Raw genomic sequence first — 576716 nt, 5'->3', positions numbered from 1 at the left:
GCTTTATAAGTAGTTGTCTGATCAAATTTCTGTCATAAATGAATGATAAGAGTCAATGGGCATTTATTTAATGAGCGGTTTATCCTCTGCCACATATCCCATCCTCTCAAAGTGGACTGATATATTTAAATGGGTACACAGGCATCAGAATTATTCAATATAGTGTGTTACAGAGTAGGAAGAGAATGTTCTGAAGTCAGACAGACCTGGGTTTGAGTCCACATTCTGCTGCTCATTCGCTGTACAATTCACGTAAATTACTTTCTTAGAGATTTAGTTTCTCTGTAAACTTTTGTAAAATGGAGATGATTGTATCACTTTATTGGATTTAATTTAAGAAAATTAAATGATGTAGTGTGTAAAGCGCCTGGCATATAGTGAGAATCAATAAATCTCTATTGACTTGCTGCTTTTTATATTTCAGATTCCCCCTTGAATAACTACAGAGATCATTTCACAAACAGGCAGTAGTTGGCAGCCATCTTTGGTGTTCCTTGGCTTGTAGGTGCATCACTCTGATCTTTGCCTCCATCTTCACATGACCTTCTCCCCCATACGTCTGTGTCCTAATTTCCTTTCTCTTATCAGGATGGCAGTCATTGAATGAGGGCCCACTCTAATCCGGCATGACCTCATCTTAGCTTGATTACATCTGCGAGGCCCTATTTCCAAATAAGGTCACATTCATAGGTTCTGGGCAGACGTGAATTTTGTGGGGACACTGTTCAGCTTAGTGCGCCAGCTTAATGATTTTAATTGTCTTTAATTGTGTCCCATGAACACATTGTATCTTTCCACTTACTTTTATGTAATTTCTCTTGGTTGTAGTTTTTCACTATACACGTCTTTACATCTTTACTCATGTTCATCCCATAGTATTACAGATATTTTTGATGCTTCTGTAAGTGATATTTTGAAAAGCTAGTTTCTAATTTTTTTCTATTACATAGAAATATAATTTATTTTTGTATGTTAACCTTATTTCTTGAAATAAGTGCTAAATTCACTTATTTTACTAGTTTTTTTGTGTGGATTTTCGTACTTTCAACATATAGGATCACGTCATCTATGAATAAAGACAGTTTTACTTTTTCCTTTCCAATTTACATTCATTTTGTTTTTCTTGCCTTTAGACAGTAAATAGAACCTTCAGTATAATAGACATGCCCAGAGTGCTCATCCGTGTATTTTTCCTGATCTTAGGAAAACTGTCTATTTTATCATCATTAAGGATATCAGCTATAAATTTTTTGTTTTGTTTTGTTTTTTTGAGGAAGATTAGCTCTGAGCTAACATCTCCCGCCAATCCTCTTCTTTCTTTTTTCTAAGGAAGACTGGCCCTGAGCTAACATCCATGCCCATCTTCCTCTACTTTATATGTGGGATGCCTGCCATAGCATGGCTTGACAAGTGGTGCGTGGGTCTGCACCCAGGATCCCAACAGGCGAATCCCAGGAAGCCAAAGCAGAACGTGCAAACTTAACTACTGCACCACCAGGCTGGCCTCTATGTTTTTGATAGATGCCCTTCACTAGGATTGAGGAAGTCCACTTCTATTGCAAGTTGGCTGAGAGTTGTTTTTATTTATTATTTATTTATTTCTATCAGGAATGGGTGTTGAATTTTAGCAAATGCTTTTTCTACAGCTATTAAGACAATCATATATTTTTTCTTTTTTGTTTGTTAAAATGATGAATTATAAAGTCAAATACCATATGATCTCACTCATAAGCAGAAGATAAAACTAACGACAAACAAACACAGAGCAATGGAGATTGGATTGGTGGTTACCATAGGGGAAGTGGGGAGGGCAAAAGGGGTGATTAGGCTCACATGTGAGGGGATGGACTATAATTAGTTGTTGGGTGGTGAACATGATGTAATCTACACAGAATTCGAAATATATTACAATGTACATCTGAAAGGTATATAGTTATAATCCAATGTTACTGCAATTAAAAAAATAAAAAATTAAAATAAACTGATGAATTATATTGATTCGTATTTGAATGTCAATCGAACTTTCATCCCTGGAATAAACTCCATTTGGTCATGATATATTATCCTTTCTATATGTTGTTCTGTTAGTTAAATTTTTGTTTAGAATATTTGCATCAATATATATGAAGGATTTGGGTCATTAATTTTCTTTTCTTGTAGTAATTTTATTATGCTTTCGTATCAGAGTGACAGTGGCCTCATGGAATGAGTTGGAATGTATTACCTCTTCTTTAACTTTATGCAAAAGTATTTATAGAATTGATATTATTTTTTCCTTAAATCTTTGGTAGAAATAACCAGTGAAATCTTCTGGGCTTGGAGTTTACTTTCTTGAAAGGTTTTTAACTACAGTTCACTTTCTTTAGTAGGTATAGAGCTATTCAGGTTATCTGTTCCTTTTCGTGTGACATTTAGTAGTTTGTGTATTTCAAGGATTAATCTATTTAATTTATTGGCATAAGGTTTTTCACAATATTTCTTTATTATCCTTTAATATCTATAGGATCTATGATGTGGCCACTTTTTAAATTCCTGGTGTTGTTGACTTGTCTTGCTCTTTTTTCCTGGTATATTTGACTAGAGGTTTACCAATTTAATGGATCTTCTCAAAGGACCAGCTTTTGGTTCAATTGCATTTTCTATTGTTTCTCTTTTCTCTATTTCATTGATTTCACTCTGATATTTATTATTGCTTTCCATCTCATTACTTTGAATTTAGTTAGTTGTTGTTTTTCTAGATGTTTAAGGTGGAATTTGAAGTCATGGATTTGAGTCCATTCTTATTTTCTAACATAGAGGTTTAGTGCCATAAATTTCCCAATAATTAAGGTACCACAAATTTTGAGATGTTGATATGTTGTGTTTTCATTTTCATTCAGCTCAAAAAATTTTCTAATATCCTCTCTAATTTCTTTTTTGATTCATAGGATATTTAGATGCCTTTTTTTAGTTTCCAAATAGTTGGAGATTTTCTAGAGCTCTTCATTGATCTGTATTGATCTGTATTGATTTCTAGTTTAATTACATTGTTATTAAAGAATATACTTTGTATGACTTCAATCCTATTACATTTCTTGAGACTTATTTTGTGGCCCATAATATGGTCTATATAGGTAAATATTCAATGTGCACTTGAATTTGTATTCTGCTGTTGTTTGGTGAAGTGTTCTATAAATGTCAATTAGTTAGATTAAGTTGGCTGACAGTTTTATCAAATCTTCTAAATCCTAATTTATTTTGTGTCTATAAATTATTGGGAGAGGGGTATTGAAATCTTCAAGTATAATTGTAGATTTTTCTAATTTTCCTCAAAATTCTATCAATTTTTACTTCATATATTTTGAAGCTCTGTTATTAGGTGCATTAATGTTTGGGAATGTTATGCCTATTGATTAATACTCACTTATGATTGTGAAATCTTCTTTATCCCTATTAATAATCTTTGCTCTGAAATATACTTTGATATTAATACCAATACTCCAACTTCCTTTTGATTGATATTAATATGGTATATATTTGTCCATATTTTTACTTTAAATTTATTTGCTTCTTTATACTTAATGCATATTTCTTGTAGCAGCATATAGTTATGCCTTTTAAAAAAATATATCTGACAATCTCTGCCTTTTCTTTGATGTATCTAGATCATTTACATATATTGTAATTATTGATACGGTTAGATTTAAAGTGATTATCTTGCTATTTACGTTCCATTTGCCTCATATGTTTTTTGTTCCATTCTTTCCTCTTTATCTTCCTTCTTTTGGATTAACTTAATATTTGTTATGATTCTGTTTTATCTATATTGTTGGCTTACTAGTTATAACTCTTTATTATAATAGTTGCTTTGGTTTTTATATTATACATCTTTAGCTTATCATATTCTACCTTCAGGTAAAATTATACAACTTCAGGAATATTATATGAACTTGTCAACAGTAAACATCTTTTCCTCCCCTTCCACCTTTTGTGTTATTTTTGTCATGTATCTTACTTTTACAAATATTGTAAACCATGTACTATCTTATTATTATTTTTTGTTTAAATAATTATCTTTGAAAGGAGATTTTAAATAATAAGAACAATATATTTTCCCATTTTGTTACAATTTTTGGTGCTCTTTATTCCTTTGTGTAGATTTTTACTTACATTTGATATCATTTTCTTTCTGCCTAAAGGACTTCTTTAACATTTATTGCAGTAATGATCTGCTGGTAATGAATTATTTCAGTTTTTGTATATTTGCCCAAGTGTTTATTTCATCTCCATTTTTGGAAGATATTTTCACTAGTTATAGAATTCTAGATTGACAGAGGTTGTTCCACTGTGTTTTTGCTTGCATTATTTCCACACAAGAAACTGGCTGTCATCCTTATGTTTGTTCCTTTGTATGTGACATGTCTTTTTGTTCCCTTCTGGCTACTTTTAACATTTTTTTCTTTATCTCTGATTTTAAGCACTTTGATTATGATGTACCTTGGAATATTTTCTTTAGTTTCTTGTGCTTGAGGTTTTCAACCTCTTGTATAGTTTATGGTTTTCATCTAATTTTTAAAAATTGTAGCCATTATTTCTTCAAATATTTTTTCTGCCACCTCATCACCCCAAAAACAAGGGATTCCAATTGTACCTCTATTTTACTGCTTGATATTTTCCTATATTTCATGGATGCACTGTTCAATAAAAAACTTCTCTTTCTTCATTTTGTATAGTTTTATTACTATGTTTCTAAGTTCATTAATCTTAACTTCTGCAATATCTAACCTGCCCTTAATCTTATCCAGTTTGTTTTCATCTCTGAAGGTTTGATTTGGTTATCTATCTATCTATCTATCTATCTATCATCTATCTAGCTATCTATCATCTCTTCCTCTTCTCTACTTAAACTTCTGAATGTATACTATATAGCTATAATAACTGTTTTAATGTCCTTGTCTTTTAATTCCAACATATGCATAAATTTTTAGTCATTCTTTGATTGATTAATTTTTTTTCTTTATTATAGGTTTTATTTTCCTTCTCATTTTTTTGTTTGCTGGTAATTTTTTAATGGATTCCAAATGTTGTAAATTTTGTCTTGTTTGGTGTTGTATATTTTTTTATTTCTATGAATATTCTTGTCTTTTGTTCTGGAATGAATTTAAGTTATTTAGAAAAGTTTGGTTTCTTCAGGTCTTGCATTTAAGATTTGTTAGGTAGAACTGTAGCAGTGCTCAGTCAAAGGAGAATTATTTCCCACTACTGAGGCAAGACCCTTCTGTGAAGTCTACCCAATGCTCAGTGAATCATGAGGGTTTCCATTCTGGCTAGTGGGACAGGCACAATTCCTGGCCTTGTGTGAGTGTTGGGCACTGTCATCTCTAACCCTTTTGGGTGACTCTTTCCTCAGCTTCAGGTAGTTTCCTCACATGCATTTGCTAAACACTCAGCTAAACACTGAGGAGTCTCTTCGCAAACATTAGGAATTCAGAAAGAATTCTTCCCTCTGGTGCATTGTCCTAAGAACTATAGCCAGACTTTTACCTCTGTCTCCTCACATTAGAGGGTCCACTGTGCTCTGCTTAGATTCCCAATACCTGCAATACCTGCACCATGATTTGAAACTTTCTTAAGGAAATAATCTGGAGCAACTCTAGGGATCACCTTCCTTATTCTCTGTCTTTCAGTGATCACTATCCTTCATTGCCTGATATCCAATGTCATGAAAAAAAACTAAAAGAAAATTTGTCATTTTTTTGTTGTTTTAGGCTAGAGCACATGTCTGGCCAGAACAGAAATTCTCAGTTGTCTTGAAATCTTACTTAAATATTGTATGCATTTTTTCACCTTCTCTATATTTATATTTAATTTCCTCAACAAGACTGTAAACTCATCTAGGACAGGGGATTTATCTTAAACTTGGGCATATTCCCTGTAACACTGTGCACTTTGCTGTAAATTTAGAAAGTTCCTTGGTACAAGCGATAATGACAGCATAGGAATTATTTACAGCATTGTTTCTGTCCGTGTCTATCACATGACATTTAATAATGTCATCTTGAGTTCACTCTATTGTTATCTCTGTTCCTCTGAAGGAAAAGCAGGGCTTTGAGTGAAAGTAGGAGTTCCAGGGCCTGGGACTCTGGGGTTTAAACTAAGTCAACAGCCAGACAGAAAAGTTAAAGCCCAAATATTGGGAGGAAAGTCATGAGAAGAAAATACAGAGGAGTGCAGTGACTGGGATTCCAGTGAGGAACCAAGAGGAAGCTGGGAACAAGGATAAAGGGGAGAAAAGCTGTCTTGCAAATTTCCTGACGTGTGCATGGGCTGTAGGTGGTCCCTCCATTTGTATATCTTTTTAAAAAGTTGTCTGGCATGGATATGGTGAAAAGGTGAGTGAATCTGGCATAGAGAGACAGAAGCATGATGGAAAATCATTTAAAGAACATGAACTACAACGAGTTCCTCTCCTAATTCTGTTAGTGTGGCTCTCATCACTACTTTAGCTGTATAAATGCTGCCATCCTGCTTATTCACACCAGTTTCCTGGCTTTGTTGCTTTATAACTATGATGTATGTGAACATAATAAACACTCACACAAAACATCCATCTCAAAATTGGTTGAATTTCTTCATAAAGTAGCCAGAAATTCTGATATGATCACAATAAAAAGATCATGCTGTTTGTTATACAAGGGCTTTTTAATACCTTAGCAAGGGTTTTACATGAGTAGTAAGTTTAAATTTCAAATAGACTATTGTAAAGTAATATCTTAAAACATTTCAGATTTATTTGCTCTTCATCCAGATACTACAGCTTCTGGGGAGAGTAGTGTCTGATAGGCCTTACTCAATATAACCATAAATTTCTATGGTTTCTACCCACCGTTCATATTCCATAAAAGCCAGATAAAATTCCTGAAGATCATTTAAAATAATAGTAGAGCTATTTCCTGGCACTATGATGACAGCTATGCAATATATTATCACATTTAATGCTTGCAATAAAGCTATGAAGTAGGTATTATTATTACTATTTTCTAGAGGAAACTCCAGTTTACAGAGTCTAATAAAGTAAAAGTTCATAAAGCACAATAGGTTTTTCTTTTATTTTTGCTACTGTATAGTTCAGATTAATTTTCCCTTTACTGGACCCCAATACAAACCAAATTTTGGGAAGGAGAGAACTTCCTCCGGAGGTTGTGGGCATTGCCTCACAATGACTGATGGGGGCAGCAGAGGGCTTTCCAAGTGAGCCTGGCCGAGGCCAGAGGAGCAAAGCTTTCCTTGGGTATGTTGGGAGTGGGATTAGAGAGAAGGATGAGTAGTGGTGGGAAGGAGTACCAGGAATCATGAAAGGCAAGAGAAAGAGGAACCAAGTTATGGATGTAGCTAGGCTGGGCAGGAGAGAGTCAGGGAAATTGCCAAGTGGAGCTGAGGATAGAAACCAGTTGAATGAAAAAAACCCCATCTGCAGACGCGGGGCTTTCTGTCTAGTGTTATCCAGCTTTAAGCTATGAAGAGCTATAATTATGTTTTTTAAAAATCTTAGGTGGTACCAGTCACAATATTATAAACTTTATATTTTTTATTTATTGTATTTATTATATTTATTATGTTTATATTTATTATCCTTATAAAAATCTCATAAATTCTCATAAAAATCTTATAGTGGGAATTATTCAAATATTACAAAAAAAATGAAACTTAGCAAGTTCAGAAAATTTGGCATTAGATCTTAGGGCTAATCTAATCTCAAATCCTTGGCCTTCTCCTTTAAATTCCCAGCACCTTGACAGTTTTCGTCTGGTAAAAGATTATTCCTGTACCTCGGAAATTTGAAGAGAATCAATGCAGTGATAATTTTAAAAGCCCAAATTCCCTTTCTAAATCTTTTTTTGTCCAAGCAATATTCTTTAGAATGCATTTACTGGAATGAAAATCTTTCCTTGGAGATTTGTGATTCTTTGGGATACCATTCAAATAATTTAAGCGGTAAATGCTGGCCACTTGTTCTGTGATATTAGGCGAGAGCTGAGACTCAGATTGAAATGTTCAGACCTCAGCTCTCAAGCTCTTTTCTATTTTGCAATGCTGTTTCTTTACACTAAGTGCTCCTTCCGTTCAGCTGACAACCTAGCTCCCTGCTTAGGTTGTAACTCCTTAAGGGCAGGAATTTTGCATTTCTAGGGAAAACACCATAGTAGGTCTTCAACAGATATGTGTTTGGTTTATAAGAACAAGTTAACACACAATTTAAAGGAACGTGAACCTTTAGTTCAAGGTAAGTCATTTATCCCTCAAACTGAATCTCAAAGGTAGAAGAAAGGGAGGTTTCACAGAAGGGTGAAGTGCTGCATGAAATGTGCAGAGATCCAGGAGAAGGCAAGGTTGCTGAGTGATTACCTCGTGGAGGTACTTATAGAGGCCAATTACACATGTATTAGCCTAAGGTGATGTATAAATGAGTTATATTTTTTCCCCCTTGCTTTCTGCCTCCCTGAGCACAGTTCCAGAATTTGGTTCTAAAAATATGAGGCTTTACATATTAATTCACTCATTTAATGGGTATTTTCTGACCTCCTAATGTGTCAAGCACTGTATTAGACTCTGAGTATGCAAAAATCAGTAAAACTGAGTCTTTCCTTATGGAACGCATAGTAGGGAAGAAAGATGAAATGTTGAATAGAAAAGCATAATTGTGATAATCTGCTCTTGAGATTGAGGTAAACTCAAACTGAGATAAACTCAAGCTGCCCTTAGGACACGTTGCAGAGAGACCTGATCAACACTGGGAGGATCACGAAAGACTCCCTGGAAGGAATGATAAGTGAGCTAAGCCTCAAAAGAGTTAACCAGGCAAATAATAGGAAAGAAATGTATGTGTTAGATACTGTGTGCTCAAAAACAAAGACTTGTATCACCAGGGACCATTCTGGGAAATATGGGTGACTCAGTATAGCTGAAATCTACATAGAGGGTCAGGGCAATAACCAGAACTGGTGAGGTAATCATGGGCCCATCTTGAAGACATTGTAAGCCACTAGAAGGATTTTGAACTATAGCCTAAAGGCATTTAGAGGCTATTGAAGGTTTTTAACCAAGGGAGTGACATAATTATATCTAGAAAGATTACCCTAATCATCTTTGCAGAATAAAACTTGCGGGCTAGTGCTGAGAGCAGGGGAAACTCTAGAAGGCTGTTGAAGTAACACAAGTAAGAAACTGTAGTGAAGACTCGGTAACCAAAAAATAGAGGGTAAAAGAAGGAAAGGAGAAGCTGCAGATGACTCACAGTCTTTTGATTTGGGCGACTGGCAAATGCTGGGATAATTCAGTAAGAAATAGGGAGAAGCAGATTTTGGTGGGACACAGGGAGAGCTTGGATGTGTGGACGTAACAAGAAGGGAAAGGAGAAGGAATGGATAAGAAGATTGGAGGGAGGCAGTGGTGTCAGTGAAGCCAGAGACAGAAAGAGAAAGAGAAAGAGAGAGAAAGGAAAAGGGCGGGGGGAGGGGGGTAGGCAAAGTAAGGACTAAAATGTGTTAATTGGATTTAACAATACATTGGTCACTAGTAACCATGGGAAGAACAGTTTCAGAGGTGAGCTGGAAGCTAAGAAAAGATGGTTGTATATTTATATATGGAGGGAAAAGAGCCTAAGGATGCAGTGGAAGTCATATTAAATTTTTCCTCCCTCTAGGCACGTGGTGGGCTTTCCCTTTATCACACCATTTGAAGTTAGAGCTATGTGACTTCATATTGCTAATGAAATGTAAGCAGATGTGACATTGTTACTTTGGGGTGGAAACTAGAGCTGGTGTGCAATTTTCTACCTTTCCTTTTCCTGTTGCAGTGATTTGGAAGGCATGTGTCAAGATAAATCTCCCTGTGTGCTTGAAAGACTGCCCTGAACAGAACCTCCCAAGTGACCCATATCTAGTGTGTAACATGAGCCAAGGTCAGGAACTTAGTCAATATTGATTTCTCCATCTCTTGAACTTTGCATTGCACCTCAGTTCTGTGTCCACCAATTTCCTTGTTTCTCTTCAGAGTTATTTACTCTTGCAAAGTAGAAAGTGCCCTGTATGACCACCACGTTCAAGCACGCAGCACAGACTGGCTAGACGCTCTGTGTCCCAGTTCTAAGTTCCCATAAGAAAGAATGATTGGCCAAGTTTGGTCCTGGTGATCACTTCTAGTTCTAGTTAGCTTTGCCATGATGTAGAACGAGGTCCTTTCCAAAGTTGTAGGGTGAGCAAGCTCTCCAAGAAGAGGTATGGCGGAACAGACTGCCTCTTTGACATCTCTACTGTGGTTGTGAGACTTCAGTGACTTTACCTTTTGCGGAATTAAAGGCACTGGCTGACTCCGAATAGGGCACATGCAGTAAGGGTCAGGCAGGAAGTTCCCAGACTTTCAGTACCAATTTTCAATGCCCAAAATTTTGGGAGAGATAAAGGTGGGAGTAGGAAGAAGATATAAACTGCACTTGCAAAACATCAGACCAGAAGGTCAGTGGCTCCAACAGGAAACAAAGGTGCAACTCATTAGTAGGAGGCTCTGGACCAGCAGAAAGAAGGTAGCTGACAATGGGCATGCTTGCAGATAAGAGGAGACATACCATATGAGATCATTATTCTCATCTGAGGGCGCTATCATGGACTTACTGGGAAAGAGCTGTTCAGCAGACGGCAAACCTCAAGATGAAAAGGTCTTTAACTCAAGCAGCTACGAATGATGCAGGGGATTGCTTATCGTAAAGCACTATTAACTTTAAACCAATTTGATTTCTTGGTTTCATAATATCAAATTTCTTGCTTGGTTAAAAAACCAAGTGAAACAAATCCTTTCATAAAACTTCCTTTCGGTATGTTGTGGCTGACAAGCTTGCAAGTAGGCAGCTTGTGAAAGCTGAGAGATTTACCAGGATTCCAAATAGGATCTTGGACCAACAGAAATATGATGAACTTGAAAAGTAACTGGAATTCTTAGTTCTCTATGTATCTCTGATACTACAGTTTTGTTGCCATTTGCACAACTGGATGACTTCTCATTTATTTGCCTTTCAAAGGGGACACCGTGAAGGGAAAGAAAAGTGAAGCTCCCACCAGTAACCTGATGTCATGAAATCCTAGCTGTTTGTTCACAAGCCAATCAGGAACAGAATTACTTTGCAGGCCTCTGGCATTCTTGTAGCCATAATCTGCACTGCAGTCTTAGGATAAAAGCCAAGTGGGTAATAGATAGGTTCCCTCCTCAGAGCTTTATCTTCACACGATGGGACCCCAGCTCCATCTCTGGTCTCTATGCCTTCGATTCTGCCTGAAATCTGAATTCATGACTTCTACTTACTCCCACTCTTAGGAGAGTATACCCTCCATGGTTTGTTGATTAACTGTAGGGGAAATAATGCCTTTCTAAGTCTATGGTTAAGATTGCCTTCTGTTGGACAGGACTCACTTCTGACCTAGACTTGAGGTATTTGCCCAACAATATCTTACTATTATTGTCCAGGCATGATACTTGAGACTATAGTCTGGTTTAGATTTTTTATAAGATCCAACAATACACTGTATTTGGAGGTTGGCAGGAGCTGCAGATGATCCCAGAAGGATTTTAAGCTTCTGGCAGTAGATAATGCCAGATAAACCCAAGCTTCTACTTAGCTTTGCTAAGATTGAGAGTTAGCACCTGCTGGGTGTTTCTTGGAAAGTAACTCATCTAGAGCAGGTCAACTACGTGGACCCAAGCTGCCATATTCTGAGAAGTCCTGGGCACTCTCCCGTGAACGCTTCTAGCACTATCTTTTGTCATTTCAGCTATTGTTGTTCTAAACCATAATATATATATCTTGTTTTCTAATTGTATAAAAGTGAAGCTTCTCCTTCGATCAAAGATGCAACCTCTTCAAGGGAAAGGAGCATGGTTTTCATTGCTAGGACCTTCTGCAATGCCTAGGAGAGTGTCTGGAAGGATGCAGATAACAGGATGCGTATGAGAGATTTTCTGTCTGAGACAGACTGTTACTTGGTTTCAAAGGGCTGTTGTTTTCATCTATATTTGCTCTGACTACTTAATTAGCTCTAACTCATTGTCTTGTTTTGGTCTCTAGACAGTGTGGTGTTTATGGCTTTGACTATTTGTGTGGCCTTCATAGACTCATAATATCTAAATGACTGAGATAATTTCATTTCAAAACTTCAGTTTACAGATAAGGAAATTGATAATCAGAGTGGGCTGAAGTTAAAACCCAGGTTTTCTTACTCTCATGCCTCTCTGCTTTTCCCATGCTCTTGAGCCCATAGCCTCATGCTGACTTTATTTCTTTGTGCTCCATGGTTACACCTCCAGCTAAGCTTTGTGACTCCATCTTGACCCAGGATGGAATCCCTGACTCTCCCTTGACTTACTCTTTTCCTTTGCACCTGGCCTTTGCCTTAGTTCACCTGTTCCAGTGTTTCAGCTGTTTTCTTCTTCTGCTATGCCCTGAGTTGAGTCTGACACTGGGGACCTGCATATACCTGTAAGCTGTTATCTTCTGAACACACATACCCCAAGGCCTTAAAACAAAAAGGATCAGAAGGGCTGCTGAGCAGGGTTAGAAGTGCCCTGCACCTACCTGGGGTGGAGCAGGTGGAATGGTAACCAGTGAGGCTGCAAGTCAGCAGAGTGACCCAGGCCCTCAGGCCTCCTGAGGAGAGTTATAACTTAAACAAGCGTTAGAAGCCCTGACTCCAGCTGTCTGTTCTTAAAGTACTCCAGGGATGCTTTTAGTATTTGAGAAGAAGGGAGAGATTTCTGGGAGGGAATAAGTTTGACACTCACAGATGGAAGCAATTCCCTAAACCAAACCGTGGAAAAAATTCTAGTGATTTATCAGCTTAATAACAGTGTCTTTCTATCAGCAGAATTCTGAACGGCTGGATAAGAATTTCATTGCTAGTTTAGTGAATATGTACAATGCCTAGTTTTGGTAAAATAATAATAAAAAAGAGCTATACATTATCATTATTATTGTTGTTATTGTTATCATTATTATTATTCATTGAAAAGTATTACAAGAATAGTTATTTATCATGAGAGCCATATAAAGCCAACATTTTAGTGAAAAGAGACCCAAGTAATTAGAATATTCAAACATTATCTTACCGTTATCCCTGGGCAGCCTTTAGTATCCATTTCCAAAAGGCAAAACAGCAACCTCCCTAAAAAGCATTCATCTCTGTCAGATTAGTCTATCAGATTAGCTAGCAGAGAGCTAGTTTGCCATGCTTCCTGCTGCTTCGGGCTGCCTGGAGGCAAAATTGAGACTGGGAGAAGACTAGATGGACTTGATTAAAGACACAGTTTATACAAGTCACTTTCCTTGTGATGGAGGGAAGGGAGTCTTCTCCAAAAGAAAACAGTGAGGAGTGGTTTGGGGGCCTGGGTTAATTTGATCAGTTTTCAATGAAAAGAGATGCTCAAATTGGTCAAAGGGGTTGTAAATAACCAGGAAATATAGGTAAAATAGTTTAAAATTTGTCCTTATTGGCATTATCTGGAACACCAGATCTTGAAGCCTGATTCTATCAAAATGACAAAATGTAACAGACAGAATTATACACGGGACTTACTCAAATGTGTTCATTTGTCCCTTTGCCAGTTGTCATTTCTTGTTTACTGTGGAGGTGCGGGCAGGGAGAGAAGCATCAACTTGCAGTTGCAGAAAGCATACTGGAATTTCCAAAAGCCTTGACTGTTAAATTCTCTCCATTTCTCTCTCAATAACTCCTTATCATCTTAATTTCATGGGTCAGATATTAGGATGAGCCTGAATTGCAGGTTCTGCTGAGAAGAAAATGGCTAAATGGATAATATTTTTTACTGCTTAATATTTATTGAATCCATCTATTTCTAATTACAATATTGTGTTTCATCTCCTACAAGATTGCTTTTCCCCATGGAGTGAGATGACCTGTAACATATGCTGTCATTATTATCAGGGGCTCCTTGTTGTTATGACTGTTGACTTAAAATCTTAGCAAACTACAGTACACAGAAATCTGAAATAAAATGAGCATCCATTGACAATGTACCTTTCTACTCCATTAAAAAAGGTCTCTATGAAATCCAGTGTAATTCTTTTCCACATATTCCTTCATTTGCTGCTACACGGACTGACACACACAAAAATACAATGTACAACATTTTTAATGGCAGGAATGTAAAATCTTACAGCATGCACTGTTGTGTGTGTGTGCATAATATATTGAAACCTACTACTCCACGTATTATTTTAAGTAGATTTTTACTGGTAAATCGGGAAAGGAGAGTGAGATGGATAGTGTAGGTATACACAGTAGCACTCAATATAGGCTTGCTGAGTTGAATCAAATGCTCTATTTGCCTGAGACAGAGTGACAGGGTGAGGGTCTGAGTTGAAAGGGCTGGGATTTTCTGAGAATTCACAGAAGGACTGGCTGGTTCCTTCTCACTGCTCACATTCCCAGTCTTTAACGACTAGGGCATTTCTGGCCTTCTTAATTCTCTGAACAGAACTTTACCGCTGTTCTTTGTCTGCTGACAACTTGAGAGAGCCACCTGCAAAGGGAGGGTGAACAACTCATGGGGACAGAGAGAAATTTTCCAAGAGGAAAAGGTGGGGAAAGAGAAGAGGAAAAGTGACTAACAAAGATATGTAATTTTCCTTAATTTAACTTGCAGGCACAGAGGAGAATTCAGTTATAAAGGTCTTTTTGTTTTTGACTGAATAAAATTTTGACCTTTCTAAACCAATAAAGACATATATCAAATTCTTATTGCCCTCCTTTGTAGGAAACCACCTGAATCCTGGTGGAAGAGATAAAATGATTGAAATTTCTCATTTTGGAGAAATACGTTAAATGAATGTATGTGATGCTATGTAGCCCACTCAATGAAAAAAAAAAGGTAAAAAAATAATTTTGTGCTTATGTCTTTTGCCTGACCTTTTTTTTAGGAGGATTAGCCCTGAGCCAACAACTGCCACCAATCCTCCTGTTTTTGCTGAGGAAAACTGGCCCTGAGCTAACATCCATGCCCATCTTCCTCTACTTTATATGTGGGACACCTGCCACAGCTTGGTTTGACAAGTGGTGCCAGGTCCGCACCTGGGATCTGAACCAGTGAGCCCCGGGCTACCAAAGTGGAGCGTGTGAACTTAACCACTGCGCAAACTAGGCCAGTCCCCTGCCTGACATTTTTAACTTCTGTTTTTCCTATTTCTCTGCGACTGATTTCTTTGATGCCATGAGTATTTTGAGTGTCCTAAATGGAAAGTCAAGCTAACCCAGGGTTACTCTTAGGGATAGCCTCAACAATATCCAACACACCAAACATTGCCCTAACCATTCGTGTCTTGTGATTCTATGCTAAAAGATACTGCTGAGCCAGTAGTATCATATTTGTCCATGAATTTATATTTTGTAAATCTATCACCTAAAGGTGATGGATCCCAAATCTAGATTTCTAACCCCAAGATTTTCCTAAGTTCGGGAAATTCTGATTGAATATTTCTAACTGTGGTAGGTAGAATTTTAGGATGGTCCCAGGACCTTTACCTGGATGTTACATGGCAAAAGCTTAGTAATCAGTTGGCCTTAAAATAGGGAGTTTATCTGGGTGGGAATAATCAAATCTCACGAACCCTTTAAAAGCAGAGTTTTCTCAGGCTGGTAGCAGAAGGAAAGCGGAGAGATTTGAAGCATAGGAAAGATTTGATCCTCTGTTGCTGGATTCAAGCTGGAGAGAGCTAAGGAGCAGAGATCTGAGAGCTGGCAACCTGAATGAACTTGGAAGTAGACTCTTCCTCAGAGCCTCCAAAACTGACTCCTGACCTACAGAACTGATGCCCTTTCCCCAGGTCAGGGCCTGGCTGTGGGCATAGGGGAGGGCTGGGTACAGGCACCTGGTCCCACCATGCCTTGAGTGGGGCAAGGCAGTAGGCATCCACGCCCTGGACTGAGGGCATCACACCACATACAGGTGATTCAGCAGAGTTGTCTTGTCCACTCCTGATCCAGGTACTGAGAACATTCTTGCATGGAGGTTGCAATCCCTTGAGGGTGCCCTAACCACCACTGGTTATGGCAGTGGGCCATAGGAAGAAGATAGTGACTGTATTTACAAATTTTTTGCTAAACAGGCTCTTCTATTCAACTGCTTTTACAACTGAAATATAAATCAATCTTACTTCCTACAGTATCAGTCACCAGGAAGAAGAATGTTAGTCAGCAGTAATATATCCAAACTTCACTGTTGTTTGCCCATAATTTGTTTTTGCCACTTTGTCTTCATGACCTTTGAGTTTAGGTACTCAACCATTCTGGTATGGGGTATTGTTCTGTGTTGTGTTTGAGTGGGTTTCAACTCAGTAAATCCTGGATTGTCTCTAACCTCAGTGCCTATCCTCATGTTCAGTTATGTAGTCATGGAAGCAAAGAAAGAGGTTGTGCAGGAGTGGTGGAGGGAAATTGAGTTTGGGTTGAAAAGCAAGAAATCATGTGCAGCACCAAAGAGTAGACAGTATCTGAAAATGTGAAGTTGGTAGTACGGAGAGCTGGAAAAACAGCTTACCTCCCAGGTCAGGCACTCAAGTGTAGCTTCCACTTCCATCAATAACGTGCTGTGTTGGCTTTTTCAGAGCCAGCTTCTCAGAGCGTCAGTTTCTCCATCTGTAAAATGTTTGTTCTAAGGATGTCAATGGGTGTGGGAATCTGGATAAAGTCATTCTCTCTTGAGTTCCTTTCATATGCCCTCACACTTCTGAAGGAAACACTCTATACGGATATGGAAGTTGCGTTCTTAAAGAGACAAGCAAGAATGGAAGGCCCAATTTTTTGATATCCAGAGAACAGCCATTTTAAGGATGCCCTCTTTGGGGTGACTTAATTGTTCTACAATTATGTAATGATTGTGCCCTCACACTTGATAGCAGATTAAGTAGTTTGAATTGGAGGGCTGGGACACTTGTATGTTCGCACTCAGCAGTAGTGCAAACTTGGGTAAACAGTTACGTGGAGTATTGGATCTTCTTAAAAAATAATCTTTGTGCAGAGATGGTTTTGGCTGTACGATCTGACTCTATCAACTGTCTTTAGATGACCATAGTTTGGTAATTATCTATACACCTAGATTGTTGTTTATTAATACTATACAGTCTGGGATTATAATGTAGCAGTCTTGAGAACATCTTTGCCCTGTATGAATATTTCCTATCTTATTGAGAAAAAAATAACAAACTGGAAAGTTTATGCATCTGACCAATTAGTGAGCTTGAAGTAGAATTTTTATGTATAATACTACAAAGTCATCTGGGTTAAAAAATTTCAGAAGTGGGCCATTTTAGCAGGGCAGTGGCGCCTTGAACCATCATGCAATTGCCATTGCAATGAATACATCTACGTCTCTGAGGGCAGGACGTATGTCCCCAAATTTATAGAAATGCTTTATATATTGTTCTCTTCTCATTTAGTAAGACATTTTTGCCTTGATCCCTTCAGACCTGGATTTTGAACTCTGGCCCACAAAAAGAGTATGATGATGTCTTCAGAAAACCACCATGCTAGGCTGTTTTACATTGTAAACTGCTTTAGACTTTGTTTGGTAGTAGGTTGTTTCTTTGAATTCTTTGTTTTCCTATTTGGAACTAACATACTGCAATACCCATTAATATGACTGAATCCTCCATTGTTTTAACTTGAATCACGGAAGTATTTAAAAAATAATAGAGTAGCTTTCATCCATTTGGTCCCGTGTGAAGATTAAACACTTACTTTCTCAAGGCTTCGCAGGCAGTGTAAGTGAGGACACTGCAGAGGAGATGATGAACAGAGCTGAGAAGCTGCAAACATCTATGGCCCCCCTGAAGGTGAGATTCAGTGGGATCCTGCTGCCACAGTTTCTAAAAGTGAATACAGGAGTGGGCATTGCTGAGATGTATCTCGACCCAAAGAACTCGAAGATTTAGGGGAAGAGGAAGGCAGGGAATTGGAACAGATGACAAGGCAGCTGGAGACAGACCCTGAAATACACAATTGTACCAATTTAGTTACTGAATGTGGGGGTACTTATATACAGCACATTTTTAAAGGAGTAATAGACTTTTTATTGCTACTAAGCTTGAAATAAACAAGTGGTTTGATCATTTTGTCTAGATTAATTAGTAATGAATCAATTAGCAACCGTTAAATTCAGCCAATCACCTAGTTACTAACTGGTTTATAAATCTACCACTCCAGGAAAAGAAATCATGTCTATACAGGGCCTCGGAAACTCAATGTCCCAGAGAAAAGGGGCTTTCAAATACATATTTGTCTTATAGCTGCATATGCTCATGTTCCCAAATGTCTGGAATCTTTTGCATCTTGTTCACTATTGGAAAAATGGATTGAATAACTAAGGCTAGTTTTTACAGAAAGGAGTATTCCTGGAAGAGAGAGCTACAGATATCTAGTTATAAGGAAATGCCATGTTTCTACAGTGCTCAAGCTTGCAATAGTGTAAGCAGGTTTAGAGCTCTTATTTACCCTCTTTCTTTTTGAAGAGCAAGGCACCAAGCCTCATTCTTTACTTCTGTACATTTGAGGAATGGTCCATCTAACAGCCCCTGTCTTCTACCTGCTGCAGTGCCACGAACGGCCTGGAGACCACTACCAGAGATGTAAGTATGGGCTGGAAATTTGGTTGGAAATTTCATTTGCAGCTTGAGAATGAGACACGAGGCCTAAAGCATGGGCCTAGCAGCTTACATATCCTTCCTGCAACCTCTAAGTCTGTGGTTGATTGAGTAGCCTGAACAAAAGAGGCTATCTTCTCCCCCTGTTAAACTTTGCAAATGCTGAAACATTTGGTAGAAACACAAAAGCGTAGGTGCTTTTGGTTATACCGGCAGATGTATTTTGACAGTGGAATATTAAAACCTTCCAATTAAATTCAAATCAGCTTTAAAAAAATGCCTACAGTATTCGGATTGGTTAGACTGTGCTGCAGGAACAAATAAACTGTGATAGCTCAGTGGCTCAACATGTAGAATTTATTCCTTGCTCAAGCAAAATCTGCCACAGGCTCGACTGTTCTCCTCCAGGCCTCCCTTCCAGGTGGTGGCTCAGGGCTCCCGATTGCTTCCATCCTGCTTCAGCTCTGCCGTTCAACACAGGGCTCCTGGGTGACTGCAGACAGGGAAGAGGATTTAGAGGATAGCTCATGGACTTTTCACTGCTTCAGCGCTAGAATGACAGCTGTCATGTCCCCGCATAATTTGCTGGCTGGAATTAGTCACCTGGCTCTATCCATCTGCAAGATCCCTGTGAAGCCAGATGTGTTTCAGGTCTTAGAGAACAAAACCAGGTGTTAGTGAGCACTGTTAATGTCAACCCCACCTACAATGTGCCATCCACTTTCTGGGTGATGAGGATAACAAAGATGAATGTGATAGAGTTTTCCATTTAAGAAACTCATAATCTGTTGGCTTAAAAATATGCTTATGAAATTTAAGTAAAGGAGAGCATCTGTATTAACAAAACAAGACATAAAATTGACTATAGTTTTGAATTGAAACTGGTATGTTTTCAATTACATAAAACATAATAGAGGTCAGTCGTTCAAAAACATAAATGTCACACTATAAATAAATAGTGGCCTTTAAAATCCAAAGTTAATGTCAAATTAGACATTTATTGAGACTTTGGCCTCGTTATACATTGGCTACCTATAAAACGTAGGCTTCATGCAGTTTAGTGGGATTGGAAAAATGAACTAAAACCAAACAAAATAAGCAAAAAACCTTATCAGTTAGTATTGAACTGCTTCTGAGTCTAAGGAGGAGACAACACAACATACTGAATGGTGCAGGATTTGAAAGAATAAAACCGAGACCTATTCTTAGCCGAGGCCACGCGGATCAGGATCCTCAAGAAGAAATGAAGGCTCCTTAAAAGACTTTCACCTGTTGGGAAGATGCCGTCTCATCTCATTTTGCCAGTTGAGTAGGTTATAAAAAGAACAACTTTTGCCAGCTTTTTTCACCCTTTGAGTTATGTGTTATTCAGAATTCCAAGTCCCTCAGGGAAAGTTTTCTTCCTTGCCCTTTTTAGAGCTTTTTTCTTTCTCCTGAAACATGCTCATTGAAGAAAATCTAGAAAGTATGGAAAAGATTTGAAAAAAGGAAATGATCACTCATAATGCCCTTGTTCAGGGACAACTTCTGTCAGCATTTTTTTTTCTTTTTGAGGAAGATTAGCCCTGAGCTAACATCCACTGCCAATCCTCCTCTTTTTGCTGAGGAAGATTGGTCCTGAGCTGACATCCGTGCCCATCTTCCTCTACTTTATACATGGGACGCCTACCATGGCATGGCTTCAGGAGCTGTGCGTAGGTCCACGCCTGGGATCTGAACCTGTGAACCCAAGGTCGCTGAAGCAGAATGCATGAACTTGACAGCTGTGTTGCCAGGCCAGCCCCTATCAGCATTTTGATATACTTTTAAACTTTTTACAGATATTTTATTTTATATAATTGAAACCATACCTTATAGGCAATTTTATGTCTTGCTTTTTTAATATAGATACTGCTTCATAGTTAAATTTCATAAGCATATTTTAAAAATGTGATAGTTTATTTTATGAAAATTACAAACCTTATTTAACAATTCTCCTAATATTAGTTGTATAGATTGCTTCTAAATTTAAACTACTGTAACTAGTCCTGCCATGAACACCAGTAGTTAGGAGGTAAGGCCTTGGAGGAATAGAATAGTCTTGCTTGGACTAGACTTAAAATTATTTTTGTTGATGAAAGTGTTTCATGAAGCAACCTCCAAAAGACAAAACCTAATGTCATGTCTGTTTGAAGGGACAGTGAGGAAATGAGATGATAAAATCGCCTCCCGCATGGTACATGGCTTCTTAAAGGAGTAGGTTTTGAGCTAATTTGGAAAAACATGTCAAGGATGGGAGGACATTCCAGCTTAGGAAAGAGGTGGACAGCAAGCGTATCAGTTAGCTTTGGCCACAAAGTGGCTACATAACAAACAACCAAAAAAGTACAGCCACGTCCAAAGCAAGCATTTGTTTAACTCCTTCACCTATGGATCGGCCAGGCTCATCTGATCTACGCAGGGCTTTACCAGGCTGCTCTGCTTCAGGTTCCAGGAGCGGAGAGGCTCTCCCTGCAGATCTGTGGGTGGGCTGAGCCAGCTCCACTCAAAGTGTGGCAGAGCATCCTTGGACCAACCAGCAAGATAATCAAGATGTGACCTTATGTCCATGGCAGAGCAAGCCCGACTCTCAAGCACTTGTCATGCCCTTAGAGTGTCTGGCCTGCTAACATTCCATTGGCCAAAGTAAGCCACATGGCTAAGCCTGAAGGCAAGAGAGGGAAAAGTACTTTCAGGTCGGGAGGTGCTGGAGAGGAGTGACTATCTCTGAAGGAGAATGTACTGTACCACAGCAAGGGGAGAGAATAGTCACACAGAGAGGACACCCTCATGCCCAGCTTTTATTAAGGAATCCCTGTCTACTAGAAACAGCCAAAGAAGACCTCTTGAGATATCCTTCTTTTTTTCCTTTCCATGCATTTACCAAACTATGAACAGGATGCCTCTGTGTGCAGCCTAGATATTTGTGAGCAAACTGACTGAGCTTTGGGGGCCAGACTTGATCACAAAATTCCCTAAACTAACAACATCTTCACAGACACAATGTCCTCTTTCATTCTCCGGTCTTTACGGAAGTACCCTCCATAGAAGACCCTGCTTCAGTTGGTAATCGAGAGTCAGGCAACACTAATTCTCCATTTGCCCTCCAGAGCAGGGATTCTCAATCCTGGCTGCACATCAGAGTCGACTAGAAAGCTTTTTAAAACTACATGGTTCCTGAGTCTACCAAAACAATTAACTCATAATCTATGGGGGCTGAGGCCCCAGCACAGCTATATTTTAGGTGCCCAGTGATAGAACTGCGTACGTAGCGTTGAGAACTACTGCTCAGGGACAACCGTTTCCCCCTCTTTCAATCAATTTTCTGTGTCCCCAGGCCTAACATTTTATCCACAGTCACTTCTAATTCTACCCTCACTTGTCATAGAATACTAAAAAGCTGCACAACCAGCTGACTTTTTATCAAAATTTCTCAGAGGGTCAGCTTAGAAAACTTATAAATTCTTCCACATGAGGAAATTGACTAGCTGTGTTGTCCCTTGTCCAGTATAGACTCAATCCTGGCTGCACATTAGAATTACTTGGGGAGTTTTAAAAAAAATCGAAAACAGAATAAAACCTCTCTGCCCTACACCAACCCCCAGAGATTCCGATTCAATTCTTGTGGGGTGGGGCCCCAGCCAGTGGTATTGTTTTTAAAGCTCCTCAGGTAATTATAATATGTAGCCAGTTTTGAGAACCACTGAACCCTGACGGAGTGAGAAAATCAACAGCCATGAGAACATATAACCCTAGGGCACAAAAGATGAATGGCTGCATCTTGCCTGGTCCTGAGGATTCTTTGAACAATAAGAAGCATTTCTTTGGATATAGCAGAATGGGAAATTGGACGCAAGTATTGAGAGTGATAATGAATAGTTTGCCTGGCTGTGCCAAAGGATGCACATGTGGGAGCGATGGGAAATGAGATTCAGGAGGAAAAGAGGTTGACACAGGGGGTCAGGTAGTAGAGTCTCAAATATAAGGCCAAGGGCTAGAAACATGATTTACTAGACAGTTGGGAGCTCTCATAGGTCCCTGAGCGGTACAATTCTCAGATATCAAGTGATTCTTAAATTGTTTTCTTCTTTCAAACCACCTTATTTAATCATACTTTGTGCATCTGTGTGTGTGCCATTCCGCTGTTCCTTTCGTGTGTATAGTACATCTGTATATTGAACAAACACATCTCTTGGGGTATAATCATTAAGCAACCATGTACTCATTCCCCTGTCCTTTCAAAAATATTGTTAAAGCTAGTTCTTCCCTTTCCTTTGGATGAGAATCTAAGTGGTCCAGGATAACTCCAATAAGTTCTACATAATTGGCACTGTCAAAAGTTGACTTGGCCCTCTGGACCTGGCAGGTGTTTAAAACTGATTCTTCCTCTCACAGGATACTCAAGCATTCTTTGGAGGAAAGCCTCTCCTTCTACTCCCAAATTACTAGGGTCTTCCCTGTAATTCCCTTGATAATAGCAAATATTTCTTTATTTGGGCTGGTAACTTAGTCCTTCCACAGCCGGTAGAAATGAAGTATTGCCTACAGTTTCTCTCTGCTCAAGTCTGTTTTCCAGTTGGATAGGATTTAATGGCATTCCAGCTCTCTCTGTCCTGCCTGGCAGACAGCTGGTCATTGGGAAGTGCTTATGCATCTTTTCTGCCAACAAAGTCCAGGAGTGCAGGCTGAACCCAACTCAGTCACCCTTCCTTTGACTTGTCATTAGTGACTAGTCAGCTTGCCTCTAGACTATTACATTTACAGGAGGAAATCATGTCCCAAAGCCTTGTAACAGTGGGAGACAAACACTCCGAGTGTTCTGTTGAAGCCCCTCTCACCAGTGTAAAGTGAGGAACTGTCATTTACTTACTCTGACTCAGGGTTGGGGGTAGGATTCATCCTATATTAAAGAGTCTATCTAAAAATGCCTCTCCAGAGCTGCAGAAGAAAAGCGTAAATCACAGTTATTAACTAAATACGTCACTGGTGCTATTTAACCTGAACTGTGCTACATGGAGTTCCCCAGGTGAGAAGTGGCAAGATTGCAAACCACACCTGCCTTTGTGACAATCAGTTTGGGACGCATATTTATTTATATTTTTTTATTTTTTATTTTTTTTATTGAGTTATTGATAGGTTACAATCTTGTGAAATTTCAATTGTACATTAATGTTTGTCAGTCATGTTGTAGGTGCACCACTTCACCCTTTGTGCCCACACCTTTCCTCTGGTATCCACTAAACTGTTCTTGGTCCATAGTTTTAAATTCCTCATATGAGTGGAGTCATACACAGATTATCTTTCTCTCGCTGGCTTATTTCACTTACTTCTCTCAAGGTCCATCCATGTTATTGCAAATGGAATGATTTTGTTCTGTTTTGCAGCTGAGTAGTATTCCATTGTATATATGTACCACATCTTCTTTATCCATTCGTCTGTTGATGGGCACTTAGGTTGCTTCCACGTCTTGGCTATTGTAAACAGTGCTGCAATAAACATTGGGGTGCACAGGACTTTTGGGATTGCTGACTTCAGGCTCTTTGGATAAATACCCAGTAGTGGGATGGCTGGATCATATGGTAGTTCTATTTTTAGTTTTTTGAGGACTCTCCATACTGTTTTCCATAGTGGCTGCACCAGTTTGCATTGGGACGCATATTTAAAACTACTGATTGTTTTCTCTGTCCTTGGCATATTAATGCATCTTCATACTTATGGCTCATTACTCCCTTTGGTGGTCTTATGGGCCTCTTATTTCACTTCTGTTCCAGCTGCTCTGGTAAATAACTGCTTGTCTGCCCCCCAGAGGATCCCAAAGCAAATTTCAGGTATGCCACATAGCCTATATTCAAAATCATCTTGCTCAAAACATACGGTCCAAGTTTCATAAAAATCTGTCAAGCTGTTTTTGCTTGATGTGGTAACAGAGATATGTAAAAACACGTACAAACATATTTTTATTTATAGAGCTATGCATACAGTTAAAAATAAATAAATATTAGGCAGTAAATTCAACTGGCTAAGGAAAGGTATTTTGATTGTGTTGTTGGAATAGATGGGAATTCGACTGGCATTGTTTCTCAGGCCTGCTGGAGGCTTGGGGATAGTAAATTTTCTCAAATTTAAGTCTCTGTGCTCCTTGCTATTTGTCTTGCCAAGGATATCATAGGTCTTGATGGATTTGTTATGTGCGGTCGTGCTTGGCTGACGGTTCCACCTCTTTGATCGTCCCACTAGGAATTCCATTACAGGGCTGTCCTTTGGAAATCCGCCGTTCTTGGGCCTGCTGCGTTGCCACGTGCCCTGCAGCTTTGTCTGGTAAACGGTTCTCTCTGTTTGCTTGCTCTGCTAGGTGCTTACTATACAGATGCGAGTTTTGGCCTTCCCAAATTGCTAAATATAAATGCATCTTTTTATACATCTTGACTATTCTAGAGGCAGTGCTGGACTTACCTAATGTTTTCAGAAGGGAAATGAGTTCTTCGGCTTCTTTAGAAGTTGTCAATTCATCTTCATTTTTGCTCCAGTAGTCATCGTTTATCTGAAAATTTTCTTGCCGTTTACTATAGTGAACTCTTTCTGCATTTTGCTGGAGAACTTAGCTCTTCTTGACACAAATGGCTGGGAGTTTTATGTATTTATTTTTTGTTATTATTACTATTTTTTTAATATTTAGTGAATCAACTACAGCTTTGGGAGCTCACCCAGAGGTTCGAGTTTGTTCTGCACAAGCAGCAGGTTACAGATGAAGCGTGATTTCTAATGGCAGGTGCAGTTGAGATTGGGGGAAAAAAAGGAGGAGAGTTAATGTCAACATCTACCTTTTGCAAACATCTTTTATCGCTCTCCCATCATTTCAACTCTCTCCGGGGTGCAAGTGCTCACTCACAAGAGGAGGTTATCCTCAGGGAACGGGAGGGCACCCTCTCCTTATTGAAGTCCTGAGATCTGAAAACTTTCCAACAACAAATGGCTTGAGGTTTGTGTACTTCATGCAAGGAGATGTTGCTTAACTTTGATCATACTTCTAAAATTTCTAAAATTGAGTGTTCTTAAAGGAAAAGGGATGTAAGCCTTAGTGTTGTGGGTTTAGTATGTCATAAGCAAGACATTTCTTTAACATTTTTATCTTCAGAAGTCAGTTTTTGAGTAAAGTTAATAATCGTTCTAGGTAGAAATTTAACGTAGTCTAGTTCCTTTAATCAGCCCGTTTTACTCTTTCCCAGGCGATTAGAATCCCATGGCTTTCCTTTCAGTGGACTTGTGTGATGATATGTTTTTGCCTGTCTCCTCCACTCCTGTAGGCTTCATGCTGAATGGAGCGCCTCTTATGGCCTTATATTTCCCCCATGCTGGCTTTCCTTAGAGGAGGGTTAACTTTGCTGCATATATAACCTCTGTCTCTGGCCAGGGTGGAACTCTGTGATATATAATAATGCGCTCACAGTCATCATTTATTTATTTTTTAATACAACCTCCCTCCTCTTTTCTCTTCCCTCTCTCTCAGCACACTTTGAGTCTGGCTCACAGGCTGTCCATTTGCTACAAATCCCTTTCAACAATATTATCTTCTTTCCCACCTACTTCCTCTAGAAATACGGTGTTCATTTCTTAAAGATGTATATTATTCTTTCAGGTATGGTATTTAAATCACTGTAAATGTATCCCTAGGTGCTTTCTGAGTGAATTAACTATGTACTAATGCTCATAAATAGAGCTATGCATATGCCTGTATATGCAAATGGTGGATAAGAGTTGGAATATTATTGTCAACACAATACTGATAATTGAGGATTCCATAGCTGATGCGTCAATTCTCTTCTCCCTTTGCCAATAACCCCCATGGTTCTTCCCCAAGCCCATTTTTTTTTGCATTCATTGTTCTAGTTTCTGGAATCTCTTAGAAGAAGCAAAGATGACATCAATAGGGCATCCAATAGATGCCAAAAGGACCATCTTTCCTTCCTTGCTCTTCTGCTTCCTTCCTTTTCTCTTATTCTTCTTATTTTTAGACTAGGCATACCCTTTAATATTCCTCCATTAATAATCAACAGTAACCTATTAATACTCATCAAGTAGGTATGCAGGAGAAAATTCAATTGGCATCATTCTACACTTGGAAACTGAGAACAGGGATGAGTTAAATCCTGGTTGAGGAACCAGGATCTGAATTTATTTTCATTCTCATGGCTGTTCCTTTCTCTCTCCCTTGCAATAGCACTTCAAAGAAGACCATAGCACAGATTTCCAGATGTAAATAGAATATTTAAATTAGAGCTGTGACCTGCCTTTAATAATGAACGAATAATGAAATACTGACCAGAAATTCACCTTATGACTGAACATGTGAGAAATTTCCACTATGCTGCTTGGATTTGAAGGGACGAATTAATTTAGATTTGACTCATGTTCATTTAGTTGGAATTAGGTCCCAGCTGCAGATTATCCTAAAGCAATAGATATATAAGTAACTGTACCTCTCAGAATGCTGGTTAACTCTCATAACTTCCAATTCAGAAGTTTCTAGTCTTAGATTTCATAGGATTTTATTGGAGTTAATGTAATAGTTGAAGCTTCCCATTGTTAATCTGTAGTTTTATTACATTCACACATTCAAACAACACATACCAAGGGCCTAATATGTGTCAGATACTGTTCTAGGTGCTACAAGAATTACTCATTGAGTGAAAGTGGTTGCAATTTAGCAATTCAGCCATCATTGCAAGGTGGAGCTAGAAGAAGTGAAGGTAAAATAGGGGTAGCATGAAGGCATAGAGAAAATATTTCTCCACTTAAAATTACAATCATTCCTTTCCACTGGTTGTTTAAATGAATCATAGAACGTTTGAACTGCATGGGACCTATTCCAATCCCATCACGTAGAATTGAGAAAACTGAATCTGGGCAGATCAAGTGATATGCTCATGATCACACAGCAAATTTTTAGCAGCTGGGTCCAATCCAAGATTGCTGAGTGTTAGGCTGGTGTTTGTTCCAAAAGATTGTTAGAAATACATGCATCTTATCAAGACCGAGAAAATCTCTTAGGCTTTGTGAACTCATTGATGATCTTGAATCCAAAGATATGACTTCTGCCATCTTGGGAAAAGAAAAAAAGAATCTTACGGTTTTTTCAGGGTCCTAGCTTTCAGTTTGGTTGGTAGATTCATTGGTGCTGATTAACCTGGTAAATATAACCAAATAAACAAATGATTACTTTTTTATACAGAAACTGAAGAAGGAGATGGCACTTTGAAAGATTGTTCCATGTAAGATGAAACTGATTTCTCCCTGCATGGCCCTTAGATTGCTCTTGTCACTACTAAACAGAGGGTGGCATGAATATCATAGAGATGTAGAGCCAGATAGAACATTAGGGAACATAATTTTACTTTTCAATTTTATAGTTGGGATAGCAGAGGCAAAATAAAGAAAGCGACTTGCTCAATGATGTGCAAATAGCTATAGGCAGAGCAAGGCATCTTGATTCCTAATTCTATATTCTCCTGCCTCCCTATCCCGTGTTCTGACATAATTTGGTAGAATACCAGAGCCCTCTTTCATAGGTAATATTTAAAGGATCTATCCTTCCTTTGAAAACAAACTCTCTTCTAGCACTAGAAGCTGATTCTGGGTCTGTTTGTAGCCACTTCTGGGTTTCTGGCACCTTTTCTTCCAGCGTACTGAGGAATAACAGATTATTGTTTTACAGAGTGACCAAATTTCAACAAAGGTTGTTCTGGGTCGACCTGGGCTTTATTCCTTTAAGTCCTTAGAAAGGTGATGACTGGGGTTGGAATTTTCTATAACAGAAAAGCTATTTTAAGCGAAGTTCCTACACCCCTGGCAGTTGCTTTTCTTTCCAGATTTGGTTCATTCTCTTCAGCATCTTATTTTGGAATGATATGAGGGATGTATGCATACATATCTGGAAAGTTATGCAGATATTTAAACAAAAGAAGCATGGAAATTCTCTCTTGATTGCAACCCCCTCAAATAATCACACCTTGGAAAGATAAATTATGGCTGAGAATGCCCATGGCTTTCATTGTCTACAATGGACATCCATGAGGAATCTGAGACATAAGGTTAAGAGATCATTGCCAGCAAGTAGCAGGACTCTGTTAATGGTCATTCAAAAGGCTTCAAAAGTTCATTCAAAAGTTCAATCCAGGGACAAAGAAGGTCTTTGCTAAGCCATTTCTGTAGCTGATGAAAGTTCAGAGATAGGCCACTGCTGGTATGCTGGGGATGACCGTAATAGAATTGCTGTGGTATCCACACTGTCACTCAGTTGCTTTCACATCTTTCCTTCCCAGGCTGAAATGGCCCATCTCCTTATTATCGATAAGCCAATATACAACTGCATAGAAAAAAGCTTCATGGCTCCTGTTCTACATGAGGTAACAAATCTCTGCTCCCAATCAGGGAAAAGCAGTTCAACCTCATTGAATTGTCTTCTTTTTTCAAATTGTTTTTACATATTCACAAACATGCTAAATATTCATATAATTTTATGTCATGACCTGCTGTGTCATATTACATGTACTTGTGTACTGACCTTTATCCCTTTTCTTAACACTCTCTTGTACCTCCTGTACAGAGATACAACTCCTACCCTTTGACTGCCCCATTGGTCTCACTCACAGAGAATTTATCCCCTCACCCTCTCTGACATGTTGATTCTCAGCATGAGGAAAACCTCAGAGTCGCTAATGAGTTACTTAGAAAATCTTCCCTTTTCTTTACGTCCTAGCTGATAAAAACAGAATTGCTCAGAGGAGCAGCAAGATTTCCATGGTTCTTCTACCAGCACTGCCTTGTAGTTGTGTAGATTTCATTGGATCCTTGTGAAACTCTATGAGTTAACTGAGACAGATTTTCAGGCGACGAAATTGAGTCTTAAAAGATAAAGTGACAGTAAAAGTCACTGAGTCACTTGGTGGTGAAAACCAGACTGGAGAATAGATCTAATTTTTGGTACAGAAAGTTTTCCTAAAGCATCCTAGATCTTTTTATCTGTAGATTCAAAATTTGTTTCTGCATAAGGAGCCACAGAATCCTGAGGCTATGAGCCAAGTCAATATATGATACATGCCTCATGACAGGTGACTGTTTCCACCCATACAGCTGATGATTGTCATTGATAGAGTACATGATTGATTAAGACCCAGGAAGTCTCTAGGCCATGTAGGTATTTTCCATTCACGGCCTGAGGTTGTGGAGAGAAAACAAATGAAGGCAATGAACATTTACTGAGCGTCTATTAGATATGAATGCTGTACGTGTGCTCTACTTGTGTGCACAGCAATCCTGTGAGAGAGTTAGGTATTTTCTTCATTTGTGAAATGAGGGACATGAGGTTCTAAGAAAGAATCAAGATCATTCAGCTAGAAAGTAGCACATTCAGGTGAATGTGTTGTAAGTGAACCATAGTCTTCTTCCTTGAATAAAACTCAACTTCTCCATCAGAGCAAATACATTTGCTCTCTCATTAAAAAGAGCTGAATGTCCTTCTAACTGCAGCAATTGAGGTAGTCACTTAATTAAGCATGGTATGGCATGGAGAGACAGACCAAGATTGGAATTTTAATTCAGTGAATTGTACTATATTATTATCATCATCAAACCCAATAAACTTCAATGTTTCTGGTCTTCTTTATCCTTTTCCTAAGAAAAGAATACATTTCACTTCATTTAAACTGGTATTCTCTTTCAGTCACAGAATCTTTAATCATGTATTCGTGTGGTGTCACACTCATATATTTGCATATTCTAGTACCCAAGGGAGTCCTGGGAATTTCAAGTTTGATATAAAAAGAAATTTGGAATAGGGACTGTCTAATTTCTATGCCTCTAGACATTCTCTGGAGAGTTCTAAATGGAAAACAAGAAATAAAAAACTTTTTTAAAGCTTCCAAACACATCTAAGAAGTGAAATCCTGTTGACAAATACTTTGGCTGAATGCCAGCAACTAAAACTTCTGCTAAAAAATTTCAGTGAAGTTTTATTGAAAAAAAAGTAATTCCATTAAAACAACAGCAAAAACTGAATCAGTTCCAGGTTGATGCTAAAGACTGTCCTTAAGAGAGATGTTTCTGATCATTTACTTTTTTTTTTAATGGAAATGTGTGCATAATGAAATTTCCTCACATCCAACCTCTCCTCTTGGCAGTTAAGTATCTACAGGGATATACTTGTCATCATAACAACTGGCTGAGTTTTTCTTTTATCCAAAGAGGTAACATTACAATTACTGATGAGATCTGGAAGGATCTACTAGATGAGTGGTTAGCCAAACAAGGTCCTAAGGGTAAAGGCTTTTCTAGATGTACTGGTGAAGCACTGTCACTGAACGTTGGTTCATTCAGCCCTCCGATTAACATTTATTGAGTTCCTTGGTGCAGTGATTTAAAGGTGGAATTAATCCAAAGTAGTTTTGCAATTATAAAGCTCTACCTGATTGAAAAGCTGATAATCACTTTCCTGATTTTTTTCTTGTCACCTAAGTCTGTGCTTAAGAGAGTATTCTGTTTGGGGTCAGATTAAAGGATAGCTGAAGGATGGTTAGTGGCATCATACTGACATTTCTTAATTCTTTCCAGTAATCAATGGAATTCACAGACTCCAAAATTTAAATGAGTGCTGCAAGTATCTTGATAAGATTAATGGCAGTTGGTTTGTTTTGAAATATTTCTATGTCAAGAGATTATCACTTGTTTTTAGATGTTTTTAAACACACAAAATATAGGGCCCTAAACAGAAGTATAAAACACTCATGACAACCAGCCAGGCTCCAACATTTGCCGTAAAATGCTCTCGTCATCCCTATGTGACCTAAGAACCTATTGATGGAAGAAATTGAAGGAACAGCTTTGGGGTTAAATTCTGGCTGTAACACAGAGGCGGAAGCATCTTCAAAACAGGGTCAGTAGACACAGGAAACCTGTGCTTATGTATATGTTGGGCTCAGGCAAGAAGAATTATACTCATGGCCTGCTTGTAGATTTAAAAATTTATTTTGCAGGTGCCACAGGAAAGGCTTTCTCAAGAAACAATACTAGTTGGATGGAACACTCACCTGGCATGGAGTCATCCCCATTTTCTGCATGGCGGTGGAGTGTGGGAACTGCATCTATTCAACGTGTCTCTTACACGCTTCCTCAGCATGCTCTAGGATCTCTAACTGAATTTGTTAACAAGAGAGAGTAAAAACTGGAAGAAGACTATGCTTTTAAATGCTAAAGACATTTTCCGCAATTTTCTCACCAGAACTTTTGAACCTTCCCTAGAATGTTCTGGAGCTGCATTCTTAGACCTCCCCATTGCCTCCACTTTCACCCCAAGAGCTGTTAGTTAATAAAAACGGACCTCTAGAGCAGAGCTTCTCAGACTTTATATGCATAAAAATACGTATACAAATGCCTTGGGGATCTTGAAAAAATGTAATTTCTGATTCAACAGGTCTAGGGTAGGACCTGAAGTTCTATATTTTGAATAAGCACTGGGTAATGCAGATGCTGCTGGCCCATGGACCACCCTTTGAATAGCATAACTCTAGATCTGCTTTCAAGGAAATAAAATGGAATTAACATTTGTAAGTCACAACTTGAGTTAAAAAGCTCCAGGTAATTTAAAGATATTGTTTTACCCAATTTTCTTAAGAACCTACAAAATGTGTATTATGTCCAGTTTACAGAGAAAACCAAAACTTACTTAGATATTTTAATTTACTCCATATCACCTAGTTAAAAATCACAAAACTAGAATTGGATCCCAGTTTCTGTGACCCCAAAAGTCTTCACCCTTCTGACAGACCAAACTGCCTCTTAGCACTGATGTCACTCTGAGTGCGCTGACCTGCCGGGGTTTTCTAGTTCGTCAGAGCATCCCAGGGATGACTAAGCCAGCGTTTGAACCCCCTTTGCACCCAAACGTCAATACTATGATAGCACAGTGATTTTTACAAAGCCATAAATACAGAGGAACAAAGAGAATAGAATGGGAAATCTTTGGAATACAGGAAAGCAGACAGGCAGGTGGTAACTGCGCTGACAACCAGACAGCCGGGTCTAGGATGCTGTGGGAGGAGCCGGAAGTCAGCTGACGGCACCATGGGTGATTCCTGAGTCTCTGAAAAGGCCGTCTTGAGAGTTTACACCCTTCGCCAGAAGGACGAAGTGCTAGAATTTTTAGAGTGGCTCAGGGCCTCAACAAGCAGGGAAGAGGTTAAGCTGTAAATTTTGGATTTTGAATGCACTGGAATTTTCCTTCTCTTTTTTCAGCTGTGGGATCAAGGAAGAAACAGGGTCCTAAAGGTCCTGTGGTGTAGACATCCAACAACAGGATGATCTTGGGTATATCATTACCTCTGTGGGTCTTGACACACTAAAATATAAAAGGAAAAGGCTACACTAAGTCATATCTATGATCCTGTTAGCTCAAACATTTTGTGATCCTGGAGGTGTAATCTCTGTTTTATGGATCTGCATTTATGTCAAGAGAAATGTCATTGTAAGTTTTTCATCATCATAGCAAAACTGTTAAAGTAGCAGATGGAGCAATACATTTGTATGTCACAATGCAGTTGGTCACCCCTCATTTATACAAATCTTGTTGAAGAAATGACACTCAAAAGCCTCTCCATATTTAAGTATAAAAAAATCTATAAAATTATATCCAATTGGTTAGCAGCCTGTGTCTGAGGTTTAATAGAGTTATATTTCTTTTCTGGCTTCAGAGAAGACTTTTCCAAATGAATATAAGGGATGGGACACTTGATTTGGCTGCCCTTTCTAAATTGTGGTCTAAATTTATTAGTGCAGTTCATGACTTAGCCCCTTTATTTATGTCATTAAGCATGGTTTTTATTTTCTCAGAAGCCAATATATATTTTGTCATCATGGAAATGAATATCAAGTAGGTAGAAATGAGACTATAGATTTATCCCACGTGAAACAAATCTGATATATGAAAAACTCCCTTTAAAAAAGAGATATATCAAGGTGAAATTATTTACTTTGCCCAAATAATTATTTATGTGTGTATTTATTCCCAAGGATTATATTAAAGAACATTTAACCCAATATTTATTCATTCATTTGATAAAATTAGTTCAATTTATGCACAATTTTTAGAATTTCATTTCTTGTTTAATTAGGTCAACTTGTGTGGTTTAAGCAACTTTTGATTTTTTAAATGAAAACTCAAGTAAAATTTCTGTTTGACAGTAGTAATTGCATTGGATGTGGAGATAATGAAAAATGAGCAGACAAATGAAGCTAAAAGGAAGTTAGAAAGGTTAGTATAAAGCAAAAAAACCCACCAAAACTGATATGTTTCCACCTAAAACTTGAACTGAACTGAACAGACTAAGAAAAAATACTGGACTAAGAAAAATAAACACAAAATCCAAATAACGGTCTGATTTTGGAACTTAAAAATTCAAAAAGCAATCTCCCTTACTCCTGTGCCTCTCTCTTTCTTATTCACACACACACACACACACACACACACACACACAAACAATTGGGAGCACTAGATTTATCTATATTTTGTTTCCCATATCGGAGAAACTGAGATTTGGAAATTTAGTCCTTTAAATATTTTGCTATACTAGAGATTCAAATAAGACTGTTTAGTTGATGACACTGAGCTCCCAGTATGACAACCTTTATCATGATCTACATTTCCATGCAAATTAATTAAAAATGTTGAGCATTCTTTGTGTTGTGGCCAGGAAGGCTCTAAAGATGTAAAAAGCTAATGTTTACTTGGCACCTACTATGAGTTAAACACTGTGTTAGTCAATTTGTGTTTGAGTCTGTTTTTATCTATCTTTCACTGAATTGGAAGTGAAGGACTGAAGAGAACCTCTAGCAAGTACAGCGGCTGAGCCTCATACCCAACAATCGGGTGTAATTCATCATCTCCCATACCAGACTAACGCCATAAGATATAGTCCTAGTCTACAGTCTATAGTCTTATCAGGTGGTGTTTTCTGAAGACAGTAGACAAAGGAATATAGTACTTGTGGAGCATGGTAATTGACATCAGGGAAATACGAAACGTTGTTGAAAGAAATCAGTATGGAATCCGAGTATATTTACTTAATGAAGTAACAGGAAAGTCTTCATGGGAAAGACAATATTGGAGATTGGCTCCTAAGAAATGAGAGAATTTTGACATGTGGTGTTGGGGGTACAAACATTGCAGAAGAAAGGAAGAACTCAGCTAAAGCTACCTATGCAATAAAGTAAAGAGGTAATCCTGGAAAAGGAAATTAGTTAGTTTTATGAGGGGGTCTGTAAGTGAAAAGTCAAGGAGTTCTTAAATGTCAAGAGACTGTAAGTGCAGATCTCAGGAGGTAACCATAATAGACTAAGTACATGCGGGTCTTGGCAAGCATTGGATGTGGCAGCGTTACAGAGGGGGAAGACCAAATGATTCAGATTAAGATCTCAAACCTATTATTATTATTGCCAATTGGAAAAAGAAACCAGAACTAGTAACAATCTTCCTGCATGAACATACTCATGTTGCTTTTCTTCTTAAATCCTGTTCTCCTCTAGGACACATATCCCAAGCAGAAAATTAGCAAACATGGCAACTTCCAGCTCTCTATGCCATATGTGGACACACCAAATAGGGTCATTTCCTGGACTGGAAAACTGGGTTCCAGGCTGTGGCACGCAGGACTAGGAGATCGAGGATAGAGGCAGTGCCTCGTCTGCTCTCCAAGTTAGTCAAGAGATGAACTTTTCCCAAGAGGGCTACCCTCTCTTCATTGTGGTATTTTATGCATTTATTCAATTAATCCAATATTACTTTTTCTTTCAATTTCTGTGTATTTTTTTAAACACTAAGTTGTTAAGACTTAAATACTTCTTAAGTTATTTAGACCTAACTGCTTAATAAAAAGAATTGTAAGGAGTTTTTTTGGCCTCTGAGTGATGTGAGAAAAATTACTGAGACATTAAAGGTGCGGTAAACCGAAACATTATGGGAAATACAAATATACAACTCTCTAAATAGTACTGGGTGGTGTATAAGTGCCATTAGATAAGGAAAGATTTCTTTAAATTCCACTCCCAAGAGTGTTTCTCTTCATCCTGCATCAGCTACCCACTTCTACCATCCTATTTTAGACCTTGTCATCAGGAATACCATTCCAGTGCCCCATTTTCAACTATTCTTTGATCCCACTGGGACTTCTATTACTCAGTAGCTTTTATATTCTTCTTTACTATCCTCATGTACTCACTTCCCTTCTCACCCAGCTTGGACTCCATGCTCCATTACTGTAACTGTTCCCTTAAATACATTGTCAACTCCTTCCCCTTCTCTTTTTCCTTCATTCTTACTTGACAATATCTCTACACTCATTAAACCCAACTCTCCAGATACTTCACCTCTGCACCCACAGATCAGAGTGTGGCTGGAGAAAAAGACACAATCATGCTGCCTAGTCAATGCTAAATTCTCAAATAAGTCATCCACGCTTAATGGCAACCCTGGGAAATTCACCTTATTTTCTGAGAGACTCCTTCACACCTCCCTTTCCTCCAAACTCTAATTCTCCTTCCCCAATCCTTTATTCCTTTCTTTACTGAAAAAATAGAGCCAACCCAACAGTTTAATTTTACCTGCCCAAATCTCTTACTGTACCTGCATCCTGCATCTCTGTACTCTTTTTTTCTCGTTTCATGATTGAACTAGCTCCCCTCTAAGCTACAGTTTTTGTATATGTATTTCAGATATCAATCTCTCTTGCCTATGCAAGGGCTTCTCTTTTGCTTCTCAATATTTCCTTTCTCTTGTAGATCACTCTCATAAATACAAAATCATACTATGAAATATTTCACCTTATAATATAGGAAAGCACCCACTTTGATTGAGCAATCACCCCTTTTGCAGCAAAACAAAAAGTTGTCTCTACTCATTGTCTCCTCCTCATCCATCATTCTCTCTTTGATCCACTCCATTTAGGTTTTTGTTTACACTGTTCTGCCAAAATAACTTATAAAGGATACTGCCATTTTGCCAGGCTCAATGGTCTATTTTCAGTTTTTGTCGTATTGTATTTCTCAGTAGCACTTGGCATTGAAGATCATCCCTTCTATTTAGAAATCACTGACTTCTGGAGTCCTACTCTCCTAGTTTTTCTCCTGTGTCTTTAATCATTGTCTGTCTCATCCACTACCAAAGGATCTCCATTTGAAGGGTTTTGTCTTGTTCACATGTATCCCCAGCACCTATAACAGAACCACAGGGTATCATGGGCCCCAGAATAAAGATAACAGGTTCCGATGAAGAATTTAGGGTAGACAATGAAGGCATTACCTTTAAACTGGACCTTAAAGATTAGGTAGTATTTCATCACATATTTTATTTTGAAGGGTTGGGGGAATTAAGTCAGAGGAAGAAGCATTAGTAAAGGTGCAAATTTAGAAATCATGGGGCAAACTCTGGGAATAATGAGATGCTTTCCAGTCACATTGCAGCATGGGGGTTAGGATTTCAACATATGAATTTAGGGAGACACAAACATGCAGTCCAGACCAGATATCTACACTAAATCCAGAGGCAAGTGTGCATTCAGGGCTTAGGGCTAGTTACCTGGCACGTGGGTGACATAAGATACGTAAATGGATTCTTACTGGAATACAGTGTATTGATTAAATGATGCTTTGCAGACCTTATTTGCAAAATGCAATTATTCCTGCCAATCACAGATGCTAGGTTTTGTCAGTAGACGGGGCTGGAGGGACATATCTTCCAGACGCAGCATTTTTTTTTTTCTCTTGCTACTAGGGAACAGTGGCCAACCAGAGACTTCCTAGGTAGTTTCTCCAGGATCGCAGTGGGTGATTCCCAAGTGAATTCTGTGAGCACCCTAGTGGGTAGCTTCCTAGCAAGTCCTGTGGGTGCCCCAGTGGGTGGCTTCCATGCAAATCTCGTTAGCACTCCAGTGAGTGGTTGGTTTTTTGCTTGCCAGCCTGGGTGTGCAGGAGCTCAGTCAACTTGGCCATCTGGTGGGCCATAGCCATGCCCTCTGATGAGGTCTGAATCTCAGCCCTGGCAGAACCCTCTTGTGAATTCATTTCTTCCTTGAGTGTTATCCTTCCACCCTATTGGTAGAGGCTGTTTCTCATGTCTGTTTTTCCTGTATTCTTTAGTGTTCTTTTACCTTTTACTAGTAAAATGTTCATTCCCTTTGTACTAGTTAGTATTTCTTTATATTAAAGTTTCTTGATTAAATTATTGGTATGGTTTCTGTATCTGATTGGGTTCTTATTGATAAATTATTGTTCTACATATAATGGATATCTCCTAGTTGTAGCAATGGATTAAATTCAGTGTGCCTTGTAAATGCTTGTATATTTCCCTTTCCAGCTACTAGCAGTTGGTCATCATGCAGCAGAATCTACATCCAAACTTAGTCAAAGAACCCAATTTACTCGACTATGTGTTGAAATAACGACAAACAAAATGCCATAAAATCTCTCTAGCCAAGGAATTTGAGAAGCGTATGAAAATGATATTTTCTTTTCTCTTTTGCAACAGACTACTAATATATCAAATATTTGAATGAGAACAAAATAGAATAAGATGAACTTGAGATTTAATTGTGACCTGTTGAAATTGCGTTACGCAAGATAGATGTCATAAAGTGGAAAAACCAAAACAAACAAATAAAATATGTTTTGTTGAACCTGTGTGTCTACACTAGTGGAGAGAAATAAAAATAGTTGGTCAGTGCTGGTTAGTTCTTGGGGAAATTTTATTGTTTTTTCCAGGGACATCTATGGTCTAGACCAGGGAGTGACCAATTATGGCTGCAGGTTGACCTCTTGCCCTTGTAAATAAAACTGTATTGGAGTATAGCCATAGCCATTCATTTGAGTATTGTCCATGGCAGCTTTTATGCTACCATGCAAAATAGAGTAGTTGTGACAGAGACTGAATGGCTGCACAAAGCCTCAAATATTTACTGTCTGTCTCTTTAGGAAAGTCATCCTGCTGACTGCAGGATGTGGGATCTCTCCGCCATTGAGGAAGTGAAAGCAGCTAAACCAGTGAGTGTGACTATGTTCCAATAAAACTTTACTTATAAAAACAGGCTACAGGCCAGATTTGGCCTATGGGCTTATTTTACTGACTCTGATCTAGAACATAGTAGGTATGCAAAAAATATTAGCTGAATAAATGAAAAAAATTTATTTTTTAAAAATTCTAATATTCCCACTATATTCTGTTCTCTTTTTCAGTGTGTGTGGTATCTAGATGATACCCATGTGACAACTGGAGACTGTGCATGACGGATGACTTAGGTAACTTCTGGAGGGCACCTACATTGTGACCATAAACCACTGTGCCCATGTGGAAATCATTGCAGTCCTGGGGCAAAAGATAAACTTCATGCTTGATACAAAACAACCAAAAGGTAAGGTTTCTTTCTGTTGTGCTTCAGTCTTCAGTCTTCTTCTGTTTTTCATTCCCACTGGCAGCTCAAAGCTGTCCTTCATCCATCACATGCCTCTTGAATGTGTGCTCTGGGTTCACTGTCGTGACGAGAAACAACTTCATGAACTTCGAGGTGGGACTCAGGATTGAGTTTGAGCTGTTTGCATAGCTTCTGGGGAAAATGTCACCCCGGCGTGGGGGAAACAATCCAAGAAGCATTTTAAGTATTTGTTTTAAAACAGAAATATTGACAGTAGTACATATTTTTTTCAAAGGTGTTTGTTAGTTCTACAGATCCAGGAAGGCAAATTTCACTAGCCAACTTGAGATTACCTAATTTGATGATGCTACCTCTGTTATGTCACTCAACTCTACCTTGGCACCTCTATCCGACGGCCACTAGCATAATTCAGGCCCTCATACCTCTCCTCTGAATTGCTGCCTCTGACTCTTCATGTCTCTAATTTGCTTTACCCTTCTCAGCCAGATTAATCTTCCTGAAACACAAATCCGATCATGTTGCTATCTTTCTCAGAAACCCCAAATGATTCCCCCTTGCCAGGAGAATAAAGTCTAATCTTAGTCAGTTGACAGCCTTCGGCTCCATTTATCTCTACCACTGCCAACCCTTCCTGCTTATACTCGACCACCTCCTTTCATGGAGGGTTGCCAGATATATATGGGATACCCAGTTAATTTGAATTTCAGATAAACTATGAATAATTTTTTAGTGTAAATATCTCCCAAATGCTACATGAGAAATACTCATCTTATAAAAATTATTCACTGTTTATCTGAAATTTAAATTTAACTGGGTGTCCTGTATTTTTATTTGTTAAATTTGGCAACCCCACTTTCATGCCTGCTACATCTACCAGATCCGAATAGTCTTTGTTCCCTATATACAACTCATGCTTTTCAGCTTTTCTAGTTCTGCCAGAATTACCTCCTAACTACCTATGTTATAAATAAAAGTGTGGAGTATAGCACATAAATGCTCCCTCTCTTTAGTCACCATAATGTAGAAGAAGGATGTGGATGAGATACACTTCGATTACCATCATGGCTTCCCAACTTGGCCATCTCTGTGAAGCCTTGGACAAACTGCTTAGCTTATATAGGCTTCAGTTTCCTTATCTACCAGCTTCACATGATTATTTTACAGTTAAGTATGAAATTTTATAAAAGCTTTCTAAAAATATATATTTCCTAGAGGGGATTCAGTAAATAACTCCTTATCAACTTTCTCCTTCTATCAGTGCTTCTTAAACTTGAGAAACCTCAAAAGCCCCGTTATATCTGTCAATTCCAATATAAGAAACACCTCGTTAAGCAGTTCAAAGTAAAAGTGATTACTTTAGACGATCATTTCACACCTCACCCGTAAACATCAACGAGACCTAAGCAATGAAAGTCTGTGGCAAAGCATGGTTATTAGGTATTTATCTAGATAATCCAGAATAGAATTATATTTTTAGGTTCTCAACAAAATACAAAGACAATATTTAAAAGCTGTCATAAAGAACTTTATGGTGTCACAGTAATACACCAACAGATCCTCATTAGAGAAACACTGCATTTGGCATATCTGTATACAGTGCACTTTGCTCTCTACTAGACAGATTGTCTTTGGACAGGCTACGTGTTTGGGTCTTTGTTGCTTCTCCATGGAGACTTCTGCAGACCAGAAGCCTATATTTGTTGACTGAAGGGCTAACTGATTGACTGAATAAATACTGACCTCTCAAATTCAGAAATATAGCCTTTAAACAGTGACTTATGTGTATGTTTAACCAATTTACCAGTTGCATACAAGGCATTCTGTTTTTTTTTAAAAGCGGACTGTGTCTTTTTCTGAACTTTCTAACTAACTCTTTAGGGGATAGTTCACCCTGAACTAACATCTGTTGCCAGTCTTCCTCCTTTTCCTTCCTTTTTGTCCCATGAAGCCCTAGGACCTAATTGTATATAGTTGTAAGTTCTTCTGGTTCTTCTCCATGAGCTGCCACCATAGCATGGCTACTGACAGACAAGTGTTGTGGTTCTGTGCCCTTGAACCGACCCCGGGCTGCCAAAGTGGGGTGCAGAACTTTAACAACTAGGCCATCAGGGCTGGCTCCAAGGCCCCCACCCCCACCCCCATTTTTCTTTGTGAGGAAGATTTGCCCAGAGCTAACATCTGTGCCAATCTTCCTCTAGTTTCATATGTGGGGTGCCTCCACAGCATGGCTGATAAGCAGAGTAGGTCTACATCCAGGATCTGAACCCATGAACCTGGGCCACTGAAGCAGAGTGTGTTGAACTTTAACTACTTGGCCATGGGGCTGGTCCCTGGGGCCACTTTTTATAGTATGTCTGCACCACCTCTGCTGGGTAGGGAATGGGTTACATGACTTTGCCACGACTTTATATGACTTACATGATTTTGCCATGGTTTATTGGACATCTGACATGACTGGCACATGATGAGTCAACCAGATTTTCTCTCACAGGATGTGGGAATTATTGTCAGTCTCTGGTGGGTGCTTGCTGTCTGGCTTGCATGGGGCATCTTAATTCTGTTAGGAGAAGCAGAGAAAACTACTCTGCAGAGGGTGACATGATGGGATAACCACTGAGACGAGGCTTGGAGAAATTGCAAAGTAACCTTGTGACCTGGTTTTCTACTTCATGATTCAATCCCTTATGGGAATAAAGTGGTCATGACTCTGATTTTTGTTTAGGGGAGTTTGAGGCTATTTCTTTTGTTACTCACATCCAAATAATCCCTAAGTAAAGCTCCTGGGTCAAAATGGTCAATGGACGACACCTACCAGGAGGGCTGCATGGAGTAGTGAGTGTCACCTGTGGGAAGTGTGAATTTTAGATGTGGCTGTGTGCATACTGCCGCAACAGAGCAGAGGAAGCTAAAGGAAAGCAAGAGGGAGTGGTAGACAGCTGAGAGAAAGAATCGCTGATTGGCTAAGTGGACACCAAAAAAGTTGGGAAAATTGCTTAATGAAACTTTTACTAAGAAGTCCTAGCAGATGATCTATACTCTCTCCTTCATTTTCCCATGAAATGTTCAGAAAATTTACAATATTTACTAAACTGTGGATACATATGTCTTCTTTATAATGAACGTGTAGGCTGAATAAGTTGGATGGTTGATACCTGGTTTGACTAAATGCAGAAATGGGGTCCAGACTTGAATCTCAAATATGCTGGGCTATTGCTTCGGTTTTTATTTGAAGAAACGGCTTCACTGATGAACATTTTCATAAAACAGGCATAATAGAAATAGCCTTAGACAAAGAATTGAAAGATATGGGATCGCATTCAAGATGCCTCACCTCTTTGCTGTGTCTTATTTCTGATACAGTAATCCTGGAAAGTGTTAGAAGATTTTTATGAAATTCAAATGTTATCAAGAGAATGAAGGCAGTTTATAAACTGTAAAGGGCTACAAAGGTTAAAGGTGGTGTTTAGGTTTACAATTTAGATTACGGGTTCCTTTTGTTTCTTTCTGTTTTTCTAATATCTAGTATGGCAGCGGTGACATAGGAGGTGCTCATAAATTGATTGGTGAAGAAATGAACCTAGGCTTCAGGGTCACATATGTATTTTATATACTTATAAATAAATCAATGTTAAAGTATGCATTGCCAAAGAGGATGCAAACTGTCTTTGTCTAGTGTGGAACAAAGGACAGGAAATAACAACAGAACTGATTTAGGTTAGAGACACATCTAAAAATTCAAATGATACCCAGCAGAGAGAATCGTAGCAAAAGAAGTTGAATGTCCCTTCCTTAGAGAGTATAAAGAGATGGGATTCTGTTCTCGTTGGAGCAAGTTAAGTCTAATCTTGATGAACTTGAAGATCTCTCAGCATCTTTTCTATCCCTTTAATCTTAGGATTAAAATGAATCTGAAAACTTCTTTACTGCTGGGACAGCAATTGATGTTTTCTGTGTGGGCTTAGATAACACCGAGTCAGTGGGAGTGTCGCACAAATGCTCTGCAGCATATACGTAGCTTGGTTGGTTTCTCAGTTAGCTATTTTGAGCATATTTGTTGAAAACATTCCTGAAGTACAATTCTAAAAGGCTTAAAACAATCTGTGGGCCTTTTCAACTCCAATTAATCACACTGAGTGTATATAGCATGTTTCTCTGGGTGTTTGACGTGACTAATAAAGGGAAAGTGTGATTCAGTGCTCTTGTGACTAATTTCCTGTCAGACAACGTGAACGACTTGCTGCATGTATTTCAGTGGCTTTCCATAAATCTGTAAACAATACATTCCAGTTTCTGACTGTGACAGTTTTTGAAATGATGGTAATGTATAGACCAGAAGATATAGCATCTACATCGGTTGCCTTCATAGTTTCTGGACAGACGACTCTTGCTCTTAGAACTGCCTTTAGGGTGGGGCAAGACAGACTTCTATCCTGGTCTGCACTTTAGAGGGTCTGTGTGTCACACAAGCGCACACAGAATGCATTTGTTTAAGAGCATATGGCTATTTCTGTCCCTCGGGATCTAGGACTCAGCACTGGCACAGTACAATCTGAAACCATGAACGTCCATTCTCATGACTAACATTGTTCAGGCCTCAGAGAAGCACTTCTCCACATTTTGTCCTATATTTTCAAAACAGAAGATAGCCATAAACAAATGCCATACAAGTTTGTGAGTTGTGCTGCTGCCAATGCCACAGAAGGACTGTGCTTTGGAAATGAGGGAATTCGAGTGGCAAAAGCACATAGATAAAAGAAAAGGCTAATGATTTGCATCAATCTAAATTTGGTAAGGAAAACAGAGCCACTCTAGGTATTACAGGAAAAAAATGTAAATTGAAGGAATTAAGGTTTACATGATTTTGAGAAGGGCTGAGATAGTGAACGTTTGGAAGTATGCAGCTGGAAGGTCAGGGAAATGGTCATTAATGACCTCAGCCTGGACCACTTAAGCATGTGATTCTTAAAAGGTTACCAGGAAACTGCTGCAATCTCACTGTCTCTGGGAAAGTTCCCACCAACCGTCAGACTACTACAAAGTGTGCATACATCTGGAATGCCTGGGAAGTCACCAGATCTCCCCCATCGACCCATGAATCTGCTCACCAGGAACTCCCAGGAATAATGATCTGTTCTCCCTTCTGCCTGCAGAACATCGCAAGAGCTTCTCTCATTGGTAAACTCTAACCCAGAACCACACAAAGTTGGGGATCCTGAAAATGTAGTTCCCGCTCCTCTGCATTGAAAGGAGAGAATAGGGGTGATGCTGAGTTGACAAGACACAAACACAATTCACCCCTTTATCAGCTCAGCATCATGTACAACACTTCTCCTTAGATTAAATTTCTGAATAAATACAAATACAACATCTTGCTTCCAACTAATATGGTGTAACTAATCTTAATTCAAGTGCAGACACTTCAGTTCTCTCAACAGGAAAGGCACAAATGCTGATGTGCCACTTTGTCCATTTCTGGTAGTCCATGACTTGAATATTGAGATATAGAGTCGACAACTATAAGCATAGTTTGTATTTCATAATAGGGACTGGAGGGATATACCTATCAAAGAATAAAGAAAGAAAAGGCAACTTTTCACGGGGCCATAGTTGGTATTTATGGCTTCCGACTTTCACTCTCCATGATCGTTTTATACCCTTAGCAAGTATATCATAGTTTTCTGCTTAGTAGGAACTCAGAACTGGTGTCTATGTTGCTGATAAATTACTCCCTCAGTAGCAGATGTAGCCATATTAACCACGGTGAATGAAAATTCTTATTTTTTAGCTTATATGTAATCTCCACAACTCCAACCATGGTTGCTATTCACAGAGTGGAACCTCTTGTCCATCTACTTGTTGCGGTCTCCTCTGCCATGATCAATATGAACTATGTTCGTAGTTACCTAAGACACAAATATCCCCCAAATTTCAGCCCGTTCTGAAAGATCCATTCATATACCTCTTCTCCTGAACAGCTTTTCCCATTTTTGAATCTTTCCTTTTTCAGATTCCTGGCCATTCAGCTAATTGTCAGTGACTATACACAAGTAAGAGTAGATTTATACTTTCATCTTCCAGGAAATCTAACCTTTTAGGCAAACCACATAATTGCTCCAAATTCTACCTGCAAGGAGGATATCCCTCCAACAACTCCTTCGGGACCACAGCTGCCAGCCATTTCTGGGTGGTTTTAGGCAAACTTCTGGAACCATTTGTAAACCATACCCAACTGTTTTCCCTTTTCAGTGAACTGGTCATGAGGGAGTCTCCGTGAGGCCATAATGTGAGGTGAGGGAGAAGAGGCCATTTAACCTCCGAAGGGCTACTTTACTAGCTATTTCACTTCTAGTTAGGGTGTTGCATGACAAGTAATCTCAGTAGGGAGATAACCCATGATGTGATTGGAGAGTTTCAGTACAAATCCTCATTCTGCATCTACGGTTTCTGAAATTTATCTATTAAATATTTCTCCTTTGAGGTTAAATGAAATTTTAAGGAGATGGCACCATGAGAATTTAACGACTTGCTCATGCTGCTTGTGTGCCTTCAGCACCTTCTGGAGCCCAATCTTTCACATACCACTTCTACTTGATGATCTTTATGGCCTGCTTCAGCTTAAACTCAGCTTCTGATGAGCACTTCAGGTTGCATAGTAACTATGTGTCTCATGGTCAGTTATTCAAAGCCCAGGGTACAACAGAAGCTATGTTTCAAAGGAGAATAGTTTTCTGCAGAAGAGGGCATGATTTATTCTAGAATCCAAGGATCTGCATGATAATTCATCAATCGGATCCTGACAAAGGCTCCATTTACCATCCCTATCACAGATACCTCATGTACCACTGGAGCTGCTGTACCATATGGCACAAGTGACAGAGAGGCTTGCACAGTAGTGTGAACCCATGGCAGAGCCTGCTTTTTGGACGTCACCGAAAACCAGAAATCTCACAAATTACTTGGTAAATGTGTCCAAGCAACTTTCACGCCCATAGCTGGCATATGTTGCCTTCAAAACTCAGAGGCCCAATAGCAACATGCTTCTTTCTTGATGGGGTAGGGGCCAGATACACCAGCTTTTCCTTCATGTCATAGTGACATAGTGACATGCACTGAAACTCTAAACCTTACTGAAGTTATAGAACCCTGAACTGTTGAGGGGTTTATTTCCTATGCTTTGTCACATGTGTCTTACCAAGATATCTAGGGTAGGGGTTGGAAACATTTTTCTATAAAGGGCCAGATAGTGAACATTTTAGGCTTTGTAGATTATATAACACTCCATCATATGTTCTTCTTCTTCCTTTTTTTTTATAGTCCTTTAAAATCATTCCCAGCTCTTGGGCCATGCAAAAACAGGCTCCTGGTAGTTTGTTGAATCCTGCTTTTGGGTAATATTTCTCAAACTATCTGTGACATGTTGCTATTTTTTTGTTTTTACATGTCCAATCCATTTCAGACTGCTACTTCTGTAAAATACAGTAAAAATGAATCTAAAAAATAAAATTATAAAGACAGAAAATACATTTAAATTTTTTAATATCAGATTCAACAGACACAAAATTGTACTGTCAAATTGCTATAAAATTTCTCAATTCTTAGTCTAAATTTCTGTACTTAACTTATTGCAAATTAGCCACAAACAATTTTCAAATTTCCATTGGTATGCAGACTGCACTATGAATAATACTGATCTAGAATATTTGTTACTTCTTGTTCACCAAGTCAATCAGCATTCAATGTAGTGAACTGTTGTCATGATCTGTGGAACGGCCAGATGATCAAGTTCCTTATACCCTAGATTAAAACAGCAGGCTGGAAAGTTAATATATTCCTGAAAGAAGCTAGAAGAAGTGTAATGCTGTCACTTCTTTTGTTGAAGAAATAGACAGAGAGAGGAAACAATTCACCAGATCAGTAGCTGCACATCAGGTACTAGGGGTTGTGTTGATTTGCTGGAAAGCATCTGCCATTGGAGTTACCACTTAATTAATTTATGATAATCCACTGTAATTCTCCAAGATTCGTCTGGCTTCTGCATAGTCCAAATAGGTGAGTTGATTGGGTTTAAGATAAGAATAACCTTCTCCCACATCTGTCAAGTCCTTGATAGTGGCATTAATCTCTGCAGTCCCTCTAGGAATGCAGTATTCTTTTGGTTTTACCACTCCTTGTCATGGATTACCAGTGTCTTATTTTCCAGTGCCAGAGGGGTTTTGTAAGATAGAGTTATCTTACTGTTGGATTGGGACATCTCTGCTTGTCTCTGGGAAATCTGGAAGTCTGGTATTGACACTTAGACAAGATAAAGATGAGATAGTCTAGCTAGTGATTTTTAATGTGCTGTTAAAAGTTTGAAATTCCCTTGGTGGAAACCAGGGCCAGCTCTTCACATTTTTAGGGCATGTGCAGATTGATGACTTATACTTAGTTTAACCAGTTTCATAGCCTGGCTTTGGCTATGTGATGAGTGGGGCATAGAAGACATTTCGGGAAACTTTTGCCTGAGCTCTCTGAAACTAAGAACTCTTGCACATATCCAGAGTGTTATGGTGGTTCATAATCCGGAACTGAGGTTCAACCTGTGCAATTGAGAGAGGGACTGGGGAGCTGCGCCTGGAAGTCTCTTGGCTTCTAATGCTTCCTGTGCTTGCTGTCTTCTGCTTACCAGATGCTTTGCCTTTGTATGACTTTGGGTGAGTGTACTTTGAAGAATCTTGTGAGTCCTTACAATTCTCCAGCTTCATGTAATCATTGTAGTGTCATTACTGTTCTTAGGTTTAATCAATCACAGAACCAGTTCCAGATTCCTATTCTTAAGATCCTATCATCCTAGAACATTTTCCATACCAACACTACATCAGTCTGGGTTCATTCAGGAAAGCAGAGCCCTTCTAAGTAATACAGGAATCAAGGGGTTTAACGTAAGAGTCAGGGCTCCATAAATGTAGAAAGATCTTGGGAATGAGAATAGGGGAGGCTGCAGCACAAAGGTCACATTTTTTTTTTTTATTAAGATTATGATAGATTACAATCTTGTGAGATTTCAGTTGTACATTATTGTTAGTCATGTGGTGGGTACACCACTTCACCCTTTGTGCCCTCCCCCCACCCCCCCATTTTCCCTGGTAACCACTGATCAGTTCTCCTTGTCTATATGTTAACTTCTACCTAAGAGTGGAGTCATATAGAGTTCGTCTTTCTCTGGCTTATTTTGCTTAACATAATACCCTCAAGGTCCATCCATGTTGATACAAATAGAAAAATTTTGTCCTTTTTTATGGCTGAGTAGTATTCCATTGTGTATATATACCATATCTTCTTTATCCAATCATCAGTTTCTGGGCATTTAGGTTGGTTCCACATCTTGGCTATTGTAAATAATGCTGCGATGAACATAGGGATGCATGGGACTCTTAGGATTGCTGATTTCAGGTTCAGTAGTGGGATGGCTGGGTCATAAGGTATTTCTATTTTTAACTTTTTGAGAAATCTCCATACTGTTTTCCATAGTGGCTGCACTAGTTTGCATTCCCACCAACAGTGTATGAGGGTTCCTTTTTCTCCATAACCTCTCCAACATTTGTCACTCTTGGTTTTGGATATTTTTGCCAATCTAACGGGTGTAAGGTGATATCTTAGTGTAGTTTTGATTTGCATTTCCCTGATGATTAGTGATGATGAACATCTTTTCATGTGTCTATTGGCCATACTTATATCTTCTTTGGAGAAATGTCTGTTCATGTCCTCTGCCCATTTTTTGATCGGGTTGTGTGTTTTTTTGTTGTTAAGCTGTGTGAGTTCTTTGTATATTATGGAGATTAACCCTTTGTCTGATAAGTAGTTTGTAAATATTTTTTCCCAATTAGTGGGCTGTTTTTTTGTTTCCATCCTGTTTTCCCTTGCCTTGAAGAAGCTCTTTAGTCTGATGAAGTCCCATTTGTTTATTCTTTCTATTGTTTCCCTCATCTGAGGAGTTATAGTGTCCAAAAAGATTCTTTTGAAACTGATGTCAAAGAGTGTGCTGCCTATATTCTCTTCTAGAAGACTTATTGTTTCAGGCCTAATCTTTAGGTCTTTGATCCATTTTGAGTTTATTTTGGTGAGTGGTGAAAAAGAATGGTCAATTTTCAATCTTTTGCATGTGGCTGTCCAGTTTTCCCAGCACCACTTGTTAAAGAGACTTTCTTTTCTCCAATGTAGGCCCTCTGCTCCTTTGTCAAAGATTAGCTATCCATAGATGTGTGGTTTTATCTCTGGCCTTTCAATTCTGTTCCATTGATCTGTGCATCTGTTTTTGTACCAGTACCATGCTGTTTTAACCACTGTAGCTTTGTAGTATGTTCTGAAATCAGGGGTTGTGATGCCTCCGGCTTTGTTTTTCTTACTCAGGATTGCTTTAGCAATTCGGGGCCTTTTGTTGCCCCATGTGAATTTTAGGATTCTTTGTTCAATTTCTGTAAAGAATGTCCTTGGGATTCTGATTGGGATAGCGTTGAATCTGTAGATTGCTTTAGGTAGTATGGACATTTTAACTATGTTTATTCTTCCAATCCATGTGCATGGAATGTCTTTCCATCTCTTTATGTCATCGTCAATTTCTTTCAAGAAAGTCTTGTAGTTTTCATTGTATAAATCTTTCACTTCCTTGGTTAAATTTATCCCAAGGTATTTTATTCCAAAGGTCACATTTACTGGCACCACTGAAGTGGATGTTATGAAAAATTACTGACATTTTCCTTATTTGTTGAGAAAATTCCCATCTGTGGGGGAAAAATAGCTATTTGTATAATGTTGCCTTAAAATGTTGATTACTAACTCTTAAATATTCAGACATGTGATATGTGGGCCTGCATGTATAGTGTTACCTGGGCCTCATAAGTGTTAGGGGCCTGCTTTTTTTCATCATTCTCTTTTGTGGGCTTTTCTTGACAAAGCTTTTGCTTTGCCTAATCTTCCGGTTTATTTACTATGTATCTCTTACCCATCATCCTTGACCCACTCACATTTTCCTGTCGCTGTAACGGCAATCAGCCTGCAAGCTTGTAGGTCATCTCCAGAGCTTTATTTTAGCACCAACAGTGAGTCTTGAAACCGATAGTGTGAAGTCTGTATTAACTCAATATACTATCATGTAGTATCTTTATTATAGTATATTTGCATTTAATAAAATAATTCCTTGGTAAAACTGGAGAAGATTTTAGAGTTTATTTAGCCCTATGATTAAAATAGGAATAAATACTATATAATAATAAATGTTGCGTGGGTTTCTGGGAGCGGGAGTTGGACATTATCAAGGGAAAGTTTTGGGGTGATTTGGGCCTGTTCCCTTTCACCCTCATTATTCAATCAAAGATGTTTTGCTTTTATCTTATTTTTTTATACTTCTTGGTAAGATTTGGTTTTAAAGTAACTTTCTTACATTAAAAAAAATGTTTAAAGTCCACTGATCTAACCCAAGTTCTTATTTTATATTTGAGGAAATTGAGCTCCATAGAAACAGAGGAACTTGCTTGAGGCCACATGATGAAATAATGGCAAATGAGGGAATAAAAACCAGGTCCTAGTCCTTGACTACACTCTGCCCAGTTTTCTCACAAGTGCTCAGATCGCAGAGATCATGGGACTCTAACAGCTCTTTACAGAGAAACAGAAAATGCTATGATGTTTTACTTATAAATAAAATTTCACGTTAATCAAATAACTTATTCTAGGATATATGAATAGAAGCTAATACCAGATACAGTCGCTCTCTCTTTTTCTCTTTCTGTCTCTGTCTCACACCCACATACACAAACATACACACATATAAGAAAAAATAACTTGAAATTAAAAACGTTTGACTTTTTCCACATGATTTATTCCCTCAAGTTGGGAAAACAATTTATTGGCAGGGTACCTAAATGTAACTGGAGAAACACTGCTGTTCCATGGATGCAGGTGCAGAATTTGAGAACCTGGTGCCGCTTTATTCACTTCATACTACTTTCCACCCTAAAGCTCTGAATAAAAAAGTTACAGCTAATGCTTTATATATTTAAAATCAGCATGTATTTTAAACACTTAAAATAGTTACTTTATGTCCTCTGAGAAACCTTGAGAAAATGGAGTTTTGATATCTGGTCAGAGATTTAAAATGCATTCTGAAAATGTGTTCTTTATCTGCTGGTCTCTGACTTTGGCCTTCAGTTGAAAAGTGTAAAGATTCAGAGGACAAGATTCAAGGGACTGGAAAACTTATGATTTTTTTTAAAAAGGCTGATCTAATACAAGTCTAATTTATCTTTCTGATGAATCAGCACTTTCTACTAATCTTTTAAAGAGAAGATTAATGCATCATGAATCGTTCAATTATGTATTATGAGGTTGAGTGTCATAAACATTAATATAAAATTACCAGAAAGTATCAAGATAAAAATGAACCCTTAGGTGGGTTGAATCAGGAGTTCTTAGACCAAATTGGACTCAAGAATTCTTCTCAGAATTTAACCTCCGAAGGGCTACTTTACTAGCTATTTCACTTCTAGTTAGGGTGTTACATGACAAGTAATCTCAGTAGGGAGATAGCCCATGATGTGATTGGAGAGTTTCAGTACAAATCCTCATTCTGCATCTACAGTTTCTGAAATTTATCTATTAAATATTTCTCCTTTGAGGTTAAATGAAATTTTAAATATGGCAAAGCTGTTACAATGGTGCTTTGACATCATGGGGTATGGTGACTGGGTAGTCAGTCAGCAAAGACCGAAGAAACTAATTCTGTGTGCCAGCTATCCAGGTGGTGATCCTAGGGATGGAGATGTGAGGGCATATGATTTTAGAAACCCTGGGGCTTTCAGAATACGTGATGCAGTGGGTAAGGATGCAGGAAGGAATACTCATGATTATAGAAATGTCTAGGAACAGCCAGACTAGGAATGTTAACTGACCAAAATCAAGTAGATGGCTAAGGAAGATTTCAAAGTGGCCAGCCACTAAGAAAGGAACTTTTCCAGGCAGGACAAAACACTGCATCAAGAAACACTGCAGAAAGTGATTTTTAGAAGAATCCAAGGGAGGCTTTAAATTGGGGCTTGACATACGCTAGAGAATAGTTAACTATAAGTGCTTGGATCTGGTGTTGAGACCAAAAGAATTTTATTTTCTTCGGTACCAAGCGTGCCGAGGGAACTAATTCTGGCCTCAATGTTGTTGACCTGCTAGAAAATGAAATGCAAAGAATCTCAGGAGTTAAATTAATTCCTGAATACCAGAGAAGATGAACATTTGGCCTAGAAACTCAGTGTCTCTCACTTAACTGTAAAAATTCTATCCTGAGTAGATCATTATGCCTTTTTTTACTGTGGCTGTTCCACTCCTTTCCACTGCTATATTTCTTCCCAAGTCTTTATTCTGGGTAGCCTTTCATACAGCTGCTCTACCAAGTATAAAGAAATCATAAAAAGTTGTCATATTAAGCAAGTAAAAATACAGGAACATGGTTAAATTTGAGTTTCAGATAAACTATCAATAATTTTTTTAAGTATAGGTATTTTCCATGTAATATCATGTGGAAGATACTTACACTAAAAAAGTCTTCACTGTTTATCTGAAATTCACATTTAATTAGGGGTCCCATGTGTTACTGGCAACTTAGTTCCTCAACTTCTTTCTCCAACTAATATTTTCTCCATATCATTATCCATGAGCTCCTTTTTTTCTCATTTCTAGGAAAATGTATACCTTCTTTCTAGAACTGATCCATTCATTGGTACTCTTGATTCCACGAACTTTTATTTTTTTCTGAAAGCTTCCTCTATCAGTCATATCCTTCATTTTGCACTGCAATTTCTTTCTCCTTACTTGTGATCTCCCCTTCTCTCCCTCCTACCCTCTCCATTTCTCCTTTCCCTTTATGAATGAAGTATCTCTATCCAAACATAATTTTTCCTTAAAGTTTTTCTCCTCAAGCTGCTTCTCTTAACTGCTAAGCTGCTCAAAAGAATGATTCATACCTACTGCTTTTTTTTTTTTGCCACAGTACTATGTTTGGTATTATAATTTTGTATTAATGTGTCTGCTTCTCTAAGTGGTAGTAATCCCAACTGTGGAGAAAAGATTGTTCAGGGAGGCCAGTGTATCATCTAGAAGTTTATTTCTTCAAATGGCAATTTAAGGAGAGGTCAAATGATAGCCAAAGAAGAAGTAAATTTGGAAAGCAAAAACAAGCACTGAAACATTAAAAACGGGTTTTAATAAAAATTTCTACCATTTACTGAAATCTTCTTTGGTCCAGATACTCTAAGTAATTTATATTTATAGCTCATTTAATCCTCACAACGACCATATGTAATTTTATCACTGGTTCTCAGATGAAATAACTAAGGTTTAGTGGGGTTAAGAAAAACAGTTGCTCGAGATTGCACAGCTACAAAGTGGTGGTGCAGGCAATTGAATATAAGGATTTTGACTCCAAAGCCCATGGGATGGGGCCATGAGTAACCATCACTTAAGCAAACTAAACAAACAAATGCTTACTCAGTCGCTTATGCCGGTTTCAGTTAGCTCTTGAACTGAGTGTTCCGTCATTAGTGTGATTAATATTTGCTCTACTTATTAATTGGGTGAAACAGAAGTGCTTAATTTTTAATGACATGATTGCTTGATTGCTTGGGGAAAGGCTCCTTGGATCAATGAAGACTAAAATTTCCATGTTATTCATTTTCCAGAGGACGTTTTTAATTGCCTGACTGTAAAATAACAGCTTGGCCTACTGCAAACATTTCTGAGCCTTCTTTAAGTAACTAAGCTTCTGATATACCCAGAAATTTAGTGTATCATGTTTATCTCTAAGTGTGCCCTCAGGCGTTAAGTAATGGGCATATATAATTGGAAAATGTGGACCAGAGCCTTCTTCTTGGTGGCCATAGAGTGGATTTTCTACATTTTTAGTGTTTTCATCTTCAAATTTCATTTAATTGATTTCACAGTCTCTTCCACCTCCAATGCAACAAATACTTATTAAGCACTTACTATATGCATAGCCTATTTAGGTTTACAGTTGATAAAATAATAGCAAAATCCCTGGCTGTTTGGAAGTAGTTGGGGAAATGAAACATACATATATACAGGATGATGAAAGCTAGTGCTGAAAGCCTGAACTAGGATGGCAGGAGTGAAACTCTTGCATAGAAGGTCCCCATGTGTGGGACATCATTACAAATTGGTGACTAACAGAATATGGTTGTCAAGAGAGAGCTATATAGTATTAACACACAAAGCATGATTCAGAAAGAAAAATGAGAAGGAAAAAATTGAAACAACATCAGCAATATGAAGAAAAGAGTTCAAGCAAGCCATTATTGACCAAATTCCAGCTTATATGTATTTCCTTCAATATTTTTGATTTTAAAGGCTTTTTTCAAAAAGCAAATTTAAAATTGAATTTGTCCTCTCTAATCCTCTCCTATTCCAGTTTTTTTTTTTCTTTTCCTGTTCTGATTCTTCCCAATCATTTTCACATCAATTTGACTATACGGGAGAAAACTGTTCAAAATTGACATAATTACTGAGTTAGGTAGCATATCCTTATTATATTTTAAAATTCAACAAGAAGTTAATATTTTACTTAAATACATACACAATTTTGGGGAAAAAATAAGGAAATTTTACTGGCATACAAACACCAGGTTTATAAAAGGAAGGGACCCATGAAAAGAGACAACACGTGGTATTTAGGGCTCAGATTATTTACATGGCAGTCGCAATTCCAACTGCATAAAGTGTGGTCCAGATGTGACAGAAACCAATAGGTTTTGATAAACAAAGAATACAGATCTTCTTGTTTTTAACTGGTTTCACAATCTCTTTCTCTTCCAGTTCAGCAAATACTTATTAAATACTTTCTATGTGCATAGCCTAATTGATCCATGGCAGATAAAATAATAGCAAATAATCCCAGCTTTTTTGAGAGACCCTGTCATCCAATTATAGAGGCATCTGTTCTTTTGGATGCCTTTGTCATTCTTAGCTGGTATTAGGAAGCTCCTTCTACTCATGGCCCATCTTGGAAAGCAATCTCTTTAATTGAGAAATGCAAAGCTTTTCTAGGCCGAGAAATGTAGGGCAAAATTTAATTTAATTTTATTTTCCCTTTAAGTTCCTTGTTTTGGTCAATCATTCCTTTGAGGTACAGACTAGACTAAATAAGTTTGCATTATGATTTCCTCATTCAGTATCATTAATTTGATTTCATAATGGGTTAGAAACATGTGATTTGCCCAGGTGTAGCTCCAGTGCATAAGCATAGATATTGGACACATGCAAATCTTACACTTGTAACCGAGCAAAAGGGGGATCATTCTGCTTGCCGCAATCTGTTTCCAATCAATTGCAAACAAGCCAGTGGTTGAGAAAGGAAAATTTATATGATTAGCTAGCACAATCAGAAGATGGTGAACTAGTGTCCTAAAGAACCATCTTAAAATCATACAGAATCTTGAGGCTTTATATAGGGAAAATGGGCAGGGAAGGAGGAAGGTTAGGGATGCTGAGTATCCGGTGTCACGAACTTCATGGCGCCACATTATCTCTTTCTTCTGTCATTCATGATGGGTTCCAAGGCAGAATTTTTTTTCTGGAGGTCCTCATGTTCCTGGGGAACTCAGAGAACAAAGTTGTTTTAACCCAGCTGGGAGATAGACGTAAGCAAGAGTCGTAGAACTAGCAGATCATGTATTTTGTAAAAGCAAGAGGTGCTTAACCATCTAGGCTATGAGCAGGCTAGAATGTATTCAGAGAGACTAGTGAGTCAGGGCCATAGTTACAATATTGGTTCCTTTCCCTAAGATGGCTTCCCTCATGTTAACTTCAGATCTAGCTGTTACACAATTAGCTTCATTATTCTCCAACCAGCCAATCTTTTCAACAGCAAACTAACAGCAGGGATCCTAGGTAATGCTTGATTGTCCTGTGGTTATCAGAACAGTGATTTGTTTGCTGTAAGGCTACTGTAGGACAGTGGTCAGATCAGTGGGGATATCAGTACAAGATTTCCCGCATTGTACAGCATGGGTTCCTCCTTGTAAGACCCCTGTCTTTTTTTTTTTTTGGTAGCAGCTTTATTGAGATATTGTTCACACACCATACAATTCATCCACTTGAAGTGTGCAATTCAATAGTTTTTAGCATATTCACCAAGTTGGACAACCATCACCACAATCAATTTTGGAACATTTTCATTACCCCCAAAAGAAACCCTGCACCTCTTAGCTGTTACCTCCTGATTCCTCCATCCACCCCAGCCTTAGGCAACCACTGATCTACTTTCTGAGTCAATAGATTTTCCTATTCTGGCTATTTCATATAGATGGAATCCTATGACATGTAATCTTTTGTAACTGGCTTCTTTCACTTAGCATAATGTTTTCAACGTTCATACATGTTGTAGTATATATCAGTATTTCATTGCTTTTTGTGGTCAAATAATAGTCCATTGTATGGATATATCACATTTTGTTTATCCGTTTATCAATTGATAGACATTTATATTGTTTCCACCTTTTGGCTATTATGAATAATGCTGCTATTTAGTACAAGTTTTTACATGGATGTATGTTTTCATTTCTCTTGGGTATATACCTAGGAGTGAAAATGCTGGGTCAAATGGTACCTCTATGGTTATTTAGGCAGTTATTAGGAACTGCTTAAATGTTTTCCAAAGGGGCTGCACCACTTTAAATTCCCATAGCTGTGTATGAAGGTTCTGATTTTTCCACAGCCTTACCAACATTTAATATTCTTTGATTAAAGCCATCCTACTGGGGGTGAAGTGGTATCTCACAGTGGGGTTTTTCTTTTTGTTTTTTCCCTTATGACTAATGATATTGAGCATCTTTTCATGTGATTATTGGGCATTTGTATTTTTTTTTTTGGAGAAACGTCTATTCAGATCCTTTGCCTATTTTAAAATTGAGTTATTAGCCTTTTTATTATTGAGTTGTAAGAGTTCTTTATATAATCTAAAGCGAGTCCTTTATCAGATATGTGATTCTAAAATATGCTCTCCTGTTCTCTTTTCACTTTCTTGATAGTGTCCTTTGAAGCACAAAAGTTTTAATGTTGACAAAGTCCATTTAATCTTTTTTTTCTTTTGTTACTGTGCTTTTGGTGTCATATCTAAGAAACCACTGCCGAATTCAAGGTCATGAAGATGTACCCCTAGGTTTTCTTTGAAAAGTCTTATATTTTAGCTCTTAACGTTTAGGTCATTGATCCCGTTTGAATTAATTTTTTCATATTCTGTGAGGTAGGAGTTCAACTTCATCCATTTGCGTGTGGATATCCCATTGTCCTAGCACCATTTTGGTACTCTGCAATTTTGATGGCTACTTCTCAGAATTTCATTAATTCTCTGGTTATCAATTCAGTTGAATTAATTGACCAGATTCGTCAGTGTGGAATATATTTGCCAGATGTTCTATAATTCAGCCAATTATTCTAATTTCCTATCAGGCAAAGTTTAAGGATGGAAGGAAATCATTCATGAATTTTCTTCAGTTATCAGGTTTGAAGGCTCTATCCTGAAAATTTTGCTCATCCTTCATTGTTGAGGGCAGATCTCTTCTGGGATGAGGAGCACCACTGAACAGCATTGAGCGGATCCCTTTATATTCATAAGCAGCATGATCTAAGTGAGGTGATTTGAACCTCCTTTTCAGGCAGTTTATATCATGCTTTAGTCCCACTAACCCAGAATAAAGATTGATTTATTTTCCATGGCTTGTATTGTAGAAATAAAGCATAAGGTTTGCGAGGGTAGGGAGGGATGTATGTGTGCCATGTTATTAGGAGACATATATGTTGTGTTTCTGTGGGGGTCCAGTGGGGAAAATATTTCCATGGCTAAAAACAGCCTAATTTTTTCCCCAGTAGGATGCAGGTTGTATATTTCATAGATACTATGATTACAAAATCTGTGATCCATAGGTGTTCCCTGAGTAGCTTGACTTTCTAAGCACAGTACCCTTGGCTTGGTATGACTGAGGGACCTACTTTTGTTAGGGAATGATCTCAAGTGACTTCTTTTTTTACTTTTTTTCCTTTTAAGATTGGCACCTGAGCTAACAACTATTGCCAACCTTCTTCTTCTTTTTTTTTTCTGCTTTTTCTCCCCAAATCCCCCCAGTACATAGTTGTATATTTTAGTTGTGTGTCCTTCTAGTTGTGGCATGTGGGATGCTGCCTCAACATGGCTTGATGAGCCGTGCCATGTCTGCGCTCAGGATCTGAACTGGTGAAACCCTGGGCCGCCAAAGCAGAGCGCATGAACTTAACCACTTGGCCACGAGGCCAGCCTCTCAAGTGACTTCTTATAGAATGCTTCCCACATAGAATTTCAGCATAACCTGCTCAGTCATGTGGTCTTGAGACATAGGGGTTCTCTTACCATGAAATGGAAAGTAATCACACACCTACAATCATTATTTCCTTAGAGATTAATAAAGGAATGAGCCACCTGTCATAAAACGATGTATGAATACCAAAGTGTGATTGGGGCTAAACTTACAGCTCTAAGCCAGATAATCATTAAGAATTCATCTGAGCAGTTGATCATATTAAACCAGCCCATGGTAAAGAATAAAGTAATGAGTGACAAAAAAAAAAAGGGAAAGCAGATTAGTGCATGACTGTCCATATTGCCATCATGGCGTGTGACAAAAAGTACTTGGAAAGAAGCTATCCATATTTGAAGACTGTCTCCTTGAGATCTGGAGATTGTAGTATAGCTGTCTACTCTTGTGGATCATCTGCTTCTGGAGGCTTTTTAGTTAGCCTTCAGTGAGATCCCTAGTATGAGTAGAAATTAATTGGGATGAAATTTTATCTTATTTGTATTAGGCTCAATTCCTTGAAGTTTAACAGCATGAGTGATTAAAAATACTAAATCATACCTCGCAGCTAGGTTCTAATGTGGCTATACGCTGACGTGTTTTCTGGTAGGCCCAATCATAGGCTATAAATTATAGAAAGCATTTATTGGGTTTTCTTTTGGAAAGCAAGCTTATATTCATGGTGCCCACAACTGAGGATATTGTGTTAACCTATAATTATACTAATCAAAACCCTGATATGTCCCTCCCTCAACCCACGAAAATGGGAGCTATGTAAGGACATAGTATATGACAGAGAAGAAATTTTTGGTTTCATTCCTGTGACAGGTTTTGATTTCAGTGGGTATTGGGAACGTTTGTGGAATGGGTTTATGGGTCTCTATCTGAATTTTGATTGTTTTCGTTTAGAATATAAAGCATATTCTTATAGAGCTATTAGTATAGGCCAGAGGGAACTTGTCTATCCTTGGGTTATTAGGAGAAAGGGAATGTAAAGATACAGAAATTATAACCTAGCTTTATAGTGCATTTATAGCCTAGCTTTATCTAGTTCTTTAGATTTTTTTAAGCAAATTCTTTCTGGAATGAACTGAATTTTGCAATTCTCTTTATTAAAAAAAAAATCTCTACCAAATAATTTAACCAGAGTACAGTTGTGTGGAAGAGAAGCATGCTTTTTACTTCTTTCATTACTATTCTAAGGAAGATAGATAAGGGTTCAGAGGCAGAATCAGGTAAATTCAGAGGGGTGGTAGAAATTTCCAATGTGAATTATGGTCTCCTTTACTCTGGAGGACCACTTGAGATAAAGTAGAGGGGTTTTGTGTAGAAAGAATAGAACTTGCATCCAAGAGAAAAGTCAAGGTTTACCTTAAATAATTATGCCAGCCTCATTTGGGGTGGCTAAAATAATCACTGGACAAAACCATTTGTGAATGTGTACCCTGGGAGAACCTATGACTGGGTCCCAAGTGGAGCATGTAGTTAGCCTTTTTAATGTTTTTTGAACTTTCATAGAGTTTTCTCTTTTCCAATGTTCAAATTAGTTCTGGTTTCTTTCATAAGTTTCTTTTTAAGATTTAAAATTTAGAAAGCAAGAAGGACCTTTTGTAACAAGGGAATTTCTTGCTTCCAATGCCCTTGGTCATCTTAACTCAATTGTTTGATTTGTAATGCTGTCAGATTTTTCATTTTCTTTTGTTCTTCTTCCTTAAGAGTCTTGGTAGTACACAGCTATTTGTGGTAATTCCTCCAGATGAACTACTTGCCAATCTCAGATTCTCTTAATTATTTTATTATTTTTGTTTTTAATCCATATGGGTGCCAGAACATCCTTTAAAGATATTAGCAAGACTTTTTCTAAAGTACTCAGTTGATTCAAGAATCTTTTATCTAGTTTTGGATAGTTGTCCGGATAACCCTAATAGGAAAGATTTCAGGAGTAGTCTACAATAATTTTCTTTTAAATTAATTATTTTTGTTATCGTCCTCTGGTATAATGGTTCGTTAGGTTTCCAGTCTACTTTGACTAGTCATTTTTTTCTCTCTCTATGTGGTAACCAAAAATCAATTAAATTGATGCAAGTCTGGCAATTTAGGGTATAGAAATACAACAGTATTCTAAATTTCTCTTTACATTTTTGCCTGTTTTCTGTAAATTTGTGAAATTATTCAACTATATTGTGAAGCTTAGTGTGGGATTAAGGTTTAAACACTTGAAGAGGTGAGCAAGTTCTTACTGGGCTGAAGAGAAATCTTTTTTGCTAAGGGTGCACTCAGCTACTAGAAAGGATATGGGTTTTTGTAAGAGGGGAGAAGGAACAACGAGTAAATGTCCCTTGGAACTCCCATGGTTAAGGAAGCTGTAAAATAATTTCAGGTCCTCTTCGTAAGAGCCCTTACCTTCAGTAAGTGTCAGAGGGAGAAGAAGGAATGAGTGTTTAGGTTTTTCCTGTAGTTTTTTGTTCAGTTAAACAAGGAATCTTGCAAAAAGGGGAAAAAAAAGCTACCTGAGACTCATGTTGATATAGAAAGGATGCAGTATACCAATCAAAGAAATCATCAGCTTATTAGACATTTGAGATTTTGTCTTCACTGAGTTTGAAGTTACTCCATGAGTGAAGGATTATGTTAAAGGTACAGTTACTAACTGTGGGTTACTAAAAATTTGGGTTGTCTCAGATCGCTTAGTCAAATACAGAATTGTGAGTATAATGAGAATATAAGTGACAGCATTCAGGACACCCTACCCCAAAATATGGCACCTTGGCATACGGAATATTTTCAGCTGAAGAATTGGAGAAACGGCATGTGTAAGAAGGACTTTTTGACCTTCCCCTGAAGCAGACCATACAAACCTCGTATGAGAGATGCCCTCTCTACACTGAAGGAAAGGAGCATCCTTATCTCTGAAGAGGAAAGGACACAGAAAGGAATCTGAGCAAATAGGCCTTGCTAAGTTTCACACAGTTTATTATAATTAGCTCATACTCTTTGTCCTGTCATATCTTTCCTTGACTTTCCACTCTTCGTCAAACATAGCATAAAAACACTCAGGTTTAACCATTTCTCCAGGTCTTCATTTCCTTATGAAGGATCCCATTTCACATAAAACTTAAATTAAATAAATTTGTATGTGCTTCTTTGGTTAATCTGTCTTTTGTTTTAGGGGTCCCAGCCAAGGACTTAGAATGGTAGAGGAAAAAGATATTTTCTCTCTCCTAATAAGCAAGTTGGGGTTTTAAGGTAAGATAGGGGAAGATGGCATAATTAATTACTCCACAAACACACAAAAAGATAGACACAGTCAACACAAGATAGCTTGAAGATGTCGTCATCAGCCGAAGCATAGTATGGTCAGTAGTATAGCATAGGATTTAGGACAACTTTCTCAACCATATAGTTGATACTGGCCGACAGTCTTTTTACTGTAGCCCCTGTAACCTGGTTTTTAAGAAGCCTGAGTCACCAGAAGTTTCCTGGAATCCTGATAGACATATAACCGGAACAAAGAGAGGTACCACTTCTCAACACTTGCTTCCAGAGGAGAGAAGCACGCAGCCATGAAATAAAATAATCTAGAAAATCAGAAAGCCGTTAACCAGAAATAATCTAGTCACACACTCAGGGATGCAGAATTCTCTAGCAGTGAGGTAAGACTTACCCAAGGAAACCATGGAGAGCGGTCTAGGCATAAAGGATGGTTTACACTCCTCTAGTAACGCAGGTCAATTGGCTCCAATGAATTAGAAATCTCCAAAGTCTAGAAGTCTCAGAAGGACTTCTAGAAAACTGCTTAAAAATTTTGGAAAAAAATTTAGGGGAGGAGATAATTTTTATTCATATGTAAGAGATCTAAACTTTAAAAAGGGGTTCATGACATAGAAGAAACAGTATTAATGGCACACCCTACTACATAGCAGTCCCAATTCTGATTGGATAACTTGGGTCAGTCTGGATAGAAGCCATGAGTTCCTATCTTCAACAACAATTACCACTATCTTCCTGGTTTTCTCAGGCATCCGTGTCTTGGGGAATGTTTCTTCCATCTAGGGAGACTTCCGTTTATGGATTCCTTTGTAACTCATGGCTGGCACTCAGAAGTTTCTGCTATCCATGGCCTTCATCTTCTTTTGTTATTTTGGAAATGTAAATCTTTTCCTGACTTAGGAAAGCGTTTGACTCTATTTATGAAGTTTACTACACTGAGGGCAAAATGTCTTTTTTCCCTTTTCGCTATTCCTTTTATATTTTTCCATTATTTCCCCTCCCTTGAGTCTGAGAAGAGACATGTAGAGTGGAGCATATTTGCACAGGTTACAATTTTGTCCTAAGTAAGGTGTTTTTATAGGGAGCCTGACCTGGACAACCAAGTATTACAGATTAAATATTTGTTCCAATTCTCACATTTATAATGTACTAGAATGTGGAATTTAAAATAAACATTGGACTAGGATTTAGAAGATCTAGGGTCTGGTCTTAGGTCTTCATTTATGAGCTGTGTGAACTTGAACAAAACTCTTCTTCTAAGTCACACGTTGCTCACCTTTAATTAGGATAATATGCTGTTTTTTTCCTAATTCCTACTGATGCTTGTGAGATTCAAACACCCTGAAAACTAAATATTATAGAATGTGTTATCATTCAACTAAAAATAAAAAAATACAATGCCAAGACAATGCATTTGTAGTGTTAAAGCATATAATGAGATAATTTACAAAATAAAGAAACTGAAATATCCAATATATATATATATATATATACACAGATATCCAATTTCATTAGTAATAAAAATGCAAATTAAATCAGTAGAGAGATAATTTTTGCCATAAAATAGCAAATCTCTTTAAAATTATTATTTTCAGGGTGTCAGGAAACTTCAGACCCTCGCACAATGCTGGTAGGAGTGTAAATTTATAAACATTTCTGAAGGGCAATTTGTAAAGTAATGAAACTCTTAAAAATGTGTGTGCACTTTGAGAGAGTAATTCAATTTCTGGGAATTTTTCCTATGAAGAAATCAGAAACATGCAAGGTGAATCTATAAGTATATTAACTTTAATATTAGAAATAGTTGCAAAAAAATTGGAGACAATTTATGTGATCAATAGTAAACTAAAATATTTGCATTATGCGTTCAGTGGATATCACCAGCTCCCATTCTTTTTATAGTCATCCACAAGCTCTCTTATTACTACCTCTTTCATTGTGATTTTAGCTGCTGGCTCACAGTTATTCTACTGAATATATTTCTTTTATATTTCTTTTTATATGTAGATGATCACTCCAACCCTGACCTCTCAATTCCTTGAGTTCTCTTCCAGTGATCTTTTCTGCCACAGTAATTCAGCAACACACTATTATGGTCAACTCCTACAAGCAGTGGTTTTCAAATTAGAGTACTTGTACCTCAGAACACAAAAGACTTCCCAAGGAATTCTTGGGTAATTTAAGAAAGTCATTTTCCCAATTCTCAACATTTGTAAGTCCGCTTTCCTGAAATAGATTAGGTTGAGCATCATGTCAGTTTACCCTTTTCTGTCTCCACTTCCACAATTGCCTTTCTCCTATTTTTACCATCTGTATGAATTTCTTATTGCTGCAGTGGACTAAAACAACAGGGATTTATTATCTTAATAGTTCTGGAGATCAAAATTCTGATCATGGGTCTCACAAGGCTAAAATCAAGGCATTGGCAGAGCTGCGTTCTTTCTGGAGGCTCTATGGAAGAATCTGTTTCCTTGTATTTTTCAGCTTCTACAGGGTGGCCACTGTCCTTAGCTTGTGGCTCCTGCCTCTAACTTCAGTGCCAGCAGTGTAACATCTTCAGTTGCTGTCTCTGACTTTGAAACTCTTGACTCCCTTTTAAAAGGACCCTTGTCATGACATTAAACTCATCTAGATAATCCAGGATAATCTCCATATCTCAACATCCTTAATTTAATGACACCTTCAAAGTACTTTTTGTCATGTAAACTAACGTATTTGCAGGTTCCAGAAATTAGGACATGGACATTTGGGGTGGGCATTATTTTGCCTACTAACTATCCAATTTTGGTTGGTTGCTCTTATTTTGGTGCGTTGCTCCTGGGCATAAAACTTTCCAGAATGCTAAATGGAGCATTCTAAATATTGGTGATTGACTCTCATGAGTGGATAACAATACTTTGGCTCTGTTTCTTACCAGTTCTCTGCCTTCAAAAAGAGGCTAATAAAGCATTCAAACTTATTTCTTTTAAATTGTAGATTTCCATGTGATTTCAGGTATGTAATTCTGGAGGAGTTCAGATAATTGAACAAAATTAATATAACCATCCTTCTAGTCCTATCTACTTATTCATATAAATAATATTTTTTAGTGCTTAAACTATGAAAAACAAACAAATAAAAATGTAGGAATAGGTTTGATGCTAAACCTTCTCCCATTCTAGTAATAAGCAATACTGGCCCATGGAAACAATTCTTTTTATTTTAAAGGCTTATCCATCTTATTAAGAGATGTGTTTTAAATAAAATTTTATATTTTATGCTTAATAAATGTCAAAATTTATGGCATATTTATAATGCTTTGATCAATTGGCTATGGCTAGTAATTGCAAAGTAAATAAATCCAGAAAAAATTTAAACATAAATTTACAAAAATTAATTTAGATACATGTTATTATGGCAGAAATGTAAATAGGATAATAAATAAAAGGCTTTCAAATATGAAAACATATATCAAACTGAAAAGAATTTAAAACACAAAAACATAAAATTCCGTGGGAGAAGTGGAATGGAAATACGAATTCAAGATGAAGAAGAATGGTGCCATTTTCCTGTTAAAGAGGAACTTATTCACATATTTTTAAAATGAATGATGGTATATATCAAATTGCTATAGCAAGTGTCTTTCATATATTACGTTATTAAAGTAAGGTAACAGTTTTACTTTAAAATTTTAATATTTACATGTTGAAAAGGCCATTCTGTATATCTACTTGAACTTCCAATGAGGAATTAGTTGTCAACCTAAAACGTTTCACTACCTGTAATTACACCTTTTCTTAAACTTTGTACAATTACTTTTAACTTTGAAGTTTACTTCCTCAAGGCTTTGGACTCCTGTATTTTCACATCAGGGCCTATAATGCATCATTCATACAACTTTTTCATTGCCCTTAGCCAGCTTGTATCTTACTTTCTTCATTATACGTTTCTTGTATAGTCCCTTAGTATTTGCCTCATTTTCAATTCATCATGCTTCTTGAAAAAGCTTCAACTTTTTTTTTTTTTGGCACCTGGGCTAACAACTGTTGCCAATCTTTTTTTTTTTTTCTGCTTTATCTCCCCAACCACCCTCCGACCCCCGTACATAGTTGTATATCTTAGTTGCAGGTCCTTCTAGTTGTGGGAGAAAAAGCTTCAACTTTGAAGCCATGGATAAGAATTATATTTCCAACTATACTGAGGCTGCATTTCTAAGTTGAGTATAGCTGGAAAAAAAAAAAGAAAGGAAGAACTGACTGGTCTCACTTTATAGTCAACACTTATATTAAATGTATGTGGACTAAATGTTTCAAATAGAAGCAGGAGTCATCAGACTGGATAAGAAAAGTCAAGCCTTAATTATATGCTATCTGAAAGAAAATCACTCTCAATATAAAAACACAGGTTACAAGGAAAACGATGGTAAAAGATATTTCATATAAACACTAATCATAATAAAATTGGAGTGGCTCTATTATTATCATAGAAGTATAAAGAATTTTATCAAGAATAAAGGAGGATATTTGTTAATGACAAAAGTTTCATTAATCAACAATACATAACAATCAGATGTTTATGTACCCCATAACTGAACATAAAAATTTATGAAGGAAAAACCAATAGAACTGAAATGAGAATGAGGCAATTTCAGAATTACAGTTAGAGATTTCCAAACTCCTTTCTCAGTAGTTGATATTGCAAGTAAACGGAAAATCAGTAAAGACATGACAGACTTGAACAACACCATCAACTGACTTGAACTAATTGGTGTTTATTAAACACTCCACCCAAAAGCACAGAATATAATTTTTTTTCTGTTTTTTATTTTTATGTATTTTTTCCAAAGATTGGCACCTGGGCTAACAACTATTGCCAATCTTTTTTTTTTTTCTGCTTTATCCCCCCAAACCCCCCTGTACACAGTTATATATCTTAGTTGCACGTCGTTCTAGTTGTGGGATGTGGGATGCTGCCTCAACGTGGCCTGACGAGCGGTGCCATGTCCGTGCCCAGGATCCGAACCCTGGGCCGCAGCAGCGGAGCGTGCGAACTTAACCACTCGGCCACGGAGCCGGCCCCTGTTTTTTAAAATGTACATGAAATGTTCATTAAGATAGACCATATTTTGGACCATAAAACTAGTCTCAATAAACTTGAAAGTATTAGAGTAATACAGAACATGTTCTCCAACCATGATAAAACTAAAGTAAATATCATTAAGAGAAGAATATCCGGAAAATACTAACGTATTTAAAAAGTAAGCCACACAGTTTTAAATAGTCAATGATTTAAAGAAGAATTGAAAATGGGATATTTGAAGTTAATGAAAAAGAAAACACAACATATCAAAATTTTTGGAATGCACCTAAAGCAGCGCTTAAATGGCAATCTATGGTTTTAGATGTTTATATTAGAAAATAAGAAAGATCCAAAATCAATTATCTAAGTTTTCAATTTAAGAGGCAAGAAAAAGAAGAACAAATTAAATCAAAAATAAGTAAAAGAAAGAATGTAATGAATATAAGTGCAAAAATCAATCAAAAGTCATGAGAGAAATCAATGAAACCTATATTCAATTTCTTGAAAATATCAATAAAATTCGTAAACGTCTAGTTAGATTGAGCAAGATAAAAGGAGAAGACATAAAATACAGCATCAGGGATAAAAGCGACAGCTATAGATTTTACATACATTAAAAGAATATTATTAAACATTTTATGCAACATAATTAAAAACTTAGATGAAATAGGAAAATACCTTGAAAGGAATGGATTAACAAAATTGGCTCAAGAAAAATCAAAAGAGACAAACTTTCAGTGATAAGGTGAATAAGTTCTGGGGATCCAGGGTACAGCATGATGACTACAGTTAACAATCCTGTATTGTATACTTGAAAGTTGCTGTGAGAGTAGAGTCTTAATGTTCTCACCATAACAACAACATCAAAATGGTAATTATGTGAGGTGGAGGATGTGGTGGCAAATATTTTGCAATAAATACATGTATTAAATCATCACATTGTACACCTTAAACTTACAGAATGTTATATGTCAATTATATCTCAATCAAACTGAAAAAAATATATAAATTAAAAACATTTTAAGAGAAAAAAAAGAAAGTGAATACCAATATGTTTTAGAAAACACCTCCAAGGCCAAATGGCTTCACGGGTAAATGGTATCAAATGCTTAAGGCAGAAATTATATTCATTTTATCAAACTCTTTCAGAAATCCAATGGAGAGAGCAAGCTTCCTAACTCCTCTTATAAGATCAATATTACACTAATGCAAAACCAGAAGATAAAGACATTACAGACAAAGAAAACTACATAAGCATATCCCTCATGGACATTAATAGTAGCAGTCCTTAAAGAAATAATAACAAAATAAATCCAGCAATATATAAAAAAGAATAATATTCCATGACCAAGTGGTATTTATACAAGGAATGCAAGATAGAGATATTAAAAAAAATCAATGAAGATTCCAGTTTCAGCCAAGATTGAATAAGTCAATTACAGTCCATCTCTCCTACTGACAATTAAAAAACTCTGGAGGAAACACACACACACGCAAGCATCTATCTGAAGACTGAGAGGTAAACAGTAGTAGGCAGATTGAGAAGGGAGTGAAAATTAATGAATGATCTTTAAAGAGGTAGGGCTGAAATGCATGATAGTGCAGGTGGCTAAAACTGAGTGATTTCTGTCTTTCTGGACAATAAGTACATACCATAAACCACTCTATGATCATGAATTTGACAACTTCAATTAAAGGATCAGCCAACCATGGCCTATGGGTCAATTCAGCCACTGTCTGTTTTTGTAAATAAGTTTCTTTTGGAAAACAGCCACATTTGTTGGTTTCTTTGTCTATGGCTGTTTTCATGCTACAACATCAGAGTTGAGTAGTTGTGACAGAGACTGAATGGCCAACAAGCTTAGAATACTTTCTGTATGGCTCTTTACAGGAAAACTTAGTTCACTTTTGACCTTTTTTTCAGGGTCAGCTTTCAGATGAAATATTTGGAGTGATCCTTAACTCTTCTCTTTCTCTCATATTCCATACCCAATCTATCAGCAAATGTATTGGCTCTACCTTCAAAATATGTCCAGAGCCCAATTATTTCCCATAGCCACTCTCCTGGTCTGGGCCACAATTAGCTCTCGCCTGGATTATTGCTATAGATTTCTCCATGTTTTACGTTTTTTTGTTTGTTTTCTCCACTGTCCATCTACACTCTACTAACCACAGAGAAGAAAAATGGATTTGTTTAAAATACAAATATAATCACATTACATCTGCACAAAATCCTTGTATGTCTTAGTATTTCACTAGAGTGAAAACTAAACTTCTATCCCCAGCATAGTCTGCTCACCTGGTTACCACCTCTGCCTCCAACAACTGACCTCTCTCATTTCCTACTCCAGCTCATTTCCTGATACCTCTCCCCAGCACATGCCACTTCAATTCCCTTGACCTCCCGGCAGTTTCTTGAATGTGCTAGGCACTCTCCTGCTCAGGGCTGTGGCACTGTGCTTCAAATTTCTGCTCAAACATCACATGATCCGTGATGTCTTCCTTGAGGACCCTAAAGAGTGTCATCCCTCAAGTTGCCACTCGTCTCCTTATCCTCCTTACCTTGCCATATACTCTTGTTTTTATTTTCTTAATTGAGATACAATTGACACATAATATCATATTAGTTTCAGGTGGATGACACAATGATTCAATATTTAATGTATTGTGAAATGATCACCACAATAAGTCTAGTTAACATCCATTACCATACATAGTTATAAAATTTTGTGTGTATGTGATGAGAACTTTTAAGATCTACTTGGGGGCCAGCCCAGTGGTGTAGTGGTTAAGTTCACACACTCCGCTGCAGTGGCCCTGGGTTCATTGGTTCGGATCCTGGGCGTGGACCTAGACACCATTCATCAAGCCATGCTGTGGTGGCATCCCACATAGAGGAACTAGAATGACCTACAACTAGGATGTACAACTATGTACTGGTGCTTTTGGGGGAAAAAATGATCTACTTGCTTAGTAGCTTTCATATATGCAAAACAGTATTATTAACTATAGTCACCATGCTGCACATTACATCCCCGTGACCTATTTATTTTATAACTGGAAGTTTGTATCTTTTGACCACCTTTACCCATTTTGCCCCAAATGGGTGAAGGTTATGTATTCTTTTCAGTACTTATCACCATCTGACAATGAATATTTATTGATGAATATATGAAAATATACAAAATCTTACTCAAGAAAGACATTTAATGTCAGAGAAAAATTCTAAAATACATTGATTAAGAAAAATGCACATTATAAGACCATTCCCATGTAGTCTCAATTTTGTAAATAAGTATTATGTATACATGTCTGTATGTACAAAAGGATTTATATGTGTTCACCAAGATCTTATTTCTGTGGGGAAAAATGTGAGTGGTTTTAATTTCCTTCAACTTTCTACAGTTAATGTTTGTTATATTATAGACAAAAAATATTACTAAAATACAAATGAATTAACTGAAAAAGATGGTTAATTGAGAGAAGCCTTCATTTTAGTCCCTCTCTGATACGTTTGAAACATGGGGACATTACAGGGTCCTGAGTTCAGGGCCTTCAAATAGCAGACATATGTCCAGAGAAGCAATTCTAAAACATACACTGCTGAGTGCGTACTTGTTCCAAGGGGCTAGAGTGCAGGCTGAGGTGCCATTTTACATGTAGTTGTCTCCTCTTTGTTGACATGTCATTAGCTCCCTAATAATTCAAACTTCTTTCAGAGATATGCATTTTTGATAATTTACAGTCCTTTGAAATCTAGAAACTCACCTACTCCGTGTTAACTTGCCTTTTGACAAGATTACTGACTTAATTGTTTAAATATATGGCTAGACTCATTGGATATCTAAACTTTGAATATATTATTCATGCCTCAAATCTGCTGCTTCTTGTTTTCACCAGGACTCCAAAAAAAAAGAAGACCCCTAAAGCCGTAACACTAGTTGAATTGTTTTCACCTCTAAATATATCTATGTAAGAAATTTGCCAACCACAGTTAAACTAGGTGTTATCTGCTAATTACACTGTCGACTTTAGATTGACAGATACTACGAAAAGGTGGGAAAGTCTAACAACCCATGGATCAGAAACTTGTTTTAGTTTTCTTCAGCTTCTGAAGAATCAGTGAACATTGTATTTGGAGATATTCAGAATTGGAGCATCATGTATGTTCTGAATAGAGTGATAATTTTTTTAAACCAAGGGAGTTTACTTCGAAGAAATATACCTTTGAGAAGAAATAAATGGATTCACATAATTTTAAACCTTCCTAACCATTAAAATGTTCATTAGACGTCACTGTTTAGAGTTAGACTTGTTTCATTCCTAGTTGAATTGTTCAGACCCCTCACTCATTTGGTTCCATAAGATCTATGATGAAAAGCACGTTATCCACAAGTGTTTGGATCAGTACAAATGGGTAAATATTTATTTACTATAGTACCAGCCACAGCATTTGACACATCTCTGATGTTCCAGAAATTAGAATTTCCATAATTTATTGGGAAGGCTTCTTCTTACTCTAATTTTTCCAGACATACACCTTTCTTTGAAAGTTTGCTGGGCATTTCCTCTAAAAAACTGACATCTTCTGTGTAATCCCTCCACCCTTATTCTAGCCTCATGGAATATTACATACTTAACTCTTGTTGAGTTGTCTACAATTCTGTTATCTTTTCCACAAAACTCCCATGTCCTTCTTCCACAACTCTCTCTTCCTCTGATTTTTCTGTCTGTGGTCTGTGGTTGAGGGGAAGCTCCTGACTAAAAGTATAAAATTAGTCAATTGTTAGAAGTAATGAAAATAAATAGATTGGATTCCTTGGCTAATGTTGACTAAAAACCTAACGAAGCTTTCAAAAGCCCACAGGAAATTAGAGATAAGCTCTTGGCCAACAGACCTTGGAAAGGAGAAGTAACATCCATTGGCAGTTGGAACAGATGGCATCTTAAGCATGACAGATTTCCCACCACTCCAAGTAGAATCAATATCCAGTAGCATGAAGTAAATTAGCTGGCGCTGGGTGAGAAGTCTGCCTGTGAGTTTGATTTAGCTGTGGATCGATTTGCATAGTTTTGCCATAATACTTTGTTTCAGTTCATTACTTTTAACCAGATCCAATAGCAACCATCTCAAGGATTCTGTGATGACTGTCTCACTGAAATAAACTTGAAACTGGAAAGATTTAAAAGAAAGAGCAAAAGAATTGAATGAGCCAAACTACATCTCCATGTTGGTTTCCTTCCTCTATGGATATTCAGATAAGACACTTTCATGGGCAGCACTCTTCTGAGGAAAATTTGCAAAGTAGATGGAGGAGGATGGGAAAGTATATGGAGAAGATCCCAATATTTATCATGAGTTTACTTTATGCCTGGTGTTTTCCAACTGGAATTCTTTTAATTCTTATGACAGATCACCTAGGTAGTAAGTGGCAAAGTCTGACCTCAAATCCGTCTTTGGCTGAGTCCAAAAGCCATGCTTTTTCAAACTTTCAGTTACATTATGTTGACTGTTGGTCTTCCATTAGCATTTAGCTCTTTCTTCAACTCAATATCCTACATGAGTCCATTCTTAAAGGCTTTTCTCCTTAGGAAAGTCTTTATGTGCTTGGCCTAGAACGCACTGCCTTGTTTAGTGCATTCTATTTGACCCTGATATTGACCCCGATATTTTAAGGGTCAATTGCATTTTAGTTAGGAAACTGAATAACTTAATCCAAAGAAATTAATTCCTAATGATGAATTATCAGGCATTCCTTCATTTACATACTAACGCAACAACTAACTATTCAGCAAGCATATACTATGTGCCAAGGACACTGTGCTGGGAACTGGAGAAAAAATAGTGAGCCAGAAATGACACAGTTCTTGTTTTCATGGAGTATACGACTTGAGCGGGGAGACAGATGTTAATCAAATAATCACATGTAAAAATCCAATTGTTAAGAGTGATATGAAAGAGAACTAAAAGATATCTATAATATTAAAGGCTTTAGGCACAGGTTGGGTTCATGGAGTATAGGATGTTTATTAAGGAGTATTCTTGAGGCCAACACCTGTTGAAGGGAAGGAAATGGAGCAGGATAGGACAGGGGGAGAAGTTGGATTGTGCTGCAGGCTCATTGAAGGCTTCAGCTGACATACTGAGAACCCAGAAGTTGGGATGACCCTTCAGAGTCGTCTAAAGTTGGGATGAGGGGTCAGGTGTTTGTATCCCATATCAGTCAGTCATTGGCTTTGTGCTGCTTGGGAAGGGGGAAGTGTTTTGAGGACAGAGTAGAATGTGTGAAAATGGATATCACTTTTTCCTTAAAAAAGTGGCTTAGATTGGAAAGAGGGAAATGAAAGAGTGGTAGCTAGAGGGCAACGAGGGGTGCAGTGGGCATTTTATTTTCAATAGAAGAAGCTTAGGCATGGTCCTGGTGAGGAGGAGAGATTTTATGTGGTATTGTTCTGGGAGACGCTTCCAGGCAGGAGGTTTTTATTGTTTTTATCATAAAAACAGTTTATATGTAAGCTCTGCCTTGTTCCTTGGTTTGGGTTTAAATAAGTATGGTACATAGAGACCTAAAATTTTAAACTGCTTACTTAAAGATTACACTTCTAAGCTTTTTCAAGATATTTACTAGGAGACCCATCTCAGCAAAGTGGAGCGATGAAGGTCAAACATAGAAGCTTAAGTCATATGCTGAGCATGAGATAAAGAGGGAAATGAGTTTTGCACAGGATATTGGGAACAGTCATTTATTTTAGGATCTGGAATGGTTCTTCACAATAATACAAAAGGATGTGACTGTTGATTTATTTAGAACTAGAATTTGAGCCTTTGTTCTAAGTATTGGAAATGTACTTGGTATAATTAAAACTAGCAGAAATGGCTGTTCCCAAGAAGAGAAAGATTCAAGACATGACAGCTGCTGGTGATGGAGGTAGGGAACTACATCGGATGTGAAGCTCCATGGTTCAGCTTATCGATAATCTGCTTACACCTGGAATCGAAAGGTGGGAAAATATGCATTTAAACTTTTAAGGATACTAATATTCTAGATATGTTGCTGTACCATTTCATCACAAGGAATTTTGCTATTTCCGCTTTCAATCTGGGTGGTTAATCTGTTGTTCTCAGCAAAACACATTCATGGGGAAGACCTATGATGTGTTCATTCATTCATTCATTCAACAAATATTTTTTCAATATCTATTTGGGGTTGGCACGGTGCTAGTAGCAGAGTACAAAGTGGTAGGAAAAAAGAATTCAGAGCAGTCTTGCAGGGGAAGACAGACAGTGGTACATAAAAGTAATAATTAAATGGTTCCATATGGTTATAAATGCTTTAAAGGGAATGAGGTTCCATGTCAGGGAATAATAGATCAGGAGAGGGCTGGTAGGGAAGGGAAGCCACTTTAGACAGAGTTATCAGAAAAGATCTTTCCAAGGAGTTGACACTGTGGCTAAGACCTCAGGATAAGAATGAGCCAGCTAGAAGAAGGTAGAAAGAGCATTCCAAGCAGAGGGAACAGCATGCATGAAAATCCTGAGGCTGGAAAGGGCTTGTTCAGTGTAAGGGACTGAAAGATGTCCAGGAAGACTGGAAAGGTTGCAGAGACAAGGAGTCATATCACAAGGATCTATTGGCAACCTTGTGGAAGAAAAGTATGAGTTTTATTTTCAGCACAATGGGAAGCCATCAAAGAGTATGAGAAGAGGAACCTCATGACCTGATCCATACTTTAAAATTATCTCCTGGCTGACTTATGGGAAAGAATTATGGTGAGGGAAAGGTGGAAGCAATAGTTTATATAACAAATAATAGTAGGGTGGGAAGAGAAATTAATGGATTAAGTTATATTTTGGATAAAAATGACGCAATATTAATGAATTGAGGATGGGGTGTTATGGAGCACTTTGTATGGGTGGAGCACCTTGTTGGACTATGGTAACATTTACTGGAAGGAAAAGACTTGGGAAAAGGAGATTGGAAGAGGGTTGGGCTACTAATGATTCAATTGTGGGCATGCTACGTTTGAGATACCTATGAGCCATCAAAGTGGTTATTGCGGGTATGTAATGGGATATGTGCATGATTAAACACGAGAGCAATGATCTGTGTATGAGAAATAAATTTTGGAGTATGATGGACATAAATGATATATAGTTATAGTAAAGGATGAGATCATTTAGGGAAGAAAATAACCAGAGAAAAGAAAAGCAAACTCTGTATGGAGTCCTGAGGAACTCCAAAATTTAGATTTCAAGTACATGATAAAGAGATATTGGTGCTGGAGTGAGAATTCTGCTGGTATGTTGGCATAATATCTGGGTACATTTTCACAATGACACTTTGGAATACAAAATATAAGAATGGTTTCTGTTTATAAAGTACTTCCTATGGCAGCTGCTCATCCAAGGTCTCTGCCTACATTCGCATATGTAATGCTTACGTGGCAGGTACTACTGTTATCACTCCATTTTATAGTTGAGGAGCATGAGGCCCAGAGAGGATAACTCACGTGCCCAAGGTCACATATGGAGGCAAGCTTCAAACCCAGGCAATCAGGCTGCTGGGTCTGCATATAGCTATGATGCTCATTTTGCCCCCTAAAATGCCCTTTTCACGTAGTACAATGTCCTATCCTAAGTGGCAAAGGTTGTGGGTTCAGGCTAAATTCAAGGGTACTCATGACTTACCCATCGCAGCACTGTTTGTATTAAAGAACGAGATACGGCGCATCATACGGGGACAGAGTCAGAATGCACAAGCACGATCCAAGGATGAAGTCTCACAGCAGTGTCTGTTCTGATAATTTTCTGACTAGTACCCGGAATTCTAGTCCTAGTGGTAGAGAGAGAGACAGATGCACGCAAAAATGGGCCAGTTCCTTTGTGCTATCTCTGAGACAGCAGGAACACAGGCAGCATAGTTTGAGAACTCATGCAACCAAGCGTAACACAGAGGAAGGCATCTCCTCATTTCCGCTGGGTGTGCAGTATTGTTTCCAGGCTGGAGTGCTCAGGCACAGTGGCTGAGGCGGAGGCGAAAGCTTTCAGCTCTTGGATGCTTTGTATGTTTAGTGGTAGCAGATCAAGGAGACAGTCGCGTGTGTTTTGTAGGAACTTCATGGGCAAGAGCCAATATATCAACTTTATATCGTTTGGGGGGAAACTTCGCTGTGGATTTTCGGATTGGGCGGACAATTTGGGAAACGGAGCAAGAGAGAGGGAAAATAGTATAAACCATGTGTGTCAGTTGTTATTTTTCCTCAGTTCGCAATTTGCCCTTCTATATTCATCTTGTTCTGGACTGGGACTCTGAAACCACATTGGCAGCTTTGGGCTGGCTCCATGTTAGGCTCTGTCAATAAGAGATGCTAGAGGGAGACTGCAAAGATGATGGAGAGAGTAGAGAGAGTAGAGTACTTGCTCTGTCCTGTTTATTTCCTGCAAGCTCCCTGTCTGCTTGCTGTTCTTGAAGGTGTTGCTCTAGCCTCGCTTTTCACCTCAGCAACAGCTGTGTCTTCCTGTAGCAGCAGCTGAATCCAGTTAGAAATTTCCCAGCACTTGAAGAATAGGCTTCTTTGCCCCATTGAGCCAGAGGCCCCTGGTTAGAGGTCAGGATCCTAGTCCCACAGGCCGTCTTTCAAGCTCAGATACACCCGCTGACCAGCACTCGTGCTTCAGACGTCGGAGTTTCAGCTTCACAGTATTCCTTGTAAGTTTAATACTACTCTTTGTTCCCTGGCTATTGGAATGATAGCTGCCTCTTGCAGATACTACCCATTTAAACTATAGAAATCTCTGCTTATCCTTTCAATTACCTAGTTAACAGCTATTTATCTAGTTACCACATCTCTATGTTAAACTCCCCTTCTTGAGATAACTAGTGTGGTTTCCAGCTCTTGTCTGGGCTCTGATGGATACACCATGTGTTTACAAGACCATGTTAAACCCCTGGGAAGGGAGGACACTGCCAGAAATGCTTTCGTATGGAACTTCAGGAATACTGTTATTGTAAACCAGTTTGATATGTATGACACACCTGTCTTGATTTGTGCACCATGGAATCAAGCTACCTGTTCTAAGCAAAACCATTGGAGGAATTATTTTTCCATCAGAAAATACGGACAATTAAACTCATTTAATAAAGGTGTTTAAAGTACACATAGGATTCTGTCTGTGCTGCTTTGTACTTCTTAGGTGACAAGTAGCATTTGCTCATAGAACAGTAGACTAAAAACCAGGTGACCTCTGTTCTAATCTTGGTTTGTTGTTAGCTAGTCATGTGACCATTAACAGGTTATATCATCTTTTTCTATCTCATATTCCTGTTCACTGATGTAAAAGGTTTTTTTTTTTTAAAGATTGGCACCTGGGCTAACAACTGTTGCCAATCTTTAATCTTTTCTTTTTTTCTGCTTTATCTCCCCAAACCCCCCCGTACACGGTTGTATATCTTAGTTGCATGTCCTTCTAGTTGTGGGATGTGGGACGCCGCCTCAATGTGGCCTGACGAGCGGTGCCATGTCCGTGCCCAGGATCTGAACCCTGGGCCGCTGCAGTGGAACGCTCAAACTTAACCACTCAGCCACGGAGCCGGCCCCAATGTAAAAGGTTTGAGGAGAAAACTTTGCTGGTCTCATATGGGTCTAAAACTGTATTTTTCTCATTCATTGCTGAAAACATTTTAAAAGTATCTTTGAGAAGATAGTTTCTGATGAAAATCTGTCAGACTGTATTAGTTTTCTACTGCTATCAACAAACTGCCATAAAAACAATACCCATTTATGATTTCAGTTTCTGTGGGTCAGGAGTCCAGGCATGGTTAGCTGTGTCCTCTGGTTAGGTCAGGGTCTCACCAGGCTGCAGTCAAGGTGTTAGCTGGTGTTGGGGTCTCTTCTAACACTGTGTCCTCTTCCAAGCTCATTGGTTGTTGGCAGAATGTAATTCTTTATAGCTCTAGGACTGAGGTCCCCATTTTCTTGCTGGCTGTCAGCTGGAGGTTGTTCTTAGATGCTAGAGGTTGCTTGCCATTCCCTGCCACCTGGCTCTCTTCATAACATGGCATTTTGCTTCTTTAAGGCTGGCAGGAGAATCTCTCTCACTTCCAATCTCTTTCTTCAGGAAGAATCCCGTCCCTTTTATGGGCTCAGCTGGTTAGGTCAGGCCTACCCAGGATAATCTCTCTTTTGATTAACTCAATCTCAATTTACTTAGGACCTTGATTACATCTGCAAAATTCCTTCACTTTTGTCACATAATGTAGCCTAATCACAGGAGTGGAATCAGCCTTATTTACAGACTCACCCATATTCAAAGGGAGGAGATTATACAGGGATCGGGACAAGGAGTTAGAACCTCTGGGATTACCTTAAGGTTTCACCTGCCATAGAGACCAGAGTCACCTACCAAGCTGGGATGTCTTCAGCCTCCTGAGCATACTTGGGATCACCTGGGCATGGCTAATCTGAATGTCTTTCACTTGAATATGTAGATTGGACGCCACTCCAATGCAAGCAACCTCCTTTTCACCTTCCTCCAATGTCGACCCCAGCTGCTCTGGCACTGAACCACAAGACCACACACTGAGCAGTTGCTTTGGCAACCAACACGCATTCTGTCCCATTTGAGCACTAGTTAAAATGGTTTTTACAATGGCATTGCTAAGCAGAGTTGGAACTAAAATGTTGCAGCATGTCAAAATCCCAGACGTGACAGAAGCTCAAAGCAAGTGATTACCCGAAGACTCAGCATAAGCTTTTTTACTCTAAGTTCACAATATAGACTCAGTGTAATTTATTGTTCAAAGGGATGCATGCTTTCCATCATCATTATTGGTTTACCAACCAGTACCTCGTCTATAGCAGGTATGCATCGGATACTTGTTCAACTAAATCAGTTGCCTTTTCAGAATGGCTATTTATTATGTATCTGACCCAGCGCACAGAAAATTAGAATTTCCATGACCTTGAGTTTCCCCAAACCTGCTTTTAAACAGTCTATTAAAAGTATAAAAACATCAAATTCCTTTTTGTCCAGCTAATTATATTTCTGACTAAAGTGACCCCTGCACTTTGGAAATCATGCTCATTTGTCAAGCGGCAGGTACTATAATTATTCACTGTATTGTTCACGAGAGCGAACAACTTACTTTTAGTCATCCAGATGCAAAAAAATAGAAAATAAAAATAGATCACCCAGTAGCTGTGCAGTGAATCGCTGAAGGTGTTTCATTCTCAGGGCGCATATGAGTAATCCGGGTACAGAAAAGATACAAGGAAAGCCTTGCTGTTCTTTGAGGCAACAGCGATGGCCCACTGCTCTTGTCAGTCCAGTTCCCAGGACACACATTTGCTACACTGTGTTGCCACACAGCATATTAGTTCCTTCAGGTGTTAATAAGCGTTCCTGACATAAAGGCTTCCCCTACCCTGAACGTTGGGAAATGTAGTACACCTTCAAAGAATCACAGCAGTTGGAAAACTCTAAGCAGTCATGAAGACAGATGTTTGGCTCAGAATTTCCCAAACTGATTTGACCACAGACATTACCTTTTCCCTCCAGTAACTCTGTGGATCACCTAATACTATCCCAAGAAAGTAACGTTCCTGGAATACACGTGGAGGAACGCTATCTAGATTGACAAGGCATTGAGAACAAGGGTTGTGTTCATTTCCTCCAGGCAGAGTTTTTCTAATTGGAGTGGGTAAACTAGGGAATAGACAGTGACTGAGCACTTGTTGTGTGTAAGATACTGCACAGCATCTCTCTTTAACCTTTAGTTATCCCCAGAAAACAGGTAATCTGACTCCTCTTTTACAGAGGCAGACACTGGAGTTCGAAGAGGTGAAATAATATCCACAGGCACCCAAGTGACCTGTCAAACCCAAGGCTTGGCTCTTTGCACTACTAAGGTGCCCTCTGCTCCATAGAACCCTGAAAAACAAAACTGCTGACAAGTTTGTACTTTTCAACTAAAAAGTACAATTTTCATGCAGGTGTTCTGGAGAGGTCCTTGGAGAAAAATTAAGAGTTTGTTCACGTCTCCAAGTGAGGCTTTGAATATTGTATGCTGGGTGGAGATGCCTCAATACTTGTCTTAGTTAGGGATGCTGAGGCTGGGAATGAAGAGTGCAAGTTGAGCCAGATGTCAGATCCGAGTACTCTTCGCCTTCTGGGATGAGATGACCACTCCTGGCTCCTGAAAAGAGACGGGTTCCGGGTTTTGTCAATGCTCTTACTCCACCACTTAGATCCTGGCTAGATATGGGCCTTCTGGTGAGATTTTGATTGAAATTGTGCCCGCTTGAGTTTGCTCTTTAAAGACAAAGTAAGTACTCAATCAATCTTTGCCACATGCATCAGCAATAACTGATAAATTCTTGAAAGATTTTATGTCCTTGAAATGTACTATAAGCAGAAGAATTCACAGAAATAAGTTTTTAGGGGAAAAAAAAAACCCCTTACAGTTGGCTTACTGAGGACTACCATGTATAATGGTATTCTATATTTTGGGACTGTCTTCCCAGAGCTATATTTTTAGACTCTTTTTGGAAAAATAGCTCTTGTGCTGTAACCTGCTGGAGCGATTTTGAATAATAGTATTAATAAAAGGTGGTTTGTTGGGATTCAGGGCTGTATTCATTTTGGTTAGTAGGGAGAATGATATTAATGTGTCTTAAAATTGCACAATAAGAAAAACAGGGTGTTTTCATTCTCCCGTGAGTATGATGTATTGAGTCGTTCCGCATCTCAAATGTTGCTCAAGTTCAACCAGCATGCAAGGCATTGAATCAAGATGGACTTTAAAATAGCATACTGTGGTCTTAACCAAATACTCTTAGCATGTAAAGTGAGAAGAGTACTCCAGCTGAATAATTTGTAACCCAAAATGCCCCACATACAAGCTTATTGCATACTTTCTTCTAGCAAATGCCTCAGTCACCTTGGTGTGAATGACTTTGTGCTTTAACTCCACACTGATCCATCCTGCTCCAGCCAGCTCTGTAAACAGCCAAGCACAGAAGGAAAACCCCACAGAAAACACGTCACTGCAGTCTGGTCATTCTTCCTGTCAAGCAGGAATGTATACTATTTTAGGATACTTGTATTTGTGCATATACTGTACTCATATATGTGAAGGTTCTACTAGTTTCTATTAAGATTTGTGGCTTCTGAAATCAATAGGTCACCTAGGTGACAGGATGTATGCTTTTCTCCCATGTTACGATGAAATATAATATGGCTCAATGAGGTGGGTTCTCATTCAAAGCCGATCATTAAAATTTCCTGGGGCCGGCCCGGTGGCACAGCTGTTGAGTGTGCACGCTCCACTTCAGCGGCCTGGGTTTTTCTGGTTTGGATCCTGGTTGCGGACATGGCACCGCTTGGCAAGCCATGCTGTGGCAGGTGTCTTACATATAAAGTAGAGGGAAATGGGCACGGATGTTAGGTCAGGGCCAGTCTTCCTTGGCTAAAAGAGGAGGATTGGCAGCAGTTAACTCAGGGCTAATCTTCCAAAAAAAAAAAAAAAATTTCCTGGGAACTTTAAAAAACACCCCCCAAGCCTGGGTGTTAACAGAACAATTAAATCAGAATGTTTGGAAGTGGGGTGAGGGTATAGTTATTTACTTCACTATTAATTTTTAAACTTTTTATTATGGAACATCCTTAACTTGTATAAAGAGTGGAAAAATACTATAATGAACCCACAGAATAATGTAAGCCTCACTCAGCTTCTATCAACTCCCAGCTAAACTTGTTTCATCTCCTCCCCAATCCACCCCACTTTCATTGCCTCTTTCTCCTGGATTATTTGGACACGAGTCCTAGATATAATTTCATTTGTACATAATTTAGTATGAATATATGTTTGACTGAAAGAAGAGGATTCATTAAAAAGTCACTTATACTGCTACTATCAAATACTAAAAACTTGTTAATTCCTTTATATAACCAAATATGCTGCCAGTGTTTACGCTTCTCATATTTTTTATAATTTTTTGGCTCAAATCAGGATTCAAATAAAGGAAATTCACTGAGATTGGTTAATGTGTCTCTTACATCGCTTCAGTCCGTATATTACCTTCATTTGTTTCTTTCTTGCAGTTTTGAAAAGAGACTGGGTCATTTGTATTATAGAGTTTTCCAAATGGTTATGAGTGACAGAATTTCTGTGACATCGTTTAATACGTTCCCGAATATCCTGTATTTCCTGTAAATTGATAGCTGGAGCTATAAGCTTGATAGAATTTAGATTGAATTACTTCAGAGAGACTATTTCATAGATGTTGGTGGGCACATCCATCATTAGGCAAAACATCTCTGGTTGTTTCTCTTTTTGTGATATTAACAGCTTCTGGTGATCAATGCTTAGACTTATTTTTTTTAATAAGATTTAAAAAATGGTTGTATATGAATTCAATTATTCCTTCTTTACATACTACCTAGAATATTTCTATGATGAGAAGATTTCCCTAGTCAACTATTTGGTTACCCTGAGGTACAGCTTACAGTAAAGAAAGAAAAAATGTTTGATTCTTTCCCTCTATTTACCAGTGTTCACTAACGCAGTCGTCCCCTAATTTATTCCAGTGAGATGTCTTTTTTAATAGCATTATTATGAATGCAGAGTTTAAAAATATTTGATATGTTTTAATACTTTGTAATTGTTTTCCTTATTTATACTTAAATGGTCTCGACAATGGCCAGAGAAGCCTCTCCATTTTGGAATCTGAGACCCTTGGACACAATTCTAGCAGTCTCTGACAGCATTCTTGCTTTCTGTATGAAAGCTCATCTTGAACATTCCTGAAAACAGCTATTTCTCCAAGGAGTCCTAATTCCTTTTATGGAGAAACGTATTTAGAGATACAAATCTGATTGCTAGGCATGCTTGTTGTTACTGAATTACCATCTGCTAGGCTTTCCAATAGATAGTTGGAAAATACATATATATTTTAAAATTCAGGAATACAGGATTTTTCTTTAATTCCATCACTTTTACCTCTGAATCTCTGTTGTTCCATGCCAAAAATCTAAGTTCCTAATTACGTTAATATGATTACTCATTTATTTACCTCATATGGCATATTGCATTTTCCAGAAATGGTCACAAAAATGTTTCTAATCCCATGTGTGCTTCTAGAACCTTGCTGCTTCCATCAGGAGGTGGAGTCTATTTTCTGTCCATTGAAATTGGGTGGGCCTTTGTGAGACAGAAATGACTCTGCGTGACTTCGGGAAGGCAGGTCATATAAGGTGACGCAGCTGACGCAGCTTCTGCTGGGCTTTCTCGTGGGTGCTCACCTTTGGAACCAGCCACCATGTTGTAAGGAAGTCCAGGTTCCAAAGAGGGGTCACCTGTAGATGTTCTGGCCAACAGCCACAGGAATTGTCTCAGCTCATAGACAGCATCAGCCACTAGACTCGTGAGTGAGGGAGCCTTCAGATGATTCCATTTCCCCAGGTGATATGGATTGGAGCAGAGATAAGTTATTCCCATCAAGAGCTGCCCAAATATTCGATTCAAGAGCAAAACAAAGGTCATTTTCTTGGTTTTAAATTACCCATGTCTTATTGCTTTTAATTATAGCCCTTTCTCTTATCCTTTTAATTAAATAGCCTTATTGAGGTATGATTGACATAGTAAAAAACTATACAATTTAAAGTGTGCAATTCAATGTTTTGACATGTGCATACACTGTGAACCCATCAGCACAATAGAGAGAAGTCACCCCAAGACTTTCCTCTTGCTCCTGTGCGATCTGTGTAATCCCTACCTGCTGACTCTCCCTAACCCCAACCCCTCTGTCTCCAGGCAACCGCTGACTGGCTTCCTGGTACTATACGTTAGTTGAATTTTCAGGAATTTTATATTAATTGAGTCATATATTCTGTATTCTTTTTTTTTCTGGCTTCTTTCCGTTAGTGTTATTATTTTGAGATTCATCCATGTTGCAGTGTCTACCAATAGTTCATTCCTTTTTCTTTCTCCCTCTCTAGCTATTTCCTATTCGTTCCCTACTACCAGAAGTCCTGCAATTTACCGGTAATTATTTCCCTTTCTCCTCCTTCTCCTTCAGCATCTATTTGAAATATTTTCTTATTCCCAGATAGTACCAAAAGGCATCAGTGAGCTCATTCTCCTCCTCAGATATGTCCCTATTTTTGGATCCCCATTTGTTATAGGCAGAGACTGTAACCATTAGACTTTATACTTTTTCCACTATAAGCATCATTTTATCTTAGTTCTACAGGTGGATATATATTTAATATTCACCAGCAGATCTTGTGTCAATGTTTCTCTAGTCATTTTGGTTGTCTGAAGCTTCTTTAGTAGAGAAACAGTGTTCTCTGTTTCCTTGAGCATCGTTGTAGCTGTTTTTTGCTTGTTGGTTTTGGCAGGTTAATAACAGCTGTGCCCTTTTTGCTTAAAGATATCTTTGGCTGGATAATACGCAGTGGTTCACATTTTCTTTTCCATAAGTATCCTACATGTGTTGCTTCACTTTCTTCTGACATAAAGTCAAAATGTCTGTTGACAACCTGATTTTTTTTTTTCTTAGGAGTGACTTTGGCGAGATGGCAGGGGCCTCATAACCTACAGGATTCTTTTTTTCTTTAAAGCCCAATTCTTTTACTAGCCTTGGCTGTCCTGTGATGATTTTCCCACATATGTGGTATATCCTTTTGATGTGAAGTTTCAAGTCTCTTTATTTTGTTTTATTTTAAACTTGAGGGCAGTTTTCTTGATAGATGGCCTTTGGTATCTGCTCTCTGTCTTTGCTTTGGTTTTCCCGAGGGGCTCCTATGACAGGATGCCCAATCACCTTTGCTTACCTTCTATAGCTATCTCTTTCTCCAAAATATTTTAAATCTTTTCCTGTGTTTCTTTTTGATTTTAAAACTTTCCTCTTTTCAGCTTTCGATTTCTCTGAAGGCATTGTCTATTGTGTTCATTTGCTTTTGAGAGATTTCAAGCTTAGTTTCCATCTCTAAAATGATTTTTGCCTCTATTCAGGCTCTTTCCTGAGCTGTGTCTCCTACCTGTTCATAGCTTCCATTTTTCAGTAACCTCATTTCTATGTGTTTCTAATTCTCTTTTACGCTGTTCTTCATAGCTTCAATCTATTTCTTATGTATTTTCATTTTTCTTTTCCTGAAATACCATGGTAGAGTTTTATGGGCATATATTTCTGGGGAGCTTTTATTGTATTCTGCTCCTTATTTACTCTTTTAATGATAAATTTGTATGGAATTTGACCACATTCCTTCTCTTTTGCTTGTGTTAAAGAGAAGAAAATTTCCCCATATTTTAGACAAGAAGGGTGATCCAGGATAGCTTTTCTAGATTTGGGCTTTAGCACTACCTTTTCTGTTGTTTAATGAAATGATTAAAAAAAACAGTGTAATGGTTTCTGAAATCTGACTCCTCTGACCCTTCCCCCTCTTTCATCTGGCTTTTGTTTTTCCTCAGCTCTGTCCTACCTGTCCTGCTCAATAGGTGTTTTCCACGGGGTGGGGTTTTGTCTTGTTTGGGAGCTTCCCTTTACTCATTTTGAAAATTCATGGAGCTCAGATGGCCCACGACACTTATAATCTTACAAGTGTCCCCGCCACCCCTTCCCCATTAATATGTTCCAATAAAAGCCCCCTTGTTCCTGCAGCTGTCTCTATATTGGTGTCACACTTTTCAGTAAGTATTTTGGCCCTTTGGGTTCTCTGGTTCTCAGAGCCATTAGCAGCTGCTTTGCCTTCTTGCTTGTTCTCCCGCACAGATGTTGGTAACATGTGTGTGTATTTGCTGATGCTGGCTTTCCCCACTTCTTGCTCGCATTTCCGGGTTCATGGATACTCATAGTTTTGTTGTGGCTGCTCCGGTGAGTGTTTGGATTTGTTCTATCAGGTTTGATTAGAGGGGACAGGGGTCCTCGGATATTTAAAAATCAAGTATCTTACTTCCATTCTCCCAAAATCCTTGATATTTCATTTTTTACAATTTCCCCGGTGAGTATAAAGAACAGCCAGAGTCGAGAAGTCAGAAGCTCTGAATCCTTGCTCTACCTCCATTACTTCCAGACATTGTCACTTAAATTGCTTGAACGTCAATTTTCTTATCCGTAAAATGATCACATTCGTACCCGTACTATCCTTGTCATAGGGTTGATGTGTCATACAAGATTCATGTATGTGAAAATTCTTTGAAAATGTAAAATTCTATACAATCTGTATACTAGTAGTTTGTTCTTAAATGAACACCAGCAGCAGCAGTAACCATGTCTTTGATCCACATACAATGTGCTGTACAGACTTTGCAGACGTGAAGGTAGTACTTTGTAGTGAGGGGACCTGAAATTGGCCACCCCAAGATATGTCTCTCTAGCATCAGTATTATTTGAGGCTGATTGCTTTTGATAAACTGAGACAGGGAAGGAGGTTCTGAGGAATGGAACTTGCCCTTTGTTAGGACACTTACATTTGTAAGGTAAATCTCTATCTGTAAAAGGTGCCTCCCTCTCTGCACCAGGAAGAAGAAAGGAGATGACCTTCTCTCTAGAAACTCTTAATCAATACCAAAGGCAAGGACTTAAATCTGCATTTTATTGTGCTTGTCTGGTAACCTCCTGTAACTGACTTCCCACCCCCTCCCAACGTTGGCATTTCTTTAAGGATTAAGCATCTTTCCTTAGGCTAGGAACTGATTGCTGCACTCACCTGTGACCGCCCAGCTCCAGACAATCGACTTGCCTCCTGCTACACCCACCACTGAGACAGCAGACCACTACCTGTTGTGTCCATCAAGCACTGTGCTGACATGGCAATCTTGTGACTATTGTGGGAGGGACTTTTCAGTCACATGTGAAACACCCTGTTTGGGGGTATATAACCGCTATGTGCACCCCACATCTTCGGTGCCCTTTCTTCCTTCGGGAAGAAAGGTCCCGGGCCATGGTTCCTCATAAAGCTTTGTTTAATTTTCTCTTGCTATTCTGTCTCATGTGAATTTAATTCGTTCTCCGGCCAGGCGAACCCACATTTGGGAAGAGGAAATGTCTTCCTCCCCTACAGTAGCCAATAAGAAGATCTGAGCTCTTGCGTTGTTTTGAGACACTGTTCCTTCTTGGTCTAGAATGGCAGGTTGGTGGTCTACCCTGTGTTTTGGGAGCTGGGAGGAAGAACTGGAGATCCAGCCTACTGGGTTCTGCTTCAACAATCATGATGAGGATTTTAGGCTGGTTACTTTTAAAACTACAGATGAGAAGCAGGCTCCGAGGAGTGGAATTTGTTTGTCCCTTTGTTGGGAAACATTTACATTTCTAAGGGAAACCTCTATCTGTGAAGATGCCTCCCTCTCTGTGCCAGGAAGAAGGGGGATGGCCTTATCTCTAGAAACTCTTAATCAATGCCAGAGGCAAGGACTTAAGTTGTTTACTGTCTGGCAACCTCATGTAACTGACCCCCCCCCCCCCCCAGTCCTCATTTGTCTTTAGCTGAGGATAATATTCAAGCGGTGACTTCTGCCATTTACTCAATCCAGTTTGATTGTTATCTAAAAGTTGTGGGACCGCCAAATGGCCGGACCCTATGGGCATTGATACCATTTTAACTTTTTTACATATCCCTTTGTCTTGTAAAGAGATAACTCACATACCTATGCCTTAAATTAGCCTTACTCTCCACCCAACTTTGCAGCAGAAGCGGCAGCAGCAGCGGCTCCTCCTGCCCATGGGCCCTGTCCCCACGCAGCACTCTGACTGCCATGGGTCCTGTCCCCATGCTGGCAGCAGCAGCTCCCCATGCCAGCAGCAGAAGCGGCAGCAGCAACATGCCGGCAGCAGCTCTGCCTGCCCATGGGTCCTGTCCCCATGCCAACGGCGGCAGCAGCTCCCCATGCCAGCAACATCTCTGACTGCCCATGGGTCCTGTCCCCATGCTATTCTCTTCTCTAAATAAAAGAGCAGTACTGCCAGATCTTAAGAGTCTAAGAAATCTTTCTTTCGACTCCTCGGCTCACCGACCCCACATCAAATCACTGCTGTTCTCTTTCTGTTTTACGTTTGTTCTCCTACAGACGATTGTGTATGTAGAGTTCCTCAATAACCACGACAACAAGAACGATAACAATACTATCCTGGATGTGGCAATCCCTGATTTATTTTCTTTCCCCTTCAGTTGTTTGGAATTCTATGCATTTCCTATCAAACACAATACCTGCTAGCTCATCTCCAAGCTACCCTTCAAAATATACTGAACCCCAATGGACCCACACCATATGCTAATAATGCCAACTTGAGCACTCTATGTTGTCTGTCCTGGTGGCAAAGAGGAATATGGTGCTGAAGAGAGAAGGGAGATTTTTTCTCTTACCAATTCCTGGTACCCTGACACTTTTATGCAAATTTTGGAAATAGTTAAGTTTTAATTTTCCATCAATCTGCGTCTTTCTGCACTCCAATCCAGCACCTTCATGCCCCTCTCCTTCTGGCCTCTAATGACTTCAGGCTATGCCTTTGTACCATTACAGCTGAGGGGCAGAACAAAAGTTTGGTCCTTAAAGTGATTTACTGACCTCCCCTGGCCACAAACTACAGCTTCCTCTCCACAAAGCAGCTGATCTTTGTTAGCCATTAAAAAATTAATGTAATTAAACCAATTCACCCTAGTGAGTGACCGACGGCCCATAGCCATTCCACAGCTATTAATGCTTTTAAAAGAGGCTGCTTGAATTGCTAATCAGGAATTTTAAACACTGTTGCTAAAAAAATGGGGGGAAAAAATAAAACATCAGGCCATATCAAGGATAGATTTTGCACAGATGAGCCAATAAATGGGTCCCTGAGTTAGGACCACTGCAAACCATGCAAGCTGTGCTCTCTATATTTCCAGAAAGTGCTGCCATAAAGAAGGTGCCTCCTGGAGCTGAGTCATTCAGTGGCCCTTAGTAGAGTAAATCCATTATACATGTTCTTGCTTTTTTCCATGTTGCACCTCACAGGTTTCTTCAAAGCATTACATTTCACAATGTCTCCTCAAGGAGTAGAGCAGGTCACTCGTAAATATAGGTTGTTTTACAAGGCAGATGTTTTGAATTGGGAGCTGCCTCTACTCATGCTTGGACTCTCAAGTAGGTCTGTGGCAGAGACTGCCAGTTGCCCACGCCAACATCCATTCTCTCCTTCCTCCCTAATTAATAGGACTCTGATATGTTGAGAGTGGCAGCATGTCCAGCCAGAAGCTTACATTTCCTAGCATTCCTTGTTGATAGATTGTAGGCATATGTTTAAGATCTGGCCACTGAGATGTGAACGAAAGAGTTGCATGAGTTTTCCAGAAACACACTTTAAAAGGATGCTCTTTGTCTTTGCTCCCTTTCCTCTGCCTGCTGGCTGGAACTTGGACCTGATCACTGGAGATATAGGAAACATCCAGATGAAGCAGAAAGATAAGAGCCGGAGTCTTTGATGGCAGTGTGAAGCCAAAATACTTACTTTGGTCTTCCCATATGTGGACAGCTTTTACTTGAGAGAGAAATAAATTTCTGTCTTGTTTAGTCTTCTATTTTCCAAGTCTCCATTACTTACAGCCAAGCTATTACTGTTACAAGCCCCTAGCTCACGGTTTAACTACAGTCAGAGCACTGTTCCCATGCCATTTATAGTTAAGCAAAATGACTTAAATTGTCTTAAAATGTATAATGTTTCTGTTTAAGAATATTTATTCTACCAAGAAATTAAGTTTTAAAAGTCATCAGACTTTAGAAATTCTTTCTAGTAAATTACGAGAACTCCCTGAAAAATGCTTAATGCGTTGCTTCTCAATCTTCAATATGCATATGAATCGTCTGAGAATCCTGATAAAAATCTAGATTCTGAGTCAGAAGGTAGGGAGTGGAGCCTGAGATTCCACATTTCTGACAAGCTCCAAGTGATGCTGATGTCATTGATCAGCACTTTAGATGACGGGCATCAAATCACCTAGGGTGTCTTCAAATGTGCAACTTTATGGCTTCCCTCCTCCCTTTCTCTGCCCCCTTTCTCCTCATCAGGGTTTCTGGAGGTGGAGATCAGAAAGCTGGATGAGGAACAGACATCACGTGAAATTTTTACACGTACAGAAGTTTGAGAATCATAGGTGTGGCACATGCGCTTTTATTTGCAAATTTCAAACAGCGTGGTAGCTACTAATGCAGGCTGGGAGGGGAATTTGTTTCTTTCTTTAAGAAGCAATAGTAAATCTCCTTCTTTTCGATTTGGAAAGGATGATCTCTGTTTTTAACCCAGAGTGTACAGAAATAGCCAGGTTTTAAAGCTTTCACCATCTTGTCCACAGAGAACTAGAAAGGCCAGCCTCTGGAAACAAATGCCAGAGCAGAGATGATTTTTGTTTCTGAAATACTTGTTCAAGTGTCTGATTGGTTGTGCCAGAGGCTGAAAAACATTCTTTAGGTCAAATTATTCACTGTCACCCCTAAGAGCTATTTGGATTAAAACAGAATCAGAGATCTATGTTATTTTCGATATCAGGGTAGGTAAGATTTTTTTCAGAAGTACATTGTTTATAGAAATTATGGCCTTTGGGCCATCTCTATGACCACTTATCAAGCTTTTGAATAGGGGATTGAATTCTGTACATCAAGGTGAAGTGAAAATTTGAGCAATCATCCATATTGATTCAGGAAAAAATAAAATCTCTCTGGAAACATTCAGAAATTCTAAGAGAAGTGTTTCTCTTTTGGTTTCAGTAATTTGTAAATCTTAACATGCTTTTTGTATGTAAACCCAGTAATGTATGATTATGAATTTCTACAATTAAGTATTTTTCCTGTGTAATTTTTTATTTTAATTTTTTCCCTGAAGAAATATCCTTTCTAAAAATATTCTTTGATCTTAGCTTAAAAATAGATTTCTGATTGAGTTCTTTTTTATGTAATTGAGCTCTTCTTTGTGTATGATACATTCAACTTCTTTTTTTACCTCTCCTTTTTCATCATTGTTTCATTGAGTCTTGTTGTTTTCCCATGGTTTTCGCCCTCTATTTGTTTGGAATATATAGGCTCCCTACTATTCTTCAAGTGACTACCCTACTATTTTAGCATGCTTATTTATTAAAGTCTAAAGTTAACCAATATTTTTACCTTCCTCCAGAATAATACAAAGGATCTTATAATTTTTTGACTATGCTCTTCCTTCTTAGTACTTACATGCAACTGTTATTCAATAGCTTCAGGGTTAATGAACATGTGTTGGTGCTGGGAGGGTAGCATTCCCGGAGAGAGCATGGGAGCTCCACGCACCTTCCTCCATACCTTGCCCCTCTTCCATTTAGCTATTCCTGAATCTTACCCTTTTACAATAAACCAATAATCCAGTATTAAATTGTTTTCCTGAGTTCTGTTCTAGAAAATGATCAAATCCAAGGATGGGATGGTGGGGACCCCCAATTTATAACCCGTCAGCCAGAAGCACAGGTGATAATCTGGAGTTGTGATTGGTGGCTGTAGTTGGGGGAGCAGTCTTGTGGGATTGAGCCCTTAACTTGTGGGATCTGATGCTATCTCCAGGTAGATAGTGTTGGAATTCAGTCAAATTGTAGGGCACTCAGCTGGTGTCTGGAGAATCAGAGAATTGCTTGGTGTGGGAAAACCCCACATACATTTGGTGACTAGAAGAGAAGTGTGTGTGTTATGTGTACAGAAGAAACACAGGTGGAGATTTCCCTTTACAATATTCCATTAAAACCTTAATCAGAATTGTGATTTTAAAGGATGGGGTTTATTTTAATTGAATAACTATGTATTAAAGTTATTCATTGTTTATAATGTGAACATAAGCATATTTTAGATTTTAAAACTGAAAAGTATGTGGAAAAATGGAGGCTTCTGTGCATATGATCAATAATAGTAATTATCGTGTATGATTCAGTAGATATTTAACTACTGTGCCCAGGTGAATCTCAGTTGTTAAATTCTAAATTCCAACTTCCATGGAAAGACAGGGCATGAGATTAGATTGGATTTGAGATGCATATGTTCCACCTCTTTAACAGTTAGTACATGTTTAATAAATTTTGGTTGAATGTATGAATGAATTGACAGTGTTCATAAGTCATACTCAAAGAAAGGAATATGATATGTTGGGGGCATTGTGTGTGGTGTGTGTGTGTTTGCACGTGTAGTAAGTAGGGTAGGAGAGTCATTACTTCTCCTCTAGATTCAAGGGACTGATAGCCAAATAGGAACAAATCTGTCTATTTTATTATTTGGCCATGTAATCAGTTGGTCAAAAACTCCAACCATCTGAGCTATCAGACAAAGGAGGCTTGATATTAAGTCACCTACCGGGGCTCTGACTTGTCTCACACTGTCCAAATCACTGGCAGAACCTAGAGTGAGAGTCTCAATAATGTATTTCCTTCGTGGATATGGAACATGGTAGAGACAATTAACAGCAACCATAGAAGCTTGCATTCAGTGAGCACTTACTGTATGATAGGCAGGTATTCTTTAAAGGTTTTACTGATATCACCTCATCCCACAATAATCTTATAAGATATATGCACTTAATACCCCAATTTCACAACTAGCGCGGAAAGATTAAGCAACTTGCTCCAGGACACACAACTGATACATTGTAGAACCTAGATTCAAATCTTGACATTTTGATTCCAAAGTACAGCCAAGGTAGAGATCCACTGCCCTAGGGAAATTTGTGCTTTTGAATGTCAAATCCTCACAAGTTTCAACTACTCCTCCATCTCCATTGATTACATAAGTGGTTGGAGAGAAAGGCAGGAGTTTCATAACAGCACTTTAGATTTTTGGAAACTTTTGCACATTCTCTAAAGAAACATAAGAAAAGAGAAGAAGGAATCTGAAGAACAAAACTGAATACGTGCTCATTCTCTATAGAGGATGCTCTAAACTCCTATAACTTATTTTGTGTTGAAATCTTGATTGTCCTCTCCTGACCAAACCTGATCAAAACTAAGTCCTTGACCTTAGTGTCAGTTTGTAAGACTAAGAGCTTGATGGAGGTGAGAGGCTTGTGTATGAGTGTGTGCATGGTAGTGATGGAGGGGCCACTGTAGCCCGAAGTTGGGAAGCTGAGATGATAGTTCTGGGTGTCCGTCATCTTGTGAAGGCATGGCTTTAAGCAAGGAACTTGAAGGAGGACCTTTGACAGGGATGTGGGTTGCAGCAGCCTCATTGTTTGGGTCTATACTTTGAGAAAAGTAAATGCCCAGATATGAATTCTCGAGTAATAGCCATGATGATTCTGCCTACTGCCTATTCACCAGGATCTAGGCGGGGTCAAAGATCAAACCTCTCATATAGACTTTAGAGATCAAACCAGATGATCTAAGCCAGATTATATGAACATTTAGATGTTGTTCTTAATATTTTTTTTAACCCCTAAGCATTTAATAAAATCAACTTTGTTCTAAGTTTGACCCAACTGTGCTAAGGAATCTTAAGGGGGAAGATTTCATGCTTGAGTCAGAATATTAAAGGATGAGCAGCACTTTCTAAGAATTGTGTTGTGCTGGTAAAAGTCCTTCATAAAATATTTCCCAAAGAAACCGTGAATGCTTGAGTTGAGACTATATCATCCAGGCCTTCCTCTGCACCTAAGGGTCCCCGTGTTAAGACTAGGATTTACAGGGTTGTTTTATTGATTAAATTTATTCCAGAAGAAATGCAGCTCTGCCAACACTTTAATTTTAGCTTGTAAGACCCATTTTGGACTCCTTGCCTCCAGAAACGTAGATAATAACTTTGTGTTGTTTTAAGCTACCAAGTAGATGGTAATTTGTTATGGCAGCCAGAGGAAACTCAAACAGTAATCATGCCACTCTTCCTGGTAGAGTAAGTCCACTCCTTTCTGACTCTTGTTCATCACAGGCATCTCTGCTGTTATTATTGACAAGAGATAAGATCACAGGAAATGTGACTGTGAGAAGGAAGTAAGAATGAATGGTTGAGCACGATGTAGTCCAACCAAACATTTTCCAAATTAAATTGTGAGGAATGATCTGCTAAGAGATATTTGTCAAATTTGTAATAGTCAATTATATGAAAAGTAGTCTACAGATGTATATAACATTTTGCATAATGTATTATGTGCAATTATATATTTAATTTAAAACATTTAAAAGAATAAAATTTGGTGTGAATATGACTCTAAAACTTCCAGCTTGTACATGGGGGAAGGAAATATTTTAAGGCTTGAATTATCCAATTAAACACATAATTTCCAGATCTCATTTTGTAATGCCTGGGTGCAGCCTTAATTTAAAATTCTATATTTACTCAACTTTTTGTAGATGTAGATTTTCTCTATTTTTCCATATGCAGGGAAATGGCATTTACTTCTAATTGGTACTTTGGAGAAGAACAGCATTTTGGTTCTTTCATTTTGTGAATTCACATTCCAGTCCCAGAAATAACATTCAGGGATTTGGAATTCAGAGTATCAGCCACAGAGCAATATTTGCTGGGTGAAATTAAAAGTAGCTTTTCTGTGGCAGGGATAGAACACACCTGGAGTATGCAGGTAAGACAAAGAAGGTGCATGTGGGCAGGTATTGGTAAAGGAAAAGCAGTTGGGAAAATAGACAAGTAGCTGATAAGTAACCCCAAAGTATAACAATTCTGGGGACAGTCTCATGGGTGAGAACACAGTCAAGGTAGAGATAAGCAAGCTTAATGATATTTAAGGTTTTAGTTGCTCTTTTGTATATATCTTTTAAAGTGACTTATCAAGGTGGCTATATTGTTTTCAAACTCTTACATCTCACAACTTCTTTTTTTATTGGCTCTGAGCTAACATCTGTTGTCAATCTTCCTCTTTCTTTTTTCCTCCCCAAAGCCCAAGTACATAGTTGTGTATCCTAGTTTAAGTCCTTCTAATTCTTCTATGTGGGACATCACCATAGCATGGCTTGATGAGCAGTGTGCAGGTCCATACCTGGGATCCGAACAGGCGAAACCTGGGCTGCTGAAGTAGAGAGCGAACTTAACCACTACACAACCAGGCCATCCCCTACATCTCACAATTTTAACTAGAAACTAGAGAAGGCTCAAAACGTGTTAGTTGATAATGAGTTTAAATATATAACTTGTCATTGAATGATTATGGGACTCGGAACACTTTTAATTATCCACTGCTGATGATTCTCTAACTTTTAGTGGTTTTCAAATTTTAGTGTTTATAAAAGCATTATCCAGGGCACGTGATTAACTGGCTCTGATTGAGTGTGTTTGGGACGAGGCCCCAGAATCTCAATTTTAATATAGCTCATGTGATTTTATGGTAGCTGATCCACAAACCACACGTGAACCAGCGCTAGGCTCCCTACTTCTGCCCTGTGCCCATGCACCTGAAGGCAGCCATCTGAAGTTAGGGTATAGAGCTTACTGACTTGATACACAGAGTGGGGTCCCCACACCAGCAGCATGGACATCACCAGGGAGCTTTTTGGAAATGTAGATGCTCAGCCCCATCCCAGACCCACTGGGTCAGAATCTGCATTTTAATAAGATCCTGGGGTTTGGGGTGGGGGAGTTGATGGGATGATTCACAAGCACATTAAATTTTAAGAAGCACTGTCCTCCTGGAAATTAATCAGCCTTCATAACAGTGGTCCTTAATCAGTGCAGCACCTCCAAATCCTCTAAGGAGCTCTGAAAAATTACCCTGGTTCCGCTTCAGACCCACTGATCCTTCAGTGATACAGGGGCAGGGAATAGCTTTTTTAAAAAGATACAAAGTTGACTCTGATACACACCACTGGTTAAAAACAATTGCTCTATAGGGCTTGCCTGGCAATTCAGAACCTTTGGGATGACAAAAATCACACCAGATCACTCAAATCTCTATTTTGCTTTGTGGTGTGACAGCCTAAAATTCAGAGCAGACACTTTTTATTACCTCGTATAGCCTTTGTTCTTTTTAGCTTCCTTGTCCTAGTTGTCACACTGGGAGAGCTCAAAGAAGTCAGCGAGTTTTCATCTCTGTCCTGTGTCCTCAGGGGATGGCTGATTTATTCCCAAGTTCTCCTGCCTTTTAATTTTTTTTTTTAAGTTGAAGGCTGTACTAGTGTAGGTCAGCAGATTCATAATTCACTCTGAGACTGTGGAAAGGACTCTGAGGTCCTCATTTTCCTCAGGAATTGAGCAGTAGTACGTTAAAACTCCAGAGCTGTCAGCCCTCACTGTAACTGTGGTCCCCATAAATATGAAGAAATAATGAAACTTTATTAGAAGACAATCGAGGTGTGAATCTTTATTTCATTTAGTGGGACTTGCATTAAAGGAACTTTAAAGGCATTCTGATGTAATTTTTAACTCAGTTATTTATGAGGTAGACAGTTTACTGAGGGTATTTTAGTTTATAACTGAAAGGGGCTATAAATTATGGCCCTAGTTCAGATTGTCCTTATGGACATATCAATAGATTTTCTGTAAGTGGATCTGAACCAGCCAAGAAGAATGAAACCTTTGCTTGGTGGTCTGTTGCTATATTGTTTCTTGCTACTTTTCCTGAATCCAGGAGGAGATAAAGGACGCTGGGGCTGACTGCTTGAGCAAGTTCTTCTGGTGGCAGAGTTCTTTAGGAATTTCTCTAGGTTGCTTTGTGTTTAGTCCAGAGCCCAACCCAGCAGCAGAAAACCCTTTTTTTTCTGGCATGTCAATCAACATAAGAATATAGTATCAGTCACAAGAACTGTGGGGCAAAGTTTTCATCCATTACTTGAATTCAGCACCTTGGAGAAGGCCCATCTCCCTTCTGTGGGCACAAGGGTGTCACCGTGTCTCCTTGTTGCCTAAACCCTTCACTTCGTCTGCGTTTTGAAATGGGACCACGCTTAAGTGAAATTGCTGCTTTCCATGATAAAGCATTTTTGGACCGAGGAAACTATTCCTATACCTTTTAAGTAATCCGTGTTTTCCCTGTCCTGTTCTGCCCTGTCACTCCTCTCCAAAGTCCTGCCTTCGCTCATAGTTGAGTGGACATTGATTTCAAGCTGAGGTGTATTAGAGGATTCCACTTCTGGTAGATGATTCCTCCCTAAAGGAAAAGGCCTAATCTGATAAGTGAGAGAATAATATCCATTGTGCCAGCTTGCCACTGAGGGAAGCCTATATGCCTTGAAAATAAGAAATATCTTTCTCAGCAGCAGTACTTTTCTTTAGGGACTTGATAACAAAGATAAAAATTGTGGTCGGCAAATTAGTAAACATTTAACACACTTTTTTTTTTTTGAGGAAGATTAGCCCTGAGCTAACTGCTGCCAATCCTCTTTTTGCTGAGGAAGACTGGCCCGGAGCTAACATCCGTGCCCATCTTCTGATACTTTATATGGGGGATGCCTACACAGCATGGCTTGCCAAGCGGTGTCATGTCTGCACCTGGGATCCGAACCAGCGAACCCTGAGCCCCCAAAGTGGAACGTGTGCACTTAACTGCTGCGCCACCAGGCCAGCCCTCTAACACTCTTTTAATATTATATAATAAGTGAAAGAACATGTAAGTAGTGTGGGAACAGGGTCTGCATTAAGTTGATTGTGTGTTAGCATTTGGCACAAAAGGGAACCTTCATACATGGCTAGTTATGGGGCTGAAAAGAGTTGAAGGAAGGAACAGCCATCAGGATGAGGATCCTGACTTCACAATCAATGCGAGAGATGGAAACTCGTCCTCTGTGAAACTTCACAATGTGCTTTTCACAGGGGGAAACCACATATACATTTTAGCCAAATTAGAGGAGCACTAGTGATTTTGTCCTCATGAAGAAGCACTTTGATTTCCTGAAGCAGTGATTCAGCAAACTATACTCGGCAATCTCCTAGTTTCAGTCACTTGAACCGTAATTGTGTCATATTATATTAATTTTTGTCAAGGGGTGGACTGACCTGGTGTAACACTTTGTGGCAACTCATTGCTGACTTACTCCTTACGTGGCCACTTTGTGAACAAAATTAAAAAGAGGAATGCACGGAGAGTTTTGTCATTTTCTAATTTAATGTTAGATAATCTTTTGGGCTTTTGGAGTGTGTAGCAGACATAGAGAAATAGATCCCAGATCTCCCTTCACTGTTCAGCAATGCCAGGCCCGCTACTCAGCCTAGAGGAGGTGTGCCTTCTGTTTTACCTCATAGATTCTCTATGACCATCTTGGAAAATTCCTTCCAATTGCTCCTCACACCATGGCAACCAACAAGGGGCCCATTTTAATAATCCTTTCTCATAACAAGATCCTTTAAGCATAAACAAGAACTATCCTAAAAATATTATTCCTATTTCTGTCTTTGATTCTTAACCCCTATTATTTTTAAGAGTATTATCCCCTTGGTGAATGGCACCACATTCACCCTGTGGCTCAAGCTAGAAACCTCAGCATCATGCTCAATTCCTTCCTCATCACCGCCACCTCCAATCAAAGGCTCAATTTTATTGAATCATACCTCTTTCCTCTAACCCCAGTGCCACGCGTAATGCTCTGTTACTGCAACAGCCTCCCAGCTAGAGCTTCACTGCCTCTGATATCTGCTTCATTCCTACTCTCTACGCCAAACATAGAACTATATTTAAAAAATGCAACTTTAGTTGAATATTGTCCCTGCTTAAAGCCTTTCCATTCTTGCCATTACCTCTCCAGTGTCTTTAACAAGGTACACAGAGATCTGAATAATTTGGCTTATGCTTTCTTCTTTAACCTCTTCTCTTACCACACACTCGCTCTTCTCTCATTTCCAGGTCTTTGCTGAAACTATTTCTCATGCTTGGTCTGAAGGGCTCTTCTTGCTCAACTGCTCCTTTCTCCCACCCCAGTTTGGCTACCTCCTTCTCATACTTTAGGTTTCAGCTTAGATGTCACTTCTTCCAGACAGGCTTTCTAGTGTTTATTAGCTGCCCATGGATTATATATTGCTTGGACTGCTTAGCATCTTTATTCCCTGGTGGGACATTCAACTAAAGTGCCCTAAATTGATCCAGTCCCACTGCAAGGGTGGCTTTGTGACTACATAAATATCTAAGACCATAGATACTGTTTCTTTTGAGTCAGATATTGTTCTCTGGGTCAGAGACCAAAATAGCACCAAGACTAACATAATGTATGGAAATTCAGGTTCTCTCAAGTGCATCCACAAGGTAGGGAAAATGGCCTAGTCTATGCAGGAATCTGATTTCAGATTGTCACTATAATGAGCAATCTTAACACAAGTGATTTACTAAGTATCAGTTGTTAGGAAAAAGAACAAAGCAATAGCATTTATGTCTCTTTCGTTAGACTTTACTCTCTTTGAATTTAAGGATTTTGTCTATCTTATTTATCATTATATCTTTTGTGCCTTAGCATGAAACAATTATTTAAAACATATTTTTCAAAGTGAATCATATATTAGAGTATAAAGAAACACTAAGAAATGATTTTGTCTAGCCTCCTGACAAAGGTGTTCTACCCTTACATTTGGCAAATGCCTCACCTGAGGTCCAGAAATTTAGAGACTCACTCGAGGTCACATAGAATAAACTAGAAACAAAGTCTTCTCTTCTCTATTACTATTCTTTTTCTATCACTTCTTGTTGCTGCCCAGCTGCATTTGTACATTCTTAATAGGCTAATTTGCCTGCATACAGATGGAGAAAACTTGCTGTCATATCCTAATTACAGAGCACTCTTTTTATTAAAGAATTAAAGTTTATTAAATCTTAGGCTGAAAATAAAGGTTGAAGTTAGATTAGAGTGGGCCAAAAATGCCGGTTTAGGGAACTTGAGCTTTATCCTCTACGATGGTTTTCAAACTGCACTCATTGGAGCGCCTGTCAAGGACCCCAACTGGTAAAGGCTTTGCCTGGACTTCTCATTTATATTTCAGTCAGAGAAGCTCCTTGTTCATTCATTTTCCTTGGCTTTATGGAAAGCCTTCTTTTGAAGAAAGAAACATGAATAAAATACATTTGAAAACAATTGCTCCGGGGAGTACTGTAGCAATTTCATTCACTACCCAAACATCATGTTTTGTTGAACTCTTAAGGTAAAATTTACTTCTTTTTCGTCTTTGACTAGCTTCTCTTAGCAGCTTTCAGGGTGAGGATTAATCTTGGGTCTGTATGTTTGCATAGCTAAATGCTGTCAGTTATAAAAGAAAATAATACATTAGGACCTAAAAGAATTTGGTCAGCGACATTAAGAAAAATAAGGTAGGCTCTTTCATTTCAATTTTGAGAAAGTACGCAATTGTGGGGAATTTGGAAAATGACTATTACCTGAGTGTTTTTATATTCTCTGAACTAGTTTACTGATAAATGCGGATGTTGAGTTGGATGAGAATGGCTGGATAACTGCCGAAGCTTGACCAGTAATTGTGGATCATAGTTAACGGGAATTTGCCTGGGGGTAGTTGTTGACAGTCCTAATGATTTTTGGAAGCATTGCAAAGACTTGAAGAATCTTTTAAATCTCTCAATCTCTCTATTCTGTTACTTGTAAAATGTGGGGATTTACATAGATGACGACAATACGCATTTTATAGATGTATACGGCACTTTACAGTTTACTAAATGCTTTCACATATTTCCTCTTTTGTGAGAAATGTAATGTTCCTTGCGGCTCCAAAATTCTACTACTTTATATTTTGATTTTTTTGAATATTCTTTGAGATTTTTTTTTTACTTGAAACTGACATTGAATTGTTTTAGTTTAGCAGTGATAGGACCTTCCACCTCCTTGCTTTCCTGGAGGCTTCTCGGATCATGATGATGGACACTGTTAATGAATAATCTGCTGATGAATAAATGATGCAGAAGTATCCATAAAAAGTATTTCAAAAGAAGTGTCTAATTCTAATATCTTGTGAACAACCAAAATCCTAAATAGCTGAAGATTATACAACTGTAGCACAAAGTTCCATGTATCTTTTTCATTTTCTTTAAAGAATTCCGCAAGATTGGGAAAATGACCTGGTACATGTGGGATTCGGCATTCAGATTGTCGTTATCATGGGCCATCCAAAGACAGCTGAATTATCAAGACTCAATCACTAAAAAACAGAACAAAATAATGGCCATTGTCAGAAGACAATCTAACTGCTTCCACTAACTCATACATTTTCTCTAACATTGGTTCGAGATTATTACTACTTAAAATGAAACCCAAAAGGAGCTGGGACAGTTTAATATAAGTGAGTTTTAAAGAGAATAACTACGGGAGAATTTGTTTTTCATTTCATTTTGTTTTTTGGCAGATTGGGGATAGGGTAGGCAGGAGGCTATTTTGGAGTGTTTTCAATCATTTCTTGCAGGTTTTTATCTAGGAAAGGAGACTGTCAAAGAAGAAACAGTGGTGCTTAACACTAACACAGCTCCCTCCTCTAGACATCAGACCTGTTCCTGTTCAGATTTTCAAGACAGCCTAGAGGAAGAAAATGAATGGAACGACATTTATGGAACATCTACTATGTAACCCATCCTCTCTGTGCAGAGCGTAAAAGGACCCTGACCTAGAGTCATATTCTTTTCTATGTGGAGTTTAGATAATCCTAAATTTACATGAGGTAAGGGTCTGAGACTTCTTTTTTGAAAATCAGATTTGTCAAAACTAGTCTTGTGGACTGGTATGGCTCTTCACAGACCATTTTGAAGAAAAATACTCCTGAGAGGAATGTGTCACGAGAGAAATAGGCATTTCAGTCAGGCTTGACTCTTGCATCAAAGACCAGAGGCTGTGGACACTGGATGGCTCATAATCTGTGAAGAAGCAGACACTGGAACCTAATCCAACCTATCAAATTGGCAGCTGTGTGAGGACACGGGACTTGCATAATATAGAAATTTAACTCTCAAATTCAACATGTTCATGACAGAAACTAGAAAGTCAGAATTACGATTTAATTTGTATGGACCTTTCTAGATTCACTATCACCGAATTTCAAAGGAAATGTGCCCAAAAGTGAGATAGAAGACTTCATCTTTTGTTTTCCCTTTCAGATTTGGTTCACACATGGCTCCCATAGTATGAGCACCTCACCACATGGAGAAAGAACTGATATTTAAAGATTTGTACATTGACTCTATGTGATTTTCAACTTGCTCTCTGATATTAAGTTCTAACTCACATACAATGTGGGATTCTGGTGTAATAATTGGAGTCCAGGCTAAATTTGAAGTAGACACCCCCTGACTAAGCAGAACACTGACAAGATGTGAGATCTCTGTCAACTTGCAGACCTACTGTGACCTGGGCAAATTGGCAGGGACCTGTAATGGAAGCTGAGCCATCAGGAAAGACAGCAGAAGATCCCTGGATTGGGTGAATTGGTCACTCTGGGAAGTGTGGGGTAGTCTTATTTCAGCCAGAATTGATACTGAGGCTCTGGTCTCAGGAATAGCATGAGCCAGACACTGGCATGAGCATGGTCTAGGGGATATGTTTCTGTGGGGACCTGAGGTTGGCCACCCCAAGATATGTCTCTTTGGCATCAGGATTATTTGAGACTGATTGCTTTTGATAAACTGGGACAGGGAAGGAGGGTCTGAGGAATGGAACTTGCCCTTCCTTAGGACACATTTACATTTGTAAGGTAAATCTCTATCTGTAAAAGGTGCTCCCTCTCTGTACCAGGAAGAAGAAAGGAGATGACCTTCTTTCTAGAAACTCTTAATCAATACCAAAGGCAAGGACTTAAATCTGCATTTTATTGTGCTTGTCTGGTAACCTCCTGTAACTGACTTCCCTCCCCCTCCCAAGGTGGCATTTCTTTAAGGATTAAGCATCTTTCCTTAGGCTAGGAACTGATTGCTGTGCTCACCTGTGACCGCCCAGCTCCAGACAATCGACTTGCCTCCTGCTACGCCCACTGAGAGAGCAGACCACTACCTGCTGTGTCCATCAAGCACTGTGCTGACATGGCAATCTTTTGACTATTGTGGGAGGGACATTTCAATCACATGTGAAACACCCCGTTTGGGGGTATATAACCGCTATGTGCACCCCACATCTTTGGTGCCCTTTCTTCCTTCGGGAAGAAAGGCCCTGGGCCATGGTTCCTCATAAAGCTTTGTTTAATTTTCTCTTGCTATTCTGTCTCATGTGAATTTAATTCGTTCTCCGGCCAGACAAACCCACATTTGGGAAGAGGAGATGTCTTCCTCCCCTACATTTCTGATTCATCTCTACAGGACATTCATCCTATTTGCCCCAATGAGCTTTGGTGGTGAAATCAGGAGCTCTCGCCACACTAGGATGGTGAAACTTCTGGAATCCAAGTCATATTGCTTTGTGGTCTCGGTCCAGCATCCATTCCTTTCATTTTCTCTTTTAATTACAACCCAAGGGGCCAGCTCTTTATCTTGATAACTGTAATGTGCAAGTAAAAAATAGATTTTTTAAAACAACTATTCATGTTTACCAAAGAATACTCTAAAGACAGCAGTTAAATATACTTTTCTATCAATATGAGCAGTTTAGGACAGAAGCTTGTTTTCCTGTCTCAGAATTCTGGTAAAAGAAACATGGAATACCCAGTCAAAATGAAAGTTTTTGTCTCATTGATTATTTTTTCCTGTGCAATGAAAAAAGTTCATAGATGAAATATAGTAGTCATATCAGTAAATATTTATAAAGTTCCTACTGAGTCACATTTTGTAAAGGATTCCAAATATCCTTTATCCTGTAATTCTTAAACTTTTTACAATTTTACTGAATGAAGAAAATGGCCCAATTTTGATCATTTCCTATTTTATAACTTCTGGCAATGGTCATTTTGCTGGCATGTGTTCCTAGAAGTCAATAATGCTGTGGATAATATTTTCTCATATACAATATTAGAGTTGGAAATTATATTTCTTATCCAGGTCTTAGTAACCTATAAATCATACCCAGGGCCCAAAACATATCATAAAAGCAAGGATAACTAGCCTTCCCTGTAAATATTTAATAGTTGACGTTTATTCTTAAAAAAAGAAATAGATTATTATATTGTACACTAGAGCCGGCAATGTACTTTTATTTTGTAGGTATATAATTGTCAAATAATAGCAATTTCCTATGGTTTAAACTGTGATATACAATATACATGAAACTCACAAAAGCAGAATTTAGATCGGTTATAAATTTGGCCACAACCAATATATTAGCACAAACATGTTTTTAAACTTTTATTTAATGATAGCATTGCTTCCCTGATTTAGAAAATCTCTTTTTAGGATAATTTGGATGACAGTCTTAGGAAGTTTATGCCAATTTCTTTTTTTTCCTTTAATTTTTTTTCCTATAGTGAGCAGAACATCCAAAATCATTCTGTTGACCTCAGCTTTATGCACAAAACACCAAGGACACAATTACTATTGTGGAGGAAGTTTCGATGATTCTTTTATCGACAATAATACATTTGAAAGTAAGGGTTAGAAAGATAAGAATTAAAGTATGCAAAGATATGGCAATATAAATATTTATTAAAGCATTATTTATTAGAATAAAAAAGTGGAAAAATATAAATGCCAAAATGGAAGGATTAACTAAATGCATTAGAGAACAAGGGAAATTTTATAGATATTAAAAATGAAATTGTAGAAGAAAATTTATTAACATTGGAAAAATTATCATATATCATATGATATGATATCATATATCATATGTTGTTAAATAAAAGCATAGGTTGTAAAATAATACAGTATAAAAATACATATACACAGGTTATATAATAGAAAGGCTATTCAACAATAGAATTACTGATAGTGGTTTTTCTGATTGTCTGTGTTGTTTTAGTTTTCTTCTTTTGCCAGTCTGAATTTCGAGGTGTAAAAAATTGTTAAAGAATATGTTTTAGCCTTGTGATAAGAAAAAGCAAAAAATTTTAGGACCTTTCCCCCACCTTCATCCAGAGACTCTTGTGAATTATTTCAAATTATCTTATTGTGAACTCTTTATACATATATTTTGACATTCTTGAGAACATATTTTTTATGTGCTGAATTGCTGACAGTTGAATTGTTGGAGTAAAGAGTATTAAAAATGTAATTTTTATAGATATAAACAGAAAAATTGTATCCAATATAATGCAGGAGAAATGATATGAATAGGAAATTTATAGGAGCACAAATACAAATGTTCAATAAATATATAAAAACTCAAGGCAAATTAACGTAACATGATTTTCTACTTAACAGATTTGTTAAAATTAATGAATTTGATCTATCAAGTTTTGGTAAGGGCGTGGGGAAACAAGTGCTCTCATGAAGGTAGTATAAATTGATACAGTGTGTTATTTTTTAAATTAAGGAAATGAATAGTGCTGATCTTTCTCTATGCTATCTCAGTTTTTTCAAAACCACAGTGGCTTTTAGTTTTGAACCTACTAAGGCATCCTTCCCCTTATCTCCAGAATAGACAAGACTCTTGAGTTGCTTTTATTTTTCACAGCCATTTTCCTTTCTCAAGGCTCTTTTAATCCAACTGTCTCTGAAAGGAAGGTCTGTCTTCTACTTGTTCTCTAAAGAACACTAGAATATGGTATATGCTTTTATATGTCAGTTTTGCTGTGTAATGACCTTGAAATCTCAGAGGCTTATATCACAAACCTCTTGGGTCTGTGGGTCAGCTGGAGAGGCTCTATTTCAGGCTGCACTTCAGGTTCCGTGCTACTGCATGTGCTTTTCATTCTTACTAGACCTGGAAACCCAGGATGCATTCTTCTCGTGGCTAATGGTGGGAATGCAGAGGCAAGGGGGCAAGCCAAACCATGCATGTACATTTAAACCTCTGCTCCCATCATGTCCATAACGTTCCACTAGCCACAGCAGAAAACACGGCCAAGCCCGAAGTCATTGGGATGGGAAATATACTCTGTCCATTCTAGTAGGAGGTGCCACAAAGTCATACAGCAAGGTCATGGCCTCTGTATTTCGATCCACACACGTCCATTTGAGCAGCTTGAGTGATAGGAAAGCATATGCCATGCTGTAGAAGGATGATTTACTTTAAGAAGAATTTCCTAATGGGTCTCCAAATACACATTTTAGGACTATACTGGTTACATTACTGAGACAGATAAAATGATTTTTCATGTGAAATTTTTGTTTGTTAATGGTCAAAATAAGGAGCATACCAAACCATGTGTGCTTCTGTGTATTTTACCAGTCACTGTCTCATATATTCTTTTATATTTGTTTCTCACAATCACTCTGAGCATTATTATTTCGTGTACTTTAAGTAGTTAAATGACTTGGGTGAAATTCAGTTTAGCAATGCATAGAATGCCAAGAAATAACTCCAGCATGTGAATTTTTAAATTGTCTTTCCTAAGGTTATAGACTTAGTATGTGGCAAAACCAATCTTGGAACTCCTGTGTCCTATCTCCTTCTAACTCTGCCAAGGCACATCTTCTGTAATCAGTAGCCAATAAATGGTCTAGTCTTTCCAAAACCCTCTTCTATAACCACATTAAAAAGAAATTAGCCTAAAGGTGTAATGAGGTTAAGTACTGACCTTATGACTGAAGAGGCTTGTTCAGATGGCCAGGCCCACCTGGCTCAGGGAGTTCAGGCACCAGGCACATTTTCTGTGAGAATAGCAATGAATAAATATTTATCCCAGATTTGGCCTGAGCCATTACCTGACTGCTTCATTGCCTTTGTCATTATCTTGCAGTATTTCTGTCTCTACTTATTTAATTTAGGAGAAGTAAAAATTGAGAAGCCTCAATTGTAACCTCACACAGGGGCAAAAATGGTTGTGCCATATAAATTGCTTTATTACTTTCAGCCTACTCTAGCTAAGACTATAGATTAGGCAAAGTTCATTCATCGATCATTGGAACAAGGGAATGGAGTTGTGAAGTGACACAGATCATGAAATATCAGTGAGGTGATTGTTCCTATTTAAATTACCTTAGAAGGGCGTTCATCTGAATAAGCCTAACCCAAGCCTTATAGCTAGAAATAAAGTTTCCATTTGCTAATCATTTTGGGATTTCATTTTTAAAAATGAAGTTTAGACTATGATGTAAAAAAAAGAAAAACGATCTTTTCTATGTCAGTCTCTTAAAGCATTGTTTCAGTTCTTTCCACAAGAAACTTACCTTTTCCTCCCTCCTTTTAACAAAGAATGTTAAAAATATGACAGAAACAACTCTCTTTTGTTTTTCTTGATAACTACTGCACCTTAGAAGCAAAAGAAAATAACACATAAAAGTTACTCTTAACTCCTTTCATTGTTAAACAAAAATGGGGACAAAAATGATTCTGATGTTATTAATGAAAGAAAACTGTTAAGGAAAGAGACCCTAAAAATGAAGATGAAGGAACTTTTTTTTTAAAGATTTTATTTTTTCCTTTTTCTCCCCAAAGCCCCCCATATATAGTTGTATATTCTTCGTTGTGGGTCCTTCTAGTTGTGGCATGCGGGACGCCGCATCAGTGTGGTTTGATGAGCAGTGCCATGTCCACACCCAGGATTTGAACCCACGAAACACTGGGCCGCCTGCCGCGGAGCGGGCAAACTTAACCACTCGGCCAGGGGCCAGCCCCTGAAGGGACTTTTTTGGTTACCTAAAACTCTTCCAAAGTAAAAGAATAAATAGTTTCATTTAGGGTAGGAAAATTATAATCTTCCATATACAGCTATTTTGAGTCTTTAGGATCTGGAAAAAATTAGTAAATTTGTTACACCAATGTCCTCATATTGCCCAAAGGATATCCAAAACGACAGTGACACCAAATGTGCCTAGCTCTAAATAATCTCTTATTTAAGCAGGGGCAACATGAATCTTCAGGAAATCATGAATTTCTATCTTTGAGCTTGAATAACAACAATGGAAAAGGCAGCCTTAAAAAAAATCTTATCCCTAATAGCAAAGGAAATGAGTGATTAAGAGATCACACCCATTATCTGAGACCCTCAGAAATGCATTTTGCTTTTAAATGCTCACTTTTCCTTCACAAATGGTTTTAAAAGCCCTCCATAAGATGAATGAAGTCATCCTTAGAAATGACTGTATGCTCAGGAAAATTAGAAGCATGCAGCAGTCATAATAGATCAGGGAAGCTACACGAAACGAACAAAAGCATCTTAGCAGGAAGTAGGCACTTGAAAACAGCCATTTAGAGTTTCCAGGCATAGGTCGAGGCTTTTAAGAGGTACTTCCATACTAGGTGTGCTGTTAATCCGTCATTAGGCCATGGAAATGCATTGCACAAGGAAGCAATTTCCCCAGTTAAGCAAACACAATTTTTTTCCTCACCATGTCAGTTAAATAGACAGTTTTTCCTATGGAAATATTTGGGAGCAACTAACTGGTCTTTTATTAAGGACTTTTGATAGAACTGCTTTCTCACATCTAGGACCAGCTGCAGGTATGTCAACTCAGCACAAGAGTTTCTAGGAGAATAAGGGAGAAAGGTCTTGGGAAATAGCATGAAGAAATGCAAGAAATGAGAAAGAAAGAAAAAATGAGTAGGGGTGCTGGAGCTGGAGAATGGCTTGGAAGAGCATCTTTCAAGAGAATAGGCAGCCATAAGAAGAGAGAGAAAAGGCTAGGTGAAGTTGTGAGCCGGTTGACTGAGGAGAAGTCACTCAGTAGAGAGTGCACGTCCCTGTGTTGCAGGACGACCCTGGAAGCCTGAGAGTGGCGGGATGGTTCACTGGCCAGACCATAAACCCTTGATGCCTTCTAAGATCAACCTAGAAATCTGAGAAAAAGTAGGAATGAGTACAGAGGATTCCTTTCCCAGCCACAATATTCAGCTTTCACTTGGTCTTCCCAAAACACTCTCTTCCAAACATTCTAACTATCCCTCAGGGACCTCCACTCCCAAATCCAACATCACTGTGTTCATTTGGCCCTCTGGAATTTCTTGGAAGTTACAAGAAATGCTGAAAGCATGGCAAATACCTGAGATAGGAGTACCTAGAAAATGATTGGCACTTTCCTTCCTGCTCCCTCTACTCAGTGACACTCTGTCTCCTTTCTTCTTGGCTCTTGACAGCATTACCTCGTCCTACTTTGCTCAGCCTCTTAATAGCCTCTCTTCTATTTTTCCTTGTCAAAACCCAAGTATTTTTTGAAAGTCAGTTCAAATTCTACCACTTTCCTGTCCTTTCAATCAGAATTAATAGCTTCCTTCTCTGTGTTCCTATAACAATTGGTACCTTTAGTTGGGAATGTAATACTTTATGACTTGAATTAGATTTCTTTGCAAGATGTTGTCTATCCTACTGGACCACAAACTTCTTGAGAGCAAGGGCAATATCCTGTTCATTGCCATAGACTTCACAATATCTAGCACAATGCCACACGTAGTATGTGTTCCACATGTTTCCATAGCCTGATAAATAACTTAATATACGATTCCTTCCCAAAGAGTATTTGCATTTTAATAGCGATATTTTTCAAAAGATGCAATGCCTTTGTGACCTAAAGCTCCAGTGAAACTTCTAGAAGATGGGAGATACGTTCTAGTAGGACTCTTGTCTGGTGCTCTTCAAATCCTACCACATAGGCCCCTTTTTGCAATAGCCCTGGCTCTAGTGATTTAGGACATATTTTGAACACCAACATTATCTTGCAGAGAATTCTTTTGAATCATTTAGTATAACTAATCAGAACCATATGGCTTCGTCAGTGATCAGGCTCCCTGAATGACTGATCAGCCACATAGTAGTTCCGAGTTAAACCACAGTATGAATTCCTTGGGGTATTTTGTTTCAGTGCTAATGTGTGGTTCAATTTGCTTGCATTCAAAACAAATTAACAACCACCACAACAAAAAACATCTCTCAGTGATAGTAATGGTAATCAAATAACCAGTTTGTAAACCTGGCCCTACCCCAACTAGCTATGAGGCTTGGGCATGGGTTTCATCTCATTTATTTAATTAATATTCATTGGGTTCCCACTAAATGCCAGCCACTGGGTTGGGGTAAGATGTAGCAGTAAATGAGAGGGCACAAAGCTCCTTCTCTTGGGAACTATCCTGGTAGAATAGTGAATATAGACAAGGGATATAAGAAAATTATACAAATTGTGTACATATTTTAATCTTAGAAAAATGGTGATCTTAGTCACCTGAGGACAAATTTTAATATCAGTGTCCTATTCATCACTGTTCATTCCACCCTATCTTTCTCAACCCATTAGGTAAATTTATGCATTTCATGTTCTATGAGGAAAATTCTGACATTTATTGGGCATTTCTATGTTTTAGACCTCATAATGGGTTGAAGAATGGCCCCCCAAAAGATCTGTCCATGTTCTAGAACTTGTGAATGTGACCTTATTTTGAAATAAGATCATTGCAGATGTAATGAAGTTAAGGATCTCAAGATGAGATCATCCTGGATTATTCAGGTGGGCCCCAAATCTGATCACAAATGTCCTCATAAGAGATAGAAGGGGAGAAGATACGCAGAGTCAAAGACCATGTGAAGATGCAGGCAGAAACTGGAGTGATGCAGCCACAAGCCAAGGAGTACCTGAAGCCATCAGAAACCAGAAGGCCTGGAGCCTTGGGAGTGGGCATAGCCCTTCTGACACCTTGATTTTGGACTTCTGGTTTCCAGAACTGAGAGAATAAATTTCTGTTGTTAAAGCTACCCACTTGTGACTGCCCTAGGCATCCAATACAGGCCTTTCCATAGATATTTTGAATACTCTATTATATTTAATCCTATGTTGACACTTTCTGGATGAAATTAGTTCTGAAATAGAGAAAAGGACAAAAGCCCAGAGAGGTGAAGGGATTGCCCACTTTCTAATGCATAGTAAATGCTGGAGACTTGATTTAAACTCATTTCTGTTTGGTTACAAAGCCCATACCCTTTCTACTGCCATAGACATGTTCAAATTAGGGCAGAAATGAATAAGAAACTCAAGTGAACTGTCTTGCTCATAATGCAAAGCATTCTCCATCAGTCCTGCTTCATGGAGCCTACCACTAGGCTGGACAGCAAGCATTCAGGAAAAGGAAGGGCTCAGAGTTCATTCCCTGCACCATGTTTTTCTATTTTACTTACTCAATTTCATCTTGAAGTTTCTTTTTGTTTTTGAAATAAAAATTATGCTTTCTTTATTAATTTTCATCATTTTTCAGGCACAATTCCCATTCTTTGTTCCCACCAAGCTCAAAGTGATACAAATGTGCTATTGCATATGGGTAATGTAGTTTGCTGTAATATACACTTCAGTCCTGCTGCTAATGTGTGATAATTACATATTTTTCTTGAATGTTAAAGTACACCCTCTTCTTGTTGCCTGTATGCTAATATGTAATATAATTGTTTCAAAGGTTTTTTTTTTTTTCAATTGAGCTGGGTGCTTGTATTTTTTAAAACACTGAAAGCATAGCATCAAGTAATATTTCCTCTCGGCAATATAAAATTCTTCTAGGTTCTCAAAATTATAAATAAAAGGTGTTATACTTTAAATTAACACTTACATGTTGAATTAGTGTCTACTAGAAACTAATTTATCCCATTTCTGAGAAGACTTTTATCAGAACACTTAATGAGAAAGGAATGCACTGTATTTAAAATGGCTGATTATCATTGATCTCTGATCTTGTCTACAAAAGACTTCATCCCAGTAAGGAATTATTTGTACTATCTGAAATGATGTGGTCTTACCTTAATTTATCCAAGATTTAAAGCTGTTCTATTAACCTGACACTTATTGACAACGTCTTTGCTGGCCATATCCTAGTGCTTGGATTCCTCTCCTCAACGCTTTGATTCACAAAGCTGCTTACCATGCACTGGGGCTGTTTATTGAAGAAGTAACTTTTGATTAAGTTCAAGGGAAGGAAAGGGAATTTCTAACCTACTTATATTGCTTACAGAGGCATAATTAAGTTGTGGGATAAGAGGTTTCAGTGACGGCTTCAAAAATCAATGATTAAGAAGAGTAACTAAGCTTGGAGAAGACACGGTTACAGTGTGAAAGGCATTTTAAAGATGGAAAGAAAAATTACTTAGCAAACTATGGCATGACTTGTGACTTCTTTTTCCAGGAATAGGGATGAATTTCCTAATGAGTTCTTTATTTGTCCTGGTTCTACTTATGGTCAACAATTCAAATGAGTTAAAAGGTTGTAGATTTTGAGAGACAAGGTGGGGTCTTGAGATCATTTAAACCAAGTACCACTAAACTTCATAGACATCAACCTGGAGTTAACCATAGTGAAGAGGGGGTCTGTACCTCACTGGGAAGTGATCAAACTTATCCGGGTGGACATAAAGAGGTTTCGTTTTAAATTGCAGCCATCTATGTTTTTCCTTCCTCTTTGGAGAGATCTGAGTGGGACACTTTCCTCTAATATATGTTGTTTTGATTTTCGTGCTATGTCTACATTAGAATTGAAGGGAGTTTGTGGATTAGACCTTGAATGGCAGATAACAGACAGGCCTCAGGTAAAGCTCTCAGAACTCTACCTTTACTCCATGGCTATCCATGCCTACCTGTGGAGACTTTTGGATTACTTAGCATTTGTACAATTTTCTTGTGATCTTATTCATTATATGCAAAGTATAGACCAAAAGATATTGGAGACTCAGAATAGTTTCATCTCCTTTTCTCCTAAACTGTTTTATGGACACCTGCCCAAGACACACTGTTTGGTCTCTTCTCTGGCTCAATTCATCTGTAAAGGTCTGGTGTTGGTGGCCATGACAGTGGTGGGGGAAGTCACCACATGTTAGTAGTTCTTTTAGACTCCTTGGAAACTGCTTCATACAGAGGAATGAAAGGAGAAAAGGATGCAATTGTAAGAAGGAAGTTACTTTTCCAGTAATCATTCTCTTGGTTCCTAATCACTTGGCAATCCGTGAAGCATATCTTAGGTCTTGGATTCTGACTCCCATTGGATTTACATGAATCTCCTAGAAAATGGAATACTATTTTCATGGCGTATACAAAGGTATGGAAGCGGGAGCAGTTTGCCCTTAGGGCAGAATATTTTATCTTTGACGTTATTTAGAATTGTGGACACGTGTTGATCATAAAAAGCAAACCAGTTTTAGCTGGTTTTATTTTTGAATTTTTGTTCTCTAAAGACAATGCACTCGCCGTTGGTATGCTACTGGTAAGGAGTTATATAAACATAGAGAAGAGATATACCATATCGTCTTTCAATGTGCAATGACTACATGTGCATGCATATTTTGGGGATTGCTCAAATAAACATTCAGACTCACAAAACCACCATAGACCGTATTTGGCACTATTCTACTAAAAAGGATATAGGAAAGGAAACATATCTTGCTAACAGAGCAGAATTAGACATTTCTCTTCTATAAGAGTCCTTGCAGCATTTCATGTAGCCAACTGGGAGTTATCTTCTCCCCAGTAATAGCTCAGGTACAAAATGAGATTCACATTGGATAAGTACCAGAGCATCCCTTATTTAGAAGTCTCATGTTCCGCAAGAGCCAAAATATTGTGTATTATCTCCATAGACATTACTTCCAGGGGCAATTAAAGAGCCATGTCTGGACAGAAGAGTCACCATACTCATACTCGGAGAAGCCCAAATCATGTGTCCCCACGAGATATCCCCATCAAGAATGATCATTTCTTTGTAGTTCCTCCTGGTTCAGATGACATCTACCAATCAGGGATCATTTCTACCATAGTCAATATTGCCTGGTAACAGAGTTGACATTCTACCTTTATCTGGTTCCCAGGGAAACAAAGCTAGAAAGTTAACCAAAGGTCAAATTCTCATGAAGCAGTGGAAGGGGTTTTGTTAAACCTCTGCCCGCATTGGATCATAGAAAGTCAAATTTTGCTACTCGTAAGTCAATGACCATGCCTTGTTAAAACAGTAATTTATTTTCTCAATTGGATCATTGCCTTTTGTTAGACCCAGCTTAAAGATGTTAGGCAAAAGAGATATATTTTATATATTCATGTATTATATATGTTTTCTTATCCTCCAACTTTATTTTTGGCTATACCTGATTGATTTTATTCTCAGTGCCTCCTAAATAATATTTTATATGTACCAAAATAATATTTTTCTTTTAGTGAGTAAAATATATGCTTCTCGGAATTTATCAGAATGATTCATTGAGGGTTCGTTTTTTTCCTCCCTGTAACTATCATAAGAGTTGCACCATGCTTATCAAAATATCAGTTTAGTCCTTAGTACAGTGCCCTAAAATCAATATGCAAATGCCCAATGCTGTAGGCGTATGGGCCTGGCCTTGGAGTGTTTATGTTTACAAATGCATTTTCTAAAATGACAATGTTTTTGATAAATATTGTTGAGGCAAACATTTTATTTCAGCCTGTTAAGAAAGCAAAGAGATTGTAAAATATTTTCATTGATTTTTCTTTCTACTAGAAGAAGTAGAAATTCTTGAGTTCCTTTCACTTATAAGTGAGTATAACTTTGGGATTCATGGACCTGAGAACAGCATGTAAGCACAGTGCAATGATCCTCCCAGGACAGCCGGCACTTATCAAACACCTGTTACTGGAGCTCTGTGCCCAATGTGACACAATAATTCTAAAGATTTAAGAAATTTAAACTTTTGGCATACTAAGAACATTAAAGTATTATGGCAGAAAAAAGATATAAGGATAGAAATTATTTAGTCTGAAACAGAGAAGAAATAATAAGGTAACCAACCTAACATGTAGAAATCCAAGGATTTCTAACTTTTCTAATTTACTAAAATTTGTAATGAAGTGTACTGTGTTCTCCATCTAGAGAATAATTATCTTATGTGTTCTTTATTGTATCAAAACCAGACGTAGGGTGCATTTCTTGGAAGTGAGGTAAGTTGCTGTAAAATTTGTCCATTGTGCTCACCGAATACTGTTCTCTTTTAGGGTGAATTGTGTGCCTGTCGTGCTATTGACAAATGACATTTAAAGGAAAAAGATAAACTCAAATTAGAATGGAATTTTTTTTCCAACTGGTTTATCTTTGCAACCAATGATTGGAGGATGATGCATAAATTATAGCATATAATTTATTGTGAAGATGTGATAAAACTGGTATAAGATGTACGGCATCAAGAAGCATTTTGGGAAGATCTGTTCTTCAAATTGACCTCTTCCATCTTTGGGAATGAGTAAGTAAGGGCTTAGTGAGAGGATCTTTCTGGTCTCTATAGGTTCATTTCCCTTCCATAGGTAAAATTTAATGGGCAAATATGTAAAGATATATACTTACTAGATACTATCCAAAGAGCTATGATATGTGTCATGAAATAAAACATATCATTGAGATATGTAATAGACATCTTCCCATCAGAAATTTGATGTTATAAATTGTGTTTGTAGGTATTGATAATGCTGTCTCCATTACTCATGTAGAAAAGGCTCCATTTGTACAGGGTATGAGAGTTTGCTAAAATCCTTTCATTTACCTGATTTTTTCTGACTAATGTCTTCTTCTATGGTTGTTGGATTTTTTAACATTTTCCTGTCTTTGTTTAATCATTTTATTTAATAATTCAGCTTGCATTTGTTACCTACCTATTATGTGTGTGGCATTGTTTTTAACACTTGGTAGTTTGGGAGATGGGAGGAGGATGAATATTTGCCATTTTCCCACTCCTGGGAACTTTTTATCTACAATCATTTGTATGCATACATATGCATGTGTGTATTTTGCCATTTGGAATAAAAAGAGACAGAAAGGATGAATAAGGAAAGTTAAATGAGATAAAATTCAAACAAGTGTAAATTGCTTTGGTTAAAAAATGGAGAAAATATTCCAAGAAGTGGACAATATTACTGAATAAATTCTCTGATGATACAATTGTGGCCAGATGAAGAAACATTAACTACATTATACAAAAATTAAGTGGACTGATTATTTCATGATTTAAAATACCCAGAGAGAGAGATTCATAGAGGATTCTGGCCAGAAAGAAGGAATTTACTAAACTGACACATGGCTTTGTCTTTATCTTTGAGATTTTCAACATTTCTAAGAATTAATCAGAAAAAGTTTTAAAGTTATCTGCAGATGACTCAAAGATATGAGAAAAAATGATGATAAATACAACACTTAGATTTCAACTTGTCTCAATAGGACCCTTATCATTATTCATATGTCAGCTTAAATGCCATTTCTTCAGATAGGACATCACTGACTCCCAATACAGATGACACCTTGTCCATCACTCTCTATTATACTACCATATTATTCTGTTTTATTTCCTTTGTAGGTACGTTATCTCATATTATTACTTGTTTACTTGTGTATAATTTAGCATCCTAAATTAGCATATAAATTTACTAAGAAGACTAATTTTGGCAGTGCTGTTCACCACTGTGTTCCCAGTGCCTGAGAGGTTTTCAATAAATATTTCATGAAAGAATAAATATGAATGAGTAATGAGTCTTTAAGAAAACATTGAACTTAAACAGAGATAATTTCAGGTCAAGTCCTAAATAAGTTGCATATATATAATGTAGAGGAAGCTTATGTTGATGTTCTTTCAACTGACAAGTCTTAATTTAGAGCCTGCTTTATGAAGAACAAAAACCAAAGAACAATATTATGATTTTAATTGATCTGAAGCTTAAAAGGAACCAGTGGCTACTAAAATGTGAATGTAATCTTGAGCAGCACAAATTAAATTATTATGTTATGGATGAGGGAGATAATAGCCTTATTATGTTTTATACTAATCAGAAATTTTCTTAAGAATTGCATTTAAATGAGGTCATTTTTGCCATGCTATATTCAGAATATCACTGTCAAGATGGATAAGCAATCTAGAAATTATTTAATTTTGGAGATTTCTGAGGGGATTAACCTGAAGAATTAGGAGACAGAGTTCAAGGCCATCATTGCTGCTGAACAAGGGGATCCTGGAAAGGAGAGAGCCAGAAAGGAGAAACTCCAAGTTTTGTGTATGAGCTCTGTCCAAATCTCTGACTGATCCCTGAAATATGCATGCAAAGAGAAGACTCCAAATAGATCAGTTAAGAACACAAGTTCTGAACTAAGATTCGAGAGGCTAACTAAGAGACAGAGTTTACGATTTGAGTTTAGCCAAGTAAACTACCTACAAAAGCAAAAAACAAACAAAAAAGCAATACTCCCCAGAGGAATATAACAGAATCTGGAGTGTCCAAAACATCTAAACCTGAAACCAGCAGATCAACTCTGACATGAACAGGATGTTCCAATAAGCAAACAAATATTTTAGAGCAGCTGCGATAACTATGCTCAAGGACATAAAGGAAAACATGGTCACAATAAATTAAAAATTAGGAAATCTAAGCAGAGAAATAGAAGCTATTAAAAAAAGAAATTCTAGAACTAAAAATACTATACACTCAATAATGAAACAGTAGTATACTTTCAGAACCTCTAGTTGTTTATTACTCACTCCGTTGTTTGGAGTTTTGGTGGTATTTTGATTGTATTTGGTTCAGTATTCAAGAAATTCCCAAACCTTGTCTTAGGATATTCAAAGTTTCTTAATTGACTCAATATGCTGCACAACTGATGATGAAAAAACAAATTATTGCATGGGCAATCACTCTTAATCACAATTTCTTATGTCTCTCAGTGACTGTGTCAGAGTGTATAATTTAGACTCAAAGAAAAGTAAAACCCTTCCTGTCCTCCGTAAGTCTCAGTTTTAATAATGGCTATTCTTAAAGTCTGAAGTGATAATAATTTATTTTATGTCAGTTATGTTTATGAGGAGAAGAAAAATAGATAGCCATATCCCAAGAGGGTACCCTGACTCACTTGGACAACATTAATTTATGGAGTAGAAGAGATTGATGTTTTGAAGTAGAATGAGTCTGCCTACCAGTAGAGGTGGTCAGAGCACAATTCTGAATCTGAACAATTAGTGCAGTAACTTCTCCTCCATTGTTGAATGGGAGAGGAAATGGATACAGAGGCAAAAGAGTTTTCTTTTCCCCCACTGCTAACACCCACAACTACTTGCAAACTGGACTCTACTGCCACTTATCTATTGTAACTGTTCTCTGTAAAGACATCAGTGTCCTTTTAATCTCTGAAGCCACTGTCTTGTCTAAATTCTCTACTGGCTTTCATGGCACATTAATCTTGTGGATCTCCTTTTTCCTTAGGGGTTGTTTCAATGTATCCCTTAGTAGTCTTGTCCTACCTGTCCCCAAATGTAAGCTATAGCCTTAGACTGATATTTAATTTTCTGTGTTTCTGGCTCTATAGTTATTACCTAGGAAGGCTTATTCATTGCTTTCTCTCATACTCTTTCAAGTTTCCAACTAAATTTGCTAAATGGATGGTTCTAAAAATAGGAATCTCCCAGCTTCTTCTCTTTCTTGAGCCTCAATTTTGAAAATCTAGCTATCTCTTTGATATCTCCTTTTGATTTATTTATTTTAAATAAAATGAGTTTCTGATCTTAATAGATGGCACACCATCATAAATCCTGTAGCCATCTTTACTCTGCTCGCCTTTAATTTTTCTGGATTATCTGTCATCAGCAAGTTGGGCATATTCCACTATTATGTCTATTGTGCTTTTGTTTCCTTCTGGCTTAACTGCCACCACCATAACTCCAAACTTCATAAATTCGTATATGAATTATTCCAGTGGGTCACGCTCAGACTTTTGGCTACATATTGTTACTGAATTATGATTGCAATGTCCTATTTTCATCAGAGTGACTTTTTCAAAGTACAAATCTGGCCACATCATTTTTCCATGTAAAATTAAATTTATTTGATTGTCTACCAGATAAAGTTCAAACTTCTCACCATGGCATATAAGGCCTCTCATGATCTATTGTCATTATTTCAGATACTGCCTCTCTCCACTACAGAAGTGATGTCCCAGCTCTCTGGAAAGAATTTCCATTACCTAAATGTGTCATACTCTTTCATACTTCTGTGCTTTTGTCTATCTGTCCTCTTTGTTAGAAATTGAGCACATTTTCTCCACTTTGCATTTTGGAATACTCCTATATATGCAGTGAAATCCCACTCAAGAGTAACCATCTGAGGAGTCTGCCATGACACTTCCTAACCCCCAACGCAGATAAACATGTGAAAAAATACTCCTCACTTATGCAAAGTACTGTTTTCCAGAATAGCTCTCTCTTCTTCACTGGAACAGTCTTCTCTTACTTCTCCAGATTTGCTTTCGATTTTTCTGTCCCTTCTTGATCTCTTTTGGTGTCCATCTCTGAGTGAGTCTCTCACTTTATTGTCTTTAAATAGTATCCTATTTACCTTTGTAAAACTTCACTTAATTTTGATTACACATTATTTCTATGTATTTGTTGTCTGTCACTCCTGCTCTATCTAGGTTGTAAGCACTATGATGTCATATACAATGATTGCTCTTTTTACCTCTTCTCTAGTACAATGACAAATATGTACTAGGCACTCAGCTGTTAGTTATTAAGAAAATAAATAAATGAATGCACAAAATGTTTTAACTTTTATATCTATTTTACCAGATTATGAGTTTCTTGAGGAATAATGGTGTTTTATTTTTATTTATGTATCTGGTTTCTATTATCATGCTGATACCTAGCATGCACTAAACTTGTTGAATAAAATAAAAATTTCAAGAAGAGTATGCATCTTAAGAGGGTAATCTGACTGGGAAATGGTGGAAGAGAAGATTAGGCAAAGAATTCACAACCACTTAAAGGCAGTTTTGTGTTACTCTTTGTTTCTAAGATGAGAGAGTGTAATAGGACATCAGGCATCTTGATTAAGGTAAATTCACATTTGTCATAAGTGTGACAAATCTCTGTTTTAACATAAAATATTTTACATATTTTTCTCATAAAAAGGCAGAATTGATTACACTCAAAACTACATGGCAATGTGTACCTCATACCTATAATTAACAAATATAGATGGAAATGTAAGCTGTGAATTGGAGGGAAGCTGAGGGTGGTAGGGTGGTGGTGGTGTACTTAAGTACTATTTGGTAAAATAGTTTCATTTCTGGGAATGTGGCTAAATGTGTTTTGTGATTTTTTCTTTTGTAGATTAACTTTTTTAAAAGCATTATTAAAATGTGTTAAAGCCATCACACAATTCAATAAAATATACATGTAAAATATCAAACAAAATCAGAAACCAGGTTATCAGTAAACAAAGGAATATAAAGGAGAATTAAATCATTCAAAAGAAGAAGATTCCTTTTTTTTCCATGGCCTTAAACGGTTTTGTAGGTCTTCATACCATGGATGAATTGAATGAAAATGTCAGTTTGTCCTATTCAGTATGAATTTTAAGACTCTTATAGAGAGCTGGATAGAAATTTTTAGCCCTGTGGCTCAGGAGAACATGCTATCCATGAAGCTTGACTGGGCATCTGCCTTAAGTCTCACCTGCCATGAGTCCTCGGTGCTCAGGCTCCAGCCTGGGACAACAGTGTTTCTTCTGTAGGTCGGCTGAAGACCATGATCTCATTTACTGAGGCCTCCTGTCCTAAATATTCATCTGTGACCACAGGATTTGTCATTACCAGATACAACGACCAAATCCATCACCCACTGTTATGGACTGAATGTTAGTCCCCCCCGCCCCCCCAAATTCATATGCTGAAGTCCTAACACACAATGTGATGATATTAGGAGGTGAGGACTTTGGGAGATAATTAAGTCATGAGGATGCAGCCCTTGTGAATGGGATTAGTGCCCTTACAAGAAGAGCTTGCTTGCTTCCTCTCTGTTCTCTGCCGTGTGAAGATACAACCAGAAGACAGCTATCTACAAACAAGGAAGCAGGCTCTCACCAGATACCAGATCTATAGGCACATTGGTCTTGGACTTCCCAGTCTCCAGAACTGTGAGAAATAAATGTTTATTGCTTAAGCCACTCGGTCTATGGTAATTTGTCATTATAGCTAGTCCAAACTGTTGACTAAGACACCCAGTTCCCCATTATTGTCTCTTCTATTCTGAATTCTACTCTGAATTCTCTATATATCTTTTGCCATGTTGTTAGTCTTAAGGGGTTTGGGTTTTCTCTCTGCCTCACAATTCAAATTTGATGAGCTTCTAACATGTCACACCTTTGACTTAAGCAAAAAACCTTCTGGAACACTAGGGCATCTTGGTTTATCATCTTGTGATGCAAGTTTGGATCACCCCAAGCAAGAGGGCAGACCTGACACAGTGCCTCATCTAAGGGGTTAGCTATGAGCCTCCCCTTAGAGGTCATCTATAGGCAGGTGGGTAGAGAGAGCTCCTGCAGAGGGCATGTCTACTCTGAGAATCAGTGAGAAACTTTGAAAACTGAAGCTTTGTTTCTTGGGAATTCAAGCTCCTCAGTCTACTCCTGGTCTTAAAGAGTCAGGATTGGCAAAGGTAGATCTGTTTCTCCTGATGGGGAAGGGGATACTCTTAAATCAGTGACCCACCTTTATACTAGGGAAGAGGGACGTTCTCCAACTGATTGTACTCTTTTGTTAGTGTTTATATTCTTTTTCGCTGAGTACTCAAGGTAAAATGCTTTCCAAGGCCATGTAAGCAATGTAATAAGCGAAGAAGGGAGGCCCAGGGTGGAGCATCAGCAAACGAGGTAGGACATGCACCATCGAAATGGGACAGCCACTGCTTAGCCACAGCCAATTTTTGCTTGTTTTGTTATTGCTTTTGTTTCTTGCTGCTTAGGCTTATTTTTCAAGAAAAGCTATATATCTGGGCTTTTATGAGAAATTTTCTGATTTTTAAATATTCTGAACTACACCATGTTAAAAAAAACATTGTGGGGTCAAATAAAGCTCTTGGGAAGGACAGATCTGGTTACCAGGGTTACCGTGTGTGCTCCATGGGCCTGATACAGATGAATGGGCAGGATGTGGAGTTGACTGATCTTCAGGTTGGAGGATAATACTGCTTTTCACCCACAGAGCTTCTCAATCTTGGTCCCTTGCGTTCCAAAGCCAGGATGCTATTTTAGCCTGAGAAAACTAGCTGTGCCCTGTGGGGGATTATTATCCTTGGAACCTGGTAGCTTAATGATAAGAAGACTGCAGCAAATCAGGATGGCAGTCTCCTTTCATAGTGCTTAAATCATGGCTCTTAACTTATGAGAATTATTTGTGAATCATGTTGGGATCTGAGTAGTGTGGCCTGGCAGAGAGGTTGTGGATGTTAGAAAACTAAAATATTGATTATCTGGCCCTTTACAGAAAAAGTTTGTTGGCTCTGGTCTATTCAACCAAACTGAGAAAACATTGATGGACTGGTGGCTGACTTGGTGAGTAGTGACTGGCTTGGCAACAGCTGGTTATGGCTTGGTGACTGGTAACTGGTTTGGTTATAGATGACTGTGACTTGGTGATTTGGTGACCTGGTGACTATAGCTTGGATACCCAAAGACTCACCTCAGAAACATCAGGAATACTGGGCCTGATGGAGCAAGATTAATTCATTACTCATGCCTACTGTTAAAATACTGCCCAACTTGATGAGGCTTAGGGTACAAACTGTAAAGGGCTCAACCGGGTGTGCCTACAGTTGCATAGTTGTGGGAAATGCAGGGACTAGCTTCGATCACTTACATAGTGAAATGTTATTAAAGGAAATGGAATTTAATGTTTTATAAAGTGGTTTCTTTGTGGAAAAAACTCAATGGTTCTCCATTTTTTTTCTTCCCTTGCTAAATTGTAGTTAATACACCACACCACATTGAAATTTTAACTACATCTCTTATTTTCTTTGAATCTTATCATTCCTCTTTTATGATCTTTCTCTTTTTGAGAGCATGCATACTCTTACATCATGACTGTGTTTTCATAAACATTAATCTCCCATAAAGGCTCATTAAAGGTTAGGATTGGGTTTCTAATGACATTAATGAAGCATACTACAGTAAGAAACGTGAATTCTCCATAAATTTAGTAGTTTTTCATTATAGTAATCATAAATCCCATATGTTCTCTTCTGCATAAGGGCAGAGTGAGGGAGTAGAACAGATTGTTATAATATATGTAGAAGGAAAAGAACTGAAGGTCTGTGGGAATGATGGTGTTACAGATGCCAGACTTTTACATGTGAAGTTCCGAGAAGTTCTTTTGTTCAAGAATATTGGGTATAATGCCTAAAGAATTTGGAAGGATGGTCAGTGGTCATGGTCCTTGGAAGACAGTGAATGCATCTGGTCTTTGAAACTCCTTACCCATTAATATCAAACCACATTTTCAATTTTGAAAAATGTGGCTGACTGGAGAGTGCTTTCAGCCACAGGGAGTCTAGGTCCATCTGACCCTGAATTTGTGCTTTCTTTCAAGGTACATATTTCCAGTCAGATGGTGTAAAATATAACTGTTCCAACATGAAGTTATTTGAGGTCTTTTGTTTATATCTAACTCATCAGATCCACTTTTACCCCACTTTTGAATCTTTTTGATCTTTTGTAGAACTTCCATACAGTTATGCTTTCTGAGCTTCGGTAAACTGTGTCACCTCTCTGAGCCTTGAATTCTGTAAAATGAAGAGGTGAGCTCTAAAGTGCTATCCAGTCTGTCAGGCTATGATGGAAAGACTCTCAGACTGCACCCATGACAAACTATTAGTAAAGGAATTAACTGTTTTCCTAAAAACAGTGTTAGGTTACGTGCAATCTTAAGCCATCCATACCCCATCGTCTATACAACCTGGGGCTGATTGCCTGCATTAATGAGAGAGCTAACTGTCAGCTGATCTAACACACTTATATGAACCATATCATCTTGGGCTTATTTATCCTCTTAATTAATTGACTAAGCTCATTACATCTGTTGAACACTAAACAATAGCCATTTAAAGTTCTCACTCTTCTCTTTAAGGATCTAACTTCCCCAGTAATCAGAGTGATTTAGTGCTGAGAAGAATGGAGGCCTTCTGTGATCGTGGTTTCATCTAAAGATCTAATTTAGCTGAGAGAAGAGAGAAGGCTAAGAGACTCTTTGTGCATGTTGTGTCCCTGTTCACTTTCAGTGAGTGGGGTCTAGCTATTGTTCAGAGAGAACTTAAAAGAAAAGTAAAATTTGTTGTTTAAAAATTGATGACAGAGAAATGAGGAGAATTTAAATAAACTCTTCGGTGTATATGCTTTTCTCTAAAGAATGGAGATTCTTCGTTCTAAGCTGTCTGTTCCTAGAGAACACAAAGTATACTAGTAATATGCAAGTCAGAGGCGATATGATACTACCTCATCTCTTCCATTAAAATATGGAAGTCTAATTAAGCATTAAAGAGTTAACTTTTAATAAAAAGAATGTTAAATTGATTTGAAGTAATATGAGCAATAATTAATATTCGGTTAATTACATAACTGAATAAGAGACTCTAAATTTTCTTCTAAATACAGCCAGTTTTGTCTGGGGTAACAGAAAAAAACTATTATTTCAATTCAATGTGTGGTTTTTATGAGATGAACCCCTGAAATTCTAGTGTCTCCACTCATTGGATCATCTTAATGAACAACACTGAAAATGAATGATTGAGCTTTATCACCATAAATTTCTCCAAAGTCTGAGCTCATCTGTTATCTATTATAGATGGGAAGAAGTTGAGTGCTGTTCTTTCTACATCTCTCTTATTCACGAGATCTGAAATTTGGAATGTGACTAGCAAGTAACTCTGATTCCATCTTTCCTTTGTTGTATTCCAGCTTGGAAAGAACTGAGACATATTATACCAATCTTGAAATTGGGATATTTACTATTTTCTTCTCAACTGTTTTCCAAGAGCTGCTAGTAGAACAAATGCAAGGCCAAATATTTTCCTGAAAAGGAGGCCAAGTATTAGAGGCAATAGCACCTATATCCTGTGTAATAGCAGATGATTCTCACCTTGGTTGTATATAACTTACAAAAATTTCTTATTTCCTGCTTAGCTACTTTTTTTTTTTTTGGAGGAAGATTAGCCCTGAGCTAACTACTGCCAGTCCTCCTCTTTTTACTGGGGAAGCCTGGCCCTGAGCTAACATTGTGCCCATCTTCCTCTACTTTATACGTGGGATGCCTACCACAGCATGGTGTGCCAAGCGATGCTATGTCCGCACCCAGGATCCAAACCGGTGAGCCCCGGAGCCGCCGAGAAGCGGAACATGTGCACTTAACTGCTGCGCCACCAGGCCGGCCCCCTACTTATCTACTTTTTAAAGCAAATAAGTAATGATCTAATATGAATGGAAATAGCTGTGGTGTGTGTGTGTGTTTGTGTGTGTGGGTGAGTGGGATGTGGCCTGGGGTGCATATTGGTCAGTGTTTGAGAACCAACTATATCAGAAACATTTCTATGTCATTCTTTATAGAGTCCTGCTGGATAGGTTTTGTAGTCCTAAATTTACAGAGGAGACCATGAGGCCAGTAGGTCCATATGCAGTACATTCAGAATTGGAACCTGGTTTTGTGTGATCTCCAAAACTCTGCTTCTTAAGGTTCTGTTCTGTCGATGCATATTTGCTTTTCAAACAGAAGCATGACTTCCATATAGCATATTTGAAAGCTTTCAAATATAAGCTAAAGCTGCCAGGCTTGCACAAAAACTGTGTCTGATGTCATCTTGCATTTTTCTTGTTTGTGCAAAATATATAGTTTTCTCTATTGTCTTCTGTTCTCTTAGTATCTACCTACTTCTGGTAAAAGTAAATAATATTTTGAATGATCAATCTATTTACATGAGTTGCTCTAAAAATGCAATGCCACAATAACTGTTCTTAATATCCATTAAATCCGATTATTTGGTAAAAGTTATAAATGTTTGTGTGTGTGTGTTAGCAAGGTTTTCAGATCACAGAGTAGCTGCCATGCAATTTTCAGAATGTTTTATTGTATTAACAAAGAAAAAAAATTAAGGAGGTAATATTTCAAAAGCAAAATTGTTAAAATTGTGTGTGTTGCATCACAATATACTTGAGAGTAATCAGAACTTGGTTCAAAATAAAGTGATAATGCAACATTCTTACATAATGAAGCTTTTCATGGAAACAGGCATAGAATCAGGACACACACAGACAAATTCAAATATCATAAAAGAACCAAGAAAAGATGCTTACAAAAATTTCAACATAGGAAGATCAGCTATAGTAATGAAACTGCTATTAGCAGAATTTGCAACAGCCGTTAAATTCTACTACTAGACTAATGATATCAGAATCCACGGTGGGTCCAACCAGGAGCTGGAGTCTTGCAGGCTGCAGGCCCCTGGAATTACCTGTGTGGTAACTCAGTACATAGTTCCAGATTTTTGAACTTCTCAGAAACATTGGAGTTTGAATGCAACTTCTTCCTTGTCTGTTCACGCCAAGCCAAGAGCTTTAGACAGAGGCTCCAGAAGTGTCCTTAAGTTTTTGCTTCCTTTATCTGCTCTGTATTTGCCACTTCTTCTGGATCCACTGATGGTTTGAACCCCTGCCACATCACAGCTAGCCTTGAGGGTTGTATTGAGATTCCTAATGAAACTTTCCCATCTGTGAAATCTCTAGCTTTATAAGGACCGGATTCCTACTCTGAGCTCAAGTGCCTTAAACATGCCATCACAGTGACCTCTCTTCCTCCACTCTCTGGGGTCTCTCATATTCTTCTCTGCCCATGAGAGGGGCTTCTCTTTCTGGTCCCCAAAGATTCTGCCCCGGCCTTCGGACACTTCTGAACTGACAATACAGATGCTTTTCTAGACTTTGCTAGAGGTTTCAGTTGTCTTTTCTGAACCCCATTTATGACTTGTTTACTTTGCAAATTCTATGTAAGCTCTCAAATAATGTAAAGACTATTTATATTGGTATTTTCTCCTCACTTTTCCCACTTCTTTAAAATAACCATTTGAACAGGTGTTACATTTGGTCCTTTAAAGGCTATGAATTTCAGGGTATTTTCACCTTTGCCCTCTATGCTTACAGTACTTGCTTCTAGATTCATCACTGCTTAGAATTGAGCAGCACATTTCACTTGTGCTCTAATAGGCAAACCACTGGAATCCATCATAAGTAATCCAGTATATGGAGGCATATTATCTTAGTCTGATACAACAAAGTATGTCAGTTAATTTGGAGAAATCACAGTATAGTGTCCTTACTGGTCTCTGGAGGAATTCATGAGGACAGGAATACTTAGGCTTCAGGATTTCTCCATGATCTGTTTTCTTGCTCTCTATGTCTTACTTGATACGTTGATTTCTGTGGTTTAAAATGCTGTAATTGTTTGTCATGCAGGCCTTGCCTGCTGTTCAGGACTGTGTGTTTGACTACCATTTTCCAGTAATGGGGAAAATATGATTCTCTTGGGAGATTATCAGATCCTTTTTTTTAAACTCAAGCTTATAATGTAGAAAGCACAGATTTATACTCATTTGGCTCAATCATTTTAACCAATCTGCATTGACATTTTGTCATATTTTTGATCTGACTTAGAGGCAGCGACTCAGTTTTTAGCATCCCATGTGGCACATCTGAGCTTCTAACCTAGGGAGAGTTTCATGGTGTTCTCTTCTTTGAGATCAGCAATGAGAGCTTTGGAAGCAAGAGAAAGAGAAATTCACTTTAAAGAAATTGCAAGATAGACAACATCTGTCTGTTACCTCTCTCTTCCTATTTCAGTACTCCTTTACTCCTTGTGCTACAGCCCTGAGGTCCTTCTCCACCTTCTTTCAGAGGCACCTGGCTTGGCATCTGTGCCACTGGCATGTGGGGCAATCTAGGGTAGATGCTTGGATTCTGCTGTATCCAGAACAAAAGGACTCACCTCTATTGTTTCCTGTCCTTTGTTAATCTAGCTATGTGCTTATTGATTTAACAAATTCAGAAAACCAGAGTCTCTAAAAGTGTACCCAGAGTGTTCCTTGGGATGCTGTTAAGTATTATGTGATAAATTGGGGCCATAACCAAACTCACTTGGGAATTGTTTGGTTAAATAAAGTTTCTTTAGTGTAGCACTTCTAGAGACTTTAGTAAGCAATACATCAAATGTTTACTATTCCTCAAACATGTCACTGTAGAACCTTATTTTATGGAAGTAACTTTTAGAATCATAAATAAATTTGGAGAAGTGATATAGCAAGATATAAAATATTGATAATGGTTGAATGTATTATAAATATCCAATGACAGTTACATTTTCATCTCAAGGTAGACATAGATATACCTTTTCTTTCACCAATTACTGCAAAAAAATCTTAGTAATTTTTTCCCCCAAAAAGTTTTAACCTCTCTATGAATTGGCACACCTTAGGGACCGTATTTCTATGGATGGACAACTGGTCTTGGAGTCAGAAGTTCAAGTTTCTCATCCCACTTCTGATCCTAACTAGGATCTTAGGTAAGACACTTCACCTTACTGGGCCTTAGTTTCTCAGTTGTAAAATGAAAAGTCTGGACCAGATACACTTTCTGGTTCCAGTATCAGCATGCTCTGATGTTATTGAAGAAATCCATTCTTGTTGGATATTTTTTAGGACTTTGAATTATTTTCTTTTTTATAAGTTAGGAAATATAAGACTACAAAAGAATACATAGAATCTCTCTCTATAGGAAAATAGAACATGAATACATATATTTATGTATCTCTATACACAAACACACATACATATAGAATATAAAGAATGATCAAATAAACACCCCAGTGCCCACTATCCAGCAAAGTAGAATATCATAAATATCTTTGAAGTCCCCGCTGTGCTCCTCCCCGGTTGCACGTTCTTTCATCCTCCCTTGGGAATATTGTGTTGAATTTCGTGTTTATCATTCTGTTGAGCTTTATTGCAGTTTTACTATATATTATATATTTCTAAGCAATGTATTTTTTTAGTTTTGTACATTTTTGACCTTTATAGAAATGGTATGAAATTACAGGCATTTTTCTGTGGGCTGCTTCTTTTTGATTAAAATGGTTTCTAAGGCTCATATATACTGATGAAGGTAGCTATAGTTCATTTATTTTCACGTAAAATACATAGTATTCCAGTATATGAATATGTCACAGTTTGGTTTTCATCTTCTATACTCCTGGGTTGGACATTTAGTCTCTAATGAATTTCTAACTGTGATTTTCTAAAATAAGAAATCAGAGTTTATAAATGTTCTTCAAAATATTCCTTATGACCATCTAAAGATTTCCTGAGGTATTTTCATCATTATTCAGTTCTGAGAGTATTAAAATATCCAACATTGCTTCTTCTTTTAACTATGAGTTTTTTTAATAAATGTAACTTAAATTTTGAAGTGGATGCTTTCTTTAAGTTATCTTTTTGTTATTGATTTTTAACTTCATTGGATTGTGGTCAAAGAACATAATTTGCACAATATTAATCTTTTCTCAATTATTCAGGATTTTTTTATGGTCTGATACAGTATAAATCCAAGGAAAATAAGAAAGACATTTAAAAAGAGCAAAGATTAATAAAATGGAAAAAATAACCATGAAAAGGATAAAAATATCACGTTAGTCCTTTGAAAAAGCTGGTGAAATAGACAAGTCTCTGGTAAGGACAATTAAGAAAAAAGAGAGTTAGCACAGAAAAAGAACACTAATAAATTGGTGTCATAACTGCAGACAGAGCAAAGATTTAAAGGATAATATGAAATGCCATGAATAACTTTATGCTAAAAAGTTAGAAATTGGCAAATCTTAAGAAAAAAATCTAATATGGGAAAAGTGGCTCAGAAAGAATTAGAATACATGGATAGTTCTATAACAAGTAAAGAAATTACCTAGCTGTTTAAAATATTCTCACAAAGAAAACTTCAAACCTGTTTTTTTTAACGGGAAAGTTCGTCCAATATTTAGAGGAGCAGATAATTCAGATATTATACAAGCTCATTTAGAGAATAGAGGTATTATAGGCCAATTGCGGCGCTGTCTGAAGTTTGGTTGGTGGAAAATGAGGAACTTGGCCCACCACACCACTAGTGAAACAGAAGCAATTACATGGAAGTTTCCTGAAGCCGGACAGCTCTGCCTTGACAATTGCTCCCTTGATCCCTTTCTCCTGGTGGAGTTCTCAGACCCCAGAAAGGCACATGATTGGTGGTCAAGAGCCCAGAACTCCTGGGTATCTGGCCTTTTGTGTTATTCTAACCCAAGGAGCCACTTCATCTGCACCTTAACTGTCATTACAGTGTTACACAGACAAAACTGTTTTGTTCATTCTTGTAGCTTGCACCTAGTATCCAGGTTTCAAGTACAACTCTTTATGGCTTATTTATGGGTCCTCTACACCCAGTGGCTTAGCGATTTTCCAAAGACTGGTCTCCTTCCCCACCCTTGCCTCTTGGACATTTTTATTAGTTCCTTTCAAGATCAGCAATCATTTAGATCGATATTTATTGCAGTTCATTTAGCATCTAGATATCCAACTGAAGGCCGTTCAGAATAACTTGTCTGCCATACTACAGGAAGCAGAAGTGCTTCTTCACAGTGAATTCTGAAATTGAAACTCTTTATTAATTCTGAGGACTGAGACATTGAAACTCCACAGAGCCACCTCTGAGGCAAAATGAAGTCCTTGGGGGCTACTCTATTTCTCACTGGTCACTTTTTCTCTGATCTCTGACAACACAAAAGATTACAGAAAGCTCACTTTATTGCATAACTCTTGATATTCTATTTGATTTGTATTAGCTTTTAATTCCAATAAAGGCAAAAAACCATATTTTTAATCTTTTGTATGCACTTTAGTATTTGAAAAGTGCTGGGCCAGCATGAGAACTCAATACTTAAATGTTAATTGATTAGTTTAATCATTGATCGAGGCACTGTTTTCCCTGATGCAAAATAACCAGTAGATTCTGTCAGTTCAGAACTTAAACTATTAAAACTGGTTATTTGACGTAACAGGTTTTTTTCAGGGACCTACGTTCCTCATTAGTTAATTAAAAAAGTGAAATCACTCCCAGGACCTGTATATTACATAGATATAATTTGAAAGACTCCATCTAACTCTTTGAAGATAGCACACTGAAGCTATTTTCATTGATCATTGCTTTTGAGGGCCCTGCCAAAGAGCATTTGAAGAGCATCATGTTCCCTTTTATAAAACTCTTGGGGTAAAATCCTGGGGAAGAAAGAGGCTTTATGCAAACTTCTGCCGGACAAATTTGGAGTTTCTGAAATACAGACTCATCGCAGTGACTGATTTTTTTTTCCACCTCAGCAGCACACAAGGTGATACCATATTAGGCAAGGACATAAACCAAAATGCAGTAAGCTGATGCATCCTCCAGTAGTCTGTCAGTCAAGGATACATCAAACCTCAGACTGGAATGAAAGTCCACCATGCAGGAGGGCTGTTCAATTTTCTTTATGGATGGGAGACTGGATCTGTTACTGGTGCATAACTTCCAGCAGCACCGCTGTCCTGCCATGTTTCACATCAGATGGCAGACTGTTTACAAGTGCAAGGATCTAGGAAGCAGTTGATCATCAGGTGTTGACAATAGTATCATTAAAAATCAGTTCTGCCAGGCTGGACATCTGTAGGGAGTGAATAACAAAATATCTCTGTTCCTGGACGGGGAGGGCAGTGTACCCTAGTGACTGATAGCAGTATTACTTGTGTGCAGACATCCCAGGTTGTCGACTTTTGTTCCTAGTTCTCCAGAGGACGTCTTTCATTATTTCATGCACACGCACTATGTGTCAGGAACATTGACATGTGCTAGGGATACCAAGGTTAGTAGGAGAGTGTTTAGTTGAATTAGTATTTGTTATGGAATTAAAATACTTGAAATACGATGTCCTGAGCACTAAAATAGTATATACAATGTGCCAGGGGATAGCAAAAGAAGAATCAGTGAAATTAGTCGAGGTAGCCATTCCACTCTGGAACTCTTCGGATGAGAATCTGGTCCCAGAAGGATCCTGTGCCTGACCATGACACAAGGCTCCTGCTACCTATACATTCTAATATTTTCCTTATCTAATTCCTTCTTATCTTTTGTTATAATTATTTATTTAGTGGTCTGTCTTCCTGGAGATTTTAGAGAGGTACCATCCAATAGAAATATAACATAAGGCACAATATGAGCCACTTATGTAATTTTAAATTAAAGGCAAAAAGAAACAGGTAAAATTAATCTTAACAATATATTTTATTTAACTCGACATATCGAAAATATTATAATGTTAACATGTAATCAATTTTAAAAAGGAGAGATTTTACATTTATTTTTTGTGGCAAGACTTCAAAATGTGGTGTATACTTTCCTTATAGCACAGCTCCACTTGGACAAGTCACATTTAAAGTATTTGAGTCACCTGTGGCTAGTGGCTACCATGTTGGACAACTCAGCTTTGAAGAAATTCCATGTGCACAGAGAAAGACTACATGTGTCTTGTATACTCCTTTGTCCTAAGTGCCTAGCATGGTGCTTGGGGCTCAATAACTCTTTGATGGATAAATTAGTAATAATAGTAAAAGGCTCTTGACAACATTTGTAGCTAAAGAGAGAGTTGGGCATCCAAGAATGATTGCCTTAAGCAATAGATTCAGGCCTATATTTTTTAAGTTGAAGCAGCACGCTTCATTAGCAGTACAACTAAGTTTTGGAAAGTGTCTTAGAGAAATGCAACAACCCACTGAATCTCATTAGTGAACAGACTTAAAAGGGAAGCTTTGAATATAAAATACTGTAGCATGTTTCTACAAAAGACTAGTGTGTACTAATGAGAAAGAGATGGTGGCATCTGGAAGTGTTGTAATTGCATTTAGAGAGTGTCCCTCAAGATCAAATTACAACTATCTCTTACATATCCTGCAACTGATGACAGTGTGTGATTTATTTGGACCCTTTGATTTTTCTGCTCTCTTCTTTTGCTATTTTATCATTTATCTGTGTAATTACTTATTATGAACCTAGGAGATGAAATGGATTACAGACCAGGGAAGTGAAAACTAGGTCAGTGAAATTTAATTACTGAGAAATCTTTATTGAAAAGCATTTAAAACAAAACAAACTAAGGCTATAATAATTACCAACCATAATTGGAAGACACAATTTAGAAGAGAACTCTTTTTGAGCACAGAAAAATACCAATTATATTCCAAATAACTTTAGGACAAAGCAATGAAAGTAGTACAAATAAAACCACCTACATTATCTACATTATCATCATAACACATCTGTACTGTACTGAGTAAGCCAGTTTAATTTTTGAAACTAGTCTGACAGTACTCTTAAAGTTTGTTGGACAATATATAATTAGAAAAGAATTGAATTCATTCCTGAAAACAAATACTAAGAAATGTTATAGGTCACTAACCCTCTACTAAGAATGTGAGGACCATCCATTCAGCTCAAAGGTTTTGAAATACCACAATTTAAGATCCAATTCCTTTTTTCAAGAACAAATCACTGGTTTCTAGCCAGTTTTCCTGGTGGAAGACATTGGGGGCTGAGATGTTGTGAAAAAAAGAAAGAGGATGTGTTCCAACATTTCACTAGAAGAAACTGATTTCCAAATGAAAGTCTATCAATGCGTTTAAACGGGTAACAATTATTAAATACTTTGTGTCTGCAGTCATGCTAAATATTCTAACAGATCCAGGGGCAGTATGAAGAAGGGCTACTACTTTTTAAGAGCCAGCAGTAACAATTAGAGAAGTTATTGCTTTGCAGCCTGGGGAGTCCCCTGAGTGAAATTTGAAACTGGCCTCCATACTTGGAGGGCAAGGAGAAACCAAAGAAAAAGACAGACCACTCCAGATTGCTAGGCGGCAGGTTTAATAACTAAGGAACATACATACAAGGCTTGTCTTGAGCGGCCTCATGACAAGTAGATCTCCACACCTCCTGCCAGAATCTTAAAAGTTTATATAGAAGCCTTAAGGGGGTTTGGTCACATATACCGTTCAGATGGTCTCAACAACACATTACTCTCTCAGGGCTGTGTCCTTGAAAACAGCTCCCTTTGTAGGAGTGGTGGGTAGAATGTACATTCCAAGGACAGGGGAAGAAGTGAGGAGCCTTCAGTTGCCCCAGTCCAGCTTGTGGGTCAACTGGCAGTCATGTCATCTCAATGGCCTTCTCCAACAGAAGTATTAGAAACTAAACTATAAGGCACTACTTCATGAAAAAAGAATTCTGAGTAAGGGGCGACCAGAGAGATTAGAAAAATGAGAAAAGGCTTCATGGAAGGAATGGAGTTTGGATTTCAGCTGAAAGCAGGAGAGGTGGAGAAGACAGAGAACAAAGGCACAGAGGCATGACTAGAGTGGCATGTACGAGGAGATTGGAGGGTGGTAAGAGTGTGTGCTGAGAAATACAGGGGGATGATAGTGAGAGGTAAAGTGGAGAGTCTTGAAAGTCAGGCAAGGAGATTCTTGTAGTGGGCAAAAGCAGGCTGCCAAGTAATAAACCCTAGGAATATAAGATTCCTAATTTTTCAAAATTACTAACGTTTCTCTCTTCTAGAGACGGAAGATAAGAGTCAACTATTCCTTTCCCAGAGCTAGGAGTTTATAAAAATTGAGAAACATTTCTAAGATATAAATGATGAGATGCCACAAAACATGGAGGGCATAGGGGCTAAAAGAGAAGAAAGAGTAAAAAGTGGCTAAAAATTCACCTTTCAATATGATTGAAGGAAAATATGATTTTGGAAAGGATAATGTGCTTAAGTTGAAAAGAGGTATGCTTGTTTTGAGACCTTGTATTAGTCAAGATTGGTTAAGGCTGTACTACATAATAAATGACTCACAAATCTAAGTGTTTTAATGCAGCAAAAAATATATTCTTGCAAGAATTGTTCAATTCTGTTCACAGTGCCTTTTCACAGCAGCCGGCCCCCACATGGTGACTCAACCATCCAGACTGCTTTGATTTAGTAACTTTGTGTTCTCAGGACAAGATCTCCTCTTGATCACAGCGGCAGGAGAAGAGAGAGACTGGAAAATTGTACGGGGCTGTTTTCACCAACTTGGCCCAGAATTGACATGCATCGTTTTTGCTCACATGTGCATTAGCCAGAACTATTGTATTTTCCCAATTAATTACATGGGGCTTGACAAGGGTAGACTCTGATATATCCAGAAAAGAAAAGAGAACAAGATATTGGTGAGTAATTAATCAAAAGGTCAACAATAGAATATTGAGAGTGAAAATATCCACAATATAGTTAGTGGTGTAGGATTTAGGTTCAATTTAGAGCTAAAAATAAGCATCCAAGTATCATCATTACAGATGTTAGTGTTGTTTTATTAGAGAAGTTAATGTTTAGGAGCAGTTGGCATTAGAAGTATGAAATCGCTAATTCTGCACAGCTTTGGGATGGAGATATAGGATTTGGACTCTGGCCTAGTCTGAAATGAAAGCCCTGCTCTTAATCATTGTATATTATATTATACTCTTTTTTAACATGTATCACAAGTGAGTTAGCAATTTGGAGTGAACAGAACAGTTATAAAATTATCGACAAATTATTTAACTGAATTTAACTGAGAATAAGTTTAAATATAAATTTATCTAATTTGTGAAGGGTTATGGATCAACTAAACCACACCCTGATTACATAAGGTGTGGCACTTTTGTTACCTATATCCCAGGTCATAAGGTAAAGGATTCCATTTTCAGAGATCCTTTCCTGGTGGCCTTTGTGAAGTTTCATGATAGGACATAGAACACATAGTAAGGAGGCAGGTTTCAGACTGAGTCCTGGTCCTGGCGGGTACCATCTGGGACCACCGTGACCCAGCAGCTGGTGTGAGAAGCAGCATCACTGAACTTGGTGGGGGAGTCTGTGTTTGGACCAATGCCCTAGCACCATGCTAACAGATGGTCTTTTAGCTATCTTCTCCAATATTTTTATTTCTAAATGAGAGTTAGAATCAATATTTTTACTCTGGGTGGGTATATGAGGTTGTATTATCAATATGAAGATCAGTAACATTGTTGTTCATTGAGTGCCTATCACTGTTTTATCATTCAAGTCCTTCAATTTATTATATTGACTCAGACTATCTCCAGAAACAAGAGACAATCTTATCAGATTTATCTTTGTCAGTTCTAACACATGTAAAAGAGTCCTATTGGCCAATCTACTTAATCTATTCTAATGATAAGGAGGGTCTCATGTGTGGAAAATGGTAGTGGCCAGGGGCAAGAATTGCACTGAAAGGTTGGGGAGGAATCTGTGGAAACTAACTCCTCTGCTGTGTTATATGTTAGAATATCAGTTAATATTAAGACAAACCAAACAAACTAAAACCAAAGAAATATTATCACACTCAAAAACTATTCTATGTGGTATTATAAAAGAAGACATCATCCCTGCTCTAGAGGGCCTAATAACGCAGTGATAATCAGACTTTAGTAGGTGCCTGGAAGGCCTGTGAAAGCACACATCCTGGGTCCCACCTCACAGTTTCTGATTCAATAGATCTGGGGTGGGGTCCAAGAATTTTCATTTCTGTTAAATTCCCAGGTAATGCCAATGCTCTTGGTCTGGGGACCACAGTTTGAGAACCAGTGTTGTTCTCAGACCAACTGAATAAGAAACTCTGGGGATAGCACCCAATAATCTGTGTTTTATTAAGCCATTCAGATAACTGATGCGTGATAAAGTTTGAGAATCACTGATCTAATAACATTGAGCAAACTCTGCATCTGGACTAATTTACTTTTATTCAGCAGATGGGCAAAGTTTAAAGGAAGAAATCCCAATTTCATTGGCCTGCTATTTAATAAAGATCTAGCATGTGAGTGAGAATTTATATCCATTAGGAACTGGGAATACAAAGATGAATAGGACACCATCCTTTACTCCAGGAGCTGACACAAATAAATGCTGAGATACCATTGCTGACCCAAAATAGCCAATAACCATTTTATAGATGAGAGAAATAAGGTCAGTTTTTCTTGAGCCAGAGTGAGGATTATAATCCCAGAAGGCTTTAGAAAGCATTCCAGAGAAGCAGGGTTTTCAGTACAGTCCAACATCTTTTTAGAACAAAGAACATACATTAAATACATCCCGGATACATTTTCATCAAAGTTTCAAAGAGGTATTCAGTTGCAAATTAGGAAGTCAACATGACTCTGACGTTGGGAAAGGGACTAATCCCGGTGTTACTAACAGGGCGTGAGAGGGGAAGTGTGCATTCTTATCTTTGGAGAGTGCGTTCTTTACTTTCATGGTTAAAGCAGATGTACAATGTATGTTTGACAGGCCACAAGTCATGCTTTTTAGTTCAAGCTGAATCAGTTTTGACCCCATGAACCCGAATAGTTACCCCACATACCTCAATATGTGAAAATCTCTTTGTCACCATTATGTAGTCTAAGGTCAGGGCACGAGGAGGACATCTTTCATGTCTTGGTTTGAGGAAGGAGTGGGCAATGAGAAAGGCTCAGAAAGAAGCCTTCGGGCACAGAGTTTAAGTATATTGGCCTTTGTGAAGCTTGAGCAAGGTCTTGAAACTTATTTATGCAGGCGAGGAAAACATATTTTAGGCAGAAGAAACTACATTGCAATGAAACATCTCTAGAATGTTAACGATTGGTGTGAAATGTTTAAGGAATGTTAACTAGTTGGGCATGAAATATTTAGAGGATATTAGTTAGTTAGGTATGAAACATTTCAGAAATACTGACTAGTTTGGTTTTACAGCTGGAAAGGGTACTCATTGAGGAGCAGCTGCAGCAGAGTTGATAGGCTATCGGCCCACATTTCAACTGTTGACTAAAATGTTGAGATACTTCCATCTGCCTGGTAAATCACCACTGCCCCAAATCCCTTGTGTGATGCTCCACTGACAAATTGGCTGCCTTGCACCTTTCCCTTGAATCTCCCCCAAATCTAACAACTAAATTGCCCAACACTGATGGAGGCCTCCAAGTCCCTGCTCCAGGGCTCCTGCTGTTTGTTTCTGGTTGGTTGGTGCCTAGGCCTTGCTGGTTTTTAATATCGCCCCTGAGTTAAAGCAATGGAGTTAAAATGAAGGGCAGTCCAGATTGTGAGGGCCTTGTATATCACGGCAAGGCATTTGAACTTTATACTATAGATATTTGCAAAGAGGATAAAGGGTCTATAATGCTTTCAGATAATTGTCTATCATGACAGAGGGCAAAACACATTCAGGAAGAATCCAGAATATTCTATTTTTTTTCCCATGAGATCCTTATCTTTCCTGGCAGAATAAACACCCTGCCATCTGGTATTCAGTTGGCTGGAAACCTCTAAAACCATGAAATTCCTCACATCTACATATAGTTAAAACTGATGTTTAAAATAAATAAGAGATACTTAAGAGATACCTGATGACTCACTTTTGTAGGCTTTCTAGAGCCCATGCTTGAACCTTATGTGTAGTTAAGGTTCAATACCTATTTGTTGAATCATCTTGATACATAGAAAGGATATAAGGAATTCTGCATCATCAAAGAACAAATTATAGTGAGGAGGATTTTAATGTCAGATACTTATTGGGGGAAGGGAATTTGACTTTTTGAAAAATAGAAATCCTTGCGTGCTATGCATTTAAAAACATTCTCAACTTTAACATTAGATATTTTGGATCACAGAATTTCTTATTCCACCAGATTTTATTATCATTTCCAGAGAGAGACAGAGAGACCATAGATATTTATAGTGGCGATTGCATCTCATTGATTATGTCCGCCTCATCCCATTACATCTCATCATGTAATGTCAGGAACTCAACCTGTATTAGTGGCTGGTCTGATAAAATAAAGAAGTTGCATAAGCAATGGGCATACGAATCAATGATAGCCTCCCTTCCAATACACGTGGAAATATTTCACTTAAAGCATAATATAAGGAAGATGAGGTTTTACTCCATAATTTAAAGAAATATTCCAGTTTGATGATAGGGAAAGATATAGATGAACAAAAAAGGAATGTTTCTATTTCCAGTAATTATTTCTTAAAATATCAGAGAACTATATTTATTACGTAATTTCAATAAATTTCTGCCTGAGGGTAATCTCTAGATAATTTCTCCTAATGGAAATTTTATGAAATGCAGCAGTATTTTATAAATATCCTTGTGCCTACTTGCTGTTTTTCTCTGATTATCTTCAGTTATTATTTGAAAGACTTATCTCCTTACAGTCCAAGCTACAGCAAATTTGGCCACAAAGAATCAGCTTGAGAGTCGTAATTCAGACAATTACTCTATTCCCTGGAGTTGGGTGAGTTAGGGCAACGTGTGCTCAGGTATTTCATCAGAGGCCAAATTGGTCAAGTCAGCTGGTGAAGAGAATTACACAGCACTTCCTCAAGAGGACGGTGAAGAGTTTCAGAAGACTTTTGGAGACTACTGTCAAAGTCAAAACAAAGAAGCAAGATTCCCTTCCCAATAAACCAAGGGATGAGGGTGGCAGGAAATAGTTTAAGGACCTATCAGAGGAAATACTCTGCATCAGGTAGTTAACCCTAAGGATTGGGGGAAAAAATCCTTGAATTATACAATCAATCAGCACAGCTATTAGGAGAGACATTGAGGACCTTAGGGAGCATCCTGTTGCCCAAGGTATTCCTGACCGTCCTTCCTGGGTGGAAGGCACTTGTATATCTAATAAAGGATTCTTCTTCTCAAAGAGCAATAGTGGTGGATTGATGCTGGCTATGGTTTACAGATGGAGTTTTCTTCACCTATGGTCTGGTCCTCAGCTTTGTAGTTTGAGGAATATATTTTACTCATTCTTCGGGGTACCGTTTGTGGGGACACTGAGCCAAACGTAAGAGACTAGTTTTTCAACCACGAAGATCAGTTGTTTATGCCCAGAAATAGAATTCTCTCTAGAGTAACTTTTACCCACTCAAACACGGATTGGAAGGTCTGATCTCCGTTAAGCAGGCTGAGATATCTGATTTAACTGATCAGTAGGTTCTCTTCCAGTTAGAGAATCCAGTTGGCTGTGAGTTAAGTCTAGGGAGAACAGCAATTGTATGAGAAACAAACTAATTTTAAGGGATAGTATGATCAGTTATTATAGCATCAAGGGCTCTTCTTTTTAGGGCTGTAACCTGGTAAACAAACCAGAAAATAGATATAAAGTGCCCTTTCCCTTCATTAATGCTGCAGTAGCATAGGCGACAATTTTTACTACTCAACTTTGTTTTTCAGTCACCCAAGTCTTCTTTCATTACATTGCGTCACATTACAGTTTCCAATACTTTCATTCAATCTTTATATTTTGGACTTTTCTGTTGCTTTTTCCTGACCTTATCCTCAGGTTCCAGGTTCACGGCATTTTGATGTACTGATGTATTTGATGATCCACTGATATATTTAATGGGTATATCAAATGTCACCATCACTGTGGCTCAAAAAATGTGGCAATAAAAAAAGTTACAAGAAAACGTTTGGAAAGTTTGTGTGGGAAGGCTTTTTATATAGCGGAAAACCTAGATAGGCAAACAGACCTCAGGTTGAATCCCAAGTCTGGCACGAACTAGTCATGTGACCTTGGGCAAATTACTCAACCACTATAAACTTCAATATACTCTTTCTTAAAAAGTAAATATTGCAAACTATTTTAGGATTTTATAAGGATAAAAATCATTATGTGCTTAGAACATGCCTGATATGTAGTAAAAAGTCAATGAAAGATAGTTCTAATATTAATATCTTGATGACATTGATGATGATGGTGATGATTTTAGTTGGCTCTCTGGGTTGACAAGGTCAAGACTTTGTCCACAGGGAGGTAGACCAAAGATTTGATATGAGCCAAGATACCTATATTTGTCACTAACAGGGAAAAGCAAAGATACGGTCAAGTTCAGCTAAAAAAAAACATATTGAAACCAGAAGGGTAAGATTCAGGGAAAACACAAATTTAATACTCAAATATCTATTTTCTTTAGGTATACGACAAGAGATCAACATAAACTCCCAAAGTGGATGAGGAATAAGATATGGATATCTGGTAGCTAGATTAGATGATCACATTGAAGAACTCTGGCCTCACGGTATAAAATTACATTTATTGTTTGTCCATTGCATGTCGGTTGGTACGCTTGGCCCTTCCTCATACTTCTGTATCTTTAACCTCATAATACCTGTGAAATGCCTATTTGTATCCCTGTTTTACAGATGGGAAAACTGACGGTGGTTTTAACCAAGGAAAACAACAGGAAATACATATAAAACGGTTTCTTGTCAGGTACCAGGGAGAATCCCACACAGGGTGAAAGATTGATCTGCAAGAACCTAAGCCAGGAAATCAACCTGTGCAGAGGGATCGAGATCAGTGGGACATTCTCTGGGAAGCTTTTCCTCATTCCTAGACCACTTTGAGTCTTCTGCTGTTTGCTGCCATCACGCTCGGGGTTTTCTGCTCCTACGTTCACCACACTTCACTAGAATTATTTGAAGTAATAAAATTATACGTAGTGCACATTTTCTCATGCACTAGATTTGACGTTCTGTACCTAGTATATATAACAGGCTGTCACACATAGATGCCAGCAGATGAATGGATAGATAGTGACAAATGTGGCAGTTGCTCTTTTCTCCTCCTCAACTCTCTTCCTGGAAACAGGCCTTTAATAGATAGAAAAAAATGAATGATTTCATTAGCAGAATGAAGACACATTTCATCCTCGAAGAGGCAGCTGGTTATTAGCAAGGAATGGCCGTTTTGTCCTGTAAATGTTTCATTCCAAGAAAACTGAGAGATTTAACAATTACCGCAATCAGATCTGAGAATAAGTAAATCACTGTGGTTTAGATTGTAGTAGTTGCTATGGCAGGGAAAAAATCTCAGCGGCTTAAAATGTGGAAAGGTATTTTTTCTCATTTAAAGATGGAATGGTGATGAAGGAGGAGTGCTCTGCTCCACACTGTCACCGAGGAATCTAGGCTGACAAGTGCTCTGTGAAATGAAGGCGGCCCATGTGCCCAGGAGGAAAGGCAAAAGGGCTTGTCGACAGCAAGCTAGCTTTGCCATATTAGCCTAAATAGAAAGGCACTCAAGTGGCTAATGCAATTTTTTGTGGTTCTCTGAAGACTTTACTCCACAATCTGACTTTTATTTTCTTCAAATAACTTTGTCCTGGTGGACTATTTTTTGCATTAATACAGATGCAAATGCAGGAACTTTATTTTCTGATGCATAAATTGAGGCTCGTGATTAATTCATTAGCTATTCAATGAAGACATGAATATTGTTTAATATATTATATAATGTACATTCATATATGACATACATATGTATGATGCATGTATGTGTATATAAACACTAGTGGGTACAAAGTAAAGATGTGGGCTGCAGACAGTAGGTTTTGTAGGAGGGCGAAGAAAGAATTTCTGGACAACTCATAACCACATTTTATTGTGAGTTTACCAGCCTGATCTTTGCAGAGGACACAGAGGGAAGGGACTGATAGAGTGAGTTTACATATCTTCATTGCCCCTCATAAAATTTTTAAGGAAAATTTCATAACTTTTATAAAAATATGTATATTTTAATTTGAAACAATTACAAATTTACAGAATGGTTTTAAACACACTATGTATATATATAGTATATACATATATATTTTTCCTGAACCATTTGAGCATGAGCAGATGACTTGTTGCTCAATCACTTCTGAATATTTTAGTGTGCATTTAGTCTATGGGTGATTTGTTACACAGCCATTATAACTGCAACGTCATCTAATCCTCAAACCCCATTCAAGTTTCACCAATTTTTGCCATAATGTTCTTTATAGTAGGATGATCCAGTTAAAAATCACGTGTTGCATTTGATTGTCATGTCTCTTTATTCTCCTTGGATCTGGAACAGTCTTTCCTTGACTTGCATGGCCTTGATACTTTTGAAGATAGGCCACTTTTTTTGGTCAAACGCTCCTCTATTTACGTTTTTCATTATGACCAGATTCAGGTCATCCATCTTTGGCAAGAACGTCACAGGAGTGATAATGTTTTTTTCTCATTATATCCTATCAAATGGTGCACAATTTTGATTTGCTCAAAATTAGTGATGTTAACTTTGATCACTTGATTCTGGAGGTGTCTCTCAGGCTTTTCCACTTACCCTTTCTCTTCTGTAGGTAATAAGTATATTGTGAGAAAGGATTTTGAACAGTGTCAATATTCTGTTCCTCATCAAACTTTCAATCTAGTCATCTATAATTTATTTGTATCTGTATATATAACATTAAATTTTTAAAACATTTTATCTGAGTTATTATCCATTGTTGTCATTATTTATTTTGATGTTAAATTTGCCCCCAGTTTGACTAGGCAGAGCCCCTTTTATCTGGTTTCTCTGTCTTTTTGACATGTTTCTAGCTTTCTTGAGTACTTTCTTACTTCCTGGCACAGCAAAGTGTTCTTAGGCTTGTATTTACCCTGCCCTAAACTTGAAATCAGCTATTTTTTCCAGGAGCCCTAGTTCCTTTTGGTGGAGAATGGTATTTAGAAGACAAGATTTGGGTGTTAGAAGTGCTTATTGTTATTGAGGTGTCAATGTTCCCAGGGACCTGCAGTAGACAGCTCTAAGGAGTATATGAATGTATGTACACATATGCACACTTCGACATCTATATTTCTTTATCTATCTCTCTATATTAAAAGCCATGAGTTTATACAGATAACTTGAATTCCAATCTAACAACACAGGGTTTATTCTGGTTTTCCCTTTTCTACATTTGTAACTCCTTTCTCTGATAGTGAGGAAACTGGATCCATTGCTTTCCATATATTTACTTATTTTATTTATCCCCCTACATGTTAACCAATCTATCTCTGCCCATTGCCTCCTCACGGGTTTCCCTCCTCACCTACCTTGTGCACACTAGACCACCACCCTAGGGCATATTCTTCTCCACCCTGGACATCCTCCTCATCCCTCTTGGGCTCTGACTCTTCATGCCAAGTTGCACCTCAGCATACGTTACTCCTGACTCTGCTACTTCTCTAATACCTGATGCCAGGCTATCACCAGGCTATCCCCAGGCATGGATGTCCTTTTCATCATGGGTTGTGATTCCCCAGCCATGCTGCTCTTCTCCCTCCCTGGGCTCTGACAACCTGCACCAGGCTGGCTCCCCAAATTCTCATGAATCTGACTCTCTCTACTGGGCTGCCCCCATCTCTGGAGGTTGCCTTCCTCATCCTACTTGAACTCTGACACCACATGCTGGCTCACCCCTCTGCTGGAATGCTACTTTTACTGCTCTAGGCTGTCCCTATGTGTTGCTTCTCTCCTCACCTTAGTTGGGCTGATCCCCTGCTTGGGTACCAGCTTTACCTTATTTGAGCTCTGAATTTTCCAGAAAGAGAAGGGGAGAAAAAGGACAAGAACAGTTGCAGTACTTTTTTGAATAAAGATCCTTGGGGGATGTTGAGTTATTTCAATTATTTAAATAGTTATTAATTCATTCATCAACTCTACGTAAGTATCTGTTCTTTGTCAGGCATTCGTCTAAGTGCTGGAGTTATATGGGTGTACAAAACAGACAATGTCCCTGATCCCATGGATTTATATTCTCATGGAGTTGGAAAGATACCCAACTGGATTGGCTGCTCCCCAATACCCAAGATACTAATTTGGTATTGGCCTCCCTGTATCAGGACACTGGGACATTAGTCTGGTAAAGTGGCAAAGCAATCAGTGCATCCTGGACTGGTTGCCATGAAGGAAATTAAGTTGAGAATTTTTGTACAGTATCTTAAGCAGGCTCAAAGGGAAAGGCAACCTATAAGAGAAAATTCCAAAAGAGAAAAGTTGTAAGAATAAAATATCCTGGAGACTTAGAAGGTCAAATATATTCTGGAGAGCTCAGAGCGACTTGACTTCTAGTTACCTGTATTTGGAGAAATCTTTGAGGTATGCCTGGAGGTTAGAGAAGTAGTAGACATTTATGTAGTACAAGATCTAGACCTCATTGTCTTACCTAAGAAGATGCTCTACACAGGCTAAAATATGATTTTTCCCGATAGTAATATTAGGATCAGGCAGTATCCAGTCATGTTCCCCATTCTTGACACGACTCATATGGTCATATAGAAGTTGGAGGCACTGGGAGTTGATCTTGAGCCATCCCAGTCAGCAGGCTGGTGGTCAGTGGAAAGTGATCTTCTTTGGACTGAGGATGCCCTTTCTGGGCTCTCCTGACCAGGCTTGGCATATGACTCTGAAGCTCCAACCTACAACAGGGGAGATTTTCACAGTCTGAAAGATAATTTATAGGCATAATTACCTCTATTACCAAGGAGAGTTTCATGACTAATGTAGATAAATCCCTTCCCAGTTGCTTTGTGAATTTCTCACTTTTTAATTAGTAATGTTAGAAAAATTAAATAGAACTGCACCTTGTTTGCAAGGTGGTTGTTAAGCAAGTTAGAAGAGTAGAGGAAAAATTTGCAGTGAGTTCTGCCAAATAAGTTTTCTGCTCAACTGTTAAGAAATAATAAAACCAGCCATATTTGCTTTCTGCTGTTCATGTCCAGGTCTACACCTAACTTCTCTTTAAGATCCTATAAAATCAAACAATGCCATTCTGAGTTTAAAGGTTTGTGCAGCTTGGGATATGGATCAATAAAATGGCCATATAGATTTATCTGTCGCCCAGAAGATATGTTTGCTGTGGTCTCAGTGGCTTATGCTAAGGAAACTGTAAATTTGTTTTTATGAAATGATTAAAGAATGGCTGTGAGGAAACACCTGGTTCCCTTTGTCCTTCAAATTCCTCAGAAACCTCCAGATTTAATCAGACAAATAAATGCTTTCGGGACAAGTCAGTAGATACTAATACTGATTCCTCTGGATACTGCAAACTTTTGTTTTTTGTCTCCAAAATGTGTTAATGTGGAAATAATAACCCTAAGGACCTTAGAAGTCATTGTCAACTACAAAATATAAGTACAACTAACAAAGGCACGCTTGAACTCATAGTGGATTTGCTATACAACAAATGGACGTATGTTCATTTTCAGTGATTTTGTATTTTTTACATCTATACTCATTTAATTCTCACAAGTTATGATAAAGAGTAGAGTTAAAATATTCACACTTTAAATACTTATACTTCATTTTACCAGTAACTAAAAACTTTACAAATACATTATGGATTCCCAGTTCTTATATGAGTGATGAAGCTCCAGCCAGATTAAGCTTGCTATTGATACCAACTATAAACTCTGGGTAAAATTGGAAAATAAAAATAAAAACTACCTGAAGACACTGGAAAGTGGAATAAAAGCAAGCAGATTTTGTAGAGGCGTAGTATGGAAGGAGGGAGAAAACACCTTGCGTATTCTACTTTGATAGATTTTAGCCTGAGCATAAGCTGTAGTCAGTGATTTGAAGCGCTGTTAGAAGGGGTAGAAATTAGATAGAAAATTCCACAATTTTTCTGTCCTGAAGAACCAGATGGCACAGGTTAGGGCAACCACAGCTGCTGGAAAATGGAAAAGGAATCCCAGAAAAGAGAGAGTAAGAAACAGGAAGATTTGGACAACGTTTCTACTTAGAATTTAGAGCTTCCTCTGAATTGAAGGAGACTGACTCTAAGATGATCAAAACGTCAGAACTAGATAGAAGAATATTTTAAAGCAAGTTTTATGACTATGCTCAATCATGTAAAGAAAAATATGCTCATAATACATGAAAAGTTACATCTCAGAAGATAAACAGAAACTTTAAAAAACAACCAAAATATGATTTTTATGAAGAGCTCTTAATCCTGTGCAGATCACAGAGTAGATTAAAAAAAAATTTGTTAAATGAAAAAATAGCACTTTTCATTGTTTTTCTTTACCTGTTTGTCTTGATCCTGCTCTTTTCATTCTTTTCACATATTTATTTGTTTAAAATTTAGTTTTATTCCTTTAAAGAGGTTTTAGCCCTGAGATATTGATTTCTTCATTCAAATATTTATAGAGAAGTTGGTATGTATAGAGAAGTTGTATGCTGTACTGGGAACCGTTTGTTAAAAATATATAATGGTTATGCTGGTGATGGTGATGATGATTATAGCTGAGAGTATAATATATACAGGCAAGGTAGGACTATTATCCCCACTTTATAGACAGGAAACTAAATCTCAGAGTTAATGTTACATATTTTCACTATTTGCTAACATGATGTGTTAAGAACTATTTGTAAAAAGAGTAGTCTAGTGTTTTCCATTTGATTCCATTTTAGTTTCTGTTTCTCTTTTGAGATGTTGTATCCTTTCATTTATTATGAGCATTTTTTCTTTATATTATTGAGCATCATTACAACAGTTGCTCCAGTAGCAAATGGCAATGAAAACATACGACTGCCCCTCTGATGGTAGAGCCTGAATTTGCTATTACTCTGCTGCCTTTGGAAAGCGTGGATTTATTTGTTGGTGCAAGAAAAACTGCTTCTCACTTTCCCCTTTTGATAATTTCTCATCTATTCCTTTAATTTCCACAGATTGGCCTTCCCTCATGATTTTAGATTACCATTCCCAAACATCTTGTCTTGGCTCAGTCACAGTACGTTAATTGACATCTCTCCGTTCCGTCACTCATCTTTGGGCAGATGGTAATTTTTTTTCAATTTAGAGCATCACATAATGAAAAGAATAACCATAACAACAAATGAAGAAAAGAGGAAGAAAAAGTTGAAGAAACAGAATCAGAAGAAGAAGAAGAAGAAAAGCAGGAGGAGGAAGATGAGGAGGAGACAGAGGAGGAAGAGGAGGAGGATGAGGAAGAAAAAGAGAAAGAAGGAGAGAGGGAAGAAGAGGCAGAAAGATAATTGCTTCATGAATGCAGGGACACTGTCTGCCTCCCTACTACTTCACACAATGCCGAGGACATAATCAATCGCTCTAATTGCTATTTGCTAAATGAATAAATAAGTATATGATTGAATGAAAATATACCACAAGGTCTTAAATTATCCTAATCTTGAACTCCCAATATCACATATCTATTTCTTTTTTCACTCTTTTTTCTTTGTTTTTTATTTTGGCTGCTCTTCATTTTCCTTATAGTGTGAATTTCACTGCGTCTTTTCTGAAGCTCTTTCTGACCATCTGTCTTTCAGTATGGAGAGCTGGAATTGAAAGATTGGCCATTATTTATTTTTCTCCTCAACCTTCATAGAGTAAAACAACAACATTAAATTGTAAGACAGTTCTATATTGATCATAATTAGTCATCCTGCCAGTGAAAGATGCATGGTCTACCTTTTAAGTTGCTACTTTTCTTTCCCAGGGCTGTGATAATAGCTCCCTTCAAGAGGAGTATACGTGTAGATGCTTTATATCAGACTAACAGATTTCATAGAGTAAATGTAGGTGGGATTCAGGCTTCAGAAAATGATTCAACAGTGTTACTTTGTTAGTAATTATTAAAATATGACTGTTTCCATTGCAAGTAAGAGAAATCAACTCAAACCAGCTCGCTTAAAAAGGATATTAACAGCCTTATCAGAAAAATTCTGGTTTAGGCATCAAACTAGGTGATAGAGTGGTTCAAATAATGTCACCAGACACAACCTTGTGCTTAGTATTTTTCACTCCCTCTCAATTTATTCTATTCTTGGGCAGATGTTCTCTTTCTGGTGGAAGATAACTGCCAAAAGCTCCAGACTTACATGTAACCTCTCTGCATCCTTCTTTGGGTGCTTCTCAACTTTCTAATTACACATCCTTTGGCCACATGCTATTACAAAAGCATTCTGTATGTCCAGGGGCAAGGAATACACTATTGGCCTGACTTACCTCTTGTGTCCGCCTAGTGTGGAGACTGCTGGTGCCCTGAAAAGATCCCCTCAGATGTACGTTATGGGTCCTTTGAGCCCATTTCATGTCTATGTCTTTGCTGCTATTGCTGTGCAGCTGCAATCTTTGGAGGATTGCCCTGGGCTGCCCTGGCCCACAGAGAGAGACAGATCATGGGGGAGCTAGATGCCTGGGAGTCTATATTAGTCCCAGGATACCCCATAGCCACTGAGTAGACTGGTAGGGATATAAAAGTCCAGGTCCCTTGCCATGAGGCAAAACAAACCCTAATTTGCAATTTCTGCTGCAGAGCTCTCTCTGGCATCAGACTAATACTGGAACTTCACCTGAAATCATACACTTGTTTGACTCCCTCCCCTTCCCTGTCTTGCTTCTCCCACTTTCTTACTGATTTATCTGGGAAGCACTTCCTTAATGAGTCGCTTGCACTCGAATTCCTGGGAGAAGTTGACCTAGGAAAATATGCTTGAATGCAGGAATCCAAACTAACATGAGATCAGAGTTGGAAAAGGAGGATATTCAAGGAGAACAACATGTAATTACCAGATAGGGAATTGAGGCTGGTGGATTAAAACAAAAGGATTCCAGTACGGGTAACTTCAAAACTAATATAAGTTCCTTCTTTGATTGCTTCTTTTCATTCTCCTTTTTTCAAGAGCAACTGTTTCCTCTACAAAGTCTGTAGTAACACTTTGCACTGGTTCACCCTCTATCTTTATGTTATTATTATAGTTCTGTCCTCCCTGTCTGTTTTGATATTTTGACTTTGGTTGGCTGATTCAGATTCCAGCTTATTTGGAGGCACTCGAGATATTTAGAATCTCTTCTGTCGAGATCTGTGTGCTCCAGTTTGTATAAACTATGTCTCGGTTTGCCTTGCCTCCATCTTCTTTGTCCATCTTACCCTGAGACAGCACCTGAACTTCATGTGTTTTCTGTAGGTCATATGCTTTAAGGGGATAGATGAACAATCTTGATTCATTCTTTTTATCAACTTAATGTCACTCCCAACCTTCTCTTTATTGGCACAATGGGATATCATATTTCTCATATTTAAATAGTTTGTCTTTCTTTCAGTGTCTATCTGATTTTAAAGATAATCGCATGGGTTGGTTTATAAAAATGTGTTTTAAAAATTTCGTAATATGTACCTGTTTTCCCTCAATGTGTAGATTCTCTTAAGTTCATTAAGTGGTCAACTATATGACCAGCCATTTCTGTGTATGCTTTATGTTCTATGCAATTCTAAGCAGAATTTGGGGCAAGATTATAGCAAACAATAAACAAATTTGTAACCCATGTTTAGAAATGTCAGAGGTCAAATTCCACATCTAAATTTAAAAATACTATTCACACTAACATTTCTTACCACTGGTACTTCTTACTTCTACCTGAGTTATTTCAGCTTTTTACAAACTCCACTGATAACAGTAATCAAAATTCATTTAGAAGGGCTTCAACAACGCAATTTTAAGAGCTACTTTCTCCTTGAAACCAGCCTGACCCTAGTTTGTGCCACTTTCTTCTTTCCTCAAAGGTTTCATTTATCCTAATGTATAGCTGTGTATGGCTCCTCTTCGCACTTAGCACATTCACAGGTTGTTTAGTATATGCTCAACTAATGTTGGTTGAATCAATGCTTCATGGGTTACATTTCAGGAACAATCTGCTAACCTTTGGTGCTTCAAGGTCTGATTTTAAAATAATTGTGCTTGTGAGTCGTGGGCCCTCATATTTGGGAAGGTCTTTAAAATTTTCAAGGCAACTTCATATGTAATTACCCTTATTTAATCCTCACCACACACCATAGGACAGGTATAATTTCCACTGTATAAATGCATAAGTGAGATTCTTAACCGAAGAAAGGTCAAACAACTGGCCCAAGGCCACACAGCTAATAAGGAATAAAGTTTGGGTCAAACCCAGGCCTTCTGACTGCAAACCACAATTCTCTTTATTCCTGGATTGGCAATCTGGCATTAGCTTGCATCCTTATCCTTTCTCTATAACTTTCTTTGCTCCTGAGACAGATCTAAAAAGTGTGTATTATTTAATTCCATCTTTTTAATTAGGAGAATAGCATATTCCCTAATCTTTTTCTCTTAAAACCACTACTGACTTCCTCTTTTTTCCCTCATTTTTGTAACCCAGTCTGTATAGTTTCTTTGTCTTTGTTCTTTGAAAAATGTCTCACTATTTTCTGATGTCTTTTTTTAGCTTAAAGTACATAAAAGTAGTATTTTTTTTTAAGGAAGATTAGCCTTGAACTAACATCTGCTGCCAATCCTCCTCTTTTTGCTGAGGAAGACTGGCCCTGAGCTAACATCCGTGCCCATCTTCCTCTCTTTGTATGTGGGACGCCTACCACAGCATGGCTTGCCAAGCGGTGCCATGTCCGCACCCGGGATCTGAACCGGGGAACCCTGGGCCACCAAAGCAGAATGTGCAAACTTAACTTCTATATACTACTTTATATGTTTGATAACTTTATTACATATTTTTTGTAGAAAGTTGGGAAATGGTAGTATCTTTTTTATTGCTGAATTGCCAATACTAGCATCTGATAATCTGGCACAAATAAACATTTACTAACACATGAATGCACACATGCAAAAAAGAATGTGTGTAGGTTATCACAGGTATTAAACAGTATTACACATTCCTTGCTAATTTAACTTTGAATCTCCAGTGCTTAGACGATGTCTAGTCTGGTGCCTGACCCAATACAGGGGCTCACTGATGTTGACGGAATGAGTGGATGTCATTACTGTCAACAATCTTTGAAAAATCATGGGAAGTAACACTCTTTGAAGAGGGGCCAGAACACTAAAGCAAGGAAAAGTGTCTTCTGAAAACTACAAAACAATGAATTTGCTAAAGATATATCTAGCAACTTGCTAGGATGGATCCATCCCTCAGGGAATGAAACACTGAGCGCGACCTAGAAAGACAGAAAAGGGGACCTCAGGCAAGTAGCAAGATAATAGTGTAGGATTCATTAGAATGGGCCCAGATTAATGGACAAATTTCTATAGATCCTTTAATATATACATATCATTTACACATATATTTTTCTTTCTTTCTTTTTTTTTTTTTACAAAATAAATTCTCCCAATGAAATCTTGGTGGGAGACCAATATGTAGACCTGCTCTGGGGAGGGAGATGGAGATTTGGAACTTTATATTCTTTTTGTATCCTTTCTTGCTCCTTCCTTTCACGGTGGCCTCAAAGGGACCTCCAAAGAGCCCCAAATATAGTCATTCTCAAATTGAAGTATGCAAGGATATCAGTTGAGATATGTTAAAAATGAAGAATCTTGTGTCTCGCCAGAGATTCTCACCAAAAGTAAAACAAAAAAAGAACACTAGTATCTTCAGAGAACAGATTGGTGGTTACCAGAGAGGAAAGGGGTGAGGAGGACGAGACGGGTAAAGGGGCACATGTGTACAGAGACTGAGGACAACTAGACCTTTGGTGATGAATGCAATGTAGTTTATACAGAAGCTGAAATAAAATGATGCACACCTGAAATATATACAGTGTTATAAATCAATGTTACCTCAAAAAACAGAGACAAGTATCTCAAGGGATGCTGATGTAAACAGTGTTAGGGCTCCATACAATTTGAAACCGGGAATATAAAGATAAACTGCCTTTTGTGTTCACAGCCTGCCAGGAAGGTTAAGAATGTGGAGTAGATGGAACTATGAAAGGCGCTAAGTACAAACCAGTTATAAGTTGATATGGAGGGAGGTTTTTAGCGGTGTCATTAGGGGTCATGACAGGTTAAATCCTTTTATGAGTTGCTCTTTCAGACTTGGCATTCATGGGGCCTGTGCATGATCCTGGAGCAACTTAGAATTTGAGGCTAAATAAAACAAAACAAAAACCACCTTTATTTGTCGTCTTCTCTAGGGATCTGAACCTTTTGCTTATCCCCAGACCATTCAGCCAACTCAGTAGGCAGCTAATTCTTCTCAAACCATGAGCTTTTACCTTGTCCCCTTCACTTCACAGGGGTCATTGACAGTTTAGCTCTTGAACTCTTCCCTTCTCATTATCCACCTGTGTTTAATAGTTTTCCGCATGCTCCTGTTCAATTATTTACCGGCATTTTATTCTTGCCATAATAATTCCCCTCAGTAGGCACTACTGAATCTTTTCCCTTCCTCTCTATTGTTTGCATGTACATTTACATGTAGAATTTTCTCACCAGTGGTATTTTGTCACCTTTCTTCTAGTTCCCTGTCTCGACCATCACTGTCAATCATGCACCCCAAACATATTACCATGGTAATATGGTTGGCTCAAATCCAACTGGGGTTCTGATTTTACCTACTGTGCCTGAGCCTGTTAGATACATGCCTCAGATGCAATGTTTGCTCTTCTCTTATTGCGGGGAAGCTGACACCTACAGGCTGTGTATCCTAGGCTCTCTATCAATGAATTCCAACTCTCTCTACCCAAAATAAGTTTTGATGGAAATTCAGAACATGGAGAGAGGAAGTACTCCTCTTCTTATCTGCTTCCAGCAGCATCCCTGACCAGGCTGGGACCTTCCATGACTTAGCTCCCTCCTGATAGGTCTGTCATATTCCAGTTTCTGTCAGATGTCCCTGGCCCTGGGGTTCAGGTAACACTGATTCTTTCTCCCTCTGTCTCTCCAGCTCCAGGGTATAGTGGTTTCTTGCTGTTGGTAATCTTGGGATTACCTTGACTTCTCAGCTGCTCCATCACCTGTGTAACCAATTCCCTAAATTAAATTCATTCTAATATAAATAGTTGAAATGGTTTCTGTTTTTCCGATTAAAACCTCACTGTTATACCTCAGTACTTCTTCTCATTCTCCTTCCTTTTCTCTTTCCCCTTCCCCTCCTTCTCTCTCCCTCCTCTTTTTCCTCTTCCCCATCCTCCTCCTTACTTTTGCCGCTAAGGTACTTCTCAACATAAGTGATAAGAGTCCAAATCTATTTCAGATTTCCCAGTGCACTCAAATGTGAACCCTCCTCCTATCCCATGTCAATCTCTTGAGATTAAGTTTCCCTGTTAGTCAGAGGAGATTTATTGTCAATTGACTGAAAGGAACTTTTGGTGGTTATGATTATGGTCTGCAATTGGTTGAAAATAAGACGTAAAAGACCGATTCAAATTATTGAATCAGAATCATATGATGATTATGTAGATAGAATAAGAAAGATGGGGAAGTCCATATGCTACTTTATTCAAGAGAATCTTTTGTCTTTTAGGAGCAGAAGATAAAGGGCTATTAAGCATTAGGTGAGAAGAGTTACTGAGACTAGAGACCAGAGATATGGTTTCCAAGGAAATAAGAATTCCTTTGTCTGGAGAAAATCATGCACCTTTCTGGGAGCAGGCTTTCCTGGAGGAATTCTCAAAAGAGTGTGTGTGTCCTGCAACAGAGACTCCTGATCTCTAGGCTGTGATTTACCGCAGATCTACCAGCCATACCTATTGGTAGATAGAGCACCTTGGAAAACCCCAATCCTTACTAATTAACAGAAATATCTTTATTCTGGTAACAATACAAGGTATTTAAGGATCATATGCCCTGATTCGTCACTCCCAAAGAACTCGCCACCATACCACTACACTACCCTTACACACAGACACACACAAACACACATACACACACATGGGAAGACACACACTAGCAGTGTGTATTGATCCATACAATCAGGAAAATGATTGCTTCCTCTGTGTCAGGAAACAGTGGCAAACGATCTCCACATCTAGGTTTCTAAGTTTTCTCGATAATTTGAGTTATTGAGGAAAAGAGGAAAGGACTAGGTTGTTACCAAATAGATAGATCAAAGAGGCTTTGTGTAAATAGTTCATCTTTAAAAGAGAGCTTATTATTAGGCATTTTCTGGATTTGAATTCTGGTTCCTGTGTGACCTTAAATTAGTCATTAAATCTCTTTGAGATTAGATTTCCTTATTTATGCAAAGAAAACAGCAGTACTCAATTTATAGAATTCTTTTGAGGATTAAATAATGTAAACTCATTAAAAAGCATATGTTGTCTGGCAAATTGTAAACCCTCAAAATATTTGTGGATGCTATAGTTTCATATTATACACACAACTCCCAGGATATGGCCTGGTGTTCAATAATGTTAAATTCAATATTGTATATCTTCAGCATGTACCTGTTCTATAAAGTTTCTTTAAGTTTCAGAATGATAAGCTAAAAAACTAGAAATGCTGAATTTTTAAAGAAAGTTTGAAATATATCAAGCATACTTGGTTAATTAAGGACAAGTAAGTAAAATATTTGAGAAGATTTTCAATAACTGTGGAATTTTATTATTGAAATTTGCCGTCACCATTTAATTCTTTTCAGTAGACTGTACAACCAGGAGAAGTATCAATTTTCATATTCAGTGTGAATCTGTCTTATCTACCATTAACCATTTAGTTTTTTGGTTCTGTCTTAGGATTTCGTCTACTCACTTACTTCTACTGACCGTATTCTCTTCCCTCATTATGACAATGGATTATGCCCTCACTTTTGTTAGAATCATTCAGTTCCTTCTTGGATGCCAAAGTTAAATTCTACTCATTTTGAACCCAAAGGTTGACATGTTAAAGGTTCAGCAAGGAATTCTAGGAAAATGATGACTTGTCCATGTATTTTTACCCCTCTTCTGCCACTGCTAGTCACCTGTCTCTTCTGGGTCAAATTGCTGCTGGAAAAACACATTCCAGGATGCATGTAATTCTCTATGGTCAGAAGTTGTAAAAGAAAAGTGAGAACTAGTTGTGTATATACAATTTAAAAGTTTTTAGTATGGCAAAGATACCATAAATGAAGTGAATAAACCAACCATAAATTTGGGAAAAATATTGTGAAGCAGAGGAAAAGCTAATATCTTTTCTGTACAAAAGTTTCAAAAATCTATGAGAGATATGTAAATGATAGAAAAGGAGCAACAAATACAAAGAAAATATTTATAGCAGTGAAAATCTGAATGGCCAAAAATACTTGAAAAGATGCACAAACGCATTAGTAGTCAGGAAAAGATAAAGTAGTAGATTTCACCTTTTACTCTTTATACTGGAAAATATTGAAATAAACATAAAATCTTTTGCCACCTGAGCAAAAGAGTGGGAAAGATGATATGCTTGTAAAATGCTAAAAGAAATATGAAAGCAATCCCTTAACATCAATGAAAAAAGTATATATATATATATATCTCCTTATGACCCAGTAATCCCTCTCCTGAGAGTGAATTCAATATAAAGAAAACTTTAATTCTGTAAGGATTATCTACAAGGTTGTTTACATTAGTATTATTCATAGTGGGGAAAAAAACCATCAATAGTGAAAGGTGTAAATAAATTATTATTCTGCTTCCAAACCACTAAAAACAATGAGTGAGAACTATACTATGTACTTTGAAAAATTTCTGTGTAATTACACGGAAAAAGCAATAGCTAAAATACTGTGTCATATCCCATTTTTGTAACGTATTGCTAATTTTAGCCCTACATATGGATATGTATATGTGAATATGTACATGACCACATGACTACATTTTTTTCTCGCAGAGAAAACTACGAAAGGATGCATTTTAAGTTGTTAACCTTGGGTTACCTCATAAAGAGGAGGTGGGAAGGAACTTACACAGGTGGTGTGGGGAACAGAAGGAGAAGCTCAAAAGTAAAGTACAAATTAAAAATGAATTAGGGGCCGGCCCTGCCTGGGGCGAGTGGTTAAGTTCGCGGCGCTCCGCTTTGGGGCCCAGGGTTTGCCGGTTCGGATCCTGGGTGCGGACATAGCATGCTCATCAGGCCATGCTGAGGCGGTGTCCCGCGTGTCACAGCTGGAGGAGCCCACAACTAAAAAAAATATATATATATACAGCTGTGTACTGGGGGGCTTTGGGGAGAAAAAGGAAAAATAAATAAAATCTTTAAAAACAATGAATTAAAGGGAATCATGATGTGATCGTATTTAGTGATGTATGCAAAATCAGAATGATACAACTATGTACGGAAAAAGAAGTTTTAAAACAGAGTTTGAGCTAAATCCTTGGCTGATCCTGAGTGGATGGCTCTCTCCTAGAGAATAACATTTTTTTCCCCCAAAATTTTCTAGGACCAAGAGGTTATGTGTCAGGGAATCTTAATGTAAAGATGAAAATGAACACCAGGAGATTTACAGTTTGGGTACATTTTCCACTGAATTATTTAAAAGGAGGAGAATCATATGCTATTTCATCTTGAGAAATATGTAGAATAAGCGTGTGAGAGGCCTGATAGACAGAGCTTAGGACCCGGGAGGCTACAAGAATGAATGCATCATTAGCAGAAATACAGAAAGAGACAGAGCTTCAGAAAGAAGGTCACAAATTAGTTAGAACAGACTGCATTTGAGACTCTGGTTTCCACACCTACTATTGGACTTCAAAGAAAACATAGCTGAAGGAACGGTTGGAAGGTTAGGTGTAGGGAAAAGGACCTTCTGTGGGGGAGAGAGAGATGTTAATGCAATCATTGAGACAATTTTGAGGAAGAAGGTCAGAATCTCGGGAAAAGATTCACCTTTAGAGAGATGAAAGAGAAAGAGAGTCTACGGGGGATGATGAAGATCAGTGCACAGAAATAGAATAAGCTGAAGATAAATGCCAGCGGAAGCAAGGAGTATTCATCTTCAGAGACAGAATGCGTAGTCATGACAGTGCAATGGAATGGAGAGAATGCTCCACGTGAAGAGAAGACTGCTAGATTTGGCAATTCAGAGAGGCATCACTAACCTTGAGAGGGTATGAGTGAAGAGATGGAGCAGCAAACATGTAGGGGCTAACGGGACACTGTGGGGGGTCACTCTTCCTTAGAGGCAAAGAGGAGTTCAAGATGACGTGGGATTTGGAGTTGGAGAAAACTTAAATCTACTTCAAAGTATGTTTGTGAATCCTTTGAAATATCATTATTATTATTCTAAGAAGATATTAGAAGAATTTATCTGTGTCACCAAAACGTTTGTGAAATAGCCGCTCAGAACTCTAGTGGAAATTGATCTGAGGTGAACAAGTACAGTCTATTGGGCTCCCCTTTGGGAACTACTCAAATCCTCTCCACTGCACCTTTTACTCCAGCTACAGCTGTAGTGACCTATTCCATGCTGGCTTCACCCAGCTTCATGCAGGAGCACCCTGACAACACCTCATCTCAGATTTGCCCAGTACATGCATGTGCTGCCTGACCTATACTGTCTCTTTCACAAGTGTGTGGGACATCCACAGGAACCCACTTGGTGTCACACGTGTGAAATCGTGAAGTGTGTGCATGTATGTATGTATGCATGTATGTTTGCATTTGTGTGTGTTGGGGGGAGTGTCCTTTGACCAAAGAATAAAGGTCAGTGGATAAATGCTTCCCTTTCTTTTTCCCAAGGAGACACGTGTCTTAAGATATATTTCATGTGACTTCTCATTTGATCTTTTCAATTAGAGCACTTTTTCCCATTGTATCAGTTGCCAACTCCATGATGCATTCCTGTATTCCTCCCCCTTATTCCCTGTTTCCATTCTCCTATCCCTCATTCCTGACACCTCCATCAAACTCCCCAGTAAATATTGCACTTAATCCTTCATTTTTTCCCTTGTTTTCTGGAGAAACTCAAGCTAGGACAGCTTCTCTTTAAAAAACAGAAAATATAGGAGCTGTGTGGTCCATTAAAGGAACAGGGAATGGAATGAATACTTTTTTTCACTAGAAAGTGTGCTTCTGTATCCCTTAATTTCCTGCTTTTTAAAATGAGTTTACATCTTCAGTTATTTTAAAAATGTCTCTAATATGTTGATTTCCTTAGGTGAACAGCAATAGAAGGACCAAACATTCTGTGATGGATCTTCAGCTAATTGCAGAATAGCCAATGGAGGGCAAAAAAATTCAGCTACTTTTGAATAAAATGCTATTATAATTAAAAATCTGTTAGGAAGAAGGGTCTTAATTTTCCTTTATGTGCCTTGAAAATTTGCCAGGAATTTAAAAGTCTTCCATCATTACACATGGCTTCTGGACTTTAACAGTCCCTTAGCTCCTCAGTTAATTTTATGTCCTAAACCAAAATTACTTCTTTAGTCTTTCTTTGCTTTTTTATGTTACCTAATTTACTAAGATTTTTGGAGATAGTTATTCTGATTATGCTTTTGTTATTTAATTATGGGATCTACTGTAAAAATAATGCTATTCTGAAGGCAGCTTCTGAATAGAAAACTCTTTTTGAGACTGAGCTGGGAACTTTCCAGTTTTATGCCCTTCTCTTTTGATCTCAAGGTTGTCCAAAGAATTATGTAGAGTTAATGGATATCAGAAGCAAGACCAGGACTTGAGCTTCCTCTCTCCATTGGATTCCATTAAGAGAGCTTATCCAGTTGCCACCTCTATTTGTTTAGAGGTTATCAGCTAGGGATAACAGATTCTCCAAGGACAGCAACCTAAACTCTATGGCTTCTTTATATTTCTGGCATTTCATTCTAGGTTAAATCTATTTGAAATTTCTTCAAACAGAGGAAGAAACTGTTAAAAGAAAACAGCAAATTTGCACTGGGGTACACATTTGAATGTCAAACACTTTATTCTTGCAATTGAATTATACCTCTCATTTTGAGCCTGTGAGGTTGAACAGAAATCTGGCAGAAATAAAGTCTATCAATATAGGTCTGGTCCCAGTTGCTCACTGTTGGCACCATTAAAATGAACATCGGGAAAATTATACTGCTATGACAAAGTATGTAAGCCTATGGATGTTGATGTCGAATTGTCTGAGGCCAAATCCTGCCTCTTCCACTTTTTACTTGTGTGACAAAGGTTACTGAATTTCTCTAAATTCCTATGTTCTCATCTGTGAGCATAGGTGATAACTGCATCCACCTCCTCAAATTGCTAGGCTTATAGGAAGCACTCAATGATAACTTTTATCATTATTCATCATAGCTCTAAAGTAAACTGTAGTCAATTACAAAAGATGCCCACAATATCTGTGGACTTCTCTGTGATGAAAATGAATTGTCTTTTAGATATTTAGAAAGTAAGGAAGTGGAGAATTGCTAAAGAAACTTGGGATTGAGTTTAAAATCAATGCCTTTAGGAGAAGCAACTCTGTGTATTGGTTAAGATGATGGTTTCTTAAGCTTCAAAGCCTGGGTTCAAATCTCAGCTCTGCCACTTATTAGCTCTTATTAGCACTTGAATAAGCTACTTCACCTCTCTGTGCTGTTTTATCTTTCTGAAATGGGGGATAATTGTAGTGCCAACCTCATATAATTGTTATGAAAGTTTAATTATTTGTTCTTAAATCAATGCCCGGCAGGGCTGGCTTCATGGTCATAAAATAGGCCACCATGCTCAGAACAATCTCAAGCTTGATATAATGTTCTGCTGTTGCTGATTTAAAATTCTTCATAATTTCTGTTATTCTTAATAATTTTAAGCATGCATATGAGCAGAGTAAATATTCATAATATGCATGTCTGCTCTCTTCCTTGCTACTGCATAATCACATAACATTAATGATGTCTCATGAGCACAGAATTCCAGTGAACCCAATGTGTGGGAGTTCAGCGACACTCAAAGCAAGTACAAGGTAAGAGTGTTACATCTATGACTGGCTAAGTGAAAGTGCTGGCAGCCTTAAGAGACTAAAATTTCTGTCCAAACAAGGACTTTCATCAAAGGTGGAAAGAAGGCAATGGCATTCTAAGAAACATCATGACCAAAAACCCTATCATATTCTTTCTTACTCATGTTATTTACCTGTATTAGTGAACCATTTATGCTGAAAATAATTACATAGGAGGGAAGGGGAAAAAATCATAGCTATTTTTCCTGTCACAGTATCCTTATTCAGTAAGCTAAAGGTAGACAGTGTTGGTAGAATGTCCATGTACCTAGACGTGAAATAAAAACAGCTGAATTATTTTTGTGCAGTGTTTCTTTTGTTCTAGCAAGAAAGAAATACATATGCACATATGACCTATGAGAAATACAAATTGTGTGGTTTTGATGACTGCATATAAGTGCTGTTACATTTTCATTTAAAACTGGCATTGCACAATATAAAGATGGACAATAAAATTCATTCTAAAATTTTTTTTTAATTAATTTTTCTTGGAGAGTGACATCAGCACCATGGTGGAATGAGCTCTTCTCGTCAACTCTCCTCTCTATGATACAATGAAAAGGACATTCATATTCCAACAGAGGACATCCACACAACACAAAAGATGTCTGAGACGTTCAGGCAACCATATGTCAGAAGGTGGAGGTGGTGGAGTCCCCCCAGCCCAAGGAGGTGGAACAGGGTAAGAGAAAGCTTTGTTCCTTCCCCAAAGGGCAGTGACCTGGGGATTGCATGTGGCCTTTGAGAGGTAAGGGAGGAGGGCACCTCTTCACAGGAGCATCATAGATCCCTGAGGTCCCTTACAGCCTGGGGGAAAGCCCCCAACAGAGGTGACTAGCTAATGGGAGGGTGACTTCATCAAGCCAACACCCCAGGAGAGCAGATAGCAAGGGCGGAGCAAGAAGCCGCTGGGGCAGTAAGTGGAAACAGTGGTCAAAGAATACCACGATGTGGAAGAACAAAGCCATGCTGTCTAGCAGTATGAAAAAACATATTAAATCTTCAGACCAGAAGGAAAATGAAAAGTGCACAGAAATCAATCCTGAAGACACAGAAATCTATAAGCTAAATGACAAAGAATTCAAAATAGCTCTCATTAAAAAACTCAATGAGTTAAAAGATAATGCAGAGAGACAATTCAATTAGTTCAGGAGGAACTTCGTAAAAGAGATTGAAAGTATAAAGAAGAACCAATCAGAAATATTGGAGATGAAAAACACAATGGATCAGAAAATACAAAATATGGATTCCCTGAACAGTAGAGCTGATATCTTGGAGGAACAATTAGGTAACGTTGAGGAGAGAAATATAGAAATGCTCCAGACGGTGGAGGAGAGAGAACTAAGACTAAGAAGAAATGAGGAAAGTCTCCAATAAATATCTGACTCAATTAAGAAATGCAACATAAGAATTATAGGTATTCAAGAAGGAGAAGAGAAGGAGAATGAAGAAGAAGGCTTGCTCAAAGAAATAATAGCAGAGAATTTCCCCAACCTGGGTAAAGAGATGGAAATCCACGTGAACAAGGCTATTAGGTCTCCTAACTATGTTACTGTAAAAAAACCTACTGCAAGGTGTATAGTAGTGAAGCTGGCAAAACTCAATGATGAAAAAGGACTAAGTGAAGCAAGGCAGAAAAAAATAACTTACAAAGGAACCTCTATCAGGTTTTCAGTAGATTTCTAAGCAGAAACCTTACAGGCTAGGAGAGAGAGGAATGATACATTCAAATCTTTGAAAGGCAAAAAATTTCAGCCAAGAATACTCTATCCTGTGAAAATATCCTTCAGATATGATGGAGAAATAAGACTTTTCCCAGATAAATGAAAGCTAAGGGAGTTCATAGTCACAAGAACCCCCTATAAGAAATTCTCAAGAAGGCCCTCACACTTGAAAAAAAAAAGAAAGGAAGAAAGGGGTTATAAAGCCCAGAGTAAGGAGATAAATTTGTAGACAAAATCAGAAAATTATAGCTATCCATCAGAAAAGGTTAACAAATACTCAAGTAAAACATTAAAGATAAAGGGAGGGAAAACACCAAAACAAAGATGATCTTGTCATTTTTAACCACAGACTCACAACACAAGATGGAATAAGATGTGACAAAAAGAATATAGTAAGGGAAGAGGAAAGGGACTGAATTGATTCAGTCTTAGGAAATAAGAGATCATCAGAAAATGGACTATCTTATCTATGAGATTTTGTATCCAAACCTCATGGCAATCACTAAATAAAAAAGCAGAACAGAGACACAAATAATAAATAAGTAGAAAACCAAGAAATCCAGCACAAAAAAAGTACACAACTGAATTGGTAGTCCGAATTTGTAGACAAGAAACAAAGGAACTACAGGAGAACCAGAAAGTGAGTAAGAAAATGGCAGCATTAAGCCCTTACATATCAATAATCACTCAAAAAGTAAATGGTTTGAATTCTCCAATAAAAAGACATAGAGTTGCAAGATGGATTAAAGAACAAGATCCAGCAGTATGCTGCCTCCAGGAAACACACCTCAGCTCTGATGACAAACACAAACTCAGAATGAAGGGATGGAAGATGATACTCCAAGCTAATGGCAAACAAAAGAAATCAGGTGTTGTGATACTTATAGCAGACAAAGTAAACTTCAAGACAAGACAGGTAATGAGAGACAAAGAGAAGCAGTATATAATAATCAAAGGGACACTCCATCAAGAAGACATAACACTTATAAATATCTATGCACCCAACACAGAAGCACCAAAATACAAAAAGGAACTATTAACAAACCCAAAAGGAGACATTAACAATAACACAATAATAGTAGGGGACCTCAACACTCCACTCACATCAATGAATAGATCATCCAGACAGAAAGTCAACATGGAAACAGTGGAACTAAATGAAAAACTAGACCAGATGGACTTCATAGAAATATATAGAACATTCCATCCAAAAACAACAGAATACACATTCTTCTCAAGTGCACATGGAACATTCTCCAGGATAGACCATATGTTGTGAAACAAGGCAAGCCTCAATAAATTTAAGAAGATTGAAATAATAATAAGTATCATTTCTGACCACAATGATATGAAGCTAGAAATTAATTACAAGAAAAAAGCTGGGAAAGGGACTAAGATGTGGAGACTAAACAACACACTACTGAAGAACAAATGGATCATTGAATAAATGAAAGGAGAAATAAAAAATATCTAGAGACAAATGAAAATGAAAACATACCATACCAAATCATATGGGATGCAGCAAAAGCAGTACTAAGAGGGAAACTCATCGCAATACAGGCTCACCTCAACAAACAAGAAAAAGCCCAAATAAGCAATCTCAAACTACGCCTAACAGAATTAGAAAAAGAATAAACAAAACCCAAATTCAGCAGAAGGAGGGAAAAAAATAAAAATCAGAGCCAAAGTAAATGCAATTGAAGCAAAAAAAAAAAAAAAAAAAAGGCTTTAGAAAGGATCAAAGTAACAAAGAGCTGGTTCTTTGGGAGGATAAACAAAATTGACAAACCCCTAGCCAGACTTACAAAGAAAAAAAGAGAAAAAGCTGAGATAAATAAAATTAGAAATGAAAGTGGAGAAATTGCAACAGATATCACAGAAATACAAAGATAAGAGAATACTATGAAAAGCTATATGCCAACAAATTGGACAATCTAGAAGAAATGGATAAATTCTTAGACTCTTCCAAACTCTCAAAGCTGAGACAAGAAGAATTGGAGAATCTGAATAGATGAAACACAAGCAAGAGATTAAAACAGTAATCAAAAATATCCCCCAAAATAAAAGTCCAGGATCAGATGGCTTCCCTGGAGAATTCTACCAAACTTGCAAAGAGGATTTCATACCTATCCTTCTCAAGCTGTTCCAAAAATTAGGGAAGATGGAATGATTCCTAACACATTCTACAAGGCCAACATCACTCTCATACCAAAGCTTGACAAGGACAACACAAAAAAGGAAAACCACAGGCCAATATTGCTGATGAACATAGATGCAAAAATCCTCAACAAAATATTGGCAACCTGAATACAGCATACATCAAAAAGATAATACATCATGATCAAATGGGATTTATACCAGGGACACAGAGATGGTTCAACATCTGCAAGTCAATCAATGTGATACACCATATTAACAAAATGAAGAATAAAAACCATGTGATCATCTGAACAGACGCAGAGAAAGCATTAGACAAGATCCAACATCTGTTTATGATAAAAACATAACAAAATGGGGATATAGAAGGAAATTACCTCAACATAATAAAGGCCATATATGACAAAACCACAGCCTGAACACTATACTCATTGGGGAAAAACTGAACGCCCTCTCCTCTAAGAACAGGAATAAGACACAGGTGCCCGTTATCACCACTCTTATTCAACATTGTACTGGAGGTTTTGGCCAGAGCAATTAGGCAAGAGAAAGGAATAGAAAGGAATAAAAGGAATCCAAATAAGAAATGAAGAAGTGAAACTCTCTCTTTTTGCAGATGATATGTTCCTACATATAGCTAAAGAATCCATTGGAAAACTATTAGAAATAATTGACAACTACAATAAAGTTGCAGGGTGAAAAATCAACTTACAAAAATCAGTTGCATTTCTATACTCCAATAACAAACTACAGAAAGAGAACTCAAAAACACAATCACATTTACAATCACAACAAAAAGAATAAAATATCTAATAATAAATTTAACCAAAGAAGTGAATGACCTATACAATGAAAACTATAAGACATTATTGAGAGAAAAAGATGATGACACCAAGAAATGGAAAGATATTCCATTCACATGGATTGGAAGAATAAACATAGCTAAAATGTCCATATTACCCAAAGCAATCTAAAGGTTCAACACAGTCCCAATCAGAATCCCAGTGACATTCTTCACTGAAATGGAACAAAGAATCTTAAAATTCACATGAGGCAGGGCTAGCTCTGTGGCCGAGTGGTTAAGTTCGTGTGCTCCACTTCAGTGGCCCAGGGTTTTTCCAGTTCAGATCCTAGGCATGGACCTAGCACTGCTCATCAAGCCATGTTGAGGCAGCATCTCACATAGCACAACCAGAAGGACCTACAACTGGAATATACAACTATGTACTTGGGGGCTTTGGGGAGAGGAAGAAAAAAAAAAACTCCCCCCACCAAAAAACCCCCCCAAAATTCATATGGGGCAACTAAAGACCCAAGATAGCTAAAGCAATCCTGATAAAAAAAGAACAAAGCTGGAATCATCACAATCCCTGTCTTGAAAATGTACTACAAAGCTATAGTAAACAAGACAGCATGATACTGGTACAAAACCAGGCACACAGATCAATGGAAAAGAACTGAAAGCCCAGAAATAAAACCACACATCTAAGGACAGCTAATCTTCAACAAGGATGCTAAGAACATACAATGGAGAAAAGATAATCTGTACAATAAATGGTGTTGGGAAAACTGGACAGCCACATGCAAAAGAGTGAAAGTAGACCATTCTCTTATGCCATACACAAAAATAAACTCAAAATGGATCACAGTCATGAAGGTAAGACCTGAAACCATAAAACTTCTGGAAGAAAATATAGGCAGTACACTCTTTGACGGTGGTCTTGGAAGGATCTTTTGGAATGCTCTGTCTTCTTGGACAATTGAAACAAAAGAAAAAATAAACAAGTTGGACTTCATCAGACTAAAGAGCTTCTGCAAGGCAAAGGAAACCAGGATCAAAACAAAAAGACAACCCACCAATTGGGAGAAAATATTTGCAAATCGTATATGTAACAAGGAGTTAATCTCCATAATATATAAAGAACTCACACAACTGGACAACAAATAAACCAAACAGCCTGATCAAAAAATGGGCAGAGGATATGAACAGACATTTTCCAAAGAAGATAAACAGATGGCCTATAGGCACATGAAAAGATGTTCAACATCACCAATCATCAGGGAAATGCAAATCAAAACGACACTAAGATGTCACCTTACACCTGTTAACATGGCGATAATCACAAAGACAGTAACAAATGACAGAGAGGTTGTGGAGAAAAGGAAACTGTCATCCATTGCTGGTGGGTTGCAAACTGGTGCATCCACTATGAAAAACAGTATGGAGATTTCTTAAAAAAACTAAAAATAGAAATACAATATGACCCAGCCATCCCACTATGGGGTCTCTATCCAAAGAACTTGAAATCAACAACCCAAAGGGACTCATGCACCCCTATGTTCATTGCAGGACTATTCACAATAGCCAAGACATGGAAGCAATCCAAGTGCCCACCAACGGATGATTGGATAAAGAAGATGTGGTGTATGTATACAATGGAACACTACTCAGCCATAAAAACAGACAAAATTGTCCCATTTGCAACAACATGTACGGACCTGGAGGATATTATGTTAAGCAAAATACGCCAGACTGAGAAAGACAAACACCATATGATTTCACTCATATGTGGAAGATAAACAAACACATGGACAAAGAGAATAGTGCAGTTGTTACCAGGGGATGGGGGGGTGGGAGGTGGGCACAGAGGTGAAGGCAGCACTTATGTGGTGACAAACAAGTAATAATGTACAACTGAAATTTCATAATGACGTAAACTATTGTGAATTCCATAAAAAAATAATTTTTCTTTATTTGGAGTGACATTAAATATCAAATGAATAACACTATGACAAATGAAGAGAGAGATTGTGAAAGAAAAGAAAAATATTTATATTTCAATACCTTTTACAGTATTTTTTTTTTTTTGATTTTTGAACAAAGCACTCTGCATTTTCATTTTGCACAGGGCCCTACAAATTATATAGCTGGGGCCACTGCCTGGCACATCGTAAGTGCTATATAGTTATATCTATATGTATATATATATTTCACAAAGGAATCAATGATGGTTCCAGAATTTTGTATTGAAATATTGTATTCTTAAAAGGAAAATCTAGACTTTCTATCCCTGGAAGAAAATTACTCAAACAGGGAAAGATGATTTACTCAGCATCTGAACCTGTCCCTGTGAGTTTTTCATTTTTCGTGGGGCTGATAAACCCATTGCTCCTAGATTGGAAAGTTTTCCTCTGTACCACAGAGGGTCCCAAATAGCCAGATGGGCAAGGCCCACAGAACACACTTCGTTTCTTACAGCATCTCTTAGGCACTTTTCAGTGTCCCTCAAAAGAAGACTTTACAGATTCCTAAACCTTTTCAAACACATTATTGCATCTGAACCCCACAACATTTTGAATTAGGCTGTGAAGAAGTTAGAAAATAATATGTATGCCTGGCTAGTTACCAATAGCCCCTGGAGGGGCATCACCTGCTCGGCTCATCACAACCCAGGGTCTGACCCCTCAGTCTTACAGATTCAGGAAACAGAGAGTGTCGGTTTCCCCGAGCTTTATTGGACTTAGGCATGCTGATTCACATCAACTAAATCCACAGGAGAATAAAGTATAAAATACGGAATGCCGATGCTGTAATTTATAGAGAGAAATGTAACTTTCCAGCACACCAGAACATTCTCTCTCTGTAGAAAATCATCCTGGGAAGGTAGATTATCAGAAGGTAGCTTGTGAGCACAGAATCAGAAGAGGGAGAGTTGGCTGGCTAACTCATATGTTTAACGACGTCAGGCTCCCATGGTCTGACAGATCTATCTCCACAATAAGGAGAATTGGGCATGTTTGCATCATTTTGTCTTCCTAGGACTCTTTGTTCCCCAGTCAGTGCTGGAGGCAGACTGATAATTCATACCTTCCTTTCTCTCATGCTCCTTGCCAACTGATTCATTTTCTGAAGGACTCATTCTTTCTTGAGATATGTGATTTTTATCAACATAGTAACAGCCAGATTTTTTTCCTTCCTGCTTCTGGCATAGGGAATATTTTTTCTTCCTTAAGGCGGTTTTCGCATAAAAGGCATTTCACATAACTTGCACCAGTTTTAAGGTTTGACTCTTAGCTTTTAGGACTGTATTGTTTTCACCCTTGCCTTCAGGCAGTGCTGTCTTCATTTTATAAAACAGAAAACAGGCTCAGGGAATTGGATAACTTGGTCTGAGGAAGGAATCCAGACGCTTACTTCTTTTGGGGTTTGTTGTTGTTTGTTTGGGTGCAAGGATAACACCCTTCTTCCTACTATATTATACTATATCACATCTGCCTTCTTGAAATTTCAACACTTTGATTTTAAGGCAGCATCATATTAATTTCCTACCAAATGCCTTGACTTGACCTACAATATACTACAGAAGCTGCCTCGTAGCTCTTGTTCTGACTTTATTTTCTCTCTCTCTCCCACTCACTCCTCTTCAGCCGTCCTCACATGTTCCAGCCTCAGAGCGGCTGTTATGTATGTTTTTCCCTCTGCCTGCGTGCTCTTCCCTCAGACAGGCCCTTTGTTCTGCTCCTTCACTTCATTCAGAACTCCACTCAAATTCAACGCTCTATCTAAAATTACACCACTACCACCCTTATCACAGTACTGCACTTTACTTTTTCTCATGGCGCCTAACACTAAGTTGTTATATCTTATTTAAACTGTACATATCTATTTTTTGGTTTTTGTCTGACTCTCCTATTGGAATATAAGCTCAAAGGAGATTTCTTTGTTTTACTTACTGCCATATCCTCAGTGTTTGAACAATCTCTACCACATTGGGCTGTTGTGGAATAAAAAAGAGCATGTGGGACAGTTAGCATCAATTCTGGTCAACCAGATCTTGAGTTTGATTTATTTCTGTGGACAAGGGATAAAAGGCTCTCAGTACACGTTTACCATATGTTCTATGGCATGCTCTCCTCTGCAGTTTTAACATCTAGAAACATCTGAGAAACTAAGCTGCATGAGGGCAGTGACTGTTTATATCTAGTCCCTCTTGATATGTATACTACAGTATCTTGATGTATCTAGTATATATCATCTTGATAAATCTAGCGTATCTTGATATATATATATGTCCAGATATATATATTTCATTCATTATATACTGATATATATGTATATATAAAATTAATGAACAGATACAAACAAAAAGTGTTACAAAATATACAAAGATGAGATTTTGATCAATATGACTAAAGATTCTAAGTGAGGAGATGAGATAGAATTTAAGCTCGTTTTGTGGTTATACCTATGAGTCAGTATTAGAGTTATCAATGAGATTCATATATCATTTGTCAATTTAGAAGCCCATTTTCTCTATGGGGGAAAGTTGGAGTGATTAATATGTACAAAGTTTAGAATGAGTTTCAAATTAGTATAAAGGTTTATTATGGAATGTTGATGTCAGTACCCTCACCAAATCACCATGTTTTAAAAACTAGAGTTTCAAAAAAAATCAGTGGTCAAAAAGGCTCAGAAAGTTGGAATAGTTTCCCTAATGTGATGATGAGACCTTACTTGTCTTGAAAAGATTTTAGTAGTTGAGCTCTGAACCATTATGTTACCTGAGGATAATTAAAAATCATCTATCTTTATGACAGGAAATCCTCCGTTGGGAATACCTCATAGTAATATGCTCCTGTCCAATAGGCATTGATGTTTCTTATATTTCCATTAGTCATATGTACAACGAAGTGTTTAAACGTTTCTTTATTGAATGGCGAAGTCACTCAGCTAGTAGATAGCTGAAGAGGAACTTACAGTCAGATATTATAAGTCTAAATATGATTCTTATTTTGCTTTAGCAAAGCAACCAAGGCAGAGAAAGAATGGCCTACTTTTTCTTTGGGAGATTGTTTTCCCTCCTTACCTGGGCATTGAGTTATCAAAGGGCAAGTCCGAAACCCCTTGCCTTGTGGATGACTGACTCTAATGGCCATTCCAGCATAGCTGCAAGGACAGACCTGCCAGCTCTAAACATTTCTTTCTTTATCAATTTACCTGGCAAAGCATGAAATGCAGTGAATGCTTGACTAGTTTGGGGGTAATTTTTCCCTTTTCGATTTTGCACTTTCAAACGACATATGGCAATATTTGGTTTTACAACCATATTACAGCCAGCATGAAATGTTTATTACTTGCGCCTGATAAATTAGAATTTTCCAAAACTAGCTGGATCAGAAGGCATGATGTGGTTCATTATTTACACAGCTCAGCCCATGCCATTGTGTTAGAGAGAAGGCTGTAGGAATAGAGGGATTGGATATCACAAAATTCTGTTCACTTTCTTTCCAAGCCAATGGTATTTGTTAGAATGTTATAAAGCACATGAGATTTTATTGGGCTTTTTAAACATTATAATTCCCCAAAGTTCCAATCTGAGGTAGGTTATCTTTTGCAAGGTAATTGCGTGTGGTTCACCTGAGTTGTGGATGTGATGCTGAAAACAAGGAGCAGTCAATAAATTAGGGGAATTCTGGATGAACTTTGAAAGCCAGTGAAGGGGATCACCAAAGAGGGCCAGCACTGGATTAGATGGTGACTTCAGAGCCTGAGGAGCAAGCAAAGAAACGAAAAGCCAGGTGTTCTCCATGGTCCATCCTGGCTATTTTGGATGGCAACCCCCTAGTATATCCACAATTTTGCCTTTTGGGTATTTTCTCTTGGTTTTGATATTTACAAATTAATTCAGGAAGATGAAAGTTTCCATGAAACCATATTGTCCTAGACCCGTTTCTAGTTTTCATCCACTTATTCAGCAAACATTTTTTATGCATGTATTCATATAAAGTGTTATAGATGTGGGTTGTGGGAGATGAAAAAGTCATTATTCTTCAATGAACTTCCTGTCTAGTAATTCTGAATAGTAACTCTCTGTGATGGTTAATTTTATGTGTCAATTTGGCTATACCACGGTACCCAGATATTTGGTCAAACGCTGGTCTGGATATTCCTGTGAAGGTATTTTTAAGATGAGATTAACATTTTAAATCAGTAGACTTTGATTAAAGCAGATTACCCTCCATAATGTGGGTGGGCCTCATCCAATCAGTTGAAGGCCTTAATAGGAAATAGTTGACCGTTCTGGAAGAAGGGATTCTGCCAGCAAGCTGCCTTTGGACTCAAACTGCAACTCTTCCTTGGGTCTCCAGCCTGTTGGCCTATCTTGTAGATTTTGGACTTGCTAGTCTCCACAATCAAGTGGGCCAATTCCTTAAAAGAAATCTCTCTCTCTATCTCTATATCTCTATCTACCTACCTAACTTCCTGTTGGTTCTGCTTCTCGGGAGAGCCCAGACTAATACACTCTCTATAGAACAAGTGGGAAACATCACTAATGAAGTGATAGCTTGTTTTAATTGATAGCTTTTATTACAACCTTAATCTTTATTCTATGTAATGTTCTTCTACAAATTTGCCGTGATTTATGGTTTTCAAAGAACTGTCACATGAATTTTCCCATTTGAGGTTTAAAAATTTTTGATGGAAAATTAGGACAGAGTACAATTAACTGCATTTATAGATTTGAAAGGTATTGTCCAGAGAGTATATTACTTATTCAAAATCTGCTGTGAAGTCATCACACTGGCTTTAGTTCTCAGATCTCCTTATTCATAAGGTAGTAATCTTTTCCTGACATGTGGATGCAGCTTTAGGTGTTTGAGAATGTTGTCATGGCAGAAGCAATATATATATAGAGAGATAGATAGATATTAAATAGTGTTATATCAGAATGATGCATAATGAACAAAGTCTACTGACCTTGTCGTAAGAAAAAAACATTAAAAAGAAAATCTATAAGTTACATAGGGGAATGTCAGCTCAAGCTCAGAGAGATGGCTACTTCTAATGCTCCAATGGGACAGCCCTGGGTACTTTCTTGTATTGGTTTAGCCAGGAGGAAAGGTTCTTTTTCCCCCTGTGCTTGAACCTTACGCTGACTGCTGCAAACAGAGAGAATCAAACATAGTAATGGTTTAAGATCTTGGAAATCAGGCATACTAAGCTATGTTTTATTAGAAATATGTAGAATATCATGTTCTTTTATTATTCACACAAGTCAGCCATGTGTTGATCCTTAACATCAACAATTAGCACTTTGGGTACACTTCTTTTGAGGCAGCCTTCTTTGAAAAAGTCACAGATTTATCTTGGCTTGGTGAAAATCTGACATGGGACAATGAAACAAGGTAGACAGAAATAATTTAAGCACCATGAATTGTCCTATCAGAAGTTAATTTCCCCTAATGGAGCTTCCACTTCCTATTGCCTTCTCTTGTGGTGCTTTCTTTTATGCCTTCCGCTACAATCCTGAACTTGGCTCTGACTGTAGGTGGAGCACTAGTTCCTTTAACTAAGGAATATTGAAGTGAAGCTTGCTTTTGGAAGTCTGCCCCTTACCTGCTCAGCAACAGCAACGATTAGCATGTGGAAACAAAAATGTGTGTAGAACATTAGGCTCACAACTGAAGGTTAAAAAAAATCATTGTCAATTATACCTCAATAAAGCTGAAAAAAAAACCCAACTTCTTTTTGATTGAAGAATCAAGGGATTATAAAGTAGCTAACATTTGGCGTTGACACTGATGGAGGAAGTGAGTAGATCCATGCTGTGCTGGTGGTTAGCATCTGTCAGCAACTGTGCCTGATTCATCTCTCACACATCCTGGCTGAGAGAGGGTGCCAGGCACAGAGAAGGTGCTCAGCAAGTCATAGCTCCGCGTGTGAGCAGATGTTTAATGTCAATGGAGTGCTTTTGCTGGGGTATACTCTTCATTTCACACATAGGATACACTGGGCAGCAGGCACGTTCAGAGTTAGCCTTAGTAGGTCAAAATGGCTCCTGGTGATGTCCTGCTTGAAGTCCAGGGACAGTGGGATCATCTGAAATACCTTCCTCTAGAAGTGCCTGTCAACCGCCTAACTGAAAAGAATTCCCGAGTTACAGACCGTTCAGATTCCATGGTTGTTTGCTAGCAGCCTCCTATACCAACTAGAAGTAGTATTTTCTAAGTGCATTAGTGCAATTAGAACTCTTTTTATAGCCAAGGGAAAGTGGGCCATTTCTCTCCCTTTGTGATGCTGATCAGACTCCCACTCAGCTGTTGCAGCTCTATTGTGAGTGTACCTCCAAATGGATTAGATTTGAATACAACCCGTCACAGGCAGTTGGGCAGGGTTATTAGGTGACAAATGAGTTCTTCTTTTCTGAAGAAGGACATTTGCGGCAGTGGGAGGCACATCCCACAGGGAGTCAGGATACCTGGATTTTACTTGTAGAAGCTGTTTGGGGTTTGCATGATGGTTTGTTTCTCTGGCCTTAATTTCCTTTTCTATCATTGAAAAGGTTGGTTTAAGTACTCTTCAGAGTTACCTCCAACTAAATGACCTCACAGTTTGTTAAAGGGTTTTCCAGGTGAGTGTTAACTCCAGGTGTTAGAAAGTGGGGTCTTGAAATTGAGTTTGGGGATTAAGTTTTAGAGCCAACAAAGGCACTGTCTCCACTACACGCCATGTGTATATTTTGTTATTTTGCAAACTCATTTGTGAAATTGGAAAAATAATAGCTCCTCATAATGTTATTGTGAAGATAAATTATATGTTGCATTTGAAATGATTAGCAAATAACCAGGTTCAGGGTAACACTAAATAAATATTTCTTATTAAGAGAGAAAGAGAGAGAGAGAGATTGTTACCAAACATTCACAATCAACTGACACTTTAACTTTCACAGTGAGAAGTGAAATGCAGTGAAAAAGAATGGATTCTAAGCCTTATCCTGCAGGTGAGCATCACTGACTTCCATACAAAGTATGAATGAAGAAAAATCAATTTTCTATTTCTAAGCACATATGTAGAATATTTTACGGTGAGTTTTCTTTGGAGAAAAAACATGCTCTTTGCTTAGGGCAGGCTTACATATGTAAATACTTCTTTACACTTAAAGAGATCATAAGTGCACATAATTATTCTAGTGGAAGAATTATCTACATGTGTGCGTAAATGTATGTGTGTCTGTCAGTGTGTTTACCAGTTATCATTATTTTTAACATTATTTTTAATCTTTCAAAGGATGCACATTACTAGGTTTGAGAAACACAAAAGAAACAAAAAGCTCTCTCTCCTGGTATTATTTGCTCATTTCTCTGCAATCCCCTCAAATTTCCTCCCCCCAAATTTAGCTATGTTTATTAGTTTCTTGTGGTTTTTTCCCCAGGGTTTCTTTATTCAAACTTAATTCTTCCCTTTTGCTTTCATAAAAGGTAGCGTATCCCATGCCTTTCAATACCTTGCTTTTTTGACTTAACTGTATATCCTGTAAATCTTTCCATATAGTGGGACAGCTTGTGTTTTCCAAAAATGGCAGCAACAACGTTTCCATCTAACCTGTTCTTCTTCCAATGTGATATTGACACTCATCCCATCAAGAGATGAGTCGACGAATCTAAATGGGCTTGTAATCATGGAGGAAGTGACTTTGTGACAAGGCTAGGACAAAAAAGCAATACAGCTTCCTCCTAGCATTCTTTTTAGGATGCTGCTCTTGAAACTTAGCCCCCATGCTGTAAGGAAGCCTAAGAAATTACACAGAGAGGCCATATGCAGGTGTTGCAGCTTCAGCCCCTGCTGAGGTTCTAGAAGGCAATATTCAGCACCACACTTAGGGGAGCGGACTTTTCCAGTATTTCAGCCTCCAGCAGCGGAGTCAGCCCCTAGTCTTCAAGTCTTCTCAGTTGAGGCTCCCATACCTGGTGGAAGAGAGATAAGCGGTCCCTACTGTGCACTTTCTGAATTGACCCTGATAACCCATGAGCCTAATAAAAGTGTTGTTTTGTATCAGTAAGTTTGGGATGGTTTCTTATGTGGCGGTAGTGACTAGAACAGAGAGTTTCCGCATCCTTTTGTGGTAGCTTTATAGTATTCTATTGTAGAGTTATACCACGTTTAACTACAATCCCGTAGATGATGACTTGGATGGATACAATTTTTGGTGTTTGAAAAAAAAATCCTCTAATAAATAACCTTGTAAATGTATCATGTTCAATAGATGCAGGCATATTTACATAAGTTTCCTGAAGTGGGGTGTCTGGGGCAAGGGTAAATGAATTTGCAAGTTTGATTGACATTTCCCAAATGGCCTTTAAAGGGGTTGTGTGAATTTATACTCACACCTGCGGTATCTAAAAGGGCTTGTCTCAATACGGTCTTGCTAAAGTACATTGTGAAACTTTCAGTTTTTTGCTGTTCTAATAAGTAAAAAATGGTATCTCATAATTATAATTTGCATTTCTTTTATCATGTGTAAATTTGAGAAAATTTTTGTATGAATATCCTTTTATATAAACTATATTTTTAGATCTTATTTCAATTTCTATGTGCTTGTATATATTATGCAAATTAGCCCTGTATCTACAAAACGACTTGCAGATATTTTTCTTATTTGTCATTTTCTTTGGATTTTCCTTGCAATATTTTGCATGATGTTGAAGATTTTAATTTTTATGTAGTTAAAGTTACAAGTCTTTTCTTTTATGGCTTCTGCATTTTGAGTCTGAATTAAAATAACCTTCTATCTCCAATGTAATGAAGTATTTCTCCATCAGAACATATCATTATGTATGTATTTTATATATAACATATATGTATATATAAATATATTGACAGTTTCATATATAAATATTAATAATATAGAAATGTTTCATAAATAAATGAGATATATGTCAGTTTTATATATAAACATCTATGTCAGTTACAGATGTATATTAGTTTTATAGTAATATATAAATTAGTAAATCAGTTTTACCTGTTTATATAATTATAAAATATCCATTGAATACTATTGAATACTATACATTAAAGACTAAGGAATTTTTACAAAATTAAAAATAGATATTGAGAAATGTGACATCAGCAAGAAGGTGAAATAGTTTTCAGCCATCATTTCCTCTCCTATTCTGCCCAGAAACCCTTATTTCAATGACCACACACGGAGAAGAGTATCTTTGTGGGAGCCCAGGAGTCCAGCAGAGAGGTCCCAGCACACCCTTGGAGGAAAAAATTTGAGAATAGACACATTGCAGAGGGTAAGAAGAATAGTTTCACTTTCCCTTAATCCCCCCTCCCCAAGGCAGTAGAGCATAGTGCCAAGAGAGATCCCCTCGGCCCACAGTCTCTCCCACAGGGTAAAATGAGAGTGTAGTGAGTGCCCAACTTCGTCAGCCATGCAGGACGTTGCCGAAGAGGTTGATTTCTTTCTCATCCCACCCAGAACACTGAGGGGATGGGTATGGCTGAAGATTCTGCAGGCTGCTAGGAGCAGAGAAAAAGGGTGAGGGCTCACAGCAACTGGGGCACAGAACTCAACAAAGGGCTGTGCTTTCTGCTAATTATCTGGCAAACTCCACCAAGGGCCTGCTCATAAGCCTCCTAGGATGCATCACCTACAGAGCAGCCTTCAGTTAACCCACATGTACTTCCAGCACTCTGCATGTCTCTCTCCCGCACAGCCAGAGCTCTGTGTGTGCCTTGCTAAGAATGCTCAGGAGCCTCTGCAGATCCTGCATGATCTCACACTGACAGCCAGCTCAACTCTGCTGTATTGAGGCAAGATGTTTAACTTTGAACACTTCAGGTCACTGCTCTAGAGAAAATTAACAGGAAGCTCTCAGCATCCCACCTGGCTTTTTAGAGTTGAAAGAAAGCATATAATCCTAAAACTTATCCCCCAAGAAGGACAAGCTTGTCTCCTCCTGGCATCAGATCCGCAGCTAGGAGACCCAGCTGGAATCTTGGACAGGAACTCCTAGGGAGGAGAGAAAGATGTGAACGGGGCTACCAGAGAGAAAGAGGTAGAGAAAGGAACTAGAAATAGAGTTGTGCAGGATAGGATCTCCTACTAATCTGTCTCTTCAAATAAGGCAAAAAAACAAAACAAAAAAAACCAACAAAGCAAATAAAACAGCTCAACTTGGAAAGCCAGTTCTAAGAGGTAAATTTATAGTGATAAACACCCACATTAAGAAAAAAGAAAGATCTCAAATAAACAACCTACTTTACACCTCAAGGAATCAGAGAAAGAAGAACAAACTAAGCCCAAAGTGAGCAGGAAAAAGGAAATAATAAAGATTAGAGAAGAAATAAATCAGAGATTAGGAAAATGATAAAAAAGATAATGAAACTAAGAGGTTTTTTTTGGTAAATATAAACAAAATTGACAAGCCTTTAGCCAGACTAGTCAAGAAGAAGAGAGAGAAGATTTAAATAAATAAAATAGAAGAAAAATGAGACATTACAACTTATGCCACAGAAATACAAAGGATCATGAGAGACTACTATGAGTAATTGTACACCAACAAATTAGATAACCTAGAAAATGTATAAATTCCTAGAAACAAACAACCTACCAACACTGAATTAGGAAGAAGTAGAAAGTCTGACAACACCAACAAAGAATAAGGAGATTGAATCAGTAGTCAAAAACTTCCCAAGAAAGGAAAGCCCAGAACCAGATGGCTTCACTGGTGAATTCTACCAAACATTTTAAAAAACTCTTTTAAACAAACTCTTTTAAAAAACTTGAAGAGGCAAGAACATTTCCAAACATGTTTTTTCTTTTTTTTTTGCGAGGCCAGCATTACCCTGATACCAAAGCCAGACAAAGCTATTACAAGAAAAGAAAATTATAGGCTAATGTCCCTGATGAAGGTAGGTACAAAAATCTTCAACAAAATAATAGCATACTGAATTGAACAGCACATTAAAAGGATCACACACCATGATCAAGTGGGATTTATCACTGGGATGCAAGGATGGTTCAACATAAGCAAATCAATCAATGTGATATTCTGCATTAACAGATTGAAGGATAAACATCATATCATCTCAGTAGATGCAAGAAAAGCATTTGGCAAAATTCAACATCCTTCCCCCATAAACATTCTCAACAAATTTAGGTATAGAAGAACGTAGCTCAACATAATAAAAGCCATGTATGACTAGAACCCAGCTGACATCATTCTCAATAGTGAAAAGCTGAAAGCATTTCCTCTAAGATCAGGGATAAGACCAGAGTGCCCACTCTCACAACTTGCATTCAACACAGTACTGGATGTCCTAGCTACAGCAATTAGATAAGGAAAAGAAATATGAGGCATCCAAATCTGAAAAGAAGTAAAATTGTCTCTGTTTGTGGATGACATGATCTTAGATATAAAAACCCCTAAAGATGCCACCAAGTAACGTTGGAACTAATGAGCAAATTCAGTAAAGTTTCAGGATACAAAAATCAGTTGAATTTCTATATACTAACAATGAATTATCCAAAAAAGAAATTAGAAGAACAATCCTATATACAATATCATCAAAAAGAATAAAATACTTAGGAAAACATTTAATCAAGGAGTGATCTGGACTCTGAAAACTATAAAACATTGGTGAAAGAAATTGAAGAAAACATAAATAAATGGAAATGTATGCTGTTTTCTTGGATTAAAAGAATTAATATTGTTAAAATTTCCATACTAACCAAAGTGATCTACAGATTCAATGTAATCCCTATCAAAATTCTAGTGGAATTTTTCACAGAAAGAGAAAAAAATTCCTAAAATTCAGGGAACTTCAAGAGACCCTGAACAGCCAAAGCAATTTGAGTAAGAACATAGCTTGAGGTATCACACTTCCTGACTTTAAAATATATTACAAAGCTACTGTAATCAGAACAGTATTGTACTGGCATAAAAACAGACACATAGACAAATGGAACAGAATAGAGAGCCCAGAAATAAATCTACACATTTACAGTCAACTGATCTTCAATGAAGGTGCCAAGAACACACAATGGGGATAGACCAGTCTCTTCAAAAGATGGTGTTGGGAAAACTGGACAGCCACATTCAAAAGAATGAAACTAGGCTGATATCTTACACCATACACAAGAGCATCTCAAAATGGATTAAAGACTCAAATACAAGACCTGAAACGGTAAAACTACTAGAAGAAATCATAGGGAAAAGCATCTTGACACTGGTCTGGTCAATGTTTTTTTAGGTATGAGCCCCAAAGTAAAAACAACAAAAGGAAATATAGACAAGTGTGATTGAATCAAACTAAACAGCTTCTACATAGCAAAGGAAATGATCAACAGAGTGAAGAGACCACCTATAGAATGGGAGAAAATATTTGCAAACCATATATTTGATAAGAAGTTAATATACAAATATATAAGTAACTCAACTCAATAGCAAAAAACCAAAGAACCTGATAAAAAAATAGGCAAAGGATCTAAATAGACATTTCTCCATAGAAGGCATACAAATAGCCAATAGGTATATGAAAAGGTGCTCTACATTAATAGTTATCAGAGAAATGTAAATAAAAACCACGATGAGATATCACCTCACACATGTTAGAATTGTTATTATAAAAAACACAAATGACAGTAAGTATTGGTGAAGATGTGGAAGAATGGGAACACTTGTACACTGTTGGTGAGAATGTAAATTGATACAGCCATTATGAAATATGGTATGGGAGCTCCTCAAAAAATTAAAAACAGAACTACCACATGATCCAGCAATCTCAGTATGGATATATATCCCAGGGAAATGAAATTGATATCTTGAAGAGAAATCTGTACTCCCATGTTCATTGCAGCCTTATTCACAATAGGCAAAATATGGAAACAACCTAAGCTTCCATCAACGGATGAATGGATAAAGAAAATGTGGCGCATAGATACAAAGGGATATTGTTCAGCCATAAGGAAAGTAGAAAATTCTGTGACAGCATGGATGAACCTGGAGGATATGATGATGGATAAGATAAGTCAGACACAGAAAGATAAATACTACATTATCTCACTTCTATGTGGAATCATAAAAACAGAGAGTAGAATGGTGATTGCCAGGGGTTGGAGCATGGGAAAGATGGAGAGATGTTGACAAAAGAGTACAGAGTTTCAGTTATGTAGGATGAATAAGTTCTGGAGATCTAATGTGTATCATGATGACTATAGTTAAGAATACTGTATTGTATATTTGAAGTTTGCTAAGAGAGTAGATCTTAAGTGTTCTCACCACACACACACGAAAGTAACTATATGTGAAGTGATGGATATGTTAATTAGCTTGATTGTGTTAATCATCTCACAATGTATACATATATCAAAACATCACGATGTGCACCTTTAATTTATATTTTATTTGTCAATTATACCTCAATAAACCTAGAAAAAATAAAAGTAAAATAAAAAAAAACAATGAGGAATTTGACTCAATATCTTTTCATGCTATTTTCAGATAATTGCATCACATATTTTGTCCAATTAACTCTTAATAATATGATGAGTTTTAGATTTGAACTGTCCTTTTTGCTTTTGCAATTTTGTCAGGTTTTGATTTCATTGTTTTGCAAAAGAATTTGAACATTTTCTTCTAACTCCATTGGAGTCATCTCCTTCTTAATGGTTTGCCTACAGTGTTGTGTAATTTGTGTCTCAGAGCTCACCGTGAAGCTCTGAGAGACTAAGGCGTGCTGGTACTGAAAGACCTTGAGAAACACCTGCCATCAAATCCCAGAATCAGGACTTCTGATTCAGTACTATAATCATGGAACTTTTAGCAGTCTGAAGAAGTCACTTAAAATTTTCATTTATCTTTTTCTTCTTTGATGTTGGAAATTATTTGCGATAGTCGAAAATTTGAGATTCACAAAGATTTTAGGACGCATCCCTCATGAATGTGAATATGTAGCTGACGAAAACGTATATTCACAGTAAACACGCAGTGTTCTCCACTTCCAGCTCCCTCCTTCCCAGTCGCCCTCTTAACCTCCAGCCACGTTAACGCTGCTTAAGTTTTGCTTCTGGATTTTCATGAACTTCCTCCCTGTCCTTACTTTTGTGGACTACAATAAAATATATGTTATTTACTTAACCCTACCGCGTCATATGCTAAGAGCATGTTTGCAGATTTCTTTATTTTTCAACTGAATATTTCTTTTCAATTGTTTTCAATGAGGCCCTTTGTCTGGTAAAAGTTTTGAGGCCTTACATGTCTTTCAATGTCTTTATTCAGCCCTCACAATTAAATAATAGTATTGGTGGATATACAATTCTAGGTTCAATGTTCTTTTCCTGCAACATCTTATACATATTATTCCATTGTATTCTTGTCTATAGTGTTCAGCTGTTGTTGAAGATAATATGAATTTAATATTTTGTTCTTTGTGGATGCTGCTTCTTTTCACTGGAAACTTTTAGAAATTTTCCTTTTTCTTCAATATTCTTCCAATTCTCTTTCTTTATATTTTTTACCTTTAATTCTAAGCTGTCACTAAGTTTTTATAAATTATGTCTCCATTTTCTCTTATTTTATCATTCCTAGACATCTATTATATATACCTTAAAAGTTTCTTTTGAAATTTTTAATCTCTTTTGTCATTTCAGATGACCTTTGAGCGAGTTCCTTGATTTAATCTTCCAGGAAACAATTGTGTTATTCTAGAATCATACTGAGCTCTCCTTTCCAGCTCCCCAGTCAGCCTTTAGTTTTACTTGAAAATGTGGGGAAGGACACTATTAGAATAAAATGCACCTAATTATGGAGCTTAAAGCAAATCTTGATGAAATTTTAAGATGAACCATGAGCCTTCAAAGACATTCCGTATGGTGGCAGGCCCTTTAAGGCTATATGCCTAGACCTTATTAAGGTGTCCTGTCACTCTCCCTTGCCTTGAGGGAATACTTGAGGGGAAAAGTTAGGAATCTGAGACGAGATAAAGTCTCAAATCTTTTGCCTGGCACCTTCAGGTTGTTTTTGGTTCTGCCTAGCTCTCTCTTCATCTGCTTCTCTTCCCTCACAGGACCTTATACTTCAGCCATACTAATTGATTATTAGGTTATTAAAATAAAGTCCAGCTTGCAGTTTCACTGACATAGTTTTCCGGATTATTTTTTCTTATTTCGTAATGAAGCTGACGGTGGACTGCTTCTTGTCACACCTGGAACCACTGCCGAACTGATTTTCAACTCTGTATGTCAATGAAAATTGTGTGTGTGTGTTCTCTTCTGTTATGGGTTGAATTATATGCCTCCCCCAGCCCCAAATGCCTATGTTAAAGTCTTAACTCTCAGTACCTCAGACCTCAGAATGTGACTCTTTTTGGAAATGGGCTGTTGGAGATGTAATTAATTAAGATGAGCTCATTAGGATGGGCTTTAATCCTATATAACCAGTGCCTTCACAAAAAGGGGAAATTCGGACCCAGAGACACACTTTGAGGGAACACCACATGAACAGACTTAGGGAGAAGATGGTCATCTGTAGGCCAAGGAGAGAGTTCTGGAACAGATCTTTCTCTCATAGTCCTCAGAAGGAATAAACCCTGCTGACGCATTGATTCCAGGCTTCTAGCCTCCAGAACTGTGAGACAACAAATTTCAGTTGCTTCAGCCACCCAGTTTGCAGTGCTTTCTTACCGTAGCCCTGGCCCACTAATGCACCTTCCATCCCTCAGATTAGCAATTAGCTTCTTTTGAGAGCCATTTTGACAGAGACATAGAGGTTTTTGGTTTGTTTAACAGTTTTTACTTTATTTTAAAATGATGTATATCTTATATATAGTTACTTGGTATGTAACAATAAGTAGAGAACCACAAAAAAACATTTAGATGCAAGTGCTGGGGGTACGTTTAGTCTTACTTACCAGTTCAGTAACTATTTCCGAGAGAGGAGCTTCAATAAATAACTAAAATTTAGGTCTCTTAAAAAATGACAAGAAATTATAGATTAGTAAATGTCCTGGACTTGCTGAGTCACTTGTATATAGTTGAAGCTGTTAGTTTTAAATCCACATGCTAACAGTACACTTTTAATAGTTCTGTGATGGACCAGAGAATCGACCTGAGACAGAGTGAGAACTAGCAGAGAAAAACTGTGGAGTGAGTGTGGCCCATAGTTGATCCATCCATTCATCTATCCATCCATCCATTCATTCATTGATTTAGTAAACACTCCTTGTATCAGGTGCCTGTGATGATTCAGAGATATAAAGATAAGGATGATATAACACAGTGGGAGAAGAGCTGTGGGAACAGGGAGAAGGAGTAGCTCTATGAAGAGGTGGTGGGGTGGAGGAAATGGAAAGATCTGAGTGAGGCCTTGAGAACTGAGTGGCCAGAGAGAGAGAGGAGGAGAGGACTTTGTATATTCCAAGGGATACAGACTTGGGAATCAGATATGTTGAAGTCTGGTGCCAGGTCAAGGGACTTAAATATAAGAATATAAAGTATAAGAAATATAAAAAAATAGCAGGAGATGATGCTAAAGATGTAGAATGGGACAAGATTGGCTGAGGTCTTGAATGCCATGCTAAAGACTTTGATTTTGCCTTTCAGTCAACTATAAGCCATAAAACAACTGTGATAGTGGCTCAAGTAGCCCATGGTGAATGCAGGAGGCTCACTGTAGGAGAAGCCCTTATGTTTTCTACTTGACCTTTCTCAAGATCCTCACATGGAAAATCTCATACTCCTTTCATACATAAAACTATGGTATCTTGAAAGCATGGGAAGTAGAGGTCATCCCTTCATTCCACGCATATTAGTTGAGATCCTTTGAGGATGAGCAGGATAGTGCCCAGGCTTTAGGGTTGAGTAAGGGTGATGGACTGAGAGTGACTTACATACTTTATCTTTGAAAAGTTACAGTTGAGGGAGCTCAAAGCATGATATTAGATGAGAAACATAGAGAGACTGTGCTCAGTGCTCAAGAGAAGGACTGGATAACAAAAATTAAAAGGGAAGGAGAAGTTCTCTGAAGGAAAGGGTCAGGTGATGCTTTACTTGGCTTCAAGGAGAGATGAGTGAGCTCTTCAGAAGGAATTTCCTTCCTGATGAGAAAGGACCCAGTGAAATATAGATAGATAGGTGATACATAGATAGATAGATAGATAGATAGATTTTTTTTTTGTTTTTTTGAGAACAAACTGTGTTTGGCACTGTCCTGGATTTTTTGCCCAGGATATCTTATATAATCTTGACAACCCTCTTTGAGGTAGGTGTCTTTATCTACATTTTACAGTTGGGGAGACCAAGGCAACAGATCTTTCCTTAACTTAGAATAAATGGATGGACTTGGGTCAGTCTGGATTCACACTATTAATCATTAGAACATACTCTCCCTGTCCATCTACAAAAAATACATCAATTCAGAAAACCAGTTACAACGTTCCCTGTCACAATGTCATTAGACTCTGTAGCCCAAACCCCAATAGCCAAGGCAAGACTTATTTCTTGTACCTTGAAACTGTGGGGTAAATGTGTGTAATTCAAATCTTTCAGCTATAAGCCATTCTCTAGATTAATATCCTATTTTCACCAGTATCAGCAAAATAAAAGATTTTTGCTCTAGAAAAACAATGTAAACCCTGTGTGCTTAGGGCCATGACTTTAAACTTCCTTTTCTGAGTCCTCTATTTTTGCAGGCCACATTGATCTAAAGATCTTATGGCTCCACTCAGGCCACAGCATGTCAAGATGCTGCAGAACCGAAGGTTGCATTTTGAAGACTGCAGAATACTTTCTTGTTAGGTCTGGGGACAGCTACTTTATCTGCTGGGCCCAGGGCAAAATGAAAAATGAGAGACCCTTGCTCAAGAAGCAGGAAAAAGTCTCATTACAGGTACTAAAATAAAAGGCTTTTCCTTTCTTTGGTGGTCTCTCTTGACTTGTCATAGTGTTTTTTTATGTACTAATTAATGTCATCCTAAGTATGGAAAATCAAAATTTAAATAATCAGCATGAATTTTAACATTGATCTTCATATTATACCATGTCAATGTAAATGAAAATAGAAAAACATTCAGGTCATATGTGGTATAACCTAAATTACACAGTTCATATTTCTCAGGACATATGCATACTTTTCATGAGAGGAAATATATGCACAAAAATAACTCAACTGTTTTGATTTCACTTCTTGACACATGCGCCTCTACCAACATTGTCTACCTAATCTTATAGACTAGTAAGGAAGGGCTGAAAGGGAAAGGAACTACACGTAAGTAACATGAGTAAGAAAGGATATGACAAGTTTCCTTGGTTATTGTATCTCTTAGAACACCATTGTCTTCTTTCTGAGTTTAAAGCAGATTCTTGTTCTGAAGGGAAGCATAGCCTCCTGGAGCTATCAGTGCCCCTGCTTACTTAGTTGTAGATATAACATGCTTATCTTATACTTGCTTTGAGTCTAGCTGAACTCCGATGCATCCTAAATTCACTGGAATTCTGTATACATAGGGCATCTCCAAGGCTACATGCAAGTAAGATGTCAAGGAACAGGGCAGATATGGTTTTTGCATATTGCGCTTATCTCCTTTGCTGGGAACCATGCTCCCTTGTCTCGTTGAACTTCACTTACAAAACACAAGTTCAAAGATAAATTATTAAGAATTTTGAGATAGTGACAGCAGAGCATTAACCGAACTACAGGGCCCTTTTGAGTCTGGGCATCTGTGAGACTGCACAGGTTGCACACCCATGAAACCAGCCCTGCCTGGGCCAACTTTAAGGATTCCCACTTTGAGCATCGCCCAATGATAATGGTATTGCATCATGAGGAGAAAGGAGAAACACTGCTGTGACAAAGGGCTCAGGGATGAAAAGCCTAGGGCCACCAGTGAACAATTCCATCAGCTCCTTCACTGAGGTGAATACTGCCCCTACATTTTAAATCTGGTGAGAAGGGAGGCAACATAAGGTACTGGTAATTGTTCTGAAGTGGCATTCAGGAGCTCTGCGCTCTGGTTCCAGCTTTGCCATCACTGAGCATGACACAACCTCTCTAAGTGTCAATGTTCTCATCTGTAAAATGGGGATAATATTAACTACCTCATAGGGCTGCTGTGAGAAGTAAACAAAGGACAATATATGCACATAATAGGTGATAGTAAATGTAGTTTTTTATTCCTACTTTGGAGATTTGTTGATTCTATGCTATAACAACACTAAATCAGTAGAAAGTCCTGTTCTGAAGAAAATCTGGGAGGAAGGTTGAAGGCTTCTGCCACTTGACTCCAGAGCCTTGGTTCCAAGGATAGTAGCAGGCTGACTGTTCAGGGAGATTATGTCTCTTGATGTTCATTAGATTTTATAATCTTAGTGATTTGTTAAAAGTATTAAAATCGTAGTTTTGGTCATAACCAATTATTTAATTATCGAATTGCCTATATGGGAGAAAACGAACAGTTGTGTGCATAAATTTGGACTCCTGTTATAACCTATGGCTAACGTTGCCTAGAGTATGTGTATACATGTTCGTCTATTATTTCACCTTCTGCAAATGAATTTTATTCAGTTTTCTCCACTATTTTGCATGCAGATATGTCCACTTCTCATTTCTTGGAAGACTAAGGAGACTAGCAAATGTTGGCCAGGCTGCTGCTTAGATCTCCCATCCCCCTCCACCAAACTGGTACAGTGTTGATTTGTGCTTAGTTTTCTTTTTCTCTGTAAATCTGCAGTTGTTGCAATGATGCATGACTATATGGGTCTATAAGATCATATTCTTGGCTGGGGAAATGATTGCACAGTCCATTTTACACTTGACGTCTCACAGAAGTAAGTACAACTCTCCAAAGGATGGGAGGAAGCAGGGGAAGGAGGAAGGAATCAGAGACCTGAAGGGACTTGGCTTTTAAGGAGGCACTGGACAGGCTGGCTGCTTGAGAGCTCTGCTGGGGCCTGAGAGCCAGAAGGCAGCTCTGTACACAGAGAACTCCAAAGGCCTGGCCTGGCCTGGGGATGTGTTAGTAAGAGAGAGGATTCATCCTGAGCCTGCTTTTCCTCCCCCAAGTATTCTCCCTCTGAAACACCTAGCTGGTCTCAAACCATGCTCCGTGTCTGCACTGACAATGATATTTCTTAAACACTAGGCATTTCTACTCCTAGGTCCAGGAAAGTGTAACTAAATATTTTGAAAGAGTGGAGTAATTCATAAAGCTACTTAATGCTTTTCTCCTCTTTAACTACAAACTCCCTCTGGGGCCTAGTTCTTTCTTGACATTGAATGAAAATGTGGGAAGTTCTCATAGTTTCTCTAGTTTCCCCAAATAGTAGATTAAAAGAAAAGCTCTGGGTCACAGCTGGTCATAAGAACAGTAATTAAAGTGTAACCTCCAGGGTAATAAAAATTCCTTACTTAATTCTGGGTTGACACACCTCCCTTCCTTCAGTTGGGGGCCTGCTGTGGGGTGGGAGGTGTGAGGGTGATTTTTTTTTCTCTTTCTCCCAACATCATGTGTTTTACTTCTCTTCAAAATGAAGGCAGGGATGTAGCATAGTGGTTAAAACTAAGGCTTTGTGGTTCAAATCCTGGTTCTGCAGCTAAATAGCTGTGTGACACTGAGCAACTTACTTAAGCTCTTTGAGCCTCAATTTCTTTATCTGTAAAGTGGAATGATAATACCTAATTCAGAGGCTTGTTGCGAGGGTGAAATGATGAGAAGATCTAGCACATACGCATGCAACCAACATGTGATATTACATCTGACCTACAATTTCTCAGCAGTGATATGGTCCTGGGTTTACCCCGAGCTATGAGAAGAAGAAATGGTTCAGTATTAGACTCACCTTTACGTGCTCTGAAACAGTTATGAAACCAGTTTTCAAAAACTCTCCAGCCAGCCATTTAAGAAGAGTTCCTTATCTGATGGACAATGTTTGCAATTTCCAAACTGTCCTTATATATAATTCTTCATGTCGTCTTCTAGATACTCCTATAAGACAGACAGAAAACGGTATTACATTCCTCTCTTTACAAATGAGGTGTTTGAGTTGTAGCAGAGACAAAGGTCGTAATGACAGCGCTGGACTCAGAACCTAGGTCATCTGACTTTCCAGTGCTTCTCTGGCTGCTTTGGCTGTCCTACTCTGTCATAACATCATTTGTCAAATGAGCTCTGCATTAACCTGAAAGGGATGTGATTCCCTGTGGCGGCAGTTCAGTGGGAGGCTTTAGAAGAGAGAAGAGTTTCTTTCACGGGTTTTCATCTGCACAGGTGGCCCTCCCAAGGGAGTGGGCAGGAATGCCGCTGGTGCTGTACAGGCCTGCTCTGTCCCATTAGGGCGCTGCTCTCGCCTTTCCATTAGACGGCACCGGTTTCTCTAAAATCACCCCGTTGACATGCTATTAACAGAGCAGAACATGTTGACATCCAGCTGTTGCTTTCATTACCAATTTGTTTTAGTCGGTCTCACACTGTTTTCCCCTCACTTTTTTTGTACAGTGTTGGTTTAACTCTGTCTGCAGCCAGCGTGGCTTGAGCAGTAAACCTTTTATGAGGGAAACTTGCTGATGTGTGGAAAGTCACAGGCAGCTGGCTGGGCCCGGCTGGCAAGTCTGTAATATTCCAGCCCTGAACTTAATCACTCAATGATTTTTGTTTGCTTTTCAATGTCTCCTTTTAAAAACTATAATTCCTAAAAATTTAGAGTAGGATTAATTCTCTGGGCAAACCTCTAACAAAATTTATTCTTAATCCACAAATAACATTGTTAAACTGAGAATTAGGATGAAGTTTGGAATGAAGGATGTTTGACAATTATTGCTATTGGAAAAAAATGTCAGTGATCACGAGTAGGACATTTTGCTCTAGTCAGTGACCCAGTGCAGACAATGCCTTTGGAGGACAGAAGTCCAGTTGGTGGGCTACGATCCAGAAGTTTGGGCATGAGTCAAGAGTGCAAGATGATTGCAAGGTAATGGAGAGGGGGACGGCAGTGGGCATTTGCAGAAGGCCATCTTCGCTTGTACCTGCTGGTGGTAACTCCTTTTTGCTGTAGTAAGGAGTTGTGACAATGGTTTGCTTTATCTACAAAGAACTGCAAGATAGAACTTATTCAAATCCCGTAGTTTAGCTTTGATTCTTAGTTGTGCTCAATCTGTGCTTTCATACAGGAAAAAAGAAAGTACACGCACACATACACAAAAGATTTAGGAACCAATCATTTACTTGTATGTTTAACCAATATTTATTGAGCAACTGCCATCTTCTAAGTACTAAGGTAACTGTTCTAGGATCATGTAGAAATGAGGCCATTACCCTTGAGGAATTTGTAGTCCATTAAAAGAGATAAACTATCATGAATAATTTTAATATAGGATAGCATGTAGTGTCACAAAGATTAAAAAAAAATAAAGTATCACAGGAATTGAGACTTTTTCAGGAGGACTTATTTAAAACACCAGCAATGATTCTTGCAGTAAAAGAAAACTAGGTTTTATTCTTTAGGTGCAAATTACCTCAGCTGTCTGTTGTACTCACATTCACTAAGTAAATACCCTATTCCAAACTGTGCCAAAAGCAAGAGTTCTTTGGAAAAATTTTTTGACTTGAAAATTATGTGATTAGTGTATTTTGGTAAGTATGATAGAAAAAGATTGGATCCTCACAGAAGATACAAAATTTACTTATTTATTCTGACTTGAAAGGTCAAAAGTGGACAAGGGCATGCGTAGTTAGTTGATTAGAATCTTGAATCTTGAGTTGTAAAGGGACTGCCTCTCTGAAAAAGAAGTTAAGACTATTGAGTTGTTCATTTGATCAACACTGAGTGCCTCAAATGTGCCAAGCTCTGTGCCAGACATGGCAGCCACTCATACCTGAAGCAGAGTGGGTTCAGTGTGCATGTTCAGTGTGCCTATGAGCATATGCTTCAAGGGCTGGGAGAGGGGAGCAGTGGTTAGGTAGTGCAGAGCTGGGACAAAGAAAAGAGGTAAGACTGGAATCAGAGACAAACATCACAGAGTTCATAATTTGCTCTTGGCCTATGCTGGTAGCAATTGCCCACTTCACTCCTGAAAAATGATCTATGCACCATCTCTGGCACACTGACACAGGTAGGTGGCCAGGGTTCTTCAAGGGTTATAACATTGGTCATACTATATATTGCAAGTATATGAATCAGTATAACTTATATCTGAGAGTTGAGATTTATCCATATTTTTTAATGGTGACCTTTTATAAGAAAATATACATATAGACAATGATAGCTTCTAGGAATCTGACAAAGGTATAGTTGAAAAACTTCATAGGAATCCTTAACTACTGGAATAAACACGTAATAAACTTTAGGTTTTGGCATGCCTGTTCATTTTATTTACTACTTTAGCTCTTCTGACACTCTTTGGCTTTACTGTCTTAATTATCTCTGTCTACCTGGTATATTAATGCATTTTTAACCAATAGGGGTCTGAGGATGTGGTACTAGGTAGCAAATAAAGGATCTTTTGTGTAACTCAATGATACTGGAATTCTAAAAGAAATCAAAGTGAATTGTGTCACAAGTTCAAATTTTCAAATTAAAAATTTTAAAATAATGAAACGAAAAACATAAAATTTCTTTCATCTTTGTTCATAAATGTCTTAACAATGTGTAACGTAATGAGTAAGAGCTTATGATTTCTGCACCTGCTGTCAATGAATTCCATTGCACCACGTAATTTGGAGTGGAATAAGGAACAGATTACACTGGGGAAAGTTCTGAGCCAAGGGTTGTAAGGGAGAGAAGATGCAGGCCCCCCAGTCTTCCTGCTGTCCTCATGAACACGGAGCCAGCAGACTGCTGGATGCACAGTGTGGGTCAGTGTGGCCAGAGTCCCCAAGACCACCCTCAGATTCAATGATCTGCTGTAAGCACTCACAGAACTCACAAAAGCAGTTGTACTTGCAGTTAAGGTTTACTATAGTGAAAGCATCCAGATTAACATTAGCAAAGGGAAAAGGTCAGAGGGCAGAGTCTAGGAGACACCAGGCATGGGCTTCCCAGGGAAGTGGACAGATGGTGTTTAATTCTCCCAGCAATGTTTGACAATACTTATGGAATAGTGTCAACCAGAGAAGCACACCCAATCCTTGATGTTCTGTTTTCACTGAGGGTTGATCAGGTAGGCGTGGAGCACCCATGTGACTAACCTTAGTCACTCGGTTTCTAGCCCCTCCAGAGGTTGAACTGATACCATGTGGCTCAAGGCCCCAGCAATAAATCATACTGTTAGTGTAGACTATCTGGGATGACCCAAGGCCCTAAGTAAGCAAAGGCACTCTTATCAGGCAGGATATTCTGAGGGCTTAGAGGGTACCTTCCAGAAGTTGGTCAAAGGCCAGTCTTTCCTTAGAACTGGGCATGGTTTGAACATCCCAGACCCAGGGTCAACTCTTTACTGCAGTCAGCATTCCAGGGAAGGAACCTCACACACTGCAACTTCTTATATGACACTTACAAGAACAACTTTGTCAGTGAGAAGACTATCAGATTATTAGGCACTGGACAGTTTGGGTTAGGTGCCAACTGTTTATAGAAGTTGGAAAGGCCAGCTGCACTGCACAGAGGGGTCTTTGAGGCCTTGGGAAACTGAGTTTCAGTGCAGCCTGCTCCCTCTGGGAGGGAAGAGCCCTTGGTCTCAGCTGTCTGTAGTCTAGACAACCAAGAGTGAACGCTGGTAGTCATCGTCCATCAACGAATTCCCTACAGAGAATTTTATATGCCAAAGATTTGGAACAGTAAACAAAACTTGACTAATTTGGGGAAATTAAAATGTTCTGCCTGAAGTCAAATTTAGACCATCTAAAAGGAATGGGAAATTTACTATCTGCAGAAAAAAACCTGTAGTTGGCTTAACTGCTTATGTTTCTCTTTAGAAGACAATGAAGAAAACATTTCCTTCTCTCCTTGGTGCTTGCCTGCCTTCTTCACCAATATACCAGAGTTACGGCACGCACTGCTCTGTCCTTCACAAGGCAATTAAATATGACGGCATCGGCAGTCCTTGCACAAACTGTGGAACGCTTGCTCTGTTGTGTTGCAGAGTAAACATCACCATGTAAGTGTTCTTTCTTTTGTGATTTGTTCTCCTACACACCCCTCAATCACCCTGTAGAAAATAAGCACTTTTTTAGCTCAAGGCTGATGGACAAAAGGACGGAAAGGAGAAAGATGCGACTTGAATTCACACGTATTGTGATTCTCAAACTCTGAAAACTTTTATTGTATTGTAAAGGTCTAGATGAAAGCATGAAGTAATGTTTAGCTGAAACTATCAAAATTATAAGATCTCCTAAATTAGCTTGAAAACTCATCAGGTCTGTAAAGACTCTGTTGTCTTTATAGTGCAGTGGATTGAGACTAGGTGATTATTCATAACTTTGCCCAAAGGCCCTTGAGTAACAATGATAGGTAAAACCCAAGCAAAGTGACACATTTGGAAGTTGCTGAGGTGAATATCAGCTGTGAGCAAAACCTTCCAAAGCCATGATTGAATACCAGCAGTAGTCCCTCAGGACGCTGACTTTTTTTTCAGGCAGGATAAAGTTTTATAAATGTGACCTCGGTACTAAATAAAAGTCATCCTAATTAAAGAGAATTTGCTAACGATAATAAAATCCTGGGCATGATATTCCCAAAAGAGCTGAGCCACATTCAGTGAATACTGCCAAATATTTTTGAGGTTGAATTGCTCTGGGGCTCATTATCAATGGGTTTTCATCTATTCTTTTTGAATCAATGATTTCCTTTGTTGGATTTAGACTGTCTTTGTATTCTCTTGACACTCGTAACAAAAGATGCCTGATTTAGAAATGCTGTTTGCTAGAAAAATCCAACATCAGGTGAGTCATTCTGTCCATTAACCACCTCTGTTCTTCACTTGTGTGTGAACTGTGCTCGCTCCAATGGGGTTTACCTCATTCTGTGTTGGGCTCGATTTCCACTTGAAAAGTAAACTTTTGTTTCTGTTCTCAGCAGTTCCTCAATCTTTCTCATTTTGTTCTCACTTCCTTCTCTGGTTCTCCCCGCAACCATCCCCATCTGACCTCTCATTTAGGACTTTTAAATCATCAAAGTGAAAAGCAGGAATAATGAGTTTCAGAATAAAAACCTTATCTCTATCACCACCAAATTCCTTGCCAAGAATTTTCCAAACCACTTAGGCATAACAATTGCTCATTTTTATTACTCAGTTGTGCTATTCTGCTTTTTCAATAACTGCGCATCAGATATATACATGTGCCATATATTTTTATGTCTTTTACTTTACTTTTATTATATCAATTACTGAAAGGTCATTCAAATTTTCAGGTGAACCAATCTATCTGAAAGGCCTATACTGCTAGAAGTTTGTTCAAAATAAGAGTTTTTTTTTCTTTTTCTTTTTATATGTAAGGCAAGGGATTAACTATAGTAACCAGTTGGGGTTTTCTGTAGTTCTAGAAGTGGCGAATATATGTACATGGTAAACTCTGAGTAGTAAGAGAGTCACATATTTGTAAAGTTAAAATAGTTAAGTTGGCAGATATCTCTGGTGCTATTTATAGTCTTTATTACTGAATGTGTCTGATATTAATTGTGTTAAATGTTAGATGTTAAATCCAGAGGACTGCTCTAAATTATGGAATGGACATATTTTTACCAAATATCAAATATAAGAAGGCAGAGTTTTACCTTCTTAACAAGCATAGATAAAAACTTTTAAAAAACTCTGAATTTTCTGGGAAGCTCAGTTCAATAGCATGTGGGAGACATCACGGTTAGATAAGTGTGGCTAAGCTCTGGAGGGAGGCACTGTGTTCGAATCTCTACTCTCTCTCTGTGAGCTTTTTGGTTAATAATTCATCTTCTTTAGGCCCATTTTCTCTTACCAGTAAAATGGAGATCTAATTGTATTTATTTCAGAGAATTCTTATGAAAATTTTCATGGAAAGTGTTTAACACATTGCCTAGCATATACTAAGTACTTGGAAAGTATAGTTATTTCTTCTTGTAGGCAGAATCAAAACTATTTTGTAGCATGACTTTCCACAATTGAATTAATTCAGGACTTTAGGGAAACATTTTGTAAGTCAGTGATCACTCATCAAAGTAGACACGTGAGGGTAGTTCTTTAAAGTGTTTCTGCTTATCAAACGTAATCTAGCTAGACATTTGTTAGAGATAGTCAGTTCAGCTGGTAGCATCCACCCAAAGCACTTTTATCTTATTGGTTGGCACTTTCGTGTTAATATGATGCAAACTTGAAAACCTCAATCAGTCACTGGCTTAAAAAGTTTCAAAGCTCTTGTCAAGAAATGATGCTGAAATATTGACTTATTTTTATGGGTACAAGCATCGCTCTTGTCTCTTTTGACAGTTGATTTAAAGTCTTTGTCTAGTATGTCCAATATCTGGGCTTCGATTGGTTCTGTTCATTTATTTTTTCCCTTTAATGGGTCATACTTTCCTGTTTTGTTGTATGCTTTGTGATTTTGTTGCCGCTGTTGAAAACCAGACAATTGAATATTATGATATGGTAACTTTGTAAATAAGATTCTTCTCCTTCCTCAGGGTTTGCTTTTCTCGATTGTTGAAGGTTGCAATCATCTGTTTGTTTAGTTACTTTTCCAAACTATTTTTGCAGTAATTGTATTCCTCGTCATGTGTGCTCACTGAGGTCTCTGTTCCTTTAGCTATATTCAGCTAGTGTTGTGATAGAGATTTTCCTGAACACCAGGATCTAAAACAAACAAACAAATGAACACCTATCCTAGTCTTTGCAGGCTGGCTCTGTGCTGTGGTACTTCTTCAACACTCAACCAGGCCATTTATAACTTTGTCTTAGCCTTTACTCCATGCTTATGCTAAGCCTAGAGATCAGCCAAAGGTGAAAGCTTAAGGTCTTCTTCCAAGGCATTTTAGGAACATGAATTCTGCCCTGAGCATAAGCATGGCTTCCTAAATTCCTGAGTATACATGTGTGGTTTTCAAAGTGCCAATTTCCCAAAGATTGTCCCCAGCTTTTCCTGTCAGGCTTTATGCTGTATATTGTATGTCTAAGCCATAGCCTTTTACCCCAGGTGGCTATGGATTTTCCATTCATTTTATAATGTTTTCAAGGAATGTCTGCCATTTTTTTGCTTTCACTGATTCCAAGTTAGGTGAAACAGAGGTGAGTGTCTTGCATCAGTCCTTCAGGTCGCTCCCATATAGGTTAGAACAGACACAGTAATTTCAGTTAAAGTCTGCTCTGCTCTCTCTGGAACCAGGTACCGGGATCCCACACTGGGAATGCAGGCTGCCATCTTCAAGACTGCGGTTAAGATGGGGAGGAATGGAACAAGGGCAAGTAAATATATCGCAAAGCTTTCTTACTGTTTTCAAGTTACTTACTTCTTGACTCAGTATTTTCTTGGTTACTATGAACTTTTTACCGTTTTCCAAATTTCTGACAAAGTTAGTTCTGACAGTTTCTGCTTGATTTTTGTTTCTGTGGAGCAACAGGAATTTGGAGCTTTCTACTCTGCCATTCTGCTGATATCACTCTTTCCTCTGTCTCTTTTGAAGTGAATCAACTTAACATCTGGACAGAGTTATAAGTATGTTTTACATATTTTTTCACCAAAAAATTGTATCTTGATCTTTCTCAGGTATGATTGCTAAAGCTAACATTACTCGTTTTAGCACATAACATAGATGACTTGTCCTAATGTATTTATAATATATTTAAGATTATGACCTTAGTAGATCTATCAGCTATTAAAACTTAGCTCAATAAAATAGCATTGGAAAAAGGCATTAGATATGCTGATCATTTGTATAGTAAAAGCATATTGAGGGCCTAATACACTCCAGGCATAATAATGATAGATCCTGAGTATTTAAAATTGCATACAACACTGTCTCTGATCCTGAGCTACTTGGACATGAGAACAAGTAAGGAAAATACAGTGTGATAAATGCTACAAAGAAGGTATGTATAACATGCCAAGGGAACTGAGAGAACCCAGAGATAGTTCTGAGGAGAGAATCACAAGATTTCAAAGAAGATATTTATTCAGAGACTTAGAAGATGAATTGGAGTTTAGCAGGCATTCATGAAGGGATGTGGTATTCCAGATGGGATCAACAGCATGGACAATGACTTACACATTTAAAGCACGGTCTGTTACAGGAATAGAGAAAAGTTTAGCTAGACTAGAAGAATGAGCTGTGGGAGAAGCTGCAGGAAGGAAAGCTAGAAAGTTAGGTTGTAGTATTGAGAGGCGATGCATTCCATGCAAACGGGTTTAGACTTGATCCTGTAGAGAAAGGAATGACATAATCAGATTCTCCAAATTCAGACTCCCATATTCTTTCTCTATAAATCCAAAACACTCATTTTGGGGGCAATGAGGACCAAGTATCTTTTCTGTGAAAGATATTTTATGTAAAGCCAGGGACCCTGGAATGAATAAGATATGCTTTCTGGCTTTCAATTAGTTCATAACCCATTAGGCATTACTACTTCTCACCTTTTTCTGTGTCACCTACATTCACAATTCTCCTCAAATGATCAGTCCTACTCCTGTGGATTCCATTCTTAAGAAAAGGCTTTACCATCTACTTTAGTGGGGGAAAATAATAAATGCCATGAGCTGCCTCAGATTTCCTCCTTCTCACTTCAGATTTTCCAGTACTGTGTTTTTATCACGCCTCCCTTTCCTTACATGGTCTCTACTCAAATTCTTAGTCAGCAAAAGCTGCTCTCCTTCCAAATATAATTTCTCCTCTTGTATCCTCAATCATATCATCTAAATCATTTAAGATCTTCACTGATGATCTTCTCTCTTGCTTGCATTTCAATTCACTACAGCCTCTCTTCTTTCCTTATCTGCTAAAATCCTAAGATGTTTTAATTTTCTCATCACCTAACTCATTTATTGGATTCCTGGAATCAAAAGCCCATCAAGTCCAACTATTCTACTAAAATTGCACTCTTAAAGACACTAGTGATATCCTAGTTACCCAACTAGGAACGTTAGCTCCACCTCAGTATTCACCTTCTCATCAGCAATTGACATGTCTCATCTTCTTTGGTTTCCAGTAGCCCTCTGCTGGGATCGCCCTGAGTCTTCTGTGTTCAGCTGCAGTAGCCTTTCCTAGTCTTCAAAGACATCACATTTGTTCCCGCCTCATCAAAATGGCCTTTGCCTTTGCCATTCCCTTTGCCTAGAACGCTCTGTTTCAGATGTTCATCTGCACATTTTCTTCTTACCATACAAGTCTCTGCTCAATGTCATTTTCTTAGTGGGGTCTACCTTTAACACTGTGAGTGGCACTCCTTCTCTTCTGTAGCTTTAACTTATTGTGTTATCTTCATGCTGCGCTGTTTACTTGTCTTCATAGCACTTACCACTTTCTTAGTTTCGTTGTTTTATCCTCCTCATTAGTATACAAGATCCTTGAGAACAGGGATATTTTCTATCTTTCTATCTTGATAACTGTTCTACTCAAAACCTAGAGAAACACAGTAATTACTGATACATAGTAATTCTCAATAAATAGTGATGGATACATCAATAAACCACAAAGCTCTTTCTCTCTTATTTGGCCTCTTTTCTTCCTTTATTCCTTCCTTCTCAATTTTTCAGAGTTTAAAAAAAATATAAGATGTATATTTATTAAAAATATTTCATTTAAAATATTTCATTCGAAACAAATACTGGAAGTGAGGTAAATGAGCCAGCCAAACTATCTAAATGTATGCCCTGACCTCGGTTCCTCCCGAATTTGTCTTTAAATTCTCTTCCTCAAGTGATGTTATCATGTTTTGGACTAATGCTCAAATCTAAATCTCTGTTCTTGATCTCCCTCTGTTTATAATTTTTTAAACCTCACGTAGTTAGATAGCTACTCCTGAGTGGCCCATTGAGCACTAATTATTCTGCAAAGTTATATTGTGCCAGACGCTAGTGCTACAAAGATGAACAAGACACAGTTCTTAGAACAGTGGTGTTCGTAGTCTGATAGTTTATAGTCTAATAAGGAAAAATAGATACGTAAAAATTAAATTGACTAGAAAAAGTGCTACACTTCTGGGTTGTACAGCTTGAACTAAGAGCAGGAAACAAAGAGACCATCCACTGATAGTATGTCACGTTCAACTTCATTAACAGGAACAAGTCCTTCCCAATCAAGTCTAGAAATATTAAGATGGAAAGACTTTCTCCTTCACTAGTTAATATAGTTCCACTAGGAACATCCAATCAAATTAGAGAGTCAGGATAATGCAGTGGTTAAATTATAGTCTCTTGGATCAAGCTACCTAATTTCAAATTCTGGTCTATGCCATTTATTGGACAAGTGTTTGGTTTTGCCTCAATTTCCTCCTCTGTAAGATGAGGGTAATAATAATAATAATACTTACCTCAATGAGTTATTATGAGAATTCAAAGAATTAATATAATGTAAAGAGCCAAACATTGAACACTCAATAAATATTATCTGTTCACAATTTATTCTGCACTACCAAACATATATCTGCGGATTCCACAAACAAGAAAGCAGTAGCACGTAGAGTGTTATAAACTTATGTTTCCATGTTTTCACGTTTTTCAGTTTTTTCTTTTTCCCCATGAGATTTAGCCTATTAGCTCAACACTATTTCTCAACACTATTTCATTTTCTATGCTTCAGAGTTCCTGACACCCTTGAGAGACTTTCTATCCAAGATCATTTCATGGATAAGGGTCTGCCATATTTTTCTACATAGCCATAGGCAAAGGACTATGATATTTTTGTGCCATGGTGGACCAGGGCATGCTACCTCACCTCCTTCTTGCACTCATCCTTTGAGTAGATGCTTTCTCTTCTTTTGGATTTTTATTTTCAACACCTGCTGCTTATGTAAATTTGTCCATGTGACACACCTGCTTGTCTTTAATTCTTTTTTTTTGTTTGCACCCACTTAAAGTTTTCTCTATTTTTAAGAGGCTGCCCAAAACACATTTTGTTTCGAAACTGAAATTTCAAGAGTACTTAGTCAATAAAGCATTGAGTAAACTTTAAGTTCAAGAACAACAACACACACAAAAATCACAGACAATAATCAGAGGTTCTACTTAGCTCATACAGCACAGATTCCTCTGTACATTTTTATCAGTTTTCAAGACATTGTTTTAGGAGGTAAATTCTGAAGGAGACTGCTTTAAAGTCATCCTCTTTAACAGTTACATCTCACTGTCTTCCAGGTCTAAGAGTTATTTGATGAATCTGGTAATAACACCACTACATATTTTTATAGCACTTAACAGACATTCAAGTGCCTTCACAGACATTATCTCATTTGATCCTCACAACCAACAGTGAGATAAGCCTTATTAACACCTTCACCAGCTGCTCCCATTTTCTTTGAATATCTTTTCAGTGGAGAAACCAGTTTTCCTTTGGTGGGCAGGTACACTGACCCAAATACCCCTCCAGATCTCCTTTTCCTTTTCTGCAGCCACCCAGTTGACTTTCCCTGACTCTCCCAGCCGGCTCTGCTCAATGAGCATTCTTCTCAAAGGTCCTGCAGTTCTCAACACTGTCTACATATTAGAATTACTTGAAGAGTTTTTTTTAAAAAAACACTTTGTGTCTGGGTCACCTTTAGACCAGTTACATCAGAATCACAGGGCAAGATGGGAAGTGTCCAGGCAGCGGGATTATATTTTAAAGCTTTTTGGGTGATTTTAACAGCCAGCAATGCATTATCACCCTCAGTGGCTTTTCTTTTAAGATAAGTAATTTCATATTTCTGTTTGTTCAAATAGCAATAAATTTTATTTATATATTGTTTTATTATTAAAGTATTCTCATATGTATTATTTCTCAATGAGACTCTATTTTAGGCATATGATTAGTATCCCATTTTATAGGAATGGAGGCCCAGAGAGGTCAGCTTTCTGGCTGCAGATTATTAAATTTGTAAGTAGTGTGGCTGTGTGCGTCTGTGTGTGTGAGTGTGAGTGTGTGTGTGTGTGTGTGTGTGTGGTGGAGGAAGGGAGGAAGAGAGTGCAATCCAGGTTTTCTGACCTCTAACTTGACGAACTTTCCTTCCCCTTGTGTGGTCCTTGGGTCCACAGGAGCTGCATCCTCACCTGGAAGTTTGTTTAAAATGCAGAATCCCCAGCCCCATCCCAGATTTACTGAATCAGAAGCTGCGTTTTAACAAGTCCTCCAGGTGATTCAGATTCTCATTAAGTTTTGGAAAGTGCTGCTTTACACCATGCTACCTCTTGGAATTTTCAGTCTTATATTTGGTGCTGTCTTCATAAAAAATATGTTGTATATGTTGATGTCACAAGGGGTAATTTTTCAGAGTTCTTGCCTATAGTTTACCGTCGAGTTTATTTTCCAGTCTTTTAACTATGACTAGAGATATCTTTTCCTTAGTCCTCCTACTGCCCTGGAAATGAATCTTTGATCATTTTCTTCTGCTCTGAACTTCTCAGATACGAGAGCTATGGAGGACCCTGGGAGGGTTGATGTTGCTTTTGCACTGTCATAATTTTCTTCCTTTTTCTGAGGCAGAGGGTATAACTAGGAAAACGCCAATCAGACCCCTATTAAAATTTAGATTCTCAGTGGATCTTGCTGAATTCTTGTTCCTTATTATCATGGCTCACAGTCCATAAGAGGACTTTAGGGATCTCATGCAGTAATGTCTTTCCTGATAGGTATTCTCTCTACACACTTAAATGGAAAAGGTTCCTAGTGATATGCATTTCACTTTACTGAGCTCTACATTTCTCTCTGCTTCCCTAATGAGTTCTGAACCTGGAGAAGCCTCAGAGAAGACAGAAAGAACTATTGTGGATGCCACAATTCCAAGACTGAGGCGGCCGAGGCTCTCTCATGGCTACTGCAGCTGAAATCAACAAACAGGTTGTTTTCTGAATCGAAGGCTATGCTGAAGTGTTTCAGCAGTGTGGGGAGTAGTCCTGACAGCTTGTCTCCTGATCCACTGTGCAGTTTCTGCAACACAACAACCGCTCTGGGCTTAAATTGCTTCACCACCTCTCTGTATCTGTTTCCACCCCAGTATTTCCCCAGACTCAGAGAAGTTAATGATTTTGTGCTTCTTTTGGGGGAGAAAATACACAAAGCCCTAGCAATGATCCTAAGGTTAATTTGCAGCTTTCCTTTGAGAAGGGAATATGTGCATCCCAACTGTATGCTTGGTATGTAAAAGTAAACATGGTTAGGAATCAGCCAAATTCATGCAAGAAACATAAAATGCATATCACATGTTTAAAAATGCAAACAAAACAGAACAAAACACAAACTGACCCTTGTTTAACTCCCAGGAGCTCTTTCTTGATAGCTCTCCTGGTACATTTATATTTTGCCTTGTGTTACAGTACATTTTTATCCTCTGTAATTGCCTCTAAGCTGCTTGAAGCGTCTTACATCTTTTCATTTCCTAAGGTGCCTAGCACAGTGCTTTCCCCATAGCACAGACCCTCATTGGAGTCCATGCACATGTCAAATTAAATACTGGGGGAAAGAAGAAATATGAGTCAGGGCATTGGAGTTCTACTCCCATTTCAGGCACTGAGGAGGAAGACAAAGTAGGGAGAGCAATAAACATTCCTGGGTTTTGTTTCTCATCTGTGAAATGTGGATGTAAGAAGGGAAGATCTTTCAAATCCTTTCCACTCGCACCATTTTAGCAATCTGAGTTGGAGATGTGGGAGACAGCCAAGTAGAAAAGCCCAGCTGGAATCTCAGGTGAGATATCACCATTAGAAGCATGTTTTGGGGAGTCCTTGGCATATAGGAATTAATTAAACCATAGACGGGATGAGATCTCACTGAAAGTGTGTAGAGTAAGAAATGGTTTAAGGTGGGACTTCTGTCAAATAACTTGTGGAGGACGAATGGAGGAAGGGAAGCCTGTGGTGACTACTGACAGGCAGTATTGATGGGTAGAGGGAAGGTCAAGATAAAGTGTGGTCATAGAAGCCTCCCCTCCCCTCCCATGGGAAGGCAACTTGCAAGTTGTGTGGTTGCAGTTCTGCTGGGTAGGTGTGTCTAAAGGATAGGAGAACTCAATCCTACCTCCTTAGCATCAGTTGACTCTCACTCCCCTTTCCTCTCCATCCCCTCTGGGGTTGAGGAGAACACTAAATGTGGTCTGCGTACCCTACTCCTTGTTCACTTGTATTCATTTTTATATGTTAAAATTTCACAAATGATATCACTTTTAAAAATACGGATGCAGTGTTAAAATCTTTCCTTTGCAAATGTATAGCATAAAGCCCACACCCCATTGCATGGCAAAGAGGACCTTTACCATCTGGTGTCTTTCATTCAGCCTTTTTCAGGTCCATATTCTCCCAGTCCCACTCCAAATGCCTTGCTTCATCAATGTCACATGATTGTTGGTTCACAAATATACACGTTCTTCTACTCTACTGTGCCCTTGATTATTTTCTCTCTCTACCTAGAGAGATTTGCTCATTTTTCTTTCTTGGCAAATATCTATTCAGTGTGTAAAACATATCTCAAGCATTTCCTTTTTGGATTACCATCTTTCTAGGTCCTTTTGTAGCTCTCACATTTGCTCCAGTAGCACTTTGCACATGCTCCCATTACCCTTTTTTATCTCATCTCATCATTTGTTGTCTACACACTCTAGGCAGAGTGCTTGATGCTTTATTTTCACTGGGTCCCAAGGCAAATTTGGACTGAAATTTTTACATAAGGATTCAGATTCATAGATCTTGTTCTTTTTCTTTTTTTTGAGGAAGATTAGCCCTGAGATAACATGTGCTGCCAATCCTCCTCTTTTTGCTGAAGAAGACTGGCCCTGAGCTAACATCTGTGCCCATCTTCCTCTACTTTATAGGTAGGATGCCTGCCACAGCATGGCTTGACAAGCAGTGCATAGGTCCACACCTGGGACCCAAACCGGCAAACCCTGGGCCACCAAAGTGGAACATGCAAACTTAAACACTATGCCATGGGACCGGCCTCCGTCTTGTTCTTTTTTTGATCAATGGGTTCCACACACATTTGTAGGCTCCTCCTATATTCCTGGTACTGTGAAATGTGCTGTGTTACAAAGTCATAGGGGTAGGGCGAGTCTGGGTAACTGACAGCCAAGGTGACCTGCTAAAAGTTACCTTTGTTCCTTATCCATAGCCATTGTTCAAGGGAATGTGTAAGAGGCATATCTCTGACATGCATGCTGGTATTATTTCTTCTTAAATTCTGATATTGAACATGTTAAAAATACTCTAGGTGACAGATCTCTGTTATAACATTTTGCAACCCCATGAAAGAATGACCTTCATTAATCCCTTATAAGCAGCTCAAAAAGGTGAATAAAACCATGGCATATTTGAGTTGCTTTCAATCCCATAATTAGCTAGTACATTGTGTGACACATAGGAAGACTGAATAGAACTTTCTGTGTGTGTGTAAAGAAGGTTGGACCTGAGCTAAGATCTGTTGCCAATCTTCCTCTTTTTGTTGAAAAAAGATTGTTGCTGAGCTAACATCTGTGTCAATCTTCCTCCTTTTGCTTGAGGAAGATTGTGGCTGAGGTAACATCAGTGCCAATCTTCCTCTATTTTACGTGGGATGCCACCACAGCGTGGCTTGATGAGTGGTGCTAGGTCTCCACCTGGGATCTGAACCTGCCAACTGTGGGCCACTGAAGCAGAGTGTGCGAACTTAACCATTATGCTGCTGGGCAGGTCCCTGAACAAAACTTTTTAAATGAATGAGTAACCTTATTTTTTCCACAAAACTATATTTTCAACAAAAAATGAATTATTTCTTAAAAGAGCTTAGCAAAATATCTTAAGGCAGGTATAAAAAAACAAAAATACCTCAGACTAAAATGATATACTTTGAACAAATGTTATCTCATCAATTAGAATTTAAGTTAACTTTCTTTTTGCTTAACATTGACTTATCCCAAATATTGTTTGAATAAGCTGTCTAGAATGACCTCCTAAGCCGGTTGGTGATCATACCTCTGGCTTCTTTTAATAGCTGCCTTCATTTCTTGTCATGGCTACTACCAGTGGTCAGTTTGGTTTAATTTGTTTCTTTGGTTGTCATTTAACCCAAATCAAAACTACAGGCAACATTTCCTCCTTTTTTTCTGTTTCTGCTGACTTAATTTTTTGTCAAAATACCTAGGTTTCTCTGAAGCTTAGATATCATTTTTGGTGAACCTAAATGAGCCATCCTATAACTTTATCTAGTATGAATTTGAGGCCTCTCATAATTTCTTCTAATTCCAGGAGATGTTTTTCCATTCCCTTTTCAATACTTTATTATCTCACAGAGAGTTTAAAATCCTATGTTTTTTTTCAATCAATAGAAAGAGAAAGAGTAAAAAAAACATGGCACTAACCACATTGTTTTAGAATTATACATTTACACATGCCTATCCCCAGAGTCTAAATGTTCTCTTTTTCATATTTTTATCTGTGGTATCTGTCATGGTATTTGGCACATGGTTGATGTGCTAAAATTTGCTACTCTAAGTCTGCTGGTATATTACCCTGTGGTTTTCCTTTGCTATCCAGAAAGGAAATTCTCAGCTGTTTGCTTTCCCAGCTTTTCTTTCTTTGGCTTCCTACTCTTCCTGATCGATATCATGGACTCATTAAATTCATTGGTTGCCTCAGGAAGCATGTTACATAGGATCAGATAGATTTGCTTTCTGAGACAATTTTTCTACTGAAAGAATTTCAGGAGGGAAACATTCCAGCTTGCATTGGATTATAATTTCTAGATGCGTCTAAGAAGACCTTAATGCTTATCAACTTCATAAGTAGAAATGCAATTGTCAAGCACTTAGATTCTGTACAGCCCTGAAAATCTTCTCCTCTTAGTGAAAGATGAAACATCTTCATATGGTTTTCTCCCTAAGACTTGTTTGAAGGATGGGTATATGAAGGTAGCATCCACAGTCTCTCTTACCTCCTTTACCTAACCAGATGTGATGACTATGTAGTTCTTAGGTAACATTTTTACCTATGGCTTTTAACACAAGCACTGTCCACCAGGTAAATTGTTTTCCAATCAAATTCTCACTTCTAGCCAGTTTCTGTGCAATTGTTTATATTTGAATTTTGTCCCATTCTCACATAACTGGATGCTTGGGTCCCTGGTATCTTTGCTTCCAGGGTTACATTAGAGAACAACAACAACAAGACGTTAACTTGGCTCTTCTCTTTCTCAGGAATCTTACTCTATTGGTTATTCCCTAAGAGAATACTCTCCTGATTTTCCTCACATCTCTATGGCTACCCTGTCTCTTTGTTTACATTACTAATATGGCTTCTTCACCTCAAACATTACATTTAGGAATTGTTCAAGGCTTGGTTCTACACTCTAGTTTCTCCATATTTTCTCCTAAGCAGACTAAAACACGCCAATAGCTTTACTAACCACCATAGGCACACACGTATGTCTCTAGCCAAGACCTCTCCTCTGTACTCTGGGCATATATAAGCAACTGTCTACTTGCCGTTTTGGGGGGGATGTCTGAAAGAAACTTCAAACTTAACACGGCCAAACTAAACTCATGATTGTGCTCCCCAAAGTGTTCCTATTTCTTTGCTTCTTATTTCAGTGAAGAGCCCAATTATCCATCGACTAGTACAGACCAGAAAACTAGAACTAGTCCTTTTCGATGATTTCTTTCTTTTCCCATATCAAATCTATCAACAAATGTCCTCTAGGAGATTTTTTCTAACTAGTACCCGAATCCTCCCATCTTCTCTATAAGTATGAAACACCCTAGTTCAAGCTACCAGTCTCTCTAAAATGTTATAAAATGCCACTGTATTCATCTACCTACATCTTCCCTTACATCCTTTTAATCCTGTCTTCACATGGCATAGGACATAAATCTACTAACATGATATAGAACAGCTTTTCTCAAAGTGTCATTTGGGGATCTATTCAAGGGTTTCACAAGGTCAAAATTATTTTTTTTAATAATACTACTACTTTTTCACTCTCATTCTCTCTCAATGGGACTGGAATTTTCCATGGCAACCTCACCTGTGATATGGCAACAGAGCAAATGCAGAAGTGTTTGAGATGTGAGAATGTGAGAATCCAGTTGTCCTTTATTAGGGCAAATATTAGAGGGACTTGCAAAAACAAAACAATGTTACTTTTCTCACTGATTCTTTTTCTTTTGAGACATAGTTTTTTTAAAACAAAAATCATGTTATTCATGTTAACATGGAGTAAATTTATTTTGTTACTTTAAATTAACAAATACTTTAAAAATTTCTTTGGTTTAATTTATAAAATAGTAAGTTTTGATAGATGTAATGCTCATATAAGCCAAAGTTCTTTGGAGTTCTCAGTAAGTTTTAAGAGTATAAAGTGTTCTTGAGACTAACGTATTTGAGAACCATTGGCCTAGAAGGCCATCCACGGCCTGGCCAATACCTAAATTTCCAAATTCCTCTTTCTCCACACCACACTACTCTTTTTCTACTCTATCAACCATGACTTCTTTCAGTCCCTAGTTCTTGAGTTAATCCCTTCCAATACAGGTCACTCTGCCAGAAGCTCTTTTTCCCACCCTCTTTATTCCAGTATACTTGAAGTTATTCTTCAGATTTCATTATCTCAGTTGTCATTTTCTTAGGCAAAACTTGCCTCATTTTTACTGGGTCAAGTTTACTATTTTGGTATCTCAAGCATTTGTACCTCCCAATCACTGTTATGGTTATAATAGTACATTTGTTTCTGAGATTATTTAGTTAACGTTTGAAGGCCCACTAGCTGAAAATGCCATGAGATTGGGAACCGAGTCTGTTTTTGTTCAACACTGAGGTTCCAGTGCCTAGCATGGTACCTGGCATCTAGTAGGAATTTAAAGAATGAATCAAATGGGTGAGCTGGAATTATGCCACAGGCACAAAAATAGTCCTAAAACATGTAGTGTTACAAAGGGGAAAAGTGAAATACAAAAATAAAACCAAGAGATTCTCAAGGTGGGTAAGAATTTCACAAGGATTTGGGCAGAAAGAGAGGAATCTAATGATCCATCTAGAAGGGAAAATGAGACGAGAAAGGCCCAGGGATAGAAAAGCACCAATTGGAAAATTATATTTATCAAGAAGGAAGAGCAGATTGAAGGGTGTAGTAGGAGATAAGATTAGAAAGATAATTAAGAGCCAAATGCTCAGGCCCTTGGATATTAACCTCAGGAATGTGAGCTTCAAATCATGAACAATGGGGAATCTAATAGGTGCCTGTGGAAAGGACTGAAAGGAAAAATAGTCCACTTTGGGCACATTCATCTACTACCAGTGTGCGAGACAAATTAGAATAGAGCTGGTGAAACTAGTTGGGGAGCTACCTGGACTTTTGCATAAAATTCCTCAAGGATTTGTGGCTACATGAATTCCATTTTCAGAGATCAGGGATAACTTACATGGTGCTGAGATAAAGAATTAAAAATTCAGTAGAATGGGCTTTCCTTCTCACAGTCTTCCAAGTTATTTCCCAAAGCTAAAGAGTATTTTCACGATCCTGAGCGAGCACAGTTTTGTATGTTGGTGTCCAACGAGATGGTTCTGGAAATTTCTGTTTTGGTGGGTATGACATATGTTTACTCCCCTTCATGACCTGGTCTGGGAAGCTGTAATTGTACACCTGGTCACATGATGTTTCATCCCTTTATGGTGCATTCACCAACTGCGTTGTAAATATCTTCACTCCAGACTGAATTTTTATATACTTGGAATCATGTTGGAACCAAAACTCCAATAACTAGAGCTGAAATGAAAGGTGAGACATTTTTTCATTTTCTCTTAAACAAGTTTATAGTAAGCTTGCCTCCAGGAATCACAATATCTATGAGCTCTATAAATGGTTGTTCTACAGATAAAGCATGTGAGTTGAGTCTGTTTTAAAAATCGAACAAATGAGAACATGAAGCTTTATGCCCTGGAACTTTGCTAAGAATTTTCCGTGTGGGCTTTTGCAAACCCTTAAGTGGCTACACAAGTGGGGACTCTGAGTAGAAAAACTTTTAGCATTATGAGGAATACTTCCCCCTCTACCTTAGGAATGGAAGAACCCATAATCTGTCATCTTTTAAGGTGCTGGAATGCATTTGATACATCCAATCTGTGGGGACTACCATTTGCTTATTACTTACTCTGGGCTAGCACTATTTTGGGTCCTTTAAGTAAATTCTGCAATCTAATTCCTATAAAGCCCTGGATAGCAGTAGTCTTACTTTTATCTCCATTAAAAAAATGATGACTCCAAGAGTGAGAAAATTTAAAGTAACTTCTTCAAGTTCACATAGCTAGTAAGTGTTGGAGCTGGGCTTCTCTGACCCAGGGAGGGGGAAGTTCGTCCTTCTATCTTTTTTGAGTACTTATGGCTGAACTCATAATAAAATTGACACAAGACCAGATTATCAGGAGAAAAACCAATTTACTGTGTACATAGTGGAGATCATATGAATGATGCTCAGAGAGGGAACAAAGTAGGCAGTTTATGTATCTTTTTACACAAAAACCCAAGAAATTTGTGAGGAATAGACAGGACAGAGAAACTTAGGTGTGGGATATATAATTAGTGAGGAATTTAAGCAGAGTTTAGGCTTTAGGTAGTAAGTTAGTAAAAGTAACAAGTTTTGTTTACACAAGATTTGTTTATACAGGCTTCTTGGCCCTGACTTCCCTAACTCTGGTGATAAGGATGTCTTGCTCCTGGTGTGGGGAGAGTACATTTCAAATGAGAGATTTATTTCCTGCTTTCACCGAGACTAGAGAGAGGAGGGGCAAATGCTTCTCAAGTAAGTTTAATTCAAAATAATCAATATGTTATTGCGGCATATTTTGGGGTGGCCTGACCTGGGCCTCAACACAATTATTCACTCAAAAGAGACTTTGGAGAGTTACTAGTGAATAAGAGCTCTGTTCTCATGGAGCTTGTATTCTAGAAGTAGAGAAAGATTCAGACAATCAGCAAGCAAGTAAATAACTAAGCAACATGCTTTCATGTTGATATGAAATCTATGATCAAAATAAAGCAGGGTAAGGGGATAGAGAGGGAAGAGAGAATTTTTGATCCTATTTGTGATAGAGTGATGACATCAGTCTTCTCTGGGGCAAATAACATTTGCACTGAGCTTTGAATAAGGTGGTGAATCAAACCTTATGAATGTTTTAGGGAAAAGTATTCTAGGTACGGACCCTAAGGATAAAAAGTGGTGGCATATTCCCCGCATAGCAAGATTCACAGCATCTTCCCCTCACAGGGTGGCCAAAGCAGTATGAGCCCAGAGAGAGCAGTAGGAGATGACTCTGGAGAGTTAGTTAGGATTAGATCATGAAGGCCTTTGTTAGCTATAATAAAAAGTTTGGATTTAATTTTTTAGACTGGTGGGAAGCCATTGGATGGTTTTGAACAGGGAGTTAGTGTGATTTATGTGAGCTAAGGTGAGACTGGAGGATAAATGAGGAAAAGGGTAGAAATAAGGAGACCAAGTCGAAGGCCATTGACAGAGAAAGGTTTTGGTGACAGACTGGGTTAACAGAAGGTGAGGTGCTCAGAATAAAAAAAATATCAGGAAGTATTTGTTGAATTGAACTGAATTTAAATTCTCATGCTATTTCCTACAAAATTTTCAATTATTTTTTTGATTTTCATTCCTACTTCTCTAAAGGGAAAACTATTTCTCTCTACTCACACTTGTGACATCAAATATTTGAGATTTTCCCTGTACTAGTTGAGTGTCCTATAATTCAATTCAATTCTGACGCTATCTACCTGAAGTTAGTGTCAGATCCCACAATTTAAGGGCTCAGTCCCACAAGATTGCCCCCACTTCAGATGCCAATCACAAGTCCAGGCTTCCCATATTTCTGACCGACTGGCTATAAATCAGTCTTCCCATGACCTCCTCCTTGAATTTAATAATTCGCTAGAATGGCTCACAGAACTCAGGAAAACGATTCACTTAGAATTACTGGTTTACTATAAAGGAGACAACACAGGAACAGCCAAATGGAAGAGCTGTGTAGGGCAAGAAATGCAGGAAGGGCAGTGCAGCTTCCATGCGCTCTTCCGGCATGTCACCCTCCCAGCACTTCCATGTGTTCATCAACCTGGAAGCTCTCTGAACACCTTTGTTTATGGTTTTTATGGAGGTTCCATTACATAGCCACGATTGATTAAATCATTGGCTGTTGGTGATTAGTTCAATCCCCAGCCCCTCTCCCCTGCTCAGAGGTTGGGATGTGGGGCTGAAAGTTTCAACCTTGTAATCATGACTTGGTCTTTCTGGTGACCAGCCCCCATCCTGAAGCTATCTAGGGGGCCCCAGCCATGAGCCATCTCATTAGCATACAAAAGACACTCAGCACTATGGAGATTCCAAGAGTCTTAGAAGGTTTTGTGTGAGGAACTAGAGTCAAATATCAAATATTAGAACAAAAGATGCTCCTAGTGACCCTATCACACAGAAAATTGCCAGGTTTTTGGGAACTCTGTCTCAGAAACCAGGGCAGAGTTCAAATATGTATTTCTTATTATGTCACATGCTAGTACCATAATCTAGGCAGGCTCTCATCTCTTGGTTCTTAGATTATTATATTACCTTATCACTACTGTATTGTCATAGATTATTATAACAGATTTCCCTGATTTCTTTCATTGATATACTCAATCCATCCACTATGCCTGGTTAAAATTATTTATTACAATAATTTACTAATTAAAAATTATTTATTATAATTCTGATGAGAGTTTTCAGATCAAGATTTGTTTCTTCATTCTCCTAATACTCATATTCCTTCCTGTCTTTTATGTCTTTTTTCAAATGCTAGCCTACTTTTCTCAAAGAGGGAGCCATTTCTTACTTATAATTGATGTGACTTTTCAGGTCCAATTGGAATCACCTTCCCTTCCCTTCTAAACTCTCTCACCAAGCTCTCCCTTCTTTGACCTTCTACAGACATTGTTGCTCATCATTTCATCCTAGAAGCGAATTATATGTTATTTTATATTCATTTTTTATTTAATGCATTTAATCACACATTTGTTAATTGAGTTAGTTAACTCACTTATTCATTTGACAAATATCTATCAAGAACCTATTATGTCCTAGGCATTCCTTAAGACACAGGATAGAGTGTGGGCAAACCTATTTTTAAAAATCAACTTTGGGGCCGGCCCCATGGCCGAGTGGTTAAGTTCGTGCACTCCTCTGTGGCAGCCCAGGGTTTCGCCGGTCCGATCCTGAGTGCAGACATGACATTGCTTGTCAGGCCACGTTGAGGCAGCATCCCACATGCCACAACTAGAAGGACCTGCAACTAAGATATATAATTATGTGCTGGGGGCATTTGGGAGATAAAGCAGGAAAAAAAAAAAAACAGATTGGCAACAGTTGTTAACTCAGGTGCCAATCTTTAAAAAAAGAAAATCAACTTTAATGATTGATTAAATGATCAACACTCAATAAAATTCACAGATTTTAAGGAAAAAGTTCAATGAATTTTGACAAACATTTACACTTGTGTAAACTACACCACACTCAAGATATGAAACATTTCCTTCATCTCCAAAGTACAAAGCCTCCTTGTGCACCTTAGTGGTTTATCCCCCACCCCCATCCTGTCCTGTCCCATCACGGTAGCTTAGCACACTGTTTTAGAACTTGAAATAAATGAAGTCATGCGATATAATCTCTTTGATTCTGGCTTCTTTTTTTAATCATCGTCTGTGAGATTAATCTATCTTATTGCATTTTTAGCAGATTATACATTTTTTTTTTTTAAAGATTTTATTTTTTTTCCTTTTTCTCCCCAAAGCCCCCCAGTACATAGTTGCATATTCTTCGCTGTGGGTCCCTCTAGTTGTGGCATGTGGGACACTGCCTCAGCGTGGTTTGATGAGCAGTGCCATGTCCGTGCCCAGGATTCGAACCAACGAAACACTGGGCCGCGTGCAGCGGAGTGCGCGAACTTAACCACTCGGCCACGGGGCCAGCCCCCAGATTATACATTTTTTGTTGATAAGTAGTGTTCCATTGTATTGATGCAAGGTCAGTGAGCCGAGGAGTCGAAAGAAAGATTTCTTAGACTCTTAAGATCTGGCAGTAGTGCTCTTTTATTTAGAGAATAGTATAGAATAGCATGGGGACAGGACCCATGGGCAGTCAGAGCTTCTGCTGCGTGGGGACAGGACCCACGGGCAGTCAGAAATGCTGCTGGCATGGGGAGCTGCTGCTGCTGCTGCTGGCATGGGGACAGGACCCATGGGCAGGCAGAGCTGCTGCCGGCATGTTGCTGCTGCCACTTCTGCTGCAAAGTTGGGTGGAGAGTAAGGCTAAATTTAAGGCATAGGTATGTGAGTTATCTCTTTACAAGACAAAGAATATGTAAAAAAGTTAAAATGGTATCAGTGCCCATAGGGTCCAGCCATTGGGCGGTCCCACAGCTTTTAGATAAGAATCAAATTGGATTAAGTAAAGGCCAGAAGCCACCACCCTAAATCAGTTACATGAGGTTGCCAGACAGTAACCAACTTAAGTTCTTGCCTCTGGCATGGATTAAGAGTTTCTAGAGATAAGGCCATCCTCCTTCTTCCTGGCACAGAGAGGGAGGCATCTTCACAGATACAGGTTTCCCTTAGAAATGTAAATGTTTGCCAACAAAGGGACAAGCAAATTCCACTGCTTGGAGCCTGCTTCTCATCTGTAGTTTTAAAATTAACCAGCCTAAAATCCTCATCAGTATGAATATCCACACATTTTTTCATCATCTCTTGATTGATATTTGGGTTGTTTTTAGTTTCTGCCTATTGTGAGTAAAGCTGCTACGAACATTTGTGTACAAATATTTCTCTGGAAGGATGTTTGTGTTTCTCTTGACTAAAGCTATGAATGGAGTTGCTGAATCACAGGGAAGGTATATATTTAAATGTATAAGAAACTTCAAAACTGTTTCCCTAACCAATTGTAGCACTTTTCCTTTCTCATCAGCAATATGTGATGGTTTCAGTTGTTCAAAAATCTTTGCTAATACTTGGCATTGTCAATCTTCTTAATTTTAAAATTTTATTATAGAGGTTGTGAAGTTATAACATGATTTTAATTTTCATTTCTCTGGTGATTAATAATGTTGAGCGTGTCTTTTAGCCATTTCTTTTTCTTCTTTTATAAAGTGCTTGTTCAAGTTTTTTACCTATTTACTTTGTTGAATTTTCTTATTATTGAACCAAGAGTTTTTTTATGTGTGTATGTACATATATATACAAATATATATTTCACAGTCTGTGTCATTTTTAAAAATATTAAATGGTCTGTTCTAAAGGGCAGACATTTTTAATTTCAAGGAAGTGTAGTTTTTCAGTACACGTTTTTACAGTTTGAGCTTTTTGTGTGCTTTCTAATAAATCTCTGACTGGCCCAAATTATGAAGACTTTGCTTTGTGTTTCTTCTAAATATTTTCAAATTCTAGCTTTTTTTGTTTCAGTACGTGATCTTTTTTGAATTAATTTAATTTTCCTGTATGTTATGAGGTACTGTTAGACTTAATTTTCACATGGAAATTTAGTTGCTTTTTCAAGTGACAAACATACCCGTTGAATTACCCTGGCACCTTTGTCGAAATACTATATGATCTCATGTATATGAGGAATCTTAAAAAAAAAAGTTGAACTCATAGAAGCAGAGAGTAGAACAGTGCTTACTAGGGCCTAGGGAGGTGGGGGAAATAGAGAGATGTTGGTCAAATATTACAAAGTTGAAGTTATATAAGATGAATAAGTCTAGTGATCAAATGTTCAGACGTGATGACTATACTTAATAATACTGTATTGAACACTGGAAATAAGCTAATAGAGTAGAAAAAAATTAATGACTTCTGGTTTCAGCTTTGACATGTAAAGAGCTTGGAAGCTATCACTCCTGTCCACACAATAAAAAAAACAGAGAAAAGACAAGTAATGACTTTTCTTATGTCTCTCAGAGAATTGAGGTCACAGGGTGACCCAGCAGTGTGAAATCTGGAAAGACAAGGGAAGTGAATACAGAGAGTCACAGCTGAGATCAGCTCAAGCAAAGCAGAAACCCCCAGAGCCCAAAACAGGCAGGAACACCTACACGGTGGTAACTTGGAGGAATTGCTGAGTCACAGTGTAGACTACTTGAGAATTAAAACTTCTGGGGGGGCCCGAATTTTAGGAAACTGCCTGCACTTTTGTGGGTATTATCTCCAATAGCCCCAATTTTCTCATAGGAAAGATCAGAGAAAAAATTCCTCTTATTACAGGCAGGGAAAGGAGAAAATTAACTAGTTCTAAATATACCCAGATAATCATTTTGCAACATATATGTATATCAAATCATCGTGTTGTGTACCTTAAACTTATACAATGTTATATGTCAATTATAAGTCAATAAAGCTGGGAAAAAAATCTAAATACACCTGGAGAGTTCTCCATAACAAGTCCCTGCTCTCCAAGGAAGCTCCTTTATCTGAATCTTACCTGACTTGGAGGAAGGGCAATTAGGCAGCTGCAGCCTCCCCTAGCCTCCCTGTCTCAGATAAGGAGAAAAAGGGGAGAAAAGGCTAATAAATGCTTCTGAAGGTCTCAGCCCAGAGACTCAGGCCCACTAAAAAGCTGAGATCCCATCATAATGTTATAGAATGTTTCCCTTCCCCAACACTTTGCCACCACATCATCAGGGCTCCAGTGTAATAAGAGTGGACTACAACTGAGAGAACTGTAAGACACAGATTCTATTTAAGAAGGAGTTCTTAGGGAATCTAAAAAGAACAAGGAGGGAAGAAACAAAGAAACAAAGAAACAACGAAGCTAGAGGAAGCTGAGACATCTGGCACCTGTACCTGTAGCAAACATTGAACACAGCTCCACTTCTAGCCAGATTTAACATAAAATCTCACACTAGAAGCCTAATTAACTCAGTTCCTATTAATTTATCTATCAACAAAAACGTTACAAGGTAGGAAAACCCAATATGAAGAGAAAACAAGCATAAGAATCAGACTCAAATATGACACATTTTAAAATTATCAGAGAATTTAAAATAGCTATGATTAATATGTTAAGGGCTCTGATGAAAGTAGTAGACAATATGCAAGAACAGATGCATAATATAACCTAAGAGATGAAAACTCCAAGAAAAATTCAAAAGGAAATACTAGAAATCAAAATACTGCAACAGAAATGAAGGATGCCTTTGATAGGTTCATCAGTACAACTGAACATAGCTGAGGAGCAAATCAGTGAACTTGAAGATATGTCAATAGAAACATATCAAACTGAAACGCAAAGAGGAAAAAGAATGAAAAAAAACAAAAAAAAGAACAGTACATCCAAGCTTTGTGAGACAAATAGAAAAGGTGTAACAAACTATTAATGGGAATACCAGAAGGAGAAGAAAGAGGGGAAGGAATAGAAGAAATATTTGAAGCAATAATGGCTGAGAATTATCTCAAATTAATAACTTTAATTGTAACAGTTGTACCACACTAATGCAAAGTGTTAATAATATGAGAACCTGTGTGTTTCAGGTAGAGGGTACATGGGAATTCTCCGTACTGTCCTATATTAGTTTTTTAAAAATTATTAAAATTGTGTTTTAAGTTTTGTTGTTTTTTAGTTTTTGCCTTAGGAATTAAATTCTTTCCTTGTGATAATAAATAAATATTAAATTTATCGTAATAAATTTTCCATTTATTATCATTTTTCTTCAGCTAGAACATCTTTTAGTGTTTTTTTGTAGTGCATGTCTGCTATTGACAATTTCTTTCATTTGTTTTATTCATCTGAGAATGTTTACTTCAGACTTATTTAAAAAAATATTTAGTTGAATATAGAATTCTGCTTGATATTTTTCTTTGTTTATTCAACTCTTTAGAGGTATAACCTCAATATCCTCTGGCATGCATTTTAAAAATATTTATATACTGTTTACAATTGGATCTGCTAAATTTAACATCTGGATTATCTTGGGTCAGCTTTGTTTGTTTACTTTTTTCTCGAATATAGTTCTCATTTTCCTGTTTCTTTGCATATCTAGTAACTTTTTATGCTTGCTGGACATTTTGAATGGCACATTAAAGGGACCCTGTGCTCTATCATATTCCTCTGAGGAACGTTGATTCTTTTTCTAACATGAAGTCTTTACTGGATGATCACCCTGAACTTGTGTAATCTTTTCTGTTAGAGTGGGTCACTGGAAAACTCAAAATGTTTGAAAAGTCCCTCTAAACATGCTGGAACTTAAACTCTCAACATTGTGTTTTCTGGGATGTTGCCAATGATCATTTTTAGGTATTGTTAAGGTGGATCTAGAGTAGATTTTACTCTACAGTGTAGTTCTAATTTCTAAGGCATGTTTTGGTCTTCACCTGGACACCCATGGTGTGAATCAGATGTGTCCACTCTGGCTGGTACAAAACTCCAAAGTATCCTATAACCACTGGGCCTCTATTCTCTCCATTCTACTTTCATCCCTGTAACAGTCACTTACTGATAAATCTCATGTAGTATCAACCTGTGTATGCCTATCTCAGACTTTGGCCAAGGACTCCTGGGGACTTGCACACAGACTTCTGGAATCCACTCTGACCCCAAGTCAGTCCTCTCTGGTATCCTTCCCTTAAGATCTCTGTAGCCTTTGCACCCCAAACCCTATCTGTCTCCTCAACACGGCAGAACCACTGTGTCCTGCTTGGGCTCCACTTCTCTGTGCCATGTTTGGGAAATTGTCTTCATAGACAGGGCTAGGGAAAACATGCGGCTCCCTTCTCTTCACAGTTGTGTCCAATTTTGTAGTCGTTTATGGTAGGAGGACTACTCCAGCATCAGGTACCATTATATCTAGAAGTTGAAGTTTAATATTATATTATTATCTTTTAATTGAATTTGTTATGCCTTTGACTTTATTGGAAGCCTCTCGCAGGCAAGCATTAGTTCTCATTTTATTTGAAACTCTCAGAACCTGGGAATTTGGTGAGCATATATTTGTCCCTTGTTAATTCATTACTTACTCCACAAATTTTTATTGAATACCTGTCATGTGCTAGGCACTGTACCAGGTACTTGCAAGGATAATTAACATAGGACTTCTCCCTATATTAGCTCATAACCTAATTGGACATGTGCTGTATTTTATAGAATAGACAAAAAAGTGAATTCTTAAAAACAGTATACTTTGTATCTGCAAAGTACAATGGAGGAAATTAGAGAAAGGCATTTCTCTTGGAGAGTCAGAGAGCACTGTATTCTTGGTGATTAAAAATTGGAATTTAATTGAATTATCTAACATCTGAATAGAAATCCTTCTCTAGAAAATAAAATGGCATCAAAATAAGCTTATGTAAAATAAGGAAAAGAATAATCTTGTGACAATGCCGTTCATTGCAGGGTGGTACCATCAATAATTACCCATGTTTTTGGTAGAGGAAAGGAATTATTTCCTGTTTCTGAAGAGAACGGAGCATCAGTGAGTATCATCCTTTGAAATTCTTAGCCTCTGTTCAGCTCATGCAGGGCCTTGTTCTCACAGCTTTGTTTCCTGTCATTTTGAAAACATTGCTTAGTTATTCATTCTTCTGTGCTTCTCAGTTTCTTCCAAAGTGTTAGCAAAGTATCAATATTTTATTTTCTCTGAAGTGCTTGTTTTTGTGATCAGATTTGTAATTCTTCTGCAGTTGGCTTTGCACATACTTGGCATTGTTGTAGTCATTGCTACCACTGATGGATGCTGTAGGAACCAAGGGTATATGGTGAAAGGGAAGATAAAGGAGAATATGGGATAAAAGCCCTTGCCCAATGTGCTTCATTACTCAGGTTTCATGAGGATGTTAGAACTCGATTCATATACAGTCAACCAGTCATCAGTATTTACTAAGTGCCTGTTGTTTTGAAGGAATAAAAAGAATATCAGATACTAACTCTAGCCTTGAATGAGGGCTCACAAAAATTCCAGTATCAAATATTAGTTGGGAAAGCAAGACACCTACATGAAATGGCCCTGGAACTTTTTCCCAAATATTCTGAATACTTTCAGTGAGCAAAGTAGTATGAAAGTGATGAGAAGCTAATAAAGAGAAATAAGACAGAACCTGTCCCCTGAAGATGCTTCTGGTCTGGCAGAGTGGACAGATATGCAAAGAGGTGGTTATGATATAAAGCACAATGAAGCAGATGTTAAAGCCTCATATAAAATTTATCAAGCACCTGCTACATTTAAGCCTGTACACAACCTATGATGTAAGCACCTTATTATCTGCATTTTACAGGTGGGAAAACAGGCATAGAGGTGCATAAAGTGACTTGCTCAAGGTAAGAAAATATAGTAATATAATACAGTAACATAATACAGTAAGTGATAGAGCTAGGGTAAGATTTCAGGCTGTTTAGTTCCCACATTCTTCAGATAAAGTCGTAATAGAATACAGAGGAGAAATCAATTTATTCTTAGAGATAATATGATGCTGAGGGACTTAAAACATTATAGGTCAGATTATCACTAGGGATTAATTGTCAGTGATAAAGTGTAATTGGTCTCCTACTGCATGAGGAATACATAAATTCAGAAAATACAACCATCTTCCACTCTCAGAGCTAACACAAATTCCCAGGGCAAGGTAGGGTTGGTTCTCTGCAGATAATTCCTGATTTTTATTTCCAGCACTTCCCCACTGCCCCCTAAAAGATTAAGAATTACTGCAAGCTATCATTCAAGACTGTTCAAGTCCCTCAGGATTTATTTCTCTAAAATCTTAAAATTATTTACTCAATTCCTTACATCCTTTAATCCAAATATGATTTTACCTCAGGAGCACACACATCTCTCCAGTGAGTGGAAATTTATTTTTCTTTATAAATTATTAAATTAACTTTATTGCTTAGAACTAACTATCCCATGAATCTTGTTATCATGAATTAATGATAATTGTGTATGTTTGTATAATGCTTTACAATGTTCTTCTACATAAATTATCTTATTTAATTTCCATAGCAGTGTAGTGTGTTAGGGGGAGTTGATATATTTTTAAAAAATAATTCTACTATTTATCGCTTATTACACACCAGGCATTGTGCTCGAACTCTATATATCTTTAAAAATTTTTTTATTGAATTAAAATTGATTTATAACATAAATTTGAGATGTGTATCATTATATTTCGTCTTCTGTATAGACTACGGCATGTTCACTATCAGAATGCTGGTTGCCGTCCATCACCGTACAAATGCAGCCCTTTACCCTTTTCAGCTTCCCTCTACCCTCTTTCCCTCTAGTAACCACCAATCTGCTCTCTGTATCTTTGTGTTTGTTTGTTATCCACATATGAGTGAAATCATATGCTGTTTGTCTTTCTCAGTCTGACTTATTTCACTTAGCGTAATACCCTTAAGATCCATCCCACATTGTCGCAAATGGCAAGATTTCATCTTTTTCATGGCTGAATAGTATGTCATTGTATAAATATATTACATTTTATTTATTCATTACATATTCTGTATTATTGATGGCACTTAGGTTTTTTCCAAGTCTTGGCTATAGTGAATAATGCTGCAATGAACATAGGGGTGCATATAACTTTTCAAATTATTGTTTTCTTGTTCTTTGGATAAATACCCAGAAGTCAAATAGCTGGATCATATGGTAGTTCAATTTTTAATTATTTTGGAATCTCCCCAAAATAGTATACTGTTTTCTATAGTGGCTGCACCAATTTACAATCCCACCAGCAGTGTATGAGTATTCTCTTTTCTCCATATCCTCTCAAACACTTGTTTTTTCTTGTCTTTTTATTAATAGCCATTCTGACAGGCATGAGATGATTATGGTTTTGACTTTTATTTCCCTAATAATTAGTGATGTTGAACATTTTTTCATGTGCCTGTGGGCCATCTGTATATCTTCTTTGAAAAAATGTCTGTTCACATCCTCTGCCCATTGCTTGTGGGTTTTTTTGTTGTTGAGTTCTATAAGATCTTTACATATTTTGTATTTTTAACCTCTTACTGGATATATGATTTGCAAATATATTCTCCCAACCGTTAGGTTGTCTTTTCGTTTTGTTGATGGTTTCCTTTGCTGTGCAGAAGCTTTTAGTTTGGTGTAGTCCCATTTGTTTATTTTTCTTTTGTTTGTCTTGCCTAGGGGGACATGGTAGTCAAAAAGATTCTGCTAACACTAATGTCGAAGAGCATACTGCCTATCTTTTTTTCCGGGAGTATTGGAAATTTGATATTAATATACCAATTTTAACCATGATAAATCAAGACAGGAAAATCTGAGTTGCTTTCTTGAGTCCATATGGCTGTGGATTGTTGAGCTGAACTTAGAACTAATCCAGCCTACTTTTTTTTTCCTCTTGTTCTTTTTCATTAATTACAGCCTGATCATACCTGAGTGATCAGAAGAATTTGAGTTCTTTTTCTCTTTTTTATTGTGGTAACTTTGATTTATAACATTATATAACTTTCAGGTGTATATCATCACATTTCAATACCTATGTAGATTACATCAGGTTCACCACTCAAAGACTAATTACAATCCATCACCACACACATGTGCCTAATCACCCCTTTCACCCTCCTCCCTCCTCCTTTCCCCTCTGCTAACCACCAATCCAATCTCTGTCTCTATGTGATTGTTTGTTGTCTTTATCTTCTACTTATGAGTGAGATCATACGGTAATAGACCTTCTCCCTCTGACATATTTCGCTTAGCCTAATACCCTCAAGCTCCATGCATGTTGTCACAAATGGCCAGATTTCATAATTTCTTACGGCTGAGTAGTATTCCATTGTGTGCATATACCATATCTTCTTTATCCATTCGTCCCTTGTTGGGCACCTAGGTTGCTTCCAAGTCTTGGCTATTGTGAATAATGCTGCAGTGAACATAGGGGTGAATGTATCTTTATACATTCGTGTTTTTGTGTTCTTTGGATAAAAACCCAGCAGTGGAATAGCTGGATCATATGGTAGTTCTATTCTTAATTTTCTGAGGATACTCCATACTGCTTCCCATAGTGGCTGCACCAGTTTGCGCTTCTACTAGCAGTGTATGAGAATTCCCTTCTCTCCACTTTCTCTCCAACACTTATTGTTTCCTGTCTTCTTGATCATAACCATTCTGACAGGAGTAAGGTGATATCTCATTGTAGTTTTGATTTGCATTTCCCTGATAGTTAATGAAGGTGAACATTCTTTCATGTGCCTATCGGCCATCTGTATATCTTTGGAGAAAAGTCTGTTCAGATCTTTTGCCCATTTTGTATTGAGGTTTTTTGTTGTTGTTGAGATGTATGAATTCTTTGTATATTTTGGATATTAAACCCTTATCAGGTATACGATTTGCAAATATCTTCTCCCAATTGTTAGGCTGACTTTTCCTTTTGTTGATGGTTTCCTTTGCTGTGCAGAAGCTTCTTAGTTTGATGTTTGTTTATTTTTTCTATTCTTTCTATTGCCCAGTCAGACATGGTACTTGAAAATATGCTGCTAAGATCAATATTGAAAAGCTCACTGCCTATGTTTTCTTCTAGAAGTTTCATGGTTTCAAGTTGTACATTCAAGTCTTTAATCCATTTTGAGTTAATTTTTGTGTATGGTGTAAGATAGCGGTCTACTTTCATTCTTTTGCATGTGGCTGTCCAGTTTTCCCAACACCATTTATTGAAGAGACTTTCCATTCTCCATTGTATGTTCTTGGCTCCCTTGTCAAAAAGTAGCTGTCCACAGATGTGTGGGTTTATTTCTGGGCTCCTGATTCTGTTCTGTTGATCTGTGTGTCTGTTTTTGTGCCAGTACCATACTGTTTTGGTTACTATAGCTTTGTAGTATATTTTGAAATCAGGGAGTGTGATGCCTTCAGCTTAGTTCTTTTTTCTCAGGGCTCCTTAGGCTATTCAGGGTCTTTAGTTTTTCCATATAAATTTTAGGATTGTTTGTTCTATTTCTGTGAAAAATGTTGGAACTTTGATAGGGATTGCTTTGAATCTATAGATTGCTGTAGGAAGTATGGACATTTTAACTATGTTAATTCTTCCAATCCAAGAGCACAGAATATCTTTCCATTTCTTTGTGTTTTCTTCTTCAATTTCTTTTTCTTTTTTTTATATGATACTAGCTGCAGATTTTTTTTTTTTTAAGATTGGCACCTGAGCTAACAACTATCGCCAATCTTCTTTTTCTTTTTCTGATTTTCTCCCCAAATCTCCCCAGTACGTAGTTGCATATATTTTAGTTGTGGGTCCTTCTAGTTGAGGCACGTGGGATGTCACCTCAATGTGGTCTGATGACTGGTGCCATGTCCATGCCCAGGATCCGAACCAGTGAAACCCTGGGCTGCCATAGCGGAGAGTGTGAACTTAACCACTTGGCCATGGGGCCAGCCCCTCTTCCTCAATTTCTTTCAACAATGTTTTATAGTTTGCAGTGTACAAATCTTTCACTTATTTAGTTAAGTTTATTCCTAGGTATTTTATTCTTTTTGTTTCAGTTGTAAATGGGATTGTATTCTTAATTTCTCTTTCTGCTAATTCATTGTTATTATATAGAATTGCAAATGATTTTTGTATGTTGATTTTATATCCTGCAAATTTGCCATACTCATTTACTATTTCTAAAAGTTTTTTGGTGAATTCTTTAGGGTTTTCTATATATAAAATCATGTCATCTGCAAATAGTGACAGTTTCACTTCTTTCTTTCCAATGTAAATCCCTTTTATTTCTTTTTCTTGCCTGATTTCTCTGGCTAGGACTTCCAATACTATGTTAATTGAGTGGTGAAAGTGTACATCTTTGTCTGGTTCCTGTTCTTCAAGGGATAGCTTTCAGTTTTTCTCTGTTGAGAATGATATTAGCTGTGGGTTTCTTATAGACAGCCTTTATTATGTTGATGTACTTTCCTTCTGTACCATTTTATTCAGAGTTTTTATCATAAATGGATGCTGTATCTTGTCAAGTGCTCTTTCTTCACCTGTTGAGATGATAATGTGATTTTGTTCTTCCTTTTGTTAATGTAGTGTATGATGTGGATTGATCTGTGGATGTTGAACCATCTCTGCATCCCTGGAATAAATCCCACTTGATCATGGTTTATGATATTTTTAATGTAGTGTTGTATTTGATTTGCTGGTATTTTGTTGAGGACTTTTGTATCCATGTTCATCAGTGATATTGGCCTGCGATTTTCATTTTTGTGTTGTCCTTATATGGTTTTGGTATCAAGGTAATGTTGGCTTCACAGAATGCGTTAGGAAGCATCCCATACTCTTCAGTTTTTTGAAAGAGTTTGAGAAGGACAGGTATTAAGTCTTCTTTGAATGTTTGGTAGAATTCACCAGGGAAGCCATCTGGTCCTGGACTTTTATTTTTTGGAAAGTTTTTGATTGCTTTTTCAATTTCCTTACTGGTGATTGGTCTATTCAAATTTTCTACTTCTTCTTGGTCCAGTTTTGGAAGGTTGTATGTTTCTAAGAATTTATCCATTTCTTCTAGATTATCCAATTTGTTGGCATACAGCTTTTCATAGTATTCTCTTATTATCTTTTGTATTTCTGAGTGTCCTTTGTAATCTCTCCTCTTTCATTTCTGATTTTATTTATTTGAGCCTTCTCTCTTTTTTCCTTGCTGAGTCTAGCTAAAGGTTTGTCAATTTAATTTATCTTTTCAAAGAAACAGCTCTTTGTTTCCTTGATTTCTTATATTGTTTTTTAAGTTTCCTTTTCATGTATTTCTGCTCTAAGTTTTGTTATTTCCTTCCTTCTACCGATTTTAGGCTTTGTTTGTTCTTCTTTTTCCAGTTCCTTTAGGTGCAGGGTTAGATTGTTTATTTGAGATTTTTCTTGTTTGTTAAGGTAGGCCTGTATTGCTATAAACTTTCCTCTTAGAACCACTTTTGCTGTATCCCATAAATTTTGGCATGTCATATTTTCATTTGTCTCCAGGTATTTTTTGATTTCTCCTTCGATTTCTTCATTGACCCAATTGTTGTTCAGTAGCATGTTGTTTAATTTCCACAAGTTTGTGGCTTTTCTGATTTTCTTCTTGTAGTTGATTTCTAGTTTTCATACCTTTGTGGTCATAAAAGATGCTCGATATTATTTCAATATTCTTAAGTTTATTGAAACTTGTGGCCTGATATGTGATGCATCCTGGAGAATGTTCTATGTGCATTGGAAAAGAATGTGTATTCTGCAGCTTTTGAATGGAATCTTCTGTATATGTCTACCAAGTCCATCTGGTCTAATGTGTTGTTTAAGGCCAATGTTTCCTTACTGATCTTCTGTTTGGATGATTTATCTATTGGTGTAATTGGAGTGTTAAAGTCCCCTACTATCATTGTGTTACTGTCTATTTCTCCTTTAATATCTGTTAATAATTGCTTTATACATTTAGTTGCTCCTATGTTGGATGCATAAATATTTGTAAGTGTTATATCCTCTTGTTAGATTGTTCCCTTTATTACTATGTAGTGTCCTTCTTTGTCTGTTGTTACAGTTTTTGTTTTAAAGTCTATTTTGTCTGATATAAATATTACTACCCCAGCCTCTTTTCATTGCCATTTTCATGGAGTGTCTTTTTCCATCTCTTCACTTTCAGTTTGTGAGTGTTTTTAGATCTGAAGTGTGTCTCTTGTATGTAGCATATATATGGTCTTGTTTTTTTATCCAGTCAGCCACCTTATGCCTTTTGATTGGGGAATTTAGTCCATTGACATTTAAAGTAGCTATTGATAGGTATGCACTTATTTCTATTTTGTTACTTTTTTTCTGGGTGTTTTAGTAGTTCTTCTCTCTTCCTTTCTTCTTCTTTTGTTCTCTTCCCTTGTGGTTTGATGGCTTTCTTTAGTATTATGTTTGGGTTCTTTCTCTTAATTTTTTGCGTATTTATTATAGGTTTCTGGTTTGTGATCACCATCAGGTTCATATATAATAACCTACATATAGAGCAATCTATATTAAGTTGATGGTCTCTTTAGTTTGACCTCTTTCTAAAAGCTCTACTTTTTTACTCTCCTCTTCCCACATTTTAAGTTTTTGAACTCATATCTAACCTCTTCGTGTGTGTGTGTGTGTGTATCCATTACCCTCTTATCATGGAAATAGGTAATGTTATTACTTTTGTCTTTTGACCCTTATATTATCTTCATGGGTAGTTGGTCTGCTATCTTTATTGTATTTTTGGCTTTACCAGTGACTTTATTGCCTTTTTTTTAAAATAATTTTCTTATTCCTATTTGTTGTCTTCTCTTTCCCACTTAAATAAGCCCCTTTAGCTTTTCTTGTAAAACTGGTTTCTTGGTGATAAACTTCTTTAATTTTTACTTCTCTGGGAAACTCTTTGTTTCTTCTTCCATTATGAATGATAACCTTGTCAGGTAGAGTATTCTTGGCTGTATGTTTTTTCCTTTCAGCACTTTAAATATATTCTGTCACTCCCTTCTAGCCTATAAGTTTTCTGCTGAGAAGTCATCTGATATCCTCATGGGGTTTCCTTTGTATGTAACTTGTTGCCTTTCTTTTGTGGCTTTCATGATTCCTCTTTATCTTTAATTCTTGACATTTTAATTATGAGGTGTTTTGGTGTGGACCTCTTTGGGTTTATCTTCTTTGGTGCTCTCTGTGCTTCCTGTACCTGGATATGTTTCCATCCTTAGGTTAGGAAAGTTTTCAGCTATTATTTCTTCAGATTGATTGTCTGCCTTTTTGTCTCTCTTCTCCTTCTTGGACACTTATAATACGAATATTAGTGTACTTGGTGTTGTCTCAGAGGTCCCTTAGACTGTTCTCATTCTTTTTAATTCTTTTTTCTTTTATCTGTTCAGCTTGGATGATTTCCTTTAGTCTTTCATCCAGCTCGCTGATCCATTCTGTATCGTCTACTCTGCTATTGAGTCCCTCAAGTGAATTTTTCATTTCCAGTATTGTATTCTTCATTTTGGACTGGTTCCTTTTTATATTTTTAAAATTCTTTGTTGACTTTCTCACTGAATTCATCCATTCTTCTCCCAAGATCAGTGAGAATCCTTATGACTTTTTGCTTGAACTATTTGTCAGGTAGATTGTTTATTTAAGTTTCATTTAGTTCATTTCCTAGGGTTTTGTCCTGTCCTCTTGCTTGGAACATATTCCTTTGCCTCCTCATTTTGCCTCTTTCTCTGTGCTTATATCTATGTATTATGTGGCTCAGCTATGTCTCCTGATCTTGGAGAGGTGGCTTTATATAAGAGATGCCTTATGTGGCCCAGCAGTGTGTTTCCCTCTTGTCACAGTTCCAAATATTCCAGTAGTGATCCCCGTGTGGGCTACATGTGTCCTTCTGTTGCAGAAGTGTTGCTCTTCCTGAAGGTACCCAGGGAGGCTAGGATGTCCCACTGGCCAGATGGTTGTAATGCTCAGCTGCATGTGGCTGCTGTGGACCCTTCAGTCACTTGTTCTGGGATAGGGAGCCCCTGTACAGTTGGCTGCAAGGTATAATAGCACATTCCTTTTGAAGTTTTTCGGTTAAGTGAGTAGGCCCCCTGCATGGCTGGTTGCTAGCCTCAGGGGCTTAAAATCACTGTAGGCCTCCAGCCTGCAAGGCTCTTGTCAGCTCTTTCAGGATTACAGCTGAGTGGGGCTGGCCTCAGGTGATGGAGCACCCAATTGTTTCAGGCTTTGGAAGGTGGAGCCAATCTCTTATGTGGCTATTTGAGAAGCATAAGTCTTCTGCAGCTGACAAGCCTTACCACCCACAGGTCCATATCCACCATCAAGACAGTCTTGCCCTGTATGCATTCCCCAACACTCTAAATCAGACCCATTCACCTCACTGCAGAGGCCCCACACACTCCACAAATGCCCGACATACTCCACTCACTTCTCATGCATGTCCTGCCCCACAGAGGCAGACCCAATCACCCAACTGCAGAGGATCTAGGCAACCAGCCTATGCAGGCCTACAAGTTGCCCAAGGGCTTGCTGTTGAGTGGGGCCAGTCCCTAGGGCAGGCTGCCTGCCCTGGCTGACCTGGATTAAATCCATACTCTAGTGGGTGGGGCAGACTCTGGGCTAACTGGCCAGGGGAAGAAGTCCAATGGCATCTGTCAGTGTCTGTGTCAGCATGCCTGTACTCGATCATGATAATGGCTGCTGCCAATGTCTCAGTCCCTGGAGAGGTCTCACCTCTCACCAAGATGCACCCAGAGACTATCACGTGAATCTCTTTTCATGAAAGACTCTGCATCTTTCTTTCTGGTGATTTTAGGTTGCTTTCTGAAATGGGTAAAGTTTTGTCTCAGCCCTTTAAGAGCCAGCTTTTTTTCTATTATGTCCCACAGCTTTTCTAGGGGTATTCCTCATCGTTGTTAGTAGCCAGCAAAGCTAGATTTATGACACTCATCTTGGTTGTGCCAAATCCAAAAGCTGCTTATAGCAGTAATGTTCTCCTGCTCAGGTCCCTCACTCCTCCAGGGAAGGCTGCATACCTTAGGATTACTCCTGGCTGGCCATGAAGTGCTGTGGCTTGCAAAGGTGGCCTTTTTCTCTCCAGAAAGGAATTTCTGCCTCTTCCACCTCAGTTAGGACTGTCCCTTGCTTTGGAATTCTTTTTATCTAACTTTCAGTTCTCTCTCAGGGGTAATTGTTCCCAGAGTACTTGTAAATTTGTTGTATGCATGGGAGGAGGTGAGTTCAGAGTCCGCCTATGATGCCCTTCTGACACCTCTCTCAGAATTTGAGTTCTTGAAAGTGTAAAAGAGGCAATCACAGCTGAAATTATGGTGGACTCACTAGGATGCAGGAACCCCTTGAGATTTGGCCAAAACGTGTCATCCAGGCAGCCTCAGCCATTTATTTGAATTGTTCCAAATAGCTTAGAACTTCAGTGTGATAGCACATTAGAGATGGGAGAGATCAGTGTGTGTGAACTTAGAGGCAAGGAAATTTGGTGGACTTTGAAATAGGAGTAGAACTTGAATAGGTGGAGATAATAATTATATCTTACTAGAGAGAGGGCCAACATGAACAAAGACACTAAGAGAAAGATCAGTAGGACAATATTTGCGAGAAGGGACTACTGTATTACGAACCATATAATGGGGATCAGTCAGAAATCAGTTTGGATAAATAAAATGGAGAAGGAGATATTAGACTGGAAGCAGGAGGTGGAAAATAGGAAACTACATCATGTTTTGAAATAGGGATTTGCATGATTAATGGGCTGTTTTTGGAGGATCAATCCATTTGTGTTTGGCAAGAGGAATAATGGTGAGGAAGGAGATCAGCTGGGAAGTACATAGTTGGTGGTGATGAAGGCTCCAGTTATGCGACTGGTGTGGGAATAGAGAGAAAGGAGACTTTTTAAGTAAGAAAGTGTATTGATATAGTGACAGACTGGATTCAAAGGATGAGGCAAAGGGAAAATTTAGATGACTGCTAGGTTTCTAGTGTGGGAGGTAAAAAGAATGTTGCAGCCATGAGCAGCAAGAAATGGTAAAGAAAGGGAGTACATTTCAGAAAAAGATTTTTCCTTAGCTAATTGAGTGTGACATGATGTTTTCCCTGAGGAAGATAAGGATAAATCATGAGCCACTTAGAAAGTCAGGTAGGAAGAGTTTGACCTGGGAGATGTTGACAAGCAGTAGCATTTGATGCCATCAGATTTGGAGTAAACACAGGAGCACGAATGAGCAAGATGAAAGCAAACTATCATCATTGGAGGCTTGTGGAATTGCCTCATTTAGATGTTAGAAGATGCATGGAAGCACAGAAAAGAGACCAAGAATGAGTGATCAGAGATGCAGAAGGAGAAGCAGGAGAGAGGCATGCCAATGACCTCAGAGAAGGAGAAAGGGTAAACAAGATGGGTAGATCAATAGTTTTAAAAAAAATAGAGTCAACAGTAAGAATTCAAAAGAAATATACCTTGGATACGATAATTATGTAACCAATGGGGTTTTTGGGAAATAATTTAGACTGAATAGGCTAATCACAGTATATCTATCATTATCAGCAGATAAGTGTGTTATACGTAAGGTTCTGCATTAACATTTTTTGCTGTTTTAAACATAGTGTTGGAAAGTCAATGATCGGCAAAGCAGTTTGCAGAATTCATCCTGAAAGCTGCTGACATAAATATGACCTTCATAAATTTTACCTTTTTGGATGAAATAGGAGTTTGGAAACATTAAAAATATTTATAGGAAGAGTGAAATTTAAGAATTAAGTAAAGTAAAAATTTTGCCAAATATGTAAATTACCCCAAAGTGAAAGTGCATAAAAGGTGAGACAGCACTTGCAGTCATCCTAAATAAACTGTGTACTTTCAAGCACCTAGTACTGAGAAAATTTTAGAAATTGTATTCGGCCACAATTTTGCCAGCCCATCATGCATGTTCTATTTTCTTAATTCTCACTTTATTGCTCGAGAAATTTGCATGAAAGAAGGATACTTTTAAAAGTTTCATCTGTTTCTCCTGTTTATTCCTTTACCTAAAGTTGTAATCATATTTCCATAGAAATAAATCATGCTTTCACAAACAAAGGATTATAGTTTTAGGAGGATAATTATATGCCAGAAAATGAGCTTCTTAAAATGAGGGTCTTGTTTGTAATATCAAGTATTGTGACAAACACAATGAGTAATGATGAAAATATGCCCCCAAATGTGACATGTCATGTGAGTGATTGTCTAAATTCTGCTGAAGGGATTTATGGCATCTTTAAAACTTTTCTACGTGGTGGTATGAATTTAAAAACAATAGGGTAGTTCAGCCCAGCGCTGTCATAGAGAGTTCATGTGAGGAGATATTTCTTTTCTGGTTTAAATTGCTTCTGTAATTTTATGTGACTATCACCATTATTGCTACAGAGACTTCATTTGGATTACAACGACCTGAGATGCCAAATGTCAGCAAGTGAAATGTGCCTGCATGGTACTAATGCCTGTGAGGATCAGAGCTAAGGAATGTTCCAGTTACTTCAACCCACAGTTGAGAGTCAAGAATTCCATAAAGTTAGGGAGAAAAAATTGTTCAGAATTTCCCAGGGAACTTAGTTTTTCTACCCCAGGATCTTATATTCCCCTGGGAATAGAAATTTCCTACATGTGTCAATCTGCTCAGCTGTGAGAGGTGACCTCTCAGGCAGCATAGATGGAATGCTGATTTGCTTACTGCTACAGCTCCAGGGCTTAGCATAGTGCCGGGCACATTAAAGGTTGTGTGTGTGTGTGTTGGATGAATGAATGCAAAGGAGGATCAGTCAGAGTGTTATTAGGACCACTCCTGAGAGCAGACTACTTTTTCCTTTGTGTCTGTAGGAAAGTCCTTCCTTCCACCACACTTTCTCGAGCTAGGAAAGAAGCACATAAGCTAGTGCTTCTCTTGTGGTTTGGCAGCATGGGCATTTTCCAAAGTGGCTGTGTGTGTCTTCTGCACTACTAGCTCTGATTAGATAGTTACCTGGAAGGGTTGCTAAGCTGGTGTTGCTGAGCTCTTCCTCCACGGAACACTGACAAGCTTTTATTTAAACCTTCCTGGTATAGAAATGTCTTCCCATAATACTCTTCATACCCATTATGCCTACTCATCCAAGATGGAGGCCAGATGTCATACTTCGATATGAATGTGCCTTATGACTTTTGGCTCCTAAGTTAGTTAACGGGGAGGAAAAACATGTAGAAGAATGACAATCATCTTTTTTGCTTTATTTATTGAAAATTACATGAAAAAATCCTTGTCCTCTGAAGAGGCAAACGCTATTCATCCAGAAAACAGGGAAAAATGATATTTTTGCCATATGTCATTTAATAAATAAATGACATTAATTTTCTGTATATTGCAGTTTGTCAGTTTTTTGAAATTGGTACTTGGTTTGGGATTTCTTTACTCACTTTAAATAAACATTTGCTTTAATATCTAATTTTGTATTTATAATTTGGATAATTTTTCTTAAAAAGGCCATCCAATTATATAAGCTTCAGGCAGCACAAATACATCTGTTTCCTGTTCCACTTGGCCTCCTGCTTGCATTTCTCTAATACAAAGAGCCTACATATCACCGTTTTATTTGATGGGAAAGGAAAATGGATGAAAGGTCCTGGCATTCCCCTTCTGTCCACCTGAGAGAGGCAGAAAATCCTTTATGCAATATCTCTGGGGCAATGAGCTCCTAGTCATGTCTAGTGAGAGGACAGAAGAAGCAAAAAAATATTTCCAGCAAACATTCCTAGGTTCTCTGTTTTCACAGACATGGTTCCAAAAGTGCTGAATTTGGCGTCAAAAGATTTGAATTTTTGTTCCTGAACTGCCCCTTCCGAGGTGTGAGACCTTGAGGCAATCACTTCACTTTGCTGAGCCTCAGTGGTCTCTCTCTCCCTCTCAAATGTGGTTTTTATCTTCCCTATTTTACAGAGGTCTTCTTAGGATCAAATGAGATTATATATGTCAAAATACGTTGACGTGAGTAAGGGTGTACTGCTTTCAGTTGTTGCTGATGTACGTTACTTCTCATTAGGGGTGAAACCCATTCTGTGCTGGAATAGGAAAGCACCTCATCTACCCCTCTTCAGTGTTCACAGTATTTACGGTCACTGGGATGACGGTTGAGGGAGATGAGTCATTCGGTGACATGTAACCAAAGAGAAGGGTCATCAGTAGCACTCCAGATTGACTTCTCTTAAGTACTGTTTGTGAATGTATCTTAGCTAATCCATCAGTTGGCTAGCGTCTAGCAACAACCTTCCCATTATTTTTGACACTTTTTAAAATTATAATAATCCATGTATTTGATGGTGACTCTATTATTTGGAAATGTTGGTATACAAAACAGCTCTTATCAAATGATGTAAATTGAGTAATTGCTTTTATCCTTGCTTTTGTTTTTAGAACCAGTTGTGCAATTCCTGAAGAAATATCATCATAGGTGGCCATATGGTAGAGTAGGAAGATCTAGTAGGATTACTAGAAACGAGGACATTCTACTTAGCTGCAGCTTTCAAAAAGGCAGTATACACTTAAGGCGAGTCATATACCTCCTCTGAATTTCAGGTTCTTTATTGGTAAAATGATACCACCCCAAGTTAACCAAAAGTATTATGGAGATCAAATAATAAGGTATAGCTGTTGAAGTATTTTGCCAAGCATGTAATACCTACCCAATTAAATGGTGATATTATTTGCTCAGAACTCCTAATGAGGATGCAGTTAAATAAATTAACTATGAGGTTGAAAAATAGAGAAATCAGCAGATGCAAAATCTACTAATTTGATAATTCCTAGGGCCACAAGCTTGTCATATATACAAATGCACACACATAATAAAAGTAAATAAAAAACACTCCTTTCATCTAAAATTGCCTTTTCCTTTTCTGGATAGTCTCCTTATAACAATCTGGCACCTACCAGTTCCCCCTACGAGGATTGTTTGAAGAATTTAGTCAATCTCTCATAAAATGTATGTCTGCTTCTTTTATAACTGTGACTGAAAAAGGAGGTGCTGAATATACTTTGCTCCTTTGCTGATTCTCAGGCAGAGCTGCTGGCAAGGATTCTGACCACAACATCCCACCGAGCACTGGGGATAACTTTCCTTCCAGACAAATACCAACTAACCTCAGTCTACAATCAGCTGTCCACATTGGAAGAAACCAGTCAGAAAACTGCTGTTCCATAATCACAGAATCAAGAGAACCGCGTAAGTAAAGTGACAGCCTATTAACTCTGGTTTGGAAAGCATGAAGAGGACTTTTGATGGAGCTTAATTTCATTTTGGCTCTTCAGAAAAGGATAAATCATTTAAAATAAAAATAGATGCTGTATGATAGGACACTCATTTCTTTCAATATTTATTATTTGGGCGAAAAGTGGTTTTTTAGTGATGAAAAATAATGATTAAGTGTTCACATGAATGCTTTGAAATGGCACACAGTTCATCTCTGATGCCTCACTAAGCTCTAGATTTGAAAATTACTTGGTGTAATTTAAGTAAACCTCCAGTATATAAAGTTTTAATTGAAAAGATATGATATTTCATTAAGTGCTGTCGCACATCACTATTGTTGCCAAATGTGGCCTGGCGGTACCTCCAAGGCACTTTTTTCTACTGACTGGATTTTGTCTCCAACCTGAGCCAGATATAACCTTCCAGAAACAGATCAGCTATTACGTGTTGCAAAAGAGAGATTATATCTATGTAGATATTCTATGGTGTACATTTATATTTTTATAGCATTTATGCACTTTACATTCATATGAATATTTTTATCAGCATTTTCATTACAAAACTTCGGTGATGTTAGCATAATTATCAACTTTTAAGAGTCTTGCACCTGGAAAGGTGTTTATAGTTCCATGAGTTAATCTATACAGAATGCTGTGACAATAAGATACAAAAAGGGGAGATAAAAAAAAATCAAACAAGTGAAAGTGTTTTGGAAGTAAATATATCCTGGGAGTCAGTCTAGAATGTGTAAGCAAGAAAGTCAAAAAGAGTTCCTTTTTGTTTTTGCAAATCTCTTTCCCATTTGTGAGACAATGAGCTTTATTTTTATTTTTTCTTGGGTTGGCAAATTCACCTTGAAAATGATGTAGGGCGTAACAGGGAGAAAGGCATATGTGCACTATCACTACATTTTAATTTGGACCCCACCTAATTATATCCAACTTGACTTCCATTTCCTGAAAAGCATGTTAGGGGCAAGGAGCCAACAGGACCACTCTGCCTCAATTACTCCAGGACTTGCTGAAGTGGTTAATGAGTAGATAGGAAACTTGCTGGCTCAGTGAATAATTTAATTCACCTGGAGAAAACTGCTAACATTAATCCACCACTTTTCTCCATTTGCACCGAACCTGGGCATTTACTTTGAGATACTGGTTTCATCTAACACTTCATCTTCAACTGTTCCTTCTTCCCCAAAGCCTCAGGATGGCGCCTGATGCCACCAACGCCAGCAGTGCAGTGGCCATCAGTGCAGCACAAATGATGTGCTTCCAGATTTTTCCATGTAAGCGGCTATCACATTGGGCTCCTCAGGTAATTACTCTTGTCCATATCCTCAAGGATTCACAATTAGTCAGTATCTTAAAGAACAGAAACCCAAATTAAGACAAACATCTAAGGTCTTCTGCTTGTTTTTCATGATTTAATACCCTTGGGGGAAATATTTAAAACATGGAATCATACAATTGTTCGAAAAAGATCCTGAAGAATGTCTTACCAAGCTTTCTCATTTTATGGTCCTGGCTGAAACTTGGCACTTAAGTTTTGTTGTATTTATTTATTGTTATTCACAAGCTGAAAGCACTTCCTGCTTTATAAGAGGTTGACACTTGAACTTACTTTTGGAGCAGGCTGATCCTTTGTTTTGAAGGGAAAAAACCCCACCTGAATGCTGCATATATCCTTTAGGGTCCATCTTATAATGCAGAGGCACCCCTCAATTTTCCTTAAGAAAAGCTGTTTTACAATGCAGCTCTTATAGCCTGAGAGTCTAAATGAAAATTCGTGAAGTAAATCCTATGAGGCGGCTGAGGCAGAGCTGTGGATCTAAGATGTTTTGGGAGTGTGTGGCGTGACTTCCTTTTGTCGATACAAACAGTTTGTGTATGTAAATTTTGCCTTGCAAATCTTGTGTAGATGCATATGTTTGTGCAAGTGATATCATGAGAGAGAGAGAAAGAGAGAGAAAACTTTGTCTGAGCAGCTCTCCACCTGAAATGGGAAGGCATGAGATGGGGGATCAGCAGGAAGGGCTTTTGGGCTCAATCTTCATCTTTGGGAAAGCAAGACTGTGAGAAAGGACCAGCCTCGGCTTGGCTTATCTCAACCCAATTAGCCAACTAATATTCAACTCATCTTGCCACACAAGGACAAATGACCCAATGTACTGATTATATTCTGATGTAATTGTTGTTTAGGTACCAAAGGCTAAGTCCACCTCCTGGTGGACATTAATGATCAAAGTAATAGCCAATACCTGCTGAGCACTTACTACATGGCAAGCAATGTTCTAAATGCTTTACATGCGTCAACTCTCACCCTCATAACAACCCTCTGAGTTAGGAACAATTAATATCTCCATTGTACAGATAAGGAAACTGAGGCTTACAGAGGTAACGTTCTCACGGCTCCAGATAGAGAAGGTTACAACTTGGGAGGTGGCTGTACTTCTAGGTTGGTGAAGCCAGGTTGTATGTTTGTGTCTTTTCTGGGTCAACAAGGAAGGTAATCATCTGTGACAATACTTAAGAAGGCTTCTGTCACAATGGGCTTCCCACCAGGTATAGGGAACTGAAAAATTCATGAAAGCAGACCACTGGGGAAAGGGCCAGCCGTGGCCCGTGCCACACAGAATTCACTGACATCTGATTAGAATTCTGCCAGTCAGGTAAGATTTTTTTTGGCATCCTTACCTTGCCTCAATCCCCTTTGCCTGAAATTCAGGTTTCGTGAGTTGCTGTATTGTTCTCTTCTAAATCCATTACAATGTGTCAATTAATATGATCCCAAACATCAAACTATCATTACTGCTGTTACAGTAATATAGGAATAGTTTTGAAATAAACGTGACCTACATTATCCATTTTTACTTGATATCCTTCTACCTTCTTGAAGGCAACCACTGTTCTTACTTTTGATATATCTGTGTATATCATCAGTATCCAGTTTTTTAAAAAAGTATCGAATTCAAGTGGTGAGAGTAGACATCCTTGTCTTGTTCCTTGTCTCAAAGAGAAAGTATGACTACTCATTAAATACTTGCTGTAGGTTTGTGGTAAATACCCTTTAGAAGATTAAGAAATCTCCCTTCCATTCCTAGTTTGCCAAGATTTTCTTTTTAAATCGTGGATCAATATTAAATTTCATTAAACTTTTTTCTACATTTATTGAGATGATCATATGATTTTTCTTTTTTACTCTGTTAAAAGGGCAGAGCATAATGATTTTCTAATGTTAAATCAACATTGCATTTCTGAAATAAATGCTACTTTGTCATGATATATTGCAATTATCATTGAAATAGTTTTGCTAATATTTGTTTAGGATTTTTTGCATCTATGTTCATGTATGAGCTTAGCTTATGTTTTCCTTTTTTTGTTCTGTTCTTTTTGTGGTTTGGTATCAATGTTATGATGGTCACATAAAAAATTGAAGAGTGTACCCACTTTTTCTCTTCTCTGGAAGAGTGTATAAAACATTGGTATTATTTCTTCCTTACATATTTGGCCCAGTTCTCTGGTGAAAGTTTATCAGCCTAGAGTTTTCTTTCTGGAATGATAATACAGTTCAACCTCCTCATTTACAGAAGGGAAAAATAAAGCCAGGGAAAAGAGTGACAGATTTAGTGTCTAACATCCCCGGGTGCCTCCCCTACGTCACAAACCTGAAGTTATTGAGAATGTCTTTAATAGGTAAAGAAATATAAAAGTTTTTCTATCTTTTTTCTTTTTCAGTTTTATGAATTGTGTTTTCTAGGAATCGTTATATTTCATCTAAAATTGTATTTATCAACAGGTTTCTTTAATGTCTGATCTATAATGTTTCCTTTTCATTCTTGATATCGGTTATTTGGCTTGCTCTTTTTTATCTTGAGCAAGCCTTACTGGAGGTTCATCAAATTTATTGATTTTTTTTCAAAATCAATTTTTGGCTTTGTTGCTATTCTCTACAGCAGTATCCCAATAATGTGGCCAGAATGTAGAGAGGCTGGCTGCATGGTGTGATCACGGAGGTGGTGTGGTAGGCATGTGGCACAGAGGCAGAGAGTGACTAGACTGCAATGAACCAACAGCAGTAAGGATGTTAGGAGTAGCCCAGAGAGGTTGGGCATTAAAGTTCCCTCCTTTGAATATCACATGGGTCTTTGAGATTCTAATGCAATACTATGATAGAGAAAGAACTTCAATAATGACTGAGGTGGAATTTTCCTTCTATCCCAGAAGGGCGCAAGCTTGAAGTTAGACTTCTGTTAGTGTAATTAAACTTTCCATGGACTTAGCTTCATACCCTCTCATTTTTGGTTTCCTACAGTGGCAAATCACTTCAAACAGAAGGGCCAGAGTCTCACAAGTCCTGCCGCCATCTGGCCTAAGCAACTTGCTGCTGTCGTTTCTCTATCACTCACTCCTGCACAGCCTAGAAAGGGTTATTTTGTAAATAAGTTGTGTGTGTGTGTAAGATAAGGACTTGCTTACAATTTTTAATTAGCCCAACTTCAGGCTTACATATCTCAAAGGAACACTATGGGTATTTGGCAATTAATGTTTGTAAATCACCCTGAGGTCCTTGAGGAAAGGAGATGCTATATAAATGAATAATGTGGTAATGAAAATAATAATACATGCACTTACGTTCCCAAGCCAGTTGCCTGAATTAGGTCTTGAAGTCTAAAGAAAGCTGTACAAAATGTCGCTGTCTAAATAAGAAAGTATTTTCATACCTCACCTTAAGTCATAATGGAAAATATCTGTGAAATACAGACAATAAACATAACCCATGACTATGATTTATGATACATTTATGAATGGTTATCATTTAGATAAGTAACTATTTCACTATTTGAACATAGTTATTAGATCAAGAAATAAAGACTGTAATCATTTCTTTGGGATGATACTATGTGGAAGCTAATTGGCAGTTGTTTCGACATAATTGCTAAATGTTGCTCAATAATAAACTATGATTCTATTACTAATGCAAATCTTGTCAATGGTATAATGGATATTTCTGCAAAGATGTTTGGAAATCTTTAAAAAGAAGAAAACAGGCCTAAGTCACCCTTAAGGCATAAAAGAAATTACTTTCTCCCCACCTGACCCTCTTTCATTTCCTTTCAATATTAAAGGTCAGTGATCATATGCCTCTGACAACATCTCTTCCCTTCTGGCCGTGTGCAAGGGGTAGGAGGAAGAATACACCTGTTTACTTTATGTATGCCACTAAATCCCACCATTTTGTATTCTAGTCACTTGATTTCTGAAAGTTCTAAAAATGGCATCAAACTTTAGAGAACGAGTAAAAATAAGTTATTTTCATAATTATACAAAGTAAGTTAGAGCTTTGGGTCTTTACTAAATAAGACGTTTAGAATTGAGAAAATAGAAGAAAGAGCCATTCTGTTAGCTATGAACCACTATTATTCTTTAATTTCACAATTCTGTTCATTTGCTACTTAGCCAATTTTATTATGAGAAACTGGTTTGTTTATTTTTGTTATTGTTTTTTGTTTGTTGTGTCTCTCCCAACAAAAATAGAAGCTCTTTAGAGCAATATCTTGTCTGTCTTCCTTACATGTATTCCCAACACACTAAGTTTATCTACCACATAATAAATATAGGATCTCCCACCTCTGGAGAGCTTGTTGTTAAATACTTGATAGTATACCACTTGTTGGAGTAGAAAAGAAAACGAGGGTTATTTGCTAACAGATAAGTCACGGAAAATCGTAGTATAGAATAATATAACTAATTTTCTTCTATGCTGATATCAGAAAAGGAAGAGGAAGTATGTCTTAAACATTGGCGAATTTCAAAACAAATAAAGAGCAATGAAATATCTTTATGATCTTTAAAGCATCCTCACATAGATAATGTGCTGCACTTCAGGTACTGCCAGAAAGTGTCTCAGTTTCGGTGGAATAAAGGAGTGGAAAGAAGAGTTTGAACAAGTGAGAATGAATGTTGTTGGAAAAAGAAAGCTTAGATCTACTTCCACTTATTAATGATAGTTCGTAGACTAAAAGATTGTGTTGAGGTTGAGGATTAGAAGAGCACATAATTGGAGAATTCTCTAAGTGGTTGAAAGTGTGCCTAGATTTGGGTAGAACTGAAGGTCCAAAGACAAGGTGTTGGAAATATCTATATCATCTATAGTTAAGGTTTAGAAGTGGATGTGACCACAAATTAAGAAAGAAAGTACAGTCAGTTTAGAAAGTTGGGGGAAATTCTATCATTTAAAGGATGAAAGAATATTATAAAATTTCAAAAAAGTTAACCAGTGGAAAACAATAATTGAAATAGATGGGAATTTTGCATAGTTCAGAGCCACAGAAACCAAGAGAGTGGTGAAGAGGGGAACGTTAACTGTCAAGCCTTGCAGGAAGGTCAAAGGGAGATGATGGAGCAACAGCTGATTTGGAAATTTAGTCTTAAGAGAGTAATTTCCATTGAATGATGGTAACGGAAGCTAAATTAAAAAGGATTTCTACCAGATGGGAGCTTTGGGACAGTGGATAAGATTAATTTTTTAAAAATCTGGATATGAAAAAGAGACAAATAAGAGAGTTTCATGAAGAAGTAAAAGAAGAGTGTATTTTTATGTATCTCTTATTGTTTAATTGTTTTAGAATGAAAAAGACAATTATATTTATGCGTATTGAGAATCCAATGGAGAAGGAAAGTAGTAAAAACTAAGACATGATTTATTCAATGAAATACAGAAACAGGGGGAAAGGATAAAATTATACAGAGAGATTTGGGTGTTGGGGGGAGCAAATTGATATCATCAATGTTATGGTCTTCATCCCAGTCAACAGGAAATGAGGCCATATGGTGACATAAAACAGGAGGACTGTCACAAAGTGAATCTACTACAAATTTTGGAACCTGATAAACTCATGTTCATTTCTAGGTTCTGCCACTTACTTTGTAACTTTTAAAAAGGTACTTACTATCACTGAATCTACTCCCTTGAAAAATTGGGATAACAACCTCAATCTTGCAGAGTTATTTTAAATTTAGAGATACCAGTAGCTAACATTTATTGAGCACTTTCTACCTACCACGCCCTGTTTTAAAAACTTTACATAAGTAAACTCATTTAATTGTTAAATCAATGTTTTGAGGTAGGTGTTATCGTTATTCCAGTTTTACAGGCAAGGAAATGGAGGTAACCAGAGATGAAGTAACTCTCACAAGGTCATACAGCTTATAAAAGGCAAAACTAGGATTCGAACTCAGGCAGGTAGTCTACACTATCTCTCTAACATATATAAAAAAGCTTAGCATGATTCTTGAGATACAGAAGACTCAATAACTAAGACTTGTAATTATTGCTAATTTTATTATATTAAGGACTTGTAAAATATGTTTTTAATTTTATATTAATTTAAACCTGATAGAAAGTCATCCAGAGAGGAATTAAACATTTTCTGAATATCATAAGTCAATTCTGACGTCATACCTGAGGTTAGGTGTATATGGCTTTAAGTAGGCATAGGTTAGGGCCCAGATGCCTCTCATAATGCCCTAGATGACTAACTTTATTTTCTTGTTAAATATATTGCGTCTCTATAGTGATTCCATCCCGATAAAATTAACCAACTCATGTCACCTTAGAGAATAAAGGTTTTTCTCAGTTAATTAAGATGTTCTTCCCTAAATTCTTTTCCCTTGAGGATTTATAGAGTACCAAGATATTGTTTGAGGAATATTAATTGACTGGTCTTTACTAATCATCAGATGTTAAAAATATTAAAGTCATAGACTCTGGAAAATAAAATAACATTGAGTTATCTCTTAAAATCTTCATTAATTTATTGAACAAATATTTATTGGGTACGTATCATGCATCTGGTATTGAAACAGTCAAAACCCACACTTTTATGGAGCTTATATTCTTGTGATGACAGATATCAAGAGTACCCCAAAACAAAAACCTAAAACAAATATATAATACACTGTCAGACATAACAACAAGACAAGATGGTAACAGGTCTCAGAAGAAGACTCACTGAGGTCATGTTTAAGCAGAGATCTAAATGAAGAGGGGGAGTAAGCAACAGACATACTGGTGGGTAGACCTTTCCATGTCAGAAAGAGTGCAAGGATATATTTGAGGACCACGATGCAAGGCAGTGCCTCCAAAGCAGTGCAAGGGAAGATAATGCTAGGTGGGCCGGGTCATGAAGATCGTCTCTGGCCTTTGGATTTATTCTGTAATTGGGGTGGTGGGGAGTCAAGGATCAGCGGAAGATTTTGTGTAGAAGAGTGCCGTGATGAGAGTTGAATTGTAAAAGAATCCCTTTGGCTGCTGTTAGGAGCCACAGGAAGTACTGAAGAAGGGAGGGAAGTGTTGAACATGCTGGTGGTTTGTGCTGAGGAGGTACTGATGTACATGGAGAGAGGATGCAGTATATATATCCGCTATCAGCAAAGTGTTAATACATAGAGTATTTGGATGAAATGTTTGTATGTCTCCTGAAGGATATATCTGGAAAACATAAATTAAATTAAAGTGAGAAAGCTTAGAGGCAACTTTAATAAAATCTTTAAAGTGAGCTATAGGAGTTCTTAAAATGTATCAATTTAGTGGCTTCAGATTATTTATTTTGTTTCATAAAGTACAATAGGTCACCTCTTCAGGTATGAAAAGCAATTTTTTAATTTAAAATATATTTCAATGATACATTTCCAATATAGCATTTGCTTTAAATTATTATCTACTCTCAGTTAATAAGAGAGCTTTCGCTACTTTACAAAGATCTTTCTAAAAAAAAAAGAAGAGTTCTGAAGATATTGAGTTTCTGATTCTATGAACCCTGGAAATATTGGTCTAGTTCCAGAACAAATTCATGTCATTAAGTGTATGGTGAACTCTTTCTTTTTAGCTAAAAAATTATCCCCAGAAGATGTTTTCATAGAGCTACTCTTTTTAGAGTAATAAAATCACCAGGTGTCTTTCTTTTTGCAAACTGGTGTTTCTCCACCACATCATTGCTTCAGATACCCCTGGCGTTGCATTCCAGTTTGAAACGAACATTGGAGGAGTCCACAGTAGTTGGTATTCCACGTCTGGCGCGAGAATCATCATCCAGGCTGTAATTAAATTTCAGTGAATTGCTGCAGTGATAGATTATTTAAGCAAACATGGAAACAGCATTTAAGTCTTTCCCTTCAAATGATGAAATTACATACATAACTATTAAAATTCATAATCCTAGGATTAACCTCTGACTCTGAGATTAGCTTGCTCTTTGTATCTCAACTCAGTGTCTTACTTTACTTTCAAATCCAGGAGAGTTTAAAAAATGGTTTTTAAAAGGCTTCCCCTGAGTTCATTATTAAATCCTATTCTAATCCTGAAAAAGGATTAATTAACTGATGGATAATTCAGTTCTTAGGATTCAAAAATAAGTTATTGGAAGCTTTTTTTTTTAAATATAAAGATTAGTAGATGGAGATCTATGAATCTCATGGATACCTGACTTTGAGTACAGAGGTGGACTTTTTGTTTGCTTAATTTTAAATTGAGAAGACAGTGAACAGCATTGACAACATGTCCTGCCTTCATGGGGCAATCTTCACCGAGTGGTATGAAGATACTCCAAATAAGCTTATTTGGCTTTGAAATTTTTTGAAGGTATTTCTGTTGTTGTTGCTGATTTATATTAGTTGAAAAATATTTAAACATTATAGACTATATTAAGTAGAAAATAAAAGTCTCCTCTTCTACCTAATCCTTTTCCCTGACTACCACCTCCCTAGTCTCCGATTTAATCATTGCTAGCAGTTTACTATGTCTTTTTTCATGATATGATATATGATTGGGCATACAATATAAATGTGATATATCTAATATGTACACTGGACCAGGTTGTTTTTGACTTAACGATGTATCAGAACATTTTCCATGTCAGGGCGTGATTTATGTCATTTGTTTGAAGTGCTACATAAAATATTGGGATGTGTTTGTGCGTATGTGTGTGTTGTATGTGTGTATGTATTTGTAACCTGAAAAACTAAGACCTAAGGAAGTTAAGACACTGCCCAACATCTTAGTATTCAGTCTAGCTGGGTCCTGATTCCAAAGCCCCTATTTTACAAATTATGCTACAAATCCTCCCACGTTTTAATTGTTAGTAGTTAATTTCTCAATTAAAAAAAGAAAAGTTCCTTTGAATATAGACACGTTGTTTTGCATATTTTCACTTCTCTCTTTTGGATAAGTTTCTAGAAGTAGAGCTGTTGAGGTGAAAAGTAGTTTCAGTTCTGGTACTTATTGAGAGAGAAAGACACTCTTACCAATGCAATATTTGGGAGTGTGTATTTCCCCAAACACTTGCAGAGTCTAAGAATTACTGATCTTGTTAATTTTGTCAAGCTGATAGATGCTTAATTAAAAGAATTTAAGCCTCTTTTTAGAAGTTCAATACTTTACCTGTGTTTCTTTCTTTTATGAGAAAAGCCGTGGATTTGAGGTTGACTTCATTCTTATTAAATTGTAAAAATTGTAAGTAAAAGACATAACTCTTTGTCATATATGTTGCAAATATATTTTAAAAATTGTTTCTCCTTAAAATCTTTTGTAACTTTCTCCATGTACAATATGTAAGTTCATTGGAACACACCCGTGACTTTTTTATTAGCCTTCTGATCATGGCATTCTGCTTAGAAAGACGTTAGCCCCAAATTATTGAAATATTCTCCTCGTTCTTACTCATCTTGTCATGATTTTATTTTTGATGTTAAATGTTAACACATAATTAATCAGTAACTAATTTTTTATGTTTATGATGGGCATTCCACCACCCCAAATGGAGGGTTAATTGTCCCAAAATTCAATGGAGAAACTATCCACTATTTGTAAGTGTAACTTTCATTATTTTCTAATTCTCATCTGTATGCCTTTGTCTTACTTATGTATAATCAGTATTATTTTTGTATTATATATTCTATTTCAAAATCCTTTCTTAAACTGCACTAAACTTCAAAAAATTAATCAGCAATTACATGGACTTAGCCTTAAGTCTATATAATTTTATTGCTAAGCCTTAAGTATAAACCCGTAGTTCGCATTGTTTCTATAAAATATTTGTCCTTCTCCCTTTGATTCATTATTATGACTTACTTCTTGTTTGGTTAAATTTAATTCTTAAGCAATTCTCTTCATAATGCTGCTATACCTTCTGCATCTTTAAATGACTGATGTAGTTTTTCTTTTCCCTCAGAGATGAAGAATAGTTTGAATTTGCCAGAATTTCCTAAATCATGCCTCACTGAGTACCACTGTTCAATATGATGTTAGACATTTCAAAGGGGAGGAAACTATTACTATCAAATAAATTTGGGGAAGTGGGTTAAAAAATTGACTAGTTTGTTGACGTCTTTTTTATTTGATTTTATTGCAGAGTTTCTCAGAGCTCTTAATAAAATGTACCTTATATTTCTCTAAGAAATGAATATAATCTATATTTATAAAATTTGATTATCCATAGACACTCTTTTATAAGAAACACATGGAAAAGATCTCATGGAAAAATAATTGGAATAGTTTGGAAAATACTGAGGTATGGAATTCTAGACACTTTCTTCATGGAGGCTCATGGAGGATTTCCTATCAAAATGTAAGGAAAACTTGCTTACTTCTACCAGACTGTCAATGAATTGGGCTCTGATCTGTATATTGGACTTATCCTCCTGTCTCTGTAGCATAGCTATTCATTCATTTATTCATCCATATTTAATTAGTGTCCACTGTGTTCTAGGAACACTTCTAGACCTCAGAATACAGTAGTGAACAAATCAGACAAAAAATCTTGTGGAGGTTGCTGAGGGAGGAGGGAAGACAGAAAATAAATCAGTCACATCCAGTTTACCATATAATGGAATGATGGAAAAAATATAAAAAAGAGAAGGGGCATAGTGGGGTGTGTGTGTGTGTGTTTGTGTGGCTGGGGGATGAGTTTTGGTAGGGTTCAGTTTTCAATAAGCTGTCAGAAATATTTTGCTGAGAAGGTCATATTTTAACAAGGACCTGAAGGAGGCAAGAGAGCAAGCTATGCAGATATCTTATGAAGACTGGCATGAAGAACTCCAGGCAGAAAGAACATTAAGTTAATTTTTCCCTTTACAGGTTTATAAAAGAAGGCTGGCAGTTCAAACAGCCTATCTTTTAAGGAGAAGATATTTAATTTTTTTAATTGGGAGGACACTGTTAACAACAAGAAGCATGTACACATCAGCTGTTGGAATTTTCCAGCTACACTGTAAGTGACTTTGCCCTCAGTGAATGTTCACTTGTCTATCCGAAATGCAAAAATTTTCCTAAGTGCAATGTCTGCCCTTAGAGAAACAACCAGGAGACAATCTGAATCTGTCCTGGAGCTCTGCTGAGGAAGTGACCCACAGCCATCTCCAAGCTCTGACAGGAGCCCCTAATTTCTTCATACGACTCATTTTTGTATTTTCTAAGAAAGAGATTCTACTACTCAGAGTGTTAACTTTACCTACATTACTCAATATGGTTAGTGGGGCAAATGCTTCAATGATTATTTCAAACTCTGGCCAATGGAGAGAGGTTGCTATTGGCAGCACACAAGGCTGTGGGGGAAATTTAGGATTGTTTGCTCCCTCCGAAAGCATGGTTAGCAGCATAAAGACCATAGAAGTCAGAGACTGAGAATGCATGTTATCATTCATGAATACGAAATTTAGGGGAACAAAAATTTCTGTTCTTCCTCATCTTCACATATTTTCATTTGGCTTATAACTTGACTTATTAGCTTTGTCTTAGAGCTTGAGTTAGTGCTTAAAGAGGATAACAGAAGCACCCTTTGCATTTCAATATTAAAATGCCATGTGTGTGTTTGTGTGTGTGTGTATGTTTAATGTAAAAGAGAGAGAGACATTTGAATAGACTTCTAGACTAAAGAGCTAAATTCCTCGTTCATCATTTTGAAGAAGTACTAGTGAATTTGAGAATTTAATCTTGAAGATAATTCTAATGTTAAACTAGATATCTTTGCTTTATATGTGATTTTTCTTTCTCCCACTTTCAAGAAATTATTTTCCTTATCAGATTTGTTGAGGAACATACTTTACGCAATAAATTTATTCATGTGAAATATACAATTTGATGATTCTTGTCAACTGTAGACACCCATGAAACCATCATCACAGCACAGAAGAGAATATCTCCATTGCCCCCAAAAGATCCCTCATTCCACCCCTCATCCCAAGTAACCACTGATCTGCTTTGTGTCATCATATATTAATTTGCGTCCTAAGTAAATTGAATCATTGAGTATGTATTTCGTTTTTCTCTTGCTTCTGTCACTCGGCATAAGGTATTCTCAAGTCATCCATGGTATCAGTAGTTCATTCCTTTTCACTGACAAATAATGTTTCACTCTCTGTGTATACAACATTTTGTCTATCTATTTACCTGTTGATGGACCTTTGTGTTATTTCCAGGTTTGATGATTTCAAATAATGCTGCCGTGAGCATTCACAAATTGTTTCTCCTAAGACTAAATAAATTCGGTTCACTTATAGGATTTAAACTTCAGAAATTGAACTACCTGCTTACATTGCAGAACTATAATAGTTCTGTTGCCACTACAAGTTTGGAAATTTCTCAGCTCTATGTGTCAGGAAAAACTTCGCATGTAGAGTTCATGATAAAGCTTTGTAATGGAACTTTTTCACTGAGTAAAATTTGAAATTTAAAATTATGTAAAAAGAGAGTAGAACTTAAATATTCTCACCAAAAAGTTAAAATAAAACAGTCTAAGAAAAGGCAATTGGCAATGAGGCTGAATCACTATCAATCACAGAAATTAAAAAAGAAAATATAATATGGATGGTACCCATAATATACAAAGTGTATGAACTCTCCAGGAAAACACTAAATGCAAACTCTAGAATTGCTGGAAAGCAGCCACGTAAGTCAGCTGTCATGCTGGTAAGGATTATAACACTTTTTATCAAGAAAAATGGAATGAAGATCACATGGGGAGATTCCAATGTTAGACTTGATGCTTTTAACCTATTAAAATAAATCCCAAGAAACATTATATAATTAAATAAATTCCAGTTAGGTCACTTTTCATCAGATGTCTTTAATCATCCACATTAAAAAGAAAGTATATAAAATTAAAAGAAGTCAGTTCAAGGTGCCTCCAAGTAAAGCAAGTTTTGAAATAGAACTTTATTGTGATGTGAAATTCAACACAAATTACAGTATAGTAATAATTCTTGTTACATAGCATGATTGACTTTTTCACTTATGTTAGTTCTGTGTTTGTCATGATGCAATAAGGGAAAGATGCCAAAAGAACTCATAAATTTTCTTCAATGGAAAATATGTATAGAAATTAATTGGAATTGCTAAAACAAAACAAGAAACAACACAGGATGCTTCCAGATGCTCCAGAGTTCATCAGAGGGACACGTGGCTGCTGCTGATACCTCCCATAGAAAGAGGCTTACGGCAGGCATGAGAAACTCCCTTACCCTTTTGAAGGGGAGTTTTTTATCCTCTTGGCTCCCTCTTCTACCCTAGTCATCTGGAGACTGTAGCCACCAGAATGTAAGCTCCATGAAAGTAGGAATTTGGTCTGTTTTGTTCACTCCTGTATCCTCAGCATGCAGAACAGTGCTGAGTAAAGGATGAGTAGTGGATGCTTAGCAGATATTTGTTAATGAATACTTTGGTTTGTTTCAGAACACAGCTAAATTCCATGATGCTCTAAGCTCCACCGTCATTTAAGAAACTGCTGAGAGTGAATCTACAATGCCTTACACTCACCCCACTCACCAAACAAGTAACAAGCAACTTCAACACATTCCTGAGTGTTTGCAAAGAGATGGGGTGACCCTCCTGCTCATCTCCCGGGACTATGCCTCTAAACATAGGCGTTCAGTTCTATTTTAAGTGCTCCACTGTACCTGTGTTACCATTCATTCAAGGTTGACTATATTCCTCAGCCTTGTGCAAAGAGTTTTATATTCATTGTTATTCTCATTGTACAGATGAGGAAACTTGGACTACTTCTTTTCTTACATATTTCTCCTCAACAAGAGGCAGTAATTCTCAGTTACTTGACTTCCTCTTTGGAAAAGGCATTCCATGGCAGAGGGCTTTGGTCAATTATCCAGTAGATGAATGAATAGATGGATGGTTGGACAAATTTGCAGGAACAGGGTTTTCAGATCAAGAAATGATTGCTTTCTGAGTGTGAAATAGTGTACTACTATTTGTCAGTAGAAGGATTTTGTAAGTTGTATCCACAATCAGGTAAAATTTCTGTGAAATATTCAGTTTATTGGGAATTATTTTAAATATACCAAAGAGTTGTGTGGTGTTAAGGACACAGAAGAATGCAGGCTTCCAAGACTCAAAGTCTTCATATTAAAAAAAAACAACATGGGGCTGGCCCTGTGGTGCAGCGGTTAAGTTCGCACGTTCTGCTTTGGCGGCCTGGGGTTCATGGGTTCAGATCCCAGCTGTGGACATGGCACTGATTGGCAAGCCATGCTGTGGTAAGCGTCCCATATATAAAGTGGAGGAAGACGGGCATGGACGTTAGCTCAGGGCCAATCTTCCTCAGCAAAAAGAGGAGGATTGGCAGCAGATGTTAGCTCAGGGCTAATCTTCCTAAAAAACAAACAAACAAACAACACACACACAAAAACAACAAACTTATACATAACCTAGGATTCCATTAAATTTAAAGGTCTTTAGGGTTAGGCAGGAAGACATTTAGATCTCCATAACCCCCAACCTGCAAAATTCAATCAAATGAGCAACTTGGGTGAGAGCTGAAATAAAAAGTAGGCTGTGTGAGCTACAAGATTAAATTGTTTTCAAGTATTGAAAAATGTTTGAAGTATTGAATAAGGCTCAGCCCAGCTGTCCAGGCTTTGAGAGAAATCTCCCTGGAGGTTGACAGCTCTATGTCTCATGGTTAAGACAGTATATAACCTCAATTAACTGAGATAATTTTCTTCTAATATCTCAGTGGGTATACATATTTTAACTCCAGGATATTCAGAATTAAGTACAAAATGATTAAGAAAATAAAAATATTAGCATTAATTTTTTTTTGGTGAGGAGAATTGTCCATGAGCCAACATCTACGCCAGTCTTCCTCTCTTTTATATGTGGAACGCTGCCACAGCATGGTATATAGGTCCGCACTCAGGATCCAAACACTTGAACCCAGGTTGCCAAAGCAGAGCACATGAACTTAACCACTGTGCCACCAGGCTGGCCTCAGCATTAATTTTTTAATTTTAGGAAAATATATAATAGATGTTTGTCATTTCATGTACTTACAAATTTTAAGAGAATTTTATGCATTACTGTGCTAATCTTATAAGTCCAGTTTAAAGTATAAAATGGAGTAATTGAATGAAAAGTCATAGATTTATGATTTTAAGATGAAATCTTACTAAGTTTATGCACTGTTTGGAATATCCAAGATAAATTTATATTCATAGTACTTATGAAGTTTATTTAATTTATGTGGATCATTTAATACTATAATCTGGAAGGTTTTGTTTGCTAAATCAGACAATTAAAGTAATTTAAAATAGAAATTCACTTAATTAAATTTATAAATGCAGTTGAAATATTTGATGGTATACAATAAAATTTGTAAAAGGAGCAAAATGTTATTCAAGACCCCTTGAAAGTAATTACTTAAATTTGCTAGGTTTATAAATAGAAAAATAAGACTTGTATGCTAAACTTAAAGATTTAGTAGAAATACATTTAAATAAATAAATTCTACTACTTATTTAATAGAAATAAGTGTTTGAATTTGTAACTATAATAAACTGAATATTAATTCTGAATACAAAGCAAACCACTGAATAGTCTTTTTTTTTTTTTTTGAGGAAGATTAGCCCTGAGCTAACTTCTGCCAATCCTCCTCTTTTCCCTGAGGAAGACTGGCCCTGAGCTAACATCCATGCCTATCTTCCTCTACTTTATATGTGGGACGCCTACCACAGCATGGCTTGACAAGCGATGCCACGGTCCACACCTGGGGTCCGAACCAGTGAACCCCAGGCCGCTGAAGTGGAACGTGCGAACTTAACTGCTGTGCTGCTGGGCCAGCCCCATTTTATTTTTCTTTGTGAGGAAGATTAGCCCTGAGCTAATATCTGTCGCCAATCTTCCTCTTTTTCCTGAGGAAGACTGGCCCTGAACTAACATCTGTGCCCATCTTCCTCTCCTTTACATGTGGGACACCCGCCACGGCACGGCTTGACAAGCAGTCTGCACCCAGCCGCCAAAGTGGAACTTGTGAACTTGACCACTGAGCCACCAGGCTGGCCCCCACTGAATAGCCTTTTGAGGGCACAAAATAACCCTCACAGCAACATTAATTTTATGTGATACTACTTTACTAACTTTTATTGGACTTATGTTTAGCATAGTTCTCATATACTAGGTGCTCATTTAGTGCTGATTGAGTGAAAATTTCATGGGTAACTTACGCACCAAGGGCAATTAAACTTTCGGGTACTAAACCTGTGGGTGCTAGGTCAAGGAGGGCAAAATACAAAGCTAATAAGGGGAAGTTTGTGAATAAGAAAAATTCTCTTGTGATACAGGGCTTAACACCCTGGAAAGGCCCCTGTGGGTCACTTCTAATTAGCTGCTGTGAGAACTCATAGGGGCTTAGAAAAGAGATTCTAGAACTGCCCTGACAGACCATGGAGGATGGAATCAAAAGGCTGAGAGAAGCACGCATGATGTGATGGTCTACTGCATACGACTGTGACAGGGACCTTAGGAGGGCCCCACGCGATGCTCCATTTCCTAAAGCAATACATAGTGTTCTGGTAGGGGGCACTGACATCAATGAGAAGCACAGTAGTGCCTATTATCTGTAGGCCAGGGCTGATGGTAGTAAATGTTAGGACCCTATAATAGCAGAGGCCAGTTGACAGCTTTTAAGTGTCTATTTAGTAATAGCCATTCAGATGGTGTGTGGTGATATCTCATTGTAGTTTAGATTTGCATTTCCCTAATAATTAGTGATGTTGGACAAGGGGGACATAATTATCTTTATGGGCAGAAAGGTTGGAAGACCATCCACAAGGATCTGTGGAGGTAGATAATAGAGAATGGTGTTTCTAGGGAAAATATAGATGAGCAACCAAAGGGGATATTGCTTAATATAGATAACTAAAAGAATTCAAGGGTAGGACAGCAGAGGGACAGAAGGCTGAGGTCAGCTAACTCTTCACTAGTTTTACAAACCGATCCTGATTTCAGATCCAGAAACCATCAACTGAAGGAAAGGCCAACCCACGTGAGTAAGGACCATGCAACAAGAGGCAAATGTGTACAGTAATGATTCACCCAGTCCTTCCCTAGAAGGCCTAGAGCTATTTACTTTGGTAACTGTACACTGAGAAAAGAAGAATAACTAGACCTTCCAAGGGCTGTTGGATACAGGTCTAAATTGACTCTGATACTCAAGGACCCAAAGCAGCATCATCAAGGCTCCCCTGATAGAGTAGGCATAGACAAGTCAGGTAATAGACTTAACGCCCAGGTCTGTCTCACTGTAATCGATGGATGGCCCAGGTCCGTCAGTGTAGGTCAACTGGCTGTATGGAGATATTAAATGGTCACTTCCTTTGTTGCCCAACGTACAGCTGAAATATACTTAGCACTGGTAAAACTTTCACACTAGTTCCTTGACGTGTAGAGTAAGAACTGTTAGAGTCCAGAGTCCCTCATGGACCAAGTCAAAGCTAGACTTTACCTGAGATCACATCCTTGCTCCTGCTTGCCTCACTTTGAAGGATGTTCCTGAATTGTACTTCCTCACTAAGTCATGCACACTTGGATCCCTGACTCAGGTTCTGCCTCTAGGAGATTCAATTTTCTACCCTGTATGAGTTATCATGTTGGCTTGTGTCTTAGACTGTTTGTAGATATGGTAAATCATTATAATTTAAGCATTTCGGAAGTTGGAAATGTGAGTTACATATTCATAAACCATATCTCTTGTGGGAAAATTGCATTTTTATTTTAGAAGTCGATATCACATTTTCTTGGACATACTAAAAATATTCCAAGTAGATACTGTTGAAATGAAATGAAATCACTGTCTAGTAGCTATGTCTAGAAGTCTAAAATTTATTTTGATATTGAAAATAATCTATATTTCTGCAATTCCTGCTTGTTTTCTCTGAAAAATATGTAGAAGGCACCAGCTTTTTCATGAGACATTACAAAGATGGACCTTTTGGTACCATTTCAGGTCCTGAACCAAGGTTTCTTGATTGTAATAGGTTCTTCCTAAAGGTTCAGAGCCATGGTTAAGCCTTGGTATTTTTCTATGACATATTTTGCTGGCCAAGTTTTATAATTTATAGATCCATATTTATTTAAATTTAAAGAATTTATAAACGCGGACATATTTTAAGCTATCACTTTCATACCTTTTCACTCCATAGTAAAAGAGCTAAAAACATGATTAAGGCTACTAAAAATTCACAGAAGAGGATGGAAATGGAGAAAATTGACTTCTAATCACTAACCATTTCACTGGTGGGCAATTGCAGGACTCAGGCCCAGCTTGTTGAATTTTAAACAACTAATGATTCTTCCTCTCTCCCTCTGGCTCTTCCATCTAGGATTATTTGATAACATAAAAGTAAAAATTTCAACTACTCCCATTAACAACTAGAGATGTGTGTGTGTGTGTGTGTGTGTGTGTGAGAGAGAGAGAGAGGATTTTGTAGGAGGAAAGGAAATAATTAAATGGAAAAACTCGAGTAAGCAAGCAAGTAGACCATGATAGCCACAGTTAATGCCTCTGGAAGAGGAAACAAATATTTCCCTTCTGTGAAAGCCATAAAGAACTAGAAAATGCTGCTCTCTGTAGCAGCGAGTAGGAAAAATAAAAAATGGCAGCTTTGGGGGACAAAGCAAAATGATGTTTTGTCTGGGTACTTGAGGTAATTAGGGAGCAGATCAGTGATTCCTGAGCAGTTAATGATGAGGGCACTCACTAGGAGCAGATTTCTGAGCAGTAAAAGACTCAAGCCTCCATCTTACATAGCAGTAGGAATTTTCAAGCCATACTTCTATCCTGGTTTTCTCTACATCCTCTTTGAATTTTGGGAAATCGGAAATACACATACACACGATTAACTTTCTAGTGAAAACAGAACTTAACAGAGATTGCCAGATGTCTCCCAAGATCGATTCTCTACTTCTTCCTCATAGAAATAGAGTCAAGTATTTTTAGCTGTCACTTGACCAACCAGACTAAGTTCTGGACAATAAGTTGTTAGCAGCAGTGGAGTGTGGAACTTCTAACTCATGTTCTATAAGGGAGGTGCATACTTTTCTCACAGCCTGCCTCCATCCTGCTGCTTGGAACATGAACACAGTGACCCCACAGCCTGAACCGTGGGACGAGAATGACGTCCCAGGAAAGGCAAAGCAAGAGGGGCCTTAAATGATCCCATGTAGCACAACCTTTATACCAGCCTGTTATGTGAAAGTGTAAAATACTTCTATCCTGTTTAAATCAGTGTTTGGGGTCTGTGTTACATGCAGCTGAAGTGATATCCTAACTATAATACATAAGCTTAAGTTTGATGCATTATCCGCAACTTCCTAAGTTTCTGTGTTTTCTGTGATAATTAAATCTCTCCCTCCCCCCATTTTCTTAAATCAAAAGTGAAAGCAAGGTAAGTGGGTAAGACCTGTTCTGTACAAAAGATTCTTCTGAGGAATCCTGAAGGGGAAATATAACTATAAATTACTAACTGAGGACCTTGCTGGAAAGATGAAGCTGGCAACAGTAAAAATAATTGAATTATGGAATAGGACCATGATTACTTTGGCTCCTAATATTATGCTTGATATTATAGGGTTTGGGTTCATTAAGGGCTCAGAAAAATGATAGCATTGGGTGCTATCACTATGTTGATTAGCATTAAGTTGATCCCAGGCAAATTAAGAGCTGCAGAATCTTTAGAAAGATCTTGCTCAGATCCATTTTTGTGTCTCCCTTTTCGGCATACCTATTGAGGACACATCTCAACAAAGATGGACACAGAAAATAATTGTCTACCTCTTGCATTTGCAGAATTAGAACTATATGACTTTTTAAAAAATTAACTAGTATGTTATAGAGTCAGCTTCTTATAGAGAACCTGTGATATTAAATAATTCTAGAAGCTAAGCAGAAAGGGATTGGATCCTGGAGTCCCCATTTTAGAGTTTCCTTTCTATAAAGCATTTGTATTTGAGTGTCTGAGAAATTTTGATTGGAGTTTACAGTTTTTCTCAAGTAGCATTTTGATCACAAGGAGGTGTTTATTAAACCCCTCATCCCTAATCTGCTTCGCTGCTAGTGCCACTACTGTTACTACTAGCATGTGACATGGGGGTCGCCAGGTCAAGAGAGATAAGGACAAGGGGGAGGCAAGGAAAGAGGACAAAATAGGGAAACAGTAGGAGAGAATGAAGGGAGAATAAGTGAGAAAAGAGAAAGCGCGGTTGCAACAGTATTGTGAGAGGAAAAAAAATGAAGTTACAACCTCAGCCTCAGTAGAAATAGGTTCTCTTACATAAAAGCCTTTGCAGATAAGTGAACTACAATAAGGGACCAGAGTTGAGTGCTTCATGTCTTTAAATGACTAAAAGGTTAGCTGTGTTATAAAAGTACAAACTAACATCAACACAGAATGAGGTCTGACTCTGAGCTAAATACGTCTTTCTTTGGGGCATAACCTGTGCTAGAAATTTAAACAAATTTTCTTTGGTCATTTCTGGTATATTTTCGTAAAATTCCTTGATAAACATGATTAAGAGAAAAAAATAGATGATATCCATAATGTTACTCTATTTGATGTTGATAATGTTTTCATGATAAAGGGTTGTCTTTGTCAGGTTTTACATTGTTTATCCAGATAGCCTTGATCTCTTTAGCATAAAATGAAAGACCTTGATTCATTGAAAAAAAAGAAAAAACCTAAGGAGTGTATTTAGAGATAATGCTAACTGCATTTGGTTGTCATGGAAACTGAAATGTTAAAATGATGAAGTGATTGCCAAAAAAAAAAAAAACCCAAACAAAACACTTGCATTTAGTTGTTATGGTAACTACTCGTTTGGACAAATATTTTTCCTTTTCCTCTAAATTAAGCCATCTAAAATACTAGCTTCACAACGTTGCTGCTATGATGCATTTCATATAAAATATATCTCATAATAAGGACCGACATGTTAGCTTGGAAATACCTTACACTTATGTGAAGTAACACAACATATATGTGTATGCCTCTGTGTGTGTGTTAGTTTATGCGCAAAGAAAGACATCTCTAAATTGTAAGTCGCTAGAGTGCCGTTCCAGGGCAGTGGTTTTGGAAGCTTCCTCAACTGGTAGAAGATGGGCGGTGATTCAGGGAGGCTCCTAGGAGGGAAGGAGTAGGTTGCTCTGCTAACTGATGATAAAGAGGGAGGAAAGGAATAAAATTAATACTTTTAAGTATTTGAAGTGTTGGGAGCTTGGCTTTATGTTTGCTTTCTCATTTATACCCAATAATAACCCTTTGAGGTTAGTATCGTTCTCATTTTACAAGAGAGAAAACTGAGTCTCAGAGATGCTAAATAACTTGCCCAAGGTCTCAGGTGAATAAGTGTGGAGCCAGAATTTGAGTCCATGTATTTCTGTCTTGAAGCCCATTCTACTCCTTTGAAAAATGGCTAGAGTAAGAAATCTTCATGATGAGCCTGGAGCATCTTGTAGTGCCAGGAACTAAGAAAATGTAAAAAAAAAAGAAAAACCAACAACACTCCCATACACATGTTGATGAAGGTATGCCAAAAGGACACAAGGAACACAGGAACCAACTGAAAGAGCTCCCAAAGGCTAAAGCTTGAACAAAGTAAGGTAGTATTGGATTATATCTTGAAGCATAAAATAAATGTCCCTGAGTCCATACTTATATAAGTGATTGAATAAATAAATACATGGGGATAGTAGACAAATTTTCCATGCAGAGGAATTCCAAATAATTTATATAGAGTCTCCTCCTTCAAGGAAGTGGAGCATAACTCCCCACTCCTTACATGTGGGCTGTGCATAGCAACTTCCTTCCAAAGGATGCTATGGATGGGGGAAAGGATAACTTTATAGTGGAGAAACCTGATAAACACTGCCTCAGCCAGGTAAACAAGGTGAACATCAACTGTGATAAGTGGTGTCGATAGTATGTACAGTTGATCTAATGTGATTAGAATGACACTTCGCCTCTGTGATCTTCCTCCCCAAAGCCCGAACCCACAGTCTCATTATGAGAAAAACACCAAACACCAATTGAGTCACTCTACAAAACAACTGAGTGAAAAAAACATTAGATGAAAACCAAGGAAAGTTGAATAAAGCATGGACTTTAGTTAATAATAATGTATTGATAGGTTCATTGTGACAAGTGTACCAACGTCTAATGTAAGATGCTTATAACAGGAAAACAGGGTATAGGGAATGTGGAAGTCTCTATACTATATTTGCAATTTTTCTGTAAGTCTAAAACTATAAATATTAAACATTCTACATTCATTATACCACAGTGTAATCCTTCCCGTTCATAACCACTTTGCCTCTTGACATTCATTTCATCAGAATTTTACCTGGAAAATCACCGTTGTGCAGTTAGGAATGCAATTTATGGCTGCTCTCCAACCCAACTCTCTATCTCCTAGGGAGTTTTGTACATCCCAAATTAAAAAAAAAAAAAAAGAAAGGTAATAAAATGAGGAACAATGAGTAAACTTTAAAATGTTTCTTCCACTCTTTTCACTTTTTGACTACATTTTCTATCTGCTAGTGTATGAATTTCCTTTGCCTTTGTACTGATATGTACTAATGTTGCTCTGGGTACATTAAAGATAAACTGCTACTAATTTTTCTGAAAATTATTGCAAATGTTAATATTTATCATAGCATCGTTAATCTACTACATAAATCATTTGCCTCTGCTAGTAATAACTCCTTTTAAAAATCTAATTGTGTATAGGCTTAGAATAACCACATTTAGTGAGCCGAAATGCACAATTTTTAACATTCCTATTTTAATCAAGAAAGTTGAATGTGAAAAAAATCTTGTTGGTAAAAGGGGCTGTCAGGTTTGTGCAAATCTTGATTATTTTCCGTGTATTTTTATTTCTTGGAAACCGGTGTCATTGCCAAGAATCCAGGGAACAACAATGAAAAGAATTGTTCTCCATATAGACCTCTAGTGGCTTCAGCAGGGTGCCAGGTGTCAAACAGTCAAGTTTCATTGGTATTTGTTGCAGGATCCTCAGGCTGAAGGCTCACGGAATTGTCCAGGATATCAGGCAAACGTTCACTTGTATTTATTTTATACTTTTGTTATATTTTATATGTTTTAAGGCCTCTCAAGGGTGCTTATGTTTTCTCTGTCTTGAATAGAATCTCTCTTATGACTGTGTTCACGTGACAGAAGGTAGTTGTCAAGACCAGAGTGAGGAGAAGATAGATGTAACTTTTAGACTTAGTTTTATCACTTTTATTAGCTGGTTTTCAGTTTCTTTTTCTAACTAATACTTAGCCCGACCTTTGGCAAGTTTGTTGGTAGATCAAGTAAAGTAACTGATGTGACAAAAAGTGCTTTTAACTATAAACACATATAAATTAGAGAATTATTTCTCTTACTATTGATGGAGGAAAACTATACAGAAAGGAGCAAGCCAGTTGTTTGGAATATGGCATGCCACATTAAGAATGAAGACAAGCTATGTATAACTATCTATAAGACCAGTAGTGTCACCTTCCACATATGGTAATGAGATTCTCTCTCCTATGGTATGTAAATGTGTTTTCTATAGGGCATATTAATGGGTCATTCTTGACTTGAACTTTTAAAAGTGCTTTTTCTACATATGTTTAGTGCTATTCCAGCTATGCAAACAGAGTCTGGCCACATGTGAAGACTGGGGACAGGCAAAATCCCAGTCGGTTCCTATTATTTGGGGAGAACAACAAGAAAAAGTCAAAACAGAACCACAGGAACAGACCATTATACACAGAGAATTGTGTTATGTTGGGGATATTCACATTTTATTTTAAAGAGTTGGCCTGTTGTAAATTCAGCTCTTCCTCTGCTCTTCTAGGAAATGCTTTGTTTCTCTTCTTTTCCTTGACACAATTCTTAAATAAGAAATCTGCTGTTTCTATTTCTCCTTTCATTCAAATTCCACTCCAAGAAACCCCTAGCCACACCGTCTATGGACAGAAGAGTTAGAAACAGAAGCAATAAAGTGTGAAAAGGTTTCTAGACATTTCTGAGGTTCTGAGGCTAAAGAATGTGCTAAAGATTTAGAGGTAGGGGGAGGGTTAATCCATTCTTAAGAGACATTGAGTTGACAGGGAGAAGAACAGAGGGAGCAAGTCCTACACTTGGAGAAATGTCCACCAGTCTCAAGTGGGAAGAAGAGCTAGTGAAATAGAGATGGGGCCTGAGGGAGAGGGAGAGAGCGAAGATAGAGCAAGGATAGAGCCATCCCATGGAAGATCACACATCAGCTACAACAGCTTTATTGTACTGAATTTCTTTTTAAAATTGCTTTTGAATAAAAGCTTTTGCAGATTAAAAAATGCTTGAAAATCAATGGACTAGAAAATCTTCTACCTCTCAATTCTGATTCAAGCATCATTTCCTGTGAGAAATAAAATATAAAAATAAAAACATGCATCGGCTATACCACTATATTACAAAATCTAATTTAAATATCTCTTCTTTCCTTTGAATCATACTGTCTGTTTATAGCCTTATTTCAAAATGCAGTGTATTTGAAATTCCTTATTGATGAATTGAGAACTGTAATCAAATGCATACTGGGACAACATATTATTTTCAGAATGGAAAAAATAATTCTCATTACAATAATGTTGGAGTATAGCTGAGAATTTTATCAGCAACTACTCCCTCTACCCGCAACTGTTGACGAACTTTGGTAGTTCTTATATCTCACTACATCCCATTAGTATTAATAAGCATAACAACACACGCTATTGTCACACTTCTGTTTTTTATTTTTCCACTTGATGGAATAGGTTTTGGCTAGTGGAACACAGCCTAATGTTAGCCCAGTAATGTTTCCCAATTTAGTATATCTTTAGCTTGTCTTTTTAAACCTTGCACATTTTATCATAGATACCAGCATAAATAAGGAACTATAATCTTCTTGGCATTATCTACTTTCCTCTCGGGAAGTCCTGTGGAATTTTTTTTTTTTTTTTTTTTGAGCCAGTGAGGTGAATAGGAATAGGAAAAAAAATCTTACCAAGCTATGAATTGGCATGAGAAAGGTAATAACTATTAGGATGCAAATATTTTTGGACTCATGGGATTCCGTTTCTTATTGAAATAAGAGATAGGAGCACTTATAATTGTTATGCTGTGTAATTTTCTTTATCTGAAGACCTCTGCTTCAATTTTGCTTGTATTATTTTCAATTTACTTCATGCACTCATTGCCTAGAATGGGCTAATTCACATCGAAAATAGTCATTTCTTAAAAAATAATAGCTCAGTAATAACAATATATAAGCCAAATTGTGTTTTCAAATTGAGGGCATATTTGGCATCAGGAAGGAAACCTTCACAGAGGCTGACTGAAACCCATCTCTAGATTGTCTGTACTTGAAAGTGGTACTCCACTCTCTCTTTGAAAAAATGATGCCATTCAATATTCTAGCATCTTAGTTGTCATAGGTGCTATAGTTCATGCACCGATCTTTTCATGCAAGTGCAGATAGAAAAGCCAAAGTGACTCTGGCCAGGTTCCAAGAACATTTCAGTGCTCTTCAAAGCCACTTGGAAATGGACTTCGGTAATGCAAATGTCAAATTGTCTGTGACTAGAGCTAAGCAAGATAAATATGCCCTTTAAACAGCAACTAATCAAATTGGCTCTCTTTTCCTTTCTGCTTCATGAAAGGTATATTCTCTAAGGCTGCATAGCTCCTAGTTACCTTTGTGTTTGTTTTGTGGGCTACTCTAAATATTTACATTTGCTGTGCAACGACACTAAACGGGTGTCTAAATTTGTGATGTGGCCGTCTAACCAATTCATCTCCCTAATAAGGAAGCCCCTAAAAAAGTAAGGGCCTTCCATGTTCTTTTCTTTTTGGTATTTCCAGAACCTAGAACGGTAACTGATACAACAAGACATCAAAGGCTAGTTAAACAAATGAATGGAGGTTTGATTGATAGGTGGACTGTGCTCTATCCATCTGTAGGTTTACATGAGAGCAACTCTCCACATGAATTATTCCCTCTTGTGAAGTTAAATCTTTTTCTAAAATCCGTCTTTTTCCTTTTCTGTCCTGCTGTTCCATTGAGCCTTTCGGTCTGCAAAATCAGGGCTCCAGTGTCTGGTCCTCCAAAGAAAGCTCCACTACCCTGTTGGTATTTCTACCAAATTCTTTTAGCCCTCCAGCTATAACACAACCTAGCACTGTCACAGACTGTTATATTACTTTTAAAACTGATCTTCTGTGTATTTTCCACAAGAAAACATATATTAAGGTTCATATAGAGTCACAGAGTTTTTATTATCTGTGTATCTGCTCCTTTCTTTCCACTTCTCAGTGAGGCAGTAGGTCAGAACAACCTGCTTTTTATGACTGGAAGGGGACATGAAAAACAAGGATTAACTTGCCTTTCCTGTCTGTCTCCAAGACACAGAGAGTAGATTACTGCTTAGAAAAAGGGTTACTTCTTGAACCCTATGTACCATGTGGATGAGAGGAGGAGGCGTGATCTCAGTAACTTGAGACGTAACTAATTATAAAGAGCAGAAAACCAAACAAATGTGCCTTTAGTGTGTAAAAATCAATATTGATTCTGAAATACATAGGACTTGGGAGGAGCATTGAAGACATGAGGAAACAGGCACACTATAAGAGAGCTTGCCTGTTTCTCAGTTTTAAATATTATTACAGAGTAATTATGGCAAGAAGAAATCAAAAGGGTGAATAGAAATAATTAGCAAATTTTTGTGATCTACGAATTTTAAAATAATATGATGTTGGTTTTATTTTACACTGAGCCCCTTAATTGTGTTATTTATAGATAAACTTTGCCCTGAAATTTTGCTGTCATTATGATGAGACAGGAAGAAAAGAGTGCTGACACTCCATACCTCTGCTGTACTCATCAGTAGGGCATAATTCTAATAGCCATTGAACACATACAATACAGCCACAGCCGCCTCATGAAAGATTGAGAAAATAATAGATTTTATTTTACATAAAAAGTTATTCTAATGGAAACCCTGACACCCAACTTGATAATAAAATTAACACTAAAATTAAGCCTATAGATGTGAAAGAGTGGACAGGATCGTATTCATGCTAGGTTAATGAAACACAAAGAAGTTACTCTTTTGATAGCAAAATGAGATTCCGAGTGAATATCGAAGAGCTTGGTCAGGTGTGGCAAAGAAGTATAACTCATCCTTTACTTATATAAAACTGTGATGTCCTCTCCCTTGGAATATTTCAGGAATGCATGCAGATTTTGTTACCTCACTCTAGAATCAAAACAACTCAGTGGCAGGTAGTCAAAGAATGTGAAACAAAATGATTAAGAGAGGAAGTGAGAATTTGTACAAAATAGGTGCTATCAAAGTCAAAACTTAATGATTAGAACTTCCCATTTTAGAGAAATAAAAGTTAAGATGGATAAGTATATGAGGGATAAAGTGGCTTTTAAAATAAAAATATACATATGATAAAGCTAATCAAATCTTTGGTGAGATCTGATATTAAGGATCTCTCTCTTGAAGTTCACAAGAAGTTCACTTATACCCAAGATTAACTAATTTATGATCTGGGACACAATGAATTTTAAAATAAACGTTTTAAATGGGTTTAAATAAGTTTTTGGAAAATGTAATACATAATGGAATTTATTACAAGATGTACGCTATTTGTGAAATAACCCTAAACATTTGCTATTGATTCAAGGAGTATATTAGTCTCCTGTAGATATAACACATACTTTGGTGCTTCTTTCAGAGAAAAAGTCACTGAGCAGGATGGACCAAGGATCTCTCCTGGTGGGGTGTTCATCTTTTTATTTGAACTTATAATTCAGGAAACGTCTACAGTGATGATGTGAAGTGTGCTGAGATATGGAAAATATAAAGAGCATTATTCCCTCTGGCTGCACCAGTGTTCATCTCTCTCCCTGTCCACAGCTGTCTCCACACCGACCATTGGATACAATGGGAGGATAGGTTTGTATTAGATACTTTAACTTAAGGTTTCATTATAACTCAGTATTCTTATTGGTTGCACTGGCTCATCAGAGCGAACAAATGATGGGATCTTGCAAACATATGGAGGACTGATTTCCTAAAGAAATGTTTCCTGTCTTCTTGAGAATAGCCTAGTTTCTTGGCTATTGAGACTAAGCTCTGGTCAAATGTCCTTACTTGATACTCAGTACTATCCAGATTATGAGCTCTTTGATGATAGGGATGCTATTATATTTATTTCTTGATTCCAGTGTCCAACACAGCTTAGCATAGAGCTTGATATTTGCTGAGAATCCATAAAATCAAATGGTAGGCTTTAATTTCAACTTGGGCAGGAAACCTGTAAGGAGCAGTTACCATTGTATGATGTCTATCCAGCATTGGGTTAGTCACGTTGCTAGGTACCTTCAATTCTTCTTGTGGGTTTTTGATTCATATTTCCCTGGACGCAGACCCCTGAAACTCAGTTATCCCTAGGCCTTCAGTGTTTGAGTCATGTCTCTGTTGATCTATAACTATTCATCTGGGTTCTGAGCCTTGACCTCACTGACTGAATATTTGGATTCAAAGTTTTATCTCCATTCATTCCCTAAAGATGTCTTTGACTTACATAGTGCAATTAAAATTAAAATGGATTTACTAATTTGTTCCTCAAAGGACATTATTCCTGTGTTCACTTAATAAGAGAATTCTTGCTATTTGCTCTTACATCATCCAGTGCCTATGTTCATCAAAGAACTTTAAAGCAATGCCTTAAAAATATCTTGCCTCCACAAGCACATTTTCACTTCTTTTTTCGAGACAGAGAGGTTTTGAGGCCTAGAGAGTTAAGAATTTGTACAATTTCACAAAGTGAGTTAGAATTATAGCTGAGGATTTTTCTTTCTCTATATGTGATAAGCTTTCGCTGTTCCTTTAGAATGTTCGTCTGTGTCTCAGGTCTTGCTACTATGTCTATTTCTCAGATGCCAAACCCACTTAACTGCCTCAACTTCCTTCTAGAGTTGTTACCATGTTTCTAGATCTCTCGGCGTTATTTTGGGAATGAAGCTTAGTGTTAAGCTTCAGGAGGGGTCCCTAAATTTCATCAGGAGCAAAAGCTTCTGGGTGTCTATATCTCACAGTTCAGTAGCACGACATCAGAACCTGCTTTAGTGGCTCCAGAACCCAGGACCCACTTCAGTTTTTAGAATGTAGATGTACCCTCTGCCCCCAAAGCATGGTGAGTTTAGCTTATTGCACTCCCTCTCTACCCATGTGAAACCATGAACTCTTTATTTCCGTCTATAGTTTGAACTTTCTTTCTTCTTGAGCCTTGGAAAAAATCCTGGTGATATTGACTCAGTGCCTACCTAGAATCTGCAGCAAGCTGCCCTTTCATGAGTTTTTCTGATATCTGCTGGAAGTACCCCCTCAGTGACAAAGCTTTCATTGTTCAACCCCCGACCTACTTCTAGCCTTGAGAATCACCTTCTGTTTTTGATAGGTTAAATGTAAACTGACAGCCACAGGCACAGAGCATGAGGTACCCATAATCCAGTTCGAACTCAATTCTTCCACCTCCAATTTCCTTTGCTTCCTTATTCTCCGGGCATCTGCATAGTTGGTGATCAATTTCTTTTTCCTGTATATTTTCTCCATATTTCTCTGTTCCCTTCTCTTCTCCTTTCTTACTCTTCCCCTTCTTTCTCTTCCTCCTCCTTCTTTCTCTCTACCTCCCTCCACCCCTCCATCTCCCTTTTCTTCTTTGTTGCCTGAATCCTTCTCCTCAGTCTATAAACATTCTCAAGTTTCTCTAATTTTCAAACCTCAAAAACCTCCCAAAAAACAAAAGTCCAGGACCAGATGTCTTCTCTGGAGAATTCTACCAAACATTCAAAGATTTAATACCTATCCTTCTCAAACTTTTCCAAAAATTTGAAGAACGTGGAATACTTCCTAACTCATTCTATGAGGCCAACATCACCCTGATACCAAAGCCAGACAAGGACAACACAAAGAAGGAAAACTACAGGCCAATATCACTGATAAACATAGATACAAAAATCCTCAACAAAATATTGGCAAACTGAATACAGCAATACGTTAAAAGGATCATACATAATGATCAAGTGGGTTTTATACCAGGGATGCAGTGATGGTTTAACATCTGTAAATCAATCAATGTGATACACCACATTAACAAAATGAGGAATAAAAACCACACGATCATCTCAATAGATGCAGAGAAAGCATTTTCCAAGATCAACATCCATTTATGATAAAAACTCTCAATAAAATGCATATAGAAGGAAAGCAGCTCAACGTAATAAAGGCCATATATGACGAACCCACAGCCAACATCATACTTAACATTGAAAAACTAAAAATCATCCCTCTGAGAACAGGAACAAGACAAGGGGGCCCACTCTTGCCTTTCCTATTCAACATATACTGGAGGTTTTGGGCAAAGCAATAAGGCAAGGAAAAGAAATAAAATGTATCCAAGTTGGAAAAGAAGAAGTAAAACTCTTGCTGTTTGTAGAAGACATGATTCTAGATATAGAAAACTCTAAAGAAACCACCAGAAAACTATTAGAAATAATTAACCTTTACAGCAAACTTTTAGGTACAAAGTCAACTTACAAAAACCAGTTGCATTTCTATACATTAATGAACTAGCAGAAAGAGAAGTCAAGAATACAATCCTCTCTACAGTTGCAAAAAAAGGAGTAAAATGTCTAAGAATAAATTTAACCAAGCAGGTGAAAGACGTACATGCTGAAAACTGTAAGAAGTTATTGAAAGAAATAGAAGAAGATGTAAATAAATGGAAAGATATTCTGTGCTCATGGATTGGGAGAACAAACATTTAAAATGTCCATACTACCTAAAGCAATCTACAGATTCAATGCAATCCCAAACAGAATCCCAAAGACATTCTTCATAGGAATAGAACAAAGAATCCTAAAATTCATATAGAACAACATAAGACTCTGAATAGCTAAAGCAATCCTGAGAAAAAAGAACAAAGCTGGAGGCACCACAACCCTGACTTCAAAATACACTACAAAGCTATAGTAAGCAAAACAACATGGTCGTGGCACAACAAGAGACACAAGATCCATGGGACAGAACTGAATGCCCAGAAAGAAAACCACACATTTATGGACAGCTAGTCTTCTACAAAGGGGCCAAGAACATACAATGGAGAAAGGAAAGTCTCTTCAATAAATAGTGGTGGGAAAACTGGACAGGCACATGCAAAACAATGAAAGTAGACCATTATCTTATGCCATTCACAAAAATTAACTCAAAATGGATTAAAGACTTGAATGAAGACCTGAAACCATAAAACTCCTAGGAGAAAATATAGGCAGTGAACTCTTTGACATTGGTCTTAACAGCATCTTTTTGAATACCATGTCTACTCAGGCAAGGGAAAAAAAACAAAGATAAACAAATGTGACTATGTCAGACTAAAAACCTTCTTCAAGGTAAAGGAAACCATCAGCAAAACAAAAAGGCAACATACCAACTGGGAGAAAATATTTGCAAATCATGTATCCAACAAGGAGTTAATTTCCAAAGTATATAAAGAACTCGTACAACTCAACAACAAAAAGACAAATAACTGGATCAAAAAATGGGCAAAGGATCTGAACAGACATTTTTCCAAAGAAGATATACAGATGGCCAATACGCACATGAAAAGTTGTTCAACATCACTAATTGCTAGGGAAATACAAATCAAAACTACAATGAGATATCACCTCAAGCCCATCAGAATGGCTATAATTAACAAAACAAAAAATAGCAAGTGTTGGAGAGAATGTGGAGAAAAGGGAACTCTCATGCACTGCTGGTGGGAATGCACGATAGTGCAGCCACTGTGGAAATCAGTATGGAAATTTCTCAAAAAATTAAAAATAGAAGCATAATATAATCCAGTTGTCCTACTGCTGGATATTTATCCAAAGAACTTGAAATCAACAATTCAAAGAGATTTATGCACCCCTATGTTCATTGCAGCATTATTAATGATACCCAAAGACATAAAAGCACCCCAAGTGCCCTTTAGCTGATGAATGGATAAAGAAGACGTGGTGTATATATATACAATGGAATACTGCTCAGCCATAAAAAAGACAAAATCATTCTATTTGCAACAACATGGATGGACCTTGAGGGTATGATGTTAAACAAAATAAGCCAGACAGAGAGAGACAAACACCGTATGATTTCACTCATATGTGTAAAATAACCACATGGATGCAGAGAACAGATTAGTGGTTACCAGAGGGGAAGGGGGTTGGGGGTGGGCAAAAGGGTAAAAGGGCACACACACATGGTGATGGATAAAAATTAGACTATTGGTGATGAGCATGATGCAGTCCATACAGAAACTGGTAAATAATAATGCTCACCTGAAATTACACAATGTTATAAACCTCAATATGTTATGACCTCAATAAAATAATTGAAAAAAATAAGATGCTGTTTTTCTCAATTTAATTTTGTTTAAAGTACTGATTTTCAGATGCACTATACAGGCATACCTCAGATATATTGCAAATTCAGTTTAGACCTCTGTGATGAAGCAAATGTGCAATAAAATGAGTCACATGAATTTTTTGAAATATGAAAGTTACATTTACACTATACTATAGTCTATTAAGTGTGAAATAGCATTATGTCTAAGAAAACAATGTACTTACCCTAATTAAAAAATACTTTATTGCTAAAAATGCTGGTCATAATTTAAGCCTTCAGTGAGTTGTGATCTTTTTGCTGGTGGAGGGTCTAGCCTTGATGTTGATGACTGCTGACTGACCACAGTGGTGGTTACTGAAGGTTGGATTGGGTGTGGTAATTTCTCAAAACAAGACAAGAATGAAGTTTGCTGCATTAGTTGACTCTTTCACGAACAATTTCTCTGTAGCATTCAATGGTGTTTGGTAGCATTTTACCCACAGTGGAATGTTTTTCAAAATTGGATCCAGTCCTGTCAAACCCTTCCACTGCTTTATGAACTAAGTTTATGTAATATTCTAAATTCTTTGTTCTCATTTCAACAATCTTCACAGCATCTTCACCAGGAGTAGTTTCCACCTAAAGAAACCACTTTCTTTGCTCATCCATAAGAAGGAGCTCCTCATCTGTTAAGTTTGTAGCAATTCAGTCACATCTTCAGACCCTAGTTCTAATTCTAGTTTTGCTATTTCCACATCTGCAGTTACTTCCACCACTGAAGTCTTAAACCCCTCAAAGTCATCTATGAGGGTTTGAATCAACTTCTTCCAAACTCTTGTTAATGATGATATTTTGACCTCTTCCTGTGAATCATGAATATTCTTAATAGCATCTAGAATGGTGAATCCTTTCCAGGTTTTCAACTGTCTTTGCCCAGATCCATCAGAGGAATCACCATCTATGACAGCTATAGCCTTATGAAATGTATTTCTCAAAAAATAACACTTGAAAGTCGAAACTACTCTAGATCCATGGGCTGCAGAATGGATGTTGTATTAGCAGGCAGGAAAACATTAATCTTGTTGTACATACACATCAGAGCTCTTGGGTAGCAGGTGCATTGTCAATGAGCAGCAATATTTTGAGAGGAATCTTTTTTCTGAGCAGTAGGTCTCAACAGTGGGCTTAAAATATTCAGTAAAGCATGATGTGAACAGATGTATAGTCACCTAGGTGGTGTTGTTTCATTTGTAGAACACAGGCAGAGTAGATTTAGCATAAGTTTTAAGGGGCCCAGGATTTTCACAATTGTAAATAAGTCTTGGTTTCAACTTAGTCACTAGGGGCATTAGGTCTAATGAGAGATTCCACCTGTTCTTTGAAGCTTTGAAGCAAGGCATTGACTTCTCCTCTGTAGCTATGAAAGTCCTAGGTGGCATCTTCTTCCAAGATAAGGCTGTTTTGTCTACATTGCAAACCTGTAGGCACTTTCATTAATTATCTTAGTTAGATCTTCTGGATAACTTGCTGCAACTTCTACTTAGCACTTGCTGCTTCATCTTGCACTTTTATGTTATAGAGATAGCTCTTTTCCTTAAACTTCGTGAACCAACCTCTGCTAGCTTCAAACTTTTCTTCTGCAGCTTCCTCACCTCTCTCAGCCGTCATAGAATTGAACAGAAAGAGTTAGGACCTTGCTCTGGATTAGGCTTTGGTTTAAGGGAATGTTGTGGCCGCTTGGATTTTCTATTGAGACCACTAAAACTTTCTCCACATCAGCAATAAGGCTGTTGTGCTCTCTTATTGTTTCTGTGTTCACTGAAGTAGGCCTTTTAATTTCCTTCAGGAACTTTTTCTTTGCATTCGTAGCTTAACTGGTGCAAGAGGCCTAGCTTTCAGCCTGTCTTGGCTTTCAACATGCCTACCTCACAAAGCTTAATCCTTTCTCACTTTTGATTTAAAGTGAGAGGCTTGCGACTCTTCCTTTCACGTGATCACTTAGAGGGCGTTGTAGGGTTATTAACTGACCTCATATCAATATTGTGTCTCAGGGAATAGGGCGGCCTGAGGAGAGTGAGAGAGAGAGACAGGGAATTGGCTGGTCTATGGAAGAGTTAGAACACACACAACATTTATTAATTCAATTTGCCATCTTCTATGGGTGTGGTTTGTGGTGACTCAAAACAATTACACTAGAAACATCAAAGATCACTGATGACAGAACAACATAAAAATATATAATAACAATAAAAAAGTTAGAAATATTGCAAGAATTACCAACATGTGACACATAGATACGAAGTGAACAAACACTGTTGCAAAAGTGGCACCAATAGACTTGCCTGATGCAGGGTTGCCAAAAACATTCCATTTGTGCAAAACACAATATCTGCAAAGTGCAATAAAGCAAAGCACAATAAAATGAGGCATGGCTGTATTCACTTGTGGTCCTCTGAGGAACCTCAGCCTACTTTGGGGAACTTGTAGTCCTCCTCTCCTGCACATCTAGATGATGTTCTTGATTTTTAAAAATCCCATTCTATTCTCAAGAACCAACTCAAGTAACTCTGTCTTTAGAAAGCACACTTGAGAACTTTAAGCCAATTAATTCCTCCTCTCTCTGAAATCTATAAATGTTTATTGATTCAGGCTGCTTGTTGTGGATGCAGAAAGCATGAGCCTTGTGCCAGAGATTCCTGGATTTGAAGACTATCTCTGACGCTTATTTGCTATGGGCACATTGTTCTATACTTCAAATCCCTCATGTGCAGAATAATATATAACTCAAAGTCTTGGTTCTAAAACAAAAAGTCTATTCTTAAAATTACTTTACTATCTCTCTTATGAACTTTTTGAGTACGGGAACTATTTCTTATATTCCAACTCTTTGGCTAGATTCAGTGAGTTCTCAGTGGTTGACTTGTTGACTAATTGATTTCCATCCATATATGAAATCTACACATTCAAAATCTAAGCCACCTGAAGTGTTTCAATCAGAGTAATGATAGCTATAACTAAATTCAGTTTCTGTTTATAAGTTCTGTCCTTGCAATCCTTTTCATTAATTATGTAATACCCTCTCTCCTATATTATTCCTCTAATTGTATATTCCTATTACTGTTTTTAACTTTCACAATATTCTTCTCATCCTAATTCATTGGGTATTACCATACGAAGTACAAAATATTTTTGATATTTGAATCCTATCAAATTTTTTTCTATCACAGAAAGAACGAGAGACATAGATAGCAGAAATCTAATCATAGCATTGCCATATATAGCTTTTCCTAAATAAAATCATATTTCACAACTTTTAGTTGAACTTTGTTTAGGAAAATTGCTAAGAGGAAAGAAATAATAATAGAAAGTGTAACTGACTTGAAGTTACCTTCTTTTGGTCGTAGTGGAAACTCCGGCTTTCTGAGTCGACATTTATGAAGATACTATTCTTCATCACTGTGGCAATTTTATATAAAATGGGTAGCACTGGACTAGTGTTCGTTGCTGGACAGCTGTGGTCAGAGTGAGATTGAGTGAGGACTGTCTGCTGTTGGTATGAATGAGTGTGTATGTGGGGGTGTGTGTGTGTGTTCGTATGTTTTCTGTGACACTGAGTCATTGTCCAGAAAATAAGAATCTCCTTCAGGAAATAGTAAAATCTTTCATCAGTGAAAGATAGAAAAAAGATGACAGGAAACAGGAAATCATGAGAGACCAACTCAAATCCTTCTGGTTACAAAAATACTACTAACAAAACAAACATCCCAGATTCCCTGTTCTAGTTTCTGGGACTCCTCCCAGAAGAGGCAATTATTATTTGTGTTGATTTTAGTTTGCAAGCTCTCTCTCTAATGTGCCAACGGATAGCCCTAAACTAGTAAATAATTACATATTATACAAAATACCATGTTTGTCATTTTAGTGTAAGCTTCACAGCCCCAGAGCAAATTAATCTTCTTAGTGTATGCTCTGTTACCTACAGTAAATACATCAAAAAATATAGTAGAAAGGGAAAATAAAAACTTTTTGATAATCTGAGAAAAACTGTCAACAAGCAAGTCTGATAACTATTAAGTGCTGAGCATGTCTGTGTTCCTACATCTAGAAAACACACAGTAGGATGTTGGCTTGTTTACTTTTATCTACGTTTTTCCTTTCATAAAGAACTTTATTAACAAATGAAGTAATTTTAATAAAGTAGTAAAAGTAACACAGAAACTGTATTATTCGTTCTTTCAGTATTTATCTGCGATAATCATTGACCTAAACGGCTCCTTTTTTCCAGCAAAAAATCTAAAACTTTAAGTTCTATGTTCCCATTTTCTTTGTCTTTCCTTTGATTATAGAGTGAAGCTTCTCCTTTTATTCAAAGCTAGTTTCTGCCCCTGCCCTGCCTTTTACTCTGGTCTCCATCTTCTCTCATGTCAGAGCTGTGTTCCCATAGTCACCCTCTCTCTTCTGCATCACAAATTGCCCCCCTTCCCCTCACCCTCATGTTTCTTCCCAGTCTTCTCCATCTTGGCACATGGCACCAACATCTACCTACCCACCCATCCCAAACCCAGAGTAATGCTTTATTCATCTCTTTCCATCATCTCCCAGCATCCAAACCACTCTGAAAATTTAGCTTCCAAAGAACGTCTCAAAATTGCCCATTTCCCCCATCTTTCCTATCACAGCTCTAAGCTAAGCCACCAATATCTCTCACTCAGGCTTTCTTGTTTCCCTAATGTTTAGGCTTTACATCACAGAGAAATCCTTGAAAAATAAATCAAATCACATTAAACCCTTGATTCAAACCTTAAATCCTTCCAATACAATCCAAGCTTCCCCCAGGGCTTTACCAAGGCCTCTTAGTCCTGCATGGTCTGGACTAGACTGTTTTTCCTCAGCTCACATCACACCTTCCTTTGGTTGCTTCCCCCTTCAGCCATGCTGGTCTTCTTCCTTCCCTGAAACATGCCAATAATGCTGCAGGTGACACTTTGAATCTTGACACTGTGTACCTACTACCTCCAAAGCTGTTCCCCAGCTTTTCAGAAAACTACCGTTTTTCATCCTCCAGCTCAAATGTCACCTTCTTAAACAGACTTTATTGGACACTATTTTCAAAATTAGTCTTCCCATGCCATCCCCTGTTACTGTCAATTATGCCCTCCTGCCTTATTTCTTTTGTGGCACTTATCAAAAACTCTAATGATCTGGTTTTGATATTCGATCACTCATTTATTGGCTTTCTGCTCTCACTTGAAGGTAAGCCCCAGGAGAACAGGAACTTTGTCTTTCTTGTAAGTTCCTGTAAGTGAAGACACACTAATAAGTGTGTCTTCAGTGCCCAGAACTGTAGCTCGCACGCTCAAGGCTCCTGTTGTGAATGGCGCCCCCTAGAGCTTTTCAACATGGTGTCTTTGAGTGTATGTCTTGTCTTTTGTTGAATCTGGTATAATTTTTTGCATCTGCTTTTGGGTTTGTACCCCAGCTGAATCTTTTCTTTCCTTTAGTCTTATCAAGATAATCACCTTGGCATTGTATAGACAGACAAAGCCACAAGAGGTCTACAGAATTCCCACGGATACCATTTTAAAATCTGAAAAGTCTCCATCCTAAGAGAGAATGGATTAAAAAAAGTGACAAATTTCTATGAAGTAGTTAGATCGATAAAATTAGAAACAGGGAAACAAAGATTTCAATCGAGTGATGTAGCAGCCTAGGCGGAAGCTTGCAAAGGTATGTGAAAAAATGGCAGAATGAGGTAAGGATGTGGCTCAAGTGTAGGAAAATGGGTTACATTACCAGCCTCATTCTTTAATTTAAGGACTCCAAGATAACGTGCCTAAAAATGGAAGTCAGCCTGACAGTTGGGATCGTGAGAAAAAAAAATCACCCTGTAAATTTATCCATCCAGAACTCATATTCCTGGCCTATATTTCTGGTCCTTATATGACCTTAACTCTCTGAGAAGATGTATAGAGTGATGTCATTATTTCCTTAACATCCTTGACCGGAGGAAGATTTGGGATTAAACATGCAAGTTTTTGATAGAATCATACCTATAGCATTAATATTTTTGTGCTAAGAAAGAATTTGTCCAAATTGAGTATTTTAGCTAGTTGTATTATTAAAGAGAATTTGACTTTTTCAAGTAAAAAATTAACTTTGTGATTCTAATTTAAAATATTTCATTGAGTTGTAATTGCTTTGGACTTGTAATTTACTAAGATTAGGTATTGTATTGGGAAACAAAATAATTTAAGTGTCACCATATTTATTGTTTTAATTCTGCTGGTTTTATAAAAAGCATGAGGGGAAATTTTATTTTATAAGTTAGCCAAAGTGCTTAAACAGGAAATGAAATATATGAAATTTATGAATGCAATTTAAAACATTGATGGTGTTAAGTTTATAAGTGAGACCGCTGTTAAAATTTGCTGGAAATATAAATAGAATAAAAAGATTTGTATGTTGTATCTAAAGCTCAAGGACAAAAGTAGGGTTTTGAATATTAGAAGGAAACCACTAAATCATAATTTTGTACCCTAAAAATTACCCTCAAGACATCAAGTCTAGTTTAATGGGAGGCAGAAAGAGATTTGCACTAACGAGAGGGTTTCTTGGATTAGAAAGCCTAGCTGGAGCCAAAATAAGTCACAATGATAGGTTGTGAGCTGTCACAATGGGAAGAAGCTGTAATAAGAAATTCCGAGTTTCAGTCTTAGCCCTCAAACGGTTCCCTACAGTAGTGTCGTCTGCCCTCAAGGGGCCATAGACAAATAGAAAGTTTCTAAGGTTTTCTATAACATTTCTCATGACCAACATACTGTCATAAGCACTCTGTACCTCTTTCATCCTCACAGAAAACCCGCAAGGTTGGTACTGTTATTCCCATTTTTAAATGACTAGAAAGATTACGTGGTTTACATAGTCATATAGCTAAAAAAGTGGCAAAAGCAGGATTTGAACCCGAGTTTACAACTCTAAAGCTCTTGCTCTTTTCCCCTTACCCTGTTTGCTAAAGAGTTAATGCCTTAGTAGGCAGAGTAGCTACAACTGTGATCGGCTTTACTGCACGGCGACTCCTTGATCTTGAGGTGTCAACTGCCAGACCCTTAGGTAGGTAGGTTGGTGAACTTTTCTATGGTGAAAGATTGTTAATAATAAAAATGACTTTTATCTACCCTTAAATTGTATCAAGTGGGCAGATGCTTAAGTGATTTATTTGCAATTTGTTTGCTGGATTCGCATTGTGTTTGTTTTTATTTTTATTTTTGTAAACAAGGGACACAATGGCTATACTCTGACAATGACAGGTAAAACTGTGATGGCAATTAATTTAGAGCTTCAGAAACTTCTGTAAATCCTGTGATATTGTGGGAGAGAATTTCAGTAATTTGTACTAACGTTTCACAGGTGAATAGGAGAAGGTTTGTGTGTGTGTGTGTGTATCTGCACACATGGTGTTTTCTAATCTTCTGTGAAACCCATATTAGCAAAAAAATGTGAAGTTGGCATTAAGTCCATGTAGATTGGAACACTGGCCTTTGTCAGAGCAGAGCAAAAGGTAATTAGCATTTTCAAAGTTTTACACGTAGGTTCTGACCTGTTAAGAAAGTGAGCTGGACGCCTGATGCTTTTCTGGAGCTTCAGGAGACTAACTTCTCAGACCACACTTATTCAAGTTAAATCATGAATAAAATGAATAATAGGGACTTTTTATTAATACAATGACAAAACTCAGAGCCCAGGTTATTTGTGTTGGATTCACCAAGGCCCTCAACCAGTTCTAAGTTGGGAAGGCACTGGTTTGGGTCAGCTCACCTGGCAGTTTTCCGGCTGCAGCATCTCAGGGTAATGAAATTAGTAGTGTTCATGTCAACCTAGAAGATGGTCATGTTGAGCAGTCATGTAAGTCTGCCCAGCGAATGGCCGGCCCCTACACACACTATTTCTTTAGAAAACCAAGAGTCATTTCTTTTCTTTCCTCTGGCTTCTGGCTTACATAAAATGCAACTCTAGCACTAGTGATAAAGTGAGAGCATCACATAAAGCTGGGATACATGAAAAATGACCGAAGAAAGACACACATATGCATATACACTTTGGACATTATAATACATACTCAAAAATATAAACTAATTTATACTATTTTAGTACAAATATATATGTAAATAGAAATTTCAGTATTTTCTTGCCATACTTGCGTATACCTCATCTTGCACATGACTGCTCAAGAGGATGATTGTTCTTAGTGGATAAAAGTCAACACAGCAAGGATGCTGGCTAACTTAGGAAGTTTAGGCCAGTGGCTTCAGCAAGCATCACTGTTTACAGCAGTTCTAGTAAACAAATACTCCTGGGTTTCAATATATGATAAACTTGAGAAGACTAGAAAAATATAGTTTTCTTTTCTTCTTTATAAAGTTAATGTACCATTGTCTTTTTATTTCAGATACTGAGTGGTAGTCTCATCATCATTTGACATTTCAAGGCAAACCCCATTAAAAATCCTGACAGACTTTTTAGTAGAAATTAGCGAGCTGATTTTAAATTTTATGTGGAAATACAAAGAACCTAGAATAGTCAAACAATTATGGAATAGAAAAACAAAGTTGGAAGAACACTTACTAAAAAGCTATAGCATTTCAATGTGATATTGGAGTAAAATTTTAAAAAATAGATTAATGTAATGGAACAGAAGGTACAGAAATAGATCCACATTTATATGGTCAATTGATTTGGGGCAAAGATGCCAAGGCATTAAATGTGGAAAAGATAGGCAATTTAGCAAATAAATATCCATATAAGGAAAAAAATGAAACTGAACTCTTGTCTCACACCTTAAACAAAAATCAATTTGAAATTGATCATAGGCCAACATATAAAAGCTGAAATGATAAACTTCCAGAAGAAAAGAGAAAATCTTCACAAATTTGAAGTAAGCAAAGATTTCTTAGAAAACAACAAAAAAAAGCAAAATGTTCTAATAATATGTACTAATGGTCAGTATGCACAAGAAAAAATACTAAATATCATTAGTCATCAGGGACATGCAAGTTAAAACCATAGTAAGAAACTACTTCATACATACAAAAATGGCTAGAGTTAAAAAATACAAAAACTGAAAATACCAAGAGTTGACAAAAATCTGGAGCCACTGGAACTTTAATATATTACTTTTGGAAATGTAAAATGATACAACCACTTTGGCAAGTATTTTAGCAGTTTTTGTGTTTTATATACACTACCTTATGATCTACCAATTTCATTCCTAAGTATTTTACCAAGAGAAATGAAAAATACACCCACAAAAGGATACCTAAGCTCTTATAGCATCTTTTTTCATGATAATCACCAACTGAGGAGGGGAGGGAATGTCCCTCAACAGGTAAGTGGATAAGCATGTTGTACTATTTTCATACACTGAAAGCATATTCAGCAAATAAAATGAATGGACTGCTGATATTCATGGATAAATCTTACAGACAACACGTTGAGTGAAAGAAATCAGATACAAAACTGTTCATACTCTGTGATTCCATTTGTTCCAAGATCTAGAGCAGTCGAACCTAATGTATGATGATAGAAATTAGATCAGTGTTTGCTTGCACAAGACGTGAGTTTGAGCACTGCCAGAGGTGACAGATATTCTCCATCTTGATGGGGGAAGAGGTCATTCAAATAAACATTTGTTAAAACTTATTAAACAGTACACTTAAAACTCATTCCATTGGATTGGGTGTACATTTTAGCTCAAAAGTGTTAAAAACATTCTAGAGAAAGGACATTTGTATTTTACCCCAATTTATAGGTTATGAAAATAATTTAGTGGGTCTCAACCAGATTTTTAAAAATGAAACAGATTAGAGAAGACGAAACTAGACTAGAAAACTCCAGCATGCACCACACATAGTGTCTAATTATCATTTCATGTAATTCTTGTTTAGTTTGTGTGTGTGTGTGTGTGTATTTTTTCTCACTAAATCACAGTAAAAATGTTTGAAATACCCTGCCTTAGGGCACTATAGTAAACTCAATCCTTTTCAGTTTGTATCATCGATCTGGATGAAACTGCATAATCTTTACCATATTTACTGTAGGTGACAAGCTGTCAGGAATAGAATGCATATTGGTGGTCAATAATTTAATTTTTTAAAATATCAATACCCAGTTTGAGTGAAAATGTAAGAAATTGCACATAGAGACGCTGCTGATGGAAATGTGAGTTGATACAACCATTTTGGAGAGCAGTTTGGAAGTATGATTAAACCTGTTTCGGAAGTTTCGGTTGACATACATCCACATTCACTGTTTCATTTCCTCCGCTATGTCCAATCTATTGGTGATCCCATGAAAGGAATTCTTCATTTCTGGTATAGCATTTTTGATTTACTTTTGATTCTTAGAGTTTCAATCTCTGCTTAAATCACTTATCTATTCTTGTATGTTCTCTACTTTTTCTGTTAGAGCCCTTAGCATATTAATCGTGATTATTTTAAATTTCCAGTCTGATAATTCTAAAACCTCTGCCATATCTGAATCTGGTTTTGTTGCTTCTTTGTCTTTTCAGATAGTGTTTTTTTATTGACTTTTAGCATAGCTTCTAATTTTTTGTTAAAAACCAGGCTTGATATATTGAGCAATAATAACTGAGGTGACAACTGAGGTAAACAGGCCTTTGGGGGTAGGGAGGTGATGTTAATCTGGCTACGAGTTTGGCTATCTTTCACGTTTGCTGTAACTGTGGATATCTGAGGCTTTGATTTCTCTTAGTTTTCTTGGTTTTTTTCCTCCCTTGTTGTCTTTGGGTCCCCCAGAAACTCCTTCTTAAATAGAGCCTGGACCTTTCAGTTCTTTTAGCTGCAATCCTCTGTTATTATTCAGAAGCCCTGTTGCTGTCATAGTAAGGTGTTGGGGGAGGGGATGCATTCTATAATGTTATGACTAGGTCTTAGTCTTTTAATAAGCCTGTATCCCATACTTCCTGTGGGCTGCTCCCAGGCAATGACTAAGCAGGGCAGAGATAAGAAGATGCATTCCTGGGAAATGGAGGACTTCTCTGAATCAAAGACTTCCATTGGCTTTGTCAAACTTCTTTGGAATTGCACTGCCTTCTAAGACTCTTCCACCCAAACTTCCTTCCTTCCCTCTCTCCTTCACAAGAGCCGGACCAGCATGTGGTCTGATAGCTGTCCTGGCCTTCTTAGGGTCCCCTCTCATTTCCTTTCACAGTCGTTTCTTCGAATAAATCCCTTGCTAGTTTAATCTTGTTTTGGCATCCGCTTCTCAGAGGACCTGGATGAACACATCTATTTATATTAAAATAAAAAGATGAATTAAAGATTTACTAGTGGGTTTTTAAGACCAAACACAGAAATTCGAAGGAAATTGATATCCTTGGTTGAGTGTTTCACAATTTAATTGCAGACCCTCGGAGTTAAAGATTATTTTCCTCTGCTAAAGCTACTTTAGTGGAAAAAAATTTAAAACATTGTGCTTGTCTAACCAGTAGGTTTCATCAAATGTTCATGAAGTAATTTGGTACTTCTTATAACTCACTCACTTTTAAAAATAGCTTTTACAAAATATATAATATCTAAATTACCTCTCTCCGATTATTCTTGTTCTCTCTTTGTATCTTGTGAAAACATACTGAGGGACTCAAAAAGGCTTAAATGGAGATAACATTAGATAATAGTCTCTGAGTTTCTGGCAACAGCTTTTGTTATCTGTAAACAAGCAATCATGTAGGATGTTCTCTACTGGGCATCATTTTGACCAATTTAAAAGATTAGATTAATTTAATTGAAGATATGAATTTCTGTTGCTAATGAGATCAGTTTAAATACAAGGATATCACTGTTTAAATTCTTTAACATGGAATAATATTTTTCCTACAATCTAATAAATAAAAGAGTTCCAAACTTAAGTAACTTACCAACTATCACCAATTTAATCCTAAGGAGTAGGATCTCCTTCCAGAATGTAGAGGTATCGTTTCTCCATCTTGATCTTCTTTCTGCTTCTGTCATTGGCTGTGGTCCTGGATGCATCTCTCTTCTTTTTGTGATAGATAAGTTAGGATAATTCTCAGCAAAGTCCAAAAATGAGAAAATAATTTCTGCATTTAGCAGACATTTCTTTGTTTTGCCAACTCTTTATAAACAAAACATTAGGTTAAAAATTTTATGACAAATTTAGGAGATTACTGGTAGTTTTGTTTTCTTCTAATCTTTACTAGGTATTGACCAGGTGGTAAACGATTAAATGTTTAAGTAGATTCCTCCTAGGTGCTTAATAGAAATTGGATATGATGGCCTTTAGATATATGGAATGTGATAGATAGATAGATCATTCAGGTGTTAAAAAGCAAAAATATGCATTGAAACTAATGCTGCACATTTTGAACAGTTGTGATTTTCAGGTAATCCACAGATATTACTATTATATCTACTCATGAAAATGTCAGCATCACATTAATTAATTGTGTGAATATTTTGTTGGAATACATTGTAGATATGATCATTTATTTCAACCAGAAAATTATAAATTTCAGTTATTATTACTAGATATAGTTATCTGGAAACGTCAAATGTGGTTAACTAAAGGGAAGTACTAAAGAAATCGAAAAAAAAGAAATTATTTTAAAACTAGAATTAGTGCTGTCAAAGCAGCTTGAAAGTCTGTGAAAAATCATACCAAATTACCGAAGCTTTAGGGAATGGCTACAATCCTGGGAACACGATGGATAGGGCATGAAGAATGATTCATAGCCCTAGATAGGAGCTATTTTATATGGGGATTTCTGTTATTTACATTTTTAACTTCCAGATAAATACAGCACCGTTTTACCTGTTTTAACACTATCACTGTATTTTTATCCATAATTATTTGCAAATAATATATCCTAAAGGATTGTTGTATTTTTGAGACATGTGAAAACCGCTTTTAGGTTTTTAAACATTTGCCAAAGACTTCATGTCCAGTTTGTAATGAAAATCATCGGGTAAACATACTTAGTTTAGTAGATATTTACTGTGACCTCTGCTTTCTGGAGTGTATTTTTTTTCCCACTAGATTGTATTGTTGGAAAGAACTGAAGAAGCTGGTTCCTGCCTCTTGGTCACCGATTAGAGGGAGCGAGGATTAGTTTAAAGTGAGTGTGGAGCTGCCCTACAAGGAAGAAAAAGGCTTTCTTTCACTTTGAACGGTAAAAAAAAGCACAATTACTTTATAGGATCTGGAATACAAACACTATGTAAATCCTCATTTTAGCTCACCTTACATATTAGGTCTTTAGTGACGATCATGGTTGTATCTAGTCTCCGAGGTGCAGGACAATGCAGACAGTCAATATGAGCGCTGTATTTGCTCTGTTCTTTAATTAGCAGAACACCTGTGGAAACGTGTGGTCTAAGTGAAATGTTACATGAAAATCATTTTGGTGAGGAGCAGCAAAGTCATTTTGCATGTTAATAAGGGGAAGTGGTATTAAGATTTGAAAGATTTAACCATGTTGCATTTTATTTCAGTGATTACATTCTTAACCATTTTTAGCTAAACCTGCCAGCTTAATATCTGTAATTATGGCACGTATTAAAACCAGCCAAGCTGTTAAGTACATGCTCAGATGTGTAGCTACTGCGCTGATATATCACTCAATCATTTTCCATTACACCATGCAACATTAGTCACCATTATTGCAGTGTGCAGCCTTGATAAACACAATGCTAAAGGAGAAAATGTCGGGAATATTGCCTGAGTTTTTTTTTTATCTCTACATCCACATTATGTTTCTCATATGGTTCTCCTTGCTCCAATTCATCTGGTTTCATTTGTTAAATTTGCACAAATTCTTAACATCAAAGTATCCCCAAATGTGTACGTTGTAATTAGCTTGTAATTCTGAGCAGAGGTTCTAGTGACATTTAAGAACAAACTGAGAGGCCTATGGGACGCTCCCAACTCTGGGGAGTTTAGACAGAGAAGAGCAGAACTAATTGATGCAAGTCTGGGAGCTGATTATTTTATGCACAGCTACGTACAAAACAGAAACTTCCTTAGTTGGTGTCCCCTTCTATTTCTCAGTTCAGTCCTTACATCACAGCTGTTAAATATCTGGTGTTTTCATTTGCATCACTTAAACTTATTAATGGCAATTTGCTTTGTTCGAAATATCTATCTTCACCTTTAGAAGAGCATTGCTTTGGTGCTTTTGGATTTTAACCTAAACATCCCTCTCCAAAATATCCCACAAGTTTTAACCATTGGAAACTTGGAGTGTGGCTAATGGAACTCTTTATATTAAAGTTCAGCTGATATATCTGCTAAATTAACAGGAGCCAACTTAATGCCTGAAGGTTAAAAAAATGTATAAAATCATTCATCTGTCATGCAAAAGGAATTTGCAACACAAACTAAACAACATTAAAAGGCAGTCAACGTTTTGGATGATTGCCGGGAAGCTAGAGCGAAAGTTTCAGATGAAGACAGCACTGAAGTTCCAGCCTGCATCCTCACTGAAGGGAGCCATGGCTCCCGGCGCCAGGCCACCTGTGCTCTGCACCTTGCGTTATTTCGCAACAGAGATCAAGCTGCTGCTGCCCCTTTGCGCACAGCCTCATGTCCCACCCGCCGGGTGGGGAGAATCATGTTCAAGCGTGGGTCCTCCATATGAACCTATTGACCCCTTCAGAGGGCAGCCTTTTATTTACATCTCTGTCCTATGGCCTTTGGAATCTTTGCTGCTCCAGCTCTGTCACTACTTTCCTGGGCATCATTGAGTGCAGGTGTCCCTGCTCTTTATCCAGACGCGACATCACTTCACCCTGTGCTACCCCTGCTCTGGGGGTGTTTCAAGAGCTTCCGTTCTTGGCCTTGCTCTTTCAGACCATGGTAGAGCAGAGGTTAGCCCCTTCTGATAGTTTCTGTTCTGGTCTCCTCTTGCACCTTTGGCCGAGCTGACACCAGGCGCCACTTCATAGCCAGTCAGCAGTGTTGGCAAAGGCTCTTTTGTTTCAAAACCAAAAGTAAAATTAAGTTTTCAATAGCCCCACCACGGTCACCTCTGATGGTTCACAGAAAATCAGACTGTCTGGGCATAGCAAGGAAGTGGTCTCAAAAGAACCACTTTCCCTTGAAAGTGGGTCACCCATGGGACTATCTGACCATGCTTACAGTGTGGGAAACAGAAGGAGGAGTTTCATCCTATGATCTTGTTTTACAGAAACGGAACTGAAGACGAAGAGACTTGCCCCAAGCATTTAGCCTGGGTCCTGAAGGAGAGGTGGGATATAAAAACTTCTCTTTAAATTCATCACGAGTCCAAGAATCTCTGGGTTTAGATCCACCCTGTGTTTCTAGTGCTGTTGTTTTCCTGAACTCCAAATGTTCTTCCCTTTCCCACTGCTAATCTGGAGCCTACTCAACATTGGTCCTGCTTCCTTCGGGAGGATTTTATAAATTAGGTTAGCTCACTTTACTTTTTCTTTTTTTTAGGATACCTATAGCTTTTAGTGTCAGGGCCATAAATTTTAATTGTAAAAGAGTCATTGTTAAAATACCGATTCTGACCTGGTACATCTGAGATGGAGCCCAAGCTTCTGCAGTCCTGCCCAACTCCCAAGTGACGGCAATGCTGCTGGTACCAGGACCATTCTGTAAGATGTACAGAACTAGTTCACTGATTCCTAAGTACCCCTCATGAAGGACAGCTGTGTGATCATCACCTGGAGCCTCTTTTAAAATGCCAATTCTAGGTTATTTTACTTATTCACCTCAGTTAAAACAGAATTTCCAGAGTAGAGACCCAGGCACTTAGGTTCTTTCCAAAAACCTCATTTATTCTAAGGCGCAGCCACTGACTAATTCTAGCCCAACATCTTTATTTGCTGACAAGAAACTGAGTTCCACAGATGTTAAGAGAGAAGAAGAAAGATAGCAGATAGCATGTGTAACCTTAGGAGTTGACGGATATGGAATCTACTTATTTTTCCTTTTTTAAATGTATTGGTATGAATTTACACTCAATTCTTAACCTTTCTAGACATTTTCCTAGTTTGTAAAAGGGAGATAGTATTACCTACCTCACAAGATTCGTATCACAGTTGCAGGAGGTGATATATGTAAGATGTCTGGGCCATTATAGGTATGGAATTTATCATGACTGGGATGTCATTTCCTGATTTTCTGTATATTACTTCTCTTCTAAACCACATTACAAGTTATTGGAGGGCAGGGATCCATGGTCTGCTCCCCTTTTTGATCTAACCTGTCACTAGAACAGGGCAGAGAACAGAGCCAATGCTTACTAGACGTGAAATGATGTGGCTCAAACTTCCTCTTGACCTTTCAATGTTTGATCTCCTAGCTCACGTTAGCCAGGGTCAGGTAGTTCTGTTTCTTACACCCTGGCCCAAAGGCCACTGAACTTAACACTCGCGTCCTGATCAACTGTTCCATGTCCATACAAAGCTTCTATAACTCTGGATCAGGCCATACCCAATGGAAGATCAGAATCTTGGGTCAACTTGAAGGCCAATCTGTGATTCAGATCAAATTTAGTTTGGGTTTCAGATGCAGAATTTAATCCTGCTTCAAAGTGAATTCCCAAATCAAGCTACTGTGTAATTAACCTGGCCACTCTGGATTATTCTGGACTAGAGGTGACCTGATAGTAAATCAATAAGTGCCTCATCACATTACCACTGTAATTAATTGTTTACCCCTCTCTCTTCACCACTAGACTGTAAACACCTTGAAGGTAATGTGTGTCTTTTACCTTTGGATCCTCAGTAGAATCACAAGATAGAATAATTGATAGCTGGTAGTTTCATGGGATAATTCTAGACCTCTGTACCTTTTCTGGGTTGGAATGAGAGAAAATGAAAACTGACCTGATGTTTATTAGCTTTCTGTTCAGAAGTTAAGTTTTTACAATCAAGTCACTTGCCCTTGATTTTCACTCTAATACTGACCACGTGTCTCCACAAAAATATTTCTGAGTCAAGTCATCGTAAATAATTGTAATAGTGGTAAGAGCTACTCTTGGTTATTTACTATTTGCCATGCACTGTGCAAAATTCTTGGCAAATACTCTTTGATTAAGTACTCAGTAATCTCGTGAGAGAAACAGCATCTCCCTCTTACAGAGGAAGATACCAAGGCGCAGTAAGTTTTCCAGAGTCATGGATTCAAACCTGGGTCTGCCTGAGTCTAAAGCTGTGCTCTTGATCATTCTGATATACAGCTGCCCTATGTTCTAATTTTAAAATTTGACTTGAGAATGGAGTAAACCTTTTAAGATTATGTTTAATAGAGATGTGAATAATTTTTATAAGTCATTAACACTTCATTTAAGACAATATGTAATCATTCCTAATCACTAGACACCAGAGTGTGTTTGGCATAGTGAAGTTTGTACAGATCTTTTTTTTTTTTTTTTTTTGAGGAAGATTAGCCCTGAGCTAACTACAGCCAGTCCTCCTTTTTTTGCTGAGGAAGCCTGGCCCTGAGCTAACATCCGTGCCCTCTACTTCCTCCACTTTATATGTGGGACGCCTACCACAGCACGGCGTGCCAAGCGGTGCCGTGTCAGCACCCAGGACCCAAACTGGCAAACCCCGGGCCGCCGAGAAGCGGAACGTGCGAACTTAACTGCTGTGCCACCAGGCCAGCCCCTGTACAGATCCTGATATCAGGAAATTAGGATCTGCATCTCATCTCAGTAACACTAGTTAGGTGGCTTTGGGTACATTTCATGACTTCTCTTTATTTCAGTGTTCGCATCCATAAAATGGAAATGATGATATTAATTGCAGGATTTTTGTAAGGTTAAAAATAAGTAAATACCTGGCATAGTGCCTTCCACATAGGGTACTCAATAAAGAGTAACTACTGTCACCCTCCTCCTCTCTATCTGGATATCCTGCAGGTACTTTCAGCTCAAAATTTCCAAGCCAAGAGCATTGTTTTTCTCTAAATTTCTCCTTTCTTTGTCTAATTATTTTCCTGCTAAATTGGTAACAGGCACATGTCAAATTTCATTTCAAACTTCCTCTAAAGGAAGGAAATCTAAGAAGATTTTAATTCAAAAATCTCCTTTTAGTTGGGACATTTTGTTAAGGAAAAGAAGAATGATCAGGTAACCCTGTTAGACTAGATATAGGAAAAAGGAGGGTGTCTAGTTAATGCCATTACTCCTGACTGACAATTAGCTAGATTGATGGGTAACAAGTTTCACAGAAGAGATCTTAGACCATTAGCATTTACCAGAAAATTGCTGGAGCATTTTACAGGGTATGTTAATTTCTCTCCAGGAGGAGATTGGAGAGTTCATCAAGAGAAAGTTCTTTCTTCTACAGAATGGGGCCATGTTTCTTTTTCTTCTTCTCCATTAATGGCATCCTGCTTTTCTGTCCCAGGATGTTTCCCCCCAGACTGTGGTCTCTTAACAAATCATTGTCTCTCTGCTCCAATTCATCTTCTATATTTTGATACAAATAATCCATAGTCAACCTATAAATCAAAATTTGGGTGAGTTTATTAAGAGCCAGATCTGAGGACTAGCCTGGGGCCTTCCTTCCCTAAGGAAGGACAGGCACGAAAGAAGTGGGATGTACAGAATGCTTATATACCATATTGGAACAAAGAGCAACATCGCATATTATAGGATTGTCTGCTTCACAATAGTCACGAGATTGCTTTGCTGACGCAACAGACCAGTGGTCACAAGGTGAGCACAGCAGGCCAGTAATTAATCCTTAGTTCCCAGGAAGAGATGCTTATCTTTAAAGAAATGCCAGTATGGGGGGAAGTTACATCCCTATCTTTAGGGGCATCATTCTTGTCTTTGGAACATAGTAAATATTTAAAGCAGACATACAGTGCATGCTCAATAGGCCATGTCAAGCCCTTTTGGAAAAACAAGGTCGGGTCAAATTAGTTTTAACCCAAATGGCATCCTCATATACTCCAATATATCTCCTTGCTTGTCATTTATTTATCATATACTGTAATCAAAATTATCTTTCTAAAATTCACATCTAATCACACCAGACCCTAAGTTTAAAAGCTCTCCATTGCCTGGCCATTGAAATCTAAAGTCCTTAATTTGCTCCTTCAGAACTTGTTCCTATCCTCCTGCCCAGACTCATCTTAAGTCACTCATTTTAATGAAGATTTTCTTCTATTTGTATGAGCATACTAGCCCTTTACTAAATATCCTAGGGAATTGAGACACCCATATGTCATTATTTATGCTTTCCCCTTCTCATCCTTCTTGGAAAATTTGATTCATCCTTAAAGAGTCTTAAATAATACCAGTTCTCTGAAGTACTTTTCCTAATATCCCACTGGGATCAGCTATCTCTCACCCCATAAGCAATTAATTAACCCTCCATTATTATATTCAACAAACACTTATATAGCATGTAATATATGCCAAACACTATATTAAGCACTTCATAGATATTAACTCATTTATATTTAGTATAAATATTAGCTTATAATGACTCTGAAGTAGGTACTAATTTTATCACTATTTTACAGGTTAAAAACCTGAGGCACGGAGAGTTTAAATTACTTGCCCGAAATCGCACAGGTAGGAAAAGCTACAGCTGGGATTCAAACCCAGGCAATACAGTTCTGAGTCCCTCCAGAGTCCATGTTTTTAACCACTATGCTAAAGTGACTCTTAGCAACTGTTATACATTGCATTACAGATATTTTTTAGTGCTTATTACATTACAGTATTTTTATTTTTACATACCCACCTCTCTGGCTAAATTCCTTAAGGACAGAAACTAAAGCCATTTTGTTGACCTGATTCCTGGCTCAGCACCTGGCAGGAAACGGAGGCTCAATAAATACTTGAAATTGAGTTGAATTAAAATTAAAGCTATTTTGTTTTTCTTTCCTTTGCTGATAAATGGACTTGCATGGTAGTAGTTTGCCTTGAGCTTTGTTTATACTCAGTTGGGAGAAAAGGTAAGAAGATAAAAGCAAGTTAGTTTAGCAAAAAAGAAAAGCAATACTAGGAAATGCTCAGAAAAACACCATTAAATGCTATTATAGAAGTCTTTTTCAGAAATGGATATTTACTTTAACCATGTAGTGAAGGAGACAGAAGGTTCCATAATAAGCGGGCAACCAGCAGGCGCTGCTTTAACAGTGCACACTGACTGACCAAATGTCAGTGGAGTCACCTGTAAAAGTCATGTGTGTCATTGAAATAAATGTGTACACTTTGAACATTGCTAAATGAGGTTTACCTGAGTTCTTCGGAAAGGGAAATGCTGCTTCCGGTAGAAATCCTGATAGCTCAAGTAGGAAAAGCTGGACTAATGGAATGTTCAGAGGAAAAAAAATACACAAATCCATTTAGAGGGAATAAATACAATAAAAGAGAATCAAAGAAAAAATAATCACTGAGGCTCTATCATCATAGATTATAAATATTCTCATAGGAGCATTTGGTAAGTACACTAATGAAATCTAACATGACTACAGGATTACAACGCTGGGTTGTCATAGCAATTGATGATGTATATGATACCACTGCAATATCAAATAAATCCATTGTGAAATGCATATTAGACTGGAATGAATGCTAAGTGGTTATAATGGTGGGAAGCAACAATGAAGGAATGATAACACTGTCTTTTCTCTTATGAAATACAATAATCATTCCTAACCATTTATTTGGATAAATAAACACACATCAAACACATTGCAAATGATTTGCTTCTAATTCTACCAATCAGTACAGATTTAATTATACAAAACCACCAGAGCTTAATATCCAGTAAAGTTATAAGTTCCAAATTAGAATTGTTGAGATGAAAGCAACTTCGGAGTATATTGAGTTCAAAACTTCATCTAATATAGATTTTTTTATTGTTTCTATAATATTCTTTAGAAGTAGTTATTCATGCTTACCAAACCCAACCAAATAAGGAAATTTAATACTTCACACAACAATCCTTTCCATTTTTGTCCAGCTCTGGTTGTTAGAATGGCCATTGAATAGAACAATATTAATGAGGTCTCATCTAAAGTTCAGTGCTAAAAATGAAATGAAAATTTGCTCTTCATAAGGAGATTTGCTACAGTAATCTATCATTTAAAGAGAAGAAACTATAAGGACATTATTACCAATAATTTTATGTAAACAAGTGATCAGATAATTTCATATGAGTATTGTACCTTTGATTAGTCTTAATTAAAACTCTACCTACACTTTGTTGGCAATAGGTTGATTAGTGTGTTTCAAAATAGAAGGTCTTCAAGTGCATTCTTTAATTCAATTGTGTTATACTAGGCTTTGTCCCATTTTGTTTGAAAATACTGCAAAGTACTGAAGTTACCAGAGCGGAGACATTCTAAACACTATCTGACAACGTGCTCAGGACCATGAACTTTCTGTTTAGTTTGCCTTTTCTAAGTATCCAGAAGGAAGTGTTCCTTTTGTTATCTGACAGATTTCTTTCTATTGCATACATCACTATTAAGTGCAGAATGCTTAAAATCATCAACAACATCATAAGGCCTTTACATTTGAACAGCTGGAATAAAATTTCATTTCACTTTTGTTGCATCATGAACTTATGAACTTAAACATTTATTTGATGTCTACTATATACCAGATAGAGCTTCCAGTACCTCAGAGGCTAAGAGCATATAAGTGTTAAAAGCAAAGAAAAACAAAACTACATAATATTCTTTATATTAAGCACTTAAGATGAATAAAACTAGCTGCAAGTGGTTTAAATGCATTTTTTTATTATTAAATACATCTGTTGCTGGCATTAAATGCTTACTATGTGGCAGTCACTATACTTAGTGTTTTATAGATTAGTCCTCACAACAATATCCTAGAGTAGATACTATTATTATTAATGTTTTGTCCATTTTATAGATGAGAGAAGCGAGGCACAGGGAGCCTCATGACATTTTCAAGGTAGCACAGCATCTAGTGGCAGTGCCAGGACTCCGTGGCTCCTCTAGGAAACGTTATGAAAATGAACTCAGAAATGATTACTTTAATTGCATACTTACAAATGTCTGCAAGGAGAGTCTTTCATCCTTTTGCATGAAGGTACAGACAGCAGCCGCAGAAGGTAAGAAAACCACCTCCTAGGAAAGGTGAGAGAAGAAGACCAGAGAAGTTAGAACTGAAATCAGGCTTGCTGACAAAGATAATAAAGTCTTCTACTGAGATTTTAGTGAAAACTCGAAAGAGAATATTTAAGGAGGACAATGATTCAGTAACATCTCTTTGAGAAACAAAATCAGAATGTAAATTCCATAATGAGGAGAAAAATGTAAATTGTTTTGTGACAGATTGAGAGACCGGTTCAAGTCCAACCCCTTTATTAGAAAAATAAATGACAAACAGCAGGGGCCCTAGATGGCATTTTGGTCATAACCTTCTAAGAAGCTTTTCACAGTTCAGCTCACACAGTGCTGTGGTGAGCAACAGTGTCAATTATCCCCTGGGTCTCTCTGTGCTCAGAGGATAGCACAGGAATATAAAGATTGAAATCAAGTAGGGTGTAAGTTAGTCAAGGAAAATTCTCTCAGAAGAGATCTCTTTTTTGCATTAACTACCTGTTGGGTTTTTTGCCACACAGCTTAAGAACTGCCTCATCTAATGTTTTCAATAAATTTACAAATGAGTAAACTGAGGCTATGTTATTAAGATAATACAATAAGTTGTGGAATCAAGTTTAAATTCAGGAGGGTTTCTTGTACATTTTCAGTGGCATGCACATTTCTCGGAAAGTTTTCATTCCGTTACTCAGTGCTTTCTTCACTCTCCCTCTGTTGGTGGTCCTTCTCTCTTTAAATATCTTCATCTCAAGTAAAAGGCACCCCTGCCTAGACTCAGTCCTCTAGGAAGAGTTTGATCTAAGATATATTATGGGATAATAAGGATCCTATGAGCTACTGCATTGTTTGATTGTCCACAGAAAGGGAATGATGAATATGAATTTGCCAAAACTAAAGGGCATTCTACCCATAGGTGAATTAAATCTGACAGATCATTATATGAAAGAAATGCCCATGCCACCTAAAAATGTGCTGATGTTCTATAAATGTGATCTGCTTTTAGTCGTCAGGTTGAATTACATGAGGAGAGGATGCAGAACTGTCAAAAATTTGTAGGCTGACAGTGTTATTCAATGCAGATGTAAAATAAGACAATAAATTCCTTCCAGAGAGGCTGTCTCTCTCTGTGGACATGGATTGGTAGCATACCATCACTGAAGCACCAATCTGCTTTGGCCATAGTACAAAAATCACCAGCTTTCCTAAGGGAGCTTAAATAATCTTTCTAGACATGATCAAGAAAGAACAAAATTCAAATTTGTAATTTTATAAATAGATGAAGAAATGTTCAGAATAAAGGGACCATTAGGTATATATCAAAAACTATTCCTAATTACATTATGAATTTAATAATAAATAATTTGAAGGAGATGACAAATTACATGAAGGAAATGACTAAAGAGCCCTGAGCAGATTCATTTGACTGACTCAATCTGTGGATATGCTGAGAAGTGACAGCAGACCATTTAGGAGGCTGTGAAACTGTGAACCAACCACGTGAACGAGGTGGACATTGCCTCTTTGTGAGGCTTGAGCCATGTTTACTACAGAACTGTGGGCATTTGGGGTTCTCAGGCAATGTTTGATAAACATGGTCTCTGATGTTGGCCGGGGCACCAAACAGATCACTCAGGGTAGAACCATGGTGATGAAAATCTCAGCCAAGAAGACGGTCTCAGCAGATGTTTTGTATTGAGGCTACTGTAACAACTGAAAGTGTCTGCCTCAGAGATTATGAGATTTGTTTACAGTGTTAAAGTCCCTGCTCTTCCACTTATAATTCATGAGAGGTCTCTGAGCCAAAGTTTCCTTTTCTGTAGACTGAAAATAAAGAATACCTACTTCAGAGAGTTGTAGGAGGATTAATTATATTGTTAGGTATAGAATGGTCATTGACAAATGGCATTATCATGCCTATTATAAACCTGATTTGAGCATCTACATTTGTCTGTCTAGGTTTGTGCTGGGCTCTGTGAGATATAGCATGCACTTAAGCCATGTGTTTTAAGGAGATGGCCGTCTGGGAATCTGGAGGAGGAACAGACGCAAAGACAAAACAAATAGAAGACAGACGTGAGTTAAAATATTGGACATTGCTGATTGGCGCAATAGAAATTTAGATATTCTTCATATACATTTAATCAGATTTATTAGCCAATCTTCCTTGTTACCTTTCCTTCTTACCCAATCACACACACAAAAATAACCTTGCCTGCAATGAGGTGGTTCTTTGTAGCTACAGGCAAGATGATCTCTATCTAAGAGCCTGAGGGTGGATGGGCTCACTTGTACCCTCTCTCTCTGTCTCTCTCTCTTTCTCTCTCTCTCTATATATAATATCTATATATCTATATATTTAACTAATATGTGCATGTGTGTGTATATATATATATATTACACTAATCATAATTAAACAGCTTGATATATATATCTCCTTGTAAATGCCATCTGGATCACAATGTAGAACATTTCCATCACTAGAAAAACTCTTCATTCCCCTTTCCAGTCAACAGCCCCCTTCCAGGAGTGTTCCAACAACATACTGTCCCGCCTTCTATCGCTGAAGATCACTTTTGTCTGTTTTTGAACCTCGTACAAATGGAATCATGCAGTATGTCTTCTTTATTGTTTAGGTTCTTTTACTCAGCTTTTGTCCATTAGATTTATCCATGCTATTGAGTGTATTGCCAGTTCTTTTTAAGTTATATTGTAGTGTTTCATTTTATGAATAAAATACACATTATTTTCCCATCCTGTACTGATGGCTATTTGAACTATTTTCAGATTGGGGCTATTATAAATAAAGCTACTACAGCCAGCCCTGATGGCCTAGTGGTTAAACTTCAGGGCTCCCCACTTTGGTGGCCCAGGTTTGTTTCCCAGTTGCAGAACCACACCACCGGCTGTCAGTTGTCATGCTGTGTTGGTGGCTCACAAAGAAGAACTAGAATGATTTACAACTAGGATATACAACCATGAACTGGGGCTTTGGGGAGGAAAAAGAAAAAAGGAGGAAGATTGGCAACACATGTTAGCTCAGGGCAAATCTTTCCCTGCAAAAAAATTGAATAAATAAAAATAAAGCTGCTTATAAGCATTCTCATACATGTCTTTTGTTGGCCATCAACACTTATATGTGTTAGGTATATACCCAGGAATAGAATTGCTGGGTTCTAAGGTATATACTGTGAAACGTTTTTCCAAAATGATTTTATTAATTCACACGCTCGCTAGCAATGTAAGAGAGTTCTAGCTGCTGTATATCCTGGAGAATACTTGGTATTCCCACTGTTCCATTTAATTATTATTATTTTTATGTATATGGATATGAGAACTATGCTGTTTTACCAGGTATGTTAGGGAAGGAAATCACATACTCATGAAAATTAAGATAGAACATATCTGACCGAAGTTCTTCTTGCCTCAAATCTCTAACCTGGCTATTCCTCTGGCAGTATGCTTTCACTCTACTGGATTCCTTCTTCTAGGTTTTGGGCACGTCTTCAGCATCCTACGGCAATTTCCATTTTCACCTTTTCTATTATTGAAGTTCCATAGACTCCCCTAGGGGTTTTCCATCTTGTGACATCTACAGACATAATCATGTCTGCTATCTGCCTAACTGCTGACCGATGTTGACCAACACTGGCCCTGGGAGTAGAGAGAGAAGCGTCAGTTCTCTGTCACAGCACTGTCTCTGCACTTCTAATTTCTAGCTGCCTTTTGCATAGCAGACATTTAGTAAATATTTGTTGAAATGAGTTGACTTTTATTTTTTCTCTATAAAATTACTTTAACTTGGGCTTACTCTTATTATAAATAGTGCATTTTCCTAGAAAATTGCTCATAGTCTGTACATTTACCTGAAAAGCCTTAATTTGCCCACTTCAATGCTTTCAGTCTTAAAAGATATGATTGGAGTGAGCAGTATTGTGAGCTCCCTAAAACATAAATCTGTACATAATGATACTCAAAATAAGCTATTAACTATTTTTAAGAAGAATCTGGAACAGTAATATAGGCAACTTAGCATTTTGAAAATTATTTTGATGGTGCTTTGCCTCAGACTTTCAAAAGAATCTGGCGGCTATAGGGGAGAGTACATTTAAAACTCTCGTAGAAGATATTTGCTTATAATTAGTACCTTGGGGGAACTGATCATTACCAGACACACAGAACATGTCTGGCACCACATATCATCTCTGATCCTCTCAAAGCTCTGGAAAGTCCTCATTTTACAGAAATAAAAACTGAGTTTGGGAGTTAAAAATTTTACTTGCCTAGATTATATATATTCTAAGTGGGATTGTCATCATTAAAATACAAATATATTTGAAATGAAATTCTTTAGGAAATCAGTAAATGAGAAAGTTCACTTAACAAAGTTGACCATAATTGATACAACTTTAAAGAATTTAGCAAGGCAAAAGAAATGAGAATGCTGTATTTCTTTTTAAATTGTGGGCACCCTCATTTCTTCAGGGATAGACACTTTGATGGCCCATGAGACAAACTGTATTGTCCAAATGTGAAAGAGGGTGTGGGAGAGAATTGAGGCCTCTTACTTGTTTTCTCTCTATTTGTTCTTTTCTCAGATCACAGGGCTTTATTTCAAATGTTCCTAAAGACTATTGGAGAACATTGTTTCCCCTGTATTCTGAAAAATATCTTTGCTTTTTATAGCTTACTTTCTATTATTATCTTGCAACATATTCCATGCTGTTCTTTGTTAAATCTCAATGGTGTGGCAGTTTTCTCCTGATGATTACTTAGTTGGAGACTTGCTTTATATTTTCTACTGTTCACTTTTCAAGCAAACATCTGTATATGCTTTTTCTTTCTATTTTTTTCAATGCCATTTAGCTTCTTACAAATTCTGACTTTATGGTTATGTCTATCTGACTATAAGCAAATGGAATTCAAAAATATTGCAGTATCAATTCACCTAGGTTTATTTGTGCATCTCTAAACATCTGTCTTCCTGAGCCCCATCAACTCATGGGGATAAGTGGTGGATTGTGATGAATGAAACCAGAAAATTCCAGCTGAATTTAACCCTAGGTTTGACCTACATTTGTTACATTCATAATTTTAGATATTTGACTACAGGAAAACCTATTGACATTAAAAATAGGCTTCTTTGATCATGTGATTAACTGATATGCTAAGTAGGGAATCAGAAGGATGATAGAATCATTATGGGATGATTTTTTTACTCTACTATTTCTTCTGTTTAATGTTCACTGCATTCCAGTTCTTGAGTTAAAATGCTAATGTTAGCAAAAAACAAAATCTGAAAGAGCTCCATTTGTCTAGTTAATACGAGTTCTTCCAGGACTCAGGACCCCTTTGTCTCCAAGTGGACTGCCCGGGCCCTTAGACACTGTACACACGCCAGGTAACTAGACATACAAGTGCCAATGTCATCGCCTGAGCTACATTTCAGACAGAATTACTACTTTCTTGTGTCTAGAGTAAATTATAAATTACAATTTATATGTAATTTATATATTATAAATTCCTGCCTCAAAAGTAGTAGTAACAGGGTGATAACAATTTAATAATAATCACAACCACATATTAATTATTTTAAGCTGCAAGGGTAGGGGCAGATGATTGCCATAGATTCACTCCTCAGGTCCCACTGAGAACTTCCCATGTGACCAGCTGTCGCTTCTTAATTCTAAGTCATTACTAAGCTTCTTTTCCCCCTACCTCTTCTTCTCCATTTTATATCTTCTTTACTTCTTGTCTCACAGATTACCAAAGCATTTACCAGAGTTTCTTTGCTGCGTAGTCATCATTATCACAGATGTCCAGATGAGAGTATCTTCTTGTCTGGCCCAATTTTCAGAAATGCGTTTCTGAGTAAGTGTTAGGAGAAAGAGAGTTCTATGGCTCAATTACTACCAAAACCTTTAACATCTTTGGCTGAAGGACACCTCCAACTTTGCCTGGGGAAAGAAATTGGCTTTTGCAACACTTGTTCACAGGTTTATGTGGGGGATATATATATCTATCTATCTAAAGGAACTTCTGGTTCCTATAATCAATAATAATTTAAAATATTACATTTCACATATTTTAAGCAAAATAATGAATTCTGTTCTACATTATGAGTTCATCTTTTCAGAATTTTAGACTAATTGGAAATAAAACTTATGAAAATAAACTGACGATTTCTCTGACCATATATGTCAGGGACTTGGTAATTTTAAACTTTCAAATGGACGACTTTGAAATTACTTGTTGTTTTGTGCATTAAGGACAGCTGGTCATTATCTCCTCTGGCCTAAGTTCCCTTTCATAATAACTTATCACTCCTAATTAGGACAGTGGAAGATAAAAGTGCAAAGTTGGCTGCAAGGATTGACAGAAAGGAAAGTCAGAAGCCCTGGAATAATCTTGTAGCTGCAACTTTTATCTGTAGTTAAAATATATTAATAAAGCAACTAAAGCTAAAACGTCATCTGCAGCTTGAGGTTGAGGAAATTGTTTTTGTGGGAAGGCTCTCTCCTGAGAATGTTTAACTAGATGGCTCAGTGAGTGACAGCTCTTCAGGTGCTGGGCAGGGCCAGGAGACCCCCCTAATAAGGTAAATGTGGAGCTGGTGAATGTGTGCATCTTATCAGGTACAAAGTTCTTGGGGACAATCCATCCTACCTTGCCATATAAATGCTGGCCAAATGTCTTAGGCACTTCCTGGTGTTTTAAACTATTCTAATATGCAGCTGTTTTCTTAATTATTATGATGTATTTAGCAATAATGTTATTTTTGTGAATCCTGCCTGAGTAATTCCTCTTGTGACTAGAGACTGGACAAAAGTTGTGGGAAAGAGCAGAAATATTATAATGACTACATTACATTATTTGCAATAGCCAAGATATGAAAACAACCTAGGTGCCCATCAAGGGATGAATGGATAAAGAAAATGTGGCATATATACATAATGGAATACTACTCAGCCATAAAAAGATGAAATCTTGCCATTTGCAACAACACAGATGGAACTTGAGGGTACTATGCTAAGTGAAATAAGTCAGATGAAGAAAGTCAAATACTGTATGATTTCACTCATATGTGGAATCTAAAAAAAATAAAACCAAAGAGCAAACAAAATAAAACAAAAACGAACTTATTGATACAGAGAATACATAAGTGGTTACCAGAGGGGAAGGGGGTGGGGGTGGGCAAAAGGGGTAAAGGAGGTCAACTGTATGGTGATGGATGGTAACTAGACTGGTAACAGTGATCACTTTGTAGTGTATACAGATGTTGAATTATAAAGCCATATGCTCAAAACTTACACAATAAAAAATAAAAGAATAACATGGCTACATGAGAAAAATTGTTTTCCATCCTGGTATAGTACGTGCTAGATGCTGACTCTGAGACGCCAAGGGCCTTCACAGAGCCATCTCTACATACAGAATTTGATATAGCTTCTCATAGTTCCACTCGTGCTGACTAGGGCATGGGGTTCTCAGCAAGTCTTTGAAATAGTGCCTTTTTTAGGCAGGGAAAGCAGTCCAGAAGGTCTGATGCTACAAAGGTGACTGGGGTTTTTGCCCCTTAGGCGAAATAATCCTACTTCAACAAAACCACTTTCCTTATGGTTTTATATGTTTAGAAAGAGCCCACTATTTTCAAAAAATGTTTGAAAGACAGTAATTTCCCAATGCAAGTATACGTGTTTTACCCATTATACGCTGATTCTGCTTTCTCTCACTTCTAGAATTTGTCTGTATCTTGACCCAGCTGATGCTGAAAATTTCATGCATTCCTCACTTCACCTCATCACAACTGCAATTCCTTTTTTTCTCTTCTCGTTTAGTGATCTTTTGTTTCAGGAAAACAGGGTTAGATTTACTGCCTTGGGAATGAAAGATGTCTCTTTCAAAAAACAGAATAAATATTGTATGTTTAGTGAGAGCATTTGTGTAACTGCAGGCAAGAAGCTGTAGCTGCTCCTGTGGGCTCCTCAGCTCGCGGATTCCTGCCAGCACTTGGTGACATTTTTGATATCAGTAAAAGCGGCCAAGAAAGCATCTGAAGACCACCTTGTGGCTAAGTGGGAAAAATGCATAATAGAAAAAGGAAGTATAATTAATTCTTCTTGCTGGGATAGTGGAATCAGAGTGCTGGAGCAGAGACACCCAAATCATACATTGCTTTGAGGTGTTTTCAATAAAATTTGTTTTTGTGTCAGATTCATTTGCATAATTCAGAAAATAGAAAGAGCATCCTATCCACAGCACATTGTTAGACCATCTTGGGAGATATAATATATAAAACATAGAACTCTGCCCTGAATAATAATGGTTAAGTTGTTATGCAAGGTAAGTGTAGAGTTATTGGTACAGAAAATAAGTACTATAAAATTCAGAGTCAGAACAGTCAACATGGTGGACAGAAAAGCTTCATGGGAATAAACAGAACTTGACCTTAACCTTGAACAATGAGTGGGCTTTTTGATAAGTGTAGAAGGGAAAAATGATAGCAAGAAGCACTGAATGCACAACTAAGAAGAGGTTGGACAGAAAGAATTTGTTTTCTGGTGATACAGAGATCACCAATGCTTGATGGAAGAAAGGAATCCAGCTGTGGAGAGTCAGTCGCTAAGGACATCAACATCTGCTTTGGGGACTAGACAATGGTTAAGCGGTAGCTTTAAAAGGATTTTTCTTCCTGGTTTCTTTGGACTATGAGAGACACAGTGATAGTTTCTTCGATCACGAGTTAAGGAAGCAGAAGAAGTGTTTAAGAAGGTAAGATTTTGAAAGCCAAATGTGGATGGAATGAGTTGGCACTGATGGTTTGCCTGAGGTTAAATTGAAGGTAGAATTTATTCTATCTTAAGCTAAACACCTGCAAATGTCCTTTGCATAAGATCAGGTGAGAGGATCTAGAAATTATTTAAAAAATTTATGTAGATAACAAAGTTCCTGTTGCTGTGCCAGATACTCTTCTAGGTGCCTTATGTAAGTTATAATTCAGGTCTTTATAGCAACTTTATGAAGTAGATGTTATTGTGCTCATTTTACAGATCAAAAAATCTCAGCTTGAAAGAAGTTATTTGGCTTGTTCCACATCCCATAAATATAGGGTGGCAGTGCTGGAGCTAAACTGCAACAGTTTCTGGCTTTGCATTCACGCTCTTTCTGCTAACAAACACTACTTTATCACGTTATGTCAGTAGAGAGCACAAAACAAAAAGGGCGGTGATCCAGAAACTCATACATTTTTGGTAAAGGATAATCATTAAACACATGAAATTAAACCAGAAGCAGATATGAGGTAGTTCAAAATTTAGTGTTCTTTCACAAGCAATATAGATAGATAAGGTTTGTGCTTATTTTTTGTTCATTCCATCAACAAACACTACCATCCCAGCTCGGCATATTTTTATAGTTTCCAGAGTTCTTTAAAACTGTTCTTAAATAATCTTCACAAAAACTCATTAATAACAGGCAAGATATGCAGATTATTTCTGCTTATTTTTTTCTTTTGCTGAGGAAGATTTGCCCTGAACTAACATTTGCTGCCAATCTTCCTCCTTTTGGTAGATTCACCCTGAGATAACATCTGTTGCCAATATTTTTTTCTTCTCCTCAAAGCCCCCCAGTACATAGTTGTATATTCTAGTTGTAGGTGCTTCTAGTTCTGCTATGTTGGATGCCGCCTCAGCATGGCTTGATGAGTCGTGCTAGGTCTGTGCCCAGGATTTGAACTGGCAAAACCCTGGGCCACCAAAGTGGAGCATGTGATCTTAAACACTTGGCCCTGGGGCCGACCCCCCTTCCTCTTTTTGCATGTGAGCCATTGCCACAGCATGGCCACTGACAGATGAGTGGTGTGGGTCTGTACCAGGGAACCAAACCTGGGCAGCCGAAGCAAGTATGCCGAACTTAACCACCAGGGCTGACTCTTATTTCCACTTTAATGGAAAGAAAAACTGAGATTCAAAAGGTGCTAAATGGCAGAGCTAGCAATTGAATCCAGTTTTTGTTCCTAAGTCTAATAGTGTACTTAATTCCTACCAAGTGTCTCAAATGCCAGAACTTTAGCAGCCAGATTGGCTTTTGGAAAGATACCTGGATATGATCTGTTCCCCTTGCTTTGTATATGTCCATTATGGATGGCTACTGCAGCTTAAAATACTTTTCTAAATTTTATTAAAAATATTTCTCTACTTATAATCATTTTACCATTTTCTAATTTTTTTTTTTTTTGAGGAAGATTTGCCCTGAGCTAACTGCTGCCAATCCTCCTCTTTTTGCTGAGGAATACTGGCCCTGAGCTAGCATCTGTGCCCATCTTCCTCTACTTTATATGTGGGATGCCTGGCATGCCAGGCGGTGCCATGTCTGCACCCGGGATCCGAACCAGCAAACCCCAGGCCACAAAGCGGAACGTAAGCACATAACCGCTACACCTCCAGGCTGGCCCCCATTTTATCATTTTCTAATCCAGCACAGTTCGTATTTCCCAGTTAGCTATTCTTGGAATGGTCCTCAGGTTACATTTCTAATTTCATCTATTTTTTCAGTTACTAGTTTTAAGATTTCTCAATAAATATAAAACTACCACCTCTCACATCAAACAGGTTAAAGGAAGGTGAATAGCCCTGATTATTGGCTATAAAGACTAGGGACCTGGTGTCAGTGGAAGCATCTATATGGCCTACTTCTTTTTGCTTAAGTCCAGTCAAGGTTTGTTCATTAAATAATCTCATTTCATTGAAAGGGCAGAAAAACTACACAGAGAAAATCCTTTCTTAAATTGCACTGCTCGTTCCTTATGGAAAATGGCCTCCTTCTAGAACTAGATGAGGTTACAAATTGGACTTGTAGCTTGTCACAGACTTGGCCTCACTTTTAGCACTCAGCACCCTTCAAAGTCATTCGGAGCCTCCTGCTGTGCTTTCCACAGCCTTGGCACCCTGAAAGCCCAGCCACACTTGGCTCTGCCATGTTGAGCCATGGGAGAGAGTCAAGGTCAAACCGCTTGGCATTTCTCACACCAGAAATCAGAGTCTTTGTAGAAAGTGGGTGACAGCCCTTCTCTGAAGGGAGAGAGAGAAGGGGCATGCATTTCACGTTGACGCTCCTGTAATTCTCGGCCTTGCCTGCAGGGCCCCCTGTTGCTGCATTCTTCCCTGTTAATCTGCCGTCAGGGGAAAAGCCTGCAGAGAAAGCCTGAGAAGTGTTCTCCTATCACACCATAAACAGAGGAGACCTGAGGAATCCTGAGACATATTACCACTGGAAGAAAAATAGAAAATGTAATGGAATCATCCTCAGCGTTAACTACATTTAAATGTGTTCACCAGCCTGGAACGGTTCTCACATACTAATAATGAAATAAGGAGAAATTTCTTCAATGAGAAAACCACATTCCGGCTCTGAGATTAAATCAAAATAATTGAAAACGAGGTAGTAATGGAAAGATTTCCTGTGGCTCTGTGATATCACAGGGCTCCGTGCAATTGAAAAGGAAAAACGCAAACCCAAAAAGAGTATCTGAAGAAAACACGTGAGGAATGAACAGCAAAGAAATCAATAGGAAAAATCACGTCCCCTAAGTATAATGTCAAGGAAGCTCTATTGGAAAAAAAATTAATACCTCCTCCCAGAGGAATATGCAGAAGGAAAGGCAAGCATTTTTAAGACTAGAGGAAACTACCCTGGAATTTAAAACAAAAATTAATAATCTAGCTGACAAAGACCTATGGAAGGTGTTTATGTGTTCAGTGGGGGAAGTAAAATCAATGAAAGAATGACCATGCTGCATTTATACACAGTGTCTGTTTTATGCCGTTCTAGTCCTAGCACTGTAGTTTTGTTACGCCAAATGATTCAGGAGCCGCTGTAGTCCTCTAAGCTTTTTGTGGGGTGGTTCATATAATGACAACTGAATATTTTGCTACTCTTCACAAAACTCTGAAAGGCTTCGAGAATATACCTGCAGATTTTATTAATATTCTTTTTATTTTAAACGGCTTAAACATCTATTTTTAAAAGAATAGGTGTCAGCCTTGTTTGATATTCAGCTGTAAGCCCACTACAGCTGAACAGATTGTTAATAGCCAACATCCTTTCTCATTTGTCAATGCCCAGACAGAACCAGCTAAATATTTAGAATATTACCCTGAGGTTGGGCACCTAGTGGATTTAGACCTTCTTTATTTGATGTAATATGAATTATTGCAGCATGTTTTGGCCACAGATCAGAAGAGCAACACATTCTATTTTCACGTGATGTATTGTTTACTTCACACAGAAAAAGAAAAGGTATTTGCTAAGAGCTCTATCCTTTTTTTTTTTAAAGATTTTATTTTTTTCCCTTTTCTCCCCAAAGCCCCCCGATACATAGTTGTATATTCTTAGTTGTGGGTCCTTCTAGTTGTGGCATGTGGGACGCCACCTCAGCGTGGCCTGATGAGTGGTACCATGTCCACGCCCAAGATTCAAACCCACGAAACACTGGGCCACCTGCAGCAGAGCGCATGAACTTAACTACTTGGCCACAGGGCTGGCCCCGAGCTCTATCCTTTTTTTCAAAGAAAAAACGAGTAAAACGTTTATTTCTGAGTGTTGAATGAGACTATGAATATAATTGTAATATTTTCATTCCTTAGTGTTTTAGATTACCTAGACAATAAGTATTTTTCTTAGCCTTAGAGTAAATATATTGTCTTATGTACTAATATTAAGAACATTATTTTAATTTTTAAAAATTCAAATTACATAAATTCTTCTTTCACTTAAAACTTTTATGAAACAAACAAAAAAAACATACTAAATCTCGTATGATGAAAATATATTTGAGATTTATTTATGAAGAATATAAAAACAATAAAGTCAAAAATTATCCCTTCCCATATACAATAATTGCAAAGAAGCTGGCAGTATTAAAACATTGATTATTGGACATGGGCTTTGAATTATTTCTCCTGCAGTGATGCCAATTCTTTGCTTCTCATTTAACATGGATTCACTGAATATCAAGTGAGCATCAGATGCTATTGCAGGCAATGAGATTCCAAAGATGACACCCACAGTCTCTTCCGAATTTATGAGTCTACATCAGGGTCTCTTGAGTACACAGGTGTATTCCCATCCTTTCATTACATGACTGATGTTTTTAGTCACTGTGACAGAGGCTGACTGGGGCTCAAACTGAATTCCATAACTGTGCAACTGGATGATATTAATCATAATAACATGGGCAGATATTTATTAAATGCTTACTATGTTCCAGACTTATTCTAAATGTTTTATATTATTTAATCTTCAGGAAATACACATGACAGTGTTCTATTATTATCCCCATTTTACAGAGGAGGAAACTGAAAGAAGCCCCAAGATCAAACAAATGTAACTTGTAAGTGGCGGCCTGGTGCAAAGAATGCATTGTGACGTTGATAGGCATTGACATAAATTCTAACCTAATAACCCAACCAATCAGGGACCCTTTGTTAGCAATGTGCCATGCATGAATATTGTCTCTTCCCAAATGGACTGTGATCTCTTGAGGAATATTTCTTTTGAACTGTCTCAAGAGGTTGATTCAGTCTTGGGTGAACAGGGAATCTTTTATGTGCTCGTTGATCAAGCTGCAGGGCTCCCTTCTCTGCGGTTAGGTTATGGCTGTCTGTGAGCTGCTTCTGAATCAGAGCTAGGCCCGGCTCTGCAAAGTTTTCTGAGCCTCATCCGGAGTTTCCCACAGTACATCCAGATTTGCCTTTGGAAATGATGTGCTCACCTTGAGAAGTTGTACCGATAGTTTGTCATTACAATGCTTTCTGGTAACTGCTCTCTCTGAATCCTTCCTACAACTTAAACCTTCTTATATCCTGGGCATTTCCGCCCTACCCTCATCAGTTTGGTTTTCCTTCCTAGCAATTGCTTCTTTTTCCCCTCAACTCTGTCCTTCTGGAAGGGTTTTTATGAGATATTTGCTGTTATTTCTGAGATACTTTAGTACTTAGGTTAACACTGCCCTTTTAATTTCTTAGTGACTCACTAGGTATATTTTTGCATTCATCTACTGCTTGGAGGCTGTGGGGCCATATTCCCTTTCAGACCCAGTTTCCATGAATGGTAGCATCCTCTCACTTTGTAGGGAAATGTTGCCTATTTGGGGTTCTATCTTTGATTCCATTTCATTTCCTGCAGCTCCTGCCGCACAATTGCTGTTTCTTCATCGGCCCTGTTGTGGGAGGGGGGGGGCTGGGGGAGGGGGAGTGTTTGGCCACACTTACCCATAATCTAGAGTTCCTGGGGTTCCTCATTGTGCAGTTTCTTAGCACGTCATCTGTGGTTGTCTCTGCCCCACTGCCCCTCTTCCTTACTCTCGTCTGAAGAGAATTTCTTTGTTTTATTTCTTTCTTGAAAATAGAATTCTTGTTCTTGTTTCGTAAATGCAATTTCTTCTTTTACCTCTCTGAGTGTATTAATATAACTTTCTCCTTTATCGTCTTCTTTTCCCCGCATATTCTTCTCTTGTTCAAGCTGCTTATTGCTTTGGTTTGATTTGTTCTGTACTTATCACTTGAGAAACTTTCTTCAGATAGTTTGAACCTGGTGAACCGAGGTTGTTTGCTCAGATTTAAGAGTGGGCACTATGAAAACAATTGGAATATTTGAGTGTGTGTGTGAGTTTACCCACCCTGCCTCTTGCTATAGAGTGATTCACCAGGGCTGTTTCTGTGATGAGACTCTGATGTCAGTAACTTTAGGTTACCCCCGCCCCCCTAGAACTGGTCAGATTTCCTGGAGAAGGACATTTTGGTTTCTTGTGTGGAAGGAATAGACCTAGCTGCCTTGTCTGAAAGCTGAGTGAAGAAGTGGAGTTAGATTAGGGTGTCAATATACAGTAAGTGTATGTTCTCTTATCACCCTGTTGTTGGTATGGTGTCCCTACCTTCAACCTGTCCCCCAACCCTGAGATCCTGTATATTAACCTCTGCAAAGACTAAACCTCTAGGCTTATAGCAAGATAGGGGACAGAGTATAATGTAGAGGAGGAGAACTAGCTACATCTGGAAGAGTCTATTTGCAGCCCCACATTCAATCCTTAATGCAAATAAACCTAGTGCCTCCAACCTAGTGCCTTCTTTGTGGGAACCAGAAATCAGATCAGAACCAGTAGATCAGAGTGTGTCTTTGCTTTTCCAACTGCTAAGTCAGTTTCAGGTTCTATTTTTTAGGTTCCAAAATTGCATTGCTCTTGTCTCCTTTCCTCTTCTGTTGCCTTTTGTTGTGGGTCTATGATGTTTCAAAAACCTTTTACTGTTTTAATAGAGTTGTTGAAGGGCAGCAAATGTAAATTCAGTGCACTTCCATTAACCAAAAAGGGCTTAAAATTATTACTTTGATAAACACTCATGAGTATGAAATATCTGTATATTTCTGGGTTCTACATTTTTTTTTGCCTCCTTGAGGAAAAAGGTTCTATATCTTTGAAACACTTATTATTCTCACTTCTGTATCAGAAAAGTCACAAGAACTGGGATTTCTCTTAAATTCCAAGTCCTTTTGCAAGCAAATAATCTATTTCCTACAGGAGAGATGTTAGTCCTTACTACAGTACTAACCTAATATATAAAAAGTGCTCATCATAGATTCTTTAATCTTCTAAAAAAATTGCTACCTTATATCAAAACTGCAAAATTCATCTCTTGTCATTTATTTCCAAACCATTAAATTCCAAATTGTTAATCTTAGGTATTAATCACAAATGCCTACGATCAAGTGTTAACTATAGCAAACGAGTGTTTTCACTTTGAAAAAGTTTCTCCCCCTCTTCCTTTCAACCAAAGGCTCCTTTATTGGCTTTGTTTTGCTAATTGTTGCAGAAAGTCTACCTTTTTGAAACAAATCTGATTCTTTTTAGTATATTTTTAAAGTTCTCTATTGTGGCAAAGCAAAGTACCCCAAAACCTAGCGGTTAAAAATAACCGTTTTATGTTGCTCACAATTTTGTGGATCTAGAATTTCTGGAAGGGTTTGGCTGGGTGGTTTTTTCCTGATTCACACCACCTCATCAGGGTCCCTGGGGTGTCAAGGTTCAGTTCCAAAATGAAGTCCTCACTCACCTGTCTGGCACTGTAGTGTTCCTTAGCCTCTCTCTCTCCCCCACTGTCATCTCAGCTTCTAGGGCATCTTCATGTCTCTTGGGCTCTCACGACATGGCAGTCTCAGGTTAGTCAGAATTCTTACATAGAATTTGGCTTCCCTCAGACCAAGTGTTCTGTGAGCAAGTGTTTCACAAGACAAGAAGTAGACGCTGACCTCAGCCTGGAAACTAGGATAGCATCACCTATGTTATATTCCATTGATCAGAGCAGTCACAGAGCCTACCCATACTCAAGGGGAGATGACATGGACACCATCTCTCAATGGGAGGAATGACAGAGAATTTGTAACCATCTCTAATCTACTTCTCTCTCTATCTCACATACACACAGCAAATATACACACATACTGCCTATAAAGAGATTCCACTAGTTTCAGAACCTAAAGCAATATATGGCATAATCCTTTGCAAAATGGATGACAGAAGCCATAAATACCTGCCTTATATAGGAATACCTCAACCCCCTCCCTTTTCATTACTATTGTCTATTGGTATCTTTTTGGCAGAAGTTCTCCCCATAGCTATGACTGATATTACTTCTGATCCCAGAGCAGGGGAGCACAAGACTTCACTGAGTGAAATTTCCTAAGAGCCACTAATCTACCTATAACACAGTGCTGGGATTGTCATCTCTTTCCCCAGAGGGTGTGGCTATGTTTGGATAATTGCCCACATGCTATTATGATGGCAAAGCAGGAATATAAGGTATTTCTGCCAAGTAATGTCATCACTTAAAGCATCAGCAGTAGTGAGCTATAGTGTCAGTTCCTTAATACTAGAAGAAAAAAAAAAAACTCATGGAAAAGACATGATCTGGGCTGATCTAACTTCTTGACCTTAACAAATAATTATATTTTCTATGCACTGTCTTCATTTAAGAAATGGAGCCAATAATTTTGTTTCTAAGTGGTTGTTGTGAGACTAAAATAATGGCACTCACATTGAGTCACATTGATTCTCTAGAAAAGACTTGGATAGGGGTCTTTGACTATTACTATTAGCGCTATTATTATTATTAAGGAACAATATGAAAATGTGGTGTAACCAGCTACAGAGTTGATGTACTTTAGCATTAATTGTATCTAACACTATTGATATTTAATGTCAAGATATATTGCAAAGTACAGAATCTGGAATCAGTGCCAGCTACAAGTATATTCAAATAATAGTTTACATAAGGAGCATTTTAAGATCATTTTGAAACTTCCCATAGGATGAGCACTACAGGTTGTCAGCACTTCCCATATCACATCTTTTCATATGGCAATTTGCTGAGGCTTCATCCTAAAACCATGAGATTTATGTGTCCCAAAGTCTAATAAATTCCAGCTTTGCCTGGAGGATGGGATGCAGGGTGTCTGTTCCTTTCTTTATTTACATCTGAATGGCCTGCTCGTTAGGACGTCATCCTGTCAAATAGCTATCATCATCATCATCATTACTTCGCATATTCTAATCATACATTGGTTTCAGAGAATGCAAAAAAAAGGGACTTCAAGCTGTACTCTGACCTCTGTTATCTACCATTTTGAGGGTAACCTGTTGGTGATAAATGAGACTAAATATAATGATGTGATTGGGGGAGTGCAAGCCCTCACTGTTGCAGAGAAATTAATGCAAACCAATACAGCCAGTCTTAGGCAGCATGAGAGCTGGTACAGAAGCATTATCTATAAGTGAGTTCATAGTATCTAGTAAGCTTTGCCTCTCTCATCTGTGGCCTGGAGCTTGTGGTCTTCAAACAATACACTTACTAGAAATTACTCCTCAAGAAAGAAGCACCAGCTTCAGAGTCCCGCAGTCCCACAGATCTGGATTCTAATCTTGGCTAAATTACTTAGTGGTTTTGTGTCTTAGGAAAAGATAATTAACCACTCTGATAATTGGATTTTTCAGCTGTATAATGTCTATATTTTATAAGGTTGAGAAGTTTAAATGAGATAATATATGTAAAATTCCTAACAGTACCTGCACGTAACACTTGTTTCACTGATAATCATACATGACCACTCTTTTTACTTATTATCTCATCTGCAACCCCAACCAGATTACTTTGAAGCAATCACCAGACATTACATTACATCTGTGCATTTGAAGTATTTCAATATGTATCTTTAACACCAAAGAAATTCTTTTTAATAACATAACTTTTGTAAAATTATGACACAAATTATTAACAGTAATTAGTATTAATTCATATCATCAAATATTCAGCCATGTTCCTATTTCCTCAGTTGCCTTGTAATTATTATTAACTTTTACAGTTTGTTTGTTTGCATAGAGATCCAAATGTCCCATATATTGGTTAATATGTCTTTTAAGTGTCTCTCTTAAAAGAATCTTTTTATTTTAGAATAATCTTAGATTTACAGATAACCGACAAAGATAGTCAAGAGGGTTCCTGAATATCTTCTCCTCATTTTTTGCTGATGTTAGCATCTTACATAACCATAACTAGTCAAAATTAAGAAAATTCCATTGGTGAAATACTATAAAATAAATTACAGACTTTTATTCAGGCTTTGCCAGTTTTCCCATCAATACAGAATTCATTCCAGGATCTCACATTATATTTAGGTTGTAGTCTCTTTTAAAGTCCAGTTTCCTCCTGCATCTTTTTTCTTTTTTGCAGTATTTTTATATGAGAAACAAGAGGATTTTTCTTTCAAAAGTTTTCCCATTTAAATTGGATTGTCTGCTTGTGCTATTTTAAATGTTTCCGCTTACCTTGATTTATTATAAATGGGTATTAGATTTAAAGATTTGATCAAATGCAGGTTCAATTTGCTCATTTATTTCATTAGTACTGGATAAACTACTTAATGGGCAGGATTGTGTACTTTCATAATGAGATTCATAAGTATGGTTTTCTCACTTTCTGATGTTATAAGTAACTGATAATCATTGTTTAGATCCCTTAATCCATTAGGGCTTTACAGAATGGTGATATTCTAATTCTATCATTCTTTATTGTGCATCAGCTAAATTATTTCCATAAAGAGAAATTTCCCCTCTTCAACCATAGTATAGCTCATATAAAAAAGCAGAGTAAATATCTAATATCCCCCCTATATTTTACAACCTTCAATGTAATGCATCCATTTCCTGGCATCTTTGAGAGTCATTTGTGTTTATAATGTACTGTATTTTCATGGCTCTAGTTCAATATTTTTTATTATTTTATTTTTTATTAATAGACTTTATTAGTTAGAGCAGTTTTAGGTTTACAGAAAAATTGAACAGAGTGTACAGGGAGTTCCCAGATAGTCCTTCTGACCACACACAGCTTCTCCTCTGATTAACATCTTGCATTGACATGGAACATTTGTTGTAATTGATGAACCAATATAGATATATTATTATAACTAAAGTCAATAGTTTGCATTAGGATTCATTCTTTGTGTTGTATAATTCTATCGGTTTTGACCAATGTATAGCAGTTCTTTATCAGATATGTGTTTTGAAAATATTTTCTCCCAATCTGTGGGTTATCTTTTCATTATCTTAGCAGTGTTTCTCACAGAGCAGATTTTTTTTTAACTTTAAACAAGTCCTATTTATCAATTTTTTTCTTACAGACTGTACTTTAGGTGTTACATCTAAAAAGTCATCACCAAATCCAAGGTCACCTTGAATTTTCCTATGTTATCTTACAAAAGGTTTATAGTTTTGAATTTTACATTTAGGTCTGTGATCCATTTTGAGTTGTTATTGGTGAAAAGTGTAAAGTCATTGTTTAGAATAATTTTTCACATGTGGACGTCTAATTGTTCCAGAACTATTTGTTGAAAAGACTCTCCTTTCTCCAGTGAATTGCTTCTGCTCCTTTGTCAGAGATCCATTAACTATATTCGTGTGGGTCTATTTCTGGGCTCTCTATTCCATTCCATTGAGCTATTTGTCTATTCTTTCCCTTTAACAATACTGTGTTTTCCTATCCACAAGCACTGAATATCTATCTGTTTATTTAGATCTTAAGGTCTTTAATCAGTTTTTTTTTTTGTTTTCTTCATTAAGATCTTGTACATATTTTGTTAGATTTATACCTAAATATATATTTGGGAGTGCTAATATAAGAGGTATTATGTTTTTATTTTAAAATTCCAGTTGCTCATTGCTGATAAATAGGAAAGCAATTGATTTTTGTACGTTAAGCTCATATCTTGCAACCTTACTATAATTGTTTATTAGTTCCAGTAGTTTTGTTGTTGTTTCTTTGTGAATTTTCTACATAGACAACCATATCATCTGTGAACAAAGACCATTTTTTTCTTCCTTCTTAGTTTGTATGCCTTTTATTTTATTTTCTTCTCTTATGGCATTGGCTAGGCCTGCCAGTATGATATTGAGTAGGAGTAGTGAGAGAGCACATCTTCGATTCATTCTTAATCTTAGGGGAAAAATGTCTAGTTTCTCAGCATGAAGTAAAATGTTATCTGTAGATTTTTGATAGATGCTTTTTATCAAGTTGAAGAAGTTCCTTCCATTCCTAGTTTGCTAAGAGTGTTTTGCTGCGAACAGATGTTGGGTTTCGTCAAACGTTTTTTCTGCATTTATTGACTCAATCTTCTATAAGGTTTTCGAGTAGTCCCTTCTTCGTTTTCAGAATCTTTGCATATATTGGAGATACAGTACTTCAAGTGACAAAAAATTTGAATGGAAAACTAACGTGTTTAATATCAAACTTAGGATTCAAAATTATCTGATAGGCTGAAATGTCAACTGAAATCTATAAAACAAAAGTTAAGTCCAGCATATTTCATTAAGTACAAAAATGGGAAAAATTTGGTTTGTCAGAAGTTCTTGGAAGAAATATATAGCAAAATTTTGTTGACAGAAATCTTAATATTAGATTAAGACAACCTGGCTGATCAACAACTATTTTGGAGTATTTAGTTTCTATTTTCTGGGTGGCAAATTTTAAGAGAGTCTATGATGCAACACAGTGTGTCTTGCATTATTTTCCTAATGATACCCCTGTTGTAAGGATGGTGCTGAGACCTCAATACCACAAGATAATAGCATGAATAGACAATAACTATATAGATATCAGCAATACAGATAATATATAGATACAGATAATACATAAGTATACTAGCAAGAATCATATAGATATGACAATAGATAATAGCAAGAATCAAAAGTTAGAAAAAGGGAGAAATTAATGTGGATGTGTAATAAAGAAGTGAAAATATTTAATGGATTGTTAAGTAAAAGAAAATTTAGACATATGCTCTATTTCCACAGAGCAGAACTAAGAGTAGTGGCTAAAACTTAAAAGTAAAACATATTTTAACTAAGTATATGTATTATCTTGCCATCAGTGTACTTGAAGTGCATGACTCCTTTCCAATCATTGGATGGAATAAAGCAAATCCCTGGGGTATGCTTTTGTAGAGTTGGTACATGGGGTAGGGTGTTAGGTTAAGAGAAATCTGAAGGTAACTTATCACTCAAAGTCCAATTCTCTTAAAGCTTATTTGAAGAAATAGATTCTAACCAAAGAACCCTCAGTGTTGTGTAGCCCAGGATTCTGAGCAGCCAGGACAAGGTTGACAAAACATGGAAGACTATCTAGTCTGGGAGCAAGAGTTGGTAGAAAGTGAAAAAGGACAGAAAATACGCTTCCCTTCCTACTGCAGGAACAAGGCTGCATCACATGCTCTTCCAATGGTCCATCATTAATGTGAACAGTGTATCCCTCATGCTTCCCACACCAATTTTGAAAGGCAGCTCATTTTTACAAGTCTTTTCTCTAGAAATAGTAATAGCTCTGAAAACACAAAGCAATTGGTGCAGAGTATTCAGGAGTGGGACTGACCTCAAGAAAGCAGATTTGCTCTGAACTTTCTGTGGGGCAGGGGAACTTAAAGGACCCCACCCAGGATTTTACTCCATCTTAAAATCAATATCAAAACAGTGCCCCGATTCAGCCTCAAAAGGCTCATACCAGAAAGACTTTTAGTTGCTACCACAGAAAGAGACATCTATAAGCCAGTCAAGGAGATGATCCAGCAGGTCGTAACCCTTTTATAAAGAAGCATTCCTTTGGTTAAGGTCATCTATTAGCAAGGGGTGAACCTCTAGAAAATAAATAGTTAGCAGGTTTCTTTTTTCTTGTTTCATGTGAACCACCTAATAGGATTTTCTTTTTCAACACAGTGAATAATAATTAGCTGGTATTCTATTCTCTGGTATGAATAAATTGAAACCAAATGCTTTTTTTGTTTAAGAGTAACAGAGAAGACGACAATAACTTCGCTCTGCTAAATAACTCCATCACAATTAGAAAGACAAAAGAAACCATAGCTTTAGCAGATCATTAAAATTAAATTTGATACCAATTACCCTGTCAAAAAAATGAATATAACTGAATTCGAGTCAGCAAGCTTTGACTATATTATTTATATAAAGATACTTAAAACTTAATTTAATCAATCTTACAAAGCCTGGATGTAAATAATACAGTTGGAATTGGCTAAAGAATTCCATTGGAAACGAAATGATATCTTCCTGTGATGTCCTATACAATTAGATCATAGTCAGTGCTGTGGCGTTCAGTTTTTTCCTTAAATGTTAAAACTCTCATTGTAAGAGACCTAATTGACACATTTCCAATTATTCTTTTCTTTTATGCTATTCTAAAGATGTGTCACTGACATTCGAGAAATATCCCGATTAGGAATATAAAGGCTTAAACCTGCGTCTTGTTGAGGGAGGCAGGGGAACCTGGGTAAATGAACTCCCACTGTGCCCTACACTGTGCTTCCTTGACAGATAGCAGAGTTGGCCCCTTCCTGTAAGCTGCCCGATCTGCTCTGTTCTCTGTGTTCATGGGCAATCTGTGTAAAAACATACGTTCGTCAGTAGGACATGTGAAAAAAATAACTTTCCAAAAGCAGCGGAAGTTATTTTTATTGTCCCTTTCAGTTGAATTTGGACTGGAACAAATTGCCATATTCTGCCTCTAAACAAATGCTATTTCTGAAGCAACATGGTCTCATCTGGCTTGTTTTAAATTGTAACCAGTCATGAGATTCTGTCAGAGTTAGCCCAATTGCCTGGCTAGATAGTTGGTGCTTGTTAACTTCTTAAAGTAGAAGGAAATACTATTCAGTGAGTATACTTGCAGGCCGTTGATATAATGCCTACCCTTAGTCTTCATGAATGAGATACATAAAAGGGAAGAAAAAGACATTTTCCGAAGTGCAAAAATGCTACCCTCCACCATGTTATTTTAGAAAGTCGAATAGCACAAACTTCTAAATACATCTTTCTTACCCTCCTGATTAAGCAAGCAAATGCACGACAACATGGCTTCATGCATATTTTGTATCTGCACAGCTTATTATAAGTATCCAATTTTTCCTATTTTATATCCAACCTTTATTTTTCTTTGACAGATGGGGAACCCAAACTGCAGTTTATTATCGTCTTTAAAGGAGTAAGTGAGAGTGATGAGCAAGGCTCCGGACAAAGTAGTGGAGGGGCGTTAACCAAGCACTGCTAGTAAAAGGCCTCCCCACCGGGTCTCAGAGGTGAGCTCTCCATCTCATCAGAGCCCTGACGTTTGTTGACTTCCTCATAAGCTTCAACCTGCCTTCCCATTTGAGAAAGGGTGAAAACACTTCAAAATGTTAAGGGTCGCAAAGAGATTTCATTTCAAAAGCCAATGCCACTGAAGGCTGCAATGTTGTGCAGCAGTTTCTGAAGCTGTGTCCATCCTCACTTAGAGGTGAAGAGCATCAGAATACATTGGTGAGACCTACCAAGGACACGGAAGGGAGGAGCAGGGGCCTGTGTGCCTTGTATCTAGCATCATAGAGAGGATTCCTGCTGCATTAGAGTAATAAGGAGCCAGAGGTGAAGCAACACATCAAAGATAATTGCTCGTATAGGATTTGAAGATATATCAAATTTCTAGTTAACTCCTCTTACCAGGAGTAAGGTCACAGATGAATAACTGGCAGATAAGGTCTACAAGAGGACAGTGGACTAAAGAACGAAAGGACAGTGGACATGTAGCATTTACTATGAAAATCCTCTGTCACTCCTAAATTACTTCTTTGTCCTTTCTGGAATAAGTATATTCCCTGTGGAGAGCTGGTGCTTTTGAAGCAAAGGCCGTGGTTTCCATGCTTGTATGAACCACTTTGCTTCAGAGGAAAAAAAATTACAGAACATAAGACAAAGAAAAACAAATTTCACAAGAGTAACAACAAAGGGAAAAGGCTAGAAAGTAAAATTAGAAAAGCAACTCAAAGTGTAGTCTGTGCTAACTCAAACATATAAAAAATGTATGACTTCACAAGGCCCAGAGATGCCTTTATTGACTGGTATAACCAAGAGTGGCTTTTAGCTTTTGAAAAATGACTTGGGATTCTAAACAGTAAATCCTTCAGATAGATATATTTATATATATATAAACAAAGCAGGTATCTTCCCAAGTGGATATTTTCTTAAGACATAAACAAAGTTTCATTGCAGTCCAAATTAACTCATACAGTTCATGTAGCCACTGAATAATTGATTCAAACCATGGGGCTGGCACTGTAGCAAAGATGATCCATATCAGAGAAGACAGGTGTCACTCATATATAATTATTTAATTAGAATTGCATTAAATGCTATTGAGATAAGACTTGTGTAGTTTCACTTTGTTTTTCCATTGTCATTACAACCAAATTAACAGCTTAACAGAATGAAATGAATTGTTCTTTTAAAAATTTCCTTGGTCTAGCCAAGAAAACAAACTAACTTTGAGAAGAGAAAGATATGAGAGCAACTTTTTGTCAGGCTGAGCTTCCCATTCCATTCAGCTTTTCTATGCATTGTGCCCCAGTGGCCTACATTCTTTAGCCACTGGGCCTTTCTAGTCTCTCATTTAGGATTGCCTTTCACCTCCTTCAAGATCAGTTCAAATACCACTTCCTTGTGGACACTTACTGGGATCAGTAGTTTTTGGAGGAGGTCATTGAGAGGACTTGACAGCAGACTGACCCGTGAGCTGGACCCAGGCAATCCGAGGCTCCTCACCCTCCCCAGTCCCTGGAGTGTACTTTCTGCCCACAATTCCCACATTAGGAGCTGTTTCAAGGATGCAGCCTTGGGAGAGTAAGGTATTGTTTAGGTCATCTGGATGGCATGTGTGACTGAGCCCTGTTAAGTCCTCTGTATAAACTTTTACGATTCTGGCAGGTGGGTGTGGAGATCTACTCATCTTGTCGCTGCCCAAGACAAGCCTCATATGTAAGTTCCCTTGCTTATTAAACCTGCCACTTACAAATCTGGAGTGGCCTGCCTCTTTCTTTGGTCTCTCCTTGCCGTTCATGTACAGGCATCAATTTGCAAACCAACAGTAGTAGAAACTAGCAATTCCTTTTTCTTTATCTCTGCTGGATTATAATATGCGTCTTTCATAGTTCTTGCCACTTTAATCTTTTAACCTTATTTTTCAATTGAGGTTGGAAACTAACTGAAGGCAACTTTATCCAATTCATCTGATGTGATTTATTAAATTATGCCTTTCCTCTTTTCACCAGTTAAGCAGTAGAAGAAATGGTTTTATTAGTCTTATTGATGGGATAAAAAATGATGAGATAACTATTTGCCCTTAGAATGACCTTTTTCTCTGTCATGAGACAGTGTTTTTAGATGAGAACAACAAAGTGAGAATCATATTTATTTAAATACTATAAAATGTCAGTAAGTAATTATTAAAATTGGGTAGAATTAAATGGAGACTTTTGTGAACATAAAGTTTCTCAATCACACTTCATGAAAAAATATTCTTCAAAGTTTTCTCAAAATTTTGCAAAGATTGGTAATAAAGAATTAACTTTCTTAGACCAAATTAAATACTCAACTAAAATCATTTTCTATTTTCATGATTCTGGAACCAAAACCATGTACGACTCCACAACTTTTTTTGCATTAGCATGATGTTACTACTCCAGTAAACTCTTGCTCAAGAAGACAAGTTGCAAATAATTTTATTGCTCATTCTAGGAATTCCCCAGAAGCCCATTAAAGTGAACATTAGACTGTTCAATTTTTCAAAATATAGCATGGAAAGACTTCTTCAAAAGATTCTCTTTGAAGCTTTCTCCATAAAACCTTAGCTTGCTGTGTCCATCAATCCTAAACTATTACATCATGAACCTTACCGAATCCTAATCAAATATGTTCCTTAAACCAGGCCCCCCAAACCTCATAAATATTCTAATTTTTCTTTCCCTCCTCTGAAATGCTACCCAAATTCCGTTAAGATAGTAATCTCTTTTATTGCGATAAGCAATAAACTCAATTTTCCCTTATTAATAGGTCATTTTGGTAGCATTTTATAAATTATTGTTAAATGACTAAAGTCTCCTTTTCCATTATCAAATAAGAGTTTATGCACACCAGTCAAATGAGCTGTTTTCCAGGTTAGGTATGAGTTTAACAAATTTCTGGTTTGGGAAAAATAGAAGACTGTTTAAAGGAGTATTTGGCAGTTTTACAGAATGTATGAAGCTATATTTTTATGAGGTAGATAGTATGTGAAATTTCAAGTGAAATACATCCAAGTGTTTACTAAGTATAAAAATGTATCCCAAAGCATTTTCTTTGATTACTTCATAATTTGGAGTTTATACATGAGTGCTTTCATTCATTCAGAAAAAAAGGTTGAAATTTGGTGCTCCAATACCAAAGAAGCAATGAGTTTCCATTTTTTAAGTCATCCTAAATCACTCTGGCTTCAAGTATTCTTTTATAAATACTTGTGCCTTGTGATATAACTATTCATTTTTTTTTTTTTTTGGAGAGGAAGAAGACTGGCCCTGAGCTAACATCTGTTGTCAATCTTCTTCCTTTTGATTGAGGAAGATTGTCGTTGAGCTAACATCTGTACCAGTCTTTCTCTATTTTGTATGTGGCAAGTTGCCACAGCTTGCTTTGTGGCATGTAGGCCTGCACCTGGGATCTGAGCCCATGAACCCCAGGCTGCCATGGAGTGTGCAAACTTAACCACCATACCACTGGGCTGGCCGCTCACATACCTATTCTTTACTTGATTCTCCTATACAACTTCTTCTCAGAATAATGATGTTTTGTCCATTTATGTAGCTTAAAGTAAGTGAAACAGCATTAGCTTTGGATGTGAATGGTCCTGAGTTTTACTTTTGTTCTGCTTCATACCACCTTCATCACTGTTGAAAATTGCCTCATCTTTCTAAGGTTCAGGTTCTTCAATTGCAAAATGGGGATGACATTATATAACTCCTAGATTTGCTGTGAAGATGAAATGAAACGGGAAATGTAAAGCACCTAGTAGAGGGCCTTGGATATGGGAGGCAGTAAGGCAATGATAACCATCTTAACTTTTGTTATTTACCGTGTCATCCCAGGGCCTCACTTTGATGAGGATAGTTTCTTCTTCTAGATGACTCCACTTTCTGCTATGACGTGCCCACCACTGCACTGTTTCTTTGACTATGATACTTCTTCAGTTTGTGGTACTTTCTCCAAAGTGTTCCATGAAAGACAGACTCTCCCAGAGCCTACATTTCAGTTGCTCAGGGTCTCCACCTTCCTGCGGAGCTGTAAGCCTTGATTTAAACTGTTATCCAAATTGTGGGCCGAATGCATTGCCCAAGATATGCTTGTTCCTTTTTCTGAATATAGTGAACTCTTCAATTTTCAAAAATCGTATTTTAACCATAGCAAATCTAATTTCTCATATAACCTTACGTACTTTTAAAATTGCCGATCTTTATTTATTCTGATATGCACTTTAAAAAAAATACAATTCAACAATTCTATACTCTGAGATTTCATATATAACACACATACCTAAGACATTGTATGGTTCTTAACAACTTTTCCAACATTTTATTTCAGACTGTTCTACAATGAAGAATTGCCTTAGTAAGTTCCAGAAACAAACATTCATGTAACCAAATGGGAACTTTAGAGGTATAAGCAGTGAGTGATGCAAAATAGTCTGTGAGGGAACAAATCCATTGGATAACCTCCACACATACCTAAAGGCATGGTGCCTTCTTTGTATGTGAAGACAATTCTACTAATCCACCAAAATCAGTACAGCATCTGTTGGCTTTCCAATAGTGAGGTTAGAATCATGAATTCTAGAAAATATAAACTGGAAAGACCTTGAATTTGATCTAGTCCAGTTACTTTATAAGCAGCTAGAGCCTCAAAGACTTGCTCAAGGTCATACTGCCCATTAATAAGAGATTTGTCTCCAGTACTCAGATTCTGTAACTCCCAGCCCAGCACCGTTTCTACTTTGCCTCAGATTTGGTTTGATTCATGCTCTTTCTCACTGTCTCCGTTGGATTAATGATACACATTTGCGAGATGGATGACCAAGGCTGTTGTCATTTTTCTAAAGAGATGTCCATCTACCCTCTTCAGCTCAACAGAATCCATGCAAACTTTTCTTTCAATGTCTCCTTTATTTCTGTCAACTATGGAAAAATGAGAAAAAATGCCAGTACCAGGCACTGCATTGATCCCATTGGAAAGCCTTTTCATCATAAACAACAACAAATAGTTGTTGAACATACACTGTGCTTATGGCATACTTTATCATTTTCTTTTTTCTCATTCTGCTATATGTCTCCCTCTCAATCTGTAGATCTCTTCTAGAGAGTATCTTTTGCTTAAAATTATTCTTAGTTTTCTTGTAATCAAAGAAATGACCCATGTGTAAGCCTGATTTTACACACGTGTATTTGCTTTTGGGGAAGTGCAAACCTCACATACTGGTTAAACTTCATATGGTTATTCCACAGTAGGCCTCTACCATGTAAACAAGATAATCAAACTGCCTTCTATAATAGACGTGTTATTTATTCAATACCAAACAATCAGTCTTATGGCATATTACTTTCCTATAAATAAATAATTTAAAAAAGGAAATGTCACAAAGTTACTGTGGCTATCATGTATTTGGGACAAAGGGAATACAAACAAAGACCAGTTTGATGATTAATGTGTTAGTCTGGGTGGGAACCAATGGTGACTGGAAGAGGGTAGTGGCCTTGGAGATGGTAACAAGTGAATGGATTTGGAAAAGCAGAACCAAAGAATTTGCTGATGGATTGGATGTGGGGTGTGAGTAAAAAAGCATAGTCAAGCATAATGTCTATTCTAGGTTTTTAAACAATTGTTCAAGTTCCAATGTTGTTTCCTAACATGATAGAAGAAAAGAATTTTGGGGAGTAGGTGTCAAGAATTTCAAAATAATAAAAGTTCAAGTGAAGGTGTCAAGTTGGCTGTTGGATCTATGGCGCTGGAACTTCTGGGAAGAGATAGGAGTTGTCACTGTATAGATGGTATGTTACAAATGCCGTGGACTTAGAGAAGGTCACACAGAAAGAGTGTGGAAATTATGACTGGGTTGAATACTGAGAAAAAGGGATTGAAAAGTAGCATCTAAGGAGGTAGAAGAGATCAGTGAATACTAAAATCCGGAATGAGAAGGTATTTTAGAGAGAGGAAAGTCAGCTGTGCCAAATGGTGCTGAGAGATTGGTAAAGGAAGGACAGAGGAATGCCCGTTGGTCTTGGCAACTTGCAGCTCACTGGTGATCTTGACAAGTAGGATTTAGTGACGTGAAGGGGAGGGATGAGCAATCAGAGTGGAGGTGAAGAGAGAATGCAAGCAGAGGAAAGTGGTGTCACCAGGAAGAAAATTAGTTCAACAAATTTGGAGACGAAAGAAATGAAGGTTGTACTGATGAGGTAATTGGGTTTAAGGGAGTTCATTTTCATAAAAGATAGGTAAACAAACAGATAAAATCATACAATGTAACTCGCTCTAATTTTGATGTGTGGAATGCACGTAATTTTGTTTTGTCTTCTGCTACTTTTGCTTTCTCATTAGCCGCCACCTGCTGGCTAGAGGAGAAAAACATTAAATAAGTGTTCTTTCCAGGTTAAAGTTTAATCACATCTAATCATTGAGATTATCCTAAAAAAGATTTCTAGGGAAAAAGTGATCAGGTTTTCAAATTGCCTCCCCCAAATACTCTCTAATATGGCTTCTCTCTCCTGTGTATGGGGCGGGGGGGGGGGGGGGGGGGGGGGAAGGGGGTGTTGCTTTTGTATCCCTGTGGTGAAAGGAAAGACTCAGATCCTGTGAGGTCCCATCTTCTCTCCTGGTTGATGTCTTTTATTTTAGGCGTTCAATGCTGAAGTCCACGGCTGTTCTAACTCATAGTCTGCTCACTCTCGCAGGTGCTCTGTCTTATTCAAAGCCCAAGAATTCTCCCTGGCTCTCTCAGCATCCAATCTCTTCCTGAGACCTTGTCATGTTTTGTATCCTGCCCTCTGGTCCAGTACTAGAGACCAACCAATGCTACAAAGTCATTTTGGCAGACAAGGCAGACCCCATGGAATCAACGTAGCATCCATGCAGCCATACACTGAGGGCACATTCAGATATTTAAACATCAAGATCACCCTTTGCCTGACCACATTGTACCCCCAAGTTGGTAAAATTAGGCCTTGGTTTGGTTCAGAGAGCCAGTCATTCATAGACTTGGTCTCTTTCCTGAGTCATAAATACAAAATACCCCGTGCTGCTGGTGATAGCTTCAATTATCCGATGTAAATGTATTCTACACCCCACCAAAGCCAGAGAGGAATATTCAGACACTCTCATGTGGCATCTTCCCCTTCTCTGGAGCCAAAAGAAGGAAGCTTTAGTACTTCTCTCTTCTGTCTTGATGTCCTGTATTTAAATTTTAATTCTCCATGCTCTCTCTGAGTGTTCAAAAATGGGAGGTAAAGGATTTTAACTCTTCATTTTATCCTCCAGGCTGAAGGATTCTTCAACTAAGAAGAAAGATGTGCTAAGAAAGGTAAAAGCCAAAAGTTCATTAATTATATTTAACATATTACCCCTGTTACACATTTTAATGTGTTGGTGAAAATAATCTAGTGGAGAGAAAAGCACCAATGATTAAAGGAAGAGGGATAATTCTAGGAGAGGAGATCTTGTTAGAGAGGGAAGATAGAAATCTAGACAAAAAAAGGGTGTGTTGATTTTTGATAGGACCAGAGACACTTCATCCATTTTAATAGCAGATGACAAGGTGGGAAGTGTGGATATAGATGCAGGAGGGTGAGCAATGTGACAGAAGGAATATGGAGGCCTTCACATCTGATTTCATCTGTGTTCGTCATGACATATGAGACGAGGTCATCATCCGAAATCGAGAAAAGAGGAGAGAGTGCCAGAGAATTTCACTCCAAAGAGAAGATGAGAAGTATTTTATAATTTTATTTTGTTTCTTGTGTAAGATGTTTCTCCTGCTTGGAATGTAATCATATTTCTCTACATGGTCCAATTCTGTTCCTCATGCACAAACTGGAAAGTTTACTTTATTATTGTTCATTCACTCTCTTGAAGATAAAATATTCTATAAATCCCTTTTGGAATATAGGGAAATTATTGCATACAGCTACTAGGTCATTTACCTATCAGGATAGATAGCACAGATTTGGGGTTGATGGGGAAATTTCCAGTTGGATCTACCTTTCCTTCATTCCCAGTGAAAATAATAACATGGTTGTATATGTATATCAGTGCCGTCATTTGGTATGTTCTAAAAACTGCCTAGTTAAGAGTAATTAGAAAACACTTCTGTTTATGATAATGTCAGACTGAGTAATTTGAACCAACCTTTTGCTGATTATAATTTAAAAATATAGATGAACTAAAAAAATAACTTTCTAAGCATCAAATAGTCAACAAAATAGTGAAGAATAACTGGACCAAGATGTAAGAGAGGAAAGAATTCAGAGAGATGAGCCTGGAATTTGGAACTGCTTTGGCCCAGGAGCAGTTGCTAATCCAGAGGAGGAGCTGAGCAGGTCTTTGACAGGGTTTCAGGACTTCAGGGACAAAAGTTGGAGTCCAGGGCTTGCCAAAGGTAGGTTCCCTGGATGAACTTCCCTGACTTAAATTTGAGAACCAATTCAAGGAGGAAGATTGAACCAGAAGTAAAACCATCTCAGAACAGATTGCTGACCAGTGTCAAGTCATTTAAATGGCCCACAAAAATTGTATTAAGGTGATCCTGGAAAGCTAGCACTTCCAGGCACCTATGAAAACAAATGAAAATTTTCTACGGCAAATAATAACATCATCTTAGACCTCAAATTATTGCTACTGAACTTTTCAAATGCTACGTCTAGCACACAAAGATAACAAGGGGCACAGAGAAGAGGCAACATGAAAGAGAACTGCTATAAATAACAGACAACAGAGACCCATCGGAGTAGTGGAAATATGCTCAGATTGGGGAAAATAATAAGCTCACTGTGCTCATGGAAATAAAAACAGAACTTAAAAATGTTAACAAGGATTTGGAAACTATGTAACATGGCACTATAATTTTAAAGAAAAGAATTGACTAGAAATTCTAAAACTTAAAAATACAGTAACCAAAATTAAGAACTCAGGAGATAGGTTTAAAGACAGATTAGACACAGAGAAAGAGAGAATTGATGAATCAGAAAGTCGATCAAAAGAAACTATCCAGAATGAAGCTAAAGATGCACAAGTGCAAAATAGAGGGTAAGAGACCCAGAGGATGTAGTGAGCAGGTTTAACATATATTTACTTGGAATCCCAGAAAATAGGAAAGAAGACATAAAGCAGAAGAAATATTTGCAGAGATGATAATTTTCCAAAGCTTTTGGAAGACATCAATTAACAGAGTGACAAAGCCCCATAAATTTTAAATAAAACTGTGAAGCCTAATTGGGAGGAAGAATAGAATAAATCAGTGAATTTAGTTCACTTGAGGAGTATTTTATTAGAAATACTGTTTGTTAATTTTCTAGTACAATCTATGCAAACTTCACTGGGAAAATACTTGCTGGTTAGAAGTTTTCCTTTAATTAGTATATTTTAGAAGATTTATAATTAAAATATAAATTGTTTGAAAGCATATCTAAAAATAATTGAGAGTGGTTTGTTCTATAAATTGGTTATAAAGTCTCATCATATGATTTATTTTCTTTGTGAATCCAATTTTTTCAACAGACAATGAAAGGAAAGTAATCCCAGCAGTATGAAAATTATCACAGATTGAAAATATATGTGCTCTAAATTTATATTTATTTACTTTAATGTAGTGAGATGAAATCATCATTGTCCTATCAGTTTGCAAACTTTGTATATATCTGTTCATATAGAGTATTAATGTGATATTAAATCAAATAGAACCCACCAATCTCTGGGCTGTCTGCCCTTTTTCTTTTTTTTACAGTTTTTTCCTTGATGGACATATGGACAGGTTGAATAATGTAAAAGAGCTTAGAGAAAAGCCTTCATACTTCTGTTATCTACCATCTAATTTTTTAATTAAGAGTGGCCTCTGCTGATACTGCCATATGTTGGGAGAGATTATGTCAATGACAAAGATTCCCCATATCCCAATTTTCTGCTTCTGATTTTGAGGCACTCTCTGTGTTAAATTTTCAATCTACAACTGAGATGAAGCTTCCAATTATGGAGTACAATTGTCTTCCTTGAGCTACAGATACTGGGTGATAACCTCAAAAATTTCCCACCAGAAGCTTAATCAGGAGTCAAGTGGTGAAAGGAAATAAAAGAAATCTTGGCTTGTTTTATGAAATGACCTCCTGCCTGGCACAGGTCCATATCAGGCTTCAGAGAGCTCTGCAGAGAGACCTGGGGAATAGAACTGACTGAGTCTTCACAGCAGGGCTGCAGTGCTGGTGAGACAAACCGCCGAGCATTCAGGGCAGGAAAAAGCCAGAAGTTGGTGAATCTTGCTAAAGCCAGACACTGATACCCCATCTGTCAGTGACACTGTGGCCAAACCACTCCCCCTCCTCCACATACTAAAGGGAAAATTTTGAGGTGCAATATGTGGGGAATGGATGTTACAAACTGCTCTGTTTTTTAACAATATCATTTAATAAGAGGTGTTCATTTTATTTCTTTTGCAAGAGGAATGAAAATGCATGCTTTCTGAAAAAGGAGAGTGAGGATTGGAAGGAAATTAGGGTAGAGAAGGGAGAAATGAGTGTAATAAAAATGGGAGAGGGACAAAACAGATAAAAATAACAAAAATAAATGCATTGAGTACCATATTAGTACCTGATAATTTATATGCTTCTTTTGGAAACTATAATGGAGAAAATTAAAGTGAGGAAAAAAGTTAAAGAGGAAATTAAAAATCTTCCGTATTAAGATGCAGTCAGAAAAGTTTTAGGATATCCTACCTTCCTTCCTCCCTCCCTCCCTCCCTCCCTCCCTTCCTTCTTTCTTTCCTTCCTTCCTTCTTCTGTTTCTCTCTCCTAAAAGTCAGCTTTTGAATTGATTTGTGAACTCTCATATTGTAGACATTTTGGGAAGAAGATGCCTTATTCTATTTTTTAGAAGGCTTAAGATTTGGTCTATGTAAATCCCTGAGAGTCCTTCCAAACATTTGATCTTAAAGTTTAGAGGCCTAGGCAGCTGTGTGAAATTTCTCTCAACTGTCCTAAAGCTGTTCCTAGCCAGTTTCCTTAGAGACCTAAATGGTTCAAAACCAACCAAACAAACAAAAAGCCCCTCAGGTATATCAGAATATAAGGGGCCTTACTGTTAAGTATGCCGTCTGCCATGTTCCGGGAGAGGAGTCTAGTCATTGTGGGTCAAAACCTTTCATCTATCAAATCTTTAAAGCTGTCATTTAGGTCCCACCAAATGGCTTTTCAACTGCCAAAAGGGCTTGTTCCCCTATTGTGGCCTGCCCACTACTGAATCAGGTTAGGGCATTTCTACCCAGGTCCTCCATGTATGCAGGGTCATTCTGGGCCAATTTGTCTGTGCTGGAGTGAAACTTACCAGTAATGAAACTAAACATGGAAGAAGAATAGAACAGTGAGCGACGGTGGCAAGCACAACAGATTCTCAGCCAGAAAATTAAAAAGGGAGATATTACATCTTGAAGTTGAGGGGGAAGTACAATAACCTGGGGAAACTCCACTGAAGCCTCCCAACCAGGGAAGAGACCGAATAGGAGACCAGCAGGTCAAAGTGAAGTAAAACCAAAAACATTATCAAAATGGAAGGAATCAAGTCTCCTCGGAATGATTTCCTGTACTATCCCAGGAACCCAAAAATCACCCTAGAAGTTGGGCCTTCACTGTGCCTTGCGGCTCATTGAGTTGGTCAATTCTCTGCACATTATAACCTCTGGGCTGGTCTCAGTTACACAGTAGCACCTGTGAAGGTAAAGGAACCACACAGAAAGGGACACGTCTGATCAAAATTTAATTTATTTTTTTAATTTAAAGGAGATTTTCCTAGATCCTAACGGTGAGGACAAAGAGAGGGGGAGATCATACTAAAACCAGGCTAGTTTAAACTCTTGCAGGATATCTGGATGAGGAATCCCGCTTTCCGGGATGTCTATTGGGAGCTGTAACACCACTGGATCCATCATCTGAGTAAGACAACTAAAGGTCTTTTCTCTGCTATGACCTTGCTGACTGTATCCCCTCCTAGCTTATGGCATGATTTCGACATGGTCTGCTAAATGCACAGTGGCTATCTGTATCAGAGGCCTTGGGATAGAATATATGCTTTTCTCAAGTAGGGATAGGATAGAATGGTGTGAGCATGCAATGTAGCCCAAGAAATTTAACAGCACTGAGTGTGTGTGCAGGTTGGGAGGGGGTGCTTTTAATGCCTGGGAGCATTAACTCATGAGTCTCCTGATTTTTTCTAAGTTAACATTTTGGAACATTATCCCTCCTGGCCGGATGAGGAGTGGTCACATGATGGGTAGGGGGGTGAGGGAGGGATGGGGATGTGCCACGGGGAAAATTGAGAAATCCTGTTACCACATTTATGCATAGTGTGAGGTTATATTAATGTTTGCATCTTTGCATTTGAACTTCTTACTAACCTGTATCAAAAAGTTTTTCATAAGATCATTAAAAGGTACAAGGAGAAGAAGAGAATAGCAAAAATAAGATTATTATAGAAGTGAAAAAATGCATAGGGTTGAAAGGTGTAAAGTTACATGTGCAAAAAAGTACGGGAGGGAAAAACTAAAATGTAGAGTTTTATAGTAAGATATTTAAATAGATTAAGGGTTTAAAAAAGGACTCAAAGCAAGAAAAAAGGCTTAGGGCTAATAAGATTTAAAAGTAATCAAATGAGTTTCAAGAAAAAGAAAAATGAAGACCCATGAGGGAGAGTGAAAAATTTAAAGTTGCATTCAGATTTAGCTCTAAGTAAGAAATAAAAAAGGTAAGGGGCAAAAGTATAAATATTTTTTTAAAAGTAAGAAACATTTTAAATACATAAATAATTTATTTTTAATAAGTGATTAAAATATAATAAATGATACTAATAAATAATTTCTTTTTAATACATAAAATATTTACTCTTTAGAGAGAAAGGTAAAGTAGACCTAAAAAGCATAAAAATTAAAAACACCAAAAGAATGATCCAAAGTAGAATTAGTCATAAAATTCTCAGTTTGGATCTAATTTCTCCTGGTCGACAATTCTCTACTGAAGCCATGACTCAGGTGTAAATACTTTCACCTGCCTTGAACTGTCCCACTACTGGGTAAGATTCTGAGGTTCAGCTGTGAAGGACACAGCTTAGCACCTTGATCCATCAGGCAGGATATGATCTAAGAAAGACAGGGAAGAGGTGGGAAGAGGAGTCCCTGGCCACTCAAAGACCCCAGGAAACACTCCACTTCTTACTGATTGTCAAAATCTTTCCAGAAGAAAGTTAAACTTCAAAAGTAATTAGGGCAGGGGCCACCCGGTAGCATAGTGGTTAAGTTCATGCACTCTGCTGCAACGGCTGGGGTTCACTGGCTTTGATCCTGGGCATGGACCTACTCACGACTCATCAAGTCATGCTGTGGTGGCATCCCATACATAAAGTAGAGGAAGATTGGCACAGATGTTAGCTCAGGGGCAATCTTCCTCATCAGAATAAATAAATAAATAAATAAATAAATAAAGTAATAAAGTAATTAGGACAAAGTGTGGGGAACAAAGTTCAAAGTCCAACCAGGGATCAAAGTAATTATACTCAAATAGCAATAAACATTATTAAAACAATGAATCTTTGTTGGGGATGTTCATAATTTGATGCTACCTTTCCAGTATTCTTTCTCTGTGTTCATTCTTTGTCTTGTGTCGTAGCCAAACAGAAGAGTTTAATGTTACTTGTGTTCAGTGACCACACAGATCTGAGCCTTTATTTACTCTGTTTTCTCCTTCTTGGCTACTCTCCCCATCTGTTTGATATTGACCCTGATATCAGTTTCCTCACATTAAACCCAGCATATATGGGGTTAAAACCAAAACACTCATTCCCTGCTTACTCTCTGGCTTCCTGGCTCCAGAATCCACCATCTTCCATGGAGACAGACACGGTTAAGGACAAGCACCTGGATTATCTCCTCCCCGCAAAGAGATACAGACTGGTGGGAAAGCTGCTGACTCGCAAGGTCACAGGCTTCCTCCTCACTGCAAGCAGTCTCAAGGCCAAAGAGAGGCTGGTGGGAAAGCTCCGACCAGCAAGGCCATATGCTCCCCTTCCCCTACCTAAAACCCCAAATAAAAACCCTTCCTTTTAGCTTTTCAGGGAGTTTGGGATTTCACTGTTAGCTGCCCTCTCTCCTTGCTCAGCACTGTGCAAAAATAAAATTCCTACTTTCTTCCACCACACCGGGTGTCAGAGATTGGCTTGCTGCACAAGGGGTGAGCAAATTCACTTCAGGTTCGGTGTCATGTTCATTTGGACATATCTAAATCCTCTTTATCTTTTAAAACCAATTCAAATGCCATCTCTTCCATGAAACTTCTCTGGTTTTTTTAGCTGAATGCAGTATTTATGTCTTGTCAATCTCATCAGCCTTCAAGTAGTTAGCATTCTCTAAACTATATTAATGTTACATACAAAGGTGATTACTTTCTTCTACTGGACAATAAGCATTTTGAAGAAAGAGGCATGTCTGATTCATCCTTGAAACTTATAAAGCTAGCACTCTCTGCCTTTCCTAGATTAAGAGGTTGTGGTTAAACGATAAATTAATACTTTCATTCATTCTTTCTCTTTTTCATTTGTTTATTCAGCTAATATTTATTGAGCACTTACTTTGTTCTAGGTTCTCTTCTAGGCATTTGCACCATGATAGAGCTTTAATTCTGGTGAGGGAAAATATTCAATAAACAAATTAAATATGTAAAATGTATGGTATCTTAGAAGTTAAAAGTGCCATGGAGAAAAGTGAAGCAGGAAAGGAGGAAAGAGAGTAATGGGTTGTTTAATTTTTAGTGAAGTGATCAAGGAAGGCCAAGCTGATCAGATTACCTTTGAGCAGAACCCTGAGGTAAGGGAGTAAGCCATGTGGTTATCTGGGAAAATAGCCTTCCAGGCAAAAAGGAGAACACATGCAAAGGTCCTGAGGCATGAGTTTGTCTGGTGGGTTTAGGGATAAAGCCATTGTGGCTACAGCAGAACGAACAAGGAAAAGAGGAGTAGGGAATGAGATCAGAGAGGCAATGGGAGCCTCATTATGGCCTTATAGATCATTGAAGAGGACATTGGATATAGATCATTGGTAGGACTTGGGCTTTTATTTTGAGTGAAATGTGAAACCATGGGAGAATTATAAGGTGAGGGATGAGGTAGTTGACTTGGCTTAACAGTTTGTGTTCACATGGTTGGATTCTTTATATGCAGGAGAAGTGTAAGCTACCTGCATTGCTTGAGTAGTGATCCTTCCTCAAGCATGGCTTCTGGTATTGCAACTACCATAACTTCTTAAATAATGCACAGTAAGGAACAATGTATGTAGGAGGATCTTGCTTTCAATTTCCTGCCACCAGAGTCACTGTTTCTAAAACAAATCATAGATAGCTGAACACACGGAGCTGTGAAGTGTTGACCACTTCAGTCTCCTTCTTTTACCTTTGTGACTGAGTTCACTGATTTTCTCAGGGTTTCCATTTAATGGAATCTGATTTTTTTTAAAGGACCGTGACTCGGTTTTTAATGTCCTTCCTGATGTCGACGATTCACCAAGGATTTTCTAATTATATTACAGGCCTCTGAAATTACACATTCATTTCACACTCCTTCTCTGCAGGGGGACACACTCTAAACTTCACTTGTCTGCTATAGTGACAATATCTAATTAGAAGGAAACCTGAAAAAAAAATTCAGTTCTGCTTGTATATTAAAAAAATATCATATTTTACTCCCCATCACACTCTTATCAAATCTTCCCTATACGTTAGCCTACAATGAACAGAAATTAAAATTTCATTGCTGCATATTTTCCATCTCAAAATGCATTTGCGTATAAATGATTTCGTTGGCTTTAAATTTCTGATTTGTATGAGGATAGTGTGGTGAAAATTATTAAAATAGAAAGTCAACCAATTTCCATTCAGATATCTTAGACTAAATGTTCTGAGGAGATCTGGATCTAATTGGGGAAAAATAAAACTAGTCCTATTGTATATTGGACTCAGAAAGATTACCTTAGGTATCTTGTGCCTTATAGTCTCATATAAGGACTTTGTAACTATGAACGCTTGTCAATTAGAATTCAAACAGTTCTAATTAACTAACCCCATTTTAATTAGAATAAGTATTTACCAGGGTATTGACTTTTTAAAGAGTGATCTTTTTCAGATTAAAGAATAATACATTTTCAGATAAAAATAGAAAAAATTCAGGGCTGGCCTGGTGGCATAGTGGTTAAGTTTGCACGCTCTGTTTCGGTGACCTGGGATTCACAGGTTCGGATCCTGGGCATGGACCTATACACCACTCATCAAGCCATGCTGTGGCAGTGTCCCACATGTAAAGTAGAGGAAGATTGGCGCAGATGTTAGCTCAGGGACAATCTTCCTCATGAAAAAAAAAGAAAAAAACCCCTCCAATATCAATAAACTGACAAGAATCCAAATTTTGATTATTTGTAACATGGGAAACTATAAAATAGAGAACCTAAGGATGTTCTCTTTAATTATTTGTTATAATTATTTAATTAAATATTTAATTAATAAATAATAATTATTTAATTGTTTTGGACCATTCATAAGCTTCATTATGAAGGGAATTCCACTGATGGTGTTTTTGTCTGTTTGATTCTTTACTAAAGAAGGAATAATGGTAGCAACAATAGTACTTTTTATGAGTCATATGAAAGGTTATTCACAAAATCTGCATCAATTTCTTTCTGAATTAAGAAATAGGAATAATGCAATGTTGTTGATAACCGTTACTGGATGGATTTATTTTGTCCTTAGCACTTTACATTCAGGTCCCCATTTTACTGACAAGAAATTCGAGACTCAGGAATGACAAATAATTTGCTTCAGTTCACTTAGCTAGTAAGTGGAAGAGCTGGACTTCAAATCTATGTTAGCCTTGCCCTAAGCCTTATCTCTTTACTGCGCTCCCTATTTCTTTATCACAGAACGATAACCTTTCCAAGGCTTTTGATAGTTCTGTCTTCACCTTTGCCTGTCTCCCTTGTAGGAAAAAGTCTATTGTGTTGTGATAACAGTTTCCACTACAGTCTTTTGTTTGATTGAAAAATAATAGCAGTACCCCTCAGATACTATGGACATATATTAATATACTCCTGGAAAGTCAGCAAAATAAACATGATTCTAAAACTCAGAAAAGAGGAAATGAAAACAAACTGCTATAGGAACCCAGAGTTGGAATTAGGAAGTCTGCCTTGGTATACTGGGGGGGTTTGCTGTAGCTGATTCGTAAGGAGTGGGACTTGATCTGAGAGAAAATATGCACCAATAACTGGTAGTTTCCTTTTTTCTGTCTATAAAATGCATTCCCAAATGTGTCAGTAACTTAAAGGCCCTATGGAACACATGATTCTGAAATTGGAATGTGTACCTTCTTAGGAAGAGTAGCTAGACACGTTTCAGAGGAAAAACCGATCTCAAGGGAATTGCTCTCAAAATGTGTTCCAGTCATTTGTTTTTATTAGGGCTCTTTCATTTACTTGGTATTTTTCTTTCAACCAACTTTAAATTGATTCTTTTTTTTTTTCTTAATCTGTTCCAAACAATCACTGTCCATAAAATGGACAGTGGGTTTGATGTGCTAGTTTTTATTAACGCATAGACAAGTAAACATGTTTAACATCCCTTGTTTCAATCATGCATATACCACCTAAAGTAATTTCGGATGCTGCCGTTGGTATGCATACGACACTCTGCAATATATTGTCTTTATTTTAATTCCTGAGATGACTGGCCAAATCAGCCCTTCTCATCTTTTAGATACATGTCACCAAAGAGACATGTCCCTGAATAGTCAATCAAAGGACTGCTCTTGGGGAGGTAGGCGTGGAACTGCACTCAGTCCAGTCAGTTGTGGGCAGAGATTTGGGCCACACAGTCCAGAGGCAACTCAGCAGGGACCATGGATAAGATAAGCAGGGACCATGGATAAGGTAAGCAGGGACCATGGATAAGGTAAGCAGCGACAATGAAATTTGACAGATATAATTGTTCACATTCAAATAACAACTTCTCGAACGAAAAGTAAAGCAGACTTGCCTTGGTAACGGTTCAAACTACAAGCTGATGGTGGTTTTGTTAATCATAAGATCTCTTTGGGCTAACAATGTGACATAGTACATGTAAAGGACACTAACCAACTAGCATGTGTCCCTAGTACAGTGATCAAAAGGGGAAGGCTCTATAATTTGTGGGGTATGTAAAATGACTTTAGGAACAGTAAGAGAGTTGCCTTCAATATTTAAGTTGCTGTCATATGGTAGAGATAAAACACCAGAGCTGTATTACTCCCATGGGCAGGAGTAGAGAACAGTGAGTTTTGGAGCAATGTGAGGAAAAACCTTAAATCCATTAGAAATGTCCCAAAGAGAAATTAGTTGTGGCCAAGAAGAGATCAAATGCCTCTCTTTCAAAGAGGCAGCAGGCATTTTTGAATCAAGAGAGAAACTGAGCTTGATGACCTGTGAATTCCTAATTCTGAGTATGTAAGAAATTAGTTAAATTTTTACACTTAAACTCATATATCAAAGTAGATTGTGCAAGGTGTTTACAAGAACAGATCTCTGAAAATTTCATGATACTGAGTTCAAAGTATCTTAATAACTTCTACATAAATCCCTCATTTTCAGTCATAAGTGTTTCTGGAAGCTCATGTTGGAAAGGAACTCTCGACATTCAATTTACGTTCTACAGAAATTTTTATTCTCATAACTAAGCATTCTGAGCTCCAAGCAATTCTTCAGACTTAGTAAGGACTTTCTTGGGATGGTAAATTTGACTAAGCTGTTCACCTTTGAACATGTGAATGTGAACACGAGGAAAATGTCCAATCTACAGGCTGCTTTCTTAATATTTGGCTACAACATTGCTTGATAGGGGTAAGAGTGTACACTTTAAAACTAGACTTTGAAATATCATGTGGATGTTCTTTATACTCAGTGAGGTGTAATACATTGAGGTTTTACTTCCAGCTACAGAGCAGTGTAAGTAAAATTTAAAAATACTGTGTTTAAGCTAATGGGTGGGCATGTGGTGAAGTGTGTCTTATCAGTCACCTCCCTCTACCCCCACACAATCGTTAGTGGTGGATCTTAAGTTCTGCTATTCCTGACCTTGCTGTTTTGAAATTATTCATGATATGTAGAATATTATGATCCCTCTTGCTTTATTTAAGAGAGCTAGGAGGGCATATTTATGATAATAATGTTGATTAAAGCCACTGCTACTCTCGAGAATCGCAGAGCAGGATCTGAGTAGAAACAAACACCCATGTTTTCTGTTATAAATCTTGTAATTCTGCCACAGCATTGCTGGGTCACAATGCCAGAAAGGGCCCCTTTGCTATTATTGCAATATATTTTAAAAGAGAATTTTATTTAAAATTAACTCAAAACCAATTGCTCTAACAAAGAAAATTGGGTAAAACATAGGAAGAAATATATATAGGAACAATTGTTACTATGCTCGTGTTAAAGTTTGAGTCCCAGCAAAGTTTTTGTCCCATCATAAGTCCCAGATGAAAGAAAGCTTACTTTCTTCTCTACCGAAATGTAGTTCAGCCAGGTGTAAATGATAATGCAGCAAAACGTCTGCTACTATGTCTTTAGGGTTCGCCAATCAAGATTACTAAATAACCTGTACCTCATTTTTCCTGATGTTGTCACGTTCATGAGAATAAGATTGTAATTAAAAGCTTGCCTGAGTACTCTAGAAAAAGTATGGGAAAAATTACCAGTAAATGGCCCTACACTCTCAACTCAGAATCTGACTAGATCTTTGATTGTGTAGTCCTTTACAATTTGAGAAATATTTTTTTGTTAAATCAGGGTGGTATATATAATTTATGACCAAGCAGGCCCTTTGGACAATGGAGCCCTCAAACACCAAGCTAAACTCAGATGAAATTTCTCTTTTAGATGTACAGCTGTGGGGATGACGACAAGGAACTAGTAAACTAGTAATGAACTAATTTTCTCCAACTACGCAAGAGCATCTTGAGTGCAACTATCTTGGATGTATCCTTGGTGCTACTAACATTGCTTCTTGAATCTTCCTTCTCGATCTGAAGCTTGATGGATCTAGTTTATCAAGGAGTTAAGTTTTTCTTGACCCAGTTATGTTTCCATGATTCATTGTGCCCTGGCTATTTGAGGTAATAATGACCACAGCCTTTCTAACTCTGTCCAGTCCCATATAATGGCCAGGGCGCATTCGGAGTTGCTTCTCTGTCTCATATCTACCCTTGCTGGACTGAAGCTGCCATTCGACTATTTCTGTTTTTCTACCCTGAACCTCACCAAACTTAACTTAGATGGATTTAGTCATTGAGAATCTTGTAGCATTTCTAATCTTCATCTTCCTATGTAGTACCAGACTTAGAGAATTCTGCCCACCACATAGCAAATAGACATGAGCAAGAAGACAAACAGAACAAGACAGGAAGATGCTTACTACATTGACTTTTAAGAAGCAGTGCTATTGACAACTCAACTTTGAACTGAAGACAGCATAACGTAATGATAAACTACTTAGAGTTGGCTGGAGTGATAGATAACCATATAGCCATTGATTATAACTACTCATACCAGGCAGAGGGGTAGGATTGCCTAGTGGACTGATGGAAACAACCATGAAGGAGATAACACTGGGCAAGATAATGTCAGTGGTAGCTTTTGGGACCAGACAAGAAGAAGAATTGAATAAGTTAGATCACCAAAGATTAAAGTATCAGTGGGAGTAGGCAGTAATCCGTCAGTTAATTTGAAAATGGAAAGGTCAAGACAATAATTAATCCCCAAACCAAATAGCACATGTGGAAATAGTAACATCTAAATAGTTCAAAGTCATTTCAGAGTCCTGAACAATTCTGGGAAAACATTTGACCAGAAAAAAAATATGACTCACTTTTATTTTGCTAATAGTCACATGGTCAACTCTATACCCAGATAGAATTCTGATTATTAAATTGATGTTATTCTTAAATTCTATCAGCTAAACATTCTCCAATTCTTATATATCATATACTTCAGAGTCCCTATGCCAATCAGCTTTGAGCAACCTCAAACCCAGTACTCTGTGTGCCAGTTCATCAGCCTGCACTAGCAGAACTTACTTGGTCTGATCAAATTAGTTCCATGTACATTCATTGTGGCTATTTAGAGTATGGTTCTAAATGGTCTTTATCAGTGCACCCCATTTTTGAAGCTCTTTTTATTTAAAATTAAACCCTAATTTCTAACATGTCAGTTCATGTCCTTTAATTTCCCTTTTGGATAAGATTATGGTGTACATTATCAAAAATCAGTGATCTTTGATCAAGACAAATGGAAGCAGTAGTTTTTCAAGTTATTTTTCTAGTTATAGGCATCAAATGTAGACTTGGCATCTGCCTTCCAAGCTCTGCCAAAGAATGTAGTTAGTGCTTAAAGAAATTCTGCTTTTGGCACCAGAGCTGAGAGTGTGTTGACAGTTCTTTAATGAAGATTTCTGGAACCAATCAATGACTTTTCCCTGTAACACATCCTTTTCAGGTAACTACTCAAATTAATGGGTTACGTTTAGACAGTTGAAGTGTCAACAGAATTGCTTCTATTATGCTGATACTTTTTTGTATGTCAGATATATGAGGCTAACTATCCAGATGATAAAAATTGAGGATGTCCCAAATTAAGCAAAAGCTCATTACATCCACTTCTCAAATAATGAAGAAACACAGATAACAATAGGCTGAACTCTGTGCCCCTCGCTGCTTCTTCATATTCCTGCTGCCAGGATTTGACTGTTCATTTCCAGTCATCTGACAGTCCATTAGCACTGTCACCAAAAAGGTGGGAAGAGAAGGAAGAGGAGGTGTAAATCCAATCCATCAATTCCACAGCTCCGTAGCAGTGATGGCGGATACTTCGGGGGAGGAAGAGTTTTACACAAATAGCTAAAATGAAATTTTCAGAGTATTGACAGACCTTACTTTCCACCTATCATGTTCTATTGTCTAGTATCCTCAGCAACGTGGCAGGTTGCACAGCAATTTACAGTAGATGTGTATCAACTCAACAGCATCACCGAAGTTTACTCATGTGACACATCTTAGGATTATCTGAGTAACATCTTGTGGACCACTACCGTCATGAAATAGTCAAATTTTTGTTTTAGAAAGTCTTGCAATTTTGCTGTTTGCTGTTTTGCTTAGTAGCAAAATTAGTTGATTCATTCTGCAATTTCTAACAATCCAGCTAGTTATTAGAAGATTGTGGTCATTTGAATGTCTTGTTAATTGTCATAAAAGGCAAAATAAATAATGATACGTTGAAAGCCAAAAAGCATAAAAATAAATACATGCAAAATAATAACCACCTGAGAGCAAAGTTTCTCCTTGTCCTTTGCAGAGTATGCGCATCATGCCTCTGCCATGTAGAGAAGGCTTTATGAGATTCAGCTCCAGTTTTAGATTGATTAGTTTCTGAAATAATGGAAATAATGGTTCTTAATAGTATAGCAAATTACAATTCTTCAATTCTCAAAAATTACTGGCGTAAATCTTTGTATAGTTCGTATATAACATAACAACAGAATAGAAGAGAAAAAATATTTTATTTTCATTTCATAATATTATACAGATAAACTTTATACTTTTAAAATGTCTACCTGCTCAGTAAACTTCTACTGTAGATTTTATTAATGAGGCTAATTATGTTTTAGCCCTCAGCAAGCTATAACTCAAATCTAAATTGTTTCTGGAACTTTTTAAAAATGTGCAACAGTACGTGATCCCTTAGCTCACACAAATACGTATTTTTTAATGCACAAGGATCTCCAGCACTGTTTATACCACCTGTTGAAACTGTGGTAGTTGAGAAAACCCCAAAATTTCATTTTTGCTAACTATTTTGGCTTGGCCATTGTCTCATTTTTCATCCATTAAGGGAGAGTCTTTTATCAAATCATTATTAGTGATAAAATATAGATTAAAAAGAAATAAACCAACATGCATTTACTGTCACAAGAATATGTCCAGTGTATTAAAAAAGCATATTTTCTCAATAAAAGATATTTTCACAAAATAAAATCAACCAAAAAAATTTAATGTACTTCATCCAAATTAAAATTTTCTATGTAAAATATGATCAGGTACCTTTGGCTATTACTGTAGTCACCAGTTCCTTGCATAGATGTGCCATGCAAATTTAGAATACATCCTTCATATAAGGATGACAATGGATAAACCTTGTCTTTTTAAATGTATCAACAACGTTACTGTCTTGTTTGCAAAAAAACTGTTTTTTATGACACATTCAAAACATGCGATTAGGTACCTGCACACTTAGGAAATCCACTTCACTTCTGTTGGAAAAACAGTTAAATTGACTGTCTACCAACTTTTCTTTATAAAAATCCTTGAAGTGGCAAAATACAGAGTATGTCTTCTCATGTAGTTTACCAGTCGTTGCAGTAGTAAGAAGAACCTTTAATTTAGTAGCTAAGGAATTTACCGGCAGTTCAGAACAGCAGAACGTGTAATTTTTGAGACCCTTCTTTCTTCAGAACAGATTTCATAGAGTAGGAGGTATCCCTTCACTACAGTCGATGCACACATGCTTTAAATATAAGTCTAGAATGAGATGTAATTGAATGCATCAGTTCCTTTCCTGGTTAGCTCCAATGGCTTATACGACTAGAACTCTGCGATTCCTTTATTTAGCACACAAGCACTGATGACTGACTGCAGCCTCAACATTAATTGACTCACAGACTAAATGACTCTTACGTGAGATTAGCTTTGAAGGTTCCTGTTAACATGTTGGAAGATATTGTGGCCCATCTTTAAAGTTTTAGAAAAAAAGCCAATAAACTTTTTTATAAGGATCTTGTTCACATTTCTGTTATGAATCTTACTCTAATTCACAAGATTTTACTGTTACTTTATCTGTAGAGGAAGTCTTGTTTTCTTCTGCAACACATAGCCAACTTGATAGAAGTTATAAGAAGCCTTCTCAAGAACTACAAAACCCAAATAGACTCAAGTTTCTGCTATAATAACATCCATACCCTTTGTGGGTGTCAATACCGTCATGGCCTGGCCATGTTCCTTGTGAACACTATGATGTTATTGAAATCTCATGTTACCTAGACAATCTGAGGTTGAAATTCAAAAATTGTGTATCATAAATTTTGTGATCATTGGATTTCAGCCATTTTCTTTGAGCAAACAAATCCATGACAAATATATCCCCACTTTCATTTGGACTTCCTTGATAGTCCTATATGAAGTTTAAGGAGGATTGTAGTGAGCAAAGCATAATGTTCAAGATTACAAATAAAGTGATGAAATGGCCAGGAGAAAGGGGTTAAAGAGATTGATTCTTCTGCTTTTATTCCAGATGTCAAGTTCTTTTGTCCATTTAGAAGTAAGCAATGTCCTTGAGAAATATTCCCATTCTCTCTCTCTTTCTCTCTGATCTAGAAACGATAGCTATGGCAGTAGTAGGCTCCAGATTGAGAATTCAAGGATTTTTGGATCCTACTTATTTTTGTCTTTCTAGACACAACCAACAAACTCATCACTGAAGTTACAATGGAAATCACGGGAAAATGGGAATATTTTTCTAGAAATAATAATTCTTGCTAATTTGTTGTTTGTAGTACCTATTCTGATTAATAATAGATAGCCTAAAAACCTCCCACACAATATATTATAGAGCCCTCATTATGAATGCACATTAGTACAGTTATTAATCTCATATTTATGCAACTCAACAAGAATTTCTCTGTATTTCTGTATTAGTATGGTCATTTTGGCAATCATCTGTGACACTGGCAATTTGCTGAGAGCAATGCTTTAAATGAGAGTTTAGCAAACTTTGTCTATAAAGAGCTAAACAGTGCATATTAGGCTTGTGGGCCCTATGGTCTCTGTTAACTAGTCAACTCTGTCATTGTATTGTAAAAGCAGCCAGAGACTACACATAGCGAATGTGTGTGTCTGTGTTCTAGTAAAACTTTACCTACAACACAGAGGCTGGGTCCGATTTGGCCTGCAGGCAGTAGTTTGCCAACTCCGTCTTTTAACAGCTCCACATTAGACACTAGATATATTCTGCATAGGTGTTAGCCTTTACTTGGAATTAAATTATATGTCAAAAGCATTCCTAGCATTTAAGGTAGCATATTCAAACTCATAATTAATTTGTAGAATAATAGGAATGATTGGTCGTGGAGTAGTGATACAGTTTCTAAGATTTACGTGGTTTGGCAATGTATGAGGCCAAAACAAAGTCTGTGATTTACTCTGAACTCCTTAGATGGAACCATTCAAGTATAAGCTGTTGGTTATTACTAGTGGTTATTATTTTTGCACAGAAGGGCATGGTTTCCAAAACAAAATCATTCCCTTGTACAATGTGAAATTAGAGTATATTGTTAATCTACTCACCTTGAAATTTGAGAGCTTGGCAGTTTGTACTGGTAGCTCAAAATAATATGCTGTAGAACACAGGGCAGACTGGAGTGATTTCTAAGGTTCCCTCCCGGTCTAACATTTAATGGTTCTATACAATGAGTACATCAAGGTTCTTATAAAATGTAACTGAACTTTGAAAGTGTATGAGGGGAGGCCATGGCTGTTCTCCATTTCCAGAGATTGAGTAATTATCTCCTATACATCATGATTATTTGACACTTCCCAGGGTCTTAATTCTGAATAAGTTTTATGAGGCTTCTAAGATTGCATTTCCTTTCCTTTTGCTTCATTTTAAAGGATTTTAGAATATCTGTTTATATTTAACTCTTTAGAAAGGATTTAAAAAAATAACAGTTTAATTTCTAATTTTTATTGTTGTTCATCTGACTGCCAAAATTTATTTTTTTTTGCTTATTTAGTTCCTTGACTACTTTTGGTGAATTCAATTTTCTGTTTTCACTTTATGTTTGGAAACTTTCAAATACATAAAAGTAGAGAAAAGGGGCCAACCTTCTGGCATAGTGGTTAAGTTTGGTGTTCTCCGCTTTGGTGACCTGGGTTCACTGGTTTGGATCCAGGCGCAGACCTACACTACTCGTCAGCTATGCTGTGGTGGCGACCTACATATAAAGTGGAGGGAGATTGACACAGTTGTCAGCTCAGGGCTAATCTTCCTCAAGCAAAAAAAGAGGAGGATTGGCAACAGATGTTAGTTCAGGGCTAACCTTCCTCAGCAAAAAAAACCAACAAAAAGTAGAAAAAATGCCATCTTATCAATTATATTCAACAATGATCAATAATTGCTTTTTTTGCAACTTCATATATTCCTGTACTTTAGCTTTGGAGGAGTTGGCATATTTCAAATCATATTTTTGATATCATGTGTTTCACCTATCAAGGCTTTATTATGATTCCAGCTGATTCAGGTATTTTTTAAATAAACGCTTTGCCGTTATCACACATCACAACATTACAAATTCTTCAATATCATCTAGTGTACAGACTACATTCACATTTCCCAGAGTGCTTTAAAACAAATCTTTATTATTTTATTTTTTACAATGGCTTGTTCAAGTGAGGATACAAACAAGGTTTTAATATGACCCCATTGATTTGTTGAGCACTTTTTCCCTGAAAAGAGCAGGAAGTTGAGAATAGATCAAAATACTCCCTTCAAATTCCTTCCCTAAACATGGCAATGAGGTTACTGAAAACACACTTACTCGAAACTTTGCAGTTGAGGAACTGTAAATCTTTGATGAAAAATAGGGATAGGGATTCCAAGATCAGCAGTGAATAAAATAAAATCTCTTAACAATTGTACTCTTATAAATCATTGTTGGCTCCTCACCTCCAAAAGCATAAGCTCTAAACTCGATATGCAAGGCCTCAAGATCTGTCCTGAGCCTAAGGATTCCAGGTTAATTTCATGCTTCCTAGGTTATCCTCTAGAATTCTTACATTTCCTCAAACAGTACTTGGTCCAGGCGTTCCTTCTGCTTTGACTGCCCTGTATCTCCTTCCATTTGATGTTCTTTCATGTCTAAGAGAAATGGCACAGAACTTAAAAATAGAGTGATCCCTCTGTGACTACAATTTCTCCTAAAATTCAAGAATTCATGAACTTGCAGTGGTATACTCTTCCTGCGTCTATGGAATTTTCTATCTGGTGTCCAAAAATTTTCTCACCTAAAAAAATAATAGTAAGGTAAAAAGAGGAAAAAGAGAGACGGGAATAGAATAGAGAAATATGTCATAGAAAGATAGTAGTTTCCTGCAATGAAGCCCATGAGACAGATAAAAGAAAATGGAGAAAAGTAAACAGAATTTCATGCCATCTCTGAAGAAGAGGGAACTGGCAAAAATGTGTAAAAGGAATTAGTGGATCGGCAAAGATGCAGGAAGATGGAGATATGCGAATTAATAAATCCTGAGGCATAAACACAGAAAGTCACAGACAGGCAAAGAGGGGAAAATGAGTGATCTGTCACAAAGAAAAGCACTGTCACAATGTATTAGCATCTAATTGTAACTACTAGGAGGCAAGCAATTGCGAATTGTCCTGTGAGCAAATGATGGTGAATGAAAATACACATAGTTCCCATTAGTTTAAATTTAAATGAGTGAAATTCCTCATTGCTGGCTTTTTGGAGTCAGATTCCTCACCAAAGTCAGACAGAAGTTCCTCCTGAATTGGATGAGAATGTCCTTCCAAATCCTGAGTTTGTGAGGGAATTCTTAGCTTCTCCCAGGCAGTTGCCTAGAAGTTTAGTACCAGTCCAGAAGCTTCTCACTTGTGCTAGCTCCGTCTCTGGCAGGTAGCGGAGGAGAGTGATCTGTGCGTAGGAAGATATTCCTGGCAGAACAAAGGTGGCTTCATGTGAAGGGCCGCAGAACAGTGGAGGCAGATAAACCGTTAGAGGGACTGTTACAGAGTTCAAACCAGGGGGGCGAGCTCTGAACTCCGGGTGGGAATGAGCCATTCCATCTAGCCCAAATGCATTGCTGTGTTTCTGCTCCTGCTGTATAAAACAATATAAATTCTGAGCAGTGCGGAGATTGGTAAAATGGACAGACAGGTAAAAACTGCATTGTTCTTTGTTTTTAAACTTAAAGTTGAGATAAGATTCAGCGGTTTCACTTCACACTCGGTGGTTTTATTCATTTACCCATCACCTCTGAGAGCCAAGGTCAAGGTGAGTCTTGATGAAACATTCCTGCCTTCTTAGCCTCAAGCTTGCTCTTGCTTTTGCACATTTGTTCTAATTCCTTTGCATACTCACTACTTAAGTATTCTGTTTAATCTCTTTTCTTTAAGTGCAATGTCTTTTTTTAATTAATAATCTTTATTTTTAGAGAGTTTTAGGTTCACAGCAAAATTGAGCAAAAAGTAGAAAGTTTCCATATACCCCTTGTCCCCATGTGCAATCTCCTCCACTGTCGACATCCTGCACCTGAGTGGTACATTTGTTACAATCAATGAACTTACATTAACATATCACCCCAAGTACATGGTTTTCATTACAGTTCACTCTTGGTGGTGTACATTTTATGGGTTTTGAAAGATGTATCCACTGGGGTAGTATTACCTACTATAGTTTCACTGCCCTAAAAATCCTCAGTGTTCTGCCTATTCATCCCTCTCTTTCTGCTACTTCCTGCCAACTATCGAACTTTGTACGGTCTCCACAGTTTTGCCTTTTCCAGGATATCATATAGTAGGAATTGACAAGGTACAGGACACCGTACCCAAAATATGACACCTTGGCATATTGAATATTTCAACCTGAAGGAATCTGAGAAATGCTAAGTGCAAGAAGGACTTTTTGACCTTCCCCTGAAGCACCTCTTATGTGAGAGGTGCCCTCCCTATACTGGGAGGAAAGGAGCATCCTTAGCTCTGAAGATAGAGGGATGCAGAGAGGAATCTGAACCAATAGGCCCTGCTAAGTTTCAGCCAGTTTACTATAATTACCGCCTTCCGTTTGTCCTTTAACATTTTACAACTTTGTACTCTTCATCAGACCTAGCATAAAAATGCTCAGGTTTTACTATTTTTTCAGGTCTTCATTTCTTTATGAAGGCTCCTATGTCATATAATATTTATATAAAATAGATATGTATGCTCTTCTCTTGTTGGTCTGTGTTTTGTTACAGGGGCCCCAGCTGAGAACTTAGATGGGTAGAAGGAAAAGATATTTTTCCTCCCCTACAAAACTGCACAGTATGTACACTTACTGTATGATTAAAACCGGCTTCTTTCATTTAGCAATATGCATTTAAAGTTCCTCTATGTATTTTCATGGCATGAGAGTTCATTGTTTTTAGTATTGAATAATATTCCATTGTCTGGATGTACCACAGTTTATTCATTCCTACTGAAGGACATTGTAAATAAAGTCAATGTAAACATCCATGCACAGGTTTTCGTGTGGATATAAATTATCTCTTCATTGCTGGATGAATCGATTGCTGGATAGTATGGTAAGAGTATGTTTAGTTTTTAAGAAACTGTCAAACTGACTTCCAAAGCAGCTATGCATTTTGTATTCTCACCAGCAATAAATAAGGGTCCCTGTTGTTCCATATCTTCACCAGCGTTTAATATTGTCAGTGTTCTGCAGTTTGGCCATTCTAGTGAGTATGTACTGGTATCTCATTGTTGCTTTAAATTGCATTTTTCATCAGGGAAATGTATATATTTTGTTCATATTTATACCTACACAAAATATTTCAGTTTTTGGGTGCTAAAATAGATGATATTGTATTTTTAATTTCAAACTCCACTTGTTCGTTGCAGATATTTGGGAAAACAATTGACTTTATATATTAACCTTGTATCCTGCAAACTTGCTATGATCGCTTGTTAGTTTCAGAAATTTGTTTTGTCTACTCTTTTCAGGTTTCAACATAGACAATCATATCATCTGTGAACAAAGACAGCTTTATTTCTTCCTTTACAATCTGAATATGTTTTATTTCCTTTTCTTGTCTTATTGCATTAGGCAGGACCTGCAGTATGATGTTGAAAAGCAGCAGCAATAGGGGACATCCTTGCCTTGTCACCGGTCTTAGTGAGAGAGCTTCCAGTTTCTCACTAGTAAGTATGATGTTATCTGTGGGGTTTCTTCTGAGTCTTTATCAAGTTGAGAAAGTTCCCCTCTATTCCTATTTTGCTGAGATGTTTTATCATGAATGGGTATTGGATTTTGTAAAATGCTTTTTCTGCATCCATTGATATGTTCATGTGATTTTTCTTTTTTAGCCTGTTGATGTGATGGAGTACATTTATTGATTTTCAAACATTTAACCAGCTTGCATACCTGGTAAAAATACCACTTGGTTGTGGTGTATAATTCTTTTTATACGGTGTTGGATTTGATTTGCTAAAATTTTATTGAGAATTTTTGCATCTATGTTCATGAGAGTTATTAGTCTGTAATTTTTTTTTTTTTCATGTGATGCCTATCTCATTTTGGTATTAAGGTAATACTGGCCTTGTAGAGTGTGTTAAGGAGTATTCCCTCTGCTTCTATCTTCTGAAAGATATTGTAGTGAATTGGTATAATGTCATCCTTAAATGTTTGGTAGGATTCACTAGTGAACCCATCTGGGCCTGGTGTTTTATTTTTTGAAGGTTATTAATTATTGATTCAATTTCTTTAATAGATAAGGTTATTAAGTATTGATTCAATTTCTTTAATAGATATAATGTATTCAGATTGTTTCTTCTTGTGTGAGTTTTGGCAGATTGTATTTTTCAAAGAATTGGTCCATTTCGTCTAGGTTATCAAATTTGTGGCATACATGTGCTCATAGAATTCTTTTATTATCCTTTTAATGTCCATGGGATCTGTATGATGTCTCCTCTTTGACTTCTAATATTAGTAATTTGTGTCCCCTCTCTCTTTTTCTTAGTTTACCTGGCTAATGACTTTCCAATTTTACTGATCTTTTCGAAGAACCAGGTTTTGGTTTTGTTTATTTTCTTTATTGATTTCCTGTTTTCTGTTTCATTGATTTCTGTTCTAATTTTATTATTTCTTTTCTTCTTCTCACTTGGATTTAATGTGCTCTTCTTTTTCTAGTTTCCTAAGGTGAGAACTTAGGTTATTGACTTTAGATCTTTCTTTTTTTCTAATATATGCATTCTTGGCTATAAATTTCCCACTAAGCACTGCTTTCACTGTGTCACACACATTTTGATAAGCTGTATTTTCATTTTCATTAAGCACAATGTTTTTAAACATGCAAAACCTATTTTGCTGTTCACTGCAGCTATGTATAAATTTATAGAAAAGATTCAAGTTACACCGAAGCTGCAGTTTATTGGATAATCACTATAAATAGTTTCTTCTCAATTTGAGACATTCCAAAGGGGCTGAAATCCTTCCACTTCCTATATATTCAATTCCAGTCAGACACTGGGTTGCTTTCCGGAAGCCACTTAATTTCTCTGGGCTTCTCATCTGTAAAATAAAGGGGTTGGATGGGCTATTCTTTAACTTGTCATAGTGTTTCTTTTTTAATGTCTAGTGGTGAAAGGAAGCCAGTGCTGTTGATGGGGTGTCTTAGGCTTCCTTGCAAAATATTCCAAGTGAGCAAAAATTGTAAAAAACCAGAACCAAAACAAACTTCTTCCAGTCAGGGCTGCTGCATAATTTGTGGAGCCAAATGGAATTTTAAAATGTGAGATCCCTTGTTCAAAAAGCAGGTAAAAGTGCCATTAAAGACATTAAAATATAGAGCATTTTTCCTTCTTCAGTAGTCTCTAGACTTGGCATGGGGTTTTTATTTTCTACTTAATGCCATTGTAAGTAAAGAGAAATTAAAATTTTTAAGTGTTAGCATGAATTTTAGCATCCATCTTTATATTGTGCAAGGCCAGTTTTAAATGCAAATGTAAGAGCATTTAATTCCTATGCCCAGTCATCCAAATTATACATTTCCTATTTTGTAGCTAGTACATGTGTATTTTATTCTTACCAGAACAGTGGAAACAATGCATAAAATAAATTCAGCTGCTTTTATTTCACTTCTTGTTGTGGACACATTCCAACAACACTTTTTATCTTCGGCTTACTGATCATGAAGGAAGATCTGAAAGGAAAAAGGCAACTATGCGTTGCCAGATCTTTTCCTTTCTTTCTCTGTCATTATTTTCAGCATAAGTAGTTGGCTCATACAGGGAAGTAAAATAAGTAAGAAAGAATATGATAGGTTTCCATGGTTGTTTGTATTTCTTGGAACACCATTGTCTTCTTTTTGTGTTTAATGAAACTTCTGGATCACATGGAAAGTGTGGATGTGTTGAGTGTCAGTTCCCGCACTTACGCAGTAGTAGATGTACACACTTATTTTGCACTTGCTTCGAGTCTCGTTGAACTCCCACACATGGTAATTTCACCAGAATTCAGTGCTCATGAGCTGTTAGAGAAGGAAATGGTGGGCACAGATCTATACATAATAATATGTTCATTGGAAACTTCATTCCATCTTCTTAACTATTATTCCAGGACATGATTTTTAATAGTGTTTTTCACTGTATGCATATACCATAATTTATTTAAATCATCTTAACTTGTTGAACATTTAGGATATACATAATTTTTTTTACTATTATCAATAATTAGTAGAATAAGATGTTTGCAACTAAATCGTTGTACTTTTCAATGGAATTATCTCAGCATAAATTCCTAGAACTTAAATGGTAAGTTACACCAAGGATTTTGATATGTATTGCAAAATAGCTTTTCAGAAAGTAATCAACACTTTCACCTTTGGCATTTAAGTATCTATTTCCCTATAGACTATCAATATTGGGTATTATCATATTTTAAACCATTCTATACTTGAGAAGTAAAGCATTGAAATTCATTAATTTAAAAATTATATTGCTAAGACTATTGAGGTTGGAGATTTTCATGTGTTGATTTTCCATGTAAATTTATTTTTCCCTTTTTTTGGATAAATTCTCTTTTTGTGCTTTTGACTGTCTTACTGCACTGATGTTCATCTTTTGCTTATTGATTTGCACAGCAAATTGTATTTAAGGTCAATAGTGTTTTGACAAGTATGTTGCAAGTATTTTATTTGGTTTGTCTTTGATTCTCAATTTTGTTGACAGTGTTATTTTAACTTCAAAAGTTGGTTTTTATGTAGTCAAATTTATCAAATTTTGAATGACTTCTTGTCAATTGCATCACAAATTCTTTGGATGTTTGTTTCTATTTACCTCGCAGCTGGAATTTCAGCACAGCTGACCATTACATATGCTGATTTGGGTGTCCCATTCATTTCATACACTTATGTCTATGCATCCCTGGCTGGAGATTCTCCTTTGGAATTTCCTGATTAGCAAATTGCCCTTCTCTGAGTCTCCCAATAGCCTTATGTAGATCTTTGGCTTACGCAGAGGTCGTTCATTAATTATAGTTCTTAGACTCTGCTCTTCATAATGCTGTTGAGAAAATCTAACTTAAAGGGCTACCCTCAGCCAATTCTAGATGCTGGCATTATGACGATTAAAGAGTAGAATTTGGCTCTAGAGTCTACTTCTCGTTTCTTGGATAATTGCACATTCTTTTATCAGACACCAATATAGATAGTTAACTCATTTTGTATGGGTCCAATAAAAATGAAGCTGAAGATATTGATTCTAATCTCCTAAGTTTACTAACTATTTGGTATCAGCCAGATACAGGTCCCAGAAAAAACAGGGAAAATAAGAAAATATTGATGGTATAAAAAAAACTAGACAGAATAAATAGTCAGTTTTCTTGATTATGGTCTGGAAGTAATATATTGACATAAATATATTAAGATAATTAAATTAATCTAGCAAAAAATTCTATAATACCAGTGTCCTCTACTGTCTTTGTAGTTTATATGGACTTCAATGCATCTTGATGCCTCACCGAAAACGTTCATTTTTGGTAGATAGAGTTTCTTCCCATTTGCTTATGGTGGCTTACTATAGGCATATTTCAGAAACACTCAAGTTTTCAATAAACAAAAAAGGTTAATAAAAGGACCAGACCTGTATTTTAAAGTCTTTTTCTTTTTATAGTCACTAACATATTGTAAGTTTGTAGTAATAACATTTTTCAAATCTGATATTGGCACACTCTGATAAAATGTGCCTACATATTCTGAGAAAGATAGCTAACTGTTTGAAGGAAGAAATACTCCACAGAAATCCTGTTAACTTTTAAAGACAAATAGAAAAGTTTCAAATCCTATATATTACCTTAGAGAATAACTTTGGAATAAACAGTAAGAGGTTACAGACTAAAATATTTTTATTTTGACAAAATTATTTCAAGCCTATAAATACAAATTAATTGTTCTTCTATATCTTTCTAATGGAAGTCTTTGGAGGTGTGATATTATGATATCATGTAATACTATGCATCTTAGAATAAATCCCAGCAATTTCTGTGGTATTCATCGACAAAACAGTGTAATATTCTCAAAACCTCACATGGAAATGTCGCTTTCGGTCTGTCTGTCCATGCAGAAAGAGAAGAGAGACAAGCTTTTTCCTAATCACTCACTGGTAAAAATCATAAAACAAGAAAGAAAAATATACAAATAGCAGACACTAAATTTAATACTTAAATGAAAATTAATAAGGCCTATTTGGCTAATCAACAGTAAAGAAAAAATATATTGTCTTGCTTTTTTTTACCTAAGAAGAAGTAATTTGGCATGTAGCAACATGACAGAATGTACATCTAGAATAAAAAAACTTTTAGCAGAATATACCTTAGAGATTATTTATTCAACTTTCATGTGGCTCTATTTTAAATGGACTTTAACTTATAAAGAACACACAAATAGCAAAGATTGATAAATTAGGGTAGAGTTAAATCTCCGATTATTTTCCCTCTTTAACTCACGTATTAAAAGTACATTGAGTGGTAAGGAGACTAAGAGGCCTTCTGGGGAGAGAAGCAGGATCTTGGGAAGGAAAAGATGAGGAATAGGACATATATAACATTAGTAAAAGTCCGTTCAAATCCGACTTGAAAGAAAAACTGAAGAGAACCAGTTAATGTGAGATTAATATGCTGAATCAGTAAAATGGTGCTCAGGCTCTAGCAGTTTACAAATGATAGAAGTTAACATTCATGTAAAAATAAAAGAAACATCTGTATAATAAAGTGAGGTGTAGTAATCATGAACAAACACAAATATGTATGCTTTCTGGGGTAGATATATTACTAATAATGTTATGTACATATGAATTGAATTATGTTTAATGATCTGAATGGATTCACAGTCTAAAGAAAATTAGTAGTTTTTCAAATGTTTAATTTAGTTCGCCAAATGTATATTAAACATTATTTGTTAAGCAGTGTCCTAGAAGCAGTGTAAACCGTGGTTACTGAATCAGCTTTTCAGTCACACTTTTAATCACCTCTTGATGGTTGTAATAGACGGACTGTGTGTTGCCTGCTTCAACCCTACCTTCTGCTCTGACAACTGTCCCTCATGGCGACAGCTGCATCCTTGTGTTTACTCCATTACTGTGGCCTCAACCACATCTGATTGGACCTGAGTAAATAGCCCATTAAGTGGGAACCCCCTCAGAGTCTTGTTCCAGCAAGCTTGTATCAGGGGATAGGGAGGTTGGATTATTTAACTGCAGATACTGAACCTAAAGGCAGCAGAGGGGTAGCCAGGTTTGGACCAAACATAGATGGAGTGTAAGAGTCGGGTAGACATGCACAGAGGAACAGATTGGAGACACCATGTGATCCCAGAGAAAGAGAAGTGGAGAGAGCAGTTGTCTTGATTCCTAATAGTGTTTTTATTTTTGCTTCCAATCTCTGTGATGTCTGACTACATTCACTGACCCTAAATTCCAAAAGATATTCGTTTATCCCTTATCCTTCCCCTTAAATCCCTACTTTCACCAATTTATTGTTGGCTGGTTTTGCTTAAAAAAGTTTAAGATGTTTTTATTACTTGCGGACAAGTGATTTTCAACGAAGGCACCAGTTTTTCTTTAAAACTTATGTTTCTTTCAACATGCAGTGTTGGGACAAACAAGTCAGCAACTTGATAAAAACAATTTGGATCTTTAATTTGGACTGTAAGCAAAAATACATAACAAAATATATTTGAATATGTTGTTTTATACAAGAATGACAGAATCAGATCTTTAGCAAAATTTTGGAGAAGGCATGAATTTCTGTTTAGAAGTACAATAAACAGCTTCCAAGATAAAATTAATGGATTTGCTTGTGTAATTTAAAACCTCTGGATGCTAAAGAGCAAAATAAAATATATTAAAAAGGCTATACACAAACTATATTAAAAAACAAGGCAATCAACTGATTCTATGACAGTGTTACTATCTTTTTAATATAAATATCCTAGAAATATCTGTAAAAAACAATACTAAGAACTTCCCAAATAAATGGACCAAATTTCAAGTTCATGAAGATGATTAAACAAAATAATTGATATTAGTGTGAAAACATCCAATCTCTATCAAGTAAGCAAATGAATATTAACACAAAAAGGAACACATTTTCCACAATTAAATTGGAAATTTATTTTTAAATATTTACTATTGCCCAAGACAGGATGAAAACAGAATTCTCACGTATTTCAGATAACACTAACTTGTATAACTCTTTGGAAAACTAACTGGAGATATTGTCAAGAGTCAAGGAAAAGAGTATATTTCTCTCTCTCTATGTATATACTCAAGATATAGTTCAAGAAGTGAATTACTAGGCAAAAGAATATGAATATCTATATTTGTATACAAGCTATCTATATTTATATATTTTAATATGTATAAAATACCTATATTTATCTCTATTACTGTCTATGTATATTTTATAGCATATATTTTAAAGATACTCCTCACAACATTATTTTTACCATGAAATATATTGAAGAAAACTTGATATCCAATTGTTGGTGAATATTTAGGAAATTTTGTCAGGTCACTCTGTGGCTTTTAGAGTAAGTTCTATACAATAATGAGAAACCTCAAATGTGAAATAATATTAGATTAAGAAAGCAAGATATAAAATTAGTGTGCAATATTTATTCAAAATATATATATATTTTTTAAAGTTTGGCACCTGGGCTAACAACTATTGCCAATCTTCCTTTTTTTGTTTTTTAAGGATTGGCACCTGGGCTAACAATTGTTGCCAATCTTTTTTTTTTTTTCCTGCTTTATTTCCCCAACCCCCCCCCCCCCCGCACCGTGCATAGTTGTATATCCTAGTTGCAGGTCCTTCTAGTTGTGGGATGTGGGACGCCACCTCAACGTGGTCTGACGAGCAGTGTCACGTCTGCGCCCAGGATCCGAACCCTGGGCCGCCACAGCAGAGCGCACGAACTTAACCACTCAGCCATGGAGCCAGCCCCTCAAAATATTTTTAAAAACAGAAAAAATTGGATAAAATAAACCTCAATGATTAAGATAATTTAATTATAGCTAATTTTGCCTTTTTAGTTCTAAAATGTATATAATGCATCTATATGACTGTATATTTAAGTTTTGTTTTTAATATCTTGATACCCATATGATTAAGATCGCACATTTGCAACTCATTCATTTATGGACATTAGATTCATAATGTTATTTTGCATGTTGATTTCTGAAGCCTAAATTTAATACAATTATTTATAGAAATGGATAGTTAGAAACAACCTACATATCCAAAAACTAAGGGAATGGTTAAATAAATTATAGTATTTCTATTTGGAAAAAGTATTCAAACTTTGCTTATATATACAGACAACACAGCAGCACTGGAAAACGATAACTGTGAAGTTCTTTAAACTGATGTTCCCTATAATTATAAACATCTTTAAATATATACCTACGGAGGGAACCAAATCACTTTATTAATAGTATTTGGGTGTTAAGATTGTGGATGTTTTTCTTTATGATCAAGCTTTTCATAAATTTGTCGTATTATTTTGTATTTTTAAAAAGCTGATATTTACTGTTAAAGTAGTCAAACAAGGAGGCCTTTAGTCTGAGTGGCTCTAATGCCTTGGTAGCCTATGTTAGCAAGTGGAAACCTATGCTAGAGTCAATTTCTGTAAATGCCTCAAGGTTAAGAACAACAACCAATCACAAACAGCCAACTAAGCTTTCCCAAATAATGCAACTGATTAAGCTATAGCCAATCAAATAATTTTCTTGCTTTGCTTCTGGATTTTCTCTATGAGAAACTTGCCCCTAGTTCCTGTCTGTGGAGCACTCCTAAGCACTTCCTGTTTGGCGCTGCTTGGTTGGAACTGGTGTTAACTTAAATAAACTCTTAACAATTTTAATCTGCCTCAGTTTACCTTTTAATACATTAAACAAGGATGAGTTTTTTAATTGCAGGAAAGTAGATATTATCCCATGTATCAAGATAAGGTTTCTAAGGCAAGCCATGAGGTCTTTAGGCATCCTGTATATATCGTAGTAATGGGGGCTATTGCTAGTGCTTGAAAAGGCAAAAATAGGCCTTAGCTGAAAAAAAAGCTAGTATGGGATTTAAAACTGCAATGAAAAAGGTCAGTTTTAACTACAATACAATTAATCCAGCTGCTTAGACTGTAAGTCTTTACTGAAATTGTGGCTGTTACATCCTTAGGAGAGTTTTTTTAAGTTGCTAATTACATGCCCATCAGAATAATGGAAGAGTGATTATCCTTATTGTGTTTAGTGACATTGAAACCTCTATTATTTTGTGATTGGAGCTGGATAATTATAGATAATTGTTGGTACTGTACTGCCTGTTCAAATATAGCTCTGCAAAAATTACTTTATTTTAATTAAACATGTTTAGGGTTTTAAAGTTCAGTTTGCTATCATAAGCAAACAAACTCTATTTAAGTGTCACAGTGGTATATATCTTTCTAACTCTTATTAGTCAGTTTTCCAGGAAATCAGTTGTTCAACTCCGATAAACTGACTTCGTTCCACTTAAAAATCATTTACGTGGAATATAAAATTAAATGTCTGATGTACTTTTTATTCTAAGTCCCAATTCTAAAAGCAAATTTATAACTTGTTCTAATAATATTGGTGATATCTTTTGGCTCTAAGAGATGGTAGCACTGGGTAAATAAAGTACTTCTTAAAGGTTTAATGAAAATAAAATATTGTGGAAACCATTTACAATAAATATGACATAATTAGTTCGGCACAAAGTCAATGGATGTTAACAAAGAGAAAGATAAAACCCCTTATCAAAGATGTTGATGTCTCAGAAAACTTCCTATGAGAGGAATCAGACATGTAACCTGAGCAGGCCACCTGCACAGAACTCAGTCGGTTCCCTTCACACTTTAGGCATTGTATAAATACCCCATCAGAAGTCACAAAGGACGGTTTCCTTTTACCCTGCCTCCTCTTTTAGTAACACATGCTTTATTTGGAGTTGACTTATTCCTCTTCTCCCAGCTGAAGAACACCCAAATGTGGGTGCAGTACTCCCTTACTGCACGGTCCATTTGTCTGTCTAATCTTCATAGGCACATTTTATGGTGTTGTCATTGGCTTCGATTCCTTCTGCCTACATGTGTCTGTGTGATTGGAATTCACTCTTGGAACCAACTAGGGGTCTTTGCTGGGTTACTTGTCATTGGCTTATGCTGCTTGTAATCTCCTGAGTAACTTTAACTCAAGTGCACAAACTCAGGTGAAAAAATGCAGTATGGAATTTCAAATACTCCATTTACATCCAAGCTAACCCATCCCAAGGCACTTAAGAGTCCCCTGCACTGTAGAATGATGGCACTCTGCAGACATTGGGTCTGCAGTTTGTGAGCAATGAAATGTCCAGACAGATAGGGAGAAAGGTGGAGTTGAATATAATAGAAGGAGAAGGAGACTCAGGACTCAGTCTGTCTTTACTTCCAAAGTCTGTGCTCATCCAGTTAGCAATCAAATTATCTTTTAACATTCAGTTCACAAAATCAACTATTTGAATCTGAGGACAAGGCTTAACATAGACAGGCATATTATTGAGAAACATTGCTAAAAATATATATCCAAATCTGAACTCATTTTCTTCTTGATCAAGACAACTTTCAGTCTAAATTCCTTTGTTTAGCTTATTTGTTTGCTTCGCTTTTTTGTTTTTGTGTGTTTTGTTTGTTCTAAAAGCCATTAACATTTTCTAGTTGCCCAGGCCAGATGTCATCTTGGGCTCCTCTTCTTTTTTGTTTCTCTCTCCCACTGTCTTGCACATATATTCTTTCCATACTCTATACAAATTTTACTCTTCATTCCTCTCTAAAAGTACATTTTTGCTTCCACTTCTAATGTTAGGCCATACTTCTCATTTGCTTTGCCTTTTAAACACTTATCTACCTGCCCTAATTTTTTTCCTGCTCTTAGGCCCAACTAAAATGCTGCTTTCATTGATGAATCTTTCCTGATGATCCACATCGGAATGTTAGGACTTTTAAACTCTTTTTGTTCTCTTTTATAACACATGTTGTATTTTGCATTAATGTGTATGACTTGTTATTTCACCCTACTAATGTGAAAGTTGTTTGGACTAAGTCCCCATTCTAGGCATCATCTATATCACAACAAGTAACATCACTTTCAATTCCACAGCATGTAAGATGAGAAGAATGTAAGATTTTCTTTTAATATTTTAATTTAAGAATAGGGCATGTCTAAGCTAACAAGGAAATCTTCGTCTGCCACTTTATATCAATCTTCAAAGAAGAAAAGATATGACGACAGTTTATATGTAACTACTGACCATTTATGTAATGGAATAATTGTGAGCTATATATTTACAGGAGATGATAGTGAAAATAGGCAGCATTCTTTTCACTGAACGATCATGCTCAAGTAGAAGAGTAGTCTCGACAGACATTTTCATCCTTCGTAATCAGAAATGCTTATTGTAAACAGATTGTTTTAAAAATGGGAGTTTAAACAATGTAACTAAGCACCACATTTGGAGCAAAATCTTCCAGACTTCAATTATAGAAGCTAAAAGAAAAAGAATAGTGGAAGAAAATCTAAAGAGATAAATCTTTTTTTCTTAGCTTTTGATTAATGACCGTATATAATTTATTTTGGATTTACTGACAATATGGACGCAAGACGAGTGAGTGGATTAGTCAAGTTTTCTACAGCGCATGAAAACAGTCAGATTTTCTACAGCATATGAAAACAACAGCATTATGCAATCAATTTTACACAATATCCTTTCCTGAGAGAAGGGAGTCAAAGTGTGATAGGAAAATGGCTCCTGTCCAAATTATGTCTCATTGGAAAGAGAGGAGAGAAAAGCAAGAAAAATATCAGAAACATTTTTAACTCCTAGACATCAGAAATGAAACTTTAACAAGTAGGGAAAAAGAAGAGTGAAAACAGACTTAAGATCACAGTTTTGGAATTCTTACATGTGACTTACAGCTATACTAGCTTACATTATAAATTAGTTTCAAAATATGTAACATTTGATAGTGCTGTAAATAGTGGTCATTTTTTCATATTTATTATAGTGCTCACAATTTCCCCTAATTTCTTGCATCACACATGTACAATATGTTCATGAAACACTTTTTGGCCCCAAAGAAATTTTTTTTCATTCTTTTATGTTCTATGACTTTGACATTCAAGGACCTTTCATGCCAATCAGGTTAATGCTTTGAAACACCTAAACTTCTTCTAGTAGAATCAAAAGTAAACATCATTCTTCTATGAGCTTAAACAGAGTTCTATTGAAAGCACGTCTTCAGCTATAGGAGCTGCTTAGACCATAGATATAGCACATTTTATCAAGGAGGAAAAAAATGACAAGTCTGAAGCAATAGTTCTCAATATGTGATTCACAGAACCCTCGGGTCCCTCAGATAATTTTAGAAGGTCCATGAAATCAAAACCATTTTCATAATAATATTATATATTTTTTTCTTTTTTACTGTATTAACATTGCACTAATGATGCAAAATCAATGGTGGGTAAAATTGCTAGTGTCTTAGCATGAGCAAAGGCAGTGGCACTAAACTCTACTAGCAATTATTGTGTTCTTCACCGCCACAAACTCACAGGGGAAAAAGCCAGTTTCACCTAAGAATATAAGTCAGTAAAACTAATTAATTTTACTAAATCTCAGACCTAGAATACATAGCTTATTAAAATTTTATGTGATAAAGTATTTCTAATGCAAACCAAAGTATGATGCTCTGTAGAGATAGAGTGACCTTGGAATTGTTTGGTTTGCAGGCTGACAGCCATTTTTTTATGGAATACTTTTTTTGTTGTTGTTCCTGAAGAATAACTGATAGACAAACTTTGATTATTTAGACTTGAGACATATTCTCTCAAAGTGAAAGAACTGAGCCTGTCATTTCAAGGAAAGCAGAGTATTTGTTGTGAATGATAAAATTTGAGATTTTAAGGAAAATTTGAAATTTTGGAAACTTGTGTCTATTACTGGGAGCTTAACAACTTTCAAATACTTGAAGACTATTGAAATTGATGGTGATATTAACAAATGTGGTATTTTGCTATATTATTGTGCAGTAAAGAGTTAACTCAGCAGGCTTGGGTTGTTCAAATTCTGCACATTTCAAAGAAAGGACTGGCCATTGACTAGCTCATGGTAGATAACATCTGAGTCTGATAAGAGTGTTTTTTTCAGCCTGAATTTCTGGACTGTGCTGTATCAGTTTGACATCTGGGGACTGAAGATTGAGTAGTTAAAGTCAGTCATGGGAGCAGTATGTCTATGTGACTCACCCCCAATAAAAACTCTGGACACCACGGCTCAAGTGAGCTTTTCTGGCTGGCAATGCTTTGCACGTGTTGTCACACACTGTTGCTCATAGAATTAAGCACATCCCTGTGCGACTGCTTCCAGTAAATTGAGCCTGAAGGTGGTCTTAGGAACCCCTAATACAATTATAACGAAATGTGTCAACTTTGGAAGAACTGCATAGCTCAGTGAATGACCAATGCATGATGTAACAAAATCACGCATAGACAAATGATGCATAAAATATAAGATAAGCCAGTGTATTTTAATGTAACAGAATATAAAAAATGTTTACTGATATAGTTTCAGATTCCACATTGCAACTAACCTCTAAGAAACTACCACCACATGTTTAGTTTCAGCATAATATTAAAGAAGAATATCCACAATTATCCAAAAAGGACATTAACTTACTCCTCCCTTTTCCAATGACATATCTTTGTGAAGCCCCATTTTCTTCAGGTGCTTCAATGAAACCGATATGTTTCAATAGATCGAATGCAATCAGTGATCTACTAAGCTATATATTAGTGATATTTGCAAATAAAAAGTAATGCCACTGTTTTCACTAAATTGTCTTGTATGTTGGAAATATATCTTTTGGAAAATATAAATATATTATTTATGTTAACAGATAGTGGCTTTAGTATTATTTTAAAACAAATTAATAGATACTTTTAAATTTTCTCAATTTTAAATCTAAATATAGCAAATAGTGATAGATAAAATTCATATAAACAAAAAGCTCTCATGATTCTCAAGAATTTTTAAGAGTGTATGAGGGGTATGAGAACAAAAAGTTTTAGAACCACTGGTGCTGTGGCTAGGTGTATTCTTCCTCCCACTTCTTCTGGGTCACTAGATCCCCAGTGTTTAATGGAGCCTGAATAGGGAGAGGGCTTTGTTCCTTACTTAACTTGCTCTGGCACAGTCCTCTTTTGACGTTTCTCCCTCTTTCTCTGGGTAACACTGGCCATTCTTTGACAGCTTCTGTGTGGCAGGTATGCTCATTTTCTGTTGGTACCTGGTTGATTTTGGTTCAAAGAATACAGGCTATACGCTGTCAAGAGCCAAGGCATCTACACTTTCCACTTCTCTTTCTCTGGAGCCACATTTTCTCTCCAATCTGTTTATCTGTGATGTCTGCCTGTCTCTTTTTCTGCTTCATCTACTTTTGGCCCAAACATGGATACCCTCTCTCTGTCCTTACAAGTGCAGTATCTCTTAAAACTATAATTCTCAACTTCAACTCCCACCCTTAACTATATACCACACCGTATGTAGTTTTTTTCTTTGGAGATCTCCTTGCCTGGCAGGTAAGCCCTTTGGGAGGGTTGATGGCTAGTTGGATCAAGCCTAACTAAGTTCCTTAGGTCCACATGGCCTTGGATACAAATGTGCCCTTGCTGGGTGTCTTAGTTAGCTCAGGCTGCACAACAAAATACTATCTACTGGGTGGCTTAAACAACAGGAATTTATTCTTACAGTTCTGGTGCCTAGGTACCAAGATCAAAGTACCAGCCAATTCACTTCCCTGGTGGGGGCTCTCTTCCTGGCTTGCAGATAGCTACCTTCTTGCCTCAAATGGCAGAGAGAGAGAGAGAGGGCTCTCGTGTTTTCCTCCTCTTATAAGGACACTAATTCCATTATGGGGGCCCTACCCTCATGACCTCATCTAAACCTAATTATCACCCAAAGGCACTACCTCTAAATACCATCACATAGAGGGTTAGGGCTTCAACATATGAATTTTGGGGATACACAAACATTCAGTCCATAATGCCATGGTGGTTGATGTGAGTGGAAACAGCTCCACTGCCTCCCAAGACCAGGAATACAAATGCTCTCTTCATTTACCCCCTCACTGCTGCTCCCAATGTCTCAGGTGGTCCTCTGGGAGTTCTCCTCACCTAGAGAAGTATTCTTAAGGAGGAGAAAATAAAAAGCCTCTAAGCCTTGGACTCAGGATTGTTATTACTCCCTCTCTTACACTCCCCAGGTGTCTTTATATAGATTAGAAAAGAAGTAAAGAAGAAGTAGTGGAGATGATTGAGTCTAGCAGAGTGGGTTCTGCTAAATGTTAAATCTGCTAAATCCAAGAGGAGATGTCTGGCCTAAAATGTTGGCAGCTCCTTTTAGAATAGAAGGTGCTTAGAGCCTCTTTATCCTTGTCTTGGATATCACCAGCCAATTTCCAAGAAGTTTCACTCAACATTTTGTTACATACTCAGCTATCTGAGTGAATATTCCAAACTCTTACATGGATTTTGAATAGTGTATTATATGCATAACATGGTGTGTATGTGTGTGTGTGTGTATGTGTGTGTGTGTGTTAAGAAAATCTCTTAACAGGTATTCTTTGTAGGAAGCTAGGGAATAGAAAGAATCTATCAAGGAAACATTTACAGCAATCCTGGAAGACAAAATAGATTGATGATAGGCTTAAACTCTTCCAAAGAGAAAATATCACCGTTAGATCAATTTACCCAATACTTATTAAGCATCTCCAAAAGGAATAAACTATCATTTTTGCTTCAAGTAGCTTGCCCTTCAGTGGAAAGACATGTACACAATTAGTCTATCCTATTGAAGCATGTTACATAAGTTAAAATAGAGGAACTGTGGCAAAGTACAGGCGGGAGGAATAGTTCCAGCTGGTGTGCTAGGGAAAGGCTTCAGGCAGGAACTTTGAGTTAGGCTAGAAAAAAAAAAAGAGAGAGAGAGCGATTTAGCCAGGTCAGTGTAGTGATTGGATTGCAATTAAATAGGAAGAAAAAACGAACCCTATACCTCTAGGGGAAATGTATAAAGGCGCATATTGAGAAAATGTATACTCCAGCGTCAAAAGTGTAGGGTGAAGAAGAGTTAGGGAGATGCGATGGGGTGGGTTCTGGCTAAGAATAAGATTGGCAGGTAGCATGGGTTAGATTAACCACATGCTGACGGAGCAAGCTTCCCTCCCAGCTGAGGGAACAGAATCACTTTGACTTAAATTACTTAGTAATAAACAGAGTTATTTTTATCAACATTAGTATCAGTTATATGCTGTATTAAAAAATACGCTAGCACTACATGCAATTCAATTCTTAAAATTGTTGTCATAAATTCTGGCCTTTCAGGCATTTTTTTTTCCTTTTAAAAAAGGCAGGGATGACTCAGCAAGTTATTTTGTAATTTAAAAATTGTAAAACTCTAAAAAAATTTTACAATTGTAACAATTGTAAGATGTGGCACTTACTTTAACAGATATTCTCTATACCTGTTACCTCATTTTCTTTCCCCAAGAATGCGAATTCTGATTTTTGTCCTGTAAAAGCCAACTAGTGGAATTACAAATAACAAATAATTCTAGATAGAAAAACAGAAAGTGGAAAAATCCAGACGAATTAACCATGACTATAAAAGTACCAAAAAGTATGTCAGTTGCCAAAATATATAACATTCTCAACTTGTGTTAAAGCACACTTTTTGCCTCCGATATCAAGTTACCCTCAGGCAAATTCAATTCAAGTCATTCCAAACTTGGGAAGGATGAATAAAGGCTAAATCTATTCTGGTTAATAAAGATTAGTGATAATCATCTAAAGGAGGTTGGGTGCAGGTTTGTGCAAGGGATGGGGAAAAGGAGGGAAACGGGGAGGGCCATTGGTGGTGGTGGCTACCAACTGGGCTGGCTTCCCAAATGAAAGGAAGGTTGATTCTTGAGGAAAAGTTTCAGTAAGACTGGAATAGACTGGGATGAGATGGGGTCCATTCTGGGAATCCGAAGGTAGATGTGGGGAAAGAGCTGCGGGTCAGCGTAGCTTTTTGGCAGGATTTCTATGATCTACCCCAAACTGAATACCAAGTAACCCCACCTTTCGTTAACAAATAATAAAATAAACAAATAAAACAATATAAAAATTAAAACTCGACTCCTTGCCAACCACTAAGAATCCCAGAATAAACAAATATAAAATCTTCTTTTCTAAGCTGTCTCTGTCAATACACCAGAGAAATAGAAACCACTGCACCAATGAAAGGGGGAATTTTCATATTTTCCATCTCGAGTTCTTTAATTACATTTACATGATGATCTTTTTAAATATTTATAAAGTTCCTATAAAGAACTTCGGACTCCAGGGAGTAAAATAAATTGAAATAGATCCTGCCTTTCCTGGCTTACATTCACACCTCTTTATAGGTGTGTTACTTATCATATTCCTTGTTGTTTATTAAAGGCAGGAATTCTAGCACAGTACCTGGGATACTACAGATAATATTCCCTTGTAGACTTTTGTTATCTTTGGATCTATCTTGAGCTGGCAAGGCTTTTAGAGATGTCCAAAGGGGCTGACATGGAAAAGAAAAAAGCTATAGTCATAATCCATCAAGGAATGTGCTTTTCCTTTTAGATGTGGTAGGTGATAATCTTCTCATGTCAGGGGCATGTAGGAATGAAACACATTTGCTCATGGCATCAGAAGAATGGTCACCAACCCAGAAACTGAGTAAGCTCATGTAGCATGATGAAACAAAATGGGTGGGTCTTTTTCTTCCCCTCATAGCGAAGTAGTAGTTGAGCCACTGTACTGATCTATTCCAATCTGAGGCAAGCTATCCAGTTACCATTCAACGGAAAGCTTCCTTGAGAAGTGGGAAGTTTTACATCTGTCTTCTCTACCAACACCACTCCTGTCACATCTAAATATGTACCCAGAAAAGAATTTAATGCAATTTCAAAGATACATTGCTTTAGCTTCCTAAGAAAATAAGAAAAAAGGTTCAAATCATTCGCTGTGTTAGAAATGTGATAGGAGCTTGTCATAATAAAAGTCATTATTAGGTAAACTTGGTAGGATCATAGATTAAACATGCCTCTAAAATATAATTTCAAAGTAATGTAAGACTACCAAAAGTAGTATACTTGTATAAATATAAAAGACTTCTCTCTCCAAGATAGTCGTGTTGCCCATGAGCTTTCTCCGTTATTGTCATAACACATTTTCGTCCTCCTGAACGTGTTTTTCTTTTACAGTCAGAACACTGTAGAAAATTTAGCTTCTAGGAATCTGTCTTCTTTTTAATAAGTTAAATACTGAATGGCCTTTCAGGTTCAAAGTTAATAAATATTTGTTACCCATAATTAATTGTCTTCATTAATAAAAACGAGCACATTATTCTCACAAAGAGAGTCAGTCCAGTATATTTTGCAGAGAAGCGGGGTGAAGTGGCCAGTTTTCGTTTTGCCATCTTTCTCAGTATAAAATATTTCAAAGGATTCTTAGACTATTGAAAGGGTTCCTCCTCAGTGGTGTGCGCGTTCTACCTGACCACCATGGATCTCTCACCCCCTTGTGGTAGCTAACTTTGAAGAGAGCAGCTGACTACAGCCGTTTCAGCAGCTTCAATGGAATTTTCTTCTTTGCACAAAGTACGCTTACTTGAGCTTTATCTCTTTCACTAAGGATCATTTGAAAATTCAGAGATAACAGAACTACTTGAAAATCGAAATTAAACGTAGTAACTTTAATTCAGCTTTTCTTTAGAACTTTCCCCTTCTACCTTAATCTGCATCCTGTTTTTAACATAAAAAAAAAATTACATTGTTTAAAAAAAAAAGACAATGCGAAAGATTGACAGTGAATGGAATTGATAGGGGGAGAGACAGGGCTGTGAAAACAAATTGCTTTTTCTTACTATTTTGTTTTTTTGTCACTTTGTTGATTTGTTTTTAAATAGCTAAAAAGACTAGGTGTGCTGCTCAACAATTATGCTTTAATCTTTCTGATACAAGTGTTTTCACTGGGGAGGCATAGCTTAAAGATGCCAGCAGGGACTTGCAAGTTAAAAATGTGAAGAAGAAGAAGAGAAAAAGAACAAGGACAACAAAAGAATATTTGAAGAGCTCACGAATTAATGGAAATCTGGTTAAAGTTTTATGGTGTTTCTTTTCAAGAGGAGTAAAAATGATAGCCAGCTGTGGTGTGGCCTTCTCACTGGAGCTCTTGTCCCAGGAAACTGGGAGTAAGCCTGACCAAACCTGGCAAAATTGAGTCAGTTTGTTAGAATTGCAGAGAGACCAGAGAAAATCAACATGCATAATAAAAGAAAAGCATTTAACAAGATGATAGACAAAAGAGATTCTCTTATTGAGACTAGAAGCACGAAAGAAAAGGGTAACTGTGTTAGACTGGATCCTTCAAGAGCTGATGGCAAGAAGTGATTAAACATCCGAACATTTTATTAAATGAAGCAGCTACTAGAGAAAATATGAAGGTAGCCTGAGAGGGCTGGAAGAGCTTTTAGACCACAACGCGTCTGATCCTGAGTGAAGGAGACAGATGGAAGGTTGAGTGCAACCATCCTTGACTGCTGGACAGTTTAAGGAATGTTTGTGAGGTTTTCAGGTTGTCCTCAAGCCAGTCAGATGTCAAAGGTTCTGTGCCTCCTACGTGTCCTAGCATCAGACATGCCTTAGTATCCCTGGCCACTATCAGGTGGTTTTTCAATGCCTCCTACATGGTGGATATTTTCTGATGGACATTAACATGTGATGTAAAAATCTTCACACTCGACGCTCACTCATATATGTCAATTCACATGTCTGTACCCCAGATCTCCTTGTCTCTGATCTTCCAGCCCTTTTCCTTCTGTAACCTAATCAGATAGTCAGGCCATTGGCCACTGCCCAGGAATCTCTCTCTTCCCACCTTGGGCCACTTCTCCTTCCACAAGCTCACTTATTAGTTATTTCCTAAGTTCCCAGATATATAAATAGGACAGAACTGGACTTTATCCATCCCTTCACCTGTCCCCTTTAAGCCCCATTCTAACAGTGAGCTATGATGGTCTTTGGGTCTCTGGGATCAAGGTAAACTCAGACTCTGTGTCCATTAGTCCTCAAAATGTTTGGTTATTCTACTTTTTCCCAATGTACAGTCACTCAATATATAGGTCCCTTTGTGGAAGGACTGGAAAATTGTCCTGGTATAAGCTTGTCATGGTGTTGCACGGTCCTTTCTTCTAGGGACTAGAGCACTTCTTCAGTCTTGGTTCCTATCTGGGAACTGAACAAAGAATCATGACATTTTATTGAATGGTCGCATTCACATATCTTAAGCCCTTGTTAGGTGTCTGTTTTGCGATTAGCTCTACATACCTTATAGGTTAAGTTTTTTGGCTACACCTCTCACCTTGCTGGTCCTTATGGTAGTTATGACCTCATGACTCCTGGGAGTCAAGCCCCACCATCTGGCCTCAATTATTTTGGGAGCCATGATCTCCATGAATATTAATAAGCCCAGCTTTGTGACCTACCATCTTAGGTCTTGGGAGGGGACTGCAGAGGATAGCTACCATGAAACTTCTTAGTGATGCTGGTGCCCTCTCACCTATGCATTCCTGATGGCATTAGTGAATGTATTGTCCTTTGGGTCCTCTTGTAGAATGTAATCCTTTGGTAGATCATCTCGCCCTATTAGCATATCCATTACACCATGCCCATGTCCCTCAGCCTCTTTATTCTATCCTCTACCTCTGTCAGGGCAAGTGAGGCATTTCTGTTTCACTGTGATTAGCTATCTTTTCTCCATGCTTCTAATAACCACTCCGGCAGAAAGATTTTCATATTCTTTTGGGTCCTGTATCATAAAAAGAGCCCTCAATTCAATGAATGAGTTAGGGAGCTTCCCCTTCTCTTCAAATTTTTGGAAGAGTTTGAGAAGGATAGGTATTAAAACTTCATTGAGTGTTTGGTAGAATTCACCAGGGAAGCCATCTGGTCCTGGACTTTTGTGTTTGGGGAGGGTTTTGATTACTGTTTCAATCTCCTTACTGGTGATTGGTCTATTCAAATTCTCTATTTCTTCTTGACTCAGTTTTGGAAAATTGTATGATTCTAAGAATTTATCCATTTCTTCTGGATTATCCAATTTGTTGGTGTACAGCTTTTCATAGTATTCTCCTACAATTCTTTGTATTTCTGAGGTGTGTATTGCAATTTGTCTTCTTTTTCTTTCTGATTTTATCTACTTAAGCCTTGTCTCTTTTTTTCTTCGTGAGTCCCCCTAAAGATTTGTCAATTGTTTTATCTTTTCAAAGAACCAGCTGTCAGTTTCATTGATTTTTTCTAGTCTCTATTTCATTTATTTCCACTCTGATTTTTATTATTTCCTTCCTTCTACTGATTTGGGGCTTTGTTTGTTCTTCTTTTTCCACTTCTTTTAGGTGCACCATTAGATTGTTTTATGAGATTTCTCTTGTTTGTTGAGGTAGGCCTGTATTGCTATGAACTTCCCCCTTAGAACCACTTTTGCTGTATCCCCTAAGTGCTGGCATGTCATATTTCCATTTTCGTTTGTCTCCAGGTATTTTTTTATTTCTCCTTTGATTTCTTCATTGACCCAATCATTGTTCAGTAGCATTTTGTTTAATCTCCACACATTTGTGGCTTTTCCAGTTTTCTTCTTGTCATTGATTTCTAGTTTCATACTGTTCTGGTCAGAAAAGATGCCTGGTAGTATTTCAATCTTCTTAAATTTATTGAGACTTGTTTTGTGGCCTAATATGTGATCTATCCTGGAAAATTTCCCATATGCTTTTGAAAAGAGTGTGCATTCTGTGGCTTTTGGATGGACTGTTCTGTATGTATCTACTAAGTCCATCTGTTCTAATGTGTCTTTTAATGCCAACATTTCTTTATTGATCTTCTATTTGGATGATCTATCTACTGAAGTAAGTGGAGTGTTAAAGTTCCCTACTATTATTGTGTTACTGTCTATTTCTTCTTTTATATCCACTAATAATTGCTTTATATATTTAGGTGTTCCTATGTTGGGTGCATAGATATTTACAATTGTTATGTCCTCTTGTTGGCTTTGTCCCTTTGTCATTATGTAGTGCCCTTCTTTGCCACTTCTTTCAGTTTTGCTTTTAAAGTCTATTTTGTCTGCTATACGTGTTGCTAGCCCAGCTTTCTTTTCATTGCCATTCACATGGAGTATCTTTTTCCATGCCTTCACTTTCAGTTTGTGAGGGTCTTTAGGTGTGAAGTCCATTTCTTGTATGCAGCATATATATGGGTCTTATTTTTTTATCCATTCAGCCACCCTATGTCTTTTGATTGGAACATTTAGTCCATTGCCACTTAAAGTAGCTATTGATAAGTATGTACTTATTGCCATTTTGTTACTTTTTTAGGATATTTTAGTAATTCTTCTCTGTTCCTTTCTTCTTCTCTTGCTCTCCTACCTTGTAATTTGATGGATTTCTTTATTATTATGTTTGGTTTCCTTTATCCTTAACTTTTTTGTGCATTTGTTGTAGGTTTCTGGTTTGTGATTACCATGAGGTTCATAGATAACAATGTATGTAAATAGCAATCTATATTAATTTGATGGTCTCTTGGGTTTGGCCTTTTACTAAAAGCCCTACACTTTTACTCCCTTCCCCACACATTTTATGTTTTTGATATCATATTTAACCTCTTTTTTGTGTCTATATATTCCTTAACCTCTTATCATGGAAATAGATAATTTTAGTACTTTTGTCTTTTGACCCTCATATTAGCTTTATAAGTGGTTGATCTGTATAGTTGCCTTTACCAGTTATAACTTTTTATTTGATAATTTTCTTATTCTTATTTGTAGTCTTTTCTTTTGCACTTAAATAAGTCCCTTTAGCATTTCTTGTAAGGCAGGTTTGATGGTAATAAACTCCTTTAGTTTGTGCTTGTCAAGGAAAGTCTTTATCTCTCCTTCCATTCTAAATGATAACCTTGCCAGGTGGATATTCTTGGCTGTAAGTTCTTTCCTTTCAGCACTTTGAATATATCACGCCATTCCCTTCTAGCCCATAAGGCTTCTGCTGAGAAGTCAGCTGCTAGATTTATGAGGTTTCCTTTGTATATAAGTTGTGGCCTTTCTCTTGCTGCTTTTAGGATTCTCCCTTTATCTCTAATTCTTGACATTTTAATTATAATGTGTCTACATGTGGGCCTCTTTGGGTTTGCTTGTTTGGTGCTCTCTCTGCTCTTGTGCCTGGAAGTCTGTTTCTTTCCTTAGGTAGAGAAGTTTTCAGCTATTATTTCTTTGAATAGGTTCTCTGCCTTTTTGTCTTTCTCTTCTCCTTCTGGGACACCTATAACATGGATGTTAGTATACTTGCTGTTGTCCCAGAGGTCCCTTAGACTGTCCTTGTTGTTCTTAATTCTTTTTTCTTTTTTCCATTCAGCTTGGGTGATTTCCTCTACTCTTTTGTTAATTTCACTGATCCGTTCTTCTGTGTCATCTACTCTGCTGTTCATTCCCTCTGGTGACTTTTTCATTCCCATTATTGTATTCTTCAGTTCTAATTGGTTCTTTTTCATATTTTCTAATTCTTTGTTCATTTTCTCACTGTGTTCATCTATTCTTCTCCAGAGATCAGTGAGCATGCTTAGGACTATTTGTTTATACTCTTTATCTGGTAGATTGTTTATCTCTGTTTCCTTTAGTTCTTTTTCTGAGGATTTGTCCTGTTCCCTTATTTGGAACATATTCCTTTGTCTCCTCATTTTGCCTTTGCTTATATCTATATATTAGGTAGATGAGCTATATCTCCCAATCTTGGAGATGTGGACTTATGCAAGAGATGCCTTATGAGGCCCAGAAATATGCTTTCCTTTCATCACCAGTTCTGAATGTTCCAGAGTGTCCCCTATGTGGGCTACATGTGCCTTTCTGTTGTGATGGAGTTGCTGTTGCTGTGGGTGCATGGATAGGCTAGGCTGACTCCCTGGCTGGCTCATTGTAAGGCTCAGTTGTGTGCAAATGCTACAGTCACATTAGTCACTTTATTGGGCAAGGGAAGCCCCAGCACAGCTGACTGCAAGGTCTAAAAGCACACATTTGCTGCTATTTTTCTGTTAAGTGAGTCAGGCCCCCAGCGTGGCTGGTTGCTAGGTTCAGTGGCTCACAATTGCTGTAGGCCTCTGGCCTTTGAGGCTGCTGTCAGCTGTCTCAGGTGCACAGCTAGGTGGGGCCAGCCCCAGGCGTGGCAGCACACAATCATTTCAGGCATTGGAAGGTGGGCAGATTCCTTGTGTGGCTGTCTGAGAAGGCCAGTGGCACAAGTCTGTTGCAGCCAACAAGCCCCACCACTCACAGGCCCACACCTCCCTGCTAATGCAGTCCTGCCCCGGGTGCATGCCCCGTTCCCCACTCGCCCGCTGCAGAGGTCCCACACACCCTGCCTGTGTGGGCCAACAAGTTCCCTGAGGGCTTGCTTGTGGTCGGGGCCAGTCCCTAGGATGGGCTACTTGCCCTATCTGAGCTGGATTAAATCAATGCTCCAGTAGGTGAGGCAAACCCTTGCACTTACAGGCCAGAGGAAGAAATCCAATGGTGCCTGCCAGTGTCTGTGTCAGTGTGCATGTTCCAGGTCACAATAAGGGCTGTTACCAGTGTCTCAGTCCCTGGGGAGGTGGGCCCAGCCACCTCCTGTCTCTCTGAGATGCACCCAGAGCCTATCAAGTGAGCCTCTGTCACCAAGGGACTGTGACTTTTCTTTCTGGTGATTTTGTGTTGGTTTCTGGAATGGGTGAAACTCTGCATGGTCCCTTTAAGAGTAGATTTTTCTCTCTCTTGTGTTCCATGGCTTTTCTGTGGGTATTTCTCATTGGTTTTAATAGCTAGCAAAGGCAGGCATTATGGTACTTGTCTTGGTTGTGCTGAATTCAAAGGCTGCTTATTGTGGCATGGTCTCCTGCTCAGATTCCCTGCTCCTCCAGGAAAAGCTTCCTACCTTTAGATTGCTCCTGGCCGTGAAGTGCTGTGGCTCGAATGTGGCTTTTTTTTCTCAACAGAAAAGTATTTTTGCCTCGTCCACCTCTGTCAGTATGGTCCCTTGTTGTGGGGGATCTTTCTACTAAGCTTTCAGTTCACTCTCAAGAGTAACTGTTTCACAGGTTGTTGTAAATGTGTTGTGTCCGTAGGAGGTGGCGAGTTCAGAGTCCTCCTACACTGCCATCTTCCCAGCAATTCTGTTTGTCCTTATTTAAACACAATTAAATAGATTTCTCTTTAACCTCAGCAACTCTCTGAGTTTTTAACATTCACAGAGATATACTGCAGATTAGGAATCTACTATAAGATAATTAAGTGTACAATATTGACCAGAGTTACAATGATGTGATACTGACTTATTGCTGAAGTTTATATTAAGCTTTTTCTTCTTGCCAAATTGGTGTTTTGGTAAACCCAGTTTGAGAAATGGTGAGATAGAAAATTATCTCCCTAGAGGGCTGAGAAACGCATACATTTAAAGGCAAGACGTGAGATTAACAGCACCACATTTCTGTCTTTATAATTCTACAGGCTAGTTTTAAAGCATTTTCTTAGTACGTGTCTAGAAGATAAACTTTATTATTGATAGTCAATGAGCACATCTTAGCCACAAAGCATGCACCTCTGTCAAATGTCGCTTTTTAAAATGACATCTGGCAAGTTCTGTGGTTGCTTTAGTTTTTTTCTCCTAATATAATCAAGTTTAAACAGCTCAGAAGGCTTTGTAAATTACCAGGAACATACTATGTCCTGGCCCCTAATATTTGCATCAAATCTCAAGAAAAGTTATTTCTTCTTTTTTTAATTATTTCGGAAACCACAAGTAGTTGTTTAATTATTAGATATCTGAACTAGCATCTGGGTCTTCAGCACAAAGTTTAACCCCTTAGAACTTGGAGACAGTTGCAAGATGGGGTTGGACAAGGAAACACTTTCTGGGCTCTTTGAGATTTGTCTTTTAAGTTGTTGGGAATAAACAACATATGATATCTCTTTAATAGAAAGAAAAAGTACCCTAAAGAATCCTACCCTGCAGAAATCTTTCATTGCTTCAAGATTCTTTAGAATTATGGTGTCTCCAAAGTGATTTATTATTGATGTACTGAAACACGTAAGTCAATGCTATCTTGAAGTTCAAACACATCAGATAAGAGGAACCGCTAAGTAACATCAAAGCAGTTGTAAAGAACAATCAGGAGAATTACAAAGAGTCTTTAGATTTGATCCACGTGTGTATATACGGCACTGTGCCTGTCCATTCTAATTATAATCACTATAATATACAAAAATTGATTAATCATAGAGTAAAATTTCCATCCAGGGAAAACTCTTATTCAGCTGTTCCGTGATTCTGGTCATTTTAACGTGACAGAGCATACTTGCAGTTCTGAGGGTAAGAAACATGTTGGCATACAGATCTGGAAATGAATAGCTTTTTGTATATAAAACTCTGAAAAAGCCACAACAAGTTTGCACGGTGTGCTGGGTGGTTTTAAAATAATTCATCAAGAATCTTTGAAGGATTTAGTATTTTGCAAGAAAACAAAATACTGTTTACTGTTAAAAGGAAAGTTGATGGAAATAACACCCAAATATGTATGGAGTTCTGATTTATCTGAACTAACTGATTTTAAAAAAGGATATCACACCTACAAGGACATTTCTTATACATCTCTCAGATTAAGACATTGAACAAAATACGGTTTTTTCCCAAACCTGGATTCTAGTGTCAGAGGAGTTAGTGACATTTTCTAACTGCCTCCCTGTCATCTTTTTCACAGACTTGGGGCTCTCGCTGTTGGCACTGAACAACATGGAGAGTGAAAAAGACATCAATGAAGAAACTATCATCAAAAAGCTTAATTATTAGTATTCCTTACAATGACTCATATAATCCTTACAATATAAATAAAAATCAAGTTCTCAAACAGCATGTAATGTCTGATGTTATTTTTCTCCACCTTCTTCCCAGTTGACCTACAAACATTTTACAACACGCATATCAGAGGTCAGGTAGAAGCATGCATGTCTTATGTAGGCTTTAAAAAAAATATTAACTCTTCCTCCCAATAGGTAAACTTTAAAAGGCCTGATTTTTTTTTTAATTTATAAACTTTTATTTGGAAATAATTTCAAAGTTCCAAAAAAGTTGCATGAATAAGACTAGCACAAAGAACACTTATATACCTCTTATCTAGATTTATCTATTGTTAACATTTTACCATTTGGTTTGTAACGTGCTCTTTCTCTCTTTCTCACTCCATATATATATATTTAAATATAATTTCTACACATATAATTTATATATATTTATATTATATTTATATATAATTTGTATATATAATTTGATTGTTTCTTTACTTTCTGTCATAACAAGACATTCCAAGCTTATGCTTATTTTGTACTTAACCTGCCCCAGTCCTGGAAACACCCTCTCTGTGGAGTCCTGGTTCTTTTTAGTGGAAAATGATATTAGAGTCCAAGATCTGAGTATGAAGTGTGCTCATTTTTACTGGGATGTCATTGTTTAGTGTATCTCTCAGCAGACAGAATAGGAAATATGTGCATGTGTGTAAATACACAAACACATACACAAACACAAACATGTAAATAAACACACACATATACACACATACATACACATATGTACATACAGACCCATTCTACCATAATCTTGTCCTTGCTTTGCTCTTGGCTAGAAGATATGAAATACTCATGAATGAGCATGTGAAATATATTCAAGAAAGTATGAAATGCTTACCATTATTTGCTTTGTCAACATTTTCTCTGTCATCTTTGCTTGGATGAATCTCATTCTTGAGTTAGATGATCATGTTTCACTTTCATTTCTGTAAGATCCTTATTTTTGCCCTTGTATTTTCTGCTTTCCTTTTACTGTTTCATCTCCGAAGGTTACACCCTCCTTAATATACCTGATTCTCTCCCAGAAACAATGCATCTTGGAAGCTGCCACTTCTGGTCCTATACACTTTCAACTTCCTTTCCTGTGGTCAATTCTATGAACTACCAAGTTCTGACATGAGTTCAGTATTTTATCATTTATTGTTGAGCGTTTTCTTTCTGAGAATTATTTTGTCTATGCTTCACCTCAGTCCTTTGCTCTCCTCTCTTCTCACTCATGGAGAATTGTTAGTCTTCCCTCCTGTGCTCTCTGCACGTACAGGCTTGTAGCACAGAGCTGACAGTGGGAAAGCCATTGGAATTTTTTTGATTGTTTTTTCTCTACTTACAGATAATGTAAAGTTGTATTTCCCTATCTCCCAATAATGCTTAAAGTATTGGTTCTGTGTGGTTTATTTGCTTTCCCTTTGATTTTGTGGAGTGTTGATCAACTAAAAATAGTTTCATGTCTTTGAAAACACCTTAAAAAATATTACAGGCATAGAATAAAATATTTTCATGGAAATGACCGTTTAGGTTTAAATATTTAGAGGTTAGAGAGAACTGTGAACCAGATCCTCAAGTCTTTAATGAATTTGGGGGGAGTGACCGGGAGGTCAGAAAGTGAAAGGAACCAGGTCGGGGAGATAGGTAGTGCAGCCAGATGGCTGAGGGTCGCGGGGTGGGGATGATACGGGAAAGAAGCAGTGTAATGGACTGGAAAAGCACTGGGGAGCAAGGAGGTTTTTAAACATCTCTCAAACTGGAAGTTTTAGAAATCAGCAGCATTTAATATAATAGAGCTTCTGGGGAAATTATATCCTCAAACAAGAGCCCGGGGGAGGGAGTATTCTGTGAATAGTTGTTTTCCAGAAAATAGACAGTAGGTAAGTAGTGGAACATTCAGACTGGGAGAGGCTGAATAGGGCAGCATCAGGGTTAAAGTGCAATATGGAGGAGGGCTAAGGATGGCTGGGATGGGACGTGTCACAGGATGAACTATTCCTACATTTTAAACAGATATCACATACGAAGTAGCTTCAATGCAGGCACAATTAAGTCTCCAGTTTGAGTCAGAAGTGTAGAGCATGGTCCAAGCAAAGGGCCCTTAGAGAAACAGATGTCTCATCAGTGGCACTCAGACAGACACAGGCAGAAGTCCCTGGTTGAGTCTTTAGGGGAGGAAAAATCTTTTTTTCTTCTACCCTTCTAGGTTCTTGGCTGGGTTTCTGTTACAAAAGAAAGATAAGATAAAAACAGATATTTTTTAACATGTATATCTCATGTATACATGGGAGAAATTTAGGCATGAGTAACTCAAAGGGATGTTTATAACTTAGGCTTATGTACAATTTTAGACTGAAGGAAAAGCGGTTTGGGGTTTCCGGGCAGGGGAGGCAAGTTACAGGAAGGTAACCAAGAAAAGTATGGTAAATAAGGTTAAGGTTTGTTATACAGGTTTGAGTAGTACCTTCTCCATTGGTGAATCTCTTGTGATTAAGAGTTATCGTTCTAGGGGCGCTGGCCTGGTGGCATAGTGGTTAAGTTCATGTGCTCTGTTTCAGCAGCCTGGGGTTTGCAGGTTCAGATCCCGGGCGTGGATCTACATACTGCTCATCAGTCCATGCTGTGATGACATCCTACATACAGAATAGAGGAGGATTGGCACAGATGTTAGTTCAGGGCCAATCTTCCTCACACACAAAAAAAGTTACCCTTCTCTTCCTAGTAGAGAGAGACACCCTTTCATAGGAGATATCCTTTACAAAGTGCAGATTTTCCTTATAAAAGGGAAACTTAATGCTCTGTTTTCAGAGCTTCTCCTGTGTCTGCTGTTTCTCAAAATAATCAACTCCAAATAATCTTTATGCCAAAGAGGCATACTTTGGACTGCATATTCTGGTCTCCCACAAGCAAAGACCCAGTGTGCAGACATATAAACCTATGCGGGTAAAGACCTGAATGGAGTTGGAGATGTACACCCAGTCTTCTGTGAGCTACAGGGCTTTCCTTTCAGTAGTCTATAGATGCTACCTACCAATCTACTGTCTTGTAGCCTCCTGTACTGCAAATGAGATGTCTAATGTCAGTTTCTTTATTTTCTCCTTTGCATGAATTATAGTGGAATATACCTAGATACGTGTCCTTCATTTACAACTCAGTGTGAAATTCAGTGAAATCTTTCAATCTCAGGACTTAGAGCTCTTTTCAATTTAAGGGTACTGTCATTTATTACGATATATTAATACCTCTCCTCCAACCTTTTTATCCTTTAGGAGCTCTCATTATTCAATGTTAAATTCCCTTTTTTCTCATTATTCCCTCTGTGTTTTGCCTCTACTTTGAGATATTTTTCTCCTATTTTACCTTCTAGACCATTAATGCAGTTTTCAACAGTGTCATCTCCAATTTCAGTTCATCCACTGAATTGTTAAACCTTAAGCAGTGCTTAAACCATGTTAGGGTGCTGAAGCTAATTTTTTTAAGTTCAGTTATTATTATTTTAAAATTGAGTTTTCAGTTATTTCTTACATATGTTCTAACTGACAATCTCAGATGCTGAGAGGGCTGGTTAGTTCTCTATTTGTAGCTCATTAGGGCTCGAGTACGATAGTTGGAGAGTGCATTTGCAGTTAAACATTGGTAGATTTCCAACAGGCTTCTCTCCTGAGCCCTGGCTTCAGATCTAGAAGCAGGCATGCTGATAGTTCGCAGCTGAAATACCTGGAGGAAGCCTATCCATTGTCTGGTTTCCTCTAGCAATCACAGTCACAGAGTCATAGAAGACCCGGTCCAATTAGCTCAGCTCCTGGTACAACTGTCTTGGCATTTTGGGGCCCAGGGACCCAGTCAAACTTACATAGGGTCAGTGTCAAATGGTATCCTTTCCCTACCCTAAAGAGGAGCTCTCTACAAATATCTGAGTGCTGGGGTCTTGCCACGATCCAGGCTACTTGCTGGCTCATGAACTGGGACATCTGACTAATGTTTCCAGGTGCTTGCCTGGCCCACCATGAAGAAAGACCTGCACCAATTATCTGTAATGAGATTCCTTTAGAATAGGGTTACCCAATAAAATACAAGACACCCAGTTAAATCTAAATTTCAGATAAGCAACAATTATTATTTTAGTATAAGAATGTCCCAAATATTATATGAAACATAGTAGAAAAACCCTATTTGTTGTTTATCCAAAATTCAAATTTAACTGAGTGTCCCATATTTTTATTTGCTAAATCTGGCCACTCTACCACAGAGCTCAAGGCCTTCTTGCACACAGCTATCTTCAAGATCAAGCAGAGTGTTGATGCAGGAGGAGCAGCTAGATTGATCTTGAGAGATGGAGGAAAGAGATTCCATTCTTGTAACCATGTTCCCAAGTCTCTGTTTCTTCAGTCTTCTACCTCCCTTCTCACTTTGCCCATTACGACTATTCTCTGTAATAAACAAGACCTTATGAGCTGACCCAGGAAGTAAAAACAACTGTAATGAAACCTTTCCCAATTAAAATCTTGTGCCTGTGGCTACAAATATTTTAAGTATTTTGCGTTTTTTTTAACCACATCAATGATTTTATTTTTATTATGTTAGGTTATAAAGCAAAATCTAGTTATAAGCTATTTATAAGAAGCACATTTAAAGTGAATAACAATTAAGATAAAGGGATACTCACACAAAGTGAAACAAGATATTTTTAAAAAAGGAAAAGAGAAAAATGTTGGAGTGGGAAATCAGTATCAGCTTATTGGGAATTTAAGTGCAAGATAAAGAAATGCATAATGTAATAATAAAGGCACAGTTTATTAAAAAACTTAGCCATAAATTTGCATCTCACAAGCATAATAGCTAAAAATCACAAAGAAATGCAAGAATTGACTGGAATATGAGTATACTGGAAGACTTCTCTACACCCAGAATTAGGCAAATTGAGGGATCACAAGATTAGCAAAATAAAGCAAAGGATACTTGGAAGAGGGAATGAATTTAAAAAAATAAGCAGTTGTAACATCTATTGATGAAGGGGCTGTGAAGTAAGGAGTGGTCTCATAGGGCACTGGTGGAAAATACAGCGTTACAAAAATTTGGAAAAGCAATTGGGCAGCATCTATTAAACTGAACTTTCAAAAATCTTTTGACCCAGCAACCTCATTAATGGAAATCTTTTCCATAGAATGGAAAGCATTAGTCTATGGAGTCAGGTGGACAGAAATGTTTACGGCAGTATTGTTTGCAATGACAAAAAAGATGGAAATCAAATGAATGCCTCTCAATAAGAAAATGGCTGAATTCTACCCTCACCAAGGAGTATATGTCAGTTAAAATGGAGGGAGTTACAGAAGTTACTGGCTGAGAGAGAAAATCATGATGCAGAAAAATATATATAGGATGATATTTTAATTTATATTATATATCACAATTATAAATTTATGTGGGGTTGAATGATTAAATCAATATATATATATTACACAGTTTCTCTTTACGTTGATGGGTAAAAGGGGCTGTCATAGGTACTCGGAGAGGAGAAAATGAAAAAGGAAAGCTAAACAGAAAAGAGAAAAAAGAAAAATATTACCCCACAATAAAAACATTTATAGTAAATTAAATTAACTGACTGATTTTTTAAAACATCCTTGGATCCCTATCCAATACACGCACATTCCAGGAAAATCTTTGCCCCAGTGTTTGATCTCAGAAGTTATCTTTTCTCTCCTTCTCTTTACGTGAGTCCTGTTTATCTGTGTCTGTGATGAAAGTTGGTACCCTCAATAATCCCAGGTCAAAAGCAGGCATCCGCTTCCTAGCTGGGGGTTTCGCACTAGTCCTTTCTGGTTTGTTTCCCTCCTTCCTAAGCATTTCCTGCACAGCTCTGTGCCAGATGATGCAGAGAACCATATCGCTCAATCCCACTTTTGAGGAGGCTCACAGGACAGTTGGAGAGATAAGGCTTGTGCACGTAAAATATTACAACTTTAGAATGAACCAATGCAAATGCTGGTACAAGCCAGGACATAACTAAGAAACACATGCAGAATAAATAATAGGCCAAATAATAGTGTTCAGAGGAGGGAGAATTTGCTATGGGCTGGAGGAATCAGGGGAGAATTCAGTGAGGCTATCATGACAAGGACCAGGTTTCTGAAACATATGGTCAGACGTTAGGAGGGTGGAAGATAGTCTATGTAGGCAGATCTTGTGAAAAAGAAACTAACGCTCTCTAGAAAGGAATGAAGAAACACCACAAAGAAAAACAGCATCTGATCATTTGATAAAAGAATCAGAGCATCAAGTTTTAATGAGAATGTCTATCCCCCAAAGGATGACCCTTCACAAAACAAACCTACATCCAATTGTTTATTGGTCTGCTAACCCTAGAATTCCTTGAGCAGAACAATGCCTAGTACTTTCTGGATAATCGTTATGTTCCAGGTAATCCCCCCAGTACGCCTGTGAGGTTGGTACTGTTACTATCTGTATTGAGAGGCAAGGAGACTGAGTCACAGTGGGGCTAATACTTGCTCAGGGTCACATTGCTGGTGACAGATAGAACTGAGATTGGAACCTAGGCTCATAACCACTATGCTGACTACCACTTCAACAGTGGCGACATTACAAGGCAGGGGTAGAGTGGCTATTAGACTGGACGTGGAAACAGCTTCATTACATGAGAGCACACATTTAATAAATATTTATAAAAATGAGCTGCTAGCCATACAAACCAACTTCCTACTGCGTCAGGGAAATGCCTTCAGGGCCAATGGTAATTAGTAAAAGGAATCTTTAGATGGCTTCACTAAGCAGGGTGGTGGGTTTGTTGCAGGGTACACACAGCCTATTTTAATACTTGCTGTAGAATTTCGACAACTGTCAGTCCATGGGGAGCTCATATTTAAACTAATTTAAAATAAATGAGTAATTAACATTTCATAAGCTAATGAATCAAATGTTTTGTTAAATGGAAGACAAATTATGTCTGCTGCTCAGCCCTCAAGCTCCACTACAAATCCTATAATTCAATTAAAAACGAGCTCTTTGGCCTTTGTTTGATTAAAAAACAACTTCGTGTTTTTCCTCTGGAAATATTTAGATTTCCGTACCCACCACCCACCCTAATACATACTTGCTATCAAAAGAATGCATTTTGGGGCCAACCTGGTGATGCAGTGGTTAAGTTCGCATGTTCTGCTTCAGCAGCCTGGGGTTCGCAGGTTCAGATACCGGCTTGTCAAGCCATGCTGTGGCAGGCGTCCTACATATAAAGCAGAGGAAGATGGGCATGGATGTCAGCTCAGGGCCAGTCTTCCTCAGCAAAAAGAGAAGGATTGGCAGTAGATGTTAGCTCGTCCTCCAAAAGAGGGGAAAAAAATAATGCATTTTGATTCGTTCCATATTTTTCAGTGAATAAAATATGCTGAATGATCTTTTTAAGACAATTTAAAATAAGATAATTTAAAGATCCATATTATAAGTATACCTCTTATTTGAAATGGTGAGGATAGGAAAGTAGATGGAGTCTAGAACAGAAAATTTCAAAGTTTTTCAACCTCATCCTTTAAAGATTGTTTTGTTGCTAAAATATATATAATTTGTGCTGACAGTTTTCTATATTTTAGGCCCTATGCTGAGTCTTTTAGGTACAATGTCCAAATGGGCCTCATACCCCTCTTAGGTGGTAGTATTATTACCATCTCTAATGTAAATGGACTCACCTCTGAATTCAACAATTATTGAGCATCTATTGTGTGTCAGACATTGTGTTACACAGGAGTCATCCCTTTGAAATGTATTCATCGAGAAAAATAAAGCCCCTATCTCCCAGTGTCTGTGAGAGCATAGGAGCCTGACTTCCATGAGTCCCAGATAACAAACACATGTGACCTGATCACATTAACCAACCTCCCTCCTTGCCTAACGTCCTCCAGTAGTTTTTCACTAGCTCACCCTACTGGTTAAAAATTCTCCCGCATTTTGCCTGAATAGGAATTGTTTAATCTCTCTCCCCTGTTACAATGGTCTTGAATGAAGTCTTCCTTGCCTGTTTCACTGGTGAGATACAATTTTTCTTTCACAGATCCATTCACATGGAATGCGGTATGAATGGCTGGCAGCCCCCTGGAGTGGCACAATGAGTGGCCGTGGTCATGTTACATCCTAGAAAGGGCGGGGGGACATTAATACACGATTATGTAACTACATAGGTACCATTGTTAAGTAAGAAAACTACAATGTGTTGTGGGAGTTTTAACAGTTAACCCCAGATGAAGCTTCTAGGGAAACTTTTCTGGAAAAAAATCACATTTAGAGTCCATCTGAGGTCTGAAGGGGAGCAGAATATGCCACCCCAAAATGTGCTACTTTGGCTTGTGGATTATTTGAGCTGAAGTCAATCAAGACCTAGCAGACTCAAGAAACACCTCTAACTCTCCCTTAACTACCTAAAAGAATTTAGATAGGGGGCCTGGCCAGAATGAGAGCTATTACCAGAGAGAACTTTTATCTGAAAGACTTGTCTGCATGGTAGGGCAGGCATCTGCTCTTTTTATTGTTTGGTGAATTACCCTTATCTCCTTTGAAGCCTCAGGCCCCTATCCCATTCCTTAGCTCAGGATGGCATATAAGCTTCAACTGCCTGACTTGCCCTTGAGTCGCATATCTTTGGGGCTCCCATATGTACAAAATTAAATTTGTTTTTCTCCTATTAATCTGTCTTATATCAATTTAATTATTAGAGCAGCCAAAGAACCTAGAAGGGGAGAAGGAAACATTTCTCCAACCCTACTTGTTCAACTTGGAGAATAATTAGAATTGTGAGGTAAAGACAATGTATATGACTTGATGGAAAGAACTAAGTACAACTATTAAATAGCTTTCACCACACGAAAATGACAGAGATAAAAGATAGAGATTAAAAGATGAGCAATCACAGACTTTTACCCTTTTAACAAGAATGAGAAGACTCAAAGGGAAGTGGGTTGCACAAGCTGAGTTTCTTGGCTACTGTTAGGCAGCAACAGTGAATGGATGATGCAAGAAGCCCAGAGATTCCCTGGTTTGTTTTTCACTGCAAAAGCCAAGTCATTGGCAAAGAGGAAAATACTTGATCGATCAGTGTATGGGAAAAGGATCCTAAGACAAATTGTGAATAGGCTGGGCAAGGGAGACGAGGAATGGAGTTGTGAGTAATGGAAGAGAGAAATTTGCAGGCAGAGATCTCTTTGGGGGTTTGTGAGTACCTATGTGCATGTGTGTATGAAGAGATGGAGAAAATCATTTCTAAGTTTTGCCACGAATTTTCAAGGGATCAATCCTCTGGTATTCTTGTAAAGTCAATAAATGCTTAGGCTATTTTTCAATTACTTTTGTTTGTTGGACGATGCTTATTTGAAGGGCACCCTGCACAGGGATGGGATCTCAAGGCTCCTGAGTATTTTAAGGGCCTCATAAGAAACTGAAAAATGATTAGTGCCGTGTAACTAATGCATAGTAAGGAAGGAGGAGGAGGGCATTAAACGAGATTGGTAGAGTAGGAAGGGTTGGGTCAGGAACAAGCCCTAAGCAGCAGAAGCAGAATAAAAATCCAGGCCTGCATAGTAACAAAACACATGTTCCAATTACAGAACATTAAATAAATGCTAGGGAACTATTCCACTCACCCAAGGCTGGGCACTTCTCTCAATTTCCCACCAGCATAACCCAAGAACAGTAGTAATAGGCCATAGAATTTAGGATGAAGAAAATATTAGTGGCCACTCAGTATGTGGCTTTTGAATATAGTTGGCCCTCCGTATCCACGGGTTCTGCATCTGCAGATTCAGCCAACTGAGGATCAAAAGGCCTAGATGGTTGTATCTGTACTGAACTTTTTTATTTGTCATTATTCCCTAAACAGTTTAGTATAACAAGTATTTACATTGTGTTGTAAGTAATCTAGAAATAGCTTAAAGTTTATAGGAGGATATGAATAGGTTATATGCAAATCCTATGCCATTTTACATAAGAGATTGAGCATCCGCAGATTTTGGTATCTGCTGGGGTCCTGTAACCAATCCCCCAAGGATACCAAAGGACAACTGTAAATGTAAGAACAAAGTGCACTTATTTGATTAGCATGTGTCCCTCTCACAACGTTGGGCGCCTCAGGAATGAAGAGCCCTGTTTTTTCCCCATTGTGTTTCCAATGACTCGCTTGATGCCTGGTCTATGGAAGGCACTCAGTATTACAATGAATGAATGAAGAAATGGATAAAATGCTAATAACTCTATTCTTCCCCCCAAATAAAGTTTTATTTCTTTTATTCTCTCATATCAAGCTAATCTTATAAAGGCAATAAAAATATACAGTAATTTAAAAAGTAAAGAATTCTCCCATATAGCAAGTTACTTTTTAAGTCAGAAATTGTTGATAGAGTAAAACATCCCTTGTTCCGCTTGTATATTTCAAACCCTTCAACAGTGCCCTACTAAATACTCATCAAGGTTTACATTTTGCCTTTGCCAAGCCTGAGCACACATCCTAAAATAATGATCTGTCACACAGAATGTCACAGTTGAGCAATAATGCAAAGCTCTGTAGAGTAGGATACACATTCTTGTAATAGATGAGAGGTTTGTACCATTTCCAAGAAGCTCCAAAGACATATTATGTGTTTATAAATATGCAAAAAAAAAAAAAAGTCTACAAGCTTTTGCTCTCTGGGCGATACATAATTCTGATAAAACAGTGATAAATGCTAAGTATTGAGCAGGTAAGTCTGAGAGAACAGTGAGTGCTTTAAAGACACTGCGAGACCCTATTATACTGTTAAGAGCAATTTTGTTGTAATTATTGCTAATGTATAATTATTGCTAAATATTAGCAACAGTGCTCATTGTTCTGAGTCCTTTAAGACTTTCACATGTAGCCAAAATTGCTAGCATCTGAAAGTGTACAGCAAATAAAATAGGTTGAGAACAAATACATTAATGCCTTCGTTTAAGGAATAAATGAATTGCTATATTTTATAATCAGAAACATAGTTATTAGAAATGGAAACAATAAGAGAGAAATAGGAACATGTATCAGGATGTGCACCCTCCTTACCATATCACCTTGCAGAAAGACTTCCTCTACACCACATACAAGTTCAAGTCATTGGGCTTGGGCAAGGCAAGTGTTTCACCCATTCCTGAAACTCTCTTCTACTCAGAGGCAAAAGGGATGGAGTTGGCCGAGAACTGAGCAGTGACTGACTGCTGAAGGGGAGCAGAATTTGCCACCCCAAAATATGTCTCTTTGGCATAAGGATTATTTTAGGCTGATTATTTTTAAGAAATAGCAGGCCCAAAAGAAGCTCTGAAAACCCTGTAGAAGTTACCCTTTTGTGAGAAAAATGTACATTCAGAAAGGAAATCTCCATTTGTAAGGGTGTCTTCCTCTCTGTACCAGGAAGTGGAGGGTGACTAAATCTCTAGAAATTCTTCACTGGAGAAGGCGTCAGACTTAGATCTGCATAACAACCATAACCTGATTTACTGTGCTTTGTGTGATAACCTTCCATAACTGGCTTTCCACCCCCACATCTCCTTTAGTCTTTAGTTGGAGATAATGTTTAAGGAGTAAGCTTTGGCCACTTAAGTGAGTTACTCAGTATTCTTGGATATCTCCCATGTTTACAGAAGGTATACACGTTATTGTACTTCTGTTTTTCTCCTGTTAATCTGTCTTTTATTACAGGGGATTGAATCCAAGAACCAAGAAGGATAAAGGGAAAATTATTTTTCCTCCCCTACACTACCTTTTCCATAGAGACACAGTTCCCACATCCCAGCTGCCTCCGTGAACACATACGCCCATGCCTTGTACAAAACATATTTGACTAAACAGGTCCTGGCTCTTTTCTCATGCCCAGCTGCTAAGGAGCCTGGATTCTAGGCATAAATGACTTCTGTTACAAGGAGCCCTCTTCTGAATGGATTTGACAATAAAGATGTTCTTTTAGCAGGTGCTAAACACCTAAGGAACCTCATTTCTTTGGTCCGGCACAACATCTGCTTCAATAAATCTTGGTGTGTATATCCAGATAGACATAAGGAAGGGAGAAAAAAATTCCTTAGGAAACATGTCTCTACTATATGGCAAATTCATATTCATTAGAAAGAACAAAACATTTATTTCTGGGACAAAAAGAGATCTCATCTATTAATCCTATGTTTCTTTAGTTCTCTTTAGTCAAACTAATTGAAATCCATCTCCAAAGCAAACAAATAAAAAAACTTGTGAAGTTTCTCGCCCCTATTGGAAAGGTGAGACAACTTGAAACTGACTTGTTATTCTGTAATTAATGTATCAAGTGCTGTGCTAGATGTTGTAGGTACAAAACAAGGTCACCCCGAGCCGTTAGATTCCCTGGGACAAGTTGCTGTCCTTGGGGCATAGGGCAGGCCACCCCAAAATATTCCACAATGGCATATTGATTATTTTGAATTAAAAAGTTACCTATTTTGACTGAAAATTTTGACCCTCCTCTCACTGTTCTCCCTGAAAGCAGAAAATAAATCTCCCATGTGAAAGATACCCTCCCTGCACCAGGAGATAGAGACATCCTTGTCACCAGAGCTAGGGAATTCAAGACCGAGAAACCTGTTTTAGCAATCCTTGTTATTTTTACTAATTTACTACTCCAAACCTAAACTTTTAAATTCTTCACTAATTACATACCCCAAACCTAAGTTTCTTTGTCCTGTCATTTGCTCATGAATTTACTGTTTCTTTTTGTACAAAGATACATAAACTGCTCACTTTGTTCACTCTCTGAGCATCATTAATATGAATGTCCCATACACACATATTAAATTGATTTTTTCTTCTATTACTGTGGTCTCATGTCAATTTTATTATTAGTCCAGCCACAAAACTCAGGAGGGATATAGAAGGGAATTTTCCCCTCCCTGATATAGTTCCTGTATGATCCAACTCAGGACCTTTCTCCAGATCCTGCCTCTGACTTTCTTTTCAAACATATTTCTTTTGGTTTTCTACAATTTCTGTCTTTTTCTCTCAAAGCTCATTTCTACTTGGTCAAGAGTCAGGAAAGTCTTCACATATAAGATGAACTTTTAACTGGGTTGCAATGAATGGATATAACTAGGCAAACAGGGAAGGAAGAACAAAGCAGATTTAGATAGGAGAAACCCCAGTAAACAGGCAGAGGTGTCAAATAATCTGATTTACGTGGGGAATTTTGAGCAGTTCAATATGACAAGAGTGGAAGATTCAAGGAGGGATACTGCAAGGATGAAAGCATGCAGAAGAAAGTGAGGGGAAGGAAAAATAATTTTCCCTCTACCCTTCTATGTTCTTGGTGGAGATACCTTAGTAATAAAAAAAAAAGATTAACAGGGGAAAAGCAAACAGAAGTTTAATAACATGTATACCTCATGTATGCATGAGAGAGACCCAGGAAAACTGAGTTACTCTCCTAAAAGGCTCAGGCCATCACTTTAAATACCATCTTCCACTAAAGACAAAAGAAAGACTTTGGGGGTTGGGGAACCAGTTGTGGGAGCTTACCAGGAAAGCACAATAAACAAGGATATAGTTGTTATAAAGATTCAATTCCCTGCTTTCTCCATTGATAAGACTTTTTAGAGATTTGGTCATGCCTCTCTTCCTGGAACAGTGAGGGTGGCATCCTTACAAATGGAGACTTCCCTTACACACGTAAATGTCTCTTACAAAAGGATAACTTCTACTTGGTGTTCAGCGTTTCTCCTGTGTCTGCAGTTTCTTAAAAACAATCAGCTTAGGGGCCAGCCCCGTGGCTGAGTGGTTAAAGGTCTGCATACTCCACTTTGGTGGCCCAGGTTCATAGGTTTGGATCCCAGGTGCGGACCTACTCCACATGTCAGTCATACTATGGAGGCATCCCACATACAAAGTAGAGGAAGATTGGCATAGATGTTAGCTCAGGGCTAATCTTCTTCAAGCAAGTACTAACCTAATACCAGATAGCTTCTACTTGAATATGTGCTGTGATAGAGAACTCTCTACTTCCCCACACCACCCAATTCGTTGTTAGCCAACTCTGGTTATCATACTATTCTTCATTTGGTTGAGGTGGAATCATACTCTGTGAAACTTTACCTAACTCTGCCTAGTTCTGCCCTCTCAAGCAAAACGGAATAAACATTCTCCTTACACATGACAACTTCTCTTAAAATTTTTATTTCCTTCAAAGCATACTATGGAAGAAATTCCTACATTCATATAGAGATTGGTCTGGGTGACCTCTCCAATTCTATTATTCTATGAAGCAAGTGTCATAATAAAAACCTTGTAAGTACATTAATGAAAACAACAATTCCTCTTTCTTGAGTGACGTGCAGGTGCCAAATGCTTAGTGTTAATCTTGACAATAAACTTGTAGAGTTGATATTATTCTACTCATGTAGATAGGAAACTAAGGTGAATAAAATGCTCATGTGTGCAACTAGTAAGTGATGGAGCTAAGATTTAGGTATAGTTCTATACTCCTATTTCTGAAAAAAAGAGAGGATATCTTAAAAAGCGAGAAATACATATAACATAAATGACAAAGTCACTTACTATAGTACTACATCTTGTGTTCAACCATTTGTAGGTTAATTAACTTTACTATTCTCATTTTTAAAAAGTTTTAGGAGCACTTTATGCACACTGAATTGGAAAATACTGCGAGTTCTTAGACCATTCTTATTTCACCATTTTGATCTGAGACCCAAACCCATAGATTCCAGACATTTCAGTTAGACACATATTTCTTCATGGATGGTATTAGACTCCTACATTGCTTTAACTTCCTTGGGGAAAATATCAAACCTTGTCAGAGTAATTTCTTGAGTATTGTCAGACAAGTGTTGAACATTTCATATACAGTATTATAACTTTTAATTAAAACAGCACAATGGCTAAACAAAATAGAAACTATGGCTTAGAAAAGAATAAAGCAAATAGCATCTTGGGAGGTCTTCCACATTCTTTGTAGTTACTTTTTTTTTTTTTTTTTTTGGTGAGGAAGATTGTCCCTGAGCTAGCATCTGTGGCAATCTTCATCTATTTTGTATGTGGGATGCTGCTACAGCATGGCTTGATGAATGGTGCATAGGTCTGCACCTGGCATCTGAACTTATGAACCCTGGGCCGCCAAAGCAGAGCATGCAAACCCAGCCACTACGCCACCAGGCTGGCCCCCAGTTACACTTTTTTTAACTTTAATTTTATTTCTCAAAAGTTGCTTATTTTAGAACTTTAATATAATTATTACAGTTAAGGATTTGATTATTTTGTTACCAAAATATTAATTGACTATAAAATCCAAGAGTGTCTAGTAGTTTCCATACTTTAGTGCTCCAAGAGCATTGTTTAATTTAACTGCTCTAAATAGTTACATAAAAAGTATGAGACTTATTAGGTCAATTAAAAATTTATAGATGTTTTGGGAGCATTTTCCTATAAATAATAATATATTTAAATCAAAATTGTTTAAAGAATTATTTTAATTTTGAGTATCAATTCATTATTATGGTATCAGAAGGTCTTTGAAGGATGATCTTAGTAAAATGGTGAGAGAATTCTATTCTTAATAAATGTTTAAAAGCCTGGGTTTTGAAATCAGTCAGACTCAGCCACTAACTAGATGTGTGATTTGAGGTCATAACCTTCCTTCTCCTCAGTATCCTCATTACAAAATAGTAATGATAATATGCTCCTTACAGAGATAATGAGTTGATGATAGCGGACATGTGTCCAAGCTGTTGAGCAGTTAATATTGTCTGTGATTGTGAGGTGATCATATCAACCTGAACTGGAATACTATTGAGAATAAAGGGAATGGTAAAATAATTTAAATTGTATAATTTTTGAAATATTAATTCATGGACCATTTTGTTATACAAGTAGACCTATTCAAAAACAATTTTTAAAGTTAAAATTGCTTCTAAAATATAATATATATCTCCAAACATTAAAATAACATTAAAAATGTTTATATAAACAAGTTTTTTGGTGCATATTCATATACTTTAATTAGTTCTGTTGGGGAGGGGAAGTGCTCCCCCTCTACTCCTCTTGAATTGTGATGGCTGGGCTAAAAATAAAGCTAACACAATACCAGATTAACAGGAGAAAAAACAATTTAATATGTGTGCCTAAGAGATCATACAAATGATGTTCAGAGAGTGAATAAAGTAGGCAATTTGTGTATCTTTTTACACAAAGAAACTATAAATTTGTGAGGATTTGACAGGACAAAAGAAACTTAGGTTTGCATGCTTAATTTGTAAGGAATTTGAGCAGAATTTGGTTTTGGGGTAGTAAAGTAGTGCAGAAGTGACAAAGTTTCTTTGTTCTGGCTTCTCAGCCCTAAATTTCCAGCTCTGGTGATGAGGACGCAGGGAGAGTACATTTCACAGAGGACATTTATTTCCTGCTTTCAAGGAGAACGGAAAGAAGAGGATCAAAATTCCCTTTTTTTGCATTGCCTGCTTCTCAAGTGACTTTAATTCAAAATAATCAATATGCCATTGTGCCATATTTTGAGGTGGCCTGCCTGGGGCCCCAACAGTTCCTTAGCTTTATACGTCTCTAATACTATGTCACTTATATTTTTCTCAAGAAGGAAATTTTTTGCACTATGATTGCTGCAGTCTTCTGCAAAGTCACATTATGTTTAATACATTTAAATTGCTTAATACATTGCTTTAATGCATTGCATTAATACATTTAAATTTAATTAATTTTTGATAGACCATAATTTTCAGTTGAGAATACATTTATTAGAGACACTGAGATTTTCATAAAGTGCAGAGCAAATTCTGCTAAATGGAGCATCGTCTCAATTCTAATTTTTACACTGAAATGTACAAATATTTCAGCAGAAATATTTTTATAGTTTACCCTATTTTGCCTCCATTCAATATTCTTTTCTTTTATAATGTTTCAACAAAACAAAACTTGTCAAATAAATTATCTATATTTATAATTCTTTAGAATGCAAAAATTAGATGCTACTAAATCATAGGCAAGTTAATTTTGTTCGATTTCACCATAGAACGTAAGTTCATCCAATGTAACCTAGGTTCTCCAAGAGTCTTCCCACAGAAGATTACAGTAGAAGATTCTAGAGCTTCAAAATTATACCTTATACACTATTGGAGCTAGTTTCCATTCTGATTATATGAGAACAGATTTAAGCATTGCTCTGTTTATAAGCTTTTTTAATTCAATAATTACAATTAACAAAAGCTTCAGATGCTAAAGATTTTTGGTGCTCTAGTCATAGAGTACTTTCATTAAATATTTCAAACATTTTTAATTAAATACAGAACACTCTTCACTTTCTATGACGTTGTAAGATAGTTGTGTTAATTTATACAATAACTCTTCAAAAGCTCAAACTTTCCTGTATTCGAAGATTCTATGGATGCCAGGAAGCAAAGAGAGAAAGTGCATACTTTTCTGCTGTAGATTTTTTCTTCAATATATGCTTTGTCCAAAAAATTACGTAGTTCTATTACTCTAACCCTTTATAACCTCAGATTCCTTTTTGACTGATAGAATATCACAAATTGTGTGGATACGATTATGCTTCTATATGCACTGCAGCCAGTTCCAAGTAAATTTCTGCATTAAGGATTTCTTAATGTGGTAAAAACATTGTTTTACCATAACAATCTTATTCACTAAAATTTTTATTTGTACTATCATAACAAAATTAATTTATCTTTAATGTTGAATTCTAGCATCCCCAATAATGACAGATATTTTGCCTTTATGAGAATGAACCTACAAAAGTTTAAAAAATTTCATATATAGGTTAAAAATGAATTAACATTTTAATTAATTTTCTATCTTAAGTATCTGATGACCGTGATACAGAACTGGCATAATTAAACTGTGAAATTTTTCTTTTGATAGAGCCAACATATTAAAAACCATCACTTCACTTTTTGCACGTACGTGGAATAACTTGGAATTGAAAATGAGCAATGTTAATTTGGAAGAACAGTCATTTGATATAAACGAAAACTCATACTTCACAGACTGTTATGTAGACATACCTTCTGCAGCCACATATCTTCAGTTGTCAACTTTGGGTTCAGTCTGAAGATATCTACTAACTCTGGAAGTAGGTGCTGATGCTTCTTAAGCAGGTGAACGTTTTCTGACTTTCCTGTGGTCAGTAATATTTCTACAGCCCCCATAGGGATCTACAGTGGAAAGTAAGTGTCCAGAAACATTTTGTGCATTATTATATGATCCTCAGTGTTCACAAGAAATGGAATTCAGTACCTATATTTTTACTAAGTATGTATTTTTTTTAAAAAAATAACTATTGCTGAAAGGGCTTGTTTCAATGAGAAGCATTGCTAAACAATAAAATTAATGGTTGCAGATTTATGCAGTACAATACCATATAGTAGCAAGAGCATTTAGGCGGTTCTCTCTGAGCGTTACTGCTCCCCCTCCACTTCCCATGCATATTTCACACCCACCTGACAGTTGGTGGCCTCTTAGCTTTGTGCATCTCACAGGCCATAGCACAGCCCATGGCACAACCGGCTGGTGCACCAAGGAGCTAGCAGGGGTAGCAGAGACTAGCACTTCTCTCGCCGCCATTGAGACTGAAGGACTTAGCTGTCCCTAGGCTCCTGTGTCCCAATTTTGTTACTGACCTCTCTGCATGCACTATTTCAAAGGGGGTATAAATTACATTGCATCTGAAAGAGCCAGGGGAAGAGGGACAAATTATTACTGTTTGTGTTTAAAAATTTAACCACACATTAAGAAAAAATTTCTATTTCACACACTACTAGATGACACCTCCACCAAACCCATCCCAGCTTATTTTAAAGGAATTAGCGATAATACTCATTTAAACAATGCAAAAATCCAGGACAAAAGCTTGGCTGTATCAGATGCCAGAACAGCAACAATAAATTAGGACTGTCTTGGGCAAACTAGAGTGTATGCTCACCTAAGTTAATAATCATTGTTATTTTAATCACTAGATGCTTAGAAATGGCCAGGATTGTTTCTTGAAAGAAAGAAAAATAGAGATGCGAGCTTGCATCTCACTGAAAGATCACCTAAAATTCGTAGTCCGAGGAAATGTTAGCCGAGAAGAAGGCCGGCTGGCTGGCTTTGGGGATTCTGTTCAGCAAAATCTGCTTCTTCACGTTGGAAGCCAGTTTCTCTTAGATTGTGTCAGACTGGGAAGAGTAGAGACAGCATGAAATATTATAAAAATAACCATTGACTAATCCAGGAAAAGGGTGAGTCTTAGACCTAAAGAAAAAGTTTTGGGGGATCTGCTTTCTCATTCACATGACTGCATTGTAAGAGTAGCCTTTGATTCAGTCTTTCCCTCATGACGCTGTATTCAACAGACAGCTCAGCCTCTCTGATGGGTGCCTTTTAACCTGAAAGCACCCTGGCTAAGTAGCTAGACACTCCACATTGCAGGCTCAGTCTACCTGGCTGAACTTCTTTCCTGCTCAGCGTGCTCTGTTCTCTACTCAGGACATTCTCTTTCTCAGCTCACTTGAGTATCTTTCCTTAGAATACCTTCACTTTTGCTCATTTCCCCTTTGCCTGGCCAAATCCTATCCATCTATATAGGTTTGTGTTTGATACGCTACTTCTTGTAGTTCTGTTTATTTCAACCATGCCAGCAACATGAGTTGCAAAGGGAGCAATTTTAGTTGGACTGTTGGGACACAAAACTACTGTTGTCCGATATGTGAACAATAAAACAAAGATTTCTCAAAATCCCATTATGTTTTTTCCATAAATAATTGAAATAAAAAGTGTTGCTATTACACTATAAGAATGGTATAACTCTATATGCTATATAAATAGTATAACCATTCTTGAATAGTACTCTGTTTGTAAAATTGTGATAAATCTTTTAGAGCCAAACAAAGAAATGAAAGCACCTAGGGACTAAGTAAATGTTTTAGGATTTAATGTTAACTCACATTTATCTTTGTTTACCTGAGGCTTTTATTTTTTTTTTGTTTAATGGACAAACAACTTTCATTTATATTTTTGGAAAATATCTTTCTGTTGGTTATGATTATGTCTTCAGCAACTTTAACTAGGGTTTTTATCTGAATCATTCACTGCTAAGAATGATGTTTGACTGCTTACTATCTCTTGTTATAATTATTTGTTCACGTGTCTGTCTCCCCCAAGAGCTTAGTGAAAGCTGGACAGGCTCTTACTCACCGCCACATCATTTCCCACCAGCACTGTGCCCAAGCCATCAGACACTCCCAGTTGATTTTTTGAATGCAAGATATGAGCTAAGATATGACTTAGGTGGGTAGAACTTCCAATTGGCAGCCAGCTGAAAGCGAGACTTCACAGAAGTTAGCCCCACCTTTTATATCACAACCTCTGGAAGGAAGAAGAATGAGGAGAAGAAAAGATCTGAAAGAAGTAGGACAATCTGACATTTGAAGACCACAGGAAGTACCAGACAGTCCTCCTGGGGGAGAGACCACAGAACTGAAGCAAGGGAAGGTCCTGCGGAGCTGGATTGCCTTTTTCTATAATTAATTAGTTTATAAATTTGGAAAAGGAGATCTTGGAATTATCACTTTCTCTGTTTTTCTCTTCCCTTTCTCAACGTCTTTGTGAGAGGTAAGAGCTAGGAACTGCCTCTGATCTCCAAGGTATCTGTTCGAGAGAAGCTTTTAACTGTGGGTAACTAAGAGTCGGGCCAGGATGAGGCTGAGACAAAACAAAGCAGAGGACTGGCTGCTTGGGATTTTTCTCTACAATCTTGGATTTGGGGTAAATTCAACTTTGAGATTTTTCTGTGGCCTGTCCCACAGTGCTCCCCAAGTTAGCAAAGGCTGGTGCATTTTCCAAAAGAAAATACTGTGTGGTAGCTTTTAGAGATTTGAGAACAAAGACAAAATCCTGGATGCTATGTCACCGAGAGAGAGAAGAGAAAGCCCTTACAGTGAGGCTGGGGAACGCTGAGGGAGGCTTTGAGCAGGCACCCCTGAGGCTGTGTGTCCATGGCTGTGTCTGGTGGGGAGAGGAGACAACCAGCACTGCATACAGCAAAGGGAAATCCCTGATTTCAGACTGAGCTTCAACAGGCTTGAGGGAACTTTGTCTCCAGCTCTTTATTTGTTCACTTTTGCCATACTATAGTTATTTAAGGCCTTGTCTCCTGTTCTTTGCCATTTATTTTTCTTGTCTTTCTCCCCGCCTCCCACCCTGGGCACAAAAGAATACTTACTTTCATCACAGTAACCACTCAAAAACAGGTGGAATGGTTTGGCTGCATGGCTGTGGAGAAGTAAGTCCTGAATTGAAACCACTGTCTGACAGTGCCCATTTCTGTTGTTTTATTTATCAGATAACTGGAACTTCTGTTTAAAGATGGAAAAGTAGATATCTTTTACTTTCCTTCTTTTCCTTGAAATCTACCTAAAGTCTATGAAAAGCAGTTTGTAAAATAGAGAAGAAAATTTCATCTTTCCATGAAACAAGTGAAGTTTCATGGCAGCACACCATAAATTAGGAAGGATATATGCCCCATATATATAGAAATTTTGATCTAAATAAAAGAGTATACTTAGAATTATCATGTACCTCTTCAGGTTTAAGGTCAAGTATAGAATTTGCTATGAGTGTTTCATCCTGGTGGATCCACTGACCATCTAAGGAGAAATTGAGGTATGCATAGTAGCCACGGGGTGAATGGGAAATGAGATTAACTATTTTCACACAGTGGTGCAGCAGGGAGGTAGAGCAAAGGAGGAGAGATTCTGCAGACAAAGCATCTTTGTTGTTACCCACCACTGGGTCTCTTGGAAGAAACATATATCAGAGATAATGAGGACTAAGTGGAATGTGAACCCAGTGTTGTTAGACAACAATTCAGAGAATGTGTGACTTCACAGGTTTAACTTGGAGGCACACTGACCTCAGGAATGCCTGATATCTATTATATCAGAACAAGAAACAGATAAATAAGAAGAGAAAAATAAGACACATAAAGAAGAGAAGCTCAGGAAATCACACAAAAATAACTAGAAAAGAACAATGAGATCTTTGATTAAACTTGGTGAACTGGTCATGTGTGTCAAGGACGTGTTTTGAATCCCGATAAAATGATTATAAAATAATTTTTTAAAATATTTAATCCCAAGAGGACAAAAAGAACAGACTAGACGACAAGATATGGAAATGTCAACTAAGTTTTAAGAGATGGAATATGAGTGAAAATATAGTAACTGACTAGTGAAATAGAAGAAGGTACAACCTGGGTGCTCAGAAGGAGAGTATTGCTGAGAAGTGAAGGTATTTGCTTCACAGATTTCTGGAAAATCTAAGGACGGAACACTAGAATGAGATCAGTTGCTAAAATCATAAGATGGAGTCAGCAAATTCAATATACTAAACTTATAGTTAGTATACATTTGGGTAGCTAAAAGTGTAATTACCCCCAACTAATTAATTATTGTTTATTTTCTTATTATTGAATTTGGGAAGTGGCTTACATATTCTGGATATAAATCTATTATCAGATATATAATTTGCAAATATTGTCCTATTCTGTGACTTGGCTTTTTATTCTAACAAGATCTTTTGAAAATTGAGCATTTTTAAAATGAAGTCCAATATATTAATTCGTTCCAATATGGATAATGTTTTTGGTGTTGTAATTCAGAAATCTTTCTCTAACAAAAAGTTACAATATTGTTTGTCATTTTCTTCTAGAAGTTTTAGAGTTTTAGGTTCTACATGTAAGTGTACCATCCTAATTTTTGTATATGGTGAAAGGTATGGATAGATTTTTTTTTTTTCGATCTGGGGGTTTGTTTGTTTTTGCTTATGGATGTTCAATTGTTCCAGCATCACTTATTGATAGACTGTTTTTTCTTTGGTGAGTCATTTTTGAGACTTTGTCAAAAACTAGTTGTCCATGTGTGTGTGGGTCCACTTTTGGACTCTATTCTGTTTCACTGATCAATTTGTCTATCTTGATGCCAATATCACACTGTCTTTATTACTGTAGCTTTATAATAGGCCTTGAAATCATATGGTGTTAGTTTTCCTACTTGTTTCTTCTTTTTCAAATGTGTTTTGGTTATTCTAAGTCCTTTGCATTTCCATATCGATTTTACACTCAACTTGCACACACACAAAAAACCTGCTGAGATTTTGATTGAGATTATATTGAATTTATGCACTAATTTGAGGACAACTGACATTTCAACAATATTGAGTCTTCTGACCTGTGAACAAGACACATTTCTCTACTTGAGGCTTTAATGTCTTTCACCAATATTTTGTAGTTTTCTGTACACAGGTCTTCTTGCACATCTTTTATTAGATTTATTCTTAACTATATCATATAGTTGGATGCTACTGTAAATATATTCTAAAAAATTTACATTTTGATTGTTCATTGCTAGTATATATAAATATGTGTAATTTTTGTAAACTAATTATTTATGCTGCAATCTTACTAAACTCACTTATTAGTTCCAATAGCTTCTTTGTAGATTCCAGAAGATTTTCTACATAGATGATAATGTCCTCTTCAAATAAAGATAGTTTTGCTTCTTCTTCTCTGATTTAAATGCATGAATTTTATTTATTTTTCCTGCCTTATTGTAACAGCTAAAATTCCCAGTAAATATTGAACAAATGTGAGGGTGGACATGCTTGTGTTGTTCCTGATCCTAAAGGGAAAGCATCCTGTCTTTCACCATTAAGTATGATGTTAGCTGTAGATTTTTTTGTAGCTGCCTTTGTCAGGTTGAAGACATTCACTTGTCTGTCTATTTTTAAGAATTTTTTTCAGACAAAGATGTTGGGTTTTTCTAAATGCTTTTTATGCATCTACTGACACGTTCATATAGTTTTTATAATCTCCATTTGTTAATATGGTAAATTACAATGATCAGTTTTTAAATGTTAAAACAAATTTACATTGCTGGGATAAATCCCATTGAGTCATGATGTATTATCTATTTTTATATATTTTTGGATTTGATTTGTTAAAATTTTGTTTAGTATTTTTGCATTTATGCTTATCAGAGATATTGGTCTGTTATTTTATTTTCTTATAATGGAAGTATATTATTACTCAAATGTCAAGTTTTGATAATAGGGTAACAGTGGTAGATGTTAAGAGGTGTCAGGAAGTATTCTCTCTGCTATTTTCTGGAAATGTTTTTGTAGAATTGATACTATTTCTTCCTTAAATGTTTGGAAGAATTCACCAGTGAAGCCATCTAGGCCTTGAGTTTTCTTTGTGGGAAGGTTTCTAACTATAAATTCAATGACTGTAGAAGACATAGGACTATTCAGGGTATCTATTTCTTCTCAAGTGAGCTCCGATAGTTTGAATCTTTCAAGGAATTTGCCCCTTTGTCACATTTATTGACAAAAGTTATTCATAGTATTTCTTTATGATTCTTTTAATATTTATAGAATTTATAGTGGTGTCCCGTCTCTCATCCCTAATCTTGGTAATTTGTATCTTTTATCTTTTTATCTAATGAGTCTAGCCAGAAGCTTATGAATTTTATTGATCTTCTCAAAAAACCAGTTTTTGGTTTAATCTTTTTCTATTTTCTATTTCATTAATTTATACTCACACATTGACTTACAGTCTTTATTTTTCCTTTCTTTTGCTTGCTTTGGATTTTATTTGCTCTTCTCTCTCCAGTTTCTTAAGGTAGATACTAAGATCATTGATATGACACCTTTCCTCTTTACTAACCTAAGTATTTGATACCATGAATTTCCTCCTATTTACTACTCTTGTAAGATCACACACACTTTGATATGTTTCAAAAGGGTTTTTTTTTTTAAAATTGCTGTTTTAACCTCTTCTTAAGACAGTATTGCCAAACATTCACTTATTACAGCCTTGTTCTTATCACTCTGTGTGTGTTTCTTTTGTTCAATTGGTCAAGAAGATCTGGAACTGGAACTGATTCCATGTTAAAGTTGGGACAGAGTAAGTGTTTGCCTGTAATCTGGCATGGACTTGAAGGAGGGAGATGTTAGGGTCTTTTATATAATCCCTCCTGGGACAGAAGTGATTGGTAGGGCTGAGCTCCAATTATAGATTTCCTATATCATTTGAGGAGGGTTAATAATCAGATACTTCTCTAACTCTTATTAACAGCATTGAGTAGCCGGGAGGTACAACTGTAAATGGAGAGTGATCACAACAAAGTTTTACAAGCATTATATTCTACTTGTGATAACATGTGAAATTATTTCTTCAAAACTACATACAGATTTTAGTGGGACTAATTGTATTAAACTCTTTTTTTCTCATGAGAGAAGAAAAGTCATACAAGGTGTAGGGTGAGACTTTAAGGTATCAGATTACGGCAGCATGTGGATTACAAGTGCGCATGATTTACTTTAGTAGTTTACTTACTTTGATTTATTTACTCTGTAGGATGAATCTTTCATTAAATAAATAAAAAAATTTTCAGACACATAAAATTTAATTTACTGAACAGTAAATCATAATCGTAAAACATAAGAATAAACATTATGAAATTTTACCAATAAAATCACTACCAGTTACACAGCAGTAAGTGTACGTACATTGGCTCATTTAATATTCACAATAGCCCTGGGAGTTAGTTTTTAGTACTGCCATTCTGCAGGTTAGGAAATCAGGCTCAGAGTGATTGAACACCCCCATTGGGTCACACAAAGAGTTGGAAAAACATTTGCCTGATTACGATGTCAATACTTTCCATTTTTCACATATACTATTTCACAGAAATTAAACTCTAGCTGCTTTTTATTTAATGACATTTAATAAGTTATTTACATACTTAAGGACAAGATATTTCTGGAGATAGAAGTCTGACCAAAACATGCCTTCAATGGGCTCATAAAGGCCTCTAATCTCAGACAAATTAGAAGCCCAGTAATACTAATAAACATTATCATCAGATCCTGTCTATATTCTAAAACCAAGAATCAAAGCTTCAAATATCTGAGGCAGTTTTTCCCAGCAGAATTGCCACACAGAAGAAAAATGGATCTTTTTAAGGCCCAACAACCCCTATTAAATTAAAATGTAAATAGATTTTTACCATCATTACATATGGCTATAAACTTAAACTCACATTTACTTTTTCCTTGGAAAATTAGTGTAATTAAATGCCTAAAAAGGCTAGCCCTGTAAGTGTACTGTCTCTTTACAAAAAATGCCAGGAAGTGCATGCGAATTTTTGAGGAAAACAAAAGAAAATTCTGCATGCGCATGTGAGTGTGTTGCAAGAAATCAGGCATCACTTGTAGAGGGTATTAAGTCAATCATCCTACTCTCTTGCCTTCCCGTGGCCCCACAACAGAGACTTTGGACTGAAACTGAACATGAAATCCCTTAGCTTTCTTTTGTTGGTCCAAAGTGTTCAGGCCTGGGACAGCCCTTACTTCTGTGAAGAGCCATGCCAGCCAGTTCTGGAAAATTGACTTTGATATTATCCCCGTCCTGGCCTTGGATATTGTAAGATCAGGCAGTGAAAGGACACAGTTCAGTGAAAACTTAAAATTAATTCATTAAATGCCTCTCTGAGCTGCAAAGATTGAAAAGCCTAAAAGAACTGGCTCTGAGGTAGCGCCACAGATTCTGAATAAAGAGGGCTCACCATAGGTCATAGAAATAAGTATTCTCTCAGGACAACTTTTCCTTCACCGGCGGGCCTGAAAATAATTAGCCTCCAGTGCTTTATGTACAAGAGCCATAAAAATGTTCATTCTGCAGTGTGCTTACTGTATTCTTCATTAACTTCTGGGCATCTCAGCACTTTTAATTACGTGATCTTGATACCAGTGTATTAAGTTGAAAAATAAGTTGAGAAAGACTTTCCTGAGTGGAACGGACACGTAGAATTTACCTTAAAATCAATTCTACTATTCCAAAAATGTTAGCAATAGTACTGTTAAGGACTTAAGTTGCTGTGGTTTTGTAAAACAATTGGCTGCTTCAAGCCGACTTCTTTAATAAAAATGCCACGCAGTGTTTGTAGCTTGTAACTCTGTGTTAACTTACATCACTTCTACCACACTGTTCGAAAGGCACGTAAGGACATGGTCAAGCAGTACCAACCCTCTCTGATGGAATGAAGAGCTGCTTACATAGCATGATTTCTTTCTTCATATAACAATTTCTTTACAATAAAAGAAGTGCATAATAATTTTACAAAATTCAAGGAATCCTAGATAACATAAAGAAAATAGAAAAGCCCTTTGTGACTCCTACAACCTAGGAAAAAAAATCACTGAAAACACATTTTGGTGTATTCGTTTATATAGTGATGAAAAAAATTTATCAGCAGTTTTCTTTTGAGAAAATAGGATCAACTATATCTAATCCTAATTTATAAGCCCTGGGGAAATAAACCCAGGGCTTTTTCTCAGGCTTTACCTCATCTCAAAAGGTCAGGAAATTTTCAGAAAGTCTTCTAAAGTTTTATGAAAAGCCTCACATGACCTGAAAGATCGTTGGATTATATATTTACCAACTCTGAGGTGATTATGCAAAAATACAAAAAATTAAAGGGGAGGCTGTTCCCCCCTCTGGTTTTAATGTAAAATTAGCTTTGCTCTATTCTGTGTGTTTTTCTTTACAGGTCGATCCATTACTGGAAATTACTTGCAGCACTCTTTTGAAATGGCTTCATTGTCTTCACTTAATATGTCTTGGTTTGCTGCACATACAATATGGTCCTAGCACCAATCAATTTGTTTTACACATGTTTGTTTCACTGGATTTTTTTTCAATTATATAATGAGCATCTTCTTCCAGCAAAGGGAGAAAACAGTTGTGTGATTATTTACATTTGTGAATTTTGTTCTGAGCTCTAAGGCTCCAGACAGCTGCTGGGATAGATGACAAAGCATTTTTCTAACATTTGGGAGATGTAGGTGGGAATTTTAGTTTCAAAACTGAGCCTTTCTCACTCCAAAAAATATACTATTGAAACTATAAATTGCTGCCTCAATCTGTTATCATATTAAGCACTCTCCCTGTAGAAAAGAGCAGTGGCAGGTTAATAATGAATTAACATCTATATTATATGAACTTGTGGATACCACTTTTCATTAATGAAATTTATAAGAGCTCTGTCTAGTACCTAGGTTCTAGTTGCCTACCCATCATTTGGACTAATGGGGCAAATAACTTCTCTCGGTTGTTCTTGGGATAACAATATTGCTTAATCTCATGTGCCAGACACTGCTCATTGTTTAGCTAATATTTATGTCCCCCTTTTCCAAATTAATATAAAACTAACTTTGCTCAGAATGTCTTCATGATTAGTTACCTTTCCCAACTTCCTTGCAGCTGGGGGAATTATTTGGCCCAGTTCTGGCCAATGAGAATTTTTAAAAAAAAAGTCTGCTGGGAATTTCTTAGAAAGTTTGTTTACCTTCCATGGATTACATCCACTCTCATCACATTTTTTATGCTGGAAGGGGAGATGGAAGATGAATGTTAAGCAGCCATTTTGTGACCACGAGGAGGAAAACCATGTGCTGCAGATGGCAGAACAGAGATATAAAATAGCCTAGGGCACTGATGGCATCTTAGAACTACTGTACCGGCCCTGGATGACCTGCATATGGGCTTCTTGTTATGTGACAAAAAATAAACCTTTCATTTGCTTAAGATGCTATAGACAGGTTTGTGAGAAAGGCAGTCAATGCATATTTACTGATGGTATTGTGAGAACTGAGTTAAAATGTAAAAAAGAACCATCCCTGAACATCGCAGAAGCAGTTTGCATTGATTAGGCATCCAATTATTGTTTTTTTGCTGTTGTTATTGTTTTAGTGAGCCATTAAACTCCCACACAGAATTTTAGAATTAATTTTGTTTATAGATTATACATGAGGGTCAAATCTATTGGCTAGGCACTGGGGATATAAACTTTTCACAGGCTCTTCTCTCAAGGAATTAATCCATTAAGGCTAAAGATAAATAAAGTTTTATAATATAGTGTAAAACACTGTGACGGCTCCAAGGAGTGCTTCCCGGAGGAGACATTGTGTTGATAATAAGTGCTAGAAAGTAAAGAGATGAATAAGAGGGAGAATGTTCAGGGAGCAGAAGCAACAAATGAAAAAAAAGAGAAGCTGAGGTGAGGAAGCAAACGTAGTTGAGAAGCAGAGGGTAAAAAAGATGAGGAGAGGCGTTGGCCTTAACAGAAAGGACTTTGAGGTTGTGTTTATAATTTGGGATTTTGATCCTGAAGGTAATGGAGTATCTGCAGAATTTTACACCAGAAAGCGCTAATTAACATGTTAGGTAAGTCAGTCTAGAGGTGTGGAGAATTTTTTAAAGAGAGCAAGGCCAGGGTGAGAAAACCCAATTAGAATACAATAGTGATGGTCCAATCAAGAAAGGCAAGGATGGGGAGGTGGGACAAAATCAAGAGATAAAGAAAAAAACAAGGAAAGATTTCTTCGCCAATTGTGTGTGTGAGAGAGTTTAGTAGATGCTGGGAGTATGGCAGAAACGGAAGGTAATAAAAATCTCTCACCAGTATAAGCTTCAGGCTTGTATTCTGGACCATTAAAATTCCTTATAAAGGGTAGCCAGGCAAAGAAAATATTCAAGAAAAGAAATGCACCAAAAGTTATAGAATGTAAGATTATTTATTGAGATGACATTTTAAAAGAAATCACCATTTTGTAGTTAAAAAATAACTCTCAAGCAACCAAGATGTCTTTCAATAGGTAAAGGATAAACAAACTGTCCTACATCCAGACGATGGAATATTACTCTGCAATAAAAGAGAATGAGCTGGCAAGCCATGAAAAACCACAGAGGAACCTTAAATATATGTGGCTAAGTGAAAGAGGCCAGTTTGCAAAGGCAATACACTACATGATTCCAGCTATTTGGAATTCTGGAGAAGGCAAAACCATAGAGACAGTAAAAAGATCAGTAGTTGCCAGTGGTTTAGAGGAAAAGGGAGCAAGGTGAACAGATGGAACACAGTACATTTTGAGGGCAGTGAAACTAGTCTATTTTATACTGTAATGGTGGATACACGGCATTGTGCATTTGTCAAAACCCATAGAACTAACCACACAAAAAGTGAACTTTAATGTAAACTATGGACTTTGCTTAAAAATCATGTATCACTGTTGGTTCATCAGTCGTAACAAATGCAGCATACTGATATAAGTGTTGATGATGGGGAAACTGTGGTATTGGGGGGTCATATGGGAACTTTGTACTTTCTGTGCCATTTTTCTGTAAACCTAAAATTGCTCTAGAAAGTAGTTTATTATGCAAAAAATCTCTCCTCCAAATAAATCAAGTCAGAGTAATATTAGTTCATAGATATATTTTTATTCAAGACAGGAAAGTCTCTGATCACAGGCTCCTAGGTGCACAAACCATCTTTCAACAGAGGCTCTCCTAGCTTACTTTTTCTTTTTTTTTTTGCTTAACAAGAGATGGAAACTTTCCTGATCTTCATGTTTGTAGTCTAATATTTCCCATCTGATCAAGGATAATATTTTGTAGAGTTTGACTGATAAATTACTACCTGTCATTTTGGGATTTTCCTCCTGACTTGGGAATTCTTTAGGTTTGCAGAACTGTATATAGGCCTCTCCTCTTCAGACCCTGCAGTTCTAGTGTCAAAATTTGCAAACATTTGTTACTGTTATCATGTGCAGTATGTGCTTCTAGACGTTACCATGGCATCCAGTACCATTCAACTCCAAAGACCAAGGAAACAAGCCTGTGGGGAAGCTGACATTTCCCTTATAAAGAGAGAACTACACTCGGGTGTCACATGAACTACCTTATTGATCGCCTCTCACTGAGGCCCGCTGCTGATAATTTTCAAGATTCCCAGGTGATTTCTGCCTTAAGTGTTGGCTGCAGTGATAGCCGAAATAAATCTGTTTCTAGAATGATAGACTAATATACATATGAGACACCCTGAAAATCATACGTGCACATTCCTTCAGAATTGGTCATTGACTAGTATCACGTTTAAAATAATGACATCATACACCCATATCTTGGTATCACAGTTCAGAATCAGATTCCTAGCCAAGATATCTTTTTAACCAAATATTTTTAAACACGATATTACCCAGCTAGATTAAACAATTTATTTTCCAGGCATAATTCTAAATGACGTAGTCAATCCTTAAATGAAATATACTCTTAAATGGAGAAAATGCTAAGACTAAGCAAAAGAACTTCTGATGGGGTCCTATGGTGATTCCACGTAAAGAATTCTAAAATGCTTTGAATAATGGGAGCACTATTAAAATGCACTATATTCCCCTTTATTTGAGGGAAATGACACTCATTTGCGTGTTCCTGGTTGGCTTGTTAAAATCATGCTCTTTTCTTTATAGTCCTATCATAATAAAAAATGTTATAAAAATCAAGAACTCCTAAGGGGAAAAATAGTGATTCTTTCCAGCTAGTTTTTTTTCATCTGATGAATGATGCTAGAAACAACTACAAAATGTTAGAAATAAAGCATGAATTTAAACGTTTAAAAACTTAAGAGATATTGATATTAATATGCCTACATTATTCAGACATTTCTTAGGGCCTCCCAGTAATTAGGTTATTCCAAGGACTCAAATACAAATTCCATCAAACCTCTATTATTGTTATTATTATTTATTTTTGATGAGGAAGACTGGCCCTGAACCAACATCTGTTGCCAATCTTCTTCTTTTTGCTTGAGGAAGATTGTTGCTGAGACAACATTTGTGCCAATCTTTCTCAGTTTTTTATATGTGGGTCACTGCCACAGCGTGGCTTGATAAGTGGTATGTAGGTCTGTGCCTGGGATCCGAACTCATCAACCCTGGGCCGCCGAAGTGGACCAAATGAACTTAACCACTACGCCACTGGGCCGGCCCCTAATTTTCTTTTTTTTAAAAATTAATTGTAAAGTTGCCAGATATTTAGCAGTCTAAGAAATTCCTCTCCAGTTGTTTTTCAACAATATTTGTGACAACGCCTGATCTCTTCTCATAATTTACACCTGAGGAAAGATGAAGTCTCAATTGACAATTCAGCTGTTCTCCCTTTCCAATTGCCAACAAATAGTGAATGCACATGAGAAGGTGCTTTACCAAGTCACCAAATCACATTTACCTAGCGAGAGGTTAGCCTTAAATTCCACTTCCACTTGTAGCTAGTGGAGATTGGAGAAACGAATGAGCTAGGTCTCATGTTGCCTGCCCTTACTTCCCTAATCTGGTTGGTTGGTTCAGCTCTTAGGTATGGGTTTGCCTGGACTCTTCTCAGTAGAGTTGTCAGATTTAGCGAATAAAACTACAGAATGCCAAGTTAAATTTGAATAGGATTTTTTTTAAGACTAATGATGTCCCAAATATTCCACAGGACACACTTATACTAAAAATTATTTATCTGCACTTCAAATTTAATTGAGTAGCCTGTATTATTTGGCAACTCCCCCTTCTCAGCACAGCCAAATTGGAAGCCCCTGCCTGGTTCTTATTTTTAACAGCATGGATTAATTTGCCTATTTTAGAAGCTTTTATAAATAGATGTACTTTTTTGTGCCTAACATCTTTTGCTCAACATTATATTTGTGATATTAATCCACGTTGTTGCTTGAATTATAGTTTATTCACGCTTTTTGCTGTATAATATTGCATTTTGTGACTGTATCACAACTAATTTATACATTCGACAGTTGATGGGCATTTGGATAGTAATGGTATCAAAATTATTTTGCATGTCTTTTGAAAACTGTCACACATTTCTTTTTGTGCATACCAAAGAGAGGAATTTTTGAACTCTGATTTCTTTTTTCTAAAGATTTTATTTTCTCCCTTTTTCTCCCCAAAGCCCCTCAGTACCTAGTTGTATATTCTTAGCTGTGGGTCCTTCTAGTTGTGGCATGTGGGACGCTGCCTCAGCGTGGTTTGATGAGTAGTGCCGTGTCCGCGCCCAGAATTCGAACCAATGAAACACTGGGTTGCCTGCAGCGGAGCGCGCGAACTTAACCACTTGGCCACGGGGCCAGCCCCCTCTGATTTAATTTTACAACTAACACTTATCTCCTTTGTTAGGATTAACACTGCTGAGGTTCCCTCGTTGGATTTTAAAACATATGAACCTTAAAAATTTGGCTGTAACTTTAGAGCTGGGAACATTAAACCATGTAGGGTAATGAGACAAGCGTAATGCTTGAGTCAATTGTCTTTGACCTGATCCAAGTCACCTAAACTCTCTATAAAACAGTCATCACAACATCATTGCTATTTATTTAGCAGGTTTGGCTTGAGGATCAAAAGTTCGCTTTTGTTTGTGTCTGTAAGTAAAGACTTCATCAGTTATAAATGTATAGTATCAAGGTTCTGCAGCAATATATTTGGATATCTGAATATCTTAGAAAATAGATAGGTGGATAGATAGATAGATAGATAGATGAGAGAGAGAGATGATAGGTAGATAGATAGATTGATTTGAATACTTACCTTGTGAACACATTTATTCAAGAACCATTTACGGTCCACACTAGAAATCCACATTTTATTCTTGATATATCAACAGGAAATACTTCTCTATAGTCAAGAGGTGAACTCAAGTCCAGGTTTAGTAATTTCCATTCAAATAGCCCATTTATCCTGCCTCAAGCCATCCTTCTTCTGACATACCCAAATCATTTCTAGATATATAATTTACATAATTTACTTCTTGAACACAGCCTACCCAGCTAATTTCTTCACTTGGTTCCATACCTCATGCATAGTATATGTCCTTGAACCTCCTTCCTACATCACACTCTACCAACCCAGCACATCTTGTCCTCCACATGTGACATCAGTAATATTTCTGTTTAACTTACCTCCTCCTAGGACTTACCACAAACATGATTTAATCAAAATTTTATTTATAGTTTTAATATAACCTCAACCTCTCAAGGACTTAAAATAATTGTCCCCAGTTGTACCAGATCATGCTCCAACCTCAGGCTCCCTGTGGAGTCAACACCCACATAATTATTTCTGGCAGTCCCAGAGGGATTTGTTGTCTCTGCTCACTTTTCTAGGTGTTGTTTATTCTCTAGTGTTCCCTGGGGATTGGTTGTGATACAGATACGCTACTGGAAGCATCCTAAACAGTTCTGCTCTATCAGATACTTGTCCTCTTGGTTTCAGGAGCAACAGATTTGAGTAAAAAATGTGGTTTATTTATTTGTTTATTTCTTTCCAATTGTTTATTTCTTGGTTCTATACGTGTCTACACTGGCTCATTGCCAGTCAGTCAGACCCAGAGAAGAATCCAAGCGGACCATGTTGAGTGACAATCCATATAAGTGAATATAGACGCCATGCTATACTCAGAGTTTATTTTTTAGGTACTCCAAGGCTTAAGTCAAGCTACCATTGCGTGGCTTCTTATTCCCTGAGGAAACACACTTCCCAGCAGGTCCTCAATCTTTATGCAAATTAACTTTGGGGTGACCTTAACCATTAGTTTTTCATGCATATTCAGGGCTGTCAGAATCTCACTTGGCTTCACATAGAGACCCCACACAAACACCCAATCTTAATCTTTATATTATCCCAAATGCCATGGTTGATTTCACCAGATTCTTTGACAGTCTTAAGGCTGTACCACTTTCCAGTTTGGGGGTAGACAGATGTAATGCATATGCAAACATGAAGTGAAGTAACTAGGTCATTTCTTTTTCATAGAAGAGAAAAAGCACTTATATGAATGAAGACTTTCCAGAAGATGCAAAATATTCAAAGGCAAAATCAAAAGTACAAACATTAGCTTAGCAAGATGTATGCACCCTATACATAGTTTATTGAGCCTCTTGTGTTCTCAGCATCTGTAACTCCTTTAGCATCCTTACTTCTTTCCTTTCCCAGGTTAAGTTCTACTTTCCATCACTGCAATCACTCCTTTGTGTCCGTGCTCAACCCTCCTGCCTTTCTCCCTCCATCACACTTGCCTGGTAAATATTGACTGTAGTTAAGTCCAGTTTTCAGTTCTTCCGCAGACGACTCCTTAACAGCTTGTTGGAGAACAACACAAAACCATGCTGACTGGTCTCACCTTAAATGTATGGCTGTGATTCTTAAGTGGGCCTCTTACACTGCCCAGCAATCCTACTACATTTTTCTATTTAATGTTTCGCCCTCTATCTCTTTCTATCTTATTTTCTCTCTTCAAATTCCATCATCCCATTCACCTATTCTCACTTCCAGGCAGTGGACTTGATTTTTCTTTCCTTAAGAATACAGCAGCAATCAGACAAGCATTCTTTCACTTCTCCACCACTCCCTCCACCCCTATGCACGTGTCTGTACCTATATTCTCTATCTTCCTTCTTTCACAATGGATGACTCTTTTACTCCTGTCTAAGGCCCATCCCTCCGCTTGTGTCCTGGGACCCGTCTTACTTTTCTTACTCAAAGCTCTTGCTCTTGCCATTATCCCTTTTCTCTGCTGCAACATCAGCTTTTCCCTCTTGACAGGATCACCAAAAGCAACAGCAGGCCATCTTTAGATTTCACTGAGACTGTTGTCTAGTCTCACTGCCTTCACTTCCTCAATTTATGTTTTCTTGAACCCACACCACACAGGTACTTGTCCATGCATAGAAGTGAAATTCATTTGTCAAGGTCACCAATGATTTTATCCTTGTTGAAATTGGTGGTTAGTTATCAGTCTTCATCTCCTTTAGCCTTTAAGATGTTTTAACATAATGAAGCCATCTGGAAACTTCCTCACTTGGCTTCAGGACCTCACTCCCTCTGGATTTTCCTCTGAGCTTGCTGTCTACTGGTTTTCAGTTTCTTTTGCGGCATCACCCTCATTCTCCTGCCCTATGTATGTTGCAGTGCCCTTATTTATTTGTAATCCTTCGCTAGATGATGTCATCCAGGTCTGTGTCCAGCTACAAGTACAATTCAGTTCTCAAGATTTCCCAAATTCTCTCTCCAGCTCAAATTTTACCCTGAACTTCAGGCTTGTGTAGTGAAAGCTCCACTTCACTCAAACTTCATGTTTCACAACTGATTTCTTGACCCTGCCTCCTCAGCCTGTTTCTCCCCCAGTGTTCCTTATTTCAGCAAATTGCACCACGACTGACCCTGACACTCATGACAGAATCTTGCCTTTAATTTTTCTTACTCTCATTTTCTTGTGCCCTATAGCAACACATCTTATATGTGCCACCTTTAAAACAGACCCCAAATCTTAATAATTCTGACAAATTCCACTACTATTCCATGGCCCACGGTATTGTTCTTTCTTGCCCAGACTTCTACTATAGCTTCTAAAGTATCTTGCTGCTGCTTCCCCAAGCCTTTTCTGTTTACTCCCCCTAGATCAGCCTTTGAAATATAAAACATGGTTTCTAACTTCCTTGCTCAAAATTATTCAATGGCTTCTCATCTCACTTATAGTAAACTTCAAGGTCCTTCCTTGTGCTAAAATGCCCTGCAAGCTCTGGCCTTGAGACCACGATGGCTTTACTCCCTGGCTCTCCGCCCTTTGCTCACACACCTGCAGCAGTACTGGCTTTCTTACTACTTCTTGAACAGGTTAAGGAAGCTCCTATCCTGGGGCATTTGCACTTTGTATTCACTCAATCTAGAGTGCATAAATTGACCCTTCATTTTATTCAGGTTTCAGTCTAAATGTCCCTTCTTCAAAAAAAGAAAATAATGCTCTTATCAGCGTATATAAAATAGCTTCCCCCATTGGTCTGTATCCCCTTGCACTGGCTATTTTTCATGCCAAAACACATATGTATTCACAGAGTTTTGTTTTGCCTTGTTATTTTTGGCCCAACTTAGCCACTAGATTATAAAATACATATAGACAGGGACTGTCTTTTGGTTACCAATATATCTCTAGCACGTATGACAGTGTCTGACGTGTGGTAGGTGGTTAGTAAATATTTATTAAATACATGAATGAATGAGCACGTTGGGATGAAAAAAGTAATCATTCGTCATCAATTATTATTGATTGAATAACCAACTTACAAATGAGATGGGTCGAGGAGGGGGAGCAATTTAGGAAGCGGGGTATTGGTATTGGGCGTGGAGAGTACATGCAGCTGTATGGCTTCGGTTGGCTTCTGACTGGCCTACCTGCCTCTTCTTTGACTGATTCTCCTTCAGCTTCTCCTCCACTATGGATAGGGTTTCAGAGAAGCAGACAGCGGGGGTTAATGTGGCTGTGGGCTTTACTTTTAGAATTTTTGAAAAGCGTTGAAAGAATCTATGCTATTTTGAAATGACTTATGCCGTTAGCTCTTTATTTTTGTTTCATTATTATTTTATAAAGGGAATAAAAGTAACATATGCTAAGAGAGAAATTTTAAGCAATGATATTGAAGCAAACATCTGTGTAGTCCCTACTCAGCTTAAGAACCAGAACATTCGACTGATAGATTTGAGACTCTTTGTGCTCCCAGCCTTGCGTATATCAGCTTCTGCACACATTTTCCTTGTAGGAAGCCACTGCCCTGAATGATTAGCCATTCCTTTGGTTTCTTTATAGTTCTACTACATATTTATGTATCCCTAAAAATATATTAAGTTTAGTCACTTTAAATAAATAGAATTATAGTATTAGTATCCTTCTGTAATTTGCATTTTTCATGAAAATTGAGAGTAGGGGTGGACTGCTTGTGAGGACTTGTTTTTTTCCCATTTACACATATATGTTTCTTTTTCTGACTTGCATCTTTCAAGAGCACTGGCTTTACCTCCTTCCTTCTGTGACAGCTGTGAAAATTCAAGTTTTGTGGCATTATGAATCAGCAAATGCAATTGGGCAAATACAGGATTCAAGACCTACTTACATCTCTGAATTCAAGATATCTAGTTATTTCTAGAGTCTAAAGGTTTTTCCCATTTCCTTCCAGTCCAGACATTAACATAATATATTTAAATGTGCTTTGACACATTACTTTAGATGTTCTCTATTGGCTTGTCCACCTCTATGGGAGGTTAATCCATCTTATTTCTTCCTCAAATCAGATGCCACTCTGAGACTGAACAGTGTAAATCTAGTCTTTAGGAGCTTACACATTAGGATAGATTTAAATGGGGACCTTATCTTAGTTAAACAATGATTAGAGATAGTGTAGGTGTGTAAGAAATTCTGTGAGTTTGACACCCAGATACTGTACTGTGGCAAAGGCAGGCGTGCCTGTCTGCTCTAATATTAATAATAGTGCACACTCATCAGGCGCTTACTATATTCCAGGCACCTTATAAGTGTATGACCTGAATTCATTCATTAAACCCTCACAGAGACCTTAGAAGGCAGGTATAGGTTTTACCACATTTTATAGATTATGAATCTAAGGCACAGAGAGCTTAAGTACAAACAGTCCGTAAGTAGAAGGGCTGGAATCTAAGAAATTGGAAGAGAAAAGCAGCTGGAATATAACTGTTCATAGAAATCATAAAGGAAGAGAGAGACACTAGAGAAAAAAAGATCCTGAAAATATCAGCCCTTGGAAATTCCCAGTGGGAAAGAAAGATTACTCTTTCCTTACCCAACTTTAATTTCTCCTAAGTGTCCAACCGTATGTGCCTATTTTCAGTAACATTGCTGGCTTCCTTTAGTTATGGCAGAATCAGCCAAATCAGAAAAAATAAGAACCACATATCCTATTAGAGATATTGACTCACTTGGAACCCTAAGGTATAAATACAGCTAAAGCCCTTTAGAGACTTGGGGGAAATGTGGATGCCTGCAATACCATAAAATAAAACAGGCTTGTCAATCTGGGCTAGGTCTGAGGAGGTTCTAAACTGGCCAGTTTAACATGTGTACAAAGGAAAATAATTGGTAGAGGTACATGAATATAGATCTAAATAAGAAAGAGGCACATACAGAAAAAAAAAGGGTATCAGGGATCTTATCAAGGAAACCCTCCAATATGTCAAAAGCTTAGAAATAGTGGGACAGGAGGAGGGGAGATCCAAGAATAGGATGCTAAGGTAAGAAGGTAGGAACATAGCAACTGGACGACCACGAGCACAGCGAGTCTTACTTGACCCTAAACTGGATAAAAACTTTAATAATGCTCTTAATGTTCCCTGATTCCCAACTAGAATTTTTCAGTGCAGGGGGTAGAGGTTGAAAATAAAAAGTGGTCTAGTGGCCACACCTGCCAGGTTTAAAAGGAGGTAGGGGCAAGGAGCCAGTTGGACCATTAGTCAGCTTAATATGTCATTAGAACCAGTCTTGGCTCTATGGCCTCTGTCGCTTAGGTTAACAAATACATCATTAAAAGGGTCACCTTTCACCCAGGAAATGACAGATTATTGCCTTCCTAGTCCTACCTCCCTGCTCTGTGTTCTCATGTTTCTAAAAACCTAGTGCTGACAGCAAGAGCAGACAGAATTTTTTTTTTTTTTTTTTTTTTTTTGCCTCTGACTTGGATTGTGGATCAAGATGCTATTTCAAATAAGAGTGTTCAAAATAATGATTAATTTTTTCTCCTGCCGAATAAAATCATAGGAATGCTCCATTTAGAATAAGTTCATTTGGATAGTAACAAATTTTCTACTATTTTATTTGCCAAATATTTGAGAAAAAAGAATACTGACTCAAATGAGTGCATTTTACACAACATACTCTGATTGTTTACTGTTTTAATGAAATATGAGGAATAATGAAACTGCAGACCATACAATTATAGACAAGTTTACATGGTCACCAGAGAAAGATAAATAAATGGAAAAGTAAATTCAAGTCACCAAAAGATTAAAATAATTAGAAGAAGTTAATAGAAGCTCAGCAGGAAGTGAATCTCATTGATGCTTATCTCGTTGAACTGTGCCTGCAAGTTCACTGTCCCTTCTCTTGTGTGTGCATGCTGGTCTGTGTGTGTGTGCATGTGGGTGTCCATGGCACACATTAACAACATAGTAAAAGAATGGTAAATAAACAGTAAAAGGATGGTTAAATTTTAGAGCTGGAGGGGTTATTAGAGATTATCTAGACTTCTTAGCCTCACATTTTGAGGACAATGTAACCCAGAGAAGTTAAATGATATACCTAAAAGAAGAAAGATTGGAAGTGGTGAAAGCAACCAATTTTGGCAAAAACTACAGAAGTTTCAAGGAAAAAATGAATAGAAACTAAAAAGAGTAGGTGATGGTTTATTAGGCTTCTTCGGGGCGAAAAATGCTGTTGTTGACAATTCCTTTTCTTTGTCTTCAGCATAAAGCTTGTTTGTTCTAATTTCCAAATGATCCTTAAGGACACTTTGTGCCGGGAAGAGGCGGAAAAAAGAAGCGAGAGCTGGAGTGAGGGGTGAGGTGAGAACGATGGGGAGGCTAGTGGAGGACGTCAAGGTGAGGCTGACGGCAGCGATGCGACACACGTTCGCTGTGATCCTTTCATGGACACTTGGGCTTCTGACTCGGAAATGCTTTTACTAGCATGTTGTTATATAAGGATATGGCCAGGAACTTAATGAGAAGCAACTAATTTTGATTTTCTGACACTTCTTTCTCACTTAAAAGGGCATTTAACCCGTAAGACAGTCTCTCTAGCGAGATTGCTTGGTGAAAAAACCTATATTGGAAAAGAGCTATTTGCAGCAAAAGCATGATACTAACAATTCCTCCTTTAATTTCTCATTATTTTTATAACCTCCAATTAGAGTACAATCCAGGAATATCGCCTATACACAACACTTTAATCATTACCTTTGTCACTAGTTCAAGCTTTAATGTAAAAAACTAAAGATTTTGTTTTCAGGAAGTAAAAATGCTTACTTTTCTCTCATTTTACTGGTAGCTACTATGAGCCAAATTTTTGAAAAAAATGAAAAAGACAAAATGATTAAAAATAAATAAAATAAGAATTAATGAAGTGCATCTTGTAGCATGTTTAGAAGGCTAATTCTTCAATTTTACATAAAAAGAATCAGCTATTAAATAGTTAATATTAGGAGGAATTTTTTTGTCCAAAAAGCGAGAAAATGGTTAAAGACATTTATGGAAAAACCTCAAAGATACTGCTAAAGTAGCAATGGTTTAAAGAAAAGTCAACAAATTCATTTGTCAATTCCAAGGGGCACTTACAACCCAGTTTTCGCAAACATAATTGGACACAGGGCATATAGTTTCCTGACTAATACGGAGCTTACTGGGGAAATAGTCTTTCAACAATTTATAGTTAAAGGCAAAGTTCTGGTAATACAAAACTGAAAATTAGCAAGTGAGGAAAAGAGAATCTAATCACGTAAACTGCATAGAGAGATGCAAGTCAAAGGCTAAAAAATGCTGAGCAGAAATATTTTGTTACAGGAATAGCTGAACATCAGAGGATGATGAGAAGACAGTAGACCTACTTTCACACAAGACAGTCCCATCTCATCTTTTATTCTTAGAGCAACCTAATATAGCCAGGAGTGAACAGCTCAGAGCAGCTTTTCCCTTCAGAGGTGGGGTCTGGAAGGCATCACCTGGGCCTCTTAATTTGGTAGCTTCTCAGCCAAGGAGGATCAGAATGCAAAATTCTGGATGGAAAACAATATAGATCAAGGCTTAAATATTTGTGCCTTCAAGCTGACAATTATCATTTCTAATTAAATTTATTCTTCTACAACCCATTTCCCCACTAAGAAACAACTTGGGCCAGTTTTCATACCATATATGTGGTGTAGATTAACTTAGAAAATCTTTTTGATTCATTGATTAAAACATTAATTGAGCACCTACTATTTGCATGCAATTTCTTGAATATTGGGGCCATAAAGATAAAAATCATCTGATTCCTGTCCTCAGGAGCTTTCTGATAGCGGAGGAAACACATACATAAATAATTGAAAAACAAAGTCAGAATGGATGGATGTTTCATGAGAGTGACAGACACGTGCTCTTGTAGTTCATTTATTCCACCATTCAGCAAATATTTATTGCACATTTTTCACATGGCAGGTACCTAGAGAGAGGCTGGGGATACAATAGAGAAAAACCTCTGTGTTCATGGAGTATGTGTAGCACTGAGAAAACACAGACAATAAACTAATAAATGTAATGTATTAGGTCACATTAGATGCTTCAGAATAAAATAAAGCAGCGAGGGAGGCTGGGGCTGCTGGCAAGGATGGGGGTTGGTGTAGGTGACGTTTGCTATTTTAAGGATGGTTGTCAGGAAAGAGTGAGAGAGACTGGGAGAAAGACTGAGGGAGAGAGACAGAGGCAGTGAGAAAAGAGACGGAGGCACTCAAGGAGGGCATTTACACTTGCTGAGCACGGAGGCTGTCAAACTCAGATTCAAGATACGTCGAGGGGCCAAGAAGCCCAGGTGGAACGTGCGGTAAACTGGAGGAATCTTGCCCCACCTAAACACTTTCAAACACCAACAAAATACATACGTACACACACATATATGTACATATACATAAACAAAATAAAAATGTAAAGTATAAATGTAGGATATTTAGAATAGAAAATATTTAGGGGCCGGCCCAGTGGCGCAGCAGTTAAATTCGCATGTTCTGCATCAGTGGCCCACAGTTCGCCAGTTTGGATCCCCGGTGCAGACGTGGCACCGCTTGGCAAGCCACGCTGTGGTAGGCATCCCACATATAAAGTAGAGGAAGATGGGCACGGATGTCAGCTCAGGGCCAGCCTTCCTCAGCAAAAAGAGGAGGATTGGCAGCAGATATTAGCTCAGGGTTAATCTTCCTCAAAAAAAAAAAAAAGGAGCAAAATTTAGAATAGAAAATATTTAACAGGCTGAGGAGATAGAATGTGAATTCCCCCCGCCACCCCCGCCCCCCCCCCTGCCACCACCACGGTGGGGACAGGACTGTGACTATTGTGTAGCTCCAGAAAGCCTTGATGAGAGTGTGTTGGCCTAAGGAGTACTTCATGTCTTGCCTGCTCTGTTGTTTCTTTGGGGAAAGCATGGCAACAGTTCATGTGTAGTCATATGTTAGAGTGCCTGAGGGGAGAATTTCAGTGCAAACAAACTTCCTCTAATAACATGCAACATATGATAATAATCATTAGGGAAGGTAAAAGTGAGTCCGGGACAAGAAACAATGTTGTCTTTTTAGCCCTTTGTCTCTGAACAAGAGCAAAAGTGGACAAAATGCTCCTCCGCCTTTGCTTTGCTTTTGGTTTCATCTGGTGCTCTGTATCTGTGTCTTTTCTCTTTTTTCTTCTGACATGAAGGATTTCAGGCTACAGTCTACACTTTCATGGTGAGAATTGTGTGGTGATTGCCAGCTATAATACCAGAGCAGTTCCGGAAATTGGGGATATTTTAGAGAGGAATTTAAGTCATGTGGACTGGCCCAGAAAGTGGCCAGGGTAGAGGCAGGGACCTATCTTCTGGGGCACCCATCTAGAGCAGAGATCAACAAATTCGTTTTGTAAAGGACCAGATAGTAAACATTTCAGTCTTTGCAGGCCATACGGTCTTATTCTTAAGTACTTGACTCTGCCCTTGCACCATGAAAGCAGTCAGAGGCAATGCATAGTCAATAGATGTGGCTGCATTCCAATAAAACTTTATTTTCAGAAACAAATGATGGGCTGGATTTGGCCCATGAGCTGTAGTTTGCTTGGTCCTCATCTAGAGAACCCGTTGTTGCTGTCCTAGTCCTGGCCTTCAGTGTGTCTTGCAATAGGTCCCCATCTAGTCTCCTGTCTCCAGCTGACCACTCACCATTCTACCCTCCACACGGCTGCCAGAGGCACTTTTCTAAAACTCATGTGGGATCATGCCATTTACCTGCTTCAGTTCTTCAGTTCTTACATCACACTGTCCATATCCGTCATTGGCCATGCCTACTGACTCGTGGTCTGGTTCAGCTGCTGCCCTGCTCAGACTGGGATCCAAATTGCACCTGCCATTGAAAACTGACTCTACTAGAGTATCGTCAGGGCCCCACTTCCCCAAATTACATTGCAAATATGGCAAAACATAAGTGCTATCTCTCCCCATCAACACTGAGGCTTCCTGGACAGATGAAAATGAAACCTCCTTCATATTAATTGCAAACTTCCTTAACAGGGGTAGATCTAATGAGGGAAGGTATCAGCTGTTTCAGGTCTTCTAAGATACTAGTTATTCCAACCTACAATTTCACTGCGATTTTCATGGTGCTTCTCATAAATCCTAGACCTTGAACAATTTTACTTCATTATCCTTTCCTACTGCCTGCTATTATATTTTAAGGCTGCAACATTTGCTAGACCCACCATCACATCTTGTTCATACCCATGCATAAATCATCTTTTAAAAAATACATTTTTTTAAAACCTGCATTTGATCAGTATTCTAGCTGCAGTCGTCCCATCAATCTTGCATTGTTAGGATCTCAGAAAGTGTTAAACTTCTCAAGCAATGGCTTTGTCACACTCCTAATTGCTTACATCAAGTAATACATTTAATCTACGGGAGTGCTTTAAAAGTAATTACCGTTATCATCTATGTTTTTCAGATGAGGAAACTAAGGGAAAAAGGGCTGAAGTCCTTGTTCATGGTACACACTGAGGAACCAGAGCCCCTTCTCTTGTTCATTTCACAATGCTTTTTACTTGACTTTATCTCCTATTCCAGTCGAAGTTACTCCAACTTACTTTCTCTAGGGATGAAGTGCTGAAGCACTCAACGTTTCTCTATACATATACGTACCTCCACGCACTGATGCCAAATTGACATATATTATACGCCCATACCATAACTGACAGTGAATCTTAAATGCTCTTGAACATGGTAACAAAGGATTTGAAAGAATTTTACAAACCTTCAAGAACTATATAAATATTAGTAAAAATTTATGGTCTTTCCAAGATATTTTTGGAACAACACACAAACTATATATATATACATAGTATATATATATTATACTATATATAAAATATATATTATATATACACATATAAATTATATATAAACACACATATATACTCATACACATAAATTATATAGATATCACATAATAGAAAACTAAAAATTGCTGGGCTATGAATAAGAAAAAGACATGATATGCTTAATGGTTTGTTCAACACAGTTTCCTCATTGCTCTGGAGTTGTAGCAAGAACTTGACTTTTATATGTGTAGCCTTATCAATTTTCTGTCCACATCTGCATAGGAAAATGAACAGTTAATTATTACTTTTTCTTATATGGGTCTTTGTGTTTCTCAGAAGATATTTCTGTATTCCACAAAGGCTTGGGTATCAGCACCCTCAAAAAGATGAAGTAATTTTGCCTAGGTCATGATAGTGGCATACTCTTATAAAATCTCTTTATCCCCCCTTAGCACCTGCACTTCATTGTTTTATTTGATCCTCACAATGGACACGTTTTTGGTCCACATTTACCCAGAAGGAAACTGATGCTTAAAGAGGGTAAGTAACTGACGTGTGCACACTGGTAAGGAACTGACCTGAGACTTGTATCCAAGTGTTCTGACTTACGGCCTGTGAAAAGGCTCAACTGGGGTCTGGACTATCTTTGCTTCTTGAAAAATACAGCCTGTCTGTGCCCTTCAGGGCCCGTGAATAAATTTCCCACAGGAGTTCCCACATTTGCAGGTGTGTTACTGAATCTGCTTTCCTCATCCCATATCTCATTTCACACTTCATTCACCCCCTCAATGGCCAACACTTACCCACTTGCTGTGCTCTTGATTTTAAGCTTCTAGACTTCCAGTTTTGAAGAATACATCCTGCTAAGCTCTCCTTATTTCTAACTCTTAGTTCTTCCTATCTGGAACATTAATTCCAGACATAATTTATTGGTAATGGCTCCTTCATTGATTGGCTGTTGGGAATCACTCCCCTTGTGCCTGTCTTTTTTCCCTCTCAGAGGTAGCCCAAATGGGTACATCCTGACCCTACAGGGAGGCATGGAAAACCAGCCTGCCCCATATAATGAGTACAAAAACATTCCTCAAGATGATTAGGTGATTTTAGATTACAAATTCATTTTATTTTGTATAGCATGGCTTTTAAGTGTGAAATACTTAAATCACTTTTTCTAGTCAGAGGTTCATCCAAGGACACATGAGACGACATCAGAAGTCTCATAAGACATTTAGGAAGTCCCATTCTCCAAGGAGGGTGCAGAGCCAATAATATGGTAGAAACAAAGACAAGGAGGATTATAAAACCCCAAATGAAAGGCCTAATAGCAGAACCAGAGGTCAGAGAAATTGAGAGTTAGAAAGACAGCCCAGAAGGGGCTGGCCCCGTGGCCGAGTGGTTAAGTTTGCGCGCTCCGCTGCAGGCGGCCCAGTGTTTCGTTGGTTCGAATCCTGGGCGCGGACATGGCACTGCTCATCAGACCACGCTGAGGCAGCGTCCCACATGCCACAGCTAGAAGAACCCACAACGAAGAATACACAACTATGTACCGGGGGGCTTTGGGGATAAAAAGGAAAAATAAAAAATCTTTAAAAAAAAAAAAAAAAAAAAAAAAAAAAAGAAAGACAGCCCAGAAAGCAAGTCCATAATGGAGAGTCAAAGGTATAGGGAGAGATAGTTTGGGAAATTGCCAGAAATAGATCTTGCTGAAGGCAGCTGGTTTTGTGTTGAAACGGACCAAGGACCAGATGAGAACTAATTAATAACATTGCATCTTCTCCTTGTTATGTAATGTTGCACATTGTACCTCATAGAAACCACATTCCTGGGCTTATTCCAAGGTTATAAATTAATAATAAAAGAGAAATTATGTGAACTGAAATATGTTAAATACATATAGCAACTCAAATTGTAAGCCCACAGCCTGGAAAATTAAAAATAGAATCCCAACTTTGACATTCACACAAGAGTGAATCAATATATGTTAGCTTTAATGTACAAAATAGTTTACTCTGGAAATAAAAGCACACAGTATTTCTTAATATCATACATCAACCTTTTTTGTATTAGAAAAATTTTGCTTAGTTACAAAAAATGTATTGTGAATCATGGACCATATTCTCAATGTTTCCATCATTTTAAAATGTGTTCCTAGTAATGCATATAAATGGCTTAAACATGAAAACCGAATGACACAATGATGACGTACAGCTGTGCCTACATTGTATACATCTTTTTATGACATGTTTCACTTGCTTTAACTCTCTATGGCAATAAACATCAAGGAATAAGTCTTTACTATTTCAACTGAACATAAACTAAAAGCAGAGAAACTATTTTAAAAAACTGCCACCTATAATAGGGTGGCAATACATTATAATGGAAATTACACATATTACATGTTTAGGCATTTCTTATAGAGGGTTTACAGCAATGATAAAAAATAAATACAAGATATAGTACATTATATTTATTTAATTTATGTCATTTTTTATTATATGTATTCTTTATAAGAAATCATTCTTGCCTGACAGCCATTACTTTTTCCGCCAGATTCCAGAGAATCTAAGGCATCCAAAGGAGTGACCCTTTGGATCATGGATTATGGATCATGAAGGGAAAACCACAAATGTTCTACACTATGCCTAGATCATGAGTATTTACTACGATTAAAACTGTACAAGATCTACTCCAAAATTCTCTTGATTGGAACAAAAAGTCAAATAGACAAATAAGAGGCATAGCAAATTGCTTATACAGATAATAGCCATTTTCAGAGGAACTGAGAAGAAGGTTTCAGAAGACCATGAATACCCTAGCCTTTTCATTCCAGATTGACTGAGAACAGCCCAGTATAAAGAGTAGCTGAAAATGAAATAACTAAGGCTTCTAAAGACAACTGTGGAGCACGTAATGGCGTTTGTGAGTAGAGGCAGAGATGCCAAACATAGGGGCAAATAGAAAGGTCTGTCCTGTAGAAAGCTGCTTTTAGTAATGAATTCTTGAGAAAATGCCCTCACAAAGGGTGTTTAGACAGTTTAATAGAATTCTGTTTTTGTTGTAAGAAATATTGCTTATTTATGATCCTTTTGTTAATGACTAGTTATTAAGCCACATGCCTGATAAATAAACCTAATTAGGTTAAGACAGCAGCAGTTGGGTTTGCATTCCTGGCTAAAGCATGCTTCTAAAAAGCAAAATGCACGAGTAACATGAACCACAGTTACTGAAATACACAGCTCTCCTTGGTCCTGAAACCCTGGCCTAGAGGTCATAGGGAATTGATCCTGACGTTTAGCATTCTACACTACAGGGAGTCATGGGAACATGCCCAAAATACTTCAGGCTATGTGCTAGGAGTCTGTGTAAAGAGAAAATTTATCTTAATTAAGTTGTTAACTCATTTTAAAAATAAGACATCTAAAATTCAGATTACTTATGCCAAACTGGGAACTATTCAGATGATTTCTGTTATTCAGGAAAGGACATGGGTTGTTGTTATCTCACCAGGTAAAATGCCACATTGAATTTATAAAGGCAGAATAATATTGATGATGATTGCACTTATAAAAGAATAGACATATTCCATAGCACTCAGGAAGGATTGGTGCTTACACTGATTACCTAATCTTGGCACAAAGGTCTTTATTATGCTTTTTAGAGGTTTCCATCTGTACATTGTCCCTTGCCCTCATTCCACTTCCCTGGAGCCAAATAAATGGAAGCCCATGCGTTATCTTTTTGATCAGGCTTTTAGTTTTGAATAGATTCCACTGCTACCGTGATTGACAGTCCGTTCTAACATCAATTCTTTAGCTTCTGATCTATTGTTTTCTTTTCTCATTTCAGAATTCAATATGAGGACTTTGGCCTTTGAAATACTTAACATTCTTTTCTCAGCTAAAATCTTGATTTCCTACACAGACTACAGTTTAGGGCTTTCCTCCCATGGCTCCACCATTTCAGATAAACAGTCAGCCTGCCCTTCCTACTACCACTTACATAAGTACCCAGCTTGGATACTTTCCTTGATCCTAAGAATGGGAACCAGACAAGTGAGACCCATAAAGTCCAGATGTCTTTCTTAACTTATACATGGGCTGTTAGTTTAACCATGCTTTTTAAAGGTAAAACAACACTCAGAATATTAACTGAGTGCCTGCAATGTACCACACATATAGAAAGCTTTATCTTAATATAATCACATCCATGAGAAAGTAGTGTTATCACCTCCATATCTTAGCTGAGGAAACTGACTTTTAGGTGAAAACGTTTAAAAAACTCAACTGAGATGGGCCATAATAAACGGCAGAATTAGAAAAAATTGTCTGCCTCATGCAGCACCATGATATTTAATTTCAAAACGATTATTTGGAAATTGACTGAATGTATGCAAATAAATGGACTGTGAACACTTTATTAACAGTAAACACAGACACACATTTATATAGAGAGAGGAATACACACTTATCACTATAAGAGCTATCAGGCTTTTAGCTGGAAGAACGAGGACAGTAAGAATCCAAATTAGATGCAAATACTCTTCTGCTCTGTGTCTCTGTTCTCTAACGTATCATGAGCTGCCACATGATTTCATGGTGGCTCAGTTGCTTCATTAGAATTGACTCTAGAATATAGTGATTAGGAGTGTGGCTCCAGGGTCTTATGGACCTGCCCCACATGAGCTGCATGACTTTGGACAGGTGACTTGGTACCTTTGAGTTTCATCTTCTTTATTTGTAAGATGAAAAAATAGCAGCTATTTCATAGACTTATTTTGAGGAATAAGTGGGGTATTGTTCATAAACTCTTAGAGTTTCTGGCATGCAGGAAGCACACAGTGAATGTGTATTATCATTGTACTATTTGTTGTTGCTATTGTTTATTTGTAGTAGTAGAGGTGTCAGTCCCTTTGTTAGCTGCTCAAAGATGAGATCTGGAAAATGTTCAATCTTTTTAACTTTTCTTGCTTTAGCTGTCTTGTTTGCTGTTTTACAAATGCACAAGCATACTGAAGGCATGGCTTTCTTCCAGTGTACATATGCTCTGAAAACACCTTCTAGAAAGTCTTTGCTGCTGAAAAGTTCCTCTGATTTTCCGCAAAAACTTTTGCAATCATAGAAAGTTTATAAATTACTTTGACTTAGGTCAAATGAAGAAAAACTTTTGGGCTGTGTGTTATTCAGATATTTTATAGTAGCATACCCTTAGTCAGAAACTTCTCTAGGGGATAGCAGTCACTTGCTGCATGCTGTACTCCATCAATCTGGGTTCTGGTCACTGAGAGTTAAAATTTTGTGGTTTGGCCACCCAAGAATTTGGCCACCCCATCCATATTCATGGGTGAGTTACATATTCACAATCATACAACTGAAAGAGATGATTTCACTTAAAGCTCTTATTGATTCAAAGCAAAGGAAACAGGGAACTCTGCTTCTGGAGATGGTGGAATAGGAGGTTTTGGATCAAATCTTCCACTGAAAAGAACTGGAAAACTTGGATTCAATGTAAACAAGTTGCTTGAGGGAAGCATAGAGCTGCCAAAGGAGCAAAAATGTGTTTGGATAATACTTGGAAGAAAGAGACAACCAGAGAGGAAAACCAAACACTTTTCCTTCAGCTGACTACAGATAGTTAAGAACGTGAATAATGAAACAGAGCTTTCTATAGAGTCACAGGAATAAGAGAATAAACGTAGAAATTCGGGGCCTACTAAGGAGGAGTGTCACTGTTAAGGGTAATCCAGATATAGATCATCCCTCAGAAGGATTGAAACTAGGTTTTGAATCTTATCAGTCCTCAGGCTGAGATGGTTTTTCTAGCCTAGCTGCATATCAGAGAAGAAAGTTAAATTCTCCATGTAGAAGATGATACTGTGGAGAGCTTCATCTTATCACTATACTTTTTCATATATCATGCTTTGTTAGCACTTTGTCAAAAATAATCGCACATACTGTTGAAGACTAGACTGGATCTAACCTGCAAAGTGTTTAAAAAGACAATAGAGACTAATAGGAAGCCAGATAATAGAGTTATTTATAACATCCTTAAGATGTTATCTGATTAATATACCCAAGTAATTTCAAAAATAAGATGGAGTATTGGAATTTCATTACATAACTGGAAACTACCAAAATATCAAATAATCACATCATAGGTGTTAAACTTACGCAATGTCATGTGTCAATTATATCTCAATAAAGCTGGAAAAAGTCAAATAAAAAATCAAGAAATGAATAATATAATTGAAAGAAACAACTAATAGATGGAATTAGCATCATATTAGACATTTCTGAAGTGATAATTAGTGGACCGGATGATGGGCTAGAATATAAATGTCAGAAACACGACTAGAAAAACAAAAACAAAAGGAAAGAATAAACAGGTACATAAAAGAAAAAAGTGATACTTGGAATATAGTGAGAATATTTAGTATATGATGAAAAAGGGAAAGAGAGTGGAGCTGAAGCAATATTGAAGAGATAATTACCAACAAATTCCAAAACAACAAGATTATAAAACAGCAACAATGGTATTAGGTATAATTATAGTAAAACTGCTGAAATAAAACATAATATCCCAAAAACAGTCAGAGGAACAATAAAGACATTGTTTCAAAGGAACAACAAGAAGGCTGACAGCTGACTTCTCAGCAGAAACAATGGAAGCCAGAGAAAAACAAAATGATATTTTGAAAGGATAGCAAGATAATAACTGCAAAATAAGAGTTCTGTATAAAGAAAAATTATCTTTCCAAAAATGCAGGTTAGAATAAAGACATTTTTAGACCAAGAGAAAAAAAGAAGAAAGAGAGAGAGATTTTATAAATAGCAGACCTGCATTAAAGAAAAGAGATGCTCTTCAGACAGAATGAAAGCAGTCTCAGATGGAAGCTTAGAGATTTATGAGATAATGAAGAGCAATTGAAATGGTAAATGTGTGCCTATTATACCTCAATTAAAAAAAGAAATGGTAAATATGTTAATAAATCTAAAAGAATATTTATTATATAAAACAATAATAAATTCTTCGAGATTCAAAATATAATGAGATACACATTACTTGACAGCAGGGACATATAACTCAGGATGATGATTAATAGAGTCAAAGGTCCTTGAATAATGAAGGGAATGTCAATAGTACTATTTCATTAGAAGTTTATAAATCATAGATATAAATGGTAATCTCTAGGGTAGGCACTAAATGAACTATGTAACTAATGAGCTCAGGGAAGGAAAAAATATGTAACAAAATTACTTTAAAAAGCAAAGAAGTAAAAATGAATAGACTAAAGCAAACAGAATGCATGAGATAAAAAGAAAGTAAGTAGTAAGATGAAAGGTCTGCATATCTATATAACTATATTGGTAATTACATTAAATAAAAATGGGCTAAATACTCCACTTAAATGATAAAATGATGAGAATTAATAGATTTAGTGACAAAGAACAGGTATGTGTTTCTCGTAAGACACATCCTAAATATAAAATACAAAGATGATGAAAGTAAAATGATAAATAACAATATGTCATTGAAAATAGAGGAAAAATTGATAATTAAACAATACTGACATTAGGAGCTTTTGTTCATCAAAGAATATCATTAAGAGAATATAAATGTAAATAACAAAATGGAGAGTATATTTGACATACATATAACTAACAAAGAGTTTATATCTGTTATATAAACCCTACAATACAAAAGAGAATTTCCACTCAATAAAAAAAAAAATAGGAGAAAGTTGAACAGACATTTCATACACACAAAAATATCCAAATGGCCAAAAAACATATTTAGGTGCTTGACATCATTAGTCATCAGGAAATTAAAACCATGACGTAATACCACTATATACAAAACAAATTGATGAAGATTGACATGCTGCGATTTAAAGTATCAATTGCTATAAACATTCTGGAAAACTCTGTCATTTTGTACTAAATTTGGGGAGATAGTAAGTAGGTAGATAAGTAGATAGATGGCGAGATGATAGATACATAGATAGATAGATAGATGATAGACAGACAGATAGATATCTGCCTATCCAGCATTTCCGCTTTTAAATATATACCATACACACAACAACACACACACAAACATACACACACATATACATACTACACACATTTGTGCACCAAAAGACACATACAAGAATGTTAACAACAGCACTAACAAAAACAACTAAATTCTTTATCAACTGCAGAATAAAACTAAATTACAGGATATTCATGCATTGGAATAGTATAGAACAAAGTAATAAAAGATATGAACACAACAACATGAATGAATATACCAAAAAAAATGCTGCAAAGAAGAAGCCAGATTAAAAAGGGTATAGAATGATAAGCTTTTTTATATAAAGATCAGAAAGAGGAAAAATTAATCCATGGTATTAACAGTAAGAATAATGGCTACCTTTGAGGAAGAGGGAGTATACAGTGATGGAGGAATGGATAAGGGGAGGGCTTCTGGATCACCTGTAATGTTCTAATTCTTATCAATTCTTAACCTCTAGATCCATTCATTCGCTACATGGGCTTGTTCTTTTTGTGATGATTTATACAGCTGCATAATTATAAATTTGCCTTGTTATATTTTTGTGTTATATGCCAAAAAACGTTTATTTAAAAACTAATACACTAAAGAGAACACAGAATTTTCAGAGTCGTTACGCTACAAGAAGAGTATACTTGATGTTTTCCCAAGCTCGCTTCCTCATCATTTTCCTCTTTTCTGTTTTTTTCATAGAAAATGAAGCCTATAATTTCCATACCACAGTTGCCAGTTAATGGATAGAGGCTGACCTTGTCTGCTTCATAATATGCATGCTCTGTTTAGAATATGGAGCCTCTGAGAATGCTTTATGGATGTGAACCTTGTACTCCAAGTCCATTATGTATTCCCCTGTGAGCTCCTTTTCAACAGCTAAACTGTTTTATTTAATATTTGCATCCTTAAACTTTAGCAAAGTGTCTGACATATCCTAACACTAAAGAAATGTTTAGAATTCATCCATTCATTTAACACATATTTATTGAGAATCTTCTGTGTACACTGCACCATCCTACTATTCTTGATGTTGACATCAATGATCAGGATAGAACAGACTGCTGTTCTCGTGGACTGATTGTGGATAGCTACTGTTCCCTGAATCCACTATGGAGAGGCCATTTTTTTTTTTCATGGTGTATCACTGAAATCCTGAAGCTCAAAAGAAAAAGTGAAAAACTCCCAAAGGATTCCCAGTAAATATGTCCCTTCCAAGGCCATTCTGAGGTGGACATCATTACCTGGAGGGTCTTTGAGGCACCATTATCTGATTTAGAAATATTCCTGGATGGAGGCCCGATATGAAAAAGAAATCTCTACAGTGAATGGTCGTTCCTTACAGGCCAAACTATTAAGAATCATAGTCTTAGTCTTGAATTTATCGTGGTTCCAGGTAGACAACCTAGTGTTTCTGTAATATAGACTCACTGTGTATAGGGATGGGACCTGGCTGGTAGCGGTGGTGTTGGTAGATCACAGCATTCACATTTCAGCATTGAATCAATACCATGGTGAAAAACTGAATGGCATCCTGTTCAGAGAAGTTAAAATGTTACCTTACTGTACAAAACAAAATGTTCAGTCTCTAGTAACTCTCACTGATGAAAGAATTAAATTAGTTTTATAGGGAAGATTGACAGAATCCAAAAGACTTCTTTATCCAAAAGTAACTGCTACAGCCAATTGCAGTGCCTGAAAACTACTTTTAGAACCGTTTCTTGGAGTTCTTTTCTTAAGACCCCTTATAAAATGTAAATACTCTTGAAAGAGTTGACAGTAATTCATTCATACTGAAAAGCTAATGGCTCATATGATTCCGTATTCTTCTAACAATGACCATACTGGCCACCTGTGGAGCACAAAGGATATGGCAAAGCTCTGCAAAGTGTGGCATAGGGAAAAAGGTTTCTGGTGTCAGGGAGACCTGAGTTTAAATCCTGACTCTGAAACATTTTGGTTACATGAATGTTGGACAAATTATAGGATAACAGAACTATAATATTGAATGAAAAAGGGTGACAAAACACTTTGTGAGGTTTTTGTGAGAAGCAAGTCAACAAATGAAATGTACATAGCATTATACCTAGTGGAGTGCTTGGCACCAAATAGTTGCCCAATATAGGTAACTTCTTATCTTGAAGAGAGAGGATAGGGTAAAAAACGAAATGGCATGTTTCTGGGGAAAAATGTAACCATTTTAAAGTGTGACTTGCTGTGCATTTGGTAAATTCTTCCAGAAGATGGAGGAAGTTATATGTCAATAGAATTCTAAGGAGCTATTGCCCAGGAGATGTTACAAATATCAAAGAAGGCAAAACAAGCAAAAAGAATGGAGAAAGGTTAAACAATCCATCAGTAAATTAATGTTAGATTGCTGGCAAAAGGGTGAGCTAATAGACTGGGGAACCTTGTATTGACATGATGGGTGTGAAAAGCGGGGAGAGCAATAATGCTGGAAAAGACTTGAGGGATTGGTTGTCATCCAGCTAATTAGCTGCAACACATGCCTGTGTGATTTTACACCACACAAAGGATTTTTCCCACATGACAATGCTGTGAATGCACCTGGAATACCACATTTAACAGGGCCGCTTCAGTCCTTCAACACGGGAGGAAAATTGGAGTGATCAAGACCAATGATTAAGGGTCTTAGTGGACTGTATGCTGATGAAAAAATTAAGTAACGGAGTATGCGGAACTTGATGGAGATGGCCAGGTACAAATCAATAGAAACTTGTTATAATATAACTCATTATTACATAGTCTGAAAGTCACCAGCCCAGTCACATTCTCCAATCCTGACTCCCTGAAGTAAATTCTGTGGCTGAGACTGTTGGATTACAACATAGAAATCAGTCCTGTCCTATTTTGCCAGGATCTGCTGGATTTCCTGATGGGAGCATCTGGACAAGGATTCTTTCAATCCCTTCCCCCTCCTTCCTTCCTGAACCAAGTCTGCTCTATCTCAAACTACCTCCCAAAGCAGCTCATACTCCAAACACATCTGACTACTGACTATTGTTTAAACAGATTTAAAGTGGAATTTCCTATTTCTCTGCCTTTATTCATCCCATTTCCTCAGCTTAAGGTGTTTTCCTTCAATTTCCAACTCCATGCTGACCATTCTCCAATTTATTCATTCAGATCCATTATCCATGCTGCTCGGTGACCTGGGAGGCAGGCGCTTTGTGCTGTTCCAACTGCGCTTCTTGCCCTCTGGCTTCTCATTGGCTGTGACCAACGGGAGGTAATGACAGGAGATCTAGAGAGGAAGGGGAAATATTTAGGGGTGTTTTACTTTGGCATTGCCTATGATCTTCCATCCAAAACCAGTTCCCCTACTGTAATAATCCTTTCTTTGAGTTACAGTTATGGCTTTCTCACACTGACCCTTCCAGCCTAAGGAAGGTAAGGATACCTTGTTCTTTTTGGCCCCAGGATGCTGTGCCATCCCTTATTTGTCCCCTTAATCCTGCCTGCACATTTGTACTAGTCTCTTCATTACATTTTCTTCAGTTTCGCTGAGAACGTCATCAGGTCCTTCATCATACATGAAATCTTTCTCAGTTCCTCTATTTGGAATTGATGCCTCCATTCTTTGTGCACCTGGTGTAATTATAATAGCTACTGCAACAGCTGTGGAAGCTCAGGCCATGAGCTCTGGTAGAATATAATGATGTTTCTGCAACTCAGTTTTTGTTTTGATTTTACTATTCCAACTTGGTGACAAAAAGTTAATCATCAATTTGAGATCACCCTACTCTCAGAGCAGTGTCAGACTTAGAGGGAGCCTATGTAGGCCTAGTAAGGGGGCAGAGTAACTTATGCTTCAGTCATTAGTCCATTCTGGTGCACACCTGTAACAGACATGGTGATGGCGGGCCCAGATCTCTCTTCAGTGTGGGGCAGGTAGCCCAAGTTGCTGAGATTACTGTCAGGAGACAGTCTTTAGCTGATGCCACATTGTAAAAGGTATGACCTTCCTGGGGCTGCGTATGTTCAGTGACAGTTCACTGTGGCGATAGAAAGTCCGAGCCATTTTGGTCCAGTGCATGACAGCTTTGAAAAGCTTTTCTAGTTTTAGCATTTGTGGGGTTGGCTGATGCTTTCGTTGGTCCTGTGTCACAACTCCACTTTTCCCTCTGACCTGACCAGTTCTTCTACCTCCCTTCTACGGGTATTGATTCCAAGGGAACTTCCTAATAAGATTCCTGTACCCTAAGCTCCATTTCAAAGCCTTCTTCCCAGGGATCACAATCTGCAAAAATTTCTTGGTCCTACCTACTCCTCAAACTAGGCAGCTGAAGTGTCCATTCTCCCCATCCCCTTCTCTCTCAGGTTTGCTTCCCTCCTTCCATTTGTGCTCTCTATATTAGTTGTCTATTGTTGCATAGCCATGTTGCCACAAGTTTAATGGCTTAAAACAATACACATTTATCATGTCACATTTTCTGTGGATCAGGAGTGTCATGCAGCTTAGTTGGGCCCTCTAATTAAAAATCTCATGAAGCTGCAATCAAGGTGTCAGCCAGGGCTGCAACTTCATCTGAGGCTAAGTTTGAGAAGGAGCCACTTGCAAGCTCACTTGGCTGTTGATAGTATTCATTTCCTTGCGGCTGCTGGACAGTTTTTCTGACTGCTATCTGGAAGCCACTCTCAGCTCCTTAACATAAACGCCTTCCCAACATGGCCCCTTGCATCCTCAAAGCTAGCAAGGAAAAGAGTCTTCTAGCAAGTTGGATTTCAATCTTATGTTTTCATGAAAGTGGCATTCCATCGCCTTCACTATATTTAATTGGTAAAAAGTAGGTGAAGATTCCTGCCCTCACTCAAAGGGAGAAAATCAGAGGGTATGAATATTAGGAGATGGAGATCACAGGGCCCACTCTAAAGTCTCTTCACGACACTTTGGAATCTGTGAGATTATCTACGGCCTCATATGTCTAGATGCTTCAAGCAGCTGTTCTGTCCTGGGATCTTACTGTCTCTCTGGGAATTTCCCTGGAGAGCAAGGGTCAGGACACTTCTCTCTCAGGCCTATCAAACTATTATCTCATTGATTCTCCCTCCATGTAAGAGGAAAATGAAGGCAAAAAAGGGGAAGTGTGGAGAACTGAGACTCCAGCAATGCTACTGAAGTGGTGGGGGTGTGTGTGTGAACTATTGACTAGTTACAGGCATCCACTCAATAATTTTCCCTCCTGTTTTGGGGAAAGAGGGGAACGGAGAGGGAGGGAAGTAGGATGGGGAGGCAGGGGGAAGGATAGAGGAAGCACTGGGGACATTAGGATGTGCATTCTCCATCTCAAAGACACTTAGAGTACTAAGCAGTTCCATTTAGCAACAGCTGGCATTTAAACAAACACTCCAAATGACAATTGAATCTTGAATTTTTTATACCAGAATCTAAATCACTCAGCTTGCCACTAATTCTCATACCTGCAGGATAGAATAGCAAATTCTCAGGAGTTGTTTAAGGAAGAGAAATCTTAGACACTCTAACTAGGCTGAGAAGCAGCAGATTCTCACACCATCTCATAAACCTAAGGAAGCATCTCCACACACCACTGCCCGCCAAACCTTAAAGACCGTTTGTGTTCTGAAGCTGAACCTTCAGTAAATAGTTTTGCTCAGTGGTATCTGTCCTTTTCCCTTGATCTTCACTGACAGAGCTGACCCAAAGCACGGATGAATCAAGCCTTCACCTGCTCAGCTTTGTGGGGCTTCCACAGAGTCTTTGAGTCCTCAAATAGCTTCTGCCACAGCCTTGCCATGAGCTCACCTTTCATGTCTGTGAATTCTCGCTTTAAGTAGTTTAAAGTTATGGCAGAGTTAACAGCATGTCAACAGCAAAGTCTAAAATTTGTACATGCATGAAAAGAATTCCAGGTGTGTCATCAACAAAATTAATCTAACCTAGCCCAATGAGAGTGTTGAAGGTGTTCTGCGATATTCTTGTGTTGCATGACAATGATGCATAAAAAATGTAAGCATCGTGTATAAAATGATTGAGTGGGAATAGGGAACTAAACATATTTTGAGCATCTTTTACGTTCCAAGAACCATATTAGGTATTTCACTTATGCCGTTTCATTATATTTTCATAATAACCTTAAAATAAATGTATTAAAATCTCCATTTTATAGATGAGAAATCAGGTGCTTAGACAGGTTAATAAATTGTCAATAACACAAAGCCGGTAGGTAGAGATGACCCAGGACTTAAATCTACGACTGTGTCCTATAATTCCTGTTTTTCCCCCTGCCATGTTGCCTCCTGGAATTGGGAAAATATTTGTATAGCCCCAAGCAACATTTCTTGGGATGGCTGGGAGGAGTGAAAAACACAGGAAACAAAAGAGGGAAGTATGTGCTCCCAAACTTTCTCTTCTTCCAGCAGAAGATGTTTAAAGGAATTGGTCTCCTTCTCCTCCCCTGTAGATTTCTATCTGAAATTTGAGGCACAAAACGACACAGTGAAACACATTACCTCCCTCCCATTTCCTCTACGATAAGGATGAAAACTCATCTCTGTGATACCAGCTGAAGGGCTCAACCCATTACCAACAACTGCATGACAGTCATCTCACCCCAGATATAATCATTTCTGTTCATCAGAAAACACTTGCTAGAGAGTTAAAGAGAAGGGGTATGAAGACAGAGAAGAGGTATGAAGACAGTGCAGGGGAAAAAAGGAACCATCAACCAACCATCAGTAAAAACTTTCCGTGGCGTAGACTATCCTTGCCATTCATTTGAAAGAGAGAGTTATAATAAAAAGGAAGAGAAAGAAATTTAATTGTGTGAGAATAAAAGCTAAAATCTCTAAGGGATAGATTAATGGAAATTGCGTACAATTAATAATTGACTTATATGGGGAAAAGAGTAGGGAAATCCCATTCAGATGAAAGTGATTACAGAGTACCATATGTGGAGCATGGAGGTTTGGTCATAACTGTGATCACTTCCATTATTATTCCTGGATAATTCTTTATACAAAGAGATGGGTGAGCTAGCCATAGCAAGCTGGTTCTGCACTGATAAATTCTAGAGAAAACCTCTCAAGTCCAAAATACATGTAGAGGCACATGGCTTCTCCTACGAGTTAGACATCAAAGGAAACAGTTTATTTTCTAAAGTCCATTAATTCAAAATGGATATGCCTTAAACTTTAGAGAAGAGAAAGTTTTAAAAGTTTGTTCTCAGTAGCAATTTCCCTCTCATTAACAATTCTGACCAAAAGTCAAAGGTGCTCTCATACTGGAATCTGTAGAGATGAGGGAGATGACCTAGCTCAGGGACATTTGGATGTAGGCACAGAAAAGTTTAATAATTTAGTCAGGTTTTGTTTGTCTGAAAGGAAATAGGGCCTAGTGCCTGCTGTGCAAGGTTGAATGTCTCAGGAGAAAGAATAGACAACAAAGAGTCTATAAACTAGAAGGGTGTGTTGAGGGGAGACATTAATGTTGGATGGAATGTAGATAAGGTGTTATGGAAAGGGCTGTATTTTGGGGCCAAAGGCAGAGGAGGAGAATTTTGCATTCTTTTACACTTTCATGTCTTTTTGCATCCAACCTCAGCTGCTTTTCTCAATCAAGTCCCTTCCCATTGATGAGTTTTTACTTATTTTTTGGTTGGTTTTCTTGAATACTTGTTGTATTCAAAATCTTCAGAAAAATAAAGACAAATTTGACAGTCAACCTGTCTCTGCAGGGCTTATTTCCAAGTTGGAACCATTTTGAAGTGCCTTTCATTGTTTAATATGATGTTTACATGAAAAAGAAGTCTTTTCCAATACCTGGCATTTATCAATTCTTCACTAGAGAAATTCTGCAATATAGACTTTGATTTTAACACGTCAATAACTTTCACAAAACTCTGTTTCTTAATATTGATCCCTATGTTGTCACCGAGTATTCGTATCTATTATTTATTCTATCACACGTGTGAAAGTGCTATATTCATTATATTTACCTTTTGGGTTGGCTTTTCTTTCAGGTAAATTTACTCAAGAGATCACTAAGTGACTGACTGCTCCTCGTCTTTCTCTTCATCTCCCCTAACCTACCATTATCACGGCTAGAGGGTTTTTTGGCAGCATAAGTGTGTTACCCTAGTTAAATATGTCACTCTGAGCATGCAGCATAAAAGGGAGAGGAATGGCATGCTTCTGCAACAGGATCAATTGAATTCTCCTTGATGCTGTAGATAATAGCACAAAGCTTAGTCTGGTGACAATAGGTAGGTATAGTAATTATGTGCTGGCTTGGCAAAAATGACAGGAAAATGAGAGTTTTGATATATTCTGATGGGAAAGCTACAATATGTTTTCTAATTGTAGAAATTTAATCCCTTCTTTGTACATTCCCAAAGCTGTAATCTTTCTTTTCTGATTCTTTAGGTAATGGACAATTACAAAGGAATCATGCAAGCAAAAATGCTTCTAAAAATATTTTAAAGGGTTTGGGAATAAAGGTCAAAATATATTTTTTATATAAGGATTGTTTTCCATGATGCTATGTTATTTTACAGAATATATTTAGTCAAACTGTGAAACTCTTCAATAAAATTCTTATGTAGAAATTCAATTAAATAATTAAATACTCAATACATAATTTCAACTGTAATAATACTTTTAGAAAACTGTGATGTACCAGAAAAGAAGACACTCACTTTCTTTGCACCTATATGGTCATTGTTAAAGTCAAGAGTCATCAACTATTTTTTGGGAACTATTTATATCCTCACTGAGGCTTTGGGGCAATAGAAAGATACACGGAAAGGAATGGAAAGATTTTTATGCAGAGAATGAGATTTTTATGGCGAGACTGGAGAAAGGGAGTATAAGGCAACCAGGCAAACTCTTTGCCTCGCTAGAAAAGCCATGAGCCAGGCTGTAGTGATCAGCTGATTGGGATCTCTGTTGAGTACTGTTTAATACTCTACCCTCAGGGCTCTCATGATGCAGGAGCTCTACAAAGAGATGATTATAATGTTCCAATGTGATCACTGCTATGATAAAGGTAAGTACAGAATCCCTAGGTTGGGGCCTCTAACCTGACTCAGCAGAGAAGCTCTTTCTTTCCCATTCTTCTATGGGAATTCATTTCCTAAAAGTGTCACATCAGCAGAAAATTCCCATTTCTCTGCCACTTATATTGGCTCCCATAATTAGACTTAGTTACTACTCAAACCTTGTATTTGAAACTTGATCCCTCTATTTGAAAAGCAGCCTGAAGTCAGGGTGGACAAAAGAAGACTACCAAGTTTTCACTTTCTCTGCATTTAGGGAGGAATCAGAGGTGTTACCCACTTTCATCTACAGAGTTGGAGATACAATGAGAGCACATGCCTTTGAAACTACAGTGGAATGAGAAGGTGTCGAGACATAAGCTGTCCTCCCTTACAGGGGGACTCCATCCGGCTGTGTCCTGAATGCCCCTCCACTTACTTTCCTACTTCCTCTTACATTGCTTTTCTCAGCATTTCTGTAAGATATGGGATGATATTCATGACACCTATTTACAGAATAGAAAACTAAACACAGAGAAGGAAAATGGCTTTTTAAAAAGTCAACAGCTAGTACAAAGCCGAGCCATTCCTTCCCATGTATTTCAGAATATAACCTGACTTTTTGACAAAATATCACATTTCTTAGAAGTAAAATAATGATTAATCTATAACTAATTAGAGGTGGGACAAAAGAGATCTTTATTCGGTAAAGGAAACAGAAATTATTCTTCAGAAATATTCAAAATTTTGCTAAAAAAAATGGAAAAGCTTGCAAACAACTTACAATCAGGGTGATGGGGGGAAAGGATCTAAAGCTTTGTACCTCTCCTTCTCCATTTTAATAAAGTATCCCACCATTTCATGCGGCTCATTTCTACTGAGGTACAGAGAACCATTTAAATTATTTTAGTAATGTTTTCAGTTGCAAATTCTGTTTCTGGATAACCTTCAGAGTTCTCTCTCTCTCTCATATAATATTATATATATATGTATATATATATAAAACTTTATCAAAAGATTTAAATAACCTAGACAACTGATACAATAAAGAAAATAGCGATGTATACTATCACAGTTCAACAGTTCCTGGCCTTCATTGTGGCCTTATTTAAAGGGAAATGTTAACCTTTTTTTTGAGATTTTCAATAGAATAGATGTTTTCAAAATTTTGGAATGTCAATTTATAGGTATCATTACTAATAAATATTGTTAAACATTCATAATATACAGTACATTAATTTTGTTTCTATTAAGAAATCGTTTTCTCTCTCGTGACTTTTACTTAACTTATATTGTTAGGCAAATTGATGTTTAAGAATTGGCGGGTAGCAGAGTTTTATAAGCAACCAGCTAACATAAGCTCAGTGGAAAAGAACAACCAATATTTTCATCTTCATTATTGTTGAATTGTGTTATTCATGGAACTGAAAAATGTTCAACTTATCCACGTAAAAATGCAGCTACTACTCTATGGACCTCAGAAAGTGCCTAAGAGCAGAACAGTGAACTAATGTTACTATATTTGTAAAACATGTTGGAATTTACAAAGTGTATCCCTCTTGATCTCTTAACTCTGTGGGAACAAGTACCATTTTCTCCATTTTGCAGCTGGAAAAACCTGAGTTCAGACACATACTGTGTAACGGATTGTCAAGTTTCCACACAGAGCCAGGTGTGACCAGGTGTGGTGAGGCCTCTGCCTCATAATCCAGTGCTGTTTCTCCTGAGGAGAATGAACTGGGTTTAAGGAGACCATGTGTTTGAGGTCTTTCATTGACTTTTTAAAAATCCCCAACTCCACCTTGCCCCCACACTTTTAAAATGCCTGTGGACTGTGGTGTAGGCACTGCATGAGTCTCAACACGTTATTTTTTCACTTATTACACAGCAGTAAATGAGAAGCTACAACTATTTTGCTTATCACACTCCCACAGTGAATTTACAGAAAAATAAAGGGGTGGGGGTATGACATGATTTCTGAGGTCCCCTTCAGCTGTCATAGTCTATAATTATACTGCACTGAGAGCAGAATCAATGCTCACAAAAGGCATACCAAATGAATTAATCCATTTCAGACAAATGTGAGTTACAGAGCTGTCATCTTTGAGAGACAGTAGTACCGGCAGCATCAAGTTGCTGACAGCATTCCTCGCGATAATTCTATGATCGATATAATGCTGGGAAAATGAAACGTTTGGAATTTGTTTTTCCTTATTAATAATTTTAGCCTATGAGTTCTGCAGACTTTACAAGTTATAACCATGGACATGCGTTTCACCTATCCATTCATTGGCTCAAAATCTCTTTCAAGTTCCTTCTCCTGTTATCCTTCCCCAGAGATTCACACAAATGACTCTTTAAGGGCAAGAACTAACCAGATGACATTTACACTTTAAAGACCCTTTCAAGGTCTACACTATACAAGTTGGAGGAACAGTAGTTAATTTAATCTGAAGCTTTAAGCAGGGTTTTAAGGATAGGGAGAGTCGTGGATTATAAAAGAGGAGGGGAAGATATTCCAGAGGGATGAAAAGGAGATGCAGAAGAGGAGGGGAGGAAGCAGAAGCCGGAATGCAAAGGTGTGCTGGCAAAACCGCTGGGGGATTAACAAGAGCCCAAAGGCTTCTGAAAGGAAAAAAAAAAAAAAAATGTGAAAGTTATCAAAGAAGAGGCCAGTTAGGGAGAGATCTTTAAATGGTAGATTAAATTTTTTTCTGCAGCCTCTGGGCATGAAGCATTTCCAGCACTTCCCTGAACAGAAGGGGCCTTTTAGGAATGGAAGTTAAAAATTATTTATCCTCCACTTAAAAAACAGCTCTCACTTTTGCCCTATAAAAATGAAGAATAGCAGGACTGGGCCCCCTCCTGGAGTTTTAGGCCCACAATGTATGTAGGTGTCCCCTGGCTTTCCCAGGCCTCTTTAAAGGATGTTGGCGATTGGGGATGGGGGGAGTCATGTGTCTGCTGACCCCTGCCAGTAAATTCTAGCCTGAACTAAGTGGTACTGGGGAGTGAGATCCAGATCCCTTACATGCTGGCCATGAGCCCATAAGCCTGGGAAAACTTCTTTCAGCTTCCTGCTGTTAATTCTCTGTATGACTAGAATGACAACCTGGAGGAACATGATCTCTAAGGTACATCTCTTTGCATCTTGACTGAGATGTGCCATCTTTGGCTCAAATAAAATAGTAGTTATTAAAATAATCTTTGAATGAAATTACTCAAAATTCTAGCTCACATTATTTGGTTTGTATTTCCTTACACCATTTTATAGTGACTCAAATAATCTAATAAACTGGTGACTTCTCCTTAATAGAGTATTAAAGATTCATGTTCACTAATATATTATCATCACATTTGTCAACATATTTTCAGTTGCTATTGATCGTCTTAGGAGTTTTTTATTTGCAAACATTTTGAATATTATAATAGAGTTATACAAAAATTTTTTCTAACTAAATTAGATAATTAAATTTTTTCATGCATTAGATCATTTTATCAGTTTAATGTGAGTAAACAATTGTAATGATTTCTATAAGGTATTAAAATATTTGATTTTTCTGTAGCTACAACCAAGAAGTAAAATTAGATGGACTTAGGAGCTATACAGGTTGAGTTTATGGGTTGATGGATAAATAATTACTCTAAACCTAAAGCAGTAGAAATAAATGTTTTGTGCCAGAATTTTACAGTTTGATCCCAATAGGTTGTTATGTGATCTTCATCCTGGCTAGAAGCAAATAGATATGTTCCTGTTATAAACAGAAGTTCAGGTTAACACATCCCGTGACTGCAAGGGCAAAGTGATTGCTTCCATGGGCTACCCATCTTTCCATTCTTCTTTTATTCCTTTCTTCTTCCTTAGGAATGTTTCCATTCAGTCACATCACCATAGCCAGTGGACCAATTGCTTCTTGATTACCTTGCTCCAGGCTTTGTTAATATGTGCCCTACTGCCTGTGATGGATAGAAGAAAATGGCAAAAGAGACTTGAGTGGGTATCAGAACACTTTTCGACTTTCAAGAGGAAAGCTTCACTCTAGGAATAATGGCACATTCCCAACTGTCTCACAGCATTTAGGGAGCCTGGCAATCTTGTATGACATTCTTCTCCCCAATAATTATCATATTCTTAGGGATATACTCAGCTTCTACCTGAACGCAATTCCCTGATAAGAGTTTCCAAACAGCCCTCCAATGCTACATTTCCCCATCCATTCCCCAACTCTGAGACAACATGGTACCCTTATTTCTCTCACCTGCCTTTTCCTTTGTCTCCACCTTCTTGTCTTTGCCTTAATTAAAACCTGAATTTTCTTCATAACATCATTTCAAAAGCGTAAGCATTATTCTTCACTTCTTCTATCTCTAGACGAGTAGGTTATTGCCTTTGCTCAATAACACATTGTTTATTGAAACTCAGGCACGATCACAGAAGGACTGTAAGAGAGGTTTTGGGAGTCAGACAGACCTTATTTTGAATCCTAGCTCACTAACTTTACAACCTTGAAAATTTGAAAAACTTCTTTAAGTATAATTCCTTTCTCTCCTAAAGTGGAAATATATAATATTGATTTCTTTGCATTTTTGTGAATGTTAAATAAAATTATATACATATATAAAATTATATACATAAAATAATTAGCTCTGCCTATGGCACACAGTAAGAACTCAGTAAACATTACGATGCTTCTCTAATCATCCTGCTATGTTTTCAGATATTTTTTGCGTGGTGAGGCTGATGATTTAGTAGAAAGAATATGAGCTTTTAAGGCACAGACATCCGTTTTGATGTTCTGCCTCACCATTGTGTAGACAGGAGATCTTAAATAATATCTTCATCTTGGCATATTAGTGTGATCATCTGTAAACTGAAGTTATGAATACTTACTTAAAAATTCAATAGTGAGGGTAAAATGTCAGAATGAAGGTATGTGATAAAAATAATGGCTGGCATATAGTAATTACTTGGCAAATGAAACACATGGCCTGGTAACAGAATATTCTTGCACCTTTGTTGTTGTCTTTGGACAAATCTGATGACACATTTCTCTATTCCATACCAACGTTAGCACTAGCCCCCTAATTTTCCTTTTCATTTTGTTCCATCATTATTTTAGATAATTCCAAGGTTCCCTGACATTCATATACATCACATTAGTAATCAGGATTTGAATTATGTTATCATCAAGAACTGTTCTAAGATCTTAAAATTTGAAATTACTCTTTCTGACCACCATGATTTCACCTCACACTCCATCATTTTCCTCTACTTCATCTTAACCATGACCTCTATGCCCTCTAACCCTTCATAATTTTAGGGCTGATTTATTCTACCAACAATTGACTATTCTACTTAAGCATTTTGACTTAATCATTTCTACTGCCTTATTTTTCTCAATTTTGTGTTGCTGTGTGAATCACTCAAATCAGCCACCAGTGCTGATCTTATTGCTCCATTCTCTATTTTTTGAAAGAGTTTCCATAGAGTTGATTTTAATTATTTACTTAAATTTTGAATTGAATTCACCAGTGAACCTATTTGGGACTGAAATTTTCATTGTAGGAAGGTTTTAAATTGCAATTTCAATATCTTTGATATTGGGTTATTCAGGTTTTCTATTTCAGTTTTGGTAATTTGTGTCTTTCAAGGATTTTATCTGTTTCACCTAAGTTTTTTGTGTGTGTGAGAATTTTTAAGTCCTATTCTGTTAGCAAATTTCAATGATACAATACATTGTTATATATATAATTATATATATCTCTATAACTATAGTCACCATATTTTTCATTAAATCCTCAGATCTTATCTTTAGCTGAAATTTCATACCCTTTTACCGTCTCTATAATTCGCATTTGTCTGAAGTGGATTAATTCATTCAGCATGCATTTTGTAAGCATTCATTTTGCTTTCAGCATGGTACCAGAGACACTGCCCCCATCACTCTCCTGAACCTATAGAAATTTTATCCATTTACTAAATCTATGTCAATCATCATTTGCTCTGGGAAAACTCTTTTGATTTATTGATTCAATGTAATGTCTCATTCCTTGGAATTACCTAACACTTTATTGGACTTCACTTAAGACATATACTTGATACCACTTGAATTTTACTCATGTTGGCAAGTTTCAGAGGGAAGGAAATCTGATCTAATCATCCTTGTACTACCCATCACATCAAGTCCATGAACAAAATCAATAAGTGCACTTTGAATTTCATTAGCATTGTTATAGAATATAACTTGTAAGATTTTGAAACTTCAGAATTAAATTTTACCCCTCAGTCTTCAGTATAGACCCCCATAAATTTCTAATTATTTTAAAATTACTAAACCGGGAAGCAGTTTTCTACCTAGTGTTCTCTGAAGGCATGCTAGTTCAATTGCTTAATACGAATGGGTGAGAAAAATTAATATTAAATAAATGAAGCCTACTGACTATAGTCAGTACCTTTTTTCTCACCCTTGTTCCCCCTTCTTCTCTCCCACCACCACATACTCCCTCACTCATATTCATAAAGAAGGAAATTGGTCAGAATTTTCTAACATTGATTCAACTATAACACATTATGTTTTAGAGATGGAGAAAGTCTGGGGATTTTGTAAAAGGATACGTATTAGCAGCTTGCCTGGATAATTTGAAGCATACTTGCATTTTTTTTTTTTTTCATTTTGGCATGGTGTTTGGACAAGGGCAGCACCTTAACATTTTGAGCTTACTAAACTTCTTTACACTGCTGTGTTGGGCATCATTATTTCACTACCTTTCTAAAAGGCAGTATGTTGCCCTACAGCTCCATACAAGGTCAATGATTTAAACCCAATTCTGTGAGAAAAGTTGAAAGTGTCAGACAATGAATCATTACAACACATTTCCAGAAGAATCTATATCTTCCCTAGAGGATTCTTATCTAACTTGGCCTAACTGTGTTTGAGGTGCAGCTCATGACAGGACAACAGAAGAAGTGGGCAGGAATGCTTGCTCAGAAATGTTCTCTGTTGCCCTTCTCTCTCTCCCTCTCCCCTGACCAATCTCAGAAGTGGACAAAAATGTTGTTTTTTACTTAGGGCTCTCATATTATAAGAAAGGTGGTCTTGCAACGCTTCTCATTATAAAATTCAATCCTGAAGCAGACTCCAGGGGAAGGCTTATGAATAACAAAGAGAGAGGAAAAGGGAAATTTGCGAGGGGAAAAAAAGGAGTAATTTTCCTGGCATTGAAAGATAATTCAAAATGCAACAAATCAATAAAACAGAGATAAATCTGTGAGAAAAAAAAGAGCTGCTGGAGAGAATATATATTATATATGTGTAGTTTTGTTAGCAAAAATGCTCAAAGTGAAACCAAGAGTAGAAACCTAGAGGTTTTCGAATCCCCCATGAACTAAAACAAGCATCTGTTCCATATGTTCCAGGCCTGAATGTTAACGCTGGGTGTATGCAACAGAGATTTTTACACTGTGTTCTGTGATGTCTACCTGTGGGTTTATTTATGTGTACCACTGCCTCCCCTACCTCACCCTACCCTGATTTAAAATGTGTGTTTACTGCTGAAAAGGTCTTTGGTGTATGTAATGGCACTGTAATATTACTTAACAAAATATATTATAAAGCTCCCTAGAATCATCATTTCAACTCATTATTCTCCTGTCCCCCCCCCCCCCACCAAATAAAAGTCATGTGAAATGGGGGAGCAAGAAAACATGATCTTTTATTATATTATTCATAATCCAGAATGTTGTTAGGGAAAAAAAAATAACCTCCTCCATTTCATCTCTATAGTTTGTGTGACTGAGAGGATGGAAGCTAATGATGCATGTAATACAGTTGTGGACAATGATTTACCTTTGATTTTGTCCACCTGTTTTCCGAGAGCAATCAGTTGCTTGGCCTAAGGAAAGCAGCATGGATGCCATCCCAGAGCCTCCTCAGTTCAATCCCCTGAGCCTTCCGGGAGAATGAAATAAACAAGCCCTCTGTAGGACTTACAATGGAAGTAATCTTCCCGGCAGGCCCACCGTCACCCTTTGTCTCAGCCGAGAGTTGGTGCACACTAAGGTGCTCCAGGCCCCTACATTTCAGTGGGAGTACTGGAATACCTGACGACCATTAGCCCAGGGAGTGGGCAGACTTTCAGCAGCCATGAGGATAGCTCTCTAAGTCTCTCATGTCTAATGCCACCTCTCCCTGAAGATGTTTTAGACAAAATTCCAAGCTGTAAATAGGACTGGCTCTCATCATGAACAGAGAATGATGCCCTAGGGGAGGTTCTTCTGGTCATCAGAAGTGTCTCTGAAATGCACATATCTGGATATCTCACGTACATGCCCTAATTATTATTATCAAAGTCCTCTGTTGACCTGTTCCTTGTCTCAGCATATTTTAAACTTGGTTTTAGTGACCTGACTCACTCTAATTAACCCATACCAAGTTTAGGGCCTCTTTCTACTACTGGGCCACTGTACCTGGATGGTGTGAATGATATCAGGGGGCATCCTTTGTATCTTTCTAAGAGAACACTGACTCACTGACTTGAGAGGTGAGAATAAGGCCTAGCTAAGATTGGTGTTGGATGGGAGGCATCCTACCCACCAGTTCTTTAGCTATTTTTTTCCCAATTAGTTCAACTGTCGATCATGCCACCGTTTCTGTTTTTAATATATATGTTCATTTAAAGTGACAATGCCTTGGGGAAGCGAGGGTCTAATAAAAAATCTCTTACCAGGTAACAAATTATTAGTTAACGATAAAGCAGGCATTATTTGATAGTCAGCTGAGAGCAATATTGAGATATAAGCCCCCGAAAATGGCATCACTATTTGTTTGAGGAAGTTTGGGAGGCGGGAGGGGAAGCAAGTCTTCCATTATGTGGCTGTGTTTTGCACTTCCCTTTACTCACTCCACTGTCCATTCTCCCTTTTCACCACTGGCTATTCATCACCCTCCCCCCGTTTTGTAAATGTTACTATGTTAAGAGTCCTAGTGAAATAATTAATACCATAGAATATTGCTTTTTTTTTCTATGGTCAAATTTACTTGGACATGCTTCTAATATTTTAATAAAGTGTCCATGAACTCCAGTAAAAATAGACATTTCCATGCAACATTTTATTTTACAATTCTTTGCTTCTACACTGTTTGGTATTGCCTTCCTGTTTCCACATCTAGTCTGTTTTTTGTCCCTCATTCCCTGCCTTTTGTTGAATTTTTATAGACTTCATTGTATGGGTGTTATCAGTTCCTCTGGATATAGTTTCTAGGTTTACTAATAAACCATCTCTAGTTTGGGATATGGCTAGAAAGCCTGTTAGACATGAAATAAAAGGTACAGTGGAAATTGTGACATTTCTGTCGTTGGAAAGCTTTCAACACACAGGACAGATGTAGGCTGGTCTACACGCTGTCATATGCCCAGGAACGGATCAGCATTCTTGCGAGTGCTTAGCTGGGCTTTGTTTCCATGATAATTTTTTATTGGTGGTTTAGTATATATTTTATCGATACTTTTATACACAATCATTTTCATGATTTTACTTCTCAGGAAGTAATTAAATTCAACAAAATATTTTTGATTTCCTACTTCCTGTCCGGCACTATGATAAGTACCGTAGTGCCATGGGGACAATATAGGTTGGCTCTCTGACTCAATGAAACTTACCGTCTAGAAAGAATTCACAATAATAACAACACTCGTGGCATTTCATAGCTAACCAAACACTTTCACTTTTATCATCTCATTTGATCCTCAAGGCACTCTAGAGTAACAAAGGTACGTATTAACTTTTCCATTTAACAGAGGAGAAAAATGGCTTAAGAAGTGAAGTGAGTGTCTCAAGGTCACAGAAGGAACTTTCATTTAAAGTTGTTCTACAAAAGATAGTAGCCCTTAAATTCCAGTCACAACATGTGACCAAGACATTTGCTTTATCACAGCCCCAAATTAGTATTAGTATCTTTCTGATTATAGCAGTCTCCATCATCCATCTTACCAAAAATAATAAAGATACAGAGAAAAGAATTGCTGTAAAGGCAAGATGTTTGACACTCTCCATAAAATATTATTGTTGTTTCTCAGTCTTTTCCCAGAGGGACAGTTAAATCTAAGAAACACTAATTTATATGTCAGACCAATAGCAGAGTCCAAGAGAAGATCAATTTAAATGGACATTTATTCGTTGACTTTTACTTTTAAAGAGACAGCAGTAGAATGAAAATCATTTCCTAAAAGAAACAGTGATCTTTTTCTTTGCTCCTTCTAGTTCCTCCTAAAATTCTGTCTGCCTCTCTCATGCTTAGTACAAAGGCAGAGGAAAGTCAGAATCTCTGTTTATCATTAGTAGAAGTATCACCTTTCTTCTTCCTTTTAAAACCTCAAAACATGGGGCCCAGCCTGGTGGCGCAGTGGTTAAGTTCGCACTCTCTGCTTTGGTGGCCCCGGGTGTGTGGGTCTGGATCCTTCACTGGGACCCACACAGTGCTCATCAAGCCATGCTGTGGCAGTATCTCACACGCAAAATAGGGGAAGATGGCACAGATGTTAGCTCAGGGACAATCTTCCTCAAGCAAAAAGAGGCAGATTGGCAACAGAAGCTCAACACGATTATTTTTACTAATACATTTATTCACATGTAATTCATAGCCTTTTTTCTCCCCTGGTCTTGGAGTAGATTAGCAAATATATGAACATTTTCCCAGTACTTTATAGGAGAAAGAGGTGCTAGAGCTTTCCAAAGTATTTTCCCAACCTCTGTGCAGTATTTGAGACTCTTAAGTACTTCCTGTCTCTTGAGGTTCTCTCTTCCCTTAAATTCTATGCCCCTGCATTGTCTAATTCTTTTCCTTTCTTCAATTCTCTAATTGCTTTCTTCTTTTCTCGTGCTTTCAAATATAGCAATATCTTGAAGTTCTATCTTTATGAGGTAGATCTCATCTTCTGATAGTATATCTATTTTCATGATTTTATCAGTCATCTAAAGTGAATGACTCCCTAAATTATACACTTAGCTTTGAATTCTCTCTTAAACCCAATTCACCAAAATATCTACTAGATAATATCATCTTACAAACTATAACTGATATTTCAGTATTTTAAAAACTCAGTATCTCATTTCACCCTGCAGTTTATTTCACTCAGCATGATGGTCTCCTTTTATTTCTGTTGGCAATACCGTTAATCTCCTGGTCTTTAAACTCAATTTTCAACCTCTAGTCAACTCCCTCCCCTTTTTTAAACTTATTTAGTCAGTTTCTAAGGCGTGTCGATTTCCCTTTTAAATTACAATTACTGTTTGTTTTTATTTACAGTGCCACCACCAGGTGCTCTGTTTTCACTGCTGTCAGATTTATTTTCTAAAACATGGCTATCATCAGTCTGAAACCATAATCCAAAACTGTCAATATCTCCCAGTGGGTCAAATGCCTGACAGACAAGTCTGCCTGCGATGTCCCTGACTGACACTTCAACTTATATCGCAGCTCAAGTATTACATTCTGTCCTAGGTAGACATTTTGTCCAATCTTGGTTTTACGGCTTTATCTAGGCCGTTTCTCCAAAGGGTGATTTCTCATGTCCTTCCTATTACATAATAGGAACTCCATGAATCCTTTCCAGTGCATTTTATCTCCCATATTATGTGTATGTCATCACTGATCATCCAGAATGAAAATCTATCTTGCCTCTGTTTTTCTGTAGTGGATCATTTGGCCTTTTGCATATAAAGCCTTAAAAAGTTTAATTGTCCTTTATAAGCATGTATTTCCTATCTTCCCAACTAATTTATAAAGTGCGTGTTATTAAAGATTACATCTTACCTCTTTTTGCAGCTTCCACAATAACTACTCCAAGTCACTTCAGGCACTCAATAAATAGTTGATTGGTTGCATATAAACAAAATAAATTCTTAATGCAAATTATTTATATTGACAAACCATATACTCAAGCTTTTAAACATCATTAAGAAGAATACGCATGGTGATAATTCCTCACAATGGTTTATAACTGTTTTAGTCACTCAATAAACTAAAACCAAATAAAAATCCATTAATCAGCTTCAATTAGTTTGGCAGCTGATCAAAGCCCAAAACAGATGATGGACAAATAGGAACAAACATTATTTCAGTATTTGGCCCTTTAATTCCAGGCACAGCCTTCTCTAGGCTGCATCCGTTCCCTCACTTTCTTCTAAATAGGAAAATTACTAAGGTTTTTCTACTGGACTGTGTCCAGGGAATGTAAACTTACTTACTAAGGGACAAAAACTGACAAAAGTAAGGAGCCCACCTTGTATGAGAGCTGAGCAGCAGTGGCCTGGTCGTGGGGCATTTACCTTATGCATTACTGGATCCATATCTTTTAATCAGATTGCTTGAATAGTCACAAGCAAGGTTCTACATTGTCTGTTAACGATGGTCTTTCCCTATTAGTCTGTAAACTATGGAGACTAGGAGATGTGCTTTATTCATTCCTGACTCCTCAGTGCCTAGCTGTTTTGTGTAGATAATTTGGGTGCAAAATTTATTCGTTCAATCTTTTTCTCGGTGCACAAGAGGATAGGATACACTCTCCTTATCCACACAATAAATGGATCACTTATGATGCCAAGTCATGCAGCTGGCACTGGGTGACATTCAGGGCTTATACAAACAGAGAAGCATAGAAAAGGAAGAGAAGAGAGAACCCCCTGCCGGTCCCCCTGCCCGCCGCAGGCATGCAGTTTCCTCTCTCTGCCCCTCCTTCCACAGAGAGATTTATTAGCCAGAAAGTAGCAAAAGACTAGAGGAAGTAGTCCCCCAAGGGGTGAGATTGTGACACTGCTAATGACCTAGGTCACACCATTCCACACATCATCAAATATGAAGGAGAAAAATAAATTCTCAGGCCCGTTCCTCTAGATTGGTAGTTCTCAACCAGGGGTGATTTTGCCTAAGAGGGAACTTTTGACAATGTCTAGAGACATTTTCGATTGTCACGACATGAGTGTGCATGTGTTTGTGTGTGTGTGCTCACGCAAGTTCCTGCCATCTAGTAGGTGAAAGCTAGGGATGCTGCTCAACATCCTACAAAACACAGGACAGTCTCCACAACAAGGAATTGTCCTGCCCCAATTGTAAATAGGGCCAAGGTTGAGAAACCCTGCTTCAGGTTCTAATTCAGTCAGTAAACTGACAACTTGGATTTTGCTTCTTTTGTTGTTGTTGTTGAGGAAGATTAGCCCTGAGCTAACATATGCCACCAGTCCTCTTTTTTTTGCTGAGGAAGACTGGCCCTGAGCCAACATCCACGCCCATCTTCCTCTATTTTATATGTGGGATGCCTACCACTTGTACGTAGGTCTACACCCAGATCTGAAACAGCGAACCCTGGGCCCCCGAAGTGAATGTGCGAACTTAACCACTGCACCACTTGCCAGCCACAGATTTTGCATTTTTAATGTGTACTCTATATGATGTGATACAGATGATTCATGAACTCTCAAAATGCCAATTTGTCTTTTGAATAATTACTTCATTTCTGTGTGATTCAATCACATGAGAAAATTATTAGACATACAGAACATTCAATTAAAATGTTCAAGATTTTGCACCCATATGTATAAATCTTGTTGAGATGAAATACTTAAAATAAGCTTCACAGAGCACCAGCAAGACTTCTTATTACTGGCAGGAAGTGAGCCAGGGTTAACACTCTCACTGTCTAGTCAAGTCTGACAGGCTTGTCAGCTCCATTGTCAAGGCGTATGCCTACACAATTACGGCGTGGAGTCTGCTTCAGTATCCCACAAAAGAAAAGTATCGTAGCAGAAAACTGCTTCCAGGATCCCTGCTGTCAGAGAAAATAAGCACATTATAAGTTCTTCATGGTCCTGCTACAGAGCATTTTCAATGGTGCCTAATGCTGCTTCACCAGGGTGTCACGTGTTGTTTCTCTCTGGAAAATGGTCCAGCTAACTTTGGACCTCGGCTGAGGTCATGTCATATGGATGTCAGCATGAAGTTATTCTTGGGAAATACGCCTTTTTCTCCCCACAACAAAACTTAATGCTACGCTCGATATGCTAACAGCTTCTAAACCACTATTTGGGAGGGAATACCATTTCTTTTTGTGCAACGCAGAGTGCCAGCCACTGAAGAAGATGTCTTCAGCAGGGCACCCAGCAGGCCCTTCACCTCCTTTCTCCCCTAATGCCACAATCTCAACCATACCCCCTCCACCTGTTGCCTTGCCTACCATTTACAACCAAAGCCACCTTCATGGGCCCAAGCAAGGAACTCTATCCCTCCTTCATTTTTATTTCTGACAGCCAATAATCTGGTAAAGTTGTTTGTACCTCCATCATATTGCCCACATCCTTTCCCTATTCACCATCTCTGCTTCAGTGTAACCCTTGAAAATCTTTGCTTCCAAAATTATAGCTGCCTTCTATATAGTTTCTCTCCTGCTTTTGTCTCTTAACTCCCTTCTAAACTACCTTGTAGTTTTCTTTTGGAAACAACTCTCATTGTGCTGTCCTGTATATACAATCCACAAATGATTCCCTAATACCTGTGGAGAACAATCCAAATTCCTTAGATAGGCAACCAAGACCCTTTATAATCTGCACCCTACCTGTCCCTGTTAGGCCAATAAATCACCTCTCTAGTATTCTAACAAAACTGCACAACTTACCTGAGTAAGGCATATTCGTTCATATCTCTGCTTTTTCTTGCATTGTTCCTCTTGCATGGAATGCACTCTATTTTCTTTTTCTCTGTTAGACAAACTCTTATTAATACTAAGAGATAAATCTCAAATTATAACACGTCTAACAAGTCTTCCTTGACCTCCTTAGTCTAGATGTAACAGATCAGTTTTGCCAGGAAGCAGACTGTAAGACAGAGATTTGCATGTAGGAAGCTTGTTGGGAATGTGTTCTTAGAATCAATATCTGTGGGAGTAGGAGGCTGGGAAGGAAGCAGGATTGCACAGAGAGAGAAGCTGAGCTTTGATACAGTCACAACGAAGGCCTCAGCCAATTTTATGGGGAGTTCATAGCTAGCATGACTCTTCAGAGTTGTCCTGAATTAAGGCAAGGGGGCTGGGCCTTTATACTTCAATGTCAGCAAGTCACTGTATGTGGAGTGCCCCAGGAAGGGGTGAGACATGTGGCAGAGCCCGGGGTGAATCCTCGAGAAAGACTCTGTCAAGAGCTGTGGATAACTCATACTTCATCAGCTGGGGGAATGAGTCCTTTAATCCTCAAAGTGGGGCTGAGGGGAAAGGATGCAGGACCCCACAGCATACACTACACCAGAGGTACTCATGCCTTCTGCTCATACCTTTATTATAGAACTTGGTATTTTGCACAATGACTGTTTACATCTTTTACTCACTAAATTAACTAATTTTTTTGAAGGGAGTGGATTTACGAGTTGGGATCATGGATCGGGGAAGGTGGGATAAACATTCTAATGTAGCAAAATTAGATTGTACTAGGCCTTGCTTCATTCAATATAAAAATGTAGCTACCCTTATGTACCCAATGGATAACATTGATCTGCCTATTCAATTTTTAATTTCAAATGAGACTGGCTTCTGTTTCTCCATAATTAAATTAATGTGATTAAAATTCTGCAAAGGTTTCAATAGGCAATTTTTATTTTTCTCGTTAATAAAAGACTTAGCTTTTCTTTAACATAAATAGCATATCACCGTGCTCCTATGAGAAAGAAAAACCTTGTCATACAAAAATGTGGACAAACTCAATGGAAAATAATATTACACGAAAATTTTTTATTTCCAAGTAATTCAACAATACTCAGTTGCAAAGAGAACTAACAAGCTTAATGTTCCCTTTAGTGCCTGGTGGCATACTTAGATTCTCTCTTGCTTATAGAAGAAAACCTTATTACAAGTTCAAAGATATATATTGAAACAAGAAAGTCGTGGCCTTTGAATGTAGCTCATTTATTTCCGATCATTAGATGACAAAATATAATTACTTCATAGTTATGAATGAAACTATACAGGAAATGTACTAGAGAGAGTTTTCATAACAATATACTCAGCATAGTATGCAATTACTCATTTACTGTTTATACTATTCATCATGAGTTCAGTTGATGTCAACATTAAAATTTCATCTTGAACATTGCCTGGCTTCTCTTTGTTTAACTGGCAACTTGAAAGTTAAATTCTACATGTTTTATTCCTAATTATTACTTGTTTTATTCTTTTGAATTCAAGAACATAATGGGAAAAAATAAAGTTTTTTCCTCACTTATTATTAATGGCGCATTCAATTTTCATAGACACCAGATACCACTCTTTATATAAATTTCCTAGTTTAGGTGAATGATCATGTAACTATGAGTTACTAAGGTATTTGTAGCCTGAGCCCAAGAAATACTTTTACAAACCAATTAACACCTAGGGATGCTGGAAATGGCAAGAGGCAAGGAAGTGTTCTTGACTAGAGCCTTCAGAGGGAACATGGCCCTGATGATACCTTGACACCTTGATTTTGGACTTCTGAGCTCCAGACCTTTTAGGGAATCAATTTCTCTTGTTTTAAACCCTAGGAAAAAGATACAGACTTTGGTGTCCTCTTGAGTTATTATTATTTTTTAAATACATAAACTCTCACTTATGTGACCTCTCTATCTATGATATTTTAGGAGTTTAAAGCTTAGAGGCTAACCAGCCCAATGTTAACAACACTTGCTCTTCTAGATCCCGGAGGGCTCCCTCTAGCACCAAGAAGAACTGGAGTAGGTGGGCAGGGCTTTATGCATGGGGGAAACAGAGTTCAGGCCATGTGTAAATCTTCTCACCCTACCCACAAACCATGACTCCACATGTTTCTCACACAACAGGAGGAAGGTTTCCACACCTCTTAAGAACATTGAGTGCATCATATTATTTTAGAGATGAAGAAATTGAAACTTTAAGAAAAGATTATCCACAATGATACAATGAATTAATGTTGGACACAGAGGCTCTGGTTCTTACTATTCCTTACTTGGCTTTACATGGGAGGACAACTGGACCTGAGACTGGAATATAAACATTGGCAACCCAATCGAGTGTTATCATTTGTATTACGGAGACAATGGTATATTTGCATTTGCCTTAAAATATTTCCTACTTCCAACCCTTATGATGCTAATTGTATATGATATAATTCAGATTAACCAAACATTTGTAGATCACATTTTATGCACTCTACATTTGCACTTCTATTATTATATTTAATTATTCTAATAACTTCAGATAGGTTACATCATATGTCTAAGGTAAATGACAGGGCTGGAATTCATACACTTGCTTTCCAGCTTCCAGTCCATTTTTCACTGGAAGAGTAGCAAAAGTTAGTACAAATAGGATGACCATATAATTCATTGTTAAATTCTGGGCTATTTTAGAAGAGAAACAAGGCATTATTCACAAATACACTGGGACAACAGGTATAAACCAGGGCTATTCTGGCACAAAAGGACATAAAGTATAAATAAAAAAGGTCTGTGATATCACCACCACATTTTTTTAAAGTTGAATTTTGAACATTACAGGTACCCCTGCTAATGCCCAGTATGTAATGCAGTTGCGATGTAAGTAAAAGGTGTCTCTCTAAGTAGTACATTGTAGCAGTCACTTCCAAAACTGGGATACAATGTAGTCCAAGCTAGAGCCTAGTGCAAAGGTTTGTAGGAATACCTCGAGTGTTGCCTAAAATTCAGACTCCATGGGAGTTCCCCACAACTTCTGTTTAAGTTGACTCAACATGTGGTCCTCTCCGCAGTGATGCATTTTGTGAAGCAATCTCTGCCACGCACAGTTGCACTCATTATCCTTTGTGTTCTTAAAGCCTTTATTCACACTTATTTTAGAGCCCTTAATTTATTATATTGAAATTTTTCTTGGATGTGTCCCTCTACCCCAATAGAATATGTATTGCATCACCTTGTGCTAGCCATGGTACAAAGTGACAGCTGCTCCCCATGGGTTAACTGGATTGGGAGAAAATTACCGTGGACAGCAGAGGCACAAAAGAAAGGAGGCTTATCTTAAGTCTAAAACAAATACCTATCAGAACCTAGAGCCCAGGAAAAACTGGGCCATGTTAACGGTTTGAAAGGGCCTATACAAAATTTGACATACTCGATTTTAATAATAATGGTGTCAATAAACTTGAATGTATATATATATATATACATATATACACATACATATATACATATATATATAGAGAGAGAGAGAGAGAGTGTTTAGTATGTGCCAGATACTCTTTTAAGATACCTTTACACCACTTGGACATTAAGAACCAAAATTATCTTAATATGATTTTTACTATTCCATAGTCTTTATTAGCATATAGAAGACTCTTGCCTAGGAAGATAAATGTTGCACGTAACTGTACTGCTTATTATAGGAATACCCAAGACCCGTTACTTCTTCAATAGAAAGCATCAGCAGTTTATGGCCTGAGACTCCCTGACTCCCTCTCCTCAAAACCTACTGTTTCCACCAATCCCCAACTATCACGATCCTTACCCAAACTTCATTGCAATGCACATTGGAAAACCTGCTTTCAACCAGACTTCAAAATTTCATAAATCTAGCCTTGTCCCTTTCCCCTCCAACATGCTATCAGACACTGTAGAGGTGTTGTTCTCTTGGATAAGGCATAAACTCAGCTTGCCTTATCAAAAGCTTATAAATAGCTTTTTCTGTTCTGGGGAGCTCTCAGCAAGCACTTTACATATAATTAACTTTAACCTCCTAGCAACTCTCTGAGGTTTAGTGTATTATGATTCCCATTTTGCAGAGGAGAAACTAAGCCCAAGGCTACACTGTGAGTAGGCGGTAGAGATGGGATTTGAATCCAGGCTGTCTGACCCTACAACCAGCACATCTACACTATATTCCTGGGAGTCATTTAAAAGCCTCTTTAATTGGCCTCACTTGGAAGAAATTTCAAAGCATCAGAATAAATGAAAACATATCAAAAAAGGCACAATTAGAAATGTGACATTTTAAACATCATATCACTAACATAAATTAATTATTCCTCTACTCACTTGCTCTGTAGTCTTTCTCCATTTAAAGGAGCAGTGATAAGCATTCTGACATTTTCCATGGTCATGATGCAGGGAAAGTATCTTAATTCCTGAAAACTTTCTGGCCTTTGAAAAGTAAGCGTTGTGTTTACCACTCCTGATGGGCTAGTATTTCTACATGAATTTCAACTTGAATCTGTTGCTCTAAGGAAGGAGAATTATCTACTACTAACTTACTAATGGTAGTTCTTTGGAAGTAAAAGGCAATGGATAACCATGTAGGGATGAAAAAAAGGAATCTTCTAAGTGGATTTTGATGGAAACTTTATCATAGCAAGGAAGAAGTAGGAATATAAATTTTGGAAAGAGAATTTCCCAAATTGTCCTGAGGGGTGTTATATCAGATTTGAATTAAAAAGTTTGTCCTCATTAAAGGGAACAAGCTTGAATGACTTACTAATATTATATATGATGGAATCAAGGTCCAATATAATGTTAACAAACTACAAGAATGTGGCAAAAATAACAAAAATTTATACTCTGTCAGTTCTGAAAAATAAATTATGCTACATGCTTTCTAACAGCTGAGTCGGACTCATAGTGAGTCAGTCTCATGATATAGCAAGCCCTCCAACACAACAGGAATTTAAGCAGAACATAGATGACCATCTTTCTGGAATATTCTGTGTGACAGTTAAATATAATGATCTCTAATTTTCTTTCCAATACTTAAATCCCTGCTACTAGGATAACAATGTGTTTCGACAGATCCAAGTCATCCCACCACTGCTGTATCTACCAGTAGAAATTTTTGGATGTTTTTGGTTTAGGCAAAGCCCTTTTACCTACTTATACACGTGTGCACATAAGTTCGGCCATGGCCAGATGGCCAAAAAAGGAAGGAGGTCTGGAGAGAGAGTTTATCACAGAGCTTGGAGGTAAGGGGCTGGTCATTGCATCAGGGCTGGCAGAGGAAAGGGATCATTTGTTTTAATTCTCTGACATGTCAGAGATTAGTTCCTGTCCCTCTCTAGTCTTCATGGTAGAATTGGCTTGTCTGAGTGAATCCGGGAGTTCCATCATTGGGAGTATGGCTGATTTAGTGCACACCAGTCTTGAGTAAACTTGCCTCTGGGGTTAGGAGCTTCTACACTGGACCTTGAGGAACCACTTTGTTCTGAGCAGCGACTGCAATAGTTAGAATGTCAGAGGTATCAGTTGCTGGAGGAGATGACTCACCAGGAGCTGCTGACAATACGCTTCACCAGAGATGCTGGAATTCTAGCACATAGAATCACAACTCTGCATTCAGCAACCGCAATATTGTCAAGGCAAGTCATCTTTAGAGGATTTAGAGGTCACTGAGCCATGATGACCAGAGCAAGGGCTATTTTACTGCAGGACAACACTATTTTGTGGCTAAAGCTTTTTTATCCTTTCCACCAGAATCCTGGGCATCTGTCATGAAGCACTGAAAGGGCATTTTTCTTCTTTTCTTTACTTGAAACCATTTTTTAACAAAGTGGTTTTAGGGGCGGGCCTGGTGGTGTAGTGTTTAGGTTCATGCCCTCTGCTTCGGTGGGCCAGAGTTTGCAGGTTCTGATCCTGTGTGTGGACCTACACACCACTCATCAAGCCATGCTGTGGCAGCATCTATCATACCAAACAGAGGAAGACTGGCACAGATGTTAGCTCAGTGACAATTTTCCTCAAGTAAAAAGAGGAAGATTGGCAACAGATGTTAGCTCAGGGTCAATCTTTCTCATCAAAAAAAAAAAAAAAAGTGCTTTAAAAAAACCTTTTGGTGAACCAGAAAGCTGAAATAAATAAATACTTTCTTGGCTCTTTAAGAAGCAAACATGTTGGCACAGTATTTCTTCTCTCTTTTTGTGCAAGTTCTTTATTATTATCAATACTGTTCTTATTCTTTTTATTAGTATATAGTACTGTGAGTATAAGACATGAATAGATTCAGGTAAATGATGACGACAATCAGGATCCTGAACAGTTCCATCTCCTGATAAAGTCTTTCAGGATGCCCCTTTGTTTTTGTGGTCAAATTCTTCTCCCATCCCTAACATGTGATTTCCACTGATCTGTTTTCTATCTCTATAGCTTTACCTTTCTGGAAAGTCAGATAAATGGAATCACAGCTTGTAATCTTTTTTTTTTTTTTTCAGTTTTTTTTATTGAATTATTGATAGGTTACAATCTTGTGAAATTTCAATTGTACATTAATGTTTGTCAGTCATGTTGTAGGTGCACCACTTCACCCTTTGTGCCCACCCCCCACCCCACCTTTCCCCTGGTATCCACTAAACTGTTCTTGGTCCATAGTTTTAAATTCCTCATATGAGTGGAGTCATACACAGATTATCTTTCTCTTGCTGGCTTATTTCACTTAACATAATTCTCTCAAGGTCCATCCATGTTATTGCAAATGGAATGATTTTGTTCTGTTTTGCAGTTGAGTAGTATTCCATTGTATATATGTACCACATCTTCTTTATCCATTCGTCTGTTGCTGGGCACTTAGGTTGCTTCTACGTCTTGGCTATTGTAAACAGTGCTGTAAACATTGGGGTGCACAGGACTTTTGGGATTGCTGACTTCAGGCTCTTTGGATAAATACCCAGTAGTGGGATGGCTGGATCGTATGGTAGTTCTATTTTTAGTTTTTTGAGGAATCTCCATACTGTTTTCCATAGTGGCTGCACCAGTTTGCATTCCCACCAGCAGTGTATGAGGGTTCCTTTTTCTCCACAACCTCTCCAACATTTGTTGCTATTAGTTTTAGATATTTTTGTCATTCTAACGGGTGTAAGGTGATATCTTAGTGTAGTTTTGATTTGCATTTCCCTGATGATCAGCGACGATGAGCATCTTTTCATGTGCCTATTGGCCATCAGTATATCTTCTTTGGAGAAATGTCTGTTCATGTCTCCAGCCCATTTTTTGATTGGGTTGTTTGATGTTTTGTGATTGAGTTGCGAGAGTTCTTTATATATTATGGATATTAAGCCTTTGTCAGATATATGACTTGCAAATATTTTTTCCCAGTTAGTGGGTTGTTTTTTTGTTTCAATCCTGTTTTCATTTGCCTTGAAAAAGCTCTTTAATCTGATGAAGTCCCATTTGTTTATTCTTTCTATTGTTTCCCTTCTCTGACAAGGCATGGTGTCCGAAAAGATCCTTTTAATACTGATGTCAAAGAGTGTACTGCCTACGTTTTCTTCCAGAAGCCTTATGGTTTCAGGTCTCACCTTTAGGTCTTTAATCCATTTTGAGTTTATTTTGGTGAGTGGTGAAAAAGAATGGTCAATTTTCATTCTTTTACATGTGGCTTTCCAGTTTTCCCAGCACCATTTGTTGAAAAGACTTTCTTTTCTCCATTGTATGCCCTCAGCTCCTTTGTCAAAGATAAGCTGTCCATAGATGTGTGGTTTTATTTCTGGGCTTTCAATTTTGTTCCATTGATCTGTGCACCTGTTTTTGTACCAGTACCATGCTGTTTTGATTACTGTAGTTTTGTAGTATGTTTTGAAGTCAGGGATTGTGATGCCTCCCGTTTTGTTCTTTTTTCTCAGGATTGCTTTAGCAATTCGGGGTCTTTTGTTGCCCCATATGAATTTTAGGATTCTTTGTTCTAATTCTGTAAAGAATGTCATTGAGATTCTGATTGGGATGGCATTGAATCTGTAGATTGCTTTAGGTAGAATGGACATTTTAACTATGTTTATTCTTCCAATCCATGTACATGGAATCTTTCCATCTCCTTATGTTGTCATCCAATTCTCTCAGAAAGGCCTTGTAATTTTCATTATATAGGTGCTTCACTTCCTTAGTTAAATTTACCCCAAGGTATTTTATTCTTTTTGTTGTGATTGTGAATGGTATTGTATTCTTGAGTTCTTTTTCTGTTGGTTCATTACCGGAGTATAGAAATGCTACTGATTTATGCAAGTTGATTTTATACCCTGCCACTTTGCTGTAGTTGTTGATTACTTCTAACAGTTTTCCGATGGATTCTTTGGGGTTTTCTATATATAAGATCATGTCGTCTGCAAACAGCGAGAGTTTCACTTCTTCCCTCCCTATTTGGATTCCTTTTATTCCTTTTTCTTGCCTGATTGCTCTGGGGGAGTGGCTATTTTTTTTTTTTATTAATGTTATGATAGATTACAACCTTGTGAGATTTCAGTTGTACATTTTTGTTAGTCATGTTGTGGGTACACCACTTCCCCCTCTGTGCCCTCCCCCCACCCCCCCTTTTCCCTGGTAACCACCGATCAGATCTCCTTATCAATATACTAAATTCCACCTATGAGTGGAGTCATATAGAGTTCGTCTTTCTCTGACTGGCTTATTTCGCTTAACATAATACTCTCGAGGTCCATCCACGTTGTTGTGAATGGGCCAATTTTGTCTTTTTTTATGGCTGAGTAGTATTCCATTGTGTATATATACCACATCTTCTTTATCCAATCATCAGTTTCTGGGCATGTAGGCTGGTTCCACGTCTTGGCTATTGTAAATAATGCTGCGATGAACATAGGGGTGCAACGGACTCTTAAGATTTCTGATATCAGGTTCTTAGGATAGATACCCAGTAATGGGATGGCTGGGTCATAGGGTATTTCTATTTTTAACTTTTTGAGAAATCTCCATACTGTTTTCCATAGTGGCTGTACCAGTTTGCATTCCCACCAACAGTGTATGAGGGTTCCTTTTTCTCCACAACCTCTCCAACATTTGTCACTCTTGGTTTTGGATGTTTTTGCCAATCTAACGGGGGTAAGGTGATATCTTAGTGTAGTTTTGATTTGCATTTCCCTGATGATTAGCGATGATGAACATCTTTTCATGTGTCTATTGGCCATATTCATATCTTCTTTTGAGAAATGTCTGTTCATGTCCTCTGCCCATTTTTTGATCGGGTTGTTTGTTTTTTTGTTGTTAAGCCGTGTGAGTTCTTTGTATATTATGGAGATTAACCCTTTGTCGGATAAGTGGCTTGTGAATATTTTTTCCCAATTAGTGAGCTGTTTTTTTGTTTCAATCCTGTTTTCCCTTGCCTTGAAGAAGTTCTTTAGTCTGATGAAGTCCCATTTGTTTATTCTTTCTATTGTTTCCCTCAACTGAGGAGTTACAGTGTCCGAAAAGATTCTTTTGAAACTGATGTCAAAGAGTGTACTGCCTATATTCTCTTCCAAAAGACTTATTGTCTCAGGCCTAATCTTTAGCTCTTTGATCCATTTTGAGTTTATTTTGGTGTGTGGTGAAAAAGACGGGTCAATTTTCAATCTTTTGCATGTGGCTGTCCAGTTTTCCCAGCACCATTTGTTGAAGAGACTTTCTTTTCTCCATTGTAGGCCCTCTGCTCCTTTGTCGAAGATTAGCTGTCCATAGATGTGTGGTTTTATCTCCGGGCTTTCAATTCTGTTCCATTGATCTGTGGACCTGTTTTTGTACCAGTACCATGCTGTTTTGATCACTGTAGCTTTGTAGTATGTTTTGAAATCGGGGATTGTGATTCCGCCGGCTTTGTTTTTCTTGCTCAGGATTGCTTTAGCAATTCGTGGTCTTTTGTTGCCCCATATGAATTTTAGGATTCTTTGTTCAATTTCTGTGAAGAATGTTCTTGGGATTCTGATTGGGATAGCATTGAATCTGTATATTGCTTTAGGTACTATGGACATTTTAACTATGTTTATTCTTCCAATCCATGTGCAAGGAATGTCTTTCCATCTCTTTATGTCATTGTCAATTTCTTTCAAGAAAGTCTTGTAGTTTTCATTGTATAGATCCTTCACTTCCTTGGTTAAGTTTATCCCAAGGTATTTTATTCTTTTCGTTGTGATTGTGAATGGGATTGAGTTCTTGAGTTCTTTTTCTGATAGTTCATTGTTAGTGTATAGAAATGCTACTGATTTATGCACGTTAATTTTATACCCTGCTACTTTGCTGTAGTTGTTGATTATTTCTAATAGTTTTTCTATGGATTCTTTGGGGTTTTCTATATATAAGATCATGTCGTCTGCAAACAACGAGAGTTATACTTCTTCGTTACCTATTTGGATTCGTTTTATTCCTTTTTCCTGCCGAATTGCTCTGGCCAGCACCTCCAGTACTATGTTGAATAGGAGTGGTGAAAGTGGGCACCCTTGTCTTGTTCCTGTCCTCAGAGGGAAGGCTTTCAGTTTTTGTCCATTGAGTATGATGTTGGCTGTGGGTCTATCATATATGGCCTTTATTATGTTGAGGTACTTTCCTTCTATACCTATTTTACTGAGGGTTTTTATCATAAATGGGTGTTGGATCTTGTCGAATGCTTTCTCTGCATCTATTGAGATGATCATGTGGTTTTTGTTTTTCATTTTGTTGATGTAGTGTATCACGTTGATTGACTTGCGGATGTTGAACCATCCCTGTGTCCCTGGTATAAATCCCACTTGATCATGGTGTATAATCTTTTTGATGTATTGCGTATTCGGTTTGCCAAAATTTTGTTGAGGATTTTTGCATCTATGTTCATCAGTGATATCGGCCTGTGGTTCTCCTTCTTTGTGTTGTCCTTGTCAGGTTTGGGGATCAGAGTGATGTTGGCTTCATAGAATGTGTTAGGGAGTACTCCATCTTTCTCAATTTTCTGGAACAGTTTGAGAAGAATAGGTATTAAGTCTTCTTTGAATGTTTGGTAGAATTCTCCAGAGAAGCCGTCTGGTCCTGGACTCTTATTTTTGGGGAGGTTTTTGATTACCGTTTCTATTTCCTTACTTGTGATTGGCCTATTCAGATTCTCCATTTCTTCCTGATTCAGTTTGGGGAGATTGTAGGTGTCTAGGAATTTGTCCATTTCTTCCAGGTTGTTCAGTTTGTTGGCATATAGTTTTTCATAGTATTCTCTTATGATCCCTTGTATTTCATTGGTATCTGTTGTGATTTCTCCTCTCTCATTCCTAATTTTATTTATTTGCGATTTCTCTCTTCTTTTCTTGGTGAGTCTGGCTAAAGGTTTGTCAATTTTGTTAATTTTTTCGAAGAACCAACTCTTTGTTTCATTGATCCTTTCTATTGTCTTTTTTGTTTCAATATCGTTTATTTCGGCTCTTATTTTTATTATTTCCCTCCTTCTACTGACTCTGGGCTTTGTTTGTTCTTCTTTTTCTAGTTCTGTTAGGTGTCGTTTGAGGTTGCTTATGTGAGCTTTTTCTTGTTTAGTGAGGTGGGCCTGTATTGCGATGAATTTCCCTCTTAGGACTGCTTTTGCTGCATCCCAAATGTTTTGGTATGTCGTGTTCTCATTTTCATTAGTCTCCAGATAAAATTTGATTTCTTCTTTAATTTCTTCAATGATCCATTGTTTGTTGAGAAGCGTGTTGTTTAGTCTCCGCATTTTTGCACCTTTCTCTGCTTTTTTCTTGTAGTTGATTTCTAGTTTAATAGCATTATGATCAGAAAAGATGCTTGATATTATTTCAACTCTCTTGTATTTATTGATGTTTGCTTTGGTTCCCAAAATATGGTCAATCCTTGAGAATGTTCCATGTGCACTTGAGAAGAATGTGTAACCTGCTGTTTTTGGATGAAGTGTTCTATATATATCTATTAAGTCCATCTGGTCTAATTTTTCATTTAATTCTATTATTTCCTTGTTGATTTTCTGTCTGGATGTTCTGTCCATTGGTGTTAATGGTGTGTTGAGGTCCCCTACTATTATTGTATTGTTGTTGATGTCTTCTTTTAGTTCTATTAAGAGTTGCTTTACAAATTTTGGTGCTCCTGTGTTGGGTGCATATATATTTATAAGTGTTATGTCTTCTTGGTGGAGAGTCCCTTTTATCATTATATACTGTCCCTCTTTATCTTTCTTTATCTGTTTTGCTTTGAAATCTACCTTGTCTGATATTAGTATAGTAACACCTGCTTTCTTTTGTTCATTATTAGCTTGGAGTATTGTTCTCCATCCCTTCACTCTGAGTCTGTGTTTGTCTTTGGGGCTGAGGTGTGTTTCCTGGAGGCAGCATATTGTTGGGTCTTGTTCTTTTATCCATCCTGCCACTCTGTGTCTTTTGATTGGGGAGTTCAATCCATTTACATTTAGAGTGATTATTGAGATGTGGGGGCCTACCACTACCATTTTGTGTCTTGTTTTCCGGTTTTCTTCAGTTTCCTTTGTTTCTCGTCCCATGGTTTAATCTGTTCTGATGTAGAGCTGCTACTCTCTGTTGTTGTCCTTCTACTTATCTCCTCTGCTCTTGGTTTTGTAGCCCCTTTCCTTTTTTGGATTTTTCAGGAATGAGGGTTTTCCTGAGGATTTCCTGAAGAGGAGGTTTTGTGGCAATGAACTCCCTTAATTTTTGTCTATCTGCGAAAGTTTTTATTTCTCCATCGTATTTGAAGGATATTTTCGCTGGGTAGAGAATTCTCGGCTGTAGATTTTTGTCCTTCAGATTTTTGAATGTATCATTCCACTCTCTTCTAGCTTGTAAAGTTTCTACTGAGAAATCTGCTGATAGCCTGATGGGGGTTCCTTTGTAGGTTAGTTTCTTTTGCCTGGCTGTCCTTAGTATTTTCTCCTTGTCGTTGACTTTTGCTAGCTTCACTACTATATGGCGTGGAGTTGGTCTTCTTGCATTGATAAAGTTTGGAGATCTATTGGCTTCTGTCACCTGAAGATCCATCTCCCTCACCAGATTTGGGAAGTTCTCAGCCATTATTTCTTTGAATAGGCTTTCTGCCCCTTTCTCCTTCTCTTCTTCCTCTGGTATACCTATAATCCTTATGTTGCATCTCCTAATTGTGTCTGATAATTCTCGGAGAGTTTCTTCATTTCTTTTAAGTCTTGCTTCTCTCTCCTCCTCTGCCTGCAGCAATTCTATATTGCCATCTTCCAAATTGCTAATTCTTTCCTCCATATTATCGGCCCTACTGTTCAGAGCATCTAGATTTTTCTTAATCTCCTCTATTGTGTTCTTCATTTCCAATATTTCTGTTTGGTTCTTCTTTATCGTATCAAACTCTTTTGTGACATAGCTCCTGAACTCGTTGAGTTGACGGTCAGAACTCTCTCTTAACTCATTGAGAATTTTAATGATGGCTGTTTTGAAGTCATCATCATTTAGGTTATATATCTCATTTTCTTTGGGATTGTTTTCTGTGTATTTGTTACTTTCTTTCTGTTCTGGAGATTTAATGTATTTTTTCATATTGCTTGATGTTGTTGATTTGTGCCTCCACATGGAGATAGAGTTTAGTTGCTCCTTTCACTTGTTTCAGCTGCTGCGGTGGGGGAGCAGCTGTTTATACTGCACCAACCAGGAACCCTGTCCGCAGTTGCTAACTGGGCCTGGGCCCCTCCTCGTAGCCACAGTGGCCCTTTGGATTCCCTCCTCTGCTGTGGGGGCCATCACAGGGGGGCTTCAGGCTGCTGGTGCCTACTGTTGCAGCCCACCTAGATGTGCTCTCTCCTTGGGGTCTGCAACGGTGTTATGGGCTTTTCCAGCGGCCAGGGGTGGGATCACTTATATTTGTCGCTCTGTTGCTGTTGGCGCCCACAAAATCTCACTTGTCCTCTATGGGTCGTAGGAGAGCTATTGGCATCTTCTGCAGTCTGTGGTTAGTTCACCTAGCTATGCTGCTTTTGCCCTGGGGTCTTCCAGCTTTGTGGCTGGTGGCTGGGTGCCTTCTACTGGTGCTGTGCAGAGGCTTTCCCTAAGGCTGCTGTGAGCCTGTAGGGTTTCCCCCTAGGCTACGAAGCTGGGTCTCTGGAACTCCCCCCAGCCCCAGTCCTCTCCGAGATCTCCGGCTATCCCTAGACCCACGGGGTGGGCAACGGCAGCTGGGGGTCGCCCCGCCCTCTGGGATTCTCTCCGGGCCTCTCCCGGAGCCGTGAATGCTGGGCGTCGCCCCTCTGCTAATGGCAGACAGAGAGTTTTGTCTGCTGCCCGGGCGGAACTCCGGCGCTTCCCGTCTGGGTCACAGAGCCGGCCTTTGAAACTTCCCCCAGCCCTGGTCCTCTCTGAGATCTCCGGCTATCCCTAGTCCCATGGGGCGGGCAACGGCAGCTGGGAGACCTCCGTACCCTCAGCAACTCTCTCTGGGACCCTCTGGGTGCCGCGAACACCCGGCGGGGACTCCCCGCCAATGGCAGGGAGAGACTCTCCCCGCGGGCTCAGATGTGCAACTCCAAAGTTTCCCTCTGTGTTTAGGAGTAATTGCGGGGGGTTTAGGTAGGGTTCTGGTCACCTGTTTCCACTGTCGCTCCTCTGTTGTGTGCTCGCTCCTGCCCTAGATGTGTGTAGATCCTCTGGGGGCGTCCGTTGGAAGAAAGCCACTTGCGGGTACTAGGCTGCTCGTCGGGGTCGGAGAGTTTTCACCTATTTCCACATCCTCCTGGAGGAAAGTCCATCCGCCTTCCGATGTATAGTCGCATGGGTCTCTCAGACGTCCTGAGATGCTGTCTGGATATCCTTTGTCAAGCGATAAGTGTCCAAATAATTGTAGACTCGAAGGGGGAGAGACAAAGAGGACTACTCACGGCGCCATCTTGGATCTTCTCCCCAGCTTGTAATCTTTTGAGACTGGCTTCTTTCACTCAGCATAATGCTTTTAAGATGTGCCCATGTTATTGTGTGTGTCAAATTCCCTTCCTTTTTATTGCTGGGTATTATTCCATTGTAGGAATACATCACATTTTGTTTCTTCGTTCACCCATTAAAGGGCATTTGGGTTTCCAGTTTAGGGCTATTATGAATAATGCTGCTATAAACATTTGTGGAATTTTGTGTAAAAGCAAGTTTCCATTTTCCAGGGCAATTACTTAGGAGTAGAATTGCTGGGTCTGATACTAAATTTCTTTAACTTTTTGTGAAACTTGTCTAAACAATATTATATCATATATAATAATATATTACATAATTATGTATAATATATAATAAGCACGTATATTTTATATATAATTTATATAATATATAAGCATAAATTTCTCATAAAGTTTATATATAAAGATATATGTCTTTGTAAGAAATGCACCATTTTACATTTCTGTCAGAAGTGTTTGAGAGTTCCAGCTCTCCTGCATTTTTGTCAGCTCTTGGAATTGTCAGGATTTTGTGGGATTTTTTTTCTCCCATTCTAAATAGGTATGTAGGGGGATTTCATTATAGATTTAATTTGCATGCTTCTAAAAGCTAATGATACTGAGCATCTTTTAACATGCTCACTTGCCACCTGTGCATCTTTTTTTTGGTAAAGTATCTGTTCAAATCTTTTGTTCATTTTCAACTGGGTTGTTTGTTTGCTGTCGAGTTATGAGAGTCCTTTATACACTATAAAAATCCTTTGTTGAATATGTGATTTTCAAATAGTTTTTCCCATTGTGTAGCTCGTCTTTTTATTCTCTTAGAAACTTGCACATAGCAAATATTTGCTTTTTAAAACATTTTGATGAAGTATAATTTATCAAATTTTCCTTTTATGGATCATTCTTTTTGTGTCATATATAAGAACTTTTTGCCAAACTTAAGTAGCACGGATTTTCTCCTCTGACTTTTTTCCCAAAGTTTTACTTTTTACATGTGGAGCCATGATCTATTTTGAGTTAACTTTTCTATGAGGAAAAGGATTGTGGTCTTTAGGGTGTCAATATTGGGTGACATTGTTTTGTATTCCAAACTAGTGGAGACAGATATGACAGCTAGTCTATGAGATGAGATGTTTGTCAGATAACATCTGAAGTTTGGACAGCCTGTGGAAATAATATTCCATGGAAAGACTTCATTCTCTAGCTTGCTGTATCAGCATTGTATCCTTATCATGCAAATATATCTTATATAACAAATGGATAACCAGGTAAATGGGGACAGAAACTTTCCATAACTAGTTTATTTATAACATCTGTCCTACATTCTTCCAAAAATATTTGCATTTGCTAGATTAAAAAAAATATATATGCATATTTAGCCTAAAATATTGATTAAATAATTGCACTTGGGGCCAGCCCAGTGGCGCACCAGTTAAGTTTGCACATTCCACTTCGGCGGCCCCGAGTTCACCGGTTCAGATCCCAGGTGCAGACATGGCACTGCTCAGCAAGCCATGCTGTGGCAGGCATCCCACAGATAAAGTAGAGGAAGATGGGCATGGATGTTAGCTCAGGGCCAGTCTTCCTCAGCAAAAAGAGGAAGATTGGCACTAGATGTTAGCTCAGGGCTAATCATCCTCAAAAAAATTAAAAAAATAATTGCACTGTTTTTCAATTAGTGCCTTATTGACTAATAATTTTTTAAAGTTATATTTCTCTAAGACTTTGAGGATGATTGAGTCTAGTTGTCGCATTTTGCTTCCTTGACACTTCTTTGGAAGAATTATTTATGTGATTTTCTGTTCTCCAGTGTGTGATAAAAGGTTTACAGGAATAATTGCATTACCCAACACATAGCAGGAGAAATAACATTGGCCACTACCTTGTTCCTGAGTATAATTTAAGGTGCTGACATCGTTTTAAAAACTTTTAAATGTTTGCAGTTCTCACCATATTAGAAATCATTGCTCCCAATTGTAGTCTCAAAATCAGGGAGCTTAGCCAATGTACTCCTACTGATATTGCTTGAAATCTACCTTTGGGGAGTGAGGGTTTGACATTTATTGACCTCATCTGTGGAAGATCTTGTCTGTCTCTGCCAGGAAAACCAATATTTGGTCTCTCAGTAGCTGGTGTGAGGCCTACAGTTTTCAGATTTTTGGGTGGCATCTTAAAATTTTGTAGCTGACTTTGTAAAACGTGCAATATAAATTGCAATGTCATGAAGAATCTCTTTTTAATGTCTTTATTAGCAATTTCTCCCTGAAGCAATTCTTGAAAGAGAGCATTTTAAAAATTAAACAAATCTGAAGAGGGCTTAAGAAAATGTATGACTTGGCATAATTACAATTTTAGAGCAAAGACTATTCATACCCTCATTTTCTTACAAGTGAAATTTATTCCGTGGGTTTTACAGTAATATTTTGGATTCTTGAACTGTACTTCTCTGGTCAAATCTTCATATTCAGTTTACTTATCTTCCTTAAATCTGATAGATATTTTACTGTAAAGAGATTTTGCTGACACCCATTTAAGAATAAAGTCACTCAATATATATATGATAAAAGTTTTATATCCGACACTCTCATTTTGGGAGAGTTATCATATAACATCAATTAATATTGCTGCAAACTCTTTGTGCTTCTGTCTCTTCGTACATTAAAAATATAAATAGTTAACCAGTTTTCTTACCTCTTAGATTTATCATGTGGGGAAGAGTCATACAAACATACATACATACACAAGTATAAAGATGTCTAAGTTATACAGTTTTCCAAGTGACTAACAGTTTGGCACAGGGAAAAGAGGACAGGTTTTGCACTCTAATCAACCTGCATTTAAAACCCAGTTTTGCCAGTGTCAAGTAACCTGCACAAACTATTTACCTTTTATGGTCTTTGGGTTCCTTAATGTAAAACAGGAAGGATAACATCCACCCTTTTGAAATATTGTATTAAACTAGATGAATTACATAAAGTTGTGAAAAAGATAGGATGCAAGAATCTCAATAAATGGTAGTTGCCATCACTACTGTTACTGTTGTTGATTTTATTGGCAATCTTCAGTGAATGGTGATTTGATTTTCTCTTCGTCATTCAGCCTGTAAGACTCAGCCTGCTAAGATTAATCTTCAAGACCCATGCTATTAAATTGCAACACTTACTGCAAGCTAAGGATTACAAAGACACAAATGAAGTTATATTAGCCCATCTGCTTCCAGGTGGCTATAGATAAGGCTTCTCTCTGACTCTGGTTGAAGTGATATTTCCTCCTTTTGTGCTGCTCCTCTGTAATCTCTGGTTCCTTACCCTAGCAACAGATGTAACTGAGTGACAGAGCTAATCTTCAGAAGGCAGTAGAAAGGACAAGGGTGACAAGGAAGGAAAAGCATGGTTTAAAAATGGGGGAATGGGATCCTATGCCTGTAGAGCCATGAGTATTTTGTGATTATGGATGCTTCTCCTATGCTCTAATCACCATCTCCTAAAACTTGCTGTCCAACTACTATGATAACTTTTCTACATCATCATGACAACTGATAACTCTCCCTTCTTTCTCCATATTCATCCCCTTCCAACTTCACTGTGCCCACCTTGCAGTTTTGAATTTATGGCTCATCATTTCTATATCTCTCTTAACAGAAATCTAAACTCTCTGGTTACTCAATGCTTCCATTACTTCCATTTTACAATATATCAAGGTATTTGCCTGCATCTGAGAAGATGAGCAGTGATGAAGAAATGCGCTATTAGGAAAGACTGGCATCATGGTGAATTAGGACCCACTGCTCTCCAGTGGGCCCTCAGCACTGCATGGAATTCTTACTATGTTTCCTTACAATGACTTTTTAAATTCTATTTGATTCTCCTCAAATTTCCAGCACTATTACCTCCACCCCATTATTGCCATGGGATGGCAACTTTCTTTTACCAAATTAACTAGAAGCCTTTAAACAAGGAGTTGTTTAAATACCTGATGCCAAACAGCACACATATTTGCATCTGCTGTGATTCTCTCTCTGTTATCTCCTGCTTGCTTCTCCTCATTTCAGAAACCCACACTATTGTGTATCTTCAGTCTGAACATAGTTACTGGATCTTTCTCGTTATCATTTATATATTCTCAAGGGTCTTCTCTCTTTAATAACACAAAACAATTCCTTTGAGCTCACATCTTTACCTCTCTTCTTTCACAATCAGAGTGATCTATACTATAGAAGCTGACCTCATTTCTCACTTCTTCAATCCATTCCATTCTGATTTCTGAGGCAGCAAACTTATAGAAATAAAATTTGGTAGGATCAACTATGATTTTCATTTTGTTAAATCTATTGGGTATTTTTCAGACTCCCTCCTAATAGAACTCCCGGCAGCAACCAACAATATTGAAACCATCCCCATTACTGAACACTATTTTTCACTTCTGCAACACCAACTTCTCCTGGCTATATTTTTCCTCCCCTGACTATTCCTTTTTGATCTCTTTTACTGGATCATTGTCCTCTCTTCAGCCTTTATATTTCTTTGTATATTCCACCTCCCCTTATTTTCCTCAGGTCCTTGACAGCTCTGTGCTTCCTGCCATCTCAGAACTTTGAACAAACTGTTCTATCTGGAAAGCTCTCTTTTTCCTCCCCTTTACCTGGATAACTCTTATTCATGCCTCTGATCTTGCCTCAAACCCATTTCCTCAGGATAGTCTTCCTTACACCACCCAAATCACACACTCCTGGAACAATCTCCAACACTAAATCATGTCCCCATATTAAATACTTCTACATGACCTTGTCCTTTTCTTTTGAAGCATTAATAATATGAGATTTTATACTTTTGCCATTATTTGAAAAAATGTCTGTATATTCCATTAAATTGTAAGCTCTGTGAAGGCAGGAACTATGTCTCCTTTACTTACCATTGGCATTTTCCCAGCATGAACAGAGTACCTAACACATGACAGAGGATCAATAAATTGCTTTGGAATTGTGTCTTTAATATCATCTGCCTTCCACCCACAGTGGATTACATAGAGGAGAGTGCCCTGCTCGCCCACCTTTACTTTTGTTAAGTTTTTAAAAATATTTATGCTTTCATTTGAAAGTGCTTAACAGTTTTATAATATTGATATTTCTATACCAATTTACCATGTGAGGAAATTGTGGATCAAACAGTTTGTGACTCAAAGTCACACACTAGCAATCGGTGAAAATGAGATTTAAATTTAACCTGTACTGTCCTTTAACTCTGTATTGAGATATAATTTACATACCAAAAAGTTCACCCATTTAATATGTACAATTAGATAGTTTTTGGTATATTTACGAGATTGTGCAATCATCACTATATTCTAATTTTAGAACGTTTAATCACACTCAAAAAATAAACCTTGTACCCTTTAGAAATCACCCTCCAGCTCTTCCTCCACTCTCCTAATCCCCAGGCATAAGGCTAACGCTAATTTACTATCTCCATGGATTTGCCTATTCTGGATATTTCATATAGGTAGTACCATACAAAATGTGATCTTTGTGACTAGTTTCTTTTACCTAGCAATAATGATTTCGAGGTTTATTCATGTTCTGCATGTATGAGCACTTGATTCTTTTTTATGGCCCTATTGTATTCCGTTGTATAAATTTATTATATTCTGTTTATCCATTCATCAGTTGATCTGCATTTGGAGTTCTCCACTTTTTGGCTATTATAAATAATACTGTTATAAACATTCATGTACAAGTTTTTGTGTGGACATATGTTTTCATTTCTCTTGGGTATCTATCTAGGAGTGGAACTACTTGGTCATATGGTAATTCTATATTTAACATTTTGAGGAACAGCCAAACTATTTTCCAAAGTGGTTGCAACATCTTACGTATCCACCAGCATAGGATGAGGGTTCCAATTTCATTACACGTTTACCAGTACTTGTTATTGCTTGTCTTTTTTATTATAGACATTCTTGCAAATGTGAAGTGGTATCACTTTATGGTCTTCGATTACATTTCCCTATTGACTAATAATGTTGAGCATCTTTTAAGTGCTTATTAGCCATTCTTATATCTTCTTCGGAGAAATGGCTATTCACATCCTGTGGTCATTGCAAAATTGTGTTATTTATCCTTTTCTTGTTGAGTTTTAAGAGTTCTTTGCAAATTCTAGTTATATGACCCTTATATGATCTGCAAATATTTTCTCCCTGTCTGTGGATTGTCTTTTCACTTCCTTGACAGCATCCTTTGAAACACGAATGCTTTTAATTTTGATAAAGTACACCATATATAATGTAATACAGTGTTGATTACTGTGCTTTGCAATAAGTTTTTAAATCAGGAAATGTGGGTGTACTCACTCTGTTCTTCTTTTTTGAGATTGTTTCATTTTGGCTGTTCTAAGTCCTTTGCATTTCCTTATGAATTGTAGGATTAGCATGTCAGTTAATGCAAAAACAAAAATAAAGTCAGGTGGTGTTTTAGTAGGAATTGTGTTGAATCTTTAGATCTATGTGGGGAGTTTTAACAACTTAACAAGTCAATTTAACATCATGACTACAATTCTCAGGATCATGAAGTAGTTTTCTATTTATTTGTACCTTTACATTTCTTTCTGAGATATTTTGTACTTTTCAATGTACATCTCTTGCACTTCTTTTTAAAAACTTGTTCCTAAGTATCTCATCCTTTTTGACGCTGTTGTAAATAGAATTGTTTTAATTGCCGGTGCGTAGAAATATAACTTATTTTTTAATATTGATCTTGTATTTTGCAACCATGTTGAACTTGTTTATTAGTTCTAATGTTTTTTAGTAGATTTCTTGGGATTCTCTATATACAAGATCATGTCACATGCAAATAGAGATAGTTTTACTTCTTCCTTTCTAATCTGGATGCCTCATTTAATTTTTTGCCTAATTGCCCTGGCTAGAAGCTCAAGTACAATATTGAATAGAAATAACAAGATTAGAACTCAATTTTTTAATTTCTGATCTTAGGGGAAAAGTATTCAATATTTCACCATTAAGTATAATGTTTGCTGTAGGTTTTTGTAGATGCCTTTTATTAGATTGAGGACGTTCCCTTTATTCCTATTTTGTTGAGTGTTTTTATTATGAAAGAGTTTTAGATATTTTCAAATGCTTTTTATGCATCTATGGAAATGATAATGTGATTTTTGTCTTTTATCACTATAGTATATTATATTAATTTATTTTTGCAAGTAAATATAATTTTCATTGTTCTCCTTTTCTTACTTGTAATATTCCTAACTCTATTTCCTGCTACTTCATTCACTCCATTGTTTGAAATTCTATCAGCCTTTCCAGGCACATCTCTAATTCAACCTCTTTCAAGAATCTCTATCTTGTAACAATTTGTATTATCCATGTGATTCTTTCATGATTTCTATATTATCTTACTCATGTATGTATCATTTTAATTTCACTTCACACTACATAATCACATGCATATGTACTATATAATAATTGTTCTTAGGGGCAGGAAACACATCCCATGCTTGTATCACACCAGAGTTTCTAAACTCAACTCAGAATCAGACATACAAATAATACACAGAAAAGTTGTTTAATAAATGTTTGTTGAATTGCAAGGAGTTTCCAGTTTTGTTGAGGCCAATATTCTTAATAACCATGGCATTGAAAGAGTTGATGTAATCCCATTATACTCAAAACATGCTGAATTCAAATTAACAACCACATTTCCATTTTAGTTGTTTTGTCATTTACTTGGATTTTTCATCTTCTTGACGTAAAGTTATGGCAGATATTTCAATATGTGGATGAATATTTCTAGAACATTTGAACAGAAAATCCATTTTAAAAAAACGTATCCAAGTGGAAAAAGGCATTTTCTGTTTTAACTGAGAAAGTTGTAAGTGCTGAACAATGTTAAAGTGACATATATCCAATCCTCAGCTTTCAAACGTTGAAGGCAGTTTTATAACACTAAATTTAGCAGCTGAAAAAAAAAACCCCACAAAACTTATCTGTCAAGCTCATGTACTTATTGTGTATGCTGAAAATCTAATCCTTTTCTAACCTATCTTTTAAGAGCGCTCCCTGCAATCCAGAAATTGCTTAGTATCAGTAAAATGTTTCTCATCAATTTCATTTTCTTTTTGGCTCAAGTGCAAGTGGCTTTTACACACTCAGAGGTGGGAGTTTGTGGGAAGTCCAGCCTGGAGATTTTAATGCAGAGGCCAGAGGAAACGCTACCCTGGCCTGGCTGTGGCCCTCAGGATTAGCTCTCAGCACGTGGCCTCTGCTTTATGCAGCCCAGCAGGCGAGGTGATGACAAAACGGATTCAGGGTCTGAGCTTTCTCTTATGGGAGGAATCATTTAATAAAGTAAACAACCACTTTATTCATTTTGTAGTCTCTGAATTCAGAAGTTCACAACCATTTAATTAAGAGACATTTAAAGAGAACCCACTGGGTATAAAGGAATTTGCTAGATGTTGGGATGGTTTGGGGGGATAAGGTAGAAAAAAATAGAATTGATCATAATCCATTCACTTTTTCTCATTAGGTTTATTAAAGGGCAGTTAAAAATAAAGTCAAACTGATATAATATGCTTTCCTTTTTGTTTTTTTCCTAAAGAGGTGCTTTAATCTTCTCTTGCTCAAGGCATGGACTAGAATGGACTCAGAGAAATTATCTCCATCAATTGGCTATGAGACCCTGAAAAAGTCATTTTTCCACTTGCACTCAATATACTCATTCTAATAAATGAATGAGAGTTAAATGAGAAGTAAAATGAGAGTTTGACTGGAAGTCTCTCAGGTGGTTTCTACCTCTCAAATTCTATAGTTCTGCCTGTGCTGTTCATTCCCTCACCCTGCCAACATGTCAATTTACTACCATGACTACAACAGCATCATCAGAGAATGGTCAAATACTTATTCAAAGTGTGCTCGTTGCAGTATTACTGAATACACCAGCTTAGCTGGAACCTGGAAAAGCGGACAGGGGTTAAGGAGAAGTTCAGTTACATTCTTTTATACAAAGAAAGCACATATAAAGCAAATTATCTGGACATAGAAAAAATTCCATTATGTGATTGACAATTAGCAAATGAAAAACCCTTTTCTACTAGTTTATGTAAATTTGCTATATCGACAGGCTTTGACTGCTCATGTAAGTGGTGTATTTCCCAAACTATGCTCCAAAGAATACTATTTTCATCAAGATATTTCTGGATATTTTCTTTGGGGTAGGAGAGAATTCTGTGGTCAAATAAGCTTGGAAACTCTATACTAGCCCCACCTTTTGGGGTCTTAGAACAACACATATTAACTAACTAAAGTTTCCGAGAAATACTACAGTTAAGAAGGCACACATTCTCAAACCTACAAGAACACAGTAACTTTTTTTCTAGAGGTTTTAGGAATGTAGATCCACATATGCTAATTCCAAGAAATGTTTTTTTACTGGTTAAATTCTCCAGAGACTTCAAAAATTGTTTAAAAGAGGCAAGGTATATTGTTTTTGCCTTTCTTTTTTGACATCTGTTATAGGTCATCTTATTTTTTTATGCCTCAATTTTTATGAACACATCTTGTCTATTTTTCTGATTATTGTCCCTTTCCCATTTATTTCTTAGTTCTTTTTAAGCATCTCACACAGTCAAATTTCCTTTCTAATTATTCCTATTAAATATTTCTAATATTTCTTATTTCTCATATTTGGGAGAAAGTATGTTTTGTAACCTCCACATTTAATTTCTGCTTTGAGGTTTAGTGTTTAGTGGGGAGGAAACGGAGATATCGGGTCCGCTCATATAGTGCAGTACAATAATTTTTCTTTGTACCCAGAAGAAGTCACAGGGATGGGTAAAATTCGCTGTCTCTACTCTACAATTTATAGAAACAGGAAATGCAATATAGGTATGCAAATAATTGCTCTTCCGAGAGAGACACGTTTATTTTCTCTTCAACCCATTCCTTTTCTAAACTCAAGATTCACCATCCCCAGGAAGCCTCTTTTAGCACCTGACTCCAGCTCACTCTGATTCCTCTTGAGCTGTTCCTTCAAAATGGATTATTTTATCTTACTTTCTTAGCTCTTCTGTTTGTTTTGGTCTTGCCACCTCATTAGATTATAAACTCCCTCAGGGAAAGGACTGTAAATATTCTTGCATGTTTGCACATCCACAATATCATGCTTTCAAAAAAATTTTTTTGAATGAATGTGGGACTATCTAAAGGAATAAAAAGACTCATGTTTTTACTGGAATTCAATCTGTGACTTACACATTGAAGATTTGAGCTAACACTGAAATTTTGGGGGCAGGAAAAGCTAATCTCTACTTAAGTGACATTCTATATTTAGATGGAAATGATTGAGAGAAAGGTTGAACAGCTCTTGATAATAATAATTACTCCAAGTTATTCATATTAGCTGTGTCTCAAGAGGTGTCCTTCACAGCAATAGAGGTAACATTGTGCCTATTTCACAATTGGTAGGAGAATTGCTTATGGAAACTCAGCAAAGTCTCAATGTAAAGCTCCATCTGATTCCAAAGGCCTTGCCTACCATGATGGAAGGGCAGGGCTCTCTGCTTCAGAGAGCGTCACTTTCTATACATGGTAAGGCTTAAGAAGTCTATCTTTATTGAGTAGATATTGGGAAACATTAGAATTTTCAGGTAAGAATCATAGCTAGGAATATAAAGTCAACAGCAAAAACAATAAATAATTTCTGGTTATTCTTATTTTTTTCCGATAAAATAAATGGTTTTGTTTAAGCCTGGCTAGATGTTAATGTATGAATTTGGTGATAATTATTTTTCTGCAAATACATTTTTGGTATGTTATGAAGTGGCCACTGAAAACACAGACTGGCAAACTTTTTCTTGAAATGGATATATATCACTAGCTTATTATAGTGACTGGAGAAGGTTGAGGAGAGGCTAAAGGGAAAAGGGACTAAAATAAGATTGTACGCTCTGAATTTCATGCAGTCTAAACATCAAGTATTAGGAAATAAATTTTGGTAAATCTAAACGATTTTTTATCTGACAGTTCTGTTCAAATTCTGATATTGACTACTGCCTGCCTCTCTGTGCTCCGATGCTTTCATTGACTTCTCTATCTGCTGCCTCGTGATGCAGGACCAAAGTGATTGGATCAGTATATTGTCCCTTTGGGATTGTTGTTGGAATCTTGGAGATCTTACAGATACATTTATTACATTTCCAAAATTTTTAGTGCTTACTTAACCAACCAGAGGTTTGCTGCTTTATGTAGTGTGGTTTTGGGGAAGGAAATAATTTACTGAAGCTAATACAGTTTCAAAGTTATATCACAGTTTCTCTTAATGGAGTTTATAATCCCAGAAAAAAACATACTATTATAACAGTTTGGGCCAGCTTGCAAGACTGTAGCAATAAGTTCTCTGGCTAAGGTGGGGGCTGTTAGTTTTCTTATCTCTAAAGCATATAATTCTACATCTCTTCTTTGCTTTCTTTAAACTACTTTTGCTAATTCCCACCACCACCACACGCAATTTCTCTTTTTTCCTTGGAAAACAAAAAAAGCATTCTATATTATTTATTATATATTGCATGTGTGTATGTGGTGAGTTGATTTGTTTAATAACTGACAAATATGAAGTGATGTCTCCAACTCTTTTAGAGTTTATTATGATTATTTTAAAGTGAACTTTAAAACAATGTGAGGTTTTCTTTTTTATGTTACTATGAGGCTCACTGAACTCTGCTTTTAGAGGTGACACAGCTTATCCTTATCTCTTTATCTCCCTTTTCCTTTGTTCCTTATCTTAGTCTGCTCTCAAAGAGAATTTCCCTATATTATACTTTTTCTATATTCTGACCAATTCTTTAACAAATTATTGAACTGTTCTCCTTTGTAAAGGATCATGTGTACAGGGGAATAAAATACTGTAAGAAACGGGTAGAATATGAGATTTGATTATTTTGCCTGAAGGAAATTCAAACTCAACCAAAACTATTGTACAATCATTTTCTATGTATTTTTTTTACTAAGTTCTTTTTTATAAACTATTTTATTGAAGTATGATTGACATGCAAAAACCTGTACATGTTTAATGCATACAACTTGATGAGTTTGGAGACAAGTATTGGTGGTATAGTGAAACCATCACCACAATCCATGCCATAATTGTATCTATCACCTCCCAAAGTTTCCTCCTTATTTATTATTATGATTATTTTTGTGCCAACACCTAACGTAAGAGCTAACTTCTTAGCAACTTTTAAGTACACAATACAGTATTGTAGACACTATGCAGTATAGTAGATCTCTAGGACTTATTCATTTTGCATAAGTAAAGCTGCATCCTTAGAAATGTCCTGTGAGGTTTGTTTCAGGATCTTTGAGACTAGATTAATAAGTGAGGAAATAGAGACTTAGATTAAATAGTGGCCAGCCCTGAGGCCCAGCAGTTAAGTTTGCACGTTCCACTTTGGTGACCTGGGATTCGCCTGTTCAGATCCCGGGTGCAGACGCACTGCTTAGCAAGCCACGCTGCAGCAGGCGTCCCACATATAAAACGGAGGAAGATGGGCACGGATGTTAGCTCGAGGCCAGTCTTCCTCAGCAAAAAGAGGAGGATTGGCAGCACATGTTAGCTCAGGACTAATCTTCCTCAAAGAAAAAACAAAAGAAAGAAAAAAAGATTAAATAGCTGTGACTATCTCAAGTTCGTAGGAGCTCTTAAGTAATGTGTATTTGTCAGGATAGGTTAGGTCAGGCTGTAGGAATAGTCAATCCCTGAAATCTCACTGTCTTAAAAGAGTAAATCTATTTCTCACTCATGTCACAGTCCAAGTTGGACTGTCTTCCTCCATCTTACGTAGCCTCGAAGGACACCATGGCAAAGGAAGAGAGAGAGAGTAGAGGCACAGAAGCACTTGATTTCTTAATATGGAAGCAACACATTTCACAGTCCTTTGCTCAGGACCCAGAACTGTTCCCTATCGCCAACCTAAGCCAAAGGGAGGTTAGGCACGTGGAAACTTCAATAAGCACTAAATATTTCTGCCGTGCAGCAGAACAAGTTGAATTCAGATTATGAAGATTCCAGAGGTCTTTCCACAGCATCACTGTGGATGTAGAAACAGCATATGCTTTCACCGATAATTCCCATTTCAGTCAATAATGAAATTATTTTCAGGATTCCTTTAACAAATGAAAACTGAAGTGCTTCTATCTCATGAATATAAACAAACAAATAAATAAGCATGTATATATGTTTATATATAAAAATTGTAGTAATAATAACACATAGGGGATTATGTGCAGTTTTTATTTTATTAACCTAACATTTTGTAATGAATAATTTTCCAGGGATTTATTCTCCAAAAAGAATTTGATTGGATGTACCATATTTATTAGAACGTTTCTCTATTGTTGAAAACCTAAGTTGGCTCAATATTTTGATTATTATAAATAACATTGAGGTTGTGTTTCTTGTATAGTTCCTTACATTCAGAATATTAACTTCAGATAGATTTCTTGAATGGGAATTACAGAGTAAAAGGATATTAAGAACTTTACTCATCTTTATAAATACTACTAAATTGCTCCCCAGAAATGTTTCATCAGTTTGTACTTTACTAAGTGTGCATGAGAATATGCCTATCACATTTTTTTAAAATTTTGTACGTATCTGGGAATTAATTGAAGGTGGGCCTCAATTCTCATTCTCTTATAACTGAATCATTGTTTTATCCTTCTTTGAAAAAAGGTAACATTACTTTCTTCATCATTGGTTTTTAATAACTGTCAGCTATATTTCAAAATTATATTTTCTTTGCTCATATAATTCCTATGCCTACCTTAAGGACTGACATCTTAGACCACTTTATTGCGCTTATCTGCTCCTTCAGTTCCTTCGTTTCTATCAATCACTCAGCAAATGCTTATTTTTTTCTTATCTCTTGTTGTGTCCTTTTCTCCTCATCTGCTCTTGCTAATGGAATTCCAGATGGCGGGATGTATTGAGATGGAGAGATTCCAATAATGGAAAGATAAGAGTGTAGGAGGGATGCTGCTGCAGAGACAGATATTAGGTTTTTGTGTTAGAATGCAAGTGCACTGAGAATCTCCCAAATGAATTCCATATACAGTGGAATGAAATAATGGAGTAAAACACCCATGACTGGATGATCAATTTGCTTCTCCTTGTATCAGGTTAAACGGTACTTTGAAAAAAGTTAAAACTTCAACCATTCAGATCATGTTTACAAGACACTGATATTGGAAAACCTCTCAGGAATGTCAAATTCATAAACGTGGTTCCTATCTCAGGAAACTGACCTCTGCTTTATTGTAGGAGACATAGTGCTCATCTCCTACATTCTATTTTTCTGTTTTATTTAATCAACATAAATGCAGTGTACTATACCTATTCTATTGATTTCTGTAACAGATTTCAGTAGTACCCATAGACAGAAGCAAAGACAGGTCCCTCCTATGCTCTGATTGATGCATTCTTTTACCACAAATGACAACATGATAGATGTTCTTAGTTAACTTTCTCCAAAATCATTAATGCAACACTCACTGGTTAGCTACTGTGGGACTGGTTAAGTAGCTATCATGCATTTGCTACCTGAAACACTGCAATATGGAATAAGGAGCCCATTAATTTTCTTTCAAGATCAACTCCAAAGGATAGGTATGAAATGCATTGTAAGAAAAGAAGTAGAATATACCATGGGCTTCAGAGAGATATTGGGAACTGCAAAATTACAGCCCAAGCCAGGGATTAAAGAGAGAGAAAGTAAATTGATTTTCTCTGAATTTACACTTGGGAAAGTTGCTTAAAATGCTAACAAGTTTTCTTGCAAGCCATAATTTAGACGTTGAGTTCTCAGGTGTATGTATGTAGCACCTAAGTTTTAATTTTGAACCCACAAATACACTCAGGCAGTAGATGGCTAATTTTTGTTTTAGAAAAACTTTCCAGAAATGAGACAGGAATGGAGACTATAGAAGATGTACAGATATAACAAAAAGGTAGTAATTTCATAGTTACCAAAAGAACCTAATGAAAAAATAATTAATGCTCCAGGAAAACAGGGGGAAAAGTTACTGACCTAGAAGAAGTTCATCTATTACTAATACTTTAGTGAGGCAATGTAATGGCTCTCTTCTACATTTTATATCAATATTACTCACATAGACTCTTTAGGCTATAATTAGATTTTCCCTTTGGAATAAAAGCTATGGTTTATCCTTCACTTTGAATCCAAGATCATTTTTCTTTTATGGTTAATGAGACTGTAACTAAAGTATAAGAACCAGTTAGTCAATTGAATATCATGCAGCTCTAAAGGTTTAAAAATGATGACTTGCTTTTTCTCCTGCTTTCTCCTGGTTTCTACATCCAGCTGAAAAGTAACGAATCTTTTCCTCATATAGAGTGTTTTCTGTCTTGAGGGAGATAACTTTTACATAGTGACCTTGTTCCTGGAAGAGCAGATAGGAAAGAGAAACAAATTAGCAATATTGCCTTACATCTGTCTTATTATACCCACAGAGGAATGTGGCTGACCAATGGCAAAGCGAACAAAAACATAAACAACATACACTTCTAAATAGCAAGCTTCTTCCTCCATGAAGAAGAGTTAGTATTTGTTCAGGGAATCAAAAGTGGGAAAGATCTAAAGGGAGGAGCCAGATTATACAGCTTTCTGTAGGGAGAAGGGGCAAAATAAGAGAACACCGTCCTGGCCTTTCCATCAAGAAAGTTGCCATCTGATGGGGAAAGGACAACAGATATATGCTAGAAAACTTGGTTGTTAAAAGGTATTCATCTATTCATTTAACAAACATTTATTTTGCACCTAGTATATTCCAAATAAAGTTGCAGATGTTGGAAAAAATAATATCATACAAGACAGAAAAAAGTGCTGACTTTCTACTGAGGCAGGAAACACAAAATAAAGAACCAACTACAGAGAAGGGTACAGGCTATGAAGTAAATGCAAAGAAGGTAATGGTCTAGACAGTAACACTGGCATGGGGTAAAGTGTAGGTTTTTTTAGATACGGTGTTTTGACAAGTCCTCTCATAGGAGATGGCTTTTGAGCAGAGACCTGAATGACGAGTTAGAACCAGTCCTTGATGTTCCAGGAAGAAAAAAAGTTAGGTGAAAGGCCCTGAGTTGAAAACAAACTTCAGGAATTGCAACAAATTAAAGAATTGAAAGGATTGTAGCTGGAGCTCATTCCTGTGTGTATGGGGGTGGAAAGGTGGGGAGGTGATGAGATATGAACTATCAGAAATGACTGAGATCATTTTGGCTACCCCAGTTTCCGAGCCAGTTTGGCTAATATGTCATGTCACACTCAAACGCCTCAGCTTTATGACCTGAGGTATTAGAATAATAACATTGTATATCTCTTATAAAACCATTCCCTTTCTATTGATTTTTGTGCACAGAGATCATCATGGTGTTATTATGATTTCCATTTAGTACTTACTCATCCTTACTGGTTTGTTGAACAATCAATACTCTTTGTCTAGAAAGCAGACGCCATCTTTATTTCTCTTATCTCTTTTTGGTAAGCGTGAGGGAAGGATCACTCCTACACTGGAAAACAAATAAATTGCTGTGGAAGTACAAATAATAACATCATGTTTCTCTGGTACATACTAGCAAACTACATTGTTTATTCAGAAGGAATGAGTTCTACTTTCAGCCAGAGCTTTGGAAGACCGAAGCATTTCAAATTGCACACTGCAGCCTGGCAGCCTTCATTAAGGCAAAGCTGAGTCTCTAGGCAGGACGGCCTTTAGAAGAGAGAGCTGCCCTTTAAATCTAGTGAGCCAATCATCGATTTGCCTATTTCTGACTGAATTTTTCTCTAAAACACCCATTTTAAAAATTAAAAGCAAAGCCATTTGCCTGAATATCTTTCCATGATACAAGTATCTGTCTACTTTCATAAATCTACGTTATCATCAACATGCATTATATAACTGGTATACATGTATTGTGTAACTAAAAATGAATTATTTCATCTCATGCTCTAGCCATCTTAAGAAATGATTTCACACAAGTGTTCTTATTCATTTCCAAGTGCTCATAAGTATTGTCCTATGTGGTTTTGCCCATTTGTTTCTCTTTGCTGGATACTAAATAACTCAGGAAGTATGCTTCCTCTACTCCCCCCAATAAAAAAAATTCAGATCTTTATAAATTACTAAAAATACAAATATAATTTAAAATCTGTATTCACAGCTAGAACTTGGAGAAGATAGGCTTAGGGCTCAAGGCAGATGTAATGTTAATAGACAATAGAAAATAAGGACTACTCCAGCTCAGTTAGTTTCTATCTCTATCATCTTTGAGAATCATTTGTTCTCTTATTTTTCACTAAGTATCCATTATATGCCACTAGAGATATCAGGCACTTGTTATACAAATAGCTACTGTAGTAGGGGGTCAAGAAACAACTAGATAATTACACTGCCATAGTGTAATTGCTACAGTTGAGTGACATAAAACCTCCAGTGTGAAAGCATGATAAAGGCAGACTAAATCTTATGATAGAGGTCAAAGATGACTCTCAGAAGAGGTAGCCTTAAGATACTGGGAGCGGGAGTTTTCCTTTTACAATAGAAGATGGTGTATTCCAGGGAGAGGGAACGAAACATGCAAAGGTATAGAGTCATTACTGAGCGTGGCATATTCAGGATGGGAAAGCAGTTCCATTTTTTTTGTATCAAGAGAAATAGTACATAAGTTGGGAAAGTTTACAGGGATCAGATGTGAAAATTTTTACATGCCAAACAAAGGAATTTAGATTTAATCTGTAAACAAAGGGAAATTCTGGACAATTTTTGCAAAATATATTTGCAGAATCAGATTTAGAAAAATTAACAGGACAACAGTGATGAGAAAGCATTGAAAATGACCAAAAGTGAAAGATCTTGTTGAGAAACAAGCCCTGGGTAGGAGATACTGAGACTTTGAAGTGTTACTAGAAATGGAGAGGGCAAAATGTAAATAAGAACCATTTAGGGGCCGGCCTGTGGCTGAGTGGTTAAGTTCACATGCTCCATTTCGGTGGCCCAGGATTTCGCCAGTTCGGATCTTGGGCATAGACCTAGCACAGCTCATCAAGCCACACTGAGGTGGCATGCCACATAGCAGAACTAGAAGGATCTAGAACTAGAATATCCAACTATGTACCTGGGGGCTTTGAGGAGAAGAAAAAAAAAAAAGATTGGCAATAGATGTTAGCTCAGAGCCAATCTTTAAAAAAAAAAAGGTGACAGCTTTCATGTCACCTGGTAATAAGGCTACAGAAGACTTTCCAAATGAGGAGTATGCTACCTCCAAACCCAAAGAAGTCTACCAGGAATTGTGCCTCCTAAAAAAAAAAAAAAAAAAAAAAAGAACCATTTAGGAGGAAAGTTGTAAGAATTTAGTAATTAATTGTGTTTGGTCAGTAAGGAAAATAAGTATTTTTAGGTAAATTATTGGGTTTTGGCTTGGAAAATAAGTGCATGTAGTAACATTCATCAAGAAATAGAATAAGGACAGATAGTTGGAGAAAGAAAGATTACATGTATTTTTTTATAGTTGTTAAATTTGAGACTCCTATATAATGCCTAGGTTTTGGATTGAAAGAAGTTAAATTGCCATGTTTAGCTGGAAAGAGTTAAATAAGAGAAATTCCATATTGCTCAAACTAGTAGAACTGTTTTATTTGCTCCTATAGTCATGAGTATGAAGCTCAGGAGAGATATCTAACCTGGGAATATATGTTTTGGATTCCAGGAGTATGGCTGAAAAAAATCCGTGGTTGCCATTTTGATGTAGAAGAAATCAAGCCTGAGAATAGTATCCATGGGAATAATTAATTATTCCCATACCTAGGTATGAAGAGAGAAAGAAGAATCCTGAAAAAAGTGAAAGTGAATGATTGAAGGTGTGAAAAGAAAACAAGGGAGAACAATGGAGTTAGAGCAATCTGGGGAGTAGCAAGTCTCAAGGAGATACATTGTTCCCTTTGCCAAATCCCTGAGCTATGTCAAGGATGATGAGAACTGAAGAGGTTGCTTAGATTTGACAAATCTGAAATTGTTCGATGATCTAAATGAGAGATCACATTAACTGAGTGGTGAGAGTAGCTTAGACTTTTTGAAGGAGAAGCTATCTTAGGATAATTAGAGGGTATTACAACTCAATGGAATATTTTTAAAAGATATGGTAAACTTGCACATGATTAATGCAGAAAGTTAGACAGTATAGAAGAAAAAATATATTAAATTAAGGCTTATTTCAAAAGGAAAGTTTTCTTAAGGGGCAAGAGGAGATGGAGCTGAGGACAGAGGTGGATATAAAATTTTCAGGTGGGAGGAAGGTACCTCCTTTCCCCATCAAGAAGGAAATATATGCATTGGTTTTAAACACATTGAGTCACTAAGTAGGAAATTGACAGACCTCCAGCTGACATGTTGTGTCTTAGAGAAAACAGAGGCCTTCTCTTAAGAAAATGGGTTTAAGGAGATTATGGGTTTGAAATGCATCTTTGAAATCACTGTTAATAGAAAAAGGAAAAATATAACAAAAACCCATCATTGTCTTCCTTTACACATAAGAGATCATTGTTCAATCACTGTACTTTTTTCCAACTGAGCCCAACTGCAGCTTTACAATCCTCTTCCATACATTGGGCATCCAAATAGCTACTACTGGTCAATTGTTCCAAGAATAGAGATCTCTATATCATCCTATTCCAAAGTGAAGGATCTGACTAAGGATGGGTAATAGGGTTACAATTCAATTTTGAGGTCTCTGCTTAGATAGAATACTGTTTAATTTTAGCAATTCCAGTTGGCACAATTATGATTTTTTGGATCTGGGTTAGCAACACTCACCAGTTCAGGCTCAGGAGAAATGAGAAAGTGTTTAGGTGTTTGTAGAAAGATAAGGCAAATGGACAGAAAGGTGAAAGTATTGATGGTATTCACAAAAGATAGATGGAAGTGATGACAATGGAGTCTAGGCTGGCTAAAAAAGGAAGAGAAGATTGGAGTACAAAGAGAGACTTAGAGAAGAGTGGAAATTGAAGCACTGGAAGATGGAGTAGAGTCTTAGAGTGTGTATAATGAGAACAAGATAGTGAGAGAACTCAAAAATAAGATATTATGTTAGAGAATGAAAACAGAGCTAAAGAAAACTAGAAAGCAAGAATGGTACCAAAAGTATGACCTTGGAAATCGCCAGATAAATGTTACAATCATAAAAATTAAAGGTGCTAAGGAACAGTTTGTTAGATGTTCCCCAGAATGAGGACTGGATTTGGAGTGTGGACAGAGACTTTGAAGTGCTAAATTCCTTCATGAATATGTGTAAAGTATTGAGACATCAATAGAAAACCATATGGGCATTTACAAAGGAGGAGATTTTGCCTAGGATGTAAATGAAGCAGCCAAAATGGCAAATGACATCTAGGAGAATACTTTCTTCCATCCTTGCTCATATGGTCCCTAGAGCATTATTTTCAAATGTTGATGACTGTAATCGACAGTAAGAAATTAATCCCACATCATTACATTACTACAATCCTACATCACAACGAGAAGCACATACACCACCACAGAGAACACACTCTCATACACCTACATACATGAAGGCAAACATACATACATGTGTGCACACACGTATGTACACACATACATAAGCAGTAAAGTCTAAAAGATTCCTCAAACAATATTTACTTACTATATGTGGTAAACTGTGATAGTTTCTATTTTAGTGTATCTTATTCTATTGCATTACATAAATGCTAGTGGAAACACATCACTTGTGGCTTTAGCATGTATTAATGTGTTATGACCTGCATCTTAGCAAACTGATCTGGAGTGTGAGAGGTGCAGGAGAGCATACCAACTGTGGTCCTCTCGGACAGAGGCAACTTTCTGGAAGGATACAGTCGTAAAGAAAAAAGTCTTTGAATATCGGAAGATAAAAGCACTTATTGCCAGACTAGCTTGTATTTTGGGTGATGGCAAAAGACAGAAGCACAGAAACATAGCATCAGCGGAAGTAGGAAGCTTTGGTGTGGGGGTTTGGAGTTGAGGATTGACTCCAATTCCAGAGTATCAACTCTACTCTAGCATGCAGGGATTCTTTAGGATTGCAGAAGATCATGGACAGTGAAAAAAGGTTAACTCTTTATTTTTTGGAAAAAAATAAAAGAAGAAAAAAATGTTACTTACATTTCATCTGATTTTGAAGATTCCAGGCATGAGACTGACCAGTAAGTGCAGGAAAAAAATGGTGAATATGGTTACTAAGGCCTAAGCTTCTCCAAAAAAGTGTAGATTTCCAGACCAAGATGAAATAAAAATTAAAAAAATCAAATATACGAGTGTGGGATTGATAAAATATGATGTAGCAGTGAATCAGGTGAAAAAAATTTGGAGGCATGATGCTCATCATAATCGCTACCAAAAAAGTAATAGTTTAGATTTATTGAGTAATTCCTTTTTCTGGGTGCTGACTATACACATTATATACAATGTGGAACTTATCCTCATAGCAACTTTATAAATACTATTCTCATGACTACTTACAGACAAGGAGACTGCATAACTTGCCAAGGTTACATAGAACTAGCATTATAATGGTGGCAGTTAGACAGGGTTTGATTACTAAAGAACACTCTTAGCATCCAAAATAAAAATGATTATGAAGTTAGGGTTTGCTGCAAGAAAAGGACACAATATAGCAATACCATTAAAGTAAGGATATGTGTCACAGCCAAAGGCAGTCTCATAGCAAGTTGTCTGGGGAGGGTAATGACAGACTCCAGTTATCCTCCTTCTACAGACTGTACAGGGATAAGCTTTTTCTTTTGGAATGTGGGCTTAGAGCACCTTGGAACCAGGAAGATAAAAATAGAGTCTCAGTTGGGGTTTCTTATGCCTTGCTATTCATGTATGCATATGTCTTGCTGTGAAACCAATCCCAATGTCAGAGCCTTCTAGGGGTCTCACTGAGATCAGGTGCAAATCATCAGTCTCACTGTTATCAATAAACAATGCTGACAAGATGATACAAACCACCCTGAAACTTCTTGGACCCATGATTACCAAACAACATTATTATTATTGCGTTCTAAGCCTTTATCAAGAGTCAGTGCTGTGCAGCCACATTTTACATTTCAGTGAAATAGCTCAGGTCAATTCCAGGCCTACTGAAATGAACCTTCACAGGACATCTAGTAATCAATAAAACTTGCACTAGATTTCAGCTTTTCCCTTACAAAAAACTAAAATAATATGATGCTGCATTAGTAGATTTATAGTAACCTTGTCTTAGATAATGCCAGATTTACTGGGCTAGCTGCAACTTTGCACTGAACAGCATACTTCTGGAGTGCAGATTTGTGTTCAACGTAGGAGAAACCACATCTTATCATGAATGATTGAAGAACTTGAGAATGTTTAGATGTGAGAAAGAAGACTGAGATCCATCTTTATAACTCTTCAGGAAATGGAACTGTTTGAAAGGAGATCCCACACAGAATCTCAGGAAATTCCAAACCTCCAACTGAAATGACATAGTTTGTAAAACCACTAAGGGTACTTAAAAACTAAGAACAAAATGAAGACAAAAGGAAATTTTAAATAGGGCTTGAAAATTTTACATTTCACAGCAATTTATAAACTATTCATTAAGCTGTTTATATAAACTAATTATTATTTTATTCTGGAGCAGCACTGTCTAACACAACTTTCTGCAATTATGGAAATATTCTATATCCACATTGCCCTGTAGAGTAGCCACTAGTCACTTTTGGTTATTGAACAATTGAAATATGGCTAATTTGATGGAGGAACTGAGTTTTTAATTTTATTTAATTTAAATTTAAAAAGACATATGTGACTAGTGGCTACCTTTTGGACAGTGCACAGTAATCATACTTTGCCATACAAGCAAGACAATTTGACCAGTTCCATAAACTAGGTTACCATATAGAGGTGTGTGTCTGTGTGTTTGTGTTCTCACAAAAATGTCGCCATTGAATACTGTTGAGCTGTCAGTTGTTGGGATGGCCAATTAGGACAGCAGGCAAAACCACAAGTAGCAGTCGGGACTTTATTCACTTCCTGCAGCAGTGTAGACAAGAGACAAAACAGAAAAGTACTGACTCCTCTGTGTCCCACTTACTGCCCTGTAGAATGGCTCCAGCAGGGGTCAGATAACATGCTGTACAGGTTGGGGGAAACATCTCAGGGCACAGGAACCCTGAATGAAAGGCTCCTGTCTTTTTATTGACCTAGGGAGCTGGGGGAAGGAGAGATGGAAATGCTAGGAGTGGAAAAATAAAGAGTCAGAGCAGAGAAAAGTGCCTTAGCCAAGGCCTCTTAGTAAGGTAGTCTTGATGGAGGTGCTGGAAAGTGTTTCAGCTGAGTCCCCAATCAGGACACTTTTGAATGGAGATGGCTGAGTTAGGAATGCACTTATGTGTATGAGTATGGCTGGTCCATGGGGAAGCTGAGTTCTTGACTGCAACTCTTTCCAGAAAACTGTAATGCTCTGGCTGTGTCTGTGGGGAGGGCAGCTTCCCCTTGAGGTCTGCCAGGCAAAACCTTGAAATTGCCTATGGTTGGGATGGAAGGATCACATATATGACCTTAGCCTGAAGCTGGACTCCTCAAATACATATTTTTTTTTCTCCTAGGAACTATGCAAGCCATGAATATGAACAATGTAAGATCCTCAAAGGCAAATCTATCAGATGTTCTGGGGAGTTCAAATTAAATTTATTATTGTTATTTGATTTTAGATCTTTGGCTATTCTGGATTTATTTTAGTTTTACCAATTGGCAACTCCTATTTCTCCATTAAGACAGAGATGTTTCTTTCCTGAAGAAGTTGTTTCTTCTTAATTAAAATATGCAGCCTACATCAGAGTAAAGCACTATCCAAAAGTACGCTATGGGAAATGTTGTTTTGTCTGAGATATAGTTAAGGGGCTTCATGTTTAAGACTTCCTCAGGCTGGCAGAGCCCAAAGCAATTTCCCTCAATTTCCTCTTAAAATACATGGAGTGACATCAGCATCATGGTGGACTGAGCTCTCCCCATAGGTTACATTACAAAGGTAATGCAGAAGGAAAAGGACACTCATATACCAACAGAGGACAGTCAAACAACACAAAAGATGTCTGAGAGACCCATGCTACCATACGTCTAAAGGTGGAGGTACTGGACCCCTGAAAGGAAGTGGAAGGAGTGGCGGCAGGTGGAAGCTGTGATCAGATAGTATCACTATGCAGAGACACAAATCCACACCACAAAGCAATATGAAAAATTATATTAAATCTCCAGACCAGAGGAAAAGGACAAGTACCCAGAAATCAATCCTGAAGGCACAGAAATTTATAATTTAAATGATAGAGAATTCAAAATAGCTATCAGAAAAAACTCAATGGCATACAAGAAAATACAGATAGACAGTACAATGAAATCAGGAGCTTCTTCATAAAAGAGTTTGAAACTATATAGAAGAAGCAATCAGAAATGTTGCATATGAAAAACACAATGGATGAGATTAAGAAAAATCTGGACTCCTTGAACAATAGAATTGATATTATGGAGGAGTGAATCAATAGTCTTGAGGACAGAAATATAGAAATGCTTCAGAGGGAGGAGGAGAGAGAACTAAGACTAAAAATAAATGAAGAAATTCTCTGAGAAATATCTGACTCAATTAAGAAATGTAAAATAAGGATTATAGGTATTCAAGAGGGAGAAGAGAAGGAGAAAGGAGCAGAAAGCTTGTTCAAAGAAATCATAGCTGAGAACTTCCCAAATGTGATGGAAAGAGCTGGAAACACAAGTGAAAGAAACCAGTAGATCTCTGGACTATATATATGTAAAAAGACCTTTTCCAAGGCATATAGTAGTAAACCTTGCAAAAGAAAATGACAAAGAAAAAATATTAAGGGCATCAAGGCAGAAGAAAATAACTTACAAAGGAATCCTTATCAGGCTTTCAGTAGATTTCTCAGCAGAAGCCTTACAGGCTAGGGGAGAGTGGAATGCAATATACAAAATACTGAAAGTCAAAAACTTTCAGCCAAGAATACTCTATCCTGTGACAATATCCTTCAGATATCATGGAGGAATAAAAACTTTCCCAGATAAACAAAAATTAAGGCAGTTCATTACCATGAGAACCTCCCTACAAGAAATCCTCCTGAAGGATTTCCTGAAGAAAAAAAAAACATAAAGGGGTTGTAAAATACTGAACAAGGAGAAAAATAGATAGACAAAATCAGAAAATTGCAGTGCTCATCAGAACAGGTTAGCGAACAGTTAATTAGGTCATTAAAGATAACACCAAAAATAAATAGAATCTTGTCATTTTACCCACAAACTCACAGCACAAGATGGAATAAGATGTGACAATAACAACTTAGAAGGGGAAGAAGGACAGGATGGAATAAGCTTAGTCTAAAGAAATAAGAGGCTATCAGATAACAGACTATCTCATCTACAAGATTTTTTATACAAACCTCATGGTAACCACTAAGCAAATAATTAGAACAGAGACACAAATGATAAATAAGGAGAAAACTAAGAAAACTAGCATAGAAAACTACCTAGCTAAATTGGTAGTCCAAAATACACAGGATGAGAAACAAAGGTAACGTACAAGAACTGGAAGATGAGTAATAAAATGGCAACATTAAATCCTCATATATCAGTGATCACTCTAAATGTAAATGGCTTGAATTGTCCCATCAAAAGCCACAGAATGGCAGGATGGATTAAAAAACAAGACCCAACAATATGCTGCCTCCAGGAAACATATCTCATCTCCAAAGACAAACACAAGCTCAGAGTGAAGGGATAGAAGATGACACTCCAAGCTAATGGCAAACAAAAGAAAGCAGGTGTTGCCATACTTATATTAGATGAAATAGACTTAAAGATAAAACAGGCAATGAGAGACAAAGAGGAGCAGTATATAATGATAAAAGGGATACTCCACCAAGAAGACATAACACATAAATATTTATATACCAAATACAGGAGCATCAAAGCATATAAAGCATCTATTAACAAATCTAAAAGGAGATATTATCAACAACACAATAACGGTAGGGGACGTCAACACCCCACTTACATCAATGGATAGATCATCCAGACAGAAAGTCAACAAGGAAATAGTGGATTTAAACAAAAAGTAAACCAAATGGACTTTATAGATATATATAGAACACTTCATTCAAAAACAGCAGAATACACATTCTTCTCAAGTGTGAGTGGAACATTCTTAAGGATAGACCATAAGTTGGGAAACAAGGCAAGCCTCAATAATTTTAAGAATATTGAAATCATATCAAGCATCTTTTCTGACCATAATGCTATGAAACTAGAAATCTAGTACAAGAAAAAAGCTGGGAAAGCGACAAAGATGTGGAGATTAAACAACATGCTACTGAACAACCAATGGATCATTGAAGAAATTAAAGAAGATGTAAAAAAATATCTGGAGACAAATGAAAATGAAAATACACCATACCAGCTCATATGGGATGCAACAAAAGCAGTCCTAAGAGGGAAATTCATAGCAATACAGGTGCACCTTAACAAACAAGAAACATCTCCAATAAGCAATCTTAAATGACACCTAAAAAAATTAGAAAAATACGAACAAACAAAGCCCAAAGTCAATGGAAGCAGAGAAATGATAAAAATTAGTGCAGAAATAAATGAAATTGAAACAGAAAAGACAGTAGAAAGGAAAGGATCAACGAAACAAAGAGTTAGTTATTCAAGAACATAAACAAAATTGACAACTCTTAGCCAGACTCACTAAGAAAAAAAGACAAGAAGCTCAAATAAATAAAATCAGAAATGAAAGAGGAGAAATTACAATGGATACCACAGAAATACAAAAGATTATAAGAGAATACTATGAAAACCTATATGCCAACAAATTGGACAATCTAGAAGAAATGGATAAATTCTTAGACTCATACAACCTCCAAAACCTGAATCAAGAAGAAATAGAGAATCTGAATAGACCAATCAGAAGTAAAGAAATTGAAATAGTAATCAAAAACATCCAAAAAAATAAAAGTCCAGGACCAGATGGCTTCTCCGGATACTTCTATCAAATATTCAAAGAGGGTTTATTACCAATCCTTCTCAAACTATTCCAAAAAATTGAGGAAGATAGAACACTTCCTAACACATTCCACGAGGCGACCATCACCCTGATCCCAAAGCCAGACAAGAACAACACAAAGAAGGAAAATTACAGGCTAATATCACTGATGAACATAGATACAAAAATCCTCAACAAAATATTGGAAAACTGAATATGGCAATATATTAAAAAGATCACACACCACAATCAAGTGGGATTTACACCAGGGACACACTGACAGTTCAACATCCACAAATCAAACAATGTGATATACCACATTAGTAAACTAAGGGATAAAAACCACATGATCATCTCAGTAGACACTTAGAAAGCATTTGACGTGATCCAACATCTGTTTATAATAAAAACTCTCAATAAAATGGGTATAGAAGGAGAGTATCTCAACATAATAAAGACCATATATGACAAACCCACAGCCAACATCATGCTCAATGGGGAAAAACCGAAAGCTATCCCTCTGAGAACAGGAACAAGACAAAGGTGCCTACTCTCATCGCCCTTACTTAACATAATACTGGAAGGTTTTGCCAGAGCAATTAGGCAAGAAAAAGAAATAAAAGGAATCCAAATAGGCAGTGAAGAAGTGAAACTCTTGTTGTTTGCAGATGACATGATTCGTATACAGAAAACTCTAAAGAATCCATGAAAAATCTGTTAGAATTAACAACTACAGCAAAGTTACAGGGGAGAAAATCAACTTACAAAAATCAGTTGCATTTCTATGCTCTAATAACAAACTATCAGAAAAATAACTCAAGAATACAATCCCATTTATAATAGCAACTAAAAGAATAAAATATTAATAAGAAAATATATATGAAAACAAACAAACAAAATATTCAAACCCACAACCCTGAAAATTAGGACAAATAGGTGAACTAAAGCTGAAATTTGGGAGGATTTCCCCCTAACTATAGGGCTGGGGGAAGAACTGGATTAACATTCATAATCAGTGGTCCACATCTGATTGCTTCCTTTAAAATTATTAAGGACATTTTTTATTATTCCTTTACCTTCTGTCTTGTGTTTTCCAGAATAAATAAAGGTCTTTATATGCAAGAAATATTTGTGGCTACTATACTAGTAGTGTGTGCCACCCGCTGAGGCAGCCAGAGGACAATATACCCAAATGCCAATCAGTTTCTTACTTTGTATAATTGCATTTAATATTCATAAAACAACTGGGCAGCAAGTAGGGAAAGAGATACAGTCAGCGACACATTGCATCTTGGGAAGTCTAATCCTCACAGTCAAGTATTGAAGTTGGAAGTGGAAAGAGAAAGAACTCTGGTAGCAGTAAACATTGGAAAATTTAGTTTTTCATTTTCAGCATCAGCTCAGAGCTTAGCTCAACACATCTACACTAGAGAAAACTTGTGAGGGAGAACTGGGCAAGGTGTTATGCACACTAACCTGTTATCCGACTAATTACTCAGAGAGAGCAAAGAAAAACCCACATAACTCCTTTTTTGGTGGAGGCAAACACTGAGTCTAGCTAAATCTCTCCCTAATTTAGGAATCAGTAAATAATCATATATACGTACATCATGAGGCCTACAAAAGTATTGTAGATCAAGATAGCATTATTCTAAAGTTTAAAAAAAATAATACTTCTTTGGTCATCAGATGAAAAATAACAGTAATTTGATGTTCTCAGTAGTAAAAAAAAATTAAGGGGAAACAAGGATAGAAATAAATATTGAGAGAACAAGCTGAAACTAGGCTCAATAAGATAAGGGGAAAGGAGAGAGAAAAGGAAATAGGATAAAGGGAGCCTGAAAATGGAATTGCAAGATTATGATCTGCACAGGAGGTAGGAAAGGTTAAAATTGACATTAAAAACAGTGACAAGGAAGATAAAATTGTCCCTAAGAAAGAAGAGGAAAAGGACAAGAGATGAAATGTTGATGGACAGTTAAGAAATATGGATGTCAGAGAATATATTTAGATAAATTTTGTCAGCATAATAACATTGCAATATAAAGAAAATGTTCATTCCTATATTTAAATTTATTTATAAAGTACTATCCTGGATTCTGAGGGTACAGAAGTAAAAGGACATGGAGATGTTTTGGCTTTTATGATAAGAAGGACAGAAAGTAAATGAAAAGATAAAAAATCATCAATATTAATAAGTGCTTTCATGAGCGTAACAAGGGAGTGTGTGAGAGAAAGTAATTAAATTCCACTTCGAAGTTGGGTGGTCAGGACGTCCCCTCTGAGAAGACAACCTTTCAACCAAGGCAAGAATAATAGGCAAAAAAAAAAAAAAAAAATCTAGACAGGAATATTCAGGAAAATTTTGGAAAGAAACAATAGCTGTTGAAAAGATGCTAAGATTGGAACAAGCAGGTATCTTCCATGAACTGAAAGAAGACACATATGGTTTGACTTATACAAGCAAGTGGAAGAGAAATGTCACAGATCAGAGAGGAAAATATTATTTTATTTTATTTAAAATATTTTATTTAAAAATTTTATTTTAAATATTTAAAATTAAATATTTTATTTACATTTTAAAAATTATTTAGGGCCCTGTAGGCCAGGGTGAAGATTTGGGATTTTGTTGTAATTACTATTGTTGTTACTATTGGAAAATTTTTAAGGTAAAGTTTGATTAAAAAAAAAGACTTACTTTTTAACAAAAGATCACCTTAGCTTCTGTGGAAGCATGGAACATAAAGGAGTAACTATAATGTCTTTTAAGAAGTTACTGTCATATTCCAGGTAAGATATACTAGACTAATGAATAAGCAGGGGAGACAGAGAGAAGTAAACACGTTTAGGTTATGCTTCGAAGGCACAATTCACACACTTATTGAAATACTGGATGTGGGATATGAGGAAAAGCGAAAGATCAAGGATACAGTTATTTGTCTTAAGTTGCTAGATTAATGGTCAAGTACGTGTGCTGGAGTGTAGTAGGTTTGTATGTGTGTATGTGTACGTGTTTCTGTTTAGCGGGGAAGAGGACCAAGGTGCTTTTTTGAGGTTGGTTAAGTTTGAGATCCTTATTAAAATTGAGATGCTTGTGAAATACCAGAGTGGAAAGGGTAAGTTAACTATTGCATATATGTCTTTAGAGTTCAAAGGAGAAGTCTGGGCTAGAGAGATGAATTTGTGAGTTATTAATAGATAAAAATCCATGCAGGAAAAATAGATAGTCTATGAAGGAGTAAAACAAGCTGCTCTAAGAGTCTCCGCATTATTAAGTGACAAAAGCTAATGGAGTAATATCTGTAGAGTATGGAAATAAAAAATATTGGGGGTCCATAATTGGTAGTATGTCAAATTACTTAACATATACAAAAGGCAAGAATAAGCAATTCCAGATATATACATACTGCAAGTATATCTGCCATCTCCACCTTTAAAAGAGAGCACTTAAAGTCATGATTCCAAGCAATTGACAATAAATCAAAATTTCATATTCAGAAATGATGATGTTGTGGATTTATACTCCCCTCCTAGAAACATATTCTAAGGAAATAATCTATATGGATGCAAAGTTATGCACAAAAATGTTCATTGTAGAATTTTCGTTAATGAAAATTGCAATCAACCTTCGGAGAATGTCCATATGGTGGAATACTAGGAAGACATTGAAATAAAGTTTATGAATAATTTAAATTACATGGAAAAATGATTATAAGACACAGTTAAGTGAAAAAAGCAAGATGCCAAATTATAGGGGGAGTATCATCTCTGTTAATATGTGTAGAAAAACATCCTGGAAGGGGAAAATTTAAATGTTATTGGTGTTTGCCTCTGAGAGATGGAATTACTCTTTTCCAGTTTCATTGTTATTTTTTGTACTTTGTAAGATTTCTAAATCAGTATTACTTATATAAACTCTACTTAAAAAGTTTTAAAACTTGAAAAGGCGGTGTACATTTTATGGAAACATGGGATAATTGATATGATATCAGGCCAAGGGAAAAAGCAGAATAAACTCAATATGTATTTCTATTTCAAACATATAAAAATATAAGTGAATATATGCATGTGGAGAAACTAAAAGAGACAACCCCCAAAATAATGATGTCATCAGTATTAATAGGAGTCAGAGAATACTGTGATTTTCAAGTTATTTTGAGTAGGGAAATAAACACAAAATTCCAGTAGGTACTGTTGGAACTCCCTTAAGGCTGCAAGCTTATGAATGCAGAGATGAGTGCAGAGAAGGAGTCATATAAGTAGACTACAGGTAGTGAAGAAAAAAGGTGAGATGAGAACATAGACAATGCTCAGGAAAAAAAAAAAACAGTCCCAGAAAGAGAAAGTACAACACTAAGTGCCCAAATCCTGAACACAGATCAGGGACTTGGTAGCTCGTCACACTGCTAGAACAAAGGTCTAAAAGACAAGTGGCAGTGGAGGCAGTAGCCTCAGAGCATTGCTATAGGGAGAGATGAAGTGCTCCTTAGAGAGCCGGTAGTGATGGGGAGAAAAAGAACAGGGGAAAATTAAAGTCCTGCAGGACCAACGTAGAACTACAAAATAAGACACGCCACCCCCCTCCCTCATCATCAATGCCAACCGTTAATGAAATAACATGTCACTATTCTGGCAGAAGAGAGCACTCTTGAGATAGGAGCCCTGTGTAAAAATGCCTCAAAATAGAAAAAATGTCAGTAATTCCACACCAAGCCACTCAAAAAAGAAAACAGAGGGCATTTCGTCTGTTAGAAATTTTCCTAAACATCCTCACAAAAGGAGAACAAAACCATCACGAAACAACTTCAAATGAATTGAATAGTCTTACACTATCATTCGGGTATATTAAAAAAAAATAGATGCTAAATTCAAGAATTAACAGCAAACATAGATATAAAAGAGTGTGAAGTTCAATGAGAGTTGAGAGAACACAGGAAGGAAATTAAAGAAAACATTTTAAAAATATCAGAAATGAGGGATACATTTCAAGGTACCTGAAGGAGAATAAAACTGAATGAAAATTTAATAAAGAAGAATAACAAAGCAATGGGACTAAACTAACATAAGTTTCAAAATAATTCAAAAACAATTTTCCAACAAAAATTAAATCCATATATCAACATATTGAAAGAACTTGTGCACCTGGAAAAACTTGTGCCAAAGTAATCACTCCAAGACATATCATTGTGAAATTATTAGAATTTAAAGACAAATAAAAAATTCTTAGAGCCTACAGGCAGAATGACCAAATTATTATAAGCATAAGAAAGCAATACGGGTACCAGGTATTTCAACAGCACATCAGCCACAGCAAGGTGAGAATGAAGAAGGATTTTAAAGAAACTCAAGAAAATATGGTGTGGGCCAAAGATTTTACATCTAGCCAATCTTTTCTTCAAACGTCAAAAATATGAAATCATCCAAAGAAATTTGTTAGAGGATGTGCTCCACCCTGGAGAAACTTAACCATGATAAATTATTTAATATATTTAAATTTAGATCTAAGACTAAAACAGGAGCAAGGACATGGTGGAGAAATAATATATAAACATTTCTCTGACCAAGAGGGAAGAACGCAACTAAGAAATGGGAAGAAAAAAGAGAAAGGGAAGAGTAGAATATGAACACTAACTGTTATGTAAGTAATGAGTGGCTATCAAAGAATGCAATTTGAAGTTGGCACTGTAGACAGAAAAGAGATTAATTTTTTAAAAAAGGGATTAAGGGCACTATTAAAGGTACAAATACAATGGTAATTACTATTTAAAAAAGCAAAAACTTTTCTAAACACCAAAGCAAAGAAAACACATAATGGTGAGGGGAAACACAGTAAATATAATAAAATACACGTTGAGGTTATGACATTAAATGATACAGAAGAGTTGAGACAAAGCATATCAGTCCTATCAATAACTGTGTTTGAGCTGAACTCACCCAAGAAAAGGATTTTCAAACTGTCTCATAAAGGAAATCCTAACTCTGTGTATACGACATACCTTAAACGAGCTGATTTAAAAAAGGCTAAAAATAGATGGACAAAGATATACTGAGTAACTGAAAGCAATAAGAAAACAGATATCAGATTAAAGAGAGGTAAGCCAAAATTTTTTCCAAAGCACTCAATGAGATAAAGCAGGGCATTTTTTAATGCTAAAAGGCACAATTTACAACAGAGATTTTATAGTTATGAATATCTATGCAAGACATAATAAGAATCCATGAGTCACACTTATAGATAGATACTGAGATGGATGGATATTTAGATAGATAGATAGACAGACAGACAGGAGGAAAGGGAAACCTCTTTCTTATGATGAAGTGTCAACTTATAAACATAGAAGAAATAATGAATGGAGAAAAATTACTATTTTACAATTATCATAATAAAATTGATTTAGGCAAGAACCATTCATCAACCATTCATCAAGTTTAGCATCTTAGAGGATGATGAAGTTTGATGAGGACAGGATATTTACATAGTCTATAAATTATATATTAATTCTGAAAGTAAAATTATATTAATGCATACAAACTATACTGTGTAGAAACTGGATAATCCGTAAACTAAGTAATTAAAATCAACATCACCAGTAAAGTGCAAACGTACATCGTGTATTTTGATACCTTAAGGATATAATATGCGTAATGTCATATTCAAACCAAAAGTGTATAACCTGATTCAAATTTCAAGAAAACGTCAGGCAAACTCTAATTGAGGGACGCTTTCTAAAATAACTGTCCTACATTCTTCAAATATATATATGTCATGAAAAATAAAGGCTAAAAATAACTGTTCCAGATTAAAGGAGGCTAAAAAGATGCATCAAGTAAATGCAATATGAGATCCGCGATGTCTCCTGAACTATAACACACATTCTATAAAGGATATTATTGGAGTAAGTAGGAAATCGCCTTTAGATTAGATAGAGGTATTATATCAAAGTTAAATTTTCTGGAATTGAAAAATAAATGTTATATTGTATCTTTAAAGGTAAGAAGAGCTATGGAAAGTAGCTATAGGAGAGCAGGGTAGAGGCACTTGGAGTTGGTGTGAGTAAATTCTCACTTCATACATACTCTAATGTAGGTGTGCTGGTTTACTCCAGTGTCTCGATACTCTCTTGTTTGGTGATATGGGGCAGCTGTGTGGAATAGAGTCAGTTTTCTATTTCTGTTATGACCTGAACCTGTAATGCAAAAACGTTCTTGAAACTTCACTGAGTTGGAATGTTTGGGCCCATTAGCAAAATGGAAGATGCAAAGCCTGTGCCCGTTGTTAATCAGACTGAACAGCGCGATCCTAGGATATCATGAGGGACGTCTCTCTAGTAGAATACAGACATTCTAGAACAGAAAACACACCACTCTGTCATAAATCTACAAACATGAGCACACACTATATGTAGTTTGAAATATCCCTTCTTTCAATACAGAGGGAAAAAATGAAAAAGAGATATATATATATATAAATACATATAAGAGCATAAAATATGACTCTATCATTTTTAAACCTTTGGCAATTTTACATTTGAAATCCATTTTTAGTGCATTAATCTTTTTCTCTTTCATTCAAGTGTCACTTTTTGAGCCCTGCTTATGATTATGTTACATGTTGAACTGAAAGAGCTTCTGAATAAACTATTCTTCAATTATTTCTCTTCTTTCCACTTCTGGTGCTAGTTCAATCCTTCATGTGTAGTGATTCAAGTACTTCCTAACTGATATGGCTACTTAAGTTTATCTCCCAAATAATCCATCCAACATGTGACCTCCAGATTTATCTTTGGCAAATATAAATCTGACCATGATACAGCCTGTTTTAAAATTTTAATAGTTTCCTGTAGGATAAAGCCAGCTATCTTAGCATAGTACAGATTGTTCTCTCCCTTCCTTCAGCTTCCTTCAGTTGATGGAGAATTGCATTCTGTTCTTAGAACAAACTATATCCTTATGTACCTTTGCTTAAGGACATCCTCCTTCTTGGGATTATTTTCCTTGTGCTCCTGTGAAAGTGAGGCCCTGATTAAAATGTTCCTTCTCCCACTCAACGATATTAAGAACTCCCAAGTCTGGGCTTTCATGGCGCATTGTACCTGGCCTCTCTTGTACTAAAGTTTATTTCTACCTTGCCTCCTTTCCTGCTGACTCGTCCATAGCTTCTGTGATGCAGGCGTCACATCTTATCCCAGTGCTTTGTGCAATGTTTGTATCCTATTAGAGTTTCAATAAATATTTGTCAAATGGAAAGATAATATTTACCATGACTGCATAAGTAAATCAACTGGAGAAGAAAATAAGATGTTAGGAGAATAGTATATAAAAGAAAATCGCCCAAAGACTTCAGAAGCAAGGGCACATGTTGCACAAATAGTCCGAAGCGTGTACTGCCTATTAAAAAGTTTCAAATTGTACCTAATGATACTGCACTAACAAGACCCAAGATGATTTTGAAGACATTAAAGATGTTGGACGGAATTAGACATCTGGCTTGACATAATTGCAGTGGGATATGGACAGGCAATCTCTTTGAAGTAGTTTATGCAACACGGAAGAATTATAAAATATTCTACCTACTGCCAAAAAGTGGCTGCAGCCAAATATTAAATAATGTGAAAGAGAAAATGAGGCCACAATTTTCTCAATGGGATATAAACTCAAGAATAGGTCTTGTTTCAGACATGTATTTGGACATAAGCAATGCATTTATTGAATAGTATTATTTTTCATACAAAACAAGCAGAGAAAAAATTAACAGAAAATACAATTTTACATTTCAAAAATTTAACTCATAATAATACCCCCTTATCATTCTTGAGTAATACTTTGATTTCAATCAAGGGCAATATAAAGAAGTAAGTTTAATTACTAAGCATGTAACTTTTTCTATTTATATTGTTTCCATATGGGTTTTTATTTTATTTTATTTTATTTTTATTTTATGTGAATACTTCAAATGATTCAATTACTAAAAGCACTTAAGACTATGAACAGCGTAAGAATTATTTTTCATGGCACAGTTTCTCTTATTTGTATACTGAATGATACTTATCTTTTGCAAACAGGCTTTTGAGAGATAAGTAAGAAGTAGGTAAGGTATGGAATTTATACACATTACCATGACATCTTTATACTCCCTTATCCTCTTCCCTCTACACTGCAGAATTTGAGTCAATATTCCTTTCACACTACATTATAAACAACCTAAGTTTCCTTTATTATATTTTAATCCTAATTCTTATTTCTATCTTCAGGAGAGATGATTACCACTTCCAATAGTAGAGATAGTTATAAAACCATCTTTCCTTTCTAATTTCCTAGAAAAATGTTTAATTTTGTCTTCCTTCTTGGGATTGTTCAGCCATCACTGTTTCCCGTCCCTTTCCAGATTCCTCCCAGCAGTCATTTTTTAGGAAAGCATGTGCCCTGATAGAGGGATACAGAATGAGTCAGGAGGACACATATCCCAAAGGTTCTGCTGGACCAGGCTGAAGAATAAGATCCAGTCAGTGAAAGGAGATTCCATCTTTGCAGCAGAATTTTACTTCAGTGGCTCAATCAGTCTCTCTTGCTCGAATAGGATTCCTGGGCATTGAGATTATGGTGGGATTATGACTTGTTTTATTTGATTAGTCGTGTGAATAGTAACCCACCCACTTCTATGAGTTAGAATACAAGTTCCTCAGTGAATGACAATAATAGTAATAATAGCAGTAATAATCAATGATGCTTAACATTTATTCAGCAATTACCATGTGTTGATACTTTTTTAAGGGCCTTATACCTATTATCTCACAACAGTTCCATAGAGTGGGAGATATTATCTACATTTTATACATGAGGACACTCAGTACCGTGATTACCTCCCCAAGAGCCACATGAAGTGGCAGAAGCAAGATTTGATCCCAAGCACAATGCCCAGGGCCTGAAGTCTTAGGCACCATTTTATATTGTCCCTGGAAAAGAAAAAGCTGAAGATGGTGGGAAAAATACGATGGTCAGCTGTTGATGGGACCTGGAGCATTTAACTGAATTAACTAAATGGTGAATTTGAACCAGATTTCAGGTAAGTCTAGTGAGGTAAAATGCATTCAGAAAGATGCTAACACACTCAAGAAGGGCAGTGGGAGGGTAGGATTTCTAGACAAATTCAGGACTATATGTGAGTACTGAGATATCTAAGTAAGAAATCCAGGAACTCTTGGCAGACCAAAAGCATTAGGCATATATTGAAAGCCAGAGCTGACATCCATACAATGGCCTAGAGAGCCAGGCAAACTGAAGGCATCTGATCATTTGGAAGGTGGAGGAGTAGAAAATTTTGCCATCAGCCATTAGGGAGCCTAAATCTGAAGGAGGGAGTATTTGTCCTTTAGACTCTCACACTTTTAGAAAGACATTGTGAGAACTCTGTAATTTTAGTAGAAGGGGAATCTGAAGCACTTAGCTGTACATTCATTTGCCAATGCTCGTCACTCAGAACACTAAAATGATACTGTCCTCACCATCTCTTTTATGAGATAGGCGTACACCTAGAATAAAACAAATACAATGATGATAGCTGACATGTATTGCATGCTCAGTATGTTCTAAGCATACTATAATTAATGATAAATTACAAATGTGAGAGCATACATTAAGTGTTTGGTGGAAGTACAGAAAATGTAGTGGAGGTAGGACTTGAGTAGCAATGGCAGGCTTCATGAAAGTAACGCATGTTGGGAGATAATTCTTCACGTGTCTCATTCATTTCTCATGACTTATGAACACAAGCAGTGTTTGCACAAGACAGCTTCTGTTCTGACTATTTTTACAATGATATTTGTACACTAAACAGCCATGGAAGATAGAGATAGTGTATCCCTCCCTTAAGAACAGAAGGCTGTCCAATATGATAAAGACAATCCTTCTCTCTGAGACAAAATTGCGGCAGTCTTGCTTACAGCCACTATAAAAGATTTTGGTCTCCTAATACTGGTGTTCCTTGTCTATGACATAAACCCTCTGCGTACATAACATCCACTTGAGTCATTCCTTTTTGCCTCTATGGGTCTTGGGAGCAAGAAGAACCAGTGCTAGCATGGAGCTAATGATGCTTGCTATTCCATGAGAAATAAAATCCTTTGTTTCTGACCCAGAAGTCTTGTGTCTTTGGTCAACATCCATGGAACTGTGGTAGGCTAACTTATTAGCTCTCAAGTAGAGAAAAGTCTCAGGTCCTTTACGGTTCCTGACAATAGGCCTTAAAGAAAGAATGAAATTTAAAAAATCAGATAGAGATGGATATACAGTAATTCATGAATTGCTTAGGGTACAAAGAACAGATCAGTTTGATTAGATTAAATATTTGACTAAGGAACTAATAGGAACCAATGATGGATAGACAAGTTGAGGTTAGATCAAATGTTAGAAAACTTTGAGTGATAAGTATTTTGAAACTTAATCCAGGAAAGTCAAACAGCCATGAAATGTTTTGAAGCAAAAGCATTCTCTCCTTTCTATGTCTATACTCTCTCTTAACAGGCCTCACCTGGTACCTTGACTTTAACAACTCGCTTTAGGCAGATCCTCCTCATAATATGGAGACTCTATGTGTGTATACATTCAGCAACAATCCCGTATTTTCAAACCCCTCTAGGCAAATTATTATTCATGCATAATTAAAACTATACTTGACTCTAATTCCTAATTAGTGATTCCCACCACTAACTTGCTACCAATAATCAGGTGACAGAAACATTTCATTCTCTTTTGAAACTGATTACAACAGGGATTTCTACATTAATTTCAGCTGTAATAGAGTGCAATTTATTATTAACTTGGCTTTACAAAGGAGCAAAATTATTTGTGTCACTCCTATGGGAAAGCTATTTATATGATGAGTTGGAACAGTATTTTTTTGTTCTTCTGCTTTCCCCAAATAGTTACATATAGACCCCAGGACTTAGGTATGAATAAAGAAGTCCAAGACTGGGACATACATGTGTATATTTACTATTTCTGGTCTTGGTGTCTCATATAAATTATCTTTTGAAATGTATGAGCTTATATTGAACCAGGTTCATCTATTCACTGTAGAATAAGAAATAAAAAAGTTACCCTAATCAAATGTGAAGAACATTTCATATGTTTTAGTATTACATTTAGAAGGTGGTTAATTATGGGTATTTAAAAAGGATGATCCTTATTTAAGCCCTAGCTACCAATATGTTTTTACTACAGTGCTACTGCTTATCATTTTAAAGTTCTTCTGCTCCTCTCAGAAGCGCCATAATCTCCAAGAAGAACAAAAAATTCTCTTCATCAAACTTTTGATTAAGGGAGTGGACTCTAGGGAACCCTTCAATCATTTCTCTGTTCAAAAATCTAATGCTAATTTTAAGCATGGTATTTATGTTTGGTTGAGCAGTTAGAAAAGGAGAATTACTTTTAGACTCTGTCACAAAATAAGGCACTCGGTAGCTTCCTTCTAAAAGAGAATGTTGTTTCTGCTGAAAGGTGAATGTGTCATAAATCATCCTGACTCTCATTAACTCGCATGTGAACATTCAGGCTGATCTCTGTCCGGGATTGGCTCATTACTTGTTTTTTCAGGGGTACAGAGGGAGAACTCTTTGATTTTCATTACCATTCATAATATGTGGCCTGCTTTTTATGCCACAAAACATCAAATATATATAGATATAAACCTGGGGTAGAGATGGCAAATAAATGACAATGTTCTACTACTGTCACATTCCATGCTTATGACAAATATTACTTCATATCCTCATCAATTCCTGGTCTCTCCTTTTTCTATCGCCATAGCAGTTTCTCACCTTCTGGAGTTGGCCATAGGCATCCTGGACTCAAGGCTCTGACAAATCTCTCTCAATTCTCCACCTGTTTTATCCTGTTCCACTGATATATCAGTTGGCAACCAAGTTATCTGAGTTTTCATTGGGCCATTTAAGTTTAATCCTATGCATTTAGACTATATGAGGCTCAAGTCCAATTTCCCCCCAAGTTTTGGACATGTGCTTGACTGGTAAGATTATAGTTTATTCAGGTATGCACTGTGGGATTTTCTTTTATGAATCTCAAAAATCTAAGAATATGTGCATTCAAAGATGCTGATATTTATAATATTCATTCCTAATTTCTTCAACTTGTATACACAGTTTTGAAAAATACACTCTTCATTGGATTTTTTTCTCTGTTTTGCTTATTTCTCTTTGGCTGGATTAAAAATACACATCAAACACTACTTTCTGTTTATGAGTCAACTAGTTTACTAAGCATTAATGTTTCTTGAGAAAAAGATTCATTAAGTTGATTTTATTTTTAAAAATATAATAATATTTTAAAGAAAACAAACTCTGTACAATCCTACATCTAAGCTAGAATTTACCTTTCCATCTTTTCCCTAAAACATATGGCTTAATGGGTGCTTTCACTATTGCATTTCTTAGTTTCTAAAACCTGCTGATCAATTACTTAATTCAAGAGATGCATCTCTGGATCCACTCCTAACAGCTTAGTTGTTGCTTAGCAACTAGCTCAGTTCTTTCTTGGTTTTAGGAGCCTACACACGTGGAAGGAGAGAATGAAGCCATGGAATGATCTTACAGAAATGGCTTTGAGTTTTCTAATATCAAGTGATAATAAAACAGCATGAGTCCTGGAGCCGCCCATCCACTGTGGATCTGTCCTGGAGGCACATTGGAACTACAAATTAACACGATATAATTGATTCCTAGACAAATGTCCTTGATTTTATTCTAGTTATGTCTTTTATTCTGTTTTTATTTTCTTCTTCTAATATACTTCACATTTTTCTTAGTGGGTTCTTAATAAAGACTCAACCATTTTAATTAAGAAACTATCTTTTGACAATTGCCCTACCACTCAAAGAAAGGAATGAATGCTAGCATCCTAGCAAGGCTACATGTAGATAGTCACTCATCTGAAATAGAAAAAAGAATTGTAACAGAACTGTTATTTGCAGATCTTTGTTTTTTCCATCATCAAAAATAGTTGGCAATTAGATAAAAAGTTTTACAAAAGCAGTTCTTATTTGTTTGTATCAGTCCAGTGATTAGTACAATGCCTTTCAAGGAAGAATGAGTAACACAAGCTTTTGGAACTTAAGTGAATGAATGAACGGCTGCAGAGAAGAGGAGCTTTGAATGGGTAAGCAAGAATACAAAAGTGTCTAAGTTCATTCAACAAGAATCAGATGAGAAAATTTCTAAACATCAAGAATTTTATACGAATAACCCTAAACTTTAACTATACTTATCATAGCGGTTTGCCAAGTTTCCAGAAGATCCTAAGTCAAAATGTCAAAAGTCAGATGATAGTCCTCACAGGCCCTCTTAATGCTAAGAACTTTATCAGTGTAACAGATGAGATTCTCTGAGGATTCATCAGACTGACTGCAATATTAAAAAATCAATGAAAAACAATGGATGAATAGGTTTGCATCAATTTCAGGAATAAGATGATATTAACTAGGAGCTAATTATGGTAGGAATGCATAGGGTCTGTTCTGGTTTTCTTTATAGTTAGAGTTAGACACACACACAGATACACGCCCCCCCAAGACAAGTGACTGAGACATAACTGACAAGATAAGTCTACGTGCCTAAGATAGATTTATATTTTGAAAACATAGCAATTCTTTTTATTTTAATGATACAAATAGAAGGGCAGTTTTTCCATGTGATGCCTGGGAGATCTTAAACAATTCACCTCTCCTTTCTGAGTTTCAGTTTCCTCATACAAAGAAAATGGAAGCCACAATTAGCTATCTGACTGAAGGGCTAATATGTGGTATAAGCCAGTAGCTTTCAAACCTTTTTGAGATGATCCACAATGAAACAGTACCCCCCTCCCCACACACACACACAGCCATCTGTGTCTGAAACAGAAGCTTTTGGAAACTATATTTACCTTTCTATATATAATGTACTCTACTACGTTCCATTCTACTTTATTTAATAAAAAGAAAAATTTTGTTCCACCCAATTGAATTTATGTTAAGATCTACTGGTGGGTTGCAAACTATAGTTTGAAAAACATTAAAATAGGTAGTTAGGGAGACAGGATCCTATGATCTGAGATATTTGTGCATGAGATCACTCTTGCACTTGCATCTGAATGAAATTATTCATTCATTGCATGCACACTTTGTTGAATTAATTAAAGAACTAAGAACAACAGATAAAATGAAAAGGAAAATGATAATTACCAACCTATCACTTTGCTCTTAATAGTAAATGTTTAACGACTAAGTGGAAGCATGCCACCATTCCTGCTTTTCTGGGAATTTTAGCAGATTACCAGGAATTAGCATTTTTATCATAAGTGATATAAGCACTATTCTCTATTTTATGAAATTATATCTTTTGGGTTATTGATTAACCATCTAAACATAATGTACATTTTTCTGTGCTATTACAAGTTATTTTATTTTATTTCTCTAATATCCTTTGGAAAATAAATCTTTTTATTTGTCCTTCCCATTCATCTGGAGGTGAAATAAGATTTGCTTTCAAAAAGTACTTCGTGTGCTTGAAATAAGTAATTTCATTTCATGGAGTTATATATTTTTAATGCTTCTACTTGCATGTGAGGCAAATATCCTGAAACACAGTAGGAAAAAAGATAAGAAAAGGAGAGTTTCATACATCCTACCTGCTCCTGTACTGCTTACATATCTGGACTGTAGCTGGTGCGCCTTCACGGTGAGGACAAGTTTCTGATCGGGAACCTCCTAAGTTGAAAACATTTGAATCAGTGAAGTTTGTTTCTCCTTAATTAATTGTTCTTTTAAAGGCCATATATATTTGTAAATATTTAGGTTAAGGAAACAAATCAAAGCCATATAAAATAGAGACACATTAGAAATTTCAAAGAAAAGTACCATACCGACTCCCAGTTGCTTAGAATGAAAGATCACATTAAAAATCCATGGTGTGAATTCCTACCCATGTGTTAGAAGGATGGAGGACTAAGGTTTACCTGCAACTTCTTCTCCTTTGTCTCCCCCCCAGCACAGCTTGTGTTCTAGCTGGATGAAAACTGAATACAGGTGTGTTTCCAAAAGCTGAAACAAAGAGGACTCACTAGTGAGCCAGGGTGAGCCCAGAGCTTAGATTTTGAAAATCTAAACCCAAGGCCCACCATCATCAGACTGTGGAGAGAATAGTAACTGGTGAGCGGGGCTCACTCACATACCACAGAAGCTGTCCAGGGACATGGTCTCTATGCGCACTTCACTTTCTAAATGCTGCCCTGGAGGAGGAAACTGACAGAGCTGTGAGCCATGTTCCTTCTCGAAAATCATTTCTTTGATTGAACAAAGCCAACACCTCAGACATCCCCATCCTCCAACCCCCTTTCTCCTTCCTTTTTGTCTCCTTTTTTTTATATATCTAGTTTAACCTCTATTTTTTCCTTGGCTTAAAAGCAAAACAAAAACAGAAATGGAGAGGCAGATAAGCAGAGATGGGGAAGTGCATGGAAAGCTTAAGGCGCAGTTAATTTCACATTTTCAAGTTTTAAAAGCTTTTCAGTGTTAAAAGATAACCCTCTGGGCCTTAGGCTAAACACACATATAATCGTGGTTTCCTCGTGGAATCACGATACCTGATGAATCAAAAGGTGTGATGTCACCACAAGCTGGTGGAACTCACAGGACAGGCCCTCTGCCAAAGTTATTTGTACAAATGTTGTTCTTAAATAAAATTTTACTTCAAAACGTTAGTTCTTTAGACCTGAGTGACCAACTCACACATTGGCATACAATAAATATTCAGGGTGAACTAGCTATTTTCATTTTTTTTATCATTAATTTTCTTTTCAGTACAAATTAGGAGTTAAAGGCAATGACAAGAAAGGGAATTGCATTACTGTCTTGGTGGAAAGAGAGGCAATTCTATTTTCTTCAAGAGCCAGTTTCATTAGGCTCCTGTCTGTGAAACGTTTCCTAACAGTATGCTTCTTTAGGCAAAACCGTGTATTTCCCTTCTCTATATCTTCCCAGTTATCTAGAGTGTTTTAAATGCAACCTAGCTTGTGCATTTTGTTTTGGCCCTAAATACACAGAGATAGAATCAGAAGCTTTTATTTATATTTGAATCACCTAGTACTTATGGCCTTTATTTTGTTAGCATAAACTTGACCTTAGTGCTAAAACTTAGCATCAAATTCCTTGTAAATGCCTTAGATTTCAGTTCATAAGAGTGTTGGGGTTTAGCCACAAGAAATAAAGAAAAGAAAAGGAAGAGAGCAAACAAACAGAAAACACTTAACTTGGAGTCTCATTTGAAGTAATTAATCGTCTTTTCTAGGAAATTTCATAACAATGTATCTAAAATCCAGCACTCATTTTTTTCTATCAGAAAAAGTTAATAACTGTTCATGCAAATAACTGGATGCGATTGTGATGCTAAGTGGGGATTGAGAGTTTTCTGTGTGTTGTTTATAATTACATTTTTAAAAATCTAGCCGTCCTTTCTCTTCAGAATCTTTATCAGGGAAAATAATAGCTACACTATGTAATATAATACAAACTGCGGATTCAGTCCATGGTTATCCAGGAAGATAATCTAATACTTTCTTCCCCAGTGCCAGAGTTTGGCTCAAGCTCTCCCATCAAGGATGCCAAGAAGTCTTGTGCAAGAGCTGATGTGGTCACTGTTTCCCCAGGGTTCAGAACAGATGATTGCCAATGTGTCCTCCTTTACATTTCAGCTTATTAGAGAGTTTTTAATGAACAAAATATAAAGTGAATTATTTAATAAGAGTTTTGGGAAATTACCCCCATTATTAAATATATCATGATTGCGTATGGAGAGCTAAAATCTATATACAAAAAAATGAACTATCGTGATGGAAAGTACTACTGAGGGATCTTTGAAAGGAAAAAGAAATTTATTTCTAGAGAAAGCTGACATGGGAAAGAAATTATTTTGGAAACTCTGTCAAAATATATCTTTAAATCCCAGTGTTCACCAAGATCAGAAAATACCAATTTTAAAGCCTATGATTCTGTGGCTTATTTTGAATTTATTAAGATGAAATGTTTTATTGTAAAAAATATTACAAACATTTGCAATATTGTGACAATTGGCGGAGATATAGTAGAATCGCTGTGTAGGCGTTTGCAGTATGAGGCTTCTAAATGCCCTTTCTTTTTGTAGGACTTGTTCACGTGTTAATTTGGATGACTACATTAAACTGTGTAATTGCTGTCATACTCTCAAATCAGTTCTAATTATTCCAGTACTGATTATTTTTTTGTAGACAATTTTCTTTTGTTTTCTTTTTTTGCTATGTCCTATGCCACTCCCCAAACAACTTCTGAAACATAGATAAGAACTGTCCTGAAACATGAATGGGGCATTATTCTCACAATCCCTTACATTTAGTTCTACTTTTATGACTTCGCTGAAGCAAATCTCTGAGAAGACTCACTAATGAGACAATTTAATGGATTCCTTTTAATCCCCATACTTCTCCTTTCTGTAGCGTATGCCTCATTTGAGGCAGTTCAATAAGAAATCCCTGTCTCTGGAAGTCTCTTCTTTTGGCTTCTGTGCTGTTGTGATGTTGTTTTCCCTTCTGTCTCCTTGACTTACTCTACTCCCTCACACCCTTTACATAAACACATACTAGAATTTTCCATCCATATTTTTTTTTCTGAAGTCACTGACTTGGTTATCACATCTTTCAATTTTCCACAGTTATGAGGATGACTCAAAAATTCTTTAAGTCTCAGCATTCTCTTAATTCTTGAGAAAATTATTTCCTTGTTATCTCAAAAATCTACATGCCAAAAATTCAGTTTTTTGCTTTAACCAGTCCATTTTATCACCCACTCTTGTCCAAATGTTATCAGCATCTACATCTCCCAGATTCAAAACCTTGAAGTCAATGTTGACCTTGCCTTCTTAGTTCACTTGTAAGAGTCAATCACTTGCCAAGTTCTATTGAATTTAGGAACTAATATAAAACATTAATTTGGCACCTACTATGACAGAGATGATTTTTAGCACTTTGCATATATTGTGATTTAAATCCTCAAAACTTAACATGAAAGGGTATTACTGTCCACTTTATAAAGTTTTGGAAATAAAGCTTTAGTAAGCAAAAGCAACTTACCTAGGCAAGTCAGAAGCTGGGCAGAACCTGGCATTCAAACCCATTTTTTTTTAAAATAATAATGTCTAGTGTTCATTCCACTGAACTATGTGTTATTTCCATAATGTCTTACATCCCTCTACTCCTGCTTAATCTTCTTAATTCCACACAACACTGTGCTTCCTCTTGCTTGTATTCTAACTCTAATTCCTGGTTGCTTCAATTTTTCCCAAATTACATCCTTATCATATGACTCTTCAATAAATTTTAACTGTTCCTCCTTGTTTGCAAATCATGTACAGGTACATTAGGCAGCTTTATCAATTAGAGCACTGTGCTTGTTGCCAACAGAAACTGATTTTGATTAAGTTAAGCAAAGCAAAATGGAAAAACAAAACAAAAATTCATAGACACATCTCCCGCCCCCCCCCCCCCCACACACACACACAGACACACACACAAGTTTATTGGCAGGATACTGAGCAACTCACTGAAGTAGAGGAAAAACAGGGCTTTAGGAAGGACTAGAAAGTGGGCAGATTCTGATGGTCTTCTGCCATAACCTTCACTATGCTGGAGGCAGCTACTGTTAATCATTTGTTTTGGGAGGTATTCTGGTAGTTAGCTCCATTTCTCTAATAATATGCATATGCCACTCTCTTTTCACAGATTATATGCAATAGATAGCCATTTTTCTTCAAACAAAGTATAAAAAGGGCTAAGAATAAGTTACAGAGTACTGTAAAAGAGAGAGAAGATAAATCTATGTGGCAAGTAACACAGTGGAAATAAGTCTTAAAAGAGGAAATACAGTTCTCTACTCAACCACAGCACAGAAACTATTCTACCCACAGCTAGTAATCAGGGAAAGGCAAAACCGATTAGTCAGATCCTTTTTTCAAACATTAGACTAGAAAAAGGCAAAATCTGTGGTGATACTAGGATGCAGGGTAATGGACACTCACATGCAGTGTTGAAAGGAGTATAAATTAGCACAGCCACTTTGGAGGGCAATTTAGTAGCATCTGTTAAAACAAACAAACCAAGCAAACAAACAAAGGCTGTGCGCACTCTGCTACTGGAGTTCCACCGCACCGTATCCTACATAGAAGCACCTGTGCGCTTGAATGTGGAAATGTGTCCGAGGGTGTTTACTGCAGCATTGTTTGCAGTAGGGAAAACTTGAAACAACTTCAAAATCCGTCTTCTACATGTTACCTATTTATATCTTTTGCTCTAACTTTATCTGGTTATTTGCCTTATTTTATTGATTTTTAGGAGCTCTGAATAAATTTTGGATATTAACCCTTTGCTTCATAAATGTTGCAAATTTTTAAGCTAAGCTACCGCTTATTGTCTAACTTTTCCATGTTCTTTCTCCTTCCAAAATTTCATCTCAATTCTAATCTAATTTAATTTATCAATTTTGGCTTTTGCTTTATGCATCCCTTTTGAGATTGCCTTCCTTACCTCAAAGCCCTAAACACATTTTCCTGGTTTTTTTTTTTTTTTTTATTACCTTCATGGTTTTAACTCTCTAAATTCTTTAATCTCCCTGGAATTCTTAATTTTATGATCTTTTATTATGAAAGGAAAGGAGCTCTGTTTATAATTCTTTCTCACCTCCCAACAATTTCTCTAAATCATGTCTTAACACATCTTCTATTTAAACCACAATTTCTTTGACAGATTTTGTTTGCTCTGAGTGTGCAGATTGCATTCCTTTCTTGTAGTGAGAAAAACAGTGGACTTCAGTGGCTCTTTTGCTTTCAGCCCCATTTGACCCTCGCTTGCTCCTTCAGTCCTCGATGGCCTCTCGGAGCTGGGACGGTTCAGGAGCTCTCTCGGGCTTGTTTCCTCTGCAGGGCTTCTGCACGTTCTAGGTTGCAGTCTCCTCTGTTCTGCTTTCTATTTGCTCCTAGTATGTGGAAATTACTGAAAAGTCTGATTTCTTTTTATTAAGGATTTGCAACATTTATATTCCTTTAGTATCACGGTAATGGGCACTGTAGGGAGAAAGGAGATAATGCACGTGCGTAGCCCACTATCTTTTAAAAAACCTACCACACACTGTTTAAAGTTGTCACTATATTACGTCTTAAGATCAAGTGAGTTTGTGTTCTTGCTGGAAAACAATCATAGGAGAAGAGATTTATTTATGCATTTAAATAAAAATATCTTCAAGTTTCAACTATTTGAGCTCTAATGTTCCTATCAGCATGATGTGACTGGTTCCTCAATTATATTATTACAAATTTTAATCAGGACTCAGCTAGATTCTTCTTTTTTAAACTACTTATCTCTCATTTTTCAAACTCCTTAAGACTGACCCAAGCCATAGAGCTTTTAATGGTTATTTATGTCACCTAGGAAAAACATAAAACTCAGTTGATATAAAGGACTCATAAAAATTATTCAGACTATGTTTTCTGAACTTATCTTTCTGATCTTTCTCAGATACTTTCCTGCTGCTTCCTCATTCATCTGCTTCTGATGCTTCCATCTATACCCCTGCTGGGGGTAGTGATACTCTGCTGATAGCTAGAACTCTATCACTGTCATCATGTGGGACATTATTCCAACCTAAGGCACCTTAGCTGCCAACCAATTTTCTATTTTCATTCTCTACCAACTTTCATTATTGTGATCAAGGGTGTAAGTCACACCATGACTAGTACAAGTAGATTGAAAAGGAAGCATAATCCTATGCAAACTGCAGCTACCTAGCTTTCAGAAAATTTCAAAGCAATTCACATTTATGTAAAACAACAAATAATCACTGAATGGCTCCTGCAAAGCCCAATATATCATCTTACAAATTTTTCTTTTTACTTCAAATAATGGGTACCAGGTTGTTTGTGCTTTAGTTAACACACCTAAGAATGTGTGTATATGAGTTTGGAATGAAAAGAGATGATGGGAGATTGCATCTAAAATGAGAAACAGGAGAGCTGAAAGACTTAATTGCTCCACATTGTTAGCCAGCTTGGAGCTGTCCCTGGTACCAACCTCAGGACTGACCTCTCAAGATAGAATGGAAAGAAGAAAGAGAATTTGTAGTGGGGAGAACATAAGAATATAAACAGACTTTTACTTGCCCAAGTCAAATTGCAGGTGAGGGCCACTCACCCCAGCAGTATCTCCTTCCTTTCTATGCCTTTTTTAAAAATCATTTTTCAACAATTTCTCTCCTTCATTCCTCGTGAACTAGATCCTAATGGAGCTCTCCTCATTTCCTCTGTTTCAGGGAAAAGTGAAATAAACACCTTCATCTTAACATTGGTAATTATTTTGCTTCTTAAGAAAAGATACACTCTAACTTTAAAAAGAAACATATTTTGGTAAAATAAAATAGAGAGCTGAGAAGTAAGCTCTCACATATATAGTCAAGAGACAAGGTGCCAAGACGATTCAATGGGGAAAAGACAGTATTTTCAACAAGTGGTGTCAGTAAAACTGGATATCCACATGCAAACAAAAATTGGCACTAACCTTACACCATGTACAAAAGTTAACTCAATACAGATCAAAGATCTAAATGTAAGAGCTAAAGCTAAAACTCTTAGGAGAAAACATAGGCAGAAGTTTCATGGCATAGGACTTGGCAATGACTTCTTGGATATTATACAAAATTTTTGTTGCTTAGATAAGCAACAGAAGAACAGGAAAAAATAAATAAATTGCACTTCATTAAAATTAAAAACTTTTGTGTATCAAAGGACAATATCAAGTAAGTGAAAAGACAACCCACAGAATGGGGGAAAATATTCGCAAATCATATTCTGATGAGGGGTTAATATGCAAAATAAATAAAGAACTCCTACAAATCAATAACAAAAAAACCAAACAGTCCAATTAAAAAAAATAAGCAATGGAATCGAATAGACATTTCTTTAAAGGAGATATACAAAGTACCAATAAGCACATGAAGAGATGTTACTAATCATTATGGAAATACAAATTGAAGCCACAAGGAGATACCATTTTACATCCATTAGGTTGGCTATTATGAAAAAAAATAACAGGTACTTGTGAGGATATGGATAAATTAGAACCTTTGTGCATTGCTGGTGGGAATGTAAAATGGTGAAGGGGGTGTGGGAAACATTAAAGGCATTGCTCAAAAAATTAAAGATAGAATTACCACATAATCTAGCAATTCCACTTGTGGGTATTACTCAAAATAAGTGAAAGAAGGGACTCAAACGGATATTTGTACATCCATGTTCATAGCAGCATGATTCACAATAGTTAAAAGATGGAAGAAACCCAAGTGTACATCGATGGATGAATTGATAAACAAAATGTGGTGGTTGCATAACAACGTGAATGTACTTGATGCCACTGACCTGTATTTTATGTTATGCATATTTTGCCCCAATAAAAAAGGTATGTGTAAAAAAAATCCACAAATTTTGGAAATGGTGTATAATTAATTACATTTTATCCTAGAGAACTGGAAGACAACAATGCTTAGTTCACCAAAAAAAATTTAGTAATGAGGTACAAGGATGGATAATCGGGACTTTCACATACACGTACAACCATTCAAAAATATTTATGCAGATCTGTTACATGCCAGGGACAGTGCTATGGCCAAACCAGATACTGTCCCTACTCTGACTTGGAATCAAAAAGGAAAGAAAAATTAATCAAATAACAACAAAAAAACAATTTATAGATATATAAAAGGCCAGGTAATCAGCAGTATTTGTACTGTACAAGCATTTAAATCTTTGTAATTACTCAAAACTTCCTTTCAAAACCGTCTCCTTAATATCCTTCCCTAACACTGGTTGTAATATCTGGCTGGATTCAAAGGTTTTTTAGTCCCTTTCCATTAATAAACATATAGCTTCCTTTGTTTAGGTAATAAAAACTCCAGTCTAGTATATTATCAAAACTAAAAAATATACATATCATACCATTTAAATATTCTCTCCTCCAAAATCAAATACCACATGCTCTCACTCATAAGTAGAAGATAAAAGCAATGGCAAACAAACACATAGAAACAGAGATTGGATTTGTGGTTACCAGAGGGGAAAGGGGGGGGAGGAGGGAGAAAAGGATGATCAGGCACGTGTGTAGTGATGGATTGTAATTAGTCTTTGGGTGGTGAACATGATGTGATCTACACAGGAATTGAAATATATAATGATGTACACCTGAAATTTATATAATGTTATAAACCAATGTTATCACAATACAAAAAGAAAAGAGAAATGAAATAACCAGTGCTGGAGAGGATGTGGAGAAAAGCGAACCGTCATACATTGTTGGTGGAAATGTAAATTGGTGCATCCACTATGGAAAACAGTATGGAGATTCCTCAAAGAATTAAAAATGGAACTACCATGTGAAAAAGAGAAATCTCTCCTCCACTTCAAGTCTTAGTTATCTTCAGAGGCCTATAGACAGTAAGAGAAATATTATAGATTTCTTCTCTCTTCCTTTCTTTGCCTCCTCTACAAGTAGGCAATTGCAATTTGGGAACCACTAGAATTGTGGGGTAGGCAAAATTAGGTAACAGAGGAGAGATAAAGTGCAGGAAAGGCCATATTTAATGGGTAAATTTTAATCCAGAAATAGAAATTTTGGATTGCAGTAGATTGTCTGTGGTGGATGTTCTTCTGTGTTACTTAGAGATCTTTCTGCTGGGGTCTTCCAACTATATTTTCATCTAATTGGTGGAACAATATAGAGGAACTATAGTTTCCTTTAATTAGGCTGGCCTAAATCTCCACTCTTTCCCAAATTATCCCGCCCATCAAGCTCTTGCCTCCAGTGGGACTTCAAGGTACTTTCTGCTGAAGTCACCTCTCTTCATTCAGGAAAATGCCTTTTGTGCTCTGTCTTTTGTGATAGTGCAGCTTAGTTACATTGCAGCCATCTCTTTTGTTCTGATCTTTTCTCTCTCTCTCATTCTCTGTCTCTGTCTCTCTCTCCTCAGGTCAAGGCATAGACTCTCAAGAACTCGCTTACAGCCTCATGGTATTGAAAACCACAGCACATAAACAATTTTCTCCAAATAATCAAATAGTGAACTCCAAATAATCTCCAAAATGCCTTTTTATTTCATATTCTGTAGGTGGATGATGGTGTAATGCTAGCAGAGGGAGCTTTCTAGCACTTTTCTTGAGAGCTCTATACAGGTTGGTGTCTTAGTCTATAGGACTGCTTAACAAAATACCATAGACTAAACAACAGAAATTTATTTCTCACAGTTCTGGAGACTATGAAGTCCAAGACCAAGGTGTTGGCCAATTTGGTTCCTGGTAAGGATTCTCTTCCCTGCTTGCAGACAGCTGTATTCTGACTCTATCCTTATATGATGGAGAGAGAGAGAAAGCTCTGGGGTCTCTTTCTCTTCTTATAAGGACATTGTCTCTATTGAATTAGGCCCCACCCTTATGACCTCATTTAATCTTTCACTTCCTCATAGGCTTTCTCTACAAATACAGTCAAATTGAGAGTTAGGCCTTCAACATAGAAATTTGGGGGGGGGGACACAAACATATGACCCAGAAAATTAGGTAACCTTATATTCTCATTTACCTGGAATAGTCCCAGTTTACATGAGTGGCCAAAGCTTAATTTTATTTATTTATTTATTTGTTGTGAGGAAGACTGGCCCTGAGCTAACATCCATTGCCAATCTTCCTGTTTTTTCTTAGGAAGGTTATTCCTGAGCTAACCTCTGTGTCCATAGTTCTCTATTTTGGATATGGGATACTGCCACAGCATGGCTTGATGAGTAGTGCTAGGTCCACACTAGGGATCCAAACTTGCAAACTACAGGCCTCCAAAGTGGAGCACGCAAACTTAACCACTACACCATCAGGCTAGCCCCAAAAGCTTAATTTTAAATAGCATTCCATTGTATTCACATAATTGTTCAAGTTTAGATGATAAATAATAAAGTCTTCTTATATATAAATGTTCCAGCACTTTAATTTTGAATATAGGATATTTGGCACCCATTGTTTTCAACCTTTGGAACTTCTAAAAAAGTTTGAGACAATAGGAAAACTGGAATTTAAAAATCAGTTGTATAAAAGTAGTGAACATCTACCGTAAAATGTTATAAATGCTACGAAGCAAATATAGAGGAGATACACTGGGTACCATGAGAGCATATAGTAGAGGCACAAAGTAGAGCTAAAATGGTATGTCAGAAAAGAAATATACTATCTAAGACTTAAGGATGACACAAAATAAGTAGATTAAAGGGTAGGGGGATAGAGTTGATAGATCAGGTGGTGGCAGAGCAGGATGGAGAATGTTCTAGGTAAAGAAAGTTCTAAGTGTAAAGTTTCTGAAGTGGAAGGAAATATAAACAATTTAAAGCTATCTATTCATTCTGCTATTAACACAGCCTTCTTGCTTGCTTGGAAAAAAATTAAAGAAACGTAAAAATTTCTTGAAGGAAAAGAAATGGTCAGCAAAATGAAAGGTCAACCTACAGTATAGAAAAAAATATTTGCAAACTCTCTATCTGCTAAGTGGTTGATATTTGAAATACATAAGAAATTCATATAACTCAATAGCAAAAAAACCCAAAACCAAACAAATCTAACTAAAAATTGTACAAAGGACTTGAATAGACATTTTTCCAAAGATAGACAAATGGCCAAAAAGTACATGAAAAGGTGCTCAGTATCACTACTCATCAGGTAAAAGTAAATCAAAACCACAAAGAGATATCACCTCACACTTGTTAGAATGACTGTTACCAAAAAGACAAGAGGAAGCAAGTGTTGGCAAGGATGTAGAGAAAAGGCAGCACTTGCGCACTGTTGGTGGGAATGCAAATTGGTAAAGCCACTATGGAAAACAGGATGGAGGTTCCTCAAAACATTAAAAATAGAACTACCATATGATCCAGGAATCCCATGTCTGGGTATATAGCTGAAAGAAATGAAATCACTATCTCAAAGAGATATCTGCACTCCCAAGTTCATTGCAGCATTATTCACAATAGCTAAGACATGAAAACAACCTAAGTGTCCATCAACAGATGAATGGATAAAGACAATACGAGATAGAAATAGATAGATAGATAGATAGATAGATAGATAGATAGATAGATAGATAGAACCATCGACAGATGATAGCTAGCTAGCTGGATGATAGATAGATATATTATTCAGCCATGAGAAAGAAGGAAATCCTGCAATTTGAACAACATGGATATACCTTGAGGGCATCACGCTAAGTAAAATGTCAGACAGAGAAAGACAAATACTGTATGTTTTCATTTATAAGTGGAATCTAAAAACCCAGACTTATCGAAATAGAGAGTAGAATGGAGATTGTCAGGTACTGGTGGTGTGGGGGAAATGGGGAGATGTTTGTCAAAGGGTCCAAGCTTCCAGTTAAAAGATGAATAAGGTCAAGGTATCTAAAGTACAGCCTGGTGAATATAATTAACAATACTCTATTACTGTTAAGAGAGTAGATATTAAATATTATCACCGCACACACAAAAAGGTAATTATGTGAGGGGATGGAGGCGTTAACTAATCTTATTGTGGTAGCAGTTTTGTAACACGTATGTTCACCAAATCATCACATTGTTCAACTTAAACTTACATATGTTATACGTCAACAATGTTTCAATAAAACTGGAAAGAAATTACTTGAAGAGGATTCTGCCGTGATACTGCCATGATGCTCCATTAAATCCCTGGAAGAACTTTCAGCACCATGGACAGTCTCAGGATAAATCAACATATTTTCTGGTCAAGTCTGTAGAGAAAAGCAAGGTTAGACTGAGAAAAAATATTAAGTGAATTTACCTAATTTCATCATTTTTTTAAATTTTCTAGATTATTTATCCAATTATGTATTATATTAATAAACATACTGATTAGCAAATTTTACAAATTTTGTTAAAGTATCTGAAATAAACATTCTTTCACATACAAAAAGATAATGCTAAAAGTATACCATTCAGATAATCATTAGCTTAGGTGAGTCTCAACAGTAAGGCTACAAAGATATTTCTCAGGCACTGCTAATAATCTAGCAGTCATTTCTCCGAAGTACAGACCCAGTGACTTTGAGGAAATAGCCTCTAACGTATAAGCCTTTCAAACTCCTAGCTGTAGAGTGGTGGTAGGCATTCTGGTTATTCTCACATTTGTGGGGTTTCTTATTTCAGTTTAATTGTAGAGTCTCAGAGTGTGGCAGAGAGAATATTGGTTGTGTGAGTTAGGAGACATAGTTTGGGTGTAGGGCTGGACTTTAATTCTCTTTAATCCTTTGGCTTTCAGTCTCTTCTGAGACGGCACAACTAGATGATCTGAGAGGTATGACTACATGATCTCAAAGTTGTGATAAAGGTGTGATTCATCATAGAGAAGCCACATGCGGCTATCAGTGCTTCTCATCACCATGCTGCTCAGCATCTCCTCTAAAAGCAGGACTGGGTGCTGTGGGAACTAATGGCTTTTCTCAGTTCTTGCAATCATAGCAGGCAACCCTTGTGGGAGGCAGTGGTGAGCTATAGATACATTTCCCCTGTGACAAGGACAATATCATAAAAAGCCTTCATGTAGCTTGGCATGCCTGTTATAAGCTGTGGCAAGCATTTTAACTATGTTACTAAAGGTTTTTATTACCTTAAGTGACATGTTGCATCGCTGGTGCCAGGAGAGCTTGTAACCAAGTACCACAGACTCATATCTGCCTCCTCCCAGATCTATCCTAGTTGCCCAGGAAATTTTGCTTTCTAATGAGGCTTATTTCAAGCTGCAGAAAACCACAGTGTCTTACTCCATGGTTACACAAATCACCCCCTCAATCAAAGCAGACAGATTTAGGTAGCAGCATTTACTGATTCCTGATAGAGAGAAAGCTTTCAATCTGATTAGCTGAGAATGTTGGACTGGCATTACAAAAAAATAAAAAGAAAAGCTATGCCAGAAATGTCCATAAATGTCTTGCACAGAGATCAATGTATTACTTCTTATAAAAGCCCTTGACCAAATAAACATTCTCAGGTTAAGGGCAAATAGTCATCATCTTATAACCACAGTATTTTGAATTTATACTAGAAGTACCAAAGACAACATAAAATAAACTACATTTGTAAAAGGAAGGTAAAAGAGAATGTGTGGTGTGTTGTACTTAAAAGATTCTTGTACTTCAAGCCAGAAGATCTTGTTTGTAACCCTCCATGTGTCTCTCATTGTCTGTGCCACCTTAACTCTATTGCTCCCTATTTCCTGACTCATAAGATTGAGTTGAATACGTATCCTTCTAAGATGCTTTCTGATCTACTAGTCCCTAGTCCTTGATTTTAGTGCTCAGAATAGGACTCCATCTGTTTTTTTCAGAGCTTCAAAGCTTCCCCCCTACCCAGGCTTACTTTCTTTGTACTTCACTATCTCTAAAAACACTCCAAATCTTATAGATTATCAAACTAAGGCACACATTTAAAATATTTTCCCATGATTTGTAGGGAATCAGAAAAGTCTGTACCAGCAAAGAATTTGAATCGCTATCTGCAGAGTTCTGGCAACATAGAAATAAAAATAATTCCTTTGTGCTTTGGTCCAAATTACTGTGACTCCCAACTTTTTATAGTGATGAATAGAGTTGAAAATACAAATTTTATCTCTATTCACTTTTCAATTTTCAATTTTCCTATTACTTTATGCTATTTAATATTCATGTAATTGGACACTAGCAATCAAAATTATATAAATCTATATTTATCATGAAAAGATGCTTGAGATATATTGATATTAAAAAGCAGTTACAAAAATAGGTTTAGTATAATCCCATTATATTTATTTGTATATTCATATATATTGCAAGTAATTATATTTGCAAACATAAATTTTTCAAACGTTTTCTGTGATTATCTATCAAAGGATTATAGGTGCTTTTAAAATCTTCACTAATGTTTGAATTTATTACAATGCACATGCATTACTTTCATAAAAAATAAAACCACACTGATGTTGAAAAAAATGTAAACCTTTCAAATAAAAGTTCAACTTGGTTTCAAATATGCTTTTTCTAAACCTTAGTAATTATTATATTCAGACTTACCAATATGCAAGTAGACTGCAATTATTCTTTCCTATATTTATGGCACAAAATGGTTATTTTCCACTGTAGGCAAAAATATTTTATACACAAGCTAAGGTGTATCTATATAAATAATGTGTTTTCATTTTCAAATTTGACAACCAAGAAAGTTGTTCTCAAAAACCAAACTGAGTAGTTTAATTTTCACACTTATCCATGAACCTCTCATCCATCAGTGCTGGCTGGCAGATGCCCAATGCATGTTTTTGAGTGAATAATACCTTTTAACAAGCTGCATGACCACTGCAAACGGTCTGAAATGGTTTTACTATGTTTTATTAAAAAAATAAGTTCACATTATATCACAAAATGTTTACCGTAAAATACTTTTAAATGCATATAAATTTGAAAAAAGTAAAATAAACCCTGTAATCCTACCATGTGGAGAAAATCATTGACAACATTTTTGTTCATATCTTTATATTCTTTCAGACTTTTCTTGTGTGTGTTTGTGTGTCTGTGCATATATTTTTAAACTCAAAAATTTATACTGTACTGTATGCTTTATAATTTACTATCACATGCCTATGAAAATTGGACTGCTGTCTACCTTACTAAGATGATCTACCATTGGTACCCAAAGATGCTCCTGCCAAAATGGCGATCCCTTTTCTACATCTAGGCATTTTTCTTAAGGAGTCTTCTCAGCCTTGAACTTTCTATTGAATATCTTCAAAAGCTAAAATTCTTCTCATGCTTCCAGGTCCAAATGAAAAAGAATCCAGTCCTCTCATGCTTCCAATACTGAAATTGAAAGTGATTTTTTTCTGCCTTGGGACTTTGGTAGCACTTATTTTTTTTTCCCTATTCATGCATCTCATTGCAAGTACTATCATAAACAAGTTTTGTGTGTCTACAAGGAAAAAAGATGTGAAGTTTGGATTAACATTAGAATTTCTCTCTAGTTTTCTGAGATAACTTTTACATTTCTCTAATTTATATGGATCTTTTTGGAGTTTTACACAATTAAAATATTACTAAATGGGTTTATAACCTAGTAATAATTTTGTATGTGAGAATACTAATAAGTTTTTGATTTAAAATTTCTGGATCCAGAAGCTTTGGCTCAGCAATAAACAGACTGCTTACATAGCTTTAATATGTAAAACATAATTGATAGCTTTGATAGCTGTAAATTTTTTAACTTTATATTCCTAATTGGGTGAAAAAGTTTCTAACTCTAAAAATCTAATTTATATACAAGGATATTGAAATGTGATCACTACATTTTCGCTAATTAAATTAAGTTTCTTTTCAATCTCTGAAGAAAGCAGATGAGGCAAATTTTCATCATTCCCCCATTTGTTTCAGGTAGGTCACATTCCTTCTACTGCCAATACCTTCTTGGGTGCAAGGAGCACAGACTCCAAATAAGTTTGAAGACAAAAGTGGATGCCCATGTACAAGATTCTGCCTTACGCCACCATCCTGGTCCTCCAACCTGCTGCGTAATTTTAATTCATCCTCTAAAATAACTGTCTTGCATTTAGAAAGATAACAGGATATTGGCACTAAGCCATTGCACAGCTCTGGGGAGGATTAGCCATGAAAGTATTAGAAAATATACCTACTTCGGAACATATTTCCACCCACAGATTCAGCTGTGCGTGAGGCAATTCATTGGAAAGGAAGATGTGGGCAGAAAGAGGGAGCCAGTTGCAGCTGACTTTGACATCTGGTTAATTATTTACACTTTAAAGTAGCTGAGCAGAATAAGGTCTCTGCCATTTTTCTCTCCCTCTTACAAACTTCAAGTAACTGAGTCAGGAACTTGGGCAATGTGAATTGTCAGGTCTATCTGCCTATCTCGACCTCCTGGCTTCAGCAGTGGCACCTTTTTAAGCCAAGTGAGTGTGAGTTGAAAGAAAAATGGCTTAAATGGGCTAAGTTCCCACAGTCAAAGAAAAGCAGAGACTTGAAGCAATTATCTAGACAGTTTAAGAAAAGACAAGTAAGGGTTTCTGGACATATCAGCCAAATAGAAAATTAATGCATGAAAAATTGAAAGCATCAATTCCTATCACGGTTCAGCTCTTGCTTTGCAGAAGGCTGTACAAATGATATCCCTGAGTGTAAATGGCAAAGAGATAGAAAGTAACTTAATGCCACTCATTTATCCTGCTTGGTTCAAACCTACCAGCCTCAAACTTTTAGCCTCAGTCAACCCTCATCTTTTACTTTGCCTCTGAGAAAGTCTAGATCCCCAAAACTCTCTGATTATTTAATCCAGTGTTTTAAGGATCTACTTTTGAGAGAATTGGCAGGTAGTTTTTAGGAACATCCCACTCTCACTTTAATTACCTTCCTCTCTGTCATTCCTCCAGGTTCCTCTCCTTTCCTCCCCTTTCTCACCCATTTCCAAGTACCCCTTGGGCTCTAACCTTCCCTGGCCTCCCAAGAATTCGTGTTTTGCCTGGATATCTAGGTCTGTGAATAATGAAATCTACCTGCTTTGTCATGATGCACAATTCACTGCCATATTTTAAAAAACCGATGTTTATTTTGTAGCTTGCATTAAATGTGATATGTTAGTACATTAATGGGTTAACTCATTATCCTACAAGTTAGAGTTTTACATACTAATGAAGATTAGGCTGCAACTGGAATTGATATCTTCTGAAATCTTAAACCACTGGAGTTACAGTTACGTGGTAATTTCAGGCACTGTGATGGATAATGAAAGATCATTATGGAGCAGGTAGACCTCTTATTGCTTATAAAGCACACCCCTGTGATGCTGACATAAAGCTGGATGCCTGTTAAATCCAACCAGTGTTTTACATTTTTTCCATTTTATTCTGGGTTGAAATATACTGTCATTATTATGTCAGGCACCTTCTTTATACCTTTGTCACCTCTATCGTCTTTATTAATCTCTTCAATATTGCTTCTTATAAAAGTATGGAGAAGAAGGCATTCCTTTTGCTTCTGCTATACTTAAATGTCTAACATTTCTCTCTTCCTCTCTGCCTGCCCAAACAAAAGTGATCAAAGAAAATCCCTCAATTCTCCTCCTCACAAGGAATGGGAAAAAGAAAATGGTACCATCAATGGCCTACCCTAGTGACATTCATTGTTTTCAACAAATGTCGTGAGAGGCAGATCTGGAGGAAAAAAAGCCTGAGCTTTGTTTTAAAATGGGCCTATGTTTGTTTTAGTTCCATCCTTTACCAATCATGAGAACTTCACCGAGATACCTGATCATCTTGGTGACTTTAATTTCATCAGTTTGGGTTAGATTCCTGGTTCCTCAGTTTACCAGCTGTTTGTCTTTGACAAAATCCTTAAGTGCTGTAAACCTCAGTTTCCTCATCCATAAACATAATAATCTTTACTACTACTACACGGGGCTAAATCGTGAGAATGAAATAAAGGCATCCATATAAGCACTTAGTATAGTGCCTGCAATACAGTAAATATTGATTATTATTTTAATGATTGTGCTCTAGTACTTATCAGGAAATAGGATTACACAGGTTGCTGTCTTTATGCAGCAGCCATCAAATCAAAGGGGGATGATTTGATGGAAACTACTTACTCATCTCCCACTTCTACCCTACCCTGCATTGAAGTCAATTCCTTTGTTTCTAGAATAAGCAGTAGACACTTCCTCTAGGCAAAAGCAGTGATGGTTCTAGGAGTATTTTGCGAAAATATAAATACTTATGTACTACATTTTTGGCAGTCTTCACCATACAAACAGATTATGTTTTTCCTCAGCCAGCTAAAGCAAGACTCTAAGGAAAAATATGCTTTGATGAGATTTAGGGTGAAGAGATACATTTGTCATGCACTCCTGACAGCCGACTCAGGTGGTGGGTTTGGAGTATGGTGTTGGGCAGCCCTGGGTAGCTGCCAGCCTCAGAGTCCCAGGAAGATAGGGTAATCAAGAAGGAAGGAGATGGATGTAGATTTTGGTGGTGTGTGCATCCGGAAAACAAAATGTACCCAGCTTGTCACTTGCTCAGGTAGTTTTGCTTCAGTAATTTATTAGATATAAGTTCATAACAATAGGCTATTTGTGGTACAGTATAACACATCTGCCAAAATCCGCCTCCTCCCTTGGAAAAAACAGACCAAGCCTCCCTACAGCTTTGCATACAGAGTTCTGGGGATCCACGCATTACCCCTCATCGATTCTAGAAGACGGAATGCCCTGAGTAAACCCTTAACCTCCTGAAGAATGCTCCTAATTTTTTTATGCTTTTAAATACCAAGGAAGGGCTGGAGTTTTCCAGTAATTCTTTTTTGGAAACATATACATTACCTATTATGTGTCATGGATGTTTTGAGAGCTTTACAGGTATTAACTGACTTAATGCTCATAAAACTCTGTGATGTAGAAAATATTATTTCTATCTCTCAGACAAAGAAGCTAAGACACAGATAAATTAAGTATATACAAGGCCACAAAGCGGATAAGTGATAGAGTCATAATAGCAAGGAAGCTTGCTATCTTAATCATTATCTTGATCATTAAACTTCTATCAGCAACTACTACCAGATACAGCGTACAATACTTGGCCTCTCTCCCTTCTTTTTTATCTATTTGGATCCCAACAGCAAAGTTCATGGTGCGATGTTAGTAAAATATGGTACTGCCACGTTAGCTATTCTATTTCAGTTCTGGACACTACTTCAGTTACACTCACCTAGCACAGCAAGAAGAAGCTGTGTGCTAATATTAATCCAAAAGTGATGCTATTGTTAAATGAATAATCTCCCAAATATCTCAAACTGTAGCATATGTCCTAAGCTGCTCAATCTGTCATATTTTTTATACAAACAAAATGTAACTGCAAACAAAATTTATTACCAAAAACCCGAGGAATGTAATATCTTTCTTTAAAAAAAAAAAAGAATCCCAGACTTTTCCCTTTTAAAGAAGAGCTGGAGTGGTTTTTAAAATTTTCTTTCCGAAAAAATCATGTCTGTGTGTGATAGGAATGAATATACACATACAAATTACACACACACAGAGCATATACATGTATATACATACATACTCTCTCTGTATATGCATATACTGTTCTTTTTAAAAAATTATTCTGTACTATTCCTCCAAAAAACAGTCATAGCCTAAAAACTCGACTCAGTGGTCTAAGGTAGCGACGGCAGTTCTCTTCATCCAGAAGGCATGACTGCTTGTTTTCTCTCTGTTGTGCCTCGCCATGTTTCATTGATGTTGAAAGAACCTTGATTATGTCAGTCACATGAGCTTTTTTCTGTTAACCTTAGGTCTTAAGCTGTTTGGGCTGCTATAACAAAATACCACAGACTGTGTGGCTTAGAAACAACAGAAATTTACTTCTCACAGTTCTGGAGGCTGGAAGTGCAAGGTGCCAGCATGGCTGCGTTCTGGCGAGAGCCCTCTTCCTGGTTCATAGCCTGCCTCTTCTGGCTTTGTCCTCACGTGGTGGAAGGGGCTAGGGAGTTAGCTGGAGTCTGTTTATAGAGGCACTAATTTCATTCCTGAGGGCTCCACTCTCATGACCTAAGTACCTTCCAAAGGCACCACCTCCAAATACCACCACATTGGGCATTAGGATTTCAAGATAAGAACTTTGCAGGGACACAAACATTTTGACCGTAGCTGATTGGCAGATCCAATAACCGATTTCTTCACGAAAATATGGAGAAGGGAGTGAGAAAGGGTGTCAAATCCCAGGCCAAACACGGTCTTGGTTTAAAAATATCTCTCACAAAACACTGCTGCCTTGGACTCATTGTCATTCTGGTTTTGCCTCCTTATCACTAGCGTGCGTAGCAGAGCATTGTGGGTAAGAGTGCAGCTCTGGACCCAGCTGGCTCTGGAGAAGCCTCTGGCCAGGTGATCCAGCCTTTCAGTGCTTCAGTTTGCTCATCTGAACATGCAGTTAATAATAATAATAATAAATAAAATTCCTGCCTCATAAGGTGGTTGCAAGAATCAAATGCATACATACGCATTTATTTTATATAAATTATACATTAATATTTCATAATATATGAATGAATATGTATAGTCATTATATAACTCATTATAGTAAAATATGTATGCAGATGTATGTATATGTATGTATATATTCTTTAAGATACACACATACACACATCTTAAAGAATGTCTCGCACATGCACATATAAGTACTAAGTGTCTGCGGTTAATATTTGTTCACTATCCTTCGCTGTCTGGGAGCTCACAATACAGACAGCGAGAGACAGGGAGCATATAGGATAGTGATTAAATGTATAGACTCTGAAGTAAGATTGCTTTGGGCAATTTATTCAACCTTTAAAAGACTTTGTTACCTCACTTGTGAAACTGAGATGATAATACTATTTACAGGGTCATTACAAATATTAAATAATCTAACACCTATAAACTATCTGGCATCATACCTTGCATATACTAAGAGCTCAATAATTCTAAGCTTCTTTTATTATTATCATTATTAATGTGTTATTATTATTAAACAGATTTCAATCAATATCTGACCTATTATTAATATTAGTCTTAATTTTAGTGTTAGGTCAAACACACATGAGACCTTTCCTAATATAGAATGTATGTCCCTATATTGCATCCTGTATGTGGTTTAAAGCTGGCTGTTGAAATTTGAAGTATGGGCACAGAATATTCATTAAATACCCTGATAATTAGGATTTAGACATTTCCCTAAAAAATTTCTCTTTGATTATTTTCTGCAATGTTTTTGTTTCTCTTTAGAAATTCTAGGCTTCCACCTTGCAGTGTGTCTCTTATGGAGTTGGGCACACATTATTAGTACAGTCAAGTTTCTGTGTAGTAACAGAAGATAGCAGTTCTCTAGAAGAGGACTTCAAATTAATTTCCAGGCAGCAAGGCTGCTGCTGCACTGTTCATCATTGTCAGACACTCCATTTTTCCTACGTGCCCAGGAATAACAACGAATGCTTTGAGCAAGAAAATCCTCTGCCAAATCCCACGTCTTTAAAAATGAACTCTTAACAGACACCTCATAATGAGCCTGCCCTCATCTCTGATCTCTTGAAAGAATCTATTAGCCAACCATCAGATTGTTCATTAACTGTTCCTTCTTCACACTGTAGATGGATATAATATGAAATTTGCTCTTTTAAATTCAGTGTTAAAAATAAATAAATTACATTGCTCTGACTTATTCTTTTAAAAGACAATAGTCTTTATCTCTATCAACTTTTGTCCAATCCAATGGTAGGGTGCTGTAGCAATCTTAAACCTGTCCATGGCCCTGTGTTTAGCTATAGTTGGATACAATGACCAGTGTCTCCACTTTGACGTCAGTGAAGAAGAAGGTATATTTTGCATGTACCTCATTGTTTCAAATAGTTACGCTTCAAAGAACACTTGGTCTGTCGATTTTTGTTATTTTTAATTTAAAAAGAAAATTCTGCATAAACTTGATCAGAAAAGAATGTGTGGTATTCATCTCCCAGACTCAGTGTGGCCTGAATCTTGCTATTTTATCATTTTCCACCATTTTTCCCATTTTGAATTACAAGGTCTAAAAACTAGTTCTCTAGAGCATAATGATGTGTGAGACTATTTATATTCATATCTCACTTAATATTCACACTTGACCTTTATCAGGCACACTAACCTCCCAAAGCCTCAATTTTCTCATCAGTTAAACATGTTAATATTATCCACCCAACAGGGTTGCTGTGAAGATGAAATGGAACAATCCTTGTTAAGTGCACTGCAGAGTTCCACACATACAGGAAGGGCCTAGAATACGTTTTCTGTCATTTGTGTCATTATTATCTTAAAAATGTGAAGTAGAAATGTAAAGGATTATGATGGTTCTTCAGAGATTTAGAGTCAGAAAAGTAAACACAACTTTGTTTCCCCAGGAAGCATGTCTAACACAGGGCTATAAGTTAATAAACACATACAGACCCAAGGTAGACTTTTAGGCTTGAGGTTGTGCTGACTATAATGGGAATGATAAATATTGGACATCCTTAGTGGGGAAATCACAATTGAAATTCATATACATTGACACACTGACAAGAGTCAGGAGCCTGGGAAAAGAGAGTTATGGATGGCATGTGCTGATTGCTAGAAGGAAAAGAATGACCTCTGACTTACTATGTTTAACTCTAAATATTCTACATAGTAAATGATAAACAGTCTTAGAAATAAACAATCTCAACCTTTTCTTTAAAATGTCTGAATAGTAAGGAGTGAGTATAGAATGTATATGTCTACATCTCCAGATAAACAAATACCAAATACTAGATGAAGATATATAATATATCATCAGATACACAGTTTTATTTAGCTGAGTTGTAATGTATACCAGATGGCAAACAAGCAACTCTAGGCTGATTTCAGCCAAAAGACATGTTTTATAGGCCTGCACAATGTTGAATGAGATGCTAGCTTAAATGTTTTGATGTATAGCCATGCATCACTTAACGACGGGGATATGTTCTGAGAGATGTGTTGTTAGATGATTCTGTAGTTGTGCAAACATCAAAGAATGTACTACACACACCTAAATGGTATAGCCTACTACACACCTCGGCTGTATGGTACTAATCTTATGGGACCACCATTGTGTATGTGGTCTGTCATTGACCAAAATGTCATTATGTGGGACGTGACTATATTTTTGACAATTGGAAAAATAGGATATTTTGTATAAAATCCAGATACATATATAAATGGCTTATTAGAAAATATCTAAGACAAATAAAGGGGTAGCCCAAGGGAGCCCCATAGCAACGGAAGAGTTCTGTATCCTGAATATGGTAGTAGTTACACAAAGCTACACGTGATAAAATTGTATAAAACTATACACACACTCAAATTAGTGCCTGTAAAACTGGTAAAATCTGAATAAGCTCTGTGGATTATACCAATGTTGATTTCCTGGTTTTGGTAGTGTACTACAGTAATACAAGAAGTCACTATTGGTGGAAGGCTGGGTCAGGGCACACAAGAACTCCCTGTACATTTTTGCAACTTCTCTGGAGTCTATAATATTTCAAAATAACAGGTTAAGAAAATATACAAGCAACAGATTCTGGCAACAGATTTCCACATGGCAATAATTTGGAATTATATACCAGGTGCCCCTTTATAAGGGGCATAGAAAGAAGAGAAGAAGGAAGTGAAGAAAGGAGGAAGAAAGGAAGGAGGGAAAGAAGAAGGAGAGAATATAACAAAAGGATGAAAAGACAATGCGTAAATTCTAAAAACATAGAAAAAAGTATGTAAATAAAATGAAAAAAACTCATTGCCTCAAAAGAAGACAGGAAAGAAGGGAAGAATAGCATTGACCAGTAGAGTAAAAGGAAGAACAAAATGTGATGTTAAAATGAATCAGAATTTATCATAAATCAAAATAATTATGCATATGAATAAAAGAATGTGAGATAAATGGCTGATATTTTCAGAATAGCTATAAAAATATAGATACAAGCCATTGAAAAGATACATATCTAAAACATAAGAACATAAAATATTGAAACTTGAATGATGAAAAAGTAATTCCAAGCAAACATTAACCAAAAGAAAGCTTCTGGAGCTATATTAGTATAGATTTTACAATAGCCACATAAAAAAGAATGTTTTAGTTCACTAGATATTATGTTATGTTAAAATTCTAAACGTTATGTACCAAATTGCTTCAACAAATGTAAAACAAATTTGACAAAAATCGCAAGAAGAAATTTACAAATCCCCTTTCAGAGGGGAAGATTTTTGAGTACTTGTTTTTGTAAGTGATAAATCAAGCAGACAAAAATGAGAAAAGAAAGAGAATATTTGAAAGCCTAATTAGTAAGCCTGGCTTAATAGAAACATATAAAACATACCCAGTTAAAGGGTGCACATTCTTTACACACACATGGAATATTTGAGAAAACTAACCATGCACTAGATATAAAGTCTCAACAAATTTCAAAAAATTGATGTCATTAGACCAAACAGTCGGCAAAAGAATACACACAATATGACATCATGTATATAAATCTTAAAATATGGAAAACAATTAAATTTATTATTTAAAGATACACAATTATATAATAAATACTTACAAAAATGCAAGGAACTAGTAAGAACCAAAATCGATAGAATGAATACGTCTCGGGGTAGGTGGGTGAGGAGGGAAAGTTGGGTACTCAGGAGTCCCCAAAAGCATTTGTGATGTTTTACTTCTAAAACTAATTGATGGGTACTTAAGTATCTACTTAACTATCTACTTTCATATTGTTTATTCTTTCTAGTATATCTGCAATCTTTCACAATGAATTTTAAAATAACATTAAAATATACAGGCTTTTAGTCTCTGATTTACCACTGACACCCTGCTTGCCACTCTGATATTGACTGTTGCTTTTCCCTCAAGTGTTATTAAGGAGAGAATAAAATATTTATTTTTAAAAATTGTTTTTTTTAATAGCAACCCCAAATACTCACTTACTTTACCTGCTAGCGCCCTGTAGGTATCTTAATTTATGGAAACTAATCAACACTAGGACAGAGGAGAAATCGTACAGACATTTATTATGTTTATTATTATTATAATAAATGCCAGACAATTTCCTGCATCTCTGGTTTAGAAAGCTGTTTTATGTTTATAAAAGACCAATATAAGAGTAGAAGAATGTGTGAAAAGATCTATGCAACCAAAGATCAGACATGCAGTTTATAATGGTTCTAAACTGCTTTGAATTCCTTTGTAATGAGGGTAGAAACGCTGCTGCTCAAGAAATTATAATTATTTTTGCTTATAATTAGCATTGCTTTATTCCTAATTGTTATACTTCAGATTTATTCTCCCTGGCCTGTCAAGTTAGGACCAGTGTTGAATAAATTAAGAAGATAGTAAAAGAAACCATATTTCAAGCAAGCAAAAACTTTGGTAGACAGATATTATTGTTCTCATTATAGAGTATATTTCTTATGGAGGGGGCTACATCTCTTATGTGACACCAGAGAAGAAGTTTTGATTGCCAAATGGCTTTTTCAGCTTGAGAAGTGTGCACATTGGCTAGCTACTTGAACAAACATTTGAGAAGCAGTTGCTATCAAACCAAAGACTGAGAAGATGTGGTCCGTAGAGCTATGACTTCAACTCTTGAGTAGAGTGAGATAAATACATGAATATTTACACACATAGGTATTACCAGTGCCACAATTTATATTTATTGTTGACAAAAAGGTAAGTGGATATCAGGAAGGAAATTAGAAAATGCATCATGGTAATGCCAACCATTACCTGTTGCAACTTTGGCAAATGGATCTTGTTAAGGCAGTGTGTTGGTTGTGCTACAGTTCAAAGTGGCTAAGTACATACATTTGTCCTACTCCTCACTACAAATTTCATGAAATGACCGTGAAGTTGTATATATGGAAATGAATTTGTAATTGCTCTTATACTGAACAGGGTTTCATCAGTGGATCAGAGACTTTGAAACATGTAGGGAAATTTGGAGTATAAAAACTAGTGGAGGAATCCAGTAGCAATCTGGATACATGGATAGGAGGAGACTGTAGCTGGAGAAAACATACTTCCCAGGCGAGCCCTGGGGAATCTTCAAGCTTAGAGAACAGGAGTAGGCTACAGACCAGAGTCGTACATTTATGCTTTTATTCATAATATTAAAGGCAGAGGATCACAATTTTCCCACAGTACATATTTAGAGAGGCTAACCCAAAAATGAAGACTGGAGATCTGCTTTCTAAAGGAATTGAACAATCTATTTATGGTGGGCAAAGACTAAGAATAAACATCTTATTTTGGTATAAGACAGGTGGCGTGATGGTTACAGGATGCCAGTATGCTTCCCACACATGCAGGGCATACTGAAGGGCGTCAGTTGACATGTCCCTACCTAGTCAATTCTTCTATGGAGGAGAACAGAGACCTACACATGAAATCAGGGTCAATAGCTAATATTTAACACACATTTCTTAATTCATAGATATGAGTTCAGAACAAAATATGGCCAGAAATTTTTAGGAGTCAAGAACAAAAATAGAGAAGCATCATGGTGAACAAACAAGAAAAATTATTCCAAAAGAAACAGAATTTAAAGATCAGAAAAATGCCTTTAAAATCGATATTTAAATCTTTAGAGAGATTCCAGAAGATTCTGCTTTCCATAAAACAAGACGAAGCTTCTATTTCAAAAAGTGATCAGAGAATAAGAAGTGTTTCTGAAAAGAAAAAATCATTTAAAAAGTGTTAGAAAATAAAATCAAGATTATGAATCAAAAGATAGAGCAAAAAGTGGAAAAAGGAGGAAATTATGTGAGAAACATCAGAGATATGGTGGGTTAAATTTCATGATCCAACTAACAAGTTTTTTAGAAAGAGTGAATGAAGAAAAATGAGGCAAGACACTAGTGAAAGAACTAATTGAGATTACTTCACATCCTTTAAGTCTAAATATCAGATTGAGAAGACTCAAGGAGTGCCTGAAACAATAGACAGAAAAAGTCTTATTGTTAAGACACATTCTCAAAATTTTATGAACATAAGAATGAAGAGATGGTCTTAAAAGTGACTGTGGAAAAATGTCAGTTTATAGACAAATGAACAGAAATCAAATTTGCATCAGAAAACTGGATGCTGTATGACAAACAGAAAATTGTACATTCTTGCTAAATTATCCACAATATATGAGGACAAAAAAATTCTTTTTAGATGTGTAAGGTATACTCTGAAGTAAAATTTAAATAAAAATCAAGAAAGAAAAATGCACAAGATTTTTAAAATGCACTTAATTCACCATGACAGAATGAGAGCTATGCTGCACTGTTCGAGAGCTACTTGCCCTAACTGAAACAGGAAGTTGAGACTTCATTTTAACAAATGTTATGACTAAGAACTTGAATGATCTTAAAGTCAGGCTGAAGACATATGCTTCTCCTACAGGCGAGCAAAAGGAGAGGCAATTCAAAGCTCCAGGAAGACAAAAAAGTTCTTAAAAATCATAACCCAAATTCAAAGTGAACTTAACTGATTCATGATTTTGAGTAACTGGTATAGTTTGAGAAAAGATAGGCCATTTGACTCTAACATTGTTCTTCAAGGAAGTGGGGAGAGATGTTTTAGTTTTAATTTCCTATCTTTCTGTGTTATTTGATTTTTTTTACGATGCATATAATTTAATTAGTAGAGGCAATATAACAATAACTATAATGGAGTTATTCACAGGCGTGTTGTGAGCATAGAGTCAGGGCAGGTAACCCAGATTAGAGGTATTCAAGTAAGTCTTCTGAGAGAGGATACATGAGTCGTACATGATAAAATGAATTCAGAAGTAATTTGGCAACAAATTGGACGGATGGTGGGAAGGGAGGGGGAGAGTAGGCGAAAGAAATTCCAACAAGAAGAATATGAACAAAAAAACAGAGGAATGAATCAATATCCATCTATTTGCTTATGTTAGATCTTTCTGTATACTAGCCATTGGAGATACAAAATTACATAAGAAATGATCACTTCCTAAACAATTTACAATCAAATAGTGAATACAGATAAGCAAGACAGAGTTGTAATACAGTACTGCAAGTGCCACTGTTTGGTATTTTGGGTGGTAAGATTTGCTATTGAAGATGGGAGCACAGGAACTGGATTGTGTAAAAAACTGAGGAAAGCTGTTAATATTTGGACAGTCACTGAGGAGCATAAGAGAGAGGGCACCAAAGACACATTAAGTGATTGTCTAGTAGCTTAAGGTTCTTTCTAGCACTGAATTGTCACCCAATCAGAAGATAGTACTCATCTCCAGAGATACTTAGCATCCACTCTGAAGGTGCTGAAAATAAATATTATCAAACTACTTTGGGAGTTGATCCAATTTGTGACAGAAGTACAGAAGTTACTTGGGATTGAGCGAACTGATGAAGGGGTAGATCAGGTAATTAATATGACATCCAGGACCAACATATAAATGAAGATGAGGAAGGATGATACATAGATTAAGCAAAATGGAGGGATTCAGGTCCTGTATGTATCTTCAAGGATTAGAGCGTCAATAAGTAGGATACAGTAGAGTGCTGAAAGTGGGCAAGGGAATAACAACTATGTCCTTTCCTGTTTGCATATAATGTGCCTTCCAGCTATCCTTGGCTGAAGTGAACACTCTGAGATCTCAAAGCCTTTCTTAAAATTGTTGAACTCATTATTGAAGTGTTTGGTGATGGAAATACATAACAGGATTAATACGACTTACCGTGGCTAGGATCTAGTGGAAAGCACAGAAATGGGGGCCCAGGAGATCTAATGTAGGAATCTGAAAAACACACTTGACCTTTCTGAGACTCATTTTCTTCTCTTTCTAAAATGTTTGGATTATCTGTAGTATCATCTATTCCTTGAATCATTGTACAAAGATTAGAATTTGAGAGTTGGGGGGAATGCAAAAAGGAGCTTTTAACAGACCATTCCATATGTCAACATAAAGCTGTACCTCATGTGTATTAGGGTTATTTTTCATTACCCTTCTCTTTTCCCTCATTGTTGCAATTATCACAGAAACGGAATTAATCCCAAAGACATAATGTGCTCAGTTAGGCAAATGATCTACAAATGATCTAGTTTGTCTGATGTCTATAATTAATAGACTTCAATCATATAAGCACATTTATTTTGTTAGTTTCCCTTTATTTGATCAGTAGGATAAAATTCTGGCACAGTGCTACATTTTAAATAACACAAAACAGATCAAATTCTTAATGGTCTATAGCAGATGGACTTAGTCATCATGAGAATGCCTATTTTTTCTCTAATATTTTCCTGAAAAAAGGTACTTATAACCGTTGTGGAAATAAACCGGATGCTGTGCTCTGTGCAACTTCTATTTTCCTAAAGCTCCAAGAGAATTATTTAAATGAAAACTCTGAGCATTGAATTTTCATTTTGGTAATTCTAAACACTCTAATTCCAAAGTTAAATCTCTTCATTCCGTATGACCGAAGGCTTTTTGTCTTCTTCTCTTCCCCTCTTCTCTCTCTCTCTCATCTCTATCTCTATTTCTCTGTCTCTGTTTTCTCTTAACTCTCTTGGAAAAAGTCACCCTTCCTCTGTTTTAGTTTTACTTCAAGAATCTAGAGAAACTGCCTTTATGAGTGGATGGAAAACACTGATTTCTGGCTTTATCTGGATGTTAGCTTTATCTGTATATAATATTCATATATTGCTATTTGGATATTCTGACAGATTAATCCAAAGACCAAACACCTAGGATCAGTGTGAGGTTGATATAGCCTGGAAGTGAACTGTGGATGGAAATGCTCTAGGACTTGTATATCTCACTTGGATCCAGAGGAAATTATTATAGTTTCTCATACTGGGTTACGTTCAGTATGACATATTGTGATATGCTAGTATTCAACTATACTCACTCTGTGATAGCTTCAAAGAACAGAAAGACTGTGGAATAAAACAATATACTGTTTTCTGGATTACATGAAAAGTTCATGTATTATCTACTACTCAAACCAAAAATAATTGCTACTTATGTTGTTAAGGATTTACTTGCATCAGTTCATTAATTAGCAATTTGCATTGTATCAAATGGGTCTAACTCCTCTAATAGATTCCGAATGGACTATTACACAATTCAATTCTAGTTAGTTTTATACTTACTCATGAGAAGAAAATACAATAGAAATATTTCCTAGAGGAAAAGACTCATTTGGAATTCAGTATTTAAACAATAAAAAGAAAGAAATAATAGAGATTGCTAGCTGTGACATATGTATGAGGGGTTTTCCCTGAGAATCCACATTCTTAATGGTTCAGTTCTTGTCACTCTTTGTTGTCAGACAAAATTGGTTCACAAAGAGCAGGGATAAAGCTGATCGGCCTGCTTATTACACCACTTGTTAAAAATCAAGATCTGAATAAGTGCTTCTAGAGGCGATGATTAAAAAAAGAGAAAATTGCTGTATTCCCCTACATTTGCTTTTGCGCAAGTTGTTCCTTTTGCTTTTTGAATATGCCTTTCCCTACTTCATCTCCCAATCTTCATGTCAGAGTTCCCAGGCCAAACCCAAATTTCTCACCACCCATTATCTGTAGGAATGAGCTTCTCCTTCTCTGCAGTAGGCCTGAGTATTGAGAAACAAAACTGTCTACCCCTACACGAGGCTTGGAGCTGAAACTCAAACTACCTCCCCATCCACCCAACTTACTGTCTGCATTAGGGGTTGGCAAACTTCTCTGTGAAGGGCCAGATAGTATACATCGTAGGATTTGCAGGGAATATAAGGTCTCTGTTGAATTTTCTTTCTTACAATCCTTTAAGAATCTCAGCTTTGCCCACAGGGTCAGCTGTTGTACAGAGGCACAGTTTGCTGATCCCTGGTCTACATTAACATAACTTTTCTATTCCATTGTCTGCATTAGCATGACTTTACTATTATAGGAAGGAACTTCCCAAAAGAACCAAGAATTCTTCAAATGGAGCACATCAACAGACAGCTTTCACTCTAAGATTCTATGAATCCTTTGTCTCAAAACTCCTTACCTTGCTTGTTGTACCAACCCTAAACTGTTATATTATGATCCTTCCCCAACCCTAATCAAGCTCCCATCCTCTCTTCCCCCTTCTCTCACTCCTATTGAAAGCCCTCCTTTAAACCAAAGTTTCAGTTCTCTGGAATTCCAATCTCACCTTCCCCACTTTGAGACACTAGCAAAGCTCTGTGGAGGAAGTATTTGCTCTCACCTATGCAAAACTCAGCTTTGTCTTATCACTAGGTTGTTTTGGTGAATGTCGTATTGGCAGATATTTGGAGATCTAGTATTCGACATTCAAAAGAATGATTTTGATTCTGTTATAACGTCTTTCATACATGTGACAAGAGATTTTCACATATTGAGGTATATGGGGTAACTATTCGAGTTCAAAACTGATTCAGCTTGAACTAAGAAGCCTGACTTAGGGCCTATCAAACACATTGTAGATCTGCTTAACCATTAAAGCAAGGAATGCATTCTCTTAGGATAAGAATTTATACTTCCCCTCTTACACTCTATTGATAATGCCCTATTTGTAATGCCAGGATTAGTGCCTTTGCTGACATCAGGGTCATGTTGACTTGCTAATTTACAACTGAACACCTCTTTGAAATTTTACTGAAAATGTATCCTGGGTATGTTTAATGTATGTTCTTTGTTCTAAAAAGATAATGACTGTACTGAAACCCATGCTTCTGCAGAACTCCTTCGAAGGCCTTCCAGGGTTATAATCCTCACTCTGGCTTATAATAAACTCACACCTATAAATTCTGATTTATAGGTTGGTTGTGGATTATTTGCATCAACAGTTGCTTTGTATTATAGTCATATGAGAATACACCTGCCTCTCTACTTGACTTCAAAATTCAGGCTATCAAAAAACATATACTGACTATATTTTATTATGGATTTTGCATATAGTAAGCTTTTAAAGGCATTTTTTTTGCTATATAGCAATGTAGTCAGTGATCTTTACCGAACCACATTTATTCAATTCAGTTATTTCTGTTTCTCATAGAGGGTTTGCTGTGTGAAAGCATCTTTCACTTCTATTCATGTATGACACAAAATGAAAAGGAAAGATGTTCCAAGAGCCATAATTAAGCCTTCTTAAAACGTCCCCAGGAATAATCAATGCTATTTCTCTGCAGGATATTTTCTGTGAAAGAAGCAGTATGTTGTGTCTGGATTTCTTTGTATCTTCAACTACTCCCATGACTGTGGAGCAGGGCATCCCCACAGCGCAGATCCAGTCAAGGGAACACTGTGTTCCCTCAATTTGACAAGATGCAGAACAAGAAAAGGAACAGAGAACAAGCCTCACTAAAAAGTAATAGTCTTCCTGATGTGTGCTGATGGAGTCAAGGGCAGGCCAGGCTGTCCCGATACCTGGGATTAATGCCTAATTACCCAGGTGTGTTCTTCCAGGGCACCAGAGATTGCTGAGAAAACAATAGATATTTCCTCAGTGAAATGGAAAAGGTGGTCTTCTTTTTAAGTAGAAAAACTTGCCAGAAACCAGCATTTGAACTGTTGATCTCTTAGGGGAACATTGTAGGGGTGTGCTGTTATATGTCTGTCAATATTCTCTTACTTATTCTTAAGTTCTAAGCAGGTAACTTGCCATGTAAGTCACAGACCGTGAAAATAAAACTAAATGCACATCATCAGAGAAAAGTTTGTAAGAGAATAGGACCAAAAAAAGGTATGCTAATACATATTAAATCAATATGCATACTTGTTAGGGTATGCTAGTTAATAAGGCACAAATAGTATGTCATTCACATGAGTAAAAGTAATTAGTCTTTGCTTATCCAAAGCACTATTTTTGGAAGTACGTAAGGGAAAGTTGTTGCTGGAAAGTAAGGGAGAGTATGTTTCAGAGGCCCTTCTATCTTTGGGAGGGATGGCTTCCCTCTGCTATCAGATCAGATTTCAGAGAAGAGCATGGCTCTGTGTTACATCTCACTAGAAGGTGGCTCCCAGGTTACCCTACAGCTCTTAAGACACACAGCTGTTAGTTTCTCCTATGCGATTCTTGTGAGGAAAAAGGCAAATAAAACACACACACAGCTGCCTTAGAGAGAATGTTATTTGATTTCATGGGCGGTGTAGGTGACAGGTTACACTTCTGATAAATAGGCTCATCTGCTGCAGCTTCTCCAGGCTCAGAGTCAAGAGCTCTGCCATTTCACTGCTAGATTCTTGCCCTGACATTTGCCTTGCTTGACATGGCACATCTGGGAAAGGGAGGAGGAGGGATGAGGCAGAAGCAGGATGCATCAGATTCAGTGTATGGTCAAGACAGGATCTTTTATGCCCTGCCTAGACACCATCACATAGGGCTTTGCTCTGCTAAGAAAACAGTGTCTCCAAATGAAACAAAGCCGGCTATTGACATAAACATTGGATTCCTACAGTGACTGCCTTTAGCCTAATAATACCTAATAGGACTTAAAAAGCGAGAGTACCCTCCCTGTTGAAGCTATTGTGATATATCAGTCTTTGCTAGATTATACATCTTTTTCTGGAACATCACCTGACTCACTCACTCACACCCTACTCATGTTTTAAAGAAATAAATTATATAGACAGTAGTCTTATATTATCCATTTGTTAATTTCATGAAATATATAGATTTGTTCATAGCCATCCTCCATATTTTGAAATGTGAAATTCTGGTGGACAAATTTTTTTTTTCTCTGCACAATTTTTGTAAAGGTTATGTTTAGACAACATGACAAGGGGAACTTTTACCTGACTGGACATTTTAAAGCAGTTTGTGCATCTGAAATGATGACTTACACTTGGTAGCAGAATAATGAACATTTGCCAGAATTTTAAAATAATATAGCAAAAAACCCACAAATTTCCATCAACAGATGAATGAATACATAGACTGTGGTACTCTAATGTAATAGAATATTACTTAGCAATAAAAAAGAATGAACTATTGATGCATACAATATGGATGAATCTCAAAATAATTTTACTGAGACAAAGAAGCCAGACTTTCCCCCAGAAAAAGAGTATATGCTATATGATTCCATTTTATAACATTCTAGAAAAAACAAGGAAATCTATAACTACAGAAAAGCAGATCAGTGGTTGACTGGAATCAGGGAGTGGGGTGGACAGAAAGGAGGGATTAAGAAGGGGCGTGAGAAACATTGGGCAATAATGGACATGTCAGTATGTTGATTGTGGTGATGGTTTGACAGGTGTATATAAAAACCAAACCTTATCAAATTGTACATTAAATATGTGCTGAGCCATTAATTATATGTCAATCATATCTCATTAAGTCAGTGAAAACATAATATCTGAGGAATCATCAACAAATCATTAATAGGATTAAATAAAGCAAATGATGTAGAATCTCTCTTTGGAAGCCATATAATTTTTTAACTTTATATACAAGATAAGAAGAATCCTGTGGATGGAGTCTGGACACAATGCTTATGGGTAAGAAGTAGAAATGGAGGCCTTTTCCTTATTAGTAATAGTACAACAATGCAAACAAATGAGGACCACCAAGGTAAAAGGCAAACTATGCTTAAGAGACATAAAATGGTCCAAAATATGATGTTTGCAATAAGAATAAGAAAGATAAGATTCTATTCAATAAAAAACTATCACACTTCTTATTTACATTATTCCCCAATACATAGACAAAAGTACTGAAGAAAAAAGGAGAAACAGAAAAAAATAGGGGAGATAGGGAAAAAGAAATGAAAAAATATATAGCTATTAATTTCAAGGATAGTATCAGATAGATCCACAAGATAAATAAACACAGAGCAAATTGATAAAGACTTTCATAGAATATTTCTATCTTGTAAACTCTCAGGAAACTTTCCTTAAAAGACATAGAGGGCCCTTCTTCACCAAAGAGTCATTTTCGTACTTGGCTGAAATGAGGGAAATGTCAGATCTGGCTCACAGGTTTAGGTTCCCCAGGTCTGTCAGTTTGAGGTGAAAAGAAGACTGGAAAAAAATTTAAAATGCTGTTACTTAGGCGCCTGCATGGATTAAATTCAAGGTGTCCTTTAATTGGATGATATTTGAAAACATTTTTTGATTTTTCAATAAAAATGAATTGAGAAAGGGCGATGAAGTAAAAGCAAGGTAAAGAAATTGCTAATTGAGAATTTTGGGCATTAACAAGGGAAGTATTTTTAGGCTGAAGTTTTCTTGGTCTCTTCTCATAAATCGCATCATCGAGGCCTATGTGTTAGGCCAACTGTGTTGCGAGAAAATTCAGTAAATTGATTCTTACTTCAACGTAATACTTATTTTAAAACAAACAAAACAAAACCCACCACTGGGTGCATAACCAATAAGGAAGAATTTAAGAATAGCCGACAATTTGTTTACCACGTCATATTTTCCGATTAAGGATATTCAAGAAGAAATCAGGGAAATCTGATTTACTTTTATTACTGTCATCATCAGTGCTTTTCAAGAATGACGTGCTGGGTGAAAGTACACCTTGTCTTTGTAGTTCGTGTCTAGACTACAGAGTTACAAAAACTGTTATGCCTATTTTTTCTCTTCAGAGAATTGATAAGGGGTCCTGCAGGCTTATGCTTTAGCAGGGCATTTTTACTAGTCAAGCCATATAAACATATCAAAAAGATCAACAATTATTTCTCAGCTATCCAGTTTTTTTCCCCATTATTTTTATCTCAATTTCCAATAGCTTACCGATTATTTAGACCCACATGTTAAAAGTCAGCGCGTTCACTAGATAAAAGTCAAATCAATCATCTTGGAATTTTTCTGGTAAGTTTGGTGGAAGAAAACACAGATGAAGTTTGGCGAAGTCTTTGGTACATACTAATTGTCATTGAGATATATTGTGGGACTGCTATTTGAGAGTGACCTGTGCCCAAGAAACAAGATAGTGAGCTGTTTGAAGCAGTGATAATACATTTTATGAATCTCTATGTTCATAATTCCCGCGTTGATGCTGCTCAACAAATATTGAAGTTAAAAGAATACAGTATTTCATGGCAAGGAATTGTATCCCTGTCTCTGTGGAGATGAGGAATCCTTCTCTAATGGCCATAGGCAGGCCAGTCCCTCAGTGGCTCAGGTGGCTCTGGGTTGGGCAGCAGCAACCCTCATCCTTGTGTGGAGATTTCCACCACCCTGTAAGAGGCAGAAGGAAGCCTAGCAACAATAGTCTCAGTATGACTGTCTCTTTTGTGCAGCCAGGAAAAGAGGAAATTTGTCCAAAATACCTGTGGCAAAATGCACTGCAGATAAGAAGCTGTCATTAGTAGAATGAGACGTTAAATGAGAAAGATCATGCTTCAGCATTTCCTAGCATCCACTGATAAGGACAGACAGACTAAGTCGAACACCCACTTTAGCTTCTGCTGCAGGGGCCCTGCTGGCAGCAGTGCCTTCTCCTCATGGCTGGCACAGGATGCATCTTGGCAGCCACAGCTAGTCTGCTGCTTTGGAAAATGCAAACCTACCTTACTAAAATAATAATAAAAATTTAATCCAGATGAATTCTTATCAAGGAGGTGAAGAATAGGGAAAATCTGCAAGTTTTTTTTCATATTTTAATGATATATGGAAAAATAATTACACCATTAAAAGAGAAAAATTTTTTCCAAGGTAAAAGAAAGTCCAAAAGAAGAAAAATGTTTCTAATAAAATGTATTCTAGGTAGGCTGAAACACTGAATGAGAAAACACTGGTGACATGGTCTGAGGAAGCCAGAGTTGTTTACCATGTATAAGTAGTGAGTATGTGTATCTCTGTGTGTATATAAAGTTTTTAGTATGTTTGTGGAAGTCTCTTCATTCTTTCTTTTTGTTTTTTAAGAAGTAATAGTATTCAAAAAGGGAATGGTGATGTAGAACAAGAAGAAAACAGGCTTTTTCTGTTCTCTGCCTTTAAGTGAGGTAATTTTTTAAGCCACTCTTTCCCAAATATCTCCATGGGCCCTCTCATGGTGCCCCATATGATATCACCTTTTAGAAGCTTCAATTACAATGCAAATGTTGTGTGGGAAGTGTCTTAGTCTGCTCAGGCTGCAGTAACAAAATACCATAGGCTAGTGTCTTGAACAACAAATACTTATTTCTCATTGTTCTATAGGCTGAAGTCAGAGATCAGGATGTCCGCATGGTTGGGTTCTGGCAAGACTGGTAGACAGCTGCTTTCCGGCTGTGCGCTCACAAGGAAGAGCGAGGTCTCAGATCTCCTTCTCTTTTTATAAAAGGACTAATCCCAACATGAAGGTCCTACCTTCATGACCTAATATAACCCTAATTATCTCTCAAAGACTCCACTTCCAAGCACCATTACAGAGGAGATTAAGGTTTCAACACGTGGATTTTTGGCGGGGGGGGGGGGGGGGGGACGCAAACATTCAGTCCATAGTCCATAATTCATCTGGTTATTTATATAAGTAAATAGTTGGTCTCTAAGGGAAACTATGCTGTACAGGTACTGATGGGTGTGCAGAAGGCAGGCAGAGGAGGAGCTATCTAGAAAACAGGTAGATATATTAAGGAAACCACTAGGGAGCTTGGGAGGTGCTAAGAATATCAAGAACCTCTGTATCTGGTGAAAGAGAAAGGGAAAATTGGACGGGAAAAGGAGAGGTCACTCATAATAAAACATTTTGTTTACTTGCTAGCTTTGATTAGGGAAAATTCCATTCCAGGCAGGTTTTAGATTTTTCAAAAGCTATTTCTTTCTCTGAAACCAGGCTGCCTCAGGTATGATTTAGAATCTTGATGTCAGTCCCAATCACCACGAATATACAGATGCTAAGTGTTCTGGCTCGTGATAATGAAGCCAGACTTGTCTCTTCTGTGAACTCATATCCTGAATTTTCAAATGTCTAAAGAGCCAGGTACCAACAAAGCCCAGAATGAATCAATGAATGTGTGCATACAATAATTAATTTTTTGAACATGCAAGCAACAAATACAACTCCAAAAATATTTTGGAACACAATCTGCAAAGACACTTTGAAATTAGCAGAAATTATTTTATCTTAAAACTCTTATGTTTTATTTCAGATATGAAAGTGAGAAGCTTCAGAGACAACAGCTGTCACTTTTGAACATAAAGTGTTAAAATGGAAGTAGAAATTGATCTAAAGTTCACAGATGTCTCCAGTCATCTACAACAGATGTCACTAATCATTTCCTACTGTTTGAGCAGGTGTGATTCATCCACTATTTGGCTGAATTTCAGGGGGGAAAACGGACCTGTAAACAAACAAACAAATAAACAAATAAATCTGCATTGGAACTTGAAGACAATAATCATATTTCCCAAAGTATTCCCTCAAAGCTCTGTTTGCTTTGTTAAAATGTAGCTAATATATTTCTTATGCAGGTTAATATTTTGATAGACATCAATGAATTTCGACATGTTTCAAAATATTTCTGTTAGACTTTTAGCCCATTTGAATATCCTAGAAACTGTGATATTAGGATACAGCAAATTTTGTTGGCTCTGAAGGAAAGGAAACAGCCTTATTTTTTACCTAAAAGTTCCCATTTAATATTTATGTTAATATCACAACTTCTTGCCACAGTACGCAGTACACGGCATTTTCTCAATAAATGTTGAATAAATGAAGTTAGGTCACAAGTCACATAAAATATTATTTTCAGAGAATAGTAGCACCGTGGATTGAAGACATAGTTTTCTGGCTTTTAAATAAGATATGGAGCTTCTACAGGCATTTGCTTTGAAAATTATATGCTTTTGAAACTTATAAAAGTTATTTGAAATCACTCTCCAAATTAAGCAATGACAGAGTCAATGCCACCAAGATGTATCTCTTTCATAAAATAATAATAATTCTTCAGTCTATGCTCAAGGAGTCTCCTTTTTTTTTTTTTTCATTCTTTTTTTATTTTTATTAAGGTTGTGAAAGTTAACATCCTTGTGAAATTACAGTTGTACATCATTATTAGTCATCTTGTAGGTACACCACTTCACCCCTAGTGCCCTCTCCCCACCCCCCTTTCCCCTGGCAACCACCGATCAGTTCTCTTGGTCCATATATTAACTACCACCTACGAGTGGAGTCATATAGGGTTCATCTTTCTCTGTCTGGCTTATTTCACTCAACATAATACCCTCAAGGTCTATCCATGTTGTTGTGAATGGGACGACTTTGTCCTTTTTGATGGCTGAGTAGTATTCCATTGTATATATATACCACATCTTCTTTATCCAATCTTCGGTTGCTGGGCACGTAGGTTGGTTCCATGACTTGGCTATTGTGAATAATGCTGCGATGAACATAGGGGTGCATGGAACTTTTGGAACTGCTGATTTCAGGTTCTTAGGATAGATACCCAGTAGTGGGATGGCTGGGTCATAAGGTATTTCTATTCTTAACTTTTTGAGGAATCTCCATACTGTTTTCCATAGTGGCTGCACCAGTTTGCATTCCCACCAACAGTGTATGAGGGTTCCCTTTTCTCCACAGCCTCTCCAACATTTGTCACTCTTGGTTTTGGATATTTTTGCCATTCTAACAGGTGTAAGGTGATATCTTAGTGTAGTTTTGATTTGCATTTCCCTGATGATTAGTGATGATGAGCATCTTTTCATGTGTCTATTGGCCATCCATATATCTTCTTTGGAGAAATGTCTGTTCATGTCCCCTGCCCATTTTGTAATTGGGTTGTTTGATTTTTTATTGTTAAGTTGTGTGAGTTCTTTGTATATTATGGAGATTAACCCTTTGTCAGATAAATAACTTGTGAATATTTTTTCCCAATTAGTGGGCTGTTTTTTTGTTTCAATCCTGTTTTTCCTTGCCTTGAAGAAGCTCTTTAGTCTGATGAAGTCCCATTTGTTTATTCTTTCTATTGTTTCCCTCATGTGAGGGGTTATGGTGTCCAAAAAGATTCTTTTGAAGCTGATGTCAAAGAGTGTACTGCCGATATTCTCTTCTAGGAGACTTATTGTTTCAGGCCTAATCTTTAGGTCTTTGATCCATTTTGAGTTTATTTTGGTGAATGGTGAAAAAGAATGGTCGATTTTCAATCTTTTGCATGTGGCTGTCCAGTTTTCCCAGCACCATTTGTTGAAGAGACTTTCTTTTCTCCAATGTAGGCCCTCTGCTCCTTTGTCGAAGATTAGCTGTCCATAGATGTGTGGTTTTATCTCTGGGCTTTCAATTCTGTTCTATTGATCTGTGGACCTGTTTTTGTACCAGTACCATGCTGTTTTGATCACTGTAGCTTTGTAGTATGTTTTGAAATTGGGGATTGTGATTCCTCCGGCTTTGTTTTTCTCACTCAGGATTGCTTTAGCAATTCGCAGTCTTTTGTTGCCCCATATGAATTTTAGGATTCTTTGTTCAATTTCTGTAAAGAATGTCCTTGGGATTCTGATTGGGATAGCGTTGAATCTGTAGATTGCTTTAGGTAGTATGGACATTTTAACTATGTGTATTCTTCCAATCCATGTGCATGGAATGTCTTTCCATCTCTTTATGTCGTCGTCGATTTCTGTCAAGAAGGTCTCGTAGTTTTCGTTGTATAGATCTTTCACTTCCTTGGTTAAATTTATCCCAAGGTATTTTATCCATTTTGTTGCGATTGTGAATGGGATTGAGTTCTTGAGATCTTTTTCTGTTAGTTCATTGTTAGCATATAGAAATGCTACTGATTTATGTATGTTGATTTTATACCCTGCAACTTTGCTGTAGTTGTTGATTGTTTCTAACAGTTTTTCTATGGATTCTTTGGGGTTTTCTATATATAAGATCATGTCATCTGCAAACAGCGAGAGTTTTACTTCTCCATTGCCTATTTGGATTCCTTTTATTTCTTTTTCCTGCCTAATTGCTCTGGCCAAAACCTCCAGTACTATGCTGAATAAGAGTGGTGAAAGTGGGCACCCTTGTCTTGTTCCTGTTCTGAGAGGGATGGGTTTCAGTTTTTGTCTGTTGAATATGATGCTGGCTGTGGGTTTGTCATATATGGCCTTTATTATGTTGAGGTACTTCCCTTCTGTACCTATTTTATTGAGGGTTTTTATCATAAATGGATGTTGGATCTTGTCGAATGCTTTCTCTGCATCTATTGAGAAGATCATGTGGTTTTTGTTTCTCATTTTGTTAATGTAGTGAATCACGTTGATTGTCTTGCGGATGTTGAACCATCCCTGTGTCCCTGGTATAAATCTCACTTGATCATGGTGTATAATCTTTTTGATATATTGCTGTATTTGGTTTGCCAAAATTTTGTTGAGGATTTTTGCATCTATGTTCATCAGTGATATTGGCCTGTAGTTTTCCTTCTTTGTGTTGTTCTTGTCAGGTTTGGGGATCAGGGTGATGTTGGCTTCATAGAATGTATTAGGGAGTGCTCCCTGTTCCTCAATTTTCTGGAATAGTTTAAGGATAGGTATTAAATCTTCTATGAATGTTTGGTAGAATTCTCCAGAGAAGCCGTCTGGCCCTGGGCTCTTATTTTTGGGGAGGTTTTTGATTACTGTTTCTATTTCTTTACTTGTGATTGGTCTATTCAGAGTCTCTATTTCTTCCTGATTCAGTTTGGGTAGGTTGTATGAGTCTAGGAATTTATCCATTTCTTCTAGGTTGTTCAATTTGTTGGCATATAGTTTTTCATAGTATTCTCTTATGATCCTTTGTATTTCTTCGGTATCTGTTGTGATTTCTCCTCTCTCGTTTCTAATTTTATTTATCTGAGACTTCTCTCTTTTTTTTTTTAGTGAGTCTGGGTAAGGGTTTGTTGATTTTGTTAATTTTTTCGAAGAACCAACTCTTTGTTTCATTGGTCCTTTCTACTGTCTTTTTTGTTTCAATATCATTTATTTCTGCTCTAATTTTTATTAGTTCCCTCCTTCTACTGACTTTGGGCTTTGTTCGTTCTTCTTTTTCTAATTCCATTAGGTGTCATTTGAGGTTGTTTATGTAAGATTTTTCTTGCTTATTGAGGTGAGCCTGTATTGCAATGAATTTCCCTCTTAGGACTACCTTTGCTGCGTCCCAAATCATTTGGTACGGTATGTTTTCATTTTCATTTGTCTCCAGATAATATTTGATTTCTTCTTTAATTTCTTCAATAATCCATTGTTTGTTCAGTAGCATGTTGTTTAGTCTCCACATTTTTGGCCCTTTCCCAGCTTTATTCTTGTAGTTGATTTTTAGTTTCATAACATTATGATCAGAAAAGATGCTTGATATTATTTCAACCCTCTTGAACTTGTTGATGCTTGCTTTGTTTCCCAAGATATGGTCTATCCTTGAGAATGTTCCATGCACGCTTGAGAAGAATGTGTAACCTGCTGTTTTTGGATGAAGTGTTCTATATATATCTATTAGGTCTATCTGATCTAATTTTTCATTTAATTCTATAATTTCCTTGTTGATTTTCTGTCTGGATGATCTGTCCATTGGCGTTAATGGGGTGTTGAGGTCCCCTACTATTATTGTATTGCTGTTGATGTCTCCTTTAAGTTTTGTTAATAGTTTCTTTATGAATTTTGGTGCTCCTGTGTTGGGTGCATATATATTTATAAGTGTTATGTCATCTTGATGGAGCATCCCTTTTATCATTATATACTGCCCCTCTTTGTCTTTCTTTATCTGTTTTGCTTTGAAGTCTACTTTGTCTGATATAGGTGTGGCAACACCTGCTTTCTTTTGTTCATTATTAGCTTGGGGTATTGTCTTCCATCCCTTCACTTTGAGTCTGTGTTTGTCTTTGGGGCTGAGGTGTGTTTCCTGGAGGCAGCATATTGTTGAATCTTGTTCTTTGATCCATCCTGCCACTCTGTGCCTTTTGATTGGAGAGTTCAATCCATTCACGTTTAGAGTGGTTATTGAAACTTGGGGGCATACTGTTGCCATTTTATCACTTGTTTTCCAGTTCTTTTGCATTTTGTCCTGATGGAGAGCTGTTAATTTGTGTTATTGTCCTTCTGCTTATCTCCTTTGTTCTGGATTTTGTAACCCCTTTCCTTTTTTAGATTTTTCAGGAATGAGGTTCTTCCTGAGCATTTCTTGAAGAGGAGGTTTTGTGGTGATGGACTCCCCTAACATTTGTTTATCTGGGAAAGTTTTTATTTCTCCATTGTATTTGAAGGATATTTTCACTGGGTAAAGTATTCTTGGCTGCAGGTTTTTGTCCTTCAGAGTTTTGAATATTTCATTCCAATCTCTTCTAGCCTGTAAGGTCTCTCCTGAGAAATCTGCTGATAGCCTTATGGTGTTTCCTTTGTAAGTTATTTTCTTCTGCCTGGCTGCCCTTAGTATTTTCTCTTTGTCATTGACTTTTGCTAGTTTCACTACTATATGCCTTGGGGTGGGTCTTCTTGTGTTAATAAAGTTTGGAGATCTATTGGCTTCTGTCACATGAAGTTCCATCTCTCTTCCCAAGTTTGGAAAGTTCTCAGCTATTATTTCTTTGAACAGGCCTTCTGCCCCCTTCTCCTTCTCTTCTCCCTCTGGTATACCTATAATCCTTATGTTGCATCTCCTAATTGAGTCAGATAATTCTCGGAGAGTTTCTTCGTTTCTTTTTAGTCTTAGTTCTCTCTCCTCCTCTGTCTGCAGCATTTCTATATTCCTATCCTCCAATTTGCTAATTCTGTCCTCCATATTATCAACCCTACTGTTCAGAGAGTCCAGATTTTTCTTAATCTCCTCCATGGTGTTCTTCTTCTCCAGTATTTCTAATTGGTTCTTCTTTATAGTGTCAAGCTCTTTTGTGACATAGCTCCTGAACTCATTGAGTTGTCTATCTGAATTCTCTTTTAACTTGTTGAGTTTTTTAATAATGGCATTTTTCAAATCATCGTCATTTAGGTTACAGACTTCATTGTCTTTGGGATTGTTTTCTGGGTGCTTATCATTTTCCTTCTGTTCTGGAGATTTAATATATTTTTTCATACTGCTTGATGGCGTGGATTTGTGCTCCACATAGAGATAGAGTTTAGTCGCTGCTACCACTTGTTGCGGCTGGTGGTGGGGGGGGGGGTGGCAGCTGTTTAGACTGCACCAACCAGGAACCCTGTCAGCTGTTACTGACTGGACCTGGACCCCTCCTCATAGTCACAGTGGTCCTGTGGGGTCCCTCATCGGTTGTGGGGGCAATTGCAAGGGGGCCTCAGGCTGGTGGTGCCTACTGTTGCAGCCCACTTAGACCCACTCCCTCCTTGTGGTCTGCAGTGGTGTTGTGGGCTTTCCCAGCAGCCAGGAGCAGGATCACCTATAATCTCTGCTTTGTCCCTAACAGAGCCCATAAGATCACACTTGTCCACTATAGGTCCCAGCAGAGCTATGGGTATCTTCTGCAGTCTGTCGTTAGCTCACCTAGCTGTGCTACTTTTGCCCCAGGGCCTTCCCGCCTTGTTATTGCCAGTTGGAACCTCTCCACTAGTGCTGTGCAGAGGCTTTCACTGAGGCTGCTGTAGGAACCTGGAGTTCCCCCTGGGCTACGTAGCCATTTCACCGGAGCTCCACTCTGCCCCACTCCACTCTCATGGTATCTCTGGGAGCCCCTTGCCTCGTCTGGGACATGGCCAGAGTCCATGGGCCTGGCGGTGGCTTGTAAGCTGCTGCCTTCTGGGGAATTCTGCTCTAGGGAGCTTCCTGCTGTTCTGAATGCTGGGCAGGGCCTCCCTGCCAATGGCGAGCAGAGGCCCTTCCTGCTTGGGGGGTGCGGAACCCTGGAGCATCCCCCTGGGCCGCAGAGCTGGGTGTTGGAGCTCCACCCAGTCCCCAAGCACATCCACGGGAAGTCCTGGCACCCCCTGCACCGACCCATGTGCCAGAGACTGTGGGCCCAGCAGCAGCTTGTGGTCTGGTGCCATGCCAGGGAATCTGCCCACCGGGAGCTTCCCTTTGTTCTGGATTCTGGGCAGGACCTCCCAGCTAATGGCGAGCAGAGGCTTTCCCTGCCGGGGGTGGGGGGTGCGGGACCCCGGAGCCTCACCCTGGGCTGCTGAGCCTGGTGCTGGAGCTCCGTGTCCCCAAGCATGTCTACGGGAAGTCCGGGCGTCCCCTGCACCGACCAGTGTGCCGGAGACCATGGGCCCAGCAGCAGCTTGCAGTCTGGTGCCGTGCCAGGGAATCCACCCACCGGGAGCTGCCCTTTGTTCTGGATTCTGGACGGGGCCTCCCTGCTAATGGCGAGCGGAGGCCTTCCCTGCCAGTGGGTGTGGGACCCTGGGGATTCCCCTTGGGCTTAGGTGTAATCGCAGGGGGCTTGAGTAGGGCTGTTGTCACCTGTTTCCACCATCGCTCCACTTGTGAGTGCACACTCCCGCCCTTGGTGTGTGGCGATGCTATGGGGGAGTCTGCTGGAAGAGAGCCTCCTGCAGGAACTAGGCTGTCCGGGGGTCGGGGGTCGGAGAGTTTTCACCTATTTCCACCTCCTCCCTGGGGGAAGTCCGTCCACCTTCCGATGTATAGTAGCATGAGACTCTTAGGCATCTTGAGATGCTATCGGAATATCCTTAGGTTGGCTCCCGCCTGGCCAGCTGAGAAGCTCCACTGCTCCCAAAGGTGGCTTTTTTCCTCTCTGGCCAGAGTTACTGCCTCTTCTGCTTTCGTCAGGACTGTCCCTTGTTGTGGGGGTTCTTTTCATCCAGTTTTCAGTTTTCAATCCAGGGTGATTCCTCCTAAAATTGTTGTAACCTGGTTGTGCTTGCGGGAGGAGGCGAGTTCAACATCTGCTCACAGCGCCATCTTGATGAGAACCTCAAGGAGTCTCCTTTTAAAGTGAGATGTGTGTTTATGTGTGAGTACAGTTGGCCCTCCATATTTGCATATGTAACAATGTGCGTAGGTTATATGCCAATACTGTGCCATTTTAGACAAGAGATTTGGTCATCCCTGTATTTTAGTATCTGGCTAGGTGTGCTGGAACCAATCCTCTATGAACACTGAGGGATGACTAAGCACTACAATGTCTGTTAAACCAGCAATGAATTGTGGCTGGGGCTAGCATTGGAAGGGATTAATATATAATATATGATATCAATTCTAATTTCTAATATATAGTATGGAATAATAATTGTAATGCAGAAAACACTTGAGAAAAAAATTTAAACAATTTCCTTCACCACCAAATTAAAATCTGAATGCTTATTTGAGACAATGTTTTGAAGATAATCTAAAAACTTGCGATTCAGTCCGAATAGATATTTTTCTTGTCTTCCCTAAGTTTGCATTTGAAATAACCACAGATCTTTATTATTATTGAAGAAGGAAGGAGAAGAATGATTAGATCAGTGAATATTGATATCATAAATATGAGAAAATCAAGTCCTTGTCCGAAAATTCCTGCCCCTTGATCAGTTTATAAAACACCAAAGTCAGTTCTGTCAATCCAAATGAAATTATTATAAAACTCTCCTTGAAAATTCCCAGTTCATAGCTGAGATGGAGCCAGCCCTGACACAGTCAAAAATCTGTTTCACAGATTCCAGCAGTTAGCATCTGATAAAAAGTAAGGAATGTCGCCCAAGGACTGAAGTCTCCCCAACAGATTTTTTTCTTCTGCTGCTTTTCTTTCTTTTTTCTTCTTTTTTTTTTGCTGTTAATAAGAAATGACTAACAGTGTCTAGTAGACTCTATTATACAAAAATAATGACTTGTACTAATAGAGGGATATTTTGCCTCAAAATCATTTACAAATATTTATAGATATACTGTTACAAGATACCCATGTCTCCTGAGGTGGAACCACCTCTGGTGAAACACAAGAGCTATTTAATAGCAACTCAGTTCTTTCTGGTGTTCAGGTCTATAGTCGAAAGGGAGAGTGCAGTTATTCAATTTTGCCTTCAAAGACAGTTAAAGCAGAATTTCTCTTAGCTATGATTGTATTTTGTATTGTGTCTGAAGTTCTTTAACGACTGTGTCTATTCAGAAATTTCTCTTTGCATTAATTCAAGTGTTTACATAATTTGTAATAATGCTCACTTTACTTTTTTGGTGGTTTACAACTATCTCACCTTCATTTGTGCATTGACATGTGACAGGGCTTGCTTCACAGGTGTGTGATCTGTGCATTTGCCCAGGGCCCAGTGTTCAGAAGGGTTCTGTGTTTGGTTTAATCCTTCCTTGTCACCATTTTGAGATTCTTAATAATTGTTGAACAAAAGACTATGTTTTCATTTTGCACTGAGACCTGCAAATGATGTGGCCAGTTCTAGCACTTGATGAGACATATAATAAGTCATCAAGGGTCTGTAAGATCTCCAAAGACACCAGAGCAAAGACTCTAGCACTTGAGTATATGGGCCTATTTCGACAAGGCAATTAGGGATGATATATAGAACCAGGCTTCTTCAGAGTGAGGTACCACCAATTCTCACTGAATGCAAAATAGAGTGATTAGAGTGATCTTTCTTAGAAATGTGCAATTTTCTATGATACCAAGAGTAAGGACCTTTAGAGTCTGTGCATTGAATGATACTAAACTTTTGTTTTATGTTCTGTTGGGAGAGGGAAATGACTTGTGAAAGAGAAGCTGGGTGCTAGATGTGGCCACTGTATCTTAAACACATTCTTGTCCACATAGAGAGATCTCCCATCCACATACATGAGGGCAAGGATGGTAGAATAACCCTGAAAATAATGCTAATAGTACTACTTAATATTTGTGTGACACCTATAGATTCTCTCACAATAATGATCCTAATTGAGGTTTCCTATAATTTAATATTAGATTCATAGAAGCCAAGTGAGTTACCAAAGGTCATATAGTAAGTTGAAGCAAACTTTCAACACGAGTATTCTAAATCCATGCCCAGGGCCGTTTTCACTTGTTTGCTCCACTTGTGATAAATCTTTGAGGCTGTAATTAGAAGGGCTGCCCATATAATGGGAGTTTTACTGAAGTAAATAAAGCAACCTTTTGGCTACTTATTTCTAAAGGACCTTATTTCTAAAGAATCCCAGGCCAGGACAATCCTATAGGCGGTAGGAAGAGAACAGGGCACCAAAAATGCTGCAGGAAAAGAAGGGCAGAAGGGAAAGACATGGACAGTAAACCACTGAATGTCAGAGTTGAAAGCAAACCTATGGTCATCTTGTCAATCTCTACTTCTCTCTCAATGCAACCTGATGAGAAAGCCCTCTCAACAGCAGCTGGAGAGATGAATTTTCACTTTAGAAACATTTACAAATGAGCATTTTATCTCAAAACACCGCATTCCATTCCATTAAATAGCTTAATTGCTTGAAAGTTCTGGCTTAAGTTGAATTGAGTTCTGATTTGCTATAAATTTGAATAAAATATGGTCTCTGTTCTGAACTCTGAAGAGGAATAAAGCCATTAAAACATAATTCCAATACACATGTAATAAAAGTCATACTAGAGAAATCCACAAAAACTGCTCAGAAACGTATATTGCTGGAGTGAATGGACAGTTTCACAGAGGATTTGCTCTTTGACTTGGACTGTGAATCATGGCAAATTATGCAAAAGGAGAACACAGAAGTTTTCTGCTAATCCTAATGACTTTTTTCCCTTAATCCACATGATTTATAAAAAATTTTTTTTATTTTTATTTATTTTTATTTTTTTTTTTTTAAAGATTTTATTTTTTCCTTTTTCTCCCCAAAGCCCCCCAGTACATAGTTGTATATTTCTTGTTGTGGGTTCCTCTAGTTGTGGTATGTGGGACGCTGCCTCAGCGTGGTTTGATGAGCAGTGCCATGTCCGCGCCCAGGATTCGAACCAACGAAACACTGGGCCGCCTGCAGCGGAGCGCGCGAACTTAACCACTCGGCCACGGGGCCAGCCCTTATTTTTTTTTTTTTAATATTTAAAAACTCTACTGTGTCTCTTCTTGGTCTTCTTCTCATTAGACTAAACAACCAACTCAAATAATTCCTTAAATATTATGTATGACACCCACATCCGACCAAAAAAATACGAATATCTATCCTTTACACTATCTATAATTATTCTCTACTTCTTTAGTATCCCTATTAATGTGAACCACCATGATTTAAAGCCCCTTCATCAGATATATTCTGCTCATTGCAGAAACAAGACTTCATTCTGTGTGATTGGAGCATTTTCTCACATATTAAGGTTGTATTAGAGTTTGTGCCAATAGCATCATTATTTTGTTGGCTTACCCTGTACCTGTATTTTGATCAATGAAGCATAGGGCTGGTGTCCCACCCTAGCATATGCTTGGAAATCTAAGAGAAGATTTTCACAATCTTTTCTAATTGTCTCTTTAGTTTTGACCTAAATAGAAGAATTTGATCTTGTTGCTACTAAATTAGTTTTTGTCCCATCTTCTTGAACTTAAAAATTTGATAACTCTGCCTTCAATGTTTTTAATTGGAAAAAATCCAAAACGGAAAAAAACTAAACCAAAGCATCATGATAAAGTCTAAAACAAAGCCACATGACATTCCACCAGCAGCTTCCCCCAGGTTTCAACAGAACTTAACCAACAATAAATAGGCTTCTTAAAATCACCCCATTTTAGGGGCCAGCCCCATGGCATAGTAGTTAAGTTCAGCATGCTCTGCTTTGGTGGCCCTGGTTCACAGGTTTGGATCCCTGGGGCGGATCTACACCACTAATCAGCCATGCTGTGGCAGCAAACCACATACAACGTAGAGGAAGATTGGTGACACAGGTTAGCTCAGGGCAAAACTTCCTCAGGGAAAACAACAACAACAACAAAAAAACCCCTTTCGTTCTTTCACAAAATAATTTCCCATTATATCTGTGTCTTGATGTTAATACAGTGGATCTACTACTACCTAAGCATCTCCTAGCAATTTCATCTAAAATGTGAATGAGGCATGCTTGTCATTACGTCCTGCTGTTGAATGCAGCTAGATCACAGGGATCATCATATACTTTTAAAAAATCCATTCAGACTCTTTGATTATTTAAATTTTTGCTAGAAAAATTTTCTGAGGCCTTTCTTACCCCTCAGATTATAATTTTCTCAAATAACTTATCTTTTCTCTCCTCACTTTGAAAGCTCAGAACATTTGCTTAACTCCAGTTTTCTGAGTGTACTCTCTCTCCCTCATTTTCATAATTGTTCAAACTATGGCACCACATTCGCAGTCTCTTTAGTATCTTGTTACATGCTTCTTCACTTGCTAACTGGAGATCTTAGATTATTTTATCACTCGTTTGTGGCCTCCAATACATTTCCATTATACACGTTATTTTCCTGACTCTGAGAGACTGAACTAAAATTAGGTTTGAGTAGGAGTGCCTTCTGTCTTCGGGTGCTAGCATGTTATCATTTTCCTTAAGCACTGGGATTATGACTTTCTATTTCTCTTTCATATTATAGAGTATATATATATATGCATTCTCTTTGTTGGCACTTTTCTTGAAACTTCAGCTCATTCTGGCACTCTTTTCCTGACCAGATTACCTCTGAATCATGCCGCCTTTAGTACTCATTCGTGATTATGCGTTTCTCTTTTCATCTTACAAAGATTTTAAAAATCTGAGATTCTGTTTACTGTAGTGGACACTTCCTATAGTTCTATAATTGCTGGCATTGAGTGTATATTTAGATTTTCTTTTTTGAAACTTCAGTCTCTCAAAAGCACACCCAGGGGATATTCCAGGTTTTATGGGGCCTGAACCTTATACAATTGGGGAGGGAAGTCTTTTTTAATAAAAATAACATAAAACACCTTACTTTTAAAAATTTTATAGGACTATGAAAGTAGCCCATGCAGGACCTTCAAAGCTTGAGATTTATTAGGTTCATGGTGCCTACACTTCAGATTACGCTCCATTCAGAGTCTCTAGCCAAAGAACCGTAGCTGAATTTTAAATCACCATTTTGAAAGTGACTTCAAATAGTCTAACATATATTATCAATTAATATGCCAATCTGAGCTGATTCAAAAGCCACTCTTAACCTGTCAACATGATGGAAAAAATAGAATAAAAGTAACTTAGCGTACATCAGTCATCTTGAAACTGATAAAAGAAAATTGTCTTATGGCTGCGAAGAAGAGGGAAATCAAGTCAAGAGTATGTATCAAGACTCACAAAGGCTGCCACTTGAAAGAAAGGGAGGCTAAAAAACAACGCTTAGTCCTGGGAAGCAGCATGGAAGAACACCCCCGACTAGGGCTCAGGGTGTAAGAAACACCCAGAGGAAACCACTCTTCTGGTTCATACCAACCTTGGGAACAGAATCTGAATTCATAACAGCTATGTGTTTCAGGAAATTTAAGACCAAAAAATTTAAGAAAGTTGTCCTGTACCAGCAATCTGTGAGGTTAGGCAAAAGCATCATGAGTTGATGCTGTCGGGATGCTCCCACAAACCGGATCATATGAAGTTCTCAGGAAAACTATCACTGCAATGGGATATAGTCAAACTTACAAACCAATCAAGGAAAGAAACCACCACAATGGGGAGTCAGTAATGAAGCACATGAGAAAATTCAAAGCCCATGACCTTGAGACACTAGAATAATCTGAATGAAAAGTAAAATGTCCAAATTGTTAGAAGATTAATAGAGATCAAAGGGCAAGAGCAGTATAGTATGAATGAAAAAATAATAATAATTGAAAAAGGACAAAATATATGTCCTACATATAGTAAAATAAGTAATATAGTTATAGGAAAAACATCTTAATAGATGGGTTGAACAATAGACTGATAAGCTATAGGAAAAAATAATTGTGTCAGAAGACAGAGCTGAATACTTCTGCAGTACAAACAAAAAATTAAAGAGATGGAAAACAAGGTAAAAAAATATGGACATATAAAGTTTCACCTTGTCTAGTAGGGGAAAGGAGGAACTGTTAGAGAAGCAACATTTAAAGGCACAAGACAGCAAGAAGAGCAGATATACTTGCCTTATTCCTGGTGGGAAAGCTTCTAAATACTTGCCATTAAGTATGTTGTCTACTACAGGGTTTTGATAAATAATGTTGAGGAGTTTCCTTCCAACTACTAATTTCCAAAGTGTCTTTTTTATTTTAATGATGATTGCAAGCAAAATTTATTTGAAGATTTTTCTCTCTCTTTTGAGATGATCAGATGCATTTTTTAATCTCTTAATGAATTGTGTGGCTAGATTGCTTTGCATACCAGACAGATAAATTTTTTTACATTGTTGGCATCAATTTACTAATACAATTTAATGAATCTAAGGTTTGACTCTATGAATGAGAGTGACCTATAAATTTTTGTACTGTCCTTGTCTAGTTTTGGCATTTTTGTTATATGAATCTCACAAAAAGAATTGGAAAAGTTTCACTCTATTATGTTCTCTGGAAAAATGTGTGAAGGTCAGAGATAAAACATTTGGAAGGTTTGCTTAAACTTGCCTGTAAAAGCATCTAGATTTGGTGTCATTGGAGAGTAGGGAAAAGGGGAAATTTTAACTATCTACTCCATTTACTTAACGTCTGTTGATCCATTTAGAGATCCAATTTCTTCTTGAGATAATTTATTTGTTTTTAGAAAATGTCTATCATATACGTTTGATAACTTATTAGCATTAACTCATTCATTGTATTTGTGATTTCAAGAATAATAACTCTACTACGTACACTCATGTGCACACACACATATATATACACTGTAGTACATATAAGTGTGTACATGTATAGTACATATATAATATATATGTGTGTATATATGAGGGGAGATAGATTTCTCTCTTTCAACAATTTTGTTTGAATTTTGTCTATTTCATTCATCTTTGGAATATAGCAGATATTTCACTTTTTAACAAAATTTGATTTCAGGCTTCAAATTCAGTTTTCAACATTTTCTAGAAAACTGTCATCCATGTCCTTCCTCTGCCCATGTAGCTAGAAATGTGCTTGCATAATAATACCACTTGTGACTTTCATTCATTTCTTCTCCAAAGCCCCCCACTGTACTTCTACTCCACTCCTCTGGGAAGGCCTCCCCGACTCTCTCTTGACCTTGAGTTCTCAGATCTAGGAGCTCTACCCACCATGCTCTCAGTACCCCCGTCCTTGACTCCATTGCAACAGGTAATGTGTTTAATCGTCTTGCTTTATTTAAATGCAAGTCTCCTTAGTATATTGTAATGTTCTTGGGAGCAAATGCAGTGATTTTTGTTTGTGGCCTCCAAACTCCCTCAGTGTATTTAGCATGGAGTGGGGACTTAATAAATTAGTTTGAATTTTTAACGCCAGTCCTGTTAATTTTTCCCACAAGAAATACGAGAAAAATTAGTAGTTTGAATACATTTTGACAGGTTGGAAGGTGTTGACTTATTCTTCTAAGAAGATAACACACTTACCAATTTGATATTTCAGGCCTATTTATTGGTTTATAATTTACCTTTTTCTGGTAAGAATTTCAGCAGCTATATCACACCTGCATATGCTATTTAGACAGTCTTTAGAAGAGATTCCTCAAATATTATTATAAGTTTTTTTCTATGGTGGTGACAGCATTCCTGCTTTTCCCTGTGAACACGCAGATCATACTATACTCTCTGAAGGATGAAATAAGCCTTCATTGTTTATTAGTTAGGCTCATCATCTCTGAGAAGAGCCTTATGCCTTTTAGAATTGACCAAATGAAAGTCTCTTACTCATTATCTCTCATTAAGTCATGTTCTCCTGCTTATAAAAATTTTGTAACTTTGATTTATTTCAACCATATTAGTGCTTTTTTTCTCCTGATGAATTTTCATTTAGCTAACAAAAGATGTGCAATTGGAAAAGTGTTGTCTTTTAGGCATTTGCTCCAACTATGGGAATTTGCAAATTCTCTCTATGGGTTGGCCAGAAATTAAAGGAACATGACCAATTTCAGTTACCTTAATAAGATATTTAAAATGCTTAATTAAATTCACTTATTTCAATAAGAATATATTATATGATTCTGAAAAAAGAAAAAAAAATTGATTGCATCATGTGGTGGTCTGAACAGATTTCCAATTCTTCTTCCTCTTGCTACTTTTGTTGCAGAATTGCCAAGCTGACCTTGGTCTCCAGACTGAAACCAAGAACCAGAGAGGGTGGTGGTGTTCTACGATGTGGTGGTGGGCACTCTGCCATCTCTGACACATAACTCCCACAGTGTCTATGTAGAGCAGTTGTACAGGTTTTAGAGGCTGATGCTGAAGATGTTCATCAAAGCCAATTACTCATTCGTCCAAATTCTAACAATTAATAAATAAAAAGTGAAGCAAGCTATAGCTTGAACTCTAAAGCAAGAAAGTATGAGATTTGCGGCTACCACTTGTAAAATTGGTTGCCTTCTCAAGTGGGCCCAGAGAACAGAAGATTAAGAATAACAGAAAATATATACCACCTACATAAAGAGATTGAAAATATTTGCTTTTATATAGTTTTCTTTTGTTATCTCATCAGTTTATATTTAGACTGATAACCAGAGGTGGGTCCCTTTTTATATGCTATTCCCTAGGTTCAGAACAGCAGATATTTAATAGTGTGTATATGTGTGTACTTACACATGCTCACATGTCTGAAGCAGATGTTGCTGACCACTATATTACCCTTCTCCTTTTGCTCAAGCAGGGAAACCAGTTTCAGACTCTATGAATGGTTATCACTTCAGACAGGAGCACAGATATAAAACATGCCCTTCAGGTCCGTCCATATCTATAATTCTTGACTCCTTCATGCCTTAGAAAACATTTTATGGAAACTACCACAGAATATCCTTTTTCTGTACAGCTGCTGGTGGGTCTCAGGAGCTCCTGGAACTCACAAATTTGAAAATTCCTAGCACTGCCTTTCATGCATCTAAAATAGCATTCTAAGAGTTAGTCTATCGCTGACCACTTTCTCTTCCAACTTATAAACAAAGAGTACTGAACAGAATTCAGCCGTTCTTTCTCAATTGCTTTATCAGACAGATCAAGCAAAAAAAATTATATATGTAATTTTTTCACCTATTGCTATGCTCACTTCTGGATTACAGTGTAACTTGGGAAAATGGGGACAAAGCAAAAGATGAGGGAAAGAAAAACAAAGGAAATAAAAAGTGAGGGGAATTATGGCGGATAGTTGAATAACATCACATTGGAAGTAGGCCCAATAAGAGTCCAAAATTGTGAGAATCCAATGTGAGGATAAAATTTGTTTGATTTAGAATATTTCTATGTTTCAAATAAATCTGAAGAGAGGATATGACCAAAATATACATTGATGAAAGTTACAATGAGGACACAGACTGACTTACTCATTACATCCCAAGATACTATAACTAAGGAATAAGATTTGAAGTTTCCTAGAAGTGTATTTGGGGAAGATAAAAGGATGCTCAAAAGTGATCTACTGATATTTAATAAATACATTGAGTGATTAAAAACAAAAACAAATCAGAATAGACATTGGAACTGTTTAGAAAAAAGTAATGTTCTATAGTGTTATTATTTGGATTATGTCTCCCAAAAAGATATGTTGTAGTCCTAACAGCTGGCATCTATGAATGTGACCATATTTAGGAACTGGGTCTTCGCAGATGTAATCGGGTTAAAATGAGGTCATACTAAATTAGAGTGAGCCCTAATCCAATGACTATTGTCCTTACAAGAAGAGGAAATTTGAACACACATACATAGAGAGAAAATGTCATATGGAGAAACAGAGACATGCATTCACAGGGGAAAAATGATATGAAGACGCACAAGGAGAAGGCCATGTGACAATGGAAGTAGATTGGAGTGACGCATCTACTAACCAAAGAATGCTAAGGAGTGCCAGCAACCATGAGAAGCTAGGAAGAGGCAAGGAAGAATCTTCCTCTAGAACCTTCAGAGAAAAGATTGGCAGTGCTGGCACCTTGACTTTGGACTTCTAACATTTAGAATTCTGTTGAAGAATACATTTCTGTTATTTTACGTCAGTCAGTTTGTGGTAATTTGTTACAGCAGTCCTAGGAATGTAATTCGTATAGATTGTATTTAGAAAGTTTAGGTACACCTGTGATCTAGCTAACATCTCAAAAAATTGAGGTTATAAAAAAATCGACATATTTCTACACACCAAGACATAGTGCCTTTTCAAAGACCAAGTGATAAGTCAGCTTCATTGGGCCTTTTCCTGTCAGTGGTGCTGGGGTGAAGGCTGGGTGCATTACAATGCTATGTAGGCCAAGTAAACTTCTGAAAAGGGTCAGATAGCAAGTATTTTAGGCTTTGGGGCCTTTCTGTCTCCATTGCAGCTATGCACCTCTGCCTTTGTACTATGAAAGCAGCCATAGATAAAACATAAAAGGAACAAGGGTGGCTGTCTTCTAATGAAGCTGTTTACAAAAGAGATGGTGGGACAGAGCTGATCCGAGAGCTAGGTTGCCAAACCCTGTTCTAGACAATTATTTCTTTACCATAGATTTTAAACTTGACAAACCACAGACAGCTATTCCTGTTCTGCAGTATAGCAGCATCTCACAGCTACGTTATTGACCAAGAATACAGACATTTGTTTGTGAGGGAGAGTACATTGAGGACTCTTCTACCAACGTTACTCATTATAACTTAACTGTTTGTTTCAGAGAGTTAAAAAACTCCAAGATAACTTAGCACATGTTTCTGCAAACCAGCCTTGATAAATTTTCATTAAATCTGTGGTTACCATGGGGGTGAGGGAGGGGGAGGGGCAAAAGGGGTGATTAGGCTCACATGTGAGGGAATGGACTATAGTTAGTTTTTGGGTGGTTAACATGATGTAACCTACACAGAATTTGAAATATATTACGATGTACATCTGAAAGCTATATTATGTTATAATCCAATGTTACTGCAATAAAATAAATTTTAAAAATTTAAAAAAATCTTCACTTTTGTATGCTACTTTTCATATTAAATCCTGTGCTATTCATTGCTTTCCTATAAAGATCATCGTTGCTGCTTACTCTAAGTGTTAGGTAGAATTTATAGGACTGATAGGAAATAATATTTGACAGGTAAGAGATCAAATAGAGGCAGTTAAAATCATTTACTTTCCCTATAAATTACAGCTGGGTGGCTACTGTTAAAGAATTGCTCTATCTCCATTAACCACCTCGGTCTGCTACTTCGTCAGCTGTGTACATTGTGGATGTTTTGAGCCAAGCTCTAACATCACTTACAGGGCTGGTATTTCAGACTAATATGAACACTGACCGTTTACACTCACAACATGCCCACAACACATGCATTATCCAGGGGAATTAATTGTTAGCAATGAATTCAACATTCAGCCTTTAACATTTTTATTCTGGCAGTGAAGCCAAAGAATAAATCTATTCTTTCAAGCAGGCTATTATTAATCTCTGGCTTTCACAAATGGCAAACAGCCACGGAATCCAACTGACAGCACATATTCATTTAAAGACTAATAAGGAGAATTACCCATATTAGTTAAAATGTATTCATCACGTTTACATCTTTCCAGAGCTATCGCAGGAGTTGGGTTCGAGCACGCAGAATCAATTAACTTGTTCTAATTGTTATCTAAATTTGAGGCATTGAGAAAGTTTCAAAAATACATTCAGGGAATCATTTTAGCTTCATTTTGAGAAGAAAATAATCTTGCAATAGACATTATTTAGCTTTTTGCCAAGGAAATAAATTTCAAAACCGTTCAGTCTTTTGTGTGACCAGACTCAATGTCCCTTTCCTTACTTTGTGTTTATATTAGGATTTTGACTCTAATGGGCTAAAATACAGGAATTAAGGACAGAAATAGGAAGAGATTTAAAAAGCATAACTTGAGAACACGTGATGGGGGAGTAATTCCAGGAGTTTACCCTCTGGACTCCAGTTTCATCACCAAGGGATAATGCTTCCCTTGCTCTGTCCCTTTTTTACCATACTAAGAGTAGTGTCAGTTTCCCTCAAATTATTGTGCAGATCTAGAAGAATCCATTTCACAGTGTAATTTTGAGTCTCTTAAGAGAGAAACGGGACATTAAACCCTTTGGCACACCATCTCAAATTTCATGAGTAACTACTGAATATCTGCAAAGCCCTCTCAGGAATCACATCATTTTTTCAGAGTTTTTATTGGTAGATGCTTTACAATGTTTTTATGGTTGATTTGCAAAAATGACCGTTGCTTCATGCTTGTGGCATCTGATTTAACTCATGCCTCGCCTAGCACTTGCCCTAAATTCTAGCCTTCCTTTCACAGTATTGCGGGGAAGCCATTGAAGAGTTGATGTTCCAGGGGCAATTTTGAAGTTGGCTTCACCCTTATGATGTATATGAAGCAGAAGCTACAATTGATGTGCACCTGCGGTTTGCCACCAGGAGGCATATTGGGCTATTTCTAAGACGCAAAGAGCTAAAAATACATTCACAAGTGGTAAGATCTGAGTGAAGTTCAATTATTTCTGCATTTCTGTGCTCCTATTGGATGTAGGGACTGCAAAGTGCTATAAAAAAGACTCATCTTGTTCACAATAAGGGATATCATAACAGCAGAAAGGGCTATGAAATGAGCTCCTGCATCTCATGTTGTTTATCACAGATTCCCATCTAACAGCTTGGTATGGCTTTATTAAATATTATTTTACTCCTCTGATCATTGACCTTCTGTATTTCAATGAGATTTTATCACTAGTTTGCATATACTCAACTAATGCCTACTGGGCTTTCTTATATTTGTTTGCTTTTATGTATGCAAACAGAAAATGTAATATTCTAGAATAAAATCATGGATTATATTAAGAAACAAGGTAAAAGACTGCTTAAATAACTTTAGAATATTCAATCCTTCTTGAGTTAAAACTTCATTGTTGCTATTTATTTGAATTTCTACTTTTTGTTTGTGAAGGAATAAAACAGTTAAAAATTTAGTATGTCAGAAAGTGGATTAGCCTTGGATATTGTATGGCCCTGATTCTTCCACAGGTTTTCATGGTCATCATGTTTTATGTGGTGCCAGCACTCCTGTGCTCATCCATTCTAACCTTCTTAAAGTTTCCCCAAGCACTCCATTTTATTTCATAATTCCGTGAATGTAGAGGGGCCAATTTCTGACAGTAATGCACATTTCTGCTTCTCTCCTTCTCATATCCATCCTTAAAACTCAGATTCAATGTCACTTCCCATTGCAGTGATCTCTGCCTGCTCTAGCTGAGTTAGGGGTCCTTTCTTTGTGCACCATTATGTCCTATGTTATGCTTTTCACAGCGCCTACTTTACCATATTTAAACAATTTCTCTTGTCTTTCTCTACACTTGACAGTGACTTCCTTGAGGGGAAAGACTGTGTTATGCTTATTTTCAGAAACTCACTAAGTAGATACATAGTAAACACCTGTTGTCTAGAGTTGACCACAAGGTTGTTTAGTTGCAGGACACAATTGCCCAGGGAAATAAATCTTATTCTTGACTATGAAAACTTAATGGGACAGTTTTGTCTTCGAGCGATGGTAAATGTTTCCTCTGGCAAGTACATGAGACCTCAGGCTTTGCCAGAAGAGCGGGTCATTTACATGAGACTCAGACCTGTCCATGGTTTTTCATGCTGGGATCCTGTGCAGTAAAGAGTTAATTCAGCAAGTCTGTGTTGTCCACACTCTACACATGCCAAAGAAAGGTTTAGCCCTTGCCCTGCTCCTGGTAGGTAACTTCTAAGCCCTTGGAATATCTTTTCTGATAAGAGTGTCTTTGTTTACATGGGGGCCACAGGCCATACCAAACAGTCTACGCTAACATTGGGATTTATGATGGGGACCTTGGGCCACAGAGAATCAGCTTGACTTCTGGAGGGGCTCGAGACTCAGGTCAGCCGTGCCTATGTGATGGTCCACACCAAGACTCAGGTGAAGTTTCCTGGTTGGTGATGCTCTATGCGTATTGCCACATATTATTGCTGAGAGAAATAAGTGTTATACACATGACTCTACTGTGAGAGAAAAACTGGAAGCTTGCACCTGGTGTCTTCTGGACCCTATGCACCTTTTTCCTTTTTGCTATAATAAACTCTAAGCGTGAGTATAAAAGCTTTATTGAGCTCTGTGAGTTCCTCTAACAAATCACTGAAACTAAGTGAGGGCTTTTGGATCCTCAAACATATAGCCTGAGGAATTAAGAATAACATAGAGAAGCTTCTGATCATCTGTGGTTATCTTACCTTAAAGTGCCTTATTACCTTTGCACGAGTAGGTCAATGTTTGGAAACTGTATTATATGGCTTCAATTTAACAATTCTTTCGCCTAATCTCCTGTCGAATTTTCTGGACTTTTGATGATAATTTATGTGAGCTTTACACTGAACTCCACCTTTAGGTTAAATGGTGAATCTTAGCGTATATTAAGTCAAATTAAAATCTCTTGTCTTGTTTCAGACAGATTGGACTAGAACAAAATTAGTTTCTGAGAGTTCATTACATTCTTCATGGCCTTAGAGGTCAAAATATTTCCTGATATCCACTTTACAGTAAATAATACTTAATTAGATTTTGTTTAGGGATAGGCTTATGGTGTATAAAGATGCAATTTATATTGCAATAATAGCACATGGAGGAGAGAAAGTTATAGAGCTAATAAGAGAAAAAAGTTTGTATACTATTGAAATTAAGTTGGTTTTAATATGAACAAGATTCTTTTAAGTTCAGATGCAAAATGTAATTCCCAAGGTAATCACTAGGAAATAATCAAAAAAAAATGAACAAACAGGGAATCAGAAGGGTATAATAGAAAATGTCTATTTAAAACTAAAGAAGGAAGTAATGGAGGAATAGAGAAATAAAAAAGACATAAAATATATAAAAAGCAAATAGTAACTTGGCATACATAAATACTACCTTATTAACAATGACAATTAGTAATGACAAGTACTGACAATTACAGTGAATGGACTAAACACTTCAATCAAAAGGCAGAAACTGGAAGAAGAGACAAAAAGCATATGATTCAACTATATGCTGTATACATAAGACAAAATTTAGTCTCAAAGATGCAAACAGGTTCAAAGTAAAAGGATGAGAAAAGATATGCCATTCATAAAGGACCCAAAAGAGAGCTGGGCTGGCTATACTCATATTACACAAAAACAGAATTTAAGACAAAGATTGTGACTGGAGTTGAAGAATGTTAAGACTGTTAAGTCAAAGAAGAAAGATAAAAGGATTGCCCATCTTGAAGATATAACAATTATAAACTTATATGCACCTAACAAAAGAACTCTAAAATATATGAAGCATAAAATGAATGAAATGAACAGAGAAATAGATAATTCTACCGTATAGTTGGAAACTTCAATACTCCACATTTAAGAATGTGTAGGGCAATTGAGCAGGAGATTAATAAGGGAATAGAGGACTTGAATAACACTATAAACCAAATAGGCTTAATAGATACCTATAGAACACTTCCTCCAATAAGATCAGAATATGCATTCTTTCCAAGGGCACATGGACCATTAGGCAGGATTGACCGTATATTAAGCCATAAAACAAGCCTCAATAAATTTAAAAATGACAGAAATTACACAAAGTACGTTTTCCTACCATAATAAAAAAAAATAAAAACCAATAAATAAGGAAATTAAAAAAAATTAAATGTGGCAGTTCAAAAACACTCTCCTAAATAACCTATGGGAAAAGACAACAATCACAAATCAGAAGGGCAATCAGAAAATACTTTGAGATAAATGAAAACAAAACCAAAACATACCAAAACTTATGGAATGCAGCAGAAGCAGTACTCAGAGGGAGATTTATTGCTGCGAATTCCTATTTTCAAAAAGAAGAAAGACCTCAAATCAATAATGAAACCTTCAATTTTATGAAAATAGTAAAAAAAGAAGAGCATACTAAACCTAAAGCAATCATAAGGAAGGGAATAATAAAGACTAGAGTGGAAACAAATGAAATGAAGAATAGAAAAACAGTGGAGAAAATCAGTCAGGACAAAGGTTTAAAATCCAGAATTCCTGTCTACTTTCCACAGGAAGGTGAGTCCTTGTAGCAGCAAGGTCCTGTGCAATTTCCACATTTTGAATATGGTTCCAGCTGTACCATTTGCCTAGTGTATCTCCATTCCCTTGAATGAATCCCTTCAATGACTCCATTTATTTATTTATTTTTATTGTGGGATAATTGACAAAATAGTAATATATTTAAAGTATAAATATGATGATTTGATATACTTATACATTGTGAAAGAATTCCCTTCCACTGAGTTAACTCAGCCATCGCTTAACATATATACCTTTTTTTGTTTTTTTTGGTGAGGATATTTAAGCTCTACTCTTTAGCAAATTGCAATGACTCCATTTTTATATCATCAGAGTTTATATAATTCATATAGTCACAATATTAAATGTTATATCTTAACTCTATGAAATCCAGTGCTTTGATTTTTGGGGGAGGAGGGCAGGAAGATAAAGACTCTGGATTAGTTACCAGCAGCAGAGAAAATGGTGTTTTTCAAATGTTTCATATATTTCCCTTGACTTCTTAGACCTTTATAGTAAGATAGTTTCACTGTTGCAGCCGAAGAAATGTGAATGGAATTGAGTGTGCTGTTTCTAGAGCCGAAGTTTTTAAAAGCCTGCACTCCCCTTGTAGCTCTCACTTCCACTTCCTTGGTATCCTTCGAAGTTATTTTTGAGGTGTTTGGAACCGAAAACTCTGAGTCACTGCCTAGTAGGAGCATGGCTTGATCCTCTAGACTTTTCATAAGCAAGAAATAAAACTTTGTTGCACTAAAATCCTTTTGTTACTTATTACTGGAACCCATTTTCACCTAATATGGAAAGAAATATGTCAACAAATGATCTTACAATTTGATCTACAAAAAATAGACCCTTAAATAGTATATATAGAGTATTATAAAATGAACTTTTGAGCCAACAAAGGAATAGTCTCTTTAATCACCATTGTATCATTCGACTTCTATAAGACTTAAAAACATATTTATGAATATTTCTTAAATATTGGGCTTAGAGCTTGATTGAGATCTTCTTTCCTTCAATTCCCACATATAGTCCTCTGGTTATGGCACTGATTAGCAGATTCTTCATTTATAAACTTGTTGAAGATCCGGTTTTTAGAAGATAAATGATTATTTACTGTCAGCCAATAACCCCCAAATATGAGAAAGACAAAGAGAAAAAGGAAAAGGGAAAAGAACTAACATTCTTCCAGTTATTCATATAAAAACCTTGGTGTCATCCTTGACACCTCGCTGCCTCTCGCACTCCATATCCAGTCCCTCAGATAATCCTGCCTATTCTGCCTACAAATTGTATACAGAATTTAACTACTTCTTATCACCTGTATTGCGACCACTGTGGGCCAAGTGACCCTCATCTTTTACCAGGATTGATAAAAAGCTTTTAAACTAGTCCATGTGCTTCTTTACTTGTTTCCACTCTATCTATTTTCAAAACAGCAACTGGAGTGATCCTATGAAAACATAAGTCAGATCATGTCACTTTTCTGCTCAGTATTCTTTCAGGCATGTCATCTCCATCGGAGTAAAAGCCAAAGCCCCCACAAAACCTTACAAGGTCATACACGATATTTCTGACCCTCATTTCCCACTGCCTCCACCTTTGCTCACTCTGCTTGAGTCAAGGCCCCCTTGCTGTTCTAGGAATATTTCAGCATGCTTTTGCCTTGGTATTTTTATGTTTGCTCTTTCTTTTCCTTAGAATGCTTTACTTCAAGTATCCACATGGCTTACTCTCTCACTTGACTGCGATGTCACCTTTCCACGAGACTCTTCAGGCCATCCTATTATTACAAATACAATCCTTCCTATTCCTCTCCTCTAGATTACTTTTCTCCTTCCTTTTTGCAATCTGATGCACTAGATATTTCACTTATTTGTCTTCTTTATTCCCAGTTTCTCCCACTAAAATGTGTGTCCCATGGGGCGAGGATTTTTGTCTACTTCCCTAGACCAATGTTTGGCGCATAGGAGTGTTCAATCAATATTAGTACTTCAGAGTGACAGACATGGCGTTGGACTGTTTACCCACATTTTTCACTTACCCTTCATAATGATCCTATTATGTAAATACTTTTGTCTCCTTTTTTTAAGATCAAGACACTGAAACTGAGAGAGATTAAAATATGTGAATCTCGGTCTTTCTGACTTCAAAGCCATTGTTCTTTATTATATCTCAGCTACTTTTACTCTGGAAAATAAGTGTTATATGACAGGTCCTTAGGTCTTTATTTCCCTTTTATCTGGGACTCTATTCAGTCTTCTTTTTGCTGTCTGACTTTTCATGTTAACACTGCAAAGACAACCCATTGTGAAGCCTGGCTCAGCCACACTGTCACCATTGCCTCTGAAATCTGACTAGTTGGAGTAGACCTGTCAGCCTTTTGTGAACACAGCAAGCCTCTCAGTGAAATAAAAGGCCAATGACATGGTGTACCTTGTAAAAGCTATCCTGGTGGAAAAGAACACGCAGCAATGTTCACATCATGAAGAGAAATGTCACCAGATGCATATAATTTTGAAATTCTTATCTACATTTTTATATACTCTACTTGAGTTAACAGTTCTGAGACAATAAAAGACAGAAACAAGAATTTTGTTCAGTTCCACTGCTTGAAACAAAAAAAATAAAGCTCTCTAAAAAGTGAGTATCAGGTGAATAGTTGCTGAAATATTGCCTATTGATCTAATCAAGCAGACGTTCGAAATGAATATTGTCCAGGTTTACATAATATTCAGAACAAGTCAAATGTTTAGTACTTTTGAGGTAAAAGTTTTATGATAACTGAATACTCATGACAGAAAGTTCAAGGGCACAAAAGATAAAGTTGGAATAAAAAGTGAAACCAAGTGGAATTGCTACAAGTTGAGTCATTAGGAATGAAGGAAAATCAGAGTAGAGAGAACAAAACAGTGTAATGATAAAACAGGAAGATTTGCTTTCTGTGTCAGTGCAAGATTTATGTGAACAAAGCCATTTGAGAACTCGTGATGGAAAGGCGAGCAACAAGATAAAAGAGGCTTTTAGTCCTCAGCTCGTTGAGTTTAGATTTGTTAAACTTCTTATGATGAACAATAGTTTATAAGCCATAAAAAATATTTTTTGGAGAAATTTATCAAAACATACATAAATATGTTTTGATATATGTGTGTTTATATATAAACACATATATAAAAATAAACATGTGTGTATATATATGTGTGTGTGTGTGAGTGTGTATAAATACAGACACACATACACATTTCCCAAACAGCTTATTTCCATGATTACATATGTCAGAGAAAATTTACTCAGAGTTTTTACCTCTAAAGTTACTAATATTACGCTGGATGCTTTTACAGATAAACCCTCACATTTCATGACTTGTACTCCAAAGGTTCATTTCTCATTCATGCGATATACAAAAGCAGATGCTCTTAGGCAGCCAGTTCTCCTTCTGGCAGAAATTCAAAGGTCCACATCACCCTGGGATCGTCTCCATTCCTGGCAACTGGGAGGACCCTGCCTGGGAGTGTTTCATAGACCAGGCCAGGAATGCACATTTCTGTTTTGCTCACATTCTACTGGCTAGATCTCCATTACATGGCCACGCTCACCTGTCCAGCTGTGTGCCCAAGAAGAAGAGAAATAGGGTTTTGAGAACAGGTAGCAATTTGCCTATCGGAATAGCACATGTATATTGAGCTTCTATTATGGGCAATACATTGTTCTAGACACTGGCACATTTTAAATATTGTGGTTTTTTTGAGGATCCAAAAATAAAATATTAATTGTATGATTTTTGATAATAATAAACTGTTTCATGTGGATTATAAAAATGCAGAATAGTACATATTTGGGTTCATGTCATATGTCTTAACTTGTAATTTGTTTATGTCAAATGACACAAAACTTACAATTTTAGAGTTTCAGAGTAGTTTGAACTTAAAAAGCTATTTACTATAGATTATTTGGGGCATTAATGGAGCCGTGTAATTGAAGTGCTGAAAATGTAAATTAATCAGCTTGTAAATGAGACAGGTATAGCAAGTAAATGAGGTCCTGGGGGTCTGTTTTCATTCAGCTACTGAGTTGCACGAAAAAATGAGAATGTTTATAGAGGTTAATGGAATAATTATGCTGGATTTATCAATTCTATTGAAATTGCATTTAAAATATAAAGCTATACTGTGAACCTTAAATTATAAAATGGGCTTTCTCAGAATTCAAAATGTTTAGAATTCAAAAGGAGCCATATTGCATTATTGTGAAATGGTAACTATCTTTTTAAAATTAAGAATTTATTTACAACTTTCTTTTCCAATCCATTTTCTACTCTTTTATACAAAAGACTCATCTGTCTTCAAGGTTAGTTGATTTAAGTCATAGACGAGAGAGAAGCAAGTGCAGAATACAAATGAAAACTGTGGCCATAACGTCGGTTTCTCACATACCGTCACTTAGAAAGAGATCTCTCCAGCCAGAGACTATTTTAAACATTAGCATTTGTGGCTCCTTATTTCTCTCTCTTCGCTTTCTTTTTTTTCAATTTTATCAAATCTTTAAATTGTGTCTTCCAGTGGATGCTTAATTTACTGGCTGAAATGATAGAAGAGGGAGCCAAGTACACGCTTTCACCTAAGTAACAATCTCTCCCTCTAGGGAGTAGCGATGCTTCGACAATGCTGCTAAGATCATTACCTTCATTCCTCTTGATTTGGCGTAGGTCCCCCTAACTCCTAAGGTCCCCTTAACTCCTACACCCAAGAGGACTTAAGCTGGAACCGCTTTATGAAGCATATTGAATTAACCTTTTCAATATCCCTCAAGTCACTTTTATACCTGGATGTTCACCTAAGACAGCTTCAGAAATAAATAGCACTCATCTCTATTATCTAAAATACCATTTCTTTTCAAGTACCATTTGGAACTTCAATGGGTCAATCAATAGTTTTTTGTTTCAAGAAACATCTTTATTCAAACTCATTAATATTCTGCAGTTTTTAAATTTAAAAAATAAAATATTTTATCTAAAAATTGAAAGTATGAGGAGTAAATGTATTGTTACTTGGATGTTTATAAGCCAAATGAAAAAAAAAATTTTAACAAGAGGTATACGGCAGAGTTTTTCAACCTTGGCATTATTGATGTTTTGGACCAGATAACTCTTTGTTTGGAGAGCTGTCCTTATATTGTAGGACAGTTAGCAGGATTCCTAGCCTCTGCCTACTGGATGCCTCCTGGTTGGAATAAATGTCCCAAGATTTTGCCAAATTTACTCTTAGTTGAGAACCACTGGACATCATAGTTTTATTATCTTAATTGCAAATATGGTAAATATTCACATTATGCTCTTAACTTTGGAGAACTAAATCACAGCACATTCCTCCTTGCAGTAATTCACCATCCAGAGGGCAGAACTGTTTTATGTTTATACAGCTGTTACCCAATATGGACTTCAGGCAAGTCGATATTGAATGAGACGCTGTGGGCTAATTCATTGGTTTTAACTTTCATAATGAAGGAGAAACTAATATGCTTTTAGTATGGTTGAGCCAATGTAAGTATACAGTGTCAAGAAATTATCAAGATAGAGCAAATTGGGTTCATGGATTTCTTAGCGTTTTGCTATTGGAATGGGGGAGGGGTGGAGAACAAATACTGAATAAGAAATTTGAGTCATATAGCTTAGTTACACATGAATATTAGAGTATTTAAAATTATACGTTAGACATTACAATTGCGTTTTTAATCACTGTTGAAAAATGAACAATTATCTGATGAATTTCTATCCCGTAAAAATTCTTTAGCATAAATTTGGCCTAAAAAGGCATTACCTAGTTTGTATAGATCTCAGGTTTGGGTTTGTGATGTTTTTGAGAAATATCTGAATTCTGAAACTCTTACAGTTTGTGGTCTGATTTAGCCCTGAGGCCACTTCACTACTTGGGAAATTCTAGATGTGAATTAAAACATCTTAGCAATGTAAGGCTATTCAAAATAATGACTCTGGTTTGGTAGTCTGAAGGTAATTCTCCCAGAGGCATTCACACTGGGACATTCACTAGGAATTGAGAAGCACTTAACTGGAAGATTGAAAAGCGAAGAATAAAATCTATATTTCTAATTCCCAGCAGCTTTGACTTCTACCCTTCCTTAACTACACAGCTTACAAATTGCTCTGATAGAGGATATTTCGTACATGTGGGTTAAATCCTCAAGTTATACCTGCAACATTATTTAAGTTATCTTGGTGTTTACAATAAATATACAACTGGGCAGCTAATTGTTCAATTTAACTGCCTATGCACTTTCAGGTGCCCCAAATGTCTCCTAAGCCCTAGTGAAAGACGTGAAGCAAATACATCTATTTATCTCTTTGCATGTCCGACAGATTTTATTATAGAACTCATGCAGAGGGTCTCATTCCACACTTATTTTTAGTCTGCATATATGGACAGAGTATTGACTGAGAATGGGAAAGAAATTTCTTTAAAACTACATTTATCAGACTTATGCTATAGTCCTAAGAAACTAAATTATCATCAAAGTACAAATTTTGTATAAGAATAAAAACACATAATTTTCCCGGAAATAAATGTACAAAGTACATCTGAAATGCCACCTCTTCCATGAAGTATTTCCTGACTCCAAAATTGGTACGTGTCCTGTGTCAGCCTAACAACCTTCATGACCATTATGCCTTTATGATTACACATTTTGTGAAAATATTCTGCCTTATACTATAAAGATTTGTATGCTTATCCTATGCTGCTTTAGTATTCTGCAAACTCTTTCAAGAGGTATTTCAGAGTTTCATTCAGAGTTTCTTTGCCTCACATAGTCATATTGATCATTCTACTTATAAGTCCAGATTAAAAAACATTGCCCCAAAATTCAGTGGCTTAACACAACAAAAACATCTATTATACTCATCAATCTATAGTTTGGGCAGGGTTCCAGGGTTCAGTAGGGATAGTTCATCCTTGTTACAATAGGTGTCAGCTGGGGCAGCTGGAAATCTGGGTTCTGGAATGATTTGAAGACTTCCTTGCTCACATATCTTGTGGGTAATACTGGCTGCTACTTGAAGCTGTTGACCAGTATGTTCATCACTGGCCTCTCCATGTGGTTTGTACTTCCTAATAACATGGTGGCTGGGTTCCCAGGGTGACAAATTGATTTAATGGGATGTAAAGGATTGCAGGCAGCCTCTGATGCAAAGCATAGTCTATGCCTTTGGGATTAAAGGGCCAAATGGCATATAAAACTCACACTATGCATCATATACATATATTGCACACTATGCATATATTGTATTGGCTATTCCCAGAGAGGTCATTACCACTTAGGGAGGGAGCCCTGTTCCAAACAGTTTATCACTTTAGTGAAAATTTCCCAGAACTCTTTCTCCAGCACCACCATCTTCTACTCTGCCACTCAGCACTTATTCATCCCTTGAAAAGCCTCTGTACACAGTTCAGTTTTAGCTCCTACCACTCTGTTTAAAAAGTGTTTTCTTATTTGTTTCCTTTTGATATTTATCCAGTGCCTGGCATGTCACTTAATACTCCAAAGAGATCAAGGCTTTGTTGAACTAATGGGAGAGATGAGTCTTGGATCTTGTCTTGACAGGTTTATCAGGTGAAGAAACCAGCATAAATTTATCTGTGGTCTTCTGCAGGTGAAAGCAAAATGCTTTACGAGCTGACCTTGGATGGAGAAGAAAACCTGGGGCTAAAAAATGAATGTATGAATAGATGGGTGAATTAATTAATGACAGAGCAGAAAATGACCCTCAATCACTAATTTGGCTAAAATATCCAAATAAAATCTGATAAAATAATTATGTACTAACCCAGAAAGGCTTAAGAGTGCTTGCCTAGAAACTCTTCAAACCTCTAGTTAGCACCTCTAGTAAGACAATGGAGACATAGCATAATTTTTGCTTTATCTCAGTGCCACAAGACAACAAGTTCTTTGAGAACAGGATTCAATTATGTGGTTGTAATAGTTTCTCTAAAAATGTTGAATGAGCAGATAAATTAATCAACATAGATTTTATAAATACATTTTATGCTTTTCGTAAACATAAGGTAAACTCTGGTAAACCAAGTTTTATAATATCAACATAACCTTGATATTAACATGGAAAAAGTCACCTTTCATTGTCTACTACTGTCACCTCTCCCCCATTATTAAAGCCATTTTAATCTCTAACAAGGCAGAAGATTAAATAAAAGAAAGTTTATCATCTGATGTGAAGGTATAATGACAAGAACAATTTTTTCCTGAAGTATAAGAAAAAAGTCAAAAGAAGAAGGAGAAAGAGAATATAATGAGAATGTGAGTATCCAAGAAATATTGTCTGTCTGTTATGATTTATGTAATGAAATTAAAAAGTTGAAAGCCAATCTTAAAGCATTTCAAAGTAATATCATGGAAATTAATTTGAAGGATACATTTAATGTTTTGAATCAGAATCTGTCAAGCCTGTCATGAATTTTAACTGAGTTTAAAAAGTATCCTGATGCATACTGTATGGATATTGGAGCTTCAAATACCACAGAACTACCCAAGAAATAATGATACAATAGAAATCAATTACTCGTTAGTAATGAAGTATTTCAGTTGAAATCATGATGAACGTCAAAGGAAATATTTTGGTGTATTTAAATAACGTACTCTACTGTTTGTAAAAGCCAGATAACTTCTAGAGCAATATTTCTGATTTTAACTTTAACTAGTTTTTAACTTTTTATTAACATGCACATACACACACATGTATATCCACACAAGTATACGTATTATGAGTGTAAAGCTCACTAAACTTTCGCAAACTGAGCACCTCTGTGCAATCAATACCCAGATCAAAAAAAAAAAAAAAAACATTTTCAACACACCACAAGCCCTCATTCATGCCCTCTTCCTATCTCTGCCTGCCTCCCAAAGTAATTACTATCCTGACTGCTGGCAAAATAGAGTATTTTGCCTATTTTTACATTTTATGTTAATGGAACAAAAAAGACAGTATCTAATTTTCTGAGACTGCCTTCCTTCACTCAACATTATGTTTATGGGAGTAATCCATACCATAGCTAATAGTTGTACATTGTTAATTTTTATTGCTGCATAGTACTCCATTAGATAATTGTTCTATAATTTATTCATCCATCCTACTCTCAATGACTGAGTAGTTTTGGTTTGCTACTATTATTAATAACGCTGCTACGAAAATTCAAATACATGTCTTTTAATGAATATCTTCTAATACCAACTGCTTTTTGCATATGCTGTGTAAATTATGTAAAATGACACAGTTAGTGTTAACTGAATCTATTACTCAGGTATAAGTACAAACTACCTTTCTTTTGACTTCAATTTATTAAAGCAAGTTACCTATCTTTAAATAAATGCAAGACTCTTTAAAGAGGGAGTCTAGTATTTACCAGATGAAGAACTAGATACTTTATTTATTAGTAATAAATATTCTGTAAAATGAATATTACTAAGCCATTTTATAGATTTTATAGAAAACTGAGGATATTAGATGCTAAGTGACTAATTAAAAACTATTTACCTAATGTTATGAAGAATTTATCATTATCAAGCTGCAAAAATGAATTAGGTTTTAAAATAAATTTGGTTTTGCAAAATGAAAGAGGGGAAAAATGAGAAGAAGGAAGTAAAAAGGGGAAAAGGTATTACAAAGAGATGTTTCCAAATGAACTTTAGAACCCTAGTCAGTTTGATCTCAAAGCTTGTCTGTTTTAATTTAGATTTTACCAGGGGCAGAACTTGAGACAAGGATTCAATTAAGCAAGTTGCCACTGTAGATAACCAGAAGTCTGGGAAAGATTGTAGATTATAGGGCTCAGAGATGTTTCCTTTTAGCACCATGGGAGGTAGGGTATTTTAAAATTAGCTCTCAGAGTCAATAGTTGAGGACTGATCCTGGAAGCATTATTTTTCCATCACTTCCTGTCTACTGCCAGCATGGGCAGAAAAGGTTCCAGATAAGTCCTTGGGCAAAGAGATACCAAGGATGGCAGTTGGTAATCAATTAGTATGCACTTAAATGATATGGCTAGAGGAGATATGGGTGCAGCACCAAAAGCATCTGCAACAGTCTACTCCTTACCCTGACCAGATCCTCCCATGTCCTATGTTAAATCCATCAATATCTCAATAGTACCACTGCTTTTTTGCGTGGTGACCAGCCAGAGTTTCATTGAAAAAATAGAAGAGAAGAAGAATTGGAACAAACTACCACCCACCCCACCTCCCCAACTATTATTCTACATCCCTTCACTCTCAGCCAGCCTTCTTACTGGTCTGGGTTGCTTGCCCAATAGGTAAACATAGACCTTCATCCCTCAGTGATCTGTACCCCTGGACAACACATCCTTGTAAAGCCATACTTTCTATAACTACTCATTAATGAATATCTCTGATCATGGAAGCCTAGGAGACTCTCAGGGGAATAGCGTGAATTCTAGACATAATTCTCCCTACCTCCATCAGGTGGCAGCAATCCTATCTCTTCATGATAATCAGATTCTATTATTCCTGTTAGCACAGTAACATTTTGTTTGTTTGTTTTGCTTTATGATCTTCAATCTGGAGAAGTCCAAAACGATCAGGTAGCAATCCCGCACTTAGGTTCTCTGGAACATCTATTGTATTACCTATTATAAGAGTCCCCTTGGAAACCAAGAACTCTAGTCCAGCAGACCTTAAAGTTCTAGGCATAAGAAGTACAAATTCCCTATGTGAGTACCTGGAAGTGTGGTGAGAAGAACCACTGTTTCTATCCTCTGTTTCTTAGATATACTTATTCTATCAGAACTATAATATCATATAATATCCAGTGGTTCAACTATATTCCACACCTTGAGGGACAGCACTCAACCATGAATGGCATCATTCCCATGCTGGTATCCCAGCTATGTATTTAAGAGGCCATATTACCATTGTATTAGTCTCACAGCTTCTAAGTGATGAGGTATATTTGCATCTGAAGGATCCCATGCTCATGTATCCATTGTTCACCTCATTTTCTGTTTTTTGATCCAAGGTGATATCATATAGGATCCACTGGGAATAAAATCGGTCACTTTATGAGCTCTGACCAGGACAGACTTAACATTCCCCTCAACTTGACTAAACTCTTGACAGGTTTCTTCCTGACTATAGGCCCCTGACCTCCCTTTTCTTAAAGCTCTTTCTTCAGTGAACTAGTAATTATAAATTCTTTCTCTACCTTTTTGAGATGTAAATCTTCTCTAGCTTCTTGCCAGTTTTACAAGCTAAGACTGTCTTTCTCAAGGTCCCAGGAGCTATCCCTTTGAAACCTAATCATCCAGGAAGACAGTACCTCTATATCCCAGTCTCTGTGGGAAGGTAGGAGCTTAATTTCCCTAAGCTAAACACCAATTAGCAAACATAGACGGCCTGATCGCATTGACTAGCCTCCTCCATAAGATCCTCCAAGATTTTTCCACTAGCTCATCCCAGCGCTTAAAAACTCTCCTGCATTTTGTTTCAGTGGAGTTGAGTTCAATCTCTTTCATCTATTGCAATAGTCTTGAATTGTTTCTTAACTCTTTAACTTATCCTGTGAAATCTTCTGATAGTGATGTGGTCTGAGACACTGAAAAGAGGAAACACAAACCTAAACCTGGAAAATGTCAGAATCCTAGTAAGGATGAATCATGGTTCTTCCACCATGGAAGGCAATAAACTAGTCAAAAAGTAGCTGGTCTGTTTCTTTGAGGGATGGTATGTGTATTAGTGAGGATCCAGTTAGGACACAAAAATCATACCAGTAATTTAAACAAGGAAA

The 576716-nt window shown here is 37.2% G+C and overlaps 2 long non-coding RNA genes across 3 annotated transcripts; one reads left to right on the top strand and one right to left on the bottom strand.

Annotated features, from left to right (window-relative positions):
• Positions 1-99761: 99761 nt before the first annotated feature.
• Positions 99762-559776, top strand: LOC138917889 (uncharacterized). 2 transcript variants are annotated; one of them, XR_011426496.1, is made up of 8 exons: positions 99762-99898; positions 191698-191879; positions 231712-231844; positions 232355-232519; positions 233746-233860; positions 342117-342211; positions 555866-555995; positions 556944-559776. It is a non-coding gene; the product is annotated as an uncharacterized lncRNA (long non-coding RNA). The 2 variants fall into 2 exon arrangements; XR_011426497.1 differs by lacking the exons at positions 99762-99898; positions 231712-231844; positions 555866-555995; positions 556944-559776 and adding an exon at positions 368458-368609.
• LOC138917890 (uncharacterized) lies at positions 541007-575540 on the bottom strand. The gene is made up of 2 exons (XR_011426498.1): positions 575387-575540; positions 541007-541230 (listed from the first exon to the last, which is right to left on the bottom strand). It is a non-coding gene; the product is annotated as an uncharacterized lncRNA (long non-coding RNA).
• Between the last annotated feature and the right edge of the window lie 1176 nt (positions 575541-576716).

The sequence above is a fragment of the Equus caballus genome, chromosome 15 (genome assembly GCF_041296265.1).
Source record: "Equus caballus isolate H_3958 breed thoroughbred chromosome 15, TB-T2T, whole genome shotgun sequence".
In the NCBI taxonomy this organism is placed as follows: Eukaryota; Metazoa; Chordata; class Mammalia; order Perissodactyla; family Equidae; genus Equus; species Equus caballus.
Note: the sequence above shows the minus strand (reverse complement) of the source record. Positions and strands in the feature narration are given on the sequence as shown.